Source organism: Gouania willdenowi, chromosome 20 (assembly GCF_900634775.1).
Source record: "Gouania willdenowi chromosome 20, fGouWil2.1, whole genome shotgun sequence".
Classification (NCBI taxonomy): domain Eukaryota; kingdom Metazoa; phylum Chordata; class Actinopteri; order Blenniiformes; family Gobiesocidae; genus Gouania; species Gouania willdenowi.
Genome location: NC_041063.1, coordinates 14,371,583 through 14,934,832, shown reverse-complemented (window position 1 = coordinate 14,934,832; position 563,250 = coordinate 14,371,583). Strand labels below are relative to the sequence as shown.

Sequence of the window (563,250 nt, the reverse complement as noted above, 5' to 3'; positions counted from 1 at the left end):
CCATGTGCGTAAAGTCAACACGTCACTATGTTTTTGGTTTCCGCGGTGGAAACCAGTGATCTGGATGAACTTCTAGTGAAAGATGGCATCTCCGATCAACCCCACACTCTGTCTCTAATTTAACTGCTTTGAGTCTGTTTGGTACCCACCTGCCTATTTTTTCTGAAATATATATATATATATATATAAAAATAAAATAAAAATCCACACACCAGTTTGCTTCAAAACTAATGAATTTCAGTCATAAAAAGCCCATTCAACAATTAAACATCAAACAAAAAATTCCAATGTATCAAATGCCCTGGCTTCACGTAAAATGAAAATGAATTATTGATGCATCAATGAAGCTTAATTACAGGAAGAGATGTTAGTTATTGTTTTGGATAGCCCTTGTTTCCCACACTGGCTTTGTGACACAGCTATAGCCTTTGGTGCATGTGGTCTCATTGAACCTCATTGGCTGACCTCCAGCTTGTGTTGTTCTGTGTGTGGCGGGCCTGTGGAACCATGACTACAGAATGGTAAAAAAAAAAAAAAAAAAAAGAAACACACAAAAATAACGGCGCAATTGGAGAAATAACGTTTTGTGCTCCAAATCAGAGTTTACAGAACAAAGAAAGGTTTCAGTCTTTTACCGTTAAGTGAGTAGTTTTAATCAAAAGACAACAGCTGCTTCTCAGCTATGCTAACCATGCTAGCAAGTTTGGTGCTGAGGTAGATCAGTGGTACAAATTGGTCCCAGGTCACAGTGTTGATCCATCTGAGTAAAATCCTTCATCACCACCACTATACAAGACGAGGAACCAGGATTTTCAAGTGATAAAAGCAATGTTAAAGGCAAGGAATTGTGCATAAATCTCCACAAATCATGCATTCATCCAATGAAGCCGTACTGAGGGCTTTGAATGAGAGTTCTCAGGTATAAAGAACACCAACCATCTCGCAGACAGACCTGAGGCAAAGAGCATTTGCAAACAAGATTCTTCATTGTTTGGTTAAGACCTGATCCTCTGGGTGGAGTTACTACGAAATCACCACAGACTATTAAAGCTGATTAAAATCCACAATCAGAACGGCAAATAAAGTTGTGATTGGAGATTTATGGCAACACCTGGGAAAAAGACAAGCACCTTTATACTTTATATCACAGCTTGATCCTACAAATAACTAGTGTCTTTAATTACATTGATCTGGCATATAAAAGTAGTGATTCTATTAAATAATTGTGAGGGATTGAAAGTATTACGCGATTCATATTACCAAGCCTGTTGCATGTGATCGCTAATCCGGCGTGAGGCGTGAAAACGGCTCTGAGTCATCAGTTTCTGGGTTTTTCTGTGTCCCGTCAAACCTAAAGCCCCTTTTCTGAAAATGCACTGACCTCTCATGCACTCATGTAAGCCTTCAGCTACTTTGGTTCATCCTCACTGACTCTGTTTCCACAAAAAGAAAACCTTCTTCCTCGCAGAACATGGAGGAATTAAGAGATATGCTCAGATTCAGACTAAATCCACACCCATGTTTGATTTCTTGTGCCACGTTTTATAAGAGAGATGCAACTCCAAGTGATTGAGTGGAGTTTAACCAGAATAAGTCCCCCCAATTACTGCTTTAAAGCCTCCTCCTGTCTGAATGTTTTGTAACATTGTTAGACGGATTAAAACTACAGAATAGTCATGCACAAACATATAAGTAGTGTCAGGCTTTCTGTGTTGTTTTCTGTCCTATCCAATCTGGCTTCCGTATTTTTTTTGACGGACTCACCGCAACTCTTTGTGGTTCCCAAACTTTGATCCTGTTTTAGAAATTTTGACAAATTACAGCACAGAAATGCTTTAGTCGATCTGCAAACATGCGTACCTTTGTGTCATTCAATAAAGTTTGAATAGTCTTCCTCTAAATGGTTTATCTAAAGTGCACGCATCGAGTATGAAGAGCAGGAACCAAGCAGAGATTCAGCTGCCCTGGAGCTAATCTGTCAAACACAATGGGAATTTCACAATACAGTATCTAGAATCACAGCCCTCAGCGTGCCCCAGAGTCTGTAAAGACATTTTATTTGCTCTCTCCAGCCGCTCCCAATACTTAAACATTAAACGCCAAGGCTAGACAGGCCGAACCACTTTGAACTGCAGGGCAGGGTGAGCTGAGTGGGAGGGGAAGGAGGTGAGTGAGTGGAGAGTGAGGGGCCAGGTGAGTCAGCTGCTCTGCACCAACAACACCATTACAATCCTGAGCAATGTGGCAGATAAGGGAGGGTCTCCAAAGACAGGCTACGTGCTTGCACGCACTTATAACTGTAATATTTGTCCTTTATTTATCCCTTATCCTTTATATTTATCATCATTATTATTATTGTTTCTGGTTTGCTTTTTGTTTTCTGTTCTTTGCACCAACTGTCAAAACAAATTCCTTGTGCTGTTTTAAACTGTACTTGGCAAATAAAAAACATTTCTGATTCTAGACGCATGAATATTTACATGAAGCTGTGAAAAGGGTACAGTGCCGGACGTAAAAGCACTTTTGTTTCAAAAGTTTTCTGATTTGAACCTTAAACCTGTTCTGATTGGAAGTTAATTATGCTATCCACCATAATCTTTTATGAAATAAGATCATCGTGTATACCTCATGGATCAATGAATCAAACTCCAAACAGAAAGGAAAAAGGTCCCAATAGCCACTTAAACATTGGTTTTCTTCTCCAATGTAAACACTCTGTTTGTTGACATTTTTGTGCATTGCATTATGGGATGTGGAGTCGCGTTGACTTGTGAAGTGTTTTTACTTCATTCCGATATCACAGGGAATACCGGGAACAAACCAGTACAAAAATGGTGTCAAGCGAACCCCTGTCCTCCTTGTTTGAAGTTATTTCGTGCAATTTAATCTTATTAAAACATTTAATTTAGGATTGTGTTATAGGGTTATGGTTAAGGTGATGAATCCCATTGACATACATTGGTTTGCAATGAGTTCCCATCCATCCATCATCCATCCATCCATCTATCCACCCCCTCCATCATCCAACCATCCATCCATCCGTCCATCCATCCATCTATCCACCCCCTCCATCATCCAACCATCCGTCCATCCATCCCTCCATCCATCTGTCCATTCATCAAACTATCCATCTATCCATCCACCGACCCATTCATCCATCCATCCATCCATATATCCACCCCTCCATCATCCAACCATCCATCCATCCATCCATCCATCCCTCCATCTATCCGTCCATTCATCAAACTATCCATCTATCCATCCACCGACCCATCCATCCATCCATCCATCCGTTCATTCGTCCATCCATCCAACCATCCCTCCATCTCTCCAGCCATCTGTCCATCCATCCATCCATCCCTCCATCCATCTTTCCATGATGGCTCTTTAGTCTCACTGGGCCAGAGGATTTCCTAGTCCTTTGGTGTCAAGACAATTCTTGAGATTGTCGTTTAATACTGTCAGACATCCTCATGAAGGACTAATCACTAGACCGTTACCATCACACTACAAATTTAATATTTAAAAGAAATATTTACATAATCCAACATGAAAATCTTTCAGAGATCATGTAAGTGAATATTATTTTATCCAACACTATGTTTCATTCATTCATTCATTCATTCATTCATCTATCCATTTCAGGGTGATGGGGATTTGCTGGTGCTTATCTCCAGCTCTCATTGGGTGCTTGGTGAGGGTACACCATGGACAGGGCACCAGTCGATTGCAGGTCAAAACACACACAGAGAACTACTTAAACTCCCATTCACTCCTACTGGCGATCTGGAGACTCCAATCAACCAAACAGTTTTTTGGATTGTGAGAGGAAGCTGTAGTATCCGGAGGAAATCCACGCAAGCACAGGGATAAACTCCACACAGAAAGGACCCAAGTGTCCACCCCAGGGCTTGAATCCCGGACCTTCTGGCTGTGAGGCGAATGTGCTAACCACTATAAATGGTTCAGTAATGGGATAAAAAACAATTACCAGAAAAATGAAAAAGTCCTGCATCACAAAGAAGTATAGCCCATGTTTATAATAGAATGAAAACATTTCCCTTAGTTTTTCCTTCAGGCAATTAGAGGCCAATATATAGTTTTTGCCAATGAACATTATGTGTTGATTTAAATGTAATACATACCAGTGTCAGAACCCACACTTTAATACAGGCGTTTGCTTGAAGTTAGATAAGTGCATATCAGGATTAATATCTTCAGACTTTCATTCTTGTTAAATGCATTTAATTCAAAGCGTCCCATATTATCCTATTAATCTAGCTTTGTGTGACTTTAAGGTATCTTTAGGAAACAGCCATTAAATTAATCAGCGTGCTGAAAAGAAAGAGTTGAAATATTGTATTTGTCTCTTTTTTTGTGAATTCCCATAACTGAAAGTCTTTCAATGATGGACAGTGAGTGAATTGACTGTGGTGACACAGTATTGGGTATTCTGCATTAAACCTAAAAGGCTAACATTGCTATTGCAAACACAGGTCTGTAAGATCTGCAAATTAGCAATTGCTTTAATTAATGCGATGACACTGATTCTACCTTTCTGATGAACCCTGGGTATGTGAAGTAAATGCCATTTCATCTCAGACTTCTTAAAAAGCCCCAAAAACGTTGTCCTGATGAAAAAAGATGAACAAAAAACAACAAACAGTGAAGAGAACTTATTCAACATCCTACGCTGCCCTTCCTGACCACACTAACCACCACTGTATAGCTACACTCACCTGTACTTTATGGAGGTATTCTTCTACTCAATCAACCCTTTCTCATTGTTCTTGATGATATCTAAAGCACGGCAGCTATTTGTCATCAAGCAGACAACCAGATGTTCATTTGATAGTTTGTTTCCTTGAAAAATACTGTAAATCACATCAATGAACGTCTGCCCACATATAAACATATTTCTGTTTTCACCCAGGGTGGATGTCATTTCCTCCGTGGTAGCATTATCCTTTCATTTAAGCTCATTCATTATCTGATCTTTGGTGTCAACGGTGGAGTTAAAGAAAGACAATTACCGTCAGTTACCTGGGGAAAGCTTTTGGAAACCGATTGAGAAAATTACAGCCAAAGTTCAAAGTTGTTGCCTTCGAGGAACAAAAAAGACTTAACATTTGCAATTAGCAAACGTCCTGAATGAATATTTATGTATTTATTGGAACTTTTGAAATCATAGGAGTGTATGTTAATTTGTGTTACTGTATGTCATTGGTTTGCTCCAGCTGTGATTTAGAGTCTAAGGTGATCAGTTTGTAGCACTTTAATTTACTTTTCTGTATATTGTTTTTTTCATTAACAACCACGTTTTAGAAGCTATTCGTGGCTTTGTTTTGTGAAGTGTTAGGGCGGATGCACCAGAATAAAATCCATCCATTTTCTTTCTCATCACAAATCTGTAAGTGTTCTAAACTTTTCTGCTGTAACTTAGTGTAGTTTTTTTTTTAAATTAATCATTTAATTGAGTCAGAATCCAAAGAGACAAGTTAAAATTATTAAAATAACCTAATTTCACTAAATCAGAGGTTTACACTGAATATTGTATCTGGAAGGAAACAGACAAATAGGAAAATGTGAAAATAATAGACACTGGACTGCTTTCAAATGATAAACTTTTAATATACATGTATTCATCAGCTCAGAGGTAATAGTGTCTGTGAGAACAAGTAGTGAGCTAAGGCTGATGGGAAATGCCAACAGTTTGCTTCAGCGATGACCCTTTCACTGAAAACAACACACAACCAAGAGCCATCTTTGTTTATTGATTTTAACAAGCTAAAGCTTTTTAAATGAATCACTAAAGGACAAAATCGCTTTATGGCAGCTTCATAAAAAGCTGCCAAACAGTCGGCCGCTCGCCTCTCATCCCGATTTTTATGATTTGTTTAGCTGGCGTGGTTGTGTGTGGCTACAGGTTAACTGTCTTCAAGGGAAGAAGCTTCTGTTTCGTGTCCTTTGGGAGAAAAAGTTGGGCATGGGTGCGCATTAAAAGCCCCTTTGATGTCTGTCAGTAATAAACAGACTCAGCTGACAGACAGTAAAATGAAGATCACAGAGATATGGAGGATCAAACCCGGTGGAAGCTACGTCGCAGGGAGAAAAAAAAATGAAATTAAACAAAGCTGAAAAATCTAAATATCAAGAGAAGTGTTGGGAAAATGTCTAAAAGACACAAATGCAGTTGAGCTGCATAAAACATTTTCAAGATACATTGACTTCAGTCTCTATAAACTTTGAATTAAAAAATGTTCTATCCAACATCTTAACTGTATCTTTAAAACGCAACTTTATTCCGACTGTTACTTACATAAATTACAGTTAAAACTGTATGTACTGTATTTATCTGCACAATATTGGGTCATTATTACCCTTTTCACTTTATAAATACTATATGAAAGGTTTAATACATAACCGTAAAATGCAATGAAGGAACCCCCCCCCTCCGCAAAAACATTACCATGACAACATTTATTATATCAACATGTTCCTGGTGACATGTTTTTTCTAATTTTTTTATGTGCTACATTTTACATTTTGCAATCTATCCTATTATTTCTGTTCTTCTTATACTGTGTGGGTGGAATGTGAATTTATTCTATTCTATTCTATGTGTTTTGGGCTATATGAACATTTTGTAGCAACTGGCTGAGGCTGAGCTTCTATCTTCACTCTTTCAGATGTGGATTTTTGAGGGACTTGACAAAATCCAAATTCTCTATTTGAAAAATTGACAAAAACCCATTCTCATGTATCAATATAAAATAATGACTTATATTTTAAAACAAGCATTTGATCATAATTAGGGTTACGGTTACGGTTGGGCATTTGATAAATAGTAAATTCCAATCCAATTCAATTCAATTTATTTCTACAGCGCAAATTACAACAAACGTCATCTTGTAGTGCTATCAAAATATAAAATGTGTAGTAAGAAGGAAAAAAACCAACAAAATTCACATGAATAAGCATTTAGCGACAGTGGGAAGAAAAAACTCACTTTTAACAGGTAGAAATCTCCAGCAGAAGCAGGTTCAGAGGTGGCAGCCATCTGCTGTGACTGGTTGGGGTTAGTGGACAGAAGGAGGAGAACATAACAGGATAGAGAGATAGAACATCAGAGTGTCTCAGACTAGTTCAGACAGATCAGGAACTGTCATCATGAGCTTCACGACACCTGAAACAGAAAAGAGAGAGAAGGGCGAGGAGAAGGCACTGACTGCAGAAAAAAAGTCTGACTGCATGGTTTTGGGCTTCGTTCCTTGTGGCTAGGTTAATGATTGTTAGAAAGGCGATGAATCTCTTCCCGTAGATTGGTAAGCTAGCGTAAAAAAAAAAAAAACACTTAGATTTTTTCTACTTTTCTAATAAGGAGTTTTGGTTTTTTTGTTGGGATTTTAGTTTTTTCTTCAGATTCCGACATGTTGACTCTCTCTAACCTGTTGATGTTCTTTTCTATCTATGCTGCAGAGGCATGTTGCTGTCCCCACAGGGCTGCAAAGGAACTGTATGTGGACCATAAACAGTCAACAGTGTGTAGAACATGATCTGTGTGGTTCTAGTTTCAGACTGCCATTAGTTGTGATTCTGACAGTGTCAGTTTAAATTTTTTGCATTTTAAAAAGAAAAAGTCTTATTTTATTGTTTATTTTCTTTTTTTCCCTCATTCATTTTTTAAATTAAATCTGACCATAAATTAATGAATGAGTAAAAATGTAAATTCCTGTCTTTTTATTGTTTTTCACAATATCATATCTCATCAATCCTGTGAAACCATTATCATGTATCGTATCATGAAGTCAGTGTGTCATCCCACCTCTAATACACATACAAGGGAAGAAGGGGTTGAACGGACATGTCCAAACACATCCCAAACGGGATTTTTCTTTGTGTCATTTCATAAAGTGTAACATTTGGGTAGCCTGGAAGGATGTTGGATTGTTTTTTAACTGGACTTGAATGAGCTCTGAAGTTTCCCCGTTTGGCTGCTGCCGCTGGGACTTTGCAGGTGGGAAACTCTTCATCCTTTATCTTTACTGCTTCAGAGCATGGCGACCCGGTCCAAAGGGGAGGGGAGAGTTTATGGAGGGGTTAATGCTCCTTTCGACGAGGAGCACTTTATACAACGATAGATCACAGGTGTGGGGATCACAGACATGTCAGTGTAGGTGTGTGAAGAGTGTGCTAAGCACTGGTTCAGCACTGTGTATGTACATGTATGAACGTAATCTCATATTGACATCATCTCACAGTTGTCTTTCATCATTTAAATAGCAGAAATGGATTGCTGTTTGGTGTCTGCTGAATTGACGGTAATGTTTAGTTTTTGAAGGAAAAGTTTTCCCATCCTGTTTCGTATCTCCAACAACATAAGAGCTCACCAAGACGGACCGTCTTTGGCCAGGTCACGTGACCTGGAGAATACCAGGAGAACGTTTCACTTTACGGCAGTCACGTGACCACAAGTTCGGATATATATAGTTCCCATGTGACGTCACAACATATGAGCATTTCCCGACCCGGCGCCATTGCTGTGGGCAGCTGAAACGAGTTAGCCTCTGTTTACAGACAAAATAGCACAATATGCTAGTTTTGTGTTTGGTTAATGGTGCACTAATCGCCGCAAACGTGGATTCTTTAGTAAGGGAAGTCGCCAAGTCAGATCCGTAACTTCAGGATAAGGACTGACTCCCAGCCCCGCCCTGCACCCCAGCCGGTGCGAAGCGGGGCTGGGCTGGTGCCGCTGCTACACTCTATGGGCTGGTGTATGGGCTGGAGGAGCAGCCACCACCGCCGCACTCTTATCCCCACCGCCAGAGAGGCCCGGTGCTCGGCCCGCCTCGTCACGGAGAATCAGAACCTGTTGTAGAAGCAGAAGTTTAACTTTTTTGAAAAATGTAATTTGACAGTTTGACTAACATACCACTTGTTTTTGATATTAGTACTCACCTCAACTCAACTCAACTCAACGCTAGTTATATAGCGCAAATTACAACAAAGTCATCTCAGCGCGCTTAACAAAATATATGGTCCATAGTAAGAAAGAAAGAAAGAAAGAAAGAAAGAAAGAACTTAACAAGATCCACATGAACAAGCATTTAGCGACAGTGGGAAGAAAAAACTCCCTATTTTTATAGGAATAAATCTCCAGCGGAACCAGGTTCAGAGGTGGCAGCCATTTGCTTTGACTGGTTGGGTTAGTGAACAGAAGGGCAAACAGAAAAGGATAGGCCATCCAAATGTCCCAGACTAGTTGAGCCGCAAACCATCAATCAGGAACCGCCAGCTCAACATCAAGACACCTGAAACAGAAAAAAGATCCCTCGGAGTGCGAGGAGAATGCACAGACTGCAGGAAAACATGATACACTATGATACACTCGTTCTTAGTAGTTAGGGTAATATTAACATTAAACGTCTAGTGGCCATCCAGTTAGTTACCATTTACTTGTTCTCATAAGTTGCTATATATTGCAATATAATGCATTGTTTAGCATTGCGATATATTACAATATAACATATGGTTAAGCATCGGGATATATTGTATCATGACATGCAAGCTGTGAATCGTATCGTATCATTAAATCCATGGCAATGCACACCCCTACTTTTTACATATCTATGATTCCTTTCTGTTCCTCTATAATATCATCAACTATCAGAGGTTAGATACAAACCATGACCTTTTTAGGGAAGGTCGTTCTTGGTGTGACACTTCGCCACATCCTCTACTTTCGTAGCTCCCTGAAAACTGACAAGAAAGTGTGCAAAAACTCACCCACTCGCTACATTGGGGATTGAGCTGCCAACCAGACTGGAGTGCAGTCCTCAAAAATGTGGTGAGTTTACTCATCGAAACATTTTTCCCCAACGTACCAAGAAAATTGAGACAAGAAGAAAGGTTTTATCATCCTGAAAATGTTGGGTTGCTCTTGGTTTAACCAATAAAATCTCTAAGCTTCATCAATGCCTGATGAGGTCATTGACTCTGTGAAGTAAGAAGACTATAAAAATGATGACAATCATGACACTTTTCTTTAGAAATGGTTGAAAACAACAACTTTAACAGGTCAAAGGTAAATCAATGTACAAAGGGACGAATATAGGGAAATATTGAAAGGGGAAAGGGACAAATTTGGTCAGGAGGCACGATCAGGAGGGTCATTTCATGGATAACTTAAGAAACATCAAGATTGTTTCTCAGAGCCTATTTTCAGTGTGTTTATGGTTGGTTTGCTTTAAACTTGAATGGTTACTTCCCACCGACACATTTTCCGGCTTATCTCACTGTACTCTGAACCTTAAGCATTGGCTGTGAAAACAATAAAACTCTGTCCTTGCTCGAGTTCTGTGATAATAATTCAGCTCTCGCATGCAGGCAAGTAAACAGTTTAAGAAATACAATTAGTTATTTAGTATTAGCAACAGTCCAAACAGTAAAAGCTTTATTTTTCATTGAAAAAGCAATTCTAGACTATTTTATGTAAGCTGGAGAGGTAAAGGAATTCGATTCAGTTTGGTAACCACAGAGAGATGTTGCACAGTGTGAGATTTGGAGGAATTTCACATCAAGGTCTTGATATGTAATGGTAGACACAATTAAATGTATTTCATGACCTTACCCACAGTTCTTTCCAAGCTTGCACTTGTTTGTTCTCATGACTACTGAGGATCAGAGTGAGAGAGGATCAACAGATGATTTGGGGGCCAACAGGGGGCACTGGGGTCCTAATCCACAAATACAGGAGCAGCAGGCAAAATGCCTCTCCTCCTATACTTCCTCACAGTCTCTCTGCAACTTCACGACCCTGATCTTATTGCCGAATATTAATCGGAGCTCAAATCGGCCTCGGGCAATCAATCCTGTGAGCTCGGTGAGAGCGTGGACACAGCAGCTCGAGTCTAAACCGTCATCAACGAGTCAGCGATGTCTAATCAAGGCCTGATTGGCACCCTGGGAAGAAACGGCCTGTAAATCAATCAGATGTGAAGTGCTGCTTCAAGGACTCAGTCTGCTCTCTGTTGTTCCTCCATCATGCTTTACATACATTCAGTACTTCTCCTTTTACTCATGTAGTTTGTATAGTTCTGAAAAGCTTTAAAAAGCACTTACGCTAATTATGACTTTCTTAGCGCCGATACATCATTTGCTGCGTTGAATTATGACTAAACTTGTCGTTTTTCTTGCTAATTATCCAACATACAGGGACTGACCTGCTCTCCCTTTCTACCTACTGAGCTGTGGTTACCAATGGAAACAGTGGAAAGCTAACATTTACCCTCAGTCCTTTTGTGTGATGTATTGCAGTGAGAGAAAACGATGAACAAAGCACAGTAGCGTACTTTGAGAGATAGAGAGAGATGTGGAAGCGAGGTGCAGCAGCAGCAAAAGAACTGAACTTTCCCAACTAATGTACCTTGTTAGACGGGCGGTGACAAAGATAAATTAGCCAAAGAAAGACCAGGGGGACGCTTCAACAGCACCCGACCCTCCGACACCAATTAGCAGATTGATTATGCGCCTGAGAGAAGCGGACGCTTGTCAATCAGCGCCACACAAGGGGAGCGACAGGAAGGAGCTGGTGTGGATGTACCTGGAATGTTAAAGTAACAAGAGGCTGCTCCAGGGGATCCATACAGAGGCACTGATCCATAGGACTGTGTAGCGCTCAACACCGACACACTGAAACAACCAAAGATCCAAATACCACTATGCCACATGGACGCCTGAATACCTTCACAGGCTGCAGACTTAAATACCTGTATGACTGGAGGAACCCAGGCCTGTTGTGGTGGCTGCTCATGCACACAGCTTCCTGTGGCGCGAGATCTGAGTGGATTACTGCAAAGAGTCATGAAAAAGTGTTTTTTTTTTTTTTTGGATTATCAGCACTTTCAACACACAGGTGAACTTATCTTCCTGAAATCCATCAACCAAGAAGTGGTTGTGCAGTGTGTGTGTGTGTGTGTGCACTGGCAAGGACATAAAGTAAATAAACACCTACATTTGATCACTTCTTGACTTTACAACAGCTGTGGCTGTTGTGTTTTTTTAATTGTACTTTTTGAGTATATTTCTAAATCGGTAATTGTACTGGTACTTAAGTATGTTTTAAAAGAAGTAAAGTAATATGTTACATTTCTACGCCCAACCGTTATTGGTGTAAATTCTTAAAAAAATTGTTTGGCTTAAGTACCCCCTTTCTCTTATTTCTGAATCCAAGTACCCCCTTTTTGCATTTTGAAAAAACTATTGAGTACGATGATAGAATGAATGATTTACTGCATTTTAGTTTAACTAGATTCACAAAGGGAAAGTATAGAAATACAGATGTTTAAGATTGTGTGTTGTTTAAATTAAAAAAAGGAATAATAATTAAAAAAAAATATATCTTGATTTTTCAGAAACTTCAGGCAACCCCATTTAAACACCAGGCGACCCCACATGGGCTCCCAACCCCAAGATTGAAAAACACTGATTTAGTGGCTCCTGAATAGATTTTTTTATTTTATCATTTCCGGTCACATCATACCTGGGGTGGAACCAAGACTAACACTTTATTGTTAATTTTCCTCTCTCTCTCTCCCTCTCTCAAGTACCCCCTATAGTGCAATTGTGTACCCCCATTTGAGAAACACTGCCTCAAACCACAGTACTGTACTGATATCAGGTCAGCAGTTTATGAAGGCACATTGAACATAATCCATATGTTCTTAGTCATGTCATTTCTGATCAACGTCCAGCCACTTTCTTGGGTTCATGTTGGGGTTTCTACCTATTTTGTTGTTACTCACAGATCACATTTATGTACTTAGAGCCTGATAATTAAAAACAAATGTTATATATATATATATATATATATATACATGTATATAAAACACGCTTAACTGATTACACAACACAATAAGCACAATATGCACAACCATAACATCACATTTCACTCCCACCTTAAAACAGTGAACTCTTCCCCACCCCTTCCTTTTTCCTATCCTGACTCCCTGGCTGGTGATGATCACAATTATGTAGTAAAATAAATTAATCTCTCTATAAAAGCAAGGAAGTTCTGTGTGTGTGTTTGTGGAACAAATTTCTCCCCGACGTGGTGTCTGTTCGACTTGAAACTTTATGAACAGCTTGCACATAGCCCGAGTGTGTGCATCTGTTATTTTAGAGTAATTTGGTTTTGCAAAACGTTCATTTTATTTTTATTTTGAGATTATTCCTCCCTCACAGTATTGAGCAAGGTATTGAGCACGATGCTTACGGTTCATGACGTCACTGTGTCGCAGTTTGTTTGGCTTTAAAAAAGAAGGTAAATATTAAAAACATTTTTATACTGCTAAAAGTTGTTTAAATTCATATTTCCTATAAATTAATTTGAAGTTTACTTGGTGTTGTAAATCATTTATTTAAATTTTATTTCGCCCGATTGGCACATTCATGTTTACCCAGAGGTTAAACCTATTCAGCTTTTGACCTCAGTGTGAGGGGGCGCTAGCGCACCAATCTGTTCATTTACAATCTCTAATAATCAGTAGAAGAAGACCACATGGCCCCCATGGTGTGCATCCATTATTTTGAACTTATTTGGTGTTGCAAAACGTTTATTTTTCGTGGAACTTCCGGGTCCCGTTTTCTCACGCATTGGGCATGAGACACACGCATTTCAACAACCTGTGACGGTGTATGTGCATGCGCGCGGCTGATGTGAATACGTGTGTGAGTGAAAACCCTCGGAGGAGATGGAGAGAGTCCCACACGGCAATCAGGAGGACAGGTATTGAGACACACACACACGCACACACACACGCACGCACGCACGCACGCACGCACACACACACACACACACACACTCAAAATACACAAAACTAAATATTTATACAAAAAATACACAAAATGACAACAGAAATGCACAAAACTACACCAAAAAATCAGAATCACACTACAATGGTAACAAAGAACAATAACTATACAAAAATGGCACAAAAAGACAACAGAAAGATACAAAAATACACGCAATGAGTCCAAAAAACATACATTAAAGAAAAATGCACCAAACGAAAAAAAATATAAAAATGAATAAAAAAAACAACAAACACATTTATCATGCGCATGACCCATAGAATTAAACCAGGGAAATCACACACACTAATTTACTTTGCACCTGCAAACATTCCCCTATATAACACTACAGAGTTATGAGTTATGAGAAATCTATGTTTATGTATAGTCTTTTACTATGGTCTACTGCCAGTGGTCATTCATATACATTAATGTATATAAGTCCCTCCTTCATCCTATAGACCCCTATACAAATGGAAACGATCGCTGAGTGCACCCAGCCAATAGCCTTTGACTTACTGGAGCGGGGACTGTCAATCAAAGTGAATGCGCGTGCATTAACTGTGCACGGAAACGAGGCCACGCGTCTCAAATAGGTATCACTGAGCAGCATAACATCATGGAGGAGCGCTCCGAAACTCCAGATACCCATTCGACGATTGCAAACATATAAAGCTTCTACTAAAAAAAAAGAAAAGAAAAGTCTGGGTACAAAGCTTGTGGATAAACTTCTTCGTGACTGCAACATAATTTATCTCGGAACTGCTTTTCAAAGATGGAAGGACTTGCTGCTTTTAAAAGGATTCCGAACGGACTAGGATTTGGCGACATTTCTCATGGCCAGGTAATAAACATGTTTTAATCAAAAGTTATGGCACTCTAACAATAAATGTGTAGTTTTTGTAGTTATGCGACTTTGTTATGCTTTGCAATGCGCGTGCACAAACGTAGAGGCATAGCTTCTGGTAGATTGGCAGAGGCAGGGGAGGAAGTAGAGCTGTTGAGGGCGGGACATCGAGAAGTTCTCTCAGAAACTCAGGATCGCAGCTTTAGGCTCCTACATGAATACATACTTCCGACGGGCACTGTACTACTTTATTTCATTGCAATAACAAAACGTGCACTGCTGTTGTAAAAAATTGCACTTCATGTAGTGATGACCTTTGACAGCATGTGCAGACAAGGCAAAACATTAAAATTTAAGATGAAATAAGAATTGCACATTTTGACAAACCCTTTATTTTATACAGATGCCTTTGTGGAAAATAAATTAGGTTCCAATCATGCACGAGTTGGTCTTTTCCTTTTTAAAGTTTATACATGAGATGTTTACTGTATGCAAGGGAACAGTGGCAAGATTTATTACCAACAGTAAATGTGGGAAAGTAACTAGTAACTTTTACTTTGAGTACTATTTAATTTTGAGCTACTTTTTACTCATACTTGGGTATTTTACATATGAATTACTTGTACTTGAGTACAATTTCAACCAAGTAACAGTACTTCTACTTGAGTAAGATATATCAGTACTCTTTACACCTCTGCTAATCGCTATGTGAAATAAATAGACGCTTTATTCCCATACGCAGCATGGCTTCACATATGCAAAAAACATACACAAGCTATACCAGTGAAGGCCCGATGAGATCAATAGAGCAGTTAAACCTGCAGGAGATGAGGGAACAATTAGATTAGGCTGAAGGCAGGACTGATTCTCTGCCCGCCCCTCAGAATATATGGTCAACAGTCACTCTTAAAAGGATGAGATGATGACATCACCTCCATATTCAAAAAAACTGCAGCACCAAAGACAGAAAAAAGAGAGTCACAGAAACCAATTTGTTAGATTAAACATTTCTCAGGCAGCTCCTGATTTAGGAGGTCTGCTGACCACAGTCACACAAGGTTTTACCTCCCCTAAGACACAGTGTTCTGTCAATCTGGCCCAGCCAGAATTTCTAATTATAGGCAACAGACGCAAGAAGGTCAAAAGCTTATTAAAGTCAAGATTAAAATTCCCAATGCATATTATAAGCTTCCTCCTCCCGGACAAGCAATTATTTGCTAACTCACGCCTGTACAGTAGGAAATAGTAGAACGCTATGTAAGAGGTGAATGAGAGTGTGTCTGTGGGGGGAGATAATTGTGTTGGAAATGATTGGTGGTCGGCGATTTTGACATGTGCTCAATGCTGTCTGCTGTTAGTCATAAATAATCATCAAGATCACTTCAGAAGCCTCAAATGGCAGCCAGGGTTAAATAAATCGCTGTTGTCTGGCTTTCAGGTTTTCGATTGATAGTTTGTTGCAGTCTGTGTGTAGAATCACTCCCTTCTGTTGGCGAGAAAATTATTCACAAGCAATGTGTCACTGAAAGACCTCGTGTGAAAGACCTACGGAAGGCAGGTAAGAAGCTTAGAAAATGAAGCCGAGGACAAATTGGAAATCATTTTGCAGAAGCCATTAAGGTAATTATGTGCGGCCATTTATTCCAAGAAATAATTAGGCTCCAATTGTGTGTGGTAGAGCCAATTCACTGTTTCCTGATGTACTTGGGAATGTCTTTGACGTGTTTTGAGGAAGTCATATCTTCATTCTGTATTTGAGCAGATTCAAAAGTCTCTGATTACCTCCACCAAGGAGGTCATATTTTCACTGGCGTTTATTTAATTGTTTATCTGTTGGTAGAATTACGTCAAAAGTATTTCGGGGTTTTGACAATTGTTTTTAACCAAAGACGATACTAGGACTGGGAACCTCTGGGTGCCATACGATACAATATGCGATACAAAGCTCACGATGTTAATTATCTCATGACATAGCAAGGAAAAAGAAAAGATTAAGTGAAAAAATACAATTTTTAATTTATATCTCAGAAAGACAATACATTATAAAAGTGTCCTATGAACAGTGACACTATTTCAGTGCAACATTTCTGTAAATAAATGTCAACATACAAATTTAAACAAAAATGTATCTCCAATAGTGCTTTCCGTAAACAAAAAATAGGGTCTTTTTTTTACCAGTGACACATTATAGTGCAATATTCCAGTAAACAATATATTGGTTCCTTCAACAAACAGTGAAGACTGTGAAGACCTACCTGCACATTTTAGTGAAAAAGCAGAAAAGGTTTTGAAAAAATAAAATAAAAAAAAAATAAAAAATTGATAATCGATCGTGCCAAAAAAATATTGCGATATATCGCCGCATCAAGATATCATCACACTCCTAATAGATAGCATTACGTTTTGGAGGGGATCCAGATAAAACTGCTGATTCTGGAGTAGTTCCAAATACCCCCGAAGAACCATCAATTATTATGGGCAAAAATTCATACCTCGGTTCGTTATTTGTATTTGTCCGATCTTTATGAAATTTGAGTCAGTTACTGGTTTTTCAATTATCCCACCAAGTTTCTCATAGGATTGCACATTTCATTGCAATGTTTTCAAAATATGGGAGTGCCCTTACATTTGGACTTATTGCATCTTCATTAATGAAAGTGTGAATGATCTTGGTACCATTTTCAGAATCACTGATCCAGATAACTGCCAGTATCTGACAAAGAGGAGAGTTGGCGCTTGGCGGAGGTTTGCGCTCTCTGAGTGCTCTGTTCTCATATAACCTGACCGACGCTCTATAAAACATTAAAAAATGGTTTTATCCACAATTATACATCAACAGGATCTAATTTTAAAGTCATCCTGTATGTCACTGAAGTCAGAAAGCTTTCCGGCTTTAAATTTTGTTTGGGTGCCATTTCCTGTCAGTCAACAACATCTATAAGGTGAACCTAAACACAAGAAAGAAGTTTCTATGCTGAGTCAAAAAGGTTTATTATGTGAGTTGAGTACTTTTAACATTTAATTAGGAGTCTTCATAAATGCCGAATGCTGCCATCCGCTGTGTTTATTTAGGTCCTAGGTTGTAGGTTGAAAGCCTAGCCCTGGAGTAGCATGTTTTTAAGTTAGTGGCAGCCTCACAGTGTCAAGGTGGCCCATCACAATAAACATCTTTTTTTTCTCCTGGTTTTCTCAGAGACCTCTTTACTCACGCTCTCTAAAGAACCTCCTAAAAGATGTGCAGACAGACGCCTCAGTGGAGCAGCTAAGCTGTTGCTAGCAGACATGCTCTGTTATGAACCAGGGCCGTCTCAGTCAACAGCATCGATCTAACTTGGGGGTGGGTGGATTCTGCCTGGCTTCTGTTTCTGTTACTTCTCTCCACTGTTTCCATCTCGTCAAACTTTGCTGCTGTGGTCTAGAACGGACTTCCACTTCCATTCTAGCATCGTGATACTTGAATCGTCACTAGCTGGGTTTCCATTACAGATTATCGCAAAATTAAAGCAATATTTCTAAATATCGACAACGTGTAATTGCGCTTCGATTGTATTTTTTGTCATTGTTTTGGGCAGCAGCTTCATAACTCCCTTGAAATCTCATCCCGGGAGACTTCGCTGCAGGAAGATGGACGCTCCAAAACTCATTGCGTTCCTTTGTTGTTTCACGTCTTATGTGGCAGTAATAATTTTTAAGTATGATGCTAAGAAATGTCCGGGTCTCCTCTTCTGTTAACTTTTCTCAGAGAGAAGTGGTCATGTGACCAGGTCATGTCACGTTCTGTGACGTGTATATGCAGAAAAACTGTTTCCATAGCGCAATTTGCGAAACATTTCAATATCGGAACGTCTGAAATTCATCCTCGTGAAAGCGTAAAAACTTTTTAGTGATATTTGACTGCTTTTTTTAAATTCAGGTGCGCTATTTAGATTTTGCGCATTTCCAAAGGTAATGGAAACGCAGCTACTAAAAGTCAGATTACAGAATAACGGTATGACTCTTGTCGACTCAACTCACATCAGAGCCAAGCAAACAAACAAATAAGCACACGCTAACGCGTGCTGGCACACACACATACACGCACACACACTGGTCTGTAGATAATGAAAGCTGCAAGGTGAAAAGCACTTTATCAAATGAATGACTGAAACAGTGCCGACCATAGTTATTAACAGTCCAGGCTGGAGGCTGAGACTCTTGTGAAGACAGAGATGCATCTGAGCATAATCTCTAACTGGATTTAATTGCAAGGTAGAGAGCAGCATGAATTAGGGTGGGGTTGGGAGGGGTGTGGGGGGGGGGGTGGAATAGTCAGGGGGATTGCCATATTTATAAAAGTAAACATGATATCTTTCTTCCATGCTGCCTCCTTACATGTGGTTTCCCATTCTCAGGTCATCTTCCCTGCATCTGAGCCTCTTGAAGCCAACTGCTGAGGGATAAAGTATTAATTATGGTTGCGTGGTTGAAAGGTGTCTTGGGGTATTGGCTGGCGTGGCATCACATTTTTAGTTTTGCCCTTCATAATTCCTGTATGGCGGAGCCCGTGCACAGGACTGGGCATGTTCAGGGTCGAAAGCAACACAGAGAAAAAAACCATGCATGTGTATTCATGTATTCACAATAAAACAATGACCCTCTCTCTAGCTCCAAAAGGAAATAACAGCAGCTATTCAGCATCCACACCGTGAACCACAAAAATAACCCAATACCTCTGAATATTGGTTTTTGTTGTGAATATTTTGATAATAGGGTCACTTGATATTCTGTGGTCATCATTTGTGGCACCTGCAAACCTCTGGGGAAAAACCATTTACATCGCAGTTATTTTCATGACTCATTTTATTTCCTTTCACAAATCTGACACGAGCTTTTGTTGTCCGCAAATGTAGCCATACATTAGATCAGCTTGTTTTTAGTTGCAAATTGAATTTGCTTTTTGACGTGTTCCTCTTTGGAGCAGTGGTAAAGCTTTAATGCACAGGTATCGTGGAGAATTACAGGCAAGTTCCTGCAAACTGTCAGCCACACTTTGTTGTGACTCGCTAGGCAGAGATGTCTGTTGCCCAAGATGAAGGGCAGACTGTGAAGTTTTACATAAATGATCATGAATGATTTTTTTTTTTTTTTTTTTTTATGTTCTCTGAGCCAACCTTTGAACACAGGATGTGTTTCCAATGCAAGTAATTAAACTCAGGGCATGTTTATTTTCAACCACAGGATGTCAAACGCTTTGCTTGGAAGTCAAGCATTTATTCAAAAATAATCATCACTAATCAGTCTTCTAAATGACCCTTTTGTGTGCAATATTCTTCATGACTCGACGGGATGACCTGAATTTTGTGACAAGTTGGGTGAAGACAACTTAATTCTATATAAAACTATTATTGTTTTCGACACCTACGTTAGGCATCCACAAGCCCAGCTGATCTCTGTGTGGCTGTTTGTTTTTTTCTCATCATACACTCAAATACGGTGTCTCTCATGTAATTATTGACTTTCAATATTAACTTCAAAGAACTGTGAGTCCACCTTAGTGCTTTCTGAAAAAGAAAATGCGCTGGTCAACTGTGAGCAATTGGAGTAGAGGGTAGACCAGACGTGTGCAACTGGTGGCCCCCAAAGTGTAAACACAAAATGTCTGCAAAAACCCATTAAATAGAAGAAATACACAATTTTTGTCAAAAAAAACAATACTTAAATGAGAAAATAACAGAAAAATAAATAAAATGACAACAAAAATGCCTCCAAAATGCAAAGCGACAGCATAAATATATGGAATGACAAAAACAAATGTACAAAGAAACAACTAAATCACACAAAATGACCCAAAAAGTGCTCATAATAACTCTAACAACACACACAGCAAACACATACATACATACACAATTATATAGAAAATGACAACAACAACAGATTAAATCCATGGTGATCCCTTTTAATGTTCAGATTATTACAGGGGAGTCGAACTCTTTAGTTTAGGTGCCAAATACGGAACAGTTCGATCAGGTTTTAAGCTGCAAAACAAACTATTTCAACATTAATGTGCACAAGTTTGCACTTCCAGTTATAAATTAGACAAAAAGTTTGGACGGCCTCAACAATATCCAAGCAATAAGTGACAGAAATGTATTACTTATTAATATTGAAATGTATGATTTTTTTTTGACCAATTTTTATTTAATTTGGGGAGATTTTGCATGATTTTGGAAACATTTTAGTTCTTCCAACTACAATTCACAACTGATTAATTTCCCTTTCTCCCGTGGGCCGAATCAGATGCTCTGAAAGGCCAGATTTGACCCCGAGGCTTTGAATTTGACACATTTATTCTAAATGTTGACATGAATGTTGATAATGTGGCCCTCAGATCAGATAATCACATTTTTGTGGCCCCCGCTGTGATAAAAGTTGCCAATCCCTGGGGTCGATAAATCTATTTCCCTTCAATATGCTGCACTTGCCCTTGTCAACTATAGTTGAGTATGATTCTCACCTGCTAAAAGCAAAACAGTGGGATTTATTTATTAATTTTGACTTTTAAAAGGAGGATAGTGAAGAAAGCACCAATAGAGGATTAGCAGAGCATCATCCAGGACAAAAGATCACATTTCTGCCTAGGACTGTCTTTGAATGTATTTTTTAGTTCTTTTCAACAGTGTCTGGTAAATATAACCCGTGGATGTTTTTTCATACCGGGATAACATTCTGCCTGAATTTCAACCCTGGAAATACCCTCAATGGTAAAAGTCAGAGAGTCTCTAATTTCACATGATTTGTACCAGGAATGTCATTCATATACCTTAGTTTTTTTTGTTTTTAGATAGAGAACAACCTTGACCCATCATCTTGCAAGTCATACACTGACTTTTTAGCTTTTAACTTTTTATGTTAAAAAAAAAAAAAAACCCCACCTTTCAAGCACTGTAAGCTTGTTTTGTGATTAGTGTCTCAGCATTAGTGATGGAAAGGAACCAAACCCTGAAAAAGGCTTTTAAAAGCTTTAGAAAATGATGAATCAGACTGATGGATGGATGATGGTGTAAGAAAGAGTTTCTGGAAATTGTCTTTATCTTCTATACAATCACAGAACAAAAAAAAAACCAAAATGTTGCTATTCAGCACAAGACTCCATCCCGTTGCATCAAAGGCCTATCAGTAAAATTGAGATCCCGATACTTACAATAATACAAAAATGCAAATTGGGGCGGGTGACTCTCATTTCACTGGAGTCTGAGCATCTCTGAGCGCCAGACAGCAGCACCAGTGATGTAATGCTCATCCACAGACAACCCCAGACATCATATTACGTCATCGCACATTTCAGCATACACACACACACACACACACAGTCACATTAAGATAAATTAGCTTTTGCTGCTCAGCCTTTATTATATCCTTTCACAACTGTTGAATATGGTGCTAATTCAGCAACGCTGGTGTCTTTTAGCATTTGGCAGATGCTTTTCAATCACGTGTAATGCAGTCGGGGGAGAAATGAGGATCTTGGGATAGTCTTGAGGAGTTACCAATATGTTGTTGGAATCAAAGAGGAAATGAATGAAGTTCTGAATGTGCGTATACTCAGGGTGGGAATAACAAGACTAAGGTGCAGGAAGAAGCAATTACATCCTCTGAAGAGTTGCTTGACAGATTTATAGTGTAACATGTATTTTCTCCTCCCTCCATATATCGACATCTGTCTGGGCAAACGTCTCAATAAACATTGTTAATTATTGCCAATAAGAGATATTTTGGCAGTTAGTTTTTTTTTTTTTTTTTAGATTATTTCATACATGATTTGACATTTAAAGATGATTTTTACTTTAGCTCTGAGAACCTTGACATTGAAAAAATGTAAACAATTGTTTGAATGTCTGATACTTTATTTGTCTTAATAATGCTGCTTGAACTGCAAAAAGTGTGTGCATCGTACTGAGATTGTACAGTACATGCGTGCACATGTGCACTACCGGAAAATGAATTTTTGCTAAAAAAAAAATAAATAATTTTTTTTTTATATTTTTTGTTTTCAAAGTGAATGGACACGTATTTTATTTGTTTATTGAATTATTTTAGGGTTAGGTTAGGGTTAGGGTTATAATCTAGTACGGAGGTAAACTCAGACCGTGACACCGGGCTACCGGACTCAAAACGCCACTCACTTTCTTCTTCTTCTTCTTCTTCTTCTTCTTGTGTACACTTGTTAAAATTGCTACTCCTCTGTTATTCGTGAATGGATCGGGCATCTATGGATGTGTACGCATAGATGCTCGGAGCCCGATTTTTGATTTGGGGCCCCAAAAGAAAAAAACAAAAGTCAATTTCTCATTTATTTGCGAGTCAAATATTATGACGGTTGGTGGTACCGAATCATTGACACATACCAATATATAAATGGGGCCCATTACCCAGTACGTGTCATGAGGGTGCCAGGGGGTCCCCGGGGGCCCCATTTTTCAAATGAATACTAGTCCATTAGTTCTCGTTAGATCAGAATGCAGTTTGGTATGAATACTCTATGAATGAATATGATGAGATGCTCAGAGCCCTTTCTTTTCAAATGGGGCCCAGGGGCCCACCCCCCATTTTCGGTAATTTCCAAATTAATGGGAACATAGTCATGTGATATATTGTTTCAAAGGCAGTTCAATGTAGATTAAGATGTTATGTCGCACAATTTGATTTTTTTTACGCGGTGTAACCGAGTCATTTGATTGAATTCTCGGGAACGTAGTACGTGCTATTTGGCACGGAGATGTTTCGCCGGCCCAATAGTCTGTATTTTTCTAAAGGTTGATGCAATTGAATGGTTATTACCTGCCTTTGCTAATAATTTATGATTTACAAGTTCAGGAACATAGGATCAAACCACAAACATTTGTACTCTGTCCTTTTTTTTGTTGTTGTTGTTGTTGTTGTTGTTTCGTTAGCATCTGTTAGCATTAGCTTATCATTAAGATTCGTCTTTGAGTTGTCTTCAGAACCTAGCTACCATCATTGTTAGCCTGAGCATGACTCGGCTGTAATCAAATATATATATATATATATATATATACCCATGTATCTATATGTTTAAAAAAATATTTGTACTGACATACATGCCTATCTCACTCTGCAGCTTGACTCAAAAAGCAATGCGTAAATAATTGATGAATTAGCGTTAATGCTTCTGTTTAAGCTAAAACATCCTTGCTAGACGATCCCGGGTCGCTCAAGGTTCTTTGCAGGGTAGACTGTCCTAAGATAACACTCAGTGAAAGATACACACTGTCCGTTAAAATACTTCTAATTACCCAATTGTGTTTGTTAAATGTGGTAGGAAATGAAAGATCAACCCATGATCATCTAATAAAGGCAGCAGCGCCCAGTCACATCAGTCAATCTCTTTATTTTGGATAATTTATACGATCTACAATAACAAATTAACAGTGGAATGACCTTCGTCGGATCAATGAGTATGCATAAAACATTTTTTGAGCAAATCATGCCAAATAGCTTCCTCTCCGTGTGTTATGATGACACAAGAGGAAAACATAAATTACTATAGATAACATTAAATGTCTTTACTGTAAGAGGACTTGTTATAAAATAGACATATTTATTTTAGATTTGCTGGGCCTGTGACAAATTCTTAAGTGCAATAAGAATCTGAGAGACAGATCATGACCCTCCACTGGGTGGAACAAGACACAGAGTAAAAGTAAAGTTCTTTGCAACTTTTCTATTCTTTATTTTTCAGTCAGTTTCTTTAAGGGTTTACCATGGAAGCCATCTCTCTCTATTATAGGGAAATCCCTAATTATAAACCCTGTTTTTGATGTGTGCAGTGTTAATGACGACAAACAGAACTTTTTCAATTCAATAGGAATACAGAAAATAATAAGAACTCCTATGATTACAATTTTCAATTGCCAAAACCACCCTGGTGTGAAGTTGAACATGTGGATTTTTCAAAAATCTATCCCCAATCGCCCAACCTCCCGCGATACCATATGTATCATATCTTGTGATGTTTTGATATTGTGATATATTCTCCCACCTTGACTATTCAATTAATCTGCCCACAAATTTTAAATACATAGTTTTAAACTGTAATAGTGTGTGAAGTGAAAAACGTACCGATTGTGGCAAAACCGTATTGATTCAGTAGGAATTCATCCAGGGTTTTCATCGAGAGACAGTTTTTATCTCTGCTGTCGTAGAGCATTCACATCCTCCTTATACAACACCGGCTTTAGAGTGCCACAGCCTTTGTGTGTAGTGAGAGTTCTTTGGTTTCTCTCATGATTACGCGTGAGTGTCATCACTACTTAGCTGAATACCCTGTAATATTATTTCTTCTCACCATGAATTAGGGACTACGCAAATTACAGGCTGGAGAGCTGCCTCACACTTTTTACGAACTTAAAGTGCTGATATTGATGGGAGGGTAATGCTAGACTTCGGCCCTGAGTGTAAATAGTATCTAAGGTGATTACTCTTTTATCACGTGTGGATAAAAGGTGGAGGAGGTGAGACATTACACAAAGGGCTACAGTCTGCTTGGAAAATGAAGGAAACATAGATTCAGCTGCACTGTGAGGTTGATAATGCTTCGTTGACGATTCCAAAAATGTACACATTTGCAGCTGTGATATTGGTGTTTGTTGATTATTGTTGTGAAATACAGTGTGCTGGTGACAAAAAGGCAACATTAGAAATGCTTATTCATATTTGATCAACACTGGTTCAATTTCAAAACGGTTTATCAAAAACACCCGCAGCTGAGGATTTATGTGCATTACAGTAAATGTTGTTGCTACACTCTGCCTGCCATGAGATTAAGGCCACTGATGGGTGCACATTGTTCAGCTTTATTACCATTATCACAGCCACCTCTTAGTAGGTTCAAAATGATCAGCGATGGAACAGTATTTTGTCCAAGTGTTGGAGGTATAAAGAAAGCAATTAAAGCTGCAGTATGTAGAAACATTTGACTTGTATAGAAACAGCCATGCTCCCCCTTCCCCTCCTTGTTTTGAAACCTATCGTCTCTCACCGTATCCTCATGAACGCGGACAACTCTGGAGCCCTTAGCGACTTTTTTCCTCAATAGAGATTAGTGACAAATGTAGGGACTTTATCATGTGTTATTGGAGAGTTTTCTGGTGTTTTAGACAGAGACACTGGCATGAATGCACGTATCACTCCGTAGATCCTCCAAAACTCTTTGTAAAAAGTTCTCTGGTTGGCTGAAAAGTCTCGCAAAGCTTCTGGCTTTGTAAAGGTCTTATACAGGGCCAAGAAAAGGAGCAGAGGTTCTGTTTCCTATCAGAACACTTTGAATTACAATATGTTCATAGGTGATTATGGATTTTTGACCAAATGAAGCCAAAAAAAAACCTTACATACTGCAGCTTTAAGCGAGTTTGACAAAGAACGCTGGTCCTGCCTGAACATTTGGGACAAACCATCTTTAAAGCTGATATCCGGAGATTCTGAGAAATCTATGTTTATGTATCATTCTTTTGAAATGCGAAAAAATACCTAACTAGTTTTTTTATTATGGTCTACTGCCGGTGGTCATTCATAAACATTAATGTATATAAGTCCCACCTTCGTCCTATAGACCCCTATACAAATGGAAACGAGTGCCATGATGTCCCAGCCAATATGCTTCTACTTCCTGTAGCGGAGTCTGTCAATCAAAGTGAATGCGGAACTATGCACAAAAACAAGGGCGCGCGTCACAGCAGCAAACAGGTAAGTATGATTTTGGCTCTTACCTGACCCATAGACCTATATCAATGTGACCTAATGCGACCTTGTTATGTTCCTTGATGTGCGTGCAGAAAAGTAGAGGCGTGGCTTCTGGTAGATTGGCATAGGCAGTGGGAGGAAGTGAAGCTGTTTAGGGCGGGCCATCGAGACGTCCTCTCAGAAACTCTGGATATCAGCTTTAAGTTGCAGCTCATGTGGACTGTCCCTGATTCTGCAGCATTGGCTCGCTTTCCAAAGTGATTAAAGTAGGAAAAACGGTTCTTTATGCACCTGCTAAAGGACCGTGAGCAGCCACTGGATATGGTATGCAAAAGCTGACTACCAGGGACAATTTTTTTTGGAATTTTTTCTTTTTTTTTTACTATTGTTGTTCAATTCTTATAAAAATTACAATCACATTTATTAGAACAGTAATAAAGCTCTTTATTAATCAAGTACAAAGAAAAAGACGGGTACAGCAAATCCATTCTAGGTCCAATCCAAAATACGCAGGAATAGTATCAAACTGCAGGAAGTCCATACTGACGTAAAAGCGTGCGAATGATTTATTTTTCATATCGGTATTTAGTCCACACACAGTTCAGCAGGTCTCACACTCGTCAGTGAAGACTCACTCTCCTCTTCTACTTTTACAATCCATCTGCCTGGCAGCTCCTTCTGTTTTCAGTTGAGCAGCGGTTTAACTGTTTTGGTTAATTTCTTTCTGGAGGGTCTCGTTGCACAGATCTCTCTAAATAGCGCTCTTGACACTCATGTCGACGGGTTAAGATTTCTGATTTTCAGCGGTGAGACGTTGATCCCTCCCTTCCCTCTCTGCTAAACCTATAGCTGATATCTTTCAATCAAGTGCTCTCCTCTCCCTGCAATCACAGTGTCATTGTTCCTCCCATGTTGTGGAAAGCCCTTTTGACAGAGCACTGTGATGAATCACCTACAAGGCTTTTGCAAAACGAAACCTTTAGATCCCCTTGCTCTCTTTTTCTCATAGATTTAGTGGGGGAAAAAAACAACATTCAATTTATTTCTCCGGTTCTTTCATGTCTCCCTGCTGCTTATTCATCTTTTTTCGCTGTGTTTTAAAAGTTATTCACAGCAAACCCTTCCCTTTTCTTCTCACTGGGCTTCGCAAAGCAAATACTGTATCTGGCAGGTTTAGTTCATAAAGAAAACGCTTTTACTTGCTTAAGGTGCTGACGGCAGGGCAGGCTGGGTTATGTTGGAGGCTTAGAAAAACTAAACTTTTTAAGGTAAGTCTCAGCCGCCAAATTAAGAGTCAGAGGCTTCTAATTCTTCTTTGCTCACCCTGTTGAAATATGAATCCTCTTTCCCTTTGTCGAGTCACTTGTTCTCCAAGTTGGTCATAAAATTCAGCTGTTTTCCCCCCTGCTTACATCAACTCCTAAAAGTGAAAAGAAGGACAAATATAAACTTGCTGGAGGAGCGTGTGAGCACATGACCTGGTTCTTGGTGAGTATTTTTCAAAAGGCTGCACACATCTTAGAAGAAACCGACTGTGGGAGGAGGGACACTCCCTCAAACCAGCCTAAAAAAAAAAAAGTTACATGGAGCACCTGTGATTTCACTACAGGTAAGCACGGTTTGCTTTCCAAGGCTGGAAATCCCTAATTACAAACACTGTTTTTGACGTGTGCAACATGTGTCAGGACGTTAATCACGACACACAGCAGATTGGAAGCCATCGAGTTTGAACTGCATGAGCTCTGAGAACAAAGGGGTTGAGCAGAGGTGAGGGATGTCATGTCATGCATGGCAGCCAGAGAGAATTTATAGAACCAGACACATTGTACGTGCAGAAATCACAGGCCTTGAAATGCAGACATCAGTGAGTGACAGGATATACACCATAGTACGGTCCTCTGATGATTCAACCATAACTAATTACACACATTATACTCGTACATTTATAGATCAAATAACTCCTCATTATCCAAATGAAAAATACAATTGTTTGGACCTGTATAATAAGCAAATTCATTCTATTGTAGACCTTTACAATTGTTGCTTGAGTTTAAGTATAGTGCTAACAACTATTGTAGGTACTGTATAGAAAAAGAACAAACATGAAGTCTGTGATCATCTAAAGCAGCCAAAAATTTCCACTTAAAACTCAAAACAAAAATTCTGTGAATCTAAGGGACTTAAATATGGCATCACGACATTTTAAGAAAAACAAGAGCACAATTAATATCCTCTTTGAAGATATTTTCACTTATCTAGATCAGTGATCCAGATATTGGAACCTTGATCATTCACACTTTAAAGACACGTATTAAATGTCTATCCCAATTAACAAAAATACAGTGGGTCCAAATGTATGGGCATCCTATTTAAAAAAAAAAAAAAATCGTAATGAAATGCTTAATCCAGATTCGATCCTGTTGAAACTTGGTGTTCTGATGCAAAAACCAAGAAGACATAACTGAGTCCAATTTCATAAAGATCGGTCGGTTAGGAATCGAGAAATGAATATTTGAAATTCTGCCAGTGATGAGAGAAAGGGAGTTTTCGATTTTAAAACTGGTTCAGAATTAGCATTTTGATCCAGATCCCCTCCAAGACCTAATGGAATCTTTGGCATAAGGTCTGTCTATGGTTAAAATTTTGTCAACATGCATCACGTTTGACGTGATCATGCTAAGAAATTAAATAAATAAACGCATGGATGTCTTTTTAATAGAAGACTTTATCACCGAAAGACTAGAAATGGCAGTCGATTGATAGTTGGACTACCAGTTATGGACCTATTTTGGGTCCCAAGCCGTAGTTTGGGGAAACACTTCTCTGAAGAAAATATGTTTTCATGAAAGCCAATTCAAAATCAGAGCAGTGAAAAGGCTTCTTTTTTTTTCGTTCCTTATTAAAGGCAAGTTTCAACATCTCGACCAACATCACAAAGTTTTTGTCACAATTATTTTGCTGAGTTTCTTTCAGGGATTTATTGAATAAAGCAAAAGCAAAGTGTACCATTAAGACACGGAAGATTCAGCAGCATGAAGATCGGCGAGCTGGACAAAAAAACCTTTGCTGTCTGCAGTGGGAGGCCCGACACCTGGGCAAACACTGCAGCCCAATGATCTGTCATCAGCTATGGAAAGCAGCACCAACCCGGTCGCTTTTGTCAGCGCACAAAGGAAAATGCCTCAAATTAATTTAGCACTCTGCATTCATCTTCTGTTGAGGCTTAAGACCTCATTTAAGCTTGCGAAACAAGCAAGGAGCTCATGGAGCTTCATGTAAGAATTTTTGGCTCAAAGGTGAAGCCAGACGTTGTTAAGACGTGACATGTTGACTGTCGACTGAAGTATGTGTATCCTGTAAATTCAGACAGTTGGTAATACCTGGGATCCACAAAGCCTTCAGATCTACTCTTATGTGTATGTGTTCTCTCTGATCTCTTTTACTCAGTCTTTCCTCTATACCGAACCTCTTGAGAACGTACAAGATAATTGTCTCTTACTCTTCCCTCGCCCACTGACAACTTCAAACACAGCGTTGCCAGATTGAGATTACGACGCAGCGATGGCTTCTCCAGAGCTCCCTGATGACATGATGAGTTTAAAGTCGACTCTGGGGATGACGCATCACTCCGAAGCTGAAGAAATTCACACAGTCTGGAATGCAAGCGATTCATTTTAAAAAAGATTTTTAAGCCTCTCAGATGGACATCAGTGTTTGCACAAATGGATAGATTTTGTAACTCTAGTTACTATCTCCGCCGAGGAGGTTATATTTTCACCCATGTGTTTACTTCTTTGTTTGTTTGTTTGAAAAGTACTAAACAGATTTTGATCCAAAGAATGACATTACACCATATAAGGTTCCATTATATTTCGGAGGGGATCCCAATCAATGTATTGGATAATTTTGAAAAATAAAAAAAAAAATCCCGATTTCTCATAATTGGCAAAATTAAAAAAAATTCACATCTCTGTCTGTAACTGACCGATATTTATGAAATTTGAACAAGTTTTGTTGGGTTGGTTTCCCAATTACCACACCGAGTTTCATCTGGATCGGATCTGGATTACGCTTTTTATTAGGAATTTGTGAAAAGATAAGGCTGCCCATTCATTTGCATCTACTGTATTGGTATTAAATGAAATAGAAATTTATTCCAAGCTTTTAAAGTGTGAATCATTGATCCAGGTAACTGACAATTCCTGGCAATGACTGTATTTGGAGGTTTGCGCTCTGAGTAAATGCGTATAGTAAAGCTTTTTTTTAAAAAAAATCCTGATGTAGTTCAATTTCACTCAATTTGGATATTTATTTCTTACCATGTTCAGAGGTTTTCAGAGTTCTTTAGACCTCTTTCGGATCTTTGATATCTCATTTAACATCTCGGCATGGTGATGTCACACGCTTCCTCAGTGTGAAGAACACTTTAATACACATGAAAAATAATGATTCATAATTTACTTTGAATTATATTCATGAAATAATACATAATAAAAACAACAACAAAATCTTACAATATGTGTTGCGTTAATATTTGGTTTTGGGTCTGAGTGTCTGCATGAAAATATTTTTAAACACTGTAAACAGAAAAAAACAGAATGGCTTTGTTAACCTGCAGTAAAAATCTATATTTTTCTTCTTCTATAAAAAAATTCAATTTCACCTTCACGTGTCCTGTAAACCTGGATAAATTGAGGTGAAATGACCGCTAGGAAAAATGATTTACAGGCCCTCTACATTGATAGAAGGGCCTCAGATTTTGCCCAGGGTCTGACGCAGGTATGGAAGCTATAGATTGACAGAAAATTATAGTACAAAGGGAGTGCCATTTCCATGGTAACACCATGTGGCTTGGCTGCAATCAGAGCGACGTGGCTGCAGCAGTCACACAAAGCCATTCACACACAGTCAAATGATGAGGAACCTTGAGAGTAAGACGGACAGAGAGCCACTGTGACGGGGCCTTTTCTTCTTAGCACTGCATTATTAGGCACACTGCTCAGACACCAGAGGAACTCATCTTAAGCTCTTTAAACCAACCAGTAATCCACCAATATGTGCAATGTGACATGAATCTTTTGGCTGGAAAGGAGGGCATGCTACTGCCTCGCATTCAGGTCACCTAATTCCTTGTCTGTGTTATCCATCCCACATCCACGTTATTATTCTTAACAATACTTGCTTTCAGATCAAGCACTTAAAAGGGAGTTAGTGTATCATCTGGATTTACTTGAATGGCAGAAGAATTTGGCAAACATCAACACGCAACGCCAGATGCAGCGCAACAAATATTTTCAGCGTGATATATTTATTTTAATTAAGCTGTTGCATGCATCACAAAACCTGCTACTAAACTAGTAGAGCAATCTGATCATTGCCATTTTATTATGGTTGCAGGCACCAGTGTCATTTACATTAAAAAACAAAAACAAACAGATTATCACAATGTCTTTAAAGTGATTAATGTTGAAAGAATACATTTTGTGGACAACTCCAACATGAGTTTATGTCATGAGGACGTTCTGCTTCCTTCACTTGATTATTTCAATTATTATTATTATTTCATTTGTGATAAAATTTGGGAATATATGGAGGCACCTACAATAATTTGTTAACAGTTTAATGTAGACTTAGTTCATGGTTAAATGGGAAAATAAATGTGTTTAAATCCCCGTGGAGGTAGTGATGAAGTAGTCACATTAGACTTGTGTGGTCTGCATAGGGAGTGGAGGGTGGTTGGGGGGTACTCTCAGTTAGATCTGCAGCTTTAAAAACCCTGTTTAATTAACTCTTTTACTTAATACACTTACTTAGAAATATGCAGCACCTCACAGCAATTACTATAGAAATATAACCATTATATCACATTTAATTTGTTTATTGATTTATAATGATGATTATAAATGATGTCGTAATCAAAGTGTAGAACTTTTACAAATATATTGTTTAATAAATTATTATTTTGAAGGGAATATCTTTTTTTTTTTTTAGCACAAGTGTCATCTATTTATTAGAGGTGGGATAACACACTGAGTTCAAGATACGATACGATAGATGGATTAGCGATAACGACACATCCAATATTTTTGTAATGGAAAAAAGACATAAATAATCGCAGTTGGAAAAATATCTATCTATTATTATTTTTTTTTTTAATTTCCACCACGATACCACTCGTACCCTTGATGATGCATCTTGTGATGTTTGAATATCGCAATATCTTGGCGCACAATACATCGCCACCTTTACTCTTCCAAATATACGTGGCTGTATTATGTCCATCTACAGTAAAAATGTACCATTATACCTTAACAAGCAAACTTGTAAATCAATAAATGAAATAATATGGTATTTCAATGGAATATCTTCTTCTTTTTTTTAATCTTTAATAGTATTTACCCCTGTGAGCCTGAAAAAAGGAGCAAGCAGGTCATAAAATGGATGGATGGATGGATGGATGGATGGATGGATAGTATTTACTTTTTGCTTAGAATTACTTGATGTTTGTGGATTAAACTACTGCCTACTTTGTCCCATTAAGTTCAAATTTTGGGCTTTTAATTAAAATTACTAAGTATAACGTTAATTACCATGCAATCAAATTACTTAAAAAGGAATTTGAACATTCTTCCTGATTTGGTTTTGATGGTTGGTCCCAAGACCAGACCAATTGACCAGTTGTTGGTCAAATATGGATCAAGTCATGCAATTCATTGTATTTTTGCACTGGTGCAAAGATTGTTTTGAAATGTTAGTTCATTCTGCGCTCGTATTTCAACAGCATATTATCTTTACACTCTTTTATCCTCATAAATTTAGTGTCTATTGGGTAAATCATGTGGCCACACCAGCCTGTCACTGCCCGATCTCTGTAGATCTCAGAAGCTCAGTAGGACTGGGCCTGATTAGTAGTATGATGAGAGACCACTGAGAATTCCAGGTGCCACAGTGGGGGGGCAGTTTCTCCAGTGATATCTGTCATTGTGTCCTTGGGCAAGACATTTCACCTACATTGCCTAGTATGAATGTAGTGTGTTGGTGGTGGTTGGAGGGGCTGATGGTGCACTATAGCAGCCTCACCCCTGTCAGCCTGCCCCAGAGCAGCTGTGGCTACAATGATAGCTTACCACCACTAAATGTGGAGTGAAAGTATAATGTCATAATTCTGTAAAGCACTTTAAGTGTCTATGATAAAGTGCTGTATAAAATCCAGTGTATTATTACTAATATTATTGAATCTATGCTTGAATACAATTCATCAAAGCTAAAAAGCTATTTAATAGATTGATAGGACACAAATTGAACCATTTGTCATTAATTTCCCAATAAGCAAATCCGTCAGCGGCTTCCTTTCAATGTGGCCAAAAGATGAACAATAATCTTTGTCAGCAGTGGCTGGCTCATGGCTGGCTCTCCTGCAGGTTTCTATTCAGTGACAGGTTAGCCACAAGGGCAGATTAAGCCTTCTCCCCTCTCCAATCATCCAGTAATACCAGTAGCCTGTATAGAGCCCATGTTGGGTTTTGCCTGTTGAATGGTGGCTTATGGCAGCTAAAGACCTCTAGAGGGGGAATCCTGAGGGGATTACTCTCACGTTCTCCATGAAGTGGTAAATCAAAACAGTCTTGAGCGTCTGGGGATGATCTCAAATATCCAGCATTCCCCCCCACATGCACGCACGTACACACACACACACACGCACACACACACACACACACACACACACACACACACAGCTCTGGAGCTTATTTGCGACACAGTCTCACAGACACACACATGTAAACTTTAGAGATATTGGACACTACCATCGAGTGATACCCAAGTGGAGACATCTAACAAGGGCCAACTCCACTCTGAGAGGATTAGTGTAAGTCGCACTGATAATGAAATCATGGACTGAGTAGCTCTTTGCAGGATTTTTCACAAAAGAGCCCCTAAATTACTTTGTCTTTTATTCTTCATGGTGAGAACATTAGGAACAGTACAAATTCTTCTGAGCATGTCAGCCTGTGAACCCCCCCCCCCCCACCACCACCACCACGACCACCACCCCAACATTTCAACCAACCTTAAAGAAAGTGCTTTCTGCTCTCATCAGCAGCGTAACACATTGCGATGGCGTTAATCTGCTGTGAGGACGACGTCTTCTTTCACCACCAGAGCTGATCTGGTGCTCTAAAGCCTATCAGCATTCTTCTGCATTAACACTTTTTAGAGCGTGAACGATGTACAATAATTTGACTCAACAAAGTTGAATTATAGAGTATCATTATTAATATTAATTTGCATGGAAAATTCAGAAAATACTGTTTTTGGTTTATGGGGTGTCTAAGGTTTTAATTTGGATTTTTATGCTGCAGAATATAACTTTTATGTTGAAAGTTATCATAACCAAGCAAAAAGGAATGTTGTAGGCCTACCTGTCAGGCAGCTGTATCAGATATATAGGTATGCATGTGTACAAATTAAAATTGCACTCCTAAATCAATATTATACCAGTGTTACATCCTTAAAATAAATATGTGTTTATTTGTTATGTTCTGCCTGTTTGTAGTATTTTCTTTATTTAATTTTGTGGCTTATTAACTGGCTGGTTTTTTTTTTACATGAATTTAACCCATTTTAAAAGGTGCATTACATTCTATTCTTTAGAAATATAACTTGAAAACTATTTTATTAGTTTTTTTATTCATTCTTCTTTCTTTTTTTTTTTTTTTTTACATATTTTAGAAAACAAAAATATGACCATTATATATATATATACAATATATAGTACAAATACAATATATATATATATATATATACAAAAAAAAAAAATATATATATATATATAGATATATATATATAGTTTTTTTTGTATATATATATATATATAGTTTTTTTTGTATATATATATATATAGTTTTTTTTTATAGAGAAATTGTAAAATAGATAAATAAATAGATGAACTTGACCGGTGTCTTTATTCCTTTGAGTTTAGGTTGGTATATGGAATTTACATGGTTTGTTAATATCAGTTCTTCCTTAGTAAAGTTTGTTCTTTCTCACCACGGATCTTAACTTAAACAGAATAAAGCAGGAAGCCTATAATAGATGATTATTTCAATATTTTGTGTACACTATATGTAATAAAATTTTGTAATTGTTAATATTAATTTTAAAGTGTAATCTAAATTAATCACATTTTTTTCTGTCGCGCCACCCTTTAAAGAGTGAAACATTTTCACAAAAAATTTCCAACACAATGGGTAAACTTGTGATGGGCAATCACATATATTAGAACAGCGATGATGAAGTAATAATAATAATAAAACCATGTTTTTTGGGGGGAGGAGATGTGTCTCTTCCTGTCATGATGTCACATCCCCCGAGAAGGCGTGCCCCACTATATATTATATAATTAAAAAATAGAGATTTACACAAAATCATTATCAATTACAAAAACAATATATTGTAATATAAAATGCCGCTTATTGGAGGGGTTCCTAAACAGAATTTAAACATTCCTAGTCAGGTTTTGTGGATATTATACAGATTTTAAACACTAGAGGGATGAGCTGGGTTACCTCCATAATTATTTGAATCACACCTGTGACTTATTAAGGTTGTGCAATGGGGTAAACACTAATGTCTGTGTTTTACCACCTACTCAGTGAACAAGACTCAAACAATGCGTGAGTAACAATATCTCAGCTATAGCCTTCTATCTTTATTCAGACAGTTTATGAGTTACTGCTTCGATTACTACTAAGAATGAAAGCTCATCCATCTCTTATCATCACATCATCAGAGGGGCAATCTTTCAACTTTTGCAATGAGAATGGGTCATTGAAATGGATAACTTGTTTCGACGCAACCAGCTGATATACATGATAAGTGTGCATGCTGCAAACCTTTGGGCAGGTCACTGAGTAAACACAACAGAGATTTCCTCTAAGAGTTGAGTCACAGTACAAGTGAAACTGACCTGTAGCATGTGCATAAAAGGAGTGGGCAGAAATGTAGGTCAAAAGCTAATAATGCAGTCCTGCAAATGAAGCTCAAATTCAGAGATTTCTGATTGGATGTGACAAATCTGCTCCTGCACACGTGTCTACAACATGCACCATATAGACCATTATTTGGTCAGGTATGGAATGGATTTACACCTTCACCTTATGAACTCAAACGTCTTTAAAAGACAAAGTCAAAATGTCAGTGCGAGCTGTCATGGTGCTTTTGTCAATGCAAATCAAAGAGAGAATACAACATCAGGCCGTCCCTGATGGAGGGTCCCACAGAACAGCAGTAATTTAGGGATCAGGAAGGCAGAGACACCTGTTGAGAGACAGAAGGTGAAAAGGATCCGCACACCTTCCCAGAATGCCTCTTTCCAAAGCAAGGAAGTACAGTTCCTTAGCCCGATGTTGCATTCCACAAGTCGTCTCGACTGTGATCTCACAGGAATGCTGCACTTAAAGTGTGTAAGATTAATATTTAACACAACATTGTTGGAAAATGCTGCTCCGAGTTGGTTTGAATGGCTGTGTTCACATGAGCTTTATCATCGTTATCTTGTTCATGACAAGGTCTTTATTGGGTGGGTCACTAGTGACTGATGCATAGGTGGGGTAATGTTGTTGTGTGCGGGTGAATGATGACTTTTAAAGGGTTTTTTTTTTTTAAGACAACCACTTCGTCACGTGAATCTCTTATGAGATATGCCACAAAATAGGTATAATAAATATCTTTCAAATTGGCCTTTTATTGCCAAACTACAATAACTTTTACATTTATTTAAGGCTGTGGTTATGGATACGTTAAACGCATAGACTGCCACGCTATGTATACGCAGCGCCCCTCATTGGCGAGTTTAGGTCACATGCTAGGTGCACCACGTGACTCAAAGCTCCGTCATTTGTATTTTTGCTCATATTTATTTTTTAGGTACCCCGCTAACCATTTTATTATAGCCCTAATCTAACTCTATCCCTAAACCTAAACTTAACCTAACCCTAACTCTAACTCTAACTCTATTCCTAACCCTAAACCTAACCCTAACCTAACTCTAACTCTATCCCTAACCCTAACCCAGGAAATACCCTAAAAGGTTAATTTTTGTCGGATATGTATTTTTAAAGGGGGAATTTGCCGTGTTAAATCTGTTAAAATGAAAAAATGTATTAGTCAAATGTGGGATTCAAACCCACGTTAGCGGAAGGAAGAACCCTTGAGTGCGGCATAGTTCCGGGGGCTATGGCTACGTTTAACTCTCCCCTACTATTAAATAAAGAGAGTTCTTTATTTAATAGTAGGGGAGAGTGAGTATGAAAGTAACGCACAACATATGTAACATGTCCATTTACTCAGATGGACATCAACACATAAAGCTTGCAAACACTTGATCCCGTTCCAGGAAAAATCTTGTTGTGACGTAACAATCCCGCGAAGATATATCCGAAAGAACGTTTTTCACATCTGATCTATAAAACACCTGGTACTGACAAACTACACATGTAAGTAGTTTATCACAATGAAAAATAACATTAGTGTATTTTAGAATAAGGCTTGTTTGAAAACTGTTACTTCTCTTCTGCTACTCGGTGAAGGCGGTCACATTCTTCTCTGCTCCCACTCTCCTGCCCTATCTGTCCTTGCTGCTTGTTTTGTCTTCTGTCTTGGGGATCTAATATGAGCTTTCTCTGCATTTTATCCAAAAAACGAAATTATGGAATTGGCAAGCTGGTCTTAATGCAATCCATCACGTTTTTCAACAAAAAGACCGGGAAGAGGTCAGCACGCATGTCCGCACGGAGCGTTTGCGGCCAAATACAACAGTGGATTCCTGGAATAAGTGGGAGGTCCTGTGTCTGTGCATGCTTTCCTTGGAGGCCGTGGAGAACATCTACATGACTGGATTCTTGGTAGCAGGGATGTTGCTGATTGGAGCTGGCAGCTTTCCGATCTACTACGAAGTCTGTCTTATATTGGGCAGCTGTTTTGGGAAGGCTGCCAGTCATCTCTGAAGGGTGGGGCATTGGCTTCCCCCACAGGAAAGCCGCTCAAGGCCGTCTTCTATTTCACCAAGGATGTTTTGGAGACTTGATGTTCCGTACCCCTCCATCTCCTACTCCTCTTCCCCCATCGCCACCTGGACTTTTGTTCTCTGTACCAGATCTACCACCCATCATCTGACTGTATCAGAGGGAAAGCCAAAGGTTTATCTTTCAATGCCTTCACCGGCCCTATGTCCCCCCTCCCCCGCAAGCTACAAAGGAGCATGTAAAGTGCCTACAGAGACTGCACGCTCACGCCCCCCAGCGGCTGGCAATCCCTTCTTTTCTTCTCCCTGTTTGTGACTGTGTGACTGTGTTTTGCCTTTGTGTATGTATGCTGAGGAGGTTTTTTCATAGTTTTATACTGGCCTCCCCAATAGGGAAGTTAGTTTAAAACCTGCTTTTTCCCCTCACCTCTCCTCTTGTTGTTTTCCCATTATTCATCTAAATACAGGGCGCCTCCGATGCCCATGGCGACCCACAGTTTCTCCCGTTCTTGTCTTCCCATGTTATATGTGATTGTCTTTCCATGTTTCTTTGGACAGGATGTAACTGAAATGTTAGTGTTTCTTTTACTTGTGAAAAGCGCTTTATAAATAAAATGTACTTAATGACTTACTTTTGTCCAGCTCTCCGCTACACATTTTTGTGATATTTCTGAGTATTTGTTAGTCGAGACATCTACGGCTAGGCACCACTTTTCTTAAACGGGGAGCACCCTGGGTCTTTGTCATATCCACCTATTGCTATAGCAACAACAGCTTAACCACTGAGATATGAATGATGTAAGGAGGCAAACATGGTGCAGCATGGGAAGAATGAGAAACTCGAGCTATAATGAAGATATATAGGTTGTCTTATTCCTTTCTGTGGTAGATCATTCACTGAGCAATTGTTTTGACCTTCTCAGTATGTTACGCACCATATAGGAACAGAGAAACAGTCATTGCTGTTTGGATGCAAACTATAATAGCCTGCATTTGTCTGATTCCTTGATTACGTTCTATAAATACTCATGCAATGACAGGTACGTTCTGTATCATACTGATGCTGGCACAGTTAAAACCAATCTAAATATAAAAAATGCTGCTGTGGTATTATTTTTGCATATTCAAACATGTTTCCATTGCATTTGTCATTAGCATTACATTCTCTGCTTGATTGCTGTTTAATATTTATGAGTAATACAGTATGTTTTTGACAAGAAGGAGAAGCATGGGATGCAGATTAGAATCAGACTACGGGTGTCCTGCTGTTAGTAATTAAGCTCATTATAAAAATGCGTTCTGTTGCATACATTTTGAGATACATAAAAACCATATTTGAGATTTGATTGGTCTGTATTGTTTGGGAAGAAGAGTAGAAACCAAGAATTGCTTGGGAGGAAAGAATGTGAAGAGTCTCACACAATGGAAAAAAAATGTGTTGGTCAAACATGGCTCCCTTAGAGCGATCATTGCACTGATTGGGTGACAAAGATGAAAAAGGCTTTTCAATAACTCGGACTAATGTTGTGCCTTTGCTCAGACCGGCTGTTGCCCCGGGTGCGTGTGAAATGCTTGGCGTGGACAAAGTAAACCATGGCCGGTGCCCATGCTCTATTGTCCTCAAAGCCTCCTAAAGAGGTCTCTTCACAGGTCCGGCAAACACACTCTCCAGACTCTTGGCATATCTCTGAAGATCCTCCTTTTGTGTGAGGAAACACATTACTCTCTCAAGGAGAGGAACAGGGGAAACAAGGCAGCACTGGTGAAAAGGCTTAAGTATCTCACCCCCCACCCGTCAGACTGCTTCTCTTCCTTACGCAGATGATAATTGGGACTGAAACACCCTTTTTGGTTGAATCTTAATTCAGTGAGTAAAATGCAACATGGGAAACACATTAATGGGGCCCTCGCAGTGCACTGACTCAGCCTTAGAGGCGCTAAGAGTCGCTCTTTGTGGTTCCCTATAAAGGGGAAATGTTCTGTTAAAAAGGATTGTTTATTAAGTGTGTGTTTTATTCCAAACTGTGTGAATAAATGCTCATAATGAAGGCACACAGTAAAATGATTGATACCAAGGCTATGTTGCATTTCAGCAGAGGTGAACATAACGAATTACAAGTACTCACGTTACTGTAATTGAGTTGCTTTTATGGGTACTTGTATTTTTTGATTATATTTCTAAATCAGTAATTTTACTTGTACTTAAGTACGTTATGTAAGAAGTAATTCACTACATTTCTACACCCAACCGTTAGTGAGTAAATTCTTTTTTTTTTTTTTAAATGCGTCACATCATAGCCAATCAACCAGATTTAACGTAATGCACCGCATCAAATCAGCATTGAATGCAGGTTATTTTATTAGTTTTAGAGTTCATAAATTTAGCAATACTTAGAGCCTGATACATTTTTTTATATTTTGAATTGAATTAATTGGTGTTATTTATTTATTTTTTTAAATAATTTGACAATTTGCCATTTTTTTTAAATTTTTTATACAGATGCCTTTGTGGAAAATAAATCAAGTTCCAACTGTGTAAGATTTCATCTCTTTCTTTTTAAGTTTATATATGAGGTGTTTACTGTTCGCATGGGAACCGTGGCAAGATTTATTACAAAAAATACACGTGGGGGGTGAAAGTAACTAGTAACTTTTACTTTGAGAAGTATTTAATTGAGCTACTTGTTACTTGTACTTGAGAATTTTACGTATTTTTACTTGAGTACGATTTCAATCAAGTAACTTCTACTTGAGTAGAATATATCAGTGCTCTTTACACCTTTGTATTTCAGCACTACATTTGACAGTCGAGCGCATTAGATACATTGATTTTTGAATGGTTCTTCACTTTATCTTAATATTAGAGGAAGGGAAATGTGGACGTGAAGTTTTTTTTTAAATTATCGGTCATTGTATTTGGCAAGGAAAACAAACCACAATGCTGACCTGACCAGCTTATACTGATTTGTTTCCCTCTGCTTATATGAATAAACCCCAAAGCAGATTAAAATTGGAGAAGGAATGCAAAAAATGCCTCTCTGCACGGATCAGCGATTGTCTAAACTATGCTACATGATGCACAACACCACCACATTAAAGAAGGTAGACTCTACGCCACATAACATGGCAATACTGTCTATGTTTGAAGCTCAACAACAATATTTACAGATTAGCTCAGCACAACTTGTTGCCTTCTAAACTTTTATCACAGGAATAAAAGTTTTAAAATCTCACATGAAAAATGGAATTTAATTTCATATGTGAGATGAAAATGTTTTAATATCTTAAAGCAATAATAGCATTAATATCAAGAAATCCTTCTTTACCCGTTTATCTTGTTCAGTGTTGTTAAATTTGTAACAACATATTACTCCTTATTACACCGATACTGTACTATTTTAGTATTTTATTACAGTATGTGTTACTAAACTATTTTCATTGTTTACTGTTTTTACTCATTTGCATTTTGGCACCTTTGTACCAGCTGAATACTGAATTTTTTAATTCCCCTCAGGATTAATAATCTATCTATCTATCTATCTATCTATCTATCTATCTATCTATCTATCTATCTATCTATCTATCTATCTATCTATCTATCTATCTATCTATCTATCTATCTATCACAAAAGTTACCATTCTATCACAACATAATCAGTCAATGTAGACACTCCATTAACATTGGCATCAAGCTTTTGTTATGTTTTGTTTGTTAAAGTTAAAATTAAATATAATTCATGTTTACTATAATAATAATAATAATAATAATAATAATAACAATAGTTTCATGAAGCAATAAAGATAATTTGATTACTGGCCCACTGTACAGTCACAGTCAGTTCTTGCCTGCTTACTATGTCATTTATCAGTATCACTAAGATTGTGAGCATACAGTAAGTGTATTGATTCAGAATCTAAACAATTCTACACCACGACTGCTTACTTCCATCCTACAGAAGCTTATATGTCCTCAACCATGATTTTTTTGTTTATTCCCGGAAATGGGTTAAAATTAAGAACAGGAATATAGAAAAGTACGGCTCCAGGCAATCCGAAGTGATAATTTACCAAATTGCTAGTCTCCTCTTTCTTGTCTCACCATGCAAGTTCAAATCCCTCTCAGACAGATGACTCTCTCATTACTGCTCTCTTCATATATGATGGGAACAGATCAACAGCAAAGGTGCAGCAGTGAGCTAAGTCAACATCAAATATTATCATCACAGTGTAATGATTATAGAATATAATCTTTGTTTCCTCCATCAATGGAATTGAATCACATTTGGAAAGGGCTGGTATCTGCAAAGTGTTACTTCAAAGCACTATAGGAGCCGTTTGCATTATTCTGTACAATAAAAAGGAAATCAGTGTTTTAGTCACTCCAGTATCCTGGGAATGTGTCTGAAATTTCAAGTGTATTTTAGAATTCAACCACCCGCAACGAGTCGCAAACTAACGGACATAAAGGATGATAATCTTCTTGGAATTCCACTGCGTTTTTCTTACAGAGATGAGGGGAGAACTGGACATTGGGGTTGAAAGGTCAACGGGACCAGTTTGCTGAGGCCCATCTGACGGCCCCTGCTCTGTTTACGCAGCATCTCAGAAGTGAAAGGCAGGCGTCTCAACAGCTATCCTGTTCTATCCTGTTCTCATAACACCACAGTGCTTCTTACTGGGCGGAAGGAGCAGAGAGGGAAGCTTGTGATGGTATGTGCTCTGGTACTACTGGTATTTCCTCCTACTAGTCATCATCTGCCCCTACGAATGAAAGATAGTGAAATTAATGACAATACTAATGAGTAACCTTCTGCTTTCAATTACTCTCACCAACTATTTTATTCTCTTAACATCGCTTGTTGTAATTAATTCAAGAAATTATCTGTCAAAGTAAGCTTCATATAATAGACTTTCAGGAAATTATATGAAAAAAAAGATAAATCATAGTAAAGAGAAAGAGTGCATGCTTGTCTGAGCGTTCAAAAAATAATAATTATATAATCTAAATTAAAATGGGATTGTTCCTGGAAAACCTCTTGGCAGTGTTTTTATTACCTTAACATTATTAATATTGTTTAGAGTACATCAGTGTTGACATGCAACCCCACTGTAAAACCTTTTCTTAATTTTAATACTTTGTCGGGCTAATGCACAGTAAAATCAGCCATTTTTAAAACACATTATTTCCAAAATCTATCATTAAATGTTTTAATAACACCCTGATGATGGATGGCTGACTGAATTTCAGTGATATGTACAAAATGAGACGGCTTTCCCACTCATTTGAAACTGTGATACTGTATTTAGAGCGCATTTTGCCTTAACTTGTAAAAATTACAGCTCCTGCTCTGTGTTTATGGGGAGGTGACTACAGTTGGAAGGCAATATATGAAGCCCATAACCACATTAAACAGCACTTTAATACAAGACTTCAAAGTAACACGCTCCAACGGCAAAAACAGTAATTTCACACATTTTAAATATTAGTTAAAATTCATCTACTTTTAGGTGGGATTTTAATGTTAACTTCATGTAATGGGTGATTTGGATGATGACGTGGATTAAAACCTAAATCTGGTGTATAGCCCAAGGAAAAAGGAAGTAGTTTGAATTTAATAAGCCTTATATAGGCCTAGCTTGTATTTCTCACTTTTACCTTAAATGATATGTTAGCTTTGCATTAGGATTGATGTTAGGTATCTCTCCCAAGCACTCACATTAAAATTGCATCTCGTTATTGGGCAAGGTTTACAGTTCATGAGAGGCTGCCGGGTGTCAGCCATAATTTGAAAGAAATCCACGCTTCCACCTGTAAAACAATGTCTACAAATCTACATGGCAGGTTGTTGCGTTAGAGCACAAACTAAACAAACCAGTGCTGATCACTAGATTTATAAATCTTTTTATTTCTTGCCCCTACACTAAGCTAAGATAAGGTAGCACATTGTCAGATTCATCACAGTGTTTATCCTGTGGCTACAATACATCAGTTTTTTTAGCCCACTATTCTTAATAAAACAGAGTACACCTAAAATGCATACGGCTGATGACAATAACTTGTATTCTGAATCAAAAATACCGATGGATGAGATGTGGTCAGATGCTTTTTTTGTTTCACTGCTGTACCATTGCAATTGGCTATCTGCTCCTTTGAAGGACCAAAATGTCAACAGTTATTTGGCAACTAAAGGTTGAATAGTTTAACTTAAGAGCACAATGCCTTATAATACTTGGGAGCAGATGTACTAAGATCTCAAATAAAGGGCAAAAACTCTCTTGCATGCTTATATTGCTGACTTAAAGTCACACCGCGGACTTTGTGACCTAAAGAGTTGATGCATATGAGTTATTTTAAATGATTCCTTAGGCCAATTTACAGCGCTTGACAGTATCAATGCTCCGAGCAGGAATACCGCCCATGTAAGTTTGGAGAAGATGGACCGTCGTTGGCCAGGTCATGTGACCTGGAGAAGGCCTGTAGAACATTTCCCTTTGTGGCAGTCATGTGACAACAGGCTCTGATATACTCATGGAGATAATTTAATATAAGGGCTTTTGTTACAATTTTTCACTAAGTGGTGCTTTTTGGTCACTCCATCACTTTATCGCTCCACTGACGCGATCACCAGGGAACAGTGTGTGTGTGTGTGTGTGTGGGTGTGTGTATAGAAACGGTGACAGAGGAGAGAGAGAGAGGACTGATCACTTCTTTTCCTTCTTCTCTGGTCATATGTTTACAGCACTTATCATAGACATGAGCTCCGCTTTTACGGTTTAAGTGATCAACTTACGGAGTTAATAAAGAATGAGTTTACTCAGAATGTAGGCTTATTCAAGAAGTTAACCGCTTTAATTTTGCCCTGATAAATTGAGGAAGTGTAGTACAGCCCTCCGCTGCAGCCGTCTGCCCTGTAGCGGGAGGGAGCAGGGAGGGGCTGCAGCCTTGGCTCTACGGACAGTGAAGGACGGTGGAGTTGTCGCTTGAAGTCGCTTAAAAATTTCAGATTTTTCAACTTTCACGCAAGTCACGTCGCTTGAGGGGGGATACCTTGAGGTTGCTTCATTTATATTGATTTGAATATAATCTAATCGCTTCAGTCGCGTTCAGTGTGAATGCACCTACAGGCATTTTGCGCAAGTTACAGATTCCTACTTACATAAAACTAACTAATATGTAAGCTACAAAATAAATATAAATGAAATTGTTGTTGCTTGAATGGACTTAAAAACTGGATGTTATTTCTTTCAAATGTATTGTATCGTCTATCCCTGTTGCACTCTTCAAATCCAAAATAAAACATGCAAACTTTAGCAAAAGCGAGAAACCATTCTGTTGATGACATTGATATTGAGTTACTGGTCAGAGCTGTGTCCGGTGTGGCGTGTGTTCAGGTGGGCGTCAAGCAGGGGCCGTTTCAGGGCTGACACTCACAATCAATGCTTTGGTATGAGTGAATGACATGGGTTTAAACCCCAGAACCTTGTCTGTAGAACCGGGAAATGGATAGGGAGGGCAGAGTGCAGGAAGAGAAGAGAACACAGCGGCAATATGCCGAAGAGAAATGAAGGCACTGGTAGAATTAGTGCCATACTATTACATTTTTCATTTTACCTTACACACAATTTACAAAGATTTTTTTGTATGCTGTTAACAGATAAACATCAGTTATTTCCGTTGCCTTTCATTTTTCTTGCGTCTTTTCCCTGCAACATTCACTGCAGCCATCACTGTGTGAAAATCTGAGACAGTGTGCCTGTAGAACGTGCTGAATTTATACATTAAAAACAGGCACCACATACAGTTCCAGGTTTGATAACTTCGATTGCACATGCTACACTAATGTACTTGCACGATCTCCTTCCAATATTTAGGATCAGCCCACATTTGATATTCATCATTGACCCTGATTACATGAAATGAGTAGATGCCCCACAATGTTTTACAGGCACAGACCTCTACCATATCTGCTCCTCAGACTTTTACAAGTAAAACTGACATAATTACAAAGCAGCCCTTGTATGCAATGTTCATAAGATTATTAACAGAAGATTAAACTGGATTAGTAAAAGAAAAGTCTGAGGTTACATCAGTCAAATGCTTCAGTGGCATCAACCCACCAAAAAGGGAACAATGAGGGTAAATCTTTAGAGATAACCCATAGCTTTGTGTTCTAGTTGTGTCAACTGGGGAAATTCCTATTGTTGGCAGGTGTACCAGCAGGGCTTGGAAGTCCTTCAGGCATCCAAGGTGCAAGACTTGGCTCTGCGAGACACAGCCTGAGGAGGTCTGACACCAAATTGAAACTTCAGATGAAAAAAAAGAGGTGAGAAAAGAAATTTGTCTTAAGAGGCTTGCCTATAAAATTACACTATTATATCATTTAAGCTCTCTGTCTCTCAATAAGTTGGATCCATCATATAACAATAGGAAAATGTAAAAGTGTTTTGTGATGAACATCAAAGTTCTTGTGAGACATTAAGACTTGCTTTATATAGACGGGTTGCAGCATGCCTGAACAAGCCTTCGTGAACATTTAATAAATCTTACACTTAAGGAGGAAAACCTTTAACAGATTGATTAACTGCTGACAGCTTTATGACAAAATTACTATTGTTGCTCTCTGAGCACTCATCATTAGTCAAATCAATGGTAAGGCATGATCATTTATGCGATGCTGCACTCCCAGTGTCTGTCAGCCCTTTCATTTGGCTCAACTCTATCAGCAGTTCCCTGCAGTACAACACACAACCTCTGCTAATAGAGCAGTTATGACAGCAGCTGTCACGGAACACCTAATAACATCTAGTGTTTTATATACAGGAAATGCTTCAATAAAACGTATACGCTACAAAATGAACTCTCAAAGGCATGTTAGATTAGGAGCATGAAAACTTTCAACAAGTTGTCCCTCTGCAGACATTTATTCAGAACAATCAAACATTTCTGAATGATTTGACTAAATTGTACATTTTATATTTCTACGTGTTTTACCCACATGAAGATGCCATATTAAATTAATCAAAAACATTGAAGTGTGATTTTTGAAATACAAAAGTAAGCTAACTTTCCTATGTCCATTTAAATTTGCGATTTTTTGGTTGTTATTGCTCCAAATGTTAAATTAGAATGAATAGATTTACCAAATTTTGCATTAGCGTTTCTAGTTCATTGTCACCTCAAGAAAAATATCCACACTTCATAGAACAAAACCTTGATATAAAATTAAGTTTAGTTAATAAGTCTAGATCTACTGATTTTTGCCATTCAAAATGAACTATTGTAATAGTTTTAAATGATAACCACTGTCCGGTATATTTCTCAATCATGGAAACTGGTGTTTGGGACATGGAATGTCACTTCTCTGATGGGGAACAAACTGGAACTGGTTGAGGAAATTGAGCGTTACTGAGGAGATATAGTTGGTCTTCTTTACTTTCTTTGCTGGCTGTAAGTCAGACCTGAACATCTAGGTGCAGCTGGATGGTGGAGGGGGTTGATTGAGGGGGTCAGAGGATTTCATTCATGCTATTTGCAGATAATGTTGTCCTATTGCCCCATCAAACAGCAAACAACCACCGTCTCTTGCTGTGACGGTTTGCAGCCAATGAGGAACAACACCTCCAAGTCTGAGTCCATGGTGCTCAGTCGGAAAATCGTGGATTGCAAACTCTAGATCGAGGGAGAAACATTGCCCCAAGTGGAGGAGTTCACGAGTGACGGTAGGATAGAGAAACAGATTGACTGGCAGATTAACCGGTTCGTTTGTGGTGAAGAGCTACACCAGAGGGCTAATGCAAATTATATCTTGGACACAATATGTGATTTTGGCTTTTTGAGAAACAAATTGGTATGTTTTACTAACCACACAATTATGATGCTAATACATCTGTTCATGTTGCCAGTGGGACGATTTTCAATTAAAATGAATCATTCACGAGAGCAAAGCTTATAAGTTAAAGTATTGACATAAAGATTATTACGGAGGTACAATGTATATTCTGTTGCTTTCGATTAACATGAACCAATACTGTAGTATTGGGTTAATTAATGTTTGTTTGAAGCTCTTTTACTTCCTTGTGTTATTTATGGATGTAAATTACAGTTTTGTCAGCATAGTTATATACCGTGGCTCGTATTTCTGTTTATTTATTAAACTAATTTTTAAAACAAACAGAATCAATCCCCAAAATTAAAACTACATTATACTAATAAAAATATTGTCCATTTAACCCTTCAAGATAGTAACCTTGAAAACCATCAACAAACTAACTGTATTTGCGTAATAAGGGACAATTTTAAAGCAAGTTGTGTGGATTGTAATTTCAGGTCATTTAAAAAAAACATTTTGGTTGAAATGGGATTTCTCCAAATGTAATCACTTAACATGTAAAAGTAGATAAACTAAACTTATTCATTTTCTGAGACCTTATCTCTTCGGTTTCGTTAGCTTAGTTACGTCTACAAAGTATGACTTGTGAAACTATAGTTTTCCTTCGCAAGGCTTAAACTTCACGAGGGGTCGACCTTAATGACCCAGATATCAACAGTCTTTAATGCAAATAAGGGAAAATGGCCAGTGAAAAAACACCCCTAACAATACCAACTTGTCTGAGGGAAATGATTAGGCTAAATCACATTTGTTTGGCTAAAGCAGCTTAACGCAAGAAGCATTCATCGCCAACAGCAGAATAACACGTTGGCTAGAGAGGGGCTTTAGAAATACCAAAGGTCTGACAAAATAACAAACTGTTGGGTCTAAAGGCCGCATTCTGTCTGAGTTTACTGTTGATTGAATTCCCTGCCATGTCTATATATATATAAATGTGGTGTTTTGACTGTAGCCATTTTCTGCAGTGATTTTTTTTAAATAAAATATATACACATCTATCTACTATCTTTGCGAATCAGGCTCAGATTGACCTGAGACTTTCAACATGGCTGCTGCTTGGTACAAGGGTGTGCAACGTCGGATTTGTTTGGACTGCAATGATACCGTTCATAAATGATTTCATAAAAATGTCTTAAATGCAGCTTTGCAGAACAACTCAATGTTGACAGGTAGTCATGGTCACTCAGGATAAATTGAAAGCTGCGTGGAATCTACAGGAGTGACTGCACAAAAGGCTTTTAAAAATGACTAAAGTGGGTCTAAGATCCTAAAAAAAACACTCTGTAAATATTTACCAGTAGGTGTCCTCACTCAGCAATGTTTGTAACTAAGAGGAGTATTAAGAATAATAAAAAATTGCGTGTGTGTGTGTGTATTCAAATTAAATTTGTATTAGGAATTAAGTGTTTACAAGGTCAGTTTAAAGAGGATTTCACTTTTATTCTGAATTAAAGAGGAATTAAAGCTCCCATGTAAACCATCCATGAAAAAGCTACTTAACCTCCAACTTTTCTGTAGCAAGACATACAGTACGTCCTAAGGGCACTGCACTAGTTGCTGTAAATGGTAGAATATGTTGAGACATTGTCCAAATATTACTCCAGAAAATCTTCACTGATGGAAGTCTACAGTTCATAGTGTCTCATCAGTTTTGACTTCACTCTGTACTCACTGCAACCTTGAATCTCACTCGACACGTATCTCTTTCAAGACAGGGCAATATAATATGCCTTCAGTTTGTTCCCTGCTGAGCTCGTAGCAGTTTGTAACTCCATCTCATTCACATCATCTTTCACAAAAGGTGTGTCTGTTTACAAAACTCCAGCAAACGCTACACTTACCGTGTCGGCAGGTACAAAGTCTTAGTCGAGTGATCTGGACTGGCAATGAAAGATGAAAGCCCAGACTGGGAAAGGTGCGTGTGTCTGGGTGATGCTCTCATTGGCCTTCAGAAAGACAGGTGGAGGAAAGACTTTGGGAACCAAAAAGAAGCAGAGGATCAGGTCAGGGAGGACAAGGGTGGGGGGGGGGGTTAAACTTGGCCAAGGTTGGGTCTGCTTCATTCCTGTTTGATACACTTTGATATGTGTACTCCACCTGAGCCCAGACTGTGAGTGTTAGGGGCGATGAGCAAGGACTTGTCAGACTCTTTATGGGATGTGCCGTTTGTTTATTAATCACTAGGTTCTGTGATGCGTCTCTCATCACCTCAACAGGTATAATTAAGGTTTAAAGGGCACAAGAGGCTTGATGTGTCTGCAATTCATTTTGTTTTATCTCCTTGTTCCTTTTGAAGTAGCTGCGGCACGGGTAAAATGTGAGTGTACACGGCAGGGCGTGTAGGTTTGTGTACAGTAGGCGAGTGTGAATAAATCCCTGCATGGTCACAGAGTCTCTTGATAAAGAATTTGTTTGTGGTTCCTCCGTTGCATGACCTGAAATGTCTGCTTTACACGCCATCGTGTTTGGTCTGACACGTCTTGTATAGCCTTGGTGGGTTCTATCATTTTGAGTACTGACAGTTCAAAGGTTGTCAGTTTCTGATGGCCAGGTATTGTGTAGCTGGTACGGCATCTTGGGTTCCCAGCAGGCAGCTGCAGCAGCCTGTTTTTCAGCACAAGTATGTGACAAATGTCGGAGGGAAAAATAAACAAAAAAGCCATCTCGTTGTGACTGACATGAGCTCATTGACCGTTGGGAAAGGTTAAGCGAATTGAAATAACATCTGAGAAATGTTTGAATTTTGGGACTTCTTCAACACTTCATTGATTTGTGGTGTCAAATGAGACATGTTGAGTGGGACATCATGATGGAATGTAAACAACTCCGCTTTCCACCTGCTGTAGCCTTGATCTTCTATCTCTCTTTCAGCAAGATTGATTGTTATGTTATATTTTTAAAGGGGAAAAATTACCGGTACTTGTGATTCACTTTTCCAAAATGTTAGCATCTTTTTTCTCTTTATTCCTTGAAAAAACATTTCTTCCTTTAAAGTGGGCATCCATTGTCCATGTATTCTGATGTAGTGATGCTAGTCCATGTGATCACCTGTCAAGAATAAACAGAGGTGTGAAAAGATGAGAAGCCCATCTATTTACTTTGGCAGTTAACAGTCAGTAGCTTGTTGGTGCATCCCTTAGCATGAGAGTGAATCAATGTAATTCATGCAGAAATGTTACCTGGCAACTCCATTAACATGATGGGCAGAGTTCAGGATAAGTTCTACCTGAAATAGTTTATATAAATGAATGCACAGCAGAGTTTTTTGATGTAGATTATACTCATAGAATACGTGACTGTGTCACTAAGTGAGAATGTATGCATATCTACAGCATAAATGGGAATACATGAATGTAATTCTGTTTTCTCTGCTTTTTTGTCATCTTTAATCTCTGCATAACCCAAACGTTCTTGGGATTTTCACTACCACATCCTGCAAGCTCTTGGTTTTCTGTACACACCTAAATGCAGCATGGGAAATGCACTGAATAGTGGCAGTCATCAAATCAAATACCTCAAGATTTACAAGATACTAATTTATCCTGAGCTGCAGAAGAAAGACAACACAATCATAATGTCTCACTTCTGGAAGGAAATCCCAGCATTATGTTAAAAAAAAAAAAAAAAGATGATGAGCTGATTGATGTTGTTTTCACCGAGTTGTTGCATTCCCATCGTTTCAGGAATAAACACTCATCAGATGATCCAGAGAATTGATGATGATTAGACAGAAAGTGGAAGCAAAAGATTTGCAAAAGCCCAAAGGGCTCTGAAAAACACACAAACAAGTGTCGCTACTTTAGCTTTCCACACACACTGAAGTTACAACCAACCAAGAGTTTGTGAGTGATGGTGAATTAGGTGCCGTCAATAGTGAAACAGTATGAGTCATTTTTGACTGACTTAATGCTTTTTTTTTTTAAATGATTGGTTTTGCCGTTGGCAATCAAGTGGTTTGGGGCTGTTTTATAGAAGCCAAAGACAATTAACCACTGAACATACTGTTGGGAATGTGAGCCACAACATATGGAATGCTGTTGAGTTACTACTTTTTCTGTATGTTAGTAGAAGGTTACAGAGAAGATATGACATGACTTGACAGGAAAGTTAACTGTCCTCAAGTTTTAGTGATAGTTTTTAGTAATGTCTGCTCCATCAATTCAATCAATCAGGTTGCACGATATAGCGTCAATGTGTTTTCATCATATTTAACAATTCGATTGTTGACGAAAATAACAATAACAATGAAAAAGAACCCCAATACAATGGGAATCTGACTTTATATAATAAGATGAAATTGAGTCAGGGATGTGGCTGTGATAGGTAGATCAACTTACATTAACTTTGGGGGCTGCACAAATTTAGATTGAGGGCAGCATGTGGCCCCTAAGGCCCCAATTGTCTATGGCTGTTAAACACTATAGAAAAATTTAATAGACAAAACAAGTTTAACAAAAAAAAAAACTGACAAACATTAAAATATGAATACAATTAAATACTGTTAAACTTGCTAATGGGTGTTATTGCTTGAATAAATCCTATTATCTTAAAATGTTTTGCATGTTAATAAAGTGCTGATTCCTGTGCACGTTTCACTAAAATAGAAGTCGTGACACCACCTACCCCACTTCAACCTAATTATGGACTCCTTTGCCGTGGTACATGTAGGAGGAGGAGACAGCAGGGCCCTGTGTAGATGGGGAAAGTCCCCAGTTATGTGGTAAATCTAGAGAGTGGTTGTGATATTTATTCCTATCGCCCAAAGAACTTGGCATTTATGAGACTCACCACAAACACATTCCCCTCAGCACAGGAAAACTTCAGGCTCCTTGCACCAGCTCAATCAGATGAAATAGCTGCAACTCATGATTTATAGGGGTGTTTAGAAGAAAGGCTTCAGTGGCATGCCTTATATGATTCAGGTGCTCCTTTTGAAAAAAAAAAAAAAAAAAAATCAAATAAGTTAATTGCATTTATGGTTTACTCTATTTTTTCTTTTCCAATTGTTACACATTTAATAAGGCGGTAACAGGAAGAGCAGAAAACATCAGAACAACTGTAATGCCTTAGTGAAAAAAAAAAGCTTTTTAAAGAAAAAAGCCTGGCAACATTAACAAAGGTCAATTGGCTGCTCTCTGAGCCTAAAAGGTATGATTTTACTTGACCAAATGGCCATTGTATGAAATCAGCATGCAGTCCCAACGTAAGGACAAAAGGGAATGCATAGAAGTTGCAGTGCCTCTCACACTAAATGGGGTGACTGGGTTTTCAGTGCCTTCTCGGTGCACAATTTATGGCCATTAAGGTGGTCTATTTCAAGCTGTAGTGATGGATTCTGCTCAATTATTGTCCATTACGGAGAAAGATGGCTGCACAGCAATGGTAGAAATTACTGGTTCCCACTGCAGTACATTACACTGAAACCTGCCCTGCATGGTCAGCTTCGTCAAAAAGAAGGACAAGAAATAAATGCATTGATATTCAGTTTCTATGAGTGAATGTAGTTGTCAGATGAAACTTTCTCTTTTTCATTTTGTGATCCATGGGTACTTCCTGCTTTAATATCCTTAGAGTTTGCAAGTAGCATTTTTCCTCAAAATCAAGGAATAAATATAGAATATGTCATTATTTGTGATCAAATCAAACAACTATCGAGCCTTAGTATCTAAATGCTCTTTAGAAAATTTAGTAATACTCTATAGTTGATATAGTTGGATAGATGCAAAATCTTTCCTGTGTGGCGGTGCGGTCCGATTCGTGCAAGCGCGCTCCCGATTTTTTGTCATATTCGTACATTTGCAAGAGTTGAAAATATTGAACTTCTGTGACTGTTTCGCATGATACCGGTTTGTTCACCCATTTGACCATGGATTAGAAGCTGTGTGTGACCACCTGGAGCTGTATGACACGGAGAATCAGCGAGGAGGTGGTAGCAGCAGGCAAAAGTTCTCTCTATAGTTTTCATCTTTGGAAGTGGGCACTGGGCTAGGATAGCATTAGCTGCTAATCATACCAGCTTTTTTCACTGGTGGTTTATGTTTATGAGAGGAGAAAAAGGAGCGCAGCTCCTTGCTTCAGCAGGTAGTGAAACTCACTGAGTTGGATGTGTCGCTGGTGGGTGGGGCTTCACTTCAAACCCGCATATGAAGCAAATGGGACATTTTTGATCCTGCGGAACCTGCAGAATGTTTCGTGTGGCAGATGCGTCCGGTGCCGCAGAAGACGCATTCAGTGTGAACGCAGCATAATTTCTTTCATCACTGCAACTGTGCTGAATTTTTTACATGTATTTATTTATTTGTCCTGAGGAAGTTTCTGCTTGTTGATGTTAATTCTCTATTTTATTACTTTATAGCAAGGAGAAGAAGAAGAAGAAGTTAAATCCTTCTTATTTGAAGTTTGCATGCCTGTGCTACCAAAGCCATCAACAAGATTGTTTCCATTGTTGGAATGATGGGGAACGTCATGAATGATTGAACACTCGTGTTCTGTGACCGGACCAATAGTTGACGTTTTATGGAGATGTAATGTACGCCCTTACTGTCATCATCAAAGAATGACTAAAATGATTAGAATGATTTTTATTCAACCTAAAGGGGCTTTCCCTGTCTCCCCATTGGCTGAGAAAGTCATGAATGTCAAATGTTCTTGGCCATAGTAGTCAATCAATACACAGGGTGAATAGATGGATGGATGGTACAGTTAAATATGAAAAGACAACCGATTATTCATCCAGCAACTTTTCAACACACTAGCAGTTTATCATAAAGTCAATCTTGCTCAACAAGTGAGACATTGTCCAGGCTCTAATACAAATTTGTCAAAATGATGAGTAAGAATCAGGAAAGAGGGTGAATTTCCATTATTCCTGGCACCTGCTGGGATACAACTGTTATCTTTCCTGAGCTCAGGCTAGCTATCAGCACAAACTGAAGGTAATGGCGAAAAGTCGCAGCCAGTTGCTCAAAGGCCTCCGCTGGCCACTGCATGCTACTATAGCCCCAAGTAGACATTAATCACAATCTCCGATCAATAACTTCTCAAGTGCTAATAAGCACTGGCACATTTTGTGATATGCGAGCCCTTTCATCATTTCAACTACCTGGAGATTTATTGGAAATCCATTGTTAGGTCCAAAGTATGAGGTAATGTAGCACTTAGTAAATGAAGTAAAACCCAAAGTCTCAGGTGATTTGTATTTCATTTACAAAGGACATGTCTAATCATTAGGAACTCCATCTCTCTGAAATTTAACCAAACAGTGGTAATGATGGCACTGTTCTTATATAATGCTTACTCAGCAGTGCTGCAGGAGACAACAGTAAATAGAAAGACTTTGACCTCCACCCCAGGCTGGGTGACTGGTAGAAAGCCTCGGGGGACTCCTATCCACCATGGAGTGATTAAAGTCATGTTAAGGAAGCATTATGGGTCAAGTCATAAAATAATTTAATTTCTGTCTCCCTCCACTGTCTCATATCAAAGTGATTGGTCTCATGGTCATCTCACTGGCTGACATAATTGTTAATTAACTACTATGAGCTGCCCTCTCTGATCTATATCTAACCGCAATTACTCATTTGACAACAAAGCAGTAAATCACGGTATATATATATATATATGGACTATTTATAGCTGTGCAATGACTTGGGACTGGAAAAATGTGAATTCATATTCGATAGCTGATGTCTTTATTGTGATGGGATATCTTCTTGTTGATCTAGGAATATTTCTGGTTAAATATCTGGGAAAAATCGGTCTAATATAGCACAACGACATTTACACGGACAAGACAAATTCTTTTCCGATCCAACAAGTTAAGTCATCATCTCTTTGCATGTCAAGGTGAGCTGTCTTTTCAAAAAATACCACGGATCTGGCAGAGAGGTCCAGGGGGAAGAAAGTTAAATAAAAAGCTCTTTAAAATGGTATTCATGAAGAAAAAGGCAAACAGTGTCCCTGTTGAAAATAAAAGCAGGCTCTAAAATCCATTCTGATGACAGTTGGAAGAATGCAGGCTTTATGGGGGACTTCAGCTCCATCTTTGCCGCATCTTTTAAGCATGATTATTTACTTAAAACAACAAACCAAAGCTCCAAGTCTGGCATTGTGGACGACAGGCCTTTGATTGAGCTCTGAGCTTGAATTCTTAACTAATAAATTGTTCCATGCCTTTGTCTGAGGCATTAACAGCAGTGGTCTACGTTTTTCTTGCCCTAATCTCAAGAATGTGGCAGCCTCTTGAGAAGCTCAGGGGTTTCCTCCTCTCCCAGAGCCAGGTCTTCACTTTGTTTTCTTAGAGGACTCCCTGGATTGACAGGCCTCGGCGTTAGCCCTCTCCTTGGCCATCTGTTTGCACCAATTTGACTGAGCACATCAAAGTCAATCAAGTCTGCAAAGCATTTTAGGAGTTGCACACCCCCACCTCGTGTGTGAGAAATAAAGCAAACTTTTCATCAGGCACACAAAAAAGAGACGGTTTGTATAATGTGTGTTTTTGTGTATGGTTTTCCATGTAAGGGTGACCTAGGAGGGATCCCTGAGCTCACAGCACAGGTATGAGCAGCTTAGCTTTGTTCAGGGCCTTCTCTGACGACAGCTCAGTGAGTCACCTCCACATATCCACTAACCTCTTTTGGTCTGGTTCCAACCAACTGACAACAGCTCGACAATAAAATAATCATTAGTGCGATTTCAGACATGTACTTTTATAAATGTATAGCAGCGATTTTACAGTAAAGAAAAGCAATTGAAATGAATAATTTATTAGGATTGGTGGGAAAACATTTTTTTTTTTTACTCCATAAAAAAATTTGTTTTGTTTTTTAACTAATGCACCCATTTAGATCTTTTTACTAGAGATACCAAAACTGATGATGTCATTCCCAGGTGTCTTTTGAATTGATGTAAGCAAAATATAAAGAAGAAGATAAGCAATGAGGAGGATGAAAAGGCTGAATTATGGAATAGAAGAAAATTTAAAAACTGAATTTAAAAATTACCATTTGCACACCCATTATGTTTGAAGCACACGCGAGTCCGTGATAAACTATGTGTGACTTATTATCTCAAGAAAAATAATAAGATCGAACGGTGCTCCTATAAGATAGGTGCATTAGTAGCAGTCCCAGGAATAGTGTTTTCATCCATCCATTTGATGAACATGTAGTTATTGTGGTTGTTGGCGTTTAGTGAAAACGTTTTACATTATCAATTCAAGAATAAATCAACTTAAATATATATATATATATATATATTTATATATATAATAAATAAATAAAACATAAATTAAAAAAAATGTTTAATATTTAAAATATAAGATGCATGTGAGATTTCTTTTGAAAATCAGCAAAATAATCGCATTTTAAACACTGCAGGCACGTGTTTCAAGCTCAGCCAATCAGGCCCTTTCACTAGACTGAGTAACAGAGTAGGCGGGGACAGGTATCCTAGCAACCATTAAGACACACACACACACACACACTGCTGCAAGGATGGCGGTGCTAAAGGTTTGTGTTTTTAGCCCTTTTGCGTTCTATATTGTTAGTTAACCTCACAAAAATGAAGCAAAAGAGCAGATAAACAATTGCACTAAATGTCAAAATGTGTTGTTAAAGGTTAAAGTCAGACCAAATCCATTTTGGTGTTTTTAAGTTGTTGCACCTGTTGTGGAGGCTAATTAGTGCCAAGACAAAACACTGTTCATTAAAGCATTTCTAAGTCAGACATTATTATTTATTTACAGTGTAGAAATGCTATTACAAGGATTCAAATTACTGTTTGTATCCGTAGCTGTGTTTTTGAAACACTTTTTATTTACAAGTAATTTTAAGCAATTACATTAACGGGATTATTGATATTCAGGGATTTTTTTTTTTTTTCTTTGTTGGCTGTTAGTGTTTTTTTTTTTTTTTTTTTTTTTTTTTTTTTTTTATGTGTTTCTCTAATTTACTTAAGTGATTATTACTGGAATACTGGCATATTTTACAGACCTTGAAGTCTAAAGCCAGCAATGAACTCATGATCAACTCAGTCGCCTTCCAGGACCACATTACAAAGACTGTGTTGCATCCAGATTACTTGTGTCCATGGATCAAAAAAACATCAAAATATACTAAAGTGCCAAGAAAAACAAGGCAGAAGGTTCTCCAAAGAGGAGATGAGCATGAAGAGAGAGAATATGTACTTGAACCTCATCCCCCTCCGCTCACTTTAGGTAAATGGAGCGATTTGGATTTGTTTAATGGGTTCCTAATTACGTTTCATAACCAGCATTTTAATGCTCTTCAGCTCAGAGGATGGGTTTGATTGCCTTTCACAAAGAGAGACTGACGGAGGACGAATGGACTCGTGTGAAGAAAAGGTCTGTTCAGCAGGAGGAATCAGCTAATCCTTGTTCAATATGCAGGGAGGAGTTTCGCCTGCAGCCTCAGGTATTCCCCACACCGACTAAATCTATTTCAGAGAGCTTTTTTCAAACCCTTTTCTAGATTGTGTGACTATCTTCAGGGAAATATTTCTGTACACACGCACTGACACAAACACACACATACAAAGCCTCCTCCCCGTTGCTCTCCCCTGCAGTTCCTGTATATTCTAATCTGTGTAGACAACTGTACAAATTTGCTCATACTGCCTTGGAGCTCCACTGTGACGTGATGATGTAGCAATCAGTGTGTTTCTGTGAGGGTCATTCAGTCTTTTACACCTTTCCAATCCCCTTTTAAGATGCCAATCTCCTCAAGAATGTGGGACTAGAATAGGCGGTCTCACAAAGCACAGTTGCCATAGAGGCACGTGTAAATATTAGTTTGAGTCTGGGAAAAAAAAAAAAAAGTTAATTAGAGCCTGCTAACAAGGGAAAGTGACAAGAGAGAAGCTTTGTTGATTCAGCATCCTATAACAAACCTTCTCCTGTGTAGTCTATATCCATCACGTTCTTTTATGGGTTTCCTAGTTATAATCGTGTTTTAAAAATGTCAAACATCTGCTTAATCTATAATTATTTAAAAATACTAAGAATATTTAAAACATTGAAAGTCTTAACATATACTGCACTGTGCATATTTAGTTGTTAGATACCTGTATAATTCATACCTGATAAGTTTTATTTTTGTTTTGTAGTCACATACATACAGATGCAAGTGAACAAGTTTGTGTGCCAATCCTTAAAACATCAATTACTTGTCTTTCAGACTATGAAAAGTCTCTCTGATAGGTAGGAGGGGGCTATACTGGTCCCATGCTGACTTCTTCGACCCGTCTGGTCAAAAAAAACAAAAAAACAATGGAAATCAAATACACATTCACAAATACACAAGTGCTGAGTATACAGAATGTATACAGATTGATTGAGGCTTAAACCATACAAATACACACCATATGTACATAGACTGTGTACTGTTTGAGCTTTGCTAAACACTTCAAATTCCTTAAAGTTAAAGTTCAGCATTCTTGAAGACATAGCAACCTGTGTGGTAACAATTGAAAAAGATATTTATGTATTCACTTAACCGTGATTTGTCCTGTTTTTCTACTTTTTAGGTGATGCTGTCTTGCTCTCATGTGTTTCACAGAGCATGTCTGGAGGCTTTTGAGAGATTCTCTGGAAGAAAGTGCTGTGCGATATGCAGAAAGGAGCCGTATGAAACCCGTGTGATCCACGATGCAGCTCGGCTCGTCAGACACAAGTGTGCCACCAGGTAAACCCAAAATCCTTACCATAAATTGCATAATCACTAGTAAATTAACTTTTTTAATTTTTTTAAAGTAAAAATGTAGTTCAAATATCCAGCACATTTCATTACCAAGTGAATATATGTAACGATACACAAGATAAAACCAAAAGACTGAGATTCATTTGATATTGCTGGTAAAATATTCCATTTTGTTGACAAATGATGGACATTATAAATGAGAAACCAATTAAAACTACCTAAATATATTGACTAGTTTCGAAACTGTTCCTGTGTATACTTTATAATTAATTTCTGTGAGTGTAGTTTCAGTTTTAAAAAATTCAAACTTAAAGTATCAATACATTAATGTCTTTATTTATTACTATTTACTTCTATTCATGACAACATATTTTTTTCGAGTATTTTAATCTTTCTGCTGTGTGATGATTGACTGCTGCCAGAAAGATTATGTTGTATTGTTTTCAGTGCAATGACAATAAAGCTTCTATATATTTCTATTAATTTGATATATTTTGGTCATACATAGACTGATTGCCAAAGCCATAAGTGAAAATGGCAATTTATGAAAGAATACATTGGACCAGCAAGAATAGACAAAAGAGTCAAGAGCAGACAAAAGTTGCTACTTCTTGGTTCTTGGTTTTTGGTTTTTGCTTGATGCTACTCCTCAGGTAGACTACACTGTCAATAAAATATGTCATTTATTTTCTATACCTACTTATCCCATTGCTAAAACTGCAATTTTAGTGGACAGGTTTCAGGAACAAGAAAAGATAATGCTAATGGATGAATTAATATTACCCATATGTGTGTATTTACAGGATTCAAGCCTGCTGGCGAGGATACCGAACTCGAAAATGGTACCAGAAGTTTAGCAAAAACATCTGCCCACAAGATAAAAAACTGAGACGAAAGTTCTTTGAAACAAAGGTGAGCTCAATTACCCATTATGTTCTTTGTGATATATTTTATGCAGTGTGAAAAGTTGTTTCCTCGATTCTTTTATATATGTGATACTGTATATAAAAGTGTGATACAAACTGCAATGAACCAAATCTATTTTTGGTCGATTGTATCATGTATCATGGGTGTTTGTTTCGATAACATTATTGTACAGTATTGTACAAGAATATTGACCTTATAAGTATTTGTTGAATATGCATCCGAATCATAAGAAAATGTTCAAGTTAGAGCGTATTTCAGGTAAATTCACTGATTTCTTATGCATCAGTGAATTGTGAAGACATGCTTACTTTTAATGGTTATTTCCTACTTGGAAAATAGGTTCATTGTAATAATGATGCCATAATTCATCTACACCACGACCCTGAAAAGGAAGACAAATAAATTAATTAATCTCCATGCATTGTATTCTACTTTTTTATTTTTTTATTTTCTTCATCTTGATTTTAGGTTTTGGGTTTGTTGGTGATGTAAGGAGCATTGCAAAAAAAAGGGAACTTAACCAAAAATTATTTTTTTTATTTTAATTGAAGAAAACCTTAAGGTAAACATGTGTCTGAGACTTACTTTTACATTTGTGTATTGAGGACTTGGACAAACAGGTAGAGGTGAAGGTTTCAGGGACTCAGTGACCCCCGTGCTAACCTACCTGCACATACACGCTCACCTACTCTCACCCTCTCAGGAACCTTTGATGCTTTGTGATCGTAAACTGTTTGTCCACTGATCTAGAGAGAGTTTTTGTGTTTTAGTCAAACAGTCTGGACACTCTAGAGTCAACACAACAGCACCATGTCGCCGCTGCGCGTTTGGGTTTGGCTCTTCACCATCCATCTAAATGTCTGGTGGGCGAAGTCATGTTAGTGTTTGAAGTGGAATAAGGTAAAAGGTGAAAAGCTTGATTGAATGTTGGATTTGGCTCTGGCTTGAGGTTGAGTGTCTTAATTTGATGAAGGTAACATTGAGAGGTGTGTGTCCACTGGTTTCTGAAGCAGCCAATGGAAGGGGTCGTTAGGCTGGGTTGGCTTCATTGAAGCTCTCAGTAAAAGGGAACATTGCCACCTAGTGAACCTCCCCCAACTCAGGCCTTAAATGACCAAAGACAATGCTTGTCACCTTCCCTCTCATCTGAGATGAGGAGTAATTTGTCAGGCAAATGTATCCATTGACCCATTTTTCTAACAGCCTCACTCTTGTGCTCAATGTCTTTTGAAGAACAGGAACTATTTATTTCTCTGTGTGCTGTGTTGTAATCTTGTAGAGTGCTTTTATGTATCAAAAAGGCTGTGAAAGCAAAAGTGACAAACGCATGAAGGCCACGCTTCTGATGTGTTACATGGGAACGCATGTCCTGCCCATCCCTCTGATTGCCTTCACCAAATCTCTCCTATGAACCACATCCTAATGTGTCATGTAGACAAAGACAGAGCTTTTACTGAGCCAATTAACTCTTTTCTAACACATGTCCGAGTCCACGCTCAAAGGATGGAGTCATCCCCTGTGTCAGCAGCTTTGTATTCAACTTGTATGATTCAGTGGTTGTGGGTGGTCATGAGATCGTCTCATATCTTTTGTCACACTGAGAATGATCTTCAAGGGCAGCGCAACACAGCGTTGACAGGTCTGATTGACTTGATTTTCAAGAGGAAGACTTATTTGCTTTAGCTGACTGTAATGCAAACAGGCGTGTTAGTGCTTAGCTGGGACCTGCATGAGACCAAGAAACCTATTCTTCCAGTGCAGCTCGTGATAGCAGAGGGCAATAAAGCATCTTTGTCCCAGGAAGCCACAGGTGTTCCCTGGAAAAACATGTACACACACAACACACAGACTCACACAGATATCAGGTCAGTTTCAGAATTCTTATCAGCTTATCCTGATGGCCAGCTTTCAATTTTTGCTCTGCTTCGGAGGTCCGACCCTTAGTCAACACATTAGGGGAGACAGTACCGACATCTAGATGGATTAGCGTGAGATAACGCTTCACGTCCACATACTGCTGTCAGTGTGACAGCCTGAGGAGGGTGTGTTTAACGATAAGGGAAAGACAATTGGCATGCAATTGCTGATACTTCAATTAACGGTCATTAAAAAGGACAAATTATTACATCAATAAGTATTTTTGAACACATAACCTTTGATACATTGAATTGATTATCATCTTAACAGATCCATCATAATTCCCTGTTATAGGACAGTGGAGGAGAATAGACCCACACTGTTCTTGGATTTACTTGATTGCAATTAAAGTAACACAATGAACGGCCTCTGCTGTAAAACTTGGTTAAACAGTAATCTAAACATTTACTTTAATCAAATATTTTAAAATTAAATTTAAAACTGTGAATGTGACTTTAACTTTACTTTTTTAACATTCAGCTCTATGGTGGTGTGCTGTAAATATCCATGGGTAGTCATAAAAAATTAAATCATAAATAAATTACATCTTGTCGGTCATCCCAAACAAAACTAACCAAATCATTCCAGCAAGTGCATTTCCTCTTCTTTTTTGAAATAATATGTTAAGGTTTATTTTATTCCGACAACTTTTTTCAGGAAATTTACCTTAATCTCCTGACATGTTTCAACTGTCAGACCTCCTCAGAGGCATCTCCTGATTACTTTGATGTGTCCTTGTAAGTTCTTTCTAGGCGTGAATTTCCTTAAAAAAGTTGTTTTAATAAAAGAAAACCTAACATATTAGAACTGACCAAAGATTTTCTGTTCCCACTCTGTGATGTTAAAATCAGGGCGTTGTGTTCCTTTTCTTTATGCTGAAGGTGGTTCATAGTGAAATTGGTTTAATGGTTTCTACCAATTCTGAGCTGGACATCTTCTGATTTGAAGGGAAATATGGCTGATGCATTTTCATCTGCATCATCAATGTTGCCTGGCCAACCACTGTGCCTATAAAACCTCTACATTTGTTTGTGCCTCTTCAGACAATTCAAGACTCTAGTCTGCATTAAAATCATGAGAAAGACTTTGTTAAATCCTGCAATAGAACTAGTACACTGTGGGGAGTTTTCTGTATAATCTGTCAAAACTCAAATGACCGCAGATACTATGAAATAAAAATTGAGTCAATAATTAGTGAAATTGTTGCATTCAATATCTACGAAACACAAAACGCCAATGTAAAAACCACAGTCTGTGATTTGTGTACTTTTGTGTTTTATAAGTTCCATTTTCATTTTTTACTAGTTTCCATTAATTTTCCATCGTAGTTGGAGATGTGACTGTATTGATCGGGCTGTTCAACAACCGCACCCTGTCAGCGTGCCTCAGCCATCACAATACACACGCACAATTAGCCTGTGCCGAAAACACGACTGTATTGTGTATCTGAATGAAACGTTTGCATCCTTTGTGTCTCTAAAATGGTTTCTCTAATTAGTTGCAGGAGTTGAATGACAGCTTTGTCCGATACTGTCACACCAACACTGAGGCTTTTCTGAGTGATATCGACCGCTCGCTGTCATCAAGCAGACGAGTGTTCCAGCAGCTCGAGAGAATGGTCGTCTCCAAACCTCGGGAGGATGACTGGGAGAGGATAAAGAGCCAGGTCAGGATTAGGATGTAGGAACAGAAAGCTTTGAAAATACATGAAATCTGATTCCTCTTTCCTTAACATGTGAAAACCTGCATGTGTAGAGAAGTATCACGTGTTAAAGAAGTAGCTGCAGGAGTGACCATTCAATGTGTTTAGATGTGAAGAAACAGTCAAATAATCCTAATGCTTGATGAATACATGAGTCCAATATTTTATTGTATGGGAACTGAAAAGACATTAAGATTTACTGTTTTTTTTACGCTCTGTTGTTGACTTTCATGACACACACTACCATTTTCCACAGAGAAAACCATTCACATGTGAAACATTTCATTCATGTAAAACATTTCTCAGTGATGCTCATTGGTCCACATACAGGAAGTATATGGGGTCGCCTGAAAAGTCTAGTAATTGGTAGGGTAAAATTACCCTAAAAACAGTAGGGTAAAATTTATTTAAATTCCATTTTTAATTTTTTTTGAAATATTATTTTTCAAACACACATCACACACAATAAATATCAACTAACTTTATCCTTTACTTAAACTTTATCAACTTTATCAAGTCTAGTTAAAATAAAATGCAGTATAAAAATATCTGAGGTGACGCACTTGACACATTGTGCACTAATCCTGGCTGTATTTGTAACACACTTTAATAAACATGGTGAAAAACGATTTCTAGAAAAAAAAAGTATCTCGGGTCGCCGGACATTTGTGATAACAAAATGTAGTCATGACCCGAAAAACTTTGGGAATCTCTGGATTAAACTGGTATGTAAATCTAGAGAAAACAGTGTGCCATTATTCCAGTAAAATATTTTTGTATTATTGTTCATTTAGGTTTGCCATCTTAACGTCAGTGTTGAAGCTTGAAACCTGTAACAATAACATTATATAAAATCATGTCACTAGACTTAGGAATTAATTAATCATTGTGTCTGTAGAATATGAAAAAGTAGCATTAAATCTATTTAAAACTGAACCAGATATGAACATAATGGATTTTTTTTCATAATATTTTGTGAGATGTCTCACTATGGGATGTACCCTTCATCTGCAGCCCTAAGAAGCATTTTTCTCAATCTGCCAATCCTGATTAGCTGGTGAAACGTGTCTGTCCTCCAGGGACACTCCTATCTCCTATAAAAGGAGGAGGCAGACAGACACTCAACATTCAAACACCTCTTCTCTCTCTCAGCATAGCTCGTGTTTTTGTTCTATCAGCTTAACTGGAAGTCGACTGGAAGCTTTTTAGCTTCCAGTCGACGGACGCTGGTAGGACTGACGCCTTTTTTGCTTTAGACCACACCAGGTTGAGAATAAAACAGCACTTACCTTGCCTCTGCTTGTCTCAGCTGTCGTCTCGGACCCAGCCTGCCCTCGATGCCTCCGGCGCTCATGTGTATGTTGGTCCTCCTAACCCTTTCAGCGGAAAATCCCAAGTGGCAGGTGCCTCATCCCTTGACTGTGAGGCAATGGAGAGCCTCGGACTGCTTTGAATGCCTTCGGTAGAGCCACTCGTTGCGGCACACCTGCTGCCACGACAGCCTGCGGTATCTCTCTAGAGACCCATGTTGCTGGGAGAACGGACCGTCTCCAGTCGGACCTGTCTGGCGGAACCTACGCCGTGGCCGTGCTCTCTATCAGTGCTGAATGTCCTCTCCGTTCTCACAGCCTACCAAGCGGAGTTGTGTGAGGATTTTGCTCGGTTTCAGGACCCAGCAATGTTGGAGGAGATATCGACCGTTGCCGATGTGTGTCTCCGCACCCAGCACTGCTCGGTGCTGGCCATGGGAAAAGTGATGGGCAACATGGTTCTCCAGGAGCGTGCTCGTTGGCTCGATCTCGCTAAGCTGTCAGACGCAGAGAGAAGCAACATCCTGGATGAAGCGTGGCGAACGTGCCTGCTGTTCCCACTCGGTGGGAGGCCTTGGCCACCTTCCTTAGATCCAGGAAGGTGGTCTCCACAAAAGCCAGCCTAACAAACTGGGGTGGGGTCAGCGAAGGCAGGTCTGGGAGGGGCCGCTGGGATGCGGGCCTCTGGCGATCTCACATAAATTATTTGGAGCTTTCAATGATGTTCCACTCGCCAATTCACTTCCTTCCATTGCTCATGGGACATCATGTCCTGTTGAGGACGGCCAATACCACGACCGTGACGTACGTCAACCGTCAGGGCGCGTTGCATTCCCATCGTTTGCATTTGCTGGCACGCAAACTGATCCAGTGGAGTTGTGGTCGTCTCCTCTCATTGAGGGCGACGGATGTCCCGGTGATCCTGAACACCGGCGCAGCGCACGATTGGCTGTGCGTGATTCTCTTTGCATTCCCTCCTTTGGCCCTGATAGCCCATTTTCCACCCGGAGCTCCTGGTGCAGAGGGCCTGGCCCCTAAGTGGCTCAATCTGTTAGTCGTGGGACTCTCACAGAGTGTGATTTCCACTATACAGAGTGCTCGAGCCTCCTCCTCTCTTTATGATTGGAAGTGGAGGATTTTTGAAGGATGGTGTCTCCAGAGGAGTCACATCTCCTTTCAGTGCCCAGTGGGAGTGATTTTTGTCATTCCTGCAGGATCTGATTGATGAGTGCATAGCCTCTTCCACTGTGAAAGTGTATTTGCCGGCAATCGTCGCCTGTCATATAGGCTTTAGGGAGAAACCTGCAAGCCAGCACCCACTGATCTGTCAGTTTATGAAGGGTGCACACAGGCTCCTTCCTTTGTCCAGTCCACTGGTACCACCGTGGGATCTGGTGGTGGTTCTGGAGGGACTTAGACGTCCTCCGTTTGAACCACTGGAGGAAGCGAGCCTGAAGTTGGCCTCTCTGAAAGCTGTTCTATAACTGGCTTTGGTGTCAGCAAAGCGGGTCAGTGACATCCATGCGCTCTTGGTGCACCTGTCATGCACTCAGCTCTTCATGGGCGATACGAAGATCATTTTGAAGCCCAACCCGGCCTTTGTGCTGAAGGTGGTGAGCTCATGTTCTCCTATTGACCTTTTGGCCTTTCCTGCCTCACGAGATGAGCAGCGGCCTCGTGTGTTGTGTCCAGTTTGTGCGGTGCATATATGGACATGACAAGGAGCCTCAGGAGGAGCGATCGGAAGCAACACCTGTCATACTGGGTTGTGGAGGCTATTGCTTTACGAGTGAGGATCTGCGCTCACACTCGACTCAAGGTCTCGCCACATCCTGGGTTTTGTTCAGGGGAGTGTCTGTACAGGACATTTGTGCGGCGGCAAGTTGGACCTCGCACCATTTGTCCGCTTTTACATGCTGGACGTTTCTGCCCCGTACGTGGCACGAGCGGTTTTACTGTCCTGATGTATATAGACTTCTGCCCTGCGGGCTAGTCTCCGCTTGATAAGCATGTCTGCAATACGGGAGCTACCACATCTCATAGTGAGACATCTCACAAAATATTATGAAATAGAACTTTAGGTTATTTACATAAACCCGGTTCTATGAGTAATATGAGTGAGATGTCTTACCGGACAATCCGTCTTGCTCGAACGAGTGAGAAGAGGTGCTTATTTTGAATGGAAGGTGTTTCACCAGCCAATCGGGATTGACAGATTGAGAAAAAGGCTTCTGAGGGCTGAAAATGGGGGGTGCATCCCATAGTGAGACATCTCAAACATATTACTCATAGAACCGGGGTTATGTAGATAACCTAAAGTTTTAAAGCGGGAAGATTTTGCCAACTGTTGAAAATTGCATTTCTGAAAAAAATGGCAGGCTTTTAATGCTTTAGACATTTTTTAAGTTAGAACTGGTCTAAACTTTTGTGGGATTTGCATCAGAATTTCTTATAATCCTAACACCAAATCCAAAATATTTACAACCACACAAGCAGCCATAGATTACTTACTGTAAGGGTTATATTGTATATGTTTTAATCTTGAGTGTTTGGGTGCAAACACAAGAAATCACGCTATGAGTGAAGTAAAGACACCTCTGTGCATCCGTCCACGGGACTCCACATTCCATAATGCAACAACGCATTTCGGGATGTTTACAGTGGAAATCAAAACAAACTTTCGAGAGGCAATTTTAACCTTTTACATCTTTTTTTAAGTAAATGATCTTTGATTATTGATCTATGAGGCTTACACTGTCTTTATCTGATTAAGAAAAGTTCATATCCAGCAGCTTTAAGAAGAAATACACCACAACCTGATCGATTGCAGAGATGTAAAGATACTGATATATCCTACTCGAGTAGAAGTACAATTAAGTCATACATAAAATACTCATGTACAAAGTATAAAGTATCTCAATTAATTGGTACTCAAAGTAAAAGTTACTAGTTACTTTCACAGCAAACATCTCATGTATAAACTACAAAGGTATCTGTATAGAATAAAATAGTTTTTAAAATAAAATAACACCAATAAATTCAATGCAAAATAATTAAAGAAAATTCCCAGTCTCTAAGTATAGCTAAATTAATTGACCAGCGTTCAATGCTGTTTTGGCGCGGTGCATTACGTTTAATCTGGTTGGTCGGCTATGATGTGATCCATTTGATTGTTGTCTGGTCATTTTGTTTCACAATGTCCGTTATAATAATTTACAAATATAATAATTTACTCAGTAATGGTTGGGTGTAGAAATGTAACAAATTACTTTACTTCTTTTAAAAAACTTAAGTACAAGTATAATTACTGATTTTTGAATATACTAAAACAAGTACCCATAAAAGCAGCTCAATTACAGTAACATGAGAACCTGTAATTCGTTACTTTCACCGATGATAGATTAAAAGTATTTCAAAGACCCTAAATTTGAGCAAAAAAAAACTGTATTTGGATGTGCTTTGTCTTTGTGTATAACTGTATTTAATAGTTCTACAAAGGTAATCAAAGACACTATAATTCCTGTTTGTTCATTGGACAGGGTATCCAGAGAGGCGTTTGGGAGTGCCCCATCTGTCTGACAGCACTGAGTAACCCTGACCAAATGGCAACAGATGAATCCAAACATCGCTGCAGACGCACCGTCCTCCTGTCCTGCTCGCATCTTTTCCACCAGCTCTGTTTGGAAGCCTTTGAGACGTTCAGCTCCTTCACCGCACACAGCAGGCCAACATGTCCACTCTGCAGATCCACTTACAACAAGAAACTCCTCTAAAAACCAAAAGATTCAAGTTCAAGTACCCTTCGCCGCATCATGAGTACGGTAACATTGTACACTTACATTATACGCTGCTCATGTGTTAAAAGGGGAAGTCAACAAGCACAATACTTGTCTTTGTCTAGCATAAAGGTAAGCAGTAAGGGAAAAAAATGTAGTTTAAAAGAGAAAAAAAAACTTCCTTGCAGATCCAACCTGAGCATTACTGGATAAGACATAATTACAGTACACACAAACCCACATCAAAATCTCTCATTGTTATGGAATACACATGTTGTAATGTCTGTTTGGGTTTTACGGGTGCTTTTAAGTTGTTCTATTAACCTTTAAAAAAAATCAAGCTAAGTGGAGTGAGTGCTTCCTGTTTTTATTCCAAACAAAAGCTCATCACATCCTGGCTGCGACCACCGCGTTTGAGGACGACGTGTTGATTTGATTTTTCAAAAAAGTATAAAAACAACACAAATGTAGTCAAATAAAATAAAAATGGTTTTCAAAATATTTTTATTCTACTAATAGTTTAGGTTTGTAGGATCTCCATCTACTCTCTTTGATGACCCTTTACAGCTTTCTTATTCAAAATGAAAATTAAATCACTATATTTCTTAAAGGCACAGCCGCACACTTCAATACAGTAACTCAAATATGGAACAATCAATGAATTATACAGAATACAATTATTTTAAAGTTTAAAAATTATTAGTATTGGTCAAAGAACTGAAACTTGTGGCACCCCATAAATTATTATTACTATTATAAATTTCAAACAAAGAACTTTTATCCAGTTGATGCGTCGCTCCTCTGATGCCGTCCTTATACAGTTTGTCCAGTAATACTGCATTTATTCAATGTATCAAATGCTATTTACAGGTCCACAAATATACTTATCAAGAATATTTTTTTGTCTATTGCACCTGAAATCTCTTCAGTCAATTTCGTAGTTTACTGTGTTCTCTCACTTGCATTTCAAATGACAAATGAAGCAAAGTTCTTGCTTTTTTTAAATTTTATTTACAAACACACAAACATTAATCTGGTAAACTTGTAAAAAATTACATTCACAAAACATGTATCAAAAAAAGGACGTGCAGACAAAGATGACGTGAAAGCTGCTTCACCTAGCAGTTAGCAACGTCTTCTGCAACCTTTTACACAACATGGAGACAAGGAAGCTAGCTTAAAAATGCCTCTCTAATCTCTCCTCACGAGCGGCATATGATGATGAGTATGACAGAGTCACAGAGTTCAGCTCACTGCAGTCTGAAAGAGTGATTGTAGGCATTACTACAGTCTGTACGATAACACTAAGCTAAATTTGGTACCATTCATCAAAAGTTTCTCTTCATCACGTTACTTTGCTAACATTTTTCACAGCATTTAAACATTAGCCTGGTCCTGCTGTCATTGAAAATAGCTGTCAATACACTCATAAATATCATCCAAGTGCTTCTGCTGACGGATAATTTGGTTGACATGACGCACTTCAGAGTGAGCGTTTGAAAACACGTACAGAATGGCTACGTTAAAGAATTTTGCATTTGTAAATTTAAACGCAGTTTATTGTAAAGTAGAACACATTCAACTGCAGTCAGCTTTGGTGTAAAAAGTCCCTGCAACAAAACAAAGTACGAGGCGCAAACTTTTAACTTTTTTTTGTTTGTTGTATCTCATATGACCAAATCACTCCAAGTGCGACGCCATCCATGGCAGAATCTTCCCAAAAGCAAAAAGAATCACAGTACAACTCTCCAAAGACACACACACAATGTGCAAAAAACACAACAGAACTAAAAACAACCTGAACATTAAGCCCACAAGATGCTTGTTGTTTAAGGCATTTCAGGTGTTTCTGAAGACTAACTGCGTCACAGTTCAGAGGATTTTGCAGCTTCTGCTACACATAAAGGGAGGCCTGAGTCACCAAGTCTTTGCAGCAGGTGCAACACTAAATGTTCACCTCTCGAGCATTCGGTACAAATTTGCATCAATAGTTTTTTGTTTGTTTGTTTTTTTTTAAAAAAAGGAAAGGGGATGTGCAACAAATAACAGAATGCTTCCTGGGACAATATTTACAACCAAATAACACAGAGGTATGACAATATAATAACTACATATGAATACAAATTTACATATAAATGGAAGTTTCTGTGCACTGTTGTTGTTTTGGAACCGCACAAAGTTAGATTTCATTTATTATTTGCATAAGAAAATATTGGTAAATGCAACCTCGGGATTACCTTAAACTGGCTAAAGCAGAAATCGCATTGGAACCAAACTCCCAAAAAATTATTCCGCTATAGAAGAGCTCAAGTCAAATGTAGAGCACCAACAAAAACCCCATACTCTAGACCCTATAGTACAAATAATGACATCATCAATAAAGTTGAAGCGCACTTGAATAATAAAGCCAGATAAAAGAGACGAATGACAGCAGGAGTGCTGAAACCAGAGGCCTGTCATTCACAGTGACAGAGACAATGCATACGGTGTGTGACGTACATTGATGCTGTGCAGTATTTCTGTTCCAGCTGTGATGAATGTCAATGGAAGACTTAGTCTCATGCTTCACAAAGAACATTTTGTTACTCTAGTACAGTTTAAATCAAGAAGGATGGACACCGCATTATGCTCAATCAGTTCACAAAACAATCACGGACCAAAGATTTATGACCATCAACCGTGACATGGCCATGGCGTGTACCACCCACACAAACACATAGACATATAAACCATCTAGTTGAATTGTGAAGTGTGTTTTTCTTTAGACAGAGCCCGAATAACACTTTGAAACAGTGGGAACTAATCTGATCTGTATCTGATGAGAGGGACAATGAAGCTGAAGACGAGACAAGTCACAGTCATAGTTGAGGTCAACATCAATGTCACTGCAGTGATGTCGGTCTATTCCCTCCTCCGTGTCGGCCCTGGCTCTGTCCTAGCTTCCATCGCAGACGCAGAGGATGGAATGTCACGAAGCTAAATTGCTCTCAGGCTGCATTTGCGGCATCCGTCAGACACTGCCGGGGTTGATTAGGTTCCTTCCAATCCTTTTCACCTTTCAGCAGTGAGGCAGTGCTGTCCAAATCTCCCTTTGGCTCTACTTGTGGTGTGTGTGCATGTGTATGTGTGAGAGAGATCTATCGTCCCTTTTACAGAGTTTTCTGATGCCCGTTGGCCGAGAGCTTCCCAGATTCCGGGTCTGTGGGGCTGTTTGACAGTTGTAATTTATCCAGACCTGGGCAGTGGGAGATAAGGCAAAGAAATCCCATTAAAAAGCCTCAGAGCTTCACTAACACACACAGGTATTGAAGTTCCATCCTCTGTGTGTCAAACATCCTGGGCCTGTCAGCACAAGCCCTCAGACTAGCCTTAGACTCTGTCACATGTCACCTCAACTGCAAACTGGGTCTTACTAGAACTTCCTTCTGTCACAGTGGCCTCTGACAGATGCCGACTTCCAGACACAGTTTGTAGGAAGCAGGGTTGGGGTCAATTACAATTATGTCTAATTATCCATGTTAAATTACAATTCAATTATGATTAAAATGACCATCACTTTTTCCAATTATAATTATTTTTTATCCTCAGAAAGTCAATTACAACTAAGTTCTCAATTACTAAAGTTCAATTACAATTAATCACAATTACTGTGAAATACCTGAAATAAATGCCCTAATAAAAGTCGTATGTTAGCATCTCTTATGATCACGGGTCTTAAGTCAGCTGTAAAATACACTAAAAACAAATATCATCTAATTTCTTTCCTATCTATTGGTTACCTTGTTAGGCTTCCTAATCAATTGAAATATAGGTTTTAATATTTTTGGTGTGGGCGTCTGAGCCTTTTTTGTGTCAGTATCTTGATTTCATTTTTTTTTTTAAATATTAAAATGTGGGAAAGCTTGATATGAAACATATTTTAATATTTGTTAACTACATATGTGTAGAACTGTACATAGAACTGTATCATTAATTAGCTAGTTCAATTATAATTTTTATAGAATTTTCATGGCAATTAAAATGTTGATTATCTAAACTCATTTACAATTTAAATACGATTACATCAGCAATAGATATTTAAAATTATAATCAGAATTATGCCATAATTGTAATTAATTATGCGATTACAATTATAGTTGACCTCAACCCTGACAGTGATCGGCATTTTTCTCAATTACCGTACAATAAGTTATTTTTTCACTGAAATTCAATTATTATTAATTATTGAGCCTTTAATAAATAACTCTATAAAACTTAACCTTCCTCTTGTTTAGCTTTCTGTTAGCATCTCTTGTGTTTTGACCCATGTCTTAAATCAGCTGTAAAATACACTAAAAATTATTATCTATCTAATAAGTTTTTCATCTCTTGGTTGCCTTGTTAGGCTTCCTAATCACTGGAAATATTGGTATTAACCTAGGTTTTACCAATATACCAGGACAATTACAATTACAAAGTCAATTATCTGAACTCAATTACAATTCATTTATAATTACAACAGTAACAGCATTTTTACAATTACAATTATGTCATAATTGTAGTTAATCATCAATAATGCAATTCCAATTATAATTGACCCCCAACTTTGGTAGGAAGTGTCCTCATATCCGACCAAACCTCCATGATCACAGAGCAGACGAGTGTTAATAGTAAAGATAGTAAAATACTATATCAGTTATTTTGTGTAGCTTACCCAAGGCCTTCAGGAGCTCCTCACGCACTGCTGACGTGAATTTCCTCACAAGACAAAGTGTTGTCACCACCGCAAACAGCATGTTGTATGAAAAAACTATGTAAAAGTTTCCCAGCCAATTAAATCGGCCAAAGTCTCCTAAGAGGTCAAACCTGGTAATACCTGCAAAAAGCAGAGACAGAGAGTAAGTTTGACTTAAAAAACTTTATTCTCAAGGAAAGAATGCCTCGACAAGATTCATCAGACGTAGTTAAAACAGGAAGTGTCTTTCTATCTTCTGCTCAAACATTCTCTCTGAAGGAACCACAATAATACAAATCTTTTTGGCTACCGATCTTTAGCGTACACCACTATCCTTGGGTTTCCGTTTGTGGTCTCTAGGCTAAAATAATGATTCAAACTGTAACTCACCCAGCAAAAAGAGCTCATTATGCTGAGTACACAACAAATACTGGTACGTACTAATTACCTATCTTTTATTCTTATTTTATCACCGCAATATAATTTTTAAGAACCACATTTTCTTCTAGACTATGGTTGCAAAAGGGCCGGAAATTTAGGGTAAACTTCAACGGGAACTTAAGCACAGAGATTCTTGGAGTATTAAAAAATATAAACTTTCATGACAATTATTTATTGGAATCAAATGGAAATTGGAAGTAATTTCAAATAACCGTTTCATATCCAAAAATAAATGTTATCATCAATTCAAAATAATAAAATTAAAAAACACATTTTCAAAGATGAAGGTTGGCTCTTAACATGTGCTAAAATATATTTTAGCACCATAAAAAATATCAGCATTATTTATTTTAGACTTTGAGCATTATCGTGAGTTTTCCATACCAAGCAGCCTTGGTTAGTGTTCTGTGTGATTAGTAAATGGAGCTGGTTCTAAGTACAGCAGCTCAGAGGATCCCTCTTCCTGTCATAGCTAATCACATGATCGTTTCCTTTTCCTCTGTGTCTGCTTTGGCTGCTCATGCACTAGTTCCTCTGTTATGCTCAAAGTATTGAGGAGCAGTTCATCAAGGTTTTAAGAGCCCAATGTGTGCAGCTTTATTTAATATCATGAATGATGTTGTCTTCTGCTTGGTTAATGAAGCATTAAACATTGATGCAAAAGGAAACATCATGTTTCCCATATTGCCATCTGTGTGCAGAGTCATGAGTGTCAGACTGAAACATCCTCCATCTGCTGTAACATCTTCACAACCTCTGTCGTCAATTAGATTTGGCGATCGATTCAATGTCTCGACCGATGTATTTACAGCTGCAGTAAGCAGTTCGGTAAGCATCAAAGACATTTAACAAAATTGCCTGAGAACGGACGGTTGGAGAGAAGATTGAGACTGTAGTTGATGCAGCTCTACTGCTGTGGACACACTTCTTTGATTTATTTCAATGCAAAATTTTTGGCTCTTTGTTTAAAGTCTGAATTTGTCACATATTAATAAATTTGCCCTGATAACTTCTCATTTACACCAAAATTTAAGCCGTTTGTTAAAGCAGAACTAAGTAACTTGAGCTTAACGCTCCCCCTAAAGGTCCCTTTTGGTTACGTATGTCACTGTTGTAAAAACTCCACACCCCCTGCCGCCTGCCCCACCCCACAGCTACACGCGCACCTTTGCTCTCCAAAGACGGTAGCAACCGATCACTGAAAAATCGTGATACAGCAGTGACACTAAGGGTGCTTTCACACATACTGTATAGTCCCATGTGACCATGTGAACAGTATGAGGAAGAGAGACAAGTAAAATAAATGAATGATGTGGGAGTAATACGGAAGGGAGAGTGGAAATGTGTCTGATGTTTGTTTGTGTGCTGACAAAGCGGCTCTGAAAATGGATGGATGGATATTTGTGTGTGTGTGTGCTGCCTGATGGAGCGCTGGGTTGCGAGTGTGTGCGCATGCCTGTCGACAGTGTGTGTGTTGCTGCTGAGCTGTCACTGCATGGAGTTGCTCTGTTCCTCAGACAAAGGTCTTCTCTGCCTTTTTTTGCTGGCTCCACCATGATATAAGTTTGAGAAAAGTGAATTTGTAGACAACCGTGTGCAGCCACGGGGCTGGTCATAATCTAGCATTAGTTTGTATTGGGCAGCTGCAAAGCAGTTCGTCTTGCCACCGGGTCGGAGGCAGGGAAGGTTGCAAGTGCTGTTTTCTGACCAGAGACAGCAGGGGGGGGGGGGGTGAAAGACCCCCCAATCACCCCATAAACACTTGTATTACCCTCACAAGGACTATGAGAAAGATTTATTACGGTGAAAAAGTTACCTAGTTCTGCTTTAAAGTTGTGGCAGTGTTTCCACTGGGACTCTCTGAACCAGGGTTGTCAAACTTAAATTAGTTCAGGGGCCAAATACAAACCATTTACATCTTAAGTGGACCACAGATTATAGTTGGTGAAAACATTATTGTGCCCAAGCAATAAGTGACAGATATCAATCACTGTCCTTCATTTTGTGCACAAATTTTATTTGCTGAAATACCTAAAACTTAATTAGTTGGTAATTTACACAATGAGTCACGTTTTCTATGTAATTTCTACTTTTATTTGTGGGCCGAATTGGATTCTTCATAAAGACAAAATCGGACCCCGGGCCATGAGTTTGAAACGTAATCTAAACAGACATTACCTGTGTAGGAATGATCCATGCATGTAATATGTTGCAGTGTTTGCCACAATGCAGTCAAGTACATTAAGGAAAGATAGTGTTAACTGTCAGCAGGAAGCACATCTACTTCAGAAAAAGAACCAGAATTAACCCCACCACCAAAAAAAAAAAAAAAAGTCTTTCTCCCACGACTCTGTCTCATGCATTTCTTTCGTTTCATCTATTCACCACGACAGAGCAGAACCTGTTGATATTTTCTAAAGCTCCCAGTGAGTCACTGTATGCTCGCTTTGCCCCATTCTCCCACCCTGTTGGTCCGACAAACACACCCACGTACGCGCACACACAGTCGCGCTATTTAAACAGCTGTGCTCTCCGCGCTGCATGTTTATTAGTACCATTGTGATGGAGCGGCTCCTGTCATTTTTAACATCACTATGGGAAACTACAGGAGGATTCACATCCCCTGGCCTGGGGTGAGTGGAAGCACCAGATATTGTTGCAGGGAGGACGTCTACCGTTGTATTTTGTAGTTAACGGAAAAAAATATCTGAAATGTAAGAATTGTCATAAGGCAAAATTTAGGCTTGTTTTTTTTTTTTTGTTCCATGTGCAGAGCTGTTTGTCAGCCACAGTTGTATTAATTCACATTGAAAAGAAGGTGCGTGTGCTTGTCAGGGCAGGATTTTCCTCGTTATGTTACCAGTTCATCATTTACCCAATGTTTTTAATCAGAGAAAGACATAGTTTAGACCAGTAGTTCCCAAACTTTTCACAGTCCCGTACCCCTTCAAACATTTATTCTGAAGCCATGTACTCCCTACTCCTGCACACTTAAAAAACATAATAATGTAATTTCATACACAATGTAGCCATACAGTGAAATTTGTCCCTGAATTTTACCTATCCTGTTGAGGAATAATATACAATAATATTAAAAAAAATATAATCTGTAAGCACACAAGAAAACATCTTGTTCAGAATTATCACTTATTTGCTTCATTTAATTAATTAGCCTACTGGCATTTTCTGCGAGAAATCTCTTTTTGGAAAATGAATCTACCAAACATTTGTTGATTGAACGTCTACCATTAATATATATATGCATCACCCTTAAACTGTGAAATACAACTACTGTAGCTACAACTTAATTGAGAAGTTGTAGCTACAAGATGTGAAAGGTTAAAAAGTAGGGGTGTTCCAATGTGATATCGGATATCGGTCCGATATCAGCCAAAAAACAAATATCGGATTTTATCAGACTGCATCTAAAATCTGATATATATTATATTTGTTCAATTGTAGAATACTGTAGATATTATGTTGAAGGTTAAAATGTATGTAACCAACTGGTTAATAATAATTAGGTCAGTTTTTCTCATACCTACTGTTGCTGACTATTCTCTGTTTGAGTAACATCATTTGAGCAATTCTTTCTAACATTCCACACTATAAAACAAGTAATAAAACTATGTATAATTCGTGCCGATATCGTATCAGATCGATATCGGCATCGGCCAATACCCAAGGCTGCAATGTCGGTATCGTATTGGAAGTGAAAAAGTTGTATCGAGACATCACTATTAAAAAGTCCACATTAGTCTGCGAAAATCACTTCTATGCATCCATTTAGGGGACTCCACAACCCCACAATGCACTGCGCAAAACTTTTCTGACATTGCTGTTCTACATCTTGTTTTTGAGCAAATGATCTTCGATTTATTGATCTATGAGGCATACTCTACTGTATATCCATCTGATTAATAAAATTGTCTCAAATTTGGGTGTGACTTTTCTGACCTTAATCAAAATAAAAGCTAAACATACGTATTAATTTTAATGAAAGCATGTGAAAAGCAATTTAATGTAAAATCTCAAATCAGAAAGCCCAATACTATTGCACTCATGAGTTACTTTTAGGCCTCGTGTTTCTCCAAAACAACACAGAAAAAAGGTATTAAACATAGTAAAGTAGTATAATGACTCACCTAGAGTCCTGGACATCACAGGCAAAGCTGAGCTCAGGACCAAGATGGAAACACAGCAACCAATGATCTACAAATCAAACCAAACGAGACATTTCAAATCTCTATAATAAAACATGCACTGAGAAAAAGCAGCAGTTCGCACACACGTGCACCCACCACTTGATGTTAAATTGGGCCCACATATTACACAATTAGTGCTCCTGAGGATGCTCATTACCAGGTTTCCTCTATTGTCCTTTAAAGTCCTTTCACTGAAGCGTCATGGCTAGTTAACAAGCAGCACCACTCCCTGACTCATTACCAAGTGAATAGGTGCCTATGGCCCCCCAAACATCCCACTCTTCCTCTGATGTACAGGGAAAAAGCTTTGCACTTTGCCAGTGTTTACGCAACCCACAAACAAATATTGAACCGATCAACTGAAGCCATTCAGGGGCCCCAGAGTAAAAGATTAGTGAGCACAGAAGAAGGTGGGAACCATGAAATAAAAAAAGGAAATAGATGAAATGCAATTTCAGCTCCTCTGCCCCACTTCACCCCACTGCGACCCCCCAGCCCATTTTTACCGTTGTCATGGTGGTGTCATCCTTCCTGGGTGTGAGTCCTTTAAAGACGCGCAGGCTGTAGAAGCCAACGACAGAAGACACCATCAAGTAACTGTTCCGCAAATCCATTAAGGTCCAACAACGTAAAGCAAAGTCATCTTTTGATCTTTTTTCGGCTACGAGAAAAGGTGCTGAAAATTCACGTTTTCCAGATGATGTCCGACTAAACTATGTCCTGTGTAAACAAAGCTGCTGAGGCGATGTTGCTATTGGCCGTGGAGCATGCTGCTGCTCAGGCCACGGACAAAGGAGAAGGTCACTGAAAGGATACAACATGAGGATGATCTCCAGCGCTGCCTGAGCCACCCCAAATGTGGACAAAGAGGTGTTTCCAATGCCTCGGTCCTGAAAGAAGAAAACAGGATTAGTTGATCGATACTATTGCATAACAGTTACAAATAAATACATTAGTGCATGATGTGCATGGCCGCACACATGCAGATGCAGAAATCCTGCAATGTGCGCCATGCACCAAGAATTACCCCACTCGAGAAAGACAGAATCCCACTGGCTAAGCAATGAATGGAACAAGATGAAAGAGGCTTTTTGCAAATTGCCGTCGAGCACACAGTTTGTGAACAGGTGTTCAAACAAAAACGTCACTTTGATTACAGTGAGGGGACTGTACAGCCTCGGAGAACACTAAAAGCATAAAAACAAGCTAACAAACACATATTGGGCACATCCACCAGAACTCAAACTTCCCTAAAACCCTGACAGAAAGTTTAAGAATCAGATAATTAAAGCTGCTGTGAAATAATTTTTCAATCAGTTAAAGACAGTGTTGGGACTATAGATCAATAAATAATTTGCTCAGAAAAAGATGAAGTTTCAGATTGCAGCTCGAAAGTTTGCTTTGACTTCCACTATAAACATTGTTTATTGACATTGTCAAAAAAATCTCAGGCATTGCATTGTGGGATGTGGAGTACAGTAGACCAGTGATTCTCAAACTTTTTTGGCTCAAGTACTCTCTCTCTCTTGTCCAACTACAACATTTTGCTCAGAATACTATGAAAAAACACCTATTGAGCGTAATAATGAAATGAATACACAAATGAACAAAGACATTTTAAAGAATTGCTTTCTGTAAATAAGACCCTGTTTGTACAAAAATGTATTCTGGTGAAAATGCACAAATTATATTGCATTTTGGCGGTACATTTACACGGCAACGGCGTTTTGGTGCTTGAAAACAGAACTTTTTAAAAGCGTTACCCCCTCCGTGTCCGTGTAAACAGGGAAACAAAACTTTCTGTATCACAGGTATGCGCACTCAGATGTTAGCCTTAATCAGACGTATAAAGTTGGACCCTACCCAGCCCGTAGCCGTCAGAATACGGCTTGAACCGGAATAAAGCTCATCTCTTTAAGCCTGAAATTATTACTGCCGCACAATTTACATCCGTGCGCAGCTTGCACAAGTCGGCGAGTTTCTTTAATAACTCAGCTTTATTTAATAGCCCCTCGTTCTGCATTAAACCGTAAACATGACAAGCAGCTCTATGTGATGCTACAGATGCTATCTAGCGGTTTAATGCTGTACACACGAGTCAAAAACTAGTCATTCATGCATTTTATAACAACATTTACTCATGTAAATATAAATGTAAATGTGATCTGCTGGGTAGCGGGCAGCACTGACTGGGACAGAAAGAGACTAAACAAGCTGGTCAGGAGGGCGAGTGATGTCCTGGGCTGAGGAGGTGGGTGAGAGGAGGATGGTAGCAAATCTGACATTCATCATGGACGACACCTCTCACCCCCTGCATCAGAGTGTGGAGGGTCTGCTTCCAGCGGTCCCATGTAAATAGAGATCGTTTTGAAAACGTTGCCGTGTGAATGCAGACCTTTTTGGAAACCAAAACGCAAACAGAAGCAAAACGTCGTGTAAAAAAGGCCTAAGTGAAATGAAACAGTATTTAGTGCTTCCTGAACAGATTTATTTTCTAGTTTTTATAATTTACCTGGTGTGGGACCAAGCCTGACCGTTGTATTATCAGTTCACGTTCTAATCAAGATCATTTCCATCATAATTTTTAGGATTCTCATTTTTAACTAAAAAAAACATCTTAAAACCCCATAATTTTAATGCTTTCATTTGTAAATGTTCCACTTACTCTCAAGTACCCCCGTGATGCCATCGCATACCCCCATTTGAGAAACAATGCCGTAGACGGAAGCGTTTGCCCCATAAACTCTGCCATAGTGACTTTGCAACACATTTCTGGTGTTTTCACAGACTAGATGTTGTGGCTAAACAATGGTGAATGTTTATTTTGGGGCTTACACTAAAACTGAATGTCTCGTGGAGTGAGCTGAAACAAAAATGGTGTCAACGAATCACTTTCTTCCTTGTCTGGTGAAGAAACACAGCAAGAATGGAAATATAAACAAGTCGATGCATCCGTCAACGGGACTCCACATCCCACAATGCAATGCGCAAAACCTTTACGACGTGTCAAATAACCGAGTGTTTAAAGTGGTTTTACATTTCTGAGTATTTATCTTTGATTCATTGACCTACAATATGTCTTCATCTTGATAAAAATAATTCATCTCCTTAAATGTCACACTGTCTGATATACAGAACACGTCTGTGATGACGATAAATGACTTTTCATCAGACCTGATCCTGTATATTTGTATAGTACATCAACAGTACACAACTAATAGACTTTCTAAGAGCAAACTACTGTTTGGCATTTCCTGAGCTGCAGGGAGGTGAAGTTCTGCCTTCCAGTACTGTATAGCATACAGTATGGCATCACTGACTTGGAAATATGTGCTTAGCTGTCACTTTTGCAACTTCTTTTTTGGACAAAAAATAATAACTTATTGCATCTCTGTGTGTTGTCTCTGTGATGGACTGGCATCTTGTCTGGGGTGTACTCTGCTCTGTGCCTTGTGCACACAATGATCACATCAGACAAGGCTCAGTTTAAACAACTTGGCAGTGGAATTACTTCCACACTTTAGGACTACTGCCTTTCACTTCTGTGATAGTCGAGGTAAATGACTATCTCGAAAAGCGAAGACTTTTAAGATAATAGAAAAAAAAGTATACCCCTAGCTTGGTTCTAATTTTAGTCGTATTTATTTTTGATGTTTTTCTTTCTCACCTTGAGTGTCCTGATTGTGAAAAGGAGCCTTCAGGAAATAAAAGAAGGGGCCTGGCAGGTCCTTTCATGCCTTTTTATGCAACTGTCATTCCTTAGAGCTCACTGCAGAGCAATGCTGCAGTGCTGCTTTTCTCTTATACTGAATTAGCAGACATCATCTGATGTCATTTATTAATGGAGGGAGAGCTGGTGTGCATTAAGAATGCACGTGCACATGTTTGCATTCACAATCAATGTACATGTGCATGCTGGGAGCAGCCGGCTTCCAACCAACACCTCCGTCCTATTCTTTTTCTCCCAGTTGTAAGTGATTGAGTATGTTTGTCTGACAAGGACAAGGAAGGGAGGATCTGCTGAGAGTACAGATTTGTGTGTACTGCCAGCTGCCGGTCAGCTACCAGATAAACAGTGTTGGCTGATTGGAGAGGACAATCTTTAAATGTGCATTTGTAAAACTGTCGTCTCTATCAAACACAAATCAATCAGTCAGACCAAATGAGTTCAGGGGAATGACGAAAGTCAATGTATCCTTACAAGCAGTCATTGTTATTTATCATTTCCAAAGTTCGAAACCAAAGTCTGCTCAAAAAGTTTAAAACACCCTGGAAGTTGTCAGTGACAGGTTTTTTTTTCCCTTCTCTTGATCAACAGTAAAACACTAGAAACTTCTTTCTCCCCTTATCAGCTTTAATAACCAAGAACAAAATGCTGCCTGGTTAGAACTGGTTTTATTCTGTTGAAGAGTGGAAATAAAAAGTATCCAACAGGCTTCGGTTATATTTGGAAAGTAGTCACCCCAATGTATTACAGCCAGTCCTGCTGAGTAAATGCTGCTGCATGTTTTTCTCCTTTCTCTTTGTCCTAATTATGTTGAAGGAAAACACAATCTATCTCCATTATTGAAGATACAGTAGGTCCAAATGTATGGGCACCCCCATTTTTTGGAAAAATTGCGATGAAATGCTCAATCCAGATCTGATCTGGATGAGTCCATGGGGTAATTGATTAACCAACTCAACATAACTGAGTACAATTTCATAAAGATCGATCATTACCAGCCGAGATATGAATTATTAAAATGTTGCCAATGGTGAGATTTTTTTTTAACTGACCCAGAATCAGTATATTGATCCAGATCACCTCCAAAATGTAATGGAATCTTCAATGGCGTATGGTCTATCTTTGGTTAAAATTGTCAAAATCTTTTGAGTACTTTTAATATAATCCTACTTTATGAATAAATAAATAAATGCTGGTGAAAATATTATCTCCTTGGCGGAGTCATTTAAAACAATGTGGTTAAGCACTGAAAACCCTAAAATGTGTAGATTATGGATCAGTTATTTGAAAAAAACAAGAAACATGGCTAAGTTAGCGGCAACTTCTTTAAAAGTCCTTCTTAGCACGTAAATAAGTTCCCTTTGTTAGAAGCAGCACCGACTCCTTCACCTGCTCTCCCCTTCATCCTTGAGCCGTTATGAACTGCTCAGTATGCTGAGGGCTACAGCAGGATGCTGAGAGGCAAGGGAAGGCAAACATTGACAGGGTACTTCCATTGTACTCTCTTCCCATTGCAATCAGGGCCTCATTTGGCTTTCCCACAGTCTGAGTCACTCCTTTCCAACAACACCTCATGTGGACATCAAACTGCATTTACCCTCTCCTATATAATTTCATGCCAACGTCTTCCAAATGACAGACAGAAGGAATTTGTGTGCCAGGGAGAGTTGACGGTTGGCAGGTATGGGGCAGAAACAGAGTAGATGCATATCATATCTGTATTGATTGTTTTAGAGGACGACATCGCTGTTTCCTCGCCCTTGTAGTCCTTGGAGATCACAAGTGTGGCATCCATCCAGCTCCACAAACGCATAAACCATTTAGTGAGGCCATGCTGTCAGAGAGGACAGCTTCAAGCTACCCAACACGTGTAATTGGGGGGATTTTCTGCGACGCGTCATGCCAAAGAAAACATCCCTGCTCAATAAAATAATTGGAATGTCGAGAGCTGCGTTGTTGGATGCTCGTAAGGCACAAAACAAAATGAGGACGAAAACTGATACGATATGTTGCCCTTTTTTAGACCAAAAAAAAAAAAATGCAACCACAAGTGCACACGTACACATGCACAAATCTCTGTCACTGCAGATGAGATAAATTGCAGAGAGCTTAAAACACATTGGATTTTTCCATAGATGACAATCTCTGAGCTATTTCACACTGTTGGCCTGCTTTACAGCGAGAGGCCTTCACCTGGCTCCGTCTGCCTTTACAGCAGGGAGGAGGTGGAGCGTATTCGCTGGCTGTGGACATGAAACACGGGGCAAGCTCATTGAATCCACACACTGCTGTGAAATGACTTTGAATGAGCTTCCAAAACAAAAGCACGAGCACAAGGTTGGAAGTCTGATTAACATCTGCTCTGCCTTTTCTTTCTAAAGCACACCTGAGCATATCCGGAATTTGATTTATGTCACCGCCGGGGACACGGCACGTCTGATGGGCAAGCCCTGACTGCTGTTTACACTCTGGTTATGTCTGTATGTGTTGGGAAGCTAAAGATGTATTTAGAGTTAGACACAAGGCTTACCGTAGATCCCTTGGGCATGGCAGTCTCATCCACAAGAAGGTAAAGGATATTCAATGCCACCATGAGAACTGAGATTGTCTGCAGACAGGGGAAGGTAAAGATTTGTTTACACACAGTATAATTACAGAACCATTGATGAAATCCTCAAACATCCGCAGCTGAACTGAAGAGGCAGTGCTGATCTGCAGCTACAGTGATGCATAATAACCTCCTTGTGAAAGTAAACTGTTCCAACATGGTGGTTGGTGTGGTAGCCAGTGCGCCTTATCCAATCTTATCAGCTGATTAAAATACAAACAAACATTCATTTACTGCCATTTATTTCAAATGACTGTACTTGTAGGTAGTTATTCTGCATTGCCTTAAACAGCCATTACACTTACTCAGGCACATTGTGCCCACCAACCAGGAGATGTGTAGCATTCATACACAACCTATGGTTCAGTAAGAGGTCAGGTGTGAGCACTCACCGTTCCTGTGAGCAGGATCAGCATCACTATGGGATACAACAAGTTCTTCTCCCATCCTGAAGCTTTCTTTCTTCTCTCTGAGATTAAACGAGGTGAGACACAAACTTCAAAGATTAAATTGGCCGTTACGAAGCACATTCTACAGATCGTTACCCATGGAAGATTTCATTACATTTTGGAGGCGATCAAGATTAATACACTGATTCGCTCATCATTGGCAAGATTTCAGAAATTCATATCTCGGTTTGTAATTGACGGATCTTTATGAAATTTTACAAGATTGTGTCGGGTTGGTTCCTCATTTCCCCCATGGAGCTTCATCCAGATTGGAACCGAATAGTGAAAAAATAAGGATGCCCAGTTGGTTGGACTTATTGGATCATTATTAATGGAAATAGAAATGTCTGACAAGCGTGGTGGTAGCGGTACCATGATTATGGTACTGATCCAGATAACTGACAATATCTTTAGATTTGCGCTCTCTGAATGCTCTTTTTTATTTGAATTCTAAAATAATAAGTAGGTTTTGGTTGTATTTGGTTTTGTTTACAAGGGCGGTATCAAATTGTTTGGTGACAACACAATCCAACTTCAAAGGTTTGATTCCAATTCATAGGACTCATGTTGGCATTAAATGGATGGGGGAGGTAGCGATGTACATCGGCCACCAATGATAAGCAGGGTCACCAAGTTCTCCTCCTTGGAACGACAACACACTGCTTTGACAGTCATCTTTTAATTACAAATTTGCCAATGTGAAACTTGCTCAAATATTGTCTGTATTTCCTGCTTCTAACACAAAACATGTTAGGACTAAATGTTCGCTCCATATATAATTCATCTCACCTATGGCTGTCGTGATAAAGAGACAGTCAGTCACTCAACCTTTTGTTATGGCTGATCATAGTGAGTGAATGTGTCGTCTGTCGGCAGTGCAGTCACAAATGTAGGTATTGGTGGAAGCCTGTAGGCTACATGCTTTACATCTTCCAAACATCTCATGTCTTCTTACATTGTGTATGTGCCCGTCTTTGCCTTATTGACTTTCTTTCTCTGTTTCCAACCTTGTTAGGCCTTTTTATTCTCAAAGTGCATTCACCCAGCCTGCCTGAGAAGTTTGCCAAGTGCACTTTATATGCACCATCCTTCTAAATTAATGACATCACTAAAAGGTTTGCTACAATATAAAGTTTGCATCTTGTCCAATATCCTAAGTGCCTTTGTGCTCTCCTCCCGGCCCCCACCTGGCTCCCCAAAAGATTCAGCCCTCATTTATAATATCCTAAAATGGATGGAAAATTATCAGGCACTTCTGGTCTGAGTTCAAATTAAGAAATTAAGGTAGATGAGAAGAAAGCTGCTGCCTGTCAGCAATATGTAAAAAAGCAAACCTCCTTGAACTGTATTTCCATAAGCACTGGAGACAAAATCAGCAAATACTTACCTAGTTTATTCTTCTGATTTCTAATATTGTCCAGATCTTTGTTGAGCTGGTGAGTAAAGCTTCCTCTGGGATGTGTGTGCAATGATGATCCTACGGGAAAAGAGATAAGAACAATCAAAGCTGCTGCGACTATTGACAATCCTAACGAATTAGTAATACACATTATTTTTTACATACGTTATTAAGCTATGTTTCAACCAAAAGAACTCATGCTTAAAGCTGCTGGACATGAACATTTTTAATCAGATAAGTCCATAGTGTAGGCCTACATAGATCAATAAACCAAAGACCATTTGCTCGAGAGAAAAAAAACAAAAAGATGTAAAAGGTTGAAGTTGCTGCTCTTTGTTTTGAGCGCCACCGTTTATTGACATTATCGGAAAAGTTTCACGCATTGCATTGTGGGGTCGCGGAGACTGATGCATAGAAGTGTTTTTTTACTTTTATTTCAATATTACGAGGAATACCGGGAACAAAAATGGTGTTGAGCTAATCACTGTCCTCTTTGTCTGGCAGTAAAACACCAGAAATCAAGATAAGAATTAAGTAAAAAAACACTTCTGTGCATCCGCTTACAAGACTTCACATACCAGAATACAATGAGTCAACAAACGGAGTGTTCACGGTGGAGATGAAAAACTTTCAAGCTGCAATTTTTAACCTTTTACATCCATTTTTAAAGCAAATGATCTTCGATTTATTGATCTATGAGGTCTACACTTCATCTTTATCTGATAAAAAATACTTGTGTCCCACAGCTCTGAAGTACACTGCAAAGTTGAACCCTATCATCAATGATAGTAATTATAAACTGAGGACTTATTTTAACGCCAGTGCATCAGTTCTCACAATACAGTGACATACCATCTGCTGGGCCATTTAAACTTTTATTAGGTTGTAACAATAAAAGCTTTTTGCAGCCATTTCTTACACACTTAATGTGATGAGTGTTAACCTCTCACTCTATTCAGCCAACTGCAGCTCATTCTTCAGCAATCTCATCAAAACAAGCAACTGTGCGCAGAACATAACAGCGTGATCTCGAACAAGCAAAAATAATCCTGTCTGTCAGGAGCTGTATTGCACATGCCACGACTGGTTGAGTGGGCTGGAGAAGACAGCCAGGGATTCTCCAGGAAAACCACAGAGCCAGCTCATTTAAGGCTAATTTATCTATTTTACTCAGTTTTCCTTCCAGCTCTGAGTACTGACAGGGGCTCCTCAAAGTCACAGAGGAAGGGTATCCTTTTGCATCCCCCTGGGGTGATTGGCAGATCAAGACCAATTAGTCCAATGTTACACCATTACTACTGTGCAATAAAAATACCATCTTTCATCTTCATTACAGGAGTGAAGGACCAATCACTTTGATCAGACCTTTTTTTTTCATTCCCTCTGTTATTAGAACACGCCCTGTCTGGTAGGGTCTAAGTAGGTAAAAGAGGGTTAACAGTACATGTGTGTGTGCCCTCGGTGGGAGCTGTCCTACGATCTGAGCCGGGGGAACTCTGAACCCTCCGAGCAAACGCAGTCACAACACAACAGGAAATGTCACGGATAGTTCAGACTAAGCTTTACACTTTGCTTTAGGGGAGTCAAACCTGGCAACCAGGAACATATCAATCACCTGTGCAGGTAGCACATCCAAACATAGGCTCATACCTCATACACAATTATTCATAAATATTTTGCTCACATCTAAAAAAGCATAATCAACAGCCCACTAGGGATTATGACAATAGTTTTCACAAATTGCATGTCACGATACGTTGCGATATATCACGATATGAAAAATAACTAATTTCACCTTTACAAGTACAAAATGGCATAAAATCCAATTTTTTTTTTTAACTTGCGAGAACAAGTAAATGGTCACTCACTGTAATTCAAGAACCAAAATAAAAAACAAGTGGTAAGTTTATCAAACTGTCAAATAATATTTTTTCAAAAGTATACCTTTTGCTTCTACAACAGATTATGATTCTGTTAAGTTCTTAAATTCTTTAAAAAGAATAAGAAAAAATAGTAACCACATACATCTATAAAAGTGCCCAGTATGTTTTATGAAAATAAAGTGCAACCAACTTCCAAGATAAAATGCATTGAGGAGTGAAGTAGTTTAATAATGTCTGATGTGGTTCACTGACAACTAGCAACCGGATGTTTACGTGCTATACATATGTTAGTGCTATTAATTTATTTATTTATTTTTTCATTAAAAAACATCATTTCAAAAATGTTTTTGGGCAGTTTTTCACCGATGCAATAATCACACAGGGAAATATCGCAATATATCGGTTAAACGATTTCTTCTTACACTCTTACAGCCAACAAAGCGCAGTACAATCAATACTTCAAATGTTGCACAGGAATATCAACTCCAGTGTTCTCAATGACCTCAGCCCAAATTCTACTTGTATATATTCCTCCTCTGCTTCTCTGGCAGCATCAAGCAAGAGACTGAGTTACAGCGCAGTGGAGATGCTGAGTGAGGCGTCTGGCAGCCAGGAAGCCTGGAGTAATTTAACATATCCTCTCCAACTGTCTGCACAGTTGAAAATTACGTCATCCACAAATATGCTAAGCACCATGCTGAGGCAACAGCCAGACTGGCAAGGTCATTGTGCCGCATAGCATCTGGACAAGAGCTGTTATCAGCAGATGAGTGTGTCTTGGGGAAGTGATGGTAGGGGGTCTGTCAGCCTGTACAGGTGTGTGCATTATATAGCCTGTTTCCCAGCATTCAAATTGTGTAATTTAATGGTACAAATGTTAAAAAAAAATACTGAATAAATGATGAAGGCCATGAAATCACATCTCTTTAATCATGTTGATCTTTCTAAGTTAAAACTGAAAATCACATAATCCTCATTAGCAGAAGAGCAACTAGCTAAAACTGCTAACTCATCTAATGCATATAGGTACTCATAGTCAAACTACTGACTTAGAACTTCCTATTATTTATAAGGGCATAACGGAGACCATCCTGCATTCTACAAAAGAGCGTGTCCTAGCACTTTAGCTGTACCGACACACACCATTAATAAATTCATTAAACAATACATTTATGTGCAAAAGCAACATTCCAGTGCATCATTATGAATGGGCAATTACAATATAAGTGAGGAAAACAAAAGGCTCAGACTGATACACAAACAATATATACACCAACAAATGAGGCATAGAGTCCACAACAACACATGCTAACTGCCCAGTAAAGGAAGCTGGGTCCAGAGCTGACATTGATGAAGCAAGAAGACACTATTAATCGCTTGTGAAGTGTGTCCGGTGAACTAAACCTGAACTGCTCTCCACCTAATGCCCTCACCACATCAAAAGAACCTCACTTAAGGCTTCAGTTTCACCTTCTGGTGACCAGGAATGGCTAGAATTTGCATGTGCATACGGTATGTGCAACAAAACAATGCGTGATAAGCAAAGGTTTGCGCTCCACCCAGCAACATCATTTCATTCCCACCCTCTGAACAGGAAAAAGAGCAGCGGCCTGGCCTCTGTACACACATCGACATGTTGACCGTGGTTATTTTTTGTCCCCACTGTGACTTGTAAAGATCAAACACACGAGCAGATGATAAGGGAAAAGATTACAATTATTCTATGAGTGAGTTCAAAGTGAGGCCGTGTGGAATGAGCCCTAAGAAGAAAACAAAACAAAAAAAACCTACGCATTGGTGGCAGTGTGTGGAGGAGGCCAGCCTCCCTTTGAAAAACAAGCATTATCAGGGAAAAATCTTTCCTACCACCCTGGTTTGAAAGGATGCTCATCCTCTTCATTGACTCCCATCTGTACCTTTGGTTGCATGCTTGAGTTAATATTAAAGTAGGCTTTGGAACTTCGCCCAAAATACTTCCTGCTTTTTTCTTTTTAGATCTTTCCACGTCAGGTAAGAAATTTGGAAACCGATGCATGGGTGTCAAATGAAAATGCAGGCCAAAATAATAACATTATCGTCCTCAAACGCTTTAAACTTTCCCTTTAAGCCTCCTTCCAAAGACAACCACAGGCTGCCTGATCTCCACTGAGAAGTTGCTGTTCTTTAATGTCCACAGCAGTTAGCCAAAGTACTGAAGATATATTTAATTTCCAGCCTATTAACCAGGCCACCATTCTTGGCCTGACATTAAATGAAGCAATCATTTCACCCACAGTGACGGTTACATCACTGTCTTAAATGGATCCCTGAGAAAAACTTCCTAAATGTGAAATATGGTCCTTAAACCAGTGTCTCATTAGCTCTTTAGCAGAAAGCAGAAAGAGTAGTACGGTAGTAGTGTAATGTGTGTGTGTCATGTGTAAGTGAATAGTGAATGTATATGTGCCCAGTTGAATCCTCAAAAGTAATGGATTTTACTGTGGCCCTCTCCATCACACCCAGTGGGGCAGTCGGCCCCTCCTCGCCACTATAATGTGCCAACACGTCTCCTACAGACATACCGTTTAATCTCCTCTGAAGGGCTTCCTCCTGCAAATGGACGCAGTAAATCTGCTCATCCAGGTCCTCGAGGATCTGAAGGGGAGGGAGCAGTGCAAGAGGAGATGAAATGGGTTATAATTAGGCCTGAAGTGGGACTGGAGCAATGGCAGTTGGGAGGATGAGTTGGTGATGTATTTGTGGTCCTCCTCATGCATTTAAACGACGGACAGAGATCCTTTAAAACTGAAGAGTAAAGGGACTCGGATCTGTTAAAGTTCATGCCTTTAAAGGTCTGACGTAAAAACCATTCAATAAACCTTTCCCTTTGACTGAACCAATTAAATTCTGAATGATTACTTACAGTGGGTTTCACGAGTAACTGGCCCATGACCGTAAACATTCTGGACAATCCCACAGGTGTGCACACTGCAGAGGAAACAGTGTTATTTCAATAGAAAATCCTCAACCCAATAAAAGCTACATGTGCTTTAAAGGGAAAGGGATTTAAACAGTTAACTTACTTAATAAAAGCAGTCCACCCATCAGGGATATACAGGAATAGAGGTATGGCAGATAGAATTCCCAGAGATCTAAAAGAAAAAGAACAATCCGTTAGGAAACTGGGAAATTTAAAACAAGACTAAATATACTGTAATATATAATATCCTTAAAATGTACCATAGAGCGACTCCATACTGGCAGCATCATTGTCGATGAGCGCTGACGCCACCCACACAATACCCAGAATGAGCAAAGCAAGCAGGAAGAGCATCACAAAGGTCTCCAAAACACGCGACCTAATGCCCTGAAGGAGAAAAACATGCAGGTGTATTAAGGGCCATTCATTGATTATTTTTTCTTACTGCTGTCAAAACAGAATGAAGAATGATGCACTACTAAACTCATCTATCCTTCCTGGTAAAGTAAAGCTAAAAGCTGTTTTAAGGTGAAGAATAAACTAAATTCTTTTAGCATTGGTGCCATTATACTTAAAAACTGGCAAAGGTTTTAACTCTTCTGTGGATTCTATAATGATAATAACATTAAAAACAACCTGATTCTTCCCAAGTTTTTGGAGATTTTAAGCTTCCCATTGATTTTATTTGTTGCCCCATTAATGTTTTGTTTAGTTTGCTTTTTAAATATGACTAAATGTCTAATTATTACAATAAATGAAAAAGAATTTAGTTTATCACGAAAAGTACTCAATAAGTATTCCTATGTTGACTGAATACATTTTCTGCATTTAGGACTTGTAATTAAGTATATTTAAGGTGACATTTGTACCCGTTAAATAAAAATAATAACAATGCTGGATCTCCTTGACATGCAACATGCTGCATTCAATGACTGAGTAGTGTTACACACAGAAAATATTTCGAATGGTAAACTTTGCAACAGAATAAACCAAAGTCTTATCCCAGATTTCAAAGGTTTTAACAGATGTACGAGAAACAAACCTCCTCTCTAATTCCACCTCACTCAGACTTCACAGCACTATTTCCACTCACAGCACAAAAACATGACATAAACGCTCCCATGGATTCCTGTGTAAAATAGCTCTTTTATATACACATATTGTGGTCTATAAAGTGCTCTAACAGGGGCTGGGGGTGGCAAGAGGTGAAATTAAAAAAGAGGAGGGGGACTGCTAGAAGGAGCTGGGTCAGCTACTGTCTGCGATCAAGAGCAGACCTCCCATCTGGGGTTGATTAGGAGCTGCTTTAGCACCCCGGTCATGTCCCAGGCTGCGCAGACGAGAGGGTTTTGGGGTAATTTGGGTTTTCCGGGTCACAAACCGCTGAGTGGTTAATAAAGTCCTCCTCTACCTGTTCACACAGTTTGCAAAAACTTCCTCCCTGCAGGAGAGCAGAGTTGTCGAGTACTGTAAGATCGATAGGCGCCCTCATGCACATGTTGGTGAGGCTACCAGGCATGGAGTAACTAGGGCTCTCTGCTTTTGGGAGTTTCTACCTAAATTGGGTACATATGAGCAATTTGTTACCAGCTAACATAATGGCTGTGCGGCTGCTGTTCAGTATTTGCCAACAGGTACATGAAGGAGGTCTCTCTTTGAAAGTTCCCCTTGTTAATCAACAGTGCACTTTATGGAGTGGCAATGATTTGAATTCTGATGATTACATTTAGGAAATGTGCTTGTTCCTGAGTAACATTTTAGGCCACCTGTCCCTAAATATTGTCATTCCAAACACTTTATTAATGTAGATCTATCGTTTAGGTCACTGATATATTCAGTAAGGATTTACCACATATTGTGACAAGGCTTTTAGTCCTTTATTCTAACAATAACTTAAGGATTAAGGGTTATTTCCTTATTATAGCTCAGGGGTTCTCAGTGAAACTTGTTTGGCTCAAGTACCCCTGCTCTCTATTTTCTAAATCCAAGTACCCCCTTTGTCCAGATACAAAATCTTTCTCAGAATACTACTACAAAAAAAAAAAAAAAATGGAACAAATGAGAAATAACACATTTTAAAAGAAATGCAATTTTGAAATAAAATGAATGAAACAGGATTTATTGCCTCCTGGAAATATTTGTTTTTTGTTTTGTTTTGTTTTTATAATTTCCGTTCATCTCTGCCCAGGTTTGGGACTAAGACTAGCACTTGTATTTTTAGTTCATGTTCTAATCAAGATCATATTAATCAAAAATACAAATTTCAAAGCAACATTTGTTTCATGCTTTTATTTGTTAATTTTTCACTGTCTGTGCCATTGCGTACCCCCATTTGAGAAACACTGTTATAGCTCATCAATTATAAAAAATCTCTGTGAATCTTCGCCAAAAGCTTCAAAATCGTGTCTTTCTACCCCTCACAGCTTTATTCTATAGAAAAGAAGCTTAAGCGAGTGAGGGGGTAGAATTTTCTAGCATAAAACGGAGTGTGGGCAGGGTCTGGAGTGCCCCAGTGTGGCTAAGCTGGACACTGCAACCGTCTGACAGGTACTGTCAGAAGGAAAAGCTTTCGTCAGCATGAAAGAACATGGATACAAGAGAAAGATGTAGATTTGGATGCAATACGTTGAAACGTTGCACGCAAGGCTGCTGTAAAGAAGGCGTTGGATAAACAAAAAGGGGCGAGAGAACAACAGCTTGGGACTGTTGGTGGAGCGCAGTCGACGTCTGTGTGCATCTGGTTCCCCAGAGGTAGAAGAGGTGAGAGAGGAGAGGGATGCTTTCAGGGACTACAGTCACGTCCCACACGCGCTCTCTTAAGGATGCACTATGGCGAGCCGAACCCGCTGGCCGCTGTATCCGCTCAAGCGCACTAGTCTACCTTAACAGGATGCCCGTGCCATGAGGAAGGTGTATTCCCTTTAGATAGGTCCCTTAATCATTTATAAGACTGAAATCATTACTCATTCAGATCATTTAGGGCAAAGGCAATGCTTGTCACCTCTCTCACTATCACCCCACACTGTTGTCTCACTGGTGGAACAATCCATGACCAAACATGAGGGGGAAAAGCAGTAAACTGGAAGACTAGATTAGCTTCATTGATCCTTTACATGCATGGAGTTGCTAACAGTTGCTTGCAGGATTAATGTGAATCCTTTGTTCTATATCTCAAATGCTAAGGAATAAAAATAGAAGAAATGCCTTCCTCAATGATCAATGTCAGTTGCTGAAGAAGATTTTAAAAAAAAAACAGAAAGGGCCTTGGTGTTCAGAGAGCCCGCTGAAAGTTTCTATTCTTGCCTTTCTAAATGTGTAACTACTTCTAAATATAGCAGCTCTAAAATATTCAGCATCTCCTGAACCTCACACTGACATCCGGTGAGGGGCTGGTTAACTGCAGCTTTGTTCATACAAGACAGAGTTTTCAAAGAAACTTGTGTCGTGGTCAGACAGACAAGTCATAATAGCATGTACAGCCATAACTAACAAGGTAACGGCTGACATAATCACTCACATATACAAAGCTGAGGCATGGGGAAGTAGGACACCAGCTTTCTGCTGAGCTCTTGGTGTAGATCTGTCTCAGTCTTTGATGTAAGTGTTCACCTCTGGGAGCCGAGTACAATGACAAACCAGTATGAGAGGTGATACTTGTGAGGAAACAGAACTGCACTGAGGTAAAAGAGAAAAGAATAGGACAAATGACGACAGTTTGCCGCTGCCGCAGCTTCCTAGTTGTTGCTATCAATCCTTGGCAGGTCAGCAGGTGGTGACAGAGATCATTCCACGGGCCATCCCTCTGCTCACTTGTCAGGAACGTGTGCAACAAGGGGCCAAGAGTGTAATTAGTGGGGAAGGGGGGGCAGAGTCCATTTCACTCCCAAGCAAAAAAGACTGCCGTCTTTCCTAAAGACATGCCAGATGCTCGGGGAGCTTATTAGCGTATCCTTCAAGCAGTCGGCCACGCCGCAATGACCGTGTCAAAGACAGAAAGCAGAAGAGAGGGACACTCCCCACTCAAGCTTCACAGCAAACCTCCAAACACTCCTAAGTCCAACTACATAGGTGCATGGAAAATTAGCATTTTTTTGTATCAATTTACACCTCATTCTGATGAACCAGCTTAATAAAAGTAAAGTAATAAAAATAAACAAAGTATATGCAACATTTAACAGCATCTGTGTTACAGGTTTATCAAAATCCTTAACTGTTCAAACTTTAATTGGGTAGAGTTTCCAAAATGTGGGGCACATTCCTTATTTCTAGACCTTTTATTTTATTTGTTGCTTTTTTGTCTAAAAATAAGAAATAAATTGGTGCAAGTAATTGTTTGGGTCAAAAAAGTTGCCGTTAGCTGGTGGATGGAGTGGCAAGATGAAACTTTTGGGGTAAAACAGACAATGTTTGTGAAACTCTGATTTAATCCTTCCTGGACTTTAAAACTCAATAAAAAAATGTTTTAACTAGATATGTTATGTTACCAAAAAAAGAAAGAAATCCACATTGTTAAATTTTTGTCCAAAAATTGTCAAAAAGGCAAATAAATCTTTTACAAAATCAATTATGTTTCATGGCTTTTCACTAGAAAAACTGAGTCATGTGAGTGGGAGAAAATCTCACAAATTCCTTGCTAGAGCTAATATGTCGCCATGGTAACGGACATTGCAACAAGCAGCTTTGGGGAAGACATTGTGACCTTAAAGGAAGGTATGTAAACATCACTTTGTATTCTACGGCTGGCCCTGCACGAAAGAAGGCCTGGGAAAAATGTCTGCATGTGCAGGAGATTTGAAATAAATATCAAGGCCCCTATTGTGGAGCGCCCAACAAAGACGAGTATCTTAGTAACACCGCAAGTTTGCTTGGCGAGACGTCGCCCCAGCGTCCCCCTCCTCCTCTACAATAAACACACTTCTCATCATCGGCAGGATAGGGCTTAGGATGAGATTGATGAGGAGTTTCTTTAACTACCAGATGAAACCTGTTGGCCCTTTGCTGGGTCAGTCAGGGGGTCAGACTCGTTCTAACTCGTTTCAGGATCAAACACACTTCAATGCTGATGGGAAAGAGCAAACGACTATTCACTGCAAACTTTCCACTATTTCTACGTCGTTTTTACCCCAACAAATTGTCAAATCAAGTAAATAACATGCCTTTTAATGTAAATATCAGTTACTCTTAACAATCTAGGTTGTGTCAATGAAATACTTTTTGAACAGAAAAGCTTTAAAGGCTCATGCCTCTCTATAAATAGAATAGAAATGTGTCAGTGCCATCTTTTTTTTATCTAATTGAGTAAATATAGCTAGGAGATCTTATACATCATATGTTACTATGGGAACATAAATACATAATGCAAACCAAACAAAGGTTTATCCAGATGTTTTACAATCTTAACCCTAAATAGCTTGTTAGCTTTAGATCAATGTGTTGGCTCTTATCAATACAATGCCATCTACTGGTGATAAGGAGAAAACTACAATGAGGTCAGTGATATCATTTGTCCTAAAACTTCAAAAAGTTAACCATCCCTCCTGTGCATGGCGTCACACATACCATCGAACAAAGCAGTGTTTATAGAACTATTTCAAGCTGCAACAATGTCCCAACACAGATGGTGTTGCATATGATCACAAGTCAAAAGCAACGACATAATGACCCTCTGCCATCTCAGTGATGGAGCATCTTTTGCACAGATTTGAGAGCTCAGCACTAAACCAGGAGACATTTTACAGCAGCAAATAAAGCTACATCATAACATCTGACATCAAGACCTTAAGTCTCTTCGATTCATCCACAATTTGGACAATTTGCTAAACTATTAATCACTCCAATGACAGAGGCTATAAAGAAGAAGCAGAAAAAAAGACATTTAAAAAAAAAATAAACACACATCCACATTTCAATCTTTATTCTGTTGGAATCTTTTAGTACATCGTCAAAAGTAAACACAGCCACATGAAGAAGCTGACTCACTACGTTACAAGTGAAATTCATCATTGGCTTCATTTCCGCAGCTGAAGAGACCTCGCAGTACAACTGTAGCCCCGGAGCTTTAAATAGCACATAAAATATTATGACATTGTAGTCTAATGCTGTTATTGGATTAAGGGATAACATCACATTATAAAAAGCAGGATCTGTGTTTTATATTCTCATTGCTGTCGCCCATATGATTTGCTCTGCAGGAAGCTGGGTTTTTAAGTGAAAAAGGAGTGTTACCCCCCCCCAACCCCTATCTTAGCACACAATATATACCAGGAGGTGCAGGGCAACACTGAACAGAGCTTCCTCTGCGCATATGAATAAAAGCTACAGAGCAAAAAACAGTCTTGGTGAAATGAAAAAGAACAAAAAGAAGAAATGTGCAAGTAAGAGGCCCTCATACCACTTCCTACACATCAGGGCCTGCCCTCTGCAGAGGAACTCCAACCAAAGCAAATTAGTGTGGCGAGGAAGAAAAGCAGTGGTTATACACTACAGTACAGACTAATTTTTATGTGTTTTTGCCAGGACAGACATAAACCAGAGAGGTCTCAAACTGTGACACAGGATAGAGGTGTATTAAAAGTAAATCTTTGCCCCTCTATTTTGCAGGGCTCTATTGTGCTGTCATCTTGCTGCGACTTTATGGACTTTTGAAATACAAGCCCTCAGCCTCTTTTTACTTTTTTTTTCTTTTCTGGGAGGGGGGGGGGTAATCAATTAAACAAGGAAGTTCGCTGAGCCTTACAACTTGATTATTAGCTTGTCCGTTTGAAGTTTTATTTTAAAGGGGCTGGTGAAGGGGTGACAAGGAATCAGCTTTTAAATCAGTGGGGCCGATGCGGCAGTGTTGAAGCGTTTGTGGCCCATGGCCTTATTGAAAGAGTTTGACAGGATGTGGCACAGGGCGTAGAACAGATTCAGACTTTCATGGTTAATGAGCATTCTGTGGTGGCAGTTATGGTCAGTGGCGTGAGTCAGGCAGAGGGCAAGGACGAGGCACCTGCTGCTGCTCAGGTTGTAAAAACCCCAAAAAATGTGAAACACCGAAAGACGATTACTCTTTTAAAAGTTCCTTTTGAAACGCAATAAAACATTATCGCATGGTAGAGTGCAAATGATTTAAGAAGTACAATATGGTGGATTAAATCTACCATATAGTGATTTAAAGCTGTTTTTGTGGTTTCATTGCCACATGTTTCTATAATCATGTCTTATTAAATCTTGCTAATTTGCAATTAAATGTGACAAAACATTTAGGAAAAAAAGGCAGTAGAATTAAAAGTAAACTGGCATTAATTACCTTTTTTGAACCTGCAAAGCCTTCAGACTCCAAAAAGAAGTAGGCGAAAGGCATCAATACAAAGAGGCAAAGGTTGGAGAACAGTGACACCAGGTTCCACAGACCTGCAGAAACCAAACACATACGATATCAAATATATATTTATAACATATTTATTTTCTTTTGAAAAGCACAGTGTGTTCAACTGTAATCTGATTCCCAAAAATGTAACACCTCATATGAAGAGGATTGAGCTTCCAACTCTGGCCTTATACGAATATACTAGACTCTACTGCCACCTGGTGGATAGTAAACTACAGATATTTAATAAGTAACTTAGCATTTATACCACCATCCTCAGAAGTAAAGTACATAGGAGACTTTATGTGATTGCATGCATTGATTTACTTCTGTCACTTCACTTCTGCGAGTGACTCATTTCATTGAAAGTGATATTTCCATCTAGTGAAAAAGAAGTTCCTACAAAAGTTTCTGTATCATCTCACAGAATTCTGCACATTTGTACACAAAGCTCCAAGGGAAAAGGAAATGTCTTGACCAAAAATGAAGCAAATAAAGAATGATTGATGTTGATTAGCGTAAACTACTGACCGTGGATGAGGGAGCCATTGAGCCACTGGATGTAATAGTTTTTAGGGAAGGAGAGGAGGATCTCATTACTAATGATGGAAAAAGGCAGAAGGAAGACTGCACCACCCGACACTGCCAGGGTGAAGGTGCACAAGTATAATCTGGAAATGTAATCAAAACATATACGCAGACACACCAGTTAAAATATAGACAGGACACACAAAGTAAGCACATGTAAACAACACTGGACCGACAGAAGTGTTAGTGATCAAATATTAATTATCTGTTTAACGAATTGATGGCGTGTGTCAGACAGAAATCAATAGACAACAGCAAGTAGGTTATCAGCTCATTGAAAACAAACAGGTTCAATACAAATCTATATATCCTAATACAGTCAGTCAGGTTCTAAACCTCCCTGCATATGCAGACTGATTTATCTCTAGTGGCTGGTGTATTTATTACCACTATTTCTGCTAATTAATAATGTTTAGCTCAAATAAGAACGGTAACAGATCAACCAAGAACTAATAATGCAATAAGTGCTAAATGAATTCATATTTTATTATTTGCTTGAAAAAATATTTCAAAGTTGAGTTTTCTAAAGCTTATGGTGGCAAATCAATGTAGATTTCACTTAAAGTAACAGTTTGACTTCAAAAATGTAATATTTTAAAATTTTATCACATAGTCTTTAAAAAAAAAAAACATGTCACCTGTCACAACTTGGTTTCAGTGAGAGATTGCTCAATCAGAATCATACCTTTTTCCATAAAAGTTTCCTCAAACTATTTTTAAACCTTGAACTACTCACGATATTCTGTTGACAACAGCATCTTCATCCTCTTGGTCATCTAAAAAGGAGACAAAATCACCTGAGACACAGGGTGAGTAAACTAATGATTAAGGGGGAAACAATATTTATCTCACAGAAAGCTTTACTCACTTTTATGAGCAGAATTCAGATTGATCAATACAAAATAGAGAAAATATTGAATAAACCCAGTGGTTCTCAAAATGTGGGGCACGCACTCGCCATGACTGAGTTAGGGGGTGGGGGCAAAAGTTTGTTTCGTTTTTCTGTTCTAAAATATTTGATTGCACATGTCATTATATTTTTGATGAAGAAAAGTCACAATGTTTACCTTTTTCAATAAAGGTTACAGGTTTTTATCCATTTTGTTGAAAGTGTTCACCCTTTAAATGGGGGTGCAGCAGAAAATGTTTTAAAAACCACTGGACTTACCCATGCAAAATCACAGACACAGAAAAGGACATTTGCATTTCCTGCTGCAAACCACCATTGGCCACTATTGTAAATTCTGAGGACAATGCATACAATTGTGTGTAAAAAAAAATAATAATAATCAGTGCACATTCAAGTATGTGCATTACAACAGCACTACAACATTGTATTTAACAAAAGCTTTAGCACCCAAACTGCACGCTGAGGAGGTAACGCTGAAGGTTTTAACTGTCCTAATCTTCCAGAGGATTTCTGGTGCAGAATGAGACATGGGAAAGCCTAAGTGACCTGCACAGGCTATATTTGTCCTGGGAAAATTGGATACCATTTAAAATGTCTGACTGAACCTCTGTGGCTGATTCGTCCTTAAATCCAATCAGTTTTACCCTGCTGTGCCAAAGCTGCCCAGCTGTGAAGCAGCACAAGTGAATTTCCAACATTGTTTGAGTCACCATTGTTTGTTGAGGACACCTCAAGTCAGGCAGTATCAGTCGAAAAGTTTTAACATGATCAGTTGTATTCTTGTTGCCACAGCCCTAAAGGTAACTTTGGGTGGATACACTCCCCACTGATGCAAAGCCAACTGTGGCAGACTGCTCTACAAGCATGGGTGTGGCCTGTCCTTCCAACAACTATAAATCCTTCTTGGCCCTGACTTTCTTACATCCAAACAATGAAGGTCTCTAGTATCCGTAGCTAAACTCTGTATAATCAGAGTGAAAACCAAATCTGCACCGCGTTAGCTATGGAAGTATACAAATGTATGCTGTTTAAGGGATACAAATGCTTTTATAAATCCCCATGATTACTCATACACTAAAAAAAATTGTTCTCGGCTAAAAAAAAAAAAAAAAAAGTAAATCTTACTTCATTCAAGACTTACCACTTTTCCTCTTGTATCTGGTTACGATGAAGTAGGACACAAGGTAGAGGACAGCAAACAGAAGAAAACAAATCTGAAATGACACAAAGTAGGGATGTAACGATTAATCGTAAGGCAGTTAAAAATCGATTCATAGGTATCACTGTTCACATCGATACTGTGAAAATTTAATCGCATTACTTTTTTTAACAGCAGAGGGCGCTATCAGAAGCAGAGGCGGCAGGCGGAATCTGCTACTACTTTCTTTCTGGCTGCCTTCTACTCTTAAACATATTCATAAATGATTCCTTACCCCTTTAGCACCGAAAGAATATCTGTAATATTACGTGAATATCTGTAAAAGTCACGTTTTTCTATTAGCATCTCTTCTTCACTGCCAACCGACCACTGGGTTACCAGCGCCCTCTGCTGTTCCAAACAAATATCTGACCCTAAATACAGCGCAATGACTGTTTTTTTTTTTTTTTAAGTCCAATTGTTAAGGCACAAAATACATTTTCAGTTTAACTTTTAAAAAGAAAAAGAACTATTATGCAGTTTTGCATTGTTTACTATAGAACCAGAATTTAAATGAATAGGCTTCTTCATTTGTATTATTCCTTTATTTATTTCATTCAGGATTTATTTTTAGTTAAATTGCATTGTTTTGAATAGTTTATCAAGGGATTATTTTGACAATGAAAAATAAGATTTTTTATAGTTTTGAGCCAAAAAAAAATAAAGGAATATTTTTCAGTCATCATATGTCTACAGTCCCATTTTATGAAATAAATTGTGAGAGAATCGTATCGTGAACCCAGTATCGTGAATCGAATTGTATCGGGAGATGAGTGAATCGTTACATCCCTAACACAAAGTGAAGGGTCAGCAGGTCTGTATGCTTACTTTGTCAGGTGGTATATCATATACATCAGCCAGCCAATATCGTCGGCCGTTTTTTGCATTTTCTGCGTGTATCGGCATCGGCCGACGTGGGCTGCTGCGTTTGCCGATCCGCATTATTTACAGAGCAGAAATATTTTTTACTTGTTCTTGTTCCACATCATCTGTTTTTAATATTTGTTAAATATTTTTACTTGGTGTCGTTCTACCTCACCTTTGTTAATTTCAATAAATGTTCCTTTTTTTAAAAATCAGTCTATCCCTATTAGTTATATTTATTGTTAAAATCCATTTAATATTATTCATACATTCAGGTATATATTGTTGAATAGCAATCAAATTGATTCTTTAATACTTAAACATAAAATAATTTAGTGTTGAATGTTTCAAATACACATCACTCCGAGCTGATCTGACTTTTTTTCAGTAGAAAGTTAAAAACATAATTCCAGCAAGTTCATTTGGTCTTCTTTTTGAAAAATATGTTATGGTTTAATTTATTCAGGCAACATTTTCATGAAATTTACTTTAATGTCTGGACATGTTTTGACTGTCAACTGCCAGTCTTCTTCAGAGGCGTCTGCTGATTGCTTTGATGTGTCGTTATGAGTTCTTACCGAGCCCTCAGAAAACACAAACCTCCACCAAGCACCAAATATCTTCGTTGCCAGATATTCACAGTTATTTATTGATACAATGTTGTTGGGACATTTCCTTGGTACATTTTAAGTCGTTCCATATCATATGAAAATTTCTAAGGCATTTCACAGCTTTCCTGGATATTGTTGGTACAGGTGGCCACTGCTGATTTTTTTGGGTACCGACCAACATCATTTATAAGTTTGGAAGTGGATGTTATTATAATGGATAAGCAGCGACAACATTGAGGAAGGTTTCTATTATCTTTTTGATTTGACATTAAGAATTTGTGCACAGAAAATATAAAAAATGTGCAATGCACCGTCATTGTCCACCAGTATGTGATGGTTATTTAGGCCAATCTTCACGTGTGAAGCCACGTAGAAATTAGATTCGACATGTGTTAGGTTAGCCACTCAAACAAACAAGTCTGAGAGTCCTACAGAAAGATCCGATTCCACATTCCCCTCGTCTACTGTGACAGTAAGCAAGACGTAACTAATGATAGAAGCTCCCAATTCAGCAGTTTGCACACAGTCATCGTGTCACAGCTGAGACTGTGAGATGACTCAGCCAGACTGACCAAAAAGTCCTGAAACTAAACATCTTCAGTTAAATATCAATTACTGTGGGTTTATTTCTGAGTGTTTTTTTTTGTTTTTTTGGATAAATCCAGAGGCAAACCAAAAACAACTCCTGTCGATTACCGATAAAGGAGTGCAAACATCCAAAAATACACCGTCTAGTAGAGATAACACCCAGTTTCAAATAGAGGTGTCTCGATCCGATATTGATATCGGATATCGGAACGATATCAGCCAGAAAACAAATATCAGATTTTAACGGACTGAATCTAAACTCACAGATATAAGTGCTCCGATATAATGTTCCGCTCCATCACTTGATCAAGCCATTTCTACACACTACAAAATAAGTACTAAAAGTATGTATGTTTCGTGCTGATATCGTATCGGATCAATATCGTTATCGGCCGATATGCAAGGCTGTATTATTGGTATCACATCGGAAGTGAAAAAGTTGTATCGGGGCATCCTAAGTTTCAAACATACACATACATCCAGTGACATTGTTGACACTATTATCTCCAAAACAGATCCTGAATTACACCAGAAAGTTCAAATATTAGGTGAGAAAGATTAAAACTTATCTTTAAATATGGCCAGATATCTCAAAACACATTTACAAGAGAATTCCACAAGTTTAAACTAAGCTAAGAATGGGAGGCTCCAGATGATTAGACTATTCTCTTTAGTTTAAGTGACAAGAATTCTGCTAGTGCATCACCATTGAAGGTAGAGCATAAGCAGAGTTTCAGAGAGAAAGCTTTCAACACTGAGACATGAAGAATAACCTAATTGGCAGAAATACCTTACTTTCATCTCGTGGAAAAAACAGAAGTTTGTTTGGCATTCATATTTCTCCTGTTAGTATTGGTTACTCGTACATTCATGACAAATATGAATTATAAATCAAAAAGTGGCAGCACAGGTTGACTTTTGGTCAACGACACTGACGCTTTTAAGCATCTGAATGTCTCACATCACGGCCTTCTTCCTACGTGCGTGAGAAAAGTATTTACAGACTCACCAAGTAAACTAGAAGCACATGATGTGATCTAAACCTGGTTAATAATACTCACCTGACTGTCTCCTTAGTAAACAAAGGTGAAGAAGTATTTTAAGCAATTATTGACAGTAGAACTCAACTCCCTGTGGAGGAAATGGCTTTACAGGCTTCGAGTTTGATAAGAGCGTGAAAACACTCTCCCAATAGTAACCTTGACAAGAAATTCGCAAATATGTGGCCATGAAGAACTGTGGAAATCCATCCATCCTAATACATTATGACCATTAAGGACATCTGATAAACACATTACAGTGAGAGATCTTAGGCAAGGATGTGGGAATGGACACTGAGAACCAAGGCAAGAGATCCTCCTAGGACAAACTGTGCTCACTAAAGTTGAGACACTTGACAGTCTGAGAGACTGTCAAGTGTCTCAACTTTCAAAACAGGAGTAAAATAATGAACACAGCCATCTCTAGGCGGACTGCAGACTAAGATAATATCTACCTTAAAGGTGTGATCCATGACAAAACATTGACAATTGTAAGAGTTAATAGCAGGGTATAGTTCTTGGTTTGATTCATTGACTCACATGTTACACAAGACTAGCTAACTGCATCAAAGGTGCAGTGACAGCCGGATAACATACCAGCCAAGAAACAATTTCCTTTCAATGGTGACTCACGGAGTTGAATTAGGCGAGTTTGTCTTTTGTCAAAAAAATATAACAATTACATAATACAAATAGGTTCTCTTTCTGTCCGTGTGTGGAGCTCTTCTGCAGAAGCACAGCAGTGTGGAGGTCATGCTATTTCATTTTTTTTAATTTCTTTTTACTTTTTTTGAAGGATAGTGCCCAGATCTAAAGGCAGAAAATGTTACCTTAAAAGACTCATGCAAATGGATTGTATATTATGAAATAACAATGGCGGTCGGCATGGCATGTACCGGTAATAACATTGTCGGGGAAATACTTCATAAATGACAAAATAAATGCCAAGGTAGCATAAAATCACAATATTGGAATAATGTCAGCAATGCCCCTAAAACACACAAACATGAATATTAAAAGAGACTGGTGACAAAGGGGTCTACTCTAAAGTGCGCGTGCAAATTTGCAGTTCATTGTTGTTTATCACTATCATGAGTGGTAGTTTGTTTCGCAACCTGTTTTTGTGGAAAAAGTTGTTATAGAAGTTTCTTTTAGTTTTTAGTCTGAATTACTTGTGATTTTATGAACTGAAGCAGTTTTAAAGCATACATTGTGCATTCTGAAATTATATCCACAACCAAATAGCCCAAAAATGTGACTCGTCAGTGTAGGGTGTTAGGAAAACCTCCACTGTCCTAGAAATGGTAGAATTTGTTTATTGTGTGTAAAATATCATGCCATACTTTAAAGGCTGTCAAAACTATTGATCAGAGTCATTTGGTTGATGTTAGTTATATTACCTGATGTCATTATCTGAAATTAAATTGGAAAGCAGGTAGAGAATGTGCTTGGGTGAAAGAATGAATGTAAGCAGAAGCAAGAGAGAGAATACATGCATCTCAATGAGTGAATAAAAAACATTTAGATGTGTCAAAACGCAGCAAAGCTGGATAACTTAAGCAATAAACTTTGCAATAAATAAATCCATGGAGTGCTCAAGCATAATACTTAGTAAGGCTTATAAAGACATGGATCTATTATTTGAAGACAGGAGATGAACTAGAAGTGCCTGTGATCAAAAAGTTGAGGATGAAGCAAGATGATGAACAGGATTAGCAATGAGTACATCAGTGGAACAGCTGGGGACTAGTAAATGGGAGATATGGTCTAAAAAGCCAGACTTAGATGGTTTTAACATGTGCAAAAACAAGATAGTGTACATATTAGATGGAGGGTGTTGTCAGCTGAAGTAAAGCTGCTAAACAGAAGGTTGATGGATGTAAATAATGAAGGAAGATTTGAAGATGATGGTTGGTGTTAATATTGATGATGAGAGATGGGGGTAAATGACTTTCTGTGGCCCCTCAAAAAATTTAAATACTAACAGTTTGCAAATTGAGTTATAAGATAGTAAGAACTTGATTTCTCGCATGTATGAATATAACATATTTTATGCATGATTAGTAAGTATTTAAAATATCAATATTCAAACTTTGTCTACAACTACATCAATAACGTATCAATGTAAACTAATTTGAACAAAACAAAGTACATAACTGATTTTTTAGGTCTTATTTTTATGCTCAACTTTCGAGGTGAACCTGTAGTATGTTTACAACAACACTTAGCAAAGTCCTATCCAACTATAATGTCAGGTAACTGCAGCTAACAATCGGGGAATACGTAATTATTTAACACATCGATGTCTTAATTTACTATTCATACATTTATTTTGTAAATATCTCAAATGAGTGTGCATTTTTAAAAAGGACCATGCTGCGTTGATCACATTTAAACTGACAGGGGAAGCTAGCGCTCGCTGCTGTTGTCGATAAAGGACCTTGTTAGCCTGTTAGCGTCGGCTAGCCGCTCTGGCTACTTACGATGTACTCTCGGACTTGGCTGTGAAAATTTTGCTCTCTGATGGTCACATCGTCTTCTTCCATTCTTCATCATGCAAATTCAGGTCAAATACTATTGACTGACTACATTCTAGCTCATACAAGTCCACACAGGCAGTGAAACTCCAGCCTCATCTTCCCTCCCCCTGCTGGAAAGCCAACCCTGACTGGTCGGACGGCAGTTTACATCCGAGCGGGGACGCTCCGCGGTAAGGAGAGGAACTGAGTTAGACGCGCCCACAAATAAAAGACGTCATCATCCTGCGACGGGTTCTCTGGTTTAAACGCTGACCTGGAACATAGACATAATATACGTAGACGCCGCGTCAACCATAGTAATGTCTATGGCATCGACTCAATTCTCAAGCAATTTTCACTGGGTTTGTTTGTAGCAAACGTCTGACATGGTACATAGATTGAACAAAGAAACCCAGAAAAATTTCAGATGTGCTCAGGTTTTTATTGACAACATTGCTTAAGGCTATACATTGCATTTGACAAGTATTATTATTATTGTGTAATTGTACTGCTGTATTATTGTTATTACTATTCTTATAATTATTATAAAATCTCATATTGTATTATTATTTGTTGTTATTATTATTTTATATTATAATTACTGGTATTCTCATTTTATTATTATTGCTATATTATTATTATTATTATTATTATTATTATTTAATACAGCTATAAAACAACCTGCTAACAATATATTGTCCCTTTAATGTCCATGCACCGTTGCCTCCACCAGCACCGCTCCAAGATGGCGGCGCTGCGTCTACATATATTATGTCTATGACCTGGAAGGGAATTACCCTGTCGGTCACCGATGATTGCAGTCATAAAAAGTACACTGCATTTTCTTTTGTATAAAACAAAACAGATCCTGCATTAGCAACACTAAAATGAAGCTTTCTTTCCTGGCCATAGAGGTGTGGCTAAATGTGAATCAAACAGACTGTGATCAAATGTGTTTATTTAGAACACTGAAACAATCACAAGTGGAGAACAACTGTCATCATAAACTCTGAGGAACAATGAAGAACGGCTGGAGAACAGACGAAGCCCTTTAGTGCCCGTATCTGTTAATACAAAAACATTCACAATGGATTAGTTCAAGTAGAAAACACTAGTATTTTAAAAAGCTGGCCTTGGATGTGTGATACTCACTTCTGAATCTCCCAATCTCTGTTATCCAGGGGACACACTTGTCTGGTTTTAAGCCAGCGAGAAATACAGTGGAAATGGAAGGCATGCTGAATGAGAAAGACACAACTTATTAGAAAGACTAGAATTATTTTCTGTTAACATTTACACAGAGAAGGGTGGCACTCAGTAAATCTGTTGGGAAATAGACTAAATTCTACTAGAGGTAAACATACGTTGCAGATGCCCCAGGCTAGGGTGCACTCTTCAGAGGTGGGAGAGCCCTGGTTGGCCTGGCACTCTATGCCTGATGTAGGGAGAGACAGAGACATAATATATCAGTTACACGTGCAAATTGAAATAGGGCTTGGCGATATGGTCCAAAATGCATATCTCAGTATTTTTTCTCAAAATCCCGAGATACGATATAAATCTCGATATTTTTAACTCAATACAGTCTTACCAGAAAAACGATTCTGGGTTAAATTTGCTAATGAAAAATGCCACACAGGCACATTTATTAACAAACAGCTGCACAATATGTGCCACTATTGGCTTTTCCATGTAACTGTGCTTTTCATGTTGTTCTGAGAAGTAGCAGCGACTTCTAAAACAAGCGACATTGGGTGGAAAAGTGGTGGAAAGAGTTTATAAGTGCCCAAAATGCCTTAGAAATGGAAAAAAAACCTGCAGAAAAGGCATTGAAATGTGATGGGGAAGTGGCAGAAATGGGAGTAAAGTAGCAAAAATACATTAAAAGGAGCAAAAATATGGCAAGAAAAAGTGATGAAAATAGGTTAAAATATGGCAAGTTTGATGTCGTTACAGAAAAAATGTAAAAATAAGCAAAAATGGGCTCAAATTGTTAAAAAAAAGAAAGTATTTTAATACAACATAGGCTATAAAATATATATCTCAAAAATATGGAAAAGTTGTAAAAAACACTAACTGTACTTTATGAATAATAATAAATACTTGTATGATGTGATTTGTACTGTGTGATTGTATATTATTAAAAGAAATATAGATATATCTATATATATATATGCGAAAATGTCATTTTCTATGTCGCCAAAATATAAAACGTGATATATCTTGAATCATGATGTATTGCCCAGCCCTACGTGCAAACCAATAAGCTATCAGCGTTCAAAGGACTTCAGTATTTATAAATGAAATGCAAATGTGCATAAATGACATAGTTGAACAGAACTTACAGAGGTCCATGATGTGGTTCCTGCAGATTGCACACTTGTCTACCACGATGTCCCAGGACCACAACGCATTAACGTTCCACTGCAGGGAAATCACAAACAAATCAATGGGTGTCCTAATCTGAATCTTTTTTAAAAAAAAATATATACACTTTATTGCATTAATTAACAAACAAAATGCCATTTTCACAGACAGCTGTCATCAAAAGTACACCGCATTTGAAAAAAATTATAAAACAAGACAGACTAAAACAGATGAGAACAGAACAAACAAAGAAAACAATGTTAAAAAAAGAAAAAAAAAAACATACATAAAGGAAATTGGGGATACATAAAAAAAATAAGTGCCTTTTTGTCACATCTTTAAAAGAAATTATGTAACTGTGTAGTCTATTCTATTTAGTAGACTATTATTTTCTTTCAAGTTATCTCTAATTTTTAATGCTATTTTTTCATCATCTAAAGTTTGCTATACCGTTCTCAACCAAAGATTTATTTTGGATGAGATTTGTTGTTTGCAGGTCCTTGATACTTGGTTTATGGCTGCAACCATCATGTTCCTTGTTTCTTTCCTCTTTTGGTCTGGACAAGCCTCTCAAGCTTTCTTTGTTGATCCACAATTATAAATGAAGGCAGTGTTATAACGACACCTCCGACCTTTGTAAACAAGTTATTGTAATTTAAAAAGTACATGCATCACTACTTCACAATATTATGAGTGAGCAAGCTAACCGAGACAAGATGGCCGCCAGTGCGGACGTTTGATTGCATTGGCCGGAAGTCTACATATATGCCTATGGTTTAAACACCATCAACTCACAAAAAAATGGATAATAAGGGTGTTTTTTTTGGGTGATGAATGCACCTTTTTCACTTCAAACCGCTTCTTGCAAGAGTCGCTTTGGGTGTTACTCGACGTGTTGGCGTCCATCGCTGCAGCCAGAAGAGTGAGTGACGATGCATCAGCATTTTCCAGATCATAGAACTTCGCACACAAACTATGACGTCATAACTAGTTCGTCGACGTTTGTGTTCGAATTCCTAGAAATACCCGGATGTACCAATAGCCAGAGCCTGACCTGACCTGGAAGAGAATTACCATATGGTTGTGTTCGGTCAAATCACAGGTTGCCAGATTTGATTGATTTCTGACTACTAGGTGGTTTTGAAATCCTGTTGTCAGACTGAAAGTACTTGAGAATATCAATATAATTGATCACTTTGGGAGTGTATATTATTAATCTGTGCGTTTTCACCTCGATCATTATTACTGAGTGGTGGTGGTACCAATCTGAATGTATTTATTGTACACCAAATAAAGGTTTTAATACTGTTATAGCAGTAATACACAAACACATCACATTCACTTGTTTGTTCATTTATATTATAGCGCCATGTCATAGTGGTAGTGGGCTGAGTAACAAGACTGAAGTACTTACAACTGAATAATCAATTTGTCATTTTATTTCATCTTCTTAAATTGAACAATTAATATTCAGGCATTATCTTCTTCTTTAACTCAAATTAAACATAAAATAATGATGCCTTCAAGGCAATAAAAATTATAAATACAAGAAAAATATTATTTATAGTAAACCTTTGTATAATTAATACTGTATTTTTAATACGAATATATTATGATTATGTTGTTATTAAAGAAAAATAATAAAGTTGAAATTAGAAAAAAATAAGAATAAACAAAAATAATAAGTCATATAAATAAGTAAATACAAAACAAATAATTAACCTGCCTGTGTTATATATAGCTTTTATGACATTTACCACAAAAGGAGCTTCTTTGAAAATGTCCCCTTTAAACATTCATTTAAACTTTAAAAACAAGTCATTATTTGGTCCTCCTGAGAAATTAAAGTGAAAAACACTCTTGAATTACAAAGTACATCATTTGTACATATCCTAGTCCCCCCAAATACACAAAATCAATGACTCCCCACAACATTTGCAGGGCTCACAGTTTTCTTGTGCTTATATCACATGATTGGAATCATTATTAAATACAAATTGTTGAGAGAATGATCATTTTTTTCTAAATCCTGCAATTTTTCTAAATGAATACAAAACTGTTCCCTAAATTTACAAAACAAAAAAAAAAAAAATTGGTCACAAAATGAAGGAAATTCAAAAGAATAGGCTGAATGAACTGATATCTGTCACTTATTGCTTGGATATTGATAGTGTCTGTCATGACATACTCTACATATCAATGACATTTAGACATAGAAGTGCGCCTATTATCCCACTTCAAATTCACCTGTGTTTGGCCCCTGAACAAAAAGGAGGTTGACATCCCTGACCTACACATGTGCTGTGTGTTTTTTTCCACTTGGGCTTGAGCTCTTAAACTCCGTATGGAGTTGTAGTGACTCTATCCATTGTTTTCCTAAACATAGAAATTGAGATTGAGATGGCGAGGTTTGTGAGATGGTAGTTTGCAAGGTATTTGCAAAACAAAAGAACAAAAAGGGAAGGCAATGCAAATGAAGAGTGTGGAAGAATGGTTTGTGACAGGTTTGTGATGTTTGTAAAGTAGAAAGTGTCTACTTGTACGGTTGCTGTACGAATAACCCCTGGTGCTATTGGTACGGTTACCGAAGTACAAGTACGTAGCGTCTTAGGGTTAGGTATATGGTTAGGTTTAAGGTTAGGGTTAAGGTTAGGTTATAACCAAATATCGCAACAAATTTTAGGGTTAGGGTTAGTTTGTCACGCGACCTAATCTGGCCAATGACTGACCTATCACGCAACCTAAACTGCCCAAATAGGGGCCCTGCGTACGGAAAGAATGTCAGTATATTGATACGCCAACCGTACGGATAGCCACTCCCATTAAAGTAACACAAGGGGTAAGTAATAAGTGGCATTGCAATTGAGGAGAATTTGGAGAAGCTGGAAAAAGAGATTAAAGGAGTGAAACAAGTGAAGAGGAAGGAAAAAGGGTAGGAAAGGGTTTTCAAGAGCCATTATTGATATGCTCTCGATAAGTATCGATTTTTTTTTTTTTTTTTTTCAAAACCTTTTCTGCTTTTTCACTAAAATGTGCAGGAACCAATATATTGTTTACTGGAATATTGCACTATAATCGTGTCACTGGTAAGAAAGACCCTATTTTTTGTTTACAGAAAGCACTATTGGAGTTACTTATTCATTTGCATTGGTATGTTGACACTAAAGTAGTGTCACTGTTCATAGGACACTTTTTCAATTTATTGTCTTTCAGAGATACCTCACGATACGTATCGTATCGTGAGGTACCCAGAGGTTCCCACCGCTAATCCATCCGGTTGCTGTATCAATATACCAACATTCTATCCGTACGCAGTGCCCCTATTTGGCCAGTTTAAGTTGCATGACTAAGACTAAACCTTACCCTAACCATAAAAATTGGTTTGTAAATAACCTAACCCTAAGGCAACTGGACAAATAGACACTTTCTTAAAAGATTTAATGATATCATCTATGCTGATGCAGTGAAAAAAATACAGGAGGAAAAAGAAAAGAGAGAGATAATGGGGAAAAATCATAACAGAAGCAAAGCAAAAGTGCAGGAGAAGAGAGGGGAGAGTGAAAAAACTAACAATGATGAGCAATCAGAGAAAGGAGGAAATCAGTGGAACATTCCTTTGGATTGGTTAATTCTATTTATTACATTTGTCATCAGTTACACAGATCAGGTCAAACAGAAAACAGAAAAGAGTAAAATAATCGTGAAAGGGGCAGAGAAATTCTTGAATATGAAGAAGCTGTCATGGGAGAAATTAAAAAGCATGTTGAAGAATGACAGCAAAGCCAGTGGAGAGAAGATGTAGAGCCCGGTTGGACTTCTGAGGATTCACTCCAGGTCTGTGGTGGATTTCTGGGAGTATAATGGGGGGGGGGTATTTTTTTTTTTTTTTACTTTAGTTATTTTAATTTTATTATTTTCAAGTTAGTTGGTCCTCTTAGTCCTGTTTTTCTCATAATCCAGTAGGTGGCGGAAATGCACAAATTCGTTGATTGCCAGCCGCCATAAAACCTTAAAGAAGAAGATTGTTTTGTCTTTTTTTGCGGAATACGGGGAATCATCATGAGTACCTGGCAACACACGTCGCGTCAACAACACGCGCCTCATGGAAAGGCATGTGCAGACCGGTGTGAGTTTCTGAAGGAAAAACATACTTTATTTCCCTCATTTTAAGACTTTATTTGTACATTTATTTTTCTAAACGTAAATAGCAGAGAGCCAGGAACTGAAAAATGAAAGGAAAGATGAAACAAAGCGGCAAAAAGAAGAAGCAGACAAACGCAGTGTTACAGAAATATATGGCATCCGTGGATGAGTTTGTTCAAAGCAAACGAGGCCCAGAAGAAGCAGAGACAGAGAGTGACCGAGGATTGAGAGCTGTGAGGAAGAAGAGCAGGAAGGAGCTACGAAAAGAGAAAAGAAAGCTGAAAAAAGCTAAAATGAAGCATCACTATGAAGGCAAGAAGTCTGAGTGTATTCTCCCTTGTGTTGAAGAAACTTCAGCAGCTGATCAACAAAAGAAGAAGCCAAAGAAGAAGAAGAAGAAATCAGTCAAAGCAGAGACAGAGAGTGGAAAAGATGCTCCAGCAGTGAAACCAAACTCAAACAAACCCACCTCATCTGTCAACAAAAGCAAGAAAGTGAATAATCTTAAAGAGTCTAGAAAACTGGCTCTGATGGAAGCAAACGAACAGGAAGACAGAGAGATCAAGAAGTTAGAGAGGCGCCTCGGACTAAACAAGAGGAAGAACAAGCAAAGCCTCCCTCAGTCCTTTGTGGCTGATGGACTGGATTACATCCTGGGCTTGATCGACTCTGGATCAGCATCAGCAGCAACAGCCATGTATGGCGAGGAAGATGACATGGATGTGGCCAGGGAGAACTTTGAGAAACTGGATGAGAGCGACAACGAGGAAGAGATGGAGACTGATGGCAGCGAGGATGAGGATGGCAGTAATGTTGATGTGGATGAAGATGATGAAGATACTGTGGAGGAGGAGGAAGATTCTGTCCTTGATGAGGAGGAGGAGGAGGAGATGGGTGATGAGAATGATGACCTGGATGAGAGTGACGTTGAATCAGACAATGAAAACACGAAGGAAGCAGACGACCAGAACACAAACACATCAGATGTTGTGAGTTTTGATGTTCAACACCATTCTGATAAATTCCCAGTGTACTCCTTATACAATATTACAAATATGTATTTTATTTTTACAGAACTCCGCTACAAAGTATGTGCCGCCTCACTTACGCCTCATGGGAGATGATAAACGCAAAGCTGAGCTGGAAAAGCTGAAAAGAAATGTGAAAGGATTAGTGAACAGGTTAGAATCCTAATCCTAATATAGTATAATTACAGCTTTTACAGGGTATTATTGCTGCATAACAACATCTATCTATATATAAATACAAGGAACAGCTGCGTGTGTGTGGAGCGCATATCTCCCTGACGCAGTGTCTGTTCGACCTGAAACTTTTAACAGCTTGTGCATAGCCCGAGTGTGTGCATCCATTATTTTTTGACTTATTTGGTGATTACGTTGCAAAACGTTTATTTAAATGTTATTTTATTTTGAACGCGGGTTAGACCGGACATGAGGGGGGGAGGCGTCCGGTTATTCTCTGGCTCTGTACTGTGAACACATGCCCGCAAAGTCCGTGTAAACATGCACATTTCTCCACGAACGCAGCATTATAAACGCTGATATTTCACCACATATTTATAACCTAATACGCACCATGTATGTACATGCAGCAAGCACACAGAGCCGGTTAGAGAGAGAGAGTTGCAACAACGGAAGTTCGAAATAGACTCAAATAGTTACCGAAAGTTATTGCTTGGCAATGCCAGCGGCTATGCTCAAAGCAAACGGTGAAACATGCGCATTTTTCCGTGAACACGCCATTAAAAACGCTGATATTTTCACCACGTGTTTATAACTTCATGCGCACCTTGGATGTACATGACATGTTTGTGTGTAATTCATTTTCCCACTGGGTTTTTTGAGTTTATCCTTGCCGACGGAGGGTCTAAGGGCAGGGGATGACATTTATTATCCATTTGCTTAAGTCCAGCAAACATTGGTGCAAACTTTATTTATCATGCTCACATCTCATAGAATTACACCAGGGAAATTGCACATGCTATTTTACTTTGCACCCACAAATGTACCCCTTTCTAACACTAGAGGACACAGTATGTACACCTTTTTGTACATCCAACCTTCAAACACATACTCTTTTGCCCATAATTGCTAACTCTATTTAAGTTCTCACTATATGAATCCATATTTCCGTCTGGCACTGTACTAGTTAATTAAATTATCTAAACAATTATAATAAACTGCTTGATTTTGAGTAATATTTTATTTTGCATTTAATCAGTATTAACATATTTAGTTTGTTCTTAAATGTAATATGTTTAGATGCAGAAAATACTGACTACCTTTAAGTTTTAGATTGTGTTTGCTTGATGTACAAATGGTGTTTAAAATTGATTCTAGAATTGATGCACGCAGAGATTGTTGGCTAGCATGTGTGCTCTAATCAAACTGCAACATACATTGCGAACAAAAAGGTAAATATTTGTTCGTAGGAATTGGAATATACTGTATATTTGTTTATTTGTTTATATTTTCCAATATATATATATACATATATAGGCAAAAAATAGTCAAATGACATCTATAAACAATATCTGCCTTGCACACATTGTACAAGTATTTTGTACACTATTTAATAATATGATGTAAGTAACACAATTTCCCACCATTCTTTGATGTAGGACAATTGTAATTTAATATTTGATTTTATTATGTAATTATTCAATCATTTCTGCGTTAGACTCCATCATTGCTTTGACCTTGTAACATATTTTTGAGTTGCATGAATTTGAATGAACTATTGTTGCTGAAGTGATGCATTGACTGACTCCCTCCCTCAGGCTGAGTGAGGCCAACATGGCGTCCATCTGCAGTCAGCTGGAGGATCTGTACATGAGCTACAGTAGGAAGGACATGAACGACACCCTGACCCAACTGCTTCTCGCCGCCTGCGTTACTCCCACCGTGATGCCAGACAGACTGTTGATGGAGCACGTCCTGCTCGTCAGCGTCCTCCATCACGCCGTGGGCCTGGAAGTATGTATACGGAAGCTTCTGTTTTCATACTCGCAACAATCAACAAGCAGGACCTCTGCAGTTTTGATAAAGGACACTGATAAATGTGTTTGTGCCTGTTTTGCAGGAGTACTTTATGTCTAAATATAGTTATCAGATCAGAGATTTTACACTTGTGCATTTTAAAAGACTTTATTCATCACTTTTCTGTACAATTTAAATTTAAAGTATGATCATTTGTAATGTTTTTAGACTAAAATGTAGCTAGTGTAGGTTATTTTTGCATTTGGATACCTTTTTTGAAACAGGGTTAGAACTTAAGGATTTGCCACAGTCTTTTTTTTCTTTGGAATAAATGTAGAAAAACGTATTTATTTTAATTTTATAAGGAATCTAGTTATGCAGAAATGTACCCTGTGTTTACTTTTACTAACACTAGAGGGCGATGATGTGTTTTCTTTAGTACAGTGGTTCCCAAATTCCAGACATTTAACCTGAAGCCATGTACCCCTACAACTGCACACGGGAAAAACATAATAATGTAATGCATTGTTTGGGTCGTGACCCCAACAATCTTAAATAACTGTATTCTATACTCTCACCTTTTTAAATATAAATCTAATTCAAATAAAATGCAGCATAAAAATATTTGAGCTGGTGCATCTTGTCACTTTGTACACAAATCCTGGCAACAACAAACATTATCAAAAGTTAATTTTAGAGAGAAAAACAAAATTTTCTAGAGATGCCAAAAAATTGTGATATTAAAATAGGGTGAAGACCTAAAACAGGTTGGAAACCGCTGATGTAATGCCAGCCCTGAGTGAAATTTGACTCTGATTTTGACCTATCCTGTTGAAGAATAATGTATAATAATTTAAAAAAAAAAAGAATGTAGCTCTAGTCATATTACCGCTTTTTTGATAAGATTGTTTCTCTGTCACGGTCTTACATCGGTTAATGTTTATATTCAATTCCAATATGTTGATAAAAACTTTAGGTTATTTACATAACCCTGGTTCTATGAGTAATATGAGTGCGATGTCTCACTATGGGGTGCACACACTGCAGCCCTCAGAAGCATTTTTCTCAGTCCGCCAATCCTGATTGGCTGGTGAAATGTGTCCGTCCACCGGGGGCAGACCCACCTCCTAAAAGAGGAGGAGGCGGACGGCAGCGTGTCATTCAAAATAAGCACCTCTTCTCACTCGCCCAAACGAGAAGGATTGTCTGGTGAGACCTCTCACTCATATTAGTCGGGGTTATGTAAATAATCTAAAGTTTTATTTCATAGTATTTTGTGAGATGTCTCACTATGGGATGTGGTAGCTCCCGTATTGCAGACATGCTTATCGAGCATACACCAGCCCACAGGGCAGAGTTCTGTTCATATTAGGATAGTAAAACCGCACGTACCACACACGGAGCGAAGACGTCCAGATATAGAAATGGACAAATGTGAGAGGCGAGCTCCAACTCTCCACCGCACAAATGTCCTGAACAGACACAAAAAAATAATAATAATTCCCCAGATTGTAACACTTTTTGCTGTCAAATTGTAATAATCTATTGGTCTCAAACATGGTTATGAGCTACAAAGTAACCATTAAATCACATGAGAGAGGATTCTGAGCCATTTCAAATAGCCTGACATTGTGAACACAGTTATTCAGTGTCATTTTGGATTAAAACTTAAAGTAAACACTATCTACACACTGACATCAGCTTAAATAACATGTTTTTGTTTTGTTTTTTCAGGTAGGAGCTCATTTCCTGGAGACCGTTGTGCATAAGTTTGACGAGACGTACAAAAACCCCAGCGAAGGCAAAGAATGCGACAACCTGGTGGCCATCATTGCTCACCTCTATAACTTCCAGGTGGTACATTCTGTCCTCATCTCTGACATCCTGAAGCTGCTGGTGGACACTTTTACAGAGAAGGACATAGAGTTGGTTCTCTCTGTGCTGAGAAACGTCGGCTTCGCCCTGAGAAAGGACGACCCTGTGGCTCTAAAGGAACTCATCTCTGAAGCTCAGCGCAAGGCGAGTGGCGTGGGCGCCCAATTTCAGGATCAGACCAGGGTAGGAAACGTAAAATGTGCACACAAACCCAGCAGATACATTGAACCTATTGATGCTCATTGGGTACCACTTGTAATCTTGTGTCTAGGTGCGTTTCATGCTGGAAACTATGTTGGCTTTGAAGAACAATGACATGAGGAAGATTCCTGGATATGATCCTGAGCCTGTGGAGAGAATGAGGAAGCTGCAGAGAACTCTGGTAAGGGACCGTCATAGTGAACTTTGACTATATTTATGTAAGGTATGACAGGTGAAGTGCAACAAACAGGAGCACATTTTCAATTTCTTTTAAAATGACTTTCTTCATTGACATTAAGGATCATTAACACTAACCACACAAAGAAAGTTATAATGAGCAGCGTAAAAATGTAGCAGAAATTCAAAGAGCATTAAATGATTAGACAGCATTAAATATGGACCGGGAACAAACTATAACGTGAAACTAAAGTGCAAAAAATAAGGATTTACGTCAGCATTTACTACTCATGGAGCGGAACAATAGACAATCTTTCAATAGCTGACTTAAAAAAATGAATTTCCTGTTTTGTTTTCTGAAGCTTTTTGCCACAGATTGTAAACAATTTTATTTCCTTTATTTTTAACTGCTGCATTTTCACTTCATTTTTTATGCAAGTGGTGAGTTCAATTTAGTTTTTCAGTTCTAATTTATTTATGAAATATGTTACTTGCATTATGAAACATGATTCATTTCACATGTGCACTGAATTACCGTGTTTTTTTCCTAAATCGTTTGGCACAGACTGCAAACAATGTTTCATTATTACCTGCATTTTTTAATTTGCTTTTTATGCAGGTGATTTGTTTAATCCAGTCTTTGATTAATTATGAAATATGATGTTACTTGTTCCCTGTTAATTCCATACATTTATAGATTTTTTTGGGGGTAATGGGCGCCGGTGGGGATGATGTTTTTTTTTTTTTTTGTAGTGCTCTTTTATACCACTAGATGACCTCAGAGTGTCTTTAATGATCATTTTCAGGATGACGCTACTGTGTCTGTTCTACATTGGAGTTATGAGGCTGATGGTGTCTGTGTGGCAGCTGATCTTTGATTAACCATGTGACTCTCAGATTCAGAAGAGGGCAGCAGGCAGTGACATGAAGCTCAGGGTGTCCTTAGAGAACCTGCTGTCAGCAGAGCAGGTGGGACGCTGGTGGATCGTTGGGTCATCGTGGAGCGGAGCACCGATGATCAGCAAACAAGAAGACACGAGCACATCACAGAGTAACACTACAGGACAGGTAGAGTCCAAAGGCAGCTACTAAAGAACTAAGTGCTGGACATTTTAAAACAATTTTCATTAACTATACATGTAAATTTTGTAATTAATCACATGTAAATGCACAGTACCGATGCACACACACACATATAAGAGACATTTCAAGTTTATTGTTTGCCTGTTTTTTTTTCCTTAAACTAAAGTACTTACATTTCAAGATTAAAGTGCGTGAACATATAACATCTGTTTTTTACTTAAACTCTTATTTCCTTTTTTAATTTTTTTTATTTTGGGCCAAATTTTCCCAAACATTAACTTAGATGGTTGATAAGTGTGTTGAACCAGATTTAAGTAATATATTTTTATTTATTTAGTGACCATCTAAAGTTTTGAATTTCAATGGGACTTTAATTTTTTTATTATTCCCTCAACTATTATAATAATACATCACTATAACTGAACTGTGTTCTATAACATACACTTAAAAACCTTTTCTGCCTAATTTTGGCATATCTATAATTGTGTATGTTAAATCATTGCATCAACGCTCTATTATTGAAACAAAGTAGGCCAAAGTCATTATTTTGGATCATACCACTGATATTTTGTTTATAACTTAATAGCATTACATTTGTTACGTGGAAAAGAAGATTAAAATGGATTTATTCACTCCAAATTGAGTTATTCGATTTATGCATCCTATGTTGGAAAAACTATGAAAATATTCAGTCTTTTTAGTTCATCTTTTACCTGTTTTGTCTAATAAATCAAAATGGTGGGGAAACTGTTTCACAATGTTATTAGTGTCTATTTAAATTTTTAGAAATTTTAGAATTTAGTGGCGAGACCAACATTATTTCAGAATTTTGTGGAATTTACTCATAAAAGCCTAATTAATGGTAGTTATAGAGGAAAAAATGATTGTGCTCAAATATGCAAAAAAAGAAAGATGATGTACAGTATGTGGGTCCACCAATCAATGCACTGAAAGCTTTATTTGGTTAAATGTAATATTGAGTTAACTAGTTAAATTATTTTAACATGTAGAACTTGTGACAGCCATAAACTCAATATATAAAATATTTATACAATATGAAATACTCATTTTTATATGTATAAAAATGAGTATTTCATTAAACCAGAATATTCACTTTGGTTTTAGTTCAGTGCCAATGTTTTAGCGCTGGCGAAGAAGCAGAGGATGAACACGGAGGTCAGGAGAAACATCTTCTGTGTTCTGATGACCAGTGAGGACTACCTGGATGCTTATGAGAAACTGCTGAGGTTTGTTGCAGCTCACATCTGGCTGTTTTGAATTATTGGTCTTTTTTTTTTTTTTTTTTGTGACTGAAATGTGTTCTTTTATTTGTCATTGGTGCAGGATGGGTCTGAAAGACAAGCAGGAGAGAGAGATTGTTCATGTTCTGATTGACTGCTGTCTACAAGAGAAATCCTTCAACGCCTTTTACGCTGTTCTGGGAGAAAAGTTTTGCTCACAAAACCGCCACCTCCAGGTATAACTACCAAAGAGCGTTAAAACCAAGTAAAAGAAGGGATCAGCAACTCTTTATATAAAGCCCTCGGTACACAATTTATAGGATGTGATGACTCCACGCTCAGATAAGTTTGTGTAAACAGTGAAAAAGGTCACATTTAGGGCTTTAATTACCTGATGTTTGCGTGCGACCACCCAGACTCACACACAGTGTGTGACCTGTGTGACCATCAGCTCACCTCTCACACCTAAAGACAAGCTGGGAGATCAAACAATGGGGGCGACACCACACTTCCTACCTGCAGACCCAGAGGCTCATATCAGAAAGTGATGAACATTGTGCTGTTCAAAGAGCCTGAATGGGAGCAGGCGGGAATGTTTGCCCTTCACGTTTTAGCTGCATAAATGCAAGGCTTACCTGTGGGAAGCAGCCAGTGTGAGTATGGGAACCTTCTCTGTCTCCTTCTAGATGACGTTCCAGTTCAGCCTTTGGGACAAATTCAAGGAGCTGTCCAACCTCGGCAGCAGCAACTTTAGCAATCTGGTGCAACTTGTTGCTTACTTCCTGCAGAAGAAGTGCCTCTCACTCTCAATACTTAAAGTGAGTGACATGTTGAGTGACTTTATTATGGTCAACAGAGCAGAATGTACTTGACTGTTGCCTTTTTCTGTGGTTACTGTAGGTGATTGAGTTTGGGGAATTAGATAAGACGACTGTGCGCTTCCTGCGTCAGATGCTCACCAAGGTACTGATAGAAAGTGAGCCTGAGGAGCTGACCAACATATTTGGAAGGTGAGTTTCATGATTTAGGCAGAAATAGTAAGTTAGTTTTATGAAAGAAAACTAGATGTAACTTTAAAAACATTATGCATCATGAAAAGCCTTTAAGATTTATTTTTTAAAGTTGCAAATTAATTTAGGAAGTGCTGTCGCTGTCACTTTAATGAACATAAACTTCAATAAACTCTAAAAGTTAGTTCTTAAAAGGGAAATAAGAAACTGATAATAAATAATAAGATAATCAGCTGAAGCAAGACTACAACTAACCTGGCCCTGTGTCAAAATGAGCAAGTGATTGAACAAAATTACTTCAGAATAAGTTAAGTTTTAAAAGCAATTCTATCTTTCTATAGTTTTTATTTTTATATGAAATAATCATGCATTTTAGTCATAATCTTAGTGATCCTGCCTTTTTGTATTGTTTTTGTCAGGTGAAAAAGTAAAGTCCAAAAGAAATTCTGATGGAAACTAATTTAACAATGTAAATTAATTCATTTTATTGGTTTTATGTTGTTATTTAATTTTTATTTATATCTAATCTGAAATTTGTGTTGGTTTTATTGAGGAACACAAAGATTTTAAACTCATTCAATTCAATTATTCTTGTTTTTCTAATGAAATATTTAATAATGGAGTCAAACTGGAAAACTACTGACTTTTTTTTTTTTAGATGTTAAATATCAGCTAACAAAATAAATCCTCCTTTCTTTTTTTTTTTTACTACCTTACCCATTTACTGGAGAGTTTAAAAATCAACATCTCCCATTGTTTCCATTCACCAGGATTTCAGGAATTCCCAAGCTAGGAATGCTGCGGGAAAGCTTGAAGCTTTTCATCAGCCACTTTCTCCTGAAGAACGCCTCGTCGCAGGGAACACCTGAGCAAGCAGCCGTGCTGTCGGAGCGCGCCCAGTTAGCCTCGACAGCCATGGAGGCCAAAGAGGACAAACTCAAACTTTAACACACTTTGCTTTCTGGCTTTTTAAATGAAAATGACAAACCTATGATGTTAAATGAAAAGTTTTCACTTTTCCTTCAGATATTCTTGTACATACTTTTGACAGTTATTACGTCTTCTCTTCAAACGTGTAATATTTGATTAAAATACACAAATTCCTGTTATAATTCTCCAATTATTCCTACATAATCCAAAGTTTAGTTTAAAAAAATTTACTTCACAACAACAAAATTGTTTATTAATGTTCATTTTATACTCAATGTCTGTTAAGGTCCATACATTTTTTGCATTTGAGGGTAAATGTACTGTTTTTATTTTCATTGAGGATAGATACATTTTCAATCTATACAAAGAGTGTGATTTGTTGAATACACTCCACTTAATGCGTTCTTTAAATTACTGAACATGTTTTAATCAATTCTTATTTAGACAATACAAAAATAAGTATTTTAATGCTAACGCTAACATATATGTTTAGGTAGGGTTATCCAGAGGGAAACAATTGAATTAAGGATTACATGTAAAACTCTGCAAACTAAGGAAGACAGCATCAGGGCTGTAACCCACAACCTGATTGCCTCAAACAGACAATGGTGGTTATGTAATGTAATTTGAATTCTTTAGCATTTAGTATTTGCCTTCAGTCTTGTCTGTTGAAGAAAACAAGATGAACATTTGTTATTAGCTATATAGCATTATTTATTATTAACTATCGGGTGAGTTCAAATTGGACGTTAAGCATGTTTAAACTGTGGTTTTGAGTGATGTTTTGTTTCTAGGCACAGATGGCTCTGATTGGCTGTGAGAAATCACGTGATTTTTTTTTTTTTTCTGTTGAGAAGCAGAGGAAAGCATCCCCACAATAAGTCCCCAGCTTTATAGAAATAGATTTGTTTTCATCTCTGTTGGTTTTGTACAGCAGGACGTAACACTACACAGTTTAACCAGTTGGGCCCTTTGTTAATATCCTTCCTCGGCTGCTGAGAGTGTGACATGGACCACGGCAGTGAAGCCATTCATTCACTGTGAATGAAAAGACCCGGGGTCTGTTGTTCGCTCGCTGACACCAGCATCCTCCCAGATAACTGGCATAGTGGAATCCTTCTGTTAGAACTTGTTCATATTAATTATCTCCATTGGTGCAGCTTGTATCAGTGTGATGATTTAGTGTGGCCTGAGGTCAGAAAATGGACACTACGGTCAGGAGGAAATTTTTACTCATTAGTATAGAGTTGTTTTATCTGCCGGCAATGTTTAAGAAGGCTAAAGTGCCAGCAATGGCATATTACAGCATTGACACGAGTGCACCAGTTAAAAATAAAGATGGCTGAGTCAAAATCAGCCATCAGCTTTTTTTTTTTTTTTTTTTTAAGTAAAAGACAATGTATCAATAAGCTACTGTGCAGTTCATGCATAGTTCATTGTTTCGTCGGCCTCACCTGGTGATGTATTGCATGGGGTTGACCTTCAGGTGAACTTTGATTAAGTCTGCTAAGGCTAAAGCAAACAGATAGACAGACAGACAGGTGTTCTTATAATGCAGAAGACACAGTCAGTTGGATTCCATAGTTTTACACTTGTACTGTAGTATATTAATGTAGCAGTACAGGACCTTAATGGATGGCAACTCTGATAAAAAAAACTTTTTTTTTAAGTAATGCACACACAAGTAACATAGAAACAAGAAAATCAAAACCTGTTATATGTGAAATATCCTAATTCTAAATTTGTACTTCAGCGTTACTTTATGCAATACTTGAAAGAAACATTGAAAATGTGTTTTGGCTTTTGGGGCCATACATTTAAAAAAGAATAAAGCAATGTGGGGAGAAATGTTGCTAAGGAAACCAATAAATGAAATTATAAAGAAGGAATATAGTAAAATATTAAATCATGTATTTTCTTTAAAAGACAATTAGCGTGGATTTGCGACTTATGCTATATGATGAAGTTTAACATTAACCAATCAAGTATCAATAATTTACATTTTAAACACGTTGAACAATAATCATCAGTACGAATTTTACAGGTGAGAATGTTGTCCCATCTCTAACTTTCACACTTGGCAAAAATGGCTTGGGGCCAAAATGAAGCTTCTGATAGGTTAGCTTTGGCTCGTGGGTCATATGTTTGAAACTCCTGATCAATGCCTATCTGTAAGCCAAAGGAAATCTTTAACCCAGGCTATTTATTAAGGTGAACACATTATTTTGTGTGACAAGATTTAGCAACATTAAAATCTCATGAGGTATATGGCCGATGCTATAGTGTGTATCGCAATATTTGCAGAGTGGCACTTTTTGCACTTTATATAGGGAAATGTGTCATATTTGTGTTATTGTTTGTTTTATATATTTTATTCACTTGAATTAAATAGGTTAAACCATGTATGCACAGTTTGTAAATAATAATAATAATAATAAATAATCAAATAAAAAAGCATGGATATTTTAAAACTGCATTTAAAAAAAAAACAACATTTTCCTTTCCAAAAAAATTGTCCCTTATCATTATTGTGAACCCAGTTCATTTATCGTTTCGCAAATTAACTTTGTATATTGTCCCACCCCTATTTATTTACACACAAAAAACAACAATGAATGGGTTTTATTTTTCACATCACACACTTAAATATTCAGCAGCAAGGTTTGTGTTTTTTAGACAGAATTAAATAAAATAAGATAAATCTAGTTAAGGTAATAAAACATTTCTATTTCCAGCAAGTTCATTTTTTTTTTTTTTTTTTTTTTTTTAAATAATATATTATAGACAATTTTTTTCAGGAAATTTACTTTAATCTGACATATTTGTCAGTCTTCCTCAGAGGCATACCATAAATTAATTTTCCTGAAAACAATTCTGTAATATTTGTGCAGATCCGACCTGTACTTTAGTCCAAAGTGCAGTGCAGTGGTCCAACGCTCCTTTTAGATGCTCTATTAATACAATCCCATTGCTAGTGTGGTGTGAAATGTTTCCTGTGTCTGCTGCCGACTCTCTGTTTGCTCTCACTGCACGTTTGCACAGATCCGACAGCTCCATTAACGGTAATTCCCATGACCTGGCCTGTCAGAGCACTGGGAACAACACCAGCCTCTGTGTGTGTGTGTGTGTGTGTGTGTGTGTGTGTGTGTGCGCGCACCAACACTCCCACTGACCATCAATCCACACAGCAGTTTCAACAGAACAAGAAATAAAAAGAGGAAAAACCAAGCAAATAATATAAAACAATTTATTTCACAACAAGAGAGACGCTACTAATAATTTAGCATGCACTTTTTATGACTGTTATATACATACAGTATAGAAAAATAATTCCAGCTGAGTGATGGGATGCAATCTGAATAAAAATAACTAAAAATGACAAATAACTGCTGGCTATTTTTTTTTTTTTTGTGATATTTTAGGAGTATTGCTGAGATTAACTAATGAAGTTTGTAAATTCCCAGGCCACTAAAACGCATCATCCGACCATGCAGCGCGTCCCAGTTTACCTGCAGCGGGATGAGGCTTTATGTTCACGTTTATAGCCCGTTATATGACTCAACTGTCTATTGCTGACATACAGAGAATAATATCTCATTAATTCTGGAGTTTAATGAAGAAGAACATGCAAGAATAGAGTTTATTACAGATGAAGCGTCTCCTCACGGCTGCGGACTGACGTCACTGTTGTGATTCCGCTCATCGTCTGTGGAACAGTCTGATGAGTTGTACAGATATTTTTCATCCTCGTCGTCGTCACTGTCCCTGAAGTCTCTTATCCTGCCGTTTTTTGTCTCTGTCTTGCTGTGATAGTCCGACTGTTGGTGTCCGTCTGACTTGTCCTGTCCACCTTTGGCTCCTTTCTGTTTCTCGGCCTCCTGAGCGGCCTGTTCTTTGGCCTTCTTGCTTCTCTTCCACTTCATGCGGCGGTTTTGGAACCAGATTTTAACCTGGATTAAGAAAAAAATGTAAAACATTACATTGCATCAATATTAGGTCTTTAAAAAAAATGGTTTTCTACTTTGACCATAAGCAGCTGTTTCTTCTTCTTCTTCTTCTTTTTTTTTTTTTTTGAGACATCTACATTTTTTGTCCATTAATAGATAGTTGAAGTTAGATTTGTGATTGACAGTTATCATTTTGACCCTGACCTTTAAAATCTTGCAAATACATTTTTAAAACTGTTTCTCATAAAACATTGATATGCAAGCATTATATTTAGCAAGAAAAAATATTATTGTGTTAGTCTTTTGGGTGTTTTTGGAGTCATTATCTGCTGTCTTTGTTGTCTAGTGTATTTTTCTGTAAATGTATATGTTTTTATTTTAGTCATTTTGTACATTTACTTGTACGAAATGAGTGCATATGCAAACATTATATTTAGCAAGAAAATTATTATTACTATAATAATAATAATAATAATAATAATAATCATTATTATTATTATTATTATTATTATTATTAGTAGTAGTAGTAGTAGTAGTAAATAGATAAATAATACATTATTTATATTTTTTAAAAGGTGTATTTCGTGTTATTGTATAGAAAAAAAAGAAAACTTAAAATGAAAAAACTGAAAAAAAAATTAAGAAAATTTAAAATATATATACTATTTTTTGAGTCATACTCACTAAATTTCTACATTGTGCGCAAGCCTATTATGTGCTACAGTATACAAACTCTATGTTGCAGAAAATTGTAAAAATAACAATACCCAGGTATTATTATTATTATTATTATTATTATTATTATTATTATTATTATTATTATTATTATTATTATTATTATTATCACTGAGCACAAAACCAAAAAACAAAACAAAAACAAAAAAAATATAGTTATAGTGAAGGTCTTGCCACACATTGCATATAAAATTAGAACATCATACAGTGCGATATAGAGGTTCTTTTTGTTATCTCTTTATCTATATCCTTAAAAACACACTATAACTTGGTTTTTTTGTGTGTGTGTGTTTTATTTTGGGGTTTTTTTTTTTTGTACCTGTGTTTCCGTCAGCATGAGGGAAGTGGCCACCTCAAAGCGCTTCGGTCGGGACAGATACTTGTTCAGCTTGAACTGATGCTCCAGCTCCAGAAGCTGCTGACTGGTGAAAGCGGTCCGTGGTCGTCTGCACTTTCCCAACAGGTTGGACTGCGCTTGACCTGCATCATCCAAAAATATTAAATACACACAAAATGTCACCATTTCTTTAAATGAGACAGTTTCAAAAAAAAAAAAAAAAAAAAAATAGAGATTATATATCCATTAGCTAATCTGCTTTTGATGCGTCATATGCAAATATATACATTTTTAAATTAGTATTCTCTTTTTTGAATTTTTACTATCTGGTTCACACATGAATATGTCCATAGACGAGCTATTTGTCACTTCATTTTTGAACAAATCTGTCAAAGCCAGAAGAAACAAGAAGGCAGTATCTGGTGAGCAAATAGCATGTCGCCTGTGGGTTTCACACCCGTCTGTCACTTTCCCACTGTCCATTATCTGTCCATTTTAGTTCCTCTCAGAAAACCATCATCGTGACAGCCTCTCCATTCAGTCTTGTCCTGTATGCAGTCTCCATACTAGCATCAAGCAGGACTACATTTTGCATGAATAATATTTTCTATGGATCAGTACCAGAATATATATATATATATATATATATATATATATATATATATATATATATATATATATATATATATATATATATAATTGAAAAATCCAAGACCTGTCTTTGCAGATTTATCAGAAATCAAACATCTACTCACTGTTGAAGTCAGACATTTTCGGAAGCATCATCCCAGCCGTGGACACACGGAGCCAGTGGTCCAGCTGGAAGGTGCTGGCGGTCAGTTTAATGGGATCGCTGGTGTGGTGGTGATGGGAGCCGTGGGGATATGAGTAGGACAGAGCGGGGTGTTGGCCTGCGAGCGCAGCAGCGGAGTACGTGTACATGGGGTGGCCATAGAGCGCCTGTGCGGGGATCCCTGCGGTGCTCTGCGGGTGTAATCCAACCATGCTGTGCGGGCTGTTCAGGAAACCCGGTTTGGGGATCAAACCGCAGCTGGAAATCCGCGGAGGAGACGGTGTCTCTGTGCGTAAAGACTCTCCGCCGCAGCTGGTGGCCGTCACGCTGGATGATTGGATGGAGGATGAAGATGAGGAGGAAGACAGAGACGTGACAAGAGCGAGAGGAGAGGTCTGAGCCTTTGGTGTATCGACTGCTAAAAGAGCATCAATGCGAAAGTTTTTGGATTTCTCCATTGGGCACCCGCTGCGCACTGGTCGCCCTCTGCTGCTGATCTACTGAAGAGGAAAAACTGTGCTTGTTTTCCCACCTCTGAAAAGTTGTGATCTGATCCGAAGTGCGAGAGAGGAGCTCAGTGTGACACTTAATTCATGTCCGATGGAGGTGATTGGTTGAGCCGCCGGTGGGGGCTGTCCCACACGTCAGCACTCACCCAAAAGCCTTAATATCACCTTTACGCACTGCTATAGGGAAAGGACCCAGATGTTTATAATAAACCATTTGCTTTGTTAATCTGCTGTTAATATTGAATATAAATTATCAGGAGGTCGTTTTCAGGTGTCCATTAAGGATTGTGTTTGGCACAACATTTCCGATCATTACAGCTCAAGATTTTTGACAAAAAAGTGAATACATGAATAAAATCACTGTGCTTTTTTTGACCATTTACTCTCAACACAACTCCCTTTCACTAAAACTCTATAACATCAAACATTATCACTTATAAACACAAATTAAATTTGCAGAAAGCTTTTATTTCATTGTGCCAAAATGGTACAACAACATTTGCGCTCAATTTCGATCAAATTTTAGTTGTTTTTAACAGGCAAAGATTAATTATGAACCTTTATAATTTTAGTTTTGATAGTGATTTTTCATAACCCATTTTTTTTTTTTTTTTTTTTAATGTTTGTTTTGTTTAGAAACCATCTTTATTTTAGGTTGCAATGAATGCCACGTGCTTCCAGGGCGCGTGCACATCACCAATAGAGGCCAACAGGGAAATTTCAGTAAAAGCCCTCCTTCTGTCGCCCTCCAAACGTGAGGGAGGAGAACAGACGTTCATCGGGGGTCACTCAAAGCTGATTAATGAACTTCAAAATGCTTTCTTATAAATGCATGCGGCTTTGGGTTACATTCTTTCTTATTGTATAAAATCTAAGTTTGATCATATAGGTTGACTTGCTTTGCATGAGTGGAGGCACGAGCGAACTGTCCAAAGGACACAAGTTGACACGCAATTTGTGGGCAGAAATTTTTTGTAATTGAAAATCTCAAAGTGTGATGAGGAGGAGCGCGTAATAGGCCCGTGGCTCCGGGTGCCTTCGCTCTAATAAGCCACTTAAAGTTAATGGAAGAGGAGGTCAGATGGAGAATTATTGACACCCCGTTGGCCTTAACCTGTCTACCAATAAAGCTGATTAGGTTTTGTCAATTCATCAGCTAACCGCGCTCCAGGGACGTTTATTTGCTCTGGGGAAATCAACAAGTCACCGGGTAGTTTCCAAGTAAAGGATCGCCGTTTAATTGTGAACCCTGATGATCATGAGCAATTACAGAATGATAACGGAGAGATTGATGTGGGCCTGGATGGAGGAAAGAAACAGAAAGAGGAATGACAGCTTTGCAATGTGGAAAAGCAGAAGGTGAAGATCCAGGCCGTATCTTATCAGTGCCAAACAAAAGGCGCGCGTCACAACGTGCGTTTATGAATTGTAATCCATCACGACTATTGTGTTCATAAAATAAGATGTGGACTGCATGGTGCATACACAAGTGGTAAAAAGCAATATAAGAAAAATGAACTGTTCTATAATATCCCTGTTGCCAAAAGGACGTGTTTTTGCAGCCGTAGGCAGGTGGTCGAATACTGTATATTATAAATCTGTTTGCAACCTTATTGGTCCCTTTTTGTCATTACGCGACTATCCCTTGGTTTAGGGGTTACCAAACAGGTACCAAACGTGTACCTAGGGTACAGGAGCACATTGGTACTTGGAAATAATTAACAATATTAGTTCTTTTTTTGTTTTGTTTTTTTGTTTTGTACAAATTCATCACAAACTAACAATTAAACTTATGGCTGCAGCATATTTTATGCTAGAGGCCTTTTTTTTTTTTTTTTTTTTTTACAATAGGATACCATAATTAGTTATTTGCTTACTATTGAAGTAATTACATAAAAGTTGAATGGTTTAAATTAATTTCACTTTAAATTACATTCATTGTTTTGCATTTGTATATTAAGCCTTAGAGAACCAATGTTCGAGACGTTTCGGAGAGCCCACTGTTCCACAAATGAAAAAGCATATGAAATTATGGAGAGGGTACATATGAAGAGGGGGTACACATAATTTGACCAAAATGCAAAGGGGGTACACGAAAACAATTGGGACCCACTGCTATGTTATGTATTGTTTATTTGTGTCACCAAGCTCGTCAAAACCCTTTGATTTAAGCCTTTTATTCGTCTATTTCTGATGTTTTGGCCATTTCAGATTTTGAACTGGGAATTTTCACGTATTTTAAAGAGTGCCACAATTTATTATGGATGGATGAGGAAAATGTCTGTGTAAAAATGTTTCCATAATGTTAGAAATTAAATTGACAAATATTTCTGTGTACCTCTCCTGAGACGTGTCCAAGTACATGGATGACGTACCTCTGGTTGGGAACCAGTTATAAATAGTTGTTCATTTGTTTTTGCATTTACTTTGATAGAAAATAGATTTGTAAAAGATCAAACCAAATTAAAAATGTTATTTTTTTTTCCTCATGTCAATATTTCTGATTTTCTTTATGATTTGAAGAAAAAATATCTCAGAATGAACAATAAACATATGTGCATAAGCATAACACTAGGCACAGGGACTGCCCTATAGGGATTTTACATGGCTTTTTTTTTGTCAGATCAGCAACACAAAGAGTGTATGAGAATATGGCCTAGGATAATATAAATAACAAGTGCATACACAAAGGTGACAAATGATTAGAGGCATGCTTCTAACCATTTGTCACCTTTGTGCTGCACCAGAAGCAGCATTTATAGCTTTTATGTTTACCCTGGGTGCATTACTATCAGTCAAAATAAACAAAATTAGTCAAAAACAAGAGTGTATGTTCATTTTAGTTTATTGGTATGCCTGTTCATTTCATCATTAAAGTTTTTTAACTTGTCAAAATAAAACCAACATGGGTTTAAGAGTCACATAATGAGCATCCTGCTTTATATTCATGAATATACCGCAAGTCATTTACATTTGAGCTGATTGAAACATATTTTTGTTTCTATCACTCAGATTTTCTAGTTTTTATCCATCAAATACGCACCCGGACACCCGGGTCACAAGCCGCGGTGCCTTTTCCATCCTTTGGCCGCATCCTGCAGCCTTGTGCACCGCTACAAGCGCAGTGGATCCCCCACACCCCGAGTCTGTTGGTCCTCAGCTTTAATTTCATTAAGGAACCCACCATGAATATTTCTATTAAAGCAGCGGTGAAATATGGAGCCATTTAGTCTTGGCCTTCGCCGATCACACAGATTTATCGCTCCTTTTCATCACATAGAGGAGAGGAAATTAATAAGGCACCAGAGGTGGGACCGAATCCTAAAACCTCTCTCTTTCCTGAAAGCTGTTAATTTGGCCCGTAATTACTTTCACAATTAACTAAAATACAAATCAAAGTGACAAATAGGAATAGTTTATTTAATAATTACGCACCGTGCGTGCGTAGAAAAGGGAGTGATCTTTGGATGTAGGCTGGCCTGGTTCGACTCATATTCTGTGTTCATGACAAGAGCAAAATAGCTTTTAAGTACATTTACGCCTCATCATCATTGAGAGACACACTTTTATATTTCAGCAAATTAAAAATAAAATAAGATTAAGATGTCATGAGATTTAAAGAAATTTATATTTGTCTTTTAGCTTTTTGGTAGAGGGGTCGTCACCTGATCAAGAAGTTTGTATAGGTTGAATTCCAGTTTATACCTGTCTACGTGTCGAAGTGTCCTTGGGCAAAATACTGAATCCCTAAATTGCTCCCATGGTCGACTATCGCCTTGCATGGCAGCTCAGTCCCATTAAAGTGAACGTGAGTCAATCAAGTCCATTTTCCATTTACCATTGTACCATTCATACCCAATTATATGATATTAATGAACTTCTGCATGGCTTTTCAAAAAATGCAATCATTTAGATACACTTAATATCATAGAAAATGTATTATTATTATTATTATTATTATTATTATAAGACAGACAAACTGCATCAGAGGATACCCCTTTTTCTAGAAATCCTATATTGTTACCAGGACTAAATGATAAATCTGTTCTGACACAGTATCTGTCCAGTATCCATTATATGGTATTTTATTTTTTAAGATTCAAAGGAATTACAACACTAATATTGTGAATAATGACAAGTTCTATAATTTATAAGAATGATATATCACCTCTGTAAAGGGGTGGTAAATAAATGTACTGGTTATAGATGAAAAATAACAATAAGAAAAGCAAAACATAAATGTTGATAAGTGATAAAAACTCATTGTTTAAATGTAATAATTTTGTGCGATACCTGATTTTTGAATTCTAGAGAGGAATTTCTAATGCAAAAGCTATAAATGTGTCTGTGAGTGTCCGGGTAAAGGAATATCTATTAGAATATTGCTATGCAAGATGAAAATGCAAGATATCTGTCTTGTTGTCAAAATTAAACTTTATTTTTCATTTTTTTTCTCCCTCCCCCCTTCAAATTTTACTATATAAGGACATTTTTAACTTAAAGCTTGACACTAATATTTATTTAGTCTAGAATTAAAAGCTGTAAGCGGTTGTAATCATCAAACTTTACAATTTTTCTCTTCCCATGTATAAATGAGGAAATGTGTTTGAAAAAAAAACCTTTAGTGATGATTTGTAGAATGGTATAATTTAAAGTTTCTATTCCTCACAAGAAGATAATGGTAGCATTAATGGGACCATTGTATAGAGTTTGCTTGTTCTTGCTTGTTTGGGTTTTTTCGCAGTTACCTCCTGACTCAATCCAAAAGAAGATTATAATTGATTTGCTGAAATTAAAGTTTTTTATTAAAGTTATTTATTTGATTTTTATTTAATTTGGTGACATTTTATTGAATGATTAGAGCAAAATTCAAGGATTTAGAAACACTGAGATTCTTTCAACACTTAAGCTTTTAAAACTCACTGCCATTATGTGATATAAGCATGGGAAAACTGTGAGCGCTGGCCAACATTGTTAAGTTTCATTACATTTGTGTATTTGAAGGGACTGTGATATCTGCAATTGAATTAGTTGTAATTTACACATTGATTCATGTTTTTATCTTTCTCCTGTGGGCCAAATTGGATTCACTAAAGGGCCGTAATGGAATTTGACATGTTCAATAGGGTATATTCATACCTTATGTAATAGCAAATAAAGTTCATTTCTATTTATTATATAAAATTCTGAGAAAAAGTGTATATAATCAAGAATTAAAAATTCATGTCACATTCAATTTCTGTTGTATTCCATCAGCATGGATTTTTGTTTCATCCATTCAGTTTTGAAGCTTGGTTACATGTAATGTAGTAAAAACATTGTAATAAACATATGGCTAGAATATATATTTATTTTTTTCATATGGCTAGAATATATTTTGTTTGGACTACAGCTAAACAACGTAGGTTTTTCTATTTTTATTTACATTATTGTCCACTCTGATTCGTACACTTTACAAACACGCTGAAGAAGGGCCAGTTTTGGCCCGTTAACCGTATGTTGATACAGCTCTGCTTTAAAAACGCACAATCATGATTTGCAATGAATCCACTGAAAAGGCGGGTCATAGATATTGATGACACCGCCTGTAGCCAACCAGCAGCCAGAAGCTGCAGAATCCGGAAGCGGCTACGTTGAAAGTCCCCGGTGTTGTGTTGATTTCATGAAAGAGGAGGAATAGAGGACCTGACGTTTTGGATCAAGCTCAGCAGTATTCTCTCTTTCTCACTTTATCTCGAAAGCCAAAGGTAAACCACCCTCAGGTCGTTCACGAGCACTGATCAGACGTGTCCTCTGCACGGAGATATGTGAAAAGCGGTCACAGGGATCGAAATACAACCACCGTGAAGTTAGCATGTCGATCTGCTTAGCAACCCGGCTAGTTAGCCACAGTGCTAATGTCCACCAACTATTGCACACATCTGACATTAGACCATGATATATTGCCGGTCAGAGTTTACTATATTCACATTTATGTTTCTGTTTTAGTGCTGGAAACCGCACAGAGCTTTATTTAGATAATGACAGCTGCTGAGTCATTAGCTAGCTCACTTCACCGGTGTATTGAATCTACTAGTCAACATGTTAAATAGAGGCTAGCCTATCTGGTTTTACTTTTCTTTTTAAATATACGTTTTGTTTAGAACCAATAGGAGGCGTTACACATATTTTGTAATTCGTTGCCTATAATTTAAGTCTATAAATTTATGAATAACTCGTCCTCGAGGGGAGAGTTGAGTTTAGAGCTTATTTTATTACTTCGCGCTCAGTTAAATACGCACTTTTCCTCGTACCAAGCTTATTTAACAAATACCAAGTAAACAAACGGACTCAAAATCTTCTGATAAAAGCTAGAGCTGTGACAATGTGATAAAACGTGTACGTTTTGTGTGAGGTATTTAGGATTTCCCATGACAAAAAGTAACCAGGCCATGTGGATACCAAGGAGTTTACAACACCAGTGAGCTAACCTAAGCAAAACAGCCAGATTGAGGTTTAGCAGTAGACATCAACGTTATTAGAAGTTTGTAATGAACACATACATGATAACTAGTGTAATCAGTTTCAGGTTTGCACTGAATAATTGTTGTTTTCAGTCTTTGTTTTTTGGCTGATCATCACTAAGACACTTTTTATTTGCTTTCACTCTTTTCCAGAAATCAGTGACGTGTGTGAATCGGTCAATGGGAAAACTGTGACAATGTTTAGCTTTGAGGGAGATTTCAAAACAAGGCCCAAAGTGTCACTTGGAGGAGCAAGTAAAAAGGCAAGTAGTGATGTACGCTTGTTGCTATTTGACCTCTGATAGGTAAGGTAAATAACATTTATGACCACTTTATTATGGCAAATGTTGGAGACCTGCAAAGTAAGTGAATTATTTCTAATGAAAGTGAATGATGACTGGATTTGTAATGGTGTAGTCATGATGAACCAGCATTGAAATTATGTACGACTCATATTTTTTGACACGTGGGGAGAAGTAGTGTACCATGTCAATCCCATAGTCCAATCATAGCTTAAAATGACGACAGACGGTTTTCAACGACATCACTTTATGGGCAGTAACCCGGATTTGGTTCCCGTTTTGAATCTCCAGAATGTCACGGCAACTTCTATCAGGTGCTTTACAGCCACTGTCACCTGGTTGTAGAGATGAGTTAAAAGTCGAGAATAGATTTTGTGTTGGTATAGGTTTGACATTTTACAAACATTTTTTTGCTTCTTTGTAGGAGGAGAAGGCATCTCTCCTGCACCGCACTCAAGAAGAAAGACGGAAAAGAGAGGTAATCTGACTATGGCTGTGTGTGATGAGAGAAAGCGATGATTAGCCGGTTACTCACATGACCCTTTTTGTTATATTTAAAGTTTTAAACCAATCCAAGAGAGCACATAGAAGTTTTCTCTTTAGTGCTCACAGTTAAGACAACCGGTATCAACGCTGTCATCATTTGAAATGAACTCATAAAAGGAAATTTTTGTATTAACCAATAACCATTTTTCAAACTTAAATATCATTTAATTATGTCTTGTTATTTACTTTTTTTATATACATGTTTGAAAATAAATAAAGTTCATCAATTAATTCAAAATGCACCTTTTGTTTTGATTGTATCTTCTGTTGATGCGTAGGATGAAAGAAGACGTCTGAAGAATGCTATTATTATTCAGTCCTACATACGTGGCTACCAGGACTTGAAACAACAGGTATGTATGAGCTGAAAGTTGTTTTGCACAATTCCCTAAAAATACAGATGTGACTTGAACACATGCTGATGCAGCATTGATGGTTTAGGGAGTGAATCTGTGCTGTCTTAGCTACTTGCATGTGCTTTCTAATTAAAGTATTCTGCATCTGAATTATTTATTGTTGCACATTCAAGCTGTGTATTTGGCATCTTTTTGAATACATTTTTAAAAAGCTATTCTTGAGGACAGTCTAGTTTGTTGGAGTCTTTCGAAAACAGAATCTCTCAAGTTGTCAGTATCATTGGTACCGTATTTTAGAAATACATTTGAACTTTTTCAACCTTTCACAGTGGTTTTCTATCATGAAAAATCATCAACATTTAGCATCTTACCTTGAGCTTCCGCTGGATTGCTTCACTCCTCACCCCGTCTCACAGGGTCAATCAGTTGGAGCAATATCACAGTGGGGGCCACAAAAATATGATTGTCTGATTCAGTGGCCACATTATCAACATTCATGACAACAAACACATTTTTGTGTGTGTTGTGATTTTTTTTAGATATTTTCTCTTAATTTTTGGTGTCATTTTATCTTTTTTTTGGGGAATAATTTTGTGTATGTTGTTTTTGTATTTTTGGACTAAGTTATATGTATTTTTGGGGTTTTTGGAATAATTTTTGTTGTTTTGGAATAATTTTTCCTTATTTTTATTGTTGTTTTTTTTTTTTTTTTTTTCTTTTTTTGAGTAGTTTTTGTTGTCCTTGATGTATTTTTTTTGTCATTTTGTGTGTTTTTGGGGCTATTTTGTTTCGGTATGTCCCGATCCGTTTTTGATATCGGTCAGACATCAGCCAGAAAACAAATATTGGATTTTGTCGGACTGCATCTAAAATCTCCAATATATATTATATTATATATATTCAATTATAGAATACTGTAGATTTTATGTTAAAGGTTAAAATTTATGTAACCAATTGGTTACTGTTGCTGACTATTCTGTTTGAGTAACATCACTTGATCAATCCTTTTCTAACATTCCGCACTACAAAATAAGTAATAAAAGTATGTATGATTCGTGCTGATATCATATCGGTATATAGTAAATTAGACCAGGGCCACATATAGCCTCCGGGCTGTTAGTTGCTAATGTCGAAATTAGCCCTTGCTACTAAGTTTTTACTTTGCTACCTCAGACTATTGCTGTACTTGCATGACTCCAGCTGCCCGTCCCTGCTGCTGTCACTCTTTTGCATGTTTGAATATTTTGGCAATACTTTAGATCACTTTGTGTCAACATTGTATTTGCAATAACCGACCTTTCACCTCCTCTATCCAAGTATGCCATTCAGAGGGCTCGATTCGACGAATGCGTCAGTCAGACGCAGGCCGGAGATACTCAGCAGGTCCCGGATGGTGCCAGTCTCTGCCTTTTGTCCAGACAACTCATATTTTTCTACAGACAGAATGTTGATGCTCATAGATTGGTGAGAGGAATAATGAACATTCACTTGTTTCGTAATGGCACAAGCGTTTTATAAATAGAAACCGTTATTCTAACCGCTATGTCGACCTGCGTCTCATTTATTTAGATATGGCTGTGCCAGAATCTGGTGAAACACAACAATCAGTTTGTGAAGCTGTTGCTGGGCCCTCAGAAACAGACATGTATATTCCAGATCAAGAGAATTTTAGGCTTTTGCTGCAGGTACAGTAACCATGGAGCTGATTGTTTTGTTGTTTTGATTAAGCTAGCATTACATGATCTCACTTGTTTTTTTCCCTGTCTTTTAGACTCCTGCAGAACTCAAGAGATGAGAGTTTAAATGTTGCCGTTCCCATGCGCATGCTAGAAATCTTTTCCTCAGAGAGAACCTATCTTCCCGTTATTCCAGATACTAACTATGTAGCTTCACTACTTGAGCAGATTTTGCACTATATGGTACAGAAAGGTAAGGCTTGCTCAGAAAAAAGTGCTAAGGTAACGAGAGATGGTGCTAGCCAAACTTTGCACTACAAACTAATATTGGAAGTTGTGCTGAAATACATATTTTATGTTTCTTTTCATCAGGATATTACAAGTCGCTGTATATTCTAGTGAATCACAGACTTCCATCTAGTCTGGAGTACAGCAACGCGCCGTCCATCCCTCTAGCGAGCACACTGTTGGAGCACATCCTCAAACCTCTGCACTTTACCTACTCCTCCTGCACAACGGGCGCAAGGTAGTACGACGAAGGGCGATAACATGTTGTTATACTTATTCCTTAAATGAATTTAGAAATCATTCTGTTAGTTTTAGCCTGTTTTGTGTTCATAAATAGAGGTGAAATGGGATCTATCATACGTATGTGTCTTTTGTCTCCATTGTGGAAAAGGGTTTGGGTTCACATTTATTTTAGACATGTTTAGATAATACATTATCCGAAATAGAGAAAGATAACCAAATGTTTAAGACGTATTCCAAGGCAGGGGTTCCAAACCGCACAAATGTCTGGGGAATTCTTTCTACAATTAGATTTTGATCATGTTTGTTACATTGTGTTACAAGCAGCTAAATTTGTGCACAAAGCGACGATTTTTATGCAGAATTTTTAATTTAAAAAACCAAAACATTTCATTATTTATTTGAGAAAATGAAAGTGTAGAATAGTTATTTGAGAAAATGTGTGGTTTTTAATTTGTGAAAGAGTAATAATTAATAATTCAATAAATCAATAATTGTTTGGGTTAATAAAGTCTGAAACGCTCAGTATGTCTTTTTCTCATGTTGAATTTTTTTCCCATAAATCGTCCATGAAACTGTTCAGGTAAGCTGAAGTGTTCTTTCTATTCACATGAGTTGGTGCTGAGGCAGTAATTGTCTTAAGAGACCAATTTGCAACAAGCCATAAAAAACCCTCCAGACTTGCTCTCTCGCCATAGCGTAGAACATCAGGCTGTTTGCTCTCAGTTTGAGACATTCTTAATAACAAACGACAAGTGGACTTCTTTTCTTCTTTGAAGAAAAGCAAGGCGGGAGTGAGAGGAACTTGTGTACACACTGACTTTAGCAGTTAATTATCTGACTTGGGCCACCAGATGTGTGTGACTGAGCCATACAAAGTGGCTCTGTTTGCAAAGACAATAAGGGAGACCTCACCCAGCAGAACGAGCAGGGAGATGTTGAAAAGCTGAACTTGTAGTTAATTTTAGAAGAAAAAAGGATTTTATTTGCACTCTGAAGTCCTTATTCTTGTCTTGTCTCACAGGCAGTTTGTCTTTGCGGCTTTTACCGAGGAGTTCATCTCTGCACCGTTTACTGAGCAGATCTTTCATTTCTTCATCCCGGCGCTGTCAGACGTTCGTTTGTCATTCCTATTCGAGGCCTTTCTGAGCTCCCTTCAGGCCACCATCGATTCCTCTTCTTCAGCACAGTGCCAGGCGCCTTGGCTCTTTTACTTTGTTCTCTCTGCGGGGGAGAACCGCTTAGGTGTGTGGATGAGAGACGCTCTCAAAAAAGCAAAACTTACCACTGTACGGTTTGTCCTGTACTAAAAATGTGTGTGTATAACAGGCTCCCTGTCAGAGGAGGGTCTGCTGCTGTACCTCCGGGCCCTGCAGACGCTGCTGCCTCTGCTGCCAGTGTCTGAAAGCAGCAGCAGGCCAGAAATTAATAGCGACTCCGAGGATGATGGTGATGGAAACATGCACCAACTGCCCATGCAGGTACAATCAGGGCAGACAGGAAAACATGTTCACACCCTCCTAGTCAGGATTTCTTTTATTTATACAAGGTCTTTTTAAACATTTTTTTTTATCATTTAACACTTACATTTTCTTTTTCCTTTTTCCCTCCCCATCCCACCCTATAACAGAAGGCCAGATAACTCAAGAATTACAGTTCACAAGACACACACAGAAAAGTCAACAAATGTCATTTGCAATCGCATTTCCCAAATAAGTCCAAAAAGGTTGCCAGACTTCATCAAATGTTTGTATTGATCCCCTTGTAGAGTAACACATTTTCTCTAATTGAATAAAGTGTGTGACCTCGTCAACCCAGCCTACATATGTGTATGGCAATGCGTTTTTCCACCTAAATAAAATCATCCATCCAGAAAGAAGGGTGCAGAAATCTATCATATTGGCCTTTTTCTCACGTAAATTGCAACTTCAATCTTGTTATTTTTTGAGAACAAATGTTTCTTTTTCCTGGCTCTCAGGATGACAGCAGGATCTCTGTGCAGCTGATAACTGAAGAGTGTGTCCACAAGCTGGACACTAAGCATCAGACTAATGCCTTGCTCAACCTGGTGTGGCGGGATTCAGCCAGTGAGGAGGTCTTTACCATGATGGCGTCCATCTGTCACACGCTGATGGTGCAGCATCGCCTCATGGTGCCCAAAGTCAGGTAAAAAACTAAGTTTCCAATTCTAAGCAAAAAACGTGGTATTTCTCAGGTCATCCACATAGTGCAGACATAGGCAACTGCTGGCCACCTGCGGCCCTTGCTCTAATTTTGTGTGGCCCCTAAAGTTAATGAGCAAGATTACTCCAAGAGCACACAAGATGACAAAAATAAATACCAAAGACAGCAACAAAAAACACAAAATAACTCCAAAAAACATATGCAAAAAAGACAACGACGAAAAACACATACGATGATTACGAATGAATTAATGAAAAATATACAAAACAACTACAAAAATGACTCAGAGAAACACAAAATACCTCATAACGCCAAACAACAAAACTATACAGAATTACAGCAAACTATGCAAAATGACTCCAAAAACGCACAAAACAACAGCAATACAATAAGCAACAAAAATGACATAAAGCACACAAAACAATAAATATATACAAAACAAAATGAGTGAAAACCAAAAAAATTCAGCAAAGACACTTAAACCCTTTTGTTGTTTTCTCTATTAATGCTCAGATTGGTCCTGATTCTAAATGACATGAATGTTGATAATTTAACCCACGGATCGGGAAAAATCACATTCATGTGACCCACGCTGTGATAAAAGTTGTTCATCTCTGACATAGTGCAAGCATGTGTCTTCGGATGAAAGCGTGGCCTCAAAATAAACATTGATCTATAAATTTATTAAAGGAAATAATAGAGTTCTAGGTGACTGTAAAATCAGCTTCTAATCTGGAGGCCCTATTTTAAACGTGGCCACCTGACCTAGAGAGAAACTGTCTTCATGTGTTTCTGCGCTGTAAGCAATAATGTAAATAACGGCGGAGTGAGACAGGCAGTTATCAGTGGTCCTCGCCCACTGGCATTTACAACCGGCAAAGGAAACGGGGATGTCAGGGAAGCTGTCAGCACTGGACGAGGGCAATTGCCTTTTCTCAGCTTGATTACATTAGAGCTGGGATGGTAGAAGGTGGAGTGGGGGACTGACTGACAGGAGGTGATCTAGTCAGAGCTTTGTGAATGGTCAACCTGCTTTAGTTAATTATTAGTAAAGGCAGATGCTTCCATTAGATTTGTGGTGTGTGTTTGAGAAGATAAGGCGATGTAAAGTGGAAAAAATTAAATCGAAATGATTGTAAATTTTCTTTATTGCCAGAGGTTTTGTTATGATTGAATCTTACCTAAATTTGGTGATTAAGACCCAATTTGGCCACGACTGAGCAACCATTTCACCCTCAAGTGTCTTGATTTCCAAAGATTTCCACTTTATGCCCCGAAATCCTCTATTCTTCATCTCCCAGCTTTTACCATAAATCCTGTCCTTTTGTCTTCCATCATTATCGGATATCTGTACAAAATAATTAGCTCGCCGAGAAAGATTAATCACTGCAGGAGTGGACGGGATAGCTTTACAAGAGGCTAAGGGGAGCAAATTGCATCCCGGCCTTGATTTAGTGCTCTTACAGTAAAAAGAGAGAGAGAGAGAGAGAGAGAGAGAGAGGCCGGTCACTTGTGCAGCCAGCCCAGCACGCTGCCTTTTTAATAAAATAAGAAAAAGTTAAATGTCTCGTCAAACTGCACTCAGTATTTTTTTTTCTAAAGGTAGCAGATTAAAAAAAGGTTTCAGATTGATCTGCTAATTTAGAGAAGAAGCTGCTGTAATTTCCCTGTCAGTGTCCAGCCTGAATATTTGCTGTAATGTTCGTTTGATGGTTTGCTTCCACCTAGCCTCACACATTGTTGCTAACAGGGCTGCTCTGATGAAAGTGGCCTACATTTACTTTTGAGTGCTTGCTGTGATTTTGGTGTTGTCGTGAAACAATGACGTTGATCGAGTTAATGCACGAGTCTGCAAAACAAATGTGGGTGTAGGTGGGAATCCGCTCGGGGGCTTTATGGCATCCAATCCAACCCGAGCGCGGCCATTATTTATTTTTTCTGCTGAACAAAGATTCTTTCATTACCGCAAAATGAAATGATGTGGTCATTATTCATCCAGCTGCTTTTCATACACCCACACATACACTAATACACATACAGCTCCCCCTTTTGATGTCTTGACTTTGTTTATTAGCAGTTCATTCCATGATTGAAAAGGGGGTTTGGGTTCTCTGAGGTTGTAAATCAGCGTGTCAGCTGGCATTTAGTGCTTTGTTTCCCATTTCAATCAAACACCCGCATCACTCGTTATGAGCCCACAGCATTACTCCTGAGCCTTGTTGCACTGACAGATGGCCTGTGTTTGGCTGCAACCATTTCTCAAGCTCGATTGAGGTTCGTCTGACAATCTGCGCTCAAAGGTCATTTCCACTTTGGGAGACATCTCATCAGATTAAATTAAAAATAGGAATATGAGTGATGAGTCAGATCAACAAATACAGTATTTCTGTGTTTATGCTTTACCCCTGTTACATAGTTACAGTTGACCTTTACTCATCGGCTCACGTATGAATGCATGAATCTGGCCTATTAAAGTCAGGCATCCGTATAGGTGTCAGTCCTGTCACTCTCAGACAAGGGCCTATTATATGCACAAGCACTTTATTTTCCTTTTTAGCTTACTTACCACATTATTGTCACCTGTACTTACCCTCTGTGTGAAAAGCCATGCAATTTAGGTTGCACACACACACACAAACAAAGAGCACTATCGCACCTCGGTGCCACCGCCTCGTTGAGTGCTGAGCAGCTCTGGCAAGTATGTGGACCCTCCTCAGTGTTATCATGTAATTCACTGTGAGTGTAGAAGCATGCTAGTGCGGCGGGGTCACGACGAGGACCAGCCCTCCCTTCCTCCTCCATCCTCCATTGTCTTGCTCCCCTTGGCTATTAAGTTAAATGGGGGGCTCCAGCAGGAAGCAAGAGGACTGTTTATGACCCAGGCCGGGCAACCTCGCCAGCAACTAGTTTACTAATGGAAGGTGCCTCGCCTAAATAAAGCTTAATGGCTCATTTAATCTCCTTTTGGCCCTCCCGAGGTATAAAAAGAGAGAAAGGCCAAGAAGATTCTTGAGGAAAATGTTTGTTAACAGTGTTGTTAATTCCCTCTAGCTTTTTCTTTTTGTCCTTCAGTTAATAGGACAAAGTTATCATTTGAGATGTATTGGCATAGACTCTTCACACTGATTGTTTCCTTTACGGAAATACTTTTCTCACACTTATTCCTTGGGTTTTAAATTATAATTATTGTTCTTTGCTCCTTGCAGACTTCTGTACAGCTTAGCTTTCAATGCTCGTTTCCTGAGGCATTTGTGGCATCTAATAACTTCCATGACCACTAAAATGATCACTGGGTGAGCTATAATATCCTTTTTTATAAACAGTATACTTTGAATCCTTTTCAGCAAATTTCCTCAGTGAGTAGCTTTAACCTTGCTCTCTGTAGGTCTATGGTGCCGCTGCTGCAGCTGATTTCCCGCGGGTCTCCGATGTCATTTGAGGACTCCAATCGCATCATTCCCATCTTCTATCTGTTCAGCTCTCTCTTCAGCCACTCCCTCATCTCTGTGCATGACAGCGAGTTCTTTGGCCATCAACTGGAAGGTAGTAAACAAACTTGTATTTTTCTAAAGGAAAGATAAGAACCAAATTCTAATGCAAACTTCTCACAATATTTACTAAATCTACTTAAAATGGTGCCAAAAAATTGTAATTTGGATTACTTTAGCTCAATAATGAACAAATAAGGAGATATCAAATGGCTATCATAAATATTTCAGATATTTTGATAGGGTACACACTGTTTAATTTCTTACTAAGTTACTGGAGTTCATACTGGCAAAAAAATACAAAGACAAAGGTGGAGTGATACGTATTGGTGTGTGTAGTGACTAGCCATAGCCTTATAAGTGAACTGCCCTGTAATGTAACAGATGTGGTCTGCCATCTTTTAATGTTCAAAATTATAAAAATTTTATCAAAATGAAAAAAGTTGCGATGAAAAGGGAAAACACTTTCTACAAGCCAAAAAGTTGTGGACTTTTGCTACACTAACTTTCTCTTTGAGCATGGATATGATGCGTCTTTGTTCTTGTTCGCTGAATTCTATGAAGTAAAATCAAACCAGTGAATCAGCCTGTAATTCTCTCTGTACCTTAGCCCATCATCACGGTGAAAAAACTAACAAAATGATCTCCCCCATCAGGTCAGACGCAGTCCACCATGATGCCCTTCACGCTGTCAGAGCTGGTGACTTTGTCTCGCTGTCTGAGGGATGCCTGTTTGGGAATCATCAAGCTGGCTTACCCTGAAACCAAAACTGAGCACAGAGAAGAATACATGGCTGCCTTTCGCAGTGTCGGCGTCAAAACCAACACCCTGATCCAGCAGCGCATTCAGGCAGAGGAGAAGCGTTGGGTGCAGCTTTTCAAGGTGAAATGCATGTAGCACAGCATTTATCTTTAAAATGAATTGCGTGTAAAAGTTTAGTAGCATTAGTGTCTTGAAACCCACACACACTAATAAAAATACCGGAGTAATTGAATCAGAAGACAAGGATTTTTTTTTATATTGATTATCTGTTGTTGTTGTTGTTGTTATATCCATTGATTATAAAGTAATCTACATTTTAAATAGAAATTTTATAATTAAAATTTTTATCTGATTTTCATGTGTCCAGTAGTTTCAGATTTGACACTTTGTCCTCAACTTTTTATAAGCCTAAGAACAAAATCTGATTTTGAACTTTTGTAAAAAACTTTCCTATATAACAGCACTCCAACCTTTCCTTGAAGATCAATTTAAGGTTATTTTTTTACATAGCACTACATCATCTTGCTTAAATGCTGTCCTTTTAATAAACACAAGTTAGTTTTAACATATTTACACTGGGGCAAATAGTTGCTTTCTCTCTGTGTTCACTGATTTTGGTCACCATATTGTACACTGTGAAGTGTATCCCCTTATTGTATGTATGTACACAAACACAACCAACCAGTCTTCCATGAGTCCAACAGAATTCAGCACAATAATATCTTAGAAATGTAATATATAATAAAATATGTCTAATAGTGTTTACCTTTATGAGCATTTAACATTTTTTACTGAACTTAAGCATTTGAAACATCATGCAGAACCTTAATGTCTAGTAAAGCACAAATCCATTAATTTGACTAAAAAGTCACATAAATGAAGAAAAAAACAACAACTTTTGAACCTGCATCAATTTGTGAAGTAATTATACTTTTGAAAAATCATTCAACATGTTTTTTTTCCTTCTTTTTTTACAAACATATGTATGAATATTATTTAATTGTATTATTCATCCCTGTTTCTCACGTTTGTTTTCTATCTTTCTTTTATCCAAATATGATAAACTGTGTAAAAGCTGACTGTCATATGCCTGCATTCAGTAAAACGCTTGTATGTTGTTGGTGTTAAACATGTATGCATGAACAGGCAACGACAGGAAGACAAGGTGGGGAACAATGGAGGTCACCCTGTGGTTATTTACTCAAAGCAAATGAGGCAGAAATTGGCATTAACTTGATTCCTCCCTTTCAGCGCTCCTTGCCCCTTCCCTGCACTCTCTGTTGAAGACAGTGTTGGAGGGACTTTGTTCTTGGCTGTTAGACTGAAGGATTTAAAAGCGAACACGGGCGTTCCGTAAAAGGTGGCAAATACACAGAGAGCATGTCTGGAATTTTCATAAAAGATCTGCTCAAAGGCCCCTTGTCAGCTGAAACGACCCATTAAAGAAGTGGGGAGCAGGGAAAATGCATTTTCCAAATTGAACGCTGGGATTTACAGTCAGTTTAACGCCGCTGACCCCTAACGCGCTAATGTTTGGTTCGTGTCATCAGCCGTCCCTCCCCATCTTTTATCACCCCATTGTCGAGCTATCTATTTAATTGAAAGAAGTTAATTGAATGAAAATGATCAACTAAGCTTGTATTAATATTGCTAATGGAACTTTCTTCTTGGCCATGTTTGGAGAACGATGTCACGCTGGAGTTTGGGAAAGGCCCATTAAGGTTTGCACTTAACCCGATGGGCTAATTAAGGAATGCTTATTCATTGCCAGAGTCACGGGGCAGGTCTGCTCCGAGCCCATCGCAACGTACCTGCTACAACATTTTGCACTTGCTATTATTGCAAACTGTGGTTGCTTCTTGGTGATTGGCCATGATTGATCGCTGCTATATGAAAATGACGTGCTTTAGAGAAGAGCATTTCGATTGAAATATTCCAGCTGAGGGTATTATATGGAAATGGCCCAGGTTGATATGTTACATCCCTGCAGATGTATGCAGGGTGAACTTGAGAAGATGCTGAAATGTTTGAAGAGATTTGAAATCCATAGTGACTTCCTAATGGAGCCATTTTAGAAACATTCCCAGGTTTATAATGGGTTTATTAGCAGGAATACTTACTGTCTAATATACATTTCCTCATATTTTTATTGGGAAGCAAAGCAGAAACTTGAAATTTGAATAAAACACCATATGCAGTAATTGCATCAGCTTTTTCTATAGTAGGAATTTTATCTAAGAATTAAGACCGTTGTTTGTAGTTTCATATTTAACTAAAAACTCTGTCCAAGCAGCAACTTTTCCAAATCTTTGAGATCATATCCAAATTTTTTTCTGGCAATAATCACAAAAAGGGGTCAAAAAGAAAAGAGCAGAGGATGGTGGAGTCACTGATAATTAATGTCATCATTTGTGTTAGAGATTTATAATGTTTTAATAGCTTGTGCTCTGATTTAAAAGACTTACAGTTACTTTGATCACATTCTCACTTCCCAATTCTGTAATCCTTTTTATTGACCTGTGTTTTTTTTTCCTCCGGTTTTCCATTGTAATGTAATATTTAGATGTAGAAATCGAAAAGTCATTGCAAAGCTTTCTGCAAATACTGATCAACATTGCATCAATGCCTCCATTAGAAGTGTGTAGGGGAGAGGAAAGCAGTGCCACGTGCACCAACACTTTGAACCGACGCTGCTCTGCATGTCCAGCCCTTTGTCTGGTGGCTGATGTCAGCAGACTGAGCCAGTAATTAATAGGGCTGGACACTGGGGGACGGCCCAAGTCGTTTTTCTTTTCTACTCCCCATAAACGGCACGCTAATGGCTAAATTCTCAAATTGCTCTTCCCCCACACCCCTCACAGATATCAGGCAACTCATTCTGTTGATAGGCTTTTGATTAAAAAAAAAAGCTTTTTTTATAGGCACTTTTTTGAGTTTCAATGTATAATGTGTGAAAATTAAAGATGCTAAAGTGTGTGTGTTTGTGATATACAACTCAGGTCATCACTAACTTGGTGAAGATGGTGAAAGCTCGTGACATCAGACGACCCTTTTGTCCTGCGGGTCATTGGCTTTCTGAAGAGGTCAACATCCGAGCCGATAAGGTATTGAACTGTCGAGACATTTTCCCTTCAATATTTCGGAGAGTTTTTTTTAATATATAACACATGAAGTAGAAATATGAAAGCGCCTGCATGAAAGATTACAGGTTGTATTCAAACAATTGAGGTTATTACGTTTTATAACGACTTTTAGTTGTCAGCACAAGAAATTCCAGTAATAATGGAAACAATTTAAAGTTAATTTAAATAATTTATACATAAGGATGGAAATGGATTTTCCTAATTTTTTTAAAAAAAGACAAAGCTATATGCAGTATATAGAAAAATTGTTTTTACATCAATGCAGTCTACTTTTATTTTGCTGAGAATGTTTGCTTTAGGTAGTGGAACCTAAAGAGTGCACCAGTACCTGTGTCTGTCACTCTACCTAATTGTAGTTCAGTAATATTTTTTTTTCTTCATAAACACTATGTTAGTATAAACCTATGACAAACAAAGGCCTTAGAAATAATAATTCAAAACAAAACAAAACACGGAAATACAGCAGTAAGGAAGTAAAGGCATATCTCTCTTGGTTTAGTCCAACCAGACATGTTATTTCAAACCATTAAACAATTTAACTCTGATTTTAAAAATATATAAGATGAACAAAAAACAACAGATAGAAAATGAAGGTTTGGAGTAAATAAATGTAATACTTCCGTTCCTATATTGCAATTAAAATTAAGAAATTGGAAAAATCATGATGAACGTTTATTATTTTGGTAAAGAATCTTAATTATCAGTTTAACAGTAATTGGAAACTTTGAGTAAATGATCAGTCATAATAGCTTGCACATCAGTTATGATTGTCTAAATTGTTTGGGTTTATTTTTGTATTTATTTATACAGGTATAGCCCCATTGAGACAACAAGATCTCATTTTCAAGAGAGATCTGTTTTGGACAATGCATTGATAATAATTTAAGACATTTAACAGTTACAGACAGACATATATCAGCAAAAATCCATACAAAGTAAAGATCCATAATTAAATCTAAATGAGAAAAATGCTGATCTTCGTATCCTCCTCCTCTGTCATCAGGTCACTCAGCTGTACGTCCCAGCTGCGAGGAATGTGTGGAGGACACGGAGAATGGGTCGCATTGGACCACTTCAGTCAACTCTGGATGGTACTACAATGATCTTTCATTTATGTTTTTACATACATTCGACCATTATTTTGTGCTGCAATGTTTTAAAAGTCTGACTTTAGACCTGTTACTTAGTGTTGTATTTACAGGTCCAGTATTATGCAATTTTTTTTCTCAACAGTTCTAAAAACATGCTGTTTTGGTGCCTACTTATGCATATTCGTGAGTAGGCGTGTCCGTAGATGCTGACTCCACACAACAGCTGATCACTAGTGATTTTTTTTTTGTTGCTATCCACACACTTATTATTGTTTTCAACCAAAAAACTGCACATTACAGTAAAACACATGGCTATTTAAGAGGCTATTGTGATTGTGAGTCAGACAAATATTGTTTCAGGGTGTGTGTGTGTGCGCCGTGCAGCATCAACAGAATCAATCAGCTGAGTCAGCTGCTTCAAACACTCACCGGGGCTGCTACGTTGCTTTCATGTCATCTTCTCCACTAATTATTACAGGAATAGTCCATTCAAGGTGATAGTCCACTGTTTTGTCCAACTGCTGCATTGCATTGTGTCACAAACACTTCACATCAAGTCAAAGGAGATGCAATGTGATATAATGGTTACTAAAAATGGAACGGCTCCGGCTGCTACACCGTTGCTGCCCACTGCTCTTCGGGGAGGGGTTAAATGCAGAGAACACACTTTGTGTGTGTAGCTTTACATATATGACAATAAAGTACAATATATATTCTATATTAAACTGCAGTGTCTGTTTTAACTGTGAGATAGTCTGAGAGGGTAGGAGGAGCCAGGATTGTCAGGAGGAGGATTTTCCACCTTATGACGTATAATTGGGGGAAAAATCTAACTCGCCCGTTTGGAGCTGACTTTTTACAAAATGTGGAATAACAAGGGAGGCAGGAAACAGAACTTTATCAACTTTGGTCCTCTGAATGAGGCTAAAGGGTTGTATATCACTGTAGCAAAACCATTATAAAGTGAGTTTTTCATAATACTGTGGCTGCCCCTTTAATGTACAGCTCTGCTACTCCAGCATTGTTTGGTGATGGCTGAAAAGGTGAGGCTAGTGTCAGATTGATGCATAAATGAACTTGGTCCTTTTTCACTTTTTGACACATGCAGCACATTCTCTTCACATTGACTGGTTAGGCTTTGAGCAGCTAATAGACTGAAACAGGCAGAGCTTTGTAAAGTCTGGATCTCTGTGAAGTGTGGTGTGAAAACAAGCTGATAACAATGTGTGTATGATCTACCTAATGCCACTCCAAGGCTGTATGGGATAAATTTAATTAGTGTGAAAGTACCTGATGAACCTAGCCACATCTGGGCTGTGTGTTTGTCTGGCCATTCTCATTTCCTTAAATGGACGCCCCCCCAGCTGATGAATGAGCAACATATTGACCACTCCGAGGCCATATTTCTCCACAAATGCAGATCAGATTGACTAATTGAGCAGAATAATTGTGCAGCAGTGGAAGCCGCTTAAGAGGCTAAAGAGCAGTTTAGCTGTTGGGACTTTTTTTTTCTCTGTTTGCAAATGTGTGAAAATGGCCAAACCCTGAGTTTAATATCAAACCAATGTCGGCTTAATGGATGAAGCTTGACAGATGGATGTGTGCAGTTTAAATAATGGTGGAATCAAAAGGTTTTCGAATGGAAACTTCTTAATGGTAAATCGTGGGTGAGCTAAATCGTATTCATGCTTTTCACCAGTGAGGTGAGTTAGTGAAGTGAGGTTTACACATGAGCACAATGTTTTGGCTATCATTTTGCAAATTTACAAAAACAAGTCGTATTGTATTTAAATTATAAACATTAACAAAAAGATTTTAAGAGTGAGCTTAGATTTTATTAATACTAATGAATTAGATGTATGCATCCTACACTGGCTATAATTCAGCTTTTAACGAGGCACTTGTTTGGAATGAAAAGCAATGCCTTTTTTCAATAAAATATTAAATACAATTTATATTTATAAGAACTTAATATGTGCCCTTAATGTCTGGATCGCGCAGCATATTTGGATAATTTGTTTTTGTGAATTCTTTTCCCAGCATTACAAACCCTGTTGTGTGTTTTGTGTGTGTCTGCAGTCGGCTCTGAGCCTCCACAGCTGACTGTGTCTGAGGAGAGACATCTCGCCATCCTCACAGAGCTACCGTTTGTTGTTCCCTTTGAAGAGCGAGTGAAGGTACTGCACTATTACTGCAATGATAATAAGAGCATTGTATAGAGAAAAAACTCCTGTGTAACATTAGATAGACGATGCGCAGTCTGCAAAGCAGTGAAGATTTATTGTTCTCTAAATAAAACTTATGACACAATGAATAATAAATATGATAAAATATCTGATCTGGCACATCATTTTGTTATACTGTGTAACGAATACAGAGTAGTCAGGATTTGTGCACATACATTTCTTTTTTTATAGAATTAGATTTTGATCATGTCTCTGGGGCTGCCAGAAATTAGAGAAAAATGGGGTCACGACCTGTAAAAGTTTGGGAAATACTGCTTTAGGGTATTTAATGGTACCAGAACACCTGGCATTGGCTAATTCATGTGATTTAGTGTAGGCGGTAAAGAGACTATTTTAACACTAGGGAACAGTTTTTCAATTTGATGTTAGAGATAAATATTTTCTGTTTCCACTGATACAATAGGGAGGGACAAAGCTATTGTACGGTGCTCACCGTATTTACATGTGGCACTTTGTTTATGTTTGGCCTATGATAAAGAAGATTGTTACGTTTTGATGAATATGTAGAAGCCTGAAAAACTTGAATGCAATAATTTCAGCTGCATAAATCATTTCATTTGTTACAATTTAGTCGTGCAACTTTCTAGCTATGAGCTCAGATTAACACACGCATTTGTTATTTGTAAAAAACAACAATTATTTTGGTATACTGACTTCATTTCTTTGCTTTAATTTCTCTGTAATATCTTCTGGAGAACCCGTTTCTGCCTGACTCAAAGCTTTTATAATTCGAAGAATGTGTTACCAACCCTGTATCTGTTTTTTCCATCTGCCTTGTAGATCTTCCAGAGGTTAATTTATACTGACAAACGTGACGTACAGGGGGATGGGCCGTTCCCCGATGGCATCATTGTCACCATCAGACGCAACTACATCTACGAAGACGCCTACGATAAGCTCTCACCTGAAAATGGTATGCCTCGCATTACAGCACTCTAACAGCAAGGAAGCATTACGTGTGTATTTGGCGTTAAACACATAAAAATGACATGTCTTGGTTCTATCTATTTTTGGAAAATGTGCAACTCCACTGTTGTTGTTCCTTGCATTTATTTGAGGAATAGGAGCAGAGGAGAGAACACGTGGTGTAATAAATGTTGCCATCGTCACTGAAACTCTTGTTATGCTCTGTAAAATGTGAATGCAGGGGGTTCAAGGTTTTAGCTCAAATTAAAAATGAAGGTTAGCCCTCTTTTTGTATATAATATTGAATTTCTGTAAAGCCTAATTGCGTTTGCGATTATTTTAATGGTTCACATAAAAGCCGAATCAATTATTTTAAGTCACCTCTTTTGTGTTTGGATTTGAAAGGGTACTTCAGAGATGGCAATCTGATTAAAAAGAGTAGTGGGAGACGTGAGCTGAAGACATGATCTATATCATTTATGTGTCTATAAGTTATAGCTATGTTGATTTATCACTGTACATTAATTATTCTGAAAGATGACCTTTTACAGAATTTGATTTGAATATTTTGCGGGTCAAGAAAAATGCTTTTCTGCTAAACATGTTGGAAGGGAAAAAGATCACAATATACTCCAAATATGTTTTTGGTTCTTTTTCTGTGTTTCATGTGAATTGTTGTGGTTTCCCTCCCCCACCTGTGTTTAAACTTAAAAGCAAAATTATTTACTCTAGTAGATAGTATAAACAAATAACAAATAACACTACATTTAGAAAGTCTTTCATCCATCTATTTGATTCTTAATATTCTATGACAAACTCAAACTACTCAAAGCATTTTAACTCTTTGGACTCGATATGAGTTTAAGTTTCTTCCCTGTGACTTTGGGTATATTAACAAGGATTAATTCAGACAAAAAGACATTTTAATGTGAGAACAAAATAATACAAAAGCTCTACTTTATCAACAGGTCATTTTAGGACACTGATCTCTTTTCAAACTGTTTTATTTTTTGTTTTTTTAAATTACTGTTTTAATGATCAGTATCTGGTAGATTTGTCTAGTTCAGCTGTTTGTTTTAGAGATCACTAAAAAATGTGCCAAAAGCAAGAAAAAGTGGAAACTAATCATGTTTTTCATTAATGTTGTAAAATGACGGCTGGATAACCAACAATTATGCACTTATCTCTTCTGTATTTTAGATCAGCAGTGTGGACAAAGGATTGCGTACTACTATAATGTGTATTGCACGGATCAGTTTTAATCACTGTCTTCTTTGCTGCACTTTTATAAAAAATGTGTTATTGTTTTTTTTTGCTAATATATCTTGTGCAGTGTCCTAAAATGCTTGTAGTATTATTTTGTCATGTCATCCCATTAGTCAAAAACTAAATCACTGTGTAACACTAAAAGCAACATTCAGTCACTACACAAAAGAAAAAAAACATCCATGTATCCATGTTTTTATTCATACCACACCATTAACATCACAGATATGTATGTTTATTTGTTATACGTCTAAATGGAAATCATTTGAAACTCATATTTCTGCTCTGTCATAAATGCACCCATCATGTCAGTCGGCGCTTATAAAAATAAACAGTTCTTATGAGCCAAAGCAGCTGCTTTGTTGTTAAAATGTAAAGTTGACGTCAGTTTATGAGGTTCAGATTCTTTCAGGGAGCGAAATCTGTTTATTACCATTATAAACTGGGAGCAAAACCATCAACTACTAAACAGAAGAGGCTGCCCGTCCCATTAATTCCCATGCTGGAAACGAGGGAAGAATGAATGTGAACTTGAGAATAAAAATCAGTGCAAGCCACAGAAAGCTATTGGTGACGTTTATGGAGTGTAAATAAAAACCCTTTTACTGTGACTATGAACCATTAACTGTGTTTTTTTTAAAATCTTGCCACATCTTTTGTTGTTTTCAGAACCTGACCTGAAAAAAAGGATTCGAGTCCATCTGCTGAACGCTCATGGTCTTGATGAGGCCGGCATTGATGGCGGTGGAATCTTTCGTGAATTCCTTAATGAGCTCCTGAAATCGGGCTTCAATCCCAACCAGGGTTTTTTTAAGACCACCAATGAGGGCCTGCTGTACCCAAGCCCAACCGCAGAGATGTTGGTGGAGGACTCCTTCACCAGGCATTACTACTTCTTAGGGAGGATCCTGGGAAAGGTGAGTCAGACGTATGAAACTGACTGCAAAATAAAATATGTTCTCACTGAACATGTGTGAACTAGATGCTGACACTGTTGAAAGAAGCTGTATCTATTCATTTTTATTCTCAAGATAATGAGGTTAGGGTCAGAACCTACTCCTGGCGACAGCATCTGAGTTTTGTTGATTAGCCTTTGTGCTTAATCTGTTGACAGTTTTGTTTTCCGGGCTCTTCCTACTATTTATTAGAGCCTAATGTTTCTAAATCATGCCTAATGCATGTGGTAGTGATTGTTTATCAAGATGCGTTGTTCCTGAAAGGTGGGCAGGTGGGGGGGTGCTATCATCCCAACCCAAAGAAGAATTACCTCATGACAAGCGGTCGCCTCTCAATTAGGGCTTCCATTAGCCGATGATTCCTACCTCTTGTTTGTGTAGTGATTGCATTTGTCTGGCACTAAATCAGCAGGCCCACAGAGACAGGACATAAATAAGCGTTCAAAGCATGTGGTAATAGCATTTTGATCTGTTTTACAGTCAGGACCATCCAGATCTCTGTTCTGGTCCGCTTATCAGCGCGCGCTGACTCCTCCTACGGTCCTTTTCTCCCCTCGTCCTCTTTTTTTCCTCCTCAGTTTTTACCGAGTGGGAAATGATCAATCAGCTTAGAGGAGCTCTCTCCGCCCTCTCGTCTACGATATTGTGCACTTCATAGCTAATGGTTCAGGCAATTAGGTGGGGGAAATTAATTTGAATTTGACTTTCACTTAACCCTTCCTTAAGTTCCTCTTTCTCCATAAAAATGGACGTTTGAGCAGCCATTTAAGAGGCATATTGATATTTGTTTAGTGCTGCTATTGCCTGGATAAAAGGCGACCGTTTATATAGATTGGGATTGCATCACCGCCTCTGCAGTGTGCACAGTGCAAGTTGTGGCTCAAAGGACATAGGAGATTAATAATGTTAATTAATGTCCGAGGCGTGCCATTGTTGTGGGGTGATGTATTACAGGCAGGAGTGGCTTGTCTCGGGTACTCACTGAAATGGGATTGAGCATCAGAATAGAGGCCGGTCGTCATCCTTCTTCCTCACTTGTCCACCCAGCTGACAAGCAGAAAGATTTAAGCCACAAATGGGGAAACATGAAAACAGGTTACTTTAGCTTTAGTGGCTTTGTCGTTTTGGGTCTAAAAAACAAAAAAAAAAGTTAATTAATTCCTAATGAGATGGCTTGCGACAAAAAAGCGTTTCTCATTAGGTGATACAACATCTCCCCGTGCTTCATTCGTCTCTCATTAGCAGAAAAGCTCTGGCCTCATTAGCAGAGACCCTCCTAAAAGGGTGAAGAAAGTGTTGAACCTCCTTCTTCTGCACGGCCTCTCCTCAGTGATCCACATCAACTGATTGCTCCCATCTAGGGAATCTGAGGATACTGATTCATAGCGATGTGTTTGAAAAGCATTATAATTCTATTGATTCCTAATGTTGTAAATTAAAGAATTTATTTGGCAGCTAACAGAATGCACCTGCGGTGTCGGTGGCATTTATTTCACCTGATGGTGTCGCGATCTGCTTTAATTGCGTTGCCACTGCACTCACTTATATTAAAAGGCCTGGACTATAATAATTAATTCCAAGCAGCTCAAGTCATTTTGGCACAATTTCTGGCAATAAACACTCATAAATAAAGCAAGTGGCACTGGGAAAATAAGGCTACAGGTTTTTTTCCATATACTTATCGCTGCCTCTTCCCGGCACAAGTGTTATTGATAGGTTTCAGGGGGCCATGCTAGGCATATGGTCTCAAACGAGCAGCAGTCACAAGAGAATTACTAAGTGGATTATTTTACATAAAAAATAGACAATGTTTAAAGTTGTTCAATTAACCCGTGTTTAGAAAATAGCTGTGATTTATGCACGCTTGTGTGTTTAAGATGCATGCATTATGGAAATCCTCTGGATTTATAATCCATTTAGCTGATGTGGTCAGGGTTTTTAGTGCAATCATTTATAAAGACCTGTATATTTTAATGTCGCCAATGGGCTCTTTTTTGGACTATTCCAGTACATTAGCTTAGGGTTTTATGAGTCACCTGCCCGGCTTTGCCTCCTAATGGCATCTGAGGTCAAGGTGAGTAGCAGCATTTATAAAGTTTGATTGCAGTTGAACACAGGAAGCACACGTGTTTAGGATCACATGTGTTGTGTGTATGACTCTCTGTCTTTTGATGATGTGTTTTATCACTGAATCCTTGATACAGATCAGCAGAGATTGATGTGCAAATATAATCACCTCAAGATAAAGATGCGCTCATAGATTCTTACATAGGTTGTACCACTTTGAATCCAGTTTGATATCAAAATGGGCCAGAATTTTGTTGTTATTGATCTGCAACTTATTAAAAAATGTAGAAAAAAAAAAGTTTAAAAGACGTATGGACCATAAAGGTTCAGCTTAAAATAATTACAAACATAAGAAGCTAATAAAACATCACAAATATAGCTGCTACTAGTCTTCCCTCCTCTGATTAGGCCAGAAAGTGTCTGCACTGTGCTTCGCCTTAAAGTCAATATGAGATCAATGATGAGTGCCTCTTGATCAAACTTCAATGTTTATTTCCTTTTAGCTATCCAAGGAGTGCACGTACTAGTAGCATCTGTAGGATGGAGGTAGAGTTTTATTCTGATCCATGTTTTTCTTTATAGGCTCTGTATGAGAACATGCTGGTGGAGCTGCCCTTTGCCAGTTTTTTCCTGTCCAAGCTTTTGGGAACTAGTGCAGATGTGGACATCCATCACCTGGCCTCCCTGGACCCAGAGATGTATCGCAACCTTCTTTTCCTAAAGAGCTACGAGGGCGATGTGGAAGAGCTGGGCCTCAACTTCACAGTGGTCAATAATGATCTGGGACAGGCTCAGGTGAATAAATGATTCCTTTCTTCTTCTGTTCAGTTCCCAATCAGCCATATTTCTTCTCAGCTGTTTGGCTCTCTTTAAGATGTTAATAATTCATTTCCTCGATGATTTGTCACTTTTGAGCTGTGTGAGAGATAAAGCACGTCCCTGCAGCCTCTGTAAGCCTCAGTGCCAGGAACGCTGCTTCACTGTTGACTGTTCCACCTGCCGTTCCCCCCGAAACAATCTCACAGCACGCCTGACAGAAGCTACGAGTCGCTTTTAAGCACGGCCCTTGCAAAGCTCATGGCTGAAGCGACGAGGTGCTAACAACGGCACTCTGAGTCACCGGACCCAGACCCGCACTCCACACGGAGCCCCTGTTTGCTCAGGGCCTTAACACGTCTTATTAGCTCTTCTCAAACAACACCTGAGTTACAATGTGGCCTTCCTGCTCACAAACACGGCACGGCAAACACCATAGGGAAAACAATTTGTGAAAGATTAGGCACACACTTGGGAGCAGTCTGCCCTGCATTTGCCCTTCTGTGATAGCCAAAGCAAGCAAGATACTGGCAGTAATTCTCTTACATTAGCACATAATAAGGATCCAAAGCAAGGAGAGACTGGTGAACTGTTAATGAGGCGGAGACACTCATGAGGTTAAAAAAATACTAACAGACAAAACCTGGCAGTAATTTACTGATTGTTGACCTTTGTCCACTGTTTGGTTAATATTATATAACCCATTAAGTTGTTTATCAGAAAGTTTCATGTTGATATCAAGGTGACAATTGATATTGATTCTTGAGAAAGCTTTCTGATCAAGCATGTTTTTATTAAGCAGCTTTTATTAACAAAAGTCATGGTATTCACACATGACCAAGGTTATCTGAAAATATGACTAATTATAATAACTGCTCGTTAAATTCAGATCACAGATCAAGATGGACATAACATGGTCTGACGAACCACATTTTCCAAACAACCTCAAAATGTCAAAAAGCACATAAAAGTACAATTTAAAAAAAATCTAAATTGCATTTAATAGTTTGTGTCAAAACTCAAGTTCACACTAAGCAGATGGAAGCAGAAAGCAATGGGTAAAGATGTGCATTATCTTCTTCCAATGCAATGAAGTCATCATCTAGCGGCTTTATGAACAGAGATGAGCACATCTTATCAAGTGCTAACTGCTTTAAAGCTAATGAAAGACGAACCTCAGGCCAAATTGTATTGGAGCAGATGTTCTGTGGGCGTGCTCTATTTAGAATCCACGAAAAACACTTAACCCAGACACTCACAGGAAGCCCCTCCTTTAATCAGAGTGCTGTTGGAAAACAATTTAATGTGCACCTCCTGTTTGATGGTCGGTCACCTGTAGCATGCAAAGATGAAGAGAGCACTCTGACTTCCTGAAGGCACTGTACACATTAAATACAGACAAAAATCTAAAGAAATGGGATGAATCAGGATTAAAGATTAGAACTGAAGTGACTGGAGTAAGATTTTTAGAATAAAGCTGAAGTCACCTTTAAACATATCAAACCGCTGAAAGGTGCAACATAGCTTATTACTTACCGTATATATCGAAATTAGATCTGGAAAACCTGAAAAATGAAGAAGATCCTTGCATGTGTATTTAAAATATATATTTTTTAAAGCTAAATGTTTTCAGTTCTTACATCAGTGGTTCCCACTTTGAACGAAGATGAACTTTCAAGCCCCACCTGCGCTCATTGCCCCCCAAAAAATACTGCCAAATCACATTTTATAATAAATCAAACACTAAATTAAACTAATCACCTGCATAAAAAACTAATTTAAAAGTGCAGTACTCAAAAATAGTTTTTGCAATCTGTGCTCAAAAGAAAGAAGAAAACAAAAGGAAATTCAGTGCACGTATGAAATGAACTTACAGGGAACAAGTAACATAATGTTTCATAATGCAAGTGACATATTTCATAAATAAATTAAAACTTAAAAGCTAAATTAAACTAATTACCTGCAAAAAAAAAAAAAATTAAAAATGCAGTAGACAAAAATACAGGAATAGTTTTTGCTTTTTTTGCAATCCGGGCCAAAAAGCTTCAGAAAACCATCAAAATGATTGTTGGGTCCTCTATTTTATATTAAAATTAACTTGTTTATTCTTGCCATTAGGACTTCAAGAAGATTGGAATTAAATTGAAAATGACCTCCTGTTTGTCGCGCCCCACCTGTCATGTCTTTATTCCCCACCAGGGGGCGTGCAACACACTTTGAGAAGCACTGGCTTACATTCATTGTTGCAGTGTTTACAGTAGATCACAGAATAATCAAACCTCTGCCTCCAATGTAGGTAGTTGAGCTGAAGCTGGGAGGGAAAGACATCCCAGTGACCACAGTGAACAGGATAGCCTACATCCATCTGATGGCCGACTACCGCTTGAACAAACAGATCAGGCCTCACTGTTTGGCCTTCAGACAAGGTCTGGCCAACGTCGTCAACCTTGAATGGCTTCGTATGTTCGACCAGCAGGAGATCCAGGTACGCTGCTCAGGAAAAGAGGATTTCACATGTTAAAGTTTTTTTATCAACACTCAGTAACTGAAAGTCTTACTTTTGCATCTCAATAGGTGTTGATATCTGGAGCCCATGTGCCAATTTGTTTGGACGACCTCAAACACTTCACCAACTACTCTGGTAAGATCATCCACAGATTAAACTAAAACATACTTGTTTGGAATTAGGGAGTCGCTGGTTTACATGATCGCTGCAGTCACACTGATTGTCTCACCAAAGCCCATTCAAAAATCTGGCACTTTAGTGGATGAATGAATGGCGACACGAGAAATACACAGACATGACGGTTAATAAAAGCCGTCGGTAGAAGTAGTAACGACTCTGATGATGGGACAGGAAGGGGGCACACGGTAGAATAACTAGACACCGCAAAAGTCACTAGATACAACGTGAAAAGTAATATGATTTGTTGTTAGTTGCTTTAAAAAAAAAATTCATAAAATAAATAGAAGCTGGGGAAACTCACTGATTTGGCAGCGCATCTTGTTAACTCTATACTACATATTTACTCTGCTGTGCTGAATGTCAAAGTCTGCTTCACATTTATACTCAATGTGTGATGAGCAGTCAGCACACTTTTCAATTGGCAACTAACTCCAGCACTCAGAAAAGTTAGGAAGTTTGCAGTGTTTCACTTTCAATACCAACATCTGGAAATAGAGATGATACAGAATATCACACCAGGGCAAAAAACAACAAGAAATAGTCACATTATCATCACAGTCAACTTTCATTTTCCTGATTTTTATGCACAAAAAAAACTTAATAGAAAAACTGCAGAAAATGCCAAATAAATTTAATAAGTTGTATTCAAAGAGGAAACCACAAAAAAATTATGTCAATTCTACCTTTTAATTTGTGGAAAATTAAACTTCAGCTCTCAGGTTTGTAAAGCTTACAGTTCTGAGAATAGAGAATCAAATTTGTTTTGTCTGCGACCTACTGAAATCAGGTATGTAACCCACTCTTGGGTCCTGGCCCACAGCTTTAAAATCCATGCCCTATAGAGTGCACCAGGTTCAGAAGATGAATGAAACAGAAAATCATTTAAAAAAAATATTATTGCAATTTAAAAACATTTCAAACAAAGAGTCTGACTATTTTCTAAAATGAAGTTAAGCCAAATTTGTATTTTAGAAAATTTTATTCAATTATCTATTTTCTTTCCTGCTTGTCTTACTTTATTCATAGTAGCATTGTCAGATGTTTTTTATGCACTTTTTATTTATGCAATTCATAATGTAACTTGTCTCCTTCAGGTGGTTATTCAGCCACTCATCCGGTCATCCAGATCTTCTGGGAGGTGGTCGAAAGCTTTACAGACGACGAAAAGCGCATGCTGCTCAAGTTCGTCACCAGCTGCTCCAGGCCGCCACTGCTGGGCTTCAAGGTGACGCTTTCTCAGACACAATCCATCATTTTACCTCCTCCACTCGCTCCGCCGTCTCTCCACTCCTGTGTTCCACTGTTATCTGCAGCTTTTCAAAGGCCCACAGTAGGGAGCATTTCCTTTAATGTCTCAGTAATGATAATGCTCAGACTGATAGCACACCTCAGAATGATGATGTCACAGGACCAGGGCAATGTGCTAAAACTTATCTTTGTGTACACACTTTGAAAGTTCATGACCTCAGTGTGTGTGGGCTCGGCTGGACACCTTAGCTGCACAAATATTCCCATTCAGAACTTGGTATGAGGTTGAACTTTTCAACTTTTTTACCCTTTTGTGCGACACGACAATGAGTGGCAATTTCCTGTGAGACAAATGAGGGCGGAAAATACACCTGTCTACATCCGAACGCGGATTCAACACTGCTGAGTCATTACTGCTAACCTCCATTTGGGAGATGATTTCCTAAGTGGGCACTGTTTCACTTTCTCCCAGACTTGATTTGTAGGACTCTTAAGTAGTTTCAAATAAGCGATAAAGAAGAAAGTGTTGCTCAGGGCCATTAAATACTTTTTATGTCACACCTGGTCTAACCAGGAGCTGTAATCATAAAATGATTGCTTTCAGTACTCAGGCTAGCAGCCATTAATTAGGAAAACTTTATTGTTGTTCTCCAGCTGAGTTCGGCTAAAAAAACACTTCCTAAATTGTTGTCATGGTGCCTCCTCTTGAGTTTGACTGCAAACTGTTTTCACTCTGACTTTGTGCAGCGAGTGACTGCTCCCCCTCCCAACTCGCCGCCTCTCTGGCCTGGAAAGGGCGATAATTTGTGAGGGAGTGGCCTCTGACCCGGCCCTCCGCTCCAGCCAGCACAGCCTTAATTAGCTGTCGTGAAAACGGCCCAGGATTCATTAGAGAAGAAATAGCTCTGTCAGTAGAAGCCATTTTAAAAACATGATGGAAACTCTTTTTTTTTTTTTTTCTTCCTGCCTCTAATGATAGCCGCCGTAATGACACTTTCTCAATAAGCAACGATACTTTAATACGGTAATTGTCCAAAAAATTGGGTCATTATGGCCGATTCCCTGAAGAGACATTTAATCGGGCGAGTGTTAGCGCTCGAGATGTATATGCTAACTTTAAAAAGCGAGATGAAATCAAGCTGGGGCATCGTGATGGAAAAGGTTGGTGTCACTGTCTGCAGATGAGGTGGCCTCATCAGCAGAGAGGAATAAAAAAAAAAAAAAACCTGGATAGACAACATGAAACCACCATTTCTCCTGCGGCTCATCAAAGGGTCAGACTGTAGGCCGGCTCCTTTCAAGCTCTGCTCCAATTTTCCTCAATTTATGCTCCTGCTGTATTAGCTTAGCACCTAATGTCTCTCTTTTAACATTTATCCCCCTGTGCAATTTGACATTTATTGCTTAATCGGGATTGGTTTGGAAATTGTGATCATTACTGACACACGTGGGTCATTTTTCACTCTTTAAATGCCACAGGATGTTCCCATCACAGCTCTCCTCTTTGTCTTGAACAGTAAAATGTTATCACAGCTTTGAAGTTACTGATACTTCCTGTCTGATTTAGTGTCTTTTGGTTTTTTTTATTGCTAATTGCTATGTCTGTCTTTCAGGTGGTTCAGGCACCCACAGTCCTGGAGGGGCAGATTAAATGTGTCCGTCCTCTAACAGTTGTGTTTGAGCAGAGTTTGTACATCTCTGGTGTATATTCAGAGGGCTGGGCAATATATTGAGATTCAACATATGTCAAGTTTTCTGTTTTGGCGATATTGGAATTTACAATATTGCCTATAATGGAGTCGCTGCTTTCTCTACTTATCAGAAAATCACAGTTAGATTTCCGAGTGTGTCCTACTCCTAACCCAGACCTTCACTTAAACAAGCCAAGCTACAGTACTCACTCACACGTGCTGTCCCTTACAGGGGAAGCCAAGTGTACAGCTGTTTGTTAATAAATGTCCCAGTGTTGTTACGTATTTTTGACTCTTTTTGTGTATGTTGACGTCCTATGTATTTTTGTTGTTGTTTTGTGCATTTTTTTGGGTCGTGTATGTTTTTCTTGAATTTTTGTTGTACCATTGTATATTTTTTTCCTTTCAGGTCTTTTGTTTATTTTTATATTATGTATTTATGTTGTCCCATTGTGCAATTTTTCTCTTTTTCTGTCCTTTTGTGTATTTTTGTTGTTTTTTTGTGCATTTTTTCTCTCTTTTTGTGTATTTTGTTGTCCTATTAAGTATATGTGTTGTTCTTTTGTGCATTTCTCTGTATTTTTGTAGTAATTGTGAGTATTTATTTGCTGTCATTTTGTGCATTTACAGTACTTTTGAGGCCGCGAGTTGCTCATGTTTGTGATACACACAATTTATTTTGTTTACCAATTTTAAAGCCCTGCGATGTGATTTTAGCCTGTGTGACATTTTTCATCAGAAAATTTAACCCAGAATTGTCTTATAGACTTTATTTGAATTAAAACCAGTAAGATTTATATCGTATATCACTATTAAGACATACATTTTGGTTCACATCACCCAGCCCGAGTGAAGCCTCTTGTTTGGATGTAACTGGTCTCACAGTAACTGTCTGTAGTCATTCTGCTGCTGTTTGTGTGCTTTGAGTTTGTTCTTTCATTTTCACGTGTTGAAATGATCAATGTGGTGAAATCAAGTCAGTTTAACTGGTTTGTGTTCATCTGTTCCTCCAACAGGAGCTCTACCCTGCCTTCTGCATCCACAACGGAGGCTCCGACCTGGAGCGCCTTCCCACTGCCAGCACCTGCATGAACCTGCTCAAACTCCCTGAGTTCTGTGACCAGAACCTGATGAGGAACAAGCTGCTATACGCCATCGAGTCCTCTGCCGGCTTCGAGCTGAGCTGAGCCACAGTGACATTAAAGTTTTGCTTTTTTTTCCTGTGTGTTTTTGTGTGTGCCAAGCTGAGGGTGAGGAAATCTAAACCACTCTGAAGAAATGTTTGCAATGATGGAAATGTAGTAATTTTTGAACGGCCATGTTGCTTTTATACGTAGTTATATCTTCTCGTGCAGAACTCATCACTCGCTGAGACGAGGACAAAAGCAGCTGCTGCTCTTTTGTTCGAGCCAACACAACAACAGACATTTGACTTCTCACCAAAGATCCAGTGACATCCTGTCAGATAGGCAATAGATCAGACAGACCAAGTATCAAAATGGGGATTAGGGGGGAAATCATGTAGTCATGTTTTTCTGCAGAAGTCATTGAAACACTAGTTTTCAATTTCTTTCTAATTATTCCCTATGATAATTATCAATTATCCAATAAGCTTTCAGTGAGTGTGCACACTTCCTCAGCTTATATTCAGGGTGTCCGCGGGGTCCTAAAAAGTATCAAAAGTTGATAAATTAATTGTGGAAAAATTAAGGCCCTTAAAAAGTATTAAAAAGTCTTAATCGTGATTTTATGAGGTATTAAATTTTATTGGTATTCAAGCTTGGATTCGTTTGCGTACTCGGAGCTAGATTGCCTCGGGACAGCGCATACGTGACAGTAAATGTTCTGACGCTAAGACAGACGAGAAGAAAACAAAAATTCAAGTCATTGAAACACTGGTTTTCAATTTTTTTCTAATTATTCCGTGTGATAATGATCAATTATCCAGTAAGCTTTCAGTGAGTGTGCACACTTCCTCAGCTTATATTGCTGGAAAAATGGGTGAAAATACAATAAAAAGCTTATGGTTTTGTGAATATGTATATGTTTACATATGTTCTGTTGTATTTTGATTTTAATTTACTATTTGTACAGTATTCTTTTTCTCTTCTTTGGTGTGTGTGGAATAGTGGCTCTATTTTGAGGCTCTAATGGTGAAAAGTGTACCCAACTTTTGCTATTTTAAGGCAACAGCTTCAACTTTAAATGATCTGTGTACCAACAGGGTGAAAGACAACAAATAAAGCAACTTTTCCTTTTGCATTTGCATACCCTTTAAGTCTTTGCGTATTTACCGTAGTTGATTATGGTTTATCCTGTAAATTACAATGTAAAACTGCTTTGTGGGAAAATCTCCTCAGTTTTATGACCTCTGACATATAATTAAAGAAACATCCAGTTAAGAAACACTGAGCAGAACTGTTCTGGCCTTGAGATGCATTATTGAGCTGAGCACAAATTAAGATTGTGTGCGTTTTGTCATAAATCTACTCGCCCTCTGATGCAGTGCGGAGGAGATCCATCCGGATGTTGGACAGAGTCCATGTCTTCATCTCTTCAACACGCTGCCCTATGCTCTCACCTTGGAGGAAGAATCCTACACATTCTCCAGGCCAGGGAACTTAAAGCAGTAATTGGGTCTTAAAAACCAGCCTTGTCGTTGAAATGAGGGATTCATCTCGATTACTCTGAGATTTATTTAAGACAATTACCTCGTGATGGATTATAACTGACAAAGCTAATGTAGGATGTTATGAATCATATTTGGTATGTAATATAATTTGGCTTGCTGGACATTTACAAGCCAATTGGAGCTCGTTTGTGTTCCTGCAGAGTGAGAAGTTCAAAAACTTAAAACCACTTGGATTTGAGTGATTTTAATCAATGCAGTGAAATCCTAATGCTGAATAATTATCATGTCGTACATTTATTTTTCCTCGTAGTTTGACACATTGTTGCAGACCTATTGTATTAATATAATAATTCTGTTTTTTTTAAACACTTATTCCATTTTTCCACTAAGAGGCAGCATTTTACAGAACAAGAACTACCTCTGAAACTGGCGAATGCCAACATTTCTGCTAACCATAGCATGAGTTTTACTTATTCATTTATTCAATAAGGATTTTAGAAACAATAGATGTAAATATGCCATATTATAGCAAAAAGGCTCATTTGTATCCGCAGTCCCATAGACGGATTAAAAAACTTAGTAATAAGACAAAAAAACAATCTTCTACTTCTCATCCATACAACTACAAATACATATTTTATTTTAGGCTTTCCTAGAGATCTGACACTTAATCCCATAATAATAATAATCTGATGAGCATCAAAAGAAATCTCTAACTTTAACCGATTAATACGAAAGACACAATTGTTTAATCTCTCACATTTGTGACATTTCAATTGCTTTCCGTGCACTTGATAACTTGGAGATTAGTGCGTTTATATAACTTATTAGAAAGGATGTTTTATACTGTAAGTATTTGTCTGTAATTAAAAACATGGCAGAAGCTGTTTATTGTGTATTAAACCTGGTGAACTTTGTTAAATCTCTACAAATCTGAAAATAGACACATTTTACTGTAAGTGATTAACAAAGAATGGCATCACTGCATTAAATATTCCTTGACAAAATGGATACTCATTAAATACACAAATTATTACACATTTCATAAACACAGTCCATATTTATTACCAATAAAGTACAAAATGAAGACACAAAAGCGGACTTGACTGATGTGAGATGGTGAAGGGTTAGGGTGAATTTAACATCAGTTGAGGCTTGAACTCACAATTTCATGGTTGAAAAATCTGTCATTTTTGGGTGGGTTGACTGTCAGTCTTATACTTTCTGTTTGTATTACGGCGCCATCTATTGTACACTGTGTGACCTTTCATGTGGGATTTTTTTTATTTATTTATTAATTTTGAAACAAGAGATTATTTTAGGTCAACGACGCAAAATATTATTTCATCCAACCTTCTGGGTGGAATGAGGATTTTTTAGAGATGATTGGATGGGAAATGTTCCTGATGCCTGAGAGCACATTAGTGTGAGTGTTTCTGCCTGTTGAGACATGAAGTGGAATGAGAAAACCTTCTGTGGTTGGAAAAATCCACTCAGATTCCACTTGCACTCATTTACATAATACTTTAGAATGACATCCATGATAAGGAAATAAAATCTGCCCATAAAGAGCAAAGCAGTGGGTTTTTTTTTTTTTTTTAACAAACTGGATGTTGATCAAAATATAAATATTTGTTTGGCTCCAATTATTTGCATGACAGTTAAATTCAAAATGCTGTAATTTTGTTTTTTTTTTAAATCAGTTTTTAAGATAAAATTCTCATATTTTCTAAACATAATCTATAAATACTCCTGTTTGAGTATAAAAAAAAAAAACAAGCATTGAAATAGTATAGTATATATTTTCATTACCATATAGTCAAACATTTTAATGCACTGTAGGTTCATTTTTTGATCAATCAAAAATCTGTGTGGATCGTAGGAATGGTTATTATTTAAAATCATCCCCTCACTTTGATACCAGTTCCTGAACAGTACTTTTTTTCAATACCAATTTTAATAAATCAGTTGTAAAGACAAAAAAAAACATTTTTTAATAAAATATTTTAATGTGGATTAAAAAGTATTGACAATGCTTAAGAACTATAGTTTTGCTCTTAGTTATGCCAGTCTTTGTGTTGGTTGTAATGAGCACCTGGAAATCTTTAATGAGAAAATAAATAAATAAATGATCAGAATATTGATTAAAAATACCAGCTTAGGCAAACTGTCCCCAAATAAACAGCTAGAGCTAATTTAAACATTTGGTTGAAAACCAAAGCAATACAGTATTCATGATTACATTTAAATTATAGTCAATGTAAAATTACAAGACATATTTACCACAAACTTTTAGAAATTGAACCACTTTATTGGTGTTGCTAAATCATTTATTCATCTTTCCTTCAAGTTTATAGTTAGTCACAAATAAAACACACAGAGACAATCACACACAAGCAATTTTTTTCACTGCTTTCATCAGATTTGGAAGAATAAACCTACAATTGTCTTTTCTCGAGAAAAAGCAAGTCATCAATATTCTATGAAATGTTCTCCTTTTACTCCTGTTCCCTTTGTCTGATTATCAGCTACGCAGTCAGGTGCAGCGATCAAAGAAAAGTGGTTGTGATAATGTTTAGAAATGGTTATCGACTGTATGATATATGATGTCCTGTGCATGAAATCTATAGCGGCGATCCTTCCCACTCACCAAGTCTAATTAGATTCTGACTGCCCATAATGCCCAGTGTAATTAATGGTGATCTGTCATTTTCATTGGGTCCTCCTTCGCTGGCAGTGGCTTCGGTCAGCTTTTACTGCAGAAACGACCTTCCTTTAGCTTTGGAAATCAATGCCAGTCTGTCATTTCAAAACCATATCTGCAGTTGTCTCTGGGTTATGATGAGTTCAGTTCATTGCACGTAATAATATGTGTGCAGTATGTTTTTTTTTAAAGTCGTAAATAAGAATATGCATGCAAATGGACAAACAAAGGTAGCTTTTTCTTTTTTTTTTTTTATATTATACCAAGTTCAAGTACAAAAAACTTTGAAGAGTTTGAAAAACTACCCCTAAATGATAGCTTTGAGAGAAGTAGCTTTTATCTGTATTTAACTTTACCATCACACAAGTTGCACCCAGAATTAAGAAGTAGCATCCCCAGGAATAAGATGTATATTGAGTGTCTGAGGTCGGATCAGAGTCAGGCTAGTGGGTTAGTTCAACTCATCTCAGGCCCAGTTTTAAAGCAGAGTTTACATGTTCTCTTTGAGTGTATGTAGTTTAAGTTTTGCTAATCTGGTTTGACACTTTATAGGAGTTTCCCAAAAAAAAATAAAAAATCAAATCAAGCTAAACTCCATTAGCAATTCCCACTAAGTATACTAAATTATATTTATTGTCATCAATATGTAAATAAAACATGCATTTTGGTTACGTTTTTTCTTGCAAAATAGTGCTCTTACCATCACAACAACGGAAAACTGACTGATCTGGCAACGCTGGACTCCAGGCAATGTATCCTTTTATCCAGCAGAGGGCGCTAATTACTTTCCTGGAGGGCTTCATTAAAACGGTTTCTTATTCATTACATTTTAATTTAATTTTAATTAAATTTTCGTATGAAAGACATTTGTCATTTGTCTGATGTGGTCAAATTTTATCTTTTTGTTTATAGCAAGAAGTTTCACGGATTCAACGCTCAATGACGTGCTGCTTTCAGGTACCCCTCGTAAAAAAACAAATCATGTGGCTTAAATTATTTCCATTAAAACATCTGTGCTCTTTCTGTCCCAAAACCTGTTATTTCCTCTTTGTGTTTACTTATTTAATAATAATAATTAAAAACAACTGTAATAAAACGCTGTTTTAAATTACAATGTTATGGTTGGTTTGCAATATGATGACGAATGTTCTCATTAAAATAAGAAAAGAAAGGATAAGATGCATTGTTATTGCAAGCCATACATTATAAGATGTTTTAATGCAAGTGAGAAAATCATATAAACATGAAATATAATGATAAGTAATAGTTGAGAGGGGAATGTGTGAGCCAATGTTGTACCAAAGTATCTTAATATGCAAATAAAATATAGGCTACACCAGACATGGGCAATTTTTTTTACAGTAAAGGCCACAGACATGTGATTGTCCAATCTGAGGACCATATTATTAATATTAATATTAGCCTTTAGAATAATGACAATCTGATTTCATCGTTTTTGTGTTTCCATGTGTATTTTTGTTGTAATTTTGTATATTCTTCTCTCACTTGGTATGTTTTGTATGTTTTTAGAGTCATTTTGTGTGTTTTTGCTGTCATTTTGTATATTTTCAGATTTAATTTTGTAGAAGTCGCGTGATTATGAAGTCATTTTATGTGTATTTCTTTCCTTTTATTTGTGATTGTCTTCCTTTTTGTTCATTTTCTGTCATTTTGTGGGTATTTTGTGTGTATTTTTTTTTTGTCGCGTTTTATGTGTTTACTTTGTGATTTACTGTAACACCATTCAGCTGTAACGTCCAGTTATCTTTTTGATGTTGCAATTTGTAATCACAGCCCTAAATCATTAGAATTTTTTTTTTAATTTCATTTTAATTTTTTTATGTAATTTCGGTCTTCCTTACTGATTGAAAATAATCTCTGAATCATTTAAAATTTAGTCATTTAAAAATTGCTAACATAATATTTTTGATTGATAGCAAATCGTGGGTTTAATTCAAGGTGCGAAGGTGAATCTATTGAGGTAAGGTATCGTGCGCCACAGCACGACGTTGTTCGAATTCCGACAGCACGTGAACGCCACAGTAGCAGCAGCAGTAGCAGCAGCAGCCTGCCTTTAGCCACCGTCTCCTCCAGCTCCGGCAAGCAGACAACACCTCCGCCAGCGGCTTTCAACACAGTTCCTGTACTTAACGTGAGCGGAGAGAGAGACAAGCGACGGCTGCACGACGGAACCAAGCCTTTCCTTCTCACTGGTGAGCGAACCTTTCATGAAATATTCGAGTGGCAGCCGCAGGACAAAGCGTTGCTGTTTTATCCCGGTGGTCGTTGAACGCCTCTGTCGCATTGACTCGCACATGTGTTGATGCTGTGGGGTCTTAATATCTCTTTCTTACACGACTATCTCATAATTTACCCCAATTTTTATGGTGTAGTGATGACAGTAAAGGCTTTTTAAATTCCTCATTACAAGTTGTGCCTGTTAAATATTAAATTAACCCTGCTTGGGTGTGTTGCCTTTGCTGTCAGAGGACATTGCCACACCGTGAACGCCTCACGATGTCAATGGGGTCTTTAAATCTTCTGTGTGGGAGATTTTTACTGCTTAACGTGTAATATTTTGCGTACAAAACCTTCAATTTGTAGCTGTTGTATCTAATTTTTTGTTAATGTATCGATACAACTACGAAGTCAATATATTAGGTATGAATCGTCTAGACTTTTCTGGAAGTTTCTCTGTAGATGATGGTTGTCGTTTTACAGTCGTAGTCACACTTTTTGGCTCCTTTAACATTATAAAGGCCCTTTAATGTATGTTTTAATAAAATATCATTTGAATCTCACATGATATAATTAATTTAGCCAAGCGTTGTGTTTAATAACAGTTGCCATTGGTTACGGATGTGCACATGGTGTGTTTTTTTTCATGGTGTGGCTTTTATGTAGTGACGTAGTATTATTATAAGCAACACATTTTGATCTAAACTATTTTAAATACTTTTTTTTTTTACATCTCTCAAATCATTTTCAGTATGTAATCTATAACTAACCCTTTATAGGTTTTAAGCCCTTCTTTGCATTTACTTTAAAATCTTGTTTTTTTTGTGTGTGTGTGTTTTTTTTTTTTTTTTAATAAACACATTTCCACTAATGTACTTACCATTCTAAAACCTCTGGGTTCTTCTGATTAGGGCTGGGATAAACGATTATTTTTTTAAATTATTAATCTAGCGATTGTTTTTTCTATGCGTCGATTAATCTAACGATTGATTTTTCCACTTCGATTCGACTCGATTATTGATTATTTCCCACTGAATTGACTAAAAGTAATTAATACATGTTGATTTACATATCTAAAATTAAAAAAAAAAAAACCACACACAAATTCCTTAACATTGCAATATATGTTTATTGCTCCTCAACTCAAAATACCAAAATAAAGTTCAAGTATGAATATAAAAGTATAAAATAAAACATTCAAAGTCAGAGGCAGCATTCAATAAAAAAAATAAAAAATAAAAAAGCAGTGGGAGGCGGCAGCCTGTCATGGTGTCCTTCCTGAACAACACAATTTAAGATTTATGTTGAAAACACATAGGCTTAACTTACTGAAAAAAGTGCATCTTTTAATTCTTAATTCACATGAAAATATGGTAAATGGTAAATGGACTTGATTTCATATAGCGCTTTATCACCACACTGAAGCAGTCTCAAAGCGCTTTACATATCAGCTCATTCACCCAATCACTCTCACATTCACACACCAGTGGGACAGGACTGCCATGCAAGGCGCTAGTCGACCACTGGGAGCAACTTAGGGTTCAGTGTCTTGCCCAAAGACACTTCGACACATAGTCAGGTACTGGGATCGAACCTCCAACCTCTCGATCAGAAGACGACCCACTACCACCTGAGCCACGGTCGCCCAAATAACAACTTAAAGGAATACACTCTGCCACTAACATTTGTCCGCTCATCCGCTGCTGCTTCCCTTCTTTGTCCCGTCAACGCGCTGCTGTCCGGTCACACCTGGGACATTGGACAAACGAGTGCGTGCCTTCACTGCCTTGCACTTTTAAAACTCGGAGGAGCCACTCACGTTAGTTATTCCCCGGCACCGCCATCTTTGTTTTGGTCGGACGACGCATCGGCGCACTAATTTTGCGTTGTCCCGGCCCTAGTTCTGATGATGACTAAGGTCAGAATCAGAATTCCTTTATTAATCCCAGGGGGAAATTGCTTTTGTTACAGTCACAGAAAAAAAATCACAAATAAAAGAATAAACAATAAATAAGTGTATAATTAAGTAAAAGACTGTTAAAAATAGGGATCAGATATAGACACATTACAGTAGTAGAAAATAAAGTAGGATAGATAATACTAATAATAATAATATGTATACCAATATGAATGAAGCTCAACAGAGATAAACTGTGAACCAGTTTACCTTCAAATATCTTTGAACATGGAAGGACACGCTTGCTTTACCAAAGGGAATTACATATAAGTCAAAATCATTAAAAGTAGAGTTCGTTACAGTAGTTATTTTAATTACAAATAGTTTACATAAATCCAAATAAAGAGGTAGTGCATTCAAATTGCTCAACATTGCACAAACAATACTGTATTTGCAGAAACAAACAGTAAATACAGTATATATATATGTACAGATTGCCATATTGTTAACAACATTTTAAAGATTTTGTGCAGCTTCTATCTTTAAGTGCAAATTAAAGGGCATGCATTCAACAGTGAACTATAAATACAAACTATAAATAAAAAAAAATAATATCTGGCCAATTGTATAGATTTGCAAAAATAATCATTTTGCCTGAAAGCAACATTTGAATGAAAAGATGACTTCTAAAAACCAACATCATCAGTTAATTGTGTGTGTGTGACAGAGAGAGACTAAGAATGAAAGTGCCACTAGAGGCACAATTATTATTAGCCTACTTTTTTTTTTTAGCATCTCAAAATGGGCTCTGATATATACAGAGGCACACTGATATAATAATTGGCACCAAGCAGGCGCATTTACACGTTTTTTAACAATTGGCTTAAAAAAACAAAACAAAAAAAATGTTATACTATGACGGATGTCGCAGTTTATCCAGGGTACCCCTGGAATGACACGCACGCACACACGCTCACCCACACTTACTTTGAGTAGAGGTGGCGGCATCCTCTCCCGTGTCAGTAAAGCGGGAGACGACGTTTCTCTGTTTTTAAGTGTTGAAAACAAGTTTTCACAGGTGACTGTCAATGCTTCTAAGGTTAGAGCAAGGCAGTAGGCAGTTAAACCATCGGCTTTGCCTGAAGTGCAGAGTAAAATGTGCTGAGTGAGGATGTTGGCGATTGTCCATTTGTCGTCTTTGTGGGGAAGTGGGATGTCATTCATCTTCCTCATCAGGAATCCACACGTTACAGTAAATTCAGTTTCAACCACGTTGTTTCCAGCCAATCTGATGCCGGCTATGCTCACGTTAAGTATGACGAAAGCACGTTAGTGTGAGCCCTCCCGGAACCCATAAAGAATGCATTGTAATGACTGAAATTAGAAAAAAAAAGATTTTACATGGGAGTCTATGAGAGCAGATTGGGCCATTTTCAATTTGACTGAGGTCGCCCAAAAGGGGCGGTACTTCATTGAGCACAGCCCTGCGCTGATTGGACAATGACAGAGAGCAGCTCAAACTGTCTAGAACTGTCACAGCCCTGTAACACTGTGGATGAATATGATAGAAAAAAGTCCCTCCTTTTTCTCCTTTGATAGGGCGTCGCTCTGATCGCCCTCATGAAGAAGCCGCCCATGCTTGGTAGAATGACAAGGGCCTCTGATTTTCTGTGATTATTGTTAACAGACAGAAATCACAGAATTCAATCAAGGAATATACTCTTGCATGTTTTGGGACATTATCCCAGCTAAGAAACAAAAATGTCAAATCATTGGATGCAAAATGATATAGAAATAGTTATATGACACAGACTTAACCTTCAATTACATGTTTTAGGGCAATAGCACGCTTTTCTGCAATATTTTTCTATAGTAAACGGGTGGCCTAATGTCTAGCAGGTGTAGCAAACGGATGGACACATCCGAAGCATTGAAATATATAAAATCCATAATGAAAAGGTAACTCAATTACCTCTATTTAGCATGTTTGGCACAGTTTCTGGAAGTTTAATAGCCAGTAATGACATCTAATTAGGGAAAAGCGATGAAATGAAAACAAAACAGTATTGGGTAAACTCAAATGGAAATAAATATTCTATTAAATGAAACTGTGAATAGGGCCGGGACAACGCGTCGACGTAATCGATGACGTTGACACAAGAAATACGTCCACGCAAAATGTGCGCGCCAATGCGTCGTCCGACCAAAACAAAGATGGCGGCGCCGGAGAGTAACTAACACGAGTGGCTTCTTCGAGTTTCAAAAGTGCAAGGCAGTGAATGCACGCACTCGTTCGTCGAAGGTAGCTGTTCCCCGTAACCCTCGTCCTTTATCCCGGGTGTGACCGGACGGCAGCGCGTCAATGGGACAAGGAGGAAACACCCGCCGTGACATCAGCGGCAGCAGCCGCACGCGATGAGAGAACACATTAACATACCACTGTGAAACCCTCGTAGACCGTCCTGATTTGTAAATTAAACACAATGTATGTTTGCTGTAGACATAGGCATCTATTGGAGTTTTTCCTTTGCGTTCTGACTTTTTATTTTTCCTTCTTAAGGTATAAGGAAAATTAATTTCTACTACTTCTGACTCTGAATGCATTGTTTTGTACTTTTATATTCTTACTTGTACTTTATTTTGGAATTTTGAGTTGAAGTGCAATAAACATATAATGCAATGTTAAGGAATTTGCGGTTTTTTTTTTTTTTTTCATTTTAGATATGTAAATCAACATGTATAAATTACTTTTAGTCAATTAATGGGGAGATAATCGAATCAAACTGGAAAAATTAAATGTTAGATTAAATGATGCATTGAAAAAATAAAAGCTAGATTACTCGTTTATCCCAGCCCTAATTAATAATAACATTAGAAACAACAGCGGCGGCTGTACTGTAAATGACTGCTCACTAACTCACTCACTAGTTTAGTTTGTAACATTACAAACTCACTCTTTCTAAGCCTCTAAAGCTGCTATCATCAGCGTTCTCTTTCTCTCTTACACATGTGGTACATCTTTACAACAGCACAACTGCTCAGTTATTGGACATGGGTTTCTCAGTGCGCCCTAAAAACTGCCTATTGTAACCCAGACCTACCCTAAAACAAGCCATACGACAGGTTTTATTGACACATGTTGTCCATATCAAGAGAAAAAACCAAACTGACCTAATACAAGTGACTGTGTGGCATATTGCACCAGGAATTTTGACATAGAATCATCTTTTTGGTGAGACTGTGTTGAGAAAAAACATTGAGATTTATATTATATATCACCATTTTGATGAAAAATATTGATATTTTGATTTTGGTCCTTATCGCCCAGCCCTAAGGAGATGCCAGCAGGAATTTACAAATCTTGGTACGTGAGTTTGAGAGAGATGTGTAACCTTAACGGTGGTGTGGGGGCAGGGCCCTGAGTAGTGTCTGTGTGAGCTTCACGTCGTGATTGTATGTGCATGTGATTGTAATAGTGACAAATTTCAGCTTATGATCTTGTGTGTACAGACACATCATTGTGTGTATTACAGTCTGTCTCTGTGCACAGCGTTGACTGGCTATCAGAGTGGGCGTGTCTTACTGCTACAGCAGTAATGCCTATAATTGAGGCATTTTTTTTGAATTTCACTCCTCGTGGCTGGTCAGCAGAAGGCCTCTAACTGACACACCCCCAGCATTTCAGAGCAGAGAGAAATGCTTGTTTTTCCAAGATTTTGAGACCTAATTTTATATACTTTTTTTTTTTTTTCATTTTTCAAATTTGGCTCAGTGGTCAATGACACATGTTTCTGTGGTGTGACAAACTCATAACACATATTTACTTCTGCTTTACACAGAGTTTAAAGTAAAGGTTAACATTTTGACTAAACAAATTCTTTTTATTTTTTGGGTGATCATAGAAAAAATATTGGCACCACGTAGTTCCTCAGTGAAATGTTAGCCCAAATGACTGAAATAGCAGCTAGTTTATTTTCTACAGTCGAAGAAATGTCTCATGAAGCATGAGACAATAAAAAGACCAACACAGGCGAAGAGTTAAAAAGAAAGACAGCAGTTTTATCTTTTTGACATTTGCCTACTTCTTCTGTTTGACAGGAATATCAATGAGTGCTGCTTTGTAAATACTTTAATACAAAGGACTGACAGTATTTCGAGAGTTAGACGAGCCTTTCATCAATCTCTGCTGTGAAAGAATGTGTACCTTCTTAAGGTGAATGCATTTTTGTGGTTTACTAACCCTACCGTATTGTACACTTAGGTCGTAACTTCTGATGTCATGGTTTTCTGGCGATTTCATGCTTTTGTATTATAGCTTTTAAAATATTAGAGTTCCTTTGTCAAGATATCTTATCTCTTATTGTTTTAGCTGTTATTTACTTAGTAAACCACTCCTAAGATAATATAGTCATAAAATTGAAACTCCTTTGGTTTCTCTTTGTGTCTGTGGAATTCCAGGAAATCCATCAATGAATATACAGTATACCCTTTTTTTTTTTTTTTTTTTACGGCGAACATTTAAACAGTATCTGCCACATTTTTTACTAGTATTAATATATTCAAACATTTTAAAGGAAATGATTCTCATCACCATAGCATGTAAACAGTTTTGTTTAAGAGGATGCCATGGAAAAAAACAGCTCTACTACAGCACAAAGGCTCTTTCAGGTTTTGTTTAGACGTTATAATAATAGTATTTGCTGATTAGCAGATACATTTTTACATATTGAATTTTCAGTTGAAGACGACTCTCCACTGTTAATAGAAAAATCAGATGGCATTAAGTAAATTGGCCTTTTTCACACATGGATAATAAAGAAGAAGCTTTCCAACATGTTCACAAACTTTAAACCTCTTAACATCTTCTACACTGTTGTAAATTACGTCAGGTAGGAAACCGACTAGACATTGTGCTATCATGTGATCATCATACTTACTGTATTTCCTGTAATTTCTAAATGGATACAGTTTTTTTTCCCTCTAACATGGGTAAATTCCCTCAGCAATGAACTTCCTTTGTACATACTTGCAGACAAAATTGCTTTGGCTGCATTTGTAAAGAACTAATAATCAGATTTAGTCTCCCTTCTCATAGTATCCTTGAACTTTTTTTATAGAAACTTAGAAGAGGAGTGGTTGATTTGATGTACTTTCATCCATCAATTTCTTGACCCGCTTGCTCCTCTTTAGGGTTGCTTTGGTCTGCTGGTGCCTATTTGGTGTCATCGACACTAGCCTGGGGGGTACACCTTGGACAGGGCTCCAGTCCATCACAGGGCCAACACGCATGCACGCACGCACACAGAGAGAGAGACAGACAACACTCACATTCCCATTCACTCCTGTGAGAAATTTGCAGACTTCAAATGTGATGTTTTTGAACAGTGGAAATAGCGATACCTGGAGAAAACCCAAGCAAGCATGGGAAAACATGCAAATTCTACCCATCGGCCCGTAGGGGAGCAAAATTACAATGTCGGGGCCCCTACGCTCAAAGCGCTGGCGAGAACCCTGCTAAGTAATTCAAATAGCAATTTAAATAATTTATTCTGTTTTATTTTGTTTTTAACTGGTTATGTCTTTTACAGCAGCATTAAAACAACTGCTATTACCTTGTTATGAGGCTTAGCAACAGCTGTGGCTACATCTAGATTAAGTTATCAATTAAACACCAAGCTGATTGATATTTTGTTTACTGATCACACGTATCTAATTTTTTAAAAATATACTCATGTCTTGTTTTTCTGAGTTTTTTTAGTTAACAGGACATCCTGAAAACTCAATCTCCTCACCTGAATACTGAATACTATTTTTTTTTTTTTAACATCCTTATATGAAATAAATAAATAAGAGTTTAAAAATGTTGTAATCCCAGATTGCAAGAATTGTTAAAGTGCTTTTAGAGCCCAGGAGTTCTTTTCCACAAAGTTGTTTTCAAATCAAGCTGTTAGAAACCCTCCTGGGCATCGTTTGCACACTGCATTTCTTGGTGTGATATTTGTTGAATAAGGAAACAAACATGTTCAAACCTGTTTTTGTGCTTGGAGTTATGATTTTGGAATTTACTCAAACAAATTATTGCTCTGCAATGGTATATTCATGTGTTTGGATGATTCATTCGTAAATCATTTCTAAACATCTTCAGAAAGCTGGCTTTACTTTATCACTTCCTGTAATTTATCAGGACAAGAGTTTGGCTTGAGTTATAACTACGGCAGTCTGCTGTTACACAACACTGCCCCTTTAATAGAATACTCACTTGGCCTACAAGTGCAGTGTGACAAAAAAAAGCCCCAACTGAGCAGATGTTATAATCCCCAGCTTCTGAACTTGCCTCGAAGGGTTTTCCAAAATGTTCTTGCCAAGTTCTATCTACAAGATGTGTGTAGCACCAAGTTAAAATGTTTTACCCTGAACTGTATAGCTCGTCATGGTTACAGAATGTGTTTAAGCTTAAATAGGTTTAGTTTTAGCTGCATTTGTATACAGTCTTATAGTCCTGTGACTAAATGTTTGTTCTAACAACCATGCTCTGAAATGGTTTTCCTAGTACATTTTACAGACTGTAACATTATCCTATAACACTTGATTAGACGTTTTTTTGTAGTTAATTGTAATCATAAAATACAATAGCAAACTGTATTTTTAAGATTACATTTTAAAAATTGAATATCAAAATCTTTCTACCTTGAGTTTCTGTAAAATGTGTGACCTCATAAAAATCTCAGTACTTTTTTGTAATCTAAACACAGACCCCTTCTGTAAGTGGTTTGATAACATTCAACCATTTCCCCTTGGTACACTAATGCATTGTGGGATTGGCTGACCCACATCTGCTGTGTTCGCTCAGAGGCATTGCTCACACTCAGCAAAGCAGGAAACGATCTGATCTGCGTTGTGATGGTAGCACAAGTCACCGTCTTCATGTACACACGGCATAAATCCAGTCGTTCTTGGAGCAGTCACTCGTGTCCATTATATCCTCACTGCTGCCGGGAAGCTCGGGTAAAGCTAAAGTCACTGATGAGAGGATATTTAATAAGCCAAGGAAATCAATGACTTTGGGCTACATCTTTTCAAATTTTGCTCAAGATTAATAGTTTAATTCTGTGTTCACAGAATGCATCAACAAGTGGTGGTTTTTGTGCGCATGTGTGTGCATGTGCATGTCCCTCACTTGCACTGCTCTGTGCCAAACCCCTTTCAACTCCAACGTAACAAACACAAACTGCAAAGGCCACAAGCTATAAATAAGTGGACACAGCCGATCCCAGCAGGGCTTACTGGTTATATCTTTTTGATGATTGGGATATATTTAATGTTTAAATGTTGGTTTGGAGTTTGTTTTGAGTTGTAATACCTTCTGATTTTTTTTTTCCTACTGAGGTTTGTGGTTTTTTCCATTTAAAACATTTCTGAATTTATATTGAGGCATCAGTTGACATATTCCTGTTTTAATTTGAGGCTTTTCTCTTATAAAAAAGCTTTCTAAACTGTCTGAAATGCTGAGATTGTAAAAGACTATGGTACCATCTTATCATGTACTTTTGATTTAAATTTCATCCACTTTTTAAAAAAATAACACCATTTAGAAATCAATGTGATAATAGAATTTGTGGCATCATTTTAATCTTTAGTATGATAGCTAAGTTCTTGAGATGGAGTTCTGGCAGACGCTGCATAGAACAGTTTACAATACAGTCTCCTTTACTAATGAATCACTGCCAATCCTCCTCCTCCTCCACATAATAAACTCACAATCATTCCCAGCTGAGGGAACAATATCAAGGAAACTATAGATGAGTAACTGTATTTAAAAGGGATTTACAAGGTAACCAATTTTAGCTGCTAAATGTGCTAGCCAACCATTAGGAACTATTTCAGTTTAAATGTTTTGCTGTGACGGACCATCATGCATAGTTGGCAAAGAAAAAAAAAATCAAAACCCACCTTATCAACAAATCTATTGTTTAATCCTTATCAATACATAGAAATTCTCACACAATTTCCCCACACAGCCAAGTGAAGATGAGAAAACAAAAGTCATTAGACGTGGTCTCTATTTTTCATGTTTGAACCTGCAGCAGAAAATCATCAAAACAGACTTTTGTTCCCCTTGCTTACGAGAGAATTCAGGGAGATCATTGTTTATAGGTCATTGCCCCACGACTTTGGAATGCACCCCCTGCTTCTACTCAGACTGTTGACTCTTTCAGAGAGACATCAACATTTAACCCTGCCCTTACAGAGTTACGAAAGGATGAGTTCACTCAGAATGTAGGCTTATTCAACAAGTTAACTGCTTTCATTTTGCCCCGATAAATTGAGGAAGTTGAGTACAGCCCTCTGCTGCAGCCTACGGACAGTGAAGGACGGTAGAGTTTTCGCTTGAAGTCGCTTAAAAAATTCAAATTTTTCAACTTTGAACGACGAGGTCGCGCTTGAACTAGTCTCTCAAATCATGCAAATCACGTTGTTTGAGGGGGGATAACTTGAGGTTGTGTCATTTAAATTGATTTGAATGTAATCTAATCGCTTCAGTCACATTCGGTGTGAACGCACCTTCAGGCCTTTCGCGCAAGTGACAGATTCCTACTTACATGAAACTAACTTAAACATATTCATAAATGATTCCTTACCCCTTAAGCACCGAAAGAATATCTGTAATATTACGTGAATATCTGTAAAAGTCACGTTTTTCTATTAGCTCTGTCTGCTAGCATAGCATCTCTTCTTCACTGCAAAATATCTGCATGCCAAACGACTACTGGGTTACCAGCGCCCTCTGCTGGTTCAAACAAATATCTGACCTAAATACCGTAAAATGACTGTTTTTTTTTTTTTTTAAAGTCCAATACATTTTCAGTTGCACTTTTGAAAAGAAAAAGAACTAGGGATGTAATGATTAATCGTAAGGCAGTTAAAAATCGATTCATAGGTATCACGGTTGATATCGATTTTCTGAAAATTGAATCGCAGTCCTTTTTTTAACCAGCAGAGGGCGCTATCCACAAGTGTAGGCGGCGGGCGGAGTCTGTTAATACTTTCTTTCTGGCCGCCTTCTACTCTTAAATATGTTAATAAATGATTCATTGCCCCTTTAGCACCGAAAGAATATCTGTAATATTACTTGAATATCTGTAAAAGTTACGTTTTTCTATTAGCTCTGTCTGCTAGCATAGCTTCTCTTCTTCACTGCAAGAATTTCTGCATGCCAACCGACCACTGTGTTACCAGCGCCCTCTGCTGGTCCAAACAAATATGACGTAAATCAGTGTAATCACGTTTATTTTTTTTTAAAGTCCAATTGTTAAGGCACAAAATACATTTTCAGTTGCACTTTTAAAAAGAAAAAGAACTATTATGCAGTTTTGCATTGTTTATTATAGAACCAGAATTTAAATTAATAGGCTTCATTTTCATTTGTATTATTCCTTTATTTCATTCAAGATTTATTTTTAGTTAAATTGCATTGTTTTGAATAGTTTATCAAGGGATTCTTTTGACAATGAAATATGAAAGGAAAATAATACAGTATTTTCTAGTTTTTTTCCCAAAAAAAAAATTTGTCTACATTCCCATTTTGTAAAATAAATCGTGAGAGAATCGTATCGTGAACCCAGTATCGTGAATCGAATCGTATCGGGAGTTGAGTGAATCGTTCAATCCCTAAAAAGAACAGTTTTGTATTGTTTACTATAGAACCAGAATTTAAATAATAAGCTTCTTCATTTGTATTATTCCTTTATTTATTTCATTAAAGATTTATTTTTAGTTAAATGGCATTGTTTTGAATAGTTTATCAAGGGATTCTTTTGACAATGAAAAATAGTATAGTATTTTCCCCAAAAAAATAAAGGAATATTTTTCAGTCATTTATATACAGTCCCATTTTGTAAAATAAATCGTGAGAGAATCGTATCGTGAACCCAGTATCGTGAATCGAATCGTATCGGGCGTTGAGTGAATCGTTACATCCCTACCTCCAACTGAATCAGAGAGATTTAAGGCAAACAGGTCTACATACATCGAGAGTTTAATAGCATTGATGTATAGGTCGTATTTGGGATACTTTGTGTTGATATCTTCCCACATGTTCATTTCTTTGTCAGACTTGGCATTGCTCTCTTTTTCTTATTAACTTTATTTATGTACAGAAATCTGCTGTGGTCAGACTAGTTGATGACAACTCACTCCACTTTGGCCCAGTTATATAAGGAAACACCAAGAATAGCCAAATATTGTCCATATGTCTTCTGATACTTTCAATTAGACGTGTCGCGTCTTGTTTTGCAGTTGCATAACTTCATAGTTTGGTCATGATGGTAAAAGAAGTGGTACTGAGCTAACATTTAAATGCACTTTTTTCTCTCTCTTTTTCCGCCTTAAGCTGAAGCATAATCATCAGTTATTATGTAATTTTGCTGGGCTCATATAAGCTTAGCTGTTCACATCCCTTCAATTCTATTTCAGTGCTGTTGATTACACTGTTTGGTATTTCCACTCTTTTTAATGCCACGACTCCCTCCCCACTTGTTTTTGAGTGGACCCCTTTGGTTCTGCACAGAGCGATGGTACTCATCATCACTTGTGACTGCGCTCGGTTGCAGATTGTTGTGCTTAAACTTGACAAGCTAGCATGCCTTTACAAAACTTTGCTTTTCTCCACAGAAGCCACATAGAGGACCCTTAGATAACGCAGCGCCGACAAGCAGACAGAGCCATGGTGGAATACTACCACGTTTTAGGAGTTCAAAGAAATGCAACGCAAGATGACATTAAAAAAGCGTAAGTACCATCTAATGTTTTCTGCTCTAATTCCTCCAAGTTTTCTTGAGTGCTAGACACTCAGTGGGTGGCAGAGGGTAATCATATTCTAAAGGTGCGACGATATATCCAGATATCTTTTGTCTATAGTACGAGTAGTTTCACAATGGGATGTGAAGCATACCTGTGAGTGTGTTTTTAACTGCAGCAGACATAGTCAGTGTATAAATGCTCAATTGCTGCCATGAAATGTAGACATGCTAATATTCTCGAAAAAGAAAATGTCCATATCTTAAATCTGGGCTGTGTCGGCTGTTCTGATTTGATGTTTTAAAAGAAGAAGAATTATTTGAAGAATGTCAAAATGACGTGATTTGGTTTTAATTTTAGACTAGCATGAGTGGTCAGTCTGTTTTTATGTTTTTTTTTTGCAGAGTAGCACTTTTATCACTTTAAATAGGAATCATTTGTGTCTTTTTTGTGTTTATTTTATTTTTTATTGTTCTTATTTAGTTGAATTGGTTATATACAGAGTAAGTACGCCCAGAGTTTAAGTCAAATAAAAGCATGCTTACTTCTCAAACTACAATTTTTTGTGTTTTTTTTTTGTTTCCAAAAATGTTGTATCGTTATCATGAGTCCATTATTGCTTCTCATGTTGTGAACATGATTATATGCCAAACAAATTTATTCTGTAATTTTATTGACCGTGAATATTTCTGCTCAGTCAGCACAGGAGGCCACTGGATAAAATGAAATTGAAGTACAATATCTTATTCCAATCCCATGATGCATGCTAAATGTATAATTAATACATTATTTTTTTGCCAAGGAGAGAGAAAAATGGTTTGTGTGGGAGTAGAGTAAACTTACTGCTGCCACTGCTAACTTCCAGAGAGTTAAAAGGGTCAGGTGTCCTGGGTCAGTGTAGTGTGAAAACGCTTTACTTTTACCTGGTTATGTTTGATGTCTGTGTCTGAGTTTTCTAAAGTATTCTAATATCATTATTAATGATTAGTTTATGATGGCATTTACCATTTTCGGAAAATAAGTTTGATGCATTTATCATTTACTCAAAGTTGTCTTGCCAGCCACTGGACTCCAAAAGACCTTGAGAAGCACATTATAGGACAAGGTCTGCTTTGATGTTTATTCTGAGAGAAACTGCTGATGCAGTGAACCCATAATTTCTTTCCCTATAAAAGCTACTGTATGACACTTTTAATCAAAGGGCAGCCCAGTGGTGTTATAAGTATGGTTTCGGTTTCAAACTCAGAGTCTGCACCCAAAATCATATTCATCATCTCTCCTGTCTGGTCTTCATCATTTATCACCACAGAGTGTGTTTTCAAGTCAAAGACGAGGTAACCGTAAATTTCACCGTAACATACAGTATGACAGTGGAGAAAACCAAACATGCAGGGTAGGGAAATTTGTTAACGTTAGACAAAAAGTTGGTGTGCTCTTGGCTATATTAGATTAGGATCAACTCTACACAAATTGTTACATCAAAGCTCTCATTCTTGTGTTTTTAATTATACAAAGTATGCCTCTTTAAGCTGTTTTTAGACTTCATTTTACCTCCTAAAATCTACATTTTACTGGTTATATTCCCTCAGTTTCAGTTTGGCTTGTATTAAAATACATATATCTAGGTTGTAGGTGTAAAAAAAAAAAAGGAATAGGTTTTCATGTGACTATGTCCTCCCCTCTTAAATATGATGACTATGGCTGTAGATGAATATGATTTTATAGATTGTCATAAATGTTACTTTTCATCTCAGCCAGGTGTATTCCTGTATATTGCTGATTCATAATGTTCATTTAGTTAAAAAAAAACAACAACAATTCCCCCACACCACCAGATGTCAGCAGGTTGACCCCATTAAAAAAAACAATTCCATAAAATAGAGCCTTAATTTAAGTGCTGAGCTGGCCTTGTTTTTATGTTTGGGTATCCTGTACTATTCACAAATATTCAGATCATGTTATTGACTGTTCATATCACAGTTATTTCTACCTTTGACCCCAGAGTATTGACTATAAAGGGCAGTTTATTGTGCTGCTTTGTTGGATTTGGCCTGCGAAGGACTTTAGGCAACAAGATAACATCACAACACACAAACAAAGTTCATCCACTACAAAGACCTGAACCCCTGGATTGTTTGGTCTGTTTTCCTTTTTCCCATCCACAGCATCTCTTCATGTTGCTGCTGTCGTTGCTGCTGACTGCTCAGAGGCAAACAGCTGATGCAGCATAAGCCGCTGTTGAGGCGCAGGCTGCTTGTCAACGTAGTTCAGGCTGTCTTTGTTATTTCTGCTTGGTGGGGGGGTGTTTTTGTGCAGGCTGGTGTCTGTGTGTTGTGCGTCACCATAGTTACCACCCTAAATAAAGACTAGCATGTGTATATGTGTCCCTGATCCAGTGTGTAGTCTTTTACACACCGTTCCCTTCCTTCCCTTGTGTATTATAATGTGTTTTCAGACTTAACAACTCCTTCATGGTATGTGTGTATTTTTAACTTCTCTTATGTGTGTTTTTAAAGTTTCCGTTTGTGTCTTAGTTACAGAAAATTGGCATTGAAGTGGCATCCAGACAAGAACCCAGACAACAAGGACGAAGCAGAGAGAAAATTCAAAGAGCTGTCAGAAGCATACGAGGTGCTCTCAGATGGTAAGATGTATTCTGGAGAAAGAAGCTTTCAATTATATCCACTTTGTGGATATAATTGCACTTTGTCCTCAGCCAATCTATAAAAACAGCACCTCAATTGACCATAAATATAAAGTGTGTGTGTGTGTGATGAGTGCCTGTGATTCTTTGAGTATTGATCCTGTGATGGAGGACTATTATTGCAGAAACAAAGTATGTATGTATCATGTGTTACACAATATTTAACCTCAAGCACTGGGGGACAAATCTGCCACATCATGTAGTGTTTTGACCTGCGGCGTACAAAAAATAGTCTAAAAGCTAATCCAGGGCCACCCAACCCAGTTGTACTGAAGAAACTAGTTTGATTGCACGTGGGCCATTCCAGAGAATTCTTACCATAGAATTAAAATGACAGCTGACAAATGACATTTTTGAGTGTGAGGTAGTTGTTTGTTATGCACAGTTAATGACTTTCCTTTTACAAATTATCATTTAAAGCAGTTTTTTTCAATATTGGGGTTGCCTAGAATTCAAATGGGGTCCACTGAAATGTCTAGTAGTTGATAATAAACAATACACTGATTAAAAATTTGTTTTTAAATTCAAATTTCCAAATTATAGCACCACACACAATCCTCTAATATATCAGCTGGCACAACTTGTCACTTTGTGCATCATAGCAACAACAAACCTTATCAAAAGCTATATCTAGAAGAAAAAAAATGTCTCTGGGGTCGCCAAAAATTTGTGATATCAAAATTGGAACCACTGATTCAAAGGCTATGAGTGCCATTTGACCAATATTTCTCCTCTGGACATCTGTTGTATGCACATTGCAGAAACTATACTGGGGTGCAAACGTTTAACAGATATGTAGATATAAGTTATACAGTCTTTACAATGTATTTTTTTTTAGTCTTTTTAAAATCCTCCAGCTTCTTTGTTGATTTGGCCCACTTGTGCCCCTTAATGATGTTTTCTTTTCTAATTTCAAAGGAAACTCTAATACCTCCTGTTGGTTTATTTAATGTAATCGTTGTTTTTGAACTCTTTAATTTCAGAAAACAAGAGGAATATTTATGACAGATATGGTAAAGAGGGTCTCTCAGCAGGCGGAGGAGGAGGTGGAGGTAAGAAGACCTGGACCTGAAATACACAACACACTCAAGTTATCTTGTTATTCCTAATCATTTTTTTTGTCTTATGTAAACCTGAAACATGTCACAATATGTATGGGCTTGGGTTTGTAAAATCTCATATTTGCTATGTATTGACTATAAAAGTGACAGGTTTTTATTTCTTTTTTTTCCCCAGGTGGTTATTATGATCATTTTGGTGGTGGCGGCTTCACATTCCGTAATCCTGAAGATGTATTCAGGGATTTCTTTGGCGGCAGAGATCCATTTGCAGATATTTTTCGTAAGTTAATCACTTTTTTACAGCATAAGTTTCACCTCAAAATGTAAGAAATGACAAAAAAAAGCATGAGAATGTGTGATAACACGCACAGTTGGTGTTAACTTCCCAACATAAGAAATCATACAGGTAGTGTGTGCCTGCAGTAGTTAACAGGGACAAATAGAAGAAAAAAATATTGATTTTTCTGTTTCCTAATTGGTGTGCTTAGTGTTTTGAATACTATATGTTTATATACAGCACAGATGGCCTACTGTTATCACAGCGGGGGCCACAAAAATGTGATGTTTGGATCCGAGAGCCAAAGTATCAACATTCATGAAAGCATTTAGAATGATTAAGAATAATCTGAGAATTACTACAAGAAACAAAACAAAAAAAGGTTTTTGTTGTAGTTTTGTGTGTTTTTTTTAAAATTAATTCTGTGTATTTTTGTTCTCGTTCTGTGCGTTTTCAGTCCTTATTTGTGTTTTTGGCTCTTGTGTGTGTTACGAGTCATTTTGTGTAGATTTATTGTCATTCTGTGTTTTTCTGCAAATTTTTTTAATGTTTTTGTGGTACGATAATTTAGAGTCATTGTTTATGTAATTTGGAGTAATACTTGTGCTTTGTTGCCATTTAAAAAAAATATGTTTTTTGTTGTATTTTTGTGGTCATTTTGTGTAATTTTGTTGCCCTGTGGTATAGATATTGTTTTGTATAGATGTGTATGTTTTTGGAGTCATATTGTAGATTTTTGTCATCTTCTGCATATTTTGTCATTTTGTGTATTTTGCTGTTTTTTTAGATACATTTTATGTATATTTTGAGTCCTTGTTTACTTTGGGGGCTGCACAAAATTAGTTTGAGGGACCACAAGTGACCCACATTTGATTTGGTTTTGATAAGCTCATTAAAAAAAACTCCAAAAGTTTTTTCCTCAAATATAAATAATCGTTTGTTTCCCCATCCTGAAGAAAAGAAAGCACACATTGTTGTTAAATCGGATAACGTTTTAGAAGAGGAACTGAGATTGTTCCGACCCATGAGACGAACAGTTTTATCGTCTCTATAGTATACCGTGGTACGCTGTAGCACTGCAGGTTTAACGCCTGGCTTCAGCTAACGGCTGATTTGAAGGCGTGAGTAGATGATCGCCTGTAGCTCTAAATATGGAGTTCAGATGCAGGCAGAGGATGGATCGGAGAGTCTACATCACTCAACTGGAATGCTTTCCAAAATAGCTTCTGTATTAAAACAAAAGCAGATGTAATAACTCTTAGTGTGTGTGACTGATCACATGGTATAAGCAATGTAGACTGGTGGGAAGAAGTGGAACTCTAATTCAGATGCATTTAGGAACTAGCAGCTTTAAGTGGAGTGACTCCATCTATTATTTTGGCTTGTCTGAAACCAAACAAATATTTTTTTTGATACTCTTGTTTATTTTCACACTAGTCTTACTATCCAGTTTGGTTTCTGACAGAAAGTTGGCAATAAATGTAAGAATAATAAATCTACTCGAGACCTTGGGTCCTGCCTGTTCTGAAACTGGTCAGCCAGAACATAGTGGCCAACAGGCTCGGGGCACAGGCAGGAGGTCGAGTCCTGAAATACTGGTCAGACCAACTCACAGCGGCAAAGGCCGAGCCGTCTTCCAAGAACAGCTATCATTAGATAAACATGTGAGAAAATAAAATAGAGGCTGACATCAGCCGACTGATGTATCCCACTGCTCACTGGACGCACAGCATGACGTTACCAGGACAAAGTTTAAAAACAAGTTAGGGAAAAAAAACCAAAAAAAAAAAAAACAAGTTGGCGTTCAATGTTCTTTGTCTGGAAATGACTGAAAGATCTTTGTTTGATACTTAAAGACAAACAGGGTTATTTTTGTCTTCAGTAAACATCAGAAATGTTAAAAGATAAATTCTACAAGTGTGATAATGAAGATGCATTAAACAAAATTTCTTTTTTCTTTTTTTTTTTTAAATAAAGTTTTCTTTTTTTTGCTTTTATTTAGAACAGTGGGCTATGACATCCAGATATAGACAAAAACAGTGATCACCAACATCCTTATACAAATATGAATTAAGCTACTTTGGTGCAGTAACAGAGAAAAAAAAGATACTATAAAATGTATGCATACAAATACACAGTAAACATTTTGAAATGGACATCGTTCAAAATATACAATTAACTGTAGAGACAAATTGTAATTCACAACAAGCAGTAATGTAATATATGATCACTGAGCACAACATAAATGCGTCATGAATCCCGTCTCCCCCTCACCCCCAAACCACACATACACATTATTTCTATTACCTTGATATAAAACTCTACTTAACGTGTTAAAAACATTGCTGCTCTATAAGCTGTTACAGCTGAAGAACAAAGTTGTCCCATGAGTTATTTGCTTACATACATACAAGCTTAAGAATTGTATTAGATATATCATCATAAAATTAAAGTTTTCAAAGGATAGTTTAAAATAAACACTGTTTTTAATTATTATAATGATTTCTTTTAAGGGACACCGGGGAGAGTTAAATTCAGGCATGACTTCCAAAACTTGGCTAAAAAAACCTCTTGTTCTCAGATGCAACACATTATCCATGTTTAACCTAATGGGTGATTCAGAGGACATGGAATGTATTTATTTAAAGTGAATTATGGTTTAAAGCTTGGATGCCTCTGATGGTTATATAATGGAAGTTCAAAACCCAATTTTTTTTAGATGCTGTCAACACCTGTCTGTTCTCCACTGTATGAAGGCTCAACTTCAGGACCTGCTCAGTTATGTTTCATTGATGCAGGATTTCTGCCAGGTTGACCCAAATTGGCTGTGCAGATTATGGAACGGGCCTATGGGGATTTAAATGGGAAATGGCCATTGGTGTGCATTTAAAAACCTACAATGAATGAATAATGACATCTGTACGGTCTGTGCTGATTTGATAACACCAAACCTTCTCTGCAGCTGACGACCATTTTGACAATTTCTTCGGAGGAAGCCGCAGTCAGCAGCGAGGCTCCAATCAGAACAGGATGGGCGGTTCTGTCTTTGGTTTTGGAGGCTTTCCAGCGTTTGGAGCCAGCTTCTCAGGGTTTGATACAGGTGAGTTCACAGCAACAAAGAAAGCCTCCACACTTTAGTTTATGCTGTCTATCCACAGAGTGTCTAGTGTGTGTTACAGATACTGTAGCTCCTTGGCTTCAATAAATAATGTGTTTGAAGAAATCTCATTCTGCCAGCCGTGTGACTGTCAAAGGGAGAACACGGGTGGAAGGAGGGATGACAAATCACAACAAAAAACTTCATTTTATTGATAGGAATCAACCAGCCAATCATTACTGTTGTATTTCCTTGGGTTCAACATGAATAATAACAAATAGTACATGTTGTTGAATCATCTTTCAGGTTTTAACTCGTTTGGAGAAATCGGCGGAGGAGGCTTCACCTCCTTTTCTTCTTCATCCTTCGGAGGTGGCGGAGGAGGAGGAGGAGGGGGAGGAGGAGGAGGGGGGGGTAACTTTAAATCGGTGTCAACCTCTACAAAATTTGTCAACGGCAGAAAAATTACCACAAAACGGTACGTGCCTAAACAAACCCCAGATTAAAGAAGCTTCCTGTGATCTCTGTAGCTGTAACATTTCCTCACATTTTCTCTGGGACAGGATTGTGGAGAACGGCCAGGAGCGGGTGGAGGTGGTGGAGGACGGTCAGTTAAAATCTCTTACAGTTAATGGTAAGGAGCAGCAACTAAGACTGGATAACAAGTAAAACATGTGAGCGCAGATTCTGTGTCTTCTTGCATCTCACGCCCAAAGAACAACATTCTCATTTTTAGTTTAGCTGCAGGGAAGTCCAGTCGTCCCCACAGTATTTCTATTTGTTTCTATTTATTCCATATGTTTTTGGGGGAGGGACCAGCTCTTTTATGTTCTGTTTTTTTGAGGTATTTGAAATGTCTGTCCTGCTCTGTGCAAAATGCACGGAATTCTTGTGTTTATTTTTACTTTTGGAGGTGAAAACTGTCTCAGTTGTTGTAGCAGGGTGTTAGAAAACTTCTGCATGTCATTTTTTTTTTTTTTTTTGGACTGATTTAACCAATGAATGAAATGCTTAACCACCTCACCCTGATTTGTTAAACTTGAACTTCACCTTTCTAACTTGTTAACTATGACCATGTTCATGTGTGTGTAAAAAGAGTGATAATGATGATTAATAAATTAATATTAACAATGTGCTTTTTATTCATTCTTTGACATTTGTTTGCACATTTAAAAAATGTCAGAGTGCTTGGTTTGTTTGTGCATGGTTGCCACTTCAGAACGGCTGCTTTGGGTTTTCTGTAACTGGGACGCCACAACACCTTTCTTACTTTGTACAAAAGAAAGAATATTTACGTTTTTGATTCGGTCAATAAACTGGATTTGGTGGAACGTGGTGGAGAAGCTGCTGACATCACATAGTGTCTGTGTCATGTTTTTTTTGGCTTGATTGCTTCCTGATATATTCTCAGTGTGTGTGTGTGTGAGTTGTATCACATTTTTGCTTCACACAACGGCAATAAAAAGAGAATTGCAGCAACTGCTTGTTCTGAACACTCACTGTCCATCAACCATGTGCATTATTTTAACCTACTAATGCCTGAGTCTCGGGGATGATGACAGCACAGTGCTAATGTGTGTTTGGAATGATTACATTAACACCTCAAACAAGAAGTTTTCTTCACAAAATGGATTCCTATCTCATCAAGCAATGAGCGTTTTACGGTAGGTCGTATTTACCCTGATGAAGTAAATATCCAGGACTCTCTTTTTCTCTTTTCATGTTCCTCACCTCCCCTTTTATTTTGCTAATTTACAGGTTGGTTAGGGGCTAATGATGCATTCTGTTTGACTAGTCCAACAGTCTACTGTATATCAGAACCTGAATGCTGCTGACGGTGTGATTACAGTTTAGAGGTCACATTACACAGGGAGGCGTGCGGGCGTCTTGAGGAATGTGCCCAGGGCTAGTTTGTTTACATAAGTCCCTCTGGCGTGAGTGGGTGGAGCTCCCATAAGAAGTGACATTGCTCTCCACTTGTTTTCATTTAATTTTTTTTAAATAGATTGTTTCCCAATTGTTGGAAATCACACCTATTCTCGGTTTGTTTCACATGTTTTTGGTTTAATTGTTTTTTGCTGTGCTTGAAACTAAGGTGGGCTTCAGCTTACATTAAATATTTTTTATACTTAGTACAGAATGTAAATTTACAGGAAACATTTATTTTGTATAGGGATAAACTAGAGCTCTGGCCTTGTTTCTTATAAGAATATACAATTTAAAAGGAAAAATGCATTGGAAATCTAGCAAACTTCCCAGTGTTGTTTTAAAAATAAACAAAATAGGTTATATGAAGAAAAATTCCCAAACTGTGTAAATGTTGGGTGTTCAACAGTATATTGTATACAGTCTGGCTGTTTCAATCTTTCATTATTCATATCAATCTTTGAATGATGTTTTAATTCCACCATTTTTAAACAGAAATATTTTTTTGACATTGACTAACAACATCCACCCACATCAGCATCAAATAATCACAAGTCGTTTTAATGATGTCATTCTGTTTTTGATTTATTTAATGTTTATTAAACAGTGTGGTCACTCACAATGATATCTGCATGAATAAATCTGGAGACAAAAGACAAATCACAGCAAGAAAGGAAGAAAAGCATTGCATCAGATTAAAAATGAATGCATGTATCAAGTGAATTTGCATCTGATTGTAACTGATTTGAAATGACTTGTCGAGTAATAGGATAGAATGATTAAATGTTTCTTAAGATGTACCAAAATTAGGTTAATAAGAGCTGCAGTTAGGGGTGTGCATTGCTATGAATCTGCCGACATGATACACGATTCGCATGTCCCGATACAATATATCCCGATACTAAACAGTACGATATATATATCGCAATATCAATAATTACACATTTCACCTTAACAGTATAAAACGGTATGAAATGCATTTTTTTGTACTTGTGAGATCAAGTAATTGGTAACTAACTGTAATCCAAGTACCAATATCAAAAACCAAGTTTATTTTTCAAAAACGTTTAATTTTTGCTTCTACAACAAATTCTAATTCTGTTAATTTCTTAAATACTTAAAAAAAAAAGTATCCATCTATAAAAGTTCCCAGTTTTATGAAAAAAAGTGCAATTAACTTTCAGATAAAAAGCATAGAGGAGTGAGATAGTTTAACAAAGTCTGATGTGGTTCACTGACACCTAGTGACCTGGCGTTTACGTGCTATGCATATGTTTGCACAATTAAATCTTTATATTTTGTTGAAAAAAAAAAAAAATATATATATATATTTTTTGATTGATGTGATGATCACACGGTGAAATATCGCGATATATCACCGAATCAATGTTTTCTTACACCCTTAGCTGCAACCCTGGTGAAAAGATCCATTTATGCAAAAATAATGATTTTGGTTTAAATTGTGCTTTAATTTTAATGTGATTGGAACATTTATTACTCAAACCAATGGGCGGTCATGTTTACATCATATCTCAGTCTATCTGTCCAACAAGCACATGAAGACACTGAAATAGAACAGCAAAGATCTTATGGTCTAATCTTATCTAATGGTTTTGGGCATATTCCCTTAAGGAAAAATACGTTTCCAGTAGCATAACAGTATAATGCACTCATTTAGAGGTATAAAGAGTACTGATATATCCTACTCAAGTAGAAGTATTGTTACTTGATTGAAATTGTACTCATGTACAAGTAAAAAGCTCAATTAAATACCGGTAGTACTCAAAGTAAAAGTTAATAGTTACTTTCACCCCTCATGTTTATTTTTGGTAATAAATCTTGCCATGGTTGCCTTGCATACAGTGAAATGTATAAACTTATGAAGGAAGAGATTAAATCTTGCATGATTAGAACTTTATTTATTTTCCACAAAGGCATCTGTATAAAATAAAAGGTTTATCAAAATGTAAAAAAAAATATTAATATAGTTAACATAACGCCAATGAATTAAATTCAAAATAAAAAAAATCTCAGGTTCCAAGTATAAATTTATGAACTCAAATATTGAGAAAACCATCATTCAATGCAGTTCTGGCGCGGTGCATTACATTTAATCTGGTTGCTCGTCTATGATGTTATACATTAGATTGTTGTCTGGTCATTTTATTTTTTTTGTAGTTTCACAATGTCTGTTGATCATTTTAAAACAAAAAAATAATAACTTACTCATTGGAGTTGGGTGTAGAAATTTTATGAATTACTTCTTTAAAAAAGTATTTTACTTAAGTACAATTAAAAATGACTGATTTAGAAATATACATAAAAAAAGTACAAGTACCCATAAAAGCAACTCATTTACAGTAACGTGAGTACTTGTAACCCGTTACTTTCACCTCTGGTCAATGACTCAAGGATTTTAATGGTGGATTTGTTTGTGGATACACTTTCAGCCACTAGATGTCACTGTTTGAACACAAAATGGACAGCAGTACTTCATTAAGATGAGTAGAAACCTGTAACTTTAAAGCAGTATAGTTCAATCAATGATCTTCACTAATAACTCTTAGCATTAGTGTGAGATTTCATTCAAATGTGAACTCTATGTTGGTGGTAAATGATGAATGATAAGGCTGGGTTTCTGCAATAGAGGCCCATTAGAAATCTTGTTCAATAAACCTTGTTCACCATTCCTCCATCCATCTCTCCTATGATGAGACAGTGTACAGTGATTTTCTGTCCCTGTGTTAAACTCCTCCATGAGAGATGGTTTCTCTTTGCTTCAAAGCAGGATCTGGGTTTGAATTGTCGAGGAAAAGACTCTTCTTACCTTTTCCTGACTGACAGCTTCCTCTGCTCGGCTCTGATCCAGGGAGCACTTAATGAACGATGGCAGAGATAAGCTGCCTGTGTCTGAACAAGGACACAGACTGTATCTCTGTGCTCAGCAGTGGAGTCACATCAGCAGGACAGGAGATGTCTTCAGCTCAGAGACGGTGGTCTGCTGGACACAATCTGGCACTATTGTACAACATAGACTGATATTTCAGATCAATTGATCAAATTTGCATAAAACACCAAAATTGGTGCACATGGAATAGTGTATTCTGAACAATTTTGGATAGGTACCCCGTCGCGATTTTGCCTTGGTCACTTTTGGCCACCAACCTGTTTTAGTAAAAAAGGGCTTTATGCCCTTTATTAGGACTCGAGCACAAAAAGTGGTGCGAAGGCCCTTTAGTTCCCGGAACAAATTTTCTTCATTCTTTACATGGATTTTTTCGGCTTTTCCCGTCAGTGCAATTTCATAAAATTTGGCGGTAGGTATAGTTTAGTGAAAAATTTGACGCGTAGTTTTTGATGCAATTTCAGGACTTGTTAGTGCCACCTAGAGTTTGTAATTTTTCATTGGTTTTAACTAGCTGGATGGCATTCAGTAGGTATATGCAGTGAACCGTGACAAGCAAAAATGTAATTTGGACCTACAACGTAATTTCAAAAGGAAGTCTGCAATTTTTAATTTAGCAGGCCAAATTTGGCACTTTTTTCTCAATTTTTGGCCAAACCACACTGTCTTTAAAAGCAAACTCCTCCTAGAGTGTTTATAGTTTCCACTTGGAATTTGGGATTTATGTTCTTGACAAGTTGGAGACAAATCATTGTTAAAAATTGTGAGTTTTTACCATTTTTTTTTATTGTATTGGTGGTAGATATAAGGAAAGTGTACAATTCAGTAAATTGACCTTGAAAAGGCGTTTCTAAATAGTGTGGGCCAGTATTTTTAATGAAAAATGTGTGAATTTGCTGCTCTCCCAAAATATTTAACTTAAAAGTACCCTATATTGCAGTATTTCTCAAATCGGGTACTTGAGAGAGAGTGGAAAATGAACATATAAAGTGTGAAAAATGAAAACAGATTTTTGAAATTTCAAAAATGATGATTGAAAAATCGCTGAAAACTGAGCTCAAACATCATCAAAAGCAATTTCTCGATATCAAAATGGGGTCACGATCCAAATAAGGATGTGAACCTCTGCACTAAATACTGTTTGTTTCCACTTATTTACAAAATGAGATTCTTTCAAATGTGCATAGTTTTCTATGCAAAATGTTGTAGTCAAAGGGGGTACTTGGATTCAGATATAAGAAAAATGGGAAACTTGAGCCAAAAAAGTTTGAGAACCACTGCATTATTTACTAGAGAACATGAATAAAATGACATTCATCACATTCAAATGGTTTAAAGTATATAGTTGTATTTGTCGTGTTGGGTTTACTTCCCTTTGAACAGCTTTTTATTACTGGTCTGCTGAAGTTCCAGGTATCCAGGTATAGGGTAAATCACGCCAGGTGTGTTTATAAATGAATGTGCTCATATTCCACATTGTTCAGGCTGTGCACAGATGACAGACACTTTCAGATCAAAGAGTTGAACCCAACAGGCTTCACTCTCCTTCAAATGACATCTTTGACCCAGAAAAAAATCAGTTTCTCTTTGTGATGAGCATCTAACCATGATGAAAAGGTGATTGATAACTCAAACATGTTATCAAGTTGCATAATTTATTCATTTATTCCCATTCTTCCCAATTTTATCCTGTAGAGGAGCACAGTAGCGTATTGGTTTCTAACCCAGTGACAAAGAACTGAGACAGAACACACACACACACACCAACAATTTCCCAGTTTAAAACATAGTTAACCTGTCGAGAGAACATGCAAACTCCATCAAAAATGGTCCCAGGATTCCGTCTACAGGCTAAAGCATTAACCAGAAGTACAGTATAAGCTCTTTATCATTAGAGGTGGGATGATATCAAAAAATGTCACAATGTACTGTCAAGGTCACCAATTGTATTTGGGGTTGTTACGGTTTATGCTTATTTTATAAATTCCCATTGAGTTGAAAAGGACGAGTAAGTATCTTATTTTTCCAAGTGCAATATTTTTGTCTTTGTTTTTCCCCCAAAAAATATTGTATTGTGAGCTTATTATTGTCTATTGTATCATATCGTGGACAAAGTGTAACGTCCCACATCTATTAATCATATGTGTCAGAAATGTTCTATATTTGTCATTTTGATCTTAACCTATTGAGTCGTGCCACGTGTTATTATTTATGGATAGAAAGGGTAAAATGATAGGGTGCACACATACAAATAAATGTGTTCTCTCCATGTAATTGACAAATGTTCCCATGTCCCCCCTGTAACATGCACAGAATCCCTGCATTACACTCTACTGTGATTCCCAAATCCTTTTGGATGCATAAAAAAAAATACATATTGAATGCAAATGAAAGTAAAGGAAACTAGGATGAAGCACACAGCCTTGTATTGACAAGCTATTTGTCCTAATCTAGTCCTCACACTTCACCTGATAGGATCCAAACACAAATAGAGTTTGGGATTAGGTTTTCTCAGCTGCACGGTGAAGAGCTCAACCACCATTTGTCCTGCAGTCTACTGGGAGCTGGTCTCCCATTGTGGGGTCAAGTCAGTGTTCTTTCAGGGGTTTGTTAAGTTTAGATGCAGCACACTGGCCTAATAATTTGCATATGTGCCTCTCATTAGGAAAGTACCGGCTTTGGTTGGACCTAGGAATGTTTAGAGTGGAGTTAGCATGTTTTCCCAAGGCGTGTGTGGGTGTAATCCATGTACGACCTTTCCTCCACAGTCTAGAAAATGTATGTTAGGTTCATTCTATAGATCGGAGATGGGCAGCTTTTATTACAACGAGGGCCACAAAAATGTGATTGTATCTGATATGAGGGCCACAATGTAAACATTTATGTCAGCATTTAGAATAATCACCAAACTGAGCAAAAATACAGGAAAGAACAACAGATTTTTATGTATTTTTGTTGTTATTTGATCTATTTTCCTGTTTTTTGGATTTATTTTGTGTGATTTTGCAATTGCGTTCTGTGTTTTGAATCAGTTTTTATATTTTTGTTGTTATTTTGTGTGTTTGAAGTCACTGAGTCATTTTGTGTATTTTCTGTTTTGTCATTTTGTGTTTTACTGTTCTTTTTTATATTTTATTGGTCATTTTGGGTATTTTTTATTATAACTGTGGATTTTAGTTGACATCTCGTGTATTTGCTGTAATCTTTTATGTTTTTGAGTCAGTTTGTGCATATTTGGAGTTAGTTTGTGTGTTTACTTTGGAGGTTGCATGAAATGAGTCCAAGGGCCGTGTGTGTGCCAGTTGTCCGTGTCTGCTATAGTACGTAGTTATCAGTGAAAATGTGCGTCAGTGTACCGATATTTGCATTTTTTGACAAAACATCAAACAAAAAACTAAAAATAACTTTTGTAGTAGATTTAATCATGACCCAACAGAAGAAAAAAAACATTTTTTAAAAAGCTTGCTCAGGTACGACACAAAGCATCACAAACACAGCTGCCCAGTCTCATGACCTGTGATGCATTCTGAAACCCTGGGATTTTTGAAGTGCTGTTGCAGAGATTGTGACCAGGTCCAGCCCGGCGAGCATCTGGCCTCTTTTCTTCTTCTCTGCACTGCCTTAATTACACAACACAATGGCGACCAGATCTGCCTGTAATCTCCCAGCATAATAACCCCCCCACCCACCCTCTCCCCAGCCCATACCCTCCCTGCCACTAATTCAATATAAATGTAAATTACCTAAAGAAAAGAATAACCGTTTTATTTACGTGACAAATCACAATACAAATCCGTCAGATGAATTATGATCGACATATATAAATATATAGTTGGCTTTTTAAAGGTAGGGTCAGGTACTCTGTGAACTCCTTGTTTTCTGTAATTTGAGTTTCTTTAAAATGACTGACTTTGATAAACCCTTTGGACTCATGCCTCAACCTACTGTAATAACTGTGTCTATTTTTTCTCTGTCTGACTGTCTTCACATTGCCAAAGGCTGAGGAGGCACAGTCTCTTTTCCATTACTTGCAACTCACTTCTTATGTCAAAAGTCTCAAAGATAGAGAGGCTGAGAAGAATAAAAGAGATTTCATGTTCATTTGAACCCCTCTGGCTGTCCGTCCGCTCAGCGAGAAGCCGAGGAGTGACTCATTTATCCCACTCTGCTCTCCTCACACCCACAGACATCACAGCTAAAGATCCAGCAGAGGATGAGTTCCGTCGCAGACGACAGAACACACTCCCAGGCTTTGGTCTGCACCAACGCTACCTGAGGAACTCCTCCCAGAACCTTTCTGAGGAAGAGGAGGAGCACGGCCTAACGAGAGGTCTGCCCACCATGCACAGTACACACCAGGCTCTCAGTCTAATAAGCACAGCTAATTGTCTGCCTTTGTGTTTGATGGCCACACAAAGAGCAGTGACAGAGTGGTGTGTTTGATTGGCAGCTGTAAACACAGAGGGCAGAAATGTTCATTAGGCTGCTCTGTTCTACGTGGCTGTACCGGGCAGAGGTCAGCGCTACCCTCTGTTCTTACTTCACAGGGTCAGGAAGTCAGGCACAAAAGCTGAGTAATTAGCTACAATACACAGTCCCCCATCACTTCATTTTGGCTGCTTCATTAGTTCAGGAAGGAATCTTTACTTTCACTATGCACAGGGTGCCAACACGGCCTTTAAAGACAATGGTTTTAAGTTGAATACATGAGCTAAGGCAAGACATTTCATACACAAGGCAATGTATTGTGCTTTACATGAGAAAAAAAAGTGCAACAGAAAAATCAGCAGTAAAAATATTAAATCAACAATGACATGAATAAAAATGTCCTTCTCAGTGTAGAGAAAACGAGTGCCTTTAACTTGGATTTAAAAGCAGTGGGTATTACTGTGGCGCTACTAAGCAGCACAATATCCTGGATCTTATGTGTTTATTAAAAAAATCCATTTGTTAACGCATCGATTCCATTTGATTCACAAGTGCCCGATTCGATTCGCAGTTCAATGAAATTTTCAATTTAGTCAAGGATATTTCAGTCAAAGTACTAATTTTCCTTAATTTTTCCTCAGACAAAAAATGCTGTAAATAGTGAAATTAACTCTAAATTAGTGCAACATTCAAAATATTTTATATAGCACTGCATTGCACAGTCGAAAAAGACATATTAAATGTTCAATTTTAGGATTTTTTATGAATCGATATCCGGCCCTACAAAGGAAAATTGATTTAAATCGATTCATCTTTTTTTTTTTTTTTTTTTTTTTACCCAAGCCAGGTTTTCAATGAGATCCTGGAAAATAGAAATGGAAGCATTTCCAGCATCAAGATCATGTGGATCTTGCTGGTTTCTTTCTTCCTTACTATACCAGTAGACTAGATTTTTTTTTAAGTGCTTTGAGATGACTTTGTTGTAATTTGCGCTACATAAATAAAGTTGAATTGAATTGAATTGAATTATATTTCTCAGCAAAATCATGTCAAATTTAACAATGTATTTAAAAACTGGCTGTTTCACATTTTGAATTTCTATTTTTATATTTTTTCAATCCTTTGCCTTTGAAGGACACACGGACACCAAAAGGAAGAAGCTTTGGTTAAAGGAGGCCGAGTCCAAAAAGAAAAGAGGCCCTCGACATTTCCCACGTTTCGGTGGATTTGGATCATTTTTTTAAAGATCTACGACCGCATGTGGCATTACTCATATCAGAGGCGTGGATATATCCTCTGCTGCCAATGGTTTCCTCTTCTATCAGCTGCAGAGAAGATCGTAGCTCCTGCTTGCTTTCAGTGATCAATCTTAGCCTGCAGAGACCTCACCACAATGTTTTGTTTTTGTTTCGATACATTTTTTTTTGTTTTTGTTTTGCTGCTGCTGTATTTACTGTGGCTGTACAGTGTACACTAGGAACCAACATTCATCTGTTGTCAGAGGACTTTTCCATCGTTACAGCAGTGTTTTTGTGTTTGAGAGGTTTTTAGAGGGATGGCTTAGCGTAGCAGCCTTGTTTGTAACAAGCATGAAAATCACAGCACAAATGATCTATAGCATGTAAGCGTACGTGAAGGTCGAGCCACTTTCAGAAGAGACGAGGAGGGGGAGGGAGAAACAGGGAATGGGAACGTGGAGCAGAATGAAAGCACCAAGGAGCGAGTTTCATTACACAGAGATTAACATGTTTGGCTCCCTCCTACACAAACAGCCAACATTATCCAGTCTTTGACATCCACTTCCTCTGGGTGAAAAGCTACCTTCAGTTCCACTTAGAGTCATTAGCTTCCTTTATCGTAGGATTCTTTGTGCCGGGTGAATATATCAGAATTGTCACTTTGTAATTTTTTTTTTTTTTTTTTTTGTAAAAGCTCTATTCAACCAAATGACAGTTTTCCTCAGCTAGTTTGTCCTTGACAGACTGTTCTCATCAAAACAGTGAGTGGAAATGTGGAAATAACAAAATTTGTATGAGACTCATTATTAAATGCTCAAAGTGAATAACTTCTTGTTCTCTGGTAGTTTTTTTTGTTTGTTTTTATTTTAAATCAGTGTTTCTACCGTATATAAATGTTTTCTTTCCCTTGTCAAACTGGAAATTTCCCATCCTTCACCAAATTCTTGTTACACCAGAAAACCTGCTACATGATTTTGTTTACAGGCCAAATATTCTCATTATAGAACTAATACTGACTGGCAAACATAACAAGCAGAATCTATAAAAAGGTCCTGGCTCTGGTTCTTAGTTACCATGCTCCCCCATTGTGCTGTGGATTTTAATCAGTTTTATTGTGAACCAAGAGCTATGGAAAGACGTTTGTTTAATATATGTGATTTTAACAATAGTAAAATCTACTAGTAGCCAATGTTCTGTATATGTTTCGTACTCAAAAACAAGTGCACATTACTACTTTACTAGTGAAGGAAAAGTGTCACTAGTTATACCAGTATGCCTTATATTCTTAATATGGGTGAGGAAAAGCCAATTCAGGCTTACAATTGACATTTGAAACTATTACAACCAATCAGGGAGTTGGATTATAGTTATAGTCCCTCCTACTTTATTTGCATTAGGTCTACTAATACTACTAGGGAATCTTTTGGATTTTGTAGGACTGCTAGTAGACTAAAAACAGTTTACTAGTACTACTAATTAAACTTTTTTGTTAATAGTAAGACTCGTAAACACAAAATGTTGTTCTACTAGTAAAGTAGAAGAGAACCTTCAACAGACAGAACGTGTTTGTAAAGCTATCTTAGCTTTAGCCGCTGTATTTAGATGTGGGAGCTGGTAATAGCGCTAATTATGCTATTTCATATTGTCAGAGTTGTTACCTGCTGCTCTTTAAAGCCTGCAGTTGAATTGAAGGAGGGATAAAATACGCTGAGTGTCCCTGTCACATGGGCAGAGTCCTGGAAGCAGCACTGTTCTCAGATTATTTTGAATTAGCCTGCAGTATTTTGTATTATTCATGTGGCAGAACGCATGCATATGACCCAGTAACTCATTTGGCTCTTGTTCCCATGCAGCCAGCAGTCTCTGAGGGTTTAATTAAACAGTGGGAGCAGTGGCCCATCTCCTTCTACTGCCTTAGAATCCTCCAGCTCTTCTCCCATTGCCTCCAATTGACTTGCACACTAAGGACATCTGCACCTCCTGAGGAGAAGAGCCGGAGTGACAGAGAAGCGTCTCCTGCTTTTAAAAGAAAATCTCTTAAATTAAATGAGCACCTAACAACACCCAACACCACTGGGCTGGAACGGGGATAAGAAATGGAAATAAGTTGCAGGAAAAAAAAGGAAAGAGAAATGCACATTTTTATAACATGAAAAACAGTGAAGGTATTACAAATACCAGGTGGAAAATAATAAACCAGCAAATAGCACAGACAAAAGTGTTATCACGAAAGATAAAAGGATGGAAGTTATGAAATGAGGGGAGAGGAAGGTGAGAAGATTGTTCATGTTTCTTCATTTTGCTGCAGGGAGGGCCGTCTCAACCCTAAAAAGAGAGAAACCGAATCAGAGGGAGATTTTATCTGTTGGATATTATCATCAGAGAACATTAGCCGTCTCAGAAAATACGAGATGAAAAACAGCATACTGAAGTGAAATTGGGGTAAAATTACAGAAAAACATGGACAGAACCAATTTTAACAACCGATTATGTCTGTGCTTGTTGATGTGTTTGTGAAACTAATGAAGTAGAACGTCTTCTCTGTCCCAGTTTATTATGAAGGTACTTTCATAACATAACCTAACCGCTAGAGCAGACACGGGCTCGTCTATAAACGGTCGCATTTACAGACCTTGGAGTCGCCGTTATTTTACCAATAAATGGGAAGAGATTTGTTGCGTTTACACTGGGAGTGAGGTCCTAGGCCAAGGCACTTGATAATACTGTTTCATGTTTTTCTGCAGTCAGTGCCTTCTCCTCGGCTTTCTCTCTCTGCTCTCTTTCAGGTGTCGTGAAGCAGTAGTTGACAGTTCTTGTTCCATGATTCACGCCTCAACTAGTCTGGGACACTTTGATGTTCCATCCCTCCATCCTGTTCTGTTGGTCCTCCTGTCCACTAACCCTAACCAGTCACAGCAGATGGCTGCCACCTCTGAACCTGGTTCTGCTGGAGATGTTAAAAGGACGTTTTTTCTTCCCATTGTCACTAAATGCTTGTTCATGTGGATTTTGATGGGTTTTTTCCTTATCATTATGAATTTTATATTTTGATAGCGCTATGAGATGACCTTTGTTGTAATGTACGCTATATAAATAAAGATTGATTGACTGATTGATTCACAAGAGCCTGACATCCTTAAAGCACCACAACTCACACAAGAACATGAGCAGCAGACCACAGAGTAACTGAAGAATGAATGGTACCTGTGAGGCTGAAACAATATTTTCCCTTTTCCAAATAAGACCTCTGTGATATTACACAATTAAATTCCACTTGAAACTATTGCATCCTGCACCTTCTGAATAAGCTTTTGGTTAAAAAATGGAAGTAAGGCTATCGACCCATTTCAATGTGGACAAACATGAGACACGTGACAAATGTGAGCGAGCAGAAACCATGTTGTTTACATATGTGAATGTGACGCTTGAACAATTTAAAAATGTCAATGAATGAACTGCTGTTAAGGCTTGAAAATAATGTAAAAAGCTTTTCACCTGAGGACGATGCCGCTTATTTAAGGAAACTCACTTTAAGTACAAGTGACCCATGCAGCATTCCCGAAAACGAATGGTCATCCGATGTTCAATAGCCAGGCATTTATAAATATCTGATAGAAAAACTTAGTGTATATACAACAGAAAACCTAAAAGCATAGAAGTCTCTAGATGCTTAGAACTACTTGTTATGAACAGGCAGGTAGGCGGGCAGCTGTAACTCCTGTTACCGAAAGTTTCCGTGTATTTCCGTGTATTCTGATCAGTTTCAACGGATGAGTTTCCATCTGAACATTAAGTCTCTTCCTCACTGTCCCACGTCTGCATATCAGTCCATTCACAGCTTTTTATGGTCACTTTTTACTGGATCCAGACTGAGCTAGCACTCCGTCCGCTCCCGTGCACCATCGCCTCAGCAGAGATTACGTTGACACAATTGCTTCTGAACAAATTTAACGTGGATAATTGGCAACGATATGCTGTTTATTTCTATCAAAAACCGGCTGATTTTTACTTTACCCGGAATGTTTCAGCGCTCTCTCTCTCTCTCTCCGTGTCGTGTGTGTCTGTGTGTGTGTGTGTGTGTGTGTGTGTGTCAGCTGTCAGCCTCTATTTTATAGCACACAACCATAAGTCTCTTCCATTCTTCTAAAAAAGTTGCCCACCAGCCAGTATGTTGGAAAAATAAAGTCTTGGATTGTTTGTACTCCTATTTGTACAATGCAACACGATGGCATCGTGTTGTTTTTATAAGAAAACAATAGTGTTTCAATCGCGTGCCGATGCTAGTAAAATCAGTTCTCCGGTTGTTTTGCAAGGAGCCTGCGTGCGCATGCACCTAATTTAGTATACGTCACACGAAGTGGGTCTATAGTAAGGTATAAAAAAGGGCAAAAAAACTTCCAACGCCAAAAAATGGAGGTAAAACTATAGTAAGGCATAAAAAAAGGTTGAAATTTTTTCAAACTTCAAAAAATGGAGGTAAGGCTATAGTAAGGCACAAAAAGGGCACAAAAAAATGTAACCCCAAAAAAGTTAAGACCATCATTAGACCCTAAAAACTACTAGAAATAGAATGCACATACTTAAAACGGGCAAAGGATGCTGTAAGGCAGGAAAAAAGGCAAAAATCAAAAATTCACCCAACGTGAATTTTCGATTTTTGCCTTTTTTCCTGCCTTACAGCATCCTTTGCCCATTTTAAGTATATGCATTCTATTTCTAGTAGTTTATAGGGTCTAATGATGGTCTTAACTCAATTTTTTTGGGGTTGAAATTTTTTGACTTTATGCCTTACTATAGCCTTACCTCCGACGTTGGGTGAATTTTCGATTTTTGCCGTTTTCCGTGCCTTAGAGCATCCTTTGCCTGATTTAAGTATGTTCATTCTATTTCTAGTAGTTTATAGGGTCTAATGATGGTCTTAACTAAATTTTTTTGGGGGTTTAAATTTTTTGACTTTATGCCTTACTATAGCCTTAATTCCGACGTTGGGTGAATTTTCGATTTTTGCCGTTTTCCGTGCCTTAGAGCATCCTTTGCCTGATTTAAGTATGTGCATTCTATTTCTAGTAGTTTATAGGGTCTAATGATGGTCTTAACTCAATTTTTTTGGGGTTGAAATTTTTTGACTTTATGCCTTACTATAGCCTTACCTCCGACTTTGGGTGAATTTTCGATTTTTGCCTTTTTTCCTGCCTTACAGCATCCTTTGCCCATTTTAAGTATGTGCATTCTATTTCTAGTAGTTTATAGGGTCTAATGATGGTCTTAACTAAATTTTTTTCTGGTTGAAATTTTTTGACTTAATGCCTTACTATAGCCTTACCTCCGACTTTGGGTGAATTTTCGATTTTTGCCTTTTTTCCTCCCTTACAGCATCCTTTGCCCATTTTAAGTATGTGCATTCTATTTCTAGTAGTTTATAGGGTCTAATGATGGTCTTAACTCAATTTTTTTGGGGTTGAAATTTTTTGACTTTATGCCTTACTATAGCCTTACCTCTGACGTTGGGTGAATTTTCGATTTTTGCCTTTTTTCCTGCCTTACAGCATCCTTTGCCCATTTTAAGTATATGCATTCTATTTCTAGTAGTTCATAGGGTCTAATGATGGTCTTAACTCAATTTTTTTGGGAATGAAATTTTTTGACTTTATGCCTTACTATAGCCTTACCTCCGACGTTGGGTGAATTTTCGATTTTTGCCGTTTTCCGTGCCTTAGAGCATCCTTTGCCTGATTTAAGTATGTTCATTCTATTTCTAGTAGTTTATAGGGTCTAATGATGGTCTTAACTAAATTTTTTTGGGGTTGAAATTTTTTGACTTAATACCTTACTATAGCCTTACCTCAGACTTTGGGTGAATTTTCGATTTTTGCCTTTTTTCCTCCCTTACAGCATCCTTTGCCCATTTTAAGTATGTGCATTCTATTTCTAGTAGTTTATAGGGTCTAATGATGGTCTTAACTAAATTTTTTTGGGGGTTTAAATTTTTTGACTTTATGCCTTACTATAGCCTTAATTCCGACGTTGGGTGAATTTTCGATTTTTGCCGTTTTCCGTGCCTTAGAGCATCCTTTGCCTGATTTAAGTATGTGCATTCTATTTCTAGTAGTTTATAGGGTATAATGATGGTCTTAACTCAATTTTTTTGGGGTTGAAATTTTTTGACTTTATGCCTTACTATAGCCTTACCTCTGACGTTGGGTGAATTTTCGATTTTGGCCTTTTTTCCTGCCTTACAGCATCCTTTGCCCATTTTAAGTATGTGCATTCTATTTCTAGTAGTTTATAGGGTCTAATGATGGTCTTAACTCAATTTTTTTGGGGTTGAAATTTTTTGACTTTATGCCTTACTATAGCCTTACCTCCGACGTTGGGTGAATTTTCGATTTTTGCCTTTTTTCCTGCCTTACAGCATCCTTTGCCCATTTTAAGTATGTGCATTCTATTTATAATAGTTTATAGGGTCTAATGATGGTCTTAACTCAATTTTTTTGGGGTTGAAATTTTTTGACTTTATGCCTTACTATAGCCTTACCTCCGACGTTGGGTGAATTTTCGATTTTTGCCGTTTTCCGTGCCTTAGAGCATCCTTTGCCTGATTTAAGTATGTGCATTCTATTTCTAGTAGTTTATAGGGTCTAATGATGGTCTTAACTCAATTTTTTTGGGGTTTAAATTTTTTGACTTTATGCCTTACTATAGCCTTACCTCCGACGTTGGGTGAATTTTCGATTTTTGCCTTTTTTCCTGCCTTACAGCATCCTTTGCCCATTTTAAGTATATGCATTCTATTTCTAGTAGTTTATAGGGTCTAATGATGGTCTTAACTCAATTTTTTTGGGATTGAAATTTTTTGACTTTATGCCTTACTATAGCCTTACCTCCGACGTTGGGTGAATTTTCGATTTTTGCCTTTTTTCCTGCCTTACAGCATCCTTTGCCCATTTTAAGTATGTGCATTCTATTTCTAGTAGTTTATAGGGTATAATGATGGTCTTAACTCAATTTTTTTGGGGTTTAAATTTTTTGACTTTATGCCTTACTATAGCCTTACCTCCGTCGTTGGGTGAATTTTCGATTTTTGCCTTTTTTCCTCCCTTACAGCATCCTTTGCCCATTTTAAGTATGTGCATTCTATTTCTAGTAGTTTATAGGGTCTAATGATGGTCTTAACTCAATTTTTTTGGGGTTGAAATTTTTTGACTTTATGCCTTACTATAGCCTTACCTCCGACGTTGGGTGAATTTTCGATTTTTGCCGTTTTCCGTGCCTTAGAGCATCCTTTGCCTGATTTAAGTATGTGCATTCTATTTCTAGTAGTTTATAGGGTCTAATGATGGTCTTAACTCAATTTTTTTGGGGTTGAAATTTTTTGACTTTATGCCGACTTTGGGTGAATTTTCGATTTTTGCCTTTTTTCCTCCCTTACAGCATCCTTTGCCCATTTTAAGTATGTGCATTCTATTTCTAGTAGTTTATAGGGTCTACTGATGGTCTTAACTCAATTTTTTTGGGGTTGAAATTTTTTGACTTTATGCCTTACTATATAGCCTTACCTCTGACGTTGGGTGAATTTTCGATTTTGGCCTTTTTTCCTGCCTTACAGCATCCTTTGCCCATTTTAAGTATGTGCATTCTATTTCTAGTAGTTTATAGGGTCTAATGATGGTCTTAACTCAATTTTTTTGGGGTTGAAATTTTTTGACTTTATGCCTTACTATAGCCTTACCTCCGACGTTGGGTGAATTTTCGATTTTTGCCTTTTTTCCTGCCTTACAGCATCCTTTGCCCATTTTAAGTATGTGCATTCTATTTATAGTAGTTTATAGGGTCTAATGATGGTCTTAACTCAATTTTTTTGGGGTTGAAATTTTTTGACTTTATGCCTTACTATAGCCTTACCTCCGACTTTGGGTGAATTTTTGATTTTTGCCTTTTTTCCTCCCTTACAGCATCCTTTGCCCATTTTAAGTATGTGCATTCTATTTCTAGTAGTTTATAGGGTCTACTGATGGTCTTAACTCAATTTTTTTGGGGTTGAAATTTTTTGACTTTATGCCTTACTATAGCCTTACCTCTGACGTTGGGTGAATTTTCGATTTTGGCCTTTTTTCCTGCCTTACAGCATCCTTTGCCCATTTTAGGTATGTGCATTCTATTTCTAGTAGTTTATAGGGTCTAATGATGGTCTTAACTCAATTTTTTTGGGGTTGAAATTTTTTGACTTTATGCCTTACTATAGCCTTACCTCCGACGTTGGGTGAATTTTCGATTTTTGCCTTTTTTCCTGCCTTACAGCATCCTTTGCCCATTTTAAGTATGTGCATTCTATTTATAATAGTTTATAGGGTCTAATGATGGTCTTAACTCAATTTTTTTGGGGTTGAAATTTTTTGACTTTATGCCTTACTATAGCCTTACCTCCGACGTTGGGTGAATTTTCGATTTTTGCCGTTTTCCGTGCCTTAGAGCATCCTTTGCCTGATTTAAGTATGTTCATTCTATTTCTAGTAGTTTATAGGGTCTAATGATGGTCTTAACTCAATTTTTTTGGGGTTGAAATTTTTTGACTTTATGCCTTACTATAGCCTTACCTCTGACGTTGGGTGAATTTTCGATTTTGGCCTTTTTTCCTGCCTTACAGCATCCTTTGCCCATTTTAAGTATGTGCATTCTATTTCTAGTAGTTTATAGGGTCTAATGATGGTCTTAACTCAATTTTTTTGGGGTTTAAATTTTTTGACTTTATGCCTTACTATAGCCTTACCTCCGACGTTGGGTGAATTTTCGATTTTTGCCGTTTTTCGTGCCTTAGAGCATCCTTTGCCTGATTTAAGTATGTGCATTCTATTTCTAGTAGTTTATAGGGTCTAATGATGGTCTTAACTCAATTTTTTTGGGGTTGAAATTTTTTGACTTTATGCCTTACTATAGCCTTACCTCCGACGTTGGGTGAATTTTCGATTTTTGCCGTTTTCCGTGCCTTAGAGCATCCTTTGCCTGATTTAAGTATGTTCATTCTATTTCTAGTAGTTTATAGGGTCTAATGATGGTCTTAACTCAATTTTTTTGGGGTTGAAATTTTTTGACTTTATGCCTTACTATAGCCTTACCTCTGACGTTGGGTGAATTTTCGATTTTGGCCTTTTTTCCTGCCTTACAGCATCCTTTGCCCATTTTAAGTATGTGCATTCTATTTCTAGTAGTTTATAGGGTCTAATGATGGTCTTAACTCAATTTTTTTGGGGTTTAAATTTTTTGACTTTATGCCTTACCTCCGACGTTGGGTGAATTTTCGATTTTTGCCTTTTTTCCTGCCTTACAGCATCCTTTGCCCATTTTAAGTATATGCATTCTATTTCTAGTAGTTTATAGGGTCTAATGATGGTCTTAACTCAATTTTTTTGGGATTGAAATTTTTTGACTTTATGCCTTACTATAGCCTTACCTCCGACGTTGGGTGAATTTTCGATTTTTGCCTTTTTTCCTGCCTTACAGCATCCTTTGCTCATTTTAAGTATGTGCATTCTATTTCTAGTAGTTTATAGGGTATAATGATGGTCTTAACTCAATTTTTTTGGGGTTTAAATTTTTTGACTTTATGCCTTACTATAGCCTTACCTCCGTCGTTGGGTGAATTTTCGATTTTTGCCTTTTTTCCTCCCTTACAGCATCCTTTGCCCATTTTAAGTATGTGCATTCTATTTCTAGTAGTTTATAGGGTCTAATGATGGTCTTAACTCAATTTTTTTGGGGTTGAAATTTTTTGACTTTATGCCTTACTATAGCCTTACCTCCGACGTTGGGTGAATTTTCGATTTTTGCCGTTTTCTGTGCCTTAGAGCATCCTTTGCCTGATTTAAGCATGTGCATTCTATTTCTAGTAGTTTATAGGGTCTAATGATGGTCTTAACTCAATTTTTTTGGGGTTGAAATTTTTTGACTTTATGCCTTACTATAGCCTTACCTCCGACGTTGGGTGAATTTTCGATTTTTGCCGTTTTCCGTGCCTTAGAGCATCCTTTGCCTGATTTAAGTATGTTCATTCTATTTCTAGTAGTTTATAGGGTCTAATGATGGTCTTAAATAAATTTTTTTGGGGTTGAAATTTTTTGACTTAATGCCTTACTATAGCCTTACCTCCGACGTTGGGTGAATTTTCGATTTTTGCCTTTTTTCCTCCCTTACAGCATCCTTTGCCCATTTTAAGTATGTGCATTCTATTTCTAGTAGTTTATAGGGTCTACTGATGGTCTTAACTCAATTTTTTTGGGGTTGAAATTTTTTGACTTTATGCCTTACTATAGCCTTACCTCTGACGTTGGGTGAATTTTCGATTTTGGCCTTTTTTCCTGCCTTACAGCATCCTTTGCCCATTTTAAGTATGTGCATTCTATTTCTAGTAGTTTATAGGGTCTAATGATGGTCTTAACTCAATTCTTTTGGGGTTGAAATTTTTTGACTTTATGCCTTACTATAGCCTTACCTCCGACGTTGGGTGAATTTTCGATTTTTGCCGTTTTCCGTGCCTTAGAGCATCCTTTGCCTGATTTAAGTATGTTCATTCTATTTCTAGTAGTTTATAGGGTCTAATGATGGTCTTAACTAAATTTTTTTGGGGTTGAAATTTTTTGACTTAATGCCTTACTATAGCCTTACCTCCGACTTTGGGTGAATTTTCGATTTTTGCCTTTTTTCCTCCCTTACAGCATCCTTTGCCCATTTTAAGTATGTGCATTCTATTTCTAGTAGTTTATAGGGTCTACTGATGGTCTTAACTCAATTTTTTTGGGGTTGAAATTTTTTGACTTTATGCCTTACTATAGCCTTACCTCTGACGTTGGGTGAATTTTCGATTTTTGCCTTTTTTCCTGCCTTACAGCATCCTTTGCCCATTTTAAGTATATGCATTCTATTTCTAGTAGTTTATAGGGTCTAATGATGGTCTTAACTCAATTTTTTTGGGATTGAAATTTTTTGACTTTATGCCTTACTATAGCCTTACCTCCGACGTTGGGTGAATTTTCGATTTTTGCCTTTTTTCCTGCCTTACAGCATCCTTTGCCCATTTTAAGTATGTGCATTCTATTTCTAGTAGTTTATAGGGTATAATGATGGTCTTAACTCAATTTTTTGGGGTTTAAATTTTTTGACTTTATGCCTTACTATAGCCTTACCTCCGACGTTGGGTGAATTTTCGATTTTTGCCTTTTTTCCTCCCTTACAGCATCCTTTGCCCATTTTAAGTATGTGCATTCTATTTCTAGTAGTTTATAGGGTCTAATGATGGTCTTAACTCAATTTTTTTGGGGTTGAAATTTTTTGACTTTATGCCTTACTATAGCCTTACCTCCGACGTTGGGTGAATTTTCGATTTTTGCCGTTTTCCGTGCCTTAGAGCATCCTTTGCCTGATTTAAGTATGTTCATTCTATTTCTAGTAGTTTATAGGGTCTAATGATGGTCTTAACTCAATTTTTTTGGGGTTGAAATTTTTTGACTTAATGCCTTACTATAGCCTTACCTCCGACGTTGGGTGAATTTTCGATTTTTGCCTTTTTTCCTCCCTTACAGCATCCTTTGCCCATTTTAAGTATGTGCATTCTATTTCTAGTAGTTTATAGGGTCTAATGATGGTCTTAACTCAATTTTTTTGGGGTTGAAATTTTTTGACTTTATGCCTTACTATAGCCTTACCTCTGACGTTGGGTGAATTTTCGATTTTTGCCTTTTTTCCTGCCTTACAGCATCCTTTGCCCATTTTAAGTATGTGCATTCTATTTCTAGTAGTTTATAGGGTCTAATGATGGTCTTAACTCAATTTTTTTGGGATTGAAATTTTTTGACTTTATGCCTTACTATAGCCTTACCTCCGACGTTGGGTGAATTTTCGATTTTTGCCTTTTTTCCTGCCTTACAGCATCCTTTGCCCATTTTAAGTATGTGCATTCTATTTCTAGTAGTTTATAGGGTATAATGATGGTCTTAACTCAATTTTTTTGGGGTTTAAATTTTTTGACTTTATGCCTTACTATAGCCTTACCTCCGACGTTGGGTGAATTTTCGATTTTTGCCTTTTTTCCTCCCTTACAGCATCCTTTGCCCATTTTAAGTATGTGCATTCTATTTCTAGTAGTTTATAGGGTCTAATGATGGTCTTAACTCAATTTTTTTGGGGTTGAAATTTTTTGACTTTATGCCTTACTATAGCCTTACCTCCGACGTTGGGTGAATTTTCGATTTTTGCCGTTTTCCGTGCCTTAGAGCATCCTTTGCCTGATTTAAGTATGTTCATTCTATTTCTAGTAGTTTATAGGGTCTAATGATGGTCTTAACTCAATTTTTTTGGGGTTGAAATTTTTTGACTTAATGCCTTACTATAGCCTTACCTCCGACTTTGGGTGAATTTTCGATTTTTGCCTTTTTTCCTCCCTTACAGCATCCTTTGCCCATTTTAAGTATGTGCATTCTATTTCTAGTAGTTTATAGGGTCTACTGATGGTCTTAACTCAATTTTTTGGGATTGAAATTTTTTGACTTTATGCCTTACTATAGCCTTACCTCCGACGTTGGGTGAATTTTCGATTTTTGCCTTTTTTCCTGCCTTACAGCATCCTTTGCCCATTTTAAGTATGTGCATTCTATTTCTAGTAGTTTATAGGGTCTAATGATGGTCTTAACTCAATTTTTTTGGGGTTGAAATTTTTTGACTTTATGCCTTACTATAGCCTTACCTCCGACGTTGGGTGAATTTTCGATTTTTGCCTTTTTTCCTTCCCTTACAGCATCCTTTGCCCATTTTAAGTATGTGCATTCTATTTCTAGTAGTTTATAGGGTCTAATGATGGTCTTAACTCAATTTTTTTGGGGTTGAAATTTTTTGACTTTATGCCTTACTATAGCCTTACCTCCGACGTTGGGTGAATTTTCGATTTTTGCCTTTTTTCCTGCCTTACAGCATCCTTTGCCCATTTTAAGTATGTGCATTCTATTTCTAGTAGTTTATAGGGTCTAATGATGGTCTTAACTCAATTTTTTTGGGGTTGAAATTTTTTGACTTTATGCCTTACTATAGCCTTACCTCCGACGTTGGGTGAATTTTCGATTTTTGCCGTTTTCCGTGCCTTAGAGCATCCTTTGCCTGATTTAAGTATGTTCATTCTATTTCTAGTAGTTTATAGGGTCTAATGATGGTCTTAACTAAATTTTTTTGGGGTTGAAATTTTTTGACTTAATGCCTTACTATAGCCTTACCTCCGACGTTGGGTGAATTTTCGATTTTTGCCTTTTTTCCTGCCTTACAGCATCCTTTGCCCATTTTAAGTATATGCATTCTATTTCTAGTAGTTTATAGGGTCTAATGATGGTCTTAACTCAATTTTTTGGGGTTGAAATTTTTTGACTTTATGCCTTACTATAGCCTTACCTCCGACGTTGGGTGAATTTTCGATTTTTGCCTTTTTTTCCTGCCTTACAGCATCCTTTGCCCATTTTAAGTATGTGCATTCTATTTCTAGTAGTTTATAGGGTCTAATGATGGTCTTAACTCAATTTTTTTGGGGTTGAAATTTTTTGACTTTATGCCTTACTATAGCCTTACCTCCGACGTTGGGTGAATTTTCGATTTTTGCCTTTTTTCCTGCCTTACAGCATCCTTTGCCCATTTTAAGTATGTGCATTCTATTTCTAGTAGTTTATAGGGTATAATGATGGTCTTAACTCAATTTTTTTGGGGTTTAAATTTTTTGACTTTATGCCTTACTATAGCCTTACCTCCGACGTTGGGTGAATTTTCGATTTTTGCCTTTTTTCCTCCCTTACAGCATCCTTTGCCCATTTTAAGTATGTGCATTCTATTTCTAGTAGTTTATAGGGTCTAATGATGGTCTTAACTCAATTTTTTTGGGGTTGAAATTTTTTGACTTTATGCCTTACTATAGCCTTACCTCCGACGTTGGGTGAATTTTCGATTTTTGCCGTTTTCCGTGCCTTAGAGCATCCTTTGCCCATTTTAAGTATGTGCATTCTATTTCTAGTAGTTTATAGGGTCTAATGATGGTCTTAACTCAATTTTTTTGGGGTTGAAATTTTTTGACTTTATGCCTTACTATAGCCTTACCTCCGACGTTGGGTGAATTTTCGATTTTTGCCTTTTTTCCTGCCTTACAGCATCCTTTGCCCATTTTAAGTATGTGCATTCTATTTCTAGTAGTTTATAGGGTCTACTGATGGTCTTAACTCAATTTTTTTGGGGTTGAAATTTTTTGACTTTATGCCTTACTATAGCCTTACCTCTGACGTTGGGTGAATTTTCGATTTTTGCCTTTTTTCCTGCCTTACAGCATCCTTTGCCCATTTTAAGTATGTGCATTCTATTTCTAGTAGTTTATAGGGTCTAATGATGGTCTTAACTCAATTTTTTTGGGGTTGAAATTTTTTGACTTTATGCCTTACTATAGCCTTACCTCCGACGTTGGGTGAATTTTCGATTTTTGCCGTTTTCCTGCCTTAGAGCATCCTTTGCCCATTTTAAGTATGTGCATTCTATTTCTAGTAGTTTATAGGGTCTAATGATGGTCTTAACTAAATTTTTTTGGGGTTGAAATTTTTTGACTTTATGCCTTACTATAGCCTTACCTCCGACGTTGGGTGAATTTTCGATTTTTGCCGTTTTTCCGTCCCTTACAGCATCCTTTGCCTATTTAAGTATGTGCATTCTATTTCTAGTAGTTTATAGGGTCTAATGATGGTCTTAACTCAATTTTTTTGGGGTTGAAATTTTTTGACTTAATGCCTTACTATAGCCTTACCTCCGACGTTGGGTGAATTTTCGATTTTTGCCTTTTTTCCTGCCTTACAGCATCCTTTGCCCATTTTAAGTATGTGCATTCTATTTCTAGTAGTTTATAGGGTCTAATGATGGTCTTAACTCAATTTTTTTGGGGTTGAAATTTTTTGACTTTATGCCTTACTATAGCCTTACCTCCGACGTTGGGTGAATTTTCGATTTTTGCCTTTTTTCCTGCCTTACAGCATCCTTTGCCCATTTTAAGTATGTGCATTCTATTTCTAGTAGTTTATAGGGTCTAATGATGGTCTTAACTCAATTTTTTTGGGGTTGAAATTTTTTGACTTTATGCCTTACTATAGCCTTACCTCCGACGTTGGGTGAATTTTCGATTTTTGCCTTTTTCCTGCCTTAAAGCATCCTTTGCCTGTTTTAAGTATGTGCATTCTATTTCTAGTAGTTTATAGGGTCTAATGATGGTCTTCACTCAATTTTTTTGGGGTTGAAATTTTTTGACTTTATGCCTTACTATAGCCTTACCTCCGACGTTGGGTGAATTTTCGATTTTTGCCTTTTTTCCTGCCCTTACAGCATCCTTTGCCCATATTAAGTATGTGCATTCTATTTCTAGTAGTTTTTAGGGTCTAATGATGGTCTTAACTCAATTTTTTTGGGGTTGAAATTTTTTGACTTTATGCCTTACTATAGCCTTACCTCTGACGTTGGGTGAATTTTTGATTTTTTGCCTTTTTCCTGCCTTACAGCATCCTTTGCCCATTTTAAGTATGTGCATTCTATTTCTAGTAGTTTATAGGGTCTAATGATGGTCTTAACTCAATTTTTTTGGGGTTGAAATTTTTTGACTTTATGCCTTACTATAGCCTTACCTCCGACGTTGGGTGAATTTTCGATTTTTGCCGTTTTCCGTGCCTTAAAGCATCCTTTGCCCTATTTAAGTATGTGCATTCTATTTCTAGTAGTTTATAGGGTCTAATGATGGTCTTAACTCAATTTTTTTGGGGTTGAAATTTTTTGACTTTATGCCTTACTATAGCCTTACCTCCGACGTTGGGTGAATTTTCGATTTTGCCTTTTTTCCTGCCTTACAGCATCCTTTGCCCATTTTAAGTATGTGCATTCTATTTCTAGTAGTTTATAGGGTCTAATGATGGTCTTAACTCAATTTTTTTTCGGGTTGAAATTTTTTGACTTTATGCCTTACTATAGCCTTACCTCCGACGTTGGGTGAATTTTCGATTTTTGCCGTTTTTCCTGTGCCTTAGAGCATCCTTTGCCTGATTTAAGTATGTGCATTCTATTTCTAGTAGTTTATAGGGTCTAATGATGGTCTTAACTCAATTTTTTTGGGGTTGAAATTTTTTGACTTTATGCCTTACTATAGCCTTACCTCCGACGTTGGGTGAATTTTCGATTTTTGCCTTTTTTCCTCCCTTACAGCATCCTTTGCCCATTTTAAGTATGTGCATTCTATTTCTAGTAGTTTATAGGGTCTAATGATGGTCTTAACTCAATTTTTTGGGGTTGAAATTTTTTGACTTTATGCCTTACTATAGCCTTACCTCCGACGTTGGGTGAATTTTCGATTTTTGCCGTTTTCCTGCCTTACAGCATCCTTTGCCCTGATTTAAGTATGTGCATTCTATTTCTAGTAGTTTATAGGGTATAATGATGGTCTTAACTCAATTTTTTTGGGGTTGAAATTTTTTGACTTTATGCCTTACTATAGCCTTACCTCCGACGTTGGGTGAATTTTCGATTTTTGCCTTTTTTCGTGCCTTAGAGCATCCTTTGCCTGATTTAAGTATGTGCATTCTATTTCTAGTAGTTTATAGGGTCTAATGATGGTCTTAACTCAATTTTTTTGGGGTTGAAATTTTTTGACTTAATGCCTTACTATAGCCTTACCTCCGACGTTGGGTGAATTTTCGATTTTTGCCTTTTTTCCTGCCTTACAGCATCCTTTGCCCATTTTAAGTATGTGCATTCTATTTCTAGTAGTTTATAGGGTCTAATGATGGTCTTAACTCAATTTTTTGGGGGTTGAAATTTTTTGACTTTATGCCTTACTATAGCCTTACCTCCGACGTTGGGTGAATTTTCGATTTTTGCCGTTTTCCGTGCCTTAGAGCATCCTTTGCCTGATTTAAGTATGTACATTCTATTTCTAGTAGTTTATAGGGTCTAATGATGGTCTTAACTCAATTTTTTTGGGGTTGAAATTTTTTGACTTATGCCTTACTATAGCCTTACCTCCGACGTTGGGTGAATTTTCGATTTTTTGCCTTTTTCCTCCCTTACAGCATCCTTTGCCCATTTTAAGTATGTGCATTCTATTTCTAGTAGTTTATAGGGTCTAATGATGGTCTTAACTCAATTTTTTTGGGGTTGAAATTTTTGACTTTATGCCTTACTATAGCCTTACCTCCGACGTTGGGTGAATTTTCGATTTTTGCCGTTTTCTCTGCCTTACAGCATCCTTTGCCCATATTAAGTATGTGCATTCTATTTCTAGTAGTTTATAGGGTCTAATGATGGTCTTAACTCAATTTTTTTGGGGTTGAAATTTTTTGACTTTATGCCTTACTATAGCCTTACCTCCGACGTTGGGTGAATTTTCGATTTTTGCCTTTTTTCCTGCCTTACAGCATCCTTTGCCCATATTAAGTATGTGCATCCTATTTCTAGTAGTTTATAGGGTCTAATGATGGTCTTAACTCAATTTTTTTGGGGTTGAAATTTTTTGACTTTATGCCTTACTATAGCCTTACCTCCGACGTTGGGTGAATTTTCGATTTTTGCCGTTTTCCGTGCCTTAGAGCATCCTTTGCCTGATTTAAGTATGTGCATTCTATTTCTAGTAGTTTATAGGGTCTAATGATGGTCTTAACTCAATTTTTTTGGGGTTGAAATTTTTTGACTTTATGCCTTACTATAGCCTTACCTCCGACGTTGGGTGAATTTTCGATTTTTGCCTTTTTTTTGCCTTACAGCATCCTTTGCCCAATTTAAGTATGTGCATTCTATTTCTAGTAGTTTATAGGGTCTAATGATGGTCTTAACTCAATTTTTTTGGGGTTGAAATTTTTTGACTTTATGCCTTACTATAGCCTTACCTCTGACGTTGGGTGAATTTTCGATTTTTGCCTTTTTTCCTGCCTTACAGCATCCTTTGCCCATTTTAAGTATGTGCATTCTATTTCTAGTAGTTTATAGGGTCTAATGATGGTCTTAACTCAATTTTTTTGGGGTTGAAATTTTTTTACTTTATGCCTTACTATAGCCTTACCTCCGACTTTGGGTGAATTTTCGATTTTTGCCGTTTTCCGTGCCTTAGAGCATCCTTTGCCTGATTTAGGTATGTGCATTCTATTTCTAGTAGTTTATAGGGTCTAATGATGGTCTTAACTCAATTTTTTTGGGGTTGAAATTTTTTGACTTAATGCCTTACTATAGCCTTACCTCCGACTTTGGGTGAATTTTCGATTTTTGCCTTTTTTCCTCCCTTACAGCATCCTTTGCCCATATTAAGTATGTGCACCCTATTTCTAGTAGTTTATAGGGTCTAATGATGGTCTTAACTCAATTTTTTTGGGGTTGAAATTTTTTCACTTTATGCCTTACTATAGCCTTACCTCTGACGTTGGGTGAATTTTCGATTTTGGCCTTTTTTCCTGCCTTACAGCATCCTTTGCCCATTTTAAGTATGTGCATTCTAATTCGAGTAGTTTATAGGGTCTAATGATGGTCTTAACTCAATTTTTTTGGGGTTGAAATTTTTTCACTTTATGCCTTACTATAGCCTTACCTCCGACGTTGGGTGAATTTTCGATTTTTGCCGTTTTCCGTGCCTTAGAGCATCCTTTGCCTGATTTAAGTATGTGCATTCTATTTCTAGTAGTTTATAGGGTCTAATGATGGTCTTAACTCAATTTTTTTGGGGTTGAAATTTTTTGACTTTATGCCTTACTATAGCCTTACCTCCGACGTTGGGTGAATTTTTGATTTTTGCCTTTTTTCCTGCCTTACAGCATCCTTTGCCCATATTAAGTATGTGCATTCTATTTCTAGTAGTTTATAGGGTCTAATGATGGTCTTAACTCAATTTTTTTGGGGTTGAAATTTTTTGACTTTATGCCTTACTATAGCCTTACCTCTGACGTTGGGTGAATTTTCGATTTTTGCCTTTTTTCCTGCCTTACAGCATCCTTTGCCCATTTTAAGTATGTGCATTCTATTTATAATAGTTTATAGGGTCTAATGATGGTCTTAACTCAATTTTTTTGGGGTTGAAATTTTTTGACTTTATGCCTTACTATAGCCTTACCTCCGACGTTGGGTGAATTTTCGATTTTTGCCGTTTTCCTGCCTTACAGCATCCTTTGCCCAAATTAAGTATGTGCATCCTATTTCTAGTAGTTTATAGGGTCTAATGATGGTCTTAACTCAATTTTTTTGGGGTTGAAATTTTTTGACTTTATGCCTTACTATATATAGCCTTACCTCCGACGTTGGGTGAATTTTTGATTTTTGCCTTTTTTCCTGCCTTACAGCATCCTTTGCCCATATTAAGTATGTGCATCCTATTTCTAGTAGTTTATAGGGTCTAATGATGGTCTTAACTCAATTTTTTTGGGGTTGAAATTTTTTCACTTTATGCCTTACTATAGCCTTACCTCCGACGTTGGGTGAATTTTCGATTTTTGCCTTTTTTCCTGCCTTACAGCATCCTTTGCCCATTTTAAGTATGTGCATTCTAATTCTAGTAGTTTATAGGGTCTAATGATGGTCTTAACTCAACTTTTTTGGGGTTGAAATTTTTTGACTTTATGCCTTACTATAGCCTTACCTCCGACGTTGGGTGAATTTTCGATTTTTGCCTTTTTTCCTGCCTTACAGCATCCTTTGCCCATTTTAAGTATGTGCATTCTATTTCTAGTAGTTTATAGGGTATAATGATGGTCTTAACTCAATTTTTTGGGGTTTAAATTTTTTGACTTTATGCCTTACTATAGCCTTAATTCCGACGTTGGGTGAATTTTCGATTTTTGCCGTTTTCCGTGCCTTAGAGCATCCGTTGCCCATTTTAAGTATGTGCATTCTATTTCTAGTAGTTTATAGGGTCTAATGATGGTCTTAACTCAATTTTTTTGGGGTTGAAAATTTTTGACTTTATGCCTTAGTATAGCCTTACCTCCGACTTTGGGTGAATTTTCGATTTTTGCCTTTTTTCCTCCCTTACAGCATCCTTTGCCCATTTTAAGTATGTGCATTCTATTTCTAGTAGTTTATAGGGTCTAATGATGGTCTTAACTCAATTTTTTTGGGGTTGAAATTTTTTGACTTTATGCCTTACTATAGCCTTACCTCCGACGTTGGGTGAATTTTCGATTTTTGCCGTTTTCCTGCCTTACAGCATCCTTTGCCCATATTAAGTATGTGCATTCTATTTCTAGTAGTTTATAGGGTATAATGATGGTCTTAACTCAATTTTTTTGGGGTTGAAATTTTTTGACTTTATGCCTTACTATAGCCTTACCTCCGACGTTGGGTGAATTTTTGATTTTTGCCTTTTTTCCTGCCTTACAGCATCCTTTGCCCATATTAAGTATGTGCAACCTATTTCTAGTAGTTTATAGGGTCTAATGATGGTCTTAACTCAATTTTTTTGGGGTTGAAATTTTTTGACTTTATGCCTTACTATAGCCTTATCTCTGACGTTGGGTGAATTTTCGATTTTGGCCTTTTTTCCTGCCTTACAGCATCCTTTGCCCATTTTAAGTATGTGCATTCTATTTCTAGTAGTTTATAGGGTCTAATGATGGTCTTAACTCAATTTTTTTGGGGTTGAAATTTTTTGACTTTATGCCTTACTATAGCCTTACCTCCGACGTTGGGTGAATTTTCGATTTTTGCTGTTTTGCGTGCCTTAGAGCATCCTTTGCCTGATTTAAGTATGTGCATTCTATTTCTAGTAGTTTATAGGGTCTAATGATGATTTTAACTCAATTTTTTTGGGGTTGAAATTTTTTGACTTTATGCCTTACTATAGCCTTACCTCCGACGTTGGGTGAATTTTTGATTTTTGCCTTTTTTCCTGCCTTACAGCATCCTTTGCCCATATTAAGTATGTGCATTCTATTTCTAGTAGTTTATAGGGTCTAATGATGGTCTTAACTCAATTTTTTTGGGGGTGAAATTTTTTGACTTTATGCCTTACTATAGCCTTACCTCTGACGTTGGGTGAATTTTCGATTTTGGCCTTTTTTCCTGCCTTACAGCATCCTTTGCCCATTTTAAGTATGTGCATTCTAATTCTAGTAGTTTATAGGGTCTAATGATGGTCTTAACTCAATTTTTTTGGGGTTGAAATTTTTTCACTTTATGCCTTACTATAGCCTTACCTCCGACTTTGGGTGAATTTTTGATTTTTGCCTTTTTTCCTGCCTTACAGCATCCTTTGCCCATATTAAGTATGTGCATCCTATTTCTAGTAGTTTATAGGGTCTAATGATGGTCTTAACTCAATTTTTTTGGGGTTGAAATTTTTTGACTTTATGCCTTACTTTAGCCTTACCTCCGACGTTGGGTGAATTTTCGATTTTTGCCTTTTTTCCGTGCCTTAGAGCATCCTTTGCCTGATTTAAGTATGTGCATTCTATTTCTAGTAGTTTATAGGGTCTAATGATTGTCTTAACTCAATTTTTTTGGGGTTGAAATTTTTTGACTTAATGCCATACTATAGCCTCCCTCCGACTTTGGGTGAATTTTCGATTTTTGCCTTTTTTCCTCCCTTACAGCATCCTTTGCCCATTTTAAGTATGTGCATTCTATTTCTAGTAGTTTATAGGGTCTAATGATGGTCTTAACTCAATTTTTTTGGGGTTGAAATTTTTTGACTTTATGCCTTACTTTAGCCTTACCTCTGACGTTGGGTGAATTTTCGATTTTGGCCTTTTTTCCTGCCTTACAGCATCCTTTGCCTGATTTAAGTATGTGCATTCTATTTCTAGTAGTTTATAGGGTCTAATGATGGTCTTAACTCAATTTTTTTGGGGTTGAAATTTTTTCACTTTATGCCTTACTATAGCCTTACCTCCGACTTTGGGTGAATTTTTGATTTTTGCCTTTTTTCCTGCCTTACAGCATCCTTTGCCCATATTAAGTATGTGCATCCTATTTCTAGTAGTTTATAGGGTCTAATGATTGTCTTAACTCAATTTTTTTGGGGTTGAAATTTTTTGACTTAATGCCATACTATAGCCTCCCTCCGACTTTGGGTGAATTTTCGATTTTTGCCTTTTTTCCTCCCTTACAGCATCCTTTGCCCATTTTAAGTATGTGCATTCTATTTCTAGTAGTTTATAGGGTCTAATGATGGTCTTAACTCAATTTTTTGGGGGTTGAAATTTTTTGACTTTATGCCTTACTTTAGCCTTACCTCTGACGTTGGGTGAATTTTCGATTTTGGCCTTTTTTCCTGCCTTACAGCATCCTTTGCCCATTTTAAGTATGTGCATTCTATTTCTAGTAGTTTATAGGGTCTAATGATGGTCTTAACTCAATTTTTTTGGGGTTGAAATTTTTTGACTTTATGCCTTACTTTAGCCTTACCTCCGACGTTGGGTGAATTTTCGATTTTTGCCTTTTTTCCGTGCCTTAGAGCATCCTTTGCCTGATTTAAGTATGTGCATTCTATTTCTAGTAGTTTATAGGGTCTAATGATTGTCTTAACTCAATTTTTTTGGGGTTGAAATTTTTTGACTTAATGCCATACTATAACCTCCCTCCGACTTTGGGTGAATTTTCGATTTTTGCCTTTTTTCCTCCCTTACAGCATCCTTTGCCCATTTTAAGTATGTGCATTCTATTTCTAGTAGTTTATAGGGTCTAATGATGGTCTTAACTCAATTTTTTTGGGGTTGAAATTTTTTGACTTTATGCCTTACTATAGCCTTACCTCCGACGTTGGGTGAATTTTTGATTTTTGCCGTTTTCCGTGCCTTAGAGCATCCTTTGCCTGATTTAAGTATGTGCATTCTATTTCTAGTAGTTTATAGGGTCTAATGATGGTCTTAACTCAATTTCTTTGGGGTTGAAATTTTTTTACTTTATGCCTTACTATAGCCTTACCTCCGACTTTGGGTGAATTTTCGATTTTTGCCTTTTTTCCTGCCTTACAGCATCCTTTGCCCATTTTAAGTATGTGCATTCTAATTCTAGTAGTTTATAGGGTATAATGATGGTCTTAACTCAATTTTTTGGGGGTTTAAATTTTTTGACTTTATGCCTTACTATAGCCTTACCTCCGACGTTGGGTGAATTTTCGATTTTTGCCTTTTTTCCTCCCTTACAGCATCCTTTGCCCATTTTAAGTATGTGCATTCTATTTCTAGTAGTTTATAGGGTCTAATGATGGTCTTAACTCAATTTTTTTGGGGTTGAAATTTTTTGACTTTATGCCTTACTATAGCCTTACCTCTGACGTTTGGTGAATTTTCGATTTTGGCCTTTTTTCCTGCCTTACAGCATCCTTTGCCCATTTTAAGTATGTGCATTCTATTTCTAGTAGTTTATAGGGTCTAATGATGGTCTTAACTCAATTTTTTGGGGGTTTAAATTTTTTGACTTTATGCCTTACTATAGCCTTACCTCCGACATTGGGTGAATTTTCGATTTTTGCCTTTTTTCCTGCCTTACAGCATCCTTTGCCCATTTTAAGTATATGCATTCTATTTCTAGTAGTTTATAGGGTCTAATGATGGTCTTAACTCAATTTTTTTGGGATTGAAATTTTTTGACTTTATGCCTTACTATATAGCCTTACCTCCGACGTTGGGTGAATTTTCAATTTTTGCCGTTTTCTTTGCCTTAGAGCATCCTTTGCCTGATTTAAGTATGTGCATTCTATTTGTAGTAGTTTATAGGGTCTAATGATGGTCTTAACTCAATTTTTTTTTTTTTGAAATTTTTTGACTTTATGCCTTACTATAGCCTTACCTCTGACGTTGGGTGAATTTTCGATTTTTGCCTTTTTTCCTGCCTTACAGCATCCTTTGCCTGATTTAAGTATGTGCATTCTATTTCTAGTAGTTTATAGGGTCTAATGATGGTCTTAACTCAATTTTTTTGGGGTTGAAATTTTTTGACTTTATGCCTTACTATAGCCTTACCTCTGACGTTGGGTGAATTTTCGATTTTTGCCTTTTTTCCGTGCCTTAGAGCATCCTTTGCCCATTTTAAGTCTGTGCATTCTATTTCTAGTAGTTTATATGGTCTAATGATGGTCTTAACTCAATTTTTTGGGGGTTGAAATTTTTTGACTTTATGCCTTACTATAGCCTTACCTCTGACGTTGGGTGAATTTTCGATTTTTGCCTTTTTTCCTGCCTTACAGCATCCTTTGCCCATTTTAAGTATGTGCATTCTATTTCTAGTAGTTTATAGGGTCTAATGATGGTCTTAACTCAATTTTTTGGGGGTTGTAATTTTTTGACTTTATGCCTTACTATAGCCTTACCTCCGACGTTGGGTGAATTTTCGATTTTTGCCGTTTTCCGTGGCTTAGAGCACCCTTCGCCAATTTTAAGTATGTGCATTCTATTTCTAGTAGTTTATAGGGTCTAATGATGGTCTTAACTAAATTTTTTTGGGGTTGAATTTTTTTGACTTTATGCCTTATTATCGCCTTACCTCCGACTTTGGGTGAATTTTCAATTTTTGCCTTTTTAACTCCCTTACAGCATCCTTTGCCCATTTTAAGTATGTGCATTCTATTTCTAGTAGTTTATAGGGTCTAATGATGGTCTAAACTCAATTTTTTTGGGGGTTTAAAGTTTTTTGGGTGAATTTTTGATTTTTGCCTTTTTTCATGCTTTACAGCATCCTTTGCCTTAAGTATGTGCATTTTATTTCTAGTAGTTTATAGGGTCTAATGATGGTCTAAACTCAATTTTTTGGGGGTTGAAATTTTTTGACTTTATGCCTTACTATAGCTTTACCTCTGTTTTTTTGCATTTTAAATTTTTTCGCAATTTTTCATGACTTACTCTAGCCTAACTTCCATTTTTTGGCATTTAATATTTTTTTGCTTTTTTATGACATCTTATAGCCTTCCCTTTATTTTTTATGTATTTGTAAATATTTTTGCCCTTTTTTATGCCTTGCTATAGCTTTGCCTCTATTTTTTGGTGTTGGAAATTATTCAGAGGGCGAATACAAACTCTGGATAATGTTTTGATGGATTAGATATAGTTTATAAAGTTCAGAGTTCGAGAGACTTGAAAGATTTTGGAGAATAATGTGAGAACATGAGTATGTATGCATGCATGAAATGAGAGATTACACAGAGAGAATATATTTTTATTCCATACATGTGAAGAAAAATGTATCTTTAATACATTTTTGCAATTCATAGTCATTCTCAACAGGGCCCACCCCTCTTTATTCTGCAATTTCGGCTGTGTTTACACAATACATTAACATTAACTAAACACTGATGGAATTACATAAAGTTAATACAGAATAAGTCTTTATGTGTTCATGTTCTCTTTAAATGGGCAACATTGTACTGATTTGTTGCATAAATATCCTGTAAACCCTGCTTGCATGTCTGACAGGCTTTAAACAGTCATCACTGCTGTTGCTCATCATTGTGTCTGAAGTCTCCTGTTGGCCTTTGGAGACTTCACACTTACTTAGGGGGTAATAATATTAATGAACTGCAAAGATTGCAGCACTTTTGCTATGCTTTGGCTACCCGGTGGCACTTAAAGGAGCTGTAAGCCGAGCATACAAAGCGAAACAAAAAAGCCACCTGCCTTCTGCTTCAGTTGGAAACAGCTGTCAGACAGGGATTTCAGCGAAGAAGGTAAATTGGGGTGAGACATTTTTTTTTTCTGGGCGTTTGCGCAGCAGATTAGGAGTGAGGAAACACCAGAACAAGTGTCCTGGAATTAACAAGCAGAGAAGGCTGGAAGATGTACACCTCCACCTGCAATCATGGATTATCAGCCAAAGCTCGGCTGTAGCAATTTTCCCTGTGAAGCTTAAATTTTACACAGTTATACACAAACGTGATGGTTTCCTGTGAATTGTGCATCGCATGCTTGGGGTTCTAATCCAATCAAAACAGCACACATCTCTAAATTCTTCAGTGATTGATTTTGTAGTACCTTGTTTGTGTATCTGCTTGTGCTGCATTGGAAGCATTAATACAGCTTGTGTTTTAGATGCAGAAGGATTTATGGGATTTTGAAGTAAAGCCTCAAGTTTTTGTTTGTGTAAAAGTTGGATCGTAAGTGTAAGTAGTGCAGATCCAGTGTGGTTAAAACCTTTTTTTTTTTTTTTTGCTGCAGTGCACCAAAATCTCAGCCTGAAGACAATCTGGCTGTGACGATAGAGTTTAGTAGAGTTAGCGTCTGACTCATGCTTTCTTTCTTTCTTTCTTTCTTTCTTTCTTTCTTTTATTCTGTGTAACAGAGAGATAAATCTGTGTGGACAGCCTGAGTGTCACTTAATCCCAGGATAGAGGAGCTCTCTGTGGAACAGGAGGAACTGTATGTACTGTTGGAGGCAAAAATGCTCAGAGAAGAAAAAGAAAGGGGACATCTTTTCTTTAAAAACAACATAATAGGTCCAAGTTATTACAGAAAGCCATTAGTGAGGGCCTACTTAATGGATATTTGTGGAGATCATGTGGCAGAAAGGAGAAATCTACCTTTCTTTTTGCCAAAAAGACACATTTTAAAGTTAGTCCAAGTGACTGATAGCGCAGCGTTCTGCTAAAGCTAATGGTCAAAAACATCACAGGATTCATTCGTGTCACGGCTACAAATCCTAAAATGACACTGCAGTGTCACGCTCACTTTTCTCACCATTTTTTCTCAACGGGAAAAGTCAGTGTGACTCTGTTATATATTTATCACCTAATTACTTTCAGCCAAGTGCTAACGCTAATATGCTAATTAGCGCTACCAGATGAATCTTTGATAAAGTCAGTGACCCAGTATTTACAATGCCAACGTTTTTGTTCTGAGACTCTTGAAATGCTAAATAGAATAAGTTACACCAAAGTCAGAAGACATTTTAATGCTTCAATGAGACTTATTTGTTCAAACTTCACCTCAAAAATGCAAATGATACTAAACACATTTTCATTTCTTTTTAACATGGTCCCTCTGCTAGTAAACAAATACAATTCAAAGAAATATATAAAATTCCTCATTAGCTCCAGACAGGAACGGAGGTAACTACACTGTTTAAATTCAGTGTTTACTTTCTCACATCTTCTATAACAATTCTTTTTTTTTCATTTAAATTGGTGTTTAATTTTTTTAAACTTGAACAGATATATTGTACATCATAAAATCTTTTATACCAAACAATTTATTAAAGCTTTATCAGTGACATTTCTTTTTATCCATCGTCTTTTTTTTTTATTCATTTTTTACGTCACATTTACTGTTTGCATGACATGTATATCAGACAATACAGCTGATTTTTTTCTTAGAAAATGCAATAATAAGTAATATATCATTTCAGGGTTTTACAATCCAAGCATGACAGATGCTTACTTACCTTGTTCACTGGTAGTTTTTTTTCCCACTAAATGAAATTACAATTAATCTTGTCTTTCTAACCCAAACTGGTCACATTGTTTCTAGCCTGGGCGAAATAAAAAAACATATCTGGTTCTCATGGAGCATGAAATGATTTCCCTCTATCCACATCATCAATGTTTTGGATTTATTGAACTAAACATAGAACAGAAAAAACATGCCTAAAATACAGCAACATGTGTTGTTTTTCTTTCATGCTTGTTGTGCTGAAATGATCTGTGACATGTTTCAGTAAAGACAACAAGCTAAGAGTCAAACAACTATGATCTGTACTGATTGAAGTCGGAGCTCGAACTCAGAGGAAAGTGGAGGTTCAAACTGTGAGGCGGAAAGACAGCGGCGTAATCTGCAGGCTACTTTAATGGCAAAAACAGGCCCCTCCCGCTGTGTGCAATCAGCAGACTTCGTGAGGAATAAAATAGTTGCAGGAAAATGAAGAAAAAGGAAGCGACGCACCAATCACTTTCAGGCAACTTGCGTATCAGCGTTTTTGTTGGACTTACACTGCTGCCTGAATTTAACACTAAGGGGCAGATCGTCTGAGATTTCAAATAAAGGCCGCAAAATCATTTTGGATGCACATGCAGATGTGCATAAGACCATCCGATTTATATGAGCATGTTGCATGTGTAAAGTGTTTAACATGGAGAATATCGGAGAGATGAAGCCGTTGAATTGGAGGTGATGTGCAAAGGAGCAGCAGGTGCAGTTCTTTCTCTGCTATGAGCAGATAACTGCACAAATACTCATCTATTTTAGGCAAGGCAATGCAAATGTATTTGTGTAGCGCATTTCATATACAAGGCAAATCAATGTGCTTTACATGATCAAAAAGTGCAACAGAAAACATTTAACAGCTTAAAAATCACTAAGAATATTAAAAATCAGCAGTAAAAACATGAAATAAACAATAACATGATCAAAAATCTCTGTCATAGGCAGTAGAGAAAAAGAGAGCCTTTGACTGTTCACATTGGATGCTGACTTCAGCTCTGCTGGCAGTTTGTTCCACATCTTTGCAGCATAACAACTAAAAACAGCATCGCATATTTGCTGTGAACTCTGGGCTCCACTGTCTGAACTGTGCCCATAAATCTGAGAGTCCTGACAGTAATGTTATTTTTAAAAATTGATTATTGCCTTTGAGCATTTTAATGTCTGTCCATCCCCATCACTTTCACACCACATGACAATGATGTTTAGTTGCTGCAGCAACAAAGAAAGCCATCTGCAGCACTTGAAGATTGGTTGATTGGTTGGAGTCCTTGGAGGTCAGCGTTCCTGCCATATTGCTGCTGGAAATAAAAGCCCTAGGACTAAAAGAAAGTATGACGCAGGGTATTTCATTTTTCATTACACCTCAGACACATTTTACACAGATTTTTCATTTGTTTTAATTATCTTTGATCCATTATTTTTGACACCAAAATTGAAAACTGGAAAATTAAACATCAGTTCTTTCTGCTGCCTTTCGTTTCTCCTGCATCTTCTTGCAACATTCACAAGCCATCACTGTGCATAAAGCTATGACAGTTACCGCCTGCCCGTGGAACGTACTGTACTAAATTCAAACTCAAAAACTGGAACTGCTTCCATTACACATGCTACATTATTGTATTTGCATTTTCTCCTGCTAATACTTAGCGCCCCACACCTGATCTGCCTGCATTGCATATATTCATTCGAGGCTAACACCACAAATGGATTGCACACGGTATGTTTCGTCCTCTTGCTAATGTGTGGTTAGTAGATGCTCCGCACTGCCTATCAGCAGCATGCATAGTGACGTTAATAGATCTGCCAGTAAGTATTTATAGCTTGGAATGGAGAAAATGTTTCTTCATTCTAAGGAAAAACAACAAGATTTTATGAGCAGTTTGCGACTTCTTGTAAAGTTGAGTTTGACACATACATTCTTTATGTGATTTATTACGACTATTGTTGCAAGAACAAAGTGTTGTTGATGCTTAAACATTATTTACTAGTTAACCTCGATGTTTATACAACCCTGTTATTGTAACCAACTGACATATGAGACATAATGTAACATAACACGTTATTTACACTGTACTCTTTATCTTAAGACGCGCTCAATGCATTAGATCACTCTGCATTGACACATAGGCCTGTATGTTATATACTCACAACATGGAGAGGAAGACATCAGTGTAGTGTTGTCCTGATGAATATTATCAAGCCATTTGGTTCGCTACAAAGCTCCTTTGATGTCAACATCAGGCCTGAGATGGTGGCCGCAGTGCTTCTTGAATAATGACATATGATTACAGTGAAGTAGGTGAACAAAGTTCCCACACTTTGGCATCATTTGCGTGTGAGAGAAGAGTGTTGTAGCACAACAATATTATCATGTAGGAAGCACAAGTAACCAAGAAATGGGTTTTTGTTGTTGTTTAAGTCACCAAGAAATGGGTTTTATTTGTAGAGCTTCATTATTGCACTTTAAAAGACACAAAGAAATGCAATAAAGCAATGAAAGTATCAATTTGACGACTTTTTCAAAGTATTTGTATGACAGTAACAATAAAACATGTGTGCAAATGCTTTTAAATGTATTTGCTTTTATTTGTAGATTTTCTTTTTTTTGATTTTCTCTCTTCAAGCTTGATAGATTTTTTAAGTTGCACAAAACAGTGGATTTACTCACACGCACTCATGTGCACAAATAGATCTTATTCATTATTTTGTTGGTTTGACAGATTTATATTTATTTTTTTGAACAAAACATCAAATGAAAGTACAGTAACTTAAACATAATGAGTTAAAAGTTTAAACCTTTGATGTTTTTACGAGAATATGAATAGATAATGAGTGGGGAAATTATTATTCATTATTGATATTTTAAAATTACAACACAACTATTGAAAACACCATTTTGATCAGCAGCAGCAGGAAATGCATCATCACATGTTGCCCTTCCTCATTCATTGGCTAAATTTTGATCAGAAATCAAAGTCCGTGATTGGCTGCTGTAGCCACAGTGTTGTCGCTGTTGCTAGGATCCTGTTGCTAGGGACGGTTGCCATCTCAGAGGCTCAGCAGGAAACATGGAATGAATCATGGATGGTTGATTTTTCTCTAAGCACCCTAATCTGTGATGCAGATGAGCCTGAAGCCTCCGTCGGCTCCACCCCCTCCTCCTCCCCACCCTCCTACTTCTGTGGATTGGTTGATTTAAAAAAAAAAAAAAAAAAAAGGTAAAAAAAAAAAACTGTATTTTGGAAGGCTGACATTTTGAATGGTCCTGGGGTTGAAATGAAGGAGGTGTGTAGAATGCTGATGTCAATTCACATGCAAAGCACTAAGGTCAGAGGTGACTATCAGCTATTTGTTGAAGGAGCACCAGAAGGGAACCCAGCGGCGACCCCTCGTGACCCCTGAGATCATTCCCAACTCAGCGACTGGTGACTTTTAAACAAAGTCACTCCTTCAGGGCAAAAAACACCTGAGTTTTACTCCTGAGTAATCAGCCTGACTCCTCTTCTGCAACTTTTCAGTTAATTCCACATTTTGCATTTGAACTCAAGAATACAACAACAATGGGTAACACTTTATAACAACTAACCATTATAAGCAATAAATAGAAAGTTATAAATAACTAACATTTTGTTAAAGGATAAATAAGAGATAGCAAATAGATAACTTACAAGCTGTTAGTTAACATTTTATGAATTACATGTTAACTGTATGTTAATGATTTATAACTATACCTTGTAAATTAGTTATTGATCACGAATTAGCTATTAGTAAACTAATTACTAATGACTTGTTTAGTATCAGTTAAAACTTTATATACGTTATTCTAAAGTTGCAACTATTTCTCATTTACTAACATATATAAAGTTATATAAGTTGGTCAAGAACTACAGGAAACAACATAAAGTTCCATGTTTCTATTTTATCAAATACTTCTTTCATTTTATGCAATAAAATGAAAATGAATGATTTGAAAATCATTGTGGAGTTTTTATTTTTGATATTTTTTAATATTCTGTCTCTCACAGTTGAAGTGTACCTATGATGACAAATTACAGACCTCTCCAGTCTTTGGAAGTGGGAAAACTTGCAAAATGCTTTTTATTATTTTCCCAACTGTAGTGGTAAATCATCAGTTAACATGTAATTTATAAATATTTAACAGCTTGTACGCTATATATTGGCTATTTATAAGACACTGGTGTAAAAACTGTTGCAAATATTCAACCAGAAAATTCTAACTCATTAACTAACAGTTTTTTAATGATCTATTAACTCCTTATAACGCATACTTATTATATAAAGTGTTACCCAACAATGCTACAGTGTGCACGGAACAGTGTGATGTGATTTTCTCCTGCCCATTTGTCACACAGTGGTGATTGTTCTTTGTACTACAGTGTTTTCTTTTAAAACTAGTGAGACAAAAAAAAGCCTCATTAAGATTTACCAAAGGTCATCCATCGTAGCAAAAAACGCAACGCTGCGACTTAACAATTGCTTTGGGCATTTTTAATATCATGCTATTACACTAGCCTATGTTTGTCTGAGAACTCGGGGAAGGCATTACAAGCCCCAAAATGAACCGCAGCCTGCATGACTTATTTATCCCTGTCCTGTAAAACGAGTGCAGCTGTTTCATTTAAAGTGGGCAATAGTTAAACTATTCATACGAAACACTTCTGCTGTATAGACGCTGAGCATTATCCACAGAGGGGGAAGACGGTGTAAAATGTGGTAATTACTGACAACAGATGACAGAAAATATGGACCTGCTGTTTTAATGGTGCACGGAAGAATCGCTGTGGTGACTTCGCTCCACTTGTGGGCTTTTTCCTTCTTTTCTTCTGCTGAGGTCATGATTCTAAATGATTCTCCCAGGTTTAGGTTGTCATCCTTTGCTTGTTTGCTTCCAAACTGAAATAATTTCATCACATTTCAATTCTTCAACAACACTTCAGTTTATGTTTTGATTGACACTCATATTCCCAGAGGGGGTTTCCTTTATTAAAGATAGTTCACGATATTATAAAGTATCAGACGCCTATTGTTTTCCATCCCTGGTCCTTTAATTAACCCCTTCCCTTCATGCACAAGTGTTTCCCTTGACAGTCTAGACTCCGAGCCTCCTCTACCACTATAAGCCCGTCCTTTAGGATGTAGTTGTATATCGGATGCTAATACCTCCTGACACGTTTGTTCGTCTCCTCTTTATCATTAATAATTATGCAAAGTAGTCGCATTTTCAGCAGAGCAAAAGAAAGCAATCTTACTATGCAAATGGTTAAGGTCCCCACGGAGTGTGGCGGTTAGATGCGTGTTGATGAACTCACTAATGATGAGTGACAGTGAGATGGATTGAAGTCGTGCTGGCCAGAGACTGATAGAAAAGAATGCTGCACTTAAATGCCAGGGCATCCCCAGATATATGAAGGGAACAGAGATGAGAGGGTGTAAAATGTCACTGTAGCTGCTCCAGGCTGGTTAATAACCGCTGAGGGAAGCAGATGAGGTAACCATTTGTTTTGAGCTTACCTTTGCTTTTTCACATCAGACGTATGTAGACTTTAACTTTTCAGTTTCACCTCAGATCATTTAATTAAGCTATATACAGTATACGAAATTTGGTACTATTCTGTGATCTGGATGTGTGGTTTAGTTAAGGACGACTCAAGCCCAGATCATACGATAATATGATAATATTTGTATCATATTATCATATGATAATATGATAATAAATGTATCATATTATCATATGATAATATGATAATAAATGTAACCCCAATAACAACCTCAATTATACTTCATTTAATTATCTTAACCCCAAATAACCTTGATTTCCTCTTTTTTCGGGGTTGACATGTTGGCCAACAATGTTTCTTAAACAGACAAACAAACCAACCTGTTTTTTTCTTGGTTTTAAGCTTTCTTAACATCCATATTCAGACCCGTTTGATTCTTCTTTCAGGGTCACGGGGTCCTGCTGGTGCCTATATCCAGCTCTCAATGGGTGTCAGGCAGGAGTACAACCTGGACAGGACACCAGTCCATCACAGTGTCCTTAATTTTTTCTTTTCACACATTTAAGGTAGAAGTTATCTGTAACTTTAGGGATTGACACTTGTTGCTTCCTGTTGGAGCTGTGCTCCTCCTCGCTGGACACTCTGCTAAACCAAAAGTATCAACAACCCTTGTGTTCATCACTAAAACAGAATCAAGAGTCAGCATTACCGGCATTACCAGGTCTGCATATTTGTGACATCAACGTCTGAGTTACTGAAACTCCCAGCTCTTGGTTCTCTCCCTACAATCTCTCCATAAACTCCAAGCTCCTCGCAATGTCGCCAAAACGTCCTCATTCCACCAAATCCCTCCTGTTAATCAGCAGCTCCACTACAGCTTCCTGTCCTGTTAAATCTTTCTACTGACATTTAAGGCCATCCACAACCATAATCCTCTATATCTGTCCAGATTGTTCCAAACTGTCAGTCATTCATGTACCTTTAGGTCTACCCATATCTTATATAGTATATAGTACACCATGTCTCATCATCATGAGGAGCAGAGCTGGAAGAAAACTCAATAGTTGTCTGTTCACAACTGTTTTTTCTAATCTGAAAACATCTTATAATTCTTGTAAAAATCCATCCATCCATTTACAGACCTGCTTGTCCCTGTTTTTCAAGGTCACAGTTCTTTTGAAAATGTTTTTACAATAACAAATATAGGTAATTTATTCTTGTAAATTCAATTTACGGAGCCCTTTCATGCTATTTAAATAAATAAACTGATAATGTACTACATTTTAAGAGGTAAGATATCTCATTTCAATAGTGCTATATTGGTTAGCTGGCTTTGTGGTGAGGAATTTGCGTCTTTCACTACTGCTGATTATGCGGTTTTATTTATTTATTTATTTATTCACCAATATTCAAGAAACAACCTTGACTAAACAACATGTAATGCTGCGTTTACACCTGCATGTCTATCCCATTGACTTTGTATGTAATCTGGTTGCGAAAACATTTTGTTCATTCCGTTCTGAATACAGCATTAGGCATTAAGACTTCGATGAATCACATTTAATTAGAACTTGCAAAGAGAAGTCTGTGAATGGATTGATAAAACAAACCATTGTAATGTTTTTAATGGTTTTACAAAGGGGACTAATGTGACTTTGCCAAGCATTAAGGAACTGAAATTCTAAAAGCACATCAAGATAATCAAGTTGCCTTGATTTTCTTTAGAAACACAAAAACCTTCAGGTAAGGTTAAAACCGCGGATTGTCTTTTTTATCAATGCACCTGGTAATATAAAGGGTACTTTTTTATTTCAATTTTGTACAGATTTGACTCAGTTTGGATGACATTTTTTACCCGGCCTGCAGAGGCTCATTGATCTTTGTTAGGTTTGAAGGCTTGCTGGTGGTCTGATGTTACTGATCAGGCAGTGTAGCTCAATAGGCTGAAAGGGTTAATCCTTTGTATGTAACTGGATGATCCTCAGTCCAATGCCAATAATGTTGACAATGGTATGTGAGCATTGGCACCGGATTACAAGAGCAATGGAAAAGGGTAGCTGTAAGCAAACAGCAGTGGGATAGACAGAGAAGAGAACAGGAGCTGTGTGTGTGTGTGTGTGTGTGTGTGTGTGTATGTACGTGCTGGAAAACCATGGATCCTGCCATCCATCCATCCATCTATGTGTATGTTATTCTTATACATGAACATGGACATATTTATTACTTTGGTCCTTGATTACAGTGTCAAAAACCAAATGACCTGGTCACAGAATTCATAAAAGAAATCAAAACACACCCCATGTTTTAATATTGTAATGCTGGTGTGTCAAACCCATTTGCTACATTTAGCCCAGTTTGACATCAACAGGGCTAAATTACAGTAACCCAAACACTTTGCATCAAAGAAATGTACAGTTTTGACAATATGCCGTAGTTTATTTATAGACGTACATGAGTCATGACACAGAAAACAGAGAATCTGCTTCACAGCAAAGCATTCAGTCACAAGCATTTGAAACTGAGCGAAGTACAATATATGTAATGCCATGGGCCTGAATTAATGCTATAAGGTTGAATTATGCCAAAGGGCTAGAGTTTAAAACATGCGATCTATTGATTTTTGTTAAATTAATTTTGATTTATGTCCTAAGTATCAATGGTTGCATAGAGGAAACTAACATTTAATAACGAATTACAACTGTAATTGAGTTGCTTGTATGGGTACTTGCACTTTTTGACTATATTTTGAAATCAGTAATTTGAATTATACTTAAGTACGTTTTAAAAGAAGTAAAGTAATTTGTTAAATTTCTGCATCCAACAGTTACTGAGTAGATTTTTATTTTTTGTTTTAAAATGATCAACGGACATTGTGAAACTACAAAAAATTAAATGACCAGACAACAATCAAATGCATCACAGCATAGCTGACCAACCAGATTAAACGTAATGCACCACACCAAAACACCATTGAATGATCTATTTAAATTGAATTCATTTGTGTTATTCTATTTTGAAAAATAATTGTACATTTTGGCAAAACATTTATTTTATACTGATGCTTTTGTGGAAAAATAAAATAATTTACAATTGCGCAAGTACTCGACTCTTCCTTTTTAAGTTTATACATGAGATGTTTACTGAATGCAAGGGAACCGTGGCAAGATTTATCACCAAAAATAAACGTGGGGGTGTGAGAGTAACTAGTAACTTTTACTTTGAGTACTTTTTAACTGAGCTACACTTCCAATCAAAAGTTTTAGAAAACCCTAATTTTTCGAGTTATTTATTGCAATTCAAGTCGTGCAAGTCCACTGAATAGCTTGAAAAGGTATAAAGATAAGTACTGAACAGCCAGAGGTAAAAAAAAAAAAGGTTTGGTTACCAAAAACGGAAAAATAAAGTACATTTCGGAATCATACAAATGTGTTCCAACTTTTCTTGATTACTTACAACCCCCTGTCTGCATAAAAGCAGTGTTGGAACACTGTACTTTGATGAGTCAAAGGTTTAGAATACATTTTGGTCTATAAATTGATTCGAGGATTTCTTTTTTTTTTTTTTTTTTTTTTTAACTCAAATTGCTTATTTGTTCACAATAAACTGAATAATTTTGATTAAAAAACTGGAAAAAGTGTGGTGTTTTAAAACTTTGACCGGTAGTGTACTTTTCACTTGTACTTGTGTACAATATCAATCAAGCAGTACTTCTACTTGAGTAAGATATATCAGTACTCTTTACACCTCTATGACAGAGAAATAAAGACACTATAGATGCAACCTGTAGAGTCAGATGGTTCAAATTGTGGATCTTGGATCAATCGGAAGCATAATTTAAGTCTGCTGTGTTGTGATTTTCTGGTCGAAAAGCAAAGTATTTGTAATAATCTGAGTCTATCACTAAAAGCTAAAGTGTATTTACTCTTTACTTACAATCACTTTCATCAGCATCAGCATTATGATAAGTAGAGGAGGAAGAAGAAGAGGCTGAGAGCTAGACTTAGCCGCAAGTGCCAAGTTAAAAAGCTTGTTTGTTTCTGTGGAAGATCAAAGGTATCAGGGCCTTGGACCGACATGAGAGGAACAGTCGTGCAATCTGCTCTCCATTCACTCCCGACAACACCAGCAGAGAAAAACAAGTCTTTTCTCTTTGGGAAATTCTGGACACCATCCCAGACACTTTTTTCCGACAAGCAAACACTCCAGGATTCTCCAGCTACTCTCCACGGGAAAATGACATGTTTGTCAGCGTGTTGGCTGTGATCATTCAAACGTCGATGACCTGCAGGTGCTTTTTTAAGGTTCAGACGGCTAGAGCACCTCTTCAGCCTTAATCCAAAAACTGAAGATGTCTTGAAAGTTTAAATAAAGCCGTCAGCAAAGCAATTATTCTTTTAAACAAACACCCGAATCTGAATTAAACCACGAACGTGATCTGGAACATTATTGAACAGGACGTGCTTTAATGGCAGAGTAATTATTTTGTTGACTTGTTCGGAGCGTCTTAAGAGGATAAAGAGCCTCTCATGGCAAATACTGAGATTAGCAATTCATTCTAAACTTTGGCTGAAGCCCATCAGTCCAAGAGACCCAGCAGTTCCCAACATATTGGTTCGGCTCAAAGTGAAGCTTTGATTTCTACCTTTGATCAATAAAAGACCTGGTTCTTCATTAAGTCGGCATCCTTTGGGACGTCCACCATGAGATTAATTTTAATGTAGTGTTACAGGTAAATTACTTTAGTACTTTGACAGGTACATTTCAATCCAACCATCCATCCATCCATCCATGGTACAAATTTTGCCATCGGTGGGATTTTGACTTTCTTAGACCCCGTTCACACGTTGCCGAGTATCTGCTAAAACAACTATATTTTTCTATGGTTTGGCCTGTCATCCACACAAAAATGCAGAATAAGGTCAATAAAAATGGGGCTTTTGGAAAACTACGACCAAAGTGAAGATTTGGGAAAACTCTGGTTTTGCATTTGAGTGTGGACACTGATAGTTTTAAGTTCCCAAACGATACGGGGACTGTGCTGGCGGCATTGGAGTGGGGTAGCGGCAACACGGGTTTGATGACCCTTGATGAAAAAAAAAATGCATTTGATGTTGCTTTGGACCATAATCATATAGTAATCATTAACTTGAACCCTTCAGTAGCCTACAGTAAAATAATTCCAGCAATAAAATGATTTTACAGCATGTAGTGATTTTAATGCAAACAGGTCATTGATACAATAAAATGTAGCTGACCCACCACCCAAACCAAGCTCCAGTATTCCTTATATTTTAAGACAAGTGTACAGGAAATCTAAAGCCACTTGTCAACCACTTACTAAATACAATTAGGTGATTAGAATGTGGTAGACCTACCTTTGTTGACATTGAAATGCCGTGAACATTCCTACTAGGGCTAGGCAATATGGACCAAGACTCATATCTCGATATATTTTTTTCAAAATGGTGATATAAATATAAATCTTGATATTTTTATTTAAAATGAAGTCTGACCAGACAATTCTGGGTTAAATTTGCTGATGCAAAATGCCACACAGACACATTTATTAACAAACAGCTGCACAATATGTGCAACTTTTGGCTTTTTCACCTGTAAGGGACAGCATGTTTAAGTGAGTGTATTTAATATACATACAGTTCATATGCAAGTCAACACATTGCATATTTTGTTCTGTTTAAGACCCGAGCTGCAGCGTTCTGAACCAGCTCTAGCTGTTTGATGCTCTTTTGGGGGATTCCTGTCAGAAGACCATTACAATAGTCCAGTCTGCTGGAGATAAAAGCATGGACCAGTTTTTCCTGATCTTTCTGAGTTATTAAACCTTTCACTCTGGAGATGTTCTTTAGGTGGTAGAAGCTGTTTTTGTGATAGATTTGATATGACTACTGAATGTCAGATCTGAGTCAATCAGAACACCGAGGTTTTTGACTTGGTCTTTAGCTTTTAAAGATCGAGACTCAAGGTACTTCCTGACAGCAGTCCTCTTTTCGTGTGACCAAAGACAATCACCTTCATCTTGTCATAATTTAGTTGAAGGACGTTTTCACTCATCTAGCAGTTTACTTTTTCTAAGCAGTCACACAACACCTCAATGGGACCATAGTCATCTGGGTTCAGTGATAGATATAGTTGTGTGTCACCTGTGTAGCTCTGATGATCAACCTTACAGTTCTGTAAAATTTGTCCTAAAGGAAACACATACAAGGTAAAAAGAAGGGGTCCAAGAACAGAGCCCTGAGGAACCCCACAGGACATTGGTAATCTGTCAGATTCAAAGTTTCCATTGTTTACAAAATAACTTCTCCAAGTAGGATTTAAACCATTGATTTACTTTTCCATTTAGTCCAACCCACGTTTACAATCTGTGCAACAAACAAACAGTGTCAAATGCAGCACTGAGATTCAATAAAATGAGAACAGATACTTTTCCTGAATCAATGTTCAACCTTATGTCATTGATCACTTTGATAAGAGCAGTTTCTGTGCTGTGATGAGAACCAAAGCCTGACTTAAATTTATCAAATATTCTGATGAAGGTTAAGACTTGACTCAGTTGGTTGGAGACCACCTTCTCAATGATCTTGGTTATGAATGGAAGGTTGTTGATTGGTCTTTAGTTAGCCAGTATAGAAACATCCATTGTTCTCTTTTTAACAGCGGTTTCACAAAAGCTACTTTCAGGGATTTTGGTACGGTGCCTGACTGGGATGAACAGTTTATTATCTGACACAAATTAGTGACAATTGACTTAACAACAGTTTTAAAGAAATTTGAGGGTATTGTGTCAAGGCAACACGTTGATGGATTCAGCTGCTGAACAGTTTCCTGTATTGTTTTTGGGTTCACTGTAATAAACTCTACCATTGTAGTTGACTCATTCCTCAGTGGTTGAAGCTGTTCAAACTTTGTTATTTTTCTGGTTTATTCTGATGTTTATTTTGACCTTATTGATTGTATTTTTTCATTGAAACATAGAGCAAATTCATTGCATTTTCCAGTTGACAGTAATTCAGGGGCTATCTGACCCGCGGGGGTTGTGAGCTTTTAAATTACAGAAAACAATGTGCGAGAGTTTTAGCAATATTTCAAAAAAGTATTGCTGCCTCGCTTTGAACAAGCCATCATTGAATTTACGCAGACTTATTTTGAACAGTTCTAAATTAATTTGGAGTTTTGTTGATCTCCATTTCAGCTCTTCTACAATCAGGTTTCAAATTCTGCATTATCTCAGCCCTCCTCCAAAGTGTTTTTAAAACATTACATATTTTCTTTTAATTTCTGATGCTCACTAATGTGGTTCTCTGGCATTCACTAATGACTTATTAGACACATTTATTGCAGACTTTACATCCTTTAACATTTTTTTGAAAAGAGTGCATTTGTGGTGCTTGTGATTGGCTGATTTTTCTTGCTGACTTATGTTGTTCCCGAGTTTTCCGGCCAAAACGGGATACTTGACAGGTATATTTATTCCCCCTTTCTATTTTCCTTTCTCATGACCCGACCCAGGGCTCACTGGAGAAATCCCTTGGTTGGGGGTGCTACCCAGCTAAGTGTGAAAAAGATCTTTGACATAATGATTTCAAATCTCTACAGATCTTTGGTTAGTCTCACACAGGAGTTCTCAAACTTTTTGGATCCAGGGACCCCTTACTGGGGTACATTTTTCATAATCCTCAGGTGAATTAAACATAATTCAGTGCCATTTGTAGCCCTGAATGCCACAGAAATGATCTATTCCTTAAACGTTTCAACTTAAATATTCAACATCTTTGCAGTAGAAATGAAAATTGTTAGTCAAGAAAATTTCTGTGTCCTTGAAGCATCTGTTTTCTCTCTCTCTCTCTCTTTTCAGTCCTTTATGCCTATTTGGCTCATTTTCTGTTCACACACACAATATGTGAAATGTAGAATATAAACTACATAAGATGTCCTATTGGAGGAAATTCTCAGCTATTCAGAGTCATTGATTGAATGAACTTACAAGTGTAATGGATAACATAAAGCTAAAAGTGAAATCAATGCACCAAAGAAAGCTCATCATTGTGAGATGATAATCCACTAGTTTTCAGGACTGATTGATTTTTCATCTTTCAGATGGATTGGCTCTAAAACACTCTTATGAGATGAATTCCTTGTCTTTCCATCTTTTCTGCATTTTCCCTGATTTTTTGTGTTTTGCCGACAGGTTTGTGAGTTTTCCTGCTGGCGTCATTACACAGCCCTTCATCCTTCCCTTTCATACCCTTGTGTCGCACCAGCTGTCCCTAACAGCAGCGAGATGTGCTGATTTCAGGAATCTCATTCCAAAGACTTACTCAAGCTCGAGCAGTAATTTAGAAATCCCTAAATTAAAAATCACTTTGAATTAAACCGAGCATCCAAAGAGGCAACACACTCTCTGACTTTGCGACATTTTCTCAGCACATTAATCTCCAAAATAGGAGCCGACAGGATATCACATGCTATTGTAGCACAGCACATAGCAGCTACCTCAGGAAGCAATTACCATGAATACATTTTCTAATAAACTTGTACCCATCAGATGATAAGCAATTAAACATGCGTAATTATGGTTTCCATATAGTCATTCCTAAGCTGATTAGGTTTGTGTGCTTTACAACCTGAATGGTGGAATATTAATAGGCCCATAGTTTGGTATTGCTGGTTTGCGGGTGCAGTTCATCAGTGAATAATATGCAAATCAGGAAGTGCACGAAGCCTCATTTTAGGCTATTAGGACGGTCACACACATGTATTACACACACAAGTCAATCACAGGCAGGAAATGATGTGTTCCCCAAACATGCTCCATCAATGTGTCGCACAATGATCTGCCAATACTATTATGTGCACCAATGTTCCTAATCAGGGCTATCCTTGCTTGTTTGCTTGTGGAACGTGAAAACATTAGTTCATTTTCAAGAGATTGACATAATTTCATTAGACAGTCTTAAAATAATTTCCCCTAATCTGCAGAAAAAAAATTGTGGCAAAGTTTACACTGATCATTCAAACTCATAATGTTAATGAACAATTAACATTATTTTTAATTATGTAAAACACATTGAATTGCCTTGTGTATGAAATGTGCTGTACACATACATTTGCCTTGCCTAAGAAATTGGAAACTTGAAATTTGAAAGTTTTGCCCTTTGAGTCATAAGTCTGTAGAGATGGATTTAAAAGCTACAATATAGACATTAAAGTCTAAAGGTTTTGCATAAAAATAACAATGAGATTTTATTTGAATAACCCGATATTTGGTATAACGTTAGTGAAAGACACTTTGATACAAAGTATATTATGATGCAACACAGTGAGTTTAGAGTTATGACATTTATTTACTACTGACTAGTCCGTCTGCTGCACAGCAACTTAGTAACTACTATTCTGACCATTCATTCAAATAACTAGTAAAATTTGATGTGTGTGTGTGTGTGTGTGTGTGTGTGCGTGTGTGTGTGTGTGTGTGTGTGTGTTAGAAATAAGACTCCACAGCTAGGGGCAGCTCTGTTTGGTCTTTTTGGCTTTATTATCAATCTCGACACAAAATATATATTTTTCATTGACTCTCAGTGTACATTTCAGATAGCACTATATTATAGATTTAATAGTCATTCTTTGTTTATGTATGTCACAATATACCAAAGATGGACAGATTTACCAACGATCCCCATTTAGTATAGTCTTAAATGTTGATGTTATATATAACTACTAATGTAGGATGACAGCATCCATCTAAACAGAAGCAGCAGCTATCACAGTTGGTATATTTCACATTGATTTTCAAAAGGGATTATTATGTTACAGGAAGTTTGGGATGTTACCTGTGAATTCTGATATGTTGATGAAGGCGATCGATCTCAGGTTGTTTGGGTGAAACCACACGCACACACACACACACACACACACACACACACACACACACACACACACACACAATCATGTGATGCTGAGTGTTGACTGGCAGATATGGATTGAGGAGGGGGGGAGGATGCTACACAGAATACAGAACAGCATTTCATTTATAGCAGGGGTTCGCAACCAGTGGGTCGGGATCCATGAGTGGGCCACAGACCAGTTTACTGTGGGTCAAAGGCATTTTCTTAGCTTGTGTGTTCCTCATTTCCGTCTTTATCTTTTCCAAACCGAGACTTTCTGTATTAAAACTTAAAAATGCTTTGGGTGATTTCTAAAGTATTATCTGTACAATACTGTTTTTCTTTATACAGACGAGGGCCTCATTTACCAGTACATAAAACCTGTATTTAGGAGCAGAAAGAATCATTTGATTTGATTGGATTCATGACAAAACATATATTTTCTGCACTAATTCTTTTCATCCATTTTAAGGTACGTGTATCAAGTTTTTTCCCTTTGTTATTTTAAGATTTTGAAGATAATTGTATTCGTTTTTCTGTAAGTTATTCCATTTTTGTAATTTTCAAGACCTCCAATATACAGTTCACATTTTCTCTGCAGTGGCCGCAGGTTTTGACAGTGGAAAGCACATGTTGGGAACCAAGATCTACACAACATCACGTGAACGTCTGATCTGTGGCACTGAGGATGTAATGTTCAGGAATAAGAGCCAGATGGTTTCCAGGTTCATAGATACAATAAATCTCAGCGTGTAAACAGCAGCCATTTAAGCTATAATACACAAGATCAGCAGCCATACTCTGAGATGTATGCTGTGAATATGAAGCCGAGTGAGGAATCGAGCATGACATTCATAAGTATAGAGTATATACTATTTATATATAGAGAGAGAGAGGGAGAGGAAGCGGGGGGGAGGGTGTTGGAGATGTCGAGTAGAGGAAGCCGGTGTTCAGCGAGCGAGGAGAAGCTGGTGGTGTTGGGGGGGGTGGGGGTGAAGTCGTGATGCCTTCACTGAGGAAGTGCTTTCAGGATGGCGTTCACCTCCTCTGCCACGGCTGTCAATGCAAACTCAAACTGCTCCTGAGGAAGAGGAGGAGAGAGCAGAGACAGAAAAAAAGCATGAAGTGTGAGAACGTCACCAAGTGTACAACAGTTCACAACAATTGGCCCCCTTTTCTTTCTCTGTTTCACCCGATAACCAGAGCTGAGCAGCAGGATGGAGGTGAAGGGGAGCCCCTCCCTCAGCTTTCAGCTTGAGGTGCAGCACCATCGATTCCAGCAGGTGTGTCTCAAAATGGAGTTGATGAGTAAACTCTCTAGCAGCTTTGGCTCTATACGTGGCTATGTGTGTGTGTGCGTATGTGTGTGCTTTCCCAGAGGAGAGCAAAAAGGATCTGATTGATGTTGGGCTCCATGAACCTGCAGTATTTCTACTCCTCTCCTCTCCCTGGGCTGGCAGGCCACGGGGTCCTCTCACAGAGAACAGCTACGTGGGAGTTTGGAGGGAACAGTCCTCAGATGTGTCAACACAGCCCTGCCATAGTCTGGCCTCAGGATAGACAAAAATCAATACTGAGGAGTCACTGTGGCATGGCTTTGTAGAGGAGAGCATCTGGAACGTGGCTATATATATATATATATATATATATTTTTTTTTTTTTTTCTCTCCCTCTCTCTCTCATTTTTTAAAGGTGTAAGATTCATCTCCACTGGATCCATATGTTCTGTCCATACATTACACTATTTTTTGTTGGATTTAGTTTTCCTTATAGGTAAAAAAAATAAAAATCCCTCCAATCCGATGTCAGATGTTTGAGCACCGCTAGGGGGAGATGAACCTCTACAGAGAAGGACAGAAATGGCACAGCCTGTTGCTGTGTGTCCAAAAAGATCCATCCTTCCATTCATCATCCATCCATCCATCCATCCATCTTCTTTGGCTATTTTTTTCTGTTCCCTATTACCGTAAGGTGCGAGTCAGGGCACCTCCCTGACAAACCTCTAGTCTATTTTTAGATGATCTCTGTGTTTCTAGGACCAAGCATGCAGCCACAGTCAGACTCACACTCATTGACTCAGAGCGACACCTAAAAAAAGGCATTTCCTCCTCTGCTTGAACGGAGCAGAACTCTAAAGAATCAGCATTAATGAGCCGCCGTGAAACTGCAGAGAATGTTAGTGTGCAGCTTTAATAAATACTAGCTCACACTCTCTTTTATTCTCATCTTTTCCTCCAATTACAAAATAGAAACTACAGATACTTTTGGCCAATTTTTTGCATTAGAAGATGAAACTGGTTAAAAACAAAGTAGTCATGCACCCATAGATAATATTGTACTTTTTTCTTGGGCTCTTTGAACTCCTGCCTTTTTTTTTTTTTTTTTAATTGGAAATAGTATTTGTGATATCATGTTTTCTGTCATCAGTCAGTTTAATGTTTGTCTCATTGTGTGATGTTGCTTAACTGTATGTTAAATGTTATATCACTTTTATCTGCCTTAGAACAACAGATGAAACTTAGCTATTGTGCTAACTCCGACATATTTATGTTGACACTGTTTGCTGACACGTTGATTAATATGTAATGTCCGAATTCAAATAAATGAATACATGAAATGAAATGCGATGCCTCAAAGTGGCTCTAAAACCAATTAAAGCTGTGAGCATGATCCTACAAGCATTCAATCAGCAGAACAGACATGAAATGGTCTTAAAGAGCATCTTTCAAGCAATGAAAAAACATTGAATAGTTTCGTCCTCTGATTTTTGGTTTTGTGATTCTTATTTTGAAAATGTGTTGAAGAATCCCAAATGTTTCCAACTAGAAACGACAATTTATTAAGGAATGCATAATATAAAAGGATTTCTACATTTCTATTTACAACACAGACTTCTCCCCTCCCCCTCCCTCCTCCACTTCTACCAGCTCAAAGCCGAGGAACTTACCTTTGTCTGGACCATGCCAGCTCTCTGGTCTCTCAAGTGCTCCAGGGTAGCGGCAATATCAATCTCTTTAGCACCTGCAACAGACCGAAAATTGGACTGAGTTCAAAGCGGCGCAGTAATCCAGCTCACATCTGTCAATCTCTCTTCATGCCGGGCTCCCTTTGGAGCAGCGCCGTGTAAAAAAAATATTACATTCATCCCTCGAAAGACTTGAACAACAGCCATGGACTGTTTCTTGGTAAAATATGCACAGTGATTTTTGTAGTTTTTTTGAAGAGGTTTGGGAAATGTGCAAGATCTACACAGCGGCTTCTCTTTGAGGATCATGTTCAGAAATTGGTGGAGATTACAGCCAACTAGAGCGTCCATTAGGAGCGTTTGAATGCAGCAGGGTTGGAGAGAGACTGTGCGAGTATCTGGGAAAAGTCTAATTAAAATGATTTATAGCAGCTCGGCAGCAGTCAGACTGATGATTAACCTATGCAACAGTTGCCTGCCTACAACAGCAATGAGCTGCTGCTGAGTCTGTTTTGATTTCAGCCGTCTGTGATGTTAATCTGGGAATGTACTTTCTGATTTATTGGTCGCAAACAACACGGCTGAGCTGATTTGGAGCATAAAGAGGAAACCTGAAGAGAATGAAAGAAATAAAAGAGGGAGAGAGCCTGAACTCTCGAGATGTTTTTTGAAAATGCGGGAGAGAAAGGATGCAAAGGAAATGGAACAAGTGTGTGAATGTATGATGGGTGTGGGGGGGATAGAAAGAGGATGAGAAAGCTGGATTTAATGCAGACTGACTTAGTACTCAAGTACCCCAGTGCTCCGACAAGACTTTCATGTCTTTGATGGGCTGAAATCCAAAGTTAAGATGAGGAGAGGCTCTCTGAGCAGGGGAAAAACCTCCGCTCTGTGAGATTATGTGGGTACCTTACATTTCCAGCGGGAGCGGAAAACAAAAGGTTAAAACGAGTCGCAGCTTTCATCTGCGACGGTGCTGCTGTCACTGAAATACATGAACTCCATTGGGACGGGTCAGTCTCATTACAGACAGGAGAGGGAATGTCTGTATTAAGGGGAGTGGGGGGGGGTCTCTGTGGGAAGCAAGGGGGTGGGGGGGTCAAGCACCATTAGAGCGGGGGGGGGGGATGTTCTGGGTCAAAGGGCAAAGGGGCAAAGGTGAAGCTGCAGTGAGAAGAGTGTTGGTGATGGTGCACAACAAAAGATATATTCACATCTTGGAAATAACCAAAGAAACTTATCAGTGTAGTTATCCAGACAGAATGTGGGATGTTTTCCACTTGCTAATCTACATGTAATCAACCCAATTATACACACATGTATTTATATCTTTTAGACTCTATATCAGAGATTCTCAATGCCCCTGATGAATGTACAACCAGTGAGCTCTGAAATAATGAACATTCTGAATAATTAACAAAAGTACATAAATACCTTCCAGTCTTTGATTATAAATGTGATAAGTGGTTGCTTTGCAATCAAAGGGACACTGGTTTGATTCCCAGTTGGGCGGAAATAAGAATACAATCTGATTTTAAGTTTGGAATTACTAAAAAAATTAATCTAGATACATATTTCTGTCAATGAGAGTTTAAAGAAGATGGTAGCTCAATATTACCTCCGCCAAAAAGGTAATACTTTCACCTGTGTTTATTTATCTGTTTGTTTGTCAGTTGAATGATGATTAAGTCAAAAGGATTAAACAGACTTTTACAAATGTTTAACCAAAGATTAAAAAAAATGGGGATGTTAATGGGGGATAGAAATTTCTTACAAGCCTTTATAATGTGAATGTTTATAGTGCCACGATTCATCCAGAAAACCTTAAAAAGAAGATATCTAGCGCTTGGTGAAGGTTTAAATGATGTGCTACATTTTTAAGGTAAAACACCATTAGTTTTATACTTAATTGTAACAAAAGTGCATTGGGGTCATAGGACTAGTAGTAGAGTGTGAGCTCACCTCACTTCACTTCATATCGCTCTAATATAAAAAAAAAAGCACTTGCCATAGTGAAACAAGACTTTTTAAACATCGACTGTTAAGGATTATTTAATAATCAAATGAAATAGGCAGTATATTCCCATTAAACATTGCTTCAATCCAATGGAGCGAGTGGAAATGTGAGTTTAAAAGCATTTCCTTTTTAAACAAATCATTTCCATGCATGTGCTATCTAAATTCATGTTGCAGTTGTTGGTGCAGGTTAATATAATGTGAAGGCTGTTTAAATAGATGATTACTGAGGTGGGTGGAGGTTTTTTTTTTTAATTTCCCTCCCTTTGTTCGCCTCCCTCCACCGCTCGCTGCTCCCTGCGTGTCTGCCTGTGTCTTTGCTGTCTTTCCAAGGCCTCAAAAAAAAAGTCACCCTCTAATGCATCCTTAAGACCCTCTGTGGAAAATGAGAGGCTTTCGCGTTGCCAGGGCAACACTTCAACGCGGGTAGAGAAGAGTGAAAGGGAAGGCCATTGATCGTTACCTTTAGCCATCCTATTGAGGACCATGTCAATCAGAATGTAAGTCCCACTCCTTCCTGCACCGTCGCTGCACAGTCAGAGAAAGAGAAACACATCATTAAGGTGGCGGAGAAAAGCTTTCATCTGAGTGTTTTACTTGGAAGCAAACAAAATACTCATTTACATCTGCATCTACTGAGAGTCTGTCGAGTATCTTTAAACACAAATTAATCTGTGCATACAAATGCGAGCTCCCCAATTTATGTAAAACTAAATGCCGGGGACTGAAGAACAACATTTGAAATGCAAATAATCAATCATGATCTCTAATATTCTCTGGATGTGTGTGAATAATTGATGTTCCAATAAATATGGCTGTGCCTAACCTTTGCACATGAGTGCATGTGTGGTCTAGAGTGGTGCACGGCCATTGGAGAGAGGGGAGTGTTTTTCTGAGGCACACCGGGGGACAAAGGCTTTTAAATGCAAGCACCTCAGGAGCAGAGGAGAGGTTGAGAGGCCAGGGGCGGTTCGAGAACAGCTTTTGGAGAGCCTTACTTTTCCATTACTCCAGAGATAGTCTTGTGAAAAGGTTCCCTTTGTCCCCGCCGGCCTTTCAGAGGCTCTGCATATTAATTGCAAACAAGGCGTGGACATCTCTCCAATAAAGGCCAATAAAACAGGAGAGCGGCCTGAGCGCCACGGCTTCATTAATCCACTGCTCAGTCCTTCCCTCACAGGGAGAGAGGCCTCAGTGGCCTCATGCATGACTTAACAGGATGTGACAATTAAAAGTAGTCGGAGAGATACCTGCCGTTTAATACAAGCCTATTAAAGCTGTTAACCAGCTCGGCCAAATGGGAAATGAAAGCACCTTTCCCTGAGCTATTTACATAAGGAGACAGTGGGTGGAATAAACAGAAACCCAGAAAGAATAAATGGACAGAGCAAGTTTAAATAAACAGCCGCTCAAACACACAGAGCACAACAAACACTCGCAACCCAGTCGTGTCAGCCACAAGCAAAAAGGTCACAAAGTTAAACTTGCCTGCAGTGCACAATAATCGGGCACGATCGACCTCGGTAGCACTTGTTAACCTTTCTGCAATAAGAGAAAAAAGAAAAAAAAGTTGAGGTTACTCCATGTTGTTTTTTCTGCCATCAGCACAGGCGTTTAAATCAAACTCAGGAACTCATGGATCGATTGTTTTAGCTGTATAATAAGTGATAGTGATAATTAAAACTAATGCGACTCGTGAGGGCTTGTGCACTGTGGTGTGGCTAAAAGTAATGACAGTAATGTTCAAAGGAACAAACAAGGACTCGGAGAGAGGCTCTTGCACGTCAATCAATCACCTTAATTTGGGCGCAGAGAGAGAAGTCCGTGTCGCACCACGTAAATAAATTGAGCATCATTTCAAACAGTGTTGTTGTGACATGTGGCTGATGGATGCGGCGGTGTGATGTTGTGATTGCCGACCGCCGACGCATTAACCCAGGCCAATTATGAATGTTATACGCCACAGGCACGAAGAAGGCCAACCAGTCTTTTTTTTCCACACCCTGCTGTTGCCATGGAAACTGACTACACAAAGAGCATCCAGGCCTTTGCCATCCCCCCCTGCTGGATTTTTGGACTCATAATGACAAAACATAAAGGAAAATGTGTCATCGCAAATGTAGTTTAAATAGACGTCTGTACATATGTATAGACATTTTATGTCATAAAAATATTGCATATAGTGAAATAGGATTGTACAATGTAATATTTTATCACCTAAATGGGTTTGAAAAAGATTTTTTTTATGCTGCTATTATTGCCAGATTGGCAAATGCATGCTTGAAGATGACAAAAAAAATGACTTTTTTTTAATTTTTTTTACTTTTATCTATACATGTTACATTTCAAAGGTACGCATTAGAAAGTATAAGAGCATGTTTATATTTCCTCAGTAAAAGGTCTACTTCTACTATTTTCTTATTTTTATATCTCTGAATATTATTTCACTTCAAATCTCTTCACAGTAAATGCATGTTATCATCTGAAACCGCAGCGCTTCTTTTAGTCAGACAGTAAACAGAGATTCTTGGATTTCCCATGCAAGCCAGAGGAAAAAGCGTTGTGAGGGGAGGAAGGAGGCGGAGAGTCAGGAAGAGAATGGCAGATTGTGCACAGGCCTGGCTGAGGAGACACAGTTTCCAATGATCACTTTTGTGACTATGCAACTGGGCTCATATTACTAGCTGCAACATCACAAAAATGACACTGGCAACCGCAAGACACAGAGTTTGGCCGAAACCATGAAAGCGTGATTGTTTCTTGTGGTGTGTATAGATGTGAGACCTCCTCCTCATCAGAGAGCTTTAGATTCTCCAATAACCTCCAGCAGCGTAAAGTGAAGTGGAATCACAGCCGTGTTATTATCGAGAAGATCTCAACAGTGGAGCGAAACAGCATTCATATAAGGTAGTCCGAAGACACACACAAACAATGGACTGAAAATTTGCTCCCAGTTTCATTTGGAAAAAATTGCACCAGCACAGAAAAAGGTTCACATCCTGATTATTCCTCTCATCTGCTTTCCAAACCAAAGGAACAGACTTCCATCGACAAATCAGAGAGGCATCTATTCTCATTTTCAGGGCTTCTCTGATCCCTCCTGGGTTTTCCCCAATGGATCTATTCCTGCTACCTCTGCCAGAATGCACTATATGAAGAACAGAGTGAGGTTATTCAGTCACTAGCTCCCCCCCCGCCATCATTTTGGTGAGACAGCTCTCATCTAATTGGATGTTTGAATAAGGTGCTTTTATTGTCTTTCTTTTCTTCCCAAGCCAAGCCAGGCAGCGCGGGGCTGTTAATTTGCTGCATCACATGTTCTGTAGGGAGATGAGGAGGAAAAAAGGCCCAGGATGAAAAGGACAGCAAAGAAGCACAGACATCATAGGACAGAGAGGGCAAAAGGCAAGAGGACCGTAAACACACCGACAGAATCAGGGAGAGGGAGAAGAAGAAGAAGCTCAACGTAAAAGTGGAGAATAAACACTTTACCTGCGGAAGTCCAGCAAAGTCCTGGCAGAGCTGGGGTTTCCACGGTCCATCCAGGACAGGAAATGGAACTGAGTTACTGTGCGAGTCTCGTTAGTCTGCAGGTTCTTTAGGTAGAAGCTTCGCACCAGGAAGTCCTCGCACCAAATGTGCTCGGAAACCAAATTCACCTAGAATATCAAAAGAAGAACATAAAGAAGGCCAACTTCAAGACATGCTTAACTGAGAATTCCACAAACTGAAGTGAAGTCATTTTTTCATCTCATCTGAGGTCTGATAAACACAAATCCTCATACAAACGTTCTAAACAATAGAATGTTGTTTCAGTTTTTAGGTTCCTAGTTCTGCTCAGGTCAAGAGACTGGAGAAAGAAGAGCAAAAAGAGGTGCTATAAAGTACCGGTATGTAAAGTACAAATTGTATGTGAATGCATTTATATGATGACCTAAGTGGTCTATAAATATAAATAATCAGAGCTGTAACATGCAAAGGAGGACTTTTGAGTGTTAGTACACTCCGCATAGTAAGTTTAGCATGCTAACCACTAACCACAATGTGACCAACTAGAGTGTGTCAGCCAAAAACAGCCCAGACCTCTAAAAGCATCAGAATCATTAGACCTGCAAAGTTTGGCTTTGGTATCTGTCACCAAGGCTTTAGCAGTTACACACATGGTTCCTAATCGGAGGATTTTGTAAAAACAAAAACATGTTTTGTTACAGAACATGTTTTCGAAGATGGCAGAGCCATCCATTACTTGGTTAGAATGCTTTAAGCATTGTGAAGATGTTTTGCGATTGTTGTTTTTACTCTTTTTATCTTTGTTTTAAGCATATTTTGTCTAAGTCGGGCTCTCTTCAGTGTTTTCATTTTGATCAGACTGGTCAAAATGTCTTGATTTCTCACGGGACAAATAAAGGATCAACTTTTTGTGGAAAATCAATGTGTCCAAAAGAATTCATGATGTAAAAAAAAATTATTTGTCATTCTGCCTGCAGATCTGGTCATCAGCGGAGCTCCATCTATCAACACGGATCATCAAACATCACAATGAGCATCCCATTGATTACATTGTAATTAGTGCTGCTCAATGGTGCAGTGGTGAGTGACGCTTTATCTCAGCTTGTTAATCGACGAATCAAATCCAAAGCTGAAGCTTAGAAATGGACCCACCTCATATATATGGTAGACATCCGATCCTTCATCCGGCCAGTAGTGGTGACACTGCTTCACTCCATTCTCAGACAGCGGGGTCAACATGACGATGACGACACATCCGCTCTCCCACACCATCTACACACCACAGGAGAGACGACACACATCAGTCACACACACCCGAAGAACAAAATCTGCTTCTTGACATTCAAATTTCACTAATAAGTAGCTAAACTGTGCCTAAAGGAGCAGCATATTGCACATTAGCATTACGCGGTGGCCTGGTATCAATATGAAATTGAATTTCCCAATCTTGGTTCAGTATGTGCGTCTAAATGCCACCTCTTTGTGCCACAAATAATACATGTTGACTTATACAGCAGGAGGACACGTCTCATGTTGCCTTCTGCCAGTCATCAAAGTGAGATCACGACTTCAAGCCACCATTTTATCTTATTACTATCTAAAAAAAAAAAAAAAAAAAAAAAAAAAACAGGCTCATGGCAGCCATTAGGAAAATGAGGAGGAAACACAGCTTTTTTATGATTGCTGAGAAACACAATAGGCCTGACTATATACACTGATCACAAGCTTTTGTGATCCAACCCTGTGGGCGCATTACACCAACTGTGCCAACCATGCCAGGTTGAGATGAGATTAGACAAGGCGATAATGAGAGGGAACGTCATCAATTTTGATGATCAACTTGTTCAGATGAGTATTTATAGGCAGAAAGAAAGGTGGAAAGAGGATGTTCAAGCTCGAAACCATGAAAAGTAGTCATTATTCGTGAAATTACCGAGCTGTAAAAGCCGGGCAGCAATAAAGTGACCTGAGCTGTGCTCTGTAGTGCAGATAGGCACACAGGACGGCCCAGCAGAGCTGAGGTAATAGTCAGGGAGGAGGAGAGGTGGACGGAGGAATGAGAAGTGGAGGATTAGAGCGCTGCTGCCTCTCAACGCCTGAGGCCTGGGTGAAAAGATAGGATGCAGAAGAGAGATTTGCCTGCTGCACGGTCCAGTTACACCACAGTGTTTCTCCAGTGTTTACTTTTAATGGGCTAAAGGGTGCGAGTTTTAACCACAATCCAAGGTTAACCAAATGGAATAATGAAAGGCTGCCTCTCATTTGCAGAGGCAGGAAGAGTATTAGTAAATCTGTACAGAATTGTCAGTTTTTCACCTTAAACAGGAACAAGTTTGGATTATTTAGAGCTAAAAATCTTTTAAAACAGTCAAATTAAATTAAATACACAAATAAAACAGACTAAAATAATCAAAATCACTCTAAAAACACACAAAATGACAACAAAAATAGCCAGAAATCTATAAAACAAAAACAAATAAATCTTCGTTGGACAGGCAAATTTTGTTACATTTACATTTCTGAAAGTAGTTGAAAGTCCGTTGCAACCCCGTCACTGTTTTGTAGTTGGTTCCGCTGTCGTGACTGGGCAATGTTATGGTAAATTATAATTTTTTTGTTACCATTTATTTTGAAATATGAGACTAATTACAATAACAAAATCATACTTGTGTGTTAAAATTACTTTTGAAACAATGATTCAAGACATTTTAATGACAACGAAGGTCTTATTTTTTAGATTCATGATATTAAATGCCTTTTAAGACTTTTCCAGGATGTGCGGGAACTCTGGTAAAAGCAAACTGGAAGCTCAGTTTATAGCAGCACTCAAACGTAAATCATCAGAATCAGAATCCTTTTAATTGCCATTGCACAAGAAAAGCACAACAACATTTTTGAAAAATAGCAGCTCTAATAAGCAGTGCAAGACGGTGGAGAAAAAATAGTGCAAAAGATGCAGGCAATTAAAAAAAATAAATGAACATATAATGAGAAGAGAAAGGGGTGGGATGGACATGGATATTTATATGTGAAATAAATAAATATTGCACAAAAAAACTTTGGAAAATCCCAATAAGAAATAATGATAAACAAATTCAACGTAATAATAACCTTATGTTAACTTCTTGATATCTGTGCCTGAAACCACTTAAATGTTGCCTCCGTTTAGCCCAAAGATGGCTCCATCACAATGATCTGAAATGAGTGTCTGCTCAGTTTTAGAGTCCAGGGTGTGAGACCAGCTGCTCTGCAAAAAGCCTCTCGTGTTCTGCACTACTTCCGCATCCTGGTCACGACATGCTGGAGCGGCTTCAGCATATGGAGGTGATGGGCTCACTAATTACTACAGAGCTGACCGATTAACACCTAGGAATACATTTGGCAACCATGCATCATTTAAGGCTGACTTTCATACAAGCTGACGTGCTCCACAATAGCCGATACACAGTGATGGATGGTACGGTTCCCCTGACATTTATGGATGGCTGGAGGAATGCAAACAACCGTGAGGGAGAAAAGAAGAAAAAAAAATGCAAATATGGGCAAACATTCAAGTTATTATTCGAAAAAAATGTTTTGCTTCCTGAGTTCAACTATAACTAGATTCATATTTTGTGTTTCCTATAGTAATGCAGGTTTACTATGATTGGCTGTGGTCCAGTATGTATCTGATCCTGTAAACTGGCTTATAGCTATTACCTGGCTTACATTCAGTTTCTAAATAGAGTTTTTTATTATTAATAATAATAATAATAATAATAATAATAATAATAATAATAATAATAATAATAATAATCCACCTTTAAAGAGCACATAGGAAAATATTCCTTATCTAAAGAAGAAAAAACACATCAAGCATAAAAACAGGCCGAGGGTGGTAATAGGTTGCCGTTAAGGCCATCAACACAGATGTGGTAAAGCTCTGTGGTGGCTCCTTAAAGCCATCATCCCTGCTGAGTCAAACTATTAAAGGATGAGCGATGGACTGTAAATGGAGATAAATCTTACCTGCCAGAAGTCGGCCACAGTGGAAGCGAGTGGGCCTTGCGAGGTGATGTAAGTAGGGTTGCGAGGGTCATGGTCCATCTGGGAGAAAGGAAACAGAGTGTGACAGTGTCTCCTTAGAGGCTGGACCATGAAAATACACTGTCTGCTTAAAGCTTCTATCAGGGACTCCATCTGGAATCTGATCAATTGAAGGAAACAATTCCCGCAAGGAATATACTGGCCAAAGTTTGCACCAACACTATTTTTTCAGCACGTAAAATTAGAAAGGGAATGTGTTTTATTTTGAAGGAATCTATTAAAAAAAGATAGCAATTAATTCACACCAACAGTACACATTTAATGAATGTACTTTCTATTTACTTTAAACTCCATTAAGTATGAGTGGATTGGCACATTTAGTTTGATTCTTTTCAGCTGATGTAAAAAAAAAACACTTTGTACTTTATGTTCCTAAATGAAAATCTCCAATATTTACTTTGTGACCAATATCTGTCCAAGATTTGGGGGAATTTTCCCCCAGAACTGATTAAAGCTCACATCAACAATCTCCAATCAAGGAATTATTTTAGCGGTTTTTCATTATCAGTAGAAAACTCAATATCCATATTACCTATATAACATTTTGAATTTAACATGCAAATATGGTGCTGATGTTATCGATGGGCTGAAGTTATAATTAAACATCCTCAGTTGCTAAGATGTATTTTTATTGTTTTTCTTTTAAGTAAAAGCAGCTGAAATATTTCCAGCTCTGGCATTACCACCATCTGGACGTTTTGGGTTTCGTCATGAAACTTTTAAACTGTTGCTCTACTAACATATTTTGTATTATCTAAGGATTAAATCCCATTACATTTATACTGAACACTTATAAGAATTGAATCTTTTTTTTCTAGGTTTGAGTTACTGCTTGTTTCTAGGAAAAGATATTGGGTCCTGATGCCAGACCAGGTGAAAACGATCATCTTAACGGCTGAATTGATCGCTGGTCAGGTAAATAATAATAACAATAATAATAATAATAACAATAATCTATCCTAAAAAGTCCTAATGAGATAACTCAATGAGGTTGTGCTGTTTTGTCTTAATCCAGTAGAAAAAGGCAAACAGTATACAGTAACAAATAAACAATCAATAATCAGAGCATGAGATTCCTGCTAGATAATTTAGTATCTTCGAGTGTATTTATATTTCTCACTGAATGGCTTTAGATTGGATGTTTGTTTTTTTTTTTCATATTACATGTGGATTAAAATATGATGTGGACTGGATGACAGAGAACCTGATGTGGGGGATTTGATTGACACTGGATGGAGCTGATATGACTGATTCCCTAAAGCTCGTGATCACATTTTATTGATAGGATTTTCATGCACAGCTTATGACAGGGGTTCTCAAGTGGTCTCACCCTGGGACCCACATTTTACCATGGTCATTAAATTGTGACCCAGTTTAATTTTTTCCCAATTAGCTGTTGAAAACACACGTATATAATCTTTTTAAAAGCATAAATCTATATATTTTCCTGTGTAATATGCATTTCACAGCGTGCCTGTCAAAAGAAAAGTTTCTTTCAAAATAAAAGACAAGTCCAACGTGAAATATTAATTTATTTTTGACCAGCTGCCCATGACCCACCCAGTACAGGTCCGCGACCCACTTTTGGGTCCCGACCCACCAGTTGAGAATCACTGGCTTATGATGCATGAGTGAAAAGATGTTGACCCATAAAAAAACAATAACAGTCATTTTTTTTTCTTCGTTTGGGGTAATTAGCAAAATGACGCACCTACACAGCATAAGAAAACCTCTTCCAGAAATCAAATGCAGAAGAAAATGCTTGGATTATTTCTGATGGTGATGTATTTACCATTAAGCAACAATGTCTAATAAACCGTGTGCTTTTTTCATCGTAGCACTAAATGTGAGTCATTTGGTGCAAGCAAAAAAAAAAAAAAAAAAAATATCTTCTGAGTGCTACATTAGAGACGATATGTCACAGGGTCGAGACTAATGGCTTTTAGTCTTCATGAAGTTGTTTTTAACACCGACGCCTGGACAAAGTCTCTGTCATCTAAAAGTTAAAGATCTAGGCTTCCATTTAATCACTTTTATGAATGCCTTAATCAAGCTCACATTTTGACGCCAACTGATACCTTTATCAAGGTGCATTTGTTTATGATTCTGAATAACACTCATTTTAAACTCACATTTTTTTTTCCTTTAGTTTGGATGACATAAAAGTGTCACATTTTAATAGCATTATCCTCATTTGGTGAAAAAAGGATTTGATACCTGCTTTGATTACTTGATTATTTTTTGCATAGATTTTGGACCTTTCAACGTTAACATCCTTAACTTCATAATTTTTACTTAAAGACTTTAAATAAATCTTTTATCACGTTACAGCATTTGAGATGACTGCAAATGAGAGAAAATGACTAATTTTCTTTGGGAAAAAATTCACAAACGGAGACATTAATGTACGAGACAGTGTTTGAGTTCCTGTGTTGCACTTCAATGAGCCATAAACAAGTTGTTGAGCTGTTTTCTGTCCTCCGTGAGTGAAATTCCTCATGTGGGTTAGTTAAAAAACTCCCCCGCGGAAATGAAAGGCTGACACAAGAGTACGAGCGGCGTTCACTCCATTTAGCCAATCTCAAGGACACAGACATGCTGTAGCTGTGTGCTGACATCCCTGCATGAATACTAAAACGCAAACATGAAAGAGGAGCCCTGCATTTCATCTTTCCTCCAATTGCCATTGTGGGAAGGAGATGGAGTTCTGAAAAAAGCAGGCGTGCTCTTAGGTTTTGAAGTAAAAACAGCTCACAAAAAGTCAGCTCCTGAAGAAGCATCTTGACTTTCAACCCGTGGCTGCAGTGTGTCGATCCTGTGTTTGTACAGGATGGAAGATTGGGAAAGCGAAACGCCAGCTTCAGCTAATCTTTCATAGTTTAAATAAACAAGGGACTAATAGGAAAAAAGGTAGAGTGACCACATTATGTGTCACTGCACATTCATTCCACCCATTCCTCACGCTAATGTAGCTACATGTGGGATCGCTCGCACCGAATCTCATGTATTCGTCATTACTCAAGCTTTTTCCCCCACTTTTGCTGCGTGACACCCCGTGCTCTGCATGGATCCCACATCACCCTTTCCCTTTGCCCCCCTGACCCCAGATTCCCAGAAAGCATTGATAGATGACTTACTCGCAGGCCGCTGCCCCCAGAGCTAATGAGGAGGAAGAAGCCACATTGTCAGACATAATTATCACAGTTTTGCTGTGCTCGGCCAGGGGTCTCCTTTGTAGTGTAATTACTGTCCTTTTATTCACAAACCACTGCATCCTCCGTCACCCCACCCACCCCAACAATAGCTCACATTTTTCTTCTACACTGCTCAACTACGGTATTTTCCATGATATAAATCTCTGAATGTGTTAGTCATTTATTTATTTGCTAACCCTTTCACCTGATCTATAGATTTAGGTGTATTACTCTCTAAGATGATAAATGTTCTACTTCAGGGCTGTTTAAGCCAGAATCCTCCATAAAAGAGGCATTAAAGAAAATGAACACGTAAATAGAGCCTTGTGAAGTCTGCATTGTTTGTTTTTGAGGCTTTTAGTGCAGCAGCCAGTGCCCCCTCATCTGTCTACTGTGAAATGTTGGCACTGTAATTGAAATGCATATTTGCCTGTATTTTTTTTTGATGGAATTCTTTTTTGCTGCAGCAGCCTCAGGGAAAACCGTGTTTGGCCACGTTTGTGGGAGAAAAATGGGGAAATAAACACCGTACTCAGTTTATATTAGGATTAGTGAGGAACACATGTCTTTTTCTGTGCAGCTCAGGGCACACCAAAATAATATAGTTTAAAAATGCAGCAAAATCACTGACTGATCAGTGATCAACTCCTTTGAAAAGTATTTACATTTTGCAACAACAGGTGCCTGGGCAGGAAAAAGCCTCAGTGACCACAAATGTTCCCGAAATGCATTAATGAATAAGCAATACTCACGATTGGGCTGGCATTGATGTAATCTGAGTTGCTGTGGTTATTCTCCACTTTCAAAGTGATCCTGGAGTGATCATCTGTAATAGAGATGCATAATTCATCCGTGCATGTTTTCACCGCCTCACAAAAACAACAGAATTTTAAGAAGCAACACAGGGATATGAAGCTAAAATTGCTGCGAGGACTGCAATTTCACCACACTTTCATCATGCAGTAACGCACACTCATACACACACTGAATTGCTTCACCTTCACTCAAAAAGATTCCAAGGGAAGAAACAGTCGGGAAGTCTGAGTGTTGGGATCTTTTAAATCCTCTTAACAAGTATAACTGCAGCAAGATTCACACGATCTGTTGCTAATGGACCTAAAATCTCCTCAGTCGTCCTCTTAAACGTTTTTGCTTTGAAATAAAGCCCATTAAAACCAGCCTTCATTTTCCCCCTTTCGACTTTTAGCGTCTAAACAAGATGAAATCAGAGGGAAAAAAAACATCTTTATGTATTATTTATGAGGCCTTTAAAACTCGTCGCCTCAGGGACGTGAGGGCGTAGTCAGGTGTGACTGACAGTATAACCGCAGAGCACTTCAGCTACTGTCATCAGGCGACACTTCAAATGCAGCTCACTCCTGATTGGTTGGAGGAGTCCCGTGACACATGGTTACTGTTGCTATGTCTGCCAAGCTTCCTTGCTCTGGTGATTTCATCAGCTGTTGCTATCTCAAGTCAAATCATGCTGAAATAATGTTGAAAAGGGTTTTAAAAAAAAAAAATCTGAACTTTGAAAACAAAGCCTATTTGTGTATTTTATGTGACATAATGATGTAAAGCGTCCCATTTGAGCTAAGGTACTCATTAAAGAGAAAACCCCAACATTTATGACGTGAAATTGTGAAAAACATATAAACATTCATACTTTTGTGTATAAATCAAAGACAGTACGTATCTATGTTTGTCAAATACAGGAAAAACTAAGTCAAACTAAGCCATTACAGATAAAGCAAGATCATCTTAAGAAAACATTAATCTATTTTAACAGCAGAGAACACAATAGTAAAATGTAAAACTACATGCTGTAATCAAATTTTTTAATGATCAAATGTGGCCAGATCTCATTACACAGCCTTGTTTGATTCCCTCATTAACTCATTGATGTCTTTTCAAAAGCCATCCCATAATCCTGTTCACAGGCTATTGGGGCTATACTGAGATACCAGATTGGTAGTAGTAAACTGGTGCTTCTACATCACCTCAAAGAATTACTCAATCAGCACATCTCGCTCATTTGCCACCTGTGTCGATGTCAAACTAGCACTGTAGCTAACGACCAGAGGACACAACAAGTGCACAGCAAAGATTTTGCGCATGATTCCTATGGGACTTACATACGACTACGGCGTCTGAGCGGTTCCTCCTGGCGTTCTGCTCTCCTTGGCCCACGCTGCAGGCACTGGGCTCTGCCTGGTAGGAACACAAAGCCTCCCACTCGCGCTCCAGACGGTTCTTGTTTTTCAAGTGGTCCTCCATGTAGGACTAGAGGAAAACAGACACCACCTCAGCCACTATTTCAGACAACAGGGCAGAACTGTGCAAAGGAAAACAGAATGCATTCCAAACACATGGCTGCAAAATGGAAATCTGTTTTATTCAGCAACACATTTTTGATTAATATGACGAAAAAAAAAATGCAGTGGTTGGTTGATCATTTGGTTTATTTCCCCCCCCAAGCAAATGAAGGAAGCAAACCCATCATTTTTGATACAACCCCAGGTAATGAGGGGGGAAGGTGTGCTAATGCTGCCATCTTTGTGTATTTGTGAGTGTGTATTTGCTGGAGAAGAAACACAAACACAAACACAATTAGGACTCCTGAAAGGTTTGTCTGCATTGGAAATACTTCAGGGGTGTTTCAATCATGTCCCTCACTGCTTGCACAGCCACTGATAAGATTGTCTGCATTTAAGCTTGGGGAAGACAAAATTGAATTCGCTCCAGAGACAAAGATGGAAAAGGAGTGGGGGGAGGGGGTAAAAGGTTCGTGCACGATTCTCCCAAACTAGGGTATGACTTAGAGGGAGCTTATGGAAGCTGTGGCTGGCAAGACAAGTCTTTCTTTGCAGGGAGAATGGTTTCACTTTCTCTTCTATTTCATGGCTCCCCCTCTTCCCCCCCGGAATGGGGTTAAATGGTTTAGTCTGCTATTGTGTGAGACAGAAGATTACAGACTCATAAACTGATGTCAGGGATCAGCTGGCTAATACATAGGCTGAGCAGAAAGGTGACACTCTATTGTTACATCTGACATATTCACTCCAGTTTGTCAAAAGAAAAGTCCATGCAGAATATGCAGAGTTTCTTAACAAAAGATGATAATCACAAATAAGCATGTCCAGCACACAATAGGCAATCACCCTTTGATGGCTCATGATTTCATCCTTCTCCTGGATGCTGGTTAAAGCTGTTTGACAACTTTTAAGAAACATGAAACGTCGCACAGACAAAGGGAATCAAAGTCCATTGTTTGCTACAGAAGCAAAAGGTGCTTTAAGAGCCACAAAGGCCAAGAGTGAAATCAGAATAAAGTAACTCGTGTGATGAACGCAGCTGCATAATGAAGGAGCTCAGGATTCGTCTGAATTCATGAATGAAATCAAGTATATTTTTTTTTACAAATCTGCTTTTAACAAATTTGAAGCTTTCATTTCAATGCAGGGCAAAAATTGAGTTAAACATGTGACAAGTTCACATTAAAGACCCACACTTTGATTTAATTTATTGTCGACTTTTAGGCTTTGCCTGAAACACACACACACACGCACATGCACACACACACACACACGCACACGCACACACACACACACACACGCACACTGCTGTCCTTCTAGGGAACTGACAGGATGCCATTATGGCCACTTGACGGAGCCTGTCACCACCATACTCTTGTCTCCCTTTACAAGTACTCTCTGCTTGCCAGCCTGACAGCATTCCACCTCCCATAACAATATTACATCTCCATGTTCTTGATACATCCACTCTGAATTGCATCCCGCTCTATTCAAACGAAGCCCTGAATCGATTGCATTCCAAATTCATATTTTTGTTGCCTAATGCGATGCAGCCAGAAGGCCCTTATCAAGCCTGCCCGCTACTGGGGAGAGGCAGCAGACCGTAGCGTATTCCAGAGACAGGGTAACGAAGGTTTAGTGAATGGAAGGGATTATGTCTGCCAATCAGAAGGTTGGGATGGGAGGCCAGGGTGTCAGGGAGAACAATGTCTAATCCTCCCTAAGCAGACTCCTCAGCAGTAGAGGGTGCTGGGTGAAATCAGGATGAAGGAGCAAACAGGGAAGCCAGACACAACAGGTAACACATTACTGTCAGGACAAGCAGTCAAATTAAAAACAACAATACTGCTTACAGTTTAAGCAGGGAGCTTTAGGTACATGATAAACAGCTGTGGGACGTGAAAAAGGCTATTAATATGTACTATGATTTGTGTGGCTCATAATGGTTGAGTAAAAAGTAGCCATTGTGTTGCTATAAATAGGACAGCAGATCATTTTTCGGCTTACACACTAAATGTGAATTTTGGAGCAAAATGGGTCTCAGTGAATTCCCTTTGGCTGAGCAACTAATGCATCATTCACCAGAAAAAAAAAACAAAAAAAAAAAACATTACTAGTAAATACAATAATAACAAAAACCTAAAGCTATTTAACTGATGATCATTTTTTTTGTTTTTAAATAGGAAAGGTTAGTAACACCCACAAAAACAGGTGTATGAACTTGTTGACCCTGTTAATGCGCAGCAGGAAAGAATAAATCGAGATGTTAGAGGAAACAGGAATGGTGGCTGGGTGCTGTCCATGGTGCTGAAAGCTAATGCTCATGCAGAACACAGCTACATAATGACAGCAGCATCTGCAAATACATTTTCATTGTTTCCACTCAAGTACTGATACATATATATTGAGGGCGTCTCGACCCGATATTGATATATGTCCAATATAAGCACAAACCGGGTTATATCAACCTGCATCTAAAATGTCAGATATAATTGTTTTTACTGAATTTATTAAGGTTATTTTTTAGGATCTTCAAATTTATTTTCATATTAACTTTATTCATCTGTAAGGTTGAACTTAATTTAACCCATTGGTTAATAATAATTGGCTTTCTCATGTTTTTTTTCTGTTGGAGTAATCACTTAAAGGTAGGGTAGGTAATTTCCTCGAGATACACTTTTTAAGTTTTTGGTTGAAATTGTCTTTATGTCCTGATAGAAATTTAGATCTTATGTCTTCTGAAAAAGGAACAAAGATCATCTGTAGCATCTGTAAGCCTGTAAAAACTTGAGATGACATGAGACGACGTAGTTTCTAGACAATACAAGCGATGAGCTTAGGTCCGCTTTAGGTGCACTGGCGCTCGTGCATGTGAGTGAGGGGCGTGGCTTTAGAAGGAGCACAGAGGGGAGGGGGCGGGTAAAAGCGGAGCACTCGGAGGACGCTTCTTTCAAAAATCATGCAGTTTTTGAAAATTACCTACCTTGCCTTTAATCAAGCCTTTTCTAACATTCAAAACTACAAAATCACTAGTAAAAGTCTGAGTATCGGATCAATATCAGTATCGGCCAATAAGCAAGGCTGCAATATCGGTATCATATCGGTAGTGAAAAATTGTATTGGGACACCTATACATCTACACATTATATATCATAAAGGTCATATATATATAATGTAGTTGTACATAAAAGGCATATACTGCATGCCTTATATAATTACATTTATACATTGGAGTAAACAAATTAGAACTATTTTACTAATGTAAATGTTGGCCCATTTTGATATCTCAGATTGATACTATTGTAAGGAAAACTAATTATTTTACCAACTAATGAATAAATAAAAGAAAGATTAAATTAATAAACTAACACATATGTTATGTTTTATTAAATTATATATACACTTTTCAGTCATTTAGTAATACTTTTTCAACATGCAGCAGTTGGAGAAAGAAAACAGGAACAGACACTTTTTTGTGTGACACTATCAGCATGCACGAGCCCTGGAAACACAATGGTGACGAGTCAGCACTCACACAGTCATGCATTTTCACTTCAGAAGTTGGAAGTTGTTATGCAGGACTTTGCAAGTTTTGAGGTGGGCTGTGCACACAGTGGGACACAACATTTCAGTTTGACTATTCTGATGGCACCAAACTCTCTTAGTAGCACAGGGGGTCCCACTGTGGGTGTGAGAGAGAGCGAGCGAGAGAGAGAGAGAGAGAGAGAGAGAGAGAGAGAGAGAGAGAGAGAGAGAGTGCATGTGTGAGGTGATCGTGCCTCAGAAATAATATAAAAAGGACCCCCAGCGTGTGTGCTTTGGAAAGCTGGATATTCATCATCCTTCTCCACACGGTGTGAGCTCCATAGAGCAGGAGAGGGCGAGATGAGAGCAGAGCAGAGATGAGAAAATATAGGTCTGAGATCAGTGATAACAAGGCAATCTCACACATGGTTTCATGTGGGATGGTGGTGGAATTTTAAAGATGCACCTCTATAGGACATCTCTACGTCAATCACGACTTGAAAGAGAAGTAAAGATCCTGGTGTGTTTTTACCTTTCTTGTGCTATTGGTGCTGTGCAGAAACTGGGGCAAACCCGCACCGCTCCGAGAAATTATTCACTGTGCTTCTTTTGTTATTTGCACGGCTAAATGCTCTCCTATTGTCAATGTTTTCAAAGGGAGCTTCAAAAACAACCCTTGATGAGTGCAACAGAACCCATCTATTACCACCAATACAAGGCATTACTCAAATTCACTCCCATTCATTATAGGCTCCCAATATAAAAGCTAGACATGCCATGTGATGAATGCTCGCTCCATTAATGGAAACACTGCCAGGCATCTATCCATCTCTTTTATCAAGCTTGTTTCAAATGAGTGAAGAGAAAGTTGTACAAAATTAAAACAATCCATTGTGTGTTGGTGGAAACGTCGTCAAGCAAAAAAAAAAAAAAACCTCCCCACACGCAATTTCTAAAACAGACAATCGAACGGTTAATGATATTTCATTTCGGTGCTGCTCTCGTCTCACAAAAAACAATGTGTGCCTTATTTTGCTGTAATGGAGAGAGAAAGGGACAAAGGAGGGAGGGCAGAAACTGACAGAGAGGAGAAAAGCAGGACAGAATGATAAAGAGAGAAAATGACACAGTAGAGGCAGGGTAAAGTTGGAGGCGACAAAAAAAAAAATGAAGACAACAGAGTGGAGATAAAATGGAAAGGAGAAAACATCAGGAAGAGTGATGGAGGAAGGGACACAAAGATTACAGGGACCTGATGGGAGAGGAGTGAGATGGGTACGTCTAACCAAAGAAGACTAGAAGCTGGAAGACTAAACACCTCCGAAATGGAGTAAAACACTTGATTTAATACTAAATATTAACATTCTCTACACTCATTTAACATTAAACTTAATCTCATTTGATAACAAATACATCAGATGACATGTGTGCGCATCATTACTAAACCTACTGTAAATCACTTCTATCAAATAGAAATAGTGCAGCCAAACTATTTTTTCAACCATTGGCTGTGATTTCAGACTCAAATTTGATTTATTGTTAAAATTACTTTTATAATTTATGTTGCAATTATTAAAACCAAAATATGTATTTGAGATAAATATTTTAGCCTTGTACCTATTAAGTTAAACAATTTCCATCTGATATTTATTCTTTTCATGCAGTAGATGAAATAAATGTTACTTCCCCTCCCTACAAGTCTAATTAAATGTAAGATTTTATGTGTCTGCATTAAAGCTGGCTGAGCAATTTGGGAAATATGTTTTAATTTTATGAAACGTTATTTAGATGATGTGCATTGCAATTAAATTAAAATCTGTAAATGTGTTACTCGACAGCTTTATTGTTTGTTCGCATGTGAGATTTCCACATCAAAGGTTTCTATTCACCAAAGTGAGGTCCTTGTACATCTGTGATGTTCAACACGTAGCTGACCAGAAGTAGCTCTAATGAATACTAAACCACTCCTGTCAGGTTAAGTGCACACTCATCGAGCACGAGGAGATGTTGACAAAAGGACACAAAGAAATACGCAAGACCTCAGAGGGCCTGACAACATGACCACATCTCAACCAGCGTCTGTCTATTCACCCCGACACCACATAAATCATCACTACTGTTCCTTCTGCAGCTGAGGGAGGGGGGGGGGGGGGGGGGGGGCTCACCAGAATCATGTGACCAGTGGAGATGTCCATGTTGGATGGGACGGGCTCCTCGCACCAGGAGGAGGTGCTGCTGCGCGTGGACGGGCTCGCCGCTGGGCCGTCGCTGAACTGCGACGATACGCTGTTGAGACGCGAGTGACGCAGAGTCTCGGGGCGCTCCACGCGCTCCGACGTACGGATGGCCATGCGCTGGCGACACAGATCCTGGGGATTAGAGGGAAAGGAGCTGAATATCAAGTAATGCTGGCCCTGCAAGATTCCAGTTGTTCAGTTTTATTCACGCACAATAGCTGCATGTACTTGATGTGCTAAACCATGTTGGAAAAAGATGAATCTCAGCTGAATTAAGTGGTCCTCACTTGTCTGTAGATATTTGTTGCATCTCTTAGAATTAAAACACTTATTCTTTGCCAAAAAAGGTGTCACATACAGCAGTGTTTCTCAAATAGGGGTACGTGATGACACTACGGGGGGAAAATGAACAAATGAAAGAATTAAAAATATGGGCTTTCATAATGTTTATTTTTTCGGTTAAAAATTATAATCAAAATAATGATGATGGAAATTATCTCGATTAGCACATGAACTGAAAATAAAAGGGGTGTGGCAGGAAATGACCGGAAATGATACATACAATTCAATAGGTACTAAATACAGTTTCAATCCACTTATATACAAAACAAGATTATTTAAAAATGTGTGTTATCACTCATTAATTCCATCATCATGCTCTATTGTTTTTTTTTTTTATAGTTTTCTGAGCAAAAGGTTGCAACAAATAAGAGAAAGGGGGTACTTGAGCCACTGACATACAGAATACATTCAATGTCACACTTTTAATGTGATACAACCCTCCACCTTTCATTCTGATGTTTAGAAATTAATCCATTGGTTTCTACATAAAGTGACACAGTAACACACAGAGGAGTTCTAACATAGACACTTAACACGAGCATCAAACCATCCATCATCAAATTGCCTTCCTCTAAAGCACAGGGATGAAAATGGAGCACCACAATTGTGAAGTTTAATCTTTATTTTGATGGATATGTCTTGGAGACTTGCTGAAAAGCTCACCCTTGTAGAGATTACATTTCATCTAATGACTCAGCTGTTTTTACCATCATACCCCAGTGCAGAGACTAAACTCAATCATGCAAACTGCGAAATGAAAAACGGAGATAAAACAAAACTCACAATCTAGTCCTTTTTTTTTTTTTTTTTTTATCCTTTTTAGTGTTTTATGTCATCTATGAATGTCTTTATGTTTAATTTCAGGCACTAAAGCATTAACATGAGTTCTTTTCTATCCTAGATTATTAACATTAAGAGCAGGGCAGACTAAAAAGGAAGCGACCTGCTATCTTATGATGCATCACATTGATATTTCCCCCTGGATCTCAGGCTCTGCTCTTGGTTTAACTTTCCTGTCATTACACTTTAATGATTAGAGCTGTGGAGCAGAGCCCCAGGCTTTAACCTCAAGGCACCATCCAGGTCCACCTCATAACTCATCTTACTTCTTAGCATCTCTGCAGAGCACTGCACTGCACAGGAGCTGAGAAATGGCCCCAGAAGCTGTCAGGAGTGCCACAGAGGGGTCAGAGGACAGACACAGGGTCGCTAACAGCGTCCCTGTTAGCGCCTTTCTTTAAAGCAGCTAATAGGAATAAAAGCAGGCTGAGAAGAGACAAATCTTTTAATAACACAATCCCACAGCCAGTATAAACCCACCTGTCTGTCAGGCTCTGAGCAAAGACCCACACAGCTGTTACCCCAATCTTTTAAGTTTATATTAGAGATCATTTATAATAATTACAGCATCACAAGTCGCTGAAACTTCATATTTCCATAAAGCAGACAGCTGCATCCAAAAACACACTATTTCCACTCTTTCTTTTTCCATCTTTCCATCCAACTGCTTCAGCTTTTGAGAAAACCTGATTAAATATTTAAAAAATCTTAATGCGTCATGCAGACAAATGTGTTGTGAATGCCATGCTGGGCACAGCTGAGCCCCAGTGCTGGAAATCAATACATCATAGCCTGCCTGATGCTCTAGAGTAACAGAGGGAGTAGGTTAGAGAGGTGGCTTGCTTCCTGTCTGACATGCACTCAGCAGGAGACGCTGAGCTTTAAATAACTTAATGGTAGTCAAAACGACCAAAATAGTTTAAATATAGCTTAACACATTAAATGTCTCACATGAAAACCAAAAAGAAAAACAGCTCAAAGATGGTGCAATAAAAATCGCAAAAACATCCCTTAAAAAAGAACCAATGAAACAATCTTCTGTTTGCTTTAAGCATGCGTGTTCCTCCAATGACAGAGCATGTAGTAAAATTCCAGTATTCTGATTGGCTAGGGGTGAAGTAGGCAGGACTAACCTGATACGTTGTGGTGGCATCAGTGTTGGTGTCAGTCCCTAGGCTGGCCAGCTTCTCTTTCATGCGTAGGTGTGAACGCTGGCGTACGCAGAAGACGGTGGCGGACACCGTCACCGCCACCAAGATGAAGAGCGAGCACAGGATGGTGAGCACCAGGAACTGGCCCGACTCCACCCTGGTCTCCTTCACCACAGGGATCTGGGTCAGGCTGCCCCTCTGGAGGAAACGGAAACAGGAGAAAGAACACAGAGTGTGAAGGATGGTGTTGTTTATGATTTACAACGACCACCTTGTCCCCTCTGCACTGCATCAATCCTAAATCCAGGGCTTCTGTTGGATCCCCAGAAGGAGAAAAATGGTTCAGCAGTTGCTTTGCTGCCATATTCCTACATCTCTTCTACTCTCTACCCCCTTCTCTCATTAGACAGCTCTAATACTGTCCCCATAACATGCTTTCAAGCTCAGTCAAACCCCTGTTACTGCATGTCCTGTGCTGTCTCCACACAGTGCATCTCTATAGAGATTCACAACCTCATTTAAAGCTGGCAAAGGGCGGGTTGGCACTGTGCAGTTACAGGAGGCTGGGACACTAAAAGCTTGTGCTTAATTAGCTCCTCTGGTCCTGAGGTGGGCTGGATTAGCAGCTCAGCTAATGGCTGCTAGGACACGGGAAGGCAAAGGCCCTCCAAAGGCTAGACGAAAAAAAAAAAAAAACGGGGCTTTTTAAAATATTCACACCCACGCTGCATATTGATGCACACCGAAGGGATCCTGTTTTTTAGTGTGTTTTAGAGCAGGTTAAATAATTGGCCTTTGTTTTCATAACTGATCCACTTGTGGCTATTTACGGTAATAACAAACTCCCTGCAGGCCTCTCTAATCCACAATATTTTGAGAGTGAACAGTCATAATTAGTAATCGGCAAGGAGAATTGCAAAAAAAAAAATCTAAAGCATACAAATATTTTGCAAATAAATACATATTGTATTACTTACATGGCTAATAGTCACAAAGAAAACACTTTTTCTGCACATAAATCCTCCTTACTATCCTCTGTGATTGACACTTCACGAGCTTTGGTTCATTTTTCCAGCTGCACACATGCCGACAGCAATACATCTGCAAAAGGGCAATACCAATAACAGGCCACAAATACATCAGCAGGCTCCTAATTGTCTACGTGCAATATTAAAAGATTGATAGGTGGAGTGAATCAAATCTGCACCATCAAAAGAAGGGCTGACATTTAGCCTGAGGGCTCTAATGGGCTGGCTGAAGGATGGCTGCATCTATGGCTACATCTTGTTACACTATTTTCAAAACAAGACACTTCACCCAGTACCGTTTAACAATGGGATTTGACCTTGTGGCTCGTAATTGACAATGTTTTTAGAGGTTGTCTGATGGCACAGGTCCTTTCGATTACTGTGTTGGGCCAAACGGATGCTGTTGATGGTAGTAACTGGGGCATGTCATTTCAATCAGGCATTAAGACGTTGAAAAAAAAAAAACAAACCCAGATTGGGTGAAGTGTCTTGTACGGTTATAAAAGGGCGACGATTTCAGTGAGCATAATGGAAATAGCATTAACAAAAAATACTGAATTTCCATTTTCTTTCAAAGTATCTGAGACAAACAAACCATTTAAGAAATGACAAAATCTTCCTGCAAATTTTCACCAAAGATGCAGCATATTTCATCAGAAGTCTTTATCACTTCAAATCTGCTTTGGCCTATTTCTCACAGCTTTAAACTCACCCTCCTTCCTTTATTTTTGAGAGAAAAAAAAATGGAAACCCACAAACCATCAGGGTTTAAAATAAAAAAAATAAAAAAAATCAGGTAAACCTCATAATGGAAAATAGGAAGAAAAAAACAAGCAAACGGATTTGAAATGCAATGCAAGCATAAAAGAGCGTTTGATGCCGATAATCGTATTCGAAAAACAGAAAAGAAAGAGGGCAGAGAGGGAGGAGATGTGAGACTGAAAATAACCTTTGTGGGCCTTTTCAGTTCTGCTATTTATTTTTTCTATCATTTTTATTTTTCCGAACAATTTCTGAGTTTTTTAAAGATTAGAACTGAAAACAGCATTTCAAAATTTACGAGCGAAAAAAAAAAAAGAATTGTGAGTAATCCTATGTGTTATGCTCATAATAAACACACAAGATGCATTGAAATGTTAAATTTTTTAATTATACTGTTACAAAAAGGAACAGAGTACTTGTTATTTATTTAATTTTTTTTAACATTAGTTCTAAAAAATGATGTATTTCTCCACTACATCACCAGTATTCACCACTTTTCTCTAACAGACTCTCCTCTGTTCACATTGCTCCTGTCGAGTGAATTGTCCAATCTGAGACAGATGGATTTTGGTTCCTTGGATTATTCAAATGATAAGAGGAATAGTCAGATGGAGAGATTATTCACTTAGGGGGGGGAAAAAGGAAAAAACAGCCAGACACACACTAATCATCGATGATAAATGCAGTCGAAATGTTTGAGGTACTACTGCTGATTCAAAGGTTTTACACAGTGTCAATGCAATAAGATGAACCTGTGAATCATTATATAGTTCACACAGTATATTCCTATCAAATCAAGTGATGCTCTGTGCAGTAGGCCTACAAATATTTAAAAAGCAAAAAAAAAAAAGAAAAAGGTTTACATTCTCATTTGAAACAAACACTCAACCAACATTTAAACTGTTAATTAAACGCTGATAACTGAAAAATGTATTGAGTGGGTATCAGATGTTTAAGATGAGTAAACGATGCGTTCACGGATTCTGAACAGTGAGGAGGATGCACCTGCACAGAAACTTGCATCCAGATGTGCACAAAGCTAAAGCATTTCACTAAAGAAAGTAAAATATAAATCAAATAAAAATCAATCATTCAAATACAGTGCATAAAATGCACATCAGACCAGATGTTAGGGGGAAAAAAAGGGATAAAGATTTTGTGCATGCTTTTGGAATAAAAGTCAGTGTTAAGATTATGGGTCTGAACTCTTCCACAAATCAGCACCTCTTACGCACCAGCCTTTGCTCTGCACACACACTCTCACACACAAAAAGAGAAGACACATTGAAATCCAGCAGATAATTACCCAAATCCATGTCTCGGAGCAGAGCTCACAGCGGATGAAGCTGCCGCTGCTGCTTGTGTTTCTGTTTGGTTCCAGTGAGCACGGAGAGCCACAGACACACTGCCGCCGCGGCTCCAGGACGCGTCTGTGCGCTCCGGCCGCCCACTCCAAAAGTTCCCCTGCGTGGGTCCCATCATGCGTCCCCCGGCGCACACAAAAGAGCGCGGCTTCAACACGTTGATGGAAAAGAAAGAAGACGCAGGATGAAGAAAAAAAAAGGTCTGGGAGTGGGAGAAAAAGGGGGGAAGAATGTGGGATATGCCCGCCTGATTTTCCGAGCCTTGGAAGAATGTGCAGAAGCCCCACATGCGAGTCCTTTCAGTGCCTGTGTTCCAATGAAAAGAGACGGGGAGGTGGCGGAGTGGAGGTTTTTTTTTTGCTATCATTTAGTTAAGGCTGAGCCCCTCCTTATATTCAGCAGCTCAGGAGTCCCCGTCCATTGCACATGTCACATCCACCGGTTGCTATAGCGATGCCTCCACATGTTGTCGACAGTGAATGTTCAAGGAGAGATGCCTGGCTAATAGGCTTGCGGGCCGAGGGGCCGATATGAATGGACGCAGGGCTAGTCGCTCATTTGTTGAGCTACCAGGGGTCTCAGTGTTTGGTGTGTGAATTGCTGTTTTCTCAGGCTCTCCTTTCCCTCCTGCTCACTCTCCCAGGGATTCAGAATGAGTGAGATGGGCCAGTCTTTTCTTCAAAGTAGGCTTTTACATTCAAAGCTGCAGCGAGTGCCATAATAAGAGGCCACCACACACTCATACAGTGGTTGTAAACTATATGAATGCAGCACTGGGAGATAGGGTGAGCCCTAAAAATGCTAAGCTCAGAGTAAATTGCCAGTAATTGGATTTTCTCTCATCCCAGTTTGGTTTTGCCACATTGAAGGGGAAAAAAAAGAGCAGAAAATAGCAAGTTTGGCAAGTTTTAAGGATAGAACTCAGTAAAAAAAAAGGTATCCTAATTAGCAATCACTCTGAAAAAATGATCCAATGGAGAGCAACAGCTGCACTTAGCAGCGAGAGAGAGAAGGGGATTATGGAGAGCACAAGGAGAGAAAAGGAGAATGCCAAAGAAAAGGGGCGGTGAGGAGAGCAGAAGGGGGGTCCTGTCAAATGCAGATGACGAGTCGTGAGGAGGGAGGGGGGTGTACTGTGTGATGGGCGAGGGAGCTCTCCAGTTTATTTTTTCCCATTCAGAGAGCACCCCCTCTCCCCTTCCCTATTGTCCTTAGGGGTGACAGCTGGAGTTGGCAATGTGAAGGGGAGAACAAAAACCAGCTCGCTGTCCAGCCTGGGTCGCCACATCGGACGCCACCCCACCAACCAGGCAGCACACACTCAAACTGACTCAACATTTTTTTTTTATAGCAACACCCCCACGCCCAGAAAACACACCCATCCATAATCCCTCACCTAAATACATTCATACATGAGGCTATACACAAGTGAACCTTTTTTTTTTTTTATTATTTTTTTTTAAAGGCGTTACATGCTTCGTTTTACCGTCTTCCCAGCAGCCGTTGGAGTGGCACCTCTCCCGTCATGCTCTGTGCACACACTGGCACATAGAAAGAAATTATTCAAACTCCAAGATTCAGTTTTCTCTTCGTCTGCCAGAGGGCACACACACTAACGGCCTGACCGGGGGGACACACATTTTTTATCTGCCGGTTATTCTCATGCAGTTTGAGTACAAAACAAAAATCACTTTCTGCAGTGCCAGCTGCTGCACTAATGCAAGACTGATGCAGGAGTCATGCATGGCGGGAGACTTTCATCACGTCTGTCAGGGGGAGCTTTTTTTTTCTTTTTTAAACAGTGAGAAATAAATAGTGGCTACTGAAGTTAATCCATCCCTACATTGGGCAGTGGCTATCCGCACGCAAACGTATTAATATACTGACTTTCTACCCGCACGTAGTGCCCCTCATTGGCCAGTTTAGGTAACGTGATAGGTCACGAGACTAAGACGCTACATACTTGTACTTCTGTTTGCTATTAATACGTAGATAATTAAACTATGTTATGAACTAACTAACCCTAAGCCAAACACTAACCCTAAACTACGTGTCGGACTAACTAACCCTAACCCTAAAATACATTATGAACTAACTAACCCTAAACTACATTATGGACTAACTAACCCTAACACTAACCCTAAACCTAAACTACGTTACGGACTAACTAACCCTAACCCTAAACTACATTATGAACTAACTAACACTAACCCAAACCCTAAACTATGTTATGAACTGACTAACCCTAATCCTATCCTTCTGGAATGAATTTGAATTTCTTGCCACCGTGAATTTGTACATGTATTGTTTGTTCAGCCATTTTTTTGTCCATACGGAATGGTCACATGACTTTCGGTAACGTCACCGGCCATGTACGAATAGCGCCGGAGGTTGTCCGTACGTCTACATACGGCTCGCCACTTTGTACATTAAATCGGTCATTTCTGTGGTGAACTTGACACAAGCTGGGTTTCCTCGTCTCAATGAGACACCCTGATCATCATCATCATCATCATCATGTCAGCACCATCTGAATCCACAGTGGGATTATAGAAGTATAGACAATCCCTATCCAGACTGTGTCTTTACCTGAGGAAAAATCCAGATATTGCCACCAGTTTTCTTTTTTAGTGTAAATGGACACATTTTCACACATTTCATCTCCTGCACATGACACACCACAATTTCACAACTCATGTCACATCCCCTAGAGGTCGGTGCTAATGGTTATTACACAAGGGAGGTCTGACGTGCATCGATTCATTCTCTCACCCATCCCCCCCCCCCAAAAAAAAAACTCTACGAGAAGTCAATTTCAGGAACACACAGCCCCTCAGTCAATCTCACAGCCAGCAGTGAGCTATATTGTGTAGATGCTGTCATGACTGTGTGTTCCTCTTGTAAGTACCTACTTCCTTGGAGGGAACACATGTTCGAACAATCGCTGCTAGTCCTGCAAAAGCTTATCTGCCCTCTCCTCTCCCGTCGCTGCTCCAATGTTTGCCTCCCTGACATATGTCATGCGTCCAATAAAAAAGATGGAAAAGAGGAGAGTGAGTTCAAACAATGACAGAAAGAGGATTGCTTCACTTCGCCATGTGTTCACCAGGAGGGAGGAGGTGAATGTGAATGTTAAACACATGTCAGGATCAAGTGCACCACCTGAGATGTAGAGACTCACCGAAACAAGGAGGAAGTGCTATACGAGTGGATTGGATGTAAACCACAATGTGCAGGGCAGCATGTTAGTGGATCTCTTATGCATTGCATGGTAAATGGAGACCTTTGCAGAGGGCACAGCGTGCAATGTAGAGTATCCAAATTCACAGCAGAAGTCTACTTGCACACGTGATGCTCAACAAGCAGCTTGGAAGTACTTAAACATGTAACTAACAAGCAATGAACCTAAAATAGTTTGACTTCCTGCTAAGCTCTAGGAAATGGGGTGCATTCAATTACTCATTAGAATTTCAGAGCCACTGTTGCTGCTAAGAGGTGTCGCAAGATATGCTCAAGCTGTAGTGCAGAGAAAACAATTAATACATACATTTATTAATTAATCATTTATTTTTTTCCTTGAATTTTTTTCAAGACAACAACATAGTACATTACACTGACAGGTTACTATATACCAGTGGTTCCCAATATTTTCTGTCCCGTGTACCCCCTTTGCATTTGTGTCAAATCACATGTACCCCCTCCATAATTTCACATGCTTTTTCATTGGTGGAACAGTGGGCTCTCTTAAATCCCTAACTCTCCAATATTAGTTCCCTATGGCTTAATCTACAAGTTAAAAACAATTAATGTAATTTTAAGTTTATGTTATTTAAGCATGCAACCTTTATGTAATTACTTTAATAGTAAGCGAATAGCTAATTATTGTCTCCTATTGTCAGATGTGTGATAAAATGGCCTCTACAGCATAAAATAATTCTGTTTCAAAAAATTAGAAAATATATTTTATTAATCAATAGTTTAATTGTTAGTTTGTGGTGAATTTGTTAAAAGAAAAATAGCTTAAAAAAAGAACATTTCCCAATTACATTTAAATTCATCGTTAAAATATTTCCGATTACCCCCTGTTTGGGAAGCATTGCTATAAACAATATTTACAAATTCTATACATTGCAATACATTGTGTGTGTGTGTAATATTAGTAAATAGGTAATGCTGTTAATACAAGAAAATGATAGATAAATAACATAATAAATAAATACATGTATAAAGAGAGAGGAAAAGGTGTATATACACAGATATACTGTATATAATAACAACAAAAGTAAATAACAACAGAGAAAGTACTAGGGAAGAAAAAAAAAAATCAACTGGGAACCCCAACACCCAAACAAACTGAGTGGGCGAGGCCAGGCCAACATATTTATTTCTAACAAATAACACATGGAAATATCTGTTTTTAGTCAATCCTAGTTTAACATGAGTTACACTGCAAACATTTCTCATGTTTACAATAAAACAAAGCACCTCACAACCCACTGATGTCACATCCTTCATTGTTGATGAGTTTCATTTATGGCCGCGAGACATGAAACAAGAGATGAATTATGAAAAGTGACACTTTACGCTTAAGTTTAAACTCCCTCTGTAGCATCACTTAGGGTACGGAAACATGACAGCAAGGTGAACATCTTCAATGCCTCGTTTCTTGATGTTCCAGCAGGTGTCTATAGGGGTGGGGGAGGGGTGTGTTTGGGGGCTATTTCTCATGGAGGATGTTCAAAGACAAGAAAAATGTCCCACTTTCGGCTGCTGCTTGAAACGTGCTTGAATCGCTGTGCTCATCACCTGCTCAGAGAGGAGCCTTTTAAAACCTGTGTGTATCCCTGCCATGTCAATCTGCTAGTTTCCCCTCAATGAGTTTGTTCAAATAGGAGCTCTTCTCTTTGTGATTTCCAGCCCAGGCTTCACCCATTGCCAAGCAGTTCAAAGCGGAAAACATCAAGGTAAATGCTACGCCTGTCAACGGGACTATATTTAAAGCAGCGAGGCAAATTTAACACAAACATTGTAGGCATTAAAAGTAGCACATGAAATCACAACACATTCTATAGAAAGGTATGATAGAATTGATTCATTTTCTGTTGCATCAACATAGCCACAGCAATCTTTTAGTTTGACGTGAGGATGTTAAAGTCAATACTTTTCACAGGAGTTTATCTTGTTCTAAAGACATAAATATAATATACTGTATATAGGTGGCTATAAGTCTGATGCTTGTGTTTGTGATCACATGAAATCCAATACAATTATTTTAACTTAAAATTGTACAGAGTGTTTTTCTTAATGCAGCTGCTGTGTAAATATGTAGCATCAGAGGGTGATGCTCTTCTGTTGTGTTAGCAGTTCTAATCTGTGAATATAATGATACGCAAAACTGTTTTGATAAGAAAGATTGAGCAAAAATGCTAAAATGCTTACTCTTAAAATGCAGAGGACATACACTGCAGAAGCCAGCTCCATCATTGTGGATACAATCAAACAAATGCTGTTCCCTAAGGGTGTAAGAAAAAACTGATGCAGCGATGTATTGCGATATTTCACCGCACAATAATGGTCAATTTAATTGCGCTAACAAATGAATACGCAAACACCCAGTCTTTTATAAATACATGTGATTACTATATTTAGTTTTTAAGAATTTAAAAACGTAACAGAATCAGAATTTGTTGCAGAAGCAAAAGTTTAACTTTTTTTTTTCTTTTTAATGTAATTTGACAGTTTGATAAACATACCACTTGTTTTTGATAATTGTACTTGGATTACAATTACTTAGCATTTACTTGTTCATGCAAGTTTGAAAAAAAAATTAAATGAATTGAATTTCATTCCATTTTGTAATTGTAAAGGTGAAATTTGTAATTATTGACATTGCAATATACAGCATATCTTATTGTTTAGTATCGTGACAAGCAAATCGTGAATCGTATCGTATCGTCAAATTCATGGCAATGCACACCCCTACTGTTTACTCTACTCGTGACCTTTGAACCTTTCTCCTAATGGACACTTCAGGAACCGTCCAGGAATGTCCAGTAACGCTTGCCAGGCTCTAATTGGCTGAATCAGTCTTAAAACTAAAGCAGGTTTAACTCAAACTCCGACTTTTACTAAGTTCTGGCCAGAGTTGACAGTAATAATACCTCCTACCTGCGGCTGTGTTGACAATAGCAATCTGCCTGACCGGGATAATGTTCATGTTTGCTTAATGCTAATTAAAATGAGCAAATGATGCCCGTGCCTAAACTACCAGACCTACTAATCTCTGTAGGTTTTTTTTTTAAATGCTGTAATTAGATTTTAATGAGGATTATGGTGATACTGTGGGTGAAAAGTCATTAGACACTAAATAAAGTTCCAGAGTCCATTATGTGATCCCTAGTTTACAAAAAGAGAAGCCAATCAAGAAGGGCAAATTGAAGGTAATAGTCTTTCTTTTTTGTCATTGTGTGAGATGATTACAAAAGACAAACAAATGTGCTAAATATCTTCATCCTGGCTGCACGTCCGGTTCAAAACAAAAAAAAAAACATTGAGGATTTAATTGTTTTGTTCGAAAAGAAACCACACCACTTTTGGGCTATTGTGTTTTTTTTTCTTCTTTTTTTTGTTATCTTGGAGAGTGATAAAACAGCAATTAATTTTGAAAGGTGGGGAAACAGGGAGACAATACATCAAGTCACAGATGAGTGGCGGCAGGCAGGGATACGTGGGCTGCCGTGGAATAACAGAGGTAGTCAGAGGTAGCGTTCATAATTGAATCCCCCGTCACTAGAGACCAAGTGGGCTGGGAGGCTCTGATACTGAGGATGACAGTAAAGGGGTGAATGGAAAAGTGGAGTAGGAGGCACAGAGTGACTTCATGGGTTCACCTTGTTTCATGAGTTCTTTAGCAGACGAAGCATGAGCGACACTTCTGCAGTGATGGGAGTGTCCAGTGAAAGTATATTTATTCACAGTAGAAAGAGACGCTAATAAACTGTACTGTTTTCAAGAGTTTATTTGGAACATTTCTTACCACTATGAAACAATAGAACGCCTGTAGGATTTAAGGAACAGGATTTCATTATTTTAACCTTTTCAGAAACTCAAAGCACAGACAGAAACTTTAATCCAGGGGTGGGCAACTTTTATAACAGTGGGGGTCACAAAAAATTAAATATCATACCAATCAACATTCACGTCACCATTCATAATAATGATCAATCTGAGCATTAATGCAGGGAATAACTATGTTTTTTTGGTGTGTTTTTGTAATTTTTTTCTTTTCATTTTTGTATATTCTTCTTGTTCTTGTTTTGAGTCCTTTTTATGCATTTTGTTATCATTTGTTTTTTGTATTTTTCTGTAAAGCATGTTTTTTGAGCCATTTTGTGCATCTTTATTTGTCGTTTTGCGTGTTATTGCAGTCACTTTGTTTTGTCTGTTTTTGGAGACATTTTAGAGGTTTATTTTTCAAATAATTGTGTGTTTGTGTTTTTGGAGTTCTTCTGTGCACTTTTATTGTCCTTTTGTGTATCTTCTTTATCAAATTTTGTGTGTTTTTGAAATCATTGTGTCCTTCTGTTGCTATTTTTTGTGTTTATAGAGTCATGTTTTTCCCCCATGTCTGCATATGTCAAAAGTTAACAGTGTGATAAGTGCACACAACTATGCATGTTATGTTCTTGAAAAAAAACATTAAGTAATAACATGTTTATTACTTTGCTTAGTTGTGACCATCACCAGCCCTCCCAAGGGGAGTGTAAACCAGACTTTATTAGGAGTAAAAACTATATATAAAAAGGGAGAGCAGTTTTTGCACCAGAGTGAGGGGGAAATACAATGGAAAGGGAGTTTGGGAGGGTAACACTGATTCTGATTGCACTGCCAATTTGTGCAATTTTTGTCATCATTTTGTGTGTTTTTTTTGGATAAAGCTTTTGGATTTACTTTGGGGGCCACACAAATTTAGATCAAACCCAGGCTGTCAGTTCCCCATGTGTGCCTTACTTTATTCACAATCATACTGGTTACGTTAAGATTAGTCTGTCAATGCTTGAGGTTGAATATAAACAGCTAACCCTCCTATTTGTGCATGAGTGAGTCTAAAAACACATGTTAGTTCCAGTGGAGTTTCTAGATTTGAGAGTTAACGTGTGTGCCACTTCTACTTTTTACAAATCACAACCACACCCATTATGGTCGTCAACCTTCTCGGGAAATTTGGTTTGTGTTGTTTAGTTAGGCATGAAATATCACAATAATCTATAGGTTTTCTTATTTGGTGTTATAGATCTACAAAAACATATCTAAAAGTGTGTTAGTCTTCATCACTAAACCTCTTGAAATATAAATTAAGGACATTTTCTAGAACTGGTAAATTTGGTATCCATCTATCCATCCTTCCCTATCATAGCTCAGTAGCAGCGTTACTAACGTCTGCTCCACAGGGCCAGCCCCTACACATTAGGAAAGTAAATTCAATTCTTTTCTCATTGTTCGGCCTCTAAATACAATTTGCATTAAATGGCTTCCCTGAGAATGACTCTGCAGGCATTAGTGGGTGATTAGTCGTCGAGTCCAAATTGAATAAAAACAATACACATTTCTGATTTGGGTTATTGGACAATCAACTTCACCTATCTTTAACTGCACCTCAGAGCTGCGGCAACATATTGAGGCCACCTGCCTGGGCATACGCTCCAGTGATCAGCAACAACTTGTGTAAGTGAAGATATAGATGTAGAGCCACAGGAGGTAGGGTGTGATAGGCTAAGGGTCGCATCCGTGTAAATACGCGCAGCCACAGCCTCATATATTCTCATCAGTGTCTTCATTAAATGTTTTCACCCGGCAATCGCCATGACAACGCCAGGCCAGCGTGTGTCTGTAGGGAGTGGCATGCGTGCCTGTGTAACCCCCTGGGGTCACTTTGGGGGTAACTTGGCACAGTCGGCAACAGCCGATACTTCTCCTCCAGACTACAGAGTGGAGGAGGGGTCGTGTGCAAAAGGCAGACAGCCAAAAGTGCTTGATCTGCTACGCGCTTATCCCCCTTGACAGGCGCTGGCTGTGTGTGGACAGGAGGCGAGGGCTCTGATTTCGCTTTTTAATTACTGCTAATCAGAGGGACTGTGGACCATCGTGATGAAGCCACAGCAATCAGGTGGGAAAGGATGAGAGACCTCCTGCCACAGAAAAACCCTCTGTGGTAACAGAGCTGACACGGCGCGGCGTGACTCCACTGCCATAGAAGTCGTCTGCCCACAAGCCAAAGCAGAATTGCTCGACTTCCGTGAATCTGTAATAAGACTTCTGCCACAGCTGTAGCGCGCAATCGTCTGCCTGTTTTCATTCCCACTGCTGCCTCTGACAACATTACAAAGTAAGGCTGATCAGAAATTCCGCAGGCAGAAATAATTACGATTTCTGTCATGACTTTGATGGCTCTGTAACATTATACATTGATGGCTCATTATTGCAAATGCATATAATCAATCTATCCTATTTTCACCCACAAATATAATTATACTGTATGGTTCTTAGTGAAGCTGTGACAGTGTCTTTTTTTCCCTCCCCCCTTCAGAGTGAATTGTATAATGAATGATGACAGACGTGTGATTGTATGCGTCTGCGGAGCTGACTCGTTCACGTCCTTTAGTCTTTTGTTGTTCCTCACAATGAACTGTAATTCTTTCTATTGATTTTTCGTGTTGATAAAGCTGTGAAAATGACTTTTTTTTTTAAAGAATAACAAAGACCGGCTCCACAGTGGGAAACATCTAGCTGCTTTTTCATGTCTAAATGCAACAAATACTGATTTTAAGTTCAGCTGTAGCCATTATTTATGACTAATACCTCTATCTATTAAACACTGAATGATTGTTTTCAACTTCCTCCACCTAAATAATGCTTGCACTGATCATTCTACTATCATCTTTTGCAACATTTTGCTTAGAAAAGTATTTAAAAACAACTATAGAGCAAAATGATGGAATGAATGAATATTAACACACATTTTAAGGAATCTCATTGTGTAAATCTGTGGATGTGTACGCATCGACACTCAAGCCCGATTTTTGATTTGGGGCCCAGGGGGGCCCCAAAAGAAAGTCGATTTCTCATTTATTTGCGAGTCAAATATTACGACGGTTGGTGGTATCGAATCATTGACAAATACCAATATATAAATGGGGCACATTACCCAGGACGGGAGCCCTTTTTATGAAATGGTCCCACCCCCGATTTCCGATAATTTCCAAATTTATGGGAACATAGTCATGTGATATATTGTTTCAAAGGTAACTCAAAGTAGATTGCGATTTTACCTCGCACAATTCGATTAGGCAATTTCAATTAAAGTTGTTTCTCATTTATTTGTGAGTCAAATACTGCAACAGTTGGTTGTACCAAATCATTGACACATACCAAAATAAATGAATGGGGCCCATTACTCCGTATGTGCCACAGGGGTGCCAGGAGGCCCATGGGGGCCCCACTTTTCAAATGACGCCTCCTCCGATAATGCTCATTGAATCGTGCTGTAATTTGACATGGATATTCTATGAGCGGATGTCAACAGCTTCTCAGAGACCTTTTTGAAAGGGGGGGTGGCCGGGGACTCACCCCCATTTCCAGTCATTTCTTAATTTATCGGAACATAGTTGTGTGATATATCGTTTCAAAGACAAATCAACGTAGATTATGATTTTACGTTGCACAATTTCATATGTTTTACTCGGTGGAACCGAGTCATTTCACTGAATTTCTGGTGACAGACATTTTTTTTCTAGAATTAGTTAGTCTTTTTTTTTTTTTTTTTTTACTGCATTTTCGTTTAACTAAATTCATGTTTCACAAAGTAAAAGTATAGAAATACAGTTGTTTAAAATTGTGTTTAATTTAAAAAAAAAAAAAAGAAGAAGAATAATTAAAACATTGAAAAAATCTATTAAAATTTTTCAGAAATTTCAGGCAAGCTGTGGTCTGTGTCCTGCTCCTGTTGCAGACAGCTCCTTGTGATGTTTCCTTACCTAAAACCTTTGTACCCAGATATGTGCCATTGTTATTATTTTAACTTGTGTGTCTGTATGTACAAGATGGATGTACTTTTAACTATGTAAAAGCACTTTGAGCTGCATCCCTATGTATGAAAAGCGCTTTTTGTAAATAAACATTGATTGATGGCTTTAAACTCCAGGCGACCTCACATGGGGTCCCAACCCCAAGGTTGAAAAGAACTGATTTAGTGGCTCCTGAATAGATTTATTTCTATAGTTTTTATAATTTCCGCCTCCGGTGGGACCAAGACACTTTTTGTTCATTTTCCACTCTTTCTTTCAAGTACCCCCTGTAGTGCCATTGCGTACCCCAATTTGAGAAACACTGCTTTATCAGATGAGGTAAGTCACATAAAAGGCTGGTTAACACAAATAGCTAAAAGCCAAACAGATGACAGTATTTGGGCAGTAATGCTCCTTGCCTTGGTTGCCAACCGCCTTAAAACTACACAGAAAAAGAAGATGTCAAAGTACTTTAGCGAGTCATGGTCAAAATGATCAGCTGAATTTGAAACTAAGATCAGAATGGGGGTATGAAAGGTGCTATATGAGCCTTTGAGCATGTTTGATGAGCTGGTCCATCATCCCTGAGGGTTTACTGGTCCAAAAAACAGAAAATATCGAGTGAGCAGCAGCTCTCTGTAGGAAAAAAAAAAAAAGCCTCTTTGATGTCAGACTGGCTCAGAAGGCACATACGCAAAAGTATCTCAAACATACTCATGTAACAGCCAAAAAAAGGGAGACCATATTGGGCAACCTCGAGCATTACATTCAGAAGTGGATGAACTGCAGTAGAACATCGGGTTCCACTTTTGTCAGCTGAGGACACAAACTGAGACAGTAAAAGTACACATTATCTGATCTAATGAATCAATTTCTGCAGCTGTAGAATACAGAACAGTGATGGTAACTTTTATCACAATGTGAGCCACAAAAATCAAGGGCCACATTATATGCATTAAGTCAGCTTTAGAATAACGACCAATCAGAGCATTAGTACAGGAAAGAAAATAGTTTTCTTTCTGTCTGTGTTTTTGGAGTCACTTTGTATAATATTCTCTCATTTTATGTGTTTATGTTGTCGTTTTGTTTAGTTAGGTGCTCATTTTGTGTATTTTTCTGTTCTGTTTCTTGCTTATTTTGGTTGTTTTGTATATCTTTTGGATGTTTTTGCAGTCTTGTGTCTTTTGTGTAACTTTTCTTAGTTTCATTTGTCCTGTTTTGTATATTGTTTTATAATTTTTGTGCGTTTCTGTAGTCATTGAGTGTTTTGTCCAGTTACATTGGGCATCATCAATCCAATGATGTGCGGTGGACCAGAACACGTGGATCATTGATCTGACGACAACAAATTGGCTTTGTTGACAGATATAAAAAAAATTATTGGACATGATAATATGCAAAATACGATTTACACATCAGAAAAAGTGATCCATCTTCATTATAACTACTATTCAGGTAGCTTGGTATGATCAATGATAAAATTGTGGGTGATTTTTCTGAAGCGAGGTTAGTCAGACGGCAAGAAAGGTTCCAATTTGACAGATGAAGCAGAATGAGCTTTTATTTTTATACAGAATTCCACCTGCATGATTATCTGCTACATCTGCTCCCAACACCTGACACGACGAGGCAGCTTGTGATTGTAAATAATCATGTTTGGCGGCAAACCATGTATGAATAAAGATAGCTGGGATGTCACCCCTCCACCATCATGGCAGCAGGGTGCCTCTCCAACTCACAGAACGTTCACAGCAGCAGCAGACCGCTTTTTCAGGCCGTGCATGTCACTTTTGTACCAATTGAAGAATTCATGTATTTCAACTTACATGCTGCCATGTAAGTTTATATCAAACTTACATGGTTCTTAGTGAACTCTGCCGTGTAAGTTTATATTAAACTTACATGGTTCTTAGTGAACTCTGCCATGTAAGTTTATATTAAACTTACATGGCAGAAAACACCTGAGAGACATGAGGTTTGTGTTAATTACAACAATACGCAAGCCATCATAAGCACATGCTAATTCTTCATCATTAAAAGGGAGTTTAAAAGCTTGTTCATGTGGATCTTGTTGGGTTTTTTTCTTATTATGAATTTTATATTTTGATAGCGCTTTGAGATGACTTTGTTGTAATGTGCGCTGTATAAATAAAGTTGAATTGAATTGAATCATTTAAATATCTAAAATCACATAAATTACGAAACACATGCATTGATTTCTAGGACGTCAATTTTTAAACCCATCACCATTCAGCATAAGCCTTTAATATCATGTTTCTTTTACATGATTCCTATTTTCATACAGGATATTTGTAACATTACCAATTTTTGCAGAGAAAAATGTATTAAATGTTACATTTATCTAGGCCTGGGGTGTTAAACACATTTTAGTTCAGGGGCCAAATCTGAACCTGTGTGACCTCAAGTGGGCCGCATATTATAGGTGGGGGAAAAAAAAAAAACTACTTCAACATTATTGTGCCATATTTTTCAATATCATTTCAATTCAGTTAAAAAATTCTTGATTTTGGTAGCAATGTTTGTGTAATTTAGAGGAATTTTGTTCAATCTTTTGAGAAAAATTAGAATTCTTTTCACAATTTGCAATTGAAAATGACTGCATTCATGTGATAAACAAAAGAAAACTGCACACCCCTAAAATACTGAGGAGTTGGTGAATTTAATATATCTAAAAATGGATTATGTGGTAATATATACAATAATTCATGTTTTTTCTGTCATTTCTACTTTCTCCCGTGGGCCGAATTGAATGCTCTTAAGGGCTGGATTTGGCTTTGAGTTTGATATATGTGATATCTAGACAATACTCCACTGACTCTGTCAGTGTGTTAGTAACCCTGTTGATGGGTTAAAACTATTACTGTTGGAGTATTTGTCATGATTATCCCAATGGGCAGAGGGGAGATAAAGAAAACTACTTACATAAAGCAAAATATAATGTGTGTCAACATCTTGCAACACAAGAACATAATGTAATTTTGACTCAATCATCTAAAGATTTATTAAATAATATTTATAATTATTAGACTGTGGTGGTAAACAGTATTTGAGAAAATCAACAGTAGCAAGGTGAGGTGATTTACTAAAATCTCAAACAAAGGGCGTAAAAAGTCTTATTTTTGACCTGCTGTAACTAGAATGATTGCAGTGCGTCACTTTGTACCCCGCCTCTTCTTTAGGGACAACATACCTTCTGACCACACTTTGAATACCTAAAAAAAAAATCAGGGTTTAGGTGCCCGTGCGTGCTGCGCTGCTGAGATATCACCACATGGACGTTATTCTCAAGCTACTTCGCAGGAATGCAGTCTAGTCTCATTTCATGGTTTATCACCACCTAGATAGAAGATCTTCATACTCTCTCACCAGCCAAGGTCATCCCATAACAGATCATAACAGCTCATGAAGCATTAAGTTGACCTTGTCATGCAGAAAGTAACCAGCGGTTACAGCAGGATCCACAATTACAGTCAATTAAAGTCAATAAAAGATGCTATGACAGTTGATTGGGTCCAATTTACTCGGAGCAAAGTGGTTTCCGTATTGTGCGCTCACTGAGCAATAATTGATCAACTGCCTCCAGCTCAGTTTGCTAAAATGACAGTTATGACACCAAGATGAAGACGTAATGATGCTCTGACATTTGCAGGTTACCATACATTTATTTCAGATCATCGCTAATTAGTTCCTGTGGATGATTTTCACTCATTTGTAGAATTTATTGCTGATCGCTATCAGATAATCCAAAATGTAAAAACTCAGACCACAGCAACTGAGCTAGCAATAACATAACCTGGATTAAATGGGGTTATACAAACCCTAGTGCCCTAATTTTGTAGTGATGTTAAATAGATTACTGTGGGTCACTGGGTATCCAGCAGGAAGGGCATTCTTTAGCTATTGACGGTGCTAAGGTGCCAGATGCGCTACGCGAGCAGCAGCATGATAAATGGCAGAAGGTGAGCGCTCTGAGGCTGGGACCGACAGCACCCTGCCACTGCATCCCGCTGCCAGTCCTTTGGCATGCTGCATGTCAGGCCAAATGGCAGCAGCATCCCCTTTCAACGCTGACATTTAAAACCTCTGCCATGCAATCCAGCTGTGGACACTGGAAAAACCCACCCCCACTGACTGCACCTTCGGCCTCTTCCAAGCAGCAAACCATAAACCCCAGTGCTGCCGCCGCCATGCACGACTCAACAAATGAGTTCAAGAAACAGAGCGTTAGCCCGTGGTGGAGGATGCTGTATCTGTACATCACAGTAACTTAAAGCTTACAAAAGTGTTGATAAATAGGTTGATATAAACATACGCATTTGGACATGAGTGATAACCGGCAGTAGACCATAGTAAAAGACTAGTTAGGTATTTTTTCGCATTTCAAAATAATCATACATAAACATAGATTTCTCAGAAACTCCGGATATCAGCTTTAAGGTAAACTCTAATATTCTCACATTGTGTAAACAATTCAATTTTCTAAATTCAGAAAAAAGAAAGAAAGGTGAATGAGATTCGTGAATGCAAAACAATCTACATTGACGAAGGCTTTAGTCACAAATGTCCTGTGACCTCAGAGACATGTTTTTCTTCTTCTAGAATTAGTTTTTGATCATGTTTAATACAGTGTGTCACAAATACAGAGTAAAGTGCACCACCTCAGATATTTTCTTTAGTGCAATTTTATTTGAACCAGATTTATATTTGAGAAAGTTTAAGAATAGAATACAGTTTATTTTATAGTTATTGTGTGTGATGTGTATTTAAAAAAGAATAAAAAATAAAATAGAATTTCAATCAGTTCATAACTCACTTTTTTCTTCTTTTACCAATTACTAGACATTTCAGGCGACCGCACTTTAATTCCAGACGACCCCGCATGGGGTCCCGACCCCAAGGTTGAAAAACACTGTTTTAGTCTGTTTTCTATATTAATTTCTTCTACATTCCAGGATGTATTCAGAGAGCATGCAGAGCAGTACCACTGCAATCCAGAGGGGGCAGTGTGGCTGTTATGTAGCTCTGTTGAAATAACCAAAAAGATACTTAATAGTTTTTGGGCAATTTTAATATTTTGAGTCTTCCTCAAAAGGCAATATACAATTCTACATTCTAATGTTCACTGGAATTTATGTAGCCTTACGGCCATAGACGTTCTCGCTGCCCCCAATGAAAGTATTGCTTATAATGCATCCAAACATAAGAATTTGTGTGTGAAACACATGCATTGATTGCTAGGACGTCTAGTTTTAAACCCATCACCATTCAGCATAAGCCTTTATTATTATGTTGCTTTTACATTAATTGTATTACCATATAGGCCTATTTGTAACATTATACATTTTTACAAAGGAAACTGACTTGTTAAATTGATTTAACAATACTCCATCGCCACTGTCAGCATGTTAGTGACCCCATTATTGTGTTGTCTTATAAGTAGTATTTGTCATAATTAGCCCAATGGGCAGAGGGGAGATAAACAAAACTACTTGCATAAAGCAAAAAAAAACAAAATTAAAAAAATGTTTGTTTTCCTCTCAAGCACACACTGAAATTTCATAGATCATCTTGAGTTTAGTAATTCCCAAACAGGGAAGACAAACCTGTGAAGCAAGAAAGGAAACAGAAGGGGGTCCAGTTATAATTTTTTCCTAAAATATTAAGTTAATAAAGCTGCTCGAAGCGAAAAATTTCACACATCTTCATCTGTATAGATTGTCTAAATACATCAAAGGCAGTTATCTCTGATCAATCACATTAATCTACTGTATGGATGTCATACAGCCTGAAGAACAACTACGAGTTACTTAAACACGAGGAGATAATACATATAATATTGTTTATCAAACCCACAGACAACAACCAGAATAAAGAGTGCTATTCAGAGCTAGGTAGTTCAACTGGCAGTGAACGAATAGTTCAGACTAAAGTGGGACGATAGAGTCCACGACACGATACGTTAGACAATAATGGGCTCACGATAACGATACTTATCTCCACAAAATATTGCAGTAAGAAAAATAAGCACACTTTATTTGACTTTACCTCTGGTCATACTTACATACTTACTCTGGGTACGACCTTTTTAACTCAATAGGAACAAAATAAACTACAACATAAAAAGACCATTATTATTTTATTCTTTTCAAAGTGTATATTTTGCCAATCCGCAATCAATCGACTATAGATATTGTGACATTTTAATATCGCAATATATTGACACACGATCCCAATAGTGTGTAAATAGTAAGGACTGCAATCATCAACCTCTTGCAACACAAGAAGATTATATATAATGATGACTCGATTTCTAAAGTAAAGATTGCAGGAAAAGAATAGAAATAAATAAAATTTAAGCTGAAAGGAAGAGAGGATTATAGAAAGAAAAGGTAAAGACGGTTTGTATTATTTGTAAGAAAACACAGCAATATTACATAGGACTTCGGCTTTAGACATTGTTCTGTTTTGTTGAGCCGTTTATACCAATATTATAGTTTTCAGGGGTTTATGCTTTATGTACTTCCAAGGCTATTTCTGCATGTGGATTTGTGGCAGAAAAACAGAAAAAAAAAACTGAAACGAATTCAAATGAAACTATTTTCCAATGCCACAGTCACTCAGACATAGCAGCCATACATCTCTAAAACAAACCATGGAAAACATAAAAGGCAAAAAAAAAGACGGAGAGTAAACACTTTACATTCTGACACTCATTAAAAACAGACAAGACCACCCTCACCCGAGGGCGAGTGGACGTCACGATACAGAGAGAGGCAAATACCAAACTGCATGGCAAGGTATTAAAGACATTTCTGCGGTCTAAAGGTCAGGTGATGGTAAAAGGTTGCTGAGAAACAGAGCTGCTGGATGGGCTTTCATCAGCGGGAGGCAGCTGGAGTCTCCAAAGAGGTTGTGTTACTCCAGGCTGCAGGCACAGTGGGGCTGCTCCACTATGACATTTCACATCCAGATCTGCCACAGTAATGGCATTTTAGCCACTTTAAAAAACAACCACATAGTCCTTCCTTGTCAATGTGGAAACAGCAGCTGAGGACCACTGTGCAATTGATTGGCTAATACACACATTTGAACACATCTACACACCACACAACAAAAGACAACCAACAAAAAGTCCTCAAAGCAGCTACATTAGTTCCTTAACATAAACATTAAACTATATTTTTCCTCATCTTGTGATACTAACAGACTGAAAGCCCAACATGGGTAAAATGTGTTTGATGTGGAGTTAATACCCATGCCATTACTGGATCAATTTATCCAACTCTGGCTTGGACTTTTTTATTTATCTCAGCCTGCGTGCCTCCGCTCTTTAGTAGGAAATGGTCAGTCTCGTAATATGTGCCGTTCGCTCAGAGGAACAGTGATCGTTGGCTGTTACACACAGTGTTTGTTGTTAAGTGGAACATACAACAATGTTCTGACTGTTAGATTAAAGCAGAGCATAATCTAATTCTTTTCCATGCACATAATATATTAAAAAACAAAAAAACAATAGAAATAAATATTTATGTGGAAAAAAATGCTCGGGAAAGATTCCTTTAGGGACTGACATTAAAAAGCAAATTTCTAGTTCCAATTTACTGTATATGTTGTTGCTGCCAGAGCAGCGTGAACCCAGTGGTAAGTCATTTATTATTATTTCATTCGTTTCACAGGCAGGGTTCGATACTGGGTCGAGGAACATCAAGTTGGAAAAAGCCAACCAATATGAAATCACTATGTTTTGGCTTTAATAGATTCAAGCAAGAATAAAACATTTTTTGGGATGGATTCACAAAAAAAAAAAAAAAAAACAAACCCAAACAAGCAAAAACAATAACCAATATTCTAATAATGCTCTGAGGCTTCAGCGTTATGTCTCGGGTTGAGTTACATCCAGAAATCACGATGATATAAATATGGTATAAAAAACAATATTGCAAAGTATTCAAAAAAACAAAAACTATTTTAGATAATTTCATGACACAAACACGCTGATTACATAAAAAAAAAAAAAAAAAAAACATAACCACAAGAGAATATTTGGATTAATCATTTTACATTTCCGAGAAAGCCTGTCAGGGCTGTGTATTGTAGTATTCATTATGACAGAGTATTGGACTCAAAGCCTTCAAATCCACTGCGCGAGGGTCATCATTACATATGACCTTTATTTAGAATGAGTTTTTCCTCTGTGCCTCTACACTTAGCCATTTGATTACAAATCTAAGGCCATCATAAGAAGGCAGTATTTTCCAATTTGTCTGGCCGACTCATGACCTGGTGATCGCTATTACGAGGCTTCTTGAATTCATATAAGAAATGTTTAACGTCTCACAAGCAGCAGAAAATTGCCACGTATGGGCATTTACAGTAATGCTGAGGCCATTTAAAAAAAAGTACAAGTGTAAATATTTACAGTATATTTCTAAATGCAATCATCACATAGGTGCAAACTAACCATTCGTCATTTATGATTTACATTTAATGATTGGATAACGGTTGACGTGCAGCTCTGGTGATTTGTTGCTTAATGAGAGCATTTTCACATAAGCAATTTGCAGGAGTTATCTTTAACATGAGACCACTGTCAAAATGTCAATGAATCTCCCCTTTAACTACCAACTTAATCACATGGGGACCTTCTGACGCAGGCTGGCTTTATGTGGATGTACGCATCTTTAGTGCCAGTCATTTGGACATAACTGAAATACCACGGTAGAACAGCTTTTTCTTACTGTTTTACATGCCATTAAAAGTTAATGGTACGAGAAACTATTTCTAATTGAGCAAGAATAATGATAAATGGTTGAAATGTCTTCCCGCTTCCTTTCTGCCCCCTTTCTCACATTTACAGACTCATAAATTGTGGTGAGGAGACCTCCATTTGTCTGATGGGTTTCCATAAGAGTGCAGCTACCACTTGGGAAACAGATCATAATAAGTGAGATGCTTAAAGATACAATGTTAAAATGTGACACATCCATACATCATGAAAACAACTATTGTTCAGTTCAGTTTGTCCTCCCTCCTTAGCAAGGGAACTTCTATTCGATCCTTAAAGGAATAGATATTGCCGGGTCTATTGATTGATGTCTGCCTCCCCCCACTTTGACATTTGCTTATCCCCGCCTGCATCTGCAGCTATTGACGTTTGTTCTATCTGGACATCTTTCTAAGCTGTTTTGTCATTTGTCACCTCTTAAATAAAAATAGAGAGCGGGGGAGGTGTCAGCGACGAGACTTAATGATACCAACCAACGTGATGGTTTTATTCAAGCCGAGGGAGAGAATATGCTTAATTTTCAGGCTCTTATGGATTCACTGCACTGCATATTTCTATTTCTGCTACTAATAGACAGATGCGAGCAGACCCTCTATGCAACCTCTCATTGCATTTACACAGAACTGTGGTCAATTTAGTGCAAATTTATTGAAAGCAGGCATTTGCTTTAACACCTTTTCAGCTAATGCATTTGAAGAGTCCACTTCACCCCCCCCCCCCCCCCCCCAACTTAGTCACAACTCTCCTCTTCTTGGATGCAAACTCGTCCACATTTGAGTTTCTACCAGCAAAACACCCTCTGAGTGCAGTTTGCAGAATTTATGCATTGCCAGTTCACTATTTGTAGTACAGTGAATGCCGCACTTCCTCAACACACATTTCTACAAACACAGTCTGGCACAGATTTTCTCCCCATGAGGTGGAAGACGGATTCTTCCTTTCCTCCCTCCCTCCCTCTTTCCATCCATCCCTCCCGCACACTGGCTCCTGCAGAGAGGCTATTATTGCGGCTAATTATCTACAAATAGGCCCAATATGACAAACGCAGCCCTGTACAAGTGCTGGCTGAGCGCAGGAATCAGTCTGAGTGGGAATAAAAGAATTAGACAGAGACGGGGAGAGGCGGACAAAGAACAGGACAAAAAAGTCACAGCGAAGAATAAGGAAGGAATACGAATCAGAGATAATTGAGAGAAATGTGATAGAGACACAATGTCAACTAAGATGAGCAAAATTGTGGTGCTAAAGAAGATATAAGTAGGAGGCAGATGTCTGAAGAAAGCTGGTGACAATGGAAAAGACACAGTAACATAAGGAGGATGATCTCTTGTCTGTACAGCATGTGATGGCCGTTGCCATTGGCAACTGTCCTGCTGATGCACAGGCCATATCCACTTAGCTCCCAGTAAGCCTAATGATCAGGGCAGCTCTTGGGTCTAGAGCTGTCTCATTTCCATAGAGAAACTCATTTATTGGCAAGCATGGAGGGCTGTGACGCATCAATGGGTGCTTGATTAGATCCTTACCTCTGATATATGAATATTTATCAGTGTTGCATAAATACACATTTACTCTCCTCTCATCTGCATCATCTAGAGAGTCCTCCTGCTCTCCTTCTAATTTCTTTCCACTGAATATGTCACCTGGGCATCAGGGCTGCCTACAAAGTGACAGCACTCAAGATAATCTCGTTATTGTTGCTCAGAGGCAGCGATCAGCACTAGCTTTAATTTTTACAAAGTGCATCGTGCTTTTGTCTCGTTGTTTTTTTTATTTGCCATGGTGACAACAACTCAAAGAGAGCTAAAGGGAATGAATTTGGGGGAACGTAATGACGACAGTGCACTCAAAAGAGAATGTGTTTGGAATCCACTGCAGCAAAAGATTAGTGTTTGGCTGCACAACAAAAGCTGCAGGTGTGATTCGGATGCCAAGACAAGTTAAAATCACAGAGTTTCTACTGTTTCAGGAGCTGCAACACACAGGAGGATCACAATCCCCAGCACACCCACTCATGCTCTTTTCAGTGCAATATTAGATATATTTAGCGGCTTTGACTTACATCGCTGACTCCTGCCTCCACTATCTTCAGGCCCGTTTCCTTCTCCAGCTGCTGCTTCTCTTGGACTGCACAGGAGACAAAAAGCAGAGGAGGTGTTGAGTATGAGCACTGGATGACAAAGTAACAGGTTTTGCACTTCCTCAGGCAGAGCAAGTGGTCAGGGAACTTGGGAATGATGCAAATGATTTATCTGCGTGAGTCAGATATCAAACTGGTCACAGGAAAGTGTGCAAAGAGGCAAACATCTTGTTTTTTTGTTTTTTTTTTGTGTGAAGAAGACATTTAAAAACAACCTACAGGGTAAAACAGCAGACAATAGGGGCACCTTTCAAAGCTGTGGGTGGTTAGTAGGAGAGTGACAAAGTGATAGAGGTTAGCTACTGTATAACTAAGCTTCAAAAGTTCTTCAGTCTTAAGATGTGTTGTAGTATGTTTGGTTTCAATTGAGCAAACATTTTTAGAAGAAGATATATATAATACATTTTACAGTTTTTGAAAAAACAGGGATGCACTTCATCGGAGGAGGAGAAGGAGAAGATGAAGGAGAAGAATATGAAGATGAAGATGAAGATGAAGAATAAGAAGAAGAAGAAGAAAAAAGCATTGGCGGTCTGGCCCCTAACTAGATATACACATAGTAAAATGAACGACAACATGGAGACTGTAGGTTGCGTAGGACTGTAGGACCGATTGATTTTCTTCTGATACTTTAATTTACTGGGTATAGGTCAAGGTGATAGAGGAGTTGCCTTTTGATCAAGAGGTTGTCGGTTCAGTTTAGAGGCTATACTCGCCAGAGCGTCGACGTGTCCTTTGGCAAGATATACAGTAAAATCCTCAATTAGTCTCAATGGAAAATTCGCACCTTGCATTGCAGCTCTTTCACATGTTAGTGTCTTAATGTGTGTTTTAATGTGTGAATGTGGATAATTATATGAAGATCTTTGGGATTACTTAATAAATAGAACTCATTATATTAAAAAAGTCCATATATTATCTACTCATACAGACCAATGACATGTACTGTATGTTACATTCACCCGAGTCGTTGATCAAGCCTACATAGTGGTAACGTTCTTCTCTCATTCCAATCCGAGGATTTGCTCCAGGGCTTGCAGTTCTGAATGATAAGCGTGTACAGAGAAGGAACGGACAAAACAACAAAGAATTGCAAAACAAGTCATACATATTGATGATGAAGGTATACCGAGCTTTAATAATATCCACAATGTGTTTGCAGTTTGAGGAAAGACCACCTCATTTCCTCACTGAACAGGAGGATGGTGTTTATCCACTTCATTCACTGTGACGGAGAGTAGATGTCATGGCGAGAAGGAGGTTTTTAAAGGAAATAGGTTTGTTCGGTTTCATTTCATGCTGTCATCATATATTCAGTCATTATTGCCTCTTCAAAGATCAGTGAAAAGGAAAATATCAGATCTATTTTACAACTTTAATAAAAGTGCATTCAATAAAAGACGACTCTCCTGGGTGATCAATTACATTTCCAGGCAAGTTTCAAGAGATTCATGTTTTTTTTCGCCTTTGTGAGAAGCTTCAAGTCCACACCTGCTAGCAAACTAAGTTAATGACAAGTTTTGAAAATGTGGACAAATTGGCAGATTGTTTATTCAATATTCGTTTGGACATTAATTTACTTAATCCTTTTAATAGCAAACTCTTGAACTTAACCCAAAGCACTGAAACACCATGAAAAACTTACACTTTTGATGTTTTTTAAGCACATCTATTGAAGCTAGATTTAATGATCAGTCAAGATTTGTCTTTTACATCAGTGAATAGAAATTTGCCCATTAAGACTTTAGACTTAATGGGCAATAGACTCTGAGTAAATCAGAGAATTAGTATTCACCAGTGGTACACATACAGTATAATTGGTATAATATTTTACTATCAGGTACCACATCCTACTTGGTTAGCCTGTGAAATATCGTTGCTCTTCAGAATAAACACTACTTTGTAGTTGCATTAAATCCCAAAGTTGTTTAGCGTGGAAAATAACAGTTGTTATGTTAGCTGCCTGAAAGTCTTTAGACTATGTTACATATTTGTCTTCCAGACATTCAAAAGTTTCTGCAGAATTGCAAGAAGACTGAATTGTCAAAAACCCACAGCAATCCCACAATTTTTGCATATTTTCATTAAACATATGCAAATGAAAAGCAAACACTTATTCTCACAGCCCTATGTGAAAGCCTAATCATTAAAACACATTTATTCTGTAAATTCCATTGGTTCCTTATAGTTTATCAGGTGACTCAAGGCATGATTCACACTGGACAAGGACACACCATTGCAATGCTACCATATTTTAATTTTTAACCTAGTCATTTTCAAACCTTTGTCATATCAGTGGAGAAGACTGTAACCGACTGTATTAACTAACACAAGTAGCAAAAGACGCCACTGAGTTCATCTCTACATATAAAAACACACCAGTAACCAAATATTTCACAGATTTAAACAAGTTCAGATTAGATCACATTTACAATCATGATAAAGGCCCTGCATATACAGTAGGTGCTCTGTCTACAAGTGTGGAGAATGCAGACAGTGTTCTCCTATCTGCACAGCCTGATCTAAATGAATTTAATAAGTGTAAAAAAAAATCATCTCACATTCATTTCAATGATTGTAGAAGCTGCCCTTCCGTCTTTAGTTTAAAAACAACTATCGGTAACTATGTACGACGGCTAGTCAGCAGTTTACCTAAAGTAGCTACTGTATTTACTTTGTTTTAGTCAGCTTTTCTGCTTAGACTTATTGATGTGACTTTTTCAACCTGCACTGTAGGTAAACTATCAACCATGGAACTTTAATATGTCACTTATTTAAATAGGGCTCTATTCTCCCATGCGCGTAAGTCTAAAAAGCGGCGCTATTTTTGGCTGTGCATTATTTTTGGCTGTGAGCTATTCTCCCCCTGTACTTAAGTCAGTCACTGCGCACCTCCATCCCAGTTTACGCACTCTGGGTGGAGCGGCCCAGAAATGTGGGTGTTCCCGCTTAACGCGTATTCTCCAATCTGCTTAAGTTATTTTCCTCTTACGTGCTTCTAACCCTGGAATAGGTGCAGCATCCCGATAAGGTGAAACATTATATTGCACTAAAAGTATGGACTTAGCTACAACTTGCCACACGGACTAATATTGCTCCCGGAAAGACTCCCGGAAAGAATCTATCCAAACCGACACTGTCACGGGGGTGGGAGGAGACACACGAGCCCGCCAAAGGATTGACCATCAGCATTTCCAATATGTTCATATTTACCAGTTCTAGACAGGACAAAATGTGTTACATTTCATTATATTGAACCCGTGCCGCCGACTCCTTGTCCTGGAATGGGGTGCGTAGTGGAGCTTATCAGCTGTGTGCCGCGGCTGCTGCTGCTCATTACAATGAAACTCTGACAGACGTCAGACTGATGCTCAACTATTATAACACATTGTACAATGTAAAGCCACAGTTTGATCCACTACAAGAGTAAATAACAAGTGAAACGTTGATGGCAGATGATGATGATCACGACTAATGCGCGCTGATCATTTCTGAATGCAGGAATGTAAGACATTAATAAAATCAGGCTTTCCACACAAACAAACTATAATCTGGCGTTAATATGAGAAGAAAAAGAGAGATTTGAACTGTTGCTCGGATAGAAAAATGTTTCCAATCCTCACACTGCAGTAATCTGATCAAATCAACCTGTTACATTGCTTATCAACGAAGGCGTTTCAAATTAAAAGAGCAATTTATCATTTTCATGGATGTCAATGACATTTACAAGCGTTGGGAAAACTCCATGTTCCGTGATTTCTAGACAGGCCCCCCCCAAATAAAATGACATCATAGCACAGTCCTCCTCCTTTGCTTCAGACCGCCTTCATTCATTGACTACACACTTTTGGTTGATTTACGCGCGGTGGGCGTGTCAGGAGCCTGGACCGGAGAATACGCGCAGGAGAGAAGCGCGTAACTGCAGGCGTGTGAAAAAGTGCTTAAGCCCATATGGAAGAATAGGGCCCATAGTGAGTACTACCCATGTAGCCCGAGAAAGTTTCTATTTAGACAACATACATTATGAGGAAGGCAAAAAAGTCCAAATGTAATCTAGCAAAGGAAACCTGACTCTGACTACTGACTACTGTGTTGTCACGACGAGGTCCAAATAACTTATTAATTTATCATCAAAATAAAACAAGCTCCTGCTTTTGTTTCTGCAGTAATTGATACAACACCAGAGTTTGATCCTCAGATCCCCTGATCCAACAAAATACCGGCTGCCTTGTTTAAAGCTTTGTTCGCCAAGGATATTATCATGCAAATCCAACTAAATTCAGGCTATGTTGAATAACCATCGCTCAAGATCACACGATCTGCCGACTTTTTCCCTCCTCTAGATGCACTTAATCCCCTCCTCACTTTGATGGAGACATTTATATTGGAAAACAAAATCAAAGGGGCCTTAATGTATTATGCCAAATTATGGAGTGAAAGGAAAAATGGAGCATGATTTTAATTGAGTTTGTTAGCATGTGAATATGATTGGTAATGGGAGAAAAGCAAAAAAGCGGAGTTAAATGGAGACAGAGAAAGAGGGCAAGTCCTTTAAATCCTATTTCCTCAGATGAAGGCTATGCAAATGACCATGAAGAGCTGAACCCCACCTCACACTCCAAATTCAGCAAGGGTCTGTTTAATTAGTATTTTAATCTATCCTGGTGATTCCACTCAGGCCACAATGTATGCAGAAATTCAATCTAATTAAGCATGCTACTTTTAGGATAATCATCCATCTCCCTCATCTTGCCTATGTCGCCTTTTTTCTTTCTCGTTATTAAGGACCCAAAAAACATTGATCATCTTATCGTTTCTGCTACATGGGAGCAATGTAGGCGTCTTAATATTCAGGTGCCAACCATAGGTTTTAGAAAGATGGCTAAAACAAGCATTAGGAAAGCTGAGAGGGAGCCGGAAAGGTCAAACATACATTTAAAGTCTCTTAAGTAGATTGCAGCATAAAGTACAGAGACAGAAGCAGAAAAAGGCCATTAGCAAGCAGAGACAAGACTTTAACTGGCATATCTCCAAGACAAAAGTCAACCTCATTTCATGTTGCCATCCCTTGGTTTAGTCAGATATCATGCCAGCTCACCATAGCGACAGTACCTGCTCGGTCCTGATGCTGTTTAGAAGGGGGTAATGAGCAGGGTAATTAGGTCCAGCTGGGTGAGGGCGTAGGTGGTTGGGGGAGGTGAAGCCGCTTAAAGGTCATGCAGCGTTTTGGTCTTAATGAGGACCCCTCTGGGTTTGCAATACATCATGAGTCAAACTTAGAAAGATTAGCAGAGAATACGTTCACATATGTGTCACAGCAGTTTGACAGACAAGCTGACATTAACTGTCTTCTGGTAAAACTAATGTAACCCGAAGGACAGTATTTACTTAAGAATCAAAGCAAAAAAAAAAAAAAAACAACCCTCCAATTAACCTCAGGAAAAAGGAGAGTCCCCAAACAGCCACTTTAAATGTAAATACAATATACTCAGCAAACTCATTAGTTGGTGACGGGTAAGAGTCTGGCCAATGCATTGCTTTTCCTCCCACTGACTGTACAGATAACAGCCTACAGCATCTCTTTGTTCAGCCCTTATATTAGGTTCCCACTGGAGCTTGTTCTCTTTCTCTTTTTCTCACAGAGACAAATTTTGTGGGCTTTAAATTAGCCACCAAATACTCCTGACAGGCTGTGGAAAAGAGATGTCAGGTCTCATTTCAGAGAGACTCCCCCAGCCTTTTTAGTAGGTATTGTCAGAGTCTATCTGGTCTCATCTCTAATGTCCACAGCTGATCTCTGCTGCCTATTTGTTCTTTGTGTTTCAGAGTCAGATTGAGGCAAATTATTAAATGTTCCAAGCGAGTAAAAACTTTTGATTAGCATCGTTACATTTCCTCTGTTGCGTTTGCTTTAAATAGACCAGAGTTTGTTTCCTCTTTGTTCGCTTCACGTTTGTTGGATCAGTAACTGTTAATCCATCTTGTTATTTACTATATGAGAATACGTCACAAAAAAAACTCATTTTATAGCCAATTAAAGTCGTGTGTAACTGCTTTTGTTTGCCTCGACTATGACTCATCACTTATAAACTCCTGTTACTTTCATTTTAGGACCAAAAAGTGGGCTATAGTCATCTGTGTTTATCGCACCACACCCAGATAGTTAAAGTAACTTCTGGTTAGCATCTCCAATATGAATAGTGCATGAATTTTGGGAGGGGGGAAATGGCAGTCACACTTCTGTCAGGATGCCCCAGGGCAGCTGTGGCTTCACTGTAGCTTACCACCACAGGTGTAACTGTGTGAGTGATTGGTGTTAATGTATATTGGTTTCTGTACGCGCTTTGAGTCTCCTTGAAAAAACACTATAAAAATCCAATCCATCTTTATTATATACTATCAATAGCTTCTACTTCTATTTTACAGACCGTAAGTACTTTTAACCAGTGTTCTCTTGCATCATATTTTACATAAGCTGCTAAATCAGACAGAATTGAGTAAAATGCACAATTCAATCCTAATATTGAAGTTAGAAGGACTTTTCCACCTCCACTGCTGTTTATAACGGCACAATCATTCATGCTATTCAGCGAAGACTTAAGATCACTCCAGCTTTTAAAATTACACTGTTATTATTACACGAGACAAGTCGAGAGCTCTCTAAGACATTATTTCATTTTAAACTATGAACACCATTACTTTCATTAGCATCCAGGTATGAGAGGGGGATATAAAATGCTTCATTGAGGACTTATATAAAAAAATTAGAAGAAGAGGAAAAGGCTTTTTCAAAAACCAGTGTGAAAGATGCCTTAATACGTGATGCAGTAAATAATAAAATCTAAAAAAAAAAAAAAAAAAAAATGAATATTTTCCTCATCTTGTGCCAAACGCTTAAAAAAATGGTGGACTCTTCATCCTCAATTCAATAATAATTATGATGAAGCCATTAATGAAGATATATATATTTATATATTCATTTTTTTATGATATATGGCAGGGTTGTTATTGTTGGGAGCAATATAAATCATGCATCAGGAGACAAATCACCTACTGGAGGCAGGGACTATTTTGTGTTTCAACACAGCACAGCCATGCGCGCTGTCACATGATCATTATGTTGCCTATTTGGCCGAACGAGGGTATATAGTTGACAAAATACATATTTCACCACCCTCTGATTCATCTGTTAATATTGAATAACATCCACATCTATTCCATCTAGCTACCTTTCCCTCCCCCCCCCTTCTCTGCTGCACAGGTCGTCCATATTCACCGTCTCCATCGCTCCATCCGTCACTCCAACCAAACAAAATGAAAGTGTTTATTGCGGAGGAGGGCTGACGCTCACTCCACAGCCGTTAGCCTTATCAGCAGGCAATCGCGCAGATATTAAAGCTGCCATTCTGCCCATCACTTTCCCCCCGCACATATGATGGCTGTCTCTACCTATCAGAGGTAGAAAACTGGGTAAATGAGGGGGAGGGTGCTGAGGCGGGAAGGAGAAGTGGAAGATGCACCTGATCCCCCTACAGATAAGATGCAATGCAATCTTTTCTTCAAAAGGAAAACCAGGGAGGGGGGGGGGGAAACACAATAATAATCCTTCATTGGTTCTTATATGAAAAACTGCAGGGCTGACGCCTGATCAGCAACACGTCCTTTACATATCTGATTAGTAGAGGATGCATGTGACCCCTTTATATTTGACTGCTGCACAGGGATGTCTATAAAAATGAAAATCGGTTTTAAAAAAATGAAATCACTTTTGACATTAATGGTTTTAAACCTGTGTATCTTTTAATATTGAAGAAACCTGCAAGATTAATAAATCAATGTAAAAAAACATGCTTTATTCATTCATGGACACATTCTGCATGCATGTGAAACAGATCTAGCTTTCCCTTGTTCATGTGTATTAATTGGAATTGTCCTTGAACAGTATGAAAAAATGTGGATTTGATTTAGTATATAGGAAATATGTATAAAATATGAAAATTTAATGGATTTCTTGATCCCCGCACAATGCTCAGAGTCACATACTGTATCTATTCTGTACAAACACACAGAGTGAGAACACATGTATTTACATATACTAACACTAAACTAACATACCTAACAAATCCATGATAAATAAAAAGATTGGAACATGACTGCTCTGCATTGTTACAGCTACACATGTATCCTAAATCAGTGGGTTTGTTAATATTCTATGGGAGAGCAGATGTAATGATGAATTAAATGTATTGTGTTCTCTCATTAAAACACAAGCTGAAAAGAATTTTTAAGTTCCGTTTCCTCCAACTACTCCGAAAACAGATGCGTTGAAAATAATTGTTTTTGTTAAAAAAATAAGAAAAACAAAAAATAAAATGTTGAATTGAAATCAAACCAACAATTAACAGAAAAAAGTTGATTCACAAACAAAATGATTTGATAAAGAGTAAAATCATGTGATATATCTTATTTTTTTTTAAACAATAATAAAACTGTAATTTCAATAATATAAAATCTGTTATGAAAGTATTTGAGTACAGTGCATTTAGAAGGAACCCTTACAGCTTCACAGTGAGAAGCTGGGAGGAGAATTTGCATTATTATTATCTATTATTTGTTAAAAGACCTTTGAGAAATGAATCACTTCGCAAAATTAGGGCTAACTAATTTTCTGTGAATTGACTAATAATTCCTAGACTGATTAATATGCAGTATGTGACAACAGCTCTCTGACATTCTACCCACTCAATCTCTAACGCTGTTTGCTCATATCAAAGATCATTTATTAATGTAATGAGATTAAAGATAATTTAATGTGATTTCTATTTAGTGATTTCAAAGTATAGAGCAATAGCTTCAATATTTTTCAAAAATCAAATGATACTCAAACAACATATTCTCTGTTTCTATGTCAAATTCAGTGTGATACCAATGACATCATTAGGCTTCAGTGTCCAATCAGCAGTGCCAGTCATACAGGATGCTAACAGGAGGGGTTCAGACTGAATGACTGACTCACTGTTTATTTGCTCTGAGCTATCATGAAACCAACAGTGCAGCCCAGGAAACCAAACTAAACTCAAAGCCGTAGTAAACTTGTTACCAAACCAGAGCCATCTAATGAAGTCTGCATGCAAACATAAGGAGTCACGTAACCATAGATGCATCCAGACACAGCCATAAATGCACCTACATGATATCTGTTTCTTTGCAGAGATTGATGATTAATAGATTGTAGCTGCTCTGACACAGCGTGGAATAGGCGTTTTGCCTTTAATAGGTGCGGACACCAATTCTTCACAGAGAACAGAAGCAGCGCTGGCAAATGACTTGGACCGCACACGCATCCAGATGCGACTGAAACCGCATGGATGTCACTTTGCATTTTCACCAGGACACGTTTGGATTGTTTACGGCTGCCGTTAAGAGAAGACAATCTGTCCATGTGTGACTTGGACAACACAAATCACTTCCGACCATCGCTCACAAACAACCATTTGGGTTTGTAGATTACAGTGAGTGATGAGGGAAAGATCACGTCTGAGGCAATCATGGTCATCACGTGTCTTGGGTAGACTTTTTCTAATAGCGTTAGCCATTTAGTTTGAGAGAAACCTCAGTATCATCCATGGCATGTCGCTTTGCTGCTGGTTATGTGTAATAAAACATGACTTTACAAGTCATTTTATTTAGTAAACCTATTTCAAAGATATATAATGTATTTTTCTTCATTCTAGGATTTAAGAAGCACTAGTCTCTCACTGAATGAGTAAAAACAATATAGTAATGGTAGGATGATAAAATGTGCGACAAGTGATAACTTCACACAAGGTTACAAGAGCTATTGATAGACAACAAAAATGTATGGTTTGTTTTTATTTATTTTTAGATTTTTACCTAGTCTAGAGTTAAAGTAAATTAAATACATGGTTTTGTCTTTTTCATATCATATTGCTATGACAAGCCCATTAATTACCATATTTTGTATCATATCATGAACTTAGCGTATTGTCCCACCTCTATATATAGTAAAGCAAAGGTGTAAGGCCTAAGAAGATTGTTTTTTTTTTGTTTCTTCATTTTTTTACTACTCATGCTTTTCCCCATTACTTTTTGATTCTCAGTACAAGCAGAAATGGCAGCTTATAAACATTTGTTATTAATTCCACATACAATATGTATATACTGGCCATTTTAAACACATTTTACAGCAAGCAAAACATGTTTTTTCAAATTGGAGCAAAGTTAACTATCCATCCATCCATACCTCTATTTTCAGACCCGCTCATTCCTGTTTTCAGGGTCGCGGGGTCTGCCGGTGCCTCTCTCCGGCTCACACTGGGTGCGAGGAAGTGGGGTACACCCTGGACAGGGGCAAAGTTAACTATAGTCCAGTAAATGCACAGAAATTGCTTAAGTTTTAATTAAAAAAATGCAACACAACTATTTTGTGTCAAATTAAAACAAATGTGTGGCTTTGTTTGTTTGATTAAAAATATTTCCCATGTAGAATGTTAGATTATAAACCATAGGGTGGGCCAGGAGTTTGAGACCCTTGTCTTTAAACGTTTGTGTGATTCAAGATGAGTTGAGCCTACAGGGGGAAGGGCTTTTGGAGGAAAGGATAGTGAAGAGCCACACTCACACACACACACGCACACACACACACACGCTCTCCCCCTGCTTCCCCACTGAGGGAACTCTGACAGAAGCGGCCCTACCTGTCACTGTGCAGCAATTATCCTGCAGGCTCTCTCCATGGACCGTCTCCTGCAGGTCTCCACATTACTAACCACATCACTGAGCACACACACACGCACACACACATACTGAGTATGTACAGCCACAAGAAGGGGAGCATACTGTGAGTGCGCACACAAAAACACACATCCACAATTCGTTCTCCATAAGCTAATGGCTTGACGGAATCGTATTAATGTGTTGGTGCAGACATCCTGCTCAAACCAGGAGAAACACACATTATCCCATGGATGTTAGAACCCATGTAAGCATGTACACAGAAATTACAGAGTTCTCTTCATGGATATATGGATTATCATAGGTGTGACAGCTAAGTGCTCACATTATAGAAACATAATTTACATGCAAAAATTGTCACAAGTCTGAGTTTGGGAAAAAAAAAAAAGAGTTGAATTGACAGTCCCCGATATGAGTTCCAGTGGATTTCTTAGAAGAAGGAAGAGAAGAAACTCCCTCCTAGGAACAGAGTGTCCATTTTGACAACAAAGTCTTCTCCAGGAAGTGATTGATCTGAATCACACTGTTTGAAAGGATAGCTCAGAGGTATGGACTCAGACTTACAAATAGGTTTGCTGTGAAGGGTGATTTCAGGGAAAGGAAAAAAAAAAAAAGAGCCCAATGTGACCTCATTAATGTAGATTTGTTCCGACTGTCATTAGGAATTACAAACGCCATCACTCACGATGGAAATATGAGCGAGAGCATAAGAGACAAACGTTGTAGTAAGCAGTGGTTGCTCGACGCGGGGCTCAGATGGTGATCAAGTAGATTTAATCAGAGAATATAAATCCATCATCGAAATATCTATAGATGACATTAACACGTACACAGTGTATGCTAACCATATAGTTATGGCCCAAGGACACAAATATCTATTTGCAAAGGAAGTTCATTGGAGCCATGCAACAGTAATCCAATTTAAATCAAAGATATTCAATCTATGGAAATAGCTTTTCTGTAAGTGTTGTATTCACGTGAAATGTAATAAAAACACAAAGATTTATTTTTAAGGCTCACCTTGAATTTTCACTATTATATTTTATTTCAGCACACACAGGCTTCACTGATCACTGTTTTCTATCTATATTTTAACCTTGATGGAAACTTTGCAATAACTTAACTCTTGCTTTACTGTAAGTTACGTAAGTCCATTTTTATTTATCGAGCACTTTTCGCAGATAAAAATCACAAAGTGCTGTACAGAACAGAGAGAAATTAAAACAACAGGAGCAACATCATAAAAGGGTAATAAAACAAAGGTGAATTTACAATGACAGGAGCAACATCATAAAAAGGATAATAAAGTTAAAGCTATAGCACAGGACTAGACTCCATCTTATAGAACAGTGGTTCTCATCTGGTCCCACCCTGGGACCCACATTTTGCCACGGACATTAAATCGCGACCCACTTTTTTTTTCTTTTTTTTTTTAAGAATTCAACCAACAAAATGTTCTTTTTCAAAAATAGCTGTTGAAAACACACAATATTTTTTCCAACATAAATCTACATATTTTCCTGTGTAACATGCATTTCACAGCATGCCTATCAAAAGAAAAGTTTCTTTGAAAATAAAATACAACATGAGAGACATTAAGCATTTATTTAATTTTGACCAGCTGTCCGCGAACCACCCAGTACAGGTCCACAACCCACATTTGGGTCCCGACCCACCAGTTGAGAATCACTGTTATAGAAGACTAGATATGTCAATCAGCGACATTGCCCATCTGAGTTGTTAATGTTCCCATTAAAGGCAATGCATGCACATTGATAATAAATCATAACTTACAAATTTCTCAACTGATTTTCCTGCGGTTTACTTTAATGTGAAAGTCAAAATATGTGCTATTAATACAGAACATTTGGTTAAAATGAAAAACAAAATACTATGAAAAAGTTATTCAGTTTTGTTGTACTTACTGTACAACTGTATACAGCACAATGTACAGGCATCCTTGAGTTGTTATGAGTTGTTAGTTCACGTGCCTTCTAAAACAATGGAAAGCCTCAACACTTTGACCCGACCAGCTTAGCCTTGCCGTAGGCACGCAGTCCAAAGGGACGTGTCGTATCTACTCTTCTATATGATATCTATGCTAGGCTCTAGAGGTGGGAGACTCTAGTCATATTACTTGACTCGAGTCGCAATTTTCAGGTCTTGAGACTGACTTGAACAGTTCTCTGAAAAGACTTGACTTGACTTTGGACTTGCTCCTTATGACTTTAGACTTGACTCAGACTTGAGCCTATTTACTTAAAATGACTTAAAACTTGTGATATTCTTATATTTAAGAATTAACTATAAATGTTTTAATGAGTCGGCAAAACCAAGCGCAATTTTTTACCTGATGCAAAGGGTGCCTATGGGCACCATCGCATCCTGGAAGGTCACTACAAACACCAGCCTGACGGGCTGGGGCGCGGTGCACGGGGGGCAATCAGTGAGAGGTTGCTGGGATGTGAGCCTCCAGTGCTCCCGCATCAATTACTTGGAGCTCTCAGCTGTGTTTCTTTTGCTGAGGCATTTCCTTCCGTTCCTCATGGGCCATCATGTCCTGGTGAGGACAGACAATACGACCACGGTAGCGTACATCAACGGTCAGGGTGGATTGCACTAATGTCAGTAGCACCTGCTAGCACACAGGCTAATCCTGTAGAGTTGCGGTCGCTTCAGACTCCTCCTAAGAGAGGAACATCAGCATTTTCTACTCTCTGAACACGTTACAATATAAGAAATGCCCAGATATGTACTAAGTTCTTTTGAAGCTTGTTCATCTTGGCCTAATTAGATTAAATTGAAACTGTGAAGTGTTTCTTAAAGTAAAGATATAATTGTATTTATTACATTTAGGTTAATTTATTTACTTTTGTAACCCATAAGCTCTCTGTGTTGTACAATTTTGCATTTAATAAAAGTCCCACAGATAAAATTTGTAGAACAAGCCTGAGTGCGACTTGGCATGAGTTGATCACTTAGTTGTGACTCGACTTGACCCTTACAATTGGAATGACTTGACTTTGACTTGTAACGTTAAGACTTTAGACTCGACTCAAGACTTGCATTTAGTGACTTACTCCCACCTCTGCTAGGCTCTATTAACGTCTCCATTGCAGGTAAAATGTTTACTTTCAGCAGCCCTTGTTCAGAAACCTCTTGCTATTTTTCTTGCACAATAACTAGGTGTTTACTTACTATCCAGAAAGCAATCAAAGAGCAGACAGAGCAATTTTCTGCTTGATTCTACAATTATAGGGTGAACAATGAAACACCATGTCGTCACATGACAAAAATCTATAAAACATTGTTTCAGTTAAAGACGTAAAGCATAAAGACAAACACAAAAACTCACATTTGCCATTTAGTTCTTGTCAACATTACATTACAAGTCATCGGTTCAACATTTATCAGAAAAGTAACCCTTATGGGTTCAAGCCCAGCAGTCCCAGTTTATACACTGGGCATCACAACCTGGTATTTTAGTGTGGAGATTGCAGGTTTTCTCTGAGTGAAAGTTGGTTTTACAGTTAATTCCTCAAACAGGGCAAAATTCATATGTTAGGTTCACTGTAAATATGTGTGTGATTGTCTCTGTGAGATAGAAACCCAACTTCCTCCCTCAGAAAGCTTCATCACCAATTAACTCATTGACTGCCAAAGGCGTCTAAAGACGTCAATTGTGTTTTTCAACTGGGGATGCTAGGAGACAGTGTGACGAAGCTCTACTATGAATATCTAACTTGTACCATGATGGAGTGACCAACTGGTGACATGTACTGTAGGTGGCAGCAGCCACCCAGAGAGATCACCCATGATGGGCAGAGCTCAGAGGGAGAGGAAAAGTGTTTACAAGACAGAAAATGGCACTACGAGAGTTGATGCTGAAGCTCCCAGCAGCTCACACTCGACTAGACCATGTGTGGAACTAAGTGGACTATTAAGAGTGTCGCGATGGTGAGAGAAAATGATCAAAAAACGGGGCAAGCGGTGACACTCGGCATGTCCGGGAGAAAGAGGAAGTTGCGTGTGTGGAGACTGACGGGGGAGAGACTTGGAGGACGGCCAAAATACAGTAAGCAAACTATTCAACTCTGACCTAGATAACAAAATAATAATAATGTTGCCATCAAAAGCCTGGTCTCAGTGTTGTTTTTGTAGTTTTATCGTAGGAAACCAATGTTGAGGTGTCCCTAAAGCAAAAAAAAAAAATGCTTCAAAGTCACTAATAGATTTTTTCAGAAAAAGCCGTTTTTCTCACAAACTGGCGATTTTTGTGTGAAACTTGCCTCTATTCAACTTTTGATTACGGAAGAACGAAACAAGCTAGAAACAAATGTCTTTTTTCTGATGAAAGTAGAGAGTCTGGTTTTAGATTTCAGATTATCATAGTACAAAGTATTCTGCGGGTCTTAAGACATCAGTGAAAATCATCTAAAATGCCTGGCAATATGGGGTCGGATGCTCTGAAAGTGACTGGCAGTGAATGAGTTAACTGGAAAAGGACATATCTATTTCAATCATTTTGCAATTATAACTGAATGTGCTTTTCTTGTTATCAAATGTGACATTATGTGAAAACAAGTCGTCTTTATAGCCCCCTTCTCTAATCAGTCAGTAAAGCTGAATAAATATACGGCATACACGTATATGATAAATCTGTAATATTATTCTGTGATTCTGACAGCCAACAGAGTAATTCCAGTCTTACAGAAATACCCATGTACTACCTGTGTATCTAGATTAAATATTCATTTGTTTTTCTGTTACTAGGTAACCAGACTGCCTTTAGTTTGGGGGAGAATATTATCAAATTCAACACATTGGCCACCAACAGCCTCCACATATTAGTGGGTATTGTCTTTAGCCCCGAGGATAAAGCATCGGAGAGCTGCGTTCTATCAGCACGAGCGTCTTCGTCTCAGTGAGACTTCCTGGCTGCTCATCAGATCGTGGTGATCTCACTATGTCGCCTTTCCTGTGTGCAGCTGGAGTGGTGGGTGCCAAATGAAACACAGCAGTCTCACGTAGGTGACGGAATGAGAAATATGACATTTCCCTTTTCAAGATTTTATTAGTTTGAATTTAATTTTGCATTTAGCGCGTCTGATAGTCACCACAGTCTTTTTTTATTACTATTTTGCTTGAGGACAAAACGTGATGTTCTTTATTGTATGTCTAAAGCAAAGCAGCTGCAACTGCAAAAAGAGGAAAAAAAAGAAAAGAAATTCATTCAGTTCGGGGAGGTTCGAAAAATCAAAAATCACAGTTTAAATAGGGTTTGCAATTGTGTGATTTCCTTCCCTGTAAATCAATCATCCTACTGCAGGGTTTCTCAAAGTATTCCGAAAAGTGAGGAAACAGCTCGCAGCCGCAGCAGGATGATTAAATCCCTATGCCCCAGAAGTGCAGACATGTTTTTCTTTCGGAATCATTTCAGAAATAAACGCACAATCTCGCTGTATGTATTCAAACTCTCCACAATGACGGAACTAGCGAGTGTACCGTAGTTAGAGAAGGAAAGCAATGACTATAAGCAAACCTCCCTGTCAATTTGAGGACACCTGTTGGGCTGCATGGCTCATCTCCTTCTCATTTAACCGTCTGTCTGGGCTCCGTGGGGCTGATTACAGAGAAGAGCTGATTTTAGTTGCTCTGCTTATCAGTCTAATTAGAGCCCCTGGCAGGTGACTTGCAGGTAGGTGAGTGTCTCACAGATTTTCAGGCACAGCAATTTAGACAAGCATGGTGGCGGCATGCTACATAACAAAACTTCCACAGTCAAAAAAGAAAAAAAAAAAAAAAAAAAAGAGTGCAATGTGATGGTTTGACAGATCACTTTTGGAGAAGGTGTTTATATGTGATAGTAATACTTAAAGAAGAAAATGAGGTGTCTTAAGGCTGTTCTTAAACTTTTTTGACTAAAGTACCCCCTTTCTACGACTTTTGAATCCCTTCTTACGTCCGAAGACAACAATTTCAACTATAGAACATAATGATGGAATAAATAAGTGATAACACACATTTGAAAGAATCTCATTTTGTAAATAAGTAGAATGAAACATTATTTAGGCTTCCTGAATAGATTTATTTCTAAAGTTTCTTTCATTTCCAGTCATCTCCCTCCTAATGGGACGAAGACAGATAATTGTATTTTCAGTTCATGTTCTAATCATCATTTTGTGTGTTTTTGGTGTCATCTTGTGTATTTTGTTGTTGTCTGTCTGTTATTTTTAATTTTTAGTATAGTTTTTCTCATTTTGTGTGCTTTTGTTCTAATTTTTGTGCGTTGTTGGTGTTATTTAAATTATTCTCTCTCAGTGTGTGTTTTTGGTGTCATTTGGTGGTTTCTTATGTCATTTTGTATGTTTCTCTGACATTTTTGTGTATTTCGTAGTGATCTTGTGTGTTTTTCTCTCATTTAGTGTGCCTTTGTTGTTGTTTTGTGTATTGCTGGTAATAGTGGTGTAAGTTTTTGGTGTCTTTTTTGTTGTTTGTGTGTTCTTTTTATCATTCAGTATATGTTTCTCTTATTGTGTTTGTTTTTGTTGTCTTTTTGTGAGTTGTTGGTAATATTTAGTATTATTATCATTTTCAACTAAAGATAAACATTATAAAATCCAGTATTTTTAATGCTTTCATTTGTTAATTTTCCTCTCTCTATCTCTCTCAAGTACCCCCTATTGTGTCATCACGTACCCCCATTTGTGAAATTGGGATTTAGAGCGTTTGGACAATTTGGCGTTGCAGTTATCTCTAAACAAAATGTAATAGGAGGGAACAAAAAAAAAAAAAAAAAAAAGTGGTATCTTGGCTGTAATTCTGCAGTCATGTTATCAATCAGTCAAAAATGTGTGAAGCTAGGCCAGATACGGCAGAGAAAATTAAAAATAAGATAAAAGTAGGATTGTTGTGACATTAGAACAAAAAAGTGAGAGAGACAGAGAGACAATGATAAAGAACAGTCAAAGTGAGGATAAGATAGAGATGACAGAAGAATGTAGTGTATCAGTCAGCAGTAAAAGGTCAGTCGTCTGCTGTTCACACATCCAGGTGCTAATGTAACACTTCTCACACCTTCCCAGGTTGCTTGTGTCTGGCTGCCTGCAGGTTTTCGGGCAGGGAAACTGTTGTTTTTGCTCGAATAATATGATGTAATCCCCTGTCTCAGATGTGGCCTTAACACAAGTAATTAGACTTGTAGAGTGAGGAAGCCCGTGGCTACACACAGAGAAATGCACAAAACACCGTAAAACATACACAAAAAGCAGTCAGGTTTTATTCAGAAGTGACATGATGTCAAACCAATATTTTGAATGCATTTTCACACTATTTGGGGAAAGATTCAAACACCAATCATCTAAACTTCTAAAGGTGTGTTGTAATAAGTTTGGCCTCAATAAAACCAATGTGTCCATCAATCAAAAAAATAATGCTTGATTGGGATCAGTGGAAAATTTTGAAAAGAAGTCAGTAGCTAGGTTTTCATTACAAATTTTTCCAACGTTTCTAAATGTCGACAAAGTGTAATTGCGCTTTGAACGTGTTTCCATTGAACGTTGTTTTGGGCTGGAGCCTTGTAACTACCATGAAATCTCATCCCGCAAGACTTCGCTCCTGGAAGACGGATTCTCAGAACCTCCTTATAACACTCCGTATTCCTTTGTTGTTTCACGTCTAATGTGGCAGTCATAATTTTAAAGTATAATGCTAAGAAATGTCCTAGTCTCCTCTTTTGTCTACACGTACCGGGCCATGTTTTCTCGGAGAGAAGTGGTACCTCACTTCCAGTGACCATGTACGTCACGTTCTGTGACGTGCACTTGCAAAAAAGTATTTATATAGTGCTTTTGCGACACATTTCAATATCAAAACGTCTGAAATTCCTCCTCATGAAAGTGATATTTGAGTGTTTTCTTGAAATGTAGGTGTTTTGTATTACCAGTTTTTATTGCACTATATAAATTTCTCACATGTCTAACGGTAATGGAAACGCAGCTATTGACCCAAAGTCCCTAAAATGAGTAAAACACTGCAGAACCATTTCTGCTTGGGGGCCAACAGCGACAAGTATGTTATTTACTCTTCTTTATGGATTTTTTACTTCCGTTGTAGCTTTTGTGTTGTGAGCTTTCCGTATTATCCTGCTTAAAGCTGATATCCGGAATTTCTGAGAAACATCTCGATGTCCCGCCCTAAACAGCCTCACCTCCTCCCACTGCCTCTACCAATCTACCAGAAGCCACGCCTCTATTTTAATGCATGCGCATCGCGGAACATAAGGCCACATTGATATAGGTCTATGGATCAGGTAAGAGCCAAAATCATAGTTAACTGTTTGCTGTTGTGCCGCGCGGCGTTGTTTCCGTGCACAATTCCGCATTGACTTTGATTGACAGTCTCAAAAACAGGAAGTCAAAGCCTATTGGCTGGGTGCACTCAGCGATTGTTTCCATTTGTATAGGGGTCTATAGGACAAAGGAGGGACTTATATACATTAATGTATATGAATGACCACCTGCAGTAGACCATAATAAAAGACTAGTTAGGTATCTTTTTGCATTTCAAAAGAATGAAACATAAACATAGATTTCTCAGAAAGTCTGGATATCAGCTTTAAAGAAGGCACTGCATCAGGTAATTCAATTTATTATGTAAAGAACTAATAATGCTACTTTAGATAATATGCGGCAAAATGACATGCAGTCAGTTGGCAAAACATAAGGTTTCCCGAGTAGCATTAACCAATGCAATACACATGTTTTGATTTATATGACAATAGCTCAACTACACATACTATATTCTCTCCCATAGTGTCTTTTAAAAAATAGTATAACAATGTAAATGCATTGTTTGAGTTGTTTGAGTTGATCAATGTGAGAAATATGAGGAGAATGATTGGCAGGCAGTGTCGTAAAAGCGAGGTGGTGGTCTAAGCAGAAGGTCAATAAAAAAGATCTTTAAAGAAAGTCATTATATGATAGATTCCACAATAGCTTTTTGTTAGGTAAGGTCTATGCAGAGCTACAGCCTGAGGACTCTCTTAGGGGAGAAATGGTGATCATATAGAGACATTTTCTTTCCCTTTGTGTCATCCCAAGTCAATCTGAGGTGGATATTGGAGTTAAATTGAAAGCGGGTGTTTCTTAAAGAGAGGTTTGAGATAGGAGCGAGTTATCACCTCAGCAGAGAGCCCTCGGAGACAGTGCTTTTCTGTAGCAGTTCACCCTGAATGCATATAGGCCACTGACCCATGACAGTCAGCTGTATCGATTTAAGTGGAGGCAGAGGACAAGGGGAAGAAGAGTGGGAGGGAAGGAGGGAGGTGGGAGGGAAGGAAAAGGAAAATACAGTGGAGACGAGAGAAATATCGCTCCTAAAATGTATCTATAATTCATCATATTTTCCTTTTTGATATTCTCTCTTAAAAGCAGGACTTTTTTTTTTTTAACAGAAGGGGGAAAGACAAAATATTTCGAACACACATTAAATACCAGAAAAATGATTAAACTTTTATATATAGTATATTACAAGTCTGTTAATAGTACCGAAATAGAAAAAAAAAAATCACCATTAGTGATGCTAAATGCTCATATAGAAAGATTGGAGCAAGAAACTGGACCAGTACACGTGTCAAATGCACCCTGTGCACTTTGTCAAGTTAGAAAATTCAACGTGAGCCAAAACAGAAGGTGGCGTGACAAAAGGTGTCATCAGGCACGTTCCTTAGTGGAGCGCTAGTTTAATTTGCACAAGTGGTAAACATAGCAGTCGTGTCAAGTGACAGCCTAAAGTGCAACATCCAGGTGCAAAGCTCATTTTTGTAGATTGAAAAGTCATCAACACAAATCTCTAAAATTTCCCCCAAAAATTGTCATTAATTTTATCCCATTTCCTCCAATTTTCTCACACATTATTTACACTCACCCCGGATGAGAGGATTTATCACTGTTTCAAATAAAGTATAAATCATAAATTATCATCAAACTCTTTTTTTTTTTTTTTTATTAAACCATGAATAGGATGTTTAAACATGTCTGACCCTTACATAAAGTAGTATGGTGGCTTTGATTTACCAAATGTAAAGGATCATTCAAATACTACTAACACAATGCTTTCTCACTTTATTCACACTTTCAGTGGGCAATTCACACATGAAGCATCCACTTCATGTGTCACAAACAGAGAAACGGACACATTACGAGCAGATAGGTAAATCGTTTGATGTACTTTTCAATGACAAAATTTTAATATAAATTAATATTATATATATGAAAATTTATGTTGCAAATTACAGCCTTGGTGGACAAGTTAGAATAACTTGTTTTCACCGTAACTAAAAGATATTTAATTGACCTGTCATTGATGATGTCAAACATTTTTTTTGAGTTTCCGAACATTTTAGAAATGACTTAAGTAACTAAATCAGGCATAGGACCCTGCAGTAGCATGCAAAACAAGTTCAATTCTGTACAGTAAATTCATTCAAAATGAAATAATACCCTTTACCTGATAAGGGGCACAGTCCAAACCCTAAAAAGCAGGTGTGGTCAAATACTTTCATTCTACTGTATATCTTTACATCAGCCCAACATATTTTAGCCTTCAGGCATGAATTATCATTATTGTTGATGAATTTTTGGGGGGGAACACTTTGTTCGACCTCAGTTTGGATATAAATGCAGTTATGTGAAACACTATAGTTTATTTAAGCAATGCTACTCAATAGGCCATTATTTATTTAAGTAATGCCTATTAAAAAGGTCATGTGAGTTTGTTTGATTCATCTATGTTTATTTGTGGAATAAATACAAGACGCATAAAGGTGTGATTTCTCCTACATGATTAACTGATTAAAAAATATATAGATTAATCGATTACTAAAAGAATTGTTTACTGCAGCCCTACTGAGTACAATTACTTCTATGGCTTTGCAGCCAGTAGTGCATTCATCAGATTAAAAAAAAATACAATCTTTAAATAAATAAAGGCCTTTTTTTTTTAATAGTCTTTGCTCATCAGAAGAAAAAAAAACACTAAAGACCTGATTTGCAAACCTAAACCACTGTGGTCTTTGTAATGGGAGAGTAAGTGATTTGTCATTAATTCAATCACTGGTTCATGCTGATCTTCAAACACATTACACTCTGCATGCAGGTGAAAAGGGCAGGAAGTGGCCATGGTGGGCACAAACATATAGAGAGAGATGCACAAAGGAAGTAAAAATTGAACATCTGTCTTTTTTTTCCCTTTCAAGCTAGCTGCCAAAGAAAGCTGGAGCTGCACCTGCACATGAATTATAGAGAAGCACTTGGAGGAAAGAGAGAAGAGGGAGACAGGTGAATGAAAATGAGGGGACATGGTGGATTGTACATGTCCCCCATCTGGAAGCACTCACCGAGGGGACTGATGGGGTCAGTGCAGCCAATAGCCGCCTATAGGAAAGGATGGGATATGAAAGTACTATATGCAACAGAGGAGCTTCATTAAATCCTGCACAATAGGTAATAATAGGTACATAAATAAACTATTTTTTTTATAAGAATGTACACACAAGGCACCTCATTGTGTGTCTTTTATTGACAATGTTATGAAATGGCTCTTAAATTCCTCTCTCTCTGTTTTCAGACAGCTGTAATCCGTTTGAAAAAACAAACATAATCATACTCAAAGAGGAACTACAAAAGCAAATACTGCTTTGAAGATGGAAAGCCCGAAATGTCACCCACCCGCTTTGAAGCTCCCGGCTTCCTTTGTTTCTCTACACTTGTAGCTCACAAAACCACAGGCAGAGCGCACAGCATTCAGGGGCCAATTTAGTGCGAATGCACCATTAAGAGCAACACACACGAAAAAAACACAGGCTAAAACTCCAATAGACGCACACACATACACTAGCACACATCTGGTAGCTGCAAATGTCGGGCTTTTCTTTTGTTTGGTACCAACCGTCTTTGGTTTTAAGCACTACAAGTAGCTCCTGCTTCTTTAATGCACAAGTGGAGTTTGTATAGTCAGAAAAAATATATTATCAAAGGACATCTTTGGTAATAGTGTCACAGTTGTAAATGGGGTTAGGCAGTATAAGTCTTGACTTCAGCCTAAACCCCTTCGGTCAGGTATTATTTAGCTCTTAAAATATTTAAAGTACATGTTTTCTTATTGTAACGTACAAGATCTCTGAAAACATGTGACTTGTGTTCTAAATGTTTATAATGACCAAAGAAATAAACTACTACAATATTCACCCCCGTAACATCTACAACTAACAAAATAACACCTACTACTACATGATCCATCTGGATCATATCATAATGTTTGGTTCTTATTCACACTCTAATAGGGTTAGAAGATATAGCGAATTGTGCCATTCTTTATGCTCTATTACCTTTTTGCAGTTATACAATGCTGATATTGTTCAACACATATTCTGATATTACTGATAGATATATACCTCGAATGCCTCCCCCAAACTAAATTTTAAATATCTCCATGGAATTAATATGTTTAGCCTACTTTTATAGTCTGTGTAAACCAAATTCAGCCATTTTCTACTAAACACGTTAAATAGGTCATAAATATATTCCCTAAAACATGTAAAAAGCCATTCATCCATTTAGAATGTAATTGTGGAGCTCGGCTTCACAAACTGCGTTCAGGATGTAATGGGCGGGTTAGAAATCATAGCCGCGTTACGTAACGGAGCCATCATCAGCATAAACCCGACCCTGCTCCTGAAGAACACCAACCTTCCGCGGCCTCCATCGGGTGCAATTCGGCCCCTTGCCAAAAACAAACCACATATTCGAATTCGGGGGGGGGGGGGACGCGTCTGTTGTTGCCACATTTCCCATGAAATTAGCATTTTTTTGCACCGCGACTGCAGTTCTGACTCTACCCGGGGGGGATGCACATATTCGGACTCGGGCGGAACAGACCTTTCCGTTGACATCTCGATCCAAGCACTTTTGTAAAACCAGTGGGAGAAGCACTATCAACATTGGAGCAACTTTCACACTGCTCTCTCCCATAGACACAGTACACGGAGGCGGCGCACTTCCCGGGTCAGCGTGGTTCCAGCGCCTTTAACTGACACACCCTCAGCGTTTCAGAGCAGAGAGAAGTGCTTGTTTTTCTAAGTTTTGATACCAAAATATACTTAGCAATTTTTTGCATCTTTCAAATTTGGCTCAGTTGTCAATGACACAATTCTGTGGTGTGACAAACTCATAAAACAAATGTATTTATGCTTTACACAGTCTTTAACATGTCCCACTGAATATATTCCACCAAAAACACCATCTGTGCAAAATAAGAAAACTAATTCAGCTTCAGTATTTTTTTTTTAAAATGTCTCATACAGCACATATCGGCCTTTCAATATTGGTGGAAAAACCAATACCGATGTCAACCGATTATACATTTTACGGCAAAAATCGACCGATATCGCTTATCTCTACTTTACTGTTAACTTCCATTTTTTTTTTTTTTTGCGAAGGTTTACAAATGTGATGGCTATCTTAAATAATTCACATAACTTTCCTAAACCCAATCTGATCTATAGAAGCAAAAGTTAGGTAGTTATTCTTAAGGATTTCAGCCCAGGTTGCCAAAACAACCGTAATTTTTCTGAAAGCTCACTAAGACAAGGCAAGGCAACTTCATTTGTATAGCGCTTTTCATACTCAATGTGCTTTACGTGATCAAAAAGTGCAACAGAAAACATTCAACAGCTTAAATAAGAACATTAAAATTGGCAGCAAAAACATTTAAAATCATCAACAAACTCATTACATCAACAACAACATGACCAAAAATCTCCCTCTCAATCATATGCAGTGGAGAAAAAGCGTGCCTTTAACTTTGATTTAAAAATGTTCACATTAGATGCTGACTTCAGCTCTGCTGGCAGTTTGTTACACTTCTTTGCAGCATCACCATGTTTACTGTGAGCTCTGGGCTCCACTATCTGACCTGTATCTGACTGCTGGATGTCAGATCTGAGTCAATCAGAACACCAAGGTTTTTGACTTGGTCTTTCGTTTTTAAAGATCGAGACTCAAGATACTCGCTGACAGCTGTCCTCTTTTCCTTGTTACCAAAGACAATCACCTCCATCTAATCATGATTTAGTTGAAGGAAGATTTCACTCATCCAGCAGTTTACTTTTTCTAAACAGTCACACAACACCGTAACGGGACCATAGTCATCTTGGTTCAGTGGTAGATATAGTTGTGTCATCTGCGTAGCTCTGATAATCAACCTTACAGTTCTGTAAAATTTGTTGCAAAGAAAGCATATAAAAACTAAACAGAAGGGGTCCAAGAACAGAGCCCAGAGGAACCCCACATGACTTAACTCAAGAATGCCACGGCCCATCTAAAGTCATGAAATGAGAAAGAAATCTCCAATTTGATTAAAAAAAAAATGACTACTACTAATGAAATACCTTCAAACCACACTGCGGGGTCTGTGTCCTACACTCTGGGAATCACTCGTGTATGAAGTCAATATTGCAAATAAAATTTTCGTAAAAATACTTTTTTCAAACATTAAATTGTACTAAGATATTCCATTCAAAAGTGCCCTAATGCTTTTTCTCCTGGCAGGGGAAGCAGAGTGCCTCTTTTATGTAGCTGCTTGTATTTGACAAATAACAAACGCCATGTTTCACAAACATCATGCACGAGTACCTGCTGTTCTTGACATGAGGGCCGTGAGCACATGGTCTCTCACTTGGAGAGGCATTCATTGTGGACGCAGGCATAGAAGATGAAGAGATGTGGACAGAGCCACAGGGTGGAGGGGTGGAGAGGAAGCAGAGGGAAGCTGAGCGGGAGCCTGGGGGTGGCAGGCCTGAGGAGGAGGTTGAGTTTTCTGCTCAACATGGTGCTTAAAGCAGCGGCACTTAAAACACGACTACCATCTCCGTGGTCGGGCTGTCTGTGTGCTTGCAGATTATGAAGCAGCGATAAAAATGTCCATATCTCCAACGGGCTTGCAGTGGCTGTTTCTGGTCTTAATGACAAACCGCAATGGAAAAATATTAACGATTATGACCTTTTTTATATGAAGATATAAAAACAACAAATTATCTTTATGGCTCAAGTAAAAAACGGCACCATTTTGCCAGCTCATTATGTTAGTGAGCTGTTTTGTTATTAACCGTAATACCATGTGAGAGTAATGGCAAATCCTCGATTATAGAATGCCCCAGGCAAACAAAAATCAAAACATTATATTATATGGAAAAGTGACTGAATTACCACATAGCCACGATTCACTGATGATCTTTTACGAATCAACAGATAAAAAAAATTTGCATATATTACTAGAAATAGTAGATTTGAAGGCAGACATAACTTTTGAAAAAAATCAGAAGCAAATATGTTTTGTTGTCACTCTTTTTTCTGGAATCAACATCATTTGTCTACAGAGACCGTATTGGATGGTTGGACCGGTTTTTAATCATCATCCCTTTTACAAGTGTAAAACTCTGGAGTTCCAACATAGCTTTCTTCCATTTCAGTACGTGACATCTTCATTTCACACCTAGTTTACACTGTGATTGGCCAGCCTTGCCAAAATAAACACTATATTTGAACTTATTTTCACACAAGTACTTTCCAACCTCAAAAGGTTTTACAAGTGAGTAGGCCAGGCCAATATATTGAGATTCACGATATATTGAGAATTCGATTCTCAACAATATAGAAAATGACAATATATTATCTTAAAGCAATTACCCCGCCTGTCTTTTTACAATCCTAGCTCTACAGAAATCCTAACCCCCTCGTCACTCACTCTTGGCGCCTCCATGTATAACTCCCTCAGCTGTATGAGCGTTGGAAGCACTGAGACAACGTGGGTGGAAATGGTGCATTTATTTCTCTTATGCAACATCACAAACTCTCTGTTTCGGCATTATGAATCTCACATCATAATTGCACTCCATTTATACAGGCATTCACACACGCCTCTTTCACTCTCTCACACACTCACTCATTCACGTGGTAACGTTCCCCCTCCTTTCTTAAAGGGGCCACGCACTGAAATTATTGTTACGTTATTTGCAAATGGATTGCTGAGTGCACCCAAAGATACATCCTAAAAACCAGGTCTGCCCTAAAATAAGATCACACTACAGAATTTCTTTATAAGAAAGCCAAAAGTGACACATGATGTTGATAATGTGTAGCGTTGTGTAAATACAAGTGCCTGTATGGCATTTCACACCAGACACTTTGACCGGGAAAACAATTATATATTATTATGTTGTGTATCACCATTTGAACAAAAAAAAATGGAGATATCGGCCAGCACTACACGTGCTATGGAAGTAGTACAACATTTTGTACTATTAATCACAGACCGATAGTCAGTCTAAAAAACCTCAAAACAATGGGTTTCTTATTGTTGCTTTGTCTGAAAATCTGCCAGCAAGTGAATGGCATGCCAATTTGGCATTTGAGTCATCTGTGTCCCAGGGGTTCTCAAGCAGGGGTCTAAAGAAACAAGAGGGTCCTCTGGCCATATATAAGGGGATTGAAGAAGAATTTCTTACACATTAATGGCAGTAAACATGATTGATGTCACAATTTTAAGATTTGTACACCATCAAAATGGTAAAAAAAAAAAAAAACCCTCTTGCCCAGTTATGTGCTAGACATGATCTATTTCTATTTTGAAAGGGTTTCAGGTGTTTTTTGATTTGATTTTTTTTGTTTTTGTTTTATTTGGTCAAAACTCCATAATCGTCTTATTATATTGTAAGGCATATTGTAATCCAAAGTGTTCTGAGTGGACAGTGAGTCTCTGCTCCTTCTCCTGGCTCTGTAAATGAGCTTTAGAAATACAGCAGCGTGACGCTGGACTTTAGGCAATTGGAGATCTTTCTACCAACTATTGGCTGCTCGAGCTGCTCGTCAAAAGTCTACGCGTTCTAGCATGTTCTGAGAATAGGGACAGGCATTATATTCTAGTTGTAGTCTCTACTGCGGCTTTCGGCACATCGGTTACACGGCAAATCAAGAGGAAAAAGGAAGACCGAGGTGGAGAAGCAACAGAATAAAGGCACAAACGTGTTCAGGAGGAACGCTGTCCGCAGAGTCGGTGTGTGCAGCGAACTGCTAGCAATCCGCTTTAAATCAGCGCAGTCCGCCCTGAGTCAGAGAGAGAGAGAGTGATATCAGATGGAATAAATAGCTTATTAAAAATTATCTAAGGAGGAAAGAACAGATACACAACCTATCACATTAATGCACTTTGTCACCAATTTGTGTAAGAAATATCTTTGGAGTCCTTTATATCAACGTTTAGCTTTGAAGCACAAGTAATATTCCTTTATACTGTATGTGGGCATTGCCATTCTGGAGATTTCAGCCAATCAGCATTTGCATATTTTGTTTTCGTCACGTCATAATTACTCAGACGTAGTTCCAGTACCTAAATTCAACATTGCAACTCTCCGATGGGCAGAGTTTACCATTGCAGCATTTGGTTGCCACTACCAGCTATATTAATTTTTGTACAATAGATCCAGTATAACTTTAAGTTTGTGAGTTAAATCACTTATTTTTGATTTCAGATTAACTCTCCATCACACAAATCAATTCCGGGAAAAAGTTTCCTTTAACCTTAGAAAAATAACTAATGGTAAAATGGTAAATGGACTTGATTTTATATAGCGCTTTATAACCACACTGAAGCAGTCTCAAAGCGCCTTACATATCAGCTCATTCACCCAATCACTCTCACATTCACACACCAATGGGACAGGACTGCCATGCAAGGCGCTAGTCGACCACTAGGAGCAACTTAGGGTTCAGTGTCTTGCCCAAGGACACTTCGACACATAGTCAGGCACTGGGATCGAACCCCCAACCTCTCGATCAGAAGACGACCCACTACCACCTGTGCCACGGTTAGTTATACATAACTAAAGTTATGTATAAAGCCAAACCTTCCTTGAGAAATCACTACGTCACATTTTGTCAAATATGTCGACCTCCACGAGTGTGTGTTTAAAGTACTTCTAATTGCAGATGCAGCTTCTCGATCACCTCTCATTCCTACTAGTAAAGTTTATATACTGTATATAACAGTCTTTCAGTTGGGGAGTCTGCCATTCGTGTTGTGCATCCCTTTAAAAAAAAACCATCAGTCAGTTTTCACCAATGCTTACATTTGGTTGCCGTTTTTGAATGGAGCAAAACATTAAGTGAATAAATACATTTTAATAACTATGAATATATTTAATTGGAACACCACTGATTTGCATCAACAGCTCAGACACAAACATGAATGTTCAACAACCTCGTCAAAAAATGATTGCTTTAAAAAATGTCAGTGATAAAAAAGGTTGATTCAATTTAAAATGCTCTCTTGCTGATGGCTCAGAGAGCAAAGTAATACCTCAACACTATGCTTCAACACATTTCAAATATAAACATACTGGGATTTCCATTTCAAAGCTTTTCATTCCTCCACCTCTGAAACAATGCACATTAAATTTCTGTTTGTGAACTTCAGGTCTCTGTGGGTGTCTCTGAGAAAGGTGGCTCCGTTGTTCCAATTTGAGTTGCGTTTCACTCCCAACTCATTAATCTCCCTCCATTCGCTGATAGCTTCGTTTCGTCCACCAGAAATCGCTTTCAATTATTCATGCCTATTTTCCACAAATACCTTGGAGATGGAATTAGAAAAACAAACAATGCCAGGCGACACTAATCCTCGTCTACTGCAAAGATCACTTAATGCACTAGAGATCAGGCCGGCTGTTGACAGGCACCTGTTACTGTCTTTCAGCTGCTTCACAGCTGCCATGTTGACACAGTTAATATGTTTACAGGAGCACTGCAGGCTTGACCCTGTGCTAAAGGTGCGGCTATAATAAGGAAGCAAAATACAGAGGAATAACCCAGAACAGGAGAGCATGAAGACAGGACAAGATAGTGATCAGGATGATTTAAAGAATGACGCAAAAATGATTGATGGCTTGGAAAACATTCAGGTACTCTGTGAAAATGTTATAAATCACATCTTTTGGGGAAAAAAATAGTGCGAAAATGAACCACGGGTGGACAGTCTCAGTTAGAGAAAAGGTTTGCCTAACTCTTTTCCAAATCAAATGTCTTTCTTGTAAAGAACTTTTTAAGAGCGGGTGCAAGAAACATTGGACCATTTCACAGTGAAATGTTAATTTGAAGCATGGGAAAACTTCTTGTGTAAATTCCAGCAGTTTAGGTTAAATTTGTGTCAATAACTTTGTGTAGATCTAACTTTACAAAACAAGAAGTTTTCTCTACCACAGGTGGATAATATTGCCCTTTCGAAGAGATGTTACTGTCCAACTGCCCTATGGTAGATGTGAAGAAAAAAAACATGACGTAAGAGTTGGTTCAACAGCAATGGCTGTATCTCTTTGGGTTGTTTGTTTGGAATTCAGCAGAAGATTCTAGTGGGAAGTTCCAGAATTGCACAAATGGGCAACTTTTTATCACAGTGGGGACCACAGAAATGTGATTTTCTGATCTGACAGCCACGTTATAAACCTTCATGACCCCATTTAGAATATTGAACAATCTGAGCATTAATACAAGAAGGAACTAAGAATTTTTCTGTCGTTAAGTGTTTTTTTTAGTCTCGTGTTTTTGAAAACCTGTTTTTTTTTTTGTATTTGTCCATTTTTATATTTGTTGTGTGCTTTGTAGTCAATTTGTGTCTTTTTTTCAGTTGTTTTGTATATTTTCAGAGTCCCATGTGAATGTATGTTGTTACTTAGTGTATTTTTGCTGTTTTGTCTGTTTTTAGACAAATTTTATTTTAATTTCATCTTTAGTTTTTCTGTGTCAAATGAACGTCTTCAATTACAAACAAAGGGTTTGTTTTGTGGGCCGCGGAAAACCTGGCCGAGGGCTGCCAGTTCCCATATCTGTTCTAGTGGGAGAAATAAAAAGTCTAGTGCAGCACTTTGCAGAATAATAGGGCAATGTTGGTGCTTGCCTGAGTTTATACCAGACTCAAGGGATGTATTCCCACTGTGTCTAGGTTTTAAAAATTCTAGCACATCTTACAATGACTTTTCAACATCAAGCACATTTTCTTTTAACTTATATTTTACATCCTGTCTTTAAAAATTGAAACACTTGCCATCTGGACCCTTTTGTGTGACAAAAATCATCTGTGACTTTTGAAGACAGAATAATGACAATTCTAATGACATTTACATTTTCTTTACAACCAACAAAAACACACGCACACACACGCGCATAAAGTGGGGTTGCCGAATTCCAGTCAATCAGTTTGCTCCAGTGCTAACGTCAGCAGACGCTTCGGAGATCAACAACAAACGTAAGAACAGAAAGGTGAGATCTGTCACAGAGAATAAGCTTCACCGTGGAGATATGTTAGTGAGTAGGAAAATGATGCAAGGCAGCCTGGGAAGGGGGAAGGCACGACTGAGACAAAAAAAATCGAGAGTGACGGTTCAGACACCTGATAGCTGGGCTCTTGGCTGAAACGCACACGCACAGACACATGTACGTACATATACAACACACACTCAGACCCAGAGGCAATGGAGGAAAAGAGAGTGAGGAAGACTTTGATCACCGAACTGAGTACATTCAAGCACTCAACCAGAGAGGGCAGCCACTGATGAGAAGAGAAGAGGGGGTGCTCAGGAGGATAGGGGGAGGGAGACATGGAGGAGGAAGACAGGGGAAGTTTAAGAGACAATGGTTTGTTTTCTGACCTCTACACTCATGATACAGATGTTAAGGCATGAACACAATAACAAAGACGCTACAGGAAAAAAGCCTGTTCCTTCAAATGCTTCTCGATGGTAGAAAACTGATTTAATCGCAGCTTCATGAACCTGGACACGAGCGTGCCGAAAACAGTAACACATAGAAAATCAAATTCACACTTATTTCTTTAGCTCCCAGTGGCTTTCTGATATCTGGATGGTAAATATTACGATATCAACAACAAGCCAGACCTGAGAAACACAGGAATCCCTGCAGTGCATGTGACAAGAACTACTTTCACAACAGGATAGTCCCAGATTTGGGACTATAGAGTGACTGATAATTTTGGCATCCAATTCTGGCAACCAAGATGGCTGTATCTACAGACTGTGGAGACGCTGCTCCGTGGTGACCACCTTCCTGGACGCGATGGTGCCCATAGGCACCTCTTGCATCAGGGAAAAAAAAGCGCTTGGTTTTGCCAACTTATTGAAACATTTGTAGTTAATTCTTAAATATATAAAAATCTAAGTTTTCCTCAAGTCATTACATGTAAATAGGCTCAAGTCCGAGTCAAGTCTAAAGTCATAAGAAGCAAGTCCAAAGTCAAGTTGAGTCTTTTCATAGAACTGTTCAAGTAAGTCTCAAGTCCCGAAATTTGCGACTCGAATCTAGTCATGTGACTAGAGTCTCCCACCTCTGCTCGATAGTTACTAAAGGTATTTGCAGAAACAGGCAGCTGTGGCAGTGCGTATCCGCCCTCCACGCCTGAGATGCAGGTGGGTACACCATTGTGCTGTTTGCAAAAAGAGCAGGTAATTATTGCTGGCATTTTGACAAGTGTTTGCCAGAGTGAAGGTCAACTCTGTCTGCGTGGGAGATCTATGCTAATCTGCTCAGCTGGAAAAGACTACCACTCACAACTCAAATGGAAGCAAGGCCCATTATACAGCCACAGCTACACTTTGGAGTTGTCCATAAGAATGTGAATGTGCATAGAAAAGAGAGTGTGGGTGTGCATGTGCGTGAACTCAGATTCGCCAAAGGGAAAAAAAAAGACAAAGGCAGTGGGACAGAAAAGTCCATTTCTTTGGGGAGCATACAAACAGAGGTGGCATTTTAAGAAGGCAGATCTCTCACATTTGTATTCATTTTTTCATTTATCGTCTGTGCATGGTTTGTCCTGTACAGGGTCGCAGGTGTCTGCTGACGCTTATCCCGGCACACATCAGGCGTAAGCTGGCGTACATCCAGAACAGGACACCAGTCAGTCCCAGGGCCACCACAGAGAGACATACAATTACATTTACATACCTATTCACTCTATGGACAATTCACTCTCCATCCTTTTTACAATTTCATGTAATCACTACACTTCAACAGCATCCTTCTTAGCGTATTAGATTTGACAAAGAAATGCCAAAGGAACATTTATATGTACATTCATTTTATAGACTTCAGTGCACTGAGGTATAATTTTTGTCAAGTATACCGTTTCAAGTACAGTTAAGTAATGGTGACAGCACTTATTTTACTTGAAGTATTTTTTTTTTTTATTATTTCGTAATGAAAAAAAATGCCTCGAGCAATCATCGTGTACATACTAGCAGATGTGTTGATTGTTGTAGTTCAATCGTGCCAATTTTAGTAACAGGTAATACTTATTACCACCTTTTCACAGCAAAAGGAACATTCTCATCAGTAAGATTACAGAAGTCGGATGGTGGATGAGATGTTGTAACCGCTGCCATAAATGAGTATAATCACTTACATAAACACTAGATATTAAATAACATGGATTAAACCAAACAAGGGAAAAACTAAAGGAAAAGAAAAAAGACAAGTTTATGTTCACAAATAATTCCAAGAGAATACCATTGTAGATGGACAATAAATGACCCAATATATCATGTTGATAATGGTTTTACGCCAGTGTTTCTGGTTGTATGACAGATACATTTAATACAATTGATTATCACATGATTACCACGTGTGTGTGCGTGTGTGTGCGCGCGCGCGGTGGGGCACGCAAACCAAGACGGGAACATGGAGGCAAACACTGTTGAAGTCCACGTCCCTGCGTGTCTCCCTCGGGTGACAGCCGTGTGTCAGGGTCTCTGCTCTCTGCTCCAGATGGTCCTCCAAGTGGCTCCCATGGTCCCCAGGCTCCAAACTCTCATTGACCAAGGCCGGGGTTCTCACGGCCTGGGGGCCTGAGGACTCATTACCGTAGCCTGGCCTCTGGGGCCCTTTGAGGCCTCTGAGGGGCTCCAAGGGGCTACAAGGTCGCCCAGCCATGACAGCCAAGACAATAGGAGTGTCCTCACTCAGCTCCCCACCCACCACCTCCAGCCTCTCTCACCCACACACACACCCTGGTGTTTGGCCTGGACATCCTTGATCCCAGACAGCCGCAGAGTCATCACGCGCCAACTCTCCAGCCAAAACTTGAGGATCAATGAATTACATTCAATGGCATTACAAAGAAGCGCCAGACATGAAGCATTAAATCTTCTGTTCATTATCAAATCAATAACTAATGACAGAACATAATCACAGACAAGTTTTACAGATGAATGCATCCACTCGCTTTAAATCGCATCATCAGCTATAAAACATCACTGTACTGGTAGAGATAGAAGCGCTGGGATATATATATTCCCTCCAAACTGAAAGTGGTTTACACGTTTAGAAACGAGTGCAACCAAGAAGGCAAGAAGTTTCTAAACCAAACATTTCAACCTTGGTTTTTACAGCTTGGCTGCTACTTCATCAAATATTAAATAAATCATTGTTCTGGCATGCTATGAACACAGCTGCAGGAAAAGAAAGACACGCATGCACATACACACACAGAATGCCTTGTAGTTTTGATAAAGCAGCAGCTTTCTCTTTTGTTTTGCTGCCGAGCAGGGATTAGGCAGTGCGGGTCTTTGTCCTGCGATTTTCCAGTTGAGCAGAACACAAGAGCCTCTACCTCTGCTAATACAGTCAGACCTCCCAGCAGGCCTTTCACCACACAGCCGCTAAGAACCTGCTGCCTAAAGGATGCTTTTCAACGAGTTATCAAATCTCCTCTATACTGTCCATGCTTTTCAACCGAGTCTCTTTGTCTCTTCGTTTCAATGGCACATTGAGCACATCAAATGGAAGTGATGGGCAGATAGATGGACAGCAGAATGTGGCACACCAGTGAAGGTTCAATATATTTTCTGAATGTCAGGGTAAGTGTGATCATTTCACATATGGAAATGAACCAAATAATAATGGTTTTTACACATTGGAATGTACAGTACACCTACAAAATAACTACTGCCTCAGAAATAACACAAGTTGTATTGCAAAACTGAGTATATAAACTGACTCCCATTGATGTTTGTCTGATGACAGCAAAGCAAGCTGGTGGCTCACTAAGATATAAAAAATATAAAAAGCCAAATTACCAGAGGTGTAAAGAGTACTGATATATCCTACTCAAGTAGAAGTACAGTTAACTGGTTGAAATTGTACTCAAGTACAAGTAAAAATAGCTCAATTAAATAGTACTCAAAGTAAAAGTTACTGTTTCCTTCACCCCCCTTTTTTATTTTTGGTAATAAATCTTGCCACAATTCCCTTGCATACAGTAAATATCTCATGTATACATCACTGCTCCTCAGGGATGGGTTAAATGCAGAGGACAAATTCCATGTATGTAACATTACATGGCCAATTAAAGTACAGGGGACGGGACCTGAATAAGCAAATTGCTTCTCTCGTCTCCTTTTTCAGCATGTACAAAAAAAAAAAAAAAAAAATGAATGTAACCATGTCGGAAATAAACTGAATAAATAAATAAAAATAAAATAAATAAAGGCGAAAGCCCCGATTTAATGTATAAACCTAAAGAGCAAGAGATGAAATATTGCACAATTGAAACTTGCTTTATTTTCCCACAAAGGCATCTGTATAAAATAACGTGACGTGGGTAACAACATAATAGGTAGAAAACCCAACCTGAACTAAAGATATTGCCTTTATAAACTGAAAAATAATAATCACAAAAAATAATAGATTACTCAGTAACGGTTGGGTGTACAAATGCAGCAAATTACTTGTATATTATTTATGTAATTAGGGACTGCAGATGGAAACTAGCTATTCAGCTATAATCTGGTGCAGAACATATCTGTCTTTGAGCTTAATGTCTCTGTGCACTGTCCCTTCAATAAATACTACTACTACTACTACTACTACTACTACTACTACTTCACTTCTTTTAAAATAAGAGTACCCATAAAAGCAACTCAATTACAGTAATGAGAGTACTTGTAATCTGTTACTTTCACCTCTGCAAATTACACTAACAAACTGCATCAGAACAATACACACACAATCCAAAAGTTAGAACCACAAAACCCTAAAAGGAACAATTACTCATAGTAACTGAAACAGAAAACAAAGCCCTACAATGAAACAAACAAACTGAAAAAAATCTAAAAGAAACAGAAAAACTCACAGATGCTCAAATTTTGATCCAAACTTTTACACCTGCTCTTTCAAGGGACAGCTATTTCAAAAACAAGTGTGACAACTGTCCTGTTTCACATTGGATTGTTCACATTCCTCGGCGATAATGAAGCCGACTCATCATACTCACTTGTACTTACTAAATATGACAGCTGATCAGCTGTTCCTGTGACATCCACTGTAAGATTGCAATTATTAATCGTATTTCATTTTGCTTGTGATAGTGGTTTTTAATCAGGAGCAAGTGAGAAAATCATACTATTATGCAATATCATAACATGAAAGTTTTGTGGTGTCTGTGTTCACGGTAAACTTTTTCTCAGACCCTCATGCCCTTTGCGGCAATGTCAAGCTTGCACTACACTAGGAAATGTGCCAGACCACAACCTACTCATTGGTAACCAACTAACCCATTGCCAATGAGCAAGTTTCCTGGTTTAATTGCATGTGCAAGCAGTAAAAATTCTAACCACAAGCGAGAAAATAATATAAGCATCAAAGATTGTTCCTTTCTTCACCAAGTCCACAAGAAAAAGGAAATGACATAAGAAATTGTTTAAATTCCTGCTTCTTCAATGTAAAAGCTTTGGATTCTGAGATAATTAAACAAGAGAAGCAAAGAGAATAGATAAAATAATACTAAAGGGTTTAAGATACATTTATTCACTAGTAATGAGTTAAAGTACAGTATATAATATCAAAACTAATACTAAGACATTAGCCTCCTGAGATAAGGAGAGCTATAAGAGACAATCTGAAAACAAAGACAGAAATGATACATTATTGTATTACAATCAGCACAGGAATGGGCTGATCTAAGCTTTTTCAATCCTTGTCATTTATTTGTAAAGGAAAATTTGCTGGCTGTATGTTTGAATGTCATTTTGGAGGATTATAACTTCTAATGCTTAAACGCTCCCAGCAGCAGGTTGCAGAACACAGAATACAGTGGGCATTTTGATGAGTTCATTAGGAGGCCATGCCATTTATGCACAGTCACACATAAGGCAAAGGTCGGCTAGGATTACCCAGGTGGTCACTGCATGTGGGTGTCAGTTTGATTTTCAGACTCGCACTTTAACTGAGCTGTTGCTCTACAACCTGGTGACACTTTGAAATCGGCACGCCTTTGCCATATTGCATTGAATTCAATGTCCTGTGCGCCTTCTGAGGGCTGAAAAACACTTGCTTTTGCTTCTGTCAGTTTTTGCGTTGTAGCAGAATAGTTTGAAGTCTACTCGAGTTCACACTGTGGTGGAAACAGAGGGAAGGCAACGAGGTAGGAGGAGGGGGTAGATGAGCTCTCACATTAGGCTCCATCAAGTATATCCAACACATTTCTAAGAGTGGCTACAACGTGCATGAAATGACGTTAATGTATTTAAGGTTTTTCAGCAAGAACTCATACTGTAGCATTAGGTAGGAACCTAAGTGCATTTTTTTTATTTATATATTTGTTTAATAAATACTTAAATAATTCAATATCTCATCAAGCTGACACAGAACATTTGTATTCATTTACATATGTAATTACTTAGGATGAAGGAATACATATAAATAAAGTCATTGTGATCAGTTTTATTATTACACACACACACACACACACACGAAAGAGAATCAAATATGACAGCTGCTGAGCTGCTCCTGTGAACGCATTTGAGTCTCATATGTTTATTTAATTATTTACAGTGTTTATTTTGATTAAGAGCAAGTGAAAAACTATGTAAGGTTAATCCCAATTTTTTGTTGACAAATGTGCAACAGGGTTTACCATTCTTTGTTAGCCAAAATGTCGGTAACATAGGGCCTCCAGTCCAGTTTTGTGATGAACAAGCGATTCATATCATTATGACTGTATTCAAATCTGAAAAGCCACAGATGCAAAGACAAGTTTAGCTGTTGGTGTATTGTATGGTTGTTTTCCTGTTAAACAGGTGTCTGACGGTCTAGTAGTTTGGCTAATGTTGCTCTAGCGACGTAATCTCGTGTGATTTCAGAATAACTATCCTGTTTTCATTAATTTATGTGAAGCATATGAATATAAAATTAATAACGGTTAACTCTGATAACATTTTAAATGTTTTTGGTACAATTTCGGGAACTTTAATAGCCAGAGTAAAGTAATCTAAACAGGAAAAGATGATGAAGTGTAACGTGACCCAGAAATGGGTAAACCTTGAAACCAAAGTTGAAACGTAAAAATGGAAGCCCTATTTACCAACATTAAAATCACTGACAGCACACAGTAACACTTAATAATATGGTATTCATAATGCAATATATGGATATTTTGTCCCTGATGTGTGAGAAGAAATGAACAAAACAAAACAAAAAAAATTCAGCCTTATTGTTGATAATCCTCTGATGTGTTCCACTGTCTGCAGTGGTCAATATCCATCAGACAAAGTCCACTGCAGCCAAGGCTTATTGAGGCATGTGCCCAAATTCAACAGATTTGGATCCAATTGAGCATCTGTGGAATGTGGCACACAGGCATCAAAACTAACAGATTCATTTATTACTTATACATTTTTGGTGTTAGTGTCAGCACCTCAGCTCATAGTTCTATTCAATGTGTTCATGTAATTAATCATAACTACAATATATGAAATAATTACATACATGAATCATTAAAAGTTTCTAAATACCATCTAAATAGCATCTAAATATCAAGGTACCTAAAAAGTGAGCGATAGGCAGCGAAAGGCTTGCTCTGTCACCTACTACACATTTCTCTTCAGGTAATATGTATTCATAATTCATCAACATGGATCAGCCTGATGATCATGTTGACTTAACATTTGCTCTGACATTTCAGCCCGGCTCACGCCTGTCATTAGCTCTCGCCACATGCCACCTCATCAAAGTCACTCACACAAGTGTGGAGGGGGAAAAAGAAACTGTGTCCACAAAAAAAAGATGTCATCGTACAGTGTAACGATTAAACCTCATGCATATACGGGCTCCAATGTTTGCTCATCTGATGGTTTTGTTCGTCACATTTTTTTAAAGTGGGATGGCGGTGGGAAGATAAACACAGGCACACAACGTAACACACAAACCACACGCGCATATGCATGCAAGCATCTTCAAACACGAGCCCAACCACTGGCCTGGATTTCGATGCAGTAAATTTAGCATCAGCAGGAGTTATCCAAAATGCCACTGTGCCAAAAAGTGATGTCATACAGAGAAAAGCAGCAAAGCACCAACACATTTCTGCAAACACTAGTGTGTTTGGGCGATCTTTGATGGTACTGACCGCCAGGACTGTGAGCTTCTCAAAGTCATTTGTGACAAAAGCAAGGACAAGAAATGCACTTGGATGCTGAAAGTCAAGCTGTTCACTGCACAATAAATAGGCAACCATAGGCAATGCACACTGGCAACCATCCTTTCACTCATACACCCACTCATTGGCTCGTACAAACCTGTTTTAAAGGGGAAGTGAATCACAAGTGGATATAGTATGATTAATTTGTAACAAAGGGTTCATGTTTTGTTGTTGGTTTTGTGTATTTACCCTTAAAAATCGCAATCTTTTTTTATTGTATTTCTTAAAAAAAAATTCTATATATATTAAATCTTTGAGCCTGCAATCCGCCATTTTGTGTGTGATGTCATCATTCCGTGGATGTAAACAACCAAAACAACACGGCCAGCAACATGTACACATGCCCTACCTGCCATATCTACTTATACTTCCATGGCTTAAAGACAAACAAACCCGCTGCTAAGCTAAGTAGCAGGGGTGAACAGCTAACCGCTAACAGCCAAAATCAATCCCGCTTCATCGTGTCAGTTTGACCCTTGGAGCTGCAGGTAAAGAATGCAGAAAAGAAAAAAAAAAAAGCATGGATGACTCCAATGTCTATGATACTTTAAACTGTGGTCATGTGTTAGCAGACAAAGCTCTACATGACCTGTTAGTGCCCTATCGTCCAGGCCAGGGGTCTGCAACCTTTACTCTCAAAGGAGCCATTTTGCCTCATCTCACCTAGATTAAAGTGCTTCCGGAGCCGAGAAAAATACCTTCTCAATGAATACAATACAATGTATTAAATTCTGTGCAGTTAAAATTATATTTAACAATGTTTGATTTAATTTGATTTGATCTATTTATTTCAATCATGTAAATGGCAACTTAACATCAAGAAATAACATCAAAACAGTATCTTGCAATTTACATGAGATGTAAACAATGTTTTTTTTTTTGAAGGGCTACAAAAAGTAGCTTGAATTTAATAACACATGATCATGTCACTCAACACATGCTAATTGCTAATGCCACATATCAAGCATGCATATTTAGACGGCAGTCACGGCACATTGGCGGTTAAATTTTTCTGTCCGCACACAATTAAAATCTCTATTTTCTTCCAGAAAAGTGTTTTTTTTTGGTTTAGTTATCTTACCAGGGATTTAAAACCTAAAATTAGCCGCAGGTGCAGGAAAGTTAATGGTCTGTAGAGATTGCAGGAGGTGAAATAGGAAGGTGGCCAAGTTATTGTACAATGAATTTTTTTTTTTAGGTTAACAAATTGTTATATCCTGATTTTATTTGGTGTCAATGTCATTAATCATTAATAGACTCTGTAAGAAAATAACAACTCTTTATTTCAATAAATGTTTTAAAGCTATAGGGAGCCATTGCAAAAGAGTCAAAGAGCCACATGAGGCTCCATATAAATAAAGTTGAATTTAATTAAATTGAACGTTTTGGGACAACAGCAACACAATACATGCTATTTTTTACCAGAATTAGGGGGACTGAATGTCTAGAAAGTGTGACAAATATGTCCAATTCCGCTGATATTACCATGAGCGCTGAATAAAACTAGACATTTAGAAATAAAACAGAGTTCCACAATGTATGTAATGACCTCTTCTGCACCAGTTTTTTGTTTGAATCATGTTTTTTTCCTTTTTAATATACAACAGGCATTCAAGCAGATTAACAAAATGTATTTTTTCTTGCATGAGTTCATGTCCATGTCTAAAGTTCATGTTAGATGTTTATTGAAATAAACTTTTAATTCATTCTTAACCCTTTGTCGGTGCATACCCCCTTACAGCGGTGAGACCGAGAAGGCTTGTCCGACCTCAAGACCCAGTGCGGGGGCGCTAAAGAGGTGACAAAATGCTGCGTCGCTCACGTGGGCTTGGTGAAGGGGAGCCGGGACTACTGGGTTGGACGGGCATTCTCGGTCTCAGCCCTGCAAAATATATTCATTTGTCAAATTGTTTTTATTTTCACTTTAACCTGTCAGTTGATTGGACACAACAGGAGTGTGTGTGTGTGTGTGTGTGTGTGTGTCTCTGGGCTCATCATCTCTGTTAGTGATGGTCATCCATCATCACACCGTGTTGATGATCATCTCAGTGAAAAAGGTTTCCGTGAACAAGATGAACACCAGCACATGTTCTGCATCTGAGACTAATCTATGTTCTCGTTCACTCGTCCCACACACTGACAGAGGAGGTTGGCGGGATGAAATGTATCATTATGTAGACAATCATCAGGTTCCCTGAGATGAGAGTGAAGAAAATAAAGACTGCTCTTACCGGCTACTTGGACCAGATCTGCGGTGCTTATGTTTTTGGGGTTTGGGCCAACTCTGAACGTCAATGCCGGGCCTAGAACGCTGCAGAAAAACAAGAAAAATTGTATGAAACCAGATAACTGTATAGGAATCAATGTAACGTGTGAATAACTACTAAAAACTCCTATTACCTGTTTTTTTATGTCACTGAGGCTTTTTTTGTATAATTCAAGCATCCATCAGTTATTGTTAGTATTTCTCATATTTTAGGATACAATTTGAACAGTTGTGGTTCATTCTATAATCACCAGTGATCTGTATGGTGAACTAATAACATTATCCATAATTTGGATGTCTAAACATTATGGTTTTTAACTCATTATTTATATGAAACAATCAACGTTATATTTGTGGGTTATTTGATATGCTTTATAAGAAACTTGCGCTGAACTACAAAGACCTGATTGTTTTAGGATGAATACAAACATACTGCATTTGGACGTGACTTACTGAAATATCACAAGTATTTCCCCTACCTTTGTGAAGAACACGTATCTTTTCTGGATTGTTTATCCACAAAGAGCAAGTATGCCCTGCATTATTGCTCTATTGTTTGAACAACATTTATACAGTTTTTGAGAATGTTTAAACTCACATGTAAAATGTCATAAGGTTTTTATTTCAAGCATTGAAATAATGTTACTTGGCCAGGTTGCTTTTTAACCAGATGTATGTTCTTCGTCACTGTCCACATTGTTTTCTTAAAAGCTCTTTTGTGAAACAATTACATGCTCTTTTTTTTAGTCACGCAACTCAAAGGGCAGTGGAGCCGCCTTAAAGTGCTTTCTGTTCTGACTTTTTTTTGTTAATTATGAATAAAAACACCTCAAAAAAAGATGAGCCTATTCATTGTTAGTCAGCAGAGCACTTTGATTTCGTTCCACCTACAGCCGTCTGTCTGAGCTGGACCCACTCTCCCATGTCTGGTCAGGAGTCAGCAAAAGACTCCCCTCACTGGAACTAAGTAAATGTAGAAGGTCCCTGAAGGCTGGATATGAAATAAAATTTTAACAACCTCAGCAGACTGTGTAGAGCTCTCAGCGTTATCAGGGAAAGGAAAAGAAAGCGGAAAGAAATGTGAGGTAAAAAAGATCAGGATTGTGTATTAAAAACTCAATAAAGAAGGAATTAAGCGTCATTCATTCATTCATTGTTTGACCCACTTGTTCCTCTTCAGGATCGTGGGGGTCTGGTCGTGCCCATTTCCAGCACTCAAAGGGTGCGAGGCAGGGGGTACACCCTGGACTGGGCACCAGTCCATCGCAGGAATTAAGGAATTACTATAAAAATATAAAAAATCATGGTGTTGCAAGTTTTGAAGGAGGTTTAAATAACAGCTCATTCTGTTAATGAACTGAGAAAAACATGTTTAGATTACATATGCTTCTTCCATCTGTTTGCAGTTTTTCTTAATTTGGTTTAGTAATGTCATTAAAACCATCTTTCTCCAATTTAATCTAAAGGTTTTTTTTTTTACCTATTTACTTAATTCGTTACAGATTGTTTCAAGTTCAAAACGTATTCCCATTTTACTTGGAAAAAGGTGAGTTTAGAGTTCTACTGTGGATATGTGGAAAAAATACGTAACTATTTTTTTTTTATATTGAGATTTGTACTTTTGCACAATAACTGACCAGAATGCTTGGTTGATTTTTATTTTTGCCTAAATCTTAGCAGTGAAAATAAGAATGCATTTTTTTTTTTTTTTTTGGTTTTGTAATGTCATTAAAACCATCTTTATCCAATTGAATCTAAAGGGGTTTTTTTAACTAATAACTTAGATTGTTGCATATTACTTAATTTCAAAAGTCAGTCCTAGTTTACTTGGAAAAAAGTGAGTGAATATGTTACGGTTGCAAAATAACTGAGCAGAATGCTTAGTTGATTTTTAATTCAGCCTATTTCTGAGCAGTGAAAATAAATCAGTCCATATCTGTCAAATAGTAGATCATCCATTGGCAGTTGGTGATAAATAACTGTGAAACCACACAGAGAGATAAGACTCATTTTTCTTCAAGCTTCACCCACCAGTGCACTTCAGTACGTCATCATGCCTGAACTGTTATGTCCTGGAAAGCACACACGTTTTTAGCGTATCTCCCGCCTGAGTGTATGACAGCGAGGGAGAATCATCTGATTCTGTGAGTGCTGTGACCCAGACACACTCATCATCCGTCAGCCTGCTACGCACACAGCTACACTCTCTTAGCCAGGGGCCAAAAGGCTATATGAGCCAATGCTGACAAGCAGGTGGGCCAAAGCATGCATGGATGCATGCACATAGGTCTAAGGGAGATACGTCCTTCGGACTCTGTTTGCTTCTGTAAATGTCAATGCTCCCACAATCTCTCCCCCCCCTTCAGCCTCTGCAGCCAATGTAATTCCACTTCTAAAGATCTTTTAAAGCACATCTCATACTAAACCGACCTAATCCAGTAGTCAGATTTGTTGGGGGAAAAACCTCCACTTTTGTGGGATAAAGGCAGGTGCGTCTCACCCGTGGGGATGCGACACCCGCACTTTCGTAAAAACAAAAAGTCACCCCCCTCATTTTTTACAGAGGGATTCATTGTTGAACACATATTGATCCAGTTAGATTGATTGAATGGTGATCATCGCCAATCATAGCCAGCCACTTGACAAAGCCGCAATTCCGAAACGGTAAACAAAGAGTTAACAGCGATGAGTAAAGTGACAAAAATTGAGTAACAAGTAGAAAAAAAATTGGCCAAAAGTGGCAAAAACATGGCAAGAAAAAAGTGAAAAGTGACAAAAGTGGAAAAAATTGACAAAAAAAAAAAAGAGGAAACAGGTGGTATGTAATGGAAAAAAGTAACTTAAATTAGCAAAATGTGGCAAACAATAGTGAAAAAGGGCAAAAATGTGGAACAAAAAGAGGCAAAAAGAAAACAAGTGTTATTTTTTGGCCAAACTTAGCTTATTTGGATGAAAAGTGGCAAAAAAAAAATGGTTAAAGAATCAACAAAAATTGGATAACAGTGGCAAAAAGAACTTGCAAAAATGGACAAAAATTGGGAAAAATGGGATCTTTATTGGCAAAAGGAAGCTAAAATCTGAAAAAAACAAAACAAAAAGTGTAAAATTTTTTAGAAAAGGGGCTAAAACGGGACAAAGGAAGTTGCAAAATGGCCAAAGGAAAAGGTAAAAAGGGCTAAAAAAAAAAAAAAAAAAAAAGATTCCCCTTTTAAGGTTTTCTGAGTGAATAATAATTCAAATTAAGACAAAGAGCCACATGTTGAGTATCACTGACCTAATAACAGCTTGGTTTTAGTAAATTAATGTAATAAACTAAATGAGTCGACTGTTGCCCGACCCTTAGAACACCCTTTATTTAATTTTTTTACTCACTATCAAAATTGCTGCTCCACCCCTGGATGAAGGTAAAAAAAAAAAGAAGAACGTTAACTGGATGTGTGAGGTTGGACATCATATTAGCTCTGCTGAAGGGAAAGAATGGGTGGGCATGTGCCAAATGACTGGTGGGACTTTAGTAGGCATGTATGGTGTGTGTGTGTGTGTGTGTGTGTGTGTGTGTTTAGGTTTGTAAATGTGTGTCCCACTCCCCCTAGTGTTACAAATGAGTTAAACACTTACGTAATCTGACGAAAAAAAAAAAAAAAAAAAAAATTTCTTCAAACCATCATCATGTTACTACTATTTTAACATTCCAATATAAAAATTTCAAAGACAATTGCGTGGGTATTGTTCACCAATGGAGCTGCATTGTTAAATCTAAAGAACACAATTCAAAGGGCTCCTTCATCCATTTTTAACCCTCTTGTCTCTGACGAGGTTTGAGCATCTCATCACTTCCAATCAGAGCTCATCACAGGGAATTGAAGAGGAGAATGTAACTCCCAAAAGCCGGGCGCCATGCTCTGACCCAGCTCACGCACTCCAGCTGACACGTATTCAGACGGAGGCTTTCAAACACTCACCTGTCGAGACTGCGCAGCAAGAACCGCAGTCAGCTACTGTCATGTCCCTCGCTTAGGTTATTTCTACATGAATACGCTTTCATTACTTTGTGAAAGGGAGGGAATAATGGAGATATACAAACCAGACAAAAAGGACATGTTCTACATTTGTCTTTTGTATCAAATCATGTTGATATGAGGTGTAGAGCAGAGCGGACTCTTTCGGAGAGCCTTATTTAAACCATTTGTCTGTCTGATGCACCGTCTGTGAAAAACATCTACTTCCTCCGCTATCAATAACATTTACAAATACGCTAGAAAGGTTGTTTTTTTTATCACAAAGAAACAATGAGTATATGGATAAATAAGCATCCTATTTGCCATTCAGCATATATACGACTACACTGTTGATGAAATGCAGTGTGTGAAACCATACTATGTTGTTCATCACCAGGAAACATGCAACCTGAGACAAACAGTGACATATTTTCAAAGTAAAATGTGCCTTTTGCAGCGACAATGATAGATGTGTGAGTCATCAGCAAAATCACGCCTCCCATTGTAAGAGATTGTGATATTTATCAGGATACTTCTTTTTATGCAAAAGCAACACATTTGTATTTATTACTATTGCCAATCTATCTATAAATTAATTTATATGTTTTCTAATTAGCTTCAAAGCATTTTATATGGTTCATCACTTTTTTTCTTTGACAAAAACACACATCAGTGGCAATGTGCTAGCCGTCCATTGTTGGCAACATAGAATTTCTTCAAAATGTGACCAATCACACCATCCTCTTCATGAGTATTAAAACAAGGACATGAATCTTATCAAAAGTACAACTTCAAATCACTTTTTAATGATGTCATTTAAAGGCAGTGATATATACTCGACACCTCATTTTGAAGCGCTTGGTTTCCATCAAGACCAGTCGAGACGAGTCCTGATCTGCTATTCTTCAACTTCATTAATGTGATGATAAAGCGAAGCACTTGGAACGGTTCCTGATTAATTACCTCCGTCAAGTAGGTTATGTTTATGCTGCCATCGATCTGTTTGTCCGTGAACCGTCTAAATGAAACACTAATAGAAGGATTTTGATGAAATTTTCAGAAAATATCCAAAATGTGAAAAGGAACAAGTGCTTACATTTTGGGGATGATTTGGCTTAATAACCCGCGTGGTGGAGGTCTGTGCTCTCTGAGTGCTTTTTAGTAAATATTGCAGTTTGACTCACTGATTGTTCTGCATCCTTGGAAATATTTTCAAGTGTCTTATGAGTCAGACACCTACAAAAACATGTACATCAGTCCATTTTCATTGTAATACAGAAATACCTCTGAACACTTTCTTTTGGCCTCATTCACCTGACACTAAACAACTTATTTTCAGATATTCTGTCCTTATCATTTTGCACGAATTTTTGCAAAGAATTAAGTTGAAATAATGTAGTCAAGATTTGAGATTTTTGCATGTTGTGCTTTGAAAGAGTTGCAGACACCTTGTTTTTGTCTTTAAAATTAAACTAAAATTAAAGACAGAATGCTCTTTGACTCTTCAACCTTGTCATTGTTTTTAAAATTGATTTTTGTGGTCTTGGTCCAGTCTATGTGTGGCTTATCTTAGCCTTGGTCTGGACTCGGTCTCAACTACCAAAAGTCTGGTTCTTGTCTTAGTCTCAGATTTTGTGGTTTTATGTACAACACTCGTATCAGGCAACAAATACGATGTTTAGCCTCATAATTTTCTGTAAACCCAGAATGGGTGTGCATTATATAAATTCTCTGACGGAGCCTTCCCAAGGAATTAATAAAGTGTATCTAATCTAATCTATTCAATATTTTACAAATGATCAACAGAGAATTCTACTATGGGGTTAAAGTCACACATTGTCATCTGTAAGCGTTCAAACAAGCGTCCTTGTTTGTATGTTTTTTTATGATCCTGTTGTGTACCCTGACTGAGCAGTGCATGCAAAACAAGCTGACAGTTTTCTCCGTCGGTGAGTCTAATCTGGGCTGGAATACTCAGTATCTCCAGTTGCAGAGTTGCTGCACGCTGTAGTGTGCCAGCTTTGGTGTTCCTGTGCTGCAGGTGTTACTGAACCATTCAGACTTCAGTTCTCCAGCAGGAACGTCTTGAAAGGCTTGTTAGATCTTAGACGAACACATCTCCTCTGCCTCCTACATGGTCTGACACAGAGTGTACAGCAGAACCCCAGTACAAGCACAAAACACCCCGGGTTCAAGGACAGTTCGTCTGCTCATTAATATATTAACTGCCTCCTGCTGGACTACTTTCTCTCTTTTCAGCTTTCTATCTCCACTGCTGCTTCGCTCTCGCTCCCTTTGCCTCTAACTAAAAAAGCGTTTGATGCTTTGACTGCTCTTTTTTTTTGACAAGGCGTACAGTGACAAAAGTGGTGAGGCAGTGTTTTGGATGCAATGCAGACATCAGTGTGTATCTGGAGGTAATTAGGCTTGATTTTGCTCCCTGTGAGAAGTCAAACATGACTAAAGGTCAGAAAAACAACAAACGCCTACAGTTCCTGGCTGTGTGGCACCGCGCTTTCACACAAACAATCTTCCCACCAGCTGGACAACCTTGACTCTGTTTCTCAAAGGCATAAAAAAAAAAAAACAGTTTCAAATGCTGCCAATTATTTTGGATTCAAGGAGCAGCTTCAACACCGCAACCAAAGTCATCATTTGTGACATTGTGTGACGTGTGTGTGTGTGTGTGTGTGTGTTAACATACGAGAGCTGGGTGAGGTCTGTCACGTGCAGGTTCAGTCTTTGGGTCAAACGTTCCATCAGATCCGAGCCTTGGTCGCTGGTGAGGGAGCTGGGTAAAGAAACACAGCAGGACGTCATATTTCAACACTCCATACCCATGAAACTGAACACTCAGCCATTCAGCCGTTAAAATGCTATTTTTTTGAGAGATACTGCCACAATTCATACCTGCAAATGGTTCATTACACACAAGAAAATGTTATAGTTTTCTGAATGGATATACAGCATACATTTGACCCACACAAACATACATGCACAAACACAAATAGACATTGCACTCTGCCAGAGGAAAGGGATCAGCTACTTCTTTGTAAATCACCTGCTTTTTTCCAGCTATGAGACAAACAATAAGGTGCAAATGGAACCGGCATTAGGTGTAATGGCTGTATCATATAGACACTCCTTTCCCTCCCTCCCTCCTCATCTTTCTTCCTCTTCTCTTTCTTCCTCTTCTCTGCCCACTTTTTCTTGCTTTCACTCACCTGCGTAAAATGTGATAATGCTGGGAACACAAACGCACGGGCACGCACGCGCCCTCTCGGTGAGATGAGAATAATAAGGTGCAAATGGAATGGAGGTGAAGTGTAATGGTGGTTTGATAAAGCCATGCCTCATCTCAGCTCAGTCCATGGCTGCTTTCTCACTCTCAGAGTAAATCGCCAAGAAAATAGACCAAACAAAGGCAATCTGCTGGCCAAACGCATTGTTTTGGAGAAAATGAGAAGGTCATCCACACAAACACGAGCTGATGGCTTAACCTGGAATCACTGAGATGAACAGGTGACATGCACCACTAAAGAATGGGTCATAATGAGGCATTGTTTGAATTTGGTTAGAGCTTTATGCACAAAAAAATATGGACTGCACTGGGAAAGTAGTATTAGCTGCAATATCACAAACCAGGTCTTATTTTTAGGCATGTATTATAATTTGACAATTTCAGAGAAATTGGTTTATTTGGCATAATTCTCACCTCCTTAAAGAAAAAAAGGGCAAGGTTTTTCACTTTTCCATTTCTTAAGGTGTTACAACAGCTTGAGTCACTCAATTCCAGACACGTTCAAATCCCCGAGTGGAGATTTGGGCCACTGGAGAACCTCCTGGAGTGACTTGGCTGCCCTTGCCCAATTTAGTTTTCTCTGTCTGTGTCTCTCCCGTTGACCCTCCCCCACCACCAATTTCCTTATACCTTTGCCACAATGTCACAGGCCATACAAGCTGGCCGAAAGGCAGGTTTACATTCTGTAGCCTCACTGTAGGGTGCGAAGAAGCAGGTGGTAACAGCTCTGCGCCTAAGAGGTCTCAGGCAGATGCAAAGACAAGTCCGTACGATTCCGACACTAAGAGGAGGAGGTGAAGACACATCACCTCACCTAGGGGGTGACCTGCTTTTTCCCTCTGACTATCTTGCCTACTTTTGCCCTAATGTGCTTTTCCTATTTCTGCAGGACAAAGATAGCAAAGAATAAAACCTTGATGAGACCATGTGTGTTGAGCAGGGGAAGGGCAACCCAGTGACGCCATAAAGGGATTTGAGAGAGGCAGACAAGGGCGAGAAGGCAGTCGATAGGAACTTATCTTTGCAAGAGAGATTTTGGCAACCCTTCCTGAGAGAGTGTCATCATTAAAGCTGTAATACAGCACAGTAATACCCACACACGCAGGGATCTATCATCTCTACAGTTGTAATCATGTGTGGCACAGAGTGAGGCCTTCAAACTACATTATCTTCTTTAATAAAGATGTAACTATGAAGGTGGTTTGGATGGAAATTGTATCTCTTTAAGAGTTTTAAGTGAACAAAGCAGACATATGCTTGGCATCAAGCTTTGTAAAATAAGAGATGTGAAATAAAGTCAATGGTGACAGGTGGAGCGAATGTGTTTATCTGGAAGCAACTGCAGACAATGACTTCTGAGATGTGAGACACTAAGCCTGGACTGTTCGTTCTTAATTTCAAACTCTCTGCAGCTTTTGCACTGAAACACTTTTGAGGCAAACAGGTGCCTTATATGCTGGTTACAATTAGTGGTGTGCATTGCCATGAATCTGACGATACGATACAATTCAAGATTTGCACGTCATGATACAAAATATCCGGATACTAAACAATACGAGATATTGCAATATCAATAGTTACTCATTTCACATTTTCAAGCACAAAATGGTTTGGAATATAATTTATTTCATTTATTTGAAACTTGCGAGAACAAGTAAATGGTCACTAACATGAATTCAGGTATTAACATCAAAAACAAGTATGTTTACCAAACTGTTGCATTTTTCCAAAAAGTTTAACTTTTGCTTCTACAACAGATTCTGATTCTAAAAAAGTATCAACATTCAAGCTAAAATGCATTGAGGAGTGAGATAGTTCAACAATATCTTATGTGGTTCACTGACACCTAGTGACAGGGCGTTTATGTGCTATGCATGTTAGCACAATTAAATGTATTCTTTTTTTGTGTTTTTTTTTTTAACATGATTAAAAAAATCAATTTGAAATTTTTTTGCATCATTACGGTAATCGCATGGTGAAATATCGTGATATATGACCAAAACACTTTTTTTACACCCTTAGCTACAATAGAACAGCCCTTCCTTGATTTATAATCAATTTTTTTAAAACAGATGTAATCATTTGTGCATTCTAGATCTAATGGACGTCCTCTAAAACAGTGCGTTTTTATCCATAGGGTTCTCCCAAAGCTCATCTGTTTTTGCACTTTCGGGGCGCTAGACAGATGTAATATAGGTGTCGCTGGACTTCATTCACAATTGATTAAACTCAGTAACCATTCACCTTGTCACCACATGGTTGGGGGTTCCTCTGAAGAAACAAGTGGGCTACAAATGCTCTGTTGCGTCTCTTACTGGCACTGCTGAATGTGGGTTACAGCCCGACACAAAGCGCTGCACTATGTAGCCATTTGGTTCATTTGAGTCATAACACTTTATGATGATTAATAAATGTGTCCTTGTGAAGACAGCATTGCCTCATTTATTGTATTTGACGTGGTTTGGCTTGGTAAACTGCACGTGCACTTGACTTTGTTACGGATAATATAAATCAAAGGGTAAAATCAATCACATAAAACATTACCATGTTAGTATTTGACTGGGATTTGAATGCCATTTTGTACCTAAAACCATGGCCCTGAGCTATCAATGTTAAGAACTGCTTGTCAATAACACTTAAAGCTGCAGTATGTAAAAGTTTTTGGCATTATTTGGTCAAAAATCCATATTACCTTTCAGAATATTGTAGTTCAAAGTTTTCTGACACTGGACCTCTGCGCCTTCTCTTGGCTCTGTATTCAAGCTTTAGAAATTAAGGTGCGTGATGCTCATTTTCAGCCAATCATGCCGGTGAACAACAGGGAAACAGGAAGTAAGTCATGCTCGAATCAGGAAGTGGAGGGTAGAGTGTGATTGTTTCCATTCCAGTCTCTCTCTGATTCTACATACTGCAGCTTTAAACCATGGTTAGCTTCAAAAAGAATAAAAGATACCCATATGGCCAGTAGTTGACCACTTAAATAGTATGTTTATGAGGCAATATGTAAGGCAAACAAAGGTTATTGCCATAGAAAAACAAAAGACTGGCAAACAACCAGTGTAACATTTAATACCTACTGTCTCTTTCAGGACAATTGAAATAAACATTTCACAAAAAAGGGAGAACATAAAACAATAGAAATAGGTGTGTGATTGTGCTAAATGGACCAGACTTCTTGAAGCATTACAAATGCATCTGTGCAGTCAGGTCTGAAGAGCCAAACTGCAAATTACCTCATTGCCTGGTAGTTGTCAAATGTGGGTAAGTGAAGAATATCGGGGAGGTCTTTTAGGGCTAATAAATTCAAAATAGATTCATTTAATTATGTAATATAATCCAAATCCTTGGAGAAGGATTTAAAGTTGTTAATTTAAATTAACATATTAAGTAAATCTTTCGTAAACGCATTTTTTTTGGCAACATTTGCATTAATGAGGAGTTTTATGTGAATAATAGAATCTCACAGGTAATGAGATTTTATACATTCATTCATGTTCTGTGTAGCCGTTCAACCTGTACAGGGTTGTGAAGGTCTGATGTTTCATTTATTATATTTACCTACATTTGATTCATTAAATAAACAATTTTGTTGTTGTGATTTGTTTATTTCCTCCCAAAATGTGTGCTTCTTTGCATTTTGATAGAGTTCTGTTTTGCATCTTCAGTCTAAATTCTCTCTAAATCTCAAATTAGTCATGATTATTGATGATTAGTCTAATTTTAATCACATCTTTGATGATTGCCTACGGGTTCCCATAGAGATACTGGTTCGCGTCCATGAATTACTCACTCTGAGCCAGTGATGATGTAGCCAAAGTGTCGGTCCTTCCCTCTGCTGGAAAACTCCTTCACTCCCACGTGGATCAGCTGGGTTTGGACTTTTATGTCATTGCTCTTCAGCTTCTCTGGCTGCTTTATCCCTGCTGGGCTCTGATCCTTCTGCATCCATTTCTCTATCTCAGAGCCCACCTGAGGTCCAGGACCTGCCCACAGCTGGGTTAAACCTTCCTTTCTTGGTATGGATGCCACTTTCCCCACCCAAGGGTGGGGAATAGACACTCGGTCCTCTGTTGTACGGCTCTGAACGCTCTCCAATCCAACCATCTTGTGGAGGGAAGATTTTGGTCCACTGTTGACCTCTGGAGCATCGTCAAATGGCTGCATGTCCAGGTATTCCAGCAGTTTGGATAAGAAGGCTGAGTGCTGTTTGGACCAATCAAACATTTTAAAGGGATTTAGGTGTATTCTCTACAATAGATTAAAACAGTACTTGTAGTGTGGAAAAATCTGACTCATATTCCAATTATTCTAGTACAGACTAAAGCCCAATATTTCAGTAGTGAATGATAGTCTGCACAACTTTAAAATCAACTCAATTTCAAGTTGTTTACAAAAGTAAATTAAGAGTAAGTTTGGACACGTCTCACTCCCAAAGAAACCAATTTGTTGCTTGAACAGAGTAATATTAAATTCACCTTGTCAGTAGGCTCTTTATCTGCGCCTTCTCTTTGTTGGCCTGGAAACAAACACAATGTATGTGAGAAGAATACATCACAATCAAAGTTCTTCTTTAGAGTTAGGAAATAACCAATAATACAAATGGAGCTTTATTAGAGCAATGTGTCCCTCCAGATCTCAATATATCCGTGCATATAAACAAACACTTACCAGTGTGAATGCTGCATGCTTTCTTTCTTTCTTATAATCAGAAACACTCACCTTGCTGTTTCACTGTCAGGTCCTGCTCTTGCTTCAGATCCACTGCAGGAAGATAGTCCTTGTCGCTGCTTACACCCACCCGTTCGTTAGTGGCTCCAGGCCTAGGCTGGGCCCCAAGTGCATGCTGGTCCTTGTCCACTTCTTTCAGAGCTCCACTAATGACCTTAGCCAGATGGTCCAGGTCTTCACCCATGAAAGACTCGTGGTGAAAGCTGTGCCTCCCCAGCTGGTTTACCATATTCTGGATGAACCGTTCTGAATATGAAAGAACAAAGATTCAGAAACATCTACTACAGTTAAAAGTCTCTACACTTTACTTGAAGTTTCATACCTAAAAAGGCTGACATTACACTGTCCTTATTATGACATAACACCTGTCATGAATATAAATATGGTGTCATGAAAGCTGTCATTAAGTGAATCACCCTAACCCTTCAGACCTGCGCTCTCTGGACTCAGTGGATGCCTTCAAAAAGCACCTAAAAACCTACTTGTTTCAGCAAGCATTTTAGTCCAATCTGACCTAGCATTGTGTTTTGTTATACTTTATACTATTTACTTGAATACATGCGCTTATGCTTATCTATTTTATTTATGTTAATACTGTGAAGCACTTTGAGTATTGTCTGTGAGAAGCGCTATACAAATACATTTTACTTACCTTAACCCTACCTAATCCCACTAGATCCCTCCACCTAACCCAAAATGCCAACATAGCTCCAAAAGTGTCATAATTTAGCGAACGAAAATGAATGACAGCCTTCATGATACCTTATTTATGCTAGGTCGCCGGTTCAAGTCTTAGTGCGGGAAAATACTGAAGTTTTTCTTTTAGCTGGAAAGGTACCAGGGTGCTTCTCGAGCAGTTAGGTTAATTCTGGCATATTTATAGAAATGTATATTAATATGCACTGTCCCTATAGTAATGACAGATAATGACAGCCTTATGTATAAAACTTCAAGTGCTACTAAAGTCTTCAATTGAATTACATTTCTCCAAAAGCCATAAAAAGCCATAAAAGGCAACTAGAAAAACACAAACACGGACACTACCACTGATCTCACCATCTGAGAAAGGTTGTTTTGGGTTGGGTCGGTTTGAGTTGGCTTTAAACAGCAGTCTGTCCAGACTTGGTCTTTGGGGTTTTGAACTGAAAACATCTTCAGCCTGTGGCTCCTGGTAATCACTTTTAGGCAGCTTTCCTTTGGCCTGTGAAGCCTCCCCTGCTGGAGTGTCCTGTGCGTGGCTCGGTGCTGCTGCAAGCAACTGTTCCAGATGGCTGGAGAGGAGCTTAGTCTTTCCTGGGTATTGGATGAAGGAATTGCTCAGCTTGGGGTGTCGGCCCTCTCCACTCTGGGTAAAGACTTTGGTGACTGGAGGTTTGCCATCTCCATTGTGATGGCTGTAGATGGTGGTTTCCTTCCAGCCCGTTTTGGGTTTTGGCTGGTTGGGCTTAAACTGGTCATCAGTACTGATGTCTCCATTCTGAACACAATAAAGCTCATTTATAACATTCATGGTGTTTTTAACTCAGGAAAAGGCTTATTTGTATCTGGTGGCTTTGGATGCTTGCGATTGTTACATTAATTTCTATCATATTGTATTGATTTTTACCTACTTTACATTTCTGATGCAACAATGAAAAAACATGAATCAAATATAGCAAACTTAAGTGCAGTCATTTCTCAGTCTGAGTATGGTTAAAGATGACTAATCTATCCGTTGAGAAACAGTTTTATTATTTATAATCCCCTCAAATGTGAGTAAATAACTCAAAGAACAAATATGTTTCTGTGAATAAATGTTTAGCAACACATTGGCTGTGTAAAGTGGAGTTTTCATGCCAGCCAGCTCTCGGTAAATATCTCTCTGACAGGAAAGTGCTTTAAATGCATTGCTATGGTGGAAAGTAGAACATTTATTTTAACTGTACTGTTTTTATTTTCCAAATAACCTCTGCAGGAGGCTAGAGTGCTAACTAGCATTATGCTAACAGCAAAAATAATGGTCTGAAATATACATTTACCTACAGTATATCTTTAGTAAGGTGAAAGCAGAAACTCAGCTTGGAGCTTAAAAAAACTAACTTAACAAGTTAAAAAAAAGTATTCTAAACTTGTAATCGGAACATAACACTAAAGAGACATCTATCTGCAATAACAATATGACCACTGACAGGACAGGATATGTACTTCTGTACTTTTTATGATGAGCCCTCTAATGAGATACATTATATTAGGCAGCAATTAAACAATACATGATTATACAAACATAAACACCCTATAAGTATCGGAACGGTACAGTTACATAAACAGTATGAGTTTGGCAAAACTGGCGCACCAGTGGGATGATCCCAGTCTCCAGATGGTTTTATTAATGTGACCTGATTTCTGTGTGCCGACAGATGTTGTGTTTATGACACTCATGGCACACAAGTATGTCAAAGTGCTAATTATTTATATTTAAAACTATTTGAACAGATAAAATTACAGAGTAACAAAATTAACTTAATGATGTGTATTGAGGAGCTGTTCTACAATTTATTATCGTGGAGCATTTCTATCTGTCCACAGTTCTTCTTTTTCAGCATGTGAACAATAAACAGGTGGTTGCCCTGGGGCAGTGTTGTGCTGTTGCACAAGTACAAAAAGAACAAGCACTACCATGGAAATCAGGGATGAAATAGTGTCAATCAAAGAGTAACTGTGTATTTTAATGCCACACACTGTTAAAAAGCACTTCCTCTCTGTCAAAAGCTTGGCATCAATCGTTCAGCTCAAAAGAGAAAGAAAAAAGAGATTTTATTGCCCAGTCATGATGAATTACGTGTTGAAACCACAATTTGCTGCTACACAATCGTTTACAGGACATTTGCCAATAATGTTAGGAACAAAAACAGGTTGTTTTATAGTTTCTTCTCTTTGTGGGAATGGAGGTATAATTTTTTCTCGTTTGAATCATAAAAGCCCACACTTCACTTCGGCACTGTCTATCCAGTCTAGTGAACCGCATTATCATCTGTGTGTCTGCAGCACTTACACTAGCTATCTTCCACTGCTGCCATTTTCTGTCCCTATAATGCATATATAGAAAATGTCACTCTTTCCAAGCTCAGCACACTGAGAGGCCATAATGGCATTAACATAGCAAGACGAGGGGGGCTCTCCCATTCATGCTAACCATGTTTGCCTTTTTCCATCCCTCTATGCAACAAAGGGCCTCATTCCATCTATAAGGCAGGTCCTGAACTCTTCAACTTTGCATTATGGCGGCGCTGACATAGCAGCAGGAAGCGGCCTGCTTATGATGGGTGCTGAGCACATCCCACACAAAGCTAGGGATCTAGTCTAAATATGAAAACGGAATAATGTGAAGCAATGATGAGGGATCTTTGTGTTAAAAGGTCCTCCGCTCAGTGGGAGAGGGTGACAAGACAAAGACGAGAATCAATAGCAAAGCAGAGACAAAAGGCGACGAAACTCTGTAAACAAGAGGAAGGCGGAAGAGCTCCTCTATAAGTCAGGTAAACAAATCTTACAAAGTGTGCGCTTGGTTCTGACACGTACGCTGATATTTACACCTTTAAAATTAGACGTATATGTTAGATGGTAGCTCCGATATCAAGTTTATCTAATATGTAACAAAAGTGGATGTCGGAGCGCTGGAAAGGTTTGATTTTAAGATGCATGTATAACAATAAATCAAATTTCTAAGCCAGTTCACACCTTCTAATCCTGAAATCCTGCCTCCTCTTTCCTTATGACATTAAATACAAAGTGCATGCAATGGAGTTCAAACTCTACACTATCATTGGTGTTATATTATTGAACTGTCCTGCATACGAGTTTACTTTTTGTCATGTACACTATTTTGTGTGTGCTTGTGTTGCACTATTATTTATGTGATTTCTTGAGGACTGCATGGACAAAAATCTTATAAATGGAATGAGGCGTTTGGATATGATATGTCATCCAGGGTCGGGGTCAATTATAATTTTAATTGCGTAATTTATAATTGATTAAAGTTATGGTATAATTGGAATTGTAATTGAAAAAATTGGTTGCTGTTGTAATCACAATGGAATTGTACTTGATTTCAGATAATTTACTTTATAACTGAAACTGACCTGGAAATTCTATAAAAACTATCAATTACAATTTCATTAAACGCAAAACTGGGAACCGTGTTACAATGCTATAAATTGTGCAGGGGCGTCAAATACAGAGCATTTTAGTCTCAAGTGGGCCACAGATTTTATGCGGGAAAACAAGTAATTTCAACATTATTGTGCACCTTGTTTGTACTTCTACGTATACACAACATACAAAATGTGTCAAATATTCAGTGATAAATATCAGTCCCAACAAGATCTTTTTTTAAATTTCCCAGATTTTGTGACCAATTTCTATTTCCTTTGAGGAAATATGTTCTAATTTGAGGAAAATGGAAGAAATTTGTAGGAATTTAGTTTTTTACTGTTTAACATTAAAAATTATTTTAAAATAAAATTAAAATAAAATTTATGAAGAAGATGAGAATGTTTGACAAGGGAAGAAACGAGGTTTGATGTAAAATTATCTGTGTTCAAATCAGGGGACGGATCTGGATAAGCATAATGCTTTTATCCGTCGCCCTTTCCGGCATGCAAAAGGACAAAAAAAAAAAAAAAAAACGTGATTCTGCTCTGAATGTCAAAATGAATTTCTGTGATTGCAACCATGTCGGAAACGAACTGAATAAATAAATAAAATAAATAAATAACACTGTTGAAACCACGGCAAATATTGTTGAGTTTAATAAACACAATGATTCATGTTTTCTCTGTCAATTTTACTTTCTCCTGTGGGCCGAAATGGACGCTCCAAAGGACCGCATTTGGCCCCCGGGCAATGAGTGACAAATGTGGGATAGAGTTAGGATATTATAGATTTTTTTTCTAAATAGTTCACAGAGTAACAATACTGGGAATGTAACTGATGTTTTGAACAAATAGTTTAGAGCTATTGCTAAAATCCAACTCTTGTCCTGAGTTGGGCTTTTACATAAGATATAATAATCAATGCATTGAAATGTAAACGTAAAGATGCTAAAACGACAACATACACACACATACAATCATCGCAACAGGCCAATAAATGACAAGTATACACAGTACACCAAAATACAAACTACAGAGATACTACGTGAAATCACTAATAAAACACTTTGGTGCCCTGTGGGCTGTTTTTAAGCGCTATATATGTAAAAGTTAGAAAATTGTAATTGAGAATGTAATTGTAATTAACTCTCAGGGGATGAATAATAATTGGAATTGAACTGGAATTGGAAAAAAGGCCAGTCACCATTATCGTAATTGAATCATAATTGAAAACTTGGCTACCTGGATGTTGAATCCTTCATGCTGGACTTGTGCTTCATCATGTTCCTCAACTTGGGGCAGGAAGCCGAGCCTCGTCAGGTACTCGTGCAGGTTGTTGTTCATCTTGCTCTGTGCAGACCTCAGGTTTCCATCCCTGGAGCTGCTGTAGGTCACCACAGGGTTCGAAGCTGTGGTCTGATGGCGGAGGGGGGAGGTTCTCATCGTAGAGAGCTCTCTGGATACGGCCTGCTGAGTGATGTCGTCCTGCCATGTTAGGCCTACAAATACAAAGATAACATCAACTTCTAAAGCAGCAAATACATCAAAAGTGTGTGAGGTTGATGTCTGTCAATACCGACATGCATAATGATTATTTCAATTGGAACTATTCTGCTGGTTTAGGACAAGAATAAATAAATAAACAAAATGGATTGCAACATTTACTCAAAAGAAGTAAGAAAGTTACATCAACATTGGCTTTTAAGTCCCAAAATCTAATCAAATGGAGAAAGTGAGTACACCCTTTTGTTTTAGAAACAGTAACAAGTAACAACTCTTCTTTAATTTACACATCATTCCATCAGAATTTGTTTATTGTCACATAATTTCTGCTGCTTGATCTCCAGGAGGAAGGATTATGAAATTACTAAACCAATACTGGCCCACAGACTATGCATTTTGATTGAACTATACCTCCTTCCATAAGAAGGAATAAGGATTAACATCTATTCTCTCACCTGTCAGTTTCTTTGTAAAATGAGTTGGAAAATCTCAGCATGTGCCACTATAATAAAAATGATCAGGACTTGATCAGGAGGAGATTGTAGGTTCTACTGGCCACACAAGAGGTGTGCATGAATGTAAAATACATTGTATAATGTATAGGACAACAAAACACACAAGACAACCGCAAATATGCACAAAAATATACAAAATAAGAAAGAAAATACACAAAATGACTCCAAACCGACTGAAAACAGCAATAAATATACACAAATTACAATAAAAATACAAAAGTGACACACAAATAAACCCTACAAAGTGTTTATTCTCTTTTGCTCGGATTGTAAATGTTAGCGGATACTGAATGATGCGCATCAGGGGTGATTTAGAAGTGGGTAAACACTAGAGTATATATCAATATATCGCAACATTTTGTCTTGTGGTATGTTATCAATACACTGGCGCCGAAATTGGATTCATTTTTTTTTCCCCCTTTTACACAAGTTAAGTACTAAGACCAAGTTAAATGTTCTCAGATTTTCAAGTTTTACAAAGAACAAATTGACATTAATATTAGCACTGAAGTGCAGTCTGCAGTGCAGGTTAAAGTTGAACTTTACACATGGTGGTAAGTATAAGTTAAAATGTGTGCCCAGGTTTTCATAAACCACCCAGTTGTTTATATTATAATGCACTGACTGAAATGTTTATTGTTCATATGCAGTGAAATTTTCCAATTTTCATTAAACAAGTTCATTCTGCTTGTTAAGCGGCACTGATATGTGTCCATGTTCACAGAGAAGTTGCTAATACTAGCAATGAAATGAGTATTTTCTGCATTAATTTAGTTTTTAATGATTTAAAACTTAAACATAACACAAGGACATTGGACTAGTTGTGGTCAGTGTGTGTTAAGAAGAGCCACTGTGCAGTATACACTGTTTTACTTGGATGTCATTCATGTGAAATTGATTTACAGTGTTTTGTAATTCCTGTGATGGTTTCAGTGCATTTGATAAATTCTGAATTTCTTCAGTGACACAGATATCGTAATGTATCATGGATGGAGTTTCCCCGCGTAATATAAATTGCTGTATCGTGACAATATCATTATTGTGGACAAAAATATTGTGATGCATCGCGAAGTACCTGGCGATACCCAGCCCTAGTAAACAAGTGTTTAGTGTTTCTAGTACATTATAGTAGACATAGTTCCATGGACACTTTCTTGTCAGTCAAATTGAATTATTTCCAGTTGAGAAATCAGATTGTTCTAGTTACACAAAATGATCAGAGGGTTTCTTTTATTTACATTTATTTTTTCAATTTGATCAGAAAGAAATGGTGACATAAGATCCTTATGTGGTCAGTGTTTAATCTCATTAGTTACTGTCCCTTTAACATCTGTAACTTAGAAAAACCTCAACTGAGGACAATAAAGGATATGACTCACACATGGGAACACGTGTTCACACAGACGTGCACATGCATGTCGCAGCCACTCAAGGAAAATGACATACAGTGGCCAGACGCTATGCCAGCATCTCTGCTAATTGCCAGCACATAGTTGGGATGCACAACTCCTGGGCAGGGGCAGAGCACAGCGGTGCCAGCACCAGATGGAGCTTCGCAAGCAAAAAGAAAGATACCCAAAAAACATGGCCTCATTCCCAAGGAGCCAAGAGGCAAAGGATTCCAGGCAAAGAGCAGAGAAATACCAGCGATGGGATGCTTAATATTCTCGGGCTGCTTAATGAGAAACAAATAAGTGGTGCAGCTTTAGATTCCAAACTAATGCATATCTAACCTTTTAATGGGCTTATATAAGAAAAACAGTGTGGCTCTTCATCATATTGTATCTGTTGTATTGTTGTATCTATTATACATCAGCTCACAGCCTGGAATTATAAAAATAAAAAAAAATATCCCAAGTATGACTTCATTAGCAGGCGTTTTAAAATCTTGAGAGACAGAATATTATCAAAGACGTTGATAAGAACCAGATGATGATCCGAGTGATGCGGTGCAGCTATAGATGCCTGCAGTCACTCTTAGCAGCGTGGAATGGGGCACGACGCGGCGTATGTTGCCACTGTTCTGGAACGCGGCTCGGCCATCCATCCCTACAACAATGACAGTTAACTACCCATGGCTTAGCCCATGTGTTGTATGCTTGATATATATTACCATGGTGATGATCATTTACACTATCATCGCGGCGATGGGGGGAATATCAGGTCTGTCTGCAGCCCTAAAGATTCCATATGGTAGCTACGCTTTACTGCAGCTGGCTAATGGATTCAGAGTAAACATACAGGATGAGGCTGGCTTCATTGACTGTGACACCTCTATCCCTTCTGTCTCCGGGGGAGGCTCTCATTTCCATGCACACCATGTTTTGTGTGTCTGCGATGAGCACTGTTCAGGGAAAAGGTATGCCAGTGCAGATTACAGAAGAGAAATGAGCTGTTTTGGATAGAGAAGAAGTCAGAAAGTAAAGTGAGGGACCCTCCATGCTTGGATTCCCCTTAATCAACCTTCTTAGCTCATTGTTCCAACACCAAGGAGCTAAATGTCATGAAATTCTACTGGAAGTCCAGAGCACGAGCATTTGCTCCATCAAGTGTCAGTGCTCGCTGCCTGTTAGGGTAGCAACCAATCTCAACCCAATGCCTCAGTTAATTAACGCCTTGCCATTAGCGCAGCAGCTTTCAAGCTAGCAGGATATTTCTGTTGGGCTTCTGTGTGACAGAGTGCATGGTGGGGAGGCGGGCGCCTAAATATTCAAAGCATATTAGATGAGGTCCTGTCTACACGTCTTGTTGTTTCAACGAGTGGTTTTTGAAATGCAGATTTTCCCCTTTTCTTTTACTTTGGTCCACCAACAGATTTGAAAGGCATTAATGAAAAAGAGTGTGAATAATTTATCAGCCAGCTCGCCCTAATTGATCAAAATGAAATGTGTAACTTGAAATTTGACACATAAATCAATCCAGCGGCACAAAGAAAGGCATGCACAAAACATGAACACACTGTGTGAAATTAAATTAAACTCCTGAGTTTTATTTTAGGATTCAAGGATTTTTAATATACGAGCCAAATTTATTAGGAAATCTATCATTCATTTTCATCAACAGGGAAGCATTACTTGTTTGGTTGAAGTTTTATACATAGGGCTGACATTACGCTATCATTATCTGTCATTAGCATGAATAAGGTGTCATGAAGGCTGTCATTAAGTAACCTGGTAAGAGCCAGAATGATGTGTAGCCCTCCCTCTAACTCGAGTTCTCCACATCAATCTAAGTCTGTTTCTGGCGAATTCTTTCAGAACCAGGGAGGGACATGAACAGAATGCTTTAAGCTGATTGGGCGAAGCCCCTGTCCACCATGATTTGTTTCAGCCAATCACACGGTAACACATGATATCGCCATCAGCATGCGCCACAGAGAGACGCTGCTACAACAACAACAAGGCTGCGCTGGTGAAAACTTTCTTTTGGGGTGGTAATGCTGCAGTCATTATGTCGTGACTTTTGCCGTTTTTGCAACACGAGTATGCGAGTTAAGAGCACGTTAACTATCCTCCTGTGTTGAAAGCTATGCTAGCTAGCCCAGCTAGTTCTCTCCCCGTAACTGCGCATGCGCCAGTTTTGCTTCGGCGCTTCTGCCTTCATCACACCTGGATATCCCGCCCTAAACCACAAAACTGCCTCATGATTGGTTCTAACCATTTCGGTTCGGTTTTGAAAGGCAAAGGCGGGAACTGTACAAGATGGATTAAGTGTCATTGGCTACATTATGACACCTTTGGAGCTATGTTGGCATTTTTGGGAGTTAGGTGGAGGGATATTGTGGGGTTAGGGTAACAAAGGGTTCAGGGATGGGGTACGAACAATACTTAATAACAGCCTTCATGACACCTTATTCATGCTAATGACAGGTGTTATGTCATAATAATGACAGTGTAATGTCAGCCTTATGTATAAAACTTCAAATAAAGTGTTACCAAATTTACTACTATTAGGACGCTGCTTTTACTCTCATTCAATAATATTTTTATCCGACACACTATGATAAAGAAAAAAAACGTGAGTTTTACAGCAAAAAGATCATCCCCAAGCATATTCAATAAATGTAATAACTTGAAGGTAGATTTTGCTGTACAGCGATACTAATCCACCCTCACACAGATGGGAAGCCGCACTGAAAGATTCAATAAAGCATCTCATTTCCCTCAAAGAAAGCCATGCATTCACAACATGTCGGCGTGTAATCTGCACCGTGAGACGCTTACCTGTCAAAGACACCACGTTAGAATCAAGTCCAACCTAAAGTATCATGTTGCTTCAGTTGCTCTGGAGGCAAACTATGTCACTTCATGGTCACTGGTTCTCCCTGACTGACAACTTCTATCAATGGAGGCTAATGCAAATGTCACAATGCGTTATCTTACATGACTCGTCTGTATTGAGACGGTGCCTGCTGCGCTACTTAAAGTCAGGAGGTCGATCAAACACAGGTATCTGTACTTTAACATGGTCCATGAAGGACACCACAGTTACATCCTGACATGATTCATCCTGATGTTCAGTGTAAGAAACCTGACAGCTGAGAAACTGAGTGTGGGACTGTGTAAATTGGCACAATGAAATCTGTCAACATCTACCACCAGAAGTGAAGTGTAAAACTATGACATTTGGGCTCCACTGTTTCTATAAATACTAAATATAAATGTGTTACCAATGGCAAACTTATTAATATTCACAATTTCCAGCTACAGTACATGAAGTTCAAGATAAAACTAAGCAGCACTAGTATGCTAATGTTAATATGCTTATGATAGTGATGTAACGATTAATCGTAAGGCAGTTAAAAATCGATTCATATGTATCACGGTTCACATCGATACTGTGAAAATTGAATCGCAGTACTTTTTTTAAAAAGCAGAGGGTGCTATCCAGAAGTGTTGGCAGCGGGCGAAATCTGCTACTACTTTCTTTCTGGTCGCCTTCTACTATTAAACCTGTTCATAAATTATTCCTTACCCCTTTAGCACCAAAAGAATATCTGTAATATTACGTGAATATCTGTAAAAGTCACGTTTTTCTATTAGCTCTGTCTGCTAGCGCATAGCATCTCTTCTTCACTGCAAGAACATCGGCATGCCAACTGACCACTGGGTTACCAGCGCCCTCTGCTGGTCCAAACAAATATCTGCCGTAAATACATTGCAATGACTGGTTTTTTTTTTAAGTCCAATTGTTAAGGCAAAAAAAACATTTTCAGTTGCACTTTTAAAAAGAAAAAGAACTATTATGTAGTTTTGCATTGTTTACTATAGAACCAGAATTTAAATTAATAGGCTTCTTCTTCATTTGTATTATTCCTTTATTTATTTCATTCAAGATTTATTTTTAGTTAAATTACATTGTTTTGAATAGTTTATCAAGGGATTCTTTTGACAATAAAAAATAAAAGGAAAATAGTACAGTATTTTCAGATTTTTTCCCCAAAAAAATAACGGAATATTTTTCAGTCATCATTTGTCTACAGTCCCATTTTGTAAAATAAATCGTGAGAGAATCATATTGTGAACTCAGTATCGTGAATCGTATTGGGAGTTGAGTGAATCGTTACATCCCTAGCTTATGATATATATTGATAAGTCCACTTGCAATTCAATAACAACAATCACATTCACTATTTCTCATGTATTCATCTTCCTTTGACAGAATTACCTATAGTTTAGATTGTAGCCTTTTATTGTTACCAATGCAGTGATTTCTATAATAAATAATGTGTTTTCCTGTAAGGATTTTGGATTTTTTTATGTCACTTACCAACATTAAAAGTCTGAAAAACCATTGAAACAATGAAAGGCTGTGTTTGGTGTCTAATGCTATCAAAGATACACAGAGGTAACAGTTAGTAAAGATTGGCTGCTGATGATACTCACGCATTTATAACTATGACCCTTTAAACGTGACGTGAATGTAGTTTACTGTGGAGGGTGATTCATAAACAAACTACATTTGGCTAAGTTTGTCAATCTTTCCCCAAACCAAGCTGCAAACAGGCAGGCAGGAGACATGATGTACAATATTGTTATTCAAACATATTTTAGAGTTATACTGATACATGAAAAATCATCAGATCAGTTGTTGGTTATGATTTTAAATTATTTTTTTTATTGTTTCCTATTTTTCTTATTTAATCTATTGTCTCTGTGTTTCTGTACTTTGTATTGTTCTTAACCATTGCAATTTGTAAAAGCACTTTGGTCAACTCTGGTTGTTTAAAATGCTTTATTAAATTAAGGCTGAGTTGAGTTTCTTATTTACATGCAAACATTAAATTTCAAAAATAACTTGTTTCTTTAACAATCGCTTAAGTACTGTAGTTCCCAACCTTTTTTTGGGTTTTCCCCATTTTGATATCACAAATTTCTAGCGACCCCAAAGGAATTAGTTTTTGATCACGTTTGTTATAGTGTGTTACAAATATAGAGTAGCCAGGATTAATGCACAAAATGACAATTGACAAGATGTGCCACCTCAGATATGTTTATAGTGTTTTTTTATTGGAACGAGCACCATGGTCGCCCAGCCAATAGGCTTCAACTTCCTGTTTTTTGAGTCTGTCAATCAAAATGAATGCAGAACTTTGCACGAAAACAAGGTCGTGCGCCACAACAGCAAACGGGTAAATATTATTTTGGCTCTTACCTGACCCATAGACCTATATCAATGCGACCCGATGCAACATTGTTATGTTCTGCGATGCATGTGCAGAAAAGTAGAGGCGTGGCTTCTGGTAGATTGGGAGAGGCAGAAGGAGGAAGTGGTGCTGTTTAGGGCGGGACATCGAGACTTTTCTCAGAAAGTCTGGATATCAGCTTTAAGTATAGAATACAGTTGTTTGATATTTATTGTGTGTGTGAGTGATGTGTTCATTTGAAAAATAATATTTAAAAAAATTTCAATTATAATTTTAATCTTTAAAGTTTTTACTAATTACTAGACATCTCAGGCGACCCCACATGGGGTCACAAACCCAAGGTTGAAAAAGACTGACCTAAGACCTGTGAGTTGTACACCAGTGTTCACTTTAGAAAAGGTTGTGTGTGCGTGATCGCAATAGGAGAATCCGAAACAGAACTATTGTGCTTAGTTACCGTTGCTAAGCTATGATTGGTCTACATATTTAAGGAGGCGCTAAGAGAATGGCAAAAAGGTACTCTGTGATGATTTTTCTCCTCATTTAAAGGTGATAAACAAATGTCTGCCATCTCCATCTCTTGCCTGCAGTGAGCGTGGTGTCTTCACAGCGCACTGCCTCCATGGATGTGACAGCAGCCTGTTTCTCAGACGTGTAGACACATGGTGGCTACACGCTCTGAATACTAAAGCCTGCCTGGGTGAGGGTGTGGTGCGCTGCAACAGTCGTTTGTAGCTGGATGGCAACATTCAAAAGCTATTGTGGTGAAAATGTAATACCAGACGAGGCGCTCTGCTGATGCGGACACATCCAGACGACGGCAGCCCCCTTTTACACAAGGGTCAATGTCTATTGATCTGAGCCGCATTGGTGATGTGCAGTGAACAGAGACGGTGTGATTTCTACCTACTCCGATGCAAGATAAAGAGGATTGTAAATCAATTCCAATGATGTCTCCTCACATTTTTCTCTTTCTGCTTTAGATCTTTCTTTTTTCTTTTTTTTGTACAATACAATGCCTTGTCTAGGCGGGGGACTAGGATAAAAAAAAAAAAAAAAACAGGCCCCCCAGATCTCAGAGATGACACTTCAATGGCTGTTGAGGTGATAAGAATAATGTGCCATCTAGCAATACCAGTGCATTGTGTCCTCGTGTGATGATAATACTGTGAGGCGGTGGGGATGGGATTCTTGAGGACGGAAAAGGAGGAGAAATTATTTCATAGTGATGATGTCATGTCTGTGGTTTCTGTGAGAGGGGAGACGTAAAACAGAGGAAAATGGATCCCAAATCATTTCATGTATTTATTTCTGAGCAGCAATATAAGTAAGTAAGTAATCTTTATTTATAGAGCGCTTTTCACAGGTAGAAACCACAAAGTACTTTACAAAAATTTTAGTATCAGCCCGTCTAAAGAGAACATGGAGGAAACAGTCACAAATGACATGGGAGACAAGAACAGGAGAACTGTGGGTCGCCAAGGGCATTGGAGGTGCCTCGTATTTAGATGAAAAAAAAACAAAAGGCGAGGCGAGGGGAAAAAGCAGATTATGAACTGAATTCTCGACAGGAGAACAAAGTACAGAACCAGGAAAAAACTACTATGCTAGGTCGTGGGTCTGGGGGTCGGGGTGTAGTGGACGAGGGCTGGGCGAAGAGGGGGAGAGGATATCCAGCCACTGGATAAATGTAAATAAACGTGTGGTTTTCGTCTGCTTAACCCTTTTGCTTTTTTCCTCCCAATTTCCTCTGGTCAACTGCGTACACTCAATGATTTTTAATATGGTTTTGCACCTTTTAAAAGATATTAATCTCTGCATGGCCTGCAAAGGATATTACATTGGTGTGGTGTTTGTTGTAAAGGTGCCTACTGCCCCCTGGTGGTTAATATCTATTGTTACAAGAACACTTTTCTCACCACGTTATGTACACTCCCAAGCAACTAAATAAGATTAATTGAATGAAAATGTACCAAATGAACACCTTCTGTCCACATTTTCACACATATTTAGCACAAAAATAGGTTTTTGCATCAACAACAGACCGTTGGAGGTCAAAGGAGATTTAAAAAGACATGAATTTTTAAAATATTTAAAATAATATTCTCTAACATACAACATTTATGACATTCAGACATGTTGGAGCTGCAGTCATTCCTTCCTGTGTGTGTGTGTGTGTGTGTGTGTGTGTGAAATAAGACATTTAAAGGAATTTAAAATGTGATGCATTCGAAATCTAAAATGGCTGAAGAGTACTCTAGAAACAGAAAGGTGTCTTTGTAACCATTTCATCTATTGCAGACGTGGGCAAATGGCAGCCCGGGGGCCACATGTGGCCCTAAGTCTAAGTATTTGTGACCCCCAAAGCAAATCAACAAAAATTTTAATTCAAGAAGTAGGAAGGAATATGAAGCCCAACACAATATCCAAATGCACAAAGTACATAAAAAAAATTCCAAAAATACACAAAATGACTCATAAAACACAAAATGGCAAGAAAAACAAACACAATAATCACTTAAACAAACAAAATGACTACAAAAACACACAAGAAACAAGACATTAAAGAAAAGCTCCAAAAACACAGAATGACAAGAAATTACAGAAAGCAACAACAAAAATACAGAAAGTGAACCCAAAAATGTACAAATCAACAACAAAAACACAGAAAGTGAACCCAAAAATGTACAAATCAACAACAAAAACACAGAAAGTGAACCCAAAAATGTACAAATCAACAACAAAAACACAGAAAGTGAACCCAAAAATGTACAAATCAACAACAAAAATACAGAAAGTGAACCCAAAAATGTACAAATCAACAACAAAAATACAGAAAGTGAACCCAAAAATGTACAAATCAACAACAAAAATGCAGAAAAATACACAAAATTACACTAAGAACACAAAAAATAACAATTAAACACAATGACTCCAAAGACAAATCAAAATGACTCCAAGAACATATAAAATGACAATAACCCGACAAAACCCTTTTTTCCTCCTGTGTTAATGCTCCGATTGGTCATTATTCTAAATGCTAAGATGAATATTAATCATGTGGCCCTTTGATCAGATACCGCTGTGATAGAGTTACCCAACCCTGATCTAGTCCATGCATCCACCTGAAGATGAAACCTGTAAGAATACACATTAGCAGCTCCCATTAGCTGAGCAGGAGAGTCTGTCCATTGTAATTACACTGAACAGCTCACACCTATTCATCCAAAAAATTAGCTCCACAAGGTCCCAGCAGCAAAGCAGCCGATGAGTTTAGATGATGTAAGTTAGGTGATGATGGCAAAACAATGCCCTAACACAAGTGTAATGACCTGTTCTATCTCTGTGCTGCCACACTGTGCATGCCAAAGAGACAGCTTGGCTTATTTGGCTTGCTGTTGTTGAAAGGCAGTAAACAGGCTTTGGGTGTGCAGCCAGAACGTGACAGAAGCAGAAGAAAGGATCTTAGTTTGTACCTCGGTGAGCCAGTTTCTGTAGGAGGATCCTCAGGTGTTGGAGACCAGAGGAAGAAATATCGTACGTGCGCAGGTCTGCACCAGCCAATGCCTGGCACCGTCCAAACACTCCGTCTGGGAAGGAAAGGATAAAGGGAAGGTGGTTTAAAAAAAAAACACCTTCGTCACAAATCCACAATCAACATTTCTGCAGAAGTTTATATCTTTATTTTCTATTTCAACGGAAATACTGACAATATGTACAAAGTTTATCAGCGACCTTGGCAATCTCTCCATCAGAAGGTCTTCTGCTTTACAACATACACGTTGCTATGCAACGCACGCCACAAAGCAGGGAACAGTCCTTTTATTCAATGGCTGGTCTAGACCTCTGAATAATACTTCTGCTCGATAGGTCAGAGCGATGTGCGCGGCGGCGGACACAAGGCTTGGAATATAAATGCAGTGTGTCATCACCCAGCAGAGGCAGATAAATACGTACTTCTCCAAACTAAATGAATAGAAGCTCACCTCTGTCATTCAGTCTCACCTCATTCCAACGTTACTGTGTGGAGGTGTGTTGTGAGAGGTTTTTATAAGGGATGCAAGGTTAGGTTAGACATAATGATGTGAATCAACACTTGGTCATGCACCAGCGCTTCACGGTAATGAGGTGCAAGATGTTGGACAATGACAGCAAAGTAAGCAAGTGATGCTCACAACTAAAAAGAACTGATGTCCAAGGGCGTCACAGAGTCCTATCTATCAAATTTAACATATCTGAGAGCAAAACATTTTACTTGTATCTAAAAACGGCAATTCCACTCTTGAGTTAAAGCTCAGCAGGTAATTTTTCAAAGCAGGCCGATGTGATGTCTGAAGTGATTCCAAATGTGGGTGTTTTCCTGTTCCCCCCTGTGTGTGCGTGTGACATGTTGAACCAGCTCTGCTTTGTGGGAAAGCAGTGGATTTGCATAGCCAATCCGACGACGCTCTCAGGAGATATTTTTGGATCTCTCGCAGAGAGGAGAAAAACTTCCCTCCTACAGACACACGGATCAGACCGTCTGTCACCTGTTCTGTTATTCTTTGCCAATACGTCTGTTTTTCAGAGGCAATCGTGTCTGATGACGGGGTGGAAATGCTCAAGAAACTGGCTTTAATTTGTTGCTGAGACTTACTGGACAGATGGAAGATTTCAACTAAGAAATAAAGAGGGAGGGGCCATTTATTGACATTAAAGATACATCGAGTTTCCTATTTTGACGATATAAAAAATTTCAATATTGCCTATATATAAATATATATATATATATTTATAGCTTATTTTGTATTAAAATACTCGTTTTAGGAGTCGTTTTCTACACTTCTCAAAACAGCATGGAAAGCACAGTTAGATGGACTACTGATAGTGTTCTAACCCAGATCTACCACTAAACAAGCCACACTACAGAACTCACTCACACGTGCTGTCCCCTAGAGAAGAAAAAGCCAAAATTTGAATTAAAATGATTGTGATTTATAATATCTATCGCCATTTTGAGAAAAAAATCTAGAGATATGAGTTTTGGTCTATATCGCCCAGCCCTAACTGAGGGAGAATCTGGTCAATGTCACATGCTTTGGGTCCCTTTTTGAGGGGTCAAGTGTCAGGTGCCAAATCACCTCTTTGCCAGATATTGGCAGTTATCTGGATCAATGATCTTAATCATGGTACGATGATTATTCACACTTTCTCCGTAAAAAAACGATACAGTACCTTGAAATTTAAGGGCTTCCTCATTTTGTTTTGAAAATTGTGCAATCCAGATCAGATCTGGTCAGGGTTCCTGAGGAACCAACCCGACCTAACTGAGTCAAATTTCATAAAGATCGGCCAATTACAAACAGAGATTTTTTTCAGATTTTTTAAACTGATCCAGAATCAGTATATGGATCCAAATCCACTCCAAAGTTTAACAGAATCTTTCATGACTTAAGGTTTATCTTAGGTTAAAATTTCGGCAAAATCCCTGAAGTAATTTTGATGTAATACTGGTAACAGACAAATAAACACATTAATAAAAGGAAAGAAAAGGTTGAAAGAAAACAAACATTTTCGAATAGCTCAAAATCTGTAGTTATTGATGAACCACTCACTAACTGCTACTTCCTATATTAAACAGGAAACCGTGTGCACAATTGTATCTACAGTAGTGCCTCCAGGAGGTGATAGGTTGAGTAGCATCATAGCTATGCATAAATGAGGTTGAGGGTTCAAGTCTAGCAGGCTTGGTTCAGTGTGTGTGGCAAACTGGGTTTCCACCCACAGCCTGAAAACATGTATGTTAGTTTTAGTCCAAAAATGAATGCGACACAGAAAATAAGGCGTTTCTTTCTAAACTGTAACACATTTGGAGCTGGTATCTATTCAGCTCCAACAAATTCAAGTCGAGGAAGAAAAAGAAAACTCCATCTGTGTGTGGGGAAGCGGATCATTTGGCAAACAAAATATTTTTTTACACAATAAGCAAGACGCAACAGCAGTGTGCTGAGCCACGATCAACCAAAATAAATAATTATTAATCCTGCCTAATAAATCAGTCATTTAATCCCCATAAATCCATCACACTCTCGCATAAGAGTGCGGATAAGCGGCGTGTTGACAGGAATGAAGAAGATTTTCTGCTAAAGAAAGGTGAAAATCCAAATCCTGACAGGCCATCCTCCCTCTGTGAGCGGCGACGCGACGCCCAGCTGCCGCCAAAGCTATTCAAACACTAAGAGCTAATGCAGTAGGATAACAGCGGCAAACACTAAAGATGACAGTCTGCGAAGCATTTCTAAAAGACTGTACGTCGGAGAAGAGGCGGACGGACCCGGGAGACAAATTAAGACGTATTGAAACAGGTGTACTCGCTGTGCAGCTCATGTCATGGAAATGAATAGCCTCAAATCAATGCAGAGGGAACTGCCAGATGGAGCCTTCCATTAAAGAGCACTACAGGAACGAAAGCTCAAGTGATCACATTTCTAAAGAGTATTCCGATCGTTTTTTTGGTGCAGCAGTTGTGATAACACAATTATTCAGTGTCATGCCTGTGTGATACAAAAATGACTAGAAGAATGGATCAATGATTTATTACATGCAGGTATCTGCTCGCCTTCCTTAAAGAGATTTTGTCTTCTCTGAATCCTGAAAACATGATAATGTAATGGTTTCTTCTTTTGTGATTATATTTATTTCCGACATCTCACATGACATATGACAGAGGTGGTATTTGCTTAGGTCATGGTTGCCGATTAATAAAACCATCTCCCAAATAGTTTAAATCTAAGATACAGCGTAGATGCTTTAAACAATGTTGGCCTATGTGGAGGCCAGATAACCACAGATCAATCAACACTGTTGGTTAAGTGTTTAATAGGAGCCAACGGGAACCCCGAGGGAAAGGTGGAGCACTTATCTGCTGGACTTTCTGTGAGCTGATAACACGAGTAAAGCCGCAGACTCCAGCGGGATGCATTAAATTAGAATATATTTTCTTTTTCTTTAATTATTTATTTAAAATTATTATTATTATTTTTTATTATTATTATTATTTTTTTTTTTATTTATTTATTTATTTATTTATTTTTTCTTACTTGTTGTCCATGTAATATAAAATTGTAAATAAAAAGTATTAAAAAATAATAAAAAAAATTAGAATATATTTCTAAAGTTTATTACACATATTATCTAGAAAAACCTATGAATAAAATAGCATTATGGAAGATTCACATAAGCGCTAAAAATTTGTAGTGACAGCCCAATACGGACTTTATTTGTTGCAAACAAATTGCAGTGCACATCAAAATTACCTTCAAACACTTAAAACTACAGTGGATGCAGTTTTACCATCTTTTTGTAATCACCAAAAATAATATATTTATATATATATATATATATATATATATATATATGGATGAGAAACAAGCCCAATGCAGGGCAAAGTGCTATTATATCATTGGCGCAAGTGGCAAACAAACAAATAACACCTTAGACTTGCCAGGAGATGTTTTATAGCAGAGCGTTGAAGTGCAAAGCTTAAAATGAGGGTGCTTAAGAAAGTTGCCGTAGCTGGGTTATCTGAAAGCTCAAAAGGAACACTTAATCAACTGTCATATTTGGTTAGTGAGGAGGTTTACGGTAAATTTAAAAGCTTGGTTTGGTTTAGATTGTCGCTTGTTTATTTCTGTGAAATGAAAATCTAAAATATAGACAAATATATATCTAAAATATACAGCATGTTGCATAGCCAAGAAAGTGAGGACTTTGTAAAGCCATCTTTTGTTTTGCCTTTGTAGTAGCGCTGGGCAATTTTGACCAACACTCACAATTTGATATTTTTCCTCAAAATGACGACGTACAATATAAATTAGAGATGCCCCGATACAACTTTTTCATTTTCGATATGATACCGATATTGCAGCCTTGCGTATCGGTCGATATCAGCATGAATCATACATTTGTTTTGTTTTTTTAGGAATTTTTTATTTTTTTTCTCTCTCTCTTTTTTTTAATAAAAAAAATATATAATTACTTATTTTGTAGTGTGAAATGTTAGAAAAGGCTTGATCAAGTGATGTTACTCAAACAGAGAACAATAGTCAGCAACAGTAGGGATGAGAAAAACTGACCCATTTATTATTAACCAACTGGTTACATCATTTTAACCTTCAACATCATATCTACAGTATTCTACAATTGAAAAAATGTAATAAAAAATTAATTGAGAAAAAAAAAATTTCTAAATTAAAAAAAGAAAAAAAAATCGGAAATTTTAACTCAATATCCGATTTTTTGTTTTCAGGCTAATATTGGACCGATATCGGATCGGGACACCCCTAATATAAATCTTGTTATTTTTTATTGAAATATAGTCTGACCAGAAAAATAATTCGGGGTTATATTTGCTGATGCAAAATGCCACACAGGCACATTTATTAACAAACAGCTGCACAATATGTGCCATTTTGGCTTCTTCTCCTCTAAGGGACAGCACATGTGAGTGAGGTCTGTAGTGTGGCTTGATTAGGGGAAGGTCTGCGTTAGAACGCACTCAGTAATCCATCTAACTATGCTTTTCATGCTATTCTGAGAAGTAGTGAAAGCAGCAACTCCTAAAACAAGTATTTTAATATTAAAAATAAAAAAAAAAAAAATATATATATATTATCGATACAAGGGATATTGTAATTTTCTGTATTGCCAAAATTTTATATATCTGGAATCTCAGTATATTGTCCAGTCCTACATTGTAGCTTAAAAAATAATTATAATCACAAATAGTCATCTCATTCTGATTAGATTTAGATCAAAATGTGTGAATATCTTTTAGAACCTTCATACATGACAGGATGTATGAAATGATATGATGAGGTGTGTCCTCTCACAAAGCCTCCCTGGCCTCAGCCACCCTGCATGGCAACAGCCTGGGTAAAGAGTGCTTGGCTTAGCCCAGAATAAACCAGGTTACTCCTTCAGGGAGCTGGGGGAAGAGTGGAAGTGGCAGACCCAGTTCTTCCCACTCATCATCTGTCTGCTCGTCCCAAAGAGAGCGACAGAGTGTGCCGTCTGCATGGCACTAAAGACTGCTTCATTACTCGCACATTAAAAACAACATTAATCACAGAGTAGTCTTTTTGGCCAGTGTATAAAAGCAATTAGTGTAATTAAATGTCACTGTATGAGGGATCGTGAGGTGTCAAGAAGACAAGAAGCAACAGAGAAAGAAATGAGCATTTGAGTCATATTTCTCCATGTTAGACAAGTTTTTTTTTTTTTTGTGAGGTTTCAGCATTCCTTCCATTGGGGTTCCCCACATTTACAGAGGGCATAATTAATGTTTTCTCTTTCTTACATTTTCTAAGGGTGTCATTATGAAAAGAAAAGAAGCCTCCACGTTTACCTCATTAATTTGCTGTAAGACCAAAAGACCGCTAGCTGCCCCTTTCATAAAAAAGCATGATTAAAGCAACTTTTTCATAACATATTTCTCCTAATTCTAAACCATATGTCTAAAGGCTTTTTCTTGTTTTAAATATTTCTTTGGCGTCCTAGTTTTACCTCTTATCTTTAAATGAGAAGAAAAACACATTGAAGTTTGGAATTACATCTGCCTTTAAAGTAGTTGTTAAATCACACACTTATTTTTAGTATTCTAACTTGTATTTTAACAATCGTTTTTCATTATGTAACAAAAACATGAAAAACGAAAAAAAAAAACAAAAAAAAACAAAAAAAAACACTATTTGATATTTGTTTCCAAAATCAAAATGAAAAAACGGAAAATGCCTTGTTTTTCAAATTCAAGCTCTTTTGCTTCGGTACAGGAAACAAAAAACGGAAAATGAACACCTTTATTCGTTTTCTCCATTACCGATTGGCCAAAGTACTTTAAACGTATTTAACATGTACGGTATGTCTAGCTTTTATTTGCCAAGTTTTAACGAAGAAACAAATCAAATATTTATAATCATCATTCTGTCTAACCACACTATAAAGTAAGTTCACTTTATACTTTAACTCAGGTATTTTCAAACAGTTTTAAACCACAGGATTTTTAATGAATGTAGAAAATTCTTAAACTTCTTATTTAACCAACTACCTTTAACCATTTTGTCTCAGCTTATTTTTATTTCCCATTAACCAAGTGTGGTTTTAACTACACTTGCATTTGCCTGCTTAACAATAAACAATTTGCCAAACTTTACAAATAAATGAACAAGAAATGCATGTCTTTTTTGTTTTTGATTTTAAGCAGCCCGTGGTTATTCTGAAGTGCTTACCAGCTGTCCATACAATCATGTAAAGAGTCTTTTGCACGTCGAAGTTCAATCCCAGTTGAGGGAACAGAACTCTCTCCACTGTAGCTGCTCAGCATGCACTGCCATTGTGTCATTAAAAGAACCAGGTGTGCACACTCACAAGTGGGAGGGGCTTCCACCCGGTCCTTCCCCTGTTTAGCACGAGGGTGAGAGGCAGCTCACAGGCAATTTGTAAAAGGGTGTGTTAGCCCTTCTTAGGGCTAACACACCCTTTTACAGACGTTGGAAACAGAGTAAAAGAAAACCAAGCAAAGAAAGGCTGACGTTACCTAAAAAGGATCCCACACAATTCTAAATTCAGGTGACCATGTTGGTTCATAAAACAGATTATTAAGTGACTTTATGTTCATAACACTATTAAATGCATGTATGAGTGCTTTAAAGTTTAAATTGAACAAATTAGATACAAAATAGACTATATTAAGGATGTAACGATTAATCGTAAGGCAGTTAAAAATCGATTCATAGGTATCACGGTTCACATCGATGCTCTGAAAATTGAATCGCAGTACTTTTTTTAAACAGCAGATTGTGCTATATATTTATCCTCATCCAGAAGTGTTGTAGGTGGGCGAAATCTGCTACTACTTTCTTTCTGGCCGCCTTCTACTCTTAAACATGTTCATAAATGATTCCTTACCCCTTTAGTACCAAAATAATATCTGTAATAGTACGTGAATATCTGTTAAAGTCATGTTTTTCTATTAGCTTTGTCTGCTGACGCATAGCATCTCTTCTTCACTGCAATAATATCTGCATGCCAACTTACCACTGGGTTACCAGTGCCCTCTGCTGGTCCAAACAAAAATCTAACGTAAATACAGTGCAGACTTTTTTTTTTTTTTAAATTCCAATTGTTAAGGCACAAAATATATTTTCAGTTGCACTTTTAAAAAGAAAAAGAACTATTATGTAGTTTTGCATTGTTTACTATAGAACCAGAATTTAAATTAATAGGCTTCTTCTTCATTTGTATTATTCCTTTATTTATTTCATTCAAGATTTATTTTTAGTTAAATTGCATTGTTTTGAATAGTTTATCAAGGGATTCTTTTGACAATGAAATATAAAAGGAAAATATTAATAGTACAGTATTTTCTACTTTTTTTCCCCCAAAAAAATAAAGGAATATTTTTCAGTCATCATTTGTCCACAATCCCCTTTTGTAAAATAAATCGTGAGAGAATCGTATCGTGAACCCAGTATCGTGAATTGAATCGTATCGGGAGTTGAGTGAATCGCTACATCCCTAGACTATATACATGAAACCTTTCAGAATCTGAAAACTAACTGATTATTCTGTGTGTACCTTAGCTTTGCTTTAACTGTCGCAAACTAACAGTCGACCTTCATCAGAGTGACAAACAAAGCTAGGCTACTTCTCATCTTGATACTTGTAATAATAAAATAATACTGTGTCCTTGTTTCGTCTCGAAAAGGTCACGGTATGTTTTCTTTGTCGGTCTGATTTCTCAGAAACCGAACTTACAATGAAAATGAAGACAATGCGTGAAGTGCACGTGAAAAAAAAATACAGTCTCAAAGCTTTCAGACCTAAAACCCTCAGGGATAGATGCAAACATGCCTGTGTGGAGCCTGTGTATACTGCATGTGCACAGCTGTATACTAAACACCTCGCCCTGCAGGATAATTCATTAACCAATGGCTCTGTTGTGAAGATGATTCTCATATCGACACGCTATCAATCCCCTTCAAAATTACAGCCCGCTGTGTGATTCGCACGAGTGCCATGCTCAGAGAAGGCCCGACATTTCACTCTTCCAAACATCAGGTGACATGTTGTCATAGCAACCGCCGGGACAGACACAGATGATTGTATAAGAGATTGGAGTCATGTGTGGTTTGGGAATGAAATGAGGGAACCTCTGAGGTTTTGGATGGTTTCTTTGTCAATGTTACAGTGTAGCATCTAGTTGTTTTTTTTAAATCTTATTTACACATGAATCACAGCTCTAAACTGAATAGAAACAGACAGTACACAATGTGCAAAACCATTTTGTCAACACCTGTTTGTGTACGGATCCCCTGGATGACATTTCAACATTCTTAAAGACTTTGTTTCACATTTCCACTCCCATCATCACAAGGGCTCCAGAAGATGTACACAATCAAGTTTGAGCTAAAGATTTATACCAAACGTAGGAGAAACTGATAGCTTTCATCATCCAATCACAGCATCTCTTTACTCCCCAGACGCCGTAACACCAACCAATCAACAGATACCAGGGCCCCCGTGGTATGCTAATGAGCCACACAATAAGTCAATCAAGGCTAATCAACGCTACAGTATCAATTCCAGATGCTACACCAGTCAATTTCAGAACTGAAGAAGTTTGTTGGGTGAGGATGGAAACGTCCTAAAGCAAAACTTCAAGTCAAGTTGCACCAACTAAGCTACCAGATTCTACTCGAGCATGTTTTGTTTTTTGGTCCAGGTGATCCAGTTTCTTCCCACAAGCCAAAAGAAAAATCCATTACTATCTTGAAAATGAATGTAGTAGTAGATGTGAATGTGTCTCTGTTGGTTCGTCCCTGTGGTGGACTGGTGATTAGGCCAAGAAAAGAAGATATAGAACTGGGATGAATGGAAAAGTAACTCGGGATTAACTTTACCAAAGGTTATAGAAGTACTACAGTACGTAAAAAGACCGTTACATGTCTGTAAAAGGTCTTGGTGGTAAATATCAGGGTCAAATGAGTAAAGGTCATTAGAAGAAGCCTCTAGATTGAGAGGTTATATTTATTTAAAGTTGCTGGGGACGATAACACAGATAAAGGCATACTGGTAGTCTAGTCGTCAAAGATTAAATAATTAAAGGTATTTCTTCCAAAAAGGAAAGAATTTACTAACGAGCTAATATTGAAGGTTCAAATTGTCATTCACAAACAATGGGTTTGTTGACAAATGGTCATGTGACTTGAACTTCGGAAAATGTTACTACATTGCATTATGGGATTGGGAATATCGTTGAAAGTTTTTTGTTATATTTCTGATTTTTCAGAAGTGTTTTTACTTCATTCTTACCATGATTTCTTGTGTTTCTTTGTAAGACAAGGAAGACAGTGATTCACCTGATGCCATTTATGTTCCGGTTTGTTTATGGTCTTAGAAATGTATTTTGTATCCGGGTGTTTTCGTTGAAGTTACCATTTCAATTTGGGAAACCACCAGAAATGTCACTTTGGTCAGGTGTTTGGGACACCAGAAACAGATGAGAACAACTTTTGGATTGAGAGTCGGATAGGATTGAGAACTTTTAGATACAGGTACAGTTTAAAAAAAAATTTGTTTTTCAACCCCAGCAGCAGATGCAAAGAGTCGAAGCCAACACAACAACTACAAAACTTTCTTTTTAAGACACTTTAGGTTAATCTATTCCCTCGTAAAGATATACATATATTTAGCATTTTAGTTTGTTACTATCCACCATTTTACTGACACCAACACTGTTTACGATTGTGGGGAAGATTCTCATTAACCTAGCACACAGGTTTTAATACCGTGAGGGCATGAGCCCCACAAAACAAAGACCCCATGCTCTACCCTCCCAAATCATCACATTATAATGCTTCATTACACCCTTAGGTGACCTTTCATCATCTCAAAGACAATAAACAACATTTGCACCCATGTGTCTAGATAACATACTCACCATTGACGCAGAACTCGTACGTTGCACAGAGCTCGTCTTCAAACAGACAACCTGCAGGTTAAAGAAGAGAAAATTAAAAGTGTTGCAGTGCAAAAATATTAAACTGGCAATTAGAAAAAAAAAAAAAGAAAATGTCATGCAGTGTTGGCCAAATGTTACAGCTTAGTAGCACATTAATAGTGGCTGTGGGCTATGCTACAAACAGCAAAAAGCCATCAGTCATCAATTAGTGGGACTTCTCTGCTGTCTCTGACACTAATCCCCCCAAACTCCATGGGCAATATTTCTATTTATGAATGCTGTATGAATTTTAATGAAATGTAACACTCACACAGAGAATGGGTGTTCTAGGCTAACACATACACAGATGGCTGTGAGCAGAGCAGGACTGGTTGTTCTGTGCACAGGTAATCCTGCACGTTTCCCTTTCTTCCTTAAAAAGTTGAAGGTTTGAATGTGATCAATGGGTGAAAATAAATGATGACATTCATGCAGGGGATGAGTGATGGTGGATCATAAGCTCACAAGTGAATCTAACGACTTCTGCTGCAACGGAAACACAACAAGAATTACACGAAGCTTCTGACGTCAGAGCAAGCCTTCCATCTCGGTTAGCGACTTCTCTGAGCTAATCGGGTGCAGATATATGTGGATGTTGCCCTCTAGTCATGTGGACTCTAGGGACTTAAATTAGTAGGTTGCGACCAAAAATGAAGATCGAGCTGGACAAACAGTAGAGATAAATGCTGGAAGTCTCTTAATCACTTTGGACAGCAAAGATCAGGACAAGAGTGAAAGAGTAAATTATTAGGCTGTTATATATAGTTGAGGTTTCTACCATTTGGTTTACCAAAATCCTTCATTTCTGTAAATCTATGTGGAACAGAACAAGAACAAGAACGAGACCATGCGCAGCTGTGTTTTAGGAGCTGAGAGCACATTGTGTCAAATTAGGCCTCTTTGAGATAATGGGTTCAATATGTCACAAAAATGGCTATTTAATGATGTAGCATGAGGCGTCATCACAGAAATGGAAGGTGGTTCAGTCCTGTAGAAGAATACAAGGAATCGGAGAGTTCAAAGTGATTAAATCAGTGCCATCAAAGTTTTTTTTTCCAGCTTCAGTGCCATTCCATGCCACACAGGGCATGCATCATTACAGCAAACAAAGCTAAGCACCAGTCCGTCCATTTCAAGCTAAAACACACCCTACCCCAAACCTGTAACCGACTGACACAAATCATTTCTTACAAAGACACAGGTTAAAATATGCAAACAGGCATGACTCAATCATTGTAGTTGAAATGTGTTCAATTTTCGCTTCAAAGGAACTTTAGCGATAGAGATGACCTAATTTACCCAGAGGAATGAAAAACGTAACTTTTGCAATAACAGTTTAAAGGGTTTTTTTCAAATTAAATTTATTTGAATAATATTGCATGTCAAGACATGACATGCAGTAAAACTGAATAGAAAAGCATGAAAGAATAAAAAATACTGTCCTTTCTTACGCACCTCACTTTTTCTAAATTAGTTTTAGGAATTCAATCTTTTAATTTAAGTAAAGTGATGCCAATATAATAGACTAAAGAGTGAAACGGAGTTCTACAGTAACCTTAAATTTGATTGTTTTGTCTTTAACTCATGATGTTTTGGACATTGTAGAGCATTTACTTCTAGCTTTAGTGAGGTAATCCTTTTGGGACCAAGCATATCAGTGCTTCACAATTAGCTTCAGTCCTTTCAACTTTACCTCCTCATCACTCTGCTACTTAATTCATGGGGCTTGTCATCCCACAATTTTAATTATAACTTTAAACTACGGGTGCATCCATTCAAGCAATGTCAGTCAAACCTTAGGGGTGTGTGTGTGTGTGTGTGTAATAGGTGGAGACATTGGATTGATAAGGGTACACCTATTTCTCCGACACCCTGCCAGAGATGATTAAAATGGTGCCTTTTAATTAGAATCCAATGGGATGGATGGTACTGATGACCTCAAGCAGGATAAAAAAAAAAATATATATATATATATTCTAAAGAACCTTCAGAGAGAAAAAATGCTACATTTATTATTCAGCACTGAGGCTCTGTTGCCATGTCAACATTACCACAGATCGATCACTGACACTTCAGTGGAACTATTGAGTGTCAATCAAGTACAATGTTTGAGGGGGATTTAAACGACTGAAAATGATGTCAAAGTTCTCTTTTGGCATTTTGTAACCGAAAACATATTTTATTACTAAAAATATGAACTGCTCTTTGTTTAGTGTTTTCATAGGCTTTGTGTTGCTAATCAACTTTAACATCCTAAAAAATGTAAACATTTTCATTACATATAGCATTTACTGGTGTGATTTAACTGCCTTAATTACTCCTCTATCACTTGTTTAGAGTTACTAGTGCAGTGCCCGTCGGAAGTATGTATTCATATAGTGGGAGGAGCTTAAATAGAGTTGTCAATTATGGCCAAATGAGTGTGTTTGAAGGTTGGATGTACAAAGAAGTGTACATACTCTGTAGTGTTATAAAGGGGTATATTTGTGGGTGCAAAATAAAATAGTATGTGCAATGTCCCTCATTTAATTCTATGGGACAAGTGACAAATGTGTTTGTTTTTTTGTTTTTTTTAACTCATTTTTATGTTTTTTTTGTTTGGTGTATTAGAATCAGAATCAGAATCAGAATCAGAAATGTTTTATTTGCCATGTACAGTTTTGAGGACAGTACAAGGAATTTGACTTGGTGGTTGGTGCACAAAAACAAGCAACAAAAAGAAATAAAAGAAATAAAAACAACACAACAAAGAACAACCCAGCAACAATAATAATAATAATAATGATAAATATAAAGGATGAGCGATAAATAAAGGATAGATAGAGAATAAAGGATAAATATAAATATATATATACAGTGCAGCAGGTATCAAGCTGGTGGAGGTGGTGATCGGGTGGGGGGGGGTGGGGGTTCAGTGGGTGACTTGGGGTGTGTTCATGTGGATGGTGGCAGAGGGAAAGAAGCTGTATTATTCTGTAATGTATGTTTTTTGGAGTCATTTTGTGTATTTTTGTATCTTTCAGTTGTCTTTTTGTGCATTTTTTGTATAATTATTGTTTTTTGTTACCATTTTAGTGTGATTCTGGAGTCATTTTGTGTATTTTTGTATCTCTTTTGGTGTAGTTTTGTGCATTTCTGTTGTCATTTTGTGTATAAATATTTAGCTTTATGTATTATGAGTCATTTTCATATTTTTGTTGTCGTTTGGTGTATTTTTCTGTAATGAATGTCTTTTGGAGTCATTTTGTGTGTTTTTGGAGACTTTTTGTATATTTTTGTGCTTTTGTACTTTTTGTATAAATATTGTTTAGTTTTTTGTTTTATTTTACTCATTTACTATATTTTTTTATGATAAATACTGTGTGTGTGTGTGTGTGTGTGTGTGGCTACCTCCATCTTCTCCGTGTGTTATCTCTTACACACGCACGCATAAGCATAATCTGTCACAGGTTGTTGAGAGATAAAAAAAAAAAGAGACCCGGAAGTACCAACAAAAAAATAAACATTTTGCAACACCAAAGTCGCAACTCGCAAGCGCATCATCCGTGTGTGTGTTTACATTATAGCTGCTAGCATCTTAACACATAGAATAATATAAGAAGAAACACTCACCCTTTCGCATAACAAACGATAATCATAGTGGAGCCGTGTTGTGGACCAATCCCCTCACAAAAAAGTTACACACATGCACACGCACACACACACACAGTATTTATCATAAAAAATATAGTAAATGAGTAAAATAAAACAATAAACTAAACAATATTTATACAAAAAGTACAAAAGCACAAAAATATGATTTACATAGATTTCTTGCTTCCGTTTAAGAGCGATATGGTGCTTTTTTACAATAGAAAACTGCTACGTCTATGCTGTGGGTTGGACTTGTTCAAATCAATCAAGGCTAAAATAAACCATTGGACGAGGTACAAGGAGAATTACCTCAAGGTGCTCTAAATGTGAAGTAGCTTGTGCTATAAACACAGTCGGTGTGACCTAGTTTAAAGCATGGAGGGTCCAGAGGGTCAGCAGCACATGCAGAGCTGCAATTTTAAGGGTTTTTTTTTTTTTTTTTTCTCCACTAAATCTCACCAAATGACATGGGCTATCCACATGACACTTCAGATGAAAACACTTTAGGAGAATTCAGCAAAAATAGAAATCTAGATCAATTACTTGCGCCCTAGATCTCTGAGAGGCCTTGAGTCACACAGCAGGGAAACCACCCACCCCCCCATCATGAACCCTACTTGCCTCATCACTTTGCAGCAAATGGCAAAGCAGCATTGGAGTTTTCTGCTTGAGACACATGTTTTCTATGTTTTGACATGCAATCTATACTTCCAAAATAGTCTTATCGTAAAGAGCCGCCAAGACCTCCAGTGTGAAAATCTGCAAAAGTGATTCAAATCTGAAAATCTCTGGGCTACTTTAACTTATACCCATACCTCAAGCCTAAACAAATATTTTGTTTTCCCCCATTCCCTCACAGGTGGTTGGCCCTAAACACAATGCCACACAAAAGCTGTGGGTCAAAGTAGAAGCTGGGAGCGTTGGCAGCAACAATAGGCTCATCCAAAGTCAGCTGCAATTATTCTCCCCAGCAGGGCCACAAAAATGGTTATTATAACTATGTGCTTCTTTTTTTTTTTTGTAATTTTGATCATTACACACTCGTTCTTTCAGCCAAAAGACATTTTAAACAGACCCATGGGCTATTAAAGTGCAAGTAATTTAAAAAGAGGTCGCAGAAGTGGGGAAAAAAACATCCCTTACAACCAAATTAGCATCAGAAAGACATGCTGTCCACAGAACCAAACAGCTTGTGTCATGAAGACACTCATATGCTATAATTAAAGATGGCTCCGAGCTTCTCTCAGTTCCATGACACATCTGTGGCTAAGCTGAGATTTGTTTATCAAGTCTGGAGCACTTTGCTTCCACACATTAACACAGTTTTGAACAGTTCAAAAAATAAATGCTCACAATACATTTGTCTTTATGTATGTTTACACTGGCTAAGCATTCCATGTTCAATTTCACACTTGAGTTTACGCCATTTGAATAAAAATACTATACTTAATATAAAAAATATGTAGGGAAAATATTTCTTCTTTATTTAAAAACTTAGAGAGAAATTTGACAATAGGTTAGATTAGCTTTGTAAAACTTTTTCTCATTTTAGGAACACACATTTTATTCCCTTTTTCATGTGTAGTTAAGTAGTGGCTCCTTTTAAAGTGTTTTGAAAACACTTTAAACATTTTGTAAAATATGATTAGTAAAATATTCATGAAGAGCAATGGATGACATTTTATTATCTCAAATCTTTAACAATAATGTGAAAGACTCAAAATTCTAATTGGGACAAAAAAGTTGTTTTTTAATTATTTTACCAACCCTTCTTTAATGTAACTGATGAGACAGACTGCAGTAGTATTTTGTTCCACACTATGGTATTTTTCAATTGTCTCATTAATCATTCTTCTTAAAATAAACCATTTATTACTTTAAAAAAGAAAAGAGAAAAATATCACTGAAATTAGGCTTTACACAGATCTGATCGGCTATATATTTAGCATTTTATGCAATTACTGTGATCGGCTGTAATGTATTTTGCCGATCCGATCAATTAGGTCATTGTCGTGATGAAACTTTCTGTAGATGCTCCCATTGCATTGTTTTATCGTCTCATTTACACCAAAGAGTTGTTTGTTTTACGTGACACGGCTTTATTTCACTAGCATTTGTGCACAACGGTGAAAACCTATGAGCAAACGGCGAAAATGACAATCGGTTGGAGTGAAGCGTCTATTTTTTTTTTTTTTGATTCGCACTCTAAATGTCGAATCTCAATAATTCAGGAAATAATCGGCAAGGGTCTGAAAGCATGAATCCGAGGAGCCTTGGCCGCTTAAACTGGTGGTCAGACAAGATCAAACATGAAACTAATATCAGGCCAACCAATGACAGCGCTCTGAGACTTCCCATGCAGACTAGGTACTCTCAGTTATTCAGCTATCAGCTCCGGGCGACAGCCGAGACCCGCACCATGAATTAAAGATGGCAGCATCACTGTGGTAACGAAGGACCCAGAAATAGGACGCGTCGACCTTTTCTCTGACCTACGCCTCGTGCTTCATACGTTTGATTTTTCTCCCACTTCTGAGGTGTGATTGAGTCTTTGAAGTGCAGGCCACGGCAAATTGAACAGATATGTGTCATTCTCAAGTGCCAAGGAACTCAACGGCGAACCGAGAAAACCTGGCCCTGAAAATAATCTTTTGTCCTCCAAATGAGGTTCCATGTTTGACTTCTGAGTGCCAGCTGAACTTCAATTAAAGCCAGGGTTGGCACAGAGTTACAGCTCTATTGTCCAGCTGAAATGCAAATGAAGGTTAGAAAAATACCCTCAAAGGCTCAGATCATTCATTCTCAAACATTTCTGTGAACATAAGCCAAGTGTGTGTACATTTGTGCATCGACACGGATATTTATTTGGCTCTGCTCACATGATATTGTAAGTTTTTTCTCTCTACCTTTTTCCCTGGATGTTTTAATTGAAAAGCTTTGAGAAAATATATGACAAGAGTAATCCCATTTCTCAGTAGGGGTGGGAACCTCTGGGTACCTCACGATACGATACACGATACAACGCTCACAGTAACAATGATCTCACAATATGATGATACTGCGATTATCAATATATGGATCAGAAATCAATCTACGATAATCCATAGCATAACAAGAAAAAAAAGATTAAATGAAAAAAAATATTTTTTTATTTATATCTCTGAAAGTCAATGAATTGAAAAAGTGTCCTATGAACAGTGACACTATTTTAGTGCAACATTTCTGTAAATAAGTGTCAACATACCAACGTAAACAAATAACTATCTCCAATAGTGTTTTCTGTAAACAAAAAATAGGGTCTTTGTGACATCATTATAGTGCAATATTCCAGTAAACTAAATATTGGTTCCTTCAACAGTGACAACATTCCTGTGAAGACCTTGCTGCGCATTTTAGTGAAAAAGCAGAAAAGGCTTTGAAAAAAATAAATAAATCGATACATATCGATAATCGATCGTGCGAAAAGAAAAAAATAGATAAAAATAATCTCGATATATCGCCGTATCGAGATATCGTCACACTCCTATTTATCAGTGTAGTTTATACTCAGTCTTGTTTTGTTTGCTGTGATGGGGTAGGTGTAAATAAGCTTTAGCTTCAACCTTTGGCTCATTAGTTAGATAATTGACTTTTGTTTGTTCTGTTTTTTTTTTGTTTGATGCTGACTCCACAATAGGACTCCAAAACACAAAAAACAACAACAAAAAAACACAAGAAACGAGTCCTAAAACACACAAAACGACCTTGGTGTGGTCGTTATCAACTCGTGATGGCCCAAGGTATATGATATTGAAAACGGGATAATAGCAAAAAATAGGTGTGAACCTGGCTCCTGGCCTAAAGTTAGTGACAGGTCTAATTTAGCAGGCCTGCTGTTGCTGCAAACAGCTTACCCGCAGGCAAGTATCAGAATTGGAAGTAGACAATTTATCTTCTTGGGCTGGGCGTACCCCGTACAATAGTTTGATTGAAGTCGAAGAAGTTTGGGCCAGTTATCAGTCACACCACAGGCCAACCCCTGCAACTGTGATTTCTGAGCTTTTATGCGGTATAGATGGTGAGGTTTTTTCTTTAGTCTCCATCATTTGAGTGATAAATACATTATGTTCACCAATCAGAATCGCCAAGAACCGCTTTCCTGGGCTGCTGACCAATCAGAGATGGCTACAGGACACAAGCTTGTATTCCCTGCAGCGAGTCTCCTCAGTTATATATATAAAATAAGACCTAAAAACAGAAATTAGGTTTGTGTGGACGTATGTATATATATTAATATTGGTTAAAATCAGAAATTTTGTGTTGAATATAATTAGCATATCGGATATCAGCGAAAAAAGAAATGAAAAAAAAAAAGCCAATATCAAACATCTCTACTCAGATGCTAACGACCAAAAAACAACAACAAAAAAAACACATTGTAGCTAAAAACAAAACCAACAACAACAAAAAACGTCAGTGATTTTTAACAAACAAACCGTCAAAAACAGAGAAATGTTAAACTTGCTATCACTCTTTAGAGAAGATATGTATCAGTTTTCAGGGTTAATGATCTTTTAGCTAATAGCTCTTTGCTAATTTGACTGCTGATGGATGATGCATCCAATTAAACCCAATCTTATGGGGTTCAAAACTGTAATCACATTCCCAGTCAAACATCAGCATTTTACATTTTCACTAAAAATACCGTTGTCTCATTAGCACAACACAGTGGATTGATCTTTAGCAAATTAGGCAGAAAAATGTTACTAATCCACCAACGCTCTGTTCATTAGGTACAGGTCACATTAATTATTCTGGAAAAACAGGAAAATACAGCTATTATCAGATCAACAGTGTCTCTCACACATTCTTCATCTTTTTTTTAATTTCCCCATTGCAATAATCAACATCACCCAAAGAACAAACAGGCATATTGCATCTTTAATCAAAAACCAGATAGCATAGATGAATCCCTTTGCTCTGCTAGCATCTCATTATCATCCTATTGTATACTACTCATTAAAAGCATTACATTAGAGTGACCTTCACACTCACTCTATATGAACGCTTGGAACAGCTGAAGAGAGCTGTGTAATAGTCCTTTTGGAACTCCGGGACGTTTTCACATTCAATGTGTCACGAAGCAGCAAAGCTCGAGTGTATGCTGAGGTGGGAACAACAGGAGCGTGCGCGTTCTTCACACAGCGGGAGGAAGACATGCAAGCGTGAGCAGCACTGCCTAACCAACAAATGTCTCTGTGCAACTATACATTTATTTTAGCGTTTCAAAATGCAGCAATTGTAAAATAAGGCATAAGATAAAAATAAAATAAAAAATCCACCAGAATTGAAAGGTACTGTGTGCAATGACAATTAGGGTTGTGTATTGCCTGGCATCTGGCGATACGATACGTACCCTGATACATATGTCACGATACAATATAGTATAAGGCGATTTTTGCAATTTCTTTTTTTAGATATATGACCTAAGAAATGAATCTGTAAATGTGTACACCCTCATGAGAACATTATGTATGAAATATATTTTATTGGCATATTTTACACTCAAAACATTGGCTTTAACGACGCAATGTGCCAACAACTTAAAATAAAAAAATAACATACAATCTGCCTGTGGCTTTAGTGCAACTTAACTGAGGTATATGTCTATACCAGGGGTCCGCAACCTGTGGCTCTGGAGCCTCTTGTGGCTCTTTGACTCTTTTGCAAGGGCTCCCTATAGCTTTCAAAAAATATTGAAATAAATAATTATTTTCTTACAGAGGGTATTGATGATTAATGATTTTGACACCAAATAAAATCACGATATAACGAGTTGTCAACCTAAAAATAAATCACATTGTGCAATGACTCAGCACCTTCCTAATTCACCTCCTGAAACATCTACAGACCATTAACTTCCCCTGCACCTGTGGTTAATCTTAAATTTTAAATCCCTGGTAAGATAACTAAACCAACTAAAAGACTATTCTGGAATAAATATGCATTTTAATTGTATGGGGACAGATTCATTTATTTTGCCAACACGCCAGCTAAATATGCATCCTTGATATGTGGCAAGAAATGAGCAATTAATTAGCATGTGTTGACTGACATTATGTGGTATCAAGTTTTTTTTTGTAGCCCTTCAAATACATTGTCTAAAAAGAATATTCTTTACATGACATTATCCGTATTAATAATATTAACTGTATAGAATTGTATACACTGTGTTTTCTTCATTAAAAAGGTACTTTTTTTGGATCCGGAAGGACCTAGAACAACAAATAAATGCAGAAAGTTAGTACTTTCTTTTTAGATTTTATTAAAAAAAAACACAAGCAGGTCAACATGTCCAGGTTTCAGAGCACTTCTTTGTGCAGTTACAATGTCTCCTGCAGTGGAAAAGACTTTACTGGTTAAATAAAGGTAAAACATTAGAATAAAAATAAAAAATGGATATGGATGCATTTTGAATCGATCCGAGAATATTGGTCCTATCCTACAATAATATCTTTTTTTTTTTTTAACACAGGCCCTCAACCCTGTGTGTTTTTTAATCTAAAATCATCCACGCATCGACGACATTAAATTAACAAAAAGGCAAACACATTCATTTCCTCCAGCTGTCGACAAAATATAGCAAAGCCTGAAAAGCCTCATCGGTCCTCCATTTATCACCATATCATCATCTATCGTCATACAAAGCTGCTTAAAATCAAGATTTCTCCATCTGGATGTGGTTCACTGCTGCTGAGAAGAGGTTGTTTATGACATTGTTTGCTGTTTATTTGCATGAATTAATGGAAACACACACTGCACTTAATAACAGACGACGACTCAGTATTCTCACATCAAACGAATGAATCACTCTTGCACCAAATGCCGCAGCTGCTGACAACTGTCATTTTAAAGATGGAATTGGCAACAAGAACAACTCAGCCCTGCACTGCCATGTGCAGAGGCAGAGGGAGCGGCCAGTTCCCCGTCGCTAAATAGATCCCCACTCAGGTTTCATTTATTCAGACAACTTTTTCAGGAAATTTACTTAGAATTTAACTTTTGATCTCCCGACATGTTTCGACTGCCAACTGTCAGTCTTCCTCAGAGGCATCTACAGATCGCTTTATGTGTCCTTTTGAGCGTGGCCAACTTGAGAGTTCTCTCAGGCTGGCCACGCCCCCTGTAAAGCCACAGATAAAAAATTTTAAAAAAAGCCAAACTTGTGCAAACTGTATTTCCGAAACACAATATAAATAAAATAAAGTTGTTAAAATCTCAAACAGTAATCATGAATACATTTAAAAAAAAAAGAACAAATATGAACTAGTGACTTCTCCGAGTGTTGTCGTTTCATTTTTTTCAAAAATGGCATCTTATAATGCAGAAAGATGCACAAAGATTAGCCGATTAACCGATATCGATTAATCGGCTAAAATCGGCCCTTTGAGTTAATCCAAAACTTGCATTAGGACTAAGAAAAAGCCTAATCGTGACTGCTTTAATCTGACCCCAAAAAACCTTTACTGATAAAATACATTTAGAATATTCTTTTGACACTTCCTGAAAAAACTCTTAGTGCATCCCTGTCCTCATTGACCTATATTACTTTAACTTTTACAGCTCTGTTTATCATACTGTATATTTTAAAAAAAAACTGCATTCACTTTAATTCACTAAAAATAAGAGTGACATTGTCATACGCTAGCTTAGCATGCTGTGTCTGGGGAAAAACCCCTGTGTAACCGTTACCTGGTCCTGAGAGAACAAAGGCGTGTCCTAGCAACCCACCCATAGCACCATGAAGTAAAAGACACTACAAATGAAACAAGTCATCTGACGCACCTGGATCCACTGCTTATCCATAATCCGCAATGTAGTAAAACATCCATCCTGATATTACCAAACAGTTCAATCTGCCCTCAGGTGATTTATATCCACTATAAGATATTTGATATCTCCGCTCCGTCCTGATTTCCGTTGGATGACGGAAGCTCGAGGCGCGACACAGCTCAGCAAGCGATGAATCAAAATCGAACGTGTCTGGGTGCGTTAGGCGATGGCAGCTGATTGGTAGCTTTAATGAAGACCCAGCAGTGCAATCCTTAAGCTCAGAGTGAGCGTGGACACAGAAGATAAGCAGTAGTGTCACCTATCAATACATTCTCTTCCACTCAGTGAGTCTCTTTGGTGGGTTTGGATGAGAAGTGACACAATCAATACTTGAAACTCGCAAATTTCCATATCAGTGTTGAGTCAGCTCTAACAGGATAGCAGTTAGTAGGGCTGGACGATACATCAAGAGTCAAGATATATTAATTTTCTATTTTGGCGATATAAAAAATGACGATATTGCCTATATCAATTAGGGCTGGGCGATAGATCAAAACTCATATCTTGATATTTTTTCTCAAAATGATATACGATATAAATCTCAATGTTTTTAACTCAATAAAATCTGACCAGAAAGACAATTCTGGATTAAATTTATGATTTATGAACCAACAGCTGCTCAATATGTTCCACTTTAGTCTATTTTTCCTCTAAGGGACAGCACGTGTGAGTGAGTTCTGTAGTGTGGCTTGTTTAGTGGAAGGTCTGGGATATAGGACACACTCAGTAATCCATCTAACTGTGCTTTTAACGCTGTTCTGAGAAGTAGAGAAAGCAGCGACTCCTAAAATGAGTATTTTAATACAAAATAAGCTAAAAAAAAATGTATATGTCAGAAATATGTTAAAATTGTAAAGGATACTGTTTGACTGCACTCAATGAATAGTATGAAATACTTGTGTGATTGTATAAAACCAACTAAAAAAAAAAAAAAGCTAGATATATGTCGAATTACGATATATTGCCCAGCCCTAGTATAAATATACATGTTTTTTTATTGCTGATTTTATATATTTATATTGTAGGAGTCGCTGCTTTCTCTACTTCTCAGAACAGCATGAAAAGCAGAGTTAGATGGATTACTGTGTCCTCTTAACTAGAGCTGGGCAATATATCGAGATTTGCATTTTTTGCAGTATAGAAAATGACAATATTGCCTATATCGATATATATATTTTTATATAGCTTATTTTGTATTCAAATACACATTTTAGAAGTCGCTGAACAGCATGGAAAGCAAAATTATACCATCCCCTAAACAAGCTACGCTACACAACTCACTCACACTATTTAATCCTTTAATCGTCATATTACGGTTTGCCTATTATTTGTTGTAATGACTTACAGTAGCACTTTCCCTTATACAACAATCAATTGCACCCTAAAGAAGTAACGTCAGGGTTTATTTGTCTGTCACTTCACTTTTAACACATGTTGAACGTGATAACCTGTCCATGACTTGTTCTGTCAACGTCCTTGGTGTGGAAACTGTGAAGCGATCAAGGAGAAACGAAGGCCAAAGCCAGTTTAAAGGAAACAAGGTGCTGAACCATGAAGTTATTATTATGGCTTTTCAAAGGCAAATAGCGTTTTTTTGTTTTTTTAAATTCAGCCGATGGCCGCTATCTAAAACCGATTTTGGAAGATATACTTTTTGTTTAAAGCCCATTCATTATGAAAAACAATTGAAACACTCATATGATATAAATGTAAATATTTGAAATTAAACTAAAGACACCAATAGAACTCTTAACATTTATTGAACTTTAAATATACCCGTACAGAACCAAGTAAAATAAAAAGTACAGCACGGGTAAGAAGCAGTAAAGCACGACAACAATGTGCAACGTGCAAGGAGCCGGTTTAAATTATTTCAAGCTTCTTTCTTAACTTAAAGTATCTAGTAATTCAGTTCACAAAAATATTTTTAAATATACAATCAAACAGTAACCAGAAAAGTGGTTTCAGTGCAAACTGCTGGTTCCAGCATCTTGATTTCAAGTATCAAAGACAAACAGGTCACCACAGAATAAAGCACACTACCACATGATAGTAAATAATTAAAATCAACTGATAAGTCAATAAAAATAAAAAAAATAATTGGTCAATGCTCTATCTGGAAACAAGTCCATATATTGGCCCGATATATCGGCCGGCCAATATATCGTTTGACCTCTAGCTTTGGGTGTGGTATAAAATCTAATTCAGACAAAATATCATGTGGAAATACTTCATCTATTTCCTCAATTGATTTTATCTATTTATTACATTTTTTTTGTACAAAGTGAGCTACCCCAGTGTGTAAGCACATCTTTCTATTAGTATTTTACCTGTTGATCACACTGGTGGTCACACTGGGACTAAAGCAGACAGGAAGGCTGTAACCGTGTTGTATTTTGCTCTTGCTAATACCAGGCTGGTGCCTCTGATATAGTGTATTTTTCTGGCATGTTGTTGTTCATTATTTTCCAAATTGAAACTCCACTCACAAAGCAGGCTGTATACCTGTTAAGGGACACATGAAAACGTGCAAACACAGAGGTGAAAGCTTGTAGACCTAATTCAGGCCTGACAGACAATGTGGTTATAGTAATCTCTTAATGTATTGTTTTTTGTTTTGTTTTTATGAATAATCAATTAATCATATAAGAGAAATGACAGTCTTTATGCTTCTTGATCTTATTCCATAACTAACAAATTTACGCGACACAAAAATCCTTTTAAGCTTTTTTTTTTTTAAATTGCATAAAACAAATAAACAAGAACCTACCAGAAATATTTTACTTGACTTTTTAAATTGGCATTACTTAAATAAACATTGCACATAAATAAACACAACTTCACTGCTAAATTGTGGTAAAGCAAAAGTGCAACAACAAAAATGTATAAACTAGACATTTAACTTAAAAAATAAAACACAACTTAAATTTAATGGCTGTACAAAGCTTGTAGCTAGTTAGGGGTGTGTCCAACCATAAATAATATTAACAAATACAGCTTAATTTAAAGATTATTTCCTAAGAAGTTATTGCTATCAAATTGTTTTGTCAATATTTATCAATGACATTTTCATTTTTATGCTATTTTTTGATATTGTTTTTTTTCATATGCAAACATGAATATTACATTTGAAATGACAGAGCGTACACGTGATTTTATGCCTCGGAGCAAACCACAGCTGAACTGACCCTGGTTAAATGTCAGTGAGGCGTGCCAAGCAGAAACACGTCCAGTTACTCACGGTGGCTTTAGTTTTATATACAATTAAATAGACCAACTTATGTTAAGTGCATCGTTGTTTTTGACACATAATTACACACATATCTCTGCCTTGATTTAGTGTAAATGCGTTTTGAAGATAAAAAAAAAAAAAGGTCTGACTTGTCGGTACTGTGCTTTGATGTGTTCAGCTGCTTTTAATGGACGCTTCCTGTTGAGGTGCTGCTAAAGCTAATGCTGCTAAAGCTAATGCTAGGCGTGTGTGTGTGTGTAGTGGTCCCGCACTTTAGACACTTGCTGTCTTTTCTTTTTCTTTTTTGTAAACTTTCGCTTCTAGTTCGGCCACGCTCAGCAGACTGCTTCATGCTTCTTCTTTTTTTGGGGGGTAACCATGGCAACAGTTCAGTAGCAAAAGCAAGGGCAGGGGGCGGAAATAGCACTAATTATACGATGCTTGACTAAATTTCTGAACCGGTTTATTCGACAAATCATTCCAGGCCTGGTTGTTGCCCTATGGCCCACAGAGCAGCACCAGTAGACGTCAACATAACTGGGTTATTGTTTGATTTACCAGTTTGTTGCTGCGCTCTGGAAGGCAGAACAGAAAGCAGCTCTAACGTGTGCAGTGTGGATTGGATTTTTACTGCCTGCACCCGTTATGATTCACAGCCTTGTAAATAACAATAGAACGGGCTTTTACTGAAAATGCATCGGGAGTTTGTGCTTATCTGACAGTGGGACAAGTCTTAAGCATAGCGCAAAATTCACATCACTGTTTAATGACCTATATTCTATTTGTATAATCAGAGCGTGCAGCTGCAGACTTATTAGTTCTCCTCGTCTGGCTTTTTTTTTTTTTTTTTTTTTTTTTCGGCGCTCTCAGACGCGCAGGAAGACGGTACCCACGCAAATACTATATTTACACACCCCGTGTTTATTATCGCCCCATGCAGACGTCTACACAGGCATCACATCCTTGATCCATCACAGCAGTTATACGCAGTGGGCCTTATTAAAAACAATAACCATCTCCAACTCCTAACCACACCGACACTGGAGACCTCTTTCACACACCCAGGAAAAATAGACTCAGAATTAAATGAAAGAAAAAGCCCCCCCCCCCATTTCCTGGGGGAAGCAGGCGTGACTCATTCACGATCACAAGCATTTTAAGCATAAATTGACCAATTTACAAGGAAGCAATAAGCCTTTCGTCAACTGGCGAGTGCAAAACGTACATGTTTGGGTGTGGAGACGAAAGCGTGACGACAGACGAGGAGGAACACCTTCTTGTTCTAAATATACAGGCTGTGATGCAGCTCACACACAGCATGTGGGAATCATCACCCTGTACGTCCGTATCCCTCATCATAAACTACAGGCTGTCGTATGCTTGGGACCGGTATAGGCGTGACTGCAGGTGTAATAATAAGTAAGGAGTGGTGATCTTTTCTTTCATATCTGATCCATTTCCACAAAATTATCACAATGGCAGCTCTGATTTCTCACACTAGTGTGGACATCTGCCATTCTTTCTCAGATCACGGTGCATTGTTTGTGTGTGTGCGTGAGAACAAATGAAGGGGAGTACAAATGAAAGCCAAGTCTGCCATAGTATGAGACATCCAGGCTGTTTCCTGGGGAGGCAGAAGATGAGATTAAATATTTAGCTTGTTTTAAAATTGAATGCTCCTTCAGGGCATGCGTGAGTATTTATTTATCTATTTTTTTATGCATGAACACGAGTGGGGGCATGGCATGGTGGATGATACAGTTGTTGGGGGTGAATGGGAATATTCTAGAGTTTGGATTACTCATTCTCTGCAGGTACAACAAACTAGCCCCAAATCAAGGAGAATGTGAGATTAGGGACAGATTGTGTTCACTGTTTGAATTGATAATAACTAATACTGAGCACTTTTGACAAACTTATTTTGAGATTGGTGAAGGGAAAAATCCTCGTATTGATTAAATAAAGTTATATAATTTTGAGTAAACAAATCATCAAAACAAATGTACTAATTTACCACCATCTATTGCTGCTATATATGTATATGATTTGATTTGTGATTTAATGTAATATTTAATTAGTTTAAGGATATGTCAGTCACAGTACCATCTGGACTTGAAAATAAAAGATCTATATCAGAGATCTAATGCTGTAAATAGTAGAAAGTAACTCAAATATGAATGTTTACATTAGGAATTAAGCATTGCATGACACAAAGACATATTAAATTATTGATTTTAGTGGTAGAGTGGGTTGTCCATTAACAGAAAGGGTTGGGGGTTTGAATCCAGCGCTATCCAAGTCATTGTTGTTGTGTCCTTGAGCAAGCCACTTTACCCATGTTGCCTCCTATGAATGGGTATGAGTTGTGCATGAATGTTGGTGGTGGTCAGAGGGGCCGTAGGCGTGAAATGGCAGCTACGCTTTACTTTGTTTATTTGGAGAGGACAGTGCACATTAATAATAATAATAATAATAACCAGTATAATACTTTGTGTTAATGTGCCAGATTAAGCCTTGAGCTACTTTCCATTCATATAGTCCTCATACATTCAAGACAATAAAAGATACAGACATGGACATTATAGACATTATTTATTTATTTATTGTTGTACTTTATTCTATTTACTTGATTACATGCTATTATACTTATTAACTTTACTACTGTGAAGCACTTTGTATAGCACTTCTCACAGACAATAATCACAAATACATTTTACTTACTTACTTACTCACTCATGCTTCTGTCAGTATGCCCCAGGGCATCTGTGGCTACAATGTAGCTTACCACCACCGGTACGACTGATGTGAGTGAATGGGGTGAATGAATAATGGTTTCTGGAACGCGCTTTGACTATCCTCGAAAAAAGCACTATATAAATCCAAGCCAATATTATGTCTATTATTATCGGGCCATTAAAGGAAAATTGATCTAAATTGATTAATTAATTATTTTTTTTTTAACCCAGCCCTAAATATTAGCATTAAAAATACACACGGAAAAAAAAAGAAAAAGAAAAAAGGAAAAGCACGTGATGTTTTCTTATTATTTTCTTCTTGTTTTTGCCCATGGATATTTCTAAAAGGACCAAATGAAAATGAATCTTTGGCCCAATTATGCCCCACCATCCACCAGTTGAGGAACTTGTGGATGTGGGATGGATGGGGGGAACTCATAGGAAACCTTTCCTCCAGCAGGCCTGGAACATTATGTAACTTTTCTACTTGATTCTTCCCTGAGAATCCAGCCAACTTTTGCAAAGACCCATTGAGTGCTGAGGTGAAGTCCAAAGGCCTTATTAGAGTCTGGATCACCACAGCGTGCAACAAGAAGTGAGGAGGAGGCTTTGCTTACCGAATTTTCTGTCTGTGTTTGCAGGTGAGGACCACAGAGCGGCCGCTAAGGCAGCGATGATAACGGGACGCCACAGCGGAAGCATCGCTCCAGGCCAGCGGACACTAATCCATCACACAGCCGGGCTACGAGTGCATGTCCCCGGCCGGCAGCTCGGAGAGGACCCGGTGCGAGCTGAGGAAGAGGCGGAACAGTAGCACAGGCGTTGTTTCAGCACCACAAACAGCAGCCAGACAGACAGCAGCCCCTCCTCAGGCTGTGACGTCAAACACGTGGTGAGTGCTGATGATGATGAAGAAGATGATGAAGATGCGTGCAGCCTGAAACAGAGAAAGAGGGATGGAGGGAGCAACACAGCGAGCACACAAACAAAGCTCTCACTCATCCTGTCACCATCAGAAACTGCATGAAACAATCAGCCATAGCATTAGGACCAACAGCATTGGTTAGATCAGGGATTCTCAACTGGTGGGTCGGGACCCAAAAGTGGGTCGCGAATAGCTGATCAAAAATAAGTACATACTTGGAGTCTCAAGTATGTCTTTTATTTTGAAATAAACTTTTCTTTTGACAGGCATGCTGTGAAGTGCATGTTGCACAGGAAAATATATAGATGTATGTTTTTAAAAAAGAAAATGTGTATTTTCAACAGCTATTTTTGAAAAACCTGGGGTGCAATTTAATGGACGTGGAAAAATGTGGGTCCCAGGGTGAGACCAGTTGAGAACCCCTTGGTTAGATGGCCCGGGGGCCACATGCGGCCCCCAGAGTAAAGGCACAACATCAATCTATAAAAACATACAATACAAAACAACATATATGCACAAATTAGTCCCAAAATACATCAAAATGGTTTAATTTCTTTATAGCCAATAACCAAAGTTATAAATATCCCAGGATATTGAATAAATTTGCTCCAACTTACCCCAAGGTCCCTTAAAAAATGTGTCAAAATGTACTTCTTTGTGAATAGTCAATCATAAGTTGTTTTTTATTACATTTTTGTGTTTTTTTTTCTCCTGATGTCTGCTCTGTTTCTGATCATGGTGACATCTGTTCTCTTTAGTTAAAGTTTATCTGTTATGTGGGGAGCCCTCTGCTTCAAGCCCCTCGAGGGGTTTTTGTGTTTTCCCAGGCATGCCTTTCGTCTATTGTTAATGTCTCTATTGTTGTAATGTTTCATTGTGTTTGAAACTGTGCCAAATGTTTTTAAAAAATGACTTCAAAAATAAAGAATGACAACAAAATACACAGAATGACAAAAACATATAGAAAATTTACAACAAAAACACACAGTGATAAGAAAAGTATACAAATCAGTCCAAAAGAACAACACAAACACACAAAATTACTCAAAAATATACAAAACGACAACAAAAAGTATATGATATATGTGTAAAAGGTGATACAATGGCCCTCTGATCAAACAATCACAATTTGTGGCCCCTGCTGAGATAAAAAATTGCCCATCTCTGAGTTAGATGGAACATGACATAAACAAGCATACATAGAAATCTATTTGATAACCACTTTACTGTTAAAGACACTACGCAAAAACCCTTGTTATAGCTTTACTAAATATCACAAAACAAAATGATCTATACATATATATATATAAATCATTTATCTGTTATGAAACTAAAAATAAAAAAATGTAAATTACTTTTTTTGTTTATTTACCTCCCAACTGAATCACTAACACATTTTGCTTATAAACCATAACTTACTTGGCAGACGTCTATGGGTAATGAGACCACAGTTTTAGAAACATTATTTATATTTGACAAAGCAATTTGCATATGCAATGTTGCTTAGCGAAATTTTCTCAAAACGTGACTTTTAATGTGTTTTAGCCCCATTGTGATCAGATACAACGTCATCAGAACACTTTATTTGAATAAATAAATATTTGAATTAAAAAAAAAAAAAAAAAAAGATGGATTCAAAAACCAAGGGTCAAAAATAATGGTGTGGACTTCAGTGCTGATAAATGACAACAGTTGCAGTTTCAGTTGTGCACAGTTGAGACCAGTTAACACTATGAGAACAGTGTGTACTCGGTGAAAAAGCATTTGTCCTTAAGCATAAACAGACCACAGAGGATGATTTATAGACGGTTCACAGTGTTATCATTTAGCAAAGTGCTGCATGGGCAGAAAACAAACAGGATAAACATCAGGCTCAGAGTGAAGGATGCAGTTTGTTTTATTCTCATTAGCAGTAAACCACAAGACAGGAAACGGATAAAAAATACATGGTGAAATGAAGAAAATACATCTGCTTTAATTGAAAATGTGAAAGACGTACGAATATAAATCGGAGCTTTAGGAAGAATTCAGAGGAAATATATACAGTAAATAAAGTATTGAGAGACCAACATGAGTCGGTTTTTTGCCTTTTAACAATTTTTTCAATAAACAAAATGCAACATTTTTTTTCTCAACTGGTTTATAAATGCAAAGCACAGAAAAAAGGTGGGTTTTTTTTTCATTTATTTATTCTTCATAGATGAAGAATATTGTTTAAAGTTGACACCGAAGATTCATAAAGGACCCTGAGGAAAGAACAAAAAAAAAGACAGACTCGTTACTGCTGAGTCATTTTAAGTGATTAAACAAAAAGACAAACCAACCTCTGGACATCACTGCTGTCAGCAGACGTGACTGCGTATCTGTGAAGCTGCTGCTGGACGGACACGGTAACGCTCTTCAAAGCTGCTTTCGATTGTCCCGCTGATAAATAACCAACATGATGATACTGCTTTATAAACAACCATTCACTTTAAAGCTGCTGTGGACGATTACTAAAAAATGTTGTAACAGATAAAGACAGTCTAGGCCTCATATAAATCTAAATCAATACATTTCAAGTATTTCCTTCAAAAAGCAGGAGAATTTACTCAAACAAATGTCAAAAGCTGAAATTGCTGATTACAAAATAGTTTTTGACTCATTACAAACTACGAGTTTGATGACAAATATTCATGTGACTTGAACTTCAGGTAAGCTTCGCGCATGGCATTGCGTGAATTGGAATCCCGCGGAACATCCAAGGTAAATGCACAAAATTAAAAAAAAAAAAAAAAAGAAAAATATGTATATACACACAAAAACAGCAAACACACAAAAGGACAACAAAAATACATCAAAGGACAATAAAATTACAGAAAAATACACAAAACGACTACAAAAATTCAAAGCACAACTAATTAAAAAAACACCAAAAATGGAAATACTTCCAAGAATTTACAAAATTGCAGAAAATCACACAAAATGACAAAAAAAAAAAAAAAAAACATTAAAATGACAGGAAAATATGCAAAATGTGGCCCTTGGATCAGACAATCACATTAATGTGGCCCGTACGGTCATAAAAGTTTTCCAACTCTGCCGTAGACGAACGCAAAGATGGAGCTGAAGTGGAAAAGTTTCTTTAAGAAGGGTTTTTACTTCATTCTTACGGTGATTTTTTGTGTTTCTTTACAAGTAAGGCAGTGATTCACTTAATGTCCGTTTTGTTCTGGTGTTCATGGCGATATGACATCACTTGTTCATATTCGGGTGTTTCCTTAAAATCATCTTCCATTGTTTTGGCACAACTTTCAAACTGTGCAAACAGCAGAAATGCCACTTTGGCAGTGTCTTTGGTGGATGAGAATGACTTTTGGGGTTTAAACGATTTAAAAGAATATTGGTTATCTTCCCCAGCTGCTTTAAAGTGCTTAACTAGTGAAAACTCACAATTTTTGAAGACTGCTAAGACGTGTATCACAGCTGCCAACTCAGTGAGACTGCTGATCACATCAGAGTCCAAAGATGAGCAGACCTCAGCTAGAAACGCCCTAAAGGAGACGCACATTGCACACACGATACAGAAAGTCAGTCTCATAATTAGTGTATTTCTAGAAACATTGAGTACTGTATTTACCTGGAAATGGAAGGTGACTCGAGGATGACGGAGAGCAGGATGCTGGAGAAAGGAGGCATATCCTCCACCGTCTCAGGCATTAATAGCTCCTCAGGATGAGTCACCTTTAAATAAATGGAGCCCAACAGCTGATAAATCATTTATAAATCCTCCACCTGACACTTCATTCATTAACATAATCACTCTGCTAAAGGATTAACTGTAAATAATAACAATGCTGGACTGTCTAAGTGGATTTCACCTTCTCGAGCAGGTGTTTCTTTTCCACGATGATCACGGCGAACAGAGTGGAGAAGACTCCTGTGAGAGGTGCTCGCTCCCAGTTTTGAGCCACTTGGAGGAAATCAGCTAGACCAGTAACAGCTGACTGGCACAGCTGGGGGGGGGAGCAAAAGCTTGGTGATAAGACATTTGCAACACATTTCTTTTGTACAGATTTCTATCCAATGGTTGGTTTTACTTTAATTTGGTGCTCCTTGTAAATTCCTGCTGGCTTTATTACAAAGACAATTTAAATAAAGAAAGCCAGAGAAAGTGATGTGGGTATGTTAGATAAAGAAAGAGCAGGTATTGTTTTTGTTTTGTTTTGTTTACCGAAAGAGGATATAAACAGTTGTGACCTGAAAAATAATCTATCACAGCAGGGGGCGACAGTTCCAACTCTGCAGTAGGGTAGTAGACAATAAAGCAGAGAAGAAGAGCTCAGTGTGTGGCTGACGTTCTGTTGGCTTAAGTTAGCGAGTAGTCATGGACTGTTGAAGATGCACAAACCCTGAGGATAGAGGTCGTTTTGGGTGAGAGTCCTTCAACAGTCTGTGATTTCAAGATGGCTGATTACAGGTTTTAAAAGTGAGTTTAAAGTAGTCCCATTTTTAGAAGTTAATAAAACAAATCACGTGGATAATTATTAGTTTTGTTAGGTATAAATCTTCTAATAAGGACATTTTAAAGATTTTGGGCCACATTTGTAAAAACAGTGGAGAATCCCTTTAACGTCTGAGGTTAATGTGATTAATTTGAATTTGAATCAAAGTCTATGACTACTTTTATATGTAAACATTTTAACATATGCAGATGTAAGTGCTATGATGATTATATCTTAACGCATACAGATCTAAGAATAAAAACACACACCTGTTTTCCCTCCTCAGGTTCCTTCTTGAGGTGGCGAGCCAGTAGCTCGATGATCTTCTGAAAGATTTTGTCCACAACTCCCAAAACGACTGTTGTTGGATCCTCCAGATTCATCTGGTCCTGAGGGTTGTCCTCGGGCACGTAGCAGCTAACCACCTCTTTTAAAATGGGCAGCACAGCAGGGATACACAGATACCCGGCCTCTGAAAGCACAAACGCAACGATCGTTTTTTGTTCTTTAACATCGAGACAAGCAGCATCAAACCTATGATGTGAAACTGACCTGAGATCAGCACCAGCGAGCACAGGTGGAGGGTTTGACTCTTGAATTCCTCGTCGCTCAAACCAACGAGTAAGATGTCCCTGCACACGGTCAGGAAGCTCTGAGACGCACACGTTAAATCAAAGTCAGTGGCCATGAACAGTGCATTGCAGTACTTCTACAACAATCATTCACCTCAGTTATCTGAACCGCCAGCTGCAGCGTCTTCTCCTCATCGACCTCGTCGCCATCGGCAGGACTTTTAGTCAGACGGGGCAGCACCTTGTCAGCGACCCACGCTGCCATGTGCTCCAGAGAGAGCAGGAAGTCTCGGCCCTCTGACAGCTGCACACGAGAGATAACAAGATTCAACTTTGATTTCCCAATTAGCTTCCCTCTGGCAGACCTGCTGACGTTCCTGTCAGAGCACAATTCCTCATACTTTCTGCTAACCTGACATATTCATGCTTGGTTTTTATGATTTATTTAATTTAAGAAACAATCAAACCAAAAACACATGCATCACAATCAAAATTTTGACCTTTTAGTTTAGTAGTCACAATAACATGAGCAATTAGGTCTTTGATGTTATTTTTGCAGTTTTTTTCTTCCTTCTGGGATAGAATCAAATGTTTTCTATACAATGCCAATGTCGAGCAATGCTTATTAAAAAGCATTTGGTCATATACAACAAGCAACTTGAGAAAAAATAGCTGCTAAGGTTAAATTATATATTAAATTAACTTTTAAAAATGGGTCAAAGCACAAATTTGTGAAATTTTCTTCTACCTATAAATAGTGAAACCTTATTTCTATTTTATTTTATTCTTTTGCACAACACAAATGTTGCCATTTTTAATATTTATTGTTTTTCTGTGTATATCGTTCTATGTTACACTTGCTTTGGCAATGTAAAATTGTTTCCAATGCCAATAAAGATGTTTTGAATTAAATTTATGCATCATCAGAATTCACCAGAAGATCATAAACAATCACAGAAATGTGTAACTATTATTGGCTTTAATATATTTTTTATTGTTCGCTTTAAAGGTTGAAACTCACGTTATGCTGCAGGTGTGCACCAAGCCGTGCGTGGTACATGAAGGCTTTCAGCGCCACCTCCACACTTGGACTGGGATGTTCCACTTTGGAGGAGCTGAGGTGGGCGTACAGCACCGACTGTTGAGACAAACATCCAACGTTATTCCTTCGTTAGAAACTTCTGTTGAATGTGACTGTTCCGCTGAAGTCGCTACTTTAATAAATGGGAATCTGAACGTTGTTTAAAATACCTTCCAGTTACTCAACACTGTGTGCAGCTGCTTTAAAGGACTCTGCCCGAGAGCCAGGACCGCCTCCCGTGTTGAAGTGTGGCTGAACAGGTATTCCAGATAAGCCAAAGCCAGGTCTGGTTTAGCCTCGGATGTTTCCTGAATGCGTACTTTACGACCCGACACCTTCTCCTGAACAAAACAAGGATATTTAAAAATAAAATAAATAAAAACCTAAATCGTCTACTCTCCAATATAACAAACGCATGTAAAACCCTTTATGTGCAGGTTTTTTAACCTTGGGGTCGCCTGAAATTAATAAAATAAAAATAAAAATAGAGATTAAGGTTTTATGTATTTTTTAAAATGTGTTTTGATTTATCCATTTTTGCCCAATTAAAAAAAACAATACATAATATCACAGAAATAGATATGTAGTGCAGGAAGAGGAAAAACGCTCAATCTATACTTTAACTTTCTCAAATATAAATCTAGTTCAAAATAGAATGCAATATAAAAATGTGAGCTGATGTATATATTGTCCCTGTGTGCATTAATACTGGCTACTCTGTATTCTTTGTTTATCTTTATTTAACTCGGAAAGTCTCACTGAGATTAATAATGTCTTTTTCAAGAAAGTCCTGGAAGTAGTTGGGCCTACAGTGATGGGCCACAATGGATAAGAACCTCTGGTTAAGAGCTCGCTTCCTTAACCACTAGGCCAGTGGTTCTCAACCTTTTCAGCCCACGACCCCCAAAATAAAGGTGCGAGAGACCGGAGACCCCAACGATACCTGAAGGTGGTTGAACACAGACATGAACATTGTAGAACAGTCATGTTGAGACAGGGCCATTCATAAAGGGGAATAAAGGGGAGAACTTTTTGGGGCCCATTCATAAAGTCAGCAAAATGATGGTCCATTGTTCTATAAATCTGTGATAACCACATTTATTGATTCATCTGAATAATATCCACTGTTATTCAGGAAGTTTATTATTAGTTGCACCATATTATATAGCCATCTTAAATATATAAATCCTTGTTGTAATCAAAAATAAAAAAAGGTTAAAAGTTACAAATTAGAGTGGCCAAAAATGAACAGAAAAAGTACTAAAAAGGGTTCAAAGTGTCAATATAGGAACAATTTAATTTAAATTGGCAGATAATGGGAATGACAAACTGTGAACAGTGGTTTAGTTGGCAACAATAAGCATGAAATTATTATTTATTCGTTTATTTGATATGGACATAACAACTGCATTGGACAAACCAGATACATCGTTTTCAGTGTTATAGCAAAACTGCTAATTTGCAACACCTGTCCATAGGAGAAATATGGTGAATAGAGGTTAAAAGTGCCAATAATGGGTCAACATATGCAACATTAGGTGTGAAAAGTGGTGGAAAGGGTTTATAAGTGCCAAAAATGTCTTGGTAGTGGACAAAAAAATGCGGAAAAAGCAATGAAATTTGATTGAAAAGAAGCAGAAATGGGAGTAGTACAACAAAAATATGCCAAGAAAAGGGGATGAAAATAGGTTAAATTTTGGTTGGTGTAGTTGCAAAAATAGGATAAAAATAAGCAAAATGGACCCCCTCTTATTGTCTCACGACCCCAAATGGGGCTCCGACCCTAAGGTTGAGAACGCCTGCACTAGGCCACCACGAACACAAGGCTGTGTTTGTAACACATTATAAAAAACATAATAAAAAAAACTAATTTTAGAGAAAAAAGACTCTGGGGTTACTAGAAATTTAAGATATAAAAATGGGGTCTCGACAAGGAAACCACTGCTTTATGTGAAATCACAGCTGTTGGATCAGATGTTAAACACACTGACCCCTTGTTTCGGCAGCGACTCGCTCAGCCAGTCTGTAATGAGCTCGATGACATCAGCAGCCTGACCCCAGCTGCAGATGCAGTCCAGCAGCTGGCTGAAGCGCCCTGGAGCCGCCGTGGAGTCCATTCGCCGCAGTTTGGACAACACTCCACAGCTGAAGACAAAATGAAAGAGACACAACAGGTGAAGTTAAAAAGTAAGTCACCATCGACAGGCTGTGACTGTGCTGCTCACCTGAATGTTGGAACTGCAGCTGGTGGCATGAAGGATGCGAGCTGCATGAGAGGGACCGTAGCTCGCTCATCCTGCAGGAATATTCACAAATTAATGAATCATTGATTTCAATATATAGAATACGATACACGGCAACATGGGTACCTCAAAGGCCCGGAAATACTTGGCGATGACGTTCCCAAACTTGGCATAGGTGTACTGTTGAGCCTCTTGGTTTTTCTGCAGGGCCTGGTGGATGCTCCTCCACAGGATGACCACTACCTCCAACAGGCTGGACACTACGCTCATGTCTTTCCCCAACAAAGGAGACTCAGCCTGCTGAGATGTACGCAGCTTTTATTCTTCAAGAACAGAGACGCACAGTGAACTGATCTCACATCTCAGCTCATTCCCTTGTCTCTGGTCTATATCAGTCAATGTAGGTAGAACACAAGTGTCAAACTCAAGGCCCGGGGGCCAAATTCGGACCGCAAAAGAAAGTAAAAATGACAGAAAACATGGAACATTGCGTCAATTACCAATTAATTCATCTGTAGATATCTCAGCCACCTCAAATACACACATTTAATGAAACTCCACAATATTTGCAGGATCACAGTTTTCCCATGCTTACATCACATGATGGCAGGTATTTTATACAGTAATTTCAATTTCAAAATGTTGAAATAATGATTTTTTTCTCAAATCCTGCACTATTCTCAAAATATTCCCAAAAAATGTTCCCCAAATTGATTAAAAATTGGTCACAAAATCTAAGAATTTTGAGTGAAGATCCTGCAGGGACTGTTACTTATTGCTCAGATATTATCGATGCTTTATATACTTAACATGTAATTAATATGTGAAAATGCCAACTAGGGCAAATGAATAATAAATACATCTCATTTTCCAGCTAAAATCTGCGGTCCACTTCAGATTCAAATTTTTTTCTTAGGGTAAATTTGTTATCATGTTTGATCACTAGAAAAAGTATTTCTTTATAAAGTACTTAATCCATTGATTGTGTTCATGCTGCCTGAAGTGCATGCAGTACACCAGTTCCTCCACCAGATGTCAGCTTAGTGATGAGTTGAATCCTACAGTGGTTTTTAAAGCTGCTGAGCAGAGGAGTGAGTTTCCACCCACAAGCTGGATTTTACCTTGAGTCAATATATTGAAATAACATTGAATAAACCAGTCAGTATTTCATTGTTTAAACGCTAATGATTTTCAACAGGTCTCTAAACATCAAATATAAATCAGGTAATAAATCCACACAACTTCCCCATAAACACAATGTATATTTAAGTGTGGACATTAATAAAAATAAACACTGCAGCACAATAACATATTTATAATATACAAGAGAGAGACAGTCGACACAAACAAGAAATGCAATCAGCAGATAAGTTATAGTATATGCGTAATAGTAAACCAACTACCATTTTTAATCATGCTGATTCCGTTATACAACAGTTGTTAATTACACAGATTTGACATTACCAAAAATCATACTTGACATGTTAAATTGTGGGTAATGTGAGTCAACTACTGTTTTTCATTTTACGCTTTATATCCTTCGGGTGATTTACAAAATTGGGATTGTTGCACTGAAACCAGGCGAGATTACATTGCAAGAGCAACGTTAGGCCCACTGCTAAAACCAGCCATCCTTTTAATGGGGAAAATACAATGGAAATGCTGATATGGTCCCAAAACATTACTTGTGAAACGTTAAATTACTATAAACTGCCGAATCACCCTCGTGTTTTGCATGGAACGTGAACGTGATTATTGATGGAATTAGACATTTCTAGACATTCAATCACCCATTTTTCTGTGAAAATTAGCATGTAAATATGTGACATTGTCTCAAAAACTGCATCCAAAATGTGAGGCATTTACGAGTAAAGTTGAGGCCCGAGTTTAAATATCGAGAGAAAAAAAGAAACATGAGATTGATTTTTTTTCAGTTTTAGAGAATTCATTCTGTCAGTTTTCCGCAATCACGGAAAATCGGAGGCCACCAGAGACACTTGGGCTTCCTTCAATGCTAACAAACTGCTAACAAATGGTAGGTTTGCTTCACTCTTACTACCTTGTAGTGATAAGCCAATACATCGGCTGGTCAATATTATCGGCTGATTTTTGCGTTTTTTATGTGTATCGGCATCGGCCGATGTGGGCTGCTGCTTTTGCCGATTCGCATTATTTATAGTGAGCAGAATTATTTTTTACTTGTTCTTGTTCTACCTCACCTTTGTTAATTTCAATGAATGTTCTTTTTTTTTTTTTTTAAATTGAGACTCGTACCATTTGTTATCATCATTGTGTAATTTTTATGATGTAAATCGAGACAGCAAAAGCAGCATCGGCTCCAAACATCGGCTCAAGAAAATTGAAAGTTCTTATCGGTCATCGGCTAAAGCTGATGGAAAAAAAAAAAAAAATCGGTATCGGCCCTAAAAAATCTACATCGGTTGATCGCTAATACCTTGTTCTCTTTGTTGCCGTCATCGATGTCTGTCAGATCACAGTCGACCTGGATGAAGCCGTTCAGAACACGGCGAATAGCCAGCATCAGCCTTACTGTGAGAGGAAAAAGCTGCTGCACATGATTGTGTAAAAACAACACTAAATCTGTTCGTTGTAGAACAGAGTGTGATAAAACACTTACTGATGTTGGTGGGTGCCGTGTGCTTGTGAGCGTACTGATAGAACTTCCTGGCAGCCAACGGGTTCATCTGGATGAGCGTGATGCATCGAGTGCACCACTCCTTATCCGACTCATTGGCAGGAAAGAACGACTTAAAGAGGAGGTCGACGACCCGTTTGGAGACGGAGGGCGAGTCGACGGCGAGGCGGGCCAGCAGATGGTCCATGTGACAAATGTCCCAGAACTGGAGAGGACAAAAAGAGGACGGGCCATTGGAGCGTAGCTTCATTTACTTTCAGTTGTATTTCAGTCAGCAGGTAAACAGGAAACATCTACCGGTAACTTCTTAGGAGGTTCGTTTTACTGAAGCAAATATATTTAATAGATCAATCAGATTTAATGATGGTCAGAGAAAGGAGAAATGTGATGACGCCAGTACCTTGGCAGCGCGAACTGCTTTTACTTTAATTAGCATGTCAAGGAAAGCAATGCGGACTTTCTCCGAGGTGTCATGCAGACTGTACTTAAGTGTTGGCAGAAGCTTTTCCAGCAACGGGTGGCTGAGTGCGTTTTCCAGCACAATAGGCAAACACTGAAGTGGAAAAACAAATCAAGTTATTGAAACAGGAGCACAAGTAACCAGGGTTGAGGTCAATTACAGTTAAATCTTCAATTATCTAAGTTCAATTAATTTTTTTCCAATTACAATTCAAATTATTATTTTCCCCCTGGAATCAATTACAATTAACTTCTTAACCACTAAAGTTCAAATTCAATTAATCACAATTACTGAGCCTTTAAAACTTTACATTATGATAACAGGTCAGTTTGAACCATGATCAGCTGTAAAATACACAAAAATGGTTTCATCTATCATCTAATTTGTTTCTCATCTCTTGATCACCTTGTTAGGCTTCCTTATCCATAAAAATATTAGTAAATATTTTTGGTGTGGACGTGAGCCTTTTTTCTGTCAATTTACACCTTGATTTAATTTTTTTTAATGGTAAAATGATCCTCAAGAGGACTAACATGTAAATTTGATACAAAACATGTTTTAATAATTAACTACGTAAACCATGTGTAAACCATAGAACTATTTTTCACTTAACTACATTGTAAATGACAGTTATTATAAAATGTTCATGACAATTACAATTAAAAAGTCAATTACATTTAAATTACAATTGCAACAGCAACTTATTTTTTTCAATTAGGATTTTAATTATATTTACGTCATAATTGTAATTAATTATCGATGATAACAATTATAATTGACCCCAACCCTGCTAGTAACCAATGAGCTATTTCTAAAATCTGATTTTCTTGCCAGGAGTTATATACTGCTTCATGTGATACGTTTCTGATTTAAATTCATCATCTTTAAATGTTTATTTTCACTAAAACATTGAAACAAATTTAAGTGTTGCATATAGGATTTTATAAGATGTTTTTTTTTTAAATGCAAAGTGGATTTTTGTAAAATATCACAAAATTGTTCAATTGTACAAATGTTACATATTTTACAGTTGTTAGTTAGAGGCTAGTAAAAAAAAGGGACAATGGTTTTCTATGAAAATTAAAGAATTTCTTGAATTAAAAAACAAAAAGTGTTGCAAGTTTAAATAAGTTACTACTAGTTACTACTAGTTTTCCTTATTATCTTACCCTTTAATGAAAGTGAAACCGTGAAAATGTTGTATTTAAAAACTGTATCTCAAACCGGTAGCCATTTGGATTATTTAGTACGTTTCAGAAAGGTTGTTGACCCCTCGGTTAGACTTTCGGGACAAACATCATCAAATGTCAGTTTTAACTGTAATTGCGTAATTGATAATTAATCACAATTATGACAATTGCAGTTGTATTTTTTAAAAATCTGTTACTGTTGTAATCATAATTGCACTGTAATTGAGTTCATATAATTGACTTTGTAATTGGAATGGAAATTCTATAAAAACTGTCAAATATAATTTAATTAAATGCAAAACTGGTGAACCATGTTACAGTTCTATAGCATACTCGTATGTATTTAACAATTATTAAAACATGTTTCATATAAAGTTCACCTGTCACTTCTCTAGAGCAGTGGTTCCCAACATTTTTTGTCCTGTGTACCCCCTTTGCTCTTTTGTCAAATCATGTGTACCCCCTCTTCATATCATAAGTACCCTATCCATAATTTCCCACGCTTTTTCATTTGTTGAACAGCGGACTCCCCTCAACCACAAACAGTGTCTCATTGGTTCACAACATTGGTTCCCTAAGGCTTAATCTACAGATTTAAAACAACAGGTGGAACTCAAAGTGGAATTTATTCAAAAATATGTAAAATGTAGCTAATTATTGTCTCCTATTGTCAGAAGTGTGATAAAATGGAGTCTTGGGGATAAAATAATCCTGTTTCAATAAATTACAAGAAAATATAGTATTGTATTAGGATCTAGGAACATTTCCTAATAATTTTTTAATTAATTCTTAAGTCTTTCCGATTACCCCCTGTACCCCTAGGGGTTCATGTACCCCTGTTTGGGAACCACTGCTCTAGACAATAATTTAACTTTTTTTTTTTTTTTTAAATCGAGTTATACTGAAACAAAAACGGCTTCACCAAAAATATGAATACCTATATTTTCTTGGAGAATGAAGCCTAACAATGTAACAAAGAGATGAGAAACAAATTAGATGATAAATAATATTTTACAGCTGATTTAAGACATGGGTCAAAACTGACCCGTTATGCTAACAGAGAGCTAACACATGAGGAAGTTTAAGTTTTATGAGGTTATTTATTAAAGGCTCAGCAATTGTGATTAATTGAAATGGAACTTTAGTAATTGAGAAAGTAATTGTAATTGACTTTCAGTGGAAAAATAATAATTTTAATTTTAATTGAAATTAGAAAAAAAATGACAGTCATCATGATCATAATGGCGTTGTAATAGAACATGGATAGTTGAAGACGTAATAAATTGTAATTAAAAAATGTAATTGAATCTAACCCTGATCAGAGGACACCTTCTCTACCTTAAAGACGGAGCAGCGGACATCAGGGGAGCTGCTGTCTGCCGCCAGCTCCATCAGCTTCTTCAGAAAGTCAGTGATGATCACAGGAGGGAGGAGCTCCCAGCTTCTGGCCAGGATCTTACACACACCCAGAGTAGCATTGGAGCGCACAGCGGGGTGAGTGTCATCCAGCAGTGCCTAAAGACAAACAAAACAGGTTTGTTTTGGGGTTTTTTTTAAAAGCATTGCATTTCAGTAGATCCTTGAGAACAGATATTCTTTGGTAAAAGTGAATTCTAATCCTACCATGGCTATATCCAGCTGCTTCTGAATGCTCTCATCTATTTTCTCGGTACTCTGCAGTGGGTCGTGGACTGGGAAAGCGTCGGTGAAAACCAGAGTCGCATTTGCTCGCACTTCAAAGTTAGGAACCTAAAAACAAAAGTTCACCAAACTGTTTTAGGTAGAGTGAAATATCAAAACTCTTCTTTATATGCAGTAACTCTGGTACTCACATTGAGAGCTTTCCATAGAACCGGTCTATAGAGATCGTGGAGCATCTTGTCCATGTGACTACCTTTTCTTGAGTGGAAATAACTCACAATCTGATCCCAAAAGCAAGAAAAAAAATGATTCTGAGCTGAATCTTAATGTAATTAGGAAAAAACAGACACCCCTGCCCATGGTAGAATAAAACAACTATCTTTTTATAGTATGATATATAAGAAGTGAGAAAATTATTCTTGTGGTTTCCAGAATTGGTTGCAGGGGTGTTTTTGAGCACATGATATACCCCCCATGGTGACGATTTTCGTGATTTTTCAAAAACACGTATTTATCGAATATATATATATAATATATAAAAACACAACTCATATTTGATATCAAAATGTGAACAATAATGCAGCATTTCTTCAATAAAAAAATTGAAGTTGCATCTATTTTAGCAAAAATTGACAAATTAACAGTCAAAAATGTTTTAATTCACAATTAATGTTGCGCAAGATTGTCCATAACATCGTCAATATACACGGCAGAGTATTTGTTAAGGTCTTATTAGGGGATAATGTTAGTTAGGGGATTATATTCATGCAATAATTGTTACTTCTTGCCAAAAAAGTTTTAATTTTATGAGCTTGGGGAATGGACTGGGTTAATTTTAAGACCTCAAACAATACTCTGCTGTGTATATTGACGATGGTATGGACAATGTTGCGCAAAAATATTCCCAAAGTCAAAATATTTTTGATTGTTAATTTGTCACTTTTTGTTATCCGATGGCCAAAAAATAGATTTAGATGATAGCCGAATTGTTTTACTGAAGATGTGTCTCATCATTGTCAATATTTTGGTACCTAAGTAAATGTATTTGACAATTTCTTGTTTTTGATAAATCGCTAAAATCTTCCCCAGGGTATATAAAAGACCCTTGCTACCAATTCCCGTGACCACAAGAATAATTTTCTTACTTCTTATATAACATACTTGTAAAAAAAATACAGTTGTGTTTTGTTTTACCATGGGGAGAACTCAGGCCGTTAACCTATAGAGCAGTTGATTTCCGTCTACCTGTCGAACTTTGCTGTGCACTGCTGATGATCTCGGGAGGAAGATTGCATTCTGCATAAAATCCTGAATGCACGAGTTCTCGATCTTCTCCTGGAACTCTCCATCTGCCTTCTTCCAGGCCCGGAAGTAAATCTCTGTGATATGAGTCGTCAGAATCCTGAACACAAGAGTTTGACAATAAGTGCAAATCTTCACCAAACGATGGTCTCAGGGGGAGCAAAGGTGTGGTCTTAGGCCTGGGCAATATATTAAGATCCAAGAGATGTCAAATTTTCTATTTTGGTGATATAGAAAATTACAATATCACTTACATCGATATATATTTTTAATTTATAGCTTATTTTTGTTATTAAAATACTCATTTTAGGAGTCACTACTTTCACAGAACAGCATAAAAGGCACAGTTATATGGATTACTGAGTTCATCCTAACCCAGACCTTTCCCTAAACAAGTCACACTACAGAACTCACTCACACGTGCTGTCCCCTATAGGAGAATAAAGCCAAAAGTGGCACATGTTGTGAGGCTGTTTGTTAATAAAAGTCCCAGTCCCATTGTGTATTTTGTTGTCCTATGTATTTTTGTTGTTCTATTGCGTATTTTACAGTAATTTTGGATGTCTTTCTGAGTCGTTTTGTGTAATTTTTGGTATGTATGTTGTGTCATCTAAATTGTGCATTTTTCTCACTTTTCTGTATTTCTGTTGTTCTTTTGTGTATTTCTGCATTATTTTTAACAGTTTTTGTAGATTTTTGTTGTCCCATTGTGCATTTTCTTCTCCTTTTGTGTATTTTGTTGTCCTATGTATTTTTGTTGTTCTTTTGCGTAACTTTCTGAGTCGTTTTTGTGTAATTTTTGGTAAGTGCTGTTGTGTTATTTGTTGTCCTTTTGTTTATTTGTGTTCTTTCATTTATTTATGTTGCGTCATTGTATATTTTTCGTGCTTTTTGTGTCCTTTTCTGTATTTGTTTTGTTTATTTCTGCATTATTTTTGTTGTCCCATTTTGTCCTATTAAATATTTATGTTGTACTTTTGTGTATTTCTCTGTTCATTTGTGTTTTTGTAGTCATTTTTTATTTTTACTTTTGGGCCACTAGTAGCCCAAGTTTGTGATACACGCACAAGCTTGTTTTTTTTACCAATCTTAAACCACTGTGATGTGATTTTATCCTGTGAGACATTCTTCATCAGGAAATTTAACCCTGAATTGTCTGTTTGATAAGACTTTATTTGAATTCAAATTATCGAGATTTATATCATATTTTGCCATTTAAAAAAAAAAAAAAAAAAAAACCATATTGCCCAGCCCTATGTGGTCTTACTTGCTATAAAACTCCAACTGGTTCTTAATGGTGCCGTGAATTAACAAGATGAAGTCGATGTTCCAGCTGAAAAGAAACACCAGGAATCGCTTTCCCTATGAGGGCAGAGACATGATCAGTGTGACAGTTGATGAGAGAAATTATGATATTTGGACACACAGTAGCTATGGAACACTTGGTCCACGTACAAAATCGTTCCTGATGTACGTCTGGCACTGAAAGCACTGAAGCAACAAGTCGATTATCTGCTTGCTGTTTTCTGATTTGTAATCCAGACTCAAAAGCACATCATGGAGACTCCACACTCGAGTGATTTCACCAGCCTAGCAGGAAACACAAGATCCAATCAGATAAACCCTCCAAATCCCTCATTTTAACAGCTTTCCTACAGGTGTCTGATCCTGAGCTTCTGTTGTGAGACGACGACTCACTCCTGAATATGACTTAATGAACTCTATGAACAGACAAGTAACAGAAGGGCTGATACTGACTGGTTTCTTTAGGGTGAAGCTTTTCTGCAGAGAGAGGAGGAAAGCAGTGCGACCAAACTGTTCTTTCTCCGGCAGGCCCTTCCTCCACCACGCCTCGCAGAAGCTGTGGATACGAGGCTGCAGAGGAGTGTCAGACGACGGGAGAGACGCCAGGATGTCTAAACAACAACAAGGGAAAAGGCGTTTCTGTTACTGGAGTTAAACACTGGAATGATGCAAGTATGAAGAGGAAAAATTGTTAATCATTTTTAAGTATAAAGAAACTTGCTCACAATTCTGTTTGTGAATGTTGTAGATGTTGATGATGAATATTTTTCTTTTTTTCCTTGCTTTTTGGAAGAGGTTAGTTCATTGAATATATGTTTTTTGTGGGGAATGCTGGGTTTAAAGTTAGCATTATGTGCTTCTGCCTGTGCCTGATTTAAGAGCTGGGCGATACAGACCAAAACTCATATCGACAACTCAGGGTTAAATTTGCTGATGATAAATGCCACACAAACCCATTTATTAACGGTTGCACAATATGTGCCGGTTTTGGCTTTTTCCCTATAAAAGACAGCATGTGTGAGTGACTTCTGTAAAGTGGCGTGATTAGTGGAAGGTCTGTGTTAGGAAATCCATCATTTGTGCTTTTAATACTGTTGTGAGAAGTAGTGAAAGCAGCGACTCCTGAAACAAGAGTTTAAAGACAAAATAACCTATAAAAATGTACAAATATCAATATAGGCGCTATTGTAATTTTCAATATCGCCAAAATAGAAAACACAATATATCTTGAATCTTGGTATATTGCCCAGCCCTAGTCACCAATCACTGTAGAGTGCTTTTGTTGAGCTGCAGAATTTGTTGTTGTATAGTGAGAAAATAAATAAAACATAAATTTAAAAAAAAAAATAGGGAAAATGCAGCTTATGAAAACAATACTGCAACATTACAGGTCTTTTACTGTGAAAAATATTGTTTAGGATTGGACAAATACTGTTACTGTTAAATAATAATTTGAAGAATTGGGAAGAAAATAAAGAGGAAAAAAGGAGTGAAAAATAGAATTAAAAATAAACAAAATGAATAATAATTTGAAAAACAATCTCTCTTTGCTCACCGTGAAGTTTGTTGGCTATTTCCAAAAGTGCATTGTAGGTGTCGCCGTTCTGTAAAACGCTCAGAGAGATGGTAGCAACCAGAGTAACGCCGTCCACAGCAGCTCTGACCTGTTTCTAAAGACAAAGATGTTACGCTGACCATGTTTCCACAAACACAAACTGGGATTTTGCTTGTGTGGTATAAAGTTTTCACAGCATGGAACACTGATGGGTTTCTGTACACATACGATGTCTCCATCTTCAGAATCAGAATCAGAATCAGAATCTTTTATTGACCAGGTACAGTTTAGAACAATACGAGGAATTTGACTAGGTAGTTGCAGTGAAAGGAGACACATCAACACACCGGAGCAGCCATTTGCGGCGCCCACATATTTAGGTGAAAAAGGGATCAATAACAGGAGGAGAGGAGGGGTGAGGGGAAAAAAAAACTGCCAGTTTGAAACTGATTTCCCTAAACAGAGAAAGCAGTGTGAAACCAGGAAAAAAACCGCCTCTGCAAACATAAATGTAAGCATGACACAGTCAAACAACTCGAGACAAGGCATGTAGGAAGGGTTGGGTGGGAGGTTGGCTGGGGGAGGGGGTCAGGTGGGAAGAACAACAGGAGTCCAGCCGTTTGGGGACATGGGCGTGCTGCCAGTCGGTGCTGCAACCACGCCTCCATGCAGCTGCGGTTGGGAGGTGGGGAAAGATGGCCGACGAGGCATTTGAAGTTGAAGACCTGTAGCTGCGTTACTGACAACCAGATGACGTGTGGAAAAGTTCAGCATCAACAGTTCCAGGAGGAATGTAGGGAAGGAGCGGGGGTAAGAGCCGCCGTCTGCAGAAACTTCCTGGTGATAAGAGTTGAGACAACCTTGGCTTTAGCCTTGGCTAGCTGGGGAGCTGAAAGGGAGATAAGCAATGTGATTTGATACAGGCTATGTTAATTTCCAATAGCCTTCTGTCCTGGGTCTCTCTGCTGTAATCCAATGAATGGCCTAGTTTCCACTTCCAAGCCGGGCCTCAAACTTCTCCCAGTTGTTATCCATAACGCGTAGACGATCCAAAAGCAGCTCTTGCTTGCTTTTGATATCGATCAACACATGAGTCTGAGTGTTCAGAGCCCTGCTACATCCTTCAGAAATCACTGGCAGCTTTTCCAAAACAGTCGCCAGCGTAGTACGAACTTTTCGATAGATTAGGAAGCCACCAGCTCCGATCAGCAGCATGCCTACTATCATTATTCCAATCATGTAGATGTCCTCCACGTCTTCCACGGAAAGGATGGACAGACACACAACTCGCCACTTGTTCCAAGGGTCAAGTGTGTATCCAGCCGCAAACGTCCCGCTTGGACATGCGGGGTCACCACCCCTGGTTCTTTGCGTCGAAAAAATCTGATCGATAGCACTGAGAGACCAACTAATTAATTCCGGTTTTGGATGAGTTGCAGAGAGAGGCTCTTGTTAGTTTCACAAGACCTGACCAAGCAGCAGCTGGGAGAGAGATAAGACGGAAGGGAGGGAGAAACAGAGAGTGCGACTGACCTCGTCGAGAGAAGCAAGAAGAAGCTTATAATAGGTATTATATTATGAACAAGGACAAACTCACTGGGTCTACAGAGGACTCCTCCTGCAGGGGCTCGTCTCCGCTCTCCTGCCAGCGCTCTGGAGGGAAGTCCATCAGGACGTCATGAAGGAGAGAGGAGACCCTCACCCACAGAGCTTCCCTCTGGGCTCTGGGCATCTCCTGCAGCACCTCTTCCACGTCAAAGGGCTCAGCCTTATCATTCTGCTCAGCAGCACAGAAAACAGACACAGTTTAGGTTTCGGAATTAAGAAAAGAAAAAAATACCTATCATAAATAAACTATTATTTCCTTTTAACAAAAGACAATAAAAAAACGACAATATTTAATAAAAAAAAAAATGGCCCAATGTTAATACTGATGACTTGTTATTAGCCATTAAAAATATATATCTGAGATAAACTATACAGACTATCTTACTCCATAGTCTTCAGCATCAGATTATTAAATTGACTACATATCATTTAGAACCATTGCCCTTAATAAACCTGACTTGTTGCCTAAATATGTCATATTTTAGATGATAAATACATCTAGTTTGTGTTTTTGATGCTATGGATCACTAATGTGTCAGTGGGAGGAAGATACGTTTTCTTATAATCCAGTGTTTCAATCTAAAAAATGATCTTATCTGATGATAGTGATATAATGATGAGCAATTGTGCATTATTGCCGAGCAGTTTGTGTGCACATTAAACTTCATGACTCTATGCCTCTTTTTTTATAATATAAATTTCATGTAATGTTCCTGAGAGGGTTGCCAACTAATAAAAATGTATTTATTCATTCATTTTTTAAATGCGGTTTTATTTATTTATTTTTTGTCATAACTAGTGTGATATTCTGTATTGTTCGTGCAATAAACTGCTTTATATTTGTATTTTTCGGCATTTAAGTGATTTTCCTCTGCTTGGCTCCATATTAGAATCAGTTTTATTGCCAAATACAGTTCTTAGACAATACAAGAAATTATACTTGGTGGATACAAAAAAATAAAATAAAAATAAAACCAGAAACAGAAACAGAATACCGCAATAATAATAATAATAATAATAATAAAATTAATAATTAAATATAAATTAGGAGTGTGACAATATCTCGATACGGCGATAAATCGCAATATTTTTCCGCACGATCGATTGTCGATATGCTCGTGCTAAGTATCGATTTTAATTTTTAATTTTTTTTTTTTTTCAAAACCTTTTCTGCTTTTTTCACTAAAATGTGCAGGTAGGTCTTCACAGAAATTTTGTCACTGTTCGTTCGTTCGGAACTAATATATTGTTTACTGGAATATTGCACTATAATGGTGTCACTGGTAAGAAAGACCCTATTTTTTGTTTACAGAAAGCACTATTAGAGATAGTTATTTGTTTATGTTGGTATGTTGACACTTATTTACAGAAATGTTACACTAAAATAGTGTCAATGTTCATAGGACACTTTTTCAATGTATTGACTTTCAGAGATATAAAATAAAAAATGTATTTTTTCACTTAAACATTTTTGTTCCTTGTTATGTCATAGATTATCGTAGATTGATTTCTGACCAATATATCAATAATCGCAGTACCGCCATATCGTGAGATAATCGTTATCGTGAGCATTGTATCGCGTATTGTAAGGTACCCAGATGTTCCCACCCCTAATATAAATATGAACACATATACAAGTAGTGCAGGTGGTATTGTTGTCTGTTGACACATGTATTACAAGGTGTATTTATGTATATGAATAGAATTTGATGCCCTGTACTGTCTTTATATTTCAAGCAACCCTAGTCACTGAATATAAATACGATATAAGTTCTCCAGACAGTGAAATAAAAGTGGAATGTCTACACTAATACGTTTTCCCATTATTTATTTTTTTTTTACTTACGTGAAGCTTGATAAAACGAAGGAAATCCTCCACATTTTCTTTACAGGCAGCTTTTAAAAACGCCTCTCGCTTAGACATGATGTGGGTTGAACCTTCATAAACTTCTACAGAGAAGAAGAAGAAAAAACACTCTTTACTGTAACAAGCTACTGCACCTAATAATGTCCAAAAAACAAACATGGCAGCTCGTACTTTCCTAAAGTAACATTAAACGCGGAAACACAGTTTCACAGTTCACCTTACACGGTGTATGTGTTATATTAATGTTATCCAATGCAATGTATGAACAAGTAAAAGCTTTTCTTACCGTTTTATCGACTGTTTTTCGAGGTTTCTGTTACAAAATGACAGACACTGTAACAACAACAGACCCCGCGCAAATTTGGATGGAGTAATGCGTCATGACGTCACACGTTTTCACAGACGCTCCCTGTAGTTTGGTCATTCTGCCACTTGATGGCGACAAATCACTGCGGTTAATCTTTTATTTTTGTTTTAAATCCAAAAGGATCTGCAGAATTTGTTCGAAACTTGAATTTATTTAGTCTAATTAAATCCACGCGAATAGATATAGATGACATCATGAATTTAATCCACCACAAACACAATGAAGATGAATAGTTTTTTAAATAAATAAAACAGATTAAAACTGGAATAAAAAATAAATAAAATTAAATCAAACAAGAACAACACACAAATTGATTAATAATATTCATAATAATTGAAATAATCGACAAATATAAATGTGGAGATGAAAAGATAGACAAATCCTCACCAATATATGAAATACTCACTCACAGTATATGCAAAACCATTTTCAAAAAAAAAAAAAAAAAAAAAAAAAAACTACCACAAAATTCTTACAGCAATACAAATTAACGATAACACATTAACAACTAGGAGTTAATAAAGAAAATATAAAACATCTGCAGGGATGTAAAACAATGCAATGATGTTAATGGGACTACCAACAGATGCATAAAACTTATCTATAAGAATAAATAAAAGATGCTTAATTAATACCGATAAGCTAAAACAGTGCCAAAGAAAAGTAAAGTGTTAAGATAAGAAAAAAAACTATAAAACTAATACAATAAAAGGGAATTTAAAACCATATTTGACACAACAATGCAGTGGATTAGACAAAAACTAGACAGTAAAGACTGTGAAAGATGATGAAATTAAAAAAGATGCAAAATGATAAAAATGATTATACAAATATGCACAAAGAACATGGCCACATAAAAATGAATTTGATTAAAATCAGGAGTAATTAGGGCAGATTCCTCTTGTGACCAATACCCGAGAGAAATCTGCTGTGAAGTCAAAATAACCTTTTTCCTACATTAGTACAACCTATGAGCTCATTTCTTCAGAGATACATAATAAAAAAAATTAAATAAAAAAAGACAAATGCAGGATCACAAGTAAAACGGTTTATTAATCAAAAGCCATCAGGCATCATTCAAAAATAATATTAGGAAGGCAAAAAATTACATACTGGGTTTTCTTTTAAGGCACAAAATATTACAAGAAATGTATTCTTTTAAAAGCTCCAACAAAACAGTTAAAACTGCATTACATAAATACACGAGATTCAAATCTGGCAGCTCATAAATAGTGATCTTCGTTGACTGCTTCATATTTTTTGACTCACGTTTTGGCGCACAGACAGTCAAACCAAAAACAAAAAAAAACATTCTTATTCAAGTATCCTTCGTGGTGCTCATATCTTTACAGCACTTATTCACAGCCCTAAGAACAGTCAGAGAAACCAGTATTGCACAAACCTCTTCAAATATACAGAGCAATCATCTTTGAGCATTGCAAATGTGCATTCCTGGTTTTCAAACGAGCATAAATAACAATTAGAGGTAATCGATCTAATAACACTGCATGACAAAAACATATCAGTGAAGACTGCTACTCAAACCTGTGGTTGATTCGGTTCCTTTGGTTAAAGTTTACTCTGAAAAACTGGATTTTTATTTTTCTTTTTTTTTTAAATAACAGGACAGGAAAAAAAAAAAAAAAAACATTTGGACATATTGAAGATTTTAATATTCAAAGAACTGCCATAAAAACCCCAGCTTTAAATGATCTTCTTTATAGAATAGCAATCTCTTATTTACATTAAACACTGACAACTGACGTGAAGGCAATCAGTGTGTTTCAAATGCATTACACTATGTTACAACGTCACCCGACAAGGATTCGGATCTGACTTCAGGAAGTGCATAAAAAAACATTTTACATGCTGAAATTCATCCAGTAAAATACATAAACATTGAAAATGATGACGTGTCCTTTCAATAAAGAGATTCAGTTTTTTTTCTTATTTTTTTTACACAGGATCACAATGGGAGGAGAGGGTCTTGAATACTTCTGATGCCTTGAGACGACAAACCCTCTTCACTGAGATCATACCTGCAAAAAATAAAATAAATACTTGAATCCTCCCATTTTCCTGAAATATTACTAACACATTTTACCATCGGGATATTTGCCTCCAGTCAATGATTATCAGAAAATTGTTGACCAAGTTTTTGTGTCAGGCACTTTGTTTATTTGTTGCATACATAAATAACCCCTTAATAATGAAACCTAACCTGGTAAGAGCCAGATTGTTGTGTAGCCCTCCCTCTAGCTCGAGTTCTCCACATCGATCTGGGGCTGTGTCTGAAAAGTCCCTCCTATCTCCTTTACTGTCCACTGTTCAGTGTTTAAGTTCTCCTTAAGCTCAGGAAAATACGCTCAATTCTTCCTTTATAACCTCCTTTAGCCTAGGAAACACCGATGCATCCTTTACCAAAGGAGACGAGATAATGCTGACACACAATTCCTTGCGGCGACAACATTTAAAGGGAAACGCACACCCGAGCGCTCACGGAAACTCACAATGACCGTACCAATGCAATATTAATATGCCTTGAACAACTTTAAATAAATAATCTAAAACCCATATCTTACATGTAAGACATATTATTAGATTATAACGGACATAAAACAGACACTCCGTGGTTCAGAAAAACGGATCAGAGACATTTTCAGCCACATAATGTTTCATTCAAGCAACCATTGTCAATGTGACGTTCTTGTAGTTTCACTTTAGTTCCTATGGTAGCCTCTTTTCCTTTGATTTACATTCAGTGTGATTTTTGAGATTATATCAAGGGAAAGTGTTAGAAATTAGCTTTTAGTCCATTTTTGAAAAGTTGTAGTTTTTTCACCACGAAAGACGTCACTAACCTTCGTGGTCGTCAGATTATTACGTCACCAAGCTTTTGTGCGTCTGATTGTCAAAACGAACGTGATCACCATTTCCTTACTCCTCTCCTAACACCTTTCCTTAAGCCCCTGTTGTCATCAATGGGGTTATGGAAAATTGGATAGGAAAGGAGCTAAGAGGGACTATATGCAGCCTGGGTCTGTGTCTGGTGAATCCTTTCAGAACCAGGGAGAGACATGAACAGAATGCCTGAAGCTGATTGGGAGAAGCACCTGTCCACCTGTCCATCCCGCCCTAAACCACAACACTGCCTCATGATTGGTTCAGTTCGGTTTCAAAAGGCAGAAGATGGATTCTCCTGGTGTTTGTGAACACCAGGAGAATCCATCTTGCAGACAAGGTTAAAAGAAACCATGACCTGTTTTAAATTAGAATGAATCTATCTTGAATAGTTCTCATTACTGACAACATTAATGACCATAAGAGTAGGAACCCTATTGGTTGTGATGATATGACCTTTTCTGCAGCGCCACCTTCGGGTCAATTAGGGATGTAAAGTCATACAAGTTTTCCACAGCTAAAACAGCTTGGGGTCAAATTGACCCAAGAGGAACACCAATGTATGCCATATGTGTTCACCCAATGAAAAAATATCATGATCATTTCATAGATTCATTTTGCCAGTCTTCGTCAGAGGAGTTCTGCTGATTGCCTTTAAAGTTTCACTTGACTTCTATGTAATAGTTCCAGCGAGATTCATTTTCTCTTCATATTTGTGTATTTGACTGGCAGTTGACAGTCGAAACATGTCAGGAGATAAAAATTTGGAGAAAAACCTTGTCTGAATCAACGAAACCTTAATCCAACATTCTATTAAAAAAAAAAAGACAAAATGAATCTCGCACTGCATCATCAATTGTACCCATCAAATTACGAGAAGTCGTGAAAAATGATGCAAAAAAAACAATGTCAACTATTATTTTTTGAATGATAAATATTGAATGGGGTCAAATTAACCCCAATGATAATAGGAGGGTTAAAATAAGTCGGTTTTGAATTTTAGGAAAGGTACATAACAGGGAAAAATTAGCAGAAAATACTCAGATCCCCTTGTGTATGTTAATGGTTATATAATGGACTGGCAGTGAAAACCATTATTTACCATTGTGTGTATCCTTTTGATATCTCATCTCCACTCAAATCTACCAGCACCTGCAAAACAAAAAAGATAATCAAACCTTGTTTCCCTTTTATCTTCATTATTGATCAAATTCCTGGGCTTTCTGTTCACATCTGCTCCAACATAAAGCAGTTACCTTTCCCAGAAAACCTCTGTGTTTGGAGAGAATGCTCCCTCCGTTCTTCACTGCTACATCCAACGTTCTCCTGTGAAGCTCCACCATAGATACGCTGAACTCAAACCTTGCAAGAATAAACAAAAACACACATTCACTAACTGCACAGTTTGTGATTTAGAATCCGAAGAAAGGAGCAAAAATAAAGATGTGAGACGATCAGACGCTTGACAAATTAGGACGTCGTGACTATCATTTCAAGAAGTACCATAGGTGCTTTTCAATAGTTTTTCAATAACTGCCTGCTTATGGCTACTTCCTATTAAACAGGAAGTTGTATCATCTCATATTTACAGCAGCAGGAAGTAGAATGTCGCTCACTTAAACATACAATTATGAATGCAATGTTTAAGGAATATTTATATTTCATGTTTAATACAGGTTACAATAACATTTGCATGGAGGCACTGAATCTCCCCTGAGATAAAAAAAAAAGAAGAAAGAAAAAGTCATGATGAAATAATTTTTGGCAGCGTGTCCATGTGGGAGAAGATGAAAAAGCTTTTTTTTTTTTAAAAGGACATATTGATTTTTTTTATGTGAACAGAATAGATTATACTGTAAATGGGTTTCTATAGTTCTGTTTAGGCCCTGAATTGTGGGAGAGCCGATTGATCAGGTGTTTGCAATCAGCGATGTTGATTGAATTTTTAACCCTTTAACAAACAATCGTTCCACAACAGTCAGAATACTGCGGGGCAGAGATGGGCAACTTTGATCAAAACAGGTTACACAATTACAATGTTATTGTCTGCTCCGAGGGCCACATTATCAACCTGAAAACTAATACAGGAAAGAACAAAGGGTTTTGTTCTATGGGTTTTTTTCTGTCATTTTTGTACATTATGTTGTTATGTGTTTGCTTTTGTGTATTTTTTTGTTGTAATTTTGTCTACTTTTCCACTAATTTTCTGTTTTTTTAAGTCCAATTTGTGTATTTTTGCTGTTTAGTATATTTTTCTGTTGTTTTGTTCATATCTGTAATTGTCATGGTTTTTTGGAGTTATGTTGTGTATTATTGTTGTCCTTTTGTGTATTTTTCTGTAATTTTGTTTCTTTTGGCAGCCGCATGTGGGCTGCCAGTTGTTCATGTCTGCTGTAGGATGATGTCCTCACTGACCAATGAAGACTATACAACATTATTCCAGCTGCCCAGCTTAGGAAATGTATTGTATGTATATATGTACTTTTTAATATGCAGCTCATTTAATTCTGGATCATCAAAAAAATTTAATAATCCAAAACAAACAAAACCTTAGAATTTAAAGTAGCTTTAGTATTCTTAAAGTCAAGTGTCCAACATCAAACAAGGCACTTTGTTTTCATATGCAGATGCAATTCACAATAACAGGACCTCGTTTGATTAATCCATTGAAGAACAAAGCCACTGGTTTGTGTTAAAAAGAGCTTGAGAACTTCTTATTTCTCATATTTTTAAACTCACGTTTGATCAAAAACAGGATTCAGAGTCTTCTTCATTGTGCTCGTCTTCCTCCTCCCCGTCCGACCTTTGTCAGGCAGCAAATAGAGACGTATGAAAGGATCTGAGCCATCTTTGGTGAAGGCGATCAGATTTCTGAGGACACACAGAAACAAAACTCACTCACATGGTCCAACACATGCTGTGTGAGGTTCTGCTGTCTGTTCACTCTGAGGCATCAGAGTACAGTACGTTTTACAGACCCAATGCAAGCCAAATACTTAAAAAAACTTCTCCAAATTATTAAGATAAATGACAAATGTGAAGGACAAAATTTTTTTTTAAAACAGCACTTTGGCAGGCTGGAGCTCACCGGCAGGCGTGCACCACCACAATGAGCTTGTTCCTCTGCGAGCTGTGTCGTACAGTCAGTTGGATCTCACCCAGGGGAAACTGGCTGGGGGCCGAGCCGCTAAGGAATAAAGTTAGACAGTGTCACTTCTCATACTGAAGCTGAATCTGACTTCAACAAGACTCAGGGAAGGGTGGATATAACAAATACAATATAACATTATATAAGACAGCTTTAACCCTCCTATTATTCTCAAAATACATTTTAGCCTTGTGGTTAATCTGACCCCAGGGATTTTTGCCTCCAGAAAATGATTTTCAGAAAATTGTTGACCAAGTGTCAGGCACCATCAGGTCAACCTTTCAGTTTTAGAGTTAGTGTATCTTTTCTAACTTGGGGTGCACATTCATGATTCTCACAGTATAAACCATATTGATTGATGTTGGTGACCCCCCACCCACGCACACACATCTTTCCTCTCATAGACTAATTTTTTTTACTTATTTTGATCTCCATTTTTGTAACATATTTAGGAATATTCACTATAAAATTATCCGAGACACATCCTCCTCTACTTCACTTTTACTGTGAAAGAGCTGTTCCAAACTGAGAATATTGACACCCCCCAATGTCATGTATGAACTCAAAGGGATCAACTCTGTACCTAGTTGGTGTAGCGATGTACGGTCCCACAGCGAAAACAGCTTGGGGTCAAATTGACCCCAGAGGAACACAAATGTGTGCAATATGTGTTCAGCACATTGGAAAAATATCATGAAGATTTTATGCTTAATCATTTGTACGCATCAACTTAAGAAAAGAAGCAAAAAAAAAAGTCAACTATTACTTTTTTTAATGATGAACACTGAATGGGGTCAAATTGACCCCTAATATAATAGGAGGGTTGAAAATTGAATGTGACGTTTACTTCTGCAGCTGACGAAGCCTTTGCTGGAGCTCGTAGGTGGCGAAGGGTAGAGAGATGTCCGAGGCCAGGCTGGGCGTGGACTCCTTGTGAGAAAGGTGTTTCTGGGAGTTGGAGATGCAGGTGCTCGCTCTACGGATGCTACGGACAGGACTGCCCGAGTACGGCTCCCCATCCCTTTGCCGGAGGGTGATGGTGGAGGCATCAAGGGGAGGCGGGGGCGTGGGCAACGGAGAGTCGGAGGCTGACAATCGCAGCGTTGGAGTGGCGGAGTGCTGCGGCAGGCTGGACTTCCTGACCTGAACCGAGGAAGGCTGGTCTGAGGATACCTGCTTCTCCAGGGACAGGATCTGAAAAAAAGGAATTAGAATAAAACAGATGGCACATTTAAAAGCTCACCAACACTCTGAAACTTACAGGAAATTTTTCACCCATCTCCAATTGTTCTAAGAATCCCAACAACATAGTATTTGAGGTTTATGTTCCCAAACTCGCCTGTTTTCTGGAGTTTTTTGGACCTTCATGCATATACATGAGTATGCGAGCAGCAGGAGAGTAAATTATTAACAGTAATTTCCTTCTCCTCCTCATCTCTTTTGACCACAGAAATAGTCTATTTTAGATGATAGTCCATTGTTTTGTCCTACCATTGGGTCGTATTGGGTCACAAACACGTCAGATAATCTCATAAAGGTAATACGAGGCGATATAATGGCTGCTAATAGTGAAACTGATTGGGAGCGCTCACAATGCGCTTCGGAATATCTACATAATGAACTTAAAGATATTAACTGTGATATTAACGGTAATATCAACCTGCCTTTGCTATGTTTGTTTTACCTGTGAGGTAGTTTGAGAGGGAGGAGCTCACATTCTTATGTAGGGTAGGAGGAGCATGGATTGTCAGGAGGAGGAGTTTCCCCATTATGACTCATAAAGGTGGAAAAAAATCCAACTCGCCCGTTTGGAGCTGACTTTTTACAAAATGTGGAATAACAAGGGAGGGAGGAAACAGAACTTTTTCAACTTTAGAGCTCTGAATAAGGCTAAAGGGATATATATCACTATAGCAAAACCATTATGTAGTGCATTTTTCATAATACTGCCTCTTTAAACAACAAAATAACTCATTTGCTTTTACAGCACAAGCTCTTCATAGGAATGGATATTATTTCAAATGTTGCTTTAAATTGTGAAGTCCTCTTACAGAAGTTTTCCATCCTCTGCTTTACTGTGGTCACAAAAATAACAATCGTCTACAAAGCGGCTCTGTTTATTCTTTGATATAAATGTTAAGTGTCGGCCATCACCCAGTGCGTTTAAACCGTTTCAGAGCTAGTCAAATTTTGAAGGCAGCACTCAATCAGCGGGGGCTCAATACAAGATAATACACTTAGTTCAGTGTCATGAAGATCAATGTGATTTACTTGTTCAGCATCCACTAGGGTTAAGGCAGCATTCGTGTGTAGAGGTACAGACTCACATTCAACTGAACCAGGAAGACAAATGTTAGCTAAATGTGTAATAATGACCTACCTGTTAATACTATGAGCAATATTAAAGAGCAGTCTACTTAAATTAAGCTAATGATTTTAAATAAAACATGTTATATCTTATATTTTAGACTCTTGTTGCAAAAACTACCACTGTGTAAACAACAATAGAAAAACAATTTATTCAATTGTATTTTATCCTTTATCTGTTTATGAAACAGGAAGTTGCACCCACAACCAGGAAGTGGCAGCCCCTGGAAAACCACAAAGCAAAAAAGTTCAATGGATGGTTAATCGAGTCTTGTGATGGTTGTTTTACATCACTGTTTGTCATATGTTTTCAATTTTTGGCGTTACTTTGCGGGTTTTTTGTGTCCTATACAATTTACAGTGTATTTCTAACAGATTTGTAGGTCATGTTGCATCACTGGTGTGCCTTTGTTCCCCAGCAAACATCTAATTGCCTCAAATTTTCTCATTTAAGTTCTGCATATATATTTGTGATTATCTTATATTGTTTCATGAATAATTTTCCTAATCTTAATTGTTTCCTTTGAAAAACAAAAAGGTAGACAAGTGTTGAAATGTGTCTGGAGCCAAATTGGTATCGAACCGAGAGCTAGAAGCATTGTGGCTGCCTAAAAAACCCAGTAACTGGCCACATTATTCTTCATTTAACAATAGTTGGTCTGCAGAGTCCTAAAACTCTAATATTTTTATCACACAGGAGTTGCTCTCTTAGTCAGCAAACACTGCCATCAGAAAATAAACCCAGCTTCCTCACCCTCAGGGCCATTTTTAGTTTGATGGAGGAACTCGGCCCTGAATTCTTCAGAGGAAAGCACTGATTCAGCATCATGTCCTCTACGAGCAGCAGGTCACTCAGCGGGACAGTCAGGTTACCCAGAGTGCACTTGTGCTTGTCATCTTTAATCTGGTCAAGGACAAGCACAGAAATCTAGTTTCAATCTAAGCAGTCACTTGTTCTGATTGAGTGTGTTGTAATGAACAGAGCAACGAGGTTGTAACTGTGCAGCACTGATCAGCATTTATCAGCATTACCTCCACCTCCAGCTCCTGCCTCCTGGGATTGTGAACAAGGAAGGTGAAACAGTCTTCCCACAGAGGCTCCTTCGACTTGTACCGGATCTTTAAAGGCAGATAAGTAGTCATACATTAGCTAGTAATACAGTTACAGTGGCTTGAATAAGTATATACAGTACATGAAAATACTCCTTGAACTTTTCCACATTTCATCACATTATAACCCAAATCTAAATGTATTTTACTGAGATTGTATATGAAAGACCAGTGTTTCTCAAATGTGGGTACGTGTACCTGTAGGGTAAAGATGCAGTCTGCAACACTTATAAAAGTGACTTTTTGTCATATTTGCTAATGCTGTCACTATGTAAGGACAGCTTTACGTCAAACAAGTAGTTTGTGTGTAAAAAACAGACTCATTGAGTCCCCCCTGCTTGCCAGAATGTACCGCGAATGAGCAAAAAGAGCCCATCAGAGCCAGGATTGTGTTTGATGGACTGTCTGACAGCTGTTGCTCACAGGCCCCGCCCCTTTCCCGGGCTGGAGCGCTGTCTTTTTTACAGTGTATGGTCTGGAGTAGTAGAAGATGAAATTGGTGACTTTTCTGCTTGAAAGTTAATTACTGCTGCTTGATTTACATTATGTTTGATTTGTAATTGTTACACTAGAAATCTGTAGTGCATGTGTTTTTCATGTGCGCGCAGCAGCTTCCGTGTGGGCTGCTGTAAGTGACACTGTGTTGTTGTTGCTGCTGCTGAGGTGTGTGTACATTGAGAGAGAGAAGCGCTGCAGTAATATGCTTTTAACAGTGCATGTTATATTACTGTGATGTTGCTGTAGGACTAAAGTTAGTTTGTTAGCTCCTCTGGGGGAGGGACCTTGGAAAGTTTGGAGGCAGGGCAAGAGAGAAGCGAGGAGGGAGGGGGAGAGAGGGATCTGAGAGTTGCGGACTGCACTTTTAACAGAGAAAGTGGAAAATGATCAAATAAAAGCATGAAAAATATTGGGATTTAAAAATGTGTATTTTTGGTTTGAAATGATAATCATAGTGATGAAAATGATCTTGATTAGAACATGAACTGAAAATACAAGGGTAAGTCTTGGTCCCACAATAGATGGGAGATTAGATTCATTAAAATGTGTGTTAACCCTCATTCATTCCATTATTATGCTCTATAGTTTTTTTTTTTTTTTTTTTAAATATAGAATTCTTAGCAAATGTAGCTGGACAAAGGGGGAACAAGAATTTGGAAATAAGAGAACGGGGGTACTTAATCCAAACAACTTTGAGAACCACTGTGATAGACCAACGCAACGTGCCACATTATTGTATATTGGAAGGAAAATCAAAAACTGAGAATAGGCTAATTAGCAAATGTAATCCACCTATCCACCTGCAATCTAATCCCAGTATGAACACAGCTGTTCTGTGACATTCGTTAGAGAACATAAGGTATCAACAGCACACAGGTCAGGGATAAAACTGTAGAGGAGTTTAAAGCATGGTTAGGTGATAAAAAAAGAAATAAAAATATGAAGCTTTAAACATCTCATGGAGAACGGAACAAGGACAGCATTGATCAGAGAAACAGCCAAGAGGCCGTTAATAACTGTGGAGGAGTTGCAGAAATCCACACAACATTTCACAGGAGGACTATCAGTCAAAAAACATTGTTGAAAAGAAGCCAAGGTGCTCTGGTCAGGTGAGAGCAAAATCTAACTTTTTGAGCATGTTAGGTTGTTCAATATACTGAATGTAGAAGTAGTTGATTGTCTGTTGGTGACAGTTGTATTTTGGACAATCCGTCAGTGCAGGAATACACAAAACTACTTAAACATTATTGAACCATAGTTTACACTTCCACATGTTAAAGCAGAACTAAGTAACTTTTTCACCTTAATAATCCTCCTTGTTGTCCCTGTGAGGGTAATACAAGTGTTTATGGGGTGATTGGGGGGTCTTTCATCACCCCCTGCTGTCTCTGGTCAGAAAACAGCACTTGCAACTTTCCCTGCCTCCGACCCGGTGGCAAGACGTACTGCTTTACAGCAGGTCAATACAAACTAATGCTAGATTATGACCAGCCCCGTCACTGCACAATGTTGTCTACAAATTCACTTTTCTCAAACTTATATCATGGTGGAGCCAGCAAAAAAAGGCAGAGAAGACCTTTGTCCGAGGAACAGAGCAACTCCATGCAGTGACAGCTCAGCAGCAGCACACAGCAATCACACACATCGTCGTCGCGGCAACAGGCACGCGCACACACAAATATCCATCCATCTTCAGAGCTGCTTGTCAGCACACAAACACATTTCCACACTTCCTTCCGTATTACTCCCACATCATTCATTTATTATACTTGTCTCTCTTCCTCATACTGTTCACATGGTCACATGGGACTATATGTGTGAAATCACCCTTAATGTCACTGTTGTATTAGGATTTTTCAGTGAACGATTGCTACCGTCTTGGGAGAGCAAAGGCGCGCATGTAGCTGTGGGGTGGGGGGTGTTTACGACAATGACATAACCAAAAGGGACCTTTAGGGAGCACGAGTTACTTAGTTCTGCTTTACTTGGTATATACAGCATGTAAAGTGCCTACAATATCCAAGCAGAAAAAAATCCTGTGGTATTGTTTGAGTCCTATGTGGCTGAAAAATAAGAAACAATATTGATTTCTTGCAGAGCTTCAAGGCACTTAAAATAAAATGCAATGTTAGCCAAACACGATCACCTGACATGTTGTTAATGTCACGATCAATTTCATCGCGAGATCTGTAAACATTGTTTTTATAAAATGAATGTAAATACTTTAAAATGGATCAATTGCTGTACATATTTTTTTTTCTTAGGAATAAGTTCCTCATTTGACTCGACTGCAGTAAAATCATAACTGCACCAACAACTCTGCCCGCTCTCCTAATTTTCACTTTCTAATGCTCCGCCAAAAATTCCCATGGGGAATAAATGTGGAATAGCTTGTAAATACAGTTTTTAGAAGTGCACTGGGATAATAATGCCAATTTCTGTAGTTGTTTTTGTAGAGCATTTAATCTACCGTTTGAGGTTAATGTTTCAGTAAATGTGCCTATTGTAACTCCTTATGTTATTAAAAGTAAGCATGTGAGTGCTGCACCAGTATGAGCCATAAATAACTTACTAAAATACATATTTTCAGTATAAAATGGTAGCTTCAAAGCAAAACTCAAAGCAAAGATTCAAGTGTGCAGGATTGGGGTTAATCATAATTGCGTAATTGATAAATAATTACAATTATAACATAATTGTAATTGTAATTTTAAAAATCTGTCGCTGTCACAATTATGATTTAACGCTAAACTGGGGAACCATGTTACAGTTCTATGTACAGTTCTACAGATATTTAGTTAACAATTATTAAAATGTTTTTCATATTAAGCTTTCCCACATTTAACCAGTAAAACAAAATCGAAATTGAGGGGTATACTGACACAAAAAAGGCTCAGACGCCCCCACAACAAAAATATTAATAACCTATATTTTCATTGATTAGGAAGTCTAACAAGGTAACCAATAGATAGGAAAAAAATTAGGTGATGGATATTTGTTATTCGTGCATTTCACAGCTAATTCAGGACTGTTATCATACGAGATGCGAACAGAAAGCTAACACAAGAGAAAGGTTAACTTTTATTAGGTCATTTATTTCAGGTGCCGTGATTAATTGTAATTGTAATTATTAGTTGATATTTACTAATTGAGAATGTCATGTAATTGACTTTCTGAGGATGAAAAGTAATTGTCATTTAATTATAATTGACAAAAAGCTGGTCATTGCAGTCGTAATTGAACACAGGTAATTGAAAATGTAATTGTAACTGAAAAATGTGACTTACCTTACTCTCCAGTGTTTTGTGTCCGACTGTGAACTGGACGTAAGGGCTGGGCTCAATGCTGCTCTTCTTAGCAGACTATCAGAGGATCAGAGACAGAGGTGTTATCTAGTGTCCTAAACATGTGACACAGCTGAATTTACAGACACCCACACTCAAATGCTAGCCAGTGCTAACAATGGAGAAAGTGTCTGCTCTACGTGGAGAGCAAGAACATTATGGTACAATCTGACAAGCAGGGCTGCAGGCAGGCGACTACCAAGGAGACCATAAAGCACGGTCCACTCTGCAGGCTGACATCTGCATGCTCAAATGGAAATCATTTTTCTGTGCCTGGATAATGATAAGCTTCTTAGCTGGAAGCCAGAGGCGGTTTTTAGCTCCCTTGCCACTCTATTAGTTTTTAGCAACACTGATATTTAACTTCTAGAACAGCACCTAAAAATGCTGCATTGCAAACAAGAGGGAAGATGCATGAAAAACAAGAAATTCGTCATCCTTTATGCATCTTTATATGGATTATTCCCTTTTATTTACATACATGCAACACATCTTTTGTCACCTTGGTTAATTCTAGTAATGAAACGATAGGATACGGAACATATGTTGAGGTGAAATAACATTAAATAGATGCACAGTCCTGTCATTATAAGACATTAGAATTTTTACTCAATTATATTGTTTTTATCACTTTAGTTCAACTCTAAAGGACAGCGATCAATAGGTAACAGAGACTTTTGGGTTTTCTGTGTGTTGTCTTCTGTTGTCTTTTATATTGCATTTTATCATGACAGTAAATGTCCCCACTGCAGCACCAATAAGGATACAGTGCAGTGTTACAGTAAATATAGAGTGTTTCAATGTAGAAAACTCAATCTGCTCCCAGGGGCCGGTCTGAAAATATTAAAAGTTGAAACCCACAAGGACAGGGTGTAACTCAGCCTTTATGAAAGCCTGAAAAGGGCATTTCCCCAGGTTTCGACCAATGATTATCTTCTATTAAAACTCTAACATGAGCAGTTTTTCACGTGTCGACTCTGCAACATCCCTCATCTGGGTAAAAATTTGTTAAATATAATCAAATACTGTAGAAGTGCATGAAACTGCTCTTATATGTAACACCTGACAATTTAGCACACCTCTAAACATTGTTTTATAAGATTTCAACTATCAGATGCAATTATACAGCACACACTCAGACATGCAGCTTGAGAAAACCAAACAGTAAATGTAAACAGGTGTTATGGCAATTATTATATTAATCATCATATCATCAAATGAGTGTCCATGTGTACAATTTTCAAGTGTTTATACATGATGACTGCATTATTTATTGTTCCTTTGCTGAGTCACGTTAGATTAGATTAAGAACTGGCAGTAAAGATAGACTGTGCTGTATTCACAGTGCCAGCCAAAACCAGTCTCTACTCAAGGTCTCATAACAAAGCTCCGATAAGCAGAGCTCTGTAGAAGCAGTAATTTTCCGTCAAAATCCTTCCTCACTTCACACCTTCCCTCCCTTTCCTCTTCATCAGCTATAACATATATTGCTTTACTCTTTCAGGGTTCAGCGAGTCACCCCTCCTGCGGAGGAGGGTCATTGTACTTATCTTTTGCTCTTTCCTTTATTAAATATGCTTTTTCATACATTCCTGTCTCAGCATGGACTTCATCAATACAGAGCAACTGTTGTGGGTCTAAATCAGAGGACAGCTAAAACGTTGCCTTTACACAGGTTAGCTCGGCTAGAATTGGACGATCCGTAACTCAGTAAACACGCCCACAAAAGTTTAATGTCAGCTCTGACTGAAAAATGAAACTGAGGCGTGTCGTTAAATAAAGTGCAGTGTTTTTCAGCATTATATTTTGGTTTTGCAATTCTTCTTCTTGTTGTGTACACTAGTTAAAATAGCTACTCTGTTATACGTTAACGGATCAGGCTGAAATTTGGTAGCTATAATCTATGGATGTTTGGAGCCCAATTTTCGATTTGAGGCACCAAAAGAAGAAAAAAAAAACAAAAGTCGATTTCTTAGTGGTACAGAATCATTGGCACATACCAATATATAAATTGGGCCCATTACCCCGTACGTGTCACGGGGGGGCAGGGGAACCCCGGGGGCCTCATTTTTCAAATGAATACTCCTTTGTTAGTTTTTGTTAGATCAAAATGCAGTTTGGTATGAATACTCTGAATGAATATGATGAGACGCTCGGAGCCCTTTTTTTTTTAAATGTTATTTTTTTTAAATGGGGACCGCCCCCCATTTCAGGTAAGTCCCAAATATATGAGAACAGTCGTGTGATATATCGTTTCAAAGGTAATTCAGTGTAGATTGCGATTATCTTCGCACAGTTTGATTAGGGGCCCGCCCCCTTTTTTAGGCAATTTCCATTAAAGTCGTTTTCTAATTTATTTGTGAGTCAAATATTGCGACAGTTGGTGGTACCAAATCATTGACACATACCAATATATGAATGGGACCCATTACTCCGTATATGCCACGGTGGCACCAGGGGCCCCATTTTTCAAAAGACTACTCCTCTTTTAATGCTCGTTGAATCGGGCTGTAATTTGACATGGATATTCTATGAGCGGATGTCAAGAGCCTCTCAGAGACCTTTTTGAAAAGGGGGGGGTACGGGGGCCCACCCCCTTTTCTGGTAATTTCTAAATTAATCGCAACATAGTCGTGTGATATATCGTTTAAAAAGCAATTAAATGTAAATTACCATTTTAGATCGCACAATTTCATTTGTTTTACTCGGTGGAACCGTGTCATTTCACTGAATTCTCATGTTTAGCAGGCCCAGCAGTAGTTCATCAGAACTTGTTATGTAAATATGATTGTTAATTTTTATTTATTTTTTTTAATAAAATGTCATACTTGAATTATGCTGCTCTAGGGTAAGTTTTACCGCAGTTGTGATATTTTCATCAGCATATATGCGAAATTTGACGGATGAATTTAATCACTTAATAAGTGTCATACATTATATAAACACTTTTTCAGTTCTTCTTTCTGCTAAATGGTAGCTGAAGGCAGGACTTTTTTGAAATGTACCTCGGTGTAACATTTTTTAATAAGAGCTGCATTCAGCAGACTCATCTCTGTCTGTTGACAAAAGTGGATTTCCAAGGTTTTGTATGAGCGACATCTCACTGCAATAAGGAGGTCAGAAAGAGTGGAAGCAGGTTTATGTGTATGATGAGGCCTTTAAAAGGCGAGGCACACTGTCACCTTGTACCAGCACTGCATTGAGGATAACAAATGACAAACTGCTGTGATTATCAGCCCTGTTACATCAGATAAACATGACAAACTGCTGCTGTGAGCTCATAGCTGAATGACGTCAGTGTGCTATTGTTTGGTGTGCTGAGACACATCCTGGTATATTTCAAAATAATTAATATTACTAATAAAAAAAACTAGACAATAGTTCATCTTGAATTGATCTTTGTCATAAACAGCTCTGTAGGATTTGTTGTGCGAGGGATAAACATAGAGTCTGGGTTTTCATACTGTAAATAATGTGTTTGTTGGAAAACAACCACACTATTTACAGTATGACATGCCAGCAGCAATAGAAAAGCAGACGTGCTGACCTGACTATAGATGTTGATAATTGCCTTGATTAGCAAACGTTCCGCACCTACTGGCTTGTCCAACAGGTTTGTTACATGGAAACATTTGTTCAAATGAACGGATGTAAGGGATGGGTAGGAAAAAAACCACAGCAGGGCTCATTTTAGACACTATAATTAAATAAAATAATGATGCGCATTTTAGCCACTAATGCTTGTTAATAAAGTGCTAAACAGAGCCATTAGAGCCAAACACGTAAATTACTTTTTTCTGTCAGCAATAAAAATAAATAAATATATAAATAAATAAAGGTTCATCCTCTGTAAACATATGATAAAAATGTATTTTAGCATTGAAATACAAGCTGCTTTTTTTTACAAGGATAACAGAAATATTTGTAACTAGCAGGATTACTAAGATTAATTATATATATATATATATATATTTAAGATTCAATACACTGGTAGGCTTGGGTTAAATTTGTTATTATTATTATTATTATTATTATTATTATTATTGTGAATGTTCTATACAAGATACCTTTATTAAGATACCTGAAATACATTTAAGTTCAAGACAAAAATGTATTCCATAAAATTAGGAACAGTAAACCATTTCCTGTGTTTTAACTTTGCACGACTGTATTTAACTTTACAGTATATAAAAAAACAATTAAGAACGCACCCGTCAGTTCATTTCTTTTTTGTTTTCTATTTTCACTTTGCCATCACCAAGAAAAATGCATGTTGCTCAGATAGATTCAGGTCGTATAAGACATGGTCATTGCAGAACATTTCAATTCTTCACTTTTTATTACTAACTGTTGTTTTCACGCCACGGCTTTGGGTCATCGTCCATCTGTTCAGTTAGAAGCTGCTCAAAGAGTTCAAGAATATTTGTTTGAATATTAGCATTCCCACTGTGGGACGGCTAAAGGTCCATCTTATCTCTTGTCACAGGGGCGTTCACTACAAAAACCTAAAGACAATCACAACCACATTTCAAATAACACAATGTGAGCACAAAATTAGGCTCGACAATGCACTTACACTGCATGCACGAGTGAGAAAAGCACTCAGAAGAAAAGGAGAATACAGCACAACCACAGCATAAAACACAATACCATCATTCATTTTCATGCATTTTTGGATAGAACAAGAAAAAACAACAATTGTGATTGAGTGTTGGTTCACAAAAATATGACTCAACAGTGCACTCTAAGTTCACAGGTGAGACACAGGGTGTATTCTGAGCATGCGGCCCCTTTATTTTATCCCCACATTACCTTCAAGGCTTTAAAGACTGAGACTTGCTTCAACCCGTCATAGGAGAAATCTGACAGGTTGCTCTTTAAGCCGTAAGGAGATTTTAGGGGAGAAAACCACACCCACAATTAGTAGGGCGAGAATCACAGGGTAGGGTTAAAAGGCATGAATTAAAAAAAAAAAAAAAAAAGATGTGCAATGATTAAGGTTTAATGAACTGATATGTAGAAACTAACATTTCATGAAGCTGGAGCTCACATCGCTGAATAACCGTGAAGCCAACGTGGCTCAGGTACAGGGAAGGACTGGGACAAAAACTCAGCTCTGGCATTTATTATCCAGACCAGCCCACTACATTATCAGTGACACCACGTAGAAGCCGTTATTAAGTCAGTGATGCTCAACATGTGGCTCTTTATGTCTGAATTTTATTTATTCCTCCAGAAAACCTTAAAAAGGGGAAACTTTTTAACCTCGTTTTACTTTTAAAACAGTTCTGATACTTTTTTCCCTATTTTTGCAAGTTTATGACACTTTTATCCACTTTTTTGTCCATTCTTCAAATTTTTGGGACACTTTTCATCCAAATAAGCTAACATTTGCCCAATAATGACCACTTGTTTCTTTTTCACATTTTGGCCCCGTTTTCATTATTGTTTGGCTCATTTTGCCCTTTTTCACTATTGTTTGCCACATTTTGTCTATTTAAGTTAACCTTTGCCATTACACACCAACTGGTTCTTTTTTCCCCACATTTTTCGCCACTTTCGATTGCTTTTAGTCACTTTTCACTCTTTTCTTGCCACCTTTTTGCCACTTCTGGATCAATTTTGGCCATTTGTGACCTTGGCTGCCTCTTCTCGCTTGTCATAAAAAAAAAAAGCTTAGCTTAGCTGGAGCCGCCACCTGCACCCGTGGGTTCATGTTAATGATTATTGTCCGTTTATATTAGACAGCACCAGTAGAACCATGCAACGAATGCATGCCGCAGCATACAGGTTGACCCACTCCTATCGCACATCACTGCACACTATATGCGATGAAGTTGCAGAAACTGCTGGACTCACACATATTGTTCTATACTGTGAGGTATTGGTCTCACAAAACACTAGGCCCGACGCTCTCCTCTCACTTAAGTTTCCACAGCCTAGGCTGCCTGTGAAGACGCTCTTGAAAAACAAAAAGAATATAAAGTAAAGATGATTTAATGCATTAATGTTAAATACTATTTTAGAAGCTTGAGATCCAGCTTAAAAACAGTGAAAAAGAAAAGAAAAATATCATAAATTAACACTAAATACACATAAAAATGTGATTGTAGAACTAAAACTAATAAACAACCTGCCTTTATTCCTTTATGTTGACAAAACAGTGCATGACAACCAAACTTTAACATGGAGATGAATGAGGACACAAAGAACGTCAAACATTGCTTAACCCTGACCAATAATCCTTAGCTAAACAACACTGGAATTTCTTACTAAACTGGTTCACTGCTTGTGAATGAGAAGTGGGTTTTAGATGGTGAACAAAGAAACTGTGTCTACCTGATGTCATTAAACTTGTACTTTTACTTACTGGCAGGTTCTTTGCTGAGTCCAGAAAAACCACTAGCAGTGCCGACGACAGCCCGTCATTGGCTAGACTTCTGTCTGCACGAATACTTCGGAGCACCTGATTGGACAAAGTCAGCACTGAGACGGTTTCTAACCTTTGAGGAAAAATTTAACCACTATTGCACCATTAAACACTGAAATTGTAGTGCTTCTTTAATGTGTCAAATAAAAAAAGCTATGATTTCTGCCAGGAAAATGTAAATGAAGTTAAAATAATATGTAAAAATAGTCATTTTTTCCATAGGACTAATTTATTTTTGATTCCCAGTGCTGGCAGTTAGAGCTAATGGTTTCGAGATGCAAAATTGGTTAAATATTCTATTGTTTATCTCACATATACATATTCATATTATTATTCAGAGAGTTGAACAACTCACTTGATCTGAAGGGAAAATACAGCTGTTTTAGATTTGAGGATGGGTTTCTATGACATTCCCTGCAGGTTCATGCATACTTTATGTACCACCCAAAAACCCAATAACTTCCAATACTTTTCCACACCAACCAGTCATCCCAAAAAGTAACAATCGAGTGAAAAAAGAAAGAAAAGTACCTGGTCTAACTTCTCTGGGGAGGAGAGTAGCGATAACCACTCCAGCTTCAAGTGGAGCTTCCCAGTGGGAGCTTCTTCTAATTCAAACCACTGCAACAGAGTTACAGAACATTAGCTCTGAGCGCTTAAAGGACATAAGTGGTTGGAGTGTGTGTGTGTTTATTATTGATGACAGGCTGAAATGTATGTTCAAATTCCTTTGTGAGGATGTTACACTCAGATGTGACAGTAAACACCTGCTTAAAATGCATTGGTAACTTGGAATTTGATCCACTTAAAATTAATGAACAGGCTGACTCATTGTTTTTCTTGTCATTACTGAAGTGATGGTGAAATAAGCAGTCACTGTGGATAAACGGTAAGCTTTAGAGATGTGATTTCCTGCAATCTGTAACATGCTGTTGGCTGTTTAAAGCTACCAGTGACGATCCCTAACGTTTTCAAACCTGTATTTCTTCGAAAACGTGTCGTCATCCATTACCGATGCCAGTGTTTATCCAAACACAATGCCAAAGTGACTTCTCAACACATCTCTGGTGTTTTCATGGATTGAAATGTGTGCCAAAATGGCAGATGTTCATTTTATGGCTTTCCAGAGCAAACACCTGAATATGGCCGAAATTCAATGGCTCGCAGAGTGAAATAGCATCTTCCTCGCATGGGAAAGAAACTCAAGAAGTTTGGTAAGAATGAAGCAAAGACACTTCTTAATGATCAGAAATGTAACTTTGAACATCACAGTCTAACCTATTGTAAATTTAGCGAGATAACGTGAGGGATTTCATATATGCCATGTACGTGCCATTGTCATCATTTATTTATTTATTTTTATTTATTCAGTTTATTTCCGACATGGTTACATTCACTTTTTTTTTTTTTTACATTTTTTTTTTTTTTTTTTTGTACATGCCGAAAAAGGAGACGAGAAAAGCAGTTTGCTTATCTGGGTCCCGTCCCCTGTTTTACCATCGCAAATTTACATGGGTTTACATGTCTCTCTGGTCAAACATTCTTGAGTTGTTCTGAACAGTCCTTTTTTGTGTATTCTCATCTGTAGTCAGTGTTTTTTTTTTATTTTTTTATTCCTCCTCCTCTCTATCGTTGGTCGTGTTGGCCTTGTTCCCTGCCAGACGTTGTTAGCATTCCTCCAGTGCAAGAATAGTTCCTCTTTCGAAGGTGTTTGGAAGTTTTTTTCCCTTTTCATCCATAGTGTCACCACTCGGGAATGTCTCTTTTGGACACACAAGTTTGCAGCTTGTTTTGTCTCTACATCAAGGTTAATCCAGCTGTTGTTAGTTCTATTGGCAGTGTTGTATTTTCCACTGTTAGATTTAACTTGTATAAACACATTATTATATCTTAGTTCATAAGCAAGGTAGTAATTTCATTGTACAGGAAAACGTGTTTCTAACTGCACATATGACAATAAACACTTTGAATTTAAATTTAATGTAATCCTTAATCACCCCACCACCTAGCAATTGAAATGAATAAATGACAGACCTTTTTTACTCTTGGATTCCACATTTAATTCAGTCTCCGTAAAAAAATCACAGTCTGAGTTTTGTTTCCAGTGTTTATATAGATCTGGGTCCATATCCATGATTACCATCAGTAATGTTGTTGTTTAGGTGGATCCTTCGTATTTTCCCAAGTCTTCCATCGTTTTGATGAGGATTGGTTTTCCGTTCTCTTCTCCCAGTGGTGTGATGTAAATTCTGCAGTTCCTTGTCCACGTCTTTAAAATCTTTCCTCCTTTTTTTATTTGGCGTGCCTTCCATGCGATGCTTGCATTTTTTTTTGTCAGGTTTTCATTAATAAAAACCTTCGTTTCCTTCAGCTTTCTTCCTTGCTTCAGTAGTTCTCCTTTGAATTTCATATTCGTGAAGGTTATTTTTACAGCACTGTTATCATTTTTCTTTGGCAGGAGATGGAAGGAGTTGATGTCAGGGTTCAGGACAATGTCCTTCGACTCCAGGTAGTCAATGACCTGTTGTTCAATCGATTTTGTTTCTTCGTCACTCGCGTAACTCCTGGGTTTTATCTTTAGGCCTGTGATGATGACATCGTTCTCTCTTTCCTTTTGTTCCAGCTGTTCAACCCTGGCATTCAACAATTTTATCTCTTCAGCATTTCTTTCATTCTTTTCTTTCAGTACCTTTGCTTCGCTTTGTAGGTTTTCCAGTGAGTTTTCCAGCGTCTTTTCCAACGACTTTATCTCGGCAGATAGGTTTCGTAGACCCTCGCGTATCATCTCCTTGACCTCTTCCAAACCGGAATTGGGTTCTGAAGGGCCTCCCTGCGGTTTTTTCACCATTTTCCTTCAGTCTTGGGCCCAATTTTTCAGGCTGTTCAGCTGTAGCCAGCTGTAGCCAAGGTTGTGTTATCGGAGCGAATGAAAACACGTCTGCTCTCTCCAAAGACCAGAGATTTAATCATTGTGTCTTTTTTTTTGTATCCTGTGTTTATATACGTTTGACTGTCTTTTGGGGGGGGGTGGGTGTTTTGTTCCTTTTTTGGACTATGTAAAGCACTTTGAGCTGCATTTTCTTTGTCTGAAAAGTGCTTTATAAATCAAATGTATTATTATATGTTGCGGCAAAACCACAAAAAATAATAAATTCTATTTCTTCTTTGTCAGTAGAGATTTAGCCTATCTTTGTAATAGTTCCAGTGAGATTCATTTTGTCTTTGTTTTGAACAGTATGTTAAAGTGAGGTTTTTCAGGAAATTTTGATCTCCCGACATGTATCGACTGTCGTCTGCCAGTCTTCGTCAAACGAGTTGTGCTGATCGCCTTTAATGGTTCCTTGAAGTTTCACCTAGCCTTTCCTTGCCAAACCTGTCATGACACTTTACAATCAATGCATCATATTTGCATTCTTCTACGGCATTTCCTATTTCACAATGCAATGCGCAAAACTTTTACAAAGTTCAAGTCACATGACCATTTGTCAACAAACTCAATGTTTGTGATGGAGTCAAAAACAATCTTGCGAGCAGCAATTTCAACCTTCAACATTTTGTTTGTGATTAAATTATCCGGTTTAGCGATCTTTGATTTATTGAACTATGAGCTATAAACTGTATTGATGTGTGCTAAAAGAGGCAAGAGGGATCATCACTGGCAGCTGTAAAGATATTGTGAACAGATCCATTCCAGTTATCTCAAAATCATTTATCATCACTCAAAATGTTCCAAACTATCACAGTTTAAAAGCTCAGTTAACATGAAATCAACTGATAAAAGGTTGTACAAACTCACCTCATCAACCTTCTGTTCTCTGTGCAGCTCAGTCATATCAATCATCAGGCTGCAAATTAAAGCAAACAAGAAGACAGACATCAACATCCCCCTACTAGATTGGTTCTCATTATAACTCACAACCTTTTCCTAAATGTCTTAAATCTAACTTAGATGTATACATAAGAAAATATTATCGCATCAGAATATAAAATTACTTACTATCTTAAATGTTTTCTAAGAAAAGCTGTCCCCTTTCAAGATACCTCAAACAGAGTAAAAAAAATGGCAAAAGGACAATAACTCCAGAAAAAATAATTGCGCACTTCTCATTTTCGAACTCCATCAAGGTATTGATAGCCTGAACCCACACACTGAATTTGGTTATCCCATCTTAAACGGTTTCTAAGAAAAGCTGTCCCCTTTGAAGATACCTGGAACAGAGTAAAAAAAAAACTGAACAAGGGCAATAACTACGAAAATGAGACGTGCACAATAATTTTTTCCGGAGTTATTGCCCTTGTGCCGTTTTTTTAGTCTGTTTGAGGTGACAGCTTTTCTGAGAAACCGTTTAAGATAGGTTAACCAAATTTGGGGTGTGGCTTCAGGGTATCAATACCTTGATTAAGTTCGAAATTGAGAAGCCCACAATAACTTTTTCCAAACTCCATCAAGGTATTGATACCCTGAAGCCACACACCAAATCCTAAACGGTTTCTAACAAAAGCTGTCCTCTTTGAAGATATCTCGAACAGAGTAAAAAAATGGCACAAGGGCAATAACTCCGGAAATAATAATTGCGCGCTTCTCATTTTCGAACTCCACGGGCGACCGTGGCTCAGGTGGTCGTGGGTCGTCTTCTGATCGAGAGGTTGGGGGTTCGATCCCAGTACCTGACTATGTGTCGAAGTGTCCTTGGGCAAGACACGCCAAATTTGGTTAACTTATCTTAAAAAAATTCTGAGAAAAGCTGTCCCCTTTAACTCTGATAGACAGACACACGGACGGACAGAGTATAAACCTATATCCCGTAGAAAAGGGATAAAATGTGGAAGCCCGCCCCTTCCACATTTTGTGGCGGGGGATAATAATGAGTGATTAGAGAAACAAATCCTTGGACCACTTAATCTTAACGGAGAGTGTTCACATATTGATTGGTTGCTATGTAGTGATAGCATCAGGGGTATCCTTACAGCCCAGTAGCAAAATCAATCAAATTTGCCCTTGAGCTGGTTACAGGGCGATACCACTTCTGCTTCATGTTGACTCATGTGTAGCGACAAATAAAGCATCAATATAACTCGCCCTCAGGTCCTAAAATGAATTCATTACAGTTGTTTTCAATTTAAAGCATGGTTTAAAGCATTTTCTGTGTCCCCAAAAATTGTATTTCAAGAAGTTGGAAGGAATATAAAGCCCAACACAATACACAAAAAAACTCCCAAAAAACACACAAATTGACAGCAAAATGGAGTACACAAAAAATTCCTAAAATACACAAAATGACTCATGACAACAAAGACAGACACGTCAACCACTTAAACAAACAAAATTATATGAAAACACATGAAACAATAGCTTTGAAGACACACAAACTGTTAATAAAATTACACCAAATATACAGAAAATGACCCCAAAGACGCACAAATTGACAACAAGAACACACAAAATGACTAAAAACAAACAAAACCACAAAAACAAAAAAAAAGCCCTCCCCCCGTATTGATGCTGAGATCAGTCATTATAAATGCTGACATAAATGTTGATATTGTGGCCCTCGGATCAGACGCAATCACATTTTTGAGGCCCCTGCTGTGATAATGTTGCCCATCCCTGTTCTAAAGCTAGCGGCATGAACATAGTGGAAAATAAGCGATGAGACGCACCTTCCCAGGAAGTCATCTTTGTCAGGATCCTCATCAAACAGCTCGATCTCCAGATGTTGACCAGAGTGCTCATACACCAGCGCCTAATACCACAACAACACTAATGTAAACGGTCTTATTGAGCTCTCCTGCTCACCCTCTCACCCTGCGGGACATCATACATCTTTTCACCTCGTAAACTTCGTTCCACTTGGGATGGAGGCTTTCTTTGATCGTCTTACTCTGAAAGAGCTGGTTACCGATCTGCAGGACACCGTAGGGATCAGACTTTCCCTTGATCAGTCCTCCAAGAAATTTATCCTTCCCCTCCAGATCCTGAGCCTCCAGGAAGTGAATCCTGAGAACTCCCTGTGGAGACGTGCGGAGCAGCGTGTTAAAGAGAAGCACCTCTACTGTAGCCATTACTCACACCTTAGACACAGCTAAAGATATGAGGCGATTATGGAATAAGTTTCTGCAAAATGTTGATCAACAAAATTAATATTTATCATAGTGCTGGGATGGCTGAGCTACATCGCAAGCAAAAAAATTTTTTCAGTAGATGCAATAACAAGCAGGAGGTCATAGCTAATAATCCTATGAAGTAAAAGAACTTTAGCTTGTTCTGGTTTACTGTATATTACGATATTAGATCAGGGGTTGTCCGGTCGGAGGGTTTCTGATATATTCAAGCACCTTATGATCAACGTTTTAGCAATTTTAACCACACTAATTCTATAATTGGAAATCAAGGGATACCAAAGGTTTACACATCCTGCACTGGTAAAACACATTTTACCAGTAAATATAAGGTGGTGTTTTTGTTGTTTTTGCCCATCCGGGATCTCCGACTTCCACCCACTGTCCAAAAACACTTTTAGGTTGATTGGAGTCTCTAAATTGACTGTAGGAGAGAGTGTGAGTGGTTGTCTGTTTGTGTGTTAGATTGCAATGGACTGGCGCCCTGTCCAGGGTGTACCCCCACCTAGCGCCCAATGAGAGCTAGAGATAGGCACCAGAAGACCCCCGCAACCATGAAAAAAGGAACAAATGGGTCAGAAAATGGATAAATGAAAGTTTTTGACCATCTTTTGATCATTTACTCTGATAAGGAATTGATTGCTTTGGTCTGTCATATTATCCAAGGATCTGTAACTTAGTTGTATCTATTGAGAATATTAATATAATATTATTTAAGGGTTTGTCAATACAATGTGCCTTCCACAAATGTGGAATGACTTGAAACAACTAACATATGTTTCTTTTGTTAGTTTTTATTTGTTTTTACCTATTTATTACAATGCTTGGTATCTATGCACCTTAAGGATTGCACTTTTTAAATCTTGTTGTACTGGTACAATGACAATAAAGTGATTCTGATTCCTGTAATAAAACACTAAAATAAGGTTTGGCGTGCATTTGTCTGTGTTTTTGATAACTGTTTGCATTTCTGTGAAGGACTGCTGACCTTTCCAGAGCCAACCATGCCTTAAGCACTGAGTTACACATTATTCTGTGACTTTAAATAGTGTGATTTAAGACTGCAGACTTAGCATTTGAGTGTAAGAAAATGTCAACTTAAGTGATTCCTCTAAAGTCAAATAAAGAAAAATACACAATGACCTAGTATTCCGATTCTTAGGTGTGAGTTGATGTAAACACTTTAAATTAAAATGAAATAAATTCCACAGGCAGAAAAGGCCAAAGAATCTTCTATATTGTTGCCATGGATATGGTTCCCAGCAACACAGCATTGAGACGCTTTTTTTTTTTTTTTTTTTTTTGCCTTCAATTTTGTGAGTGCACTGACTTATCGAACAAAAGCTTGACAGCTGCTTTTTTTTTTTTTTTTTAAATCACTGCATAAATAAAACAGCACATGAAGCCTCGCTAACCTTCAATTCCCCAAAAAATTCTGAAAGAGGTCAAACACTTTCAGCTAGTTAGGCGCTCACTCACACGCAAAGTAATTAGATACACTTTAATACCTTTGGCATTGGAAAACGTAGATTTGCCAGCTCCACATCCCCAACCAGTGGGATAGTGATCCGGTTGGGCAAAACCAAATAGTTATTGATAATGTCTTGAATGATGCTGTCGGAGAAGCCGCTGTAAGTACAAGAGAAAAGAGAAGAAAAAAGCAGAAAATCAGAATACACCAATGCATTATTTAAAAGACACAAAGGGTGCCCTTGGGTTATTCATATTCTCCTTTAATCCTTTCTGAGTGCAGTACATTTCTATTCTCCACAAGAGACGGCAGAAGGAAAACTGGAAGGAGTTCAAGCATGTTGCTGCTGCTCTGCCAAAAAGTCTCCAAATATCTATCTGATCCACCAATCATTCAATGCACCATGATAGCAACAATGACAGTGGGGGCTGGGGAAGGCATTACCGCCCAGCTTTCCTTTATTCATTTAGCTTTGAAGGAACAGATGGAAAATGGCAATCAAAGTTGAAAAATGAAATTTGTATTACAATCCTAATTTATTACACTGGGACATTGCTCTGCCTGTCTATAGAAGAAAAACTGTTGGCAGACAGACAGACAAGTCAGACAATAGAAGCAAGTGTCTGTCATCATCAAAATATGACCAATCACAGCAAAGGGTTCTATCAACTGTGCAAAATAGCAACAGGGAAATAATGAAATTATATTTGGAAAGATCCCAGGACTTTACTTAACAATGTGCTAATCTAGAAAATGGACTGAATGTGCTGCCATGTGAGGTATTACGGTGGTAAAGTAAATGAATGTGAAAGAAACAGACAGTGTTTGTTTTTTTTGTTTAAAGCAAAACATTTTTGATGAAAAAATAGACAAATGTAACTTCATAGGACTGGGGTTATATTGGTATAGCAGACAAAGTGTATTTTCAGTGACTAAATCACTAATAAGTACTTTGCCTGTTTGTTTTCATGGGATGTACTAAAGTTATTTTTCTGTCTTCAACTTTTTTCTTTATTACGTTCAATTGAATAATATTCTATGGTTTGTATTAAAAGGGCTAGTTTTCCACATACCTACTGTTGTTCTCAGAGTAATATATCACCTAATCAAACCTTTTGGAACATTCCACACTGCAAAATAAGTCATAAAAGTATGTATGATCTGTGTTGATATCGTATCAGATCAATATCGGTATGGACCAATACTACACAGTTTCAAACCAAGCATCGGTGCTTTCCAACAACTCTTTAAACCCCTGAAATATTTCAGCATTAGCAATAATTCTGTTGATCTGACACTTACATGATTACTGCAGACTGTGGATAATATCTGTGTCATTACGAACAAGTTTTTTTTTCTTGAACTACAGGCAACTTTGTCCCATTTGAAATATAAATGCATCAATACATATACAGTGGATATAAAGTCTACACACCCCTGTTCAAATGCCAGGTTTTTGCGATGTAAAAAATTGACACCAAGTGCAAATGCAATTGAAAAACAAACTGAAACTTTTGAAGGGGAAAAATAAAAAACTTAAGACAACCTGGTTGCATAAACATGCACACCCTTAAACTAATACTTTGTTGCAGCACCTTTGGCTTTTATTACAGCACTCAGTCTTTTTGGGTCAGTCTATCAGTGTGGCACATCTTGATGAGGCAATATTTGCCCACTCTTCTTTAAAAAAAACCGCTCCAAATCTGACGGATTGCGAGGGCACCTCCCATGCACAGCCCTCTTCAGATCACCCCACAGATGTTCAATTGGATTCAGGTCTGAACTCTGGCTGGACCATTCCAAAACCTCAATTATATTGTGGTGATGCCATTCTTTTGTTGATTTGGCTGTGTGCTTAGGGTCATTGTCATGTTGAAAGATAAAGATCTTCTTCATCTTCAGCTTTCTAACAGAAGCCCGAAGGTTTTGTGCCAACACTGCCTGGTATTTGGAACTGTTCATAATTCCCTCCACCCTGCCTACGGTCCCAGTTCCAGCTGAAGAAAAACAGCCCCAAAGCATGATGCTGCCACCACCTTGCTTCACTGTAGGTATGGTGTTCTATTGGTGATGAATAGTGTTGTTTTTGCACCAAATATACCTTTTGGAATTATGGCCAAAAAGTTCAAACTTGGTTTCATCGGACCATAGACACATTTTCCCACATGCGTTTGGGAGACTTCAAATGTGTTTTTGCAAAATGAAGCCAGGCTTAGATGTTTTTCTTTGTAAGGTAAGGCTTCCGTCTTGCCACCCTAACCCATAGCCCAGACATATGAAGAAGACGGGAGATTGTTGTCACATGTACTACACAGTGTCCTCACTGAAAGGTTTCAGTTTATTTTTCAATTGCATTGTACAGGTTATAGGTCACATTAAAGGTGGAAAAAGTTGTGAAATTATTTATCTTGGTGTCATTTTTTTTACATTACAAAAACCTGGCATTTGAACGGGAGTGTGTAGACTTTTTATATCCACTGTACATACAGTATACATAATCTGCAGCCTGATAACTTCGGCTGATTAGTTATTTCTCACATGGTTGCCTGAAAGCTTTGAAGATGAACCCTTTCATTGCATCTGTAATGCACTGTGATGGTTCCAACAACACTCCTTTCAACCTCTCACTTCCAATTTTCTTTTCAGTGTCAGGCCCAACAAAAATAGGTCACAACACACCTGACTCTGACTTACATCAGCAGCTACAGGCCAAATGATCCATCAGGACATCCTTAGTGTAAAATCCAAATCCTTTCATGTACACTGCGGTTAATTATTGTATTTTCACCTCGCGAGCACATTGATTCCTTCATTATTTATAATCCCAACGAGTAAAAAGATCAAACCTCTAAATGTCAAGATACTTGTGCCAGATCAATTTAGAGAAGAGGAATACTTAAATTCGTGCTCTTTAAACAGGTAATCAATTTAAACAAGCCTGAATCGTGTTTTTATCAAATACCTTTAAATGCATCACACAATTACCGAAGTGAACAAATATACCAAGTATGAGAAATTCAGATTAAAATAGTTGAATCCCCTCAAAATCCAATGACTCCCTACAAGCACCGAAGCAGCACATAAACCCTGTGATTTAAAATGATCGTGCTGCTTGTGTTTTGTCTGGAGCAAAGAGCAACATAAGCTCGATCAATCAGCAGCTCTTCGACTAATGAACCAGCAGACCGAGACATTATGACCCTCTGCTGGGGGCCCGATCGCAGCTGCAGCTTTTCCTCAGCTGACAGTTCAGGCTGAATGAAGTCGTGCTGTATCAGCACCTATGGTGGCATTACACTGGGGAAAGCTCTGGAACAGGTCCAACAGCTTGTGAGCAAAATACTATGAGTCATTCATGTCACTTATAGGATTGTTCGCATGCATGCACACTTACCTGATAGTGTGCATGTGCAGTTTAGACAAGAGAGATATCAACATTCGTTGCAACATTAATCCAGGAAACACAAAGGAGTTTGTGTATTTTTGAAGTCATTTTATTTATTTATTTTCTCATTTTGTGTATTTTTACTGTTTTTTTTCTTTTTGTAATGTCGTCATTTTGGGTTTTTGGGATCATTTTATTGTATTTTTGTTGATCTTTTGTCTATTTCTCTGTCACGTACATGTTTTTGAAGTCATTTTTGTGCTTTTTTGTTATTCCTTCATGTGTTTATCATTATGGGTCTTTTTTTAGTCTTTTTGTGCATTTACCTGAGTCACCCATGTCTGCCATAGACCACTGTATCAGTATTTTAGTCTTTTTGGTCAAGTTTTTACAAGAATAATAAAAGTTCTATACACATAGATGACTGTTAGCATGTAGTCTGAGTGTTTCACTCATAGCATGTTTCAATCCTATTCATATAAAGGTTTCTGTTTTGAAAATTTGTAACTCTATTCAAAAACACTTTCAGATCTAAAATTAACAAAGATTATAATGTCAATTGAAATTTGATTTATCTACCACTTTAAACTATCATGTATTTTATTTAGTACTGATGTACTAGAACTGATGTTGTATTTTAATTTGTTTAATAATTCCTGTAATGGTACCCGAAAAATAAGCCACTGGGAGTCAGCCTATTCCTTTTTGTCTGTTGTATCACATTATTTATTTTGTATTGAATTATTCCATTTTTTTAAATTTTCAACTGAAAATAAAGTAAAGTTTAAGCTCCCGCTAATTTACTAAATTCTGCATTTTAAAAACTTTTTTAAAAAGTTATGTAAAGTCTAAAATAAATATAAAAAGCGAACCAACCTATATTTATTTTCTAAACATGATTATATCTGGAGCAGCAGATTTAGCAGTAAGCTTCATTAAGTCTGTAGTCTATTAAATTAGCCTGACCATGCGAGGTCCATATTAAACGCTGTTTGTTTTTCACACATTCTTAAGTGCACAAATAGCATTTGGAGTATGTGAACAGTATAAAAAACATAAGGGATGACAGAGTGAAGGTTGAATAGTTTTAAACCTACTTATACATTCAAATAAAGTTTGTAAAAAATAAAGTATGGAAAAAATAATTGATTTTATGCATATATTCTGTTTAGGGATACCCAGGAAATCTAGTTTTGACATGTGAAAGTGTTCGTAAAGTAATGTAGTTGATGGTAAAAAGATCAGATGCTATCAGTTTATCTACTGGACATTCCATCACCGTTAACCCCCCCCCTCTCCACATCCGCTTTCGTTCCATGCAATGCATCCCACACACTAACAAACAAGCACATACACTCAGGGGATCCATTTCACCTCCACAGAGTGCTCAAATATTACAGCCGTCCACAAGCTCTGCAAGTGTAAACATGTTGGTGAACATTGGCCAGCTAACTGACGCACAGCTGTAATCCGAGTAAATTACATGCACTATTCATGCCTGTGTCACTTAATTTAAGCAGCTAAATAATGCACGAGGCACTCAGGATGGCACTAAGTATTTGTGTTGGGCTCTTAATCGGATCTCATTAGCCTTGTGCTGAACACGTTGGTCCGAGGGGAAAGCCAACTGTCTACATTTCTTCATCTGACCTTATTTATCTCTCTTAGTTTATCCCTTGGAGTTGTGTTATTCATAGTTGCAAGTAGAAACATATCATTCCTTTGGAAACGTAAATTTTAAAGGTAACATGCTGACTCAGCTCAAATAACCGATATCAGCTCAGCGTTGCCAAGTCATAAAAACCAAAACTGACTCGGAGGAGGACTCAAGGAATTTATTGGAGGAGAAAAAATAAACTGCAATTTCTCATTTTTCTGAAGCGTTCAGCCTCCATGATACATGATAACGAGATCTTGACCAAGAACAGTCAATTTTAGGAAGGTTTTGACACAACTGTCTATTAATGCTTCAGATCTGTCCTCACTGAACGTGTCTTTTCATCTGCAGAAGACAAAATAAATGTCCAAAGATCTCAATTGCTCCAAGAAAATGTAGACATATTGTTAACAAAAGACTGTCAATAGGGGCTGTGTCGACTGAAGATCTTTTTTTGCATGAATATCACGATGACATGATTTGGGTTTAACTTTTGACTGGCCTAAATGGTCTGTTTTTGTATTCTACAGTATTTGCATATTGGAAAAAAAAGAAATTCTTATCTATTGTTATTCATTATTGTTTTCTTTCCTTTATATACACATATATATTGAGTGTAAAAGGTTATAGAGTGTGTAAGTATACCCAGAATTAGTGAAATAATTTTTTCAAACTGCTATATCATCTCATATTGTTATTGTAAGCCCAGAACCGTTTCATCTCATGAACTTTGTATATCATCACCTGGTTTGGAGATTTGGACAGCAACTCAAGGGAGAAGATTGTGAATTTCCACATATGGAAAGAAGGAATTTAAAGCAGTTTTACTCATATATTCAGCAAGCAGCGGATGTTTCACAACACAGGAGAAAAAGCCGAAACTCTCCAAAGCTGAAGAAATAATATAAGTTTTAGGAATTCTTCACACACGCTGAAAGTAATGGATTTTACTGTGGTATCAGACAGCCTGTTTCATTCATTAGACGTGCTGTGGACTCATCTGGTTCATGACAGCTCATAGTATGAGAGACATAAAGGCTACGAAGGCAGAGAGTTTCTGCATTTCTGTCTGTGCCAAAAAATAACTAAAGTTTATTACACAGTCGTACCCTTGTTCTCTCCCTCCCACCTAATTCTTATTATTTGTAACATCAGCACCAGACATAAAAGGTTTGAAAAATATTTCTGTAGTTACTGTAATTCTAAGCTTATGAGATTTTTTGATGTTGCTTATTCCCTTGCATATTATAAATCAGTGTTTCCTCAAATAAGGGTACGTGTACCCCTAGGGGTACGCTATGGCACTTCAGGGGGTACTTGAAAGAAAGATAAAGGAACATTTACAAATGAAAGCATTAAAATATTGGTTTTTATAATGTTTATCTTTGGTTAAAAATGATAATCATACTAAATATTAGGGGTGTCCCGGTCCGATATCAGCCAAAAAAAGACGAATATAGGATTTTATCAGACTTCATCTAAAATCTCCGATATAACATATTGGTTTTTTTGCATTAATTTTTTCAGTATCTTTGATTTTATTTTTTTTATTTATTTTATTCAAACATAGAATATTCATATTCTCAAAGGTTAATTATATATAATCCACCGGCTTATAATAAATGAGTCTGTTTTTTTGATAATCAAGCCTTTTCTAACATTCCACACTCCAAAATAAGTAATAAAAGTATGTTTGACTCGTGCTGTTTTTGAATCGAATCAATATCGGTATCTGCCAATACTGAAGGCTGCAATATTGGAATCGTATCGGAAGTGAAAAAGATGTATCGGGACATCCCTACTAAATATTACCAGCAGCTCACGAAACGTCAAGCAACAACAAAATACACAAAAAGACAGCAAAAACACACACACACTGGGAGAGAAAAACAGTTACTATTACCAACAACACACAAAACCACAACAAAGGAACACTAAATGAGAAAAATACACAAGATCACTACAAAATACACAAAAATAACAGACAAACATACAAAATGACAAAAGAAACTACCAAACGACAGAATAGTTACACAAATACACACAAAAAAAGAGAAAAATATACTGAATGATATAAATGACAAACAACAACAAAATACACAAACTGAAACCAAAAACACACTAAATGAGACAAGAAACAAAATGTTGATAGAAATGATCTTGATTCCAACATGAACTGAAAACACAAGCATCAGTCTTGGTTCCAAAATGTTTTTTTTGTTTTTTTTTAAACTATAGAAATAAATCTATTCAAGAGGTACTAGATACTATTTCTTTCCACTTATTTATAAAATCATATTCTTTAAAATATCTGTTATCACTCGCTTTGTATTTTTTTCATAGTATTCTGAGCAAAATGTTGTAGTTGAACCAAAGGGGGGTTATTTGGATTCAGAAATAAAAGACTTGAGTACTTAAGCCCAAAAAAAATGATAAAGACTGTTTTTAATTTCTGATTCCTATTAATCTAGTAATTTATAACAATTTGTATCATTATGTGGCACTAATACACACTGGCAGTGGGGACATTGGTTATACAATGCATCCTGATTTACACCTACACACAAAATGCCAAGCAAAAAAAATTCTAGAAAGCTTACTTGAGCCCAGGAATGTCCAGTATATTGGTGAGACCGGTCCAGTTAATTTCCAGGAGCTAAAAGGACAAAAAAGAAAACAGTAGACCACACACACAGCTGTGTTAGACTGTAAGCATTGAATGTGTGAATGAGACTATATGGATGCAAACACTGTACTTTATTGGCTCTTGTCCTGCTGCCACATTTTCAAATTGGCTTCTTGCTTTTTTGGACCAATAAACCCAGCCGGTGAGCAAACAAACATTTGGTCAACACGTTGGAACAGCCAATAATTTTAATATTTCTTTAAAAATATAAATCAAGAATGCATTTTGTCTTGTATATAAAGCTGGATGTCTTCAATATTTCATTTTGTTGAGCAAAAAATTCTATATATATGTATAATAATAAAATGCATTCAACTCATGGGTCAATATGAACAAAAGAATTGCTGTTCTTTAAGTCCAAAACTGAAACTCTGCCTAAAGTACTAAAGTAATAATAAAGTATTAATAAAAAGCAACAGCAAACACCAGGGTCTCATTAGTTTCCTTGATAATGAGGTCAAAAACCATTTACTTTTCCCACTAGGGAAGGTTTCTCAATGATTTTACTCATTTTACATTAAATATAGATGCGGTCGTCTGAATATAGGACACTATTAGAAAGGAAAGAGGGGTGTGAGTTTTATGAGCTTAGACCTGAGATATGAGCCGATCCCTTCTCTCAGAGGGCTTTGATCTGCCCCTTCATACTCTGAGCTGAAAGAACAGTGTTTTCCTAATGAGCCTTTCACATCTTTCTTTTCTGCCTACTGTGCTTACAATGCAGCAGATGCAGTGGAAGCTGTAAAAGAGCCAGACAGGAAGATATCGAAGCTTTCACATGGAAAAAAAAAAAAAAAAAGAAAAATCCTATGAGCGTTTTAAATTCAGCTGTACTAATAAAAAAATGATAACATAGCATTAGGGCGAGGGCTAGAAAAGGTGCTTTTATTGATCCAATTTCAAATTACTCGCCCACTGACAAGGGACCTTTGTGGTCCCACGGGGAGTGGGCGACATTGATTACTAGGTTAAGCATTCGGACAGGGAAGCAGTCCCACCATTATACCACCTCAACCTCCTGACATTATGGTGGGAGGATGAGACTGTTTCTGTGGCATCAGCAATCAGCGAGAAAGATGAGTTGGGACCTAAGGTACCAAAATCTACCAATCAAACCCATCTTCACCTTAATGACCATCTCTCACCGACCCCGAAAGCAAACCTGCAAAGATTACAAGCAGAGATTACGGCCCTTCCTGGGTGTATGATACTCATAGAACATGAAACGCATCCAGGGATGACGATATGTTCCCAGCTATTAGGCTACCTCAACATAAATGCAAAGTAGTTCAGGATGGATTCACTTGAAAATGGGTGTAATCAAAGACTCCCACAGTAAATAGAGCAGCCCCATTGTTCTTGTAGCCAAGAAATATGGGGCTAGATGTGGTGTAATGCTTTGGGTAGATTCATTCCTGGACATTCTTGGTACTGCTTGCCTTTTCATGAGACTGGTTTTAACAAAGGGCAACTGGCAGATTGTCTTGTCTGCAGAGTTCAAGGGAAAAAAAATGTCCAATATGAGTTGTAACAATTGAATGAGCTTCCTTTCAGGTTGTTCCAGGCTTCAGCCATGTTCCAACATCTCGCGTACCAGATTTTGCCTCACTCACTCTGCCTACTTGATAACGTAATCATCTTTAGTCACACCTTGGCTATAGAATGGCATTTGCGTAGCAGTAGGTGAGGCGCACGGTATCGGAAGTACCACTTGGGTTGTGAACAGGTGCGGCCTTAGATAGATAAAAACGTAGCTAAAAAGATGTGAAGTGGTTTGTGGATATGGCTGGATATTACCGCAGGTTCATTCCGAACTTTGCAGATCTGACCATCCTCCTGAATGACCGTATATGTAAGCATTCCGTCAGATCTGGTCCAGTGGATGAAGCAGTGTCAGCAAGTGTTTAAAATAACCATGTTTTTTTTCTTGCAAACAGATGCGGGGGCTGTTTTCTGCCCGTAGATAAAGAGGGCAGTTTACATCGGCCGAAAACTGTCCAAGAGGGAGGTAGAGCACGGTTGAGAAGGAGTGCCTGGTGAGACGGTCGACAACTTGCGCTTCTACAACCTGGGATGCCCTTTTACCCATGGCTGTATCTGGTAGACGGGCGGTGGGGGTATGTGGTGTGTGCGTTAGCAGGCAGGGACAATCACAGGGAAAGTGGGTCAGGAAAGTGTTCCGTGAGGTTGATTATTTCAGGTGTTTCAATTTAACTAATCTAGTCTGTGGTTATTTTCAGTGACTGGCTGGAAATGGGACTGGAGCTCAGCTAAAGGCAAGAAAACACTCCAGTCAGATGAGATTAGACCCTATTATCTATCCTTAAGCAGACGGTGTGATGCAAATTAGAAACCTCAAGTGACTGACTGGGAAAAAAAATTCAGCCCTGGCATTTTCTGTCCAGAACAGTCCACTACGTTATCAGCGAATACCACGTAGAAGCTGTTTTTTTTATCATTATTCCCCCAAAAAACCTTTAAAAAAAAGGGACAGTTTTCAACCCCTTTTTACCCATTGCAACTTCCTCTGTCCCATTTTTGCCCTTTTACAAAAAAGGGCTGACACTATTTTCTGAATTTAGCTACACTTTCCAAATTTTGTCCTTTCTTTAATCTTTTTTTTCCCACTTTTCATCCAAATAAGTTAACTTTTGCCTAGTAACTACTACTTGTTACATTTTTTCCGACATTTTGTACCTTTTTGTTCCACATTTTTACCCTTTTTGACTATTGTTTGTCACATTTTGTGCATTTTGCCAATACATACCACCTGGTTCCTCTATTTGCCCATTTTTTAGTCACTCTACTCACATTCTCTTCAGATTTTTGCCATTTTTGGCCACCTGTTACCATGTTTGCATCCATTCGCTCATCTAAGCGGAGCGGACCGGCCCAGTTCGGGACGATGCCCGGTATGACAGATGGCCAGATTACCCGGTCAGCAAACTGCCCATAGGAGAGAATGTGTGTAAATGCAATTGCCTACTTGTTGACCCTGGAACAGGTGTTTTTTCAAGGCTGTATATGTATATTTACATAATATACATATGCAAATGTCCCGAACAGCATCTCAAGGTTAAACAGCATCTGAATCTCTTTTAGGGTTTCATTAAAAAAGAAAAATAACTCTTCTATTGTGTATGTGCCGTTTTATTTATGCATTAGTGTGGTCGCACAGATAACCTCAAGGCCTTTTATAGTCTGGAACGGTTTCTCTTTTTTTTCCCTTTTTTTTGTGCTCATGCCACTCAAGCAGCACTCCTTGTACGGCATATGAAAAAGAAAGATCATGAGTCATTCATAGCGTAGGGTACCAAACATAATTTTTTCCTTGTACTAGTCTTTCTCCTTCAGTGGATCTCCCATAGTAGGGGGTAGATAAATACACATGTGCTTATGTGTGTGTTTACATGCGGGGTTGTGGCATGATTTATTGAACAATTGCTGCTTCATTGAGCAATATCATCATCTGGAGCTTTAGCTGAAAGCCTGGGGTAGTAAAATCTGCCAAAGTAGGTCTGACTAGATGTGCAGCTATTTAAAGCTCTGCATCACTTCCACTGGGTCTTCCAGTTTGGTATAAATCTGCTAAAGATTTCTACGTCGTGCAGCAGAGGCGCTGCAAGACAACTGAATAGGAAAATGAATGTAATGTGAATATTTTATCTGTTTAAGTGATTGTTTACAGCAAATGAGAAGAGACAGTCGAGGCTAATGGGGGTGAATTTAAAAGGAGTACAAGTCCTGTGAAATTGTTGCACACCACATTGGGATTCAGCAGGGATTTACATTACAAAGATGAATGTTTTAGAGTCTAATTTATATCCAATTAAAAAGAAATTAAAAGAGAGCGAACTAAAAAGTGAGAAATGGAATCTAGAATAAGACAACCTTGGCGAAATGCTGCGGAAGATGACAGCAGTGAGTTCAGTCATGCTTTGCTTCTTTTGTAATGACCAGTTTGCTTTAGCTGAACTCATTCCATCAGGCCTTTGTGATTGATCACATTTCAGAAAATGTTGTGCTTTCAGATTCAGTAAAAAAAGTGTCCCTTAATGTCAGAGGACAGATGGCCAGTACAGTGTTTGGCAGCTTATATTGTACTTTTAAAGCTAGCCCGTGTTCCTCATAAAATGTCTCTCTCACACTCTTTAGATTTGTATGCAAATTCTTGTGGTTGCTAAGTGGTGACTCAACAGTGTGAGGCAATGTAGTGGAACATTTGTTGGTACACTCAGAATTGCCTATATTGATTCTCCATATGTATCCAAATACTTTTAGTACATAAGATTGTTTTTTCTTTTTCTCTTTTAACCTTTATGTCCACAACTTAGGGCTTCAAAACCATTAAATGTAAGATGTTTCCATCCTGGTAGAGAATATGGAAAAAGTTGGTTCGATTGTATCCAGATGGAAATATTTATTTATTTATCTGAAATAAGTCATCTTCAGTATTGGGCCTACATTTTGGTGAAAGTTGCACATGCGTAGTATACTTGGTTGATTTACTATGATTTCTTTAAATTTTTTACTTTAGAGGCTTGCTTTAGTGCCACTTAGGATGATTAGGCATTTTTTGGTAATCTGACATACTGGACCTTTGTACAAAATTTGTTGATTGTTCATAAATGACAAATGATGCAATAGGTTCCCAGCAGTTTATACATTCTGGCCCCTAATAACATGATTAATCCGATAGGACAGGCTTGTATTTTGTTTTTTTACAGAGATAAAATTAAACCTGAAAACCATGTTTTCCATTCTTACTGCAGTGCCATAATTAGTTAAAATGCTCCATTAGAGATGCATAATTAAATTCATTAGATTTGTTATCAGTGTCTGCACTCACCGGCTTTTTGAGGAAAAAGACAGACAGAGCTCCAATAAGAGGCATGTCGCCCAGTAAAGGCTCCATCACCACCCTCAGCACACCGTGAATCTATGGAAACAAAACAGCAGCACGTTATGATTACACAAGCAGGGAGCTGAAGGAAACTCTCCCCTGATGGCACTTGACATTCATGAATGGTTGTGATCGAAGCTGCAGCACATGTCTCGTGGGAAACCTGATCAGTGCGTGACTTTAGACCTGCTCTGTGTCATCCTCCACCATTGGCATAACATTATAATAAGTACAGGGCTTAAAGCTGCTATCCGCGGTTTCTGAGAAACGTCTCGATGTCCCGCCCTAAACAGCTTCACTTCCTCCCCCAATCTACCAGAAGCCACGCCTCCTTTCTGCACGCGGAACATAAGAAGGTCGCATTGATATAGGTTTATGGGTCAGGTAAAAGCCAAAATCATATTTACCCATTTGTTGTTGTGACACGTGGCCTTGTTTCCGTGCACAGTTCTGCATTCACTTCGACAGTGTCAAAAACATTAAAGGTGCAGTCTGCAACTCTCATAAAAGTGACTTTTTGTCCTATTTGCTAAAGCCGTCACTATGTAAGGACAGCTTTACATGAAACTAGTAGTTTGTGTGAAAAAAAAAAAAAAAAAGTCCCCCTGCTGCTCCTGCGGCCTTTGGCAGATTGCCAGAATGCACCGCGACCAAGCAAAAAGAACCAATCAGTCCATCAAACACAATCCTGGTTCTGTCTGTTGCTCACAGTCCCCCCCCCCCCTTTTTTTTTTAACAGTATATGTTCTGGAGGAGTAGAAGACGGAATTGGTGACTTTTCTGCTTGAAAGGTAATTACTGCTGCTTGATTTACATTTTGTTTGATGTGTAATTTGTTACATTAGAACTCTGTAGTGCATGTGTTGTTCATGTGCATGCAGCAGCCTCCGTTTGGGTGCTGTAAGTAACTGTGTTGTTGCTACTGTTGCTGAGGTGTGTGCACATTGAGAGAGAGAAGCGCTGCAGTAATATGCTTTTAACAGAGCATGTTATATTACTGTGATGTTGCTGTTTGGCTAACGTTAGCTTGTTAGCTCCTCTGAGGTTGGGACTTTGGAAAGTTTGGAGGCAGGGCAAGAGAGCAGCGGGGAGGGAGGGATCTGAGGAGTTGCAAACTGCACCTTTAAGTTGAAGCCTATTGGCCTGGGCGCACTCGGCAATCATTTCCATTGGTATAGTGGTCTATAGGACGAAGGAGGGACATATATACATTAACATTTAAACATCATCTGTTTCAATAATTTACGAATAAGACTTCTGAAACTGGAACTAACACTAACATGAGTCGAGTTGACTTCTATGAAAGGTCTTCTTGGCTGATTGATCACTGTTATTATTCAGATTCAATCAGCTTCTGATAAATAACACCGAGTCTAAGCTCTAATGCAGCGGTCTGCAATCTAATATAGTTTTTTGTTAAAATATTAGTAGGCCTACAAATAATAACAGATCCTGTCAGTCAACACATGCTAATTGCTAATTTCTCGCCACATATCAACCATGCATATTAAGTGGGCATGTCGGCAGTTAAATTAATCTGTCCGCACACAATTAAAATCTCTATTTTCTTCCAGAATAGTCTTTTTTTGTTTAGTTATCTTACCAGGGGTTTAAAACTTAAGGTTAGCCACAGCAGGTGCAAGGAAAGTTGATAATGTGATTTATTTTTAGGTTGACAAATTATTCAATCATGATTTTATTGGGTGTCGATGTCATTAATCATCAATATCCCCTGTAAGAACATTTTAATTCTTTATTCATTTTTTCAAGGCTATAGGGAGCCAATGCAAAAGAGTGAAAGAGCCACGTGAGGCTCCAGAGCCACAGGTTGCAGACCTCTGCTCTAATGCATAGGAATTCAAACCCTGTTGTGTGCACAATGGGTTCAGCCAAAAAAGCAGTACAAGATATTCAATCCACAGCACTTCCAGCTGTATATTATTGATATTGACAAGGTCGTCTTTAAGAAAATAGTCAGTCTAGAGACAGGCTGAACTACACTGACCAACAGGGAAACAAGAAAATAGATTTTAGATAACAGATCTGTTGACAAAGAGAAGACATCTGCTGTGGTAACTTCATTTGCACATTTAACGGGACACATTGCACATGGTCTCCTATTAGAAATACAACAATTAGCTCACAGCATCACTTCTCAGAAGGACATTCAGTAAGTGCACATGATCTGTGTAACATATATCAGCCTAAAGATGGAGGGGCCTCACAGGTCAGGGGTTAATAATGATCCGACTGAGTTACACAATGAAGGCAGCAGGCGACAAATGTCTCCCAGGGATAGACCAGAGAACACTCATAACAAGAGATTGTTTTCACTGTACAGAAAACATTTCATATGAATGTGTTTCGAGTAGATTTTCATGAATGTATTGTTTAGTTTATTGAAATATTCATCAAACAAAGCAGCGGATGAATCCGTCAATTGGCAATTTGAGTTTTTCAGACCACAAATGTACTGTACAATCCAATAATGATTATAAAGTTCATGGTTGAACGAAATCGATAAATGAACAAAGCCTTGAACCATGTTCTCTTAAATCTGATTGTGTTCATAATTTAGTGAAGTAATAATACAACATCAGAGTCTCTATCCGTAGAATTCAATGTGAGTTAGTAGTGCAATTATAACAATACAGTGGTTATTCTTTGTCATCTTTAGATGTTTTTTGTTTCCACACAAAAACTTACTTTGTTATAATCTAATCTTTAACTCTTAAAGCAGACCATGGTCTGGTATGTACAAAAAGGGGAATATTATATACCTTAGAAGCCTGACAAAGGGTTTCAACCCCTTTTTACCCATTTCACAACTTTCTTTGTCCCATGTTTGCCTTTTTTCAAAACATTTTTCAGACTTTAGCTACCTTTTGCCAATATTTTTTCTTCTTTTCTACACTTTCATCCATTTTTTTGTAGTTTCTTTAATTTTTTTGGTCACTTTTCATCCCAATAAATACCACTTGTTGCCTTTTTTCTTACTTGTTGCCTTTTTCTTACATTTTGCCTCTTTGTTCTACATTGTTGCACTTTTCACTCTGGTTTGCCACATTTTGTCCATTAAAGCTACCCTTTGCCATTACACACCACCTGGTTCGTCTTCATTTGCCCATTTTTGGGCCTCTTGACTGCTTTTGGCCTATTTTAGTCACTTTTCACTCTTTTCTTGCCACCCATTTCCACACCCGCCTCCGCTCACTCGTCAAAAAAAAAAAAAAACCCAAAAAATGTAGCAGACTGGACTGGCCCACTTCAGGAAGATATCCACTGGCCTCACATTGTAAATACGTTTTTAAACTTGAAATGTCTGATAGCTCTAACTGAGAGCTATGGCCATTCCCTTCATGGAATTATGACAACCTTAAAGGAGCTGCTCAGATCTGTGTGTCTTCTGCAAATCTATGTAAAATGTCAAGTGGCTGCAGGAGTTTGAATAGTGGATTAGGTTCAGGGTCCATCAATCAATACTAGATCTACCTGTGAGCATCCAAAGCAGAAATAGGACCAGATCATTACAATTCCCCTCACTCTGTGTGTATTTACACACCTTAATGCTATGCGTTTGCTATTGGAAGTGAAGTTTAGATTTAATCAGAACCAGTCTATTAATAAAGCATCGTGCCATCCTAAAACCTTTAGATTTTACACCTTTAATCAAAGCCATCACACTTCAGGTTACAGCTGCCAGGAAAACAGGCTGCTGTCCAAATCCACAAAGCACTCATGTGTCATAAAGGGTCCTAAAGATGTGGTGCACAGTCTGGGCACGAGAGAAACAACCACAAATTACATTTGACAAGACCTAGCTTGCTCTTGTGTCACTTTCAAAATAAAGGTTTCATGCTTTTGTGCAGCTAAAATTGGAGTCAAGAGGAAATGGGGATTCTCACCTGGATGCTCTGAATGCCAGCCTTGCAGTAGTAACGTTTGATGTCCACATCGATCTCAGTGTTGCCAACAAAGCTTTTGGGGACAAATAATAAGTTACATTTAAAAAAAAACCTCAATCAGACTTTATCAGCCACTTTATCATTTTATACCTTTCAGAGTTTCAATTTGAAAAACAAGAAAGAAAAGTGGTTTTGTAACACAGCTTTTATTCCATTCATGGTACCTGGAATTGAATGTCTTTAGTGAGTGTGTGTGTGTGTGTGTTTCCAAAGATTGGCTCTAAGATGCCAATGGCTTTTTGTCATTTGCTTAAGGCAGTGTTATTGATCGAGCTCTGTGTGGAAACAATGTGCATGGGTTTGTTTGGCTGCTCTGTAAACCTGTGTCTACTGATTGATTTTGTTTGTCTGTCTCTGCTTTAGCCTCCTCCTTTTTTTAAAAAAAAAAAAACATACTGTAATTATATGTCCAATAGCTCTTATTTACCTATAATAAAATATATTTAGGTCAACTTTTTCGAAGACTATTTTCTGGAACAAACAGTTTCAGAACATCTGATTTGAACTAAATCTAAATCTAACAACAACACAACCATGAATGCAAGCGACAAATCACATATATAATAACTGGGACAGTCAGATCATCACTGAAAGACATAATGAACAAATACAATTCTGAATTCTATTTTAAATGCTAAAACTTAATACACATTAAACAACTCCTATACACAGATCAATAATCTTTTACGTAATTTGCTTACAACTACAATAACCGATCGTGTGATTTCTAAATGTAAAACATCTTCTAATTAAAGACACTGAAGAAAAAAATCATTAAAAAATAAATAAATAAAATGTGATCAACCCACCTGATTTGGAGATCCATAATGATCTGTCTCTTGTCCACATTTTCTGCGTAAACCTTCACCCCGTTGATCCTTATTGGCTAAGATAAAACACAAGGAATCATTTGTCACAACACTATTTCTGGCACTCCAAAGCACACCAACACCTTCATCCAACCCCCCCCCCGGTTAGCACAAGGTCAATCCCTCACCCATCCCCCACATGGAAACTATTTATGAAGCAAAAACATGTGTCGGAGACGTGCACACACGTATATGAGCTACCATGCAGTCCCCCATCAGCTGTCCGACTACACCTGCTCCTACTGGCCCGTTTTGTCGCTTGCTGCTGAAATAACACTAGGTGACCGTGGTCACCGCGGTGTAACATAACAAGCCGCTCACTTTTTCGCCAATGTCGATTTTGCTGAAGCAGAAGGTGCTGAGGTGGTCGTTGGACGTCTTCACAGCCGGCTCGATTATGTCGTGGAAGAGTTTTTCTACAAACTTGCTGATGTACGGCCACATCTGTTTCACCGTCTGCACACAGAAACAAACAGTGTAGAGTTAAAAACACTATTGAAAATGACTCATGCATTTGTTTTGTAGAAATAATGCAAAGGACAAGCATGTGTAGGCAGTGTTTACTCCAGGGGTTGGGGTCAATTAGAAGTGTAATCGCGGAATTGATAATTACAATTATGGCGTAACTGATAATTACAATTATGGCGTAATCGATAATTGCAATTTTAAAAATCTATTGCAGTCATTATCATAATTCAATTGTAACTGAGTTCAGATAATTAACGTAGCAATTGTAATTGGCACGAAAATTCGATAAAAAAGGAAAAACTGGGGAACCATGTTACAGTTCTACACATACGTAGTTAACAATTAGTATTAAAATATGTTTCATATCAAGCTTTCCCAAATTATACCATTTAAATAAATATTAAAACCTATATTTTCATTGATTGATTAGGTAGCCTAACAAGGTAAGGCTAAACGATTAATTGCATTTGCGAGATTATCACGATATAAAACGTGATTTTTCCAATCCCAATTGCAATTTTTTTTTTTTTTTGTGCTGTCTTGTATTGTCCTGTTAAGTTCATGAAACGTGAAGTTAGTTAGCTATGTTCAGGAGGGAAAGCCACAGATTTGTTTGCTTTATTGTTGTAATCTGTGCTTTAAAATGTATATTTTATATTTATTTAAAGTTTAAATAAATCTGAAATTGTTTATTAGGAAACAGATTGATTTATTGCTTGTGTTCATTGAAAAACACATGACAAGAGGCCGTGGAAAGAATGATCACATTAAATCGCAATCGCAATATTAAGGCAAACAAAACGCAATTAGATTATTTTCCAAAGTCGTTTAGCCTTAAAACAAGGAAACCAATAGATAGGAAAGAAATTAGATGATAGATAATTGTTTTTAGTGTATTTTACAGCTGATTTAGGACCAGTTGTCCTAGGAGATGCTAACAGAAAGCTAACACAAGAGTGATTTATTTCAGGCTCAGTAATTGTGATTAAATGTAATGGACTTTAGCAATTGAGTAGTTGACTTTGAAGATGAAAAAAATAATTGTAATTCAATCACATTTATTTCATACAGCTTCACACCGAGGCTACATTAACCTAAAATATTCAAGGTGTATTTCTCTTTTAATAGACTTTCATCATTCTTATAGACACAAAAAGGGGACAGCAATGCATGAATGTTTTAGAGTCACTCGTAATTTACATTCCGGTGGTTGCCATGGGGATTTTAAAGGGTTAGTGCAGTGCATGCCAGAGGCTCTGCAGGGGCTGCATGTTAACTTGAGCCGTGCTGCAGTGTGGCAGCAGAAGGCTGGCTGCAGGTTGAGTGGAATAGGCTGCAGTGTGGTAACTTTAACAGCCCCGATGGGAGGAGGAGGAGGATGAGGAGGAGAGAGAGAGCAAGCAGAGGGGACAGATTCAACTTCCTCTGGCAGACGCATTACAAAGCATGGAGGAAAGCGTCAGACATGCAAGCAATTTAAGGAGACAGCCTTACCTTGTTCAGCCACTCTGCTCGCTCCACATCAGGGAAATGGACCTATAATAAAGTAAACAGCAGTAATTTCAATAGGCCTGACACATCTCTAAGGCATTTGTTAAATTGAATGGATGGGGTGATAAATAATGGTGTGTGTGTGTGTGGTATATGCTTTGGTAGTGTTTGTTGACCCAGGGAGCCGCACTAACGTATTTCATTTTTCAACATCAAGCAGCAAAAAGATGGGAGTGAAACACTGGCCTTGCAATGTTTACTAAATATTGTACAGTTCTTAGATTTTCTGATGGAGGAGTGGAATTTAGTTTAAACTGCCCTGTGCAAAAGAATTAATAAATAATAAGGAGAAAGAAATTAAGTCAAAATAAAACATTTCTTAGGCTCTAAGTATAGTTACATTTATGAACTCTAAAACTGAGAAAATAACCAGTATTCAACGCTGTGCATTACGTTGAATATGATTGGACGGCTATCAGATATGTCTCGATACAACTTTTTCACTTCCGATACAGATATTGCAGTCTTGCATATTGCCCAATACCAGCATGAATCATACATACTTTTATTACTTATGAGAAAAACTGAAAATGTTATTATTAACCAATTGGTTACATACATTTTAACCTTCAACATAATATCTGCAGTATTCTACAATTATATATATAATATATGTCTGAGATTTTAGATGCAGTCCGATATCAATATCGGATCGGGACACTCCTATCGGCTATGATGTGATGCATTTGATTGTTGTCTGGTCATATTATTTTTTGTAGTTTCACACTGTCCGATGATAATTTTAAAACAAAAAAATAATAATTTACTCAGGAACGGTTTGGTGTAGAAATGTAACAAATTACTTTACTTCTTTTAAAATGTACATAAGTATAAGCAAACTTGCTAATTTAGAAACATGCTCAAAAGTACAAATACAAAAAAAATGATCACTCTGGCCACCATTTTTTACCGTGGAATAACAACTGTCAACTCCATCACGTCAAAGCAGGATTTGGTTAAGCAGCGTAAATAAAAATAGTGTAGTGGTTTCAGCTAAAAAAAAAACGAAACAAAAATTGGCCTTTGATTATTAGAACTTTATCAAAAAAATGATTTGCATTTCAGTGAAAATGCCTATGAGAGGTTAAACATGGACACAATTGATGACAAAGGTCGTCTTCTCATGTGTTTAAAAATAAATTCCACGATCTCTACACAAGATGCAATTCATCACAATTAATTATGGTCAGATTTGCAAATACCGGTAATTCGTTAATTAAAAATATATATATTCACACCTCTAGAAAAAAGAAATATTGCAATAAAATCCCTTGAAATAGTATGTTTTTATATTCAAATATACTGTGTAACAGTCGTATGTCATCAATGCCTCATTTGTTTGTTTTTAGTTACAGTTACATGGGGAACATTGATACTTTAAATGCAATTTTTTATGAATATTTAATAAATATTACACTATAATAAAGCAATTAAAACAAGACACTTGTATTTTTTTTTTACTGCAATGCTGCAAGTCTTAATGAGGATCAAAATCAAAGTGCAGACTTTAATCAAAGTAATTCAGTGTAACACCCAAGCTCCAAAGAGTTGACACCTTTGTTCTCACTGACAGTTGAGATAAGTGATTAACGTAAGAGAAGTACGGTACACACTCCATAGTCGGGGACTCAGCGAGGCCAGGTGTAAGAAGGCTAGAAGAAATAATCACTTTTTAAATATTAAAAAAAGAATTCAATGAACAGAGATACAACCTATTCAGTAGTTTCATTTTAAATGTTGCACCTTTAATCAAGCAAGTGCAGCTGAATGTCCACTGATCCAGCTGGAGACCTCAGCTTGGGACCACTCATTGGTCGAGTAGTATCCAGCCGCAGCCCCGGAGCAGCTGGTAGAATACCAGTAACCCTATCCACAACTTTGCAATACTTACCTTTGTTTTCTTTTTTTTTTAAATTCTACCACCTCCACTTTCTTCCTTTTTTACCAACCCTAACCACTACAGCCTTCACTTCCTGGCTAAATTTGAGGTTTGTCGCATTGAAAAATAGCTTTCGTACATAAATACATTAATGCCGATTTATCAAAAAACCTCGTAGTTTGTTATTTTGGAAAAATGTTATTCTGCTTGTCAAATCCCCGAAAACATTAAAAAATGAGTCTGCATTGAAACCCAGTACACTTTTAATTAATGTTAATATAATTTAACTTATGTCCTGACCCCAATACGCTATTGTTAATACGTTATTGGTGTTACTGGAAAATATGTGATACTATTTTATTCTATACCCCTTTTCAATAATATATGTTAAGTTGTTTACAAATATGTGCCTGTTTGTTTGTATATAATGTTCATTGATAAATAAAATTTTTAAAAAAAAGCTTCCGCTGCCACTTAAAGGACACTTCCGTCCAACCAGGGGCTTGTGTCCCGTCAGGGGCTTCTGCTGTATACTATTGCATTGGTCTGATTGGGATACTCCTGTAGGAAGAGGTTATTAGTTTGTGGAACGTTGGTTGATCTTCAGTTGTTTGGTTGAAATTGGAATTAGTGATTTAACTGAATCCTTGAAGATTTGTTGTAAGCCTCGTTTTTTTTGGGTTAAACGATTAATATTTGTCTTGAAGTCTTTATTTTGCTGTAATGAATAAAAACCACCTTATTTTTTTAATTCTATCTGTTTCCTTGTCTTTTATCCTGGCTTTGCCATTGTTCCTTTCCCATACTCCTAAACATCACCATAAAGAACGTTACAAGCACATTGAATTGTATGCAATTCAGTTCAACTTTAATCATACAGTGCTGTTACGGCCCCCTCTAGGATGTTAGCTTGAGAAATAATTTAAATGTCGAGCTTTAAATGTGTATTCATTTAAATTGTTTGTATCCAGAGAACTTTACTAAAGACGGCAGTAGGCGTTTTTATTGCCGATCAACCATTCTGATTGCTCTGCATACACAGCCTTTCCCTAAATACTCTGTATCTCCTGTGTTATAAAGAAAACTGCTGTTTGCAAAAAACATAAAGCAACACATTTGTAATGATGTGAGCCACATCGTTGGTGTGTGATGTTACTTGTGTGTCAGAAGATATTGTCATTGTACATTAAAGGTCCCATATCATGCTATTTTTCACCCATCTCTATTTGTTCTAAGAACCCCAAAACATAGTATTTGAGGTTTATTTTCCCAAACTCATCTGTTTTCCAGAGTTTTAGCCTCTGAAAAGTCACTTTCTGAGCAACTCTACACAAACAGGCTGATTTGCGGCCCACTTATGCATATTCAGTGACATAGGGCCAGAGCACAGCCCGCCCTCCTCTCACCCACTCCGTAGCCGAGCTCATGCTGCTTTATAAACACGAGACAGAGCGTGGGGGCGGGGCGTTCACCGGTACATACATAAACTGCAGAAAATATATACTTAGCACTGCGCGAAGGATGCTGAAATGCTCACCTTCGTGGGTGTGTCTGTTCACATGTCAATCGCGGCAGAGAGCTTCCTGGAGGCGTGGCTTCTCCAGCTCAGTGCCGCGTCAAATTTGTCATCAAGGTGGGAACGCGTCATCAAATTGGAGCGAGGTGTTTAGCCTCGCCCTGCAGTGAGAAAGGAGCAAATCACCCTCGAACTAACGACTGAGGGAATCAATGAAAAAAAAACACATTGGGCATGTGTATGAAGCCCAAATAGCACTTTATGATGTTTAAAGCACAGAAAAGTTGATTTAGCATAACATGGGCCCTATAAAGTGTTCCTTGAGAAGCGGGGTTCAGGTGGGCGGAGCAGGTAGAAACCCAAGGTTTCTTGGACAAAACCTACCAGCGAGCATCCCAAACTAAAATAACAAACTTACAAAACTGTCAAATGGGGTGCTGAAGAACTCTCCTCACACGTCTGCTGCTGGTTGAACGTTGTGCCTCCCTTCCTTCCTTCAGGTCCTCTCAGCTCTTTTCTACAGCTCCTCCTCCCTCTCCACCTGATTACTGAAGTGAATCAGGTGTGTTATGTGAGAGGGAGGAAGGGCAGACTGAGAGGCCAGGAGACACCAACCGTAACAAGCGCCAGTTCCAAAAATATTCATCTCGTAGCGCTTATCAAAATATAAAATTCTTGTGAAAAAAACGACAATAATTCCACATGAACAACAGTCAGCTTCAGTGGGGAGAAGAACTCCAGCAGAACCAGGCTCAGAGGTGGCAACCATCCACCTGTGTGAACACATGTATAAGTGCTACACAAAAACATTTGCCTAGCCTTGTCTTATTCACATGTAGAGAAGCTGGCTCAGTTGCTGTAAAATCAATATTTATGCCTTGCAGAAAAAAAAAATCATAAATAATACAAAAATGTAACAATATTTCATTATTATTGTGCACTTAAAATTCCATTTTGATGAATGTAGTTTTTTTTTTTATATATATATGCCAATGTTACCAGTCTCCAATTGTTGTGTCTAGAGCTAAAACGTATGTTGGAGAATTAAAAAAACATCACCCTGTTTTCAGCATCATGTCAAACAGTTTAATTTGTAGTCACAAGGACAGTGACAGTGGATAAAATGGTAGGCTGACAAAGGCATCCTCAAAGCTTAAAGCTGCTATTTTAGCACGACAGTCACACTCATCACCCCGTTTCAAGAAGTGCATTTAAAGCTGTTAAGGTCAAATGAATTCCATCTTTATTACTGAAGCCCATATTGAAGCCAGTTGTAAAGAGCGCTATGTCCTCCAACATGAACCTATTTCAGTTTGTTGTCATGTCGTGCAATTTCATGAAGCTAATCACCTTTGCTAATGCTATTTTCTGTCTGACAGCTTTAAAGAACAACTTAGAAACTTATTCACTTTAATAAATCCTTCGCGTAGTCCCTGTGAGGGTAAATCAAGTGTTTATGAGGTGATTGGGGGGTCTTTCATCCCCCCTCCTGTCTCTGGCCAGAAAACAGCACTTGCAACTTTCCTGCCTCCGACTCGGTGGCAGGACGTACTGCTTTACAGCAGCACAATACAAACTAATGCTAGATTATGTGCACACGGTTGTCTGCAAATTTACTTTTCTCAAACATACAGTATATCATGGCGGAGCCAGCAAAAAAAATATTGCAACCTTGAGTATTGGCCGATACCAATATCGACCCGATATGATATCTGTACAAATCATACACACTTTTATGACTTATTTTGTAGTGTGGAATGTAGGAATGTGCGATATTTTATCGTTTATGATTTATCGTCAAAAACATTCTCAACGGATTTGTCATCCCACGATATAAACGATAAATTCATATATCGGAAATTAATGAGGGCCACGACAGGCCGGGCTAAGAACTAATGCTAACCACTCCATATAAGGAATAGGCCAAATAAAAAGAACACGTCTTACTGTCATAAAGCCACAGAGAGCCATTGATTTGTTTACGGTCAGATTTAACACTTGTATGGAAGAATAAAAACTAAACAATTCAACAGTTCGTCCCAATTTGTGAAACGCAATATTTTTTATTTATATTTCACGTGTTCACAGACAAAGCTGGTCCCATTAGACTAATGTAACTATTGAGATTATTACACCTAAATATACTGAATGATTAAATCATCAGCTTGATCCGGTTTAATTATAGGAAATCAGAGAGTTATTTATTAACCATAACTTTATGTAACTCGTTATCAGAAAAATGAAACAAGATTCAGCTGCAGTAAAAACACTAATGGAGTTATTTGTGCTTTTCACGTGCTTTTTTTTGTGAAAATAATTTTATTTCAAGTGAGGAAATAAATAAATTACATACAATAACACTAATAGTAATCCACATGCACAAATATATTCCATGAAATATCAGCTCATGAACTCTTTTTAAATGTGTCTAGTGTTGATGCATTAAGATTGATTTGTGTTTGTAAGGAACCTGTTTACACTAAGTTGTGAATTTTTTTATTTCTTTTTTTTAATTATAGTTTTAATTTATCGTGATTTTTATCGTTATTGTGATAAATACCAGAAATTATTGGGATTTTTTTTTTTTTGTCAATATCGCCCATCCCTAGTGGAATGTTAGAAAAGGCTTGATCAAGTGATGAAACAGAGAACAATAGTACACAATTCAAGTTCACGTCAGTTATTTTTTAGTGTCAGTGTATGGTGGGAACAACTGAGGGCGGGGACAAAAACAACAAAAACTTATCGGAGCGCTTATATCAAAGATTTAAGATGCAGTCCAATAAAATCCAATATCCGTTTTCTGGCTGATATCGCACCGATATCGGATATCAATATCGGAACGGGATACCCCTGGAGAAGACCTTTGTCCGAGGAATGGAGCAACTCCATGCAGTGACAGCTCAGCAGCAGCACACAGCAATCACACACACTGTGTGGTTGCGCAACAGGCACGCACACACACTCGCAACCCAGCGCTCCATCAGGCAGCACACACACAAATATCCATCCATCCATCCATCCATTTTCAGAGCTGCTTTGTCAGCACACAAACAAACACATTTCCACACTCCCTTCCGTATCACTCCCACATCATTCGTTTATTTTACTTGTCTCTCTTCCTCATACTGTTCAAATGGTCACATGGGACTATATGTGTGAAAGCACCCTTAGTGTCACTGTTGTATTAGGATTTTTCAGTGATCAGTTGCTACCGTCTTTGGAGAGCTAAGGTGCGCATGTAGCTGTGGGGTGGGGCAGGCGGCGGGGGGTGCGGAGTTTTTACGACAGTGACATAACCAAAGGGACCTTTAGGGGGAAGCACAAGTTACTTAGTTCTGCTTTAAGCGTGTGGCTGCACCACAGGAGAGCAATAAGCAACATCTTGAAGGTCTGGGGTTTGAGGCAGTGTTGTTACGAAAACAGTGCAAAACGGCATCATGGTTGCATTAAAAATAATACTAATATGATCGAAAATATCAAGAGAGAATGGAAAAAAGGAAGGATTCTAAACAGGGCTGGGGTCAATTACATTTTTCAGTTACAATTACGTTTTCAATTACCCATGTTCAATTGCGATTACAGCGACCAGCATTTTTTCCAATCAAAATTAAATTCCAGTGATTTTTTTATCCTCAGAAAGTCAATTACAATTACGTTCTCAATTAATAAAGTTCAATTTCAATAATCACAATTACTGAGCCTGAATTAAATAATCTAATAAAAGTTAACCTTCCTCTGTATTTCTGTAAAATACACTAAAAACAGATATCTATCTTGTAATTTATTTCCTATCTATTGGTTACCTTGTTAAGCTTCCTAATCAATGAAAATATAGGTTTAAATATTTTTGGTGTGGGCGTCTGAGCCTTTTTTGTGTCAGTGTACTCCTTGATTTATTTTTTAAATTGGTAAAATGTGGGAAAGCTTGATATGAAACACATTTTAATAATTGTTAACTACATATGTGTAGAACTGTCCATAGAACTAGAACACCGTACCCCAGTTTTGCATTAAATTATAATTGACAATTTGTATAGTTTTCATGCCAATTCCAATTACAAAGTAATTATCTAAACTCGATTGCAATTTAATTACAATTATGACAGCAACAGATTTTTTTTAAATACAATTACAAATATGCCATAATTGTAATTAATTATTAATTATACGCGATTACAATAATAATTGACCCCAACTCTGATTCTAAAACACATTCCAGAATCAAGATACTGAAGATTATTGGATAAGTTTACTTACATTTTTAATTTTGTGTTTTCCAGATGAAAAAGTGATTTAAGATTAAAAGCTATTCTATTCATGCTCTGTATTTTGGAATATGACATGCACCTTAGAGTGAAAATCAATATTTGGAGCTTTTGCATGTACAAAATGTGCACTTTCTGAAGAAATTGATTTTTTAGATCCCGCTGTTCAGTTTTGCTCAAGCTGACGTCAATCCATCACTGTAACCTGGCAGCTTTGTTTCTTGTATATATCTGTATTATATTTGTACATTTGTATATACAGTATACTGTAATTCTATGTTATTTTATTTGTTCCTACTGTAATGTGCACTTGTATTAAATCCTTATTTAATTAACAGTCTTTTACTTAATTATGTACATTTTTCTTTCTTTCTCTGTGGAGTGTTTATTCTTTTTATTTGTAATATTTCTCGAGCCGAGTAATTTCCCGTAGGGATGAATAAAGTATTTCTGATTCTGATCGATCAGTTGCTGATTCCTACATGAAGTAAAGGAAATACTGGGTCAAACACTCTTGATAAATAACCTCCTTTTTATTTGCTTTCTTTGAACACTGTATTCCCTAATCTCAAAAGATAGACAAAGTAATCAAACTGGAGCTTTGTATGATGTATGACATCAAAGCTACATTTCATAGAGCCTAAAAATTGCTGACTCTGCGCTTATGTCAGACTGTGCGGAATGCAGTGAGTAGTTTAAAGACGCTCCAGATGCAGACTCGTGGTGTAACTATGAGGTAACAAGAATGAGTTAGTGAGGTTATCTATTCTCTGGAAATAACGTAATTACTTCTTTCTTAGCGCTGGTTGGCAAAACTCAGGATGACATTTTGAACAAACCCTTTGAATTATTCATCACTAGCTCTTGTTTTTGCAGTGAATCCTGAAAAGTTATGTGGCTTTGACTTTCTAAAGTGTCATTGATCTGCATCTTTGGTTTGAAATCACCAAGCGCTGCTTCTCGTTGACTTCAAACTGAATTCTCTAAGAAGGGATCGGAGCTTGACAGCAAATACGTTCTGTAAATAAAATATTGATGAGGTTCTGTATCATAGAAAAAAGCTTTGGATCCATCTGAGCTGCCATAATCTATCTCAGTTAAAGGCTTTGGCCAAGAACTGAGATAGATTAAACCAAACAGGCTGGTTTTATCAGGTGTCTCTTACCCTAGGGCCTGAACTGAGACACGGAATTCAAGCTTAGTGAGGTAAGTTCAACGAAGGTTAACCCTTCCACATGTGTTCTGACGGTGACTGAGTTGCCTTGTGTATGAAATGCGCTACACAAATACATTTGCCTTGCCTTGATTACCTTATTACTGCAGCAAGTTGCCATAGTAAGTGACGCTCTATGCCTAGCCTGCTCTGGAGCAGGTCTTGCATTAGTACATATGCGCTGGGAGTGTAACACTCTCGACTGTTTGAGCCTGACCAACCGGCTCTCTGGAAATATGATCTTCCCAAGAGAAACGTGCCGAGATTTAAGAAGAGTGCATAAGGAAAGTAGATATTTTTCATCGTTGCTTTAAATGCATTTTCCCAAACATTGCACTCACAGAAAAAAGTCATGCTGGAGGCCCATTGAGTGGAAAAACCATCCTAGCCTGTTTTAAAGCAAACTCATGAGTCTGTTTCTACACCATTGGGCAAAACAAACATGAATGCACAATAATGGTGACGCGTCCACCTGAAAAACTCTTACTATAGTTCTTGTCTATTTTGTGTATTTGGCAAGCCTCTGAAGACTATATTTAAGGACTAAGAACCTCTAAACCAGGATAATGTATTAGAACAAGGGCTGGGCAATATTTGGAGATTCAAGAAATAAGATCTATAAAGTTTTTTATAACCTATGTCAACATGTATTTTTATTTATTTTGCTAATTTTGTATTAAAATACTCATTTTAGGAGTCGCTGCTTTCACTAACTTCTCAGAAAAGCATGAAAAGCACAGTTAGATGGATTTCCCCTCAACAAGAAACACTACAGAACTCACTCACACATGCTGTCCCTTAGTGGGGAAAAAAGCCAAAAGTGGCACATATTGGGCAGTTGTTTGTTAATAAATGTGCCTGTATGGCATTTTGCATCAAATATTTAACCCAGAATAGTTTTCCTGGTCTGACTTTAATTGAATTAAAAATATCGTGATTTATATCATCGATAGTACACTTTTCTTTTAAGTTGTCTGTGGAAATGTACTGGATTAGGTAGAATCACAGGGCTCGTCTATTGAGTGTAAAGCTTGTTTAAAAATACAATTTCGATGTATTAACCCAAGTTTTCCAGTAAAAGACCAAATTCCTGCCACAGGCATTTTGTATGTAATTAGCGACAGGCAGTTTAAAGACAAACTTGACATCCTGTGTTTGCACCTGTCAAACGGTACCAAGAGTGTCCTCAGGCGAGCTCACGGAAGGAATAAGCATGATATCCGCTGCCTATCATTGTGAAGGCGACAGTAAGAGGGATTAGTATTACCCTGCTGAGGATGTTTTTCTGTTAAAGTTATGCTGTTGTCTAAGCAAAATCAATGGGCTGTGGATGGCTATGCCCACTACACATAAAACCAACAACTACAACTCTGTCTGCAGAGTCAGTAAGCAAGACCTTTAAAGCACTCCAAAACAGTGTGTAGAATCTTTAGGTAATGGTTTTTCATATTAGATTCGCTGCGTCTGAGCATTAAACCACCAGTTGCAATGTATAGCGTCAGATTTAATGGTTACACTGGATTCTAAAGAAGTCAGGAAGTGTTTTGGAAGGGTAAAGATCATTTTCTATTTAATTCTTGGGGTTTGCCAGGTTTAATGTTTAAAGAAGATTAGTTTATGTGTTCATTGGATCCCCATTAGCTTGGTTGCTAATCTTCCTGGGGTCCATAAAAATTTTTTTTTTAAAAATCTAGTACATATAAGAAGAGAAAAAAATGAAATCCCAACAAATAAATTAAGTAATACATGATATATACATTAAGATTGGTAAAAAATTAATAAAATTTTAAAGATTTTTTAAATATGTGTAAAGTTGAGATGTTTTTCAGGGTCTAGGCAATTTGTTCCATAAATTAAAAGCTCTAAAAAGGAAGGACGATTGGTGACTTAATTAGGGTTAGAAGCAAGTTTAGTATTGCTCACAGATTAGTAAGACATTTTAGAAGTGATATCTTCCAACTATATAAACTACAATGTGCACCAGTGCACAAAGTAAAATCCATTAAGACATAAATACATTTTTGTATTGTTGGTATTACAGTAATTAAATTATTATATCTCACAGTGTGTTTTTGGTGTCGTTTTGTATGTTTCTCGGTTATTTTTTTGTGTATTTTGTAGTGATCCTGTGTCACTTTGCTTTGTGTGTCTTTGTTGTCGTTTTGTGTGTTGATGGTAATGGTACACAGTATATTTTTCTCTCTCCATTTTGTGTATTTTGTTGTTTGTTCTTTTTATTATTCAGTATATTTTTCTCTTATTTTTTTGTGTGTTTTTATTGTCGTTTTGTGAGTTGCTGGTGATATTCAGTGTGATTATCATTTTTAACTAAAAATAAACATTATAGAACCCCATATTTGCTCTCTCTCTCTCTCTCTCTCTCTCTCTCTCTCTCTCTCTCTCTCTCAAGTACCCCCTGTAGTGCCATTGCATACCCCCATTTGAGATACACTACTTTAGGTAATGGTTTTTCACAGCAAAGTTGCTGCATCTGAGCATTAAATCACCAATTGCAAAGTACAGTGTCAGATGTAATGGTTTCACTGGATTCTAAAGAAGTCAGGAAGTGTTTTAAAAGGGTAAAGATGATTTTCTGTATTGCACTTTTTTTGCACAATTCTTGGTTTGGGGTTTGCCAGGTTTAAAGTTTAGAGGAAATGTGTTGCATTTATTAACCATTTGTCCTCAAAAATAACTTCTAACGCTTCAGCATCACAAGACATTTCATCAATTACAGGCTCACTGATTAGTGAGACATTCTTTCTACTGCATATAAACTACAATGTTCACAAAGTAAAGTTCATTAGGACATAGGGCTGGGCAAAAAAATCAATTTAATCGATTAATCAAATTTGTAGATAAATACAATTTTTATTTTGCAAATTTGAGACAATTATCATTATTTTTATTTTTTTGTCCACCACAGTTTTTTCGGACTTTTTTGCGTTCCGATGTGAGCCAGCACCCTAAATTCTTTAGTTTATTATTATTTTTAACGGTAATGTTATATGTTGTAAAATATGTCGTTGTTTGATTTTTTAATCCGAAAATTTAAGCTAATGTGAAGTCGCTGTTGCACTTTTGCTTAAACCTGGGTTAAAGCTTGAAGTTATTGAATGACAGAGCCTCATTTACTTTTTATTTTAGGATTGTTCCATGCATTTTAACTCTTGAGGACAATCACAGCAATAAAGTTTCACTTTTGACAATATATCTGATGTCTCCAGTCATTTCTAAGTGCATTAAAAAAAAAATCGAAAATCAAATGGACACAATTTTTTTTCTTTTTTTTTTTTTTTTTTTTTTATCGAAAATTTTTATTTCAGGCAAAAATCGCCCAGCCCTATTAAGACATAAATTAAAAGGTTTTGGGGCAAAGAACTGGGACTGGCCAGAACAAAACTCTGGATGATAACATTTACCAACTGACAGAAAATAAATCAATTTAAAAAAAAAAAATCATGTTTAGAAATGAAAAATGCTTCCCATGAGAGTCTATTCTTTACATGGAGGAGAAACTTGCAGCAGATGTCACACTCTCAGACAGCGCAGCACTGACACACTGACACATTCTCAGCCGATCAATCATGGAGTAGATGTAATGAGATGTGGAGGAAGTTGTTGTTTGAAATGCCTACCATGCTGTTTCCTACTTAGAGACTGAAACTAAAGGCACATCATGTAATGGCTCTTTTAAAGGCTCTTACGCTACCACATCTTATTCCTCACCTACATTTAATAGCCTCCATGCATCCTCAGCAGTGTGTCAGCAGATTGTAGCTTTAAATTGCTCTCACAACACGAGGATGATGCTGCGCTATATATTACTAAAAAAAAAAAAAAAATTAAAAAAAAAAGGCTGTGAGTTATAAACTAACACAGCTGGGAGTAAAGGCTCGCGTTATTCGAACCTCATTTGCACTCTTTTATTCTGCGCTGCTCAATTACATGTGGTCAAACTGAGTCTTTAACTGAATTAAGTTGAACAGATGAGTCCCTTTAGGTTGGTAAGTTTCTCTTTAATCTTTTAAATCGAGGTAAGAAATGGATGTGGAAGTTTTGAGAGTCTTACTCAGGCAGTGGGAGGTAGAAATGTACAGGGTGCAAAACAAAGTCACTGTTATTGTATATGCGTATATAGCAATGCATGTATAATGTCAATACTTTCCAGCTAGGGCTGGACAAAAAAATCGATTCGATCGATTAATTGAATTTGTAGATAAAAATTCGATTTTCAAAAAAAAATGTTTTGTTTTTTTTCCACCACATTTTTTTCGAACTTTTTTGCGTTCCGATGTGAGGCCGCCCCCTCTTTGATTACATGTGTTTACCCTTTGAGTAGGCTATATGTGTGCCACAGGTATGTTTACATTTTTATTCACACTATGCGGCGATGCTAAGGGAAGAATTTATTTTATTTTATTTTTTTAATTGTAATATTATATGTTATAAATTATGTAGTTATCTGATTTCTTAATCAGAAAATTTAATGAAGTCGCTGTTGCACTTTTGCTTAAACCTGAGTTAAAGCTTGAAATTGTTGAATGACAGAGCCTCATTTACTTTTTATTTTGGGATCGTTTTATGCATTTTAACTCTTGAGGACAATCACGGCAATAAAGTTGCACTTTTGACAATATATCTGATGTCTGCAGACATTTTTAAGTGCATAAAAAATAAAATAAAAATAGAATCGAATCGAAACTTGAATTTTTCTTTAAAAAGTCAGAGATTTTTTATTTTCGGCAAAATCACCCAGCCCTATATATTTCCAGCTTTTTTAAGTCTAATTTTTTGGAAAAAATAACCTGGACTATAACAATAACACCATGGGAATACTGCAATTATTTGTACTAAAAAGCTATTCTAGCTGCTATAAGAATAAAACCAACGTTCACAAAATGAAGACAAACAAACAATACTGTAAGTCTGATTGAATTTTCCTTTATGTTTTAAATTGCTGTCAAACAATTGCATTTGATTTCATCATAGTTTCAGTGGACAGGGTGAAACAAAGGCGTGATTGAGCTTTGATTAGTTGTTGTGATTAGATTACTTCAATTAGGAGCATCTCCAATCTGATATTGATATCTGAAATTGGTCCGATAAATGACATTAGATTACATCGTGTACATAATATATGTACAGTATATAAAATCTCAGATACACACCCATTTGGGTATCTACTCCAGCACTTCTATCCAACAGCTGATAGAACTAAATACTGTTCCAACAAAACTAAACAAAAACTAAACTTAATTGTTATTTTTCACTTTAAAAGTACAATTTTATTTTCCTGGTCTTCTAAATTATTTTTATTCATTCCATTCAGCTGTAGAATATTCTTATATTTAAGTTAAAGTAGTGGTTATTTTTGCATTTTCACACTTTTTTTTTTTTTTTAATGTTCAAGGTTAAAATGTGTGTGTGTCACCTATTGATTAATAATTAATGGCTCCATTTTTCTCATGCTGTTTCTGACTATTTTTCTCTGTTTGAGATATATATTCGGTAATCAAGCCTTTTCAAACATTCCACATTACTAAATAAGTAACAAAGTAGTAATTATTCCACCATTCTGGGGTGTTGGAAGGAGCCTCGAGCCTCCACACTGAGTATGTGGGAAACAGATGATGGAGATTGTAGCGTGTGAAAAGATGTTGGTGAGATTAGACTGTGAAAATAATATGATGGCAGAAAAATGAGTTTAAGTCAATAGATGGGTTGATTCTGCCTGTCTGGTTTTTATTTATCTAGGTTTTTTTTAGAGGTCGACAGATATGGGATTTTCAAAGGCCGATGCAGATACCAATTTTTTTTTTTTTTTTCAGCCGTTGTCCGATATCTAAAGCCGATTTTGGAAGCCGATATTTGAGACCGATATACATTTTTTTTTAAAAGCACATTGATTATGAAAGACAACTGAAACACTCATATGATATAAATGTATATATTAGAAATTAAATTAAATACACCAATAGAACTATTGACATTAATTGCACTTTAAATATACCCGTACAACCAAGTAAAACAAAAATCATATTATATCAGACACTATTATATTATATCCTTATCCTATTATATCGGCTTTTTATTTGTAAGCCTATTGGCTTCTCTCCCATGCACATGCTATTATTACTTTTTTTGTATATTCATACATCCGAATGGATGTTTTTTATGTTCTTTTTTTTCCCTTTAATGGCGACTCTAAATTGCTAAATTGAAAAAATTAAAAAAAAATATTTTAAAAAATTAGAAAATAATAAATCAATGTATATATATATAAAGGCTCGAACTTTAATGGCTCCTCTAAAGTGCTAAATATTTTTTTTCAATAATTAATAAAAAAAAAATATATATATATATTGAAAAAAAGTCCATATTGTATATCCATCCTTCCATCCATCCAACACCTTCGCTTTTTGGCTCAGCTCCCTTTTTACAATGCGCCTAGAAATTCTGTCCATAAAAGTTATGAACAGAATCGGTGACAAAGGGCAGCCCTGGCGGAGTCCAACCCTCACCGGAAACGATTTCGACTTACTGCCGGCAATGCGGACCAGACTCTGACTCCGGTCATATAGGGAATAAACAGCTCCTATCAGGAGGTTCAATACCCCATACTCCCGAAGGACCCCCCACAGGAATCCCCGAGGGACACGGTCAAATGCCTTTTCCAGGTCCACAAAACACATGTGGACTGGTTGGGCAAATTCCCATGACCCCTCAAGGACCCTGCTGAGGGTGTAGAGCTGGTCCACAGTTCCACGGCCAGGACGAAAACCACATTGCTCCTCCTGAATCCAAGGTTCAACTATCCGGCGGACCCTCCTCTCCAGTACCCCTGAATAGACCTTACCGGGGAGGCTGAGGAGTGTGATCCCTCGATGTTGTAGAGTCGTGTCAGCCATGACAGCCCAACAACATCCAGGGCCTTGAGGAACTCCGTGCGGATCTCATCCACCCCCGGAGCCCTGCCACCGAGGAGCTTTTTAACCACCTCGGCAACCTCAGCCCCAGAGATAGGAGAGCCCACTCCCGGGTCCCTGGGCCCTGCTTCCTGATTGGAAGGCGTGTCGGTGGGATTGAGGAGGTCTTCGAAGTATTCCCCCACCGATCCACAACGTCTCGAGTCGAGGTCCGCAGCGCACCATCCGCACCATACATAGTGTTGACGGTGCACTGCTTCCCCCTACTGAGACGCCGGATGGTGGTCGAGAATCTCTTCGAAGCCGTCCGGAAGTCGTTCTCCATGGCCTCACCAAACTCCTCCCATGTCCGGGCTTTTGCCTCGGCGACCGCCGTGGCAGCACTCCGCTTGGCCCGTCGGTACCTGTCTGCTGCCTCCGGAGTCCCACAGGCCAAAAAGGCCCGGTAGGACTCCTTCTTCAGCTTGACGGCATCCCTCACACCCGGTGTCCACCAACGGGTTCGGGTATTGCCGCCATGACAGGCACCGACTACCTTGCGGCCACAGCACCGATCAGCCGCCTCAGCAACAGAGGCACGGAACATGGCCCACTCGGACTCAATGTCCCCCACCTCCTCCGAGACATGGTTGAAGTTTTCCCGGAGGTGGGAGTTGAAGCTCCTTCTGACGGGAGACTCTGCCAGGCGTTCCCAGCAGACCCTCACTATACGTTTGGGTCTGCCAGGTCTAACCGGCATCCTCCCCCGCCATCGGAGCCAACTCACCACCAGGTGATGATCAGTTGATAGCTCCGCCCCTCTCTTTACCCGAGTGTCCAAGACATGCGGCCGCAAGTCCGATGACACGACTACGAAGTCGATCATCGAACTGCGGCCTAGGGTGTCCTGGTGCCAAGCGCACATATGGACACCCTTATGTTTGAACATGGTGTTTGTTATGGACAATCTGTGACGAGCACAGAAGTCCAACAACAAAACACCGCTCGGGTTCCAATTAGGGGGGCCTCCTCCCAATCACGCCCCTTCTGGTCTCACTGTCGCTGCCAACGTGAGCGTTGAAGTCCCCCAGCAGAACGAGGGAATCCCCAGAAGGAGCACTCTCCAGTACTCCCTCTAAGGAATCCAAGAAGGGCGGATACTGGACAGGACAGTTACCTCGGCTCGCCCAACCTCAGCCCCCGTCACGGAGCCAGCAACCCTCACCTGCACACCGGAGGGACGGAAAGCCCCACCTGCAGTAACGGGGTGACCCCTCTGAAGTCAAAGAACCGCAGCAGCATCAAGTATCCCAGTGCATCCTCCTCTGCCTCCTCCTCCACCTCTTCTTCCCCTTCCTCCATCAACTACTCCGAGTCCAACTCTTCAGACTCCACCAAGAGTCAACCACGCAGTGCCAACAGCACCCAGGAAACCAGTGACAGTGAGATGGAGATCAAAGCGGAGCACTACAGCAACGGCGTAGTCGATGGCTCGTCAGCACGGATCATGAATGGCATATTGTATATCAGCCCAATATATCGGTCGACCTCTAGGTTTTTTGTTTTGTTTTTTTCTTTATGATCTTTCAATACACGTTTGTTTGTGCGTTTGTATCTTCCGCTTGCAATATTAAAAATACAATAAAACTTTTAATCATCAAAGAATGTTAATGATTCGTGCTGGAAACGGGCTTCCATCAGGGGTGAACTGGTCATGCATACCAGGCATCGTCCCATTGGGCCGTCGACCCAAAGTGGGCCGGGCCGGTCCACTATGTTTTTTTTTTTTGTTTTGTTTTTTTTTGATGAGCAACTAGAAGCAGCCATGGTAACAGGTGGCCAAAAATGGTCCAAAAGTGGCAAGAAAAGAGTGAAAAGTGATTAAATGGACCAAAAGCAGTCAAGAATGGCCAATAAATGGACAAATGTGTGGTATGTAATGGCAAAGGGTAGCTTAAATGGTCAAAATGTGGCAAACAATCATTAAAAAGGGCAAAGTTGTGGAACAAAAAGAGGCTAAATGTAGGGGAAAAAGGAAATAGGTAGTTTTTATTGGACATAAGTTAGCTTATTTGGATGAAAAGTGGCCAAAAAAAATTAAAGAAAGGACAAAAATGTGATAAAAGTGTCAAAAAGAAATTGTAAAACTGGAAAAAAAATGAATATTTATTGGCAAAAGGTCGTTAAAGTCTGAAAAAAGTGTCTGAACTTTTTGAAAAGAGGCAAAAAATTTTACAAAGCAACTTGCAAAATGGGAGGTAGGTAAAAAGGGGTTTAAAAGTATCCCCGTTTTAAGGTTTTCTTGGGGGAATATTAACTAAAACATAAAAAAGAGCCACATGTTGAGCATCCCTGAATGAATAACGGCTTCTACGTGGTGTCGCTGATAATGTAGTGGTCTGGTCTGGACACAAAATGCTAGGACTGAATTTTTGTCCCAGTCCACCCCTGGTTTCAATAGATATTATATCGGATTGATATCGTCATCGTACAATTCTCAAACGCTGCAATATTGGTATTGTATCGGCAGTGGAAAAGTTGGTTTGCCCACCCCTAATATCAATACTTGGTTATAATTCTTCATTACATGTACAAATTCCATGAGTGCTGGTTCTCTTAGAGGACTTCCCAAGGAAAACATCCAACCTTTAACGATAAACATAAGTGTTAACCCTGACAAGGAAAAGTCAAGGACCCTGTGCTGTCTGCTGATATTACCAGAAATAGCAGGAATTACTACATGGCAGATAGCCAATGAAGATCCCAAAATAACATGTTTCCTTCAGCGTGGTGTCTGGTTTACAGTGTACATTGTGCTCTGCTGTATTTAGACTGAGGCTCAATGTGATGATGTCACAGTGAGAGGACAGCTGCTCCATCACAGCTTTACAGCTATGCTCAGCTGATCACATTTTCCTGGAAACTCAGAAATGCTCTTCACAACAAAGGCCACGCAGAGAAGAAGAAAAAATAATAAAAGAAATGAATAAAGACAGAGTGTTGATAGGAGAGTCGGAGTCTTACCCATGGTGGTAAATCTGAGGTGGTCAGACACAGTTTGGCACTGCGCTCATCCAGCTCCAGGAACATGAGCGCACGGCTGAGGCGGCTCTGCTTCCCCCGACTGATCCTCCTCCACCAGAACAACACCACCAGTCCTATCAGCAGCCAGCTGAAACTGAACTCTAAATAACCCAGCACATACACAGGAAAAATCAGCACGAATGTTTTCACCAGGTTCATCCAGGTCACAGTGAGCTCCCCGGTGGAGGACACCGGGCAGTCCTCGGGTTCGCTCCCCGGGGCGGAGGGCTGAGGAAAGTTGGGCACCTCGGTGTGACCCTGTCCGTTCTCCTTAGGAGGCTCAGCTCCCCGCACAGCTGTCATGTTGTCTATTGACATGTTGAATCTCCTCAAACAGTCCCAGTTTCCTGCATATTGTTCCTCCTCACGTTGGTTCACCTGCACACCACCAGCTCACAGCCCGCGGAAAAATCCCAGGCATGGATCTCTTCAGTTGTTTCCACGACGAACGCGATCATTTGGAAGCATCATGTTGTAATAAATGTGTGAGCATGTGAGCTGGTCCAGTTCATGCTACTGCTCACACTCCCTACATGAAGAATGGGCTTTTCCAAAAGACGCACTGGGATCCAGTAGTGCGCGCTCCCACTGGCGCTTAGAATAAAGAGATAACCAGCGACACCTGGTGTCCATTCTATTTCTGTCTGTCTGTCTGTCTGTCTGTCTGTCTGTCTGTCTGTCTGTCTGTCTGTCTGTCTGTCTGTCTGTCTGTCTGTCTTTCTTTCTTTCTTTCTTTCTTTCTTTCTTTCTTTCTTTCTTTCTTTCTTTCTTTCTACAACAACTGAATATGGGCAAAGTACATGATTACATTTTACTTCTCATCACTATTTTATTATTAATAATAATAATAATAATAATAATAATAATAATAATAATAATAATAATAATAATAATAATAATATAATAATACAGATATCAAGAATCAAATATATTATATATTATGCGTGAGATTGTTTAACATGCTCGAATACGGTATATTTATCATATACTTGTGGAGTTGTTTGTTTGTTTGTAATCAATACACGTTTATGGATACATCTTCTATAAGTTTAGATTTTATTGAATTGCAATAACAATTAAAAATAATAAATTATTTTAAAAAAACTCAGACACTTTACAGTTGTTTCTGTTTTAACAACTGTAAAGTATCTTAAGAATTTTTTAAGTGCTCATGAATAAAATGTATTATTATTATTATTATTATTATTATTATTATTATTATTATTATTATTATTATTATTATTTATTAAATGGTTAATGATCATTCCTGAAGCAACTTTCACAACCTCCTTTTTGTTTATGCAAACAATTTATAATTAGCATTTTAAAAATCAAAGTTTTAAAAAAAATGCTACGTCTAAATGTAAGCGTCATGTGAAAAATAATAACCACCATAATAAACGTGAAAACGTGGCTTTCTACTCTACGTGATCGGCAATCCCTGCTGCCGTGGGAACGACTGATAATGGATACAGTAGCTCTTGCTTCGATTAACAGGGCTGTTGTCATGCCGATGTGACGCGTTCCCCTTAGTTTCAACAACTGCGCATGCGCGTTGCAGGAAACTCATCATGGCGGCGGCATTTGGGAAAAATCAACGGATTTTCTGAGCCTGAAAAAGACCCGAAAAGACCCAAGGAAATGCATAGTGACAGGGTAAGGGTTGTTTTTTTTATTTAACTCAATATTACAAGGCTTTAACTAAATAACTTAGATACGTATTTTATCAAAGATATAAGGTTTAGGGACGCTTTGTACTGCCTCACTGTTCGTGTCCTAAACATATGTTCTCTGATAGAAATCTTTTTTAAACTATATTGTGTTCAGAAAATATCCAAGGAAGACACATGGAAACCTACTGAGTTAAGAAGACACATAAGGGTAACTTGATCTTTCTTATTTCTGGACACACACACATATATACAGTATATATATATACATTATATTGTTTTTTGTTGTTGTTGTTGTTGTTGTTTGCTTTTTGTCTATTCATTTAACTCTTTTGTTTTGTTTTCAACACTGTATAAAGGATTGTAATTATTGTGGTTTGTGTAGGATTCAGAACATGTTGACAACTCTGTGAGAAAAAGAGGAGACCATGAGAAGAAACACCGTGGTGGGGAATCCACCGAGAGACGACACAGAGACATAGAGCATGATGTCAAAAAGGAAGGAGAGAACACCAGAGGAAGAAGAGATGAGGACGGAGGGAACGCAGGGCGAGGAAAAGAGAGCTCACAGGACAGGAGGCGGGATAAAGAATCAGACAGGCAGAAGAGAATAGACAGATATGAAATAGAAAAGAAATATGTGGATGATCACAGAGAAAACAGGGACAGGAGGCGTGACAGGGAGGAACATCACAGGGACCGGGAAAAAGAAACACACAGAGACAGTAAAAAGGAGAGGACAAAGGGATCAGACAGACGGGAGGACAGGGAAAAGAGAGAGGAAAGACATAGGGATAGAGAACAAATGGAGAGAGAGAACAAGCGTGAAAAGGAGAGGAGGAGACATGAACGGAGTGGAGAAGGAAGAAGGGATGAGGCGGGAAAGCATCACAGAGAGCAAAGAGATCCACAGACGGAGAGAGAACGACATCAGAATGAAGAGGATAGACGTGATGGAGGTCAGAAGAGACACGAGGACAGAAAGGATTCAGACCGAAGACAAAGAGGTAAAAACAGCTGCGTGGTCATAATGTTAGATTATATATGACAAAAGGTGGACAAAGTAAAACCTTCAATGGTGATAAATCACCTACATTAATATCAGGATTACCTGTACTTCCTGTAATGTGTCTTTTTTGTTTTTGCTGTTGTTGTTTTTCTAAATCATGTATGTCCTAGTCTTACATTTTGCACTATTATCCTATGTTAGTATTTATTTTTGCTCTTTCTGTCTCTTATATTAGGTCGCTGCAAATGTTAATTCATTCTCTGGGTATAAAATAAAGGTCTATTCTATTCTATTATATCATATTCTATATGGATCAAACAGGTTTTTCATCCGTTTCCTTTAACAACTCAGTAGCATCACTATTACAAGCCCCATTATTCAACTAGTTTAGTGGTTCTAAAGTGAGGAAACCCAGAAAATGTCCAAGTGTTGTTAAGTTTATTAGGATCAGTTCAATATTTCTGTGTTTGTTTCTGATTTCAGATTTCAGTGACGAGAGGAAACATAAAGAAGAGAGAGAGAGAAGACACAAAGAGAGAAGGCATCATGTAAGCTAGAGATGCACGATATTGGATTATCGGTAAAGTCATTTAGCCGATAACAATATTTTTCCGGCTGACTCCTAATTGCAAATATCCAGTTGTTTGTGGAGTGGAATTAACGTGCAGAATTATGCTGCAGAATCGTTATCATGTTGATCTGCTGGCAATGCAGACATAAAACCAAGCTAGTAATAATTCCTTGTGCAAAGTAAGAAAAAATACATCACAACCTGCAACCTATCCTACTTAAAACACTTCCTACCTACTTATTTACCTATATTTTCGTATTTGTATTATAGTGGTAAAAACAGGATTTTCACAAGATCCAAACATTCTGTTAAAAAAAAATCTAACCATGTGTTTTAAAATCTGTAAATTCAGTGAATAACAGGTCAGATACAGTTCAGTTCTCACTTTGATTTTATAGAAATTCACGGAGCCATTTTATTCAGTCATATATGAAAAGATCTCTACAGTTTTTGTTTTTATATAATAAAATAATTGCTTAAACCTTTTTTTTTAACCAGGATTTGTGTCAGAGTTAATTGTACAACACATTGTGCAAGTCTTTTTTTTTTTTTTTTTAATTATAGATCAGACAATATTCAGTATATTACCAGATGTGTTATTCTCAATTTGAAACCAAAATACATTTATTTTATTTTTTTCCCAATGCACTTAAAAATGACTGCAGACATCAGATATATTGTCTAAAGTGCAACTTTATTGCTGCGATTGTCCTCAAGAGTTAAAATGCATAGAACAATCCCAAAATAAAAAGTAAATGAGGCTCTGTCATTCAACTATTTCAAGCTTTAACCCAGGTTTAAGCAAAAGTGTAACAGCTACTTCACAGTAGATTACATTTTCTGATTAAAAAAATCAGATAATTACATATTTTATAACATATAACATTACAATTAAAAAATAATAAACTCCTCCCATAGCATCTCAGCATAGTGTGAACATTAAACATGCCTGTGGAACACATATAGCCTACTCAAAAGGAAAACACATCGCGCTACGGTAGCCCACAAGGACGGAACGCGAAAAAGTCAGAAAAAAACAACTACAAAAACTTAAATTTGCAAAATAAAAATCGTTTTTTATCTACAAATTCGATAAATCGATTAAATCGATTTTTTTTTTTGCCCAGCCCTAGTATCGACCCTAAAAAAACACATTCCGACTTGACATTGTTAACTTTGTATTGATTCCATTTCATGTTTTCTCAGGATGAGAGACAGGGTTTGAAAGGTTCAGGTGAAGAGGTCAGACACCACGGCGATGACAGAGAGCGACGAGACAAAGACAGAAAACACAGAGACGAAAAAGACACGGAGAGGAAAAACCAGGAGCGACGAGGAAAAGAGGAAGAGGAGGCAGAGGGAAAACACAAACACAGGAAACACGGGGAGGAAGACGATGCTCAGAGGAAGCATCGTGAGAGGAAGCACAAGGAGGAAGAAGAAGAAGAGGAAGTGAAGAGGAATCACCAGGATGGGACGTCTGCTAAGACGTCAGCCACTGACAATGTGATGGAGGCAGAGGTAACAACGTTTACGCTGCTGTAAATGCTTAGCCATGCGTTTTAGCTTCTTCTCCAAAATGTGACTTTTTACAATCTAGGAAGTGTTTTCTGAAAACTGGAGGCATGATGTGAAAGATAAAGAAGACACAGAGGAGTCTGTAAGACCCCTCCCCACCACCCCCCTTATATATACTGGGCTTTATTGGCTTTAGAGGAACTCCTGCTTGGTGTTCTCTTTCTTTTATTGCACTGAATAAACTGAGCATCATGGGTAAAATTACTTTTAATGTGCTTGCATGAAACGAATCACCTCAACCTAATGCTGTGTATTTCAGTTGTAAATCAAAGCCATTTTCTTTGTTTTGTATGATTTTAATGATAATTTTAGTTTGGTGCATATTATTCTTCCACTTTCTTCTTCCCTAAAATGTGATCTATTTCTGTTATTTCTAATCTGTTATTTTTTATTTTTTATTTTAATAATTCCAACAGCTTGCCAATGATGAAGAATCGGCTGAGCAGGAATACGAGGATGATTTTGAGGTAAAGGAAGCCTTTTAGATAAAACAAGCGAAACATGACGTGTTCCCTGTCCATGTTTCATCATTATTTGTAACATTTTCCTCATCTTTTTCCATCGCATCCTCTCGTGCTTTTCATATTATGTTCTAAGAAAGTGGTAAGTCATCACAACTGTCTCTTTATGAATCTGTATTTACACACGTTATTTAGATACCACTCATTTTACTTGTGTCTAACAAGCTGTGTTGATTATGACTAAGTTTTAGTGTTTTTTTTTTAAGTATTATGCTACTGTAATTTCCGAACTATAAGCCGCTACTTTTGTCTCACACTTTGAACCCTGTGGGTTAAACGCGGCTAAATTATGGATTTTTCCTGTTTTTATAAGCTTCACGCCGCCACAAAATTGAGCTCCGTCATATTAGACCAGGTGGAACAATGTAATTAACATTAAATCATTGTAATCACTCATTTTGTCATGATGCACACTGCCTCGTCATAGCAACGAGAGAGACAGAGCGAGCGAGCGCCCTTAGCGTGCTTAGTTTTAATCAACAAAATGACATGAAGACTTTAGTGGACTAAATCTGTTACAGATATAGAAATAAACTAAGTTGTATTTGGATTTTGTCCCATGTGAATATTATAGTTTTGTTTTTGTTAGTTGAAAAAAATATGAATTTTATTTTGATACAATTTTCATTCACATGTATTTTTTTTTTTTTTTTAGTTAGTCATAGTTTCTTCCTAAAAATTGTACCGTAGTGGTTGAAAACTACAGCAACATGTTTCTATCAACCAAATATACACTGGTAACAACATTACATGTCTTGCGTTGAAATTACTGGGTGGATCTGTATTTGTTTGAAGGATTATGAAGATGATTTTGAGGATATGGATGAGGAGGAGGAGGAGGAGGAGGAGCCACTGCATCCAGAAGAAGATGAAAAGAAGGAGGAGATCTCACCCCAGAGGAAAAAAGAGATCGAAGCAGTTCAAAGGGCTATTGAAGAAGAGAACGAGAGAGTTGGAACGACTCAGATCAGACCAAGAAGAAACAGAGAAGAAGAGGAGGAAAGTCAAAAAGGCTCCACTGGTACGGTTTTACTCAGCAATAAGACAGATTTGTCACTAGAAAAGTGAACTTATGTTTATCCATGTCTATGATTAAACTGTAACTATCTAAACTATTGTGTGTGCAGGTTCTGAGCTAAACCAGAGAAAAGTCTCTCTAAAGGGGAGGTTTATGGATTTTGTGGCGGCAAAGAAACGAGAAGTCAACAAACAAGTTGCAACAAAACAGAAGTGCGTGGGAAAAAAAAATACCTCTAAATTTGCTCACTCATTTTTCATAAACTTGGTTTCAAAATGCCTCATCATTACGTGCCAGTAACACATTTTTTGTCGTCTCGCCACAGGAAGCGAAGCACAGAGCTACTTCGCTTAATCGACCTGGATTTCTCCCAGACTTTCTCCCTTTTAGAGCTGCAGCCCGTCAACGAGTACGACATGTACATCAGAAACTTTGGAACAGCCAACACCAAGCAAGTCAGTGGAATACACAGTCAATTTGTCTTTAACCCTCCTATTATCCTCAAATATTACAAACACATTTTACCCTATAGGGCTCAATCTGACCCCAGGGATATTTGCCTTCAGATATTGATTTTTTTGGAAAAAGTTTGTCCACGTTTTTGTATCAGACTCTTTGTTTATTTGTTGAACACATAAATAACCCCTTGATAGTGAAACCGTGACCTGTTCTCTAGAGCTTAGGTTCCCGAAGTGGGGTACGGTTACCCTCTAGGGCAGTGATTCTCAACTGTTTGGTTGAGAATCCCCAAAATAACACCAATGTGTGCGATATGTGTTCCGCACATTTAAAAAATAAAATATCATCATGATAATTTCATGCTTAAAGAGTAACTAAACCACTGCTTTCTACTGACCTGCCACTAGGAGGGAAATTTAAAAAAAAAAATGCCATGATTATGGGCGGGGCTCCTGGAGCAGTTAAGACACGCCCAGTCTATACTATAAAATCTCCAATGAACAATCTATGCTATGCTAACTAGCTATTACTCAATATACCTCTCTATTCACTTTTCTCTCAATCCAACCTACTCACTACAGATTGTAGAGCCCACAGGTGGTAGTTTTTATAAAAGGGGTGGGGCTTGTTTGTGACACAAGATGGTTCTTAAACGTCAGAAGATCTTGTACTCGGCCAATAGTAAAAAACATTTGTAATAGTCAGTTTTCAACCCATAGAGGGAAGTTACTCTGATATTTTACAACTAAATATGCAGCCAAATATTTTACTTTGACTGAAATGTTGAGAGTTGGATCAGGATTAATCAACAGCACTATAAAGTGGTTTGGGGTTTAGTTACTCATATCATTTGTACCCGTCAAATTTGGAAAAGTCATGAAATATGAAACAAACAAAAAAAAAAAGAATCAACTATTATTATTTTTTGAATAACATTGACCCTAAGGATAGAAGGAGGGTTAAATAATTAGTAAAAACGTGTTCCCTGTCAGGCTTATGTTCAGTGTAACGAGGACAATGCAGATCGAGACATCCAGACAGAGGAAGTAGAGACGTGTGAGAAGTGGACGCAGCATCCGCCAGAGCGGAACAGAGCCTGCGGAGGTAAGAGAACATGAAGATGGATCTACTGTATGTGTGCACGTTGGTTTTACTCCTTAAGCTCATCTGCTCTTGGATAGATCCAAACCTTTCTCAGGAAGTGCAGGATACAGCCAGAAACGCCATCAACTTTGACTCCAAGCGTCTGACATCATTCCTGCGTTCAGCCTCTCAGGTGTGGGGTTTAATCAGTGATAGGAATAACCTCCCTCTGAAAAATGCAAATTGTCACAGTGTTGTTTTTGTGATTGATTTCAGGTTATGGTTGTTCTGTTGGAAGATGATCGAGCTGAACGGAATTCACTGAGAAAGTTAAAGACACACGCAGACACCCTGTCTTTCAGTGATGGGAGTTTACAGCTCAACACCACATTGCCTTTTCTTCACGGTAAACGCTTTTTGGAGTTATGGTAGATGATGTTTGGAAAATATCAGAATTTCATCTAAAAATCTAATTTTTCTTACAGCATTTTTGAATTGTGCTCTCCTGCAAACAAATGGCTTTTTTTAAACATCAGTTTTTCCACTTATGGAGCCAATGAATTATAGTTAAAAACAAATTACCAACATCTCCATGCTGTCTAGGTGCAATATGTGTATTTTTGGATATTTGTCTTAATAACTGCCTTTAAACGCTAACATCAGCTGTGGTGTTTTGCCTAAAATTGCTTTGCAGCAGCTGTAATTCTGATTTATATTTTTTCATTTTTTTATTTCCCTTTAGGAAAAAAAAAAACAGTTTTCATGTGATGTTTGTATTTTGTTGATCAAAAACAGGTCGACATATAAGCCTGGTGCACTTCTCCCAAGTCCAGAGACACACAATGATGTCGGTTCACATGCGTATGAGCAAGGCCGGTGCAACGCTTTTCGACAGCTGCACCGTGATTTGCATCTGGAACATCTGGGAGCCTTCAAGGCCTCAAAAGATTCTTGTCTATGAATCAGAGGTCAAGCAGACTCTTGAAAAATAACGTATTTCAATCATCCTAAAATACAAAGAATTCATAGTTTCATCACACACATGTTCATCCACTAACGTACGTTACTATGGATGGTTCCAGGTGCAGTGCTGCTGTTTCAGCCCAGGGAAGGCCACACTTGTGTTTGCAGGCACGTCCGTGGGCTCAGTCGTACTGTGGGACCTGAGGGAGCACGCAAGTGACCACTACTCTTCAATTATAGAAGGGGAGGAGTGGAACTTCAGACAGCCCACTTTCTCCACTGGTAGGACCCCACAGAAGTTACTTTACTTAGGAAACAATGAACTGAAAACATTTGACTAAGGCTGAACGATTAATTGCATTTGCGATATTATCGCGATATCATAAAATGCGATTTTCTAATCGCAAAGGCTGCAATTTTTTTTTGGGTTTTTTTGTTCTTGTCTTGTCTTGTACTGTCCTGTTAAAGGTAGGGTAGGCAATTTTCAAAAGCTAGCATGATTTTGAATGTAGCTTTGCCGACGGCTCCGCCTTTACCCCCCTCGCCCCTCCCCTCTGTGCTCCGTCTCACTCACATGCACGCAGGAGTTCAGCTCATTGCTTGTATTGTGTAGAAATGTTGTCTCATGTCTCATTCAGCAGTAAGTAAACAATAAACTTTATCATTATATATGTTAGAAAACGTGACCAAAAACTCTGTGAGCTCGTGCATGCGAGGGGTCAAGAACGAGCAGGGAGACAGGGAGACGTGATTGGTTAAAAAAAAAAAAAAAAGTTGTTTTTTTTCCATTGGTCGAAGTTATGACAGGTTTACAGCTGCTACAGATGATGGATTGTCTTCGTTCCTTTTTCAGAGCACATAAGATAAGACAATTTCAACCAAAATCTTAAAAAAGTGTATCTGGAGAAAATCGCCTACCCTAGCTTTAAGTTCAGAGAGTGTTTAAGAAGTGCAGTCCACATGTTTACATGTATCATGAAATATGTTGAAGAGGTAAAGCCACAGATTTGTTTGCTTTATTGTTGTAATCTGTGCTTTAAAGTGTATATTTTATATTTATTTAAAGTTTAAATAAAACTGAAAGTGTTTATTATGAAAGATATTGATTTATTGCTTGTGTTCATTGAAAAACACATGACAAGAGGCCCTTGAAAAATAAGCGTATATTAAATTGCAATCGCAATATTGAGGAAAAATATATTATTTTCCAAAATCTTTTATAACTTTGTCATTGCAGACGCAGTCCTGGCCTGTTCAGGTCATTCCTCATGTGTGACATCTGTGGAAGTTCTTCCCTCCTCTGTTATAGGTGGCCAGAGGTTGGAGGTCCCACTTTTATCATCTGAGGGTATGGAGTCAATTACATCAGGGTTTTTTCTTAACATAAAATACGTTTTTCTTTGTGTTTATTTGATTCCTATTCAAGACACTTTGATAAGAATAACTGTATATTGTTAATATAGGCTACAACTTTTCATTTTTTTTTTTTTTTACATTTTGTACAATGGGATTTTTTTTAATGAGAAGATGTACATTGGCTCACAAAAATTTTGTAAAACACTGCATTTTACATCCCAAGTGTTTTTTTTTCCTGCAGATTTTATTTTGTTCATATTTTGGTCTTTTCTGTCATTCAGACTCATCAGGATTGTCTTTCCAGCTGGCCTCGCTGGATGAAAATGGGGTTTTGAATTTCTGGGTAGGTTTCTATATAGTTTTATGAACAAATCAAACACCAGAGACAGAAGAAATATATTTTAGGTTCACTTAAATAGGAAGAAACATTTAGTTTTTCCACTTAGAAAATATAACATGTTCACAAAATCATCAATTTGATTGTCTTTTTTTTAAAATGAAGTTGTGATTTTATTGATTTTACATGGAGAAAATAGAAAACAAACCTTTCTTCGTCCATTAGGTGGTGGTGGAGCTCTCCAAAGGGGACGAGGCAGGCTCTCTGACCGACCTAGGTAATGATGGTTTGGTGTTTCTCCATCTTCTGTCGTTTTCTCAGAATCCGCTGGTCGTTCTCACTCACGCAGACTCTCATTGCAGGACTCCGGCCTGGGGGAAAAGTCAAGCTACTTCACAGCGCCCGTCTGCAGACCGCTGAGAGGTGAGAGTGATGAATAGCCTGTGATGATCATCATTCACTGTCAGCCTCTGAGCTGAAAATACAACCCCCCCCCCCCACCACCACCACCACCACCACCACAATGTCTTTAAACCACCAGAATCACTGCTATCTGATCCTGTTAGCTCCACATTACGAGCTGTTGTTTGTGTTGTATTTTTTAATTACAATTACATCTTCAATTATCCACGTTCAATTACAAATCAATAACGATTACGTTGACCGGCTTTTTTTCCCCCAATTATCACTAAAATTACTCTTAGATTTTTTTCCCCTGAATGTCAATTATAAAGACGTTCTCAATTACAAAGAGCCTGAAATTAATTACCCCATAATGTGTGACCTTCCTCATGTGTTAGCGAAATGTTAGCATCTCTAATGATAACGCAGTGTGATGGCAAAATTGATTAATTATATTTACTCATAAATTTACTCAACTTAATGCTTTAAGTTGAAACTTTCCACTCCTGTCTTTGCGTGCTTTTCTTCAGAAGGTCAGTTGGCATACACTCCCATAACACAGCTCTATCTGAAGGCCAGACACACACACACACACACACACACACACACACAGAAATGTGTATGTGAAGTGGAACTTTTACCATCCTGCTTTCTACCATTTTTATTTAGTTGAGAATAAATCCTTTTTCACTTCTACATCAACTCTTCAGTCTGGTCTTCATCATTTATCAGCGCAGAGTGTGTTTGACAAGTTAAATACGAGGTAACCGTGAATTTAGCCATAACAGCAGTCATGTCAAACTCACGGCCCGGGGGCCAAATCCGGCCCTTTGGAGCATCCGATTTGGCCCGCAGGAGAGAGAAAACACGAATCATTCTGTAAACAAAACTCGACAATATTTGCAGGTATTCACAGTTTTCCCAGTGTTTACGTCTCATGATTTGCAGTCATTCATAATGTTACAGTCAAAATTCTTGCAAAATCCTTACATTTTCCTCAATTTTGACATAATATTTCACCTAATTAAATAGAAACGAGTCACAAAATCGAGGAAATTTAAAGTGAAGATCCTGTTGGGACTGATATCTGTCACTTATTGCTTGGATATGATCAGTTTCTTACATGTTTTGTATTTTATGTATATGTAGAAGTATAAACTAGGGCATAATAATGTTGAAATTATTAAACAGCTACATATTTGGCCCCTGAACTAAAATGAGTTTGACACCCCTGTGATAACGGGTCAGATTTGACTCATGTTTTAAATCAGCTGTAAAATACACACAAAAAAATATTATCTATGATGTAGCTTGTTTTTAATTTCTAGCTTCTTTATTTATGAAAATATTGGTATTAATGTATTTGGTGTCAGTACACCCCTAGATTTAATCTTTTAATGGTAAAATGATTCTCAAAAGACCTGACAGCTAAACTTGATATGAAACATATTTTAATAATTGTTAACGTTGTTCCCTATTGCATTTAATTCAATTATAATTGAGAATGTTGACATCTTTCAGTGCCAATTACTACTACAAAGTGAATTATCTGAACCGAATTACAATTAAATTATGATTATCATAACATTACAATTATAATTGACCCCAACCCTGGTTTTTCCCACGTTATCACTCAGCCCATCACCTCGAGATGCGGTGAAAACAGGGCCGATACAGACTATGCTGTTTAAATTCCTCCCAACAGACAGCAGCCATTTCTTCATTGGCACTAATATGGTGAGCGCTGTTTATTACAGTTTTATTTATCCCTCGGAGTGTTTAATGTTTATATGATCGTGATGCTGCTCTGTCCATCCAGGGTGCGGTCCATCACAGGACGAGTCACGGTTTAAAGGCGCGACCGAAGTCGTATCGTTTCCAGGAGGTTGAAGTACGACCTGTTGACGTCAGCTCACTACACTTTTCTCCATTTAAACCACATTTGTTTCTGGTGAGCATCTAAAACAATGTGTCTGCGTAGACCACCACAGGGGTTAACGTCTATCACAGCGGGGGTCACAAAACTATGTTTGTTTGAACAAATTGCCACATTATCAACATTCATGTCAGCATTTAGAATAATGACCAATCTGAGTGTTAACACAGGAACGAACAATGAGTTTAAATAGTAATTGTGTGTACATTTCTGTTGTTCTTTTATGTATTTTTCCTGTAAAAGGTTTGTTTTTTGGAGTCGTATTGTGTATTTATCTTGTAATTGTGCAGTATTTGAAGTAGTGTTATAGAGTTATTTTTTGTGTTTTTCTTGTTTTTTTGTGTACTTTTGTTGTCAGTTTCTGTATTACTGTTGTCGTTTTGTTCATTTTTGTTGCAGCTTTGTGTGTTTTTGGAGTATTTTCTGTGTTTCTCTTCTCTTACTGTATTTCCTGCAATGTCGTAATTCTTTATATTGTGTTAATGTATTCTTGCTTTTGTTTTGCATGTTTTTCTGTCATTTTTGGAGTATTTTCTGTGTTTTTCTTGTCTTATACTGTATTTTCCTGCAATGATGTAATTATTTATATTTTGTTAATGTATTCTTGCTTTTGTTTTGCGTGTTTTTCTGTCATTTGTGGTCTTTTACTGTATTTTTCTTTAATGTTGTATTTATTCATGTTTTTTTAATGTATTCTTGCTTTTTTGTCTATTTTTCTGTCATTTTTGGAGTATTTTCTGTGTTTTTCTTGTCTTTTACTGTATTTTCCTGCAATGCTGTAATTCTTTATATTCTTTAACATATTCTTGCTTTTGTTTTGTGTATTTTTCTGTCAATTTGTACGTTTATGTTGGGGGCCGCATGAAATTAGACCAAGATCCGCATGTGGCCCATGTCTGGCTTAGACAGACTGGCTTGGTTGAGAATAAACGGGGGCAAAAATCAATACCAATTACTTTTCTCCGAGTGCTATAGATTTCCTGACCCTGCTGAACACACAATAAGAGATTTCCATCATAGTAAACAGGAAAGCTTCAAATGTGTGTTAACGCCTGGTTAATCAGGTTGTTGGGGTGGTTGCAGGTGGGCTGTGGGGACGGCAGTGTGAGACTACACACAGTGGGCCGTGAGCAGCCTGTGGCACAGTGGACCAACAGCACAGCAGGTGAACCGGTGGTCTCACTGCAGTGGTCCAACACCAGGCCGTCAGTGTTCTGTGTGCTCGACGCAGCCTCCAACATCCACATATGGGACCTGTCGAAAAATGACGCAGAGCCCGTGTTCACTGAGAGAGTCCATACTGATAGGTAGAACACAAATAAAAGGATTCTTAGGGGGGAGAAATGTGTAGAAGTGATTTGTATCTCTTGTTTTCTACAGGGTGACGGCTATGGCTGTGTTCGGGGACTCGTCTTCCCAAACATATTCAGGAAGTGCGCTGGCACACGCATCAGGAAAAATAGTCCTGCAGTATTTCACAGGAAATCTGAGCGTTTCCAGCTCTGCAGACGAGGAGAAGCTGGAAAATCTGATGACTGAAGCTTTCTGAAACTCAGCGCCTTCATAGATTCCCACATTTTGACTGTTCTTTTGTATACAAGATGACATTTCTTAGTTTTATTTATTAATGAATATGACTGGAAGCCTAACTATAGAATATTTTTGATTCAAGAACTGTTGATTTGTTGCATATATTCAGAAATGTTATACAAAACATTTAATCACGTTTGGTAAGGTAAATATTTTTGTATTGTCTATTTTATTACAAACTGTATCCATATCTGTATTTGTGTATTATAATATTTACCCATATATATACATTTTTGGGGCGTATACAGTAGGTGTCTGTTGTTCAGAACATGGCTTTGTATTTCATTTATTTTCAAACAGATTAAATTAAAAAAAAATCAGATATTTAGCTAGAATTTTATTGATAATTGTAGAAATATTGTAGTAGGCTACACCATGCTAAAGTTTAAAATACATTTGCCCATATTGAATCTAAATTCAACAAAAATCTGGACCTAATTTTGCATTATTTACTTGCACTGTCTTCCATTGAAATGAAGTTAGATGTTTTTATTATTTTGACTGAAGTTGAGCTTTCAGTAGTGGGACCTCAGCTGGCTTTGACCTTTAAAGACCTCAACATTAGCACCGTCTACGTTCACACTTCAATGTACTAAATGAGAGCCAGATGGATTACCAGCCCAGAAAAGAACATTCAGACAGCTTCACAGGTCGCAGACTATTTTAAATATGATTAAAGTACGACTCTGTTTACCGTGCGACACGTGACTGGATGTGTTTTGCTTGCTTACTTCTTCTCCTGATCTAAAGCTGTGGATTTCCTGCAGACTTGATAGAACTTGCCATTTTCAACACAAGCATGGATTCGGAATACAGAACAAAAACCAAAATATGCTTTTAAATGCTACATGAAAAAAGAAATGATGACCTACCATCTGTTATTAAAGTTCCTGACATTTAAATAACAAATACATTTAGAATAACATAGATTATTCAAATAATTCAATTCAAAATACACAAATTTCACTACGAATTGATTTCAACAACTTTGTTCGGCCAGATGTTCTCCTTTCTTACTAAATTACATTAAATGAAACCAAGTCCATCCTTCACCCAAACCAGTAACTTATGCCATATGTGTCAAACTCAAGGCCCAGGGGCCAAATCCGGCCCTTTAAAGCATCCAATTCAGCCTGCAGACAGTAAAAATGAGAGAGAATATGAATTATTGTCTAAATTACCAAATAATATCTCAAATTTAATGAAACTTCACAATATTTTTAGGGGCCTGCAGCTTTCCTTTGCTTATTTCACATGAATGCAGTCATTATTTTTTTTTTGATTGAAAATTGTCCACAAATCTTGCAATTTCTCACAAACAATTCCACAAAATTCCTTTAAATGACACAAAAATTGGTTTCAGAATTAAGATTTTTTTAAGTGGCATGGACTGATATTGAGAACTAGGGCGCAATAATGTTAAAATTGTAATTTTTTCTAAGCTATAATCTGGGCCCACTTGAGATGAAAAGGTCAGTATTTTGGTGAAATGGGATTTTAAAAACCACAGAAATTGGTTAAAAGTTGCAAATAAGAAAAGTGGTGAAAAGGGTTAAAAGTGTTAATATTGGCTTAAAAGTGGCAGAAATAAGCATCAAATATGATGAAGAGGTTAAAAGTGACACTAATGGGGCAAACATATGCAACATTAGTTGGGAAAAGTGGTGGAAAGGGTTTAGAAGTGCAAAAAAAATGTGCAGAAAAGGCATTGAAATTTGATGGAAAAGTGGCAGAAATAGGAGCAATGTAGCAAAAATGCATTAAAGGGAGCAAAAAAAATGGCAAGAAAAAGTGATGAAAATAGGTTCAAATATGGCAAGTTTGATGTAGTTTCTGAAAAAGGGTAAAAATAAGGAAGGTTGAGAACCGCTGCTTTAAAGCAGTGTCTCCTGTACCCCCCGAGGCATCTCTTCAGACTCAGAGAACCCCTTTGTCGCTCCATGTTATTAACATGTTGGCCTCTCAAATCTCCTCCAGCTTGAAAATGTCAACCTGTACTGTTAACGCACACTAAATATCAATTTTGTGCATTACAACTATTTTACATCAGAAAATATATTTACCTCAATTTTTAGTAATGTGCATAACATGTTAGTAACAATTTAGTAGGCTATTAAGGCCACAATATTAATTGTCGACTGGTGGAAAAGATGTTGGATGAGCATGTACAAATAGGCTTAAAAATTACTCAGCATGTTGGAAATAGATTCATCAAATGTTTCCAAGTACCCCTAGCGGTACACGTACCCCTGGTTGGGAACTGCTGTTCTAAAGGACAGACCAGGTGTTGGAAAACCAAGAAGCTCCAGTCTGGGAACCAAAGTGTGTCCTTTTCCGTGACCTTAACTCCCCTAAATAGGAGTCGATGAGAGTTGTCAGTGTTGTTGAGTGACTGTAAAGTGATTTAGAGTTTAGCCCTTCATTTCTAGATGAACAGCCATCTATAAATCAGGAGTACAACACAGTGGAAACCTTCCACCTTGAACTTTTTTTGTGCTCGGTGCAAAAAGAAGAAAGCAGAGTGGCACGGCATGTTACACCTGTATATTAAAGCAATGAAAAAAAACACTAAAAAGAGTGAGATTAAATTAAAAAATAATAAGAGCCGCCGTCTGCAGAAACTTCCTGGTGATAAGAGATGAGACAACCTTGGCTTTAGCCTTGGCTGGCTAGAGAGCCGAAAGGGAGATAAGCAATACAGGCTATGTCAAATTTCAATAGCCTTATTGTCCTGGGTCTCTCTGCTGTAGTGGCCTAACTACGACTTCCAAGCCAGGCCTCCAACTTCTCCCAACTGATATCCATAACGCGTAGACGATCCATAAGCAGCTCTTGCTTGCTTTTGATATGGATCAACACATGAGTCTGAGTGTTCAGAGCCAAAACAGTTGCCAGCGCAGTACGGACTTTTCCATAGATTAGATTAGATTCCAGTGGATCACATTGTCTCTGCACACATAACGCTGCCTTAGTGCAATCATTGTATATGATGCTGGTGACTGAATACATTAAAGAGCTAAAAAGCACAAAATAAATCACTTGATAAATGAAAACAATCACTATAAAGATCCAAAAGTAGCACACTTTGGTAGTCTGAGTAATACAAATGTAACAACAGATATAAGACACTGCACTGATTCAGTTACAAGCAAAATACCTTTCAGTTTTACACATTTAATAAAGTATATAGCTGCAAAACGGTTAAATTAGTGATACAATTCACCAATCTGACGAATGGGGGAGTGGAACTGGACTGAAATCTGATACATTTTTCTGTAAAAAAGTGGCTGAAATGGTTGTGAATAATATAAAATGAAATTGCACAAAAGTTACAGGATAAAAAAAAAAATCCAGATTGTATTAGGGCTGGGTGATATGGACCAAAACTCATATCTTGATATTTTCTCTCAAAATGGCGATATACGATATAAAATTGAAAAATTGATTTTTAAATAAAGTCTGATCAGAAAGACAATTCAGGGCTAAATTTGCTGATGCAAAATGCCACACAGACTCATTTATTAACAGTTATGGCTTTTTCTCCCATAGAGGACAGCATGTGTGAGTGAGTTCTGTATTGTGGCTTGTTTAGGTGAAAATCTGGGTGTTAGGATGCACTCAGAAATGTACATAACTGTGCTTTTTAATGCTGTTCTGATCAGTAGCAAAAGCAGTGACTCTTAAAACAAGTGTTTCAAAACAAAATGCATTAGAAGACTTGATTTACCGCCCAGCCCTAGCGTAAATATGCTATATTGTAATTAAGGAGGTCACAAGTGAGAAAGAGGTCAGAGCGCCCGCTGTCCTTCAGCATGTTGTTGAGCCGATTGCTGGTCATGACTGTAGATTCGTCCAGAGGCCAGTCTAACAGCCGAGCACTGGTTGGACAGTCAGGAAGGCCTGGCTGGTAGTCCTCCAGGGGATTAGGGTACAGCACATAGCGTAAAGAAGGCATTCTCACAGCCATTTTCACCAGCTCCAGAAGGCCAGACATGGAGAGAGGGTTCAGAGGCAGAGAAAAGCTCTTCAGAGCCCTGCAGGCTCCAATGGATGGCAGCAATGATCCCAGTCGGGCGGTGGTTAACCCACAGCCGCTCATAGAAAGGTGCTGCAGGCTGCCTGAAGCCTGGCAGAGGAGGCGGCGAATGGAAGGCATATAGTTATCACACAGATAGTTCTCACTCAGATCCAGCTGCTGCAGGGTGCAGCTGTGATGGCTACAGGACAGGTAGGCCACGTCAGACGAACTCAGGCTTAGGTACGGCAGCTTTAGGACCTCCAGAGGCTGAGGAAACGAACTGGGAACAAACCAGAGATAAACTTGAACTCATAGTGGAAACATTTTCTGTCTTTAAAGATGGCTGCCCCTTTAGAGCCCGATGTGTAACAACGACCCGAAATGCAGAAGACCACGATTGTAATTGAAGAAAATGTAATAAAAACCAAAATGTAATAACTGTTTAATAGTGTTGTCGTTAATAATACAATATGGGGCAGGCATAAGGCAAAACATTTTAAATTTTGAGGTCAGCATCTTGTTACATTATTGACCAGTTATTACATATTGGGCTTTAACATTCCCTAAAATAACAATTATATGTTATGTGCATTGTGAAAATCATTTTAAGAAAAAAATAAAAAACTATAAACTATGGTAATTCTTTTCAAAGTGGGGGTGGGGGGGATTATATTTGAAATTATATTTGGATTCAAAATATCTTTAAAATCATAACACTGAGATGTTGCAACTGATTTTTAAACCTTACAACATCAATGTGTCAAAGTGTCTTTGAGCAAGACAATTTAACATGCAGTTGCTCCTAAAGGAAGAGCAGGTCTGTTATAAAAGTTGTGGATATGGTGAGAAAACGCTAACAGTAATTGTCAGTTCAAATCACACAATTTGCAAATATAATCGCTAACACTTTACTTGAAGTTTTATACATAAAGGCTGACATTACGCTGTCATTATTATGACATGACACTAGGGATGTAACGATTCACTCAACTCCCGATACGATTCGATTCACGATACTGGGTTCACGATCCGATTCTCTCACGATTTATTTTACAAAATGGGAATGTAGACAAATTTTTTTTTTGGGAAAAAACTAGAAAATACTGTATTATTTTCCTTTTATATTTCATTGTCAAAAGAATCCCTTGATAAACTATTCAAAACAATGCAATTTAGCTAAAAATAAATCTTGAATGAAATAAAGGAATAATAGAAATGAAAATGAAGCCTATTAATTTAAATTCTGGTTCTATAATAAACAATGCAAAACTGCATAATAGTTCTTTTTCTTTTTAAACATGCAACTGAAAATGTATTTTGTGCCTTAACAATTGGACTTAAAAAAAAAAAAAAAACGTGATTACACTGATTTACGTCATATTTGTTTGGACCAGCAGAGGGCGCTGGTAACACAGTGGTCGGTTGCCATGCAGAAATTCTTGCAGTGAAGAAGAGAAGCTATGCTAGCAGACAGAGCTAATAGAAAACGTGACTTTTACAGATATTCAAGTAATATTACACATATTCTTTCGGTGCTAAAGGGGCAATGAATCATTTATTAACATATTTAAGAGTAGAAGGCAGCCAGAAAGAAAGTATTAGCAGACTCCGCCCGCCGCCTACACTTGTACACTTGCCCTCTGCTGGTTAAAAAAAGTACTGCGATTCAATTTTCAGAAAATCGATATCAACCGTGATACCTATGAATCGATTTTTAACTGCCTTACGATTAATCGTTACATCTCTACATGACACCTGTCATTAGCATGAATAAATTGTCACGAAGGCTACCTAACCCCACAAGATCCTTCCACCTATCCCAAAAAATGCCAACATAGCTCCAAAGATGTCATAATTTAGCTAAAATATCCAAATCGGTCGATCCCAACATCAATGTTTCCAGGTAAACTGGTGGAAGCTGTGAGCATATTTATAAAAGCAGAGGTAAATAAGATTGTACCTGAGTAGCACACTCAGCTGACCCGACAGGCGTAGAGCCGTCAGGCTGAGTCGTCGTAGCTGTCGTAGGTTCGCCAGGCCGTGGGACAGGTCCCTCAGTGTCTGCTCCTGGCCCAGCTGCTCTGTCCTCAAGTCCAGGTTACAGTAGTGCAGACAGAGCGAGTTCAGAGCAGGAAACGTGGAGAGCAAAGGCAGCAGCATCACCAGCCCAGACACCCCAACGATGCTGTAGCGAATGTCGACACCCAGAAGGTCCCTGTGAGGGAGTAAGCTCAGCAGAGTCCTGATGTTGGATACTGAGATGTCCTCCACACGTATATATCTGCACTGTAGCTTCAGGGGTCCCGATGTGCTCAGGGCGCCACGGACACGGTCCCAAGAGCGTGCGTTGACAAAGAGATCAGCTCTCAAGTGAACCAGCACTGGAGCAATATTAGCCTCCGTCCCACAGCTGGATGAATCTGTTCCAGTCACTTGAGTTTTCCTTTCCAGCTCCTCCTCAGGCTGATCAGAACATCCACCACTCCCTCCATCTTCTCCTGTCCCTCTGCTTCCCTGCCCCCGCTCTCTCTTTAAGCTGCTTTCTCTTTCCAGAGCCAAGAAGCCTTTCCTGTCCCGTTCTCTGTATTTCTTCCCTGCAATCCGGGATCCAGTGCTGGCCTGAACCACCATGGTGCAGAGAGCCACAGTCAAGGACCAGCCCCCCATCGGGTCCCCAGTTCCCCCTTCTTCACCCTGAAGGCCACAGAGGTCTAGAACCTGCAGTGAACACCTGGACAGAAGAGATCACAACATTTATAGATTCATCTCATACAGACACATATTTATACCCAGAAGAATTACAATACTTACAACAAACTTCATAAATAGTACACTACATTTTTTTTTCTGTGTTACTCTTTAATGCAGAAATGGACAACTCTGACAGTGGGGCCAGAAAAATGTGATTGTTTCTGATCCGAGAGACACATTATCAACATTCATGTCAGAATTTAGAATGATGACCGATCTGAGCGTTAATACAGGGGCAAAGAAGGGTTCTGTACCTTTTTTTGTCTTTGTTGTTTTTGTCAGCTTTCAGTTATTATCTGTGTTTTTAGACTCATTATGTGTGATATTGTTATATTGTGTTGATATTGTTGTAATTATGCGTAATTTTGTGTAAGTTTATGGATTCTTGTTGTCGATTTGTGCATTTTAAGGGTCACTTTCTGTATTTTTGTAGTTGGTTTCTATATCTTCCTGTCATTTTGTGCAATTTTGTTGACAGTTTGTGTGTCTTTGGAACGATTCTGTAATGTGTTGCTGTTTGCGTTTTTGTAGTTACTTTATTTAAATGGTTGTTGTCTGTGTTTGTTGTCATTTTGCGTATTTTTGGAACCTTTTGTGTGTTTTGAGAGTTATTTTACAATTTTCTTCTTCTCATTTATTCCAGTAAAAAAAAAAAAAAGTCCTGTGGTTTAGATTATGCGTATTCTTCCACAGCATAAAAACAAAATAAATCACAACAGGATAAGTAGGTAAATATATATTGCTTGCTATCCTCACCTCCGATCGGACAGTCCTCGATCCACGGCCACCAGCAGAGCCTGGATACAGAGCCGACTTGGGACACTTTGCCCCCGTTTCCTGCGACCACCGACCCGCAGAATGCGCTCGGGCCACCGGGTCACCAGCTCCCCCACAGCCAGCGGTCTGCAGCTGGAGAAGGCGGCATCCAGCAGCGCTTCGTATAGCTCCCCGGGAACCAAGTTTAACCACCCGGGGGACGAGCTGTGGTCACTCACCACCTCCCTGGCACACAGACTAACCAACGATAGCACCATTACTGAGGCAGCTAAAGAGTTAGCTTGGAGGAAGCAACCCGTGGCTTTACTTATAAACTCTCAATATAGAGTTTATATCATCATCTGATAGTTGCCGGGATGATTAGCAGCAGCAACCGGCTCAACCACCACTGAATGTTTTGGTCTTGTGAAACTTTAAACGCTGTCTCGTTAGCTGACACCAGAGATGTGCAGTTAGCGGTTATATCGCTATTTACATTTACGCCGTGACGTCGCACGCACAGGAATTACGTCACGAAGAAACAACACGAGACTCCTCCCCCTCATTGGTGTAAACAAAGGTAAACGCTCAGTGATGAAATGATTCAGTGAAATATGAGTAAAACACAACGTGTGAGAGAAAGCAGCAGCTAAACATCTGGAATATTTTGGGATTATTTAGCGATAAAAGCATGTTTATTATCAAATTTCTTTATAATTATTCCTTATTTTAATTATAACCCCCCCCCAACCGTTTCATATTAGTTCACACAATAACTAAATGAAAGAAGCAAAACTGCAGACAAACAGAGTCATAACATATTAATAAAAAAAAATAAAATAAAATAAAATAAAATAAAATAAAAAATCATCCTTGGTGAGAAACAGAAGTTTAAAAATAGGAGGAGCTGGTAGTTTTACCCAGTCACTCCAAAATATATGGCTGGCATGATCAATATATCTTCTTTCTTTTTTTTATTATTTTATTTTTTTTAATCTTTTATGATTGCATTTGTCGGTATTACATCTAATCTTTTTGCAACCACTATGCATGTTTAAATGATACATTTTCTTATACTGCATAATTGTGACCTTCATCAGCCCTATTGGACATTTCATGCAGTTTCTACTCAGTGTTTCATTTCAGTTTGTGTTAAATTACATTATTAATTTAGTTATGTATTTATTATATTTAAGACAGACATAGCAATACATCGTTGTGTGAATTTCTTGCAACAGAAGCCCAAAGTCCACCAGATGGCGCTGGAGGACTGTATTCTAAAACCACAATAAGCAAAAAAAAAAGGGAAAAAAAGCACTCATTAGTTTCATAAATGCATAATCAATACCTGTTGACCATGATCATGATCACAGGATATTAGAGACTATCACACCTTACTCAGCCATTGTACTCCGTAAATTCTACAGAGCTATTAATCTAAATATCTAAAAGTCAAAATATTATAATAATGTGTATAGACATCAGTGACACTCACTTATTGTTGAGTTTTATTCTACCAAAACAATTTTCTAACAAATAAATACTTTGAATTAGAATCAGTCACTTTGCTGTTGCCATGGTGACTAATGTGCATCAGCCATATTTTGTTACACAGAGAGAAGTCTTTGGAGAGGGAACACAGACAGGATAATCATTTTGTAATTACACAGTAACAGCCCAACAGTAGAAATACCAGAGAACAAGTCTGCTTTTGTCCTTTTTACCTGAGCTCTGTTTTCTAATCTAACTCCAGGGAACTCAAATAATTAAAATTACCACACGCTCACACTGAAGTGTTCCACACAAAACGACAGATAACCAACTTTACTTATATCGCACATAAAAGCATCAGCTAGTCACACAATCTCAACTTTCTACTCTGAGATATTCATTGTGCCTTATTATTTAAAGAAAATAATCTCATACATGTAGGCCTACTGTGCAGTCTTGGTTCCCCTGACATTTCCTCTGTCACTCTGTGTCCTTTATTAATCCTTTATTCATCTCGCAAATTCAGAATTTTACAGTGTTACAGAAAATCACACAGTGCGAAATTAAACTAGGTAATAATATAGTACATTTAAATAAAATATGCATCAAAAAATAGTTGAAAAGAGCCAGTAACTTCAATATGTAAGTCTGTACACACTGTATGAACACTAAGGATGGACATGTTATTGCACAAGTGGTCCCATAAATTATTATTGTAATATAAAAAAAAAATACAAATGCAAATAAGATCAGGAGGCGATGAAATCTTAGGACATTGTTATTGCACAAGAGTTAGGAGTGAATCGTTCGGTTTGTGGGTTTCGTGATCTGCTATGGGAGCAGGCTTCACCACTCTAATTTGCATTTTACAAGCAGGCTTCCTCACTGAACCATAAACCTCTCAACCAGTTATACTCCTCTAAAGCCCCACAGGGCAGGACAGGATTCTTTTATTACACGCGTGGCTATATTTTTTTACATGTGGCTGCATATTTTACAACATTAACATGTGAACCTGTCACCATGTATTTTTTTCTTAGAAAAATCTGCTTTAGAAAAAACATCATATTACCCTTATTCTTGGGGATGCTACTTTGTGGTTATAGGTGCATCAAAAATGTGTGATCAATAAATAGCATGTGAATAAGGAAATATGCTTCGTAAGAGTGAAAAGACTGTTTTTATTGGCTTACACACGGTGAAAGTGATACATAACCCATTAAATTTGCTTATGTTACAGCCACAGAAAAAAAATCACAAATACAGAATAAAAACGTTCACAAAAACAAAAGAAAGAATAAACAATAAATAAGTGTATAATTAAGAAAAAGACTGTTAAAAATACGGATCAGATACACACACATTACAGTAGTAGAAAATAAAGTAGGATAAATAATAATAATAATAATAATAATAATAATAATAATAATAATAATAGTAATAATAATAATAATAAATATACAAATTATATACAAATATGATACAGATATTTACAAAAAATATTTATTTCTTTAAATAAATTAAAATATTTATTCTGAATCTGTTTTAACATTTGTTTAAATTTTTTTGCAATTCGAAATATATTTTTAATGTAATATGTAATGTAATTTAAAAAAAATAATTTTGTAAATTTATTTTCAAAAACATAAATTTGTTGCGGTATTTGTAAAAGCGTTCTCAGTAACCACAATAAACTAACCAAAACAACAATACAAAAATAAAATAAATCATTTAATATGTATATAATTAAAAATCTGAGTTTGATTAACAAAACTAAATTGTCAGTCATAACTAATGCATAAATAGTTCCATAGCTTAAAGTGAAGCCCATGCTACTAGTTTCAATATTAGATAATAATTAATAAAGTATGATATTGTGTATTTAAACAACATATTGTCACATGGTGCGAAGTGTACAAAGAATGAAAGTATCAAACAAACTTCTTCAAGGATCTGTGAAAAAAAAGGTGTGAATGTAGCAATTACATGCAGACCTGGAGACATACTAATCGTACACATTTACATGACCCTTGCAATTCCAAAAATAGCTCATTTTCTGTAATCATGTAAATTATCACAGTTGAGGAAACAACAAACACTCCAGATTATCGAGAAAAATAAATATGGCGTGTTTAGTGTTCTGTGAATTATTACATCCTGTTAATAAGTCACATTGGTGTCATATTAAAGACCAAATATCCTGACTAATGAGCCTTTTCTCTTGGTTATTAATCCAGTGGTAATTATTAATCTGATTTACTGTGAGGGCGAAGGACCACTAGTGTCCTATGAAGCTTATTATTCACAACTCGATCTAAAGCACATTTATATCTGATTATCCAAACAGTTTAGCAATATCAGGACTTTACCGAAGTGTATTAGGGCCAATTTTGATGGAGCAAATTATTTATTTTATCAGCAAACCTTCAACTTTTATCACAATATCATATTTTGAGTTCATTTTCAAAATATTGACTTTAATCTCATGAGTTCAACTTTATTCTTGATTTGCCAAAACATCGTTTTCTCCATCAAAATTGGCCGTAATCTGCTTCTGTAGGATTTCAATTATCATCATCAAAATAATTCAAGTTAACTATCCATTAGCTACACGCTAGCTACTTTTTGAGTTATCACACTGTAAGATGTCCCCATAATCATATTTACAGTAACACTTCCAGGATTAAGGTGAAGTGCTTTGATAATTGTGTTAATTTTGAATATATAATAAAGTCCAAAAGCAAAAGGAGAAGAAAAACAAATACTGTGTATTGAGTTTAAAATATACGGAAATGATCCCAAACCCATATCTGCATACTATTAAACATTTATTATTGGATTTCAAAAAGTGTAGAATCAGGTTTTATCCAGCTGGGATGTTGTACTATTCATTTTTAAAATTATTATTACTCCCTAATGATAGATTAGCATATTTTACAGTGTTTAGAAGATGATCTCAGGGATTTCACTGCGAGTAAGCGTCTCCTCTGCAGTTTAATGTGACATGTTTCTGGCACCGCTTCAGTCAGGATGGATTACACTCAGGTGTTAAATACAGTCTGGGTTTAGTACCCCCTACTCCACTTAAAAAACATAATAATAATGTAATATCATATACAATGTAGCCCTATAGTGAATTTCACCTATTCTGTTGCGGAATAATATATAATAACTAGAATATTTGCATTTCCTGAAGAAAATGCAATTGAGGATGCAGGTGCTGGATCACGTCACACTGCATAAGCTTAGCATTGGCATTAGCATCATCTAGCATTAACATTAGCCTAGCAATAGCATCAAAATTAACATTAGCACAACAATAGCATTAGCCTAGCATTAAAATGAGCCTAACATTAATATTGACCTAGTACTAGCTTTAACATATTATTATCATTAACCTAGCAATAGCATTAGCATTAACCTAGCATTAGCAATAACCTAGCAGTAGCATTGACCTAGCATTAATATTAACATAGCAATAAAATTAGCCATGCATTAACATTGACCTATCATTAGCCTAACAATAGCCTAGCAATAGCATTGACATTAACATAGCAATAGAATTAGCCTAGCATTAACATCAACCTAGCATTAACTGAACAATAGCATTAGCATTAACCTAATATGGCCCTAGCAATAACAATGACCTAGCAATAGCATTGACCTAGCATCAACATTAACATAGCAACAGAATTAGCCTAGCATTAGCTTAGCATTAACATTGACCTAGCATTAACCTAACAATAGCATTAGCATTAACCTAATATGGCCCAAGCAATAACAATAACCTAGCAATAGAATTAACTTAGCATCTATTTATATTCTCTTTCCAATGTTGTCATCGTTTTGAATTTTTATTCACGTACCTCCTATGACAACTTGCGTACCCCTGGAGGTACCCGTACCCCACTTTGGAAACCTAGGGCTTAGCCTAAAATATATGACAATATGTTATAATGCCTGAACTATGATGATGCTTGGCTCAGGGGTGATGAATCCCTTCATTTGGGCAGAAAGTACATTAGCATCTGATGCTCATCAGTGTGGCTGCAGTGGGACGACACACACAGATTGTGTTCAACCTGTTAAAAGCTTTTTATTGCCAATTCCATGTGATGTAATTACCAAAGTGTCAAAAGGCAGTAGGGAGAAAAAAAAAGCCACTATAAAGATGAATTAGTGGATAGAGAACTTTAGTGTCTTCTATTTAACACAGAGCTGCTTCTATCTGAAATTTGCATGTCCAACCCTTTATTATTACTGAAGTTTTTTCCATGTATTACAGCACTTTGCAGCTTTCTTTTTTAGGAATCAAATTAGATAGAGTTTTAATGGCAGGGCAATCCTTTGTCAAATCATCCCACTTACTATTTCTCAAAGGGGAAACACTTTGTGGTCAGTCCACCTGCATTAAAGGGAACACCATTAATCACATATTTGACTGGTACAACAATATGTGTGGAATAGATTAGTTTAACTTTGACAAATGGTAGCAGCAGTCAGGAGCTGCTAAAATAAATTGTTCACGTTCCGACTGTGAAGCAGGAGCTTCACTTTGACCTCAGTGTCTCCAACAAAGGTTAAGATGCTTCTTGTGATTCAGAAAAGGAATTGCCCTCAAGTGTTGTTAACCTGTGAGGGTTTTCACAGAAAGGAGGGAAGAACACGTTGTTGGCGAACCGTGTAGGTAGTGGGCTTGTTACTGGAAGGTCACCAGTTTGAATCCAATGTGGGCCATCACATCACTGTGGAATGTTGAGCAAGCAGGCAACTAATTTCATGTATGTACATGTACATATATGACAGTTAATGCTCATTACTATTATATTATGATTATAAGTCAGATTGGTTGGTCTTCCAAAGAAAACCAAAAAGAAAGAATGGGAAACGACTAGGCATTAAGCTATTTTGTATTCATAAAATCATGATTTGATGTGAGTAATTGGGGCATATTATCAAACTTCCATAAAACAGTGAGAATCTAAAACACCTAAGGCAGCACATAGTCTTGACTTATATTAAAACACTATTTCGCCAACTTTTTCTGTTACTATTTTTCATGCTCAATGTTCAGCAAGGCCGTTCTCCCTGTTACGCCCTCTCTTAGGGAAGCGAGCCCCAGTTTGGAAACCACTGTATTATAACTGAACTTTTAGTCAGACTATTTGCCAATTCTTATTTTTTTACCTTATATTCTTTCTTTTTTTTTTTTTTTTTTTGTTTTTTAATGTTTCAGAATAGGAAATAATCATCCATCCATCCATCCATCTATTTTCTGACCCGCTTGTTCCTGTTTTTAGGGTCACGGGGTTCTGCTGGTGCCTATCTGTAGCTGTCAATGGGCTTTAGGCAGGAGTACAGTACACCCTGGACTGGGCGCCAGTCCATCGCAGGAAAGGGAAACAATATTTATTTCTTTATTTATAAAAATGGCTAGATAACCTTATTAAAAAGATTGTATATGTTTGTATAGTTTGTTGAATTTACTACCGTATTGAGGTAAAGCTAAATTCCTCATCGTGTCCCACAATTAGGTAAGTAGTTCCCTTATCCAGTAGAAGTTACAGAAGCCGCTCTGAACTGTATAATTGTAGCATTGTCCAGATGCACACATCTCTGCAAGATATCAAGATTTACGTCAAAAAAAAAAAAAAAAAAAATACAAGATTTACGTCACCATCTAGTGCAGGGGTCTGCAACCTTTACCCTCAAAGCAACCATTTTGCCTCATCCCACTTGGAAAAAATACCTTCTCAATGAAGACAATACAGTGTATTCAATTCTATACAGTTAAAATGACATGAAATAATGTTTGATTTAATTTGAATTGATTTATATTGATCATGTAAATGGCACCTTAAAAACAGTTGAAAATAAATTAACATCAAGAAATAACAACAAAACAGTTGCATCTCAGTTTACATGAACACAGTGTTATATAAAAAGAAGACTGTTTTTAGCAAATGTATTTAAAGGGCCATAAAAAGTGACTTGAGGTTTGACAATGCATGATCGTGTAGTCAACACATGCTAATTGCTAATTTCTTGCCACACATAAATCATGCACATTTAACCGACACATTGGTGGTGAAATGAATCTGTTCCCACACAATTCAAATCTATATTTTCTTCCAGAATAGTGTTTTTGTTGGTTTAGTTATCTTATCAGGGACTTAAAACTTAAGGTTAGCCACAGGTGCAGGAAAAGATGGTCTGTAGACATTGCAGCAGGTGTAGTAGGAATGTGACCAAGTCATTGCACGTGATTTATTTTGAGGATAACAAATTATTTTATAATTTTTTATTTGTAATTAATCATTAATAGCCTCTGTAAAAAAATAACAACCTCACTCTTTATTTCATTATTTTTTTTAAAGCTATAGGAAGCCATTGCAAAAGAGTTAAAGAGCCACATGAGGCTCCAGAGCCGCAGGTTGCAGACCCCTGGTATAGTGCATGAGTGTCAAAATCTGGCCCTCAGTGTAATTATATTTGGCCCGCGAAGCGCGGATGATTGCATACATCCGTGTGCGTTCCATAACGTAACGTAACGATCCCACAAATATCTCCACGCCTAGTGATGGCGTTCTCCTCCTTTCCTGCAGTTGTTTATATTTCACTCCAAGAGTTCTGAGCCGTCTGGCTTTTCAGTTTCTTTGAAATTGAGATTGTATAGATGGGAAGACGGAGGATCTCCTCACACAAGGACCTGGACATGACTCAAAGATGCATATGATCTTTATTTGAATTTTATTTAGGAAATTAATGCCATTGATGTCTGTAAAGCAAAGCAAAACTTGTTTGGACCCTCATGAAAACGTTCATTGTTATCTGGAAGAAGATTATTAAATACAGTAAATATCAATGTTGGCCCACTGAGTATTTGAGTTTGACGATCCTGATCTAGTGGCTGAATTAGGAATGACTAATGCAAAGTAGAAAATTGGATTTCTCTGTCCTTTTTTTTTATTTATTTTTTGCTAATAGGATCAAACTTATCTTTATCCTCTTTTAATCTTGTGTTTTAGATCCAAACATGTTCTGTGATTTCCTGCATCAACTCGACTTTCTCTTTAAAAACAAAAGAACACAGTCAGTCAGAGACTTCATTGAGTAACAGCCATAAAAAGTCATTTACTGCCTTTTACAACATGACAACAGCTTGAACACGCACACAGAGAAGACATGTCTGAGATTTAAGTTAGGTCTAAAAAGGCTGTAACAACTAAAACAAAATGCTTAGAGTGGAATTAGAAAGAAGGAGAATTATCTAAAATAAGACTGGCTGATGGCTCTGGTGCAGTTTCTGTTCGTTTTTGCTGTTGTGTTCCAAGTGTGTGTGGGTGGTTGTTCGAACGAGGAGTTTACCTGCGCCCAGGGATCATGTGTGGCTGAGGACAGAAAATGTGATTTCACGGTTGACTGTGACGACAGCGGCGATGAAAACAACTGTGAGTAAAGACAAATAGGCCAACAAATGTGACTTTAGAGGAAATACAGGCAGTAACCAATGTGTACTCTAATGGGACTGAGATGTACTACTAAATATAATTTAGAGGTGTATCATTGCGTATGCACGTGTGCATCTGGAATGAACATTTTCTGGTTATTGTTAACAGCCATAAAGATGAAGAATTCCCCAACAGGATATAAATAATTAAAACAGTAATTAATCAAGTTTTTATTTTATTTTTTCAATGTCCATGAATTTAAACAAACAAACAAACAAACAAACAAACAAACAAACAAATAAATAAATAAATGTCCATTAAAAATGTAACTGAATAAGATAAGTTTTTGTCTCTGTTGGTTTCACATTTTTCGAACATTCCAATTTATCAAGGTTGTTCGTTATTTATTTACATATATTCAGGGACGTCCGATACAACTTTTTCATTTCCGATATGATACCGATATTGCAGCCTTGCGTATCGGCCGATATCGATCCGATGCGATATCAGCATGAATCATACATACTTTTATTACTTTTCTTTATTTTTTAATAAAAAAATAATAATGACTTATTTTGTAGTATGGCATGTTAGGCTTGATTAAGTGATGTCACTCAAACCGTGAACAATAGTCAACAACAGTAGGTATGAGAAAAACTGACCCATTTATTATTAACCAATTGGTTATATACATTTTAGCCTTCAACATAATATCTACAGAATTCTACAAGTGAATAAAATAAAAATGAATTGCAAAAAAAATAAATTACCTGAAATTTGAATCCGATATTCGTTTTCAGGCTGATATCGGACCAATATCCGATATCGATATTGGATCAGGTCAGTGTGGGACCCCAAAAAGCCCTTTCTATCGCACACAATATTCTTTAATTTATCTACAAGGCACTAATCGTTATAATTCATGTTTTTCCTCCAAAAGAACAAAACAGAGACATTTTTAAAAAACTAAATAACTATAGCACATTTTATAATGATTTACCTTAATAAACCAGACAAAAAATTGTAACAAATTGTTACATTTCTTTGTATGACCATGTAGTGCTGCTTGGGATACAATGATGCACGTGTCAAACTACGGATAATACATATGAATGAAACTTTTAACAACGATGGATTGTAAATTGTAATAAATAAACCCTAACAGTGCTTGTATGTTTTCTGTTTCAGGTTTCTCATACAGGAGGTGTGACTTTGAAAAGGGATTTTGTGACCTTTTCAAAAGGTCGGACACACAATCTGAATGGATTAGAACAACCAAAGCATCAGGACTCAGTCATGACCACTTAGACAACAAATCAGGTTGGAGAAGCCAACATCTCAGCATTGGAAATTACATTTACAAAGATATATTTGAAGTTAATTGACTTATTCTTGTCATTCCAGCACATTTTCTACACTTGTCACCTATCAAAGAAACCATAACCATTGCTGAGCTAAGCAGTCCACAGTTTACGCCCAGTCAAAGCTGCAAGGTAAAGAAAATAATCAAATGAAATCATTCAAAGAGGGAAAACTCAATAACCAAGCCTTTCTTCATATCTGTGTTTCAGATGAGTTTTTATTATTATGTTGGGGCAAGACATGGCAATCTTCAGGTTTTGGTTCGGACTAAACAGAGCATAAAGGTGTGGGATCACACGGACCAACCGCTACATGAAGCCTGGCAGCGGACAGTGATTCCTTTTGTCAACACTCACAGTTTCCAGGTTTGTAACAATGACACATTTTTATTATTGGGAAACAAAGCCATAACATTTAAAATCACTGATAAAAATAAATAAATAAATGAATGAATGAATGAATGAATGAATGAATGAATGAATAAAATCACTGATATTGACCACAGTTGAACTCAAATTTGTAGTATATATACTAATTTTTTTGTTTGGGAATGAGTACACTTTACTAGTGTTATTACTACTATTACTAGTAGTAATAGACAGTTTTTGCTTCTCGTACCAGTAAAGCTAAAAGATATACCAGTAGTACTATTAAAACTAATGCAAATTAAGTAGGAGGGTTTAGAAGCAAATCCAGCACCCTGATTGGTTGTAATATTTTCAAAAGCCAATGGCAAGCTTTTCCCCGTTATTAGTATGTAAGGCTTACTAGTGACACTTTTTGTTTCACCACTTAAGGGTTTTCGCACCCTAATAAACACATTTGAGTACATGTACTTCAAATGTGTGTACTAGTAGAGCTATAGGCTACTAAGGTTGATATATCACCAATATCAAATTTATGCTCAAACAGCTTTCCACATGCAGGTGCTAAATTAAGGAATGCTGATGCTGACTTATTTAAAGTGTGACCTATTGCCATTACCATACATATAAAGCTGTCACACTTAAATATCTTCATTGGTGTTTAGCATAAGGTTAAAAACAATACTGTCATATCAGCAGAAGCTGAAAGTAAAGAGCATGGTTTGATGAGAAGGTACTGATCCTTTAGGGTCCATCTGGAGTCCAATGACGCCTGCTGTATATGTCCTTCCAGCATCCTCAGCCAGTGTCGGCATGTCACGCCTCCCTGCCTTTACCATCTGTTACTGACAGTGAGAGTAAAGCCTGTTTAATGCCCACTTTAAATTACATTCATTTAATTTGAATTTACTGCTACATTTTAGGCGGACTCAATGTATCTGAGTGCTCATAGAGCTGAGGTATTAGTTCAGCACATGGTCACTTTTGATCCACAGACAGGACATTAAAGCTGTCCATTGCTATATAGACTTTTGGAGGACCAGTACAGTAACAAAGTACATTTCTTAAGTAATGTATTAAGTATTATGTTTGGGGGATACTTCTTACGTTCACTACATTTGAAAGACAAATATTGTACTTTTTACATCACTTAAAACACTTAAACACTTGTAAAAACGTGTTGTTCTGTTTATATAATTCCTATATTCCACATTTTAGTGTTTTTCGTGTTGGTAAATGTTGTGTTCAACACTCTACATGTCTATATATATAGTGGAGTTGATAATAAAGCTAACTTTGACTTTGACTTAACTACATTTTTGTGGATTTACCTCATTAATCACTATTTTTCTGTTGATCCTCATTTGGATTTTCCCAGTTCTAATAATAATAGCTTTAATTACTACATCCGGATCGTCCGTGCTAGAGCCACTGAGAGAAAGGCAGGTCACGTCTTAGAGTGTATTTGTTTGGACCATCACTATTAGTTCTTTAGTGCTGGTTAAAAATATACCTCATGATTTTCAAATGTTATTACAAATAACGGAAATATAGTTTGTGTTTTTAGTTTTTTGTTAATTATACAGGTGTTGCAATGATTTGTTTTTTTTGGCAAATAAAACAACTGTATTGCTGAGTAATTAAACTCAGACTTTCTGCCATTATTTGTGTAATGTTGAGCCTATTGAGCAGCTCTTTGTTTATTCTGTGACAGATGGTGATTTGCTTGGTTTGACGTAGTTTTATTAAACACAAATGTTATAGTAGTTAATAAACAGCACAGTGTTATTCATTTGTACTGCACTACTATAAGGAACAGATTGTAAATCAACATTTTCTTATTTGGAATTATGAAGAGGAACATTGTGTTGAGTGTTTTTATTTTAGTAATTTGTTATGCAAATACTTCAGTACTTTCACTTTGAATGAGCTACTTTTACTTGTATTGGAGGGTTTTTTGACAGGCAGTCGCTGTACTTTTACTCATGTAATAAAGGTGAGTACTTTGTTACTCACCTCACTGTACTAATACAGTGAGGTAGTACATGGAAATACAGTGAGGTAGTGTATTTTCACCTCCCCTGTGCTATTCAGCCCCTGAGTAGTTTCGAACAGTCATAAATATGGGGCAATAAAGGTGTAGATAAAGGCTTTCAATGGACTTTGGTTGGTGAATGAACAATATTACTGTAATTGTAGACTGAATGAAAAGATTACATGGAGTCATGTGTAATATACTGTATCTGTCACATAAGACACTTTCTTCAACTAAAAGGCTTGACATGAAATTGTGAAATTCTTCTCAATTTTGCCTCTTAACATTTTACAATCAGTTATTTTGCAATGAGGAATTCTATTCAACCCTGATTATCGTGAGATGACAATGGTTGCTGATTTTGATTTGTTTCTAAAAATGGAACAATGTTGTTTTTTTCCATCACCCGTACGTTCACCAGGTGGTGATTCAAGGGAAACTCTTTGCCGACAGCGATGCCTCAGATTTCTTGGCCATTGACGACTTCTCCTTCAGTCCTGGCTGCGTCGTTTCTGCATCTGGTAAGACACATAAACAGAACGGCTCCAACGGGCTCTGAATACTGATGTGGATGTGAAGAGACACTAAAACACAAAGAATGGGCTTCATCGGGGATCAACGAATCGTTAAAGTTGTGCGTACTGCACATTTTCTAATTTTGAAAATACGGATGCTGCTTATTACAAAGTGCGTGACTTTATTTGTTTCTACTAAAGCCTGCAAGATTTGAAGATTTATGGCTTTTAAATGTAGGGAGGTGTTACAGCTTTTTGACAATAAATCACCTTTGATTGATCATTTTGTTCAGACCACAAACTAAGGACATTCATTTCTTCAACATTAAAGCTGTTGTTGTTACCGATGTGTGATAAACCACCAATAATTACACCACAGATGCGTGCATGGTAAATGACTTAAGTTTGTCCATTCATGACTTAATTCTTGCATGGAATTATATTCAGGGAGTAGAAATATTTTAGTGCTAGATCAATAACAATTAGTTATGTGCACATGCATTAGGAATTTAATCTAAGCCAGGGGTGTCAAACTCATTTTAGTTCATGGGCCAAACACAAAGTAGTTTGATCTTAAGTGAGCTGCAGATTTTAGGCGGGAAAATGAGCAATTTGAACATGGACGTTGTTAAGTTTTCACTTCAGTGTAAAAATAACACAAAGTATTTAAGGTGTCAACAATATCCAAGCAATAAGTGACATATCAATGGCAGTGGATATCCGTACATATACCGACATTCTATCCATACGCATTGCCCCTCTTTGGCCAGTTTAGGTCATGTGACTAAGACTAAACCTTACCCTAAACCAAACCCTAAAAATTGTTGCGATATTGGGTTATAACCTTACCCTAATACGCTACGTACAGGCACTTCGGTAACTGTACCAATAGCACTGGGGGTTGTCCATACGGCATCTGTACTGGACACATTCTATATCAGTCCCTGCACGATTTGCTCTTTTAAAATTCATTGATTTTGTGTCCATTTTTTTTTTTTTTTTTTAAATTTGGGGAAAATATGTGAAAATATTTTTGGAAAATGTAGTTCTTTGAACAATTTGAGATTTCAAATGACTCCAGTCATGTGATAAAAGTACGGGAAAATTGCGATCCTCCAAATATTGTGGAGTCGAGCTGAGATATCTACAACTAACTACTGTACTGTACTGTTACTGTATTTGGTATATTACACAATAATTCATGTTTTTTCTGTCTTCTTTTACCTTCTTCTGAGGGCCGAAGAGGATGGTCTAAAGGGCCATGTTGCTTGAGTTTGACACGTGATCTAAGCTTCTCTTTCTAGCAACATGTATCCACTTGGCATGTTATTAAAGGAAGCGTAGGGATCAATAAAGCTTAGATGGTACACCAATCAAAATAGAGGAGAGTTAGTAGGGAATGAAAATGTTGTCTAACCATTCATTAATTCATTAATTACTGTAAGATATCCAATTTGCTGATATTATCCATCACTTGACTTCCAAAATCCCCCATCTGTTAAATTTCTTCTATCAATATTCCCCTTTTCTCCATACAATTATTTGACTTGTTTGTCTACAATTATACCTTTTGACACAACTCTTCTAATGTTACATCATGAATTTTTAAAGTGCCGATGATGAAAATTCTGTGTTAAAGTATGTCTTCCATAAATTTTCCAAGAGGTAAATGAGGTCTTAAAGGTTTTATTATTGATCAACTTGCATTATTATCCTCACTGGTATATGCCAATATTCAATGCTAAGGATAATGTACAGTACAAACTCTTTCTCTGATGCTGCTGCACTCATACATAAAACTCAGAGATCTCCTGTGAAGAAGAACTTTTCGTTTGGAAAGTTGGAGGAACGTAAACAACGACTGGAAAAGAAAGCTCGAGGAGATACGGAAAAAAAGGACAGTGAGGAGGAGTAACAACAGGAACAATGACTGCAGACGAGAACGCATCACATAAAAAAGGACAAAAAAAAAAAAAAATTAATGAAAAGATGAAATTATGAAGAAGATGAGAATGTTTGACAAGGGAAGAAACGAGGTTTGATGTAAAATTATCTGTGTTCAAATCAGGGGACGGATCTGGATAAGCATAATGCTTTTTTCCGTCGCCCTTTCCGGCATGCAAAAGGACAAAAAACAAACAAAACAAAACAATGATGTGATTTTGCTCTGAATGTCAAAATGAATTTCTGTGATTGCAACCATGTCGGAAATGAACTGAATAAATAAATAAATAAATAAAAAATAAGCTTTTAATAACACAATGACAGAAGTCAGTGGGAACAGCTGTAAATCTCACTTTGTGTCTAAAAGCTGAAAGTGGCTTTTATGACTGAAACTCTCACTTTTGCTTCCAGTGGCAGAGAGCGTCTCTCCCACTCCTTCCACCTCTCTCAGTTCCAGTCCCTGCCCTCCTTCATGGTTTGCCTGTCAGAATGGGAAATGCATAGAGGAGAATAAAGTGTGTGACTTCATTCCACATTGTTCACACGGGGAGGATGAATCCAGCTGTCGTAAGTTCATCCATCCATGATGTGAGTTTAAAGCTGTAACACAAGAATCACACTCTCCCCCTCTGCTCACTCAGCGTCTGAGTGTGACTTTGAGGGCGACTCATGTGGGTGGTATGAGCTCACACTGGGCGATGGCTTTGACTGGGTGAGGGGTTCGTCTGCGGAGGTCCCTCCTGATTACTACGGCCGCCCACCCCCACTGGACCACTCCACTAACAGCACTGAAGGTACAAAGAAAAACTACATTTCCATAGGATCATAAGAGGAAATAATCATTGTAGATTTTTTTTCCACATTTTTCATTAATGACAATGAATCCAAGTTGTTGCAGTGGAAAGTGACACAAGATGACACAATCAAAAAACCATGGTATTAATGACAAGATAATTCAGTTTTTATCCACAAACTGACCTCAACTTTGATTTACTGTTTTATTTTGAACAAATGCAAAAAAAAAAAAAAAACGATATTGCGCAATAAACAAAATATTTGATGCAGATGGCTTCCCTCCAGAAAAAAAACAAAACCATGACAGTATATTACTGCATACACATACTTTTTGTGTGTTTCAGCATCCTGTTTTTCAGCCATTGCTGCTGTTAATAAATTATTTTTGTCATATCTTTATATGATTTTGATGAAATACAGAAAAAAAAACATATTATACACTTCCAAAATTGTCATGCAATGTAAAGATATTTTCTTTATATTTTCTTTTACATTTCTTGATATCTGTACACTCTTTAATTGAAATTGGCAAACTGTTCCAGATTATTCCACTAACTGATATACAAAAGCTTTTCCTTGTTGACCGAACACCCACAGACCTAAAATTATTATTTTTTCTCTCAGTTTGTAAGTCCCTTTCCTCTCAATAAAGAGCTTTTGAATGTTTTCAGGTCATAATTTATTCTTGGCTTTAAATACAACTTGAAAAACAACTAAATCTGCAAAGTAACTTTGACTTATGGAACAATGATCTAAATATCTGGCATTTTGTATATTAAAACATGTAACCTTCCTATTATCCTCAAATATTACTCACACATTTTACCTTTGGGGTCAATCTGACCCCAGCGATATTTGCCTCCAGAAAATGATTTTTTTGTGTAAGGCACTTTATTTATTTTTTGAATACATAAATAACCCCTTGATAATGAAACCCTAATTTATATTAAATAGTCTTCATTCAAATCTTCTCAAATTTACTGACAAAATTAATGATCACAAGTAGGAACCCTAATGGTTGAAGTGATGATATGACCATTCCAGCAATGCCACCATCAGGTCAAACCTTCAGTTTTAGAGTTAGTATATCTTGAAAATCTTTCATCCAAATCTTGTCTAATTTGGGGTGCACATTCATGACTCTCACACAGTGAACCATATTGATTGATGTTGGTGACCCCTCCTTTCTTCTCATAAACATATTTACTTATTTTATCTCCTTTTTTGTACCATATTAGGGGTTATTCACTAGTCCTCAGATACATCTTTCTCTAAGTCACTGTCACTGTGAAAGAGCTGTTCCAAAACCTTGTTGACAGTAAGGCCACACATGGTTTCACAGACCATCTCAAGAACTACATGACCCAGGAAACTGAAATTTTGTATAGTAATACAGCCTAACCTACTGCCTCAGAATATACAAAAATATCTTCTATACATCCTATCTGGTGGACATGCCAGCCCCTCAAAATTGGAAAAAAGTTTATCAGGGTTTCGGGCTCAAACATGTTTGGGCCTTCAGTATAAAACTTGATATATGCCTTAGCTCCCTGTCATTTGATCAGCTGTGAGCTATTTCGTACATAGTAATCATTAGTGATTACAGTCTCAGATATATATGCGTGAGATGTTCTGAAAATTGGTTGAAATGACATGGAAGAACCTTTTTAGGAAGAAATCCACCACAGTGCCAAAAGGCACTTGTGCTTTCAGGGAAAAATAAGATACTGTAGATGTGTGATGAGCTGATAGTGTGTCTCCTGTGTTATGGCACAATGGAGAGATAACATAGACAGAATGAATAAACGTTTTGTGGGTAAATCTGCTTCTGGTTTGTTGTTTAGGGGAGATAAGCACTTTATGGATGGATTCCATCTTCTCAAGATGAACTATTGAAAAATAAATAGACAATCTGAACACCCTCAGCCTATTAAGATCATTTCTGAAATGACTTAAAGCATGACTCAACAAAACTGGGTTTCATTTGTTTATTCATATGTTACTGGTGTTTGTGTGTATGTGTGTTTCTCCAACAAAGTACATATGTTGTTTATTTATTTGAGCAACATAAAAAAACACATTTTATGTACAATACATAACATGTATTCAAAGGAGAAAGCGCTCAAAAGGAGTAGGCAGAAGTTCAAGGAACTTATAGGTGCCTCCTTCACAAAATAACAGTGATGTTGATAGGTTTTAAATTTAGTGAGTCCCCAGAACCCACAGGTGGTGATTTGAGTGGGTCTCTGGGAAATTTAATGGGTCTCCAATAAAAAAATTATTTCTTTCTATTTCTTATATTCTTCTATTTCTTAAATTGTAGTGTTAAACTCTTTTAATGGTGGTATGATATGGCTATAATTAGCAGATATATTCATGTATGTTCAAAATGTATCTGAAATTAAACAAATACAATTCAAATGAAAACAAAATGGTGTCTGTTGTACAAAATTAAATGATCAATAAAAGTGTTGATTTTAACACAAACATGACAGAGTCAAAAAATAAATTGTCACGAAAATCTTCTTGTCTGAACATCAACTAAATCAAATGAACTGAGTCAATCACTATGAAACTTAAAGCACACAAATTTAACTTATCTAACACAGTGCAAAGTCTGTTGAGAAAAATAAAATGATTAGATATGTTTGTGGTGTATTGTAGTTAACTGACTGATTGTTGTTGTAGCGGCTAAACTAGCATGTGCTCAACTGTGCTGATTTAATGCGTAAAGGGGTTCGCTGACGGCTAGGTTTCTTTTGCTAGTTACTGTGATTTTAAACATAAGTTGATGTTCACAATATATCGTACCTAGCAACATCACTGCTTACTACTAAGAAGTTTGTATCTTTGACTTAGGGCCTTATAAAATCCGTTTTATTTTTTTTTTTACAATTTCTGTTTTATTTTTCCCCAAATTCCATTTTTTCCCCACAAATTTCGTGTTTTCCACTTTATTTTTTTGAAATATTTATAATTTTTTAAAGAAAATGTTAGTTTTTAACTCCTGTGAGGAAACAAAATAAATACTAATACATAAAAAACTCATAATTAAACAAAAATGAGGTATTTACTGCGTCCTTTTAGATTTTTATGCATCAGGGACGCGTACCTAGCAACATCACTGAAATAACATTTTAAACTTCACATTTGTTTTTTTTTGTTATGTAACAATACTATACAAACATATACAGTGCATATACATACATATTTTTTATTGTTTATATTAGTTTGTAACAAAAGTAGTAGAAAAATAAACCAGAATATTTTCTTTTTTATTGTTTATGTTCATTTGAAACAAAAATTAATAGAACAAATTAAACCAGAATATTTACTTTTTATCGTTTCTGCTCGTTTGTAACAAAAGTAATGGAAAAAATAAACCAGAATTCATCTACCTTGTTGAGTCCCTCGGTATGATTGGTAGTAACAGTCCTCACACCCTTACTCTCCCTGGGGGAACAGAAGTGCATCGTCGGCATACATCAACATATTAAGCTCGGGGCAGACATCTGGTAAATCGTTGATGTATAGCAAAAATAGCGAGGGCCCGAGTACAGAGCCCTGAGGTGCTCCAACGTCACTGCTGAGCCATTGGGACTTTACGCCGTCTATGTGGACACATTTATTTCTGTTTGTTAGGTAAGATTGAAATAATAACAAAACATGAAGTAAACAGCGCTTTGCGTCTCATCCACTGCAGGTTATTTCATGTTCATTTTTAAAAACAGCAGCAGTCTACATCCGAGAGCTGTTCTCCGAGGACCTTGGTTTCAACAGTCGGCCTCTGGCTGCACCATGACCTTCTGGTGAGACCTACACTAAAATCTTCTTGGCTTTTTGCACTGTAAGCATGTTACTGGGGACATTGTTTTGTATTTTTAGCAAGAAATACACTTTCTGCAGTTTCCTATTCTACATTTGCTCATACGGAGCAGACAGATCTGCTAGTGTTCCGTTTTTGACATTTTTGAAAGCCTCTCAGAGTTTATGTCAGATAACAAAAGGTGTCTTTTCGGAGAGTGATTGGACATATTCCTGAGGCAAAAAAATGTAGATTTATAAATTCTCCTCTTCCCTTGAGTCAGCATATTTTAACTCTGACAAGCATATGCAGTGGTATAGGAGAATAGGATATACAGCATTCAGGATGAACAAATCAGCACTGAAATACTGTCGGGAAAAAGTTTTTCCATCTTTCTCTTCCTCTGTCTTCTTGTCTCAGGCACCACAACTCAGGCATATCAGTGGGTGCTGCCGACATGTACCTCCGAATCAGGGGGGTCCAAAACAACACTGTCATTTGGAGAACAGTGTACGACCAAGGGCCTCAATGGCACCAAGTCACTGTGCAGCTGGGACGCATCACTAAACCCTTCCAGATAGCTCTGGCTAAAATCAGCCTGGGTGTGTTTGATGGCGTGTCTGCTTTGGATGATGTGACCTTCAGGAACTGTTCGATGCCCCCGGCTGTGGCAGAATGTCCCCTGCAGACCAATTTTCACTGCTTACACACAAAGTCATGCGTGGAGCATCTGCAGCTGTGCGACCTTGTGGACGACTGCGGGGATGGATCAGATGAGGAGGGATGTTGTGAGTGTCTAGGAAGGCTGCACGAATAATCCATATAAAACTGAAATCTGATTACTTATTGAGGGCGACTTTTAAAAAGTCAAAATCCGAAAATCGATTTTCCCGTTTAATCATGTGTAATCACGAAAAGAGTCAATCTCCCATTACAAACTGTTGAAAAACAAGTTTCAAACATGTTTAACTTGACTTGAATTTAACCTCTTAGTTTTTTAAATGTGAATTTTGTGTGAGGTTTTTTTTCTAATGCAAGGATTTCTTTTTAAAAATGCTGAGGGATTCATTTTTGGTTGGGGAGGTTGTTATTTTATCAAACCCACAGGGAATTTAAAGCTCCTATATCATGCAAATAAAGTTTTTTGAACTTTTATACCTTATATTAATTTTAATTCCTTATCAAAAACGCCTCCAAAGTATTATTGACCTTCCTTCCTGCATCTCTGAGAAATCCTCAATAATCCTGCTCTCTGAGTTGCTGCTCTGCCCTCTTATGAAAAACAAGCGGTTCAAATTCTAGTGACGTCACTAGAATTATGAACCGCCCCCTCCAGGAAGTGCCTGCTGCCGGTGCCGCGCCTCTTCGCTGCAGTGTAGGCACTGAGGGAGAAGACATTGTATCGCCTTTGACTTGATCTGACGTGTTTGTGACGGTTGAGGTGAGAAATGATTATCACCTTAAGTGCACTATTCCTCTATTTAAGTGAAAGTGAATTAGCAACTTAAAACTCTGGTGCGTGTTTGATGCAGCTGACTGCTGCTGCTGCTGCTGGATGAACACAGCGCGAAGACAGACTCACACAATAGCCTCTTAGATAGCCATGTGTTTTACTGTAATGTGCAGTTTTTTTGGCTGAAAATAAAAAAAACAACAGTGTGTGGATAGCAAGAGAAAATCACTTTGATCACAAGTCAGGGTGTAGACACGCCCACTCATGAATATGCATAAGAAGGCAGCAAACAGCCCGTTGGTCAGAAAGTGACTTTTCAGAGGCTAAAACTCAAGAAAACAGGTGAGTTTGGGAAAATAAACCTTAATTACTATGTTTTTGGGGTTCTAAGAAAAAACGGAGATACAGTATGTGAAAAATGCATGATATGGGACTTTTAAAGCTTTGCAGTTGCACTTTATTCCCAATGAAGAAATTTGTTTTTACTTTTTCAACTAAAAGAAAATACTTCCAATAATTAAATCCAGTGTCTATATTTTTAAAGGGGCGAAAAAAGAAAGAAATTGAAACTCGAGTTTTCAAAGTAAAAAAATTGGATTTTGTTTTGAGCTAAAATCGTAGAGCCTTAGTGTCTTGTGTACCAATCACAGAAGTCATTTTTCTGTCAATAAATGTTATTGTGTCTTAGCTCCAGAGCTGCAGTGTAATTTTGAAGAAGGCTTATGCAGCTGGATGCAGGAGCAGAGCGGGGGTGACACTTTTAACTGGACTCGCATCCAAGGCCCAACCCCATCCCTCCACACAGGCCCCTGGAAGGACCACACATTGGGCACCAGCTACGGTCACTACCTCTACATTGAGTCGTCCTCCCCGCAGGAGTTCATGGACACGGCTTTGCTGCTGAGCAGAGTCTTCCAACCCACCCACCAGCGTCTCCAACACGAAGCCAAGTCCCGTCACCACTGTGTTTTCCGCTTCCATTACCACATGTATGGCTCTCACGTGTTCCGCCTGGCTGTGTACATGAGGACCACAGCATCAGGCAGAGGTCACATGCTGTGGGTCCGTTATGGAAACCAGGGAAACATGTGGCATAGAAAGACTCTCTACCTCAACAGTGCTCGGCCATTCCAGGTAAAGCAACCTTCTTTAGACACCCCACATTTATTTAAACTAATAACTTATTAAACTATCTGACTTAATCACAGAGGTGTAAAGAGTACGCACAAAACATAAAATACTCAAGTAAAAAACAGCTCAATTATATAGTACTCAAGGTCAAAGTTACTAGTTACTTTCACCTTCAACGTTTATTTCTGGTAATAAATCTTGCCACAGTTCCCTCGCATACAGTAAACATCTTGGGAGAGAACTTCATTTATTTTCCACATATTATCTATGTATAAAATAAAAGATTTGTCAAAATGTACAATTATTTAAAAAAAAAAAAAGGTATCAGCCTTTAAGTATAGCTCCATTTATCAGCTCTAAAACAGTGCCATGTAAGTAGCAATATAATAGGTAGAAACCCTAACCTGAACCAAATAAAGTGGCTGGGAGTTGATAAGAAATGGAACGACTAAGAACATATGGGTTATGTTAAACGGAACAAAAATAAATAAAATTAAAAAAAAATCACAAAAAATGATAATTTACTCAGGAACAGTTGGGTGTCAAAATGTAACTAATTAATTTACTTTATTTAAAACTTAAGGAAAATTACTGATTTGGAAAAATACTCAAAGAAGTACAAGTACCCATAACAATAACTCAATTACTGTAACGTGAGTACTTGTAATCTGTTACTTTCACCTCTGCATATCCATTGTATTTTGTGACCTGCCTATTATCATCTACACAAAAACCATGGAGTTCAAATCAACCATTGGCAGCCCATTATTTGGTAGAGCCTTGCAGGAATAAAAGGTTTTCAGTGTTTAGAACACCAGATTATTGTTTTTTATTCATTATGTACCACACTCAGATTCTCAACACACCTAGTAGTATCAACCTTATTTACTGTACATGGCTGCTCCCGCCTAATTATTGGAATAAATTATAATAAACACACAAAACACAGTCAAGTGCTGTACAAACAACACCACCACCAACATCCTCTTTCATAAGTGTTATGGATACAGGTTAGGTTTGATATAAGCCAATAACTTCAGCTCACGTTTACTGGTACAACATTGTAAAATTTATCACCAAAGGTCGGGATAAACAAACTGTGGAAGGTAATTCCATAGTTGCCCTTTATTGCTTTAAAGCAACACTAATATTATGTAATATATTCTAGAACCCAATTATATGCAAATGTGTTAAAACTAAGAAATTTAACTAAGTTTTTTTTTTTTCTTTTCTAACCTGCCTTTGCCACTCAACCCTATTTATAAGTCTGAACAGAAATGCTTTATTTATTCTTGTAAATAAAAATAAAAGCAATGGGGAAGAAAAGGGGCATACTGTATGTGACGTGGGTCGGTTGTATCTGTCAGAGCAAGACAATGAAACAGCCACCGTTCAGCAAGCACTCAGCTAAATAGTGAGGGAGGCTTGATTAGTAATGAGCCATACCTGCGTGCCACACCTGAGCCAGCTCATCACTCACAACACAAACACAGTGACATCACTGGGAGGAGGAGACACAAGCAGCAAAACACAAGAGTAACTAGAAACTACTCATCCATATTCCCGTTGTTTTTTATCAGGGTCGCGGGGGTCTGCCGGTGCCAATCTCCGGCTCTAATGGGGCGTAACTAGAAACTACACACAAGTAAAGACTTACTTAAAAAGGCTAACTAAAGGAGGAACAAAAAAATAAACATTATAAACCCTGACATTAACAATCATTGTATCTTACACCACCAGTGGATACTGATGCTATACTGTAGTTATAGTTTTTACTCTCACTGTAATGAATCATGTTACTGTAACTGAGTTGCTTTTATGGGTACTTTTTTGAGTATATTTCTAAATTTTACTTGTATTTAAGTACGTTTTAAAAGAAGAAAAGTCATTTATTACATTTTTACACCATTATTGAGTAAATTGTAATTTTTTTGTTTTAAAATGATCAACAGACATTGTGAAATAACAAAAAATTGAATTACCAGACAACGATCAAATGCATCACATCATAGTCGACCAATCAGATTAAACGTAATGCAAGGCGCCAGAACAGCAATGAATGCTGGTTATTTTCTCAGTTTTAGAATTAATAAATGTAAATGTAATTATTATTTTGAATGGAATTCATTGGTGTTATTGTATTGTAACCTTTTATTTACTTGTACTTGTACTTCAGTACAATTTAAATCAAGTAACTGTCCTCTGTTTGCTAACTAGGATCTATTAACCAGCTGAAAAATGACCAAATAAAGCTTAAAACAATCATATAATTTTTTTTTTAAGTTAGACCTTTGAAATCCATCTTTAGATAATGTAGATTTATCAGATGATTTTCAGCTGTGTGTGTGGTTGTTATTTTTCTGCAGATAGTGGTGAAATATTGGTAACTTTAGTGCTAAAGCAAGTCATTATAAAATGATATTGACTTGCAGAATGTTGTTTTTTTTCTTTTTGGCAGATTTTAATTGAAGGCACAGTTGGAGACGACTTTCATGGTGATATTGCCGTCGATGATTTGTCTTTCCTTCATTGTGAACCATTTGATGGTAAATAATACCACATAAATGAGGTGTTCCTTTATCTACAGATGTCATTATTTCCAATAAGGTTTGTTTTTTCTCGCATTTTATTACAGGAGAGCTCCCACATGCCAACAGTACGACTCCTGCATTGACCACTGTGGCCCCCACGGTTCCACCTCACAGCTGCCCCGAAGGACAGTTTGTTTGTGGGTCACATGACGAGTGCGTGCCGCTGACTCAAGTTTGTAACTTCAGACCCGACTGCTCTGATGGATCGGATGAAATGAACTGTGGTAACAGGCATATCATGTTCATCGTCATTTTTCTTTACTTTTTATTTTCTCTTGACTCCTTTCTTGTTTTGTTTTGGTTTTTTTGCTCCATCATTTTCACAGTGCAGGACAGCTGTGATTTTAAAGGTGGTGACACGTGTGGTTGGAAGATGGACAACCCTTCCCAAAATCCCGTCCATCTGTATTCCTGGTCACCTGAACAAGGGGAGAGCATTCATGAAGGAGAGCAGTACCACCGTCCCATTAATGACCACACCATGTGAGTCCAAACGACAAGGTTCTCTGAAACAAAGCTAAAGAGTCAAACTATTTGTTTGTACGATGTAGTAACTGTATATTAAATAGATTGATATTTGACTATTTTAAAGCTAAAAGATAAAGATAACCTTGATTAGTCCCACAAAGGGGAAATTTGCAGTGTTTCAGCAGCAGAGGATCACAGCGTAATAAAAATAGCATGGAAAATATATACACTCGTGACTAAACTATGAGACTATTCCACACACCAGTGGACTGTGATATTGTGTGTATTGTTGGGGAATAGGAAACTGTCTCATTATCTGAGTTTGATTTTTGAGAACATTTCCTTGTCAAAACATAGAAATGTGGTCGGAAAAATCTATCAATACTTTCTGTTTCCCAATAAATTCCCAGAAAAGTTCAAATTAATTTAGAAACCTAATAAACAAAAACAAATAATGACATGTTATCCATAGTAAATTGAAAAAAAATCACTAATATACTAAAACTAATGTAGGTTTTGGTATTAAAATAACTTTTTACTCTAAGCTGACAGAACAGACAACCAGGCTGACCTTTTATGGTTTTGGACCTGTCTGAAACCCTTGAGACAGTTGCTTATGTGAAAAATCCCTGCAGATCAACCTCATGTTAAAAACCACCCAAAGCACCATTGTTGGTTTACATGTTTCTTTGTTGCTTTTGGTCCTCGTGGTATTTAGTATTTCATTCATTTTGCTTCGTCTAAAATATGCTGATGATTTTGTGTGTGTTTTTGTTTGTTCTGTGACTGTTTCTCTGATAGCAACAGCCCTGAGGGTTGGTATATGTGTGCAGACAGTTCTAATGGAGGCTATGGCCAATCCACTGACCTCCAAACACCCGTCATCACCTCCACCGGGCCGTATTGCACCATGGTCTTCTGGTACTACATGAGCGGTTTCACCGTTGGATCTTTGCAGGTACATCACGCAGCTGAAAAACGTTGTAAACATCAATGTTCAGCTTCTTATTTCCACTGATATGTTGGAAAATATTCATGTCAGGGTTTTTCAAAAATACCTGCAGGTGCTTCTGAGGCAAGGAAACGATACTCGAGAGGTCTGGTCTCAGGCCGGTAACCAAGGTAACAGATGGAGACAAGGAGAGGTATTCTTGGGGATATCGAACAATGTCCAGGTCTGTATTATTCACCTTAAAATATGTAAAAAATAAATAAATAATAATAATAATTAGTTATAATTACCAAAGTATTAATAATTACATTATATTAAGTAGATTTTAATAAATATTATATGTATTTAATTCTTTATTCACATAAAATACTTGAGTTTTTAAATACTACATTTGACTTTGTTCTAGATTCAGAAGTAGATGACATAATTTGATAAAATAATGAATTGTCCACCCTCGTGCCTTCCATGACACCAGATATGACTGAGATTGTCAGCGATGACTTTAGCCTGAAGGACAAATAGCAACCCTGGCAGTGTTTAATTGACTCATTAGGACGATGACAGACTTGATCGGACTCATTTCCCTAATAATGGAAGATGCTCTCACTGAACATAATTCAGTTTAATGAGTGTCAAGTCCAGAGTGTGAAAGCAAAGTTTGTTAAGGTTATCTGAGGTAGGAGTGACCAGGCACATCTCACCCGTGGGGCATACGGGGGATGCGACACCCGCACTTTCATAAAAATAAAAATTCACCCCCTCACTTTTTACAGAGGGATTCATTGTTGAAAACGTATTGCTCCAGTTAGATTGACTGAATGGTGAATAGGCCAATCACAGCCAGCCATTTGACCAAGCTGCCGTTCCGAGAAGGTAAACAAAAAGTAAAAATTGATGAGAAAAGTGTAAGTAAAGTGACAAAAAAATGAGTAACGTGGCAAAAAATTTAACAAAAGTGGCATAAACGTTGCAAGAAAAGAGTGAAAAGTGGGCCAAAAGCAGGTCAAGAGTGCAGGAATGTACAGAAGCGTAGGCGGCGGGAGGAATTGCCTCCTACTCTCTTTCTGGCCGCCTTCTATTCTTAAAGCTGCAGTTCGTAGAATCCTCTATCCGCTCCGTTTTGAAACTGAAACCGAAACTGAACCTCTGTTACCGGTGTATTTTCTGAACGCTCTTAGCGACTTTTTTCTCAATATAGACTAGTGACAAATGTATGGACTTTATCTTGTGTTATTAGAGATTTTTCTGGTGTTTTATAAATTCTAACATGAACGCATGTATCACTCTAGTTACTGTCCGGAGAAACGCAACCACTTCCAGACTATAAAATGAATTCACCTTGAACAAGCTTATCTTGGTTTACATGCATCTGTTCTCACTCTCTCTCTGACACCTGTGTGAGTGTGTGAGTGGGGCGGAGCCTGCACAGTCACGGGGATCCTTGAGGAGACAAAGCGATCCGTTCCTCCTCAGTATATTTGTGCCTTTAAATGGGAGACTTTTGCTGGGATGTCCGTCATTACACTTTTACTACAGAGGATACCTGAACACCCCACGACTTCAGTCCAGCAGCCAATAGTAACACAAATACAAAAAAGCATCAAATTATTTTGAAAACGAGCAAACATGGGACTAAAGAAGTTGCAAAATGGCCAAAAAAAATGTAAAAATGGGTTTTCTTGGGGGAATAATAATGACTTACAGCTTTATCATGGTTTTTCTAAATTAATTTAATAAAGTAAATTGGGAGTCGACGGTTACCCCACCCTTAGAACACTCACTTTTCAAATTACTGAAGCACATATACTGTATAAAATAATGTTTCCATGATATGGAGTGTGTCTGTATTTTTTGTTGTCGTCAGGTGGTGTTTAGGGCAAAGCATGGCATCAGCTACATGGGTGATGTTGTGATAGATGATGTCACGTTCCTGGACTGCTCACCACCACTTCCTTCAGACCAGCCATGCACACACGAGCAGTACGCGTGTGCAAATGGACACTGCATCCCTCAGGATCATCTGTGTGACTTCATCGACCACTGTGGAGACAACTCAGATGAAGACTCTTACATCTGCCGTAGGTTCACCTCTTATGTTGGATGATTTTTTTTGGATAATTGGAGATCTTGCACTGATTTGTGTTCTTTTTTTAAATTTTTGCTATCTTTCAGAGGGTTTTGTTGGGCGCTGCAGTTTTGAGTTTGATCTCTGTTCTTGGCGGCAGTGTCGACAGGATGATTTTGATTGGCTGATAAAGGCAGGAAGTACTCCGACAGTTGGAACTGGACCATCCAGTGACCACACCCTCAGAGACCCATCAGGACACTACCTCTACCTGGAAAGCTCTATTCCTCAGGCGGTCGGTGTTAGCGCCCGTGTCGTAGGACCATTACTGAGCAAGAGGAGCTCACAATGCAAGGTATGGTCAAGGATAATCAAACGTGGAAAAACAACTGGTTAATCCAAGTATTTAGACTCACTTAAAACAATTATTGTCGCCGAAACAACTATTTATATATAAAGTGAGACAATACACAAAATACATGATACTGTAATGAACATAATAAAAGTAGACGAAATCTCTCACCATGAATAAAATTAGTGTACAAGATGAGCTATCGTTAAAGTACAGCTTTTAAGATTAAATCAGGGCTTTCGCCTTTATTGGTCATATATATTATTACATATATGAAATCTATTCTCTGCATTTAACCCATTCATGAGGAGCAGTGGGCAGCCATATTGTGGCGCAGTTAGGGGTTAAGGGACTTGCTCAACATCCCATAGCGATGGCCCGGGTGAGATTTGAACCGGCAACCCTCCGATAACAAGCCCAGCGTCCATAACCACCACTCCCACTCCCACTTTTTTGTTATTTAACGGTTCAAAGTAGGGAAAAACACTTCATTTCAAGGAGCTCCTCTCCTTGAAATGAAGTGTTTGAAACAACACGATCTCACAGAAAAATGTGACACTGACACTAAAACTGACACTAAAACTTTTTCTTTTCTTTTAAAAAACATTTTTTATTCATCATAGACCATGCACATTGATCAAAACAAGCCAGAGTTAGCCCAAAACATTACATTTTAATCTGCAGTCCAAGTCAGTTGTTAATTTAGCATTCTGCAGTTGATATAATACATTTATATTAATGCCTATACATTAACTTTCAAAGGAACTTGTCATGTAGGGCATCCAAATTACTTCCCACATGACAAAAGTTCAGATTTATTATAAAAACTGAACAATATAATACTGTTTAAAACAATGTGGATTAAAAATCAAACAAAGAAATTGGGAGCTAATGCAAAACGCTGCCCCTATATTACAGTAAATGTACTACGTCACATACGCCTAAACTGGCTTCCCATCGGTTGTGTTTGAAGAAATGGAGTTGTTCAGGGAACTGTACTTTGTAGGTTGAATGAAAGTGTATTTTTTTTTATTTTTATGTAGCCTTTATAGAAATAGCTTCAATTTTTGAGTTACAGCTCAATATGTGATTAGAATTAGTAGTGAGTGTTCTTGTCTGTGTGTGTGTGTGTGTGTGTGTGTGTATGTAGCTCAGCTGGGACTGATGTCTTGATTGACTTCCAGTGTACTGTGTGTCTCATGGCTGTCCTGACTTGCTCCTCAACTGTCAATCAATGGGGGTGGGGGGGGGCAGCAGCGGCGGGGCAATTACAGTAAAGGAGTTCTGTGGAGGGGGAAGGAGGAGAATTACACACAATCTGAACTGAGAGAGGGGAAGGATGGCTCTACTGTTAATCATGAATAATGATTTTATTCAAGTGGAAAGAAATGGATCCTTTTACAACGTGAAAGCTGTTTGACACAAAAAGTTCACCAAGTGTTTCCCATGTTGAAGACTGAAAGAAAAGGTGCAATGATTTTTGTGCCTGAGACGAGGAAAAGTTCATTCATTTTGTGTCCCAGAAACCTAATCATTTAAGTTTGGAATTGATTAGGAAGAAAAATAAATTAATATATAGCAATATATTGAATCCAGAAGCAGTTGTGTAAAAAAAAGTCTTCACCACGTGTGAAGCCTAAGGCCCGGGTGCCAAAATCGGCCCTTTGGAGCATCTAATTTGGCCCGCAGGAGAAAGGAAAAATGACAGAGGAAACGTGAATCATTGGTAAATTACCATCTAATTCAGTTGTAGATATCACAGCACATAAATTCAATTAAATCCCAAACTATTTGAAGGGACTAAGGGTTTTGCACACATGTGCGTGTATCACATGATGGCAGTCAGTTTTAAAAAAAAAAAAAGTAAATTGCTGAAAGAAATCTTTTTTTTCTTTCTTTTTTTTCAAAAATCCTGCCATTTTCCTCAAATTATTCCACATTTCCACCAAAAATTGGTCACAACACCAAGAGAAATTAAAGGAAAGATCCTTCAGGGACTGATGTCTGTCACTTGTGCTTGGATATGGTTGATGCCTTTCATAGGCTGTATATCATTTATAGGTGGAAGTTCTAACTACTAACTAGGGCACATGGATGTTAAAATTACCCATTTTCCTGCTTGAAATCTAAGGCCCAGATTAAACTGCTCCATATTGGCCCCTGAACTAAAATGAGTTGGACACCCTAACAGTTTAAATTGTTTTTATTTGTTAACTGTCTTTCTGCAGATTCGTTTTTACATCCACATGTCTGGTGATGGTATCGGGACCTTCAGTGTGTTCAGTAAAAGTGAAGGACATCATCAACCCCTGCTGAACCTAACAGGAGACCAGGGAAACTACTGGCAGCTGATGGAAATCCCACTAAGCTCCTCCACTGACTTCAGGGTGGTGTTGGAGGGGAAAGTGGGTCGGAGTCCTAAAGGTGACATCTGCCTGGATGACATCACCTTCTCCCCAGGGTGTCTTCTTGCTTTTCCTTCTTCTTCTTCTTCTTCAGGAGCAGAAACCACCCCTACGCTATCTACAGGTATTTACTTTTTATGTTTTTGAGGGTCAAAAATGGGACGCTGTCCCTTTCAATTAAAAAATAAAAATGAAAAATAAGAATAAAATAAATCCTTAAAAATAGAAGGGATTTTTTTCCTAAATGACTGTTGTTGAGAACATTACCTATTTGAGTAGTTAAATGTTTTAATGGCTTCTTGGATAATCCAAGTTCTTTGCAATATATTTACAAGTAAACAGATATTTCAAGCTATGACATGACAAAATGCTTGATTTTACAGTTTCCGTTATTTAAAATGAAATGTTTTGTCGTAGAGAATCATATGAAACTAACTCATGAATTCCCTGTTTGATCAACAATATAATTGTATGATCATTTATGAATAAAAGGAATTTTATTCTCCATAAAAGCGTTGGTGGCATAGTACACAGAGATTTGCTTAACTGCTTTGAACAGAACGACTTCATCACTGTCTGTATCAGGCTTTTAAAGGGAAAAATGTTAACTAATAGAAGCTCCGCTACATCTCATAAATCTTTTATGAGGGAACTCCTTCACAGACGAGCGAAAACAGATGATTTATTTGCTTCTGTCCCGATGAATAAAGGCGGACTATTAAGCATTTTTATCTGCTCTTTTAACTTGTGCTGTCAGGTGCACAATGAAATGCTTTTTTAATTCCTTAACTTAATATAATAACAGTTTGGACAGTAAAATATTCATTTTTTTCCCCTAACACTGCTGTTCAGATTGATATCTTTCTACAATTTTACAGTGCAATGCTAAAACATAAGATGTTTGTCCTGTTAAGCTGATTTCTTCACAGTAGATGTGGATGAATCCAGCTTTGTCCGAAAACCTAAAACAGCAGCTATAAACCTTCATGGATTTATGCCCATTTGAACACAGTCACATTGGAAACGTAGGGCTGATTTTCTGTGTTCATGTTTCAGATTCCTGTACCACTGCATTTTAAATCCCATACTGTAGGTGTTTCATAGTAAAGTGATTGTGTCTCCAATCGATTCCTAACAGTCTTTGTAGTCGTATTATTAAGTTCAAGGGACTGGTGATAAAAACATATTTACCGTGAAATGCTGAAAATGACTTGCGACATGACTTTAGTGTTTAAAACTAAGCATTTTCATTAGTTACTGTAAAAATTCCTCATAAAAGTTGTGTGATGGAAAGATTTTATAAAATGAGTTTGAAGTTCTGGTTGAATATCAGGGGTTTTTTTTCAGCAACATCCTTTCACCTTTGGCACCGTGTGACATGTTGAGTATCTGACCCATATACAGTCCAAATTATGGGGATTGTGAGTTCTTGCTAAGATGGTCACCCTGTCTTCAATAATGCAACACTGATAGCTTATTAAGAGCAAGTTTTGAACTGGAAATACTGGGACTATTGATTGTTGAGATACCCAGAGACATTGACTTTGTGGCTTTTTATTGCCTAATACAACTCTGTATGGATAAATCCAGAGATTTATTTTTTGATCAAGATCACAAATTTTGTACCAAAACTGGCTTTGGCTATTATTTTCACCTATATTTTTCTTGCCAATAGAAAATGCTTGTAATTTTTTATTGATTTTTTCTCAAATAGCCAACACCAAAGTACGGAAGAGGATTAGGGCCACTAAAAAACAGAGCCAGTAGTGAGAATAATTTTTTTTTTTAAAAAAAACAGAGCGAGTAGTGGACGTAATCTTCTTTTTTTTTTTTTTTTTTTTTGTCTTAATTATTATTTTTTGTCTTAACTTTTTTTTTATCCTTGATTTTTTTTTTTTTTTTTTGGCTGTCTCATAGGTGGAGACAGGTAGTGTGTGCGAGGGGTTCGTACATTCCTCAGGAACCACTCGCTCACAGAGGAAATCAAAAAATTTGGTCACTGTCACAAGTTTTTCTTCCTCCAGCCACTCAGAAACACACTGCCTGTGTTTAAAAAAAAAAAATCAAGACTAAAAAAATAAATAAAAAATAATAATTACTGTATATATATTTTTAAACGTTAAGACAAAAATATAAAATTACCTCCACTATACTACTCGCTCTGTTTTTTTTTTTTTTTAGTGGCCCTAATCCTCTACCATAGCATTGTATAAAATGTCAAATTTCCACTTTTAACATCTCTCTGAACATTAGCTATGTTAGCATAGCGTCCCACTGTGCAGACTACTTTCTGTGTTACCCACCTTTTTTTTTAAAAAAAGTAGGTAATAATAAAGCTTGTTTTACGTGTAAATTGTATTTCCAGGGTCCTGTGCTCCAGGGTTCCAGACGTGTGAGAATGGCAGATGTTTTTCTCCCAGACAGAGCTGTGACTTCACAGATGATTGTGGCGATGGCACTGATGAAAAGGATTGTGGGACTTCCTGCTCTTTTGAAGAAGGTCGCTGTGGCTGGAGCAGCTCGTTGGCGGATGAGTTTGACTGGATGTTGGGCACCGGATCAGTTCAGAGCATACGACCTCCCTTTGACCACACGCTTATGGATGAGAATGGTATGACTGGGATGATCGTGAGATCTCAGGGTTTTAATACCATGGCAATGCATGAACCTACATTGTCTCATCTTTTTCAAAATTTTCCATTTCATCTTGACTTAAAACAAATAAAATCTATTTAGAATTTTAACTTAAAGATTACATAAAAAAAAAAATCAACAAAAGAGTTGAAGCTAAAACCTCCTCAACTGATGGCTGTTTTTATTCTGGAGTGCATCATAAATCCATTGTTCTTTTATTGCAGTATCGAGTTTAATGCTTACATGACAATTCAGGCAAGAATTCTGCACTTTGTCATTACATTCAAAAAGTAAAGTAGAATAAAAAAAATGAAATTCAGAAATCCAGAGTTTCATATAAAGCAGCCTTTTTGTTTCTGACCATTAAACATGGTTTTCTGCTTTGATCGTGGGCTGAACTCACAGATAAGGTCTAAGCAGGGGTGGACTGGCCATCTGGCATACCGGGCATCGTCCCAGTGGGCCACTGACCTGAAGTCGGCCGCTCCGGTCTGCTATGTTTTTTTTGTTTTTATTTTGTGACGAGCAAGTGGAGGCAGACATGGTAACAGGTGGCCAAATATGGTCCGAAAGTGGCAAAAACGTGGCAAGAAAAAAGCGAAATGTGACTAAAAGCAGTCAAGAGTGGTTAAAAAAAATGACAAATCAGGTGGAATGTAATGGCAAAAGGTAGCTATAAAATAAAAATGGGGAAAATGTGGGGGGGAAAAAAACAAGTGGTATTTATTGGGCAAAAGGAAGCTTATTTGGATAAAAAGTGGCCCAAAAAATTTAAGAAAGGACAAAAACTGGAAAAAAGTGTCAAAAAAAAAACTTGCAAAAATGGACAAAAAAAGGAACAATATGGGGATATTTAATGGCAAAAGGAAGCTACAGTAAAATTTGAAAAAACATGTCTTTGGGACAAGAAAGTTGCAAAATGGCCAAAGGAAATAGGTAAAAAAAAATAGGTTAAAAAGTTTCCCCTTTTAAGGTTTTCTGGGGGAATAATAATTAAAATGAAGACATTAAAAGCCACATTTTGAGCATCACTGACTTAATAACAGCTTCTACATGGTGTCATTGATAAAGACTGGTCTGGACACAAAATGCCGGGGCAGAATTTTGGTTCCAGTCCACCCCTGGTTCCGTTTATGTCTAAACGCAGTGAAATGACCCCATGGCCCATTAACTACCTCACTGCTCCACTTGTGACCTCGCTGTTATTCATCAGTGGCTTGAAAGGCTTTTTAAGACGTAGTCATTATCAAAGCCATTCATCTCTCTTTTCCTCATCCATTTCTCTCTCTTTTTTTGTTTTTTTGCTTCCTTTTAGGTCATTTCATGTATCTTGAAGCGACACCAGTGGGCCTGAGAGGTGACAAAGCCCACATTAGGAGCTCTGTTTGGAAAGAGTCCAGCCCCATTTGCAAACTCTCCTTCTGGTACTACATTTCCCATAAGGCATCTGGAACTATCCGCCTTTTTGTTAAGGTACGGTAATGTGTTCCAAGGTTATTACTACACATTGGCGTACAAAAGACATCCTGCCTTCAAACATTCATTGTTGCCATGGAAACGCTCAGTCTGGCATTAAGTCTGATTTTATTCATGTATGTTAATGCAGGTGTAATCATATTATATCAGCACTGCTGTGAAGTCATATGGTAATTATAGTGTAATAGACTTTAAAGGATTGATGTTTCCAGTAATTGATTAAGTATTCACGTTGCTGTAATTGAGTTGCTTTTAGGGGTACTTGTACTTTTTTGGGGCCGGGCTACCACACTCAAAACGCCACTCACTTCAATGCATAATTTTTTTTTTTTTTTTTTTTCAAAACAATCAATAACATGCTTTGAGGTATTAAATGTTTTATGTTTTCATTTGACTTGCTGAAAGAATTTCGATGATATTTTCTGCGCAACGCTCAAATAGTCCACCCGCCACCTGGGAGTGCAACATTTAATGCTAATTTTTACATTAATATTTAAACAAAGTGCTCTGTGCTATTGATTCGTCTTGAAAGCCAGATGGGAGCTTTATGCATTTATAAATTCAAACATGGGGATTTTACCCAACGTAGCCGCTTCCTGATTGATTAAACGTAAGAGATGATGAATGTGTACAGACGACTTAACATGAGGACGGAGAATGCTAAACGTGACCCTTTAGAGAAGGTCGGGCCACCAAATCAAAATGAAAAATCATCGACACGCACAGAGAAAAGGTGGAGAGGTTGGAGATCATCGCTTAGAATTTTACAAATTGGTGCAGTGTGTGTGTGTGTGTGAGAGATTGCAAGCAAGACAGACAATAAAAAGCAATATCCGAGTCCACCTTCACATTATCATTGCTTTCCATTATGCATACATGGTATTAAGTGCATGTATGACCTGGAAGGTTCAAAGACATTTGCATTCATTCAATCATTTATGATAAAATAGTGTTTTTATTGTTGTGATGTTGCCAGGCACTGACGATCTATGGCAAGAAACGGACACACACCACATTGTAAAATGTCTGTGAGTGAGGTTTGAAGGTTGAAGGAAGTGTATAGGAAATATGTTCCCTTGTCACATGAGTTATTGTTGCGAGGAACGCTGGTAGAGTTTCGTACTAAACACATTTTTATTGCCCTGTCATTGTGTTTAGAATCATCACCTGTATTAAGTTTTCGTCACTCACTGTCAGGCTGTTTTTAATGCATTTATCTTTTACCCCTCACATAAATCTGGAGGAGTCCTGCTGTGCTGCTGTTTATTAATCTGCACTGTTCTCCCTTAATACCATGATTTAAAAATAAATAAAGAAATAAATAAAAGGACTCTGATGATTTAAAGCAGAGGAGACAGCCTGTGCATCCAAGGGTGCATTTTTACCAGCTTTTAAGCTGCAGTGTAGACTATGACATTGGCCTTCCTTCCTCTGGTTCATAATACATTCTCTCCTTTCACACAATCTGACTTTAATTCATTTTTTTTTTTTTTTTACTACACTTTGTTTATGTTCATATGCTCACTTACTTTGTAAGCCCTAAACCTGAACAATGTGACATTACTGACCTTGTGTAGAAGGTCGTCGAATTACAACACACTCAAAAATATGTGTCAACCTTTGATTAAGATTGGTTTAAATCTATATGCACCATTCCAGTTTAACCAGTTAAAAATATTCTACTCATTAAGAATCTGCATTACTTTTGGCTTTTTTTTAATCTCCTCATACTTCTTGATTTCATTGTCTTCACAGAAACCACAACACCTTATTATCTTTTTGATGCTTAGTCTTAAGAAGCAAAAAAAAACAACAACACTTATAAATTCCCCTTGAAAGTCACATCCACTGTATTAAAGCTGTATTAATGGTGATTTATGGCCTGGAAAGTACCCTGGGAAAAGACTCAAAGAAAAAAAAAAAAAAAAAAACAACACACTTCAGTCTGTCTTTTAATGTATTCCATATGTGGCATGAGAGAAATCCATTTCCACCACTAAGGAGCAAAGGAATTCTGTTTGGTCTTCAATATGGTAAAATATCAGTCCTGGTTTGGCCTCAGCAACACTAAAACGTCACATTATTTCCACTAATCCATTTAAATCCAAGCTGTAGCAAAGAGGCTCATTGGAATACTTCTTCTTTGACATTGATCTGATGTCGTTACCATGGTGATATATGTAAAATGCCACCTTACGATCAAGTTTCGTCACTCTGGTCCACAGATAGACAACACTCTGTTGGAAGTATGGGAGAAAACGGGGCACCAGGGGAACAAGTGGAACAGGGCCGAGATCCCTCTGAGGAACCTCAGGAACTTTGAAGTGATCTTTGAAGGGATTCGCACCAAGGACATGAGCGGAGGAGCGGCCATCGATGACCTGGAGTTTGTGGACTGTGCCCCAAGTAGGTGTCCATTCAAAACTGCTGAGTCATAGTAGATGCAAAGTGCTTACAGTGCTTAGAGAACAACTGACTTATAACTAGGAGTGTGACGATATCTCGATACGGCGATATATCGCGATATTTTTTCGCATGATTGATTATTGATATGCTCGCGCTAAGTATCAATTTTTTTTTTCTCTTTCAAAACCTTTTCTGCTTTTTCACTAAATGGTCATTTTCTAAATTTATCGGTACATAGTCGTGATTTGTCGTTTCAAAGGCAATTCAACGTTGATCACCATCGCACAACTTCATCTGTTTTACTCTGTGGAACTGAGTCATTTCACAGAATTCTCTGGAACGTGCGATTCGGTGCGGAGACGTTCCGCGGGCCCGGCCGTAGTTCATCAGAACTTAATACAGAGGACGAGCGTTTCTCATCCTTGTTTTCATCTGTGTGAAGATGCTGTGGATCCTCAGAGTTGTCCCGATGTCACTGACTTTGTGTGTCGGAGCGGCCACTGCATCCCGTCCCACCTGGTGTGTGACAGCAAAGCAGAATGTGATGACGAGTCGGATGAGATCGACTGCAGTGAGTAGAAAATAGATGGAATCTTATTACAGCGCAGACCTCCTCCATCATCTCTTTCCACACAGACCACATCATTGGCTCACCTGGTGCCTGTGACTTTAACGTGGAGGCTGACCAATGGGAGGAGAGCTGCCAGCTTTCTCAAGAAGCCAACGATGACTTTGATTGGCTGATCCGTGACAGGACCGACACACCTGGAACTGGACCTGAATCTGACCACAGTCCAGGTCTGCTCACACTGACACTCAGATAGGTCACATGACTGTAAATACAGCAATATAAAACACAAATAGCTTCATTACATTTGTTCACAGTTAATCTTTGCTGCATTTTTTTTTAAAATGTATTCATTTTAACAACTCAGTCAATTCAAAACTTTATTGTGAAACATTTGCTCTAAGTCTCAAAGAATTGTCACTAATTATTATCTGTAAGGTAATTATAATTTTATAAACTAGTACAGTGCCTGTTGGAGGTATGTATTTATATTGACATTAACAGGAGTTCCACAGTGTGGATGGGAAAATGAATGGGATCTATATAATGTAATGTAACCAGCTGTTCCTTTACCCATAATCAGCATTTCCTGATAATTTCATCAAAATCCATTCATAACTTTTTAAGTTATCGTGTACAGACAGACAGCGCCCACTGCATTAGCTTAGCATTAGCATACAATAGATCACTGATGATGAAGTCACTGTTGATGACATCATCAGTGTTCTGAAACAATGTTTGACAGGAGTTCCACAGTGTGGATTGGTCATTTCAAATTGGTTTTGAAATGACCAAATTACTCCAAAATGATGGAGGCACACACTCGGGGTATGCACGAGCCGTTGACAAAGTTTCAGGTCGATCAGACACGTCGGGGAGATATTCGCTCCACAAACACACACACACGCACGCACACAGACATTCCTTGCTTTTATAGATAGATTCATTTGGATTCTGATTTTGCATTTTTTTTTTTTTTTTTTTTACTTGCATGTGTTTGTATTGATTGCTTGTATTTAATTGTTGGATCTGTTTCCCACTTTCAGACTCAACAATGAATCCAGGAAAAAACATTAATGTCTTTTTCCCCCCTTAGTATTAAATTTAATCTACATTTTCTCTGAATATTTTTGCAAGGATAAAAACAAGTTCCGTTCCACCACTCGTTGTTTACCACAAAAATATGGTTTCACCCTCATGTGCTGGATAATGAATATATTAGTAATAATAACTTTAGAAAAGATGATTTGTTTATTAGTTTTGCAAAGAAATACAGTAGCATGTGCAAAAAAAAAAAAAGCATTAAGGATAAGAATGATGATGATGGTAGTACGATCAAACACTGTTGATGTGTATATAGGAGACAAATAAAAATCTCAAAACATATGATTGCAAATGGACTGAACAGTGGTGAGTACTCATAACTTCTAAAGACTTTAACTGTAAAAACAAATGGCAGGAAAACAGAAAAACCTTGTAGTTGTGATGAAATATTAGAAAACCACATGATCCCTTTTTGATTGTAGTTAAAAACTTTTTTAATCTACAATTTTTGGCAAAGGAGCGGACGATTGATTTTAATTTAAAACTAAATAAGACAGCTTTGGTGAGTATAGTGGAACAAACCACTGGCTCCCTGAAGCACTGGAGTTTAAAAGTTTTAACTTCTAAGGAAAAAAAGAAACTATAATATGAACATTTTTGAAAAAAAAAAGAGATAATTTTCAGTCTAATGTAACAAACTGATCTTATTTTGAACATAATCATCAAAGACCCTAGATTGCAGGTAGAATTCATCAACTCTAATATCTCAACTGTTCAATAAAGCTTTCTGTGGGTGTCATGGCTGACAGATCAGAGCATCACTAAGATACTGCTGCAGGATCAGTTGATGCTAACCTCAGCGTGGAGGAGCGAAACACGTAAAAGCACTTTGGATTTCTTATCTGTGGCCCAGAACATGACAGAGTTGTGGGAGGAGGCAGCATTTGGTGTGTGCTGTGGATTTTAATGGCCCTAAATCCCCTTTAACTCCTGAGGAAAACTCTTATTTGGTTTTGGCGTTGCACAAACACTGTCTCGTCCCCATGCTTAGCAGAGCTGGAGTAGCACGGCACATTTTGGCTGCAAGTTTCAGCTTTTTTCTTTTTTCACTAACACAGTGGTTCTCAAACGTTTTTGGCTCATGTCCCCCCCTTATGTCCGACTACCACATTTTGCTCAGAATTCTATGTAAAAATAAAACTATAAAATTATAGAGCATAATGATGGAATGACTGAGTGATAACACACATTTTAAAGAATCTCATTTTGTAAATAAGTGAATGAAACAGTATTTAGTGCCCCCTGAATACATTTATTTTTATAGTATTTATCATTTACGTTCATTTCCCTCCTAATTTCTATCATCATTTTGTGTTTTCTGTGTCATTTTGTGTATTTTATTGTCGTTTGTCTGTTCTTTTTTTATTATTCAGTGTATTTTTCTCTTATTTTCTATGTTTTTGTTGTAGTTTTTCTGTGTTGTTGGTATTGATTAAATTATTATCTCTCTGTGTGTGTTATTGCTGTCGTTTGGTTGTTTCTTATGTTTCTCTGTTATGTTTGTTGTGATATTGGGTGTTTTTCTCTCACTTAGTGTGTCTTTGTTGTAGTTTTGTGTGTTGCTGGTAATGGTGAGTATGTTTCTCTCTTAGTGTGTGTGTTTTTGGTGTCATTTTGTGTATTTTGTTCTCATTTGTCTGTCATTTTTATTATTCAATTTATTTTTCTCTTATTCTGTGTGTTCTTGTTGTCGCTTTGTGAGTTGCTGGTAATATTTAGTATGTGATTAGAATTTTTAAACTATAAAATAAACATCACATTTTTAATGCTTTGATTTGTTAATTTTCCTGTCGCTCTCTGTTAGGTACCCCTTGTAGTGCTATCGTGTACTGTACCCCTATTTGAGAACCAATGCACTAATACATGGCCCTTTATCTTCTATTAAACAGAACAATGATTGCACATTAAAATGTTTTTAAATGACTGTATTCCTTAGAAAGACAGCTATACATGTGGCGGCACTGTTCTTATTTCCATAGGTGACGGAGGGAACTTCCTGTACGTCTATTCAGCCATTCAAAGGGAGGGAGACGTCGCCAAGATTACAACCAGGAGTCCGTTTCCTGCCAGTGTCGGTCTTTGTCACCTGCGCTTCTGGTTCTTCATGTACGGCTCTGACAGGATGGGAACACTGAAGGTGACCCCCCCAAACCCAGCCGCATTTGCATAAATAATTCAAAGACCTTTCTCTCAGTTATCAGGCGCTCCAAGTTGCATTTTTCATGCAGTCATTTGCCATTAAACAATCCATCACAGTGCAGCTAAATGCCTCATTTGGTTTTCATCAGACCTTTTCTCCAGTTTTACAGCATTACTGCCAACTTACTGTCAATCTCCTGATAAACACAGGAGGGGATGAAAGCCCTCCTGCCAGTATAAAAGCCATTAATGAATGTCGCCTCACAATCGGAATTATTACATTCATCTTTCCAGGTCTTTTTAGCGTAATTTGAAAACGACAGATAATTAGCAAATGTGACTCAAAATATGCTCACAAATCAAATAATTAGCTGTGGATAGGCAAATTAAAGAAACTATGCACGATGGAAGCCAAGATTTGAAAAGAAGAAAAGACTCAAATTAATGAGGAAATCTCACTCAATTCTATCTAACTCTTCTTTTTGTGCAATTCATCATGCTTTTACTGTAAAAAAAAAAAAAATCAAAAACAATACGATAAAAAAATTCCTGAAAGAATAATAAGTAATATTCACCTTTTCCTGCCCTATGATAAGTCTGGTTCACTATTTTCCTGAACTTTCATTGGCCATCTAAGAAGATTAGTCCTCATTCTAATCAGCTTTTAAAGGATATCTGTGAAAGAAACATCTGGAAACATCCTCTTTATCACACTCATACAGGATAATGTAATCTTACGACTAGAATGTATCTCTAAAAATCATCTTCTTCTTTAGCTTTATTAAGAGCAAAATCCAACGTCTGTCCTCCTGCCGCTAAATGAATACCTGAGATACTCATGGCACCGCTGTCAATCAGACACATTCATTTTTTACTAAATACTTCAGCTTTTATTGTACGATTATCTGAAGGCAGGTGATTAAAAACTCATGCTACAATGAATTGTAAATTAACTTTTGCTTCTCTGAGGGCTCTTTCAAAAAACGTTGTTAGACTTTGTGGTTATTAGTTCAGCTAACAGCAGATAACATAACAGATGTCAACATTTACAGCATTTTCATCCGTTTTTGTCGACTGTATTTTTTCAAGTGACAATAACAAGACGGTGGCTGTGTGTGAAATCGCCAGCGTTGGGAACGTGACTTTAAAAAAGCAATTAGTTATAGTTGATCACTACTTGATCCAAAAAGTAACTGAGTTAGTAACTGAATTAGTCTATAATAAAAGTAACTCATTACCAAAGAAAGTAACTATATTTGCGTTACTGTTAAAAAAAAAAAAAAAGTTGCTATATGTCAAAGAGTTCAGATTTTTTTAGATGCATGTGTCGTTGTGAGTTGCTTACAAAGGATGTGGACAAAGTCTTCTCTCCTGGATATAATGTACACTTCACATGCTTCGATTCATTTCAAGTAGCGTTTGTATCGCCACCTTAAAAATGCCAACTTTTCATCGGACTGCTCCACGCTCGCCATCTCTGCTGCTTCATCAAATCTGTAGTAGTTGTATGTGGCGTGTGTGCTGGCACGTGTGTAAAAACACTGGCTCTGATTGGCTACCATGAAACATGACGCCGCCTTAGCCAATCATAATCGCTCACCTTGTTTTGAACCCACCTCCTCACTACAGCTGAGTAAGAAGCCAGGGATGCTTTCGGATACCTGGACGAATACTATATCAGGACATTTTTTAAGTATATACGATGGTCACACTAGTCGTACTCAACCGCACCATGATGCATTGTGAGCAGAATGTAAAATCATCCTGGAACCGGCTTCAAACTAAAAGGCAAACATTCCCTTTTCAAAACAAAAGCATCTCTTCTTGTCTTCCATTAGTTTTTTAACACTATTGTAAATAGGGCTCTTGTTTTGAAGCTAACCAGAAGTTTGGTCAGTGGCACAAAGGCGCTTCTCTGAAAATCTCGGAAATGTCGGCATGAAATGTGTTTCCGCAAGTTTTATGGATCAAATGACCACATGTTGATATTCTACTTGGTTAATTTCTTGCTTAAAATGTTTTCAGAACTTTGAAAGGTGGAGAATCAACAGAAATATTTAGCCTTAGTGTGATTCCGGTTTTTGTCGTTGGTACGAAATGCATCTTGGGAAATTTCCAAGTATACTTCAGTGGGAACGGTCATCACAGTAGACAGTATATACTCATTGTCATTGAGGTTGTAATGTATAGTACGGAGTGTGTCATTTCTAACACAGCCTATGACTCATTTAACTATAATTTTGTATTATTGTGTATTGTGGACATGACAGGTGTACACTGTGGGAGCCAGCGGTGTCCCTCTGTTGATGTGGGCCACCACAGGAAACCACGGCAACCAGTGGACGTACGTTAACGTCATTCTGTCCAACACGGAGCCATTTACAGTGACCTTCCAGGCAGAGGTGGGTGGAGACATGTGGACAGACGTCGCCTTGGACGACGTCTCCTACACTGCAGAGTGTTTCTCTGGAGGTAAACACATTTATGAACTCTTCCCTTTTTCTCCTTTACTGTTTCCTCTATTCTTGATATTCTGACACAGACTTCTCTCTCTGGTTTTGATACAAACCCTGTAAAGCCTCAGGAAAAATGTAGTGACTTAATGGACCTGCTGCCTTGTAGGTCTCTATAAATTCATTCTGGAGACGAGGTCAAAGCTAAAGGACTGCTCGGAGGGCAACGAGGGAAAAAAGCAATTACATTTATGTTGTTTTATTTCCTCACCACTCTGTTCTGCCTTCACCCCAAAACTGTTTTTCTGGAAGACTTTTTAAGAAGCAGAAAAAGCAAAAAATAAATGAACAAATGGAAAATCTTGCTTTGTTCCTCTCCTTTATAACGCACTCCTTCCATGTTGGTTAACCCATCTGTGTGGATGTGTTTTTACTAGGCCCGGTAACCCCTCAGCCTCTGACATGTGCATCAGACCAGTTCCAATGCACATATTCGTACCAGTGCGTCTCACAGAGTTGGCAGTGTGATGGAGAGCCTGACTGTGCCGACCGCTCAGATGAAGAGGATTGCGGCAGTTTGGTGCCTGGAACACTTCCCCCTCAAGACCTCTGCCCTACTGGCTTCTACCAGTGCTCCAGCCAAATCTGCATTCCCTCCATCCTGCGCTGTGATGGAGTCCATGACTGCCCCGACGGAGAGGATGAATACAGCTGTCGTGAGTTTGACACTCAATAAGTCAAATAAACCTTTTGAGCCCATTTTTGCTAATTTTAAACTATTTTCATTCTATTAATGCATTTTTTTTCCAAAATTACTCCCATTTCTGCAACTTATCCATCAAAATTTTAAACATTTTCTGCACAATTTTTCCACTTTCAAGACATTTTCGGCACTTATAAACCCTTTCCACCACTTTTCCCACCAATGTTGCATATGTTGACCCATTGTTGACACTTTTAACCTCTTTTCACCATATGTCATTCTTATTTTTTTGCCAATTTAACCACATTCACAATTTGTCATGCCCTTTATTTGCCACTTTAAACTAATTGTTCCTACTTTTAAGCCAATATTGACACTTTGAACACTTTTAACCACTTTTTTGTCCATTTTTGACAACTGTAATTTGCACTTTTCACCAATTTCTGCGTTTTTTAAAAAATCCCATTTCACCACCTTTTCCACTATTTTTGGTCACTTTTAACCCATTTGATTTCTGATCAAACATAGGATTTACATCTTTAAGATGACTATATACTAGAGCGCAAATAATAATAAACTTCTTGGATGACAGTAGTTATTATTCTAATAAATATATAAATAAATGGCCCTGTCTCCACGTGACTGTTCTTCAATGTTCATGTCTGTGTTCAACCACCTTCAGGTACAGTGGGGTTCCCCTGTCTCAGGAACCTTTATTTTGGGGGTCGCGGGCTGTAAAATATGAGAACCACTGCTCTATCCAAGCTGCATAATCAACCCCCCTGTGCCTGGATTGTATGGAGACAAGAGAGGGAAAAGGAAGAAGGGGAGGGAGGGTGGGTTGAAGCGTTTAAACCAAACAGAGTTGAAGACGACGACTGCCTACAAGTAGACAAGTCAGGTGATTGAGGGTGTGGTTTTCGGGCTGGTTTTGTTGCTCCCGAACCCAAGAAAGTAACATTTTTAGCAGCTTTTATTTATTTGTTTGTTTGTCTGATTGCAAGATGACGTTAAAATTACCGTGAACACTTTACTTGAAGTTTTATACATAAGGCTGATGTTACGCTGTCATTAGCATGAATAAGGTGTCACAAAGGCTGCCATTGAGCTGTCATTGTGTTCGCTAAATTATGACACCTTTGGAACTATGTTGGCATTTTTTGGGTTAGGTGGAGGGATCTAGTGGAGTTAGGTAGGGTCAGGGTAACTAACAACACTTATTCATGCTAATGACAGGTGTCATGTCATAATAATGACTGTGCAATGTCAGCCTTTATGTATAAAACTTCACTAAAGTGTTACCAAAATACTTAACTGATTTTGGCAAAACTTTAATCAAAGCTTGACCTCACGTCATGAAAGATTTCAGTAAATTTAGGATGGGATCCAGAACAATTTACCGATTCTGGATCACTTTCCGAAATTCAAAACTCTCCATTGACAAACTTTTAAAATGTTATACCTTGGTTTGTAATTAACCAATCTTTATGAAACTTAACTCCGTTATGTCAGGTTGGTTCCTTAATTACCCCACAGAGTTTCATCTGGATCGGATCTGGATTGCGCATTGTATTGCTGCAATTTTTTGCCCATACATTTAGACCTACTGTATGGTTATTAATGGGGTTATAAATCCATCCATAAAACCTATTGATTAAATCGAGGTACTCTGAGTCCACTGAATGACCCAGTGTTTCTTGTGCACGAAGCAAGTCAAGCATTCGAGTGTGGAAAAACATGCGCAGCTTGTTAATTTTTCCACTGTTTGGATCAAACCCTTCATCTCGTGTAAATATTTTCTGATCTGTGTCCACCCACGTTTATGTTGCATTTCATCTTAGATCCTGTTTCACTGAGTTTGTTTTCTTCCCTGCATGACATTTCTTCACCTCTGCTTTCACTGAGCTAGTGATAGTGTTACAGTTTTTTTATTATTAAAAAAAACAAGAAGAGGTTTAGGGTTATGCTTCATGTCAGCAAAATATTTAGTTCTATAAAGCTTGATGTGACCACGACACTCGGGTTTGTATTACTCTAGTCATACCCAGTGGACTGAAGGTTCATTGTTGTCATGTTGTCTTGTTTCTCCTTCAGCTTTGCTGCAGTGCGAGCTGGGAGAGCTGGTTTGTGAAAGTTTGCCTTTTTGCGTACCACGCCAGAAGCGCTGCGACGACTCTGTCGACTGCCTGCCTTTCCGATCAGACGAGTCCAGCTGCCATGGTAACAACATGCATCCATCTAACCATTTCCTGACCTTTTCTTGTTCCTTTTTTTTTTCAGCGTTGCGATTTACCATGTATTATTTGCAGTCACAACTTGTGTACTGTTAAAAACATTCCGAAAGATGTACGACTTGAATTCAGTAACTTTCTTACAAACAACTTGCAACTGGATCATTTTTTTAGATGTAAAGTTTCTCGTTTCTCTACACAGGATGAACCTGCAGATAGAAAAGATGAAACGATATACAGAATAGTCCTACGGCAGATGGTGTAGTCCCTGTGGAGCTCTGATCTCAATATCACAGAGTTGGCCTGGGATTACACAGAGAAGCTAAAGATACCGATAAAGCCTAGATCTACTCACACACAGTTGCAAGTTCTGCAATATGTGTCTGATGCACCGAGGTGTTAAAACGCTTTAAAAACCAATTAATGAATGTTACTGTCTGTTGGATGGCATCCAATATTGCATGGATACTCTCAATAGAATAGTGTTTGGAAGCAGCCTAGCGTAGCTTTGTTGCACAGGAGGTTAATGAATGTTGCACTGAACCATAAATCACAGATTCTTTTTGTTCTGAGCAGTTTCTGAACACGCTCGAGTCTTTTCAGAGATGAACGCTGGTGCAGATCAGTGCAAAGAATGTGAAACATGATGGTAATTCCTTTTCTCTGCAGGTTGTCCACTAGCGTATTGCCTGGATCGCGGCTCATGCCACGTGGAAACACACGGGCCGGTGTGCGCGTGAGTTCACACTTACCAGCATTCACAAACATGGGCAAACAATGATGAGTACCATGTCTGCTCCTAAATGTTCTCTTCTTTGTGAGATTTTAAACATGGAAATCCTATCAGTCATGTTTCTTTCCTTGGAAAAGTCATGCTCTGTGAAGCATGTGGGAATCTGCTTACCCCTGCACATCAAACAGCATGGCTCTGCTTTCATCCAGGAGGGTTTTTTTTTTTTTTTTTTTTTTTTTCTGGAAGTCTAGGATGAATTGTCCTGGTCAGTATATAAATGGGGTCTCTAGAACTTAGTGAGGGGAAAAAAAAAGTGATTTATGAGATTGTCCGGTTCCTGTGTTTTACTTTTCGGAAAAAAGTGCATTTCCAATTGGGTGCATATGCATACATTTCCTATTCTGAATAAGAAGCGTTCCCGGCAGAAATAAGACATTTCAATGCAGGAGCAAGAATGCAATTATAGAACTTGCTGCATGATGTGCTGTCATCATATTACACCAGTGAATCCTCCTGCTGGGATTCACATTTCCTAATAGGTCTGTCAGAAAGTGAACATGCATATTTAACACAGGCTCACTTTAGTCACATTAGGATAGATGAGTTAAAAATATGAATGTTATTAATGTTAATATTAATACAACTTTAGTCTTAATCATTGTATTGTTGACTTTATTTTTTTATAATCACTTATAAGGTCAGTGTATGCTTTGGTCAATGTAATTTCCATTCAAAAATTAAGATTATGAGCTTTTACTTTGAAAATAAATGTTAGAAATTACCATTTTCAATCATTTTTAGAAACAGAAAAGGAAAATGAACTGTTTTTTTTTTTGTTTTTTTTTAAAGTTTTGTTTATCTCTTCTTGACCCTTTTTGTTTTGCATATCCTTTTCTAATCAGAAAATCCAATGATCCAATGAATCTTTAGGGCAGTTTCAGGTTCTCTGTGTATGTTAGGAAGATCCGAGTTTCTAAATGGGCCAGAGGAGTGTAATAATGTGTGAATGGTAGTTTATTTTTTATGTAAATGTGTGTGGCAGACTGGGTGTACCAGGTGCACGCCACCTTCAACCTGCTGTAAGGTGATGATAGGCACCGTCAGATTTAAGCCGGTAAAGAAAATAATGAAAATAATTGACTATAGACACCAGCTGAGCCAGAACACTGAAGTGAAATGATGAAAGTGAAATACAAAAAAGCAGTTGCAGAAAATATGAAAAAAAAGAAAAAAAACATCCATCCAAAGTAATTTTTTTAATCTATACCACTGTCAGACTCATCCAAATCTCCCTGCAGTACTAAGTAAAAATGGCTGAGAAAACATGAATCATTGTGTAAATTATCAAATAATTCAGATTTAGATATATTAGTGAATGCAATGAAAATCCACAGTCTTTGTAAGGGTTTACTATCACTTTACTGCAGTCATTTTTAATCACAATCTAATCACAGTTGATGAAAAAAGGCTCCAGTCTTTTAAAATCCTGCAAAAATCCACACAATTTCCCTAAATTCCAAAGAAAATGGTCAGAAAATTATAGAATTTTGAAAAGAACATCCAGCACTGATATCTGTCATTTATGGCTTGGATATTGTCAGTGCCTTACATCACCTACGTATCAGTTATAAGTGGAAGGCAAACTATGACACAAAAATGTTGAAATTGCTCTCTTTCCCACCTAAAATCTGCTGCCCATTTGAGATAACTGGTGATTCAGCCTCCTCGTCTCCCTTTCATTCATTCCTCACTACCACCGCTACCACTGCTTCCTCTCATTACTCAACATGACTCACTGTCACATACTTAGAGGTCAGTGTGTCAGAAGGATCATGTAGCTTCAGTCCATCTTAAGATCAACCTATACCTACGTATATGCATCATATGGAAATCTTATGACGAACCAGCCCAGTACCAATAGTGTCACACAGTCTGTAGCCAGAGCTCCTCTGAGGGACGATGGCAGGTCGGCCCTGCTCTATGTTTCACATTAGAACATCTGAGGAAGTAGGCTGATACTGAACAGATGTTTACTTGGATCAGATTCACTATTTTGTGAAACGAAGAACTCACTTTCCTTTCCAAGATGTCGCTCAGCAGACCAAGAACAGTTTGTATTTTATTTTGGCTTATTTGCAATTAGTCTGTATTTCCATGCAGGATGTCCAGCAGATAAACTTTATGTCAGGAGAGATTGGGTATGTGTACACGTCTGACGCAGAACAGGCATTGTTTTAGTGTCTGTTTTAGAATTAAATAAAAGCAAAATCTCTGACATTCTGTAGAACATGCTAACAGAGACACACCCAGTGTACATTGGAGGAATGTTTTCAAAAAGTCATTGTACTTGTAAAACAATCAACTTAATCATAAAATCTTACACTGAAAGGATGCGACAATATTCCCCTTTAAATTGATTATACCAGAGGTGAAAGTAATGGATTACAAGTACTCACTGTAATTACTGTAATTGAGTTGCTTTTATGGGTACTTGTACTTTGAGTATATTTCTATATCAGTAATTGTACTTGTACTTAAGTACGTTTTAAAAGAAGTAATTAGTTACATTTCGATTTTGACAAACCTTTTAGATGCCTTTGTGGAAAATAAATTGTGGTAGATTTCTAAAAACAGGCTGCTTATGCATATTCATGAGTAGGCGTGTCTGTAGAAGTTGGTTTCATGCCTTGCAAGAGCGAGGCAGATCAATGATCACCAAAAAACGGCACAGTACAGTAACACACATGGCTATTTAAGCAGCTATTGTGATTGTGAGTCTGTCTCAGCTCTTCAGGCTGTGTGTTTATCACAGCAGCAGCAGCGGAGTCATTCAGCTGCTTCAAACACCGGAGTGTTAAGCTGTCAAGTCATTTTCTTCTCCTCCTTATCTCTATTAACTACAGGAATAGTGCATTTAAGGTGATAATCATTTGTTTTGTCCAACCGCTGGGTCGCATTGTGTCACAAATACATCAGATCAAGTCGAAGGCAATACGAGGCAATATAACAGATACTAAAAATGGAACTGCTCCCTTGGTTCTACACCGTTGCTGCCCACTGCTCTTCAGGGAGGGGTTAATTGCAGAGAAAACAGTTTGTGTATGTAGTTTGTACACTTTTAGCTTCGAGTGAGTGGGCGTGTATGTTCATGGCAGAGGGGGCGGTTCAGACTTGTGTGATGTCACACAAGTCTGACCGCTCGTTTTTCAGAAGAGGGCAGAGCAGGATTAGTGAGGATTGCTTAGGGAAGGAAGCCCAACAATACTATGGGGGTGTTTTTGATAAGGAATAAACATCGTAACAAGGTTAAAAGCTCAAAAAAGTTGATTTTGCATGATATAGGACCTTTAAGTTTATACATAAGATATGTACTGCATTCAAGGGAACCGTAGCAAGATTTATTACCAACAATAAACATGGGGGTGAAAGTAACTAGTAATTTTTACTCTGACTACTATTTAATTTAGCAACTTTTTACTTGAACTTGAGTATTTTATGTATGACTAATTTCAATCAAGTAACAGTATTTCTACATCTTTATACCTCTTGTTAATAACAGCATATCATATGCTTGTCTTCCATTTTTAAAGCATAAATATGATATTGTGTAAAAACTTTTAATTCTCTTTGTTACAGATGTAGCCCAGGATGGACTGGGAATCGTTGCCATGTGAAGGAGAAACCATCCCTCTCCACTCCAACGCCTGAACCAGAGGACACACAACTGGGTACAAAATGACCACACTAGCCTATTATCATTACATGTTTACTCACAGACCCTCTGACCATTAATGTGTGGCTTCTGTTTAGATGCTGTATATACTGGTATAGGCGTTGGGCTGGTGCTCCTTGTAGCCGGAGTAGCTGTGTGTTTTCTAGCTTTCTGTAAGAAAAGATGTAAACTCACGTAAGTTCAGTTATTCCGCTTCTAATGGGGAATTAAAGTCATGACCAAAGTAGTGATGAATGCATTCTCTGGCTTTACAGACGACACAATCCCATGAACTATGTTGTGATGGATGAACCCGACTGTGACTGGACGTCAAAGGTCAGTGCAGAGAAATGTCCAATCAATCATCAGTAAATTCATTATAAGTATTATTGGGTTTCTCATTTGCAAAAATCTCATGTTTTCAACCGTTTATTCAATCACTTTAGCAGAGGTCATGGCGGGTTCACAGAGCCTTTCCGTCAAATTAGATTTTGGTTCTGGATTATTGATTTAGCGACATGTGTGTGAGTTTTAATGTGCTTGTGTTCGAGAGTCGTTCAAGTAAATTATATTCATGGTAGAAGCAAAGCATGAAAGTGACAAATCACCTTAACTAAAACATTTCCTCATTGTTTACTACATTTTTATTGGCGTCAATAACCAGACTAACCATGACAAAAAAAATAAAAAATACATGTGAACGAAAACTACATCGATATATTGATATTTTCCAAATCCAATCACAACTAAGTTTCATTTTTGGAATCAATCAAAACTACTTTTTTTGCTGTGGAAGGCTGGACAAGCCGGTATGTGATCAAATGGGAAGTAAGCTGTTTATGTTTGTATTGTATTTACATTGATCACATAAAACATGTTTGTGCGTATTTACAAACGTTAATACCATCCAATATCAGAATAATAAATGCTTTACATTTCAGTTCACTATATAATGGATTTAGTCAACTAAAACCTTAATGTCATTTAGTTGACTAAAACTACACTTTAACCAAAATTGTCTTGATAACAAAATTTTGACAAAAACTATGTTGCATTTTAGTCAAAAGACTATGACTAAAACTAAGTTCCTACACTCACTTTATTTCTCTTTACTTCTATGATTTTAACACCAAGATTAATCCACACAAAATGAATAAAACTGTCACATCCGTGTCCTTTTGACGGGGTTGGAGTCCATTATAATTGGAAGTGTGTAATAAATAACAATTAAGATGTAATTACAATTGTAATCATAATTGAAAAAATCTGTTGCTGTTGTAATCGTAATTCAACTGTAATTAAGTTCAGATAATTTACTTTGTAATTGTAATTGGCATGAACATTCTACAAAAACTGTCATTTAAAATGCAATTAAATGCAGTTCTTGTGTAATTCTTGCCATTTTCACCAACATGTGCATTTGGTTCATGTGTTTGGACTTCGGAGACCTGCATCCATCATAAATATGAGGGAGGAAGAGAGCTTTAATTACAACCATATAACTGGTCGATTTGGTTTCTCGTGACTGGATTTCATGTCCTCACAAACATGAAGGCTCATTTCATTTTCCTTCCTCCGTCAGCTCCCGTCTCTGGATCACAGACCAGCCTGTTGTCCCACGGGTAACCCCAGGATGAGCGACAGTCGCGGGCTTTCCATCAGTGTCTACCCCTGGAGGAAGGAGAGTGAGGTGAGGTGTTTGCAATAATTATCTGTGCAGAGGTCTGTCACATGATGAATGACTCTATGTGTTTGGGTTTTTTTTCCGCCGCAGGGTTCAAACTGGAAAGATGCAAAGTTGTCCTTCTCCAACCCTCTGTACAAGTATCCCTCTGATGACACAGACGTACACAACAAACCCTATGAAGCACACAAACAACACAACTAAATATTCTGACAGAGTTGTGTTGACAAAATGCTTCATACGTGCCTCATTATTAGCAGCATTTTGTGTAGAAGTGTCAAACTAAAGGCATTAAATCCAGGCTGTGGAGGGTTATTGCTGTAAAGAGTAAAGTTAAAAAATCACCCTCTACTTGTTTTTACTGGTAAATGTGAAGTTTTATAAACACTGATGCTGCAAAAATGCTTGTTATTTTATAATGTTGCACAAAACTAAAAAATAAATAAATAACAATGGGCAAAAAAAACAACTCAAAATCAAACCTAATTTGCTTGTCACTTTTACTGATATACTTTTTAATGCTTCGTGAATTACAAAAGGCTTTATTAATGCTGACAAAAAGTCGAAAAAGTGTTGATTTTCTTAGAAACTGTATTTATATTGCACCTTCCATACAAATGCAATTAGTTCAAAGTGCTTTACATGATTTTAATAAATTGATTGACAAAAGGTACAATAATGACAAAGGTTTAGGGTCTAATGCACACAGAAGAAATTTAATAAAATCATTAAAAAGATGACAAATAATAAAAAGTCAGAGGGAAAATTCAAAGAATAAAATGAGAAAAGCCTCACTAGAGCAGAATATTACTTTATTGGTGGAGGTAAAAAAAAAATAATAATAATAATAATGAAAGCAGGCCTCCTGCAGTTGCTAATAGTACAAAACATAGATCAGATTATTGTTATAGACTTAATGAATGTGCATTAATGGACCTTTTGCAGGTGTGTCATCTTCAGAAAACCTACTTGTATGTTACAGCCAGGTCAAAGATGCTACTAATAATAATAATAATAATAATAATAATAATAATACACTGTTCTCCCAGTCAGCCTCAGAATAGACTTTAAAGTTCTGCTGCTGGTGTATAAATCTGTGAATGGGTTTGGTCCAGAATACATCAGTGACATGTTAGTCAGGTATGAACCCAGCAGGTCTCTCAGATCTATGGACACAGGTCAGATAGTGGAGCCCAGAGCTCACAGTAAACATGGTGATGCTGCTTTTAGTTGTTATGCTGCAAAGAAATGGAACAAACTGCCAGCAGAACTGAAGTCAGCATCTAATGTGAACATCTTTAAATCAAAGTTAAAGGCACTTTTTTTCTCTACTGCATATGATTGAGAGAGAGATTTTTTGTCATGTTGTTGATGTCATGATGATTTTACTGATGATTTTAATTGATTTTACTGATGATTTTAAATGTTCTTATTGATTTTAAACAATTGAATGTTTTATCATGTAAAGCACATTGAGTTGCCTTAAGTATGAAATGCGCTATACAAATAAATTTGCCTTGCCTTGCCTAATAATAATAATAATAATAATAATAATCTTATTTTTATTCTATTCAAAAACAATCTTTTTTAAAATTGGATCTTTACCAAAACAGAAGTCACATCACAAAGCATAAATCTGAACATCCAGAGTCTGCTCTTTACTTTAGAATATCTTCCTAAATTCACTTTTCTTTTTATATAGCCATATTTAATGTGAAAAGCTCCACAAAAACACTTTTTTTTTTTTTTTAAGTTGACCCATTTTAGGTTGCTCTAGTTTCTAAAAGGAGTTGGGTCATTGATGCCCACAGTGAGTCCATGTCCTTGTCTCGTTTATAATACATGTCAGGTACGGTTGGTCCCAGCCTGTGAGTGCACTTAGTGAAAATCCCTCCAAATGTACACTTTGGTCCACATAATGAATTTTTAATAGTTTAGATTTGGAGCGACCACAATCCCAACTACCAAGTGTCGTTTTTCGTTCATCCCCGTGCTCCATGGCGACGGATCTTTGATGAGGAAGTGGTGGATTGTGGGTCAGAGATTTATCTGAAGGCTGAGGGATGAAGTCCAGCCTTTGAACTTGTGTGTTTGGTGCATGTTGGCTCACTGCCTCTTTCCTCTGGCTCGTCACTCACAGTTTTAAAGCCCGAAAGCAGATAATTGGATATGACTCCACTGTGAAAATGTTTTGCAATAAAAAGTACATAAAACAGTACTTTAGTCTATCATAGAGAGCAACCGGCAACACCAGGAGGAAGTGTTACAAGGAAGTTAGTCACAGCTCAGGTTATTTATGCTCATTTTCCAGTAATATTATTACATTTAAAATAACAAAACCTTTTTAGAAAAAATTCAAGATTTTTTCCAAGAAAAATAAAAACTTTTTTTCACATAATTTATATTTAGTTATCTTAAAGAAAAACTGAAGTTTTGTCAATTGTGTATATTTTATTGCATATAATTACATTTAGATGCAGTTTTTATTCAGTAAAAACCTCTAAATCAACATATTTCTTGTATAAGATTCTTTTAAACTCGTAAAGTTTAACATTTCCATTATAACTTCATACACAACAATATATGTAGTTGATTTTTAAGGATAATGTCGACAAGACATGTAACTGTTATTGCTTTATGTACGTAGTACAAGTGGCTAATTCACATCTTTATCTGTCATTCAATCTTTTATTTTCGCTGTATAATAGCACAGCTTGCCATATTGGGACAACTGTTTTTTAAATATAAGCTGAAACTGAGTGTTTCTGCCATTTTTGGCTCAGGAATTCTTATCTCAATGGAAATTTTCTGGGTTTGAAAAAAATGAAATCAATCTTTTGCCAACGGAATGAATGGAAAATACTACTTTAAGTTGCATTTGTTATAAAAAAAAAAAAAAAAAAAAAACAACATGTATTTAATGCAAACTTACAAATGGGTCCTTTTTATTAACATTAATGAGTGTGTCAAATCTAGCAGAACCCTACTGGCTCAGCTTTTCTTAGCAGCACATTCATGTTAGTCCCACTGTGCTGACATTTGACCTAACACAGCACGAATCAAGGCCATGCACACACAAACAGCACCTTCCACTCACCACTACTGGTCTGCACTGCACGCTCCCTCATTATGGAATGCTGACAATGAAAAGCAATCAATGTTCCCTCTCCGGTGCTTTCGTTATTCATTCTGTTGAAAAGGCACGTGATAGAACCACCGACCAGTTTTTGTTCGTGTGTCAGCTCTAATACTGAGCATAGCTGTTGTTGTGGCACTTTGGCTTGTCACAAAGCAAGGTCTATCTAAAGGTCACCGTTTTGTTTGCGTACGTTTCTGTACCCGAGACTCCCGGTAATGAAAATGCTTCAACATTACAGCGATGAATGACTCCCCGTGTCAGAATAAAAGTTGATTCTGGCATCATTTCAATAACTATTTGGTCATTTTAAAGGCTGCACTCTCTGAGTTGTCGGTGTGCCATCACAGCTGTCAGCCCAATTTTCTCTCCCATTATATCGTAGACAGCCTTAGCCGAGACTGGTCAAGGCGAAAATCCTCTCCCTGTAATGGCAGCTTAGAATTGATTCACTCATCTTTTATAAAGGAGTGATAATGTGTGTCTGCTTTTCTTATTACCTGGAAAAATAAGGCTTCGCTCTTTGCCACCGAGTTATTTTTCAGAAATGTGGCTCTATTGAGGACTGTAGAAACAGATGCATTAGTCTGATCAATTCTTTCAGTATAATAGTTTTATCTACCGCTATAAAATCATATGGGATACAGTGCTCAGTAGGGATTTCATGTACCATTTAATGAAACTTGTGATGGGACGTAAACACCTGACCTTTTTCATGCTCTGATAATGCTTGATTTAGAGTCAAGACCTCTTAAACATGTTAATACAAGAGTTGATGTCGTTAGCAAGAACATGTGTAGAAAATGAGCAGGTCGTGGTTTGGAGTGGAAATATTCAAGACCACAAGACTTGCCCGAGACCGAGACTTTTGGGAGTCGAGAAAGGCCGCGTCATCACCAAGACCAAGACTGAGACAAGCCTTGCCAAGACTGGACCAAGACCATAATAATCTCCTTTAAAAACCTTGACGAGGTTTAATGGTTAAAGATCATTCTCTCTTTAATGTTAATTTTATTTTAAATACATTTGACAGACAAGAACATTGTCTGCATCTCTTACAAAGCACAACATGCAAAAATCTTCAATCTTGACATTTGTTTGACTAAATTCTTGCAAAAACGAAATCCTTAACCACTGATAAGTCCAGAATAATTTTAAATATCTGAAACTAAAATGTTTTGTCAGTTGAATGAGGCCTAAAGTACAGTAGGTGCTCAGAGGTATTTCAGACTCGACATAAGACAGTCAGATGTCTAGAGTTTTTGCAGTAATATGACATGTAAAAGTGTGAGACAGAACAATCAATGAGCTAACGGGAAATGTTTCAAATCAAATTATGGAAGAATAAAAGTTTAATTATCACATTTTAAAAATGGGAAAACGATTGTTGCAAATTCATTTTACAATTGAGATTTACAAAAATCTTGCAACTTTAACCACCCAAACACCAGAAATAGAGCAAAACAATGATTTTTA

General features: G+C 37.7%; 13 protein-coding genes across 23 annotated transcripts; 6 read left to right on the top strand and 7 right to left on the bottom strand.

Moving 5' to 3' along the window:
- The first annotated feature begins 57,817 nt into the window (after nucleotides 1-57,817).
- On the top strand, nucleotides 57,818-69,918 carry rnf32 (ring finger protein 32). The gene is made up of 7 exons (XM_028434862.1): nucleotides 57,818-57,858; nucleotides 58,340-58,565; nucleotides 58,640-58,782; nucleotides 59,894-60,051; nucleotides 60,870-60,978; nucleotides 64,409-64,576; nucleotides 69,462-69,918. Exons 1-7 carry the CDS (start codon nucleotides 57,844-57,846, stop codon nucleotides 69,693-69,695), a joined length of 1,053 nt encoding a protein of 350 aa, XP_028290663.1. The 5' UTR covers nucleotides 57,818-57,843; the 3' UTR covers nucleotides 69,696-69,918.
- A 771-nt stretch (nucleotides 69,919-70,689) lies between these two features.
- Nucleotides 70,690-107,993, bottom strand: lmbr1 (limb development membrane protein 1). Of its 2 annotated transcripts, none has more exons than XM_028433973.1 (17): nucleotides 107,717-107,993; nucleotides 102,074-102,146; nucleotides 100,759-100,798; nucleotides 99,966-100,105; nucleotides 99,375-99,478; nucleotides 92,344-92,470; nucleotides 92,187-92,255; nucleotides 92,027-92,091; nucleotides 91,686-91,758; nucleotides 87,230-87,319; nucleotides 85,786-85,862; nucleotides 85,316-85,393; nucleotides 79,875-79,948; nucleotides 79,565-79,655; nucleotides 78,999-79,065; nucleotides 74,392-74,553; nucleotides 70,690-72,933 (listed from the first exon to the last, which is right to left on the bottom strand). In XM_028433973.1, the coding sequence occupies exons 1-17, from the start codon at nucleotides 107,777-107,779 to the stop codon at nucleotides 72,848-72,850; spliced, it is 1,479 nt and encodes a 492-aa protein (XP_028289774.1). In that variant the 5' UTR covers nucleotides 107,780-107,993; the 3' UTR covers nucleotides 70,690-72,847. The 2 variants fall into 2 exon arrangements, with proteins under 2 accessions (XP_028289774.1, XP_028289773.1); XM_028433972.1 differs by having other exon boundaries at nucleotides 100,759-100,819; nucleotides 107,717-107,992.
- Nucleotides 107,994-108,668: 675 nt separating this feature from the next.
- Nucleotides 108,669-111,145, bottom strand: LOC114454259 (RING-box protein 1-like). The gene is made up of 5 exons (XM_028434579.1): nucleotides 110,960-111,145; nucleotides 110,098-110,176; nucleotides 109,117-109,187; nucleotides 108,905-108,990; nucleotides 108,669-108,816 (listed from the first exon to the last, which is right to left on the bottom strand). Exons 1-5 carry the CDS (start codon nucleotides 111,023-111,025, stop codon nucleotides 108,804-108,806), a joined length of 315 nt encoding a protein of 104 aa, XP_028290380.1. The 5' UTR covers nucleotides 111,026-111,145; the 3' UTR covers nucleotides 108,669-108,803.
- Nucleotides 111,146-114,348: 3,203 nt separating this feature from the next.
- On the top strand, nucleotides 114,349-123,957 carry nom1 (nucleolar protein with MIF4G domain 1). The gene is made up of 11 exons (XM_028435140.1): nucleotides 114,349-115,251; nucleotides 115,337-115,443; nucleotides 117,063-117,258; nucleotides 118,996-119,319; nucleotides 119,408-119,518; nucleotides 120,412-120,582; nucleotides 121,723-121,844; nucleotides 121,942-122,074; nucleotides 122,525-122,656; nucleotides 122,739-122,848; nucleotides 123,619-123,957. The coding sequence occupies exons 1-11, from the start codon at nucleotides 114,349-114,351 to the stop codon at nucleotides 123,794-123,796; spliced, it is 2,487 nt and encodes an 828-aa protein (XP_028290941.1). The 3' UTR covers nucleotides 123,797-123,957.
- Nucleotides 123,958-127,281: 3,324 nt separating this feature from the next.
- On the bottom strand, nucleotides 127,282-130,111 carry mnx1 (motor neuron and pancreas homeobox 1). Its single transcript, XM_028434781.1, has 3 exons — nucleotides 129,553-130,111; nucleotides 128,780-128,940; nucleotides 127,282-127,728 (listed from the first exon to the last, which is right to left on the bottom strand). Exons 1-3 carry the CDS (start codon nucleotides 130,046-130,048, stop codon nucleotides 127,441-127,443), a joined length of 945 nt encoding a protein of 314 aa, XP_028290582.1. The 5' UTR covers nucleotides 130,049-130,111; the 3' UTR covers nucleotides 127,282-127,440.
- A 5,601-nt stretch (nucleotides 130,112-135,712) lies between these two features.
- ube3c (ubiquitin protein ligase E3C) lies at nucleotides 135,713-166,823 on the top strand. The gene is made up of 24 exons (XM_028434600.1): nucleotides 135,713-135,846; nucleotides 136,756-136,865; nucleotides 137,329-137,382; nucleotides 137,729-137,803; nucleotides 139,124-139,270; nucleotides 139,376-139,491; nucleotides 139,578-139,735; nucleotides 139,855-140,008; nucleotides 141,035-141,255; nucleotides 141,340-141,491; nucleotides 141,989-142,176; nucleotides 145,401-145,487; nucleotides 145,580-145,737; nucleotides 146,339-146,565; nucleotides 149,445-149,549; nucleotides 150,592-150,679; nucleotides 152,759-152,856; nucleotides 153,706-153,838; nucleotides 155,767-156,014; nucleotides 158,703-158,915; nucleotides 161,233-161,421; nucleotides 161,511-161,577; nucleotides 162,717-162,847; nucleotides 165,578-166,823. The coding sequence occupies exons 2-24, from the start codon at nucleotides 136,800-136,802 to the stop codon at nucleotides 165,746-165,748; spliced, it is 3,246 nt and encodes a 1,081-aa protein (XP_028290401.1). The 5' UTR covers nucleotides 135,713-135,846; nucleotides 136,756-136,799; the 3' UTR covers nucleotides 165,749-166,823.
- A 5,107-nt stretch (nucleotides 166,824-171,930) lies between these two features.
- dnajb6b (DnaJ heat shock protein family (Hsp40) member B6b) lies at nucleotides 171,931-203,158 on the top strand. Of its 3 annotated transcripts, none has more exons than XM_028434294.1 (10): nucleotides 171,931-172,110; nucleotides 184,704-184,820; nucleotides 187,364-187,473; nucleotides 188,517-188,585; nucleotides 188,770-188,874; nucleotides 191,834-191,971; nucleotides 192,275-192,446; nucleotides 192,532-192,602; nucleotides 200,986-201,129; nucleotides 202,362-203,158. In XM_028434294.1, the coding sequence occupies exons 2-10, from the start codon at nucleotides 184,756-184,758 to the stop codon at nucleotides 202,469-202,471; spliced, it is 984 nt and encodes a 327-aa protein (XP_028290095.1). In that variant the 5' UTR covers nucleotides 171,931-172,110; nucleotides 184,704-184,755; the 3' UTR covers nucleotides 202,472-203,158. The 3 variants fall into 3 exon arrangements, with proteins under 3 accessions (XP_028290095.1, XP_028290096.1, XP_028290097.1); XM_028434295.1 differs by lacking the exon at nucleotides 171,931-172,110 and adding an exon at nucleotides 184,463-184,606; XM_028434296.1 differs by lacking the exons at nucleotides 171,931-172,110; nucleotides 200,986-201,129; nucleotides 202,362-203,158 and having other exon boundaries at nucleotides 184,613-184,820; nucleotides 192,532-193,324.
- Nucleotides 203,159-244,939: 41,781 nt separating this feature from the next.
- On the bottom strand, nucleotides 244,940-395,515 carry ptprn2 (protein tyrosine phosphatase receptor type N2). Its single transcript, XM_028433952.1, has 22 exons — nucleotides 395,218-395,515; nucleotides 377,069-377,119; nucleotides 366,567-366,680; nucleotides 355,669-355,925; nucleotides 351,353-351,773; nucleotides 350,288-350,542; nucleotides 350,044-350,084; nucleotides 349,359-349,771; nucleotides 344,972-345,058; nucleotides 338,235-338,314; nucleotides 296,578-296,642; nucleotides 271,475-271,690; nucleotides 269,088-269,291; nucleotides 263,218-263,365; nucleotides 261,835-261,908; nucleotides 257,811-257,888; nucleotides 254,955-255,074; nucleotides 253,785-253,951; nucleotides 251,781-251,834; nucleotides 250,756-250,820; nucleotides 248,259-248,332; nucleotides 244,940-246,392 (listed from the first exon to the last, which is right to left on the bottom strand). Exons 1-22 carry the CDS (start codon nucleotides 395,300-395,302, stop codon nucleotides 246,321-246,323), a joined length of 3,141 nt encoding a protein of 1,046 aa, XP_028289753.1. The 5' UTR covers nucleotides 395,303-395,515; the 3' UTR covers nucleotides 244,940-246,320.
- Nucleotides 395,516-397,659: 2,144 nt separating this feature from the next.
- Nucleotides 397,660-418,170, bottom strand: ncapg2 (non-SMC condensin II complex, subunit G2). 2 transcript variants are annotated; one of them, XM_028433949.1, is made up of 27 exons: nucleotides 417,776-418,170; nucleotides 417,469-417,572; nucleotides 415,612-415,791; nucleotides 414,015-414,129; nucleotides 412,913-413,070; nucleotides 412,610-412,744; nucleotides 412,422-412,516; nucleotides 411,098-411,254; nucleotides 410,044-410,133; nucleotides 409,835-409,960; nucleotides 409,550-409,726; nucleotides 406,962-407,114; nucleotides 406,544-406,766; nucleotides 406,361-406,455; nucleotides 404,032-404,205; nucleotides 403,888-403,958; nucleotides 403,654-403,807; nucleotides 401,833-402,003; nucleotides 401,603-401,719; nucleotides 400,736-400,885; nucleotides 400,562-400,661; nucleotides 400,279-400,481; nucleotides 399,386-399,520; nucleotides 399,145-399,248; nucleotides 398,958-399,058; nucleotides 397,850-397,949; nucleotides 397,660-397,771 (listed from the first exon to the last, which is right to left on the bottom strand). In XM_028433949.1, exons 2-27 carry the CDS (start codon nucleotides 417,544-417,546, stop codon nucleotides 397,720-397,722), a joined length of 3,414 nt encoding a protein of 1,137 aa, XP_028289750.1. In that variant the 5' UTR covers nucleotides 417,547-417,572; nucleotides 417,776-418,170; the 3' UTR covers nucleotides 397,660-397,719. The 2 variants fall into 2 exon arrangements, with proteins under 2 accessions (XP_028289750.1, XP_028289751.1); XM_028433950.1 differs by having other exon boundaries at nucleotides 404,032-404,202.
- Nucleotides 418,171-418,889: 719 nt separating this feature from the next.
- On the bottom strand, nucleotides 418,890-484,169 carry esyt2b (extended synaptotagmin-like protein 2b). Of its 3 annotated transcripts, none has more exons than XM_028434185.1 (23): nucleotides 483,538-484,169; nucleotides 464,673-464,714; nucleotides 463,032-463,166; nucleotides 462,651-462,727; nucleotides 461,782-461,854; nucleotides 457,823-457,912; nucleotides 452,888-452,943; nucleotides 445,283-445,403; nucleotides 443,487-443,663; nucleotides 443,316-443,398; nucleotides 441,451-441,499; nucleotides 438,186-438,275; nucleotides 437,595-437,690; nucleotides 436,037-436,099; nucleotides 431,168-431,242; nucleotides 427,305-427,391; nucleotides 427,027-427,176; nucleotides 424,753-425,099; nucleotides 423,846-423,944; nucleotides 423,497-423,628; nucleotides 422,014-422,119; nucleotides 421,860-421,909; nucleotides 418,890-419,895 (listed from the first exon to the last, which is right to left on the bottom strand). In XM_028434185.1, exons 1-23 carry the CDS (start codon nucleotides 483,913-483,915, stop codon nucleotides 419,823-419,825), a joined length of 2,649 nt encoding a protein of 882 aa, XP_028289986.1. In that variant the 5' UTR covers nucleotides 483,916-484,169; the 3' UTR covers nucleotides 418,890-419,822. The 3 variants fall into 3 exon arrangements, with proteins under 3 accessions (XP_028289986.1, XP_028289985.1, XP_028289987.1); XM_028434184.1 differs by lacking the exon at nucleotides 436,037-436,099 and adding an exon at nucleotides 437,084-437,185 and having other exon boundaries at nucleotides 483,538-484,168; XM_028434186.1 differs by lacking the exon at nucleotides 436,037-436,099 and having other exon boundaries at nucleotides 483,538-484,168.
- Nucleotides 484,170-485,107: 938 nt separating this feature from the next.
- Nucleotides 485,108-498,788, top strand: dync2i1 (dynein 2 intermediate chain 1). Of its 5 annotated transcripts, XM_028435000.1 has the most exons (24): nucleotides 485,108-485,253; nucleotides 485,425-485,478; nucleotides 485,653-486,274; nucleotides 486,760-486,824; nucleotides 488,054-488,368; nucleotides 488,448-488,507; nucleotides 488,842-488,892; nucleotides 489,023-489,028; nucleotides 489,742-489,967; nucleotides 490,074-490,176; nucleotides 490,290-490,419; nucleotides 491,416-491,527; nucleotides 491,605-491,699; nucleotides 491,783-491,912; nucleotides 492,302-492,474; nucleotides 492,589-492,751; nucleotides 493,707-493,817; nucleotides 494,107-494,168; nucleotides 494,388-494,439; nucleotides 494,525-494,585; nucleotides 496,202-496,301; nucleotides 496,384-496,515; nucleotides 497,584-497,807; nucleotides 497,881-498,788. In XM_028435000.1, exons 1-24 carry the CDS (start codon nucleotides 485,146-485,148, stop codon nucleotides 498,047-498,049), a joined length of 3,324 nt encoding a protein of 1,107 aa, XP_028290801.1. In that variant the 5' UTR covers nucleotides 485,108-485,145; the 3' UTR covers nucleotides 498,050-498,788. The 5 variants fall into 5 exon arrangements, with proteins under 5 accessions (XP_028290801.1, XP_028290804.1, XP_028290802.1 ...); XM_028435003.1 differs by lacking the exon at nucleotides 488,448-488,507; XM_028435001.1 differs by lacking the exon at nucleotides 489,023-489,028.
- Nucleotides 498,789-500,271: 1,483 nt separating this feature from the next.
- LOC114454243 (leucine-rich repeat-containing protein 14) lies at nucleotides 500,272-506,103 on the bottom strand. The gene is made up of 3 exons (XM_028434558.1): nucleotides 505,616-506,103; nucleotides 504,069-504,839; nucleotides 500,272-502,388 (listed from the first exon to the last, which is right to left on the bottom strand). Exons 1-3 carry the CDS (start codon nucleotides 505,891-505,893, stop codon nucleotides 501,827-501,829), a joined length of 1,611 nt encoding a protein of 536 aa, XP_028290359.1. The 5' UTR covers nucleotides 505,894-506,103; the 3' UTR covers nucleotides 500,272-501,826.
- Nucleotides 506,104-514,261: 8,158 nt separating this feature from the next.
- On the top strand, nucleotides 514,262-559,107 carry malrd1 (MAM and LDL receptor class A domain containing 1). The gene is made up of 33 exons (XM_028434894.1): nucleotides 514,262-514,557; nucleotides 515,746-515,877; nucleotides 515,962-516,050; nucleotides 516,129-516,284; nucleotides 518,741-518,840; nucleotides 521,190-521,345; nucleotides 521,420-521,572; nucleotides 525,277-525,382; nucleotides 525,799-526,166; nucleotides 527,520-527,965; nucleotides 530,421-530,508; nucleotides 530,598-530,777; nucleotides 530,880-531,036; nucleotides 531,823-531,979; nucleotides 532,086-532,196; nucleotides 533,838-534,051; nucleotides 534,146-534,393; nucleotides 536,619-536,919; nucleotides 539,161-539,406; nucleotides 540,745-540,902; nucleotides 543,131-543,311; nucleotides 543,754-543,882; nucleotides 543,948-544,109; nucleotides 546,963-547,120; nucleotides 549,393-549,594; nucleotides 550,013-550,291; nucleotides 552,373-552,498; nucleotides 553,179-553,245; nucleotides 556,879-556,970; nucleotides 557,053-557,149; nucleotides 557,230-557,290; nucleotides 558,537-558,644; nucleotides 558,729-559,107. The coding sequence occupies exons 1-33, from the start codon at nucleotides 514,395-514,397 to the stop codon at nucleotides 558,840-558,842; spliced, it is 5,505 nt and encodes a 1,834-aa protein (XP_028290695.1). The 5' UTR covers nucleotides 514,262-514,394; the 3' UTR covers nucleotides 558,843-559,107.
- Nucleotides 559,108-563,250: the final 4,143 nt, after the last annotated feature.

Bases quoted from the DNA above. Each gene is read 5' to 3' on its own strand.
- rnf32 (XM_028434862.1), top strand. The intron at 58,783-59,893 runs GTATTCCCCACA...TCTACTTTTTAG, and splicing joins AGTTTCGCCTGCAGCCTCAG to GTGATGCTGTCTTGCTCTCA. The intron at 60,979-64,408 runs GTGAGCTCAATT...TTCTCTAATTAG, and splicing joins GAAAGTTCTTTGAAACAAAG to TTGCAGGAGTTGAATGACAG.
- lmbr1 (XM_028433972.1), bottom strand. From the start codon at position 107,779: ATGGAAGAAGACGATGTGACCATCAGAGAGCAAAATTTTCACAGCCAA. The intron at 87,320-91,685 runs GTATGTCTGTAG...CTTTTCCCGTAG, and splicing joins CCTTCAGAGGAGATTAAACG to GATCATCATTGCACACACAT. The intron at 79,656-79,874 runs GTATCCTTTCAG...TTTGCGGAACAG, and splicing joins CTGGAGATCATCCTCATGTT to TTACTTGATGGTGTCTTCTG.
- LOC114454259 (XM_028434579.1), bottom strand. From the start codon at position 111,025: ATGGACGCCAACACGTCGAGTAACACCCAAAGCGACTCTTGCAAGAAG. The intron at 110,177-110,959 runs GTGCATTCATCA...ATTTCCCTGCAG, and splicing joins AGCGGTTTGAAGTGAAAAAG to TGGAACGTTAATGCGTTGTG. The intron at 108,991-109,116 runs GTATGTTTACCT...TTTCTCATTCAG, and splicing joins TAGCCTGGGGCATCTGCAAC to CATGCCTTCCATTTCCACTG.
- nom1 (XM_028435140.1), top strand. From the start codon at position 114,349: ATGAAAGGAAAGATGAAACAAAGCGGCAAAAAGAAGAAGCAGACAAAC. The intron at 115,444-117,062 runs GTTAGAATCCTA...TCCCTCCCTCAG, and splicing joins GTGAAAGGATTAGTGAACAG to GCTGAGTGAGGCCAACATGG. The intron at 120,583-121,722 runs GTAGAGTCCAAA...CTTTGGTTTTAG, and splicing joins AGAGTAACACTACAGGACAG to TTCAGTGCCAATGTTTTAGC.
- mnx1 (XM_028434781.1), bottom strand. From the start codon at position 130,048: ATGGAGAAATCCAAAAACTTTCGCATTGATGCTCTTTTAGCAGTCGAT. The intron at 128,941-129,552 runs GTGAGTAGATGT...TGGATGATGCAG, and splicing joins GAAAATGTCTGACTTCAACA to GTCAAGCGCAGTCCAACCTG. The intron at 127,729-128,779 runs GTACAAAAAAAA...TTCTTAATCCAG, and splicing joins TCATGCTGACGGAAACACAG to GTTAAAATCTGGTTCCAAAA.
- ube3c (XM_028434600.1), top strand. From the start codon at position 136,800: ATGTTTAGCTTTGAGGGAGATTTCAAAACAAGGCCCAAAGTGTCACTT. The intron at 145,738-146,338 runs GTAGTAAACAAA...CTCCCCCATCAG, and splicing joins CTTTGGCCATCAACTGGAAG to GTCAGACGCAGTCCACCATG. The intron at 146,566-149,444 runs GTGAAATGCATG...TATACAACTCAG, and splicing joins GTTGGGTGCAGCTTTTCAAG to GTCATCACTAACTTGGTGAA.
- dnajb6b (XM_028434294.1), top strand. From the start codon at position 184,756: ATGGTGGAATACTACCACGTTTTAGGAGTTCAAAGAAATGCAACGCAA. The intron at 184,821-187,363 runs GTAAGTACCATC...TTTGTGTCTTAG, and splicing joins CAAGATGACATTAAAAAAGC to TTACAGAAAATTGGCATTGA. The intron at 188,875-191,833 runs GTAAGTTAATCA...CCTTCTCTGCAG, and splicing joins TCCATTTGCAGATATTTTTC to CTGACGACCATTTTGACAAT.
- ptprn2 (XM_028433952.1), bottom strand. From the start codon at position 395,302: ATGCTTCCGCTGTGGCGTCCCGTTATCATCGCTGCCTTAGCGGCCGCT. The intron at 351,774-355,668 runs GTAGCCAAGTTT...TATTGTGTTCAG, and splicing joins ATGAAGGATTCAACATCCAG to AATGGAGACATCAGTACTGA. The intron at 261,909-263,217 runs GTAAGTCCCATA...TCTCTATTACAG, and splicing joins CTCAGACGCCGTAGTCGTAT to ATGATCACTCCAGGATCACT.
- ncapg2 (XM_028433949.1), bottom strand. From the start codon at position 417,546: ATGTCTAAGCGAGAGGCGTTTTTAAAAGCTGCCTGTAAAGAAAATGTG. The intron at 411,255-412,421 runs GTAAGACCACAT...TCTTGTGTTCAG, and splicing joins CAGTTGGAGTTTTATAGCAA to GATTCTGACGACTCATATCA. The intron at 406,456-406,543 runs GTAAGTGTTTTA...TTCCTCTCACAG, and splicing joins CACGGCACCCACCAACATCA to TAAGGCTGATGCTGGCTATT.
- esyt2b (XM_028434184.1), bottom strand. From the start codon at position 483,915: ATGTCAATAGACAACATGACAGCTGTGCGGGGAGCTGAGCCTCCTAAG. The intron at 431,243-437,083 runs GTGAGTCCAGCA...ATCCTCTGATAG, and splicing joins CACAGTATAGAACAATATGT to TCTGCTAAGAAGAGCAGCAT. The intron at 423,629-423,845 runs GTGAGCTCCAGC...GTGTGTCCTCAG, and splicing joins GTGGTGGTGCACGCCTGCCG to AAATCTGATCGCCTTCACCA.
- dync2i1 (XM_028435000.1), top strand. From the start codon at position 485,146: ATGCGCGTTGCAGGAAACTCATCATGGCGGCGGCATTTGGGAAAAATC. The intron at 486,825-488,053 runs GTAAGCTAGAGA...ATGTTTTCTCAG, and splicing joins ACAAAGAGAGAAGGCATCAT to GATGAGAGACAGGGTTTGAA. The intron at 497,808-497,880 runs GTAGAACACAAA...TGTTTTCTACAG, and splicing joins GAGAGAGTCCATACTGATAG to GGTGACGGCTATGGCTGTGT.
- LOC114454243 (XM_028434558.1), bottom strand. From the start codon at position 505,893: ATGGTGCTATCGTTGGTTAGTCTGTGTGCCAGGGAGGTGGTGAGTGAC. The intron at 504,840-505,615 runs GTGAGGATAGCA...TCTTCTGTCCAG, and splicing joins CGAGGACTGTCCGATCGGAG to GTGTTCACTGCAGGTTCTAG. The intron at 502,389-504,068 runs GTACAATCTTAT...GTTTGTTCCCAG, and splicing joins CAGCTGAGTGTGCTACTCAG to TTCGTTTCCTCAGCCTCTGG.
- malrd1 (XM_028434894.1), top strand. From the start codon at position 514,395: ATGGCTCTGGTGCAGTTTCTGTTCGTTTTTGCTGTTGTGTTCCAAGTG. The intron at 543,312-543,753 runs GTAGGTGTCCAT...ATCTGTGTGAAG, and splicing joins GTTTGTGGACTGTGCCCCAA to ATGCTGTGGATCCTCAGAGT. The intron at 556,971-557,052 runs GTACAAAATGAC...GCTTCTGTTTAG, and splicing joins ACCAGAGGACACACAACTGG to ATGCTGTATATACTGGTATA.